At 46.6% G+C, this 511,860-nt stretch overlaps 32 protein-coding genes across 76 annotated transcripts; 17 read left to right on the top strand and 15 right to left on the bottom strand.

Annotated features, from left to right (window-relative positions):
• Positions 1 to 10,593: 10,593 nt before the first annotated feature.
• LOC120905516 (sushi, von Willebrand factor type A, EGF and pentraxin domain-containing protein 1-like) lies at positions 10,594 to 17,874 on the bottom strand. Its single transcript, XM_040316364.1, has 6 exons — positions 17,790 to 17,874; positions 16,313 to 17,676; positions 15,396 to 15,540; positions 13,326 to 15,332; positions 11,014 to 12,537; positions 10,594 to 10,915 (listed from the first exon to the last, which is right to left on the bottom strand). Exons 1-6 carry the CDS (start codon positions 17,872 to 17,874, stop codon positions 10,728 to 10,730), a joined length of 5,313 nt encoding a protein of 1,770 aa, XP_040172298.1. The 3' UTR covers positions 10,594 to 10,727.
• A 2,918-nt stretch (positions 17,875 to 20,792) lies between these two features.
• LOC120906616 (intraflagellar transport protein 140 homolog) lies at positions 20,793 to 28,653 on the top strand. Its single transcript, XM_040318415.1, has 5 exons — positions 20,793 to 21,175; positions 21,241 to 21,614; positions 21,676 to 21,897; positions 21,987 to 22,951; positions 25,035 to 28,653. Exons 1-5 carry the CDS (start codon positions 21,029 to 21,031, stop codon positions 27,686 to 27,688), a joined length of 4,362 nt encoding a protein of 1,453 aa, XP_040174349.1. The 5' UTR covers positions 20,793 to 21,028; the 3' UTR covers positions 27,689 to 28,653.
• A 76,520-nt stretch (positions 28,654 to 105,173) lies between these two features.
• LOC120906769 (phospholipase A1 3) lies at positions 105,174 to 123,468 on the top strand. Of its 4 annotated transcripts, none has more exons than XM_040318713.1 (8): positions 105,174 to 105,289; positions 107,646 to 108,017; positions 108,418 to 108,556; positions 115,721 to 115,781; positions 122,233 to 122,362; positions 122,439 to 123,046; positions 123,122 to 123,278; positions 123,359 to 123,468. In XM_040318713.1, the coding sequence occupies exons 2-8, from the start codon at positions 107,992 to 107,994 to the stop codon at positions 123,444 to 123,446; spliced, it is 1,209 nt and encodes a 402-aa protein (XP_040174647.1). In that variant the 5' UTR covers positions 105,174 to 105,289; positions 107,646 to 107,991; the 3' UTR covers positions 123,447 to 123,468. The 4 variants fall into 4 exon arrangements, with proteins under 4 accessions (XP_040174647.1, XP_040174644.1, XP_040174645.1 ...); XM_040318710.1 differs by having other exon boundaries at positions 108,415 to 108,556; XM_040318711.1 differs by lacking the exon at positions 105,174 to 105,289 and adding an exon at positions 107,434 to 107,501 and having other exon boundaries at positions 108,415 to 108,556.
• A 28,964-nt stretch (positions 123,469 to 152,432) lies between these two features.
• On the top strand, positions 152,433 to 212,468 carry LOC120906329 (carbonic anhydrase-related protein 10). Of its 3 annotated transcripts, XM_040317907.1 has the most exons (9): positions 152,433 to 152,990; positions 164,542 to 164,663; positions 175,307 to 175,742; positions 200,446 to 200,496; positions 208,318 to 208,454; positions 208,540 to 208,752; positions 208,837 to 209,154; positions 209,249 to 209,432; positions 210,784 to 212,468. In XM_040317907.1, the coding sequence occupies exons 3-9, from the start codon at positions 175,685 to 175,687 to the stop codon at positions 210,804 to 210,806; spliced, it is 984 nt and encodes a 327-aa protein (XP_040173841.1). In that variant the 5' UTR covers positions 152,433 to 152,990; positions 164,542 to 164,663; positions 175,307 to 175,684; the 3' UTR covers positions 210,807 to 212,468. The 3 variants fall into 3 exon arrangements, with proteins under 3 accessions (XP_040173841.1, XP_040173840.1, XP_040173842.1); XM_040317906.1 differs by lacking the exon at positions 164,542 to 164,663; XM_040317908.1 differs by lacking the exons at positions 152,433 to 152,990; positions 164,542 to 164,663 and adding an exon at positions 153,017 to 153,129.
• Positions 212,469 to 222,847: 10,379 nt separating this feature from the next.
• LOC120905733 lies at positions 222,848 to 228,213 on the bottom strand. Of its 4 annotated transcripts, none has more exons than XM_040316770.1 (3): positions 227,457 to 228,213; positions 227,091 to 227,374; positions 222,848 to 223,080 (listed from the first exon to the last, which is right to left on the bottom strand). In XM_040316770.1, the coding sequence occupies exon 1, from the start codon at positions 228,085 to 228,087 to the stop codon at positions 227,578 to 227,580; it is 510 nt and encodes a 169-aa protein (XP_040172704.1). In that variant the 5' UTR covers positions 228,088 to 228,213; the 3' UTR covers positions 222,848 to 223,080; positions 227,091 to 227,374; positions 227,457 to 227,577. The 4 variants fall into 4 exon arrangements, 3 of the variants coding, with proteins under 3 accessions (XP_040172704.1, XP_040172705.1, XP_040172703.1); XM_040316771.1 differs by having other exon boundaries at positions 227,467 to 228,213; XM_040316769.1 differs by having other exon boundaries at positions 227,502 to 228,213.
• Positions 228,214 to 230,401: 2,188 nt separating this feature from the next.
• Positions 230,402 to 232,697, bottom strand: LOC120905732. The gene has a single exon (XM_040316768.1). It carries the CDS (start codon positions 232,453 to 232,455, stop codon positions 231,694 to 231,696), a length of 762 nt encoding a protein of 253 aa, XP_040172702.1. The 5' UTR covers positions 232,456 to 232,697; the 3' UTR covers positions 230,402 to 231,693.
• Positions 232,698 to 233,620: 923 nt separating this feature from the next.
• Positions 233,621 to 234,221, bottom strand: LOC120905735 (cecropin-C). The gene is made up of 2 exons (XM_040316772.1): positions 234,051 to 234,221; positions 233,621 to 233,958 (listed from the first exon to the last, which is right to left on the bottom strand). The coding sequence occupies exons 1-2, from the start codon at positions 234,147 to 234,149 to the stop codon at positions 233,878 to 233,880; spliced, it is 180 nt and encodes a 59-aa protein (XP_040172706.1). The 5' UTR covers positions 234,150 to 234,221; the 3' UTR covers positions 233,621 to 233,877.
• Positions 234,222 to 236,435: 2,214 nt separating this feature from the next.
• LOC120906132 (cecropin-A) lies at positions 236,436 to 236,996 on the bottom strand. The gene is made up of 2 exons (XM_040317597.1): positions 236,806 to 236,996; positions 236,436 to 236,715 (listed from the first exon to the last, which is right to left on the bottom strand). Exons 1-2 carry the CDS (start codon positions 236,902 to 236,904, stop codon positions 236,638 to 236,640), a joined length of 177 nt encoding a protein of 58 aa, XP_040173531.1. The 5' UTR covers positions 236,905 to 236,996; the 3' UTR covers positions 236,436 to 236,637.
• Positions 236,997 to 237,997: 1,001 nt separating this feature from the next.
• On the top strand, positions 237,998 to 238,655 carry LOC120906131 (cecropin-B). Its single transcript, XM_040317596.1, has 2 exons — positions 237,998 to 238,195; positions 238,272 to 238,655. Exons 1-2 carry the CDS (start codon positions 238,091 to 238,093, stop codon positions 238,347 to 238,349), a joined length of 183 nt encoding a protein of 60 aa, XP_040173530.1. The 5' UTR covers positions 237,998 to 238,090; the 3' UTR covers positions 238,350 to 238,655.
• A 385-nt stretch (positions 238,656 to 239,040) lies between these two features.
• On the bottom strand, positions 239,041 to 253,060 carry LOC120906130. 2 transcript variants are annotated; one of them, XM_040317593.1, is made up of 5 exons: positions 252,602 to 253,060; positions 240,315 to 240,441; positions 240,083 to 240,241; positions 239,853 to 239,999; positions 239,041 to 239,793 (listed from the first exon to the last, which is right to left on the bottom strand). In XM_040317593.1, exons 2-5 carry the CDS (start codon positions 240,414 to 240,416, stop codon positions 239,662 to 239,664), a joined length of 540 nt encoding a protein of 179 aa, XP_040173527.1. In that variant the 5' UTR covers positions 240,417 to 240,441; positions 252,602 to 253,060; the 3' UTR covers positions 239,041 to 239,661. The 2 variants fall into 2 exon arrangements, with proteins under 2 accessions (XP_040173527.1, XP_040173528.1); XM_040317594.1 differs by lacking the exon at positions 252,602 to 253,060 and adding an exon at positions 241,164 to 241,337.
• Positions 253,061 to 258,599: 5,539 nt separating this feature from the next.
• LOC120905983 lies at positions 258,600 to 261,321 on the top strand. Its single transcript, XM_040317368.1, has 3 exons — positions 258,600 to 259,009; positions 260,490 to 260,861; positions 260,939 to 261,321. The coding sequence occupies exons 1-3, from the start codon at positions 258,863 to 258,865 to the stop codon at positions 261,041 to 261,043; spliced, it is 624 nt and encodes a 207-aa protein (XP_040173302.1). The 5' UTR covers positions 258,600 to 258,862; the 3' UTR covers positions 261,044 to 261,321.
• Positions 261,132 to 261,981, bottom strand: LOC120905984. The gene is made up of 2 exons (XM_040317369.1): positions 261,523 to 261,981; positions 261,132 to 261,405 (listed from the first exon to the last, which is right to left on the bottom strand). The coding sequence occupies exons 1-2, from the start codon at positions 261,895 to 261,897 to the stop codon at positions 261,310 to 261,312; spliced, it is 471 nt and encodes a 156-aa protein (XP_040173303.1). The 5' UTR covers positions 261,898 to 261,981; the 3' UTR covers positions 261,132 to 261,309.
• A 4,304-nt stretch (positions 261,982 to 266,285) lies between these two features.
• LOC120906397 lies at positions 266,286 to 277,634 on the bottom strand. 6 transcript variants are annotated; one of them, XM_040318024.1, is made up of 5 exons: positions 277,426 to 277,634; positions 275,974 to 276,197; positions 271,636 to 271,734; positions 266,847 to 267,035; positions 266,286 to 266,745 (listed from the first exon to the last, which is right to left on the bottom strand). In XM_040318024.1, the coding sequence occupies exons 2-5, from the start codon at positions 276,130 to 276,132 to the stop codon at positions 266,542 to 266,544; spliced, it is 651 nt and encodes a 216-aa protein (XP_040173958.1). In that variant the 5' UTR covers positions 276,133 to 276,197; positions 277,426 to 277,634; the 3' UTR covers positions 266,286 to 266,541. The 6 variants fall into 6 exon arrangements, with proteins under 6 accessions (XP_040173958.1, XP_040173956.1, XP_040173957.1 ...); XM_040318022.1 differs by having other exon boundaries at positions 275,974 to 276,201; positions 277,426 to 277,632; XM_040318023.1 differs by lacking the exon at positions 277,426 to 277,634 and adding an exon at positions 276,477 to 276,855.
• An 11,402-nt stretch (positions 277,635 to 289,036) lies between these two features.
• On the top strand, positions 289,037 to 292,806 carry LOC120906144. The gene is made up of 6 exons (XM_040317617.1): positions 289,037 to 289,719; positions 290,163 to 290,693; positions 290,788 to 290,853; positions 290,927 to 291,001; positions 291,081 to 291,140; positions 292,175 to 292,806. The coding sequence occupies exons 1-6, from the start codon at positions 289,216 to 289,218 to the stop codon at positions 292,481 to 292,483; spliced, it is 1,545 nt and encodes a 514-aa protein (XP_040173551.1). The 5' UTR covers positions 289,037 to 289,215; the 3' UTR covers positions 292,484 to 292,806.
• Positions 292,807 to 309,191: 16,385 nt separating this feature from the next.
• LOC120905746 (dentin sialophosphoprotein) lies at positions 309,192 to 328,781 on the top strand. 9 transcript variants are annotated; one of them, XM_040316798.1, is made up of 8 exons: positions 309,192 to 309,348; positions 313,656 to 313,834; positions 316,463 to 316,567; positions 319,416 to 319,898; positions 321,891 to 322,102; positions 322,198 to 322,264; positions 325,887 to 326,057; positions 326,977 to 328,781. In XM_040316798.1, the coding sequence occupies exons 2-8, from the start codon at positions 313,679 to 313,681 to the stop codon at positions 327,334 to 327,336; spliced, it is 1,554 nt and encodes a 517-aa protein (XP_040172732.1). In that variant the 5' UTR covers positions 309,192 to 309,348; positions 313,656 to 313,678; the 3' UTR covers positions 327,337 to 328,781. The 9 variants fall into 9 exon arrangements, with proteins under 9 accessions (XP_040172732.1, XP_040172725.1, XP_040172734.1 ...); XM_040316791.1 differs by having other exon boundaries at positions 321,888 to 322,102; XM_040316800.1 differs by having other exon boundaries at positions 309,193 to 309,348; positions 321,888 to 322,102; positions 326,191 to 327,094.
• A 1,972-nt stretch (positions 328,782 to 330,753) lies between these two features.
• LOC120905805 (mitochondrial amidoxime-reducing component 1-like) lies at positions 330,754 to 332,900 on the top strand. 3 transcript variants are annotated; one of them, XR_005739945.1, is made up of 4 exons: positions 330,754 to 331,196; positions 331,264 to 332,128; positions 332,207 to 332,386; positions 332,649 to 332,900. XR_005739945.1 is itself a non-coding variant. In XM_040316968.1 (3 exons), exons 1-3 carry the CDS (start codon positions 331,187 to 331,189, stop codon positions 332,310 to 332,312), a joined length of 981 nt encoding a protein of 326 aa, XP_040172902.1. In that variant the 5' UTR covers positions 330,754 to 331,186; the 3' UTR covers positions 332,313 to 332,900. The 3 variants fall into 3 exon arrangements, 1 of the variants encoding a protein (XP_040172902.1); XR_005739944.1 differs by having other exon boundaries at positions 332,462 to 332,900; XM_040316968.1 differs by having other exon boundaries at positions 332,207 to 332,900.
• On the bottom strand, positions 332,480 to 337,932 carry LOC120905804 (mitochondrial amidoxime reducing component 2-like). 5 transcript variants are annotated; one of them, XM_040316966.1, is made up of 6 exons: positions 337,841 to 337,932; positions 335,752 to 335,924; positions 335,494 to 335,661; positions 335,172 to 335,215; positions 334,182 to 335,034; positions 332,480 to 332,802 (listed from the first exon to the last, which is right to left on the bottom strand). In XM_040316966.1, the coding sequence occupies exons 4-6, from the start codon at positions 335,179 to 335,181 to the stop codon at positions 332,622 to 332,624; spliced, it is 1,044 nt and encodes a 347-aa protein (XP_040172900.1). In that variant the 5' UTR covers positions 335,182 to 335,215; positions 335,494 to 335,661; positions 335,752 to 335,924; positions 337,841 to 337,932; the 3' UTR covers positions 332,480 to 332,621. The 5 variants fall into 5 exon arrangements, with proteins under 5 accessions (XP_040172900.1, XP_040172899.1, XP_040172901.1 ...); XM_040316965.1 differs by lacking the exon at positions 337,841 to 337,932 and adding an exon at positions 335,991 to 336,163; XM_040316967.1 differs by lacking the exon at positions 337,841 to 337,932 and having other exon boundaries at positions 334,182 to 335,013; positions 335,752 to 336,161.
• Positions 337,864 to 340,972, top strand: LOC120905806 (vesicle-associated membrane protein 7). Of its 2 annotated transcripts, none has more exons than XM_040316970.1 (5): positions 337,864 to 337,972; positions 338,564 to 338,933; positions 339,190 to 339,454; positions 339,997 to 340,293; positions 340,386 to 340,972. In XM_040316970.1, exons 3-5 carry the CDS (start codon positions 339,251 to 339,253, stop codon positions 340,584 to 340,586), a joined length of 702 nt encoding a protein of 233 aa, XP_040172904.1. In that variant the 5' UTR covers positions 337,864 to 337,972; positions 338,564 to 338,933; positions 339,190 to 339,250; the 3' UTR covers positions 340,587 to 340,972. The 2 variants fall into 2 exon arrangements, with proteins under 2 accessions (XP_040172904.1, XP_040172905.1); XM_040316971.1 differs by lacking the exon at positions 337,864 to 337,972 and adding an exon at positions 338,073 to 338,206.
• Positions 340,973 to 346,118: 5,146 nt separating this feature from the next.
• LOC120906797 (proton channel OtopLc) lies at positions 346,119 to 358,346 on the top strand. 2 transcript variants are annotated; one of them, XM_040318810.1, is made up of 9 exons: positions 346,119 to 346,604; positions 348,140 to 348,874; positions 351,262 to 351,963; positions 352,959 to 353,076; positions 353,158 to 353,263; positions 353,354 to 353,560; positions 353,680 to 353,840; positions 353,960 to 354,125; positions 354,203 to 358,346. In XM_040318810.1, the coding sequence occupies exons 2-9, from the start codon at positions 348,375 to 348,377 to the stop codon at positions 355,165 to 355,167; spliced, it is 2,925 nt and encodes a 974-aa protein (XP_040174744.1). In that variant the 5' UTR covers positions 346,119 to 346,604; positions 348,140 to 348,374; the 3' UTR covers positions 355,168 to 358,346. The 2 variants fall into 2 exon arrangements, with proteins under 2 accessions (XP_040174744.1, XP_040174745.1); XM_040318811.1 differs by lacking the exons at positions 346,119 to 346,604; positions 348,140 to 348,874 and adding an exon at positions 351,057 to 351,192.
• A 743-nt stretch (positions 358,347 to 359,089) lies between these two features.
• On the top strand, positions 359,090 to 390,626 carry LOC120906796 (proton channel OtopLc). Of its 8 annotated transcripts, none has more exons than XM_040318804.1 (11): positions 359,090 to 359,854; positions 373,399 to 373,865; positions 379,996 to 380,180; positions 380,289 to 380,494; positions 382,682 to 382,852; positions 383,579 to 383,684; positions 383,783 to 383,943; positions 384,039 to 385,006; positions 385,086 to 385,370; positions 385,438 to 385,786; positions 385,906 to 390,626. In XM_040318804.1, exons 2-11 carry the CDS (start codon positions 373,411 to 373,413, stop codon positions 386,044 to 386,046), a joined length of 3,027 nt encoding a protein of 1,008 aa, XP_040174738.1. In that variant the 5' UTR covers positions 359,090 to 359,854; positions 373,399 to 373,410; the 3' UTR covers positions 386,047 to 390,626. The 8 variants fall into 8 exon arrangements, with proteins under 8 accessions (XP_040174738.1, XP_040174737.1, XP_040174736.1 ...); XM_040318803.1 differs by lacking the exon at positions 359,090 to 359,854 and adding an exon at positions 360,563 to 360,904; XM_040318802.1 differs by lacking the exon at positions 359,090 to 359,854 and adding an exon at positions 368,551 to 369,288.
• Positions 390,627 to 396,025: 5,399 nt separating this feature from the next.
• Positions 396,026 to 398,990, bottom strand: LOC120906372 (cell cycle control protein 50A). Its single transcript, XM_040317984.1, has 5 exons — positions 398,725 to 398,990; positions 398,459 to 398,592; positions 397,698 to 398,373; positions 397,196 to 397,361; positions 396,026 to 397,124 (listed from the first exon to the last, which is right to left on the bottom strand). Exons 1-5 carry the CDS (start codon positions 398,798 to 398,800, stop codon positions 397,076 to 397,078), a joined length of 1,101 nt encoding a protein of 366 aa, XP_040173918.1. The 5' UTR covers positions 398,801 to 398,990; the 3' UTR covers positions 396,026 to 397,075.
• Positions 398,991 to 400,646: 1,656 nt separating this feature from the next.
• LOC120906445 (rhythmically expressed gene 2 protein-like) lies at positions 400,647 to 403,221 on the bottom strand. Of its 2 annotated transcripts, XM_040318138.1 has the most exons (4): positions 402,327 to 403,221; positions 402,060 to 402,237; positions 401,796 to 401,981; positions 400,647 to 401,723 (listed from the first exon to the last, which is right to left on the bottom strand). In XM_040318138.1, exons 3-4 carry the CDS (start codon positions 401,803 to 401,805, stop codon positions 400,852 to 400,854), a joined length of 882 nt encoding a protein of 293 aa, XP_040174072.1. In that variant the 5' UTR covers positions 401,806 to 401,981; positions 402,060 to 402,237; positions 402,327 to 403,221; the 3' UTR covers positions 400,647 to 400,851. The 2 variants fall into 2 exon arrangements, with proteins under 2 accessions (XP_040174072.1, XP_040174071.1); XM_040318137.1 differs by having other exon boundaries at positions 402,060 to 403,221.
• Positions 403,222 to 403,317: 96 nt separating this feature from the next.
• Positions 403,318 to 404,475, bottom strand: LOC120906446 (protein dj-1beta-like). The gene is made up of 2 exons (XM_040318139.1): positions 404,199 to 404,475; positions 403,318 to 404,121 (listed from the first exon to the last, which is right to left on the bottom strand). Exons 1-2 carry the CDS (start codon positions 404,292 to 404,294, stop codon positions 403,579 to 403,581), a joined length of 639 nt encoding a protein of 212 aa, XP_040174073.1. The 5' UTR covers positions 404,295 to 404,475; the 3' UTR covers positions 403,318 to 403,578.
• A 2,769-nt stretch (positions 404,476 to 407,244) lies between these two features.
• Positions 407,245 to 408,073, top strand: LOC120906447 (gametocyte-specific factor 1 homolog). Its single transcript, XM_040318140.1, has one exon. The coding sequence runs from the start codon at positions 407,279 to 407,281 to the stop codon at positions 407,900 to 407,902; it is 624 nt and encodes a 207-aa protein (XP_040174074.1). The 5' UTR covers positions 407,245 to 407,278; the 3' UTR covers positions 407,903 to 408,073.
• A 2,787-nt stretch (positions 408,074 to 410,860) lies between these two features.
• On the top strand, positions 410,861 to 425,747 carry LOC120905879 (mucin-2-like). Of its 3 annotated transcripts, none has more exons than XM_040317164.1 (8): positions 410,861 to 411,020; positions 412,745 to 413,536; positions 414,188 to 414,311; positions 414,392 to 416,968; positions 417,052 to 417,190; positions 421,108 to 421,347; positions 421,954 to 422,398; positions 422,590 to 425,747. In XM_040317164.1, the coding sequence occupies exons 2-8, from the start codon at positions 412,812 to 412,814 to the stop codon at positions 422,912 to 422,914; spliced, it is 4,575 nt and encodes a 1,524-aa protein (XP_040173098.1). In that variant the 5' UTR covers positions 410,861 to 411,020; positions 412,745 to 412,811; the 3' UTR covers positions 422,915 to 425,747. The 3 variants fall into 3 exon arrangements, with proteins under 3 accessions (XP_040173098.1, XP_040173100.1, XP_040173099.1); XM_040317165.1 differs by lacking the exon at positions 410,861 to 411,020 and adding an exon at positions 411,027 to 411,128; XM_040317166.1 differs by lacking the exon at positions 421,954 to 422,398 and having other exon boundaries at positions 422,590 to 422,730.
• A 1,084-nt stretch (positions 425,748 to 426,831) lies between these two features.
• LOC120906099 lies at positions 426,832 to 428,878 on the bottom strand. The gene is made up of 2 exons (XM_040317547.1): positions 428,726 to 428,878; positions 426,832 to 428,654 (listed from the first exon to the last, which is right to left on the bottom strand). Exons 1-2 carry the CDS (start codon positions 428,818 to 428,820, stop codon positions 427,886 to 427,888), a joined length of 864 nt encoding a protein of 287 aa, XP_040173481.1. The 5' UTR covers positions 428,821 to 428,878; the 3' UTR covers positions 426,832 to 427,885.
• A 3,744-nt stretch (positions 428,879 to 432,622) lies between these two features.
• On the top strand, positions 432,623 to 436,084 carry LOC120906044 (tudor domain-containing protein 1-like). Its single transcript, XM_040317446.1, has 3 exons — positions 432,623 to 432,720; positions 433,028 to 433,115; positions 434,853 to 436,084. Exon 3 carries the CDS (start codon positions 434,902 to 434,904, stop codon positions 435,709 to 435,711), a length of 810 nt encoding a protein of 269 aa, XP_040173380.1. The 5' UTR covers positions 432,623 to 432,720; positions 433,028 to 433,115; positions 434,853 to 434,901; the 3' UTR covers positions 435,712 to 436,084.
• Positions 436,085 to 437,899: 1,815 nt separating this feature from the next.
• LOC120906812 (probable phosphorylase b kinase regulatory subunit alpha) lies at positions 437,900 to 452,295 on the top strand. 4 transcript variants are annotated; one of them, XM_040318852.1, is made up of 10 exons: positions 437,900 to 438,882; positions 438,986 to 440,101; positions 440,208 to 440,531; positions 443,505 to 443,652; positions 446,703 to 446,867; positions 446,943 to 447,110; positions 447,181 to 447,477; positions 447,561 to 447,734; positions 449,607 to 449,779; positions 449,858 to 452,295. In XM_040318852.1, exons 1-10 carry the CDS (start codon positions 438,754 to 438,756, stop codon positions 450,896 to 450,898), a joined length of 3,735 nt encoding a protein of 1,244 aa, XP_040174786.1. In that variant the 5' UTR covers positions 437,900 to 438,753; the 3' UTR covers positions 450,899 to 452,295. The 4 variants fall into 4 exon arrangements, with proteins under 4 accessions (XP_040174786.1, XP_040174784.1, XP_040174785.1 ...); XM_040318850.1 differs by having other exon boundaries at positions 449,568 to 449,779; XM_040318851.1 differs by lacking the exon at positions 443,505 to 443,652 and adding an exon at positions 441,801 to 441,948.
• Positions 452,287 to 457,896, bottom strand: LOC120906813. The gene is made up of 5 exons (XM_040318853.1): positions 457,651 to 457,896; positions 456,775 to 457,145; positions 454,590 to 456,653; positions 454,272 to 454,522; positions 452,287 to 453,520 (listed from the first exon to the last, which is right to left on the bottom strand). Exons 2-5 carry the CDS (start codon positions 456,917 to 456,919, stop codon positions 452,978 to 452,980), a joined length of 3,003 nt encoding a protein of 1,000 aa, XP_040174787.1. The 5' UTR covers positions 456,920 to 457,145; positions 457,651 to 457,896; the 3' UTR covers positions 452,287 to 452,977.
• An 11,157-nt stretch (positions 457,897 to 469,053) lies between these two features.
• LOC120905700 (death-associated protein kinase related-like) lies at positions 469,054 to 484,122 on the top strand. 2 transcript variants are annotated; one of them, XM_040316710.1, is made up of 7 exons: positions 469,054 to 469,206; positions 470,077 to 471,005; positions 481,328 to 481,540; positions 481,659 to 481,834; positions 481,972 to 482,290; positions 482,389 to 482,612; positions 482,658 to 484,122. In XM_040316710.1, exons 2-7 carry the CDS (start codon positions 470,872 to 470,874, stop codon positions 483,869 to 483,871), a joined length of 2,280 nt encoding a protein of 759 aa, XP_040172644.1. In that variant the 5' UTR covers positions 469,054 to 469,206; positions 470,077 to 470,871; the 3' UTR covers positions 483,872 to 484,122. The 2 variants fall into 2 exon arrangements, with proteins under 2 accessions (XP_040172644.1, XP_040172643.1); XM_040316709.1 differs by having other exon boundaries at positions 482,389 to 484,122.
• A 15,786-nt stretch (positions 484,123 to 499,908) lies between these two features.
• On the bottom strand, positions 499,909 to 506,203 carry LOC120905512. Its single transcript, XM_040316359.1, has 4 exons — positions 504,256 to 506,203; positions 501,361 to 501,832; positions 500,876 to 501,165; positions 499,909 to 500,807 (listed from the first exon to the last, which is right to left on the bottom strand). The coding sequence occupies exons 1-4, from the start codon at positions 506,201 to 506,203 to the stop codon at positions 499,909 to 499,911; spliced, it is 3,609 nt and encodes a 1,202-aa protein (XP_040172293.1).
• Positions 506,204 to 508,918: 2,715 nt separating this feature from the next.
• On the top strand, positions 508,919 to 510,859 carry LOC120905510. Its single transcript, XM_040316356.1, has one exon. It carries the CDS (start codon positions 508,919 to 508,921, stop codon positions 510,857 to 510,859), a length of 1,941 nt encoding a protein of 646 aa, XP_040172290.1.
• Positions 510,860 to 511,860: the final 1,001 nt, after the last annotated feature.

The raw sequence follows: 511,860 nt of genomic DNA, 5'->3' as shown, positions 1-511,860 counted from the left end.
TCTAAATGTTTTCGATTTAACATTACCATGTCAGTGTACAGGTAGCGGAAGCATATAACGTTCACTGCATAGAGCATAACAAACAAAAACAAAAACAAATCAGGAATTCATAAACGGCAGACGCGCGGTGGCAGTAGATAGCTAGCACAGCAGTGTATCATTTGTGGGGTGTGGGGCACGTTGTTAAATCGATAATTGAATGCTTGTTTAGCTTATTAATCGCGTTTAGCAATAACTTGCTCGAATATTGAATCAAGCAAAATTGGAGCGACAAGGAGGACAAGAACAGCGGGGATGGGCATTTATTAGATTAGTGTGACGAAATCATTTACGCAATGCAGGTAGAGCAAGCTAGTGGCCGAGCATGGGGCATGAGTGCAAACAGATGAGCGATAATCCTGTGGGACAGCTGGGGGCCCATTTTTAGGCAATGGTTTGTAGGTTTAAAAAAAAATTAGTTTCCAATTACAATTTGTCTAGTAATTTTATCTTCGACGAGCAACGCTTCGGCGGCCGACATTATTTTTCCTGTTGGTGTGATTCGCCAGGCAGCCATCCAAATATTACGTAATTCATAATTCACAATTCCAAAGATAGCGTGTTTACCATTTGAACCATCCAGATGCGGCCCGTGGAGTGGTTCGATGGCTGGTAAAGTAACAGGGCAAGTAGTCAGAATCCTCATCTATTTGCACTCGTGTGTGTACTCGACGAAAAACAAAACAAAACAACAACAAAAAAAGCAACAACAAAGGTTAATCATTGGATATAATAGATATTATCTCTTAATAGGTGTATATTGTTTCCGAATTGGATGCAAGTGAGCAGTTAGAAGAAACAAAAAAAAACATTCATCCCCCCCGTCATTCCGTCACCTTACAGCAACGTTGCGGATAAATAAGGAGTATAAAAATTTAAAGTATGTAGCAATTTCGAGGCGGGCATGTGTTAGATATTTATATGATTACGCGACGATGTACAATCAAATGAATAATCCTTAATTTATGATAGCGCAGCACAGGTATATAAAAGGGTGTAGCAACTTTTCCAATGATGTAGACCGATTACGAATGCGAGAAGGATGGAAACTTTAGTTCATATGATATACCGGTAGGGAAGCCGTTCGCATTTAAGGAAGAATGGCAATCGCGTATTACAATTTTTTTAACAATTATTTAAATTATACGGCATATATCGATCGATATTAGCGCTTTTTCGGCTCGTTTCTTTTTGCATCTCAGCCAACGTCACGTACTTGTCAGGTAACAACAGTATATGTATTATTGAATAGGGCAAAATGTGTATGTGTGCGTGTTTTTTTAAAATATTCACAGAAAGCGAACATAACCTCTAGACATCGCTCCTGCAGTGCGTGTGGGTGAGTAAAATTGAACAATAGCCACACAAAAAAAAAAAAAAAAACGGGAGAAAATGAGCAGGAAACATGATCTCTTTTTAGGAGCGCAGCATTTTTTTTACAGCAACAAAACGTGTCAATTCGGATCTCAATCGGCTTGTTTTGCAAACATCACAATTTTGTTTTACCTGTGTATATGCTTTATATAACTACGTGTAACGGGCAGGTCCGATGCGATGGTGTGCGTGTGTAGGCTAGACACTGGAAAGCAATATATTTACGTGCGTTGTGAAAATCATATACCCGCCGCTTGCTTTACGAACTTTTCTGACTGGATGAACTTCGGATTCTGTTGTGCGCGCCGGCAGAGTAGCAGCGTAGCGTTTCCTACTGTATCCTACTGGAATGTAGCGTTTCCTACTTGCTTTTTGTTTCGGGCGGTCGCATTGTTTCCATTGTGTTGCGTTCCGGTGGCGCAAAGCATTTCGTAATTAATTCACCTCACTTTCCACATTGTGCAAAGCATTGTGCAAAAAAGAGGAGGATATACAAATATAGTTTTGTTTGTTTGTTTGAAATATACGCTCAGCACACGCGCGGGTACATCGTTCCTGCGTAACGTTGCCACGCAATGGCCACGGAAAGCTCGCTACGGTCAAGCAAAATCACAGAGCTCGTATAACTTAATATTTACTATTATTACTAGTTTACCAATTACACCTTAATATTATTCTTACTGTATTTCTTAATTTTTGTATCAAGCGGCAGTGTAGGGCAGACACGGTGTAAAAAATGATGATGCTGGTGATAGTGTTGATGACATAGCTCCATAACGTCCCAGAGGTACATTTAAATTCAGATAAACATACACATAGAGCACCTCAGCGCAGCGCCTAACGACGCTTACCACAAAGACGTTGCACCTTTTTCCTTCCCCAGCAGTAAGACATACGCGCCAAAAGCGGATAATGTGTTAAGAAACAAACGATATATAGTTATCAATAGCATTAGTCCATACAACATCATATCTGCTCTTCTTTTCCCGTAAATAGTTTCGTACAAAAATAATGCAGCAAAGATTTTTTATGTTGTTAATTTTGTCGCCTCATCCTGAAACATGCAAATCAAACCTGCTTCATGTTTAGCGATTCAGCATTAGAATAAAAAAAAACAAAACAAAACAAAACATAACTGGTTATTCGTGTGTGAGATAAGAAACACGATGCAGAATCTGATACCGAAGGAAAAGCACACACCCAGACACGGAAGAGCGTGAATGGATAACAATAAACCAACAGGAACGAACGCAACTAAAATGAAAAAAAAAAAACAAACTATATACCACCACTCAAACTAACCAGCAGAAATGCATTCTGATTTACTCATAGGAGCGTACGGAATGTTACATAAAAAAGACGTATATTTTCGATACAGACTTTTTACCGAGCAAAACTTTACCTAACCGTACAATTTTTGAGAGCAGCAAGCATGGGGGAGGGAACGACGGATAATCGAAGAAGAGGACGGGGTAGGGCAGATAGAGCGCCAGTAGCAAAGCAAGAGTGAATTATACTTCACAAAAAAAAACAAAAAACAAAACAGTCTTTTACTATATGCAGAAACAAATGCTGAGCGCGCAAACCACAGGTACATTAACGGACAGCAAGCTGTTTTTCAGCCGATTCCAACACAGTTTCGGATATTACAACAAAAAAAAACAGTATTTTTGGCACAAAACAAATACAGTATCCAAAATGACATTTTCTTTACGCATCACGTAGCTCACAATAGCATCCCACAACGAAAAAAAAAAAAAAAAACACACACACACAATAGAAAGCATCAGATATAAAGGGAAATTGTTCCGTGAATTAAATGAATAATTTATTTCAACATTATGCAATCGTTTTGTTGGTTTTTATTTTTAGTTTTGTAAGTGGTTCATGTTTTTTTTTAAATCTTTGGTTCGCTCTCTAGTTTCGTTTTTCTTTTTCCTATTACAAGACATATTTGAAATTAATATTTTTTTCTTTATGTTTTATTTCAGTTTTTGTTGTTTGGTTTGGTTGCACAGCGGTTCAGTTTCATTTTCATTGCGGATAATGGTATGCTCCGGATATGGTGGCACAGCTTCTAACTAGCTTCTAAACACAGGCTTAACGCTAGCCAGGCCCAAAAAGGCCACTGCGCTGCGTGACAAGAAAAGGAAACCCCAATCAATCGCCCCTTTTTATGCGGTTCGGCATCAGAAACGGCTAAACACAGTGAGCGCAGAAAACGAATCAATTCAATGCCTCTGATAGGTGTAGCGAATTAGAAAAAAAGATTAAAGTCAGGACGAGCGGTCAGCGGCAAAACTAAGCAAATTCCGTGTAGAAAAAGAAACAACAGTGTAGCGTGTAGCGTGGTGTATGCTCCGTCTTCTCCACATCCAAATCTCTTCCCGTTCCTCCTACGCGTTCAGTGTTGAATGTGCGCGTTTCCTGAATCATACAAATAACACAAAAAACCCACCGTTTGTGACAGCTTACAACCGAGAGCAAAAGACAGCAGAAATTGAGCGTGTGTGTGTGGGTGCGTGTGTGCAAAACCGTTTAGGATGAAGTACGAAAATTGAAGCATTAACAGGAACAAACAAATTAGGTATTTATCCAATCGAGCAATGTGTGCATCCCCTCCCACTTGGGGAAACGAATAGTTTGGAGCGGTTTTTTCCCCCTAGTCTGCGCACACCCTGTCACACGCCGGCCACCAATGAAGTGGGACTAACTTTTCACCTCTTGCCGGGTTAGGAGTTCACTTTTCGCGTTGCCTGCTGTGTAGAGTTTAAACAGCAAACGGCAAAGGAATGGCCGAAATTTAAAAAAAAAAAACAAAAAACGATGCGTCTAGTGAGCGTGGTGGTGTGCCTGTAGACATAAGCAATGCAACCAACGGTAGACAAAGACAACGGATGGTTCTTTCACAACTTTTGGTGGTTTTCGTTTTGGTTCTTCTCGGAATTGATGATATAGGAAGGTGGAAGAAAAAATGCTTAATTTACAAAAAAGGGGCAAAAATTAAACTAACTTACAGGGTTTTCCAGGGGTTCTCATAGCTGTGGGACACTTTGTTGCCTCCTTCTTACCGGAAATGAACTTAATCTAATGAGAATTGGAATATATGGCACCCTTGTTCGACAAATCCAATGTTAAAGCCTGGAAGGGGTGCCATATAGTCCAATTTCCAACATATGAAGTTCACTTCCTATCAGAAAGAGTCTAGGAAGTGTCCCACAACTATGAGAACTCATGAGAAACCCTGTAATCTAAAGTTACGTTTCTGGGCTGTAGTTGAGTTTGAACCGTACCAAAAAGGCCAAAAAGCTAGAGATCTTGTACCCGCGTAGTCCCAAGTTTAAATTGTGTCGTTTTATGTCGAAACCTGCCGAGAGAGAGTGTGTGTGTATGCGCGTGTGTAAACTTTGCCACACGTTGTGGTCAATTATTGCTGAAGACAAATGACAAAAAAAAAAACAAAAATAGAAACGCACATCTTTTACTCAGTTTATCAGACACTAAAACACGAAAACTTGCACCAACCATTACCAATAATTGTTATACCGCTAAGAAGAGGAAAAAAAGGCAACTACGGGAAAGAAATCAACAGGAAAGCTACCGTTAATCAAAGGTTAGCAACGTGACTGACTCTCGTGTTTCCATCTTCACTCCCACACACTCCTCCCGGACCTTACCTTTGTACTGTGACGTTAGCGGCAAGCAGATTGATCTCTACAGTTCATAACTGGGGCGTATAATTACATCTAGCTTTACTTCTAACTACTAACACTGATGATTTATGCAAACGTTCATATATTTGTATTAAAAGTAAAAGATAAAAAAAGAACTCAGATAAAAAGGTAAAAAGAAATATATGAAAAAAACAAAGATACTACAAAAACACTCACAACGCACAACGGTGTGTGTTGGTGGTTGTTTGCAACCTATAAAGCTGCATCTTTTAGTGGTATTAATATATTAAAATTAACATACCAAAATGGGGTAAAGCGAAAGAAAACACAAACAAATATAACTATAAAATTACTAGTTATGAGCAAACCAAAAACAAGAAATTCATGCAATACAAAATTAAACAAAAAAAAAAAAGATAGGAGAACAAATTCTGAGTGATCAGCGTACTATTTATATCAGTATGGCGCTAATAGATCAGTTGCTATATACATATTATACAAATAAAAGCTAGTGCAAGCAAATTATAACAAATCAGCGGGTTACACTAGGCGAAAACATTGATCTGTGTGCGTGTGCGTCTGTTCTTTTTATTGTTGCATTAGCCTTCGGACGATCGGTAGCAAAAGGCGGTACACAGTGACTAAGACAGAGGCAAAACAAATGCATAGCGAGCCAGGTTCAACATTTACTTACCACATTTAGTGCACATCCGGTACGTTACAGTAGTGCAGCATGTTATAGATGGTGTTAGTAAGCATTTACCACGAACGGATATCACCTGGCGTGTTTTGGTAGTAGTGGGAGATGCAGACAGTTATAGTACACAGTTTAATCTCGGTTTTGAAAAATTAGATACCTCCCATTTGCTACTGCTCATGCTCTTTCTTTCTGTGTTGCTTTACATTAACATCGGCAGCCAACCGAACCCTCAATCTTAGCAGACCATAATACATGGTGACAACAAACAAACAAAACTAAATTAAAAAAGAACTATAGAGAAAACATGAAGAAGTAAAAAAAAAAATAATCACACAGAAAGCAGAGGAAAAATATATTCTTAGAGAGAGATAGAGAAAAAAAAAAATACAAACAAATTTATGTAAATCCAACTAACGACAGACAGTGGGAGTTATAAGCATACTGATACACACATGAGATACAAACCCAACTAGAATATGAAATTATATGATTGAGCATTGAATCTATTATATTATGCTAGAGTCGGCGGGAGAGGGAGGAGAGCAAACGGAAGGTGAAAGTTAATTTAAACGGAGGGACAGTTGAGAAAGAATAAAAAAACAAAGGGAGAAGAAGAAGAGAAAACAAACAATCAACAAAAATGAATGCAAAAACAAAGAAAACTATTACTATTCTTATATATTAGCAGCAGCCATTCTATTTATTAACTGTGCAAAACGACAAAAAAAAAAAAAAGAAAATGATAATGAAAGTGCAACGAGTATGAATCTAATGTGCGGGTGTGTGTGTATATGCCACAGTGGAATGTGTAGATTTGCCTAAAACATAAGTAGGAAAACAAAACAGCAACAACAACAAAATGACTAAAGAAGAAGAAGAAGAAGTATGAAAAGAAAAAGAAGAAGAAGAAAAAGAAGAAGTAAAAGAAGAAAAAAGAAGAAGAAGAAGAAGAAGAAGAAGAAGAAGAAGTATGAAAAGAAAAAGAAGAAGAAGAAAAAGAAGAAGTAAAAGAATAAGAATAAGAAGAAGAAGAAGAAGAAGAAGAAGAAGAAGAAGAAGAAGAGGGAAATAAAGGAGTCAAGTGGTAAGACAAAGAAACAATCCAGCATGACAACACATTTAGCGCTAGCAGTGATTTATGAACGTTTAAATGAATCCAATGAACATAGAAGCGAAGGAAGGTGCAGAAAGAAAAAGAGAAATAAAAGAAAGAGGGAGATAATGCGAGAGAGAAAGAGAAAAAGAAAAAAAAATAAAGAGATATATTATATATATAAAGAGATATATGAATTACAGAACACAAACAAAAAAAGATATTTAAGACAAATAAAAGATATATTATATAGCTTTCAAATTTGGATGTATACGAAGTACATCTGCAATAATAATATATTGTTCGGGCGAACAGCCAGCACCATTCTGTCTCAGTCAATTAAAAGCTTCCGTTTGCATTCTACCTTTGCGGGAGCAGTGAATCGCACTGCTCGTAATTTTTATTTTGCCTTTTCAAAACACGTTCCTTGCTTTAGTTTAAGGTATTTTTAATTGTATGCGATTAGAATGCGTTAGGATGCAAACTGTTTCAAGGTTTTTTTATTTTGGTAATTATTCTATTTCTTTATCTAAACCGTACCGACGGCTGTAGTCGCTGGGAAGGCTCAAAGTGTAAAGATGCAATTTGGTTTCTTCATTACTATTAACCCTCACCGAAATCGAGACGGAATTAACTCGCAGTATAATAGTACAGACAAACGGTTTACAGAGCTCCTATATGATTACGTTGAGCTTGGCGTATTTTAACGTAACAAACACCCCCCGACGTAATTAGCATAACGGCCCATCTCCAGCCATCAAGCAGGTATCCCTCACAACTATGCAATAGATATGAAACCAATCTACTAATGATAATATTTGCCGGCAGGGGTATAAGGGGAGCTGAAGAAAATGTAAGAAAAAGATGAGTACAGTGCTTGCACTGTATCGGATCCCATCACATCACAACACAACAAATGGGAAATGTTAACAGCGAACGGTTAAGCAGAGCGGGATAGCGGGCAAGCAGAACAAACACAAATAATTAAATAATATTTTATGTAGATATTGTAACAAATTCAAAACCAGTAGCAAGAGAACAATTTAATGCAAAACTATTTGAGAAAAAAGAAAAACAAAGCAAAGAAAAACGAAAGCGATCGAGACGGTTGCACGGTGGTGTGGAAAACGATGACACAAGAGTGAGAAGCGCAAGAATGGTACAACAGTTGTGTGAATTTGTTTCGCCTTCTATTTTGGAATTAATTTTGTCTTCTAGAATGTTTCCGGTTTTCTTCGGGATTAACAAAAAATAAGTAAAAACAAAGATCCTACCACTGCAGATATTAGAATGAAATTTTCCGATTCACACAGATGCGTTCTGTTACCCGCGCATACAATTGTTTGTGCGGCGTTTTCAACAATCGGGGTGCACTAGAGCAGCGGACAGCGTCCAAACGCTAAGTGAACGGTTGCAGGCATAGATAGGAAGAAATTTGGTTGAACAGAACTACCAGCTGCAAATGAATTCATTTATAAAGATGCAAACGGTCACACAAAACTTACTTTAAATTAAATTACAAAGAAACACACACATATAAAAGAAGAAACAAACATAACAAATAAAACCCATTTTTACCCATTTCTGTACATAACCATTTCAAACTACAGAGATAATAATGGAATAAAAGAAGAAAAAAACAAAGAAAGATGAAAACTCTAACTAATGCAGGCCAATACTTCCTAGGAGTGAATGAAAGATGGACTTATATTTAAAGCAGCTAACAACAAATTTGCAAACGATAAGGAGGGGATTTTCCTACTCTTTGAAAAATCAAACAGTCAAATAGTTTCAAAAAAGCGTACAGAAAACTAAAACAAACAAATTCTACTTATTTACTACACACAATCACACACATCAAAGGTCGAATACTGATAGTAGGGTGACACCACTGAGCCAAGTGAGTTAATTGAGGCGAGAAGAAATGGGAGGATTGGTGAGATACAACTACAACAAGAACAAAAGAAGAGAAAAAACAAACCTTATCCATCAGCAACAATTCTGCAAACCCAAACATATTACAAACCTGCGCACCTTGAAAGCAGACGGTGTGTGGGTGCGTGCGTGCTTGCAAAAAAAAAAACATCGTGACGGATTAAGCTAGCGAGGGTGATAATACTATAATACTGTAGAATAAAACAAAACCGGAATTAAACAAACAGGTTATTCACTTGAGTAATGTGGTCGTGTCGTGTTTGTCTATTTTTGTTTGTTTGTTATTGTGGGTTTTTTCTTTACTGATGAGAATTTCATGATGAACCTATCTCAGCGGAGCAGCGTGATCTTCAGTGGGACCTAAGTTACAACATGTTTTTGTTCTTGAGATCGTTCAAGTGTACATTCGCGTTTTTCCCCTGTTCATAACAACTGAAGATCATGGTACAGTTGAAACACTTATTCGCCTTCTGCTCCAAGTGTCTCCGGATTTCGCTGCTGATGTCGTTGTCAGAAGTAACCACCGTCCCGAGAGAGCAAAACTCCTTTACTACCTCGAGATTGTCGCCGTAAACTAATGCATTGCTTCTCAGTTGGACTGAATCTCGGGCAAGCAGGTCCTTCGTCTTCGTCGCATTGATTCTCGCTCCAATTCTTGCCGCTTCACGTTTGAGTCAGGTGTACGCCTCAATGTCAATGTCATCGACGAAGCCAAGAAAATGGAGAGATCGGATCGTGCCACAGATGTCGTTGTCTAGCCCCACGTTTCGAATCACACTTTCCATGGCGATGCTTAAGAGCACACAGGAGAGTCCGTCACCAGTGTCTCAGACCCCTGTGAGATTCGAATGATTCCGACATCATGTTCGACACTCTCACCCTGGTCTGCACCCCGTTCATGGAGGCCTCTAACAGCCGTATCAACTTCCCAGGGAAGTTCCTGGATGTTGTTTCAAAGCTCATTCCGGTCTATGGTGTCGTAGGCTGACTTGAAGTTGACAAACAGACGGTGCGTAAGGATCTCGGCACTTCTGGAGAATCTAATGAAGAGTACAAATTAGGTCGGTAGTGGATTTGCCTCCAACAATCCCAGCTAGGCACCTGCCAACAAAATTTGGGTGCAAGTCTGCAGAACAGAATCTTGCAGGCAACATTGAGGACTCTGTTGGTTCGAAAATTCGAGCATTCCAGCCTGTTGCCCTTTTTGTAGACTGAGTGAATGACACCCAGCCTTCACTATTTAGTAGTAGTTCAGTAGTTCCTCCTGCTCTCAGATTCGCACGATCAGCTGATGCATTTCGGCGGTAACCTTCTCCGACCCTATGATGAAGAGCTCGGCCGCCAGCTCATCAGAGCCAGCAGACTTATTGCTCTTAAGTTGCTTCATGCCGCTGGCAATCTCATCCAGAAATGGCGGGGGTTTCTCGTTGTCTACATCATTGCTGTCGCTGGTGTTAGTGCTGTGCTGCTGCTGTACTTGTTGCCTTGTTCTGCCATTTGCGCCTGCCTTACCTGCCTCAGGCGTTCTTCGAAGTAGCAATTCCACCTTGTACTACACGCATTTATTTATCGATAGAAGATCCAATTCCAATTAACACTTCAAACACGATTAATCACACACAAATCCACAACCTCAGGCGTTTCGAACACCAATCGAGCACATATGGAATTTCACTAATGTTGATTATGAAGAATTGTGTGTCTACATTGAAGCAAACTTAAGTTTGTCTTCATGAACATACAACTCCACACTCATTTAAGAAATCTGTTCAACAATATTTAAACGTCTAATCAGGAGAATTTATTTTTTTAATATCCCGTTGAAGTAGGTCCAAGGTACCTACAAGGTTCATTACGTGCCTTTTGTAACAGTTACTCTTCTCGTTTGCTCCTTACGTATTGTACCCGGACGCTAACGACCTACGGAAACGGCAGCAGTCTGGAAACACTGATCGAACGATGTCCATTGGCCCGTGGACTGGCAGGTGATGTCGATACTGCTCTGCCGGCAGCGAATCTTCAGCGAGTCACCGTACAGGAACGAGCTGCCCGCCAGTATGTAGGCCATCGGCAGATTCTTTGGTCGTCCACAGGAGATGCCTGCAAGGGAAAGAAGAGAAAGACGAGCGAGAAATCGCTCGCAAGCGTTAAGAAAGGCCTTGTCCCTCCAGCTCCTGTGGCTCAGATAAAAAACCTACGTGTACAGCGCGCCACCATCGGGGTCCAGCGGCCGTTCGGCAGACACTTGACGATCGGATGGCCCTTGATCGTGTAGCCCGGCTCGCACCGATACTCGATCTCGTCGTCCACGTAGTACTGCTTGTCCCGCGAGCCGGGCGCAATCAGCATGTTGGCCCGGGTCGGTGGATGCTCGCATACGGCACCCTCGCAGAAGCCTTCCACCATGGTCCAGCGCCCGTCCGCCCCGCACACGGTCATGGCCGAGCCGCGCATGCTGAAGCCCGCATCGCAACCGAACTGGATGCGATCGCCCGGATCGGCTAGCTGGCCGCTCGATAGCAGCTGCTCGAGGCGCCACTCGCCGGCAGGACGGTGCAGGGTGGCCAGCGCAACCATCGCCACGTGGCTGTCGATCGGCGGGCTGGGCAGATGGCTCAGCGGGCATCGCTTCGGCGGAGCGGCAGTTGTTGTTGTCGTCGTCGTCGTCGTGGTCGTGGAGGGACTCCCCGGTACCCTATCCGCTAGCTCGATAATCTTTTTCAGTGCGGCCGATTCGCGCGCGCTCCGCTCCTCCAGCAGCCACTGGTACTGCGGGTACACGGCATGGGCCACGTTCTTGAGCAGATGCTTGATCTTGGTGTTGGTGTTCTCCTCCTGCCCGATGTCCACCACCAGCTCGTCGTCGTAGTTGAGCTCCCGGTCCATCAGGATCACGTCGATAAACTGGCAGATCACGAACCGGTACGCGTTCTCGATATGGCCCGGGTAGCGCATCTCCGGTGCGATCGGGTCCACCGAGCCGTACAGTATGAAGTGCAGCAGGTTTTGCGGTACCACCCGGTTGAGGTTCGGCTTGACCGTGCGCATCAGAAAGCCGAGCAGCCGCACGTCGATGTTGGTGAGGCGCGGCGCATCGCGCTGCAGCGAGAACCCGCTCAAATCCGTCCAGTTGTTGCCGGCGATCGTGCCGGTTGCGGAGTAGCAGAACAGCGAGAGCCCCCGGCCCGGTACGGCCGGTGGCGTGCAGCCATGGAACAGGTAGTCGCGCAGCTGCTTCCAGAACTGCACATCCGGTCGACGGTTGACGCGTATGATGAGGGCCGGTTGAGCATCCCGGCTCGGTTCCGGCGTGGTCGTGGGAGGAATCGGCACACACTCGGGCAGCGGTAGATCCCACTGGCCGCTCTCGAGGCAGGTGAGCAGATTGTCCTCGGTTAGGGCGTACTCAGGCAGGCAGCGTACTTCCGCCAGCACGCCCACATCGTAGCTGTCCAGGTGCTGCTGAATGACACCACGTTCGGTTGCGTAGATGATAGGTGCGCGGCCATCGTGCGCTTCCAGCACCAGCGGCGGACATTTGACGATGCTTATGCAGTTGGGCGGCGGCCCAGACCAGATACCGCGGGCAGTGCAATGCAGAAGCTCCGCGCCGGCAATGAGGAATCCCTCGTCGCAGCTAAACCGAGCCTCGCCACCAAAGCTGGTCTTCGTTAGTAGGACCTGACCGTTCAAAGGAGCACCGATGGTACCGCAGCGTGTTACTGCGAGCGAATGATAATTCCCGTGTTAGAGTGACAACAATCTAGTTCCGGTTCCGATTGCTTTTTGGAATCTATTCTGATTCTGGAACAAATGCTGGAACCAAATCTGGAATAAATTCTGAAATCGTTTCCGGAGTCGATTTTGGCTCCTGGAATTGTTTCCAGGACCGATAGAACCAAATCTGGGATTGATTTCAGGATCTATCCAGGAATCGTTCCTGGAATCAATTCTGAAACCATTTCTGGAATCGAGTTTCTAGCCGATTTTGGAACATTTTCAAGAATCGATTCTTGAAAAGATTCTGGAAACGATTTTGGAATTGATTCTGAAATCGATTCTGAAATCAATTTTGGAACCATATCTGGAATAGGCTCCAGAATAGATTTTGGAATAAGTTTTGGAATGTATTCTAGAAGCGATTACCGAACCGTTTCAGGAATCGATTCTGGAATTAATTATGGTATCAACTCCGGATTCGACACAGGATTAGATACTGGAACCAATTCTTAACTGGTTCTGGATTGAACCGATTTGAGAACCAATTCTGTAACCGCTGTATTCTGAATCGATTCTGAAATCTTGTAATGCTCGAAAAATTCAGATTCAAACATGGAAAACGTATTAGGGACCGTTGCCGGAACCGATTATGATTTCGAAAACTGATTCCAGACCTACTCTATAGAATTCCAGAAAACCAAGAAGATAGCCGGTATCTATTCCCATGAAAAGTTCATTGCCCCCATCACAAAAAAATGCTCTATTCTGACCACTGTCACGTCATACTTACGCTTGCAGAACTGTACGCCCGCAGTCCACTGGGACGTGCGCAGACACTCAGAGAACGATGGTCCGATCAGCTCGTAGCCTTCGTCGCACTGGAACACAGCTCTCGTACCGTCGTACCGTACTGACCCATTCGGGAGCGAATGATTCCGCGAACAGTCGCGACAAAAGCTCGACGCTACGATGCGCACCAGTCCGACCGTCTGAAGTCGTAAATCTATCCACCGCACCAGATCTCCGCTGTACGGTGCGCAGGTACGGTAGAGATGACGAACCTCCTCCAGCTCAAGCTCACGCTTCCACAGGTCTACGTACGCCATGCGACCTCGGTACGATTCCGTCTCGCTGAACCCACCCCCAAGTACATCCTGCTCCTGGCCAAACACGTACAAACCGCCCGACTGTATCGGTGCACCTTCGCTTAGACGCGACCCGTATGCACTCCGTTCCCCGTCGACGTACAGCGCGTACCGTCCACCTGCATTTGTCCAGCTGACGCATACAAAGTGCCATTCGCCATCGTTCAACGAGACGTTCGTGACGACGTGGGCACCGTTTACGTACAGCACCAGCCCACTGTAGTCGGTCAGCGTGAACGCATTGTCGACGGTGGCCGTTGCATACGACAGCAGTGTGCCGTAGTTGAAGTCATCGTCCGTCCGGTACCAGCCGCACATGCTGATCGCCCGCAGACCCGTCGCATCGCTGCTGTCTGCTGCCAGCTTGACGTACGCCTGTACCCCGGTACGAGGAAACTCCAGCTCGAAGGCGGCCGACAGTAGCAGCTCACATCTGCTACCATGGTACTCCGGCGGGCAGTGACATCGTACCTTGCGGTAGCTTTCGTCATCATAATCTTCGGCCGTACTAGCTCCGAGCACTCGCAGTTTGGCCGGTTCACAGGTCGCCCCATTCCGGCAGTACCTGGACGTTTCACACGGGTTGTCCAGTTCGGCACAGCTGGCACCCCTCAATCCGACTGGGCAGACACACCGGTACGAGTACGCCAGGGAGCCTGAGTTGGATGGCAGCTGCTGTGTCTGCAGAACCACCGTGAACCTATCGTTCCCACCGGACGTATCGTTCGCTCCGTTCAGACACATTGAGCCCGCCGGGCAGGGCAGATAGTCGCACGGTTCCAGATGGCATCGACGTCCGGTTTTACCGCTCGGGCAGGCACAACTATAGCCCTCGTCGACGTTAACGCACATACCCTCGAACTCGCACGGATTGGGCGTGCAGAAGTCTTTGCGCCACTCGCACCGCTCACCGTCGTAGCCCAGCGGGCACTCGCAGAATGGACGACCGTCTACCTCCACGCAGCTGCCACCGTTCTTGCAATGGTCCGACCGGCACGGATCCACGTAAAACTCACACAGTGGACCGCCTGTATAGGGCGGTTGACAGTGGCAGACAAACCCGGCACTACCGTTGCTCACGCACCGTCCCCCATTGTAGCAGGGTGCCGAGCCGCACGGATTTAGCGCAATCTCGCAGTGTTCCCCAACATAGTTCTCGTCACAGACGCACTGATAGCCGAGCAGTGTGCTAGGGTCGACCACACACCGACCACCGACTCCACACACGTTCCCGACCGTACCGTTGCACAGCTGGCCGCCGATCGGGAAGCAGTCGGCGGCTGACTTCGATCCGCGAGGCGAACTGTGGTCGGATGGGCACGCTAGACACTGGGCCCGGTTGTACTGCTCCTGGTACTGTCCCGGCTCACACAGGCGACAGAACGGCATCAGCGTCTTGTGGTACTTCACCGCACCGTTGACGTTTCCACCGTTGGGTTTTGTTTTCTTCAACAGCTTTAACCTTGCCACCGTCCCCGGCGGACACTGGGGTTTACATTCGTGGGCGTGTTTGGCATTGAGTTTGCGCGTGGAATGATGTTCCGGGCATTGCTGGCAGCTGGTCTGGCCCGTTTGTTCGTTGTACGACCCGATCGGGCAGCTCAGGCAGCTGTTGGTGGTGTAGTTGTGGTACGTACCCCGGGGGCAGTGCACTGAAAGAAAAGCGCTGGGGTGTAGATTATCGCGCGTGCTAAGGAGTAGCAGGCACCACTTACCACAAACCAATTTCTTTGAAATGCTCCCGTTCGCGCAGCGTATCTTCTCGTCCAGCTTTAGGACGCTTAGGTCCAAATTCAGAGCACCAAGCCGACGGCGCAGCTTTTTCTTTCCATTGATCTTCTCGAGCTCCTCTTTTATACGCTGTTTGGATGTAGGATAAGAAGAAGATGCTGGTGTAACAACTATAGTAAACAGGTTCCTATTCCTTTCTACGGCTCAGATGGATCCAGTAACATTATTTTGAACCAGAATTATAGTGGGAGAAGTTTAAGGATATTGGGAATTTGGGAGCAATGCTAGGGAGTAGACCAAGATCATTTTAGCATCAGTTCCAGTACTGGTTTGGGTTCGGAGCCAGTTAGCAGTCCATTGTGGGTTCTGTGCCAATTCCAGGATCAGTACTTGGACGAGTAGGATTTTGGACTCAGCTCCAGGGCCTGTATTGGTACGGGATTAATTCCAATTTGGAAATGGGTTCAGCAGTACTAATATTATTGGTAAGACTTCGAGATCAATCTCCGAAACTATTAAAGGTAGAACATAATATCCAAAAACGGCAAGGATACATCAGTTAATGGTTATTTCAAAGATTTGACATTAGTTCTTAGACCTAGAATGGGTTTGGCAGCCGTTTATTTTGTTGTACTCCTCGGAGTTACAAATCCTTTGCTATTGCTTGATTTGTAAATTGAAATCAAGCTCTATCCATGCTACGAATCAAAATTTGTTTACATCATCTAAGACATTGCATCTGTCCTTATGAGACCTTTCAGACGTAGTCTAGGTAGGTGGCATGCCTAGGGGCGTTCTCATTATTTAACAACGAATCAATCAAGTTAAAATGCCATCCAAATGTAGGTCTCGTCCACATTGATAGAGAGGACCTGGCTGACAGACCTGTAAGTAAACTTACCTTTATATTTTCCGACTGCTTGCCATCGGGACGCCACAGCCCAAGTTCCTGGGAGACGCGCTTGTACACGAAAATCTTAACCATTGCCCGATCGTTCGCCCGGCCCGGATCGGGCGTAGTAGACGGCTGCGCATTTACGCTACGCTTCACGATACTGTACCGTACCGCAGTGTCCTCCGCGGTTTCCGTACCCCCGTTGCCGGCAGGACAGGCCGGCAGGGTCGTCATCAGCGTACAGTCCGCCTGGTCGCCGCACATCTCCTGCCGCAGCCCATCGCTGAACGCTTCCGACACCTCGTTGATGGCATCCGTATCGTTGCAGAGGCCGGGATCCATCTCGTCGTCCAGCCGGATGGTGATGATCTTCTCCACCCCGGACGAGCCGATCACCTTGCTGCATTCCGGCACTTCCAGCTGCTCGCCCCACGTTGGGTTGGCCCGATCGCACACCAGCCGGATGGTTTCCTCCGGCTGCAGGCTAAACATGTAGTCCTCCTTGCAGCCGATCTCGCACCAAGCATGGGACGCGTTGTACGCACAGATCGAGTAGCCGTTCCGCGGTTCCGGTACGTGATCGCAGGTGTATTGCTTCACCTCGACCTTCAGCACACACTCGGCTTCGTTACCGGAGGCGTCCACTGCCAGATACCGTACGGCGTGGCGCCCTGCCGGCAGATAGCCAAAGGTTACGTTCTGCGTGACGGTAACATTACGCCCCGAATTGTCGTACACCAGCGGTTCCTCCCAGCGGACGAACGTTTCCTGCGGGTTGGCACTGTCACTTACGTAGTGCACCGGGCCATCCAGGCACTGCTCGAAGACGGGCGGAGTTAGATCGATCACCGTGACGGTGAAGCTACAGCGGGCCTTATTCTTGAACGCATCCATCGCGATATAGCTAAACTCGTGATCGCCAAGGGCGAGCCGGATCCCGTCCTCCTTGATGCCTGGCTTCGACCAGTACGTAAAGTTGTCGCCACTGTTGTCGAACACGTACGGCTGCTGGAGCCGGCGGACCAGCGCGTGCGGGAAGTCGTCGTCCATCAGCACGGTGTAGTTGCCCGGACACTCGATGTACGGCGGGGCGATATCGATGCAGCGGGGCGTTTTCAGCTTGCTCCACGTGCCGGTCCGTTTGCCGCCGCACTGCTTGGTCGAGGGACCGCCCTTCATCTCGAAGCCAAAGTCGCAGATCAGCGTGCAGTTCGTACCGAAGGCCGACTTGGACTCGGCACAGTCCGTCGGATCGTACGTGGCGAATGCGACCTTGGGCAGCGCTGGGCATAGGATCTCTTGGAGGAAGTAAAGAGGAAGAATGCGGATAACGTTAACAGTGGGTGCGTGAGTGATCAGTGTTACAAAGGCTCCCCGTCACCTTCTTCAGCACCTGGCGCTCGGTTTCGGCTCCATCACGAAGCCGTTCTCAGGAGCCTGCAGCTCCGGACGGTTTGGCAACGCAACGAAGTAGCCGTCGCACTTGTGACCAGCGTCAGTGTGTGATGTTGCGTGGCATGAACGGTAATGGCCGGAGGTGGTGAGGCAACTACAGACAGCGTGGGCATCACAGCAGCCGGCCACCAATCCAGGCTCTCTTACCGCAGCGATCGCAGAAACAACGGCACACCTCGGTATCGATGGTAGCATGCTCGAAGCTCGGTAGCTGCTCAGCCGGACACTCCTCCTGTCGATGCCGTTACCACTTCTGCAGAATCGGTATCGACTGTGTTTCGCCGGATTCGCAGGGTAGTATCTCTTCCGTTCATACCAGGTGAGGTGCCCGCAGATGAGCCGGACTCCCGGGCAGTGGCTGCGATATGTGATCGACGTGACGGATACCTTTTTGCGTGAGCTGAACGTGACCAGGGCCACGCGCGTGATCACGCTCACGTCGAAGCCGGCGAGCAGCTTCTTCACGAACCGGAGCTCGCTGTGGAAGTTGGCCCGGCCAGCTCGATGGGTTGTACATTACAGTTAGTAGCGTTCGCTGGGCTGCTGGAAGGGCACAACAACACGTCCACGCCACGTGGTGGTTGGAGGTTTCTGAACTCGCGCTTTGAAGTACACACCGAGTGCTAACCTTACTTCCTGCCTTCTAATCACCCACGCTCTAGTTTGTGAGCATTTTTTTTAGCATACGCTTCCGAAAGGGGTTCTAAATACACATCTGCGACTGCCTGCTTATCACCCGTTCCAGTGGTCCATACAAGCGTGTTGCGTCTGCGGGTCAGACATTCCGATTCGATGAGTGTATCGCACTCACAAAAAAAGCAGACGATCATCAACAGTTTTTCGCTTGCTGCGAGTTTGGTCTGGTGAAATTGTGTAACTTGATTTTTTAATATACTTATAGCATTAGAATATCAGAATTATTTGTCTTGAGTCATCTTTCAATCGCATTAATTAAATATAATTTATTCACAATGACGTACTGTTTTTTAAATCAATTTTAGTTCCGTTGGATCAAAATGATAAAAAGTGGAGCTGGTTTCGGGTGGTTAGAGTTCCGGAGAGTAGGTTCAATCAGACCTGTCGGAACCGTCCGGAACCGTCGGAATCGTCCGAAACGGTTAGATGTATCAAATTCATCGGACTCGTAGGAATCGTAAACTTCAGAATCATAAACCGGAACTGTCGAAATCGTTCGGAACTGTTGGAGTCGTTGGAATCGTCCCAAAACCTACGAAATCGTAAGGAGAAACATTTGATGTATATTCCGACAAACCTAAGTGTTTATAAGAGACGTCTATACCGCCGATGCTTGAAGTTGACGTTTCTGGCACTGCGAGCGGGACATACACTGCGGCTAGTTTCTATAGCTGCACCCCTAATGTTCGTGTTTTTGCTATATCTTTGAAAGATACCATATCGATCCGTATGGAGTGTTTGTTTAAGGTGGTAAAAATGGAACTTTGCAGATTTCCAATCATTTGTACCATGTGATCCTAGGGCCACAGGTTGGAGACTACTGTATTAGATAAATCTATGTAATTGTTCGATGTAGCACATGGTATTGTTGAAAGATGAACATCTTCTTATTCTATTTGGCGTAACGTGCTAAGCGGACATGCCGGCCTATACAGGCTTTCGAGACTTAATTCATTACCACACACAGCCAGGATAGTCACATCCTTGCTACGGGGGGACGGTCCATTCTGAGCTTGAACCCATGACGGGCATGTTATTGAGTCGTTCGAGCTGACGACTGTACCACAGTTCACAGTTCACAGTTGTGGATATTCCTGGCGATTTCTAAACAATTCAGACGACTCAGCTGATTCTGGTGATTCTGATAATTTCTACGATTTCAGACAATTCCAAACGATTCCGACAATTCGGAAAGTACTGGCGTATACATTTTCTGGAGTAGGAACCGGAGTCACCCTGGCCAAATTCTTACTAGTGATAGGTAAATTAAACAAAAATTCCGAATCGCTTCTTAACCTGGAATCGTCCAGAGCCGTTCCGAGCCGCTCTGAGCCGCCGGTGGTCGATAGTCCAAGTCGGTCGAAGCTGTCGGAGCCGTCCGGAGCCGTTGTAGCCGACCGAAACCCGTGTAACAGTCGGAAGTATGTTGAAGTGCTTCAAATCGCCGGTATAAGCGATACAATCTAATAATAAAATAATAGCGTTGATGAGTTAAAGAACTGTCTTCTTCATTTACTGCACTGAATATGTTTTTAAACAATATTCTTCTTCTTTTTTGGCTCAACAACCGTTGTCGGTCGAGGCCTACCTGTACCACTTGTGGACTTGGCTTTTAGTGACTTATTGATTTCCCTCCATAGAAGGATAGTTAGTCGTACGTATGGCGGCACAGTCCATTCGGGGCTTGAACCCATGACGGGCATGTTGTTAAGTCGTACGAGTTGTTGAGGGTATAGGCAGGCCTTGGCCGGCAGCGGTTGTTGTGCCACAAGAAGAAGAATTCAGGTATCATCAAAGTTTTCAAGCATCATGCCGTAGTCGTTATTAAGATTGTTTAATAAATATTCGGGAAGGTGTCCCATAGTCTTGAGATAAAGTGTGAACCCCTCTATGGTTGAAAATAATAACTATTCAGTAAAGTGAATGTCATTTTTTTACTCATCAACTCCCAATTTTGTTGATAGGCTGTATCTTTTATACCGGCGATTTCAGGCGGTTCAGAATACTTCCAACTGTTACAACGGCTCCGGTCGGCTCCAACGATTCCGGTCGGTTACGACTGCCGACAAGCGGCTCCGACGGCTCCGCTTCTGATCGGTGGGTGCGATTCCGATAACCCATCACTAATTCCTATTGGAACAGTGGGTGCATTCTAGCGTACCCATCTCTAGCTCCGATTCGTAATGCTCGATCTTGCAGTTCGTTGTACGAAGCCAAATTGTGAATGACGATGGTTGTGTGCGTGAAGCCCGTAGCTGCAGCTTGCTGCACAACACAAACACACACACACACACGCACAGCACACGATTTGACAGGTGTGCGGGGTGCCACTTGACGCGCGGCTTCCCGATAGCTGACCTTGCAAGGCAAAGCGTCACCATGGTGATGGTTGTTATGCCCGAAACGTAAACAAAATTTGCTTTTTGCGCTGTGAAAACCCGCACACACACAGGCGCGCGCCGAAAAAAGAACAAAAGAGGTGGCTTGCGGGCGGCACTGCTTCACGGGAAGGCGTAACCAAAAAAGGGCCGTACACAGTTCCGGGTCGTGTGTGATCGTGGCGCGGCCAGCATGACGCTTTACTTCGACACCAAGGTACAGTTTCTGGACAGTGAGGCGATCAGCACGGTCAGCTCATGGCACCCGGTGGAACCGATCTTTGCCGTCGCCTCGTACAGCAACGAGCGGGGCGGCTCGGTCACGATCTTCGACGACACGGTAGGTGGAACGGGTTGTGACGCGACACGACACGACACGCACTAACAGCATCCGCTTGCTTCCAGGGCATACCGCTGCGCGACGTATCGTTCCCGGTGCATCCGACCTCGCAGGCGACCGTGCTGACGTGGCACCCGGAGCGCAAGATACTGCTGACCGGGTGGGAGAACGGCGAGATCCACGCCTGGTTCGAGGGCAAGCGGGACTTTGCCAGCGTGAACGGGCCGCACAAGTCGCCGATCATGCTGCTCGAGTTCAGCGAGAAGGGCGGCCGGGTGATCACGGCGGACGCGATGGGCGTGCTGACCGGCTGGCGGTTCGACGGGCAGGCCCAGTTTCTGACGATGTTCAACCACGATCTGCGCGACCCGCTGCTGCACATCACGTTTCGCCGTTCGATCCAGAGCGCCAGCAGCAAGGAGCTGACCAACCTGGCGCGGTAAGTGCCTGGGGCGTAAAGAGGCCGGCGAACCGTCTAATGATTACGGCTTCCTTTGTAGGGCGGCGGTGGCCGGCGATGAGGCGGCCCTGGATCAGCTGACCAGCTGGCGGCCCCGGACGGCGGTACGCAATCTGGCGCACGCGAGCGTCCACGACAACTACTGCTTTTACGCGTGCACCCAGGCCGGCATACTGTACTACATCAACCAGACTGGCACGTGCACGGAGATAGTGCGCGGCGACACCATCCCGATCATGCAGATACTGTGGCACCCGAAACAGTAAGCCTGGCGAGCGCTGAGCCTCGTCTGCGAGTCCGTCCGTTTAACTCGTTTGCTCTCCCTCCCCTTTTTTGTGTTGGCTCCGACAGGGACTCGATCGTGATACTGATGGAGGACATTACGATCGGGCACTACGAGGTCGACACGAACGGGCAGATTGCCGAGCTGGACCGGGTGAAGCTGTCCGGCAAGGTGTCCGGCTCGAAGAGCGCCATCACGTGGGTGGCCGGCTGCGCGCTGGCGATCCTGACCGGCGACCTGTCCGTCCGCATCTGGGACATCGAGACGAACGACAACTACGTGCTGTCAATGGAGCTGACCGCGTCCGGTGCCGATCGGCCCCCGGTGACCGGGACAGCCGGTGCCGCCACCGCCGCCGCCCAGGAAGTGTTCACCTGCGTCGCGTACTGTGCCGACACGCAAACGCTCAGTGCCGGCACGAGCCAGGGCAACCTGTATACGTGGCGCCGGGCGGCCGGTTTGTACGGCCGGTCGTACGCCGGCACCGAGAACCAGTGGCAGCTCACGAACGTGACGCCGGTGCGGGGCACTATCAAGAGCCTGGTCTGGGGCACGACCGAGGCGAACCGGGCGTGCATGATGGTCAACTGCCTGTCGAGCGTGTTCATACTGAAGGAGCAGTCGCTGCTGTCCGCCCACGCCCGCCAGCTGTGGGCCACGCAGAAGAAGTCGAACGAGCTGCTGATCCGGCACGCGAACGGGCGCGAGGCGCTGCTCCACACCGACATCTCCATCATCCATCTCGCGCTGAACGAGCTGCATCTGGTCGTGACGAACGGGCGCACGGTGGCGGTGTATCGGATCGATCCGGCCGGTACGATGCGCGGTGGGGCCGGGGCACGGCTTGCCGTGGGCCCCGACGCTGGCGTGGAACTGGACGCACTGGCCGTGTCATACGTGGACAGCTTCGCGGTGGAATGCGGTGCGGTGTACCTGTACGAGCAGAGCATCGTCGCGCTCGGCACGGAGCAGGTCAAGATTTACTCGCTGAGCGGCATCATACTGCAGGAGCTGGTGTTCAACGCGAACGAAGGTGAGTGCATTAACCGCTCATTTGATTGTAACTTTTCCAGCGACCTGCGTGTACGAGTGAGTGTCGAAGAGAGCTGAATAGTGAAGTCTCGATGTCGAATAATGAAAAAAACAGGATTTCTTTGCATCTAAACTACCCCGCTTCGAATAGGAATCCATATTCCATATATCCATATCCATTTATACCAGATCCTTATTATTGCCACCTACGGGCTACGTAAGATTGTTGTTGTTCTGATATTTTTATGAGACTTTTTAGCGTTCACAAAATTGAAAAGTATTACAAATGTTTCATTTTCAATTATTTGACAGAATAATGTCCAAATGCTCCTTAAGCTTGAGTTTTTTTTTCATTCGGCAGAGCATCCAAAACAATCTATTGGGATGTACCCTTCCGTCATTCCGACAGATTAAAGCCGATTCTTGTTTTGATTTTTATCTGATCTTTATTTTTGGTCCGCGGGCCAAAATGCTTCTAAAAATAATACTACGGGCAGTCGGATGATGTTATATGATATTATATGATATAACAATCAGATCGTTAGCAGTTCTTTTCATTTCGGCTACCAGATTGATATCTCTGATCTATATACAGTGAAATCTCTCTGGTAAATCTTCAAGATCCCTTGCCTTAGAGTCAGCTTAGAGAGATATTTACTTACTTACTTATCCGGCGCTACAACGCTACGTGGACGCCTCCACGCCATCTTGCCATCTTAATTTGGGCCTACCACGCCTCCTCTGTCCTTGTGGACGGCCTAAAAAGACTTTACGGGCTGGGTCGTCCGTTTTCATGCGTACAACATGGCCAGCCTACCGGAGCCTGGCGAGCTTGATACGCTGTACGACAGTGAGGTCGCCGTACATCAGAGAGATATTTATGTTGAGGAAAACTGATGAAGGTGTTGCTATGAAGTATCCAATAAACTACGGGATAGATACTTGAAGGATATTCGCCATAGGGTGATATTCATCTTGAAGAGACATAAAATGTATTTCATATGAAGGATATTCGCCTTAGGGAGATATTCATCTTGAAGAGACATAAAATGTATGTCATATCACTGGAGATAGATCCAACGTCATGATCTTTCATCAATCTACCTTCATTCGCAATACGTTCAGATATTGTATTTCCTGCAATTCCTTTATGTCCTGGTATCCAACAGACTTCGATTGGCCTATATATTGATAATAATTAGATAGATTTTATGTAAGGGTTTCGTCTGGATCCTTTCTCTAAAGCTTTTAGGACGTTGGCGCTGTCTGTGAAATAGAAAATATGATACTTGTTGTTCGTTCGGAGTCGTCGGAGTCGTCCGGAGTCGTTAAGAGTCTTTTGTAGTCGTTAGGGATTATCCGGAATCAGTTGGAGTCAAGGTCGTTCGTAGTCGTCCGTAGTCGTCCGTAGTCGTCCAGAGTCAGTAAGAGACGGCCGGAGTCGTTGGGAGTCGGAGTCATCCGGACTCGTCCGAAGTCGTCGGAGTCGTCCGGAGTCGTTGCGAGTCGGAGTCATCCGTAGTCGTCTGGAGTCGTTAACAGTATTTTGAAGTTGTTCGGAGTCATCAGTCATCACAAACCTATATGCGAAGTGCTCGTTCAAAGTGAAAGACAAACAAAAAACACAATGAAATGAAATACCTGAAATACCACATGGCGAACTCCGGCGGAATCCGACCTCAAAAGACTCAGGTCGACTCTGGACGATTCCAAACCACTCCGACTTCGGGACAGGAACAGGTATATCGGATTTCGCCGGAGTTGGAAATGGACTAACAATAGCCGGAGTCGGATCGGAGTCGTGGGTGCGCTCCAAAAAGCACATCACTACTGCGGACTGCGGACTCCAACATTGGAGCTAGCTTACAGCCAATGCTGCAATTGCCCACTGTAACGAATTGCACCTACTTAAACACTCATCGTAATGTGGCTCTCGAATGAGTTATTAACGCCACGAATAATTTAGATCGCAGTCAGTTGCAAGTCTTTACGAGACCGCGTTGTAGTCGAGACGCTTCGTTAATTCTCGCTAATCACGCAACAAAATCATCTTATCATCAGTGAATCTTCTTCTTTTATTGCAGGCAAACCGATCGGCGTGGATTTGGTCGGCCCGTATCTAACCGTGTTCACCCTTCACGGCTACATCCGCCTGTACGATGTGTCGCGGCACGACATCCGCCTGCTGCAGCCGCCCAAAAGCGCGTACGATCTGTTCGAGAAGTTTGGCGAAATCATTATGGCGCGCACGAACGCGAACGGGACGTATGTGGCGATCACCATCGCGAACGAGCAGCTGCTGCCCGACGGCAAGCTGTACCTGTGGAATCTGGAGAGCAACGTGCTGACGGCGCGCGAATTCCACATCCCCGAACCGAGCGGCCGGTCCCGTTGGCTCAAGGACGGCCAAGGGGAAGGAGCGTCCAGTAGCGCCCCGAATGGCCATCACGACTGCTCGCGTTTGAGACAGCGCAACCAGCAGCAGCAGCAGCAGCAGCAGCCGCAGCTGGAGCTGCTGTCGAGCCCGAACGGTGCGCCGGGGGAGCAGCTCGAGCTGATCGGGCTGTGCGTGCCGCACCTGATCGTGCTGCGGCGCAACGAGATCGCGCGTCTGTCGCTGCGCGACTTTAAGGGGCTCGACACGTGCGATCTGGCCACGCGTGAAATGGTGCTCAACTTCAGCCTGAACGTGGCGCAGGAAAACATGGACCAGGCGTTCAGCTGCATCCGGTCGCTGCGTTCGGACACGGTTTGGGCGAATCTGGCCCGGCTCTGCGTGCAGACGGGCCGGCTCGACGTGGCGAAGGTGTGCCTGGGGCATCTGCGGCGTGCCCGGTCGGTGCGGGCGCTGCGCCGTGCGACCGAGGACGCCACGCTCGAGCAGGAGGCCCGCGTTGCGGTGCTGGCGATCGAGCTCGGCATGATGGAGGAGGCGGAAGCGCTGTACAAGCGGTGCGGCCGGTACGACCTGCTCAACAAGCTGTACCAGGCGTCCGGGCGGTTCGAGGAGGCGCTCGAGGTGGCGGAACACTTCGACCGGGTGCATCTGCGCAACACGTACCACCGATACGCGGAGTGGCTGAAGGAGTGCGGCAAGACGCAGAAAGCGATCCAGTACTACGAGCGCACCACCAGCCTGATGCACAACATCAGCCAGCTGCTGATGGACGATCCGGGCGCGCTGAAGCAGTACATGCAGGCGACGACCGACCCGGAGCTGCTGCGCTGGTGGGCCCAGTACGTCGAGAGCAGCGGCGACATGGAGGGCGCGTTCAAGATCTACCAGCGGTCCGGCGACTGGTTCTCGCAGGTGCGCATCCTCTGCTTCATCGGGCAGGTCGGCCGGGCGGACGAGATAGCGCGGGCGAGCGGGGACCGGGCCGCCTGCTACCATCTCGGGCGGTACTACGAGAACAGCGGCAAGCTGCAGGAGGCGATCCAGTTCTACACGCGCGCGCAAACGTACGGCAACGCGGTGCGCATCTGCAAGGAGCACGAGCTGCCGGACGACCTGTGGACGGTCGCGTGCACGGCCCGGGCCCGGGACAAGGCGTCCGCCGCCGCCTACTACGAGGAGTCGGGCGACTATCGGCGGGCGGTCGAGCTGTACCACCGGGCCGGCATGCTGCACAAGGCGGTCGAGATGGCGTTCCGGTCGCAGCAGCCCGAGTCGCTGCAGGTGATCGCGTCCGAGCTGGACGCGTCGTCCGACCCGGACCTGGTCGGCCGGTGTGCCGACTTCTTCGTCGGCATCGAGCAACCGTACAAGGCGGTGCAGCTGCTCGCGAACGCCCGCCAGCTGGCCCGTGCGCTGGCCGTCTGTGCCGAGCACCGGGTGCCGGTGACGGAAACGCTGGCCGAGCTGCTCACCCCCGGCAAGGACGACCTGGCGGAGGGAGAGCGCACAGCGCTGCTGCTGCGCCTCGGCGACATACTGCAGGAGCAGGGCGACTACCACGCGGCGACGAAGAAGTTCACGCAGGCGGGCGACCGGGTGCGCGCGATGAAGAGTCTGCTCAAGTCGGGCGACACGGACAAGATCATCTTCTTTGCCGGCATGTCGCGCCAGAAGGACGTGTACGTGATGGCGGCCAACTACCTGCAGGCCCTCAACTGGCAGAGCGATGCGAAGATACTGAAGAACATCGTCACGTTCTACACGAAGGGGCAGGCGTACAGCCAGCTCGCCAACTTCTACGCCAACTGTGCGCAGGCGGAGATTGACGAGTTCCGGGACTACGACAAGGCGCTGAATGCGCTGCAGGAGGCGGTGAAGAGCTTGTCGCGTGCTGCGCCCGGGGCGGCCGGTGGATCGCAGCCGGCCGCCCTCGATGCGCTGCAGCTGGCGATGGCCGAGGTGAGGCGTGTGATCGAGCTGCAGGACGCAACGGAGCGGCAGGAGTACAGCAACGTGATCAAGCTGATCAAGGTGCGGCTGGAGGAGCGGCAGGAACCGGCGCCGCCGGTGCGCGTCTGGGATCTGCTGGCCCTGCTGGTGGAGTGTCTGGTCGCGACCGGGCAGCACTCCGAGGCACTGTACTACGTGCGCGAGCTGGCCCAGCGCAAGCCGGACTGGTACCATCAGGAGCTGCTCGACAAGCCCGTGCTCGATCGGCTGGTCGCGGAGACGGGCATCAATCTGGAGCCGTACGTGAACGTGACGAAGGTGAAGCGTCCGACGACGGCCACGATATCCACGATGAGCGATGACGAAGAAATTCAGGAGGTGTTTGAGTAGAAAGTGACTAGAGGTCTTAACGACCCAAGGGCGGAACCTAGCTAAGCGATAACTATTGAGATACATTACACGCCGTCCGCTAAGATACTAAGACATCATGAGGAGTGTTGGGAACTGTTCAACAATTTAATTTATTTTCAGAATAGACTAGTTTAATACTGCAACAATGTTCCGTGTGTGCAGACTGATATTACTGAGTGTTTAAGAAAGGGAACTTGTAAAGAAATTCAGGACGTGTTTGAATAGAAAAAGCGCGGGAAGTGTGGTTAGAGGTTTTAAATAGTGATGTGCTATTTGGAGCGACTCCGACCCAACTCCGGCTATTGGTCGTCCGATTCCGACTCCGGCAAAATCCGAACCACTAGTTACGCCCGGAGTCAGAATCGTCTGGGTCGTCTGAAGTCGTCCGAAGTCGGTCAGAGTCGTCCAGAGTCGTTCAGAGTCTGAGTCGTCCGGAGTCGGCCGGAGTCGACCGGAGTTGGAGTCATTCAGAGTCGTCCGGAGTCGTCGAGAATTCGGAGTCGCCCGGAGTCAGAGTTGAAGTAATTCGGAGTCGTCTACAGTTGATCGGGATCGACAGGAATCAGAATCGGTCAGAGTCAACAGGAGTCGGTTCCTAAATTATCGGATTTTTGCCAACTGTACTCATCGCTAGTTTTAACGACCCTCGGGCGGAACCTAGCTAGCGATAACTATCGAGGCATCTCACGCCGTCCGTTAAGATACTAAGACATCATAAAAAGTGTTGGGAACTCTTCAACATTTTTATTTATTCTAATAGAATAGTATAATTCTGCTACAATGTTCTGTGTGTGTAGACTTACCGAGTGTTGAAAGGAACAGTGAAGATTCGTGTAACTAACAACAAACAATACAAAATCAATATTGAACTTATTTGGTAGAATATACCAATAGCAATAGCAAACACTCCAACCATCCAGCAGACTTGCTGGAGTTGTTCAAGAATACCTAATAAATTCGATATTTTAATTAAAGTTTCAAGCTTCAACCCGAGCTGGTTTCGTTTAGCTTCAATCCTTTGTCCAGCGTCCAGTAGGTCCAATGCCAATGCCAATGGCCCAACATCAACTCACCCCTACCGGCTAAGCCTACAAGGCATCAGATCACTGCTGCCACCGTACCGGTATCGCATTCCTAGTTTGTAGTTTCTTTCCCAGTTCAAACAGCTCGAACCGGTGACGTGTTTGGAATGTGCAAAACCTGTTGAGTGTCATAGTGTCCCGTGTCGTAACGGAGGATAGCACTGCAGTGGGCGGAGAGTGTATGCTAAAGACAGTGGGAAATTACCAACCATTTCTTGAGCTGGCAACCAACAACACCGGCAATGGAGGTATCCGATGCAGGCAAGACGATTGAATCCGTCAGCCTGCGTGCGCTGCTGCTCGTTGGGGAGTTCGTCCCGGGAGGAAGGGAGCGTAGAGCAAACCATCACAAACACCGGCACGAACACGTACCGGCGTTTCGTTTGATGTGTGATAATTAAATTTAAACAGTTGTTACTTGTCGAGAATTAACATTCGAGTGGGTGTGGGAGGGCCGGTGTGTCGGAACCGTACCGCCACAACGACAGATGCCCGTGCCCGTGTTACCGTGAACGTCTTTGCCGACAGAGGGGTAACGAAACTTTGGGTACGAGATTTTGGATTTGAGAGTTTCTGAGAACCTTGCGGTGTGTAGCACGAGACATTACGCCCAGGGGCCGAAAGCTGTCCGTTGACTAGTCCACGGCCCGGGTACGGACTTGTTAAAATAAGCTACTAACCTTGTTTGGTGCGTTCGCAAAGCTACGCTGCGTTGCGGTGTGTCAAAACAGCAGTTTCAATAACGAAATGTTCCTAACAAAATTACTCTTTTAATGATCTGATTAACAGCTTGTTAGCTTGCTTTAGCAAGCCTGAGTACTTGAAGCAGGTAGTAGGGGAGGTGAGCGTGTGCTGTTGAAACGGAAACAGCAAGATGCTGCACAAGGGTGGCGGTGTTTTTTGGAGACCGGGCTGGTAAAGGATGTACACCCTTCACTTGCAGCCGGTCGCCTTTCGGGGTTGTGATGTGTGTTTGTTTAATCTTTTGCACGAGGCCCGATTTATCGGCCCACAGGAACGGGATGCGTGTGTCTTAGGCATGCCCGGGCCAGCCTTCGGGGCGTAGAGGTTTTGCGGGAGTCTCCGAAAATCCCGTCCAAAGAATCTGCCCTACAGGTTTGGTTACGACCTAATCCGACCATACGTGACCGGTTTCTTCCTGCAGCCGGCGTGGCCGAGAGGAGTTTGGGTGGAAACTGGGCGAGAACTCAACAACCGCACCTGTCTGTGGTTGGCACACACACACACACACATTCATCTGGATTCCCGTTTTGTCCTTTGTTGTGGGACGCAAACCTCCCAAACTCCCAATGTCCAATGACAAGCAGCTTTGGGGGAGCAGCAGCAGGCACACAAACAAAAAGGTGACATGTAGTAAACTGCTTTTTGATGGAGTAGTACTGCTAGGGGTATGGGGTGGATGACACGGCCCGAAGGTGACCGGAGTGTCCCAGCACAGGACAGCTTTCGGATGGTGGGGCCTCGGCCGTAAGACGCTCTTACGGGACCGGCCGAGCGAAAGCGGAAAATCTGTTTTTATTTGACTAACAGCTTGAAGTTTGCTGTGGGTGTTTGTGTGCGCCCATGTGTGGGCGTTGTGTTTTTTCCCTCTCCTTTGCGTCTGGTGTGAGCTTCACTAAACATTAGCACACCGTCCCAGGGAAAACTATCGTTCGCGCGGGGTGTTGCCCCAGCTCCGTGCGAAGGGGAATTGTTAAGCGGTGGAGTTGCGTCAGTTGCTGACGTTCCCAGCATATCTTTGGGTTAGGGCCTGATGAGCTCTGTACGCTCGGGACAGTGGTTGTGTGGCTACGGACGGTGGGATTTCTGTATCTTGAGCTGCGGAAAAGAAGCTGGCCGGTAGGCGAAGAAGGGAGTCGACCGGTGCTGTGGTTGTTGTAGGCAACTTTTTAAGCACATCCAGGAGTGTGGGCTGCCATTATTTGCGTGTGTTTAGTCAACCTTTCTTAGGGTTGTGGCGATGGATGTTTTGTTTTACACCTTACACCGGATGCATCTCCCCAGGAGTGGAGTTAACGCGTTGCTCAAGCAAACAAAGGGCCACTGCCATCACGGAGACGCTCGACCAGAGGCGAAGAACTTTTACCAGGCACTAAGACCGTCCAAGGTTGGCAGATTCGTATCAGAAGGCCCACTGGACTCTAATTTACATCGAGCAGAAATTAACCATCCAGCCATCCCATACCTTCGACTCGACTGCCCACTATCGATTACCGGCAAATGGAGAGAGTGCAGGAAGGCCCAATCCCAGTCGAACCAACACTCATAATCGTCGGCCATTCTGGCCAGGGAAATAATTTTGCCTGTGGCCGTGACGATCATTCAGTGCTCTGCTTGCCGATGGAAAGATGGAAAGACACAAGAAATTGAAGTGCAATGAACTACGTCCGGGCACTACAGATGTAGATAAAGTGTGATGTTGATGCACAGTGTGTTCAGTTCCGGGCTACCGTACGGACATAATTTGATTAAATTCCGTACAAATTTCGTTTATTGATAATGAACGTTTTGAAGGATTTCAAAGGAAGGGATTGTCCTTAATAGTAAGTGAGAAAACCCTATGTTTGGGAAAGATATGAGAAAGTTCAGAAAAACTTAAATGGAAAGCACCTGCTAGACAGTCGTAAAAGCAATTGGTGTGAAGTTGAACTTCTAAGAGCTCATCGTATAAACTAGATATTATGGGTTTTATCAATGTTTTTGTGTGTACGGTGTTGATTTTTCCAAGATAACATTTAACAGTGGAAATGTTTGTAATTTCAGTTTCGTCATCTACGCTACAATATCGTTGTTGCGCCCAGGTGAAGCCTGGTGACTGTTCTAGCCCAGGTGAAGCTTACATGAATTCCTACGCTTCTTCTTCTTCTTCTTCTTCTTCTTCTTCTATTTAGCGTAAACGTCCTACGCAGACTAATATCAGTATTATTTTTGAGTACTAGTTAAGTTGGCCCTTTGCAGGGTTATGTCAGATTAATTCATTGCAGGGTTCATTTTTAGGGCATTTAACTACTCTGGGATGCAAGCAATGGATTCTTTTAAAAGGTAACGCAAATTCTATACGATTATTATCGTAAAGGGTCTTATTAAGAGACACTGAATCAGAACCCATGCCGATCCTGGGACTGAATCCGAACCTATGTCGATTCTAGAATTATACAGAATTCACTCTGGTACTGGAACTGATTCAATTCACTGGAACTGATTCAGTTTGAATTAGCCAAGAACCTACTTTGGCCCAGGAATTGATCCTGACATCATACCAGTCGTGGAATTGGTCCCGATCCCATACCGGGCCTAGAATTGATCTTGACCTCATACGGTTGCCTTTTTAATTCGTCTCCAAAAATAGAACCAGAATCTGTCTCAGTCAAGGAGTTATCCAGTCCAGTGGATTACCTATTTGTTTTGTTTTTTCATCGGCGAGTCCTATCGTCAACTCGGATGACTTACCAACATGTCCTTTGTGGATCTGCATGGACCGTCGTTTTAAGCAAGGATTGATTATCTGTCTGCATGATACTTAATAAGTCTCGAAAACTTGTATCGACCAGCATGATCTGTTACGCCTAAAAGAAGATAATTTGATGCATTAACCTTTTTATAGAAATATTGGCGCGACATGTTTATACATCCGGGCCTAGAGTAGTGGCCACATATCTTCTGACTATGATGCATCCTGGATACTGGTTCCTTGGACCACTTATTGGAAAACCTCGCTCACACGCCGTAGATGCTATTCTTCAGCCAAACAATTGGTTTTTACATGGAAGAGCTCTAAAAACCACGCAAATGCGTTCATTTATTGAGTTCTGACTGTAATTTGTATCATTCTCGACTTGTGAATTGATTTTTCATTTCAAAAGAAATAGAAATAGATAATAAATGTGCTCCTTTCTTCTCTCGGATGTCCTACCATTGCACCACTGTGTGACGTAGCTGCCTTCAGCAGTCGAGAGAGCGTCTTCCCAGAATAGCAGACGCAAATGGTGGCTTAGCAGCATCTCGCTGTCGTGCGTACGGACAGCGACCATCAAGGGTGGTAGGCACTGGGAGGATGAAGGCAATAGGCATTGTACAGCTTCTGCCAGCTAGCCGTAATACCCTCTACGCCAACATACACACACGGTAGCTACAGACCGGTACATGGTTGTTTTATATTTTCCCGGAAAAAGTAATTTCTAATACTACTTAATGAACACTGGCGCATCGATCCTGCCGCTCACTGCCGGCGGCCTGTCGGCGTCTAGCGTGTGGGGGAAAGGTTTTTTTTTTTAATTTAATCTGCCTCATCCCTTCCTGCCCTGTGTAGCCGTGTAGGACAGGCGTTTTTTTTGCTTAGGACAGCCGCACATGTTTGCTTCAAGTCACAAAGGTCCGGGGAAGTTTGAGATTTTGAGGTCTTGCCCCTCCCGCAATTGCTGGCCGATTTTGAAGATTCGTTTTAAGCGGCTTATCGAGCCGATTGGAGAGGGTCTTAAGGGGTGACCCGGGACAGCCCAATCGAGCCGGTGCATTGTTCGACCGCTCGAGCCGTTGCATTCGTTTGCAGCAAATCTTTGCCGCACAAACCAAACAAAACAAAAAAAAGTAAGGTTAATTGGCAGTATTAGTGCGGCTGGTATAATTGGGGCTCTGCCCACTGTCTGTCAACCGAACAAGAAGGGTGTGGAGTTTTGGAATTTTTGCGATGCCCACCGACAGGCTCAAATCCTGAAGAGCGAGCCCCAAAACCACTGCTGCAAAAGGGAAAAACTTGCGTCTCAGCTACCACCGGCATTAGCACGCCGAGCGATTCCCAAATCCTGGCATTCGGCTGACTTTTGGGGGCAAATTCAGCACTAGCACTGACCCTAGCAGCAGCAGCATTAGGGGGGCCACCGAAAAAGAAGGATAAAGTTGAAGCAAATAAGCATTGCACAGCGCAAAACTTGTTTTTTCCCGATTCCCAACAACCCTCGACCAAAGTCGGAAACGCAATTCGATACCGAAGCATCCTTGAGAGTGCACCCGTTCGCATCAATAGTCAATCGAGTGGGAACTCCATCCCTCCCCCCTTCCCCATACTCATCAGCCCACTGAATGGTGCTCTCGTCCGAGAAAAGTTCTGGCCGGACGGTGGATGGGCTTTGGCCAAACTGGCAGAAAGATTGGGCTCATTCAAATTTGGCTGTGATTGGTTTCGGGGCGGCGGGTTTCATCGGCAGAAAAAGCACTGAGAGAGTGCGGCCAAATGCAGCTGCCTGAAATTGGAACAGGGAATTGGAGAGAGGAAAAACTTTTTCCTTACCCTGCGGTCTTTCACTCTACCCGTGCCGCGATCGATCAGGCCCGAAGGCTTTGGTAATCAAATAGGGCTGGAACTATTTGTAAGGGTCGGCAAAGAAGGGTGCGTGCGGGCAGCACGCGGCCGCACAAATTAGAGGGAAAAAGTAACCCATAAACTATTGCGAGGAGGGAAGCGACGGTGGGGATTTGTTGTTTTACCAAATCCGAATAGAATTAAGCGCCATGGAGAAAGCGCCAACTTATGGTTGTTTTTTTCTCTCTCTCTTTCTTCTACCAATCACCCACCGCAGCTAACCCTCTCAGACTCTTGTGCAGCTGCTTGAGCTGTTGTACGGGAACGCAATGCCAATAATGGCCGTACAATGGTAGCAAAGGGGTGGTTTTGCGAAAATTTTGCGGAAAACTTTCTCTCCCGACCGAAGCAGAAAACGTTCCGAGGCACTGAAAACGCATCGAGCAACGCTTTTTCGGCCTTTGCGTACGACCGAGTACGAGTGGAAGTAGCGGTTGGCGGTATTTATGCCTGCTTAAAGATGCAGAAAGTCAGCACCAATACGGCTGACGGTTCGATCCGCCACAGGGCGATTGGCACGATTTGCTCCGGCGTATGATAATTTCCAAAACCCGCACACCAGGTACAGCGCTTTGCATGTAAAGGATAGGGCGGGCCTCCGGACAGTGAAGTGCCTACACACCGTGCCAAGGAAGGCAATCGTGCAGGATACGTTGAACCAGACGAACCAGTGTGTGTGTTGGTTTGGTATGGCGCACCTTGTTTCTGCCCTCTTTGTTGCTTAGACCGCTCGACAGAACCACAAAAGCGAATGGCATTTGGATGTTTTCTTTTTAGCCACCAGCATATCATTGATTCTGTGTTTCTCAACCACAGAGCTAGCCGTACGGAGGAATTGCTCGAACAGTTGCTGAATGCGCCTGAAAGAATGCGGCACGAATTGGTAGCTTTTGTTGCTGAAAAGAATGTTATTGATCTCAACAAATAAAAAAAACATTTGTTTGTTTTCCAGTATTTAGGATGAGTATACTAAAAGAGGAGCAATTTGTAGTGGGGGAGATATGTATCAATGATTTTATAGCGTCAATAATTGGAATAAGTTTTGTTTTTACTATACACAACTATTTATACCATTGAAAACAATTGTGGTACGTTTTCCATAGTTCTTGTTTTATGTCTCTAAGCCTGGAGGTAGAATTCTCAACACTGTATGTAATTGGAATGGAACTAAGTTTTGAGGTTTGTTTGATATGACGAGTGAGCGATACTGGCTTACATTATAGTATTATTGCATAATAGGATTTCATGAATTAGTATTGCCTAAAATATGTTGGATATGTTTGTAGTTGTACTCGAAGCTATAAGAAGTGGTCAAACATTTAGTTTTTTCGGTTTGTAATTTTGGATCCAGTAGGATCAGTAGATTTGGCAAAGCATATGCGACTCCGACCTGTGGGTGTAACGAGTTCAAACGGTTTGTACGAGTTCAGTAGGTCCATACGACTTCAAAAAGATTCATACGACTTCCATAGATTCAAACGAGTTCAGTAGGTCTAGTAGATTTGATATATGCACCAGTATATATTAGTAAAATAGAAAAAAATCATTTATTAATCATCAAAATCGTCGTCTGTCAAACAACCCATATATAGATTGCGAAGACCCCAGTTTGCTTGAAATCGTACTAGGGAGTTCATACTGTATTGCTACTGAACTCGTGGATTGAATTCACGAAACCTACTAAACTTACTGAACATGTATGCATCTATTGAGCCTGTATGAACTTGTAAGAACCTATTGAACTCATATGAATCTATTGAGCTAGTTGCACCCACGGGTCGGAATTGATTCCGGTCTAGCCGCACCCGATTCCGGATCAATTCGTTAGTGGAGTTGTATGACCTATAACTAATCTGTAATCTATAATCACAAATCTGTAAAACATAAATAGAAACTACCACTAAAGTAGTTTCAGAAGAATTCAATTACGATTTTAAATCTTTTGGACAAAACTAGTAAATTTGGCCAGGCTACAGGGCTGTCCAATGAATCTACAAAGATCCCCATTATTCTGAACTGTACACCGAAATTATTGACCTCGAATCCCACACACCCCCATATCAGTCCTTGAAGTAATACTGAATCGCTACCAATCCAGATGTTGATACTGAGTTCATACCGGGCATGAACCCATACCGGCTCTAGAACCAACCATGAACCCATACCGGTCCTGTAATTAGATCATAAATCCATTCTGGTCCTGGAACCGAGCATGAATCTATACTGGTACCGATGTCATTCATTTCCTAGTTTTTCCGGAGCATCGAAAGAAAGCCAGGCTCTGACTGCCCGACGACCCTGAGCATCAAGAAGCTCCCCAATGATGCTGAAAATGAAGATCGAGGGAAATGTCGCTACTTCGCTGCGTTCGCTTGACCGGGAGGTCGATGAAAACAGTGAAATAGTACCTCTGAGACAGGAACAAACATATCAGGAAGTAGAAATCGCGTCCACTGGCTTCGCAGCGGCAAGCAAGGACGACGAAATTCAATTAGATCATTTCAGGCGAATTTCGGCAGAATTTCGATATGACACCCAAATCTGCGATGCCCCAGCTACGTCGAAATTTTCTGGACCAAAAAGATGCAAAAACTCTACTCCAACAATTTTGTCGCAAAAACTGAGGAGGAATTGATACAAATCGAAGGTAGATTTTAAAACCATGCCTGCTCGCGTATCTTCGGCGATAAGTTCCGAAAATTGATGAAACTTTTAATTTTTGCAAGTAAACTCCTTTCAAATGATGTTCATTGAAATCAATTATCTCTCTTAGACCGACATCCTATAAGTACATTGGACGTACTACCAATTCTGAGTAGTTTAGTGCCACTGGGTTGACTTGACTTGATCGTACTCGTACCCTCAGTACCGAAAGGGAAAGAAAATGGCCCTGGTAGTTAGCGTTAAAAGAAACACTGGCAAACTAACAAACAAGATATTCCACCGTAGAGCCATCTGTGCTTTCTTCAATCCCACTAAGGCGCGGCTTTCCTGTAGTTGGGGATCCTGTTCGCTGTCGCTCGCTCGCTCTCTTCCGCTCTCTATCCATGTGGTTTCATGTGGCAAAAGTGACTCCTTTCACATTGCATCCTGGCCTCCCCGTGCGTCCCTCAGCCTAATTCCCAAGCTAAGGCTAAGTGAATTGAGATGTGTCATCAAAATGGGCGGGAAGCACACACACACACGCACACACCATCGCCATGTTCGTACGTGTGTATGTGGGATGGCGAAGGCACAGGACAATGATCGGTGAACAGCTCCCCCCTCCCCCCCTCGGAGGATGGGAATGTGTTAGCGCACCGCAAGAAGCGTACAAATGGGACTAATGTTTCCACTTTACCGAGTTTTGTTTTTGTTCTGCCGAAATCTAAACAAAAGATATTTTAAGTCCATTATGTAAATTACGCTTTTCACGCTTGCAGCAGTATCGGGCATACCCGTTGGATCCGCTACCGGTGGCCGTTCCATGCCATTAAGCGTTCGGAGCGGAGCTTAAGTGGACGTAAAGGTGTAGTTGCTCCGGTAGCCGTACCAGCACCGACAACTCGCACGTGCACTTGAGCATGTGGAGCTGGCGATGGGCATGTAATTGAATGGTTTTTGGCGTGATCTTGTCGCCAGCAGAGAAAAAAAAACAGGAAGCAACGGCGTCATTTGACCTCATGCTTGTGGCTAAACCATGTGGGCACAGCCAATGGACATTCTTTCCCGTCGAGTTGAGGTTAGGTGTGTGTGTACCACTTGGAAGGGAGCTGGGAAAAGGGACATGTTTGGGGCCTGATTGAATTCTGGCTTGTGGTTAGAGCAGATGAAAGAAATGCGGTCAAGCAAACGACGAACCTATGAGCATAACCTATGGATAATCCTTTTCTTTTGCGACCGTTTTCGAATGCGACGCTCAGGTTCCAGCGACTTGTCGAGCATTTCCGGTAACGCCACGGTATCTCTTCCCACTGTACACCGAGCACTGTGGCTCCCAGCTACGGTCCGACGTCCCAGACAGATAATTGAGTTAAGTCAAATCTATTTGCCATGTTTTACCCCGTCCACCGGGGGGAGGTGATTCCGAGCAAAGGATACCACAAGATGGTAGGACGCGTGTCAGCGCCAGCCAATATAACCCGCGGCAACTTAAACACGATGTATTGTTAGTAAATTGCTCTACCGTGCGTCTTTTCGTTTGTGTCTTTTTCTTTGCCTCTCTTTCTCTCTCTCTCGCTCTGGATCATTTGGAACCTTCACGAAGGGCGCAATGCCGAATGTCACCGGTACAGAGATGCATGTTTTCCTGTTCGTTTTCACGTTTTTTGTCTTGCCGCATCAGCGAATGGCCCATCTGGGTGCGCCGGTTAACAGGAAAAAGGGCAATGTATTATTTTCAATTATTGCAGAACATTGTATCGGAGAAAACATTCGATCATTGTTAGCGACTGGCGGCCAGCACGTGGCTACTAGACGAGATCAGCTGTGGGTGGCCGTATACTAAGAAACATTTCCTAAACCTTACACACTTTACCCGTTCTAAGGAATGCTTTATTGTGAGAAGTGATGGGAAAAATGAAGTTTTTTTTTGCGGAATCGATTTCTGCTAGCTTCAAAGTTTTGTGGAATCAATTCCGCAAAGTAAGTCCGGAATCAGTTTTCGGAATCGATTCCAAAATCGGCTCTGGAATTGGATTCGACTCTGGAATTGCTTCCGGAATCGGAATCGGTTCCAGAATCGAAATTGGCTCCGGATTTGGAATTGGTTCCGAAATCAGAATCGGCTTCGAAACGGAGTCGGTTTCGGCATCTCGATAATAATAGGCGTTTTGGTCTAATGATGCTACGTATTATTGATAGCCGCAAATAATCAAAATTTACTTGTAAACGATCTATTCTCATGGAGATTCCCGGACTGATTTCGCTCCTGAAACTTCTTATTTCAATTCAAGAACTGATTCTCATTCCGGAGCTAATTCCATTTCTGGAGTCAATCCGAAATCCGTTACTGGGACACATGGCGATTTCCAGGTCAATTCCGATTATAGAACCGATTCTGAATCCGGATTCGATTCCAGAATTGATTCCGGAGTCAACTCCAGAATCGGCTCCAGAGTCAACTCTGGAAGCGGCTCGGGAGTCAACTCCGGAAATGGCTCCGGAGACAACTCCGGAATCGGCCCCGGAATCGGAATCGATTCCAGCATCGGAATCGGAATCGATTTCAGCATCGGAATCGGAATCGATTCCAGCATCGGAATCGGAATCGGAATCGATTCCAGCACCGGAATCGGAATCGATTCCAGCATCGGAATCGGAATCGATTCCAGCATCGGAATCGCAATCGATTCCAGCATCAGAATCGGAATCGATTCCAGCACCGGAATCGAAATCGGGTAGGTCCGATTCCGACCTCCCACCACTAATTGTGAATGTACCAAGCCATATAGTTTTAAAATGTCATTTGAAGATGCATATCAGTCTTTAAAGTTGTTAAACCTTTAAAACGTTCCAAAGACGGTTACAAGACTATCTGTTAAAACTAAAATTAGGAGTTTGATGGCTGACTTTAATCAATCTGTAACCGGGTTCTTATAAGGTGTTCCAAGTCAGATTCCAATGTAAACATTATTATTCACCGCATGCAAAATGTTTTTTTACATCTGACAACTGACATTTCATTTGAATCATACTAATTTTAAATTAATTCAGTATGATTTTAAACACTTCAACGGGCTGCTGCCATCGTTTTTTCCTCCGGGGTTTGCAGCCGGATGCCATCGCACGATGACAGCATCCTTATCGGGATCGACTTAATGAAGTAGGCATAACAACATCGTTTAAATTATGATAAGATGTAAAATGTAGAAAGTACAGTTCAGTTCGTAAAAAAACAAACAGGTTAACTATTTTTTAAATTCTGGTAATTCCGTAACAATGTTTACTCGTTCCATCAAAACGCGCCAATTACATTATTAGTCCTCAAGCAGCTACTTAAAAGGTACAATTCCCCATGTGGGTTGCATACTTTAAGGCGTTCCGTTTACATTTTCAAGCACACGTTTCCGATTGCCCCTAGCGGGCTAAGCAATTAAAGCGCAAGTTTCCCGGCAGGTAAGAAACACACGGCAGCCGGGATAGGTTTCCTGTTTTAAATAAAATCCTTCCCTTCTCCCCCTCCCTCCCCCCCCCCTACTTTACACCTCGGAAAGCTCGGGTTGTGGCCTAAACCTCGGAGTACAATGGGTTGCGCGGAAGTAAAAATATTTAATTCCTGTTTTCCTTTCTACCGCGCGGTCCCGCCGGCTCCACTTGCGATGGCTTTCGCATCAATCGTACCGCGTGCAACGGCAAACCGTTTAATAATAAAACCTCGCCCCGCGCTAGCACTTGAAACTATACCGTTGCCAGGGTCGCCCGCAAAACGCCCAAATATATGCAAACGGTTCCATCGCCTCACGGCCACCGCGCCACGATTGCTGTGTGACGGCGAATAATGCTAATGACTTGCCGACTTGGCCCGGCTTTGTGCACGAATGCACCCGCCTCCCCAGTGCGGGAGGGGTTGTGCGAGGGTAGGGAAAGGGTGGGGGAGTACGGGAAGAGGTTTAAACGCATCAGCACGGCAAGCATCCCGTTTTGCGCCCGCTTTCATCTTCCGTGAAATGTATCTTATTTAGAGTGTCCGAAAAATTTCCGTTCGGAAATGATTTGACACACACACACACACACACACACACACACACACACACACACACACACACACACACACACACACACACACACACACACACACACACACACACACACACACACACACACACACACACACACACACACACACACACACACACACACATTTGCACGGTGCTATCCTAGGCGTTTGGAAGTGGGGAAGGGAGCTAGTTTGCTTTTCCCATCTTGCCAGCTCCTTCTCGGCCTCAGCCAGCATGATTGCTTTCATCTTGCCTTGGCCGGAGCCACGTGATCGTTTTGTGACGCGCTAATCTTACGGCCAAAAAGCGAGCAATTAGCTAATTACTCAACCGTATGCAGCTCTCCCGGGTTTGGCGTTTGGCCGTTTGCGTCTGCTGACGATAATTTTCCCCCCGCCGAGCAGCAGGCAGTGGCAGTGGCAGCACCGCTGGCAGAAGGCAGTTGATGAAAACGGAAAATGGAAAAGTGGATGGGGGAGGGCAATGGTCGGAAGGGGAGGAGCGGGGTGGTTCTCCTCCCACGATGTCCCTTGCAAGCCAGCAGTGATGGTGGTGGTACTGGTGACCCCGTCACTTGTGACTGTGTTTATGTGTACCGAAAAGCAACTTCGGGTGTTAGAAAAAGAGCGAACGAAAGAGATACAGAGGAAATAGTGTGTGAGAGAGAGAAAGCGAAAGAGAAATGCAAAGAGAGTTGAGAGAAAATGGAAGAGAAAAACATGAACATAAGGAAAGAAGAAAAAAAAACAAGCTTTTAGTAGTTTTACTAAAATAAGCGAAGGTTGCAGAATCGCCTTCGACTAACTTTGATCATCCCGTGCGTCCCCCGGAAGCAGCCGGGTACGTTCGTCCCACAACCTGACGTTCCCTCCCATCGCCACCTCCCTCTCCCGTCCCCTGAATCCCCTTGCTTTCGGCCCGCTGACAATCCGCTTTCCAAAACGACGTCGCGCTGTTTAAGGATTTTCATTTCTATAAATAAAACTTTTTAGAGGCGAGCGACAAAAAAGTAAACCCTACACAAACCCCCCACTCCCCTCGCCGCTTCAGTTTTCGCCCTTGATCCTGGTACGCGCTCGCAGTTTGCTCCGGTGTGCTGGGGTTTTTTTTTTTTGGTTGCTGTTGCAGAAATGTTTTGGTCCGGATGCTTGAGCATTGAGCGGGCTTCTTTCCGGTCTTGCCGCCTGGGCTGGGGTTGGGTGGTTTGGGGTGTAACATTTCGGCTCTCGTAAAGTTGTCGCCTTACCACCGCCTAGCGTCGAGACGGGTTCCTGTTCCGCGGTGCACGGCAGGCGCGATAGTAGCGCTGGCATATTTGCCACCCGACTCGGTGACTCGATTTCGGTTTGCTGGTTCGCTTTAAATGTGAAATCTCATTTCCTTGTGTATGGGGTGTGGGTGGGTGGGTGGTTTCTTCGAGGGAAATCTAGGCACTACATATTAATCTCATTTCGCTCGCACTGGAAGGCTTGCATAGTGGGCGGCGGTTGTCAATTGGCTGAGATTATGTAAACTTTCTGTTAAATTATTTCAAAATGTAATTTAATGCTACGGAGCTATTTCCCTTAGAGCTTAGCAGCAATGGTTGGATGGCACAGCCACATTTGCTACGACGCTTGCAGCCTTCAGTGCAAAACAAAGGTTAGAGCTAATGAGAACGCTGTTGGGGTTCGAGAGGGGAATTTAGACAAATAAAAAAATAACAGCAGATAACTAGTTGCTTTTTGATTAATAGCTGTTTAAAGATACTAAGTACTATTAACTATTTTTGGAGTATGTGGTGGGACTCATCATCTTCATCAATTAGTAACTGATAGTGGAATTGTAGTAAAGTTAATGATTGAAAGTAGGATGGAAAAATAATTAGTTACCTGTACCTGAAAAAGCTTCTTTCCTTAAAATGGTGGTTTCCTTGGATGTTTTTTGAAAGGTTTGGCCATAGTGTACGTATGACGAAGCAGGATTTCCCTTAAAAAAAGTAAATGAGTCCGACTTAAAGGTACCGCCACGAAACAACTACTGCAACACAGCCTACACATCAGTACTACAAACATAGCCTACACTCCAGCCTTAACATCTTTGCGGATACCTAACCAAAGAAGCCTCTACAGGTAAGCGTCAATCTTACTGCACTCTTCGTTAATCGAACTACTAAGACGGAATGTTGAAGCTCTCTTCCGAAGCAGAAAAGAATTAGCACATCCATTTTTTTGTCTTATAATATACAATCTTTTTTGCTCCAAAATAACTGCCAAAGTTCTTGGCGGACCTGCGGATTTCTGGCATGTCTGAAGTATACAATAATGTCGATAGTAAAAAGATAAAAATAGCTTGTCAGAAATAACAAGAAGCTGGTCATATGAAGCCTAGCAAGGGATCGAGCAGGCGGCAAAGAGCCTCGGATTGCCGATAAACGAGGCAAAGACCAAACTGATGGTGGCAACATCAGCGGGCCTACCAACAAACAATCAGAATCTACGTAGGCGTAACGTACAGATAGGTGAACGCACTTTTGAAGTCGTCCCAGAATTCACCTATCTGGGGTCAAAGGTCAGCAACGACAATAGCATGGAAGCTGAGTTGCGCGCAAGGATGCTGGCTGCCAACCGGTCATTCTACAGCCTGAAAAAGCAGTTCACCTCAAAGAACCTGTCGCGACGGACGAAGCTGGGACTATATAGTACCTACATAGTTCCAGTACTCACATACGCCTCTGAGACATGGACACTGTCCAAATCTGACGAAACCCTCTTAGCCGCGTTCGAGAGGAAGATGCTCAGAAAGATACTTGGCCCCGTATGTGTGGAAGGACAATGGAGGAGCCGCTATAATGACGAGCTATACGAGATGTACGGCGTATAAAGCTCGCCAGGCTCCGGTGGGCTGGCCATGTTATACGCATGGAAACGGACGACTCAGCCCGTAAAGTCTTTTTAGGCCGTCCGCAAGGACAGAGGAGGCGTGGTATGCCCAAATTGAGGTGGCAAGATGGCGTGGAGGCGTCCGCCATTAAGGCCGAGATAACGGACACTCCTGAAGCTGGCCAAGACCGCAAAGCGATTGTAGCGCCGGATAAGTAAGTAAGTAAGGTCATATGAATGAAGAGCTATTAGTTGAAAAGAATGATTAGAGCAACTAGTTGCTATGATTTAATGCTACAAGGTATTTATTAATAACAGAGTAACAGGTTATGTACACGAGTGATTACCAAAAACTCTCATCTCAAGTTATAATGCTAAGCGTGTTGTTGATCTCTTTAGGCGCATCAAATTTTTATTATTCTATTCTCAACTCAATATTTGGTCGTCCTAATTAAGTGAACCTACTTAGATCGGAAGTCAAGAGTAACTAATTAGCTTTTTTTGTAACAAGGCAATAATTCTTAACACTAATTTTGTAACAAAGCACTAATTTTACCAGTTACAACAAAACATTCCCATTTCTTGTGGGAAACAACTATTAGGCTTAAATAGTAATGCGTATTGCATTCTTATAGGCGCTTTGCTGCGTAATTTTTCTTTTAAATCACGTTTTGAGAGTTTTGTTTGCTTTATACGATTGCAGTGTGCCGCGAAGGTACACATATAAGAGATTTTTCATAGTCGACAGTTTCTCTGTCGTTATAGATATGGTTGAATCTTAAATCGAACAGAACACGTTGCCAATATTGGCGTTCTGTTCGATATCAAATAATTAACCAAGTAAGTTGTTGGAACGCTGATCTCAAATCAAGATATTTAGTGAGGCTGGCAAAATAATGCAAAAAAAGGAATAATTCAGTCTGAAGTACAAACTTTAATAATTGACTACGAACGCAAAAGCAAAAAAAAAAAAACAGCAGAATTAAGATCCATTCAAGAAACTTGTAAATTATGTTTCTCGTGAAAATAAAAACTAAAGAGGAGTGTTACGGCAATGCAAAACAAAACAAAAAACAACATTCCAAATTTCAATCGCTCCAACCCTGCCGGCAGAATAATTCAGCTGGTAGTTTGTTGCAGTTTTTACACACCCGCTTCCGCTTGATTTCCTTCCTTTATCCGTGCGCCTGCAGCAAGTGTATTTGATACGGGAGAGCTGGGGCATAATTTTCCTAATGAGGCTTTGCAGTTGCAGTTTTTTTGTTGACTACTGGCCTGGACTACTGGCTACCGTTGGACCTGGTATCGCGAGACGCTAGTTGAATTCAGCGGAGGACAAACGTGGCAGGGCTGCGCTGCGCGATCAACAGAAACTTATCGAGTGAAAAAGCCTCCAAGCCTTGGTGCGAGCATCTTGGCGCGAGCATCCAGTGCTGGAAAGAGGGTTTTATTTCGCCACTTTCCTGTTCATTCGCTGCCCGAATCGCCACCCGGCTTGATTTTGTTGTTGTTGTAGGCGAATAACATCAGGCGAATACAAAGAGCCCGGGAGCGTAAGCGAGTGGTTTTAAAATAAAAGTTTACAGTGAACTTCTCCTTTCCGTCCTCAAGACGGAGTGGCAAATTCGAAATGGAGACTTTCGTGTGTGTATGTGTGTGTTTGTTTCCCTCCTTCAACTTTCCTTTGCGTATAGTTATTTTGTGGCGTTGCGCGTTCGCTTTTTTTTTACATTCCAATGTCACAGCTCGTTTCCATTCTCAAATCCTCCCCTTCGCAGCCCCGGAGGAACGCTTAAACAAATTAGTTTAAGACATTGCTGGTGGCAGTAAAGGTTGCCTCTTGGGATGACGTCACGTTCGTGTAGTAACGCGTAGGCTTTCGATCAGCAGACAGCGTGTGCGCGGTTTAGCCTACCTTTCAGGCGCTCGTGCCAGTGCGTGGTTTAGTCGGACACAAGAACGGCGAAAGGTCGTTTTCTGTTCTGTTAATTAATTTATGATTTGTAGTTTCTTCGCTCGAACAGCTCCACCATTGGCAATCAATAGGACGGTCATTGCAAATCAAAAGGGTGCTAGATGCTGTAAAGCTCATGCAAAGGAGTAAGGGAAAGTGCATCCGAAAGAAGCATCAACGGCGCACACACACACACACACACACACACACACACACACACACACACATACTCAAAAGGGATGGTAAAAAATTAACTTTTATAGAGTTTGTGCAAGTTGCGGGCAAACTTTGGCCTGCCTTTCTCTTGTTCGATGAACTATAAATGGTAATACACACACAAACACACATACCCACGTAGAGTGGAACTTGCTGCAGAGTGCAGCTCCAGCCAAGTCTGGTGAGTAATTTAGCATTGCGACATTACAGTTTGGTCGTACCAAGAGGAAGTAGTGCTAGAGGGGACGGGAGAGTGTCCTTTACAGGGAGAGAGAAATAGAGAAAGAGCAGGGGAGTAAATGTTTCATACTAGTACACACAAACACAAACTTGTAGTACACCGTTTTTTTGCCATTTAAGTTTAAACTCCGAATGCATGGGTAGAACGCTTTTTTTTCGTCATGCCACTTTTCTTAGGAAAATAGGGGCGAATTTTTCCGAAAAGAAAACTAACCAACACACACACACACACACACACTTGCCGCGATACACAGTGAGATAGCACGATAAGATAGATAGCGATAGAGAACGATACAGAGAGCGGGAGAAAGAGAGAGAGAGAGAGAGAGAGAGAGAAAGAGAATGTTTCGGTGGCACTTCTGTTCCATGGCCTGAACACTTCTATTTTTCCATTAGAAGCTTCTCCAGCACGAGCTACATGGTACGGTAGCCCCTTGCCCTTAGGTTCTAGCGATCGTTTTTTGCCTACCTTCAGGCGCTTCATTACTAATTGTTGCAGTTGGCAGTCCGGGCGGACCGGGGAGGGGGACGGGCGAAGGAAACAAAATAAACAAAACAAAAAACGAGGAAGGGGAAAAAAAAGAAGCAAGGCAGGGGCTCAAGTCAACGACTGCCGGGAAAGGAGTTTTCTGTTCGAATGTGTTCCTATTCGTTTTAATTAAATGCATTTGACGCACTCTCGTCGTGTGCGCCCGCACCTCTCGCACCATCACCGTGGGTGGTCGGGCGGTGGCATTTTAAAGCGAACGCCCATCCGGGACGCCAGCCTCGGCCCGGCACCGCATCTCGACAAAGCAATAAATTCAAGAGGGTTCGATTTATCTACGGCGACTTATTGCTGCTGCAAACTGCAAACGAAGTCGTCCTGCTCGCTCTGTAGGGGTTGGTTTTTTCTTCTTCTTCTTCTTCTTCTTCTTCTTCTTCTTCCATAGCAGTCTGGGCTCTTGCCAGCCTGCATTCCCACCATGGTTGCAGTGCCCCTTTCTGCTTGGAACGGTAAATATTGGCGTGCTCTTTTGAAGTCGATTTCTACTGAAGTCATCCATTCAGCGACTGGGGTGGCGAGGGGAGAGGGCATCTAAGGATGAAGGGGGGATTTTTCTTGCAAGATTTTCTCGAGTACAGTTTTGCTAGTTTGCAGCCGCCTCTCTATCGAGTTTGGGAAGCACAGAGGGGAGCTGTGCTGTGCGAACGGTGTAATATATTTTTAAGAGTTGCGTCTATACTTTACCTCACTCCGGCTGAGCAGCGACGGGGCATCTGCTCGGTATAATTGTCGATATCGATACCCTGCTCCCTGCCAGCCCCCCCCCCTCTCCCGTGCGGTAATCGATACGGAATGCGTTCCGATGTGCCACACACTCTTAAAGCTGCGGTGAGGTAGTGTGGCAGTTTGTGAAAAGGTGAACCGGTGGACACGTTGGCAGGGATCGAAAGATCAAACATCGAGTGTTGCTTCGGGTGTGATAGTTCGGGTAATAGTTTTGGCAAAGGGAAAGTAAGCTTTTCCGAGCACAGAGTCTGTGCAGGTACAACCGGCGATGTGATACCGATGTGGAGTATGGATGTTTAAACTCATAATTATATTTTTGGTAAAGAACTTTTGAAGGATTTCTCAATTTAAATTAAAATGTAAAATATTATATAATGGGTGACATATTTTTTATAGCTTTTTTCCTTTTTTTAATTAATGAGTATTTACCTTTTTAACATGTTTGTCACATATTTTTTTATTGTTGTATCAAAACCATTAAATCAATATAATCGATTAGCATATGGCATACATTTAGGCGGATTGAAACTTTGGTAAGGAATATTTTTACTTTTTCTGAAATATGAATCAAATATTGCATACCTTTAGGCGTTTAGCGTTTAGCCGGTCTTTTCAAATAATACAGTCGTTGCCGCTAAATTTTGGCTCTAGCTCACCTGTTTTTATCTTTAAGGCATCGCTTTTTGAGGCTTTTTGCATTAACCAAATTTAATAAAATGTCTGTTTGAAAATTAATCAAATTTATATTTAATAGTTAATAATTTAGTAGTTAGATTTTGAAATACAACAATTTTTATGACATTTTTAGAAGTTTTAATGGAAAAATTAATGCCTTAAACCTAAGAAATGATGCACACTATCAAAAATAGATGCTTTAGTGTCAAAATTTGGAAACAACTACTGTACATACTTTCAGGCGTTTTGCAACGCCGGCGGAAGATAATCTTTAGGGATCGTGGGGCGAAATGGTCACCTGCATTATTGGATAATTAACACGTTTATAATTACTTATGAGGATTGGCAAACATCAAAAACAATGTTTCATGCTTACGTTAAACATTTTAATTTATAATAATATAAACTTTTTAAAGTTGAAGTTTCTAAAATGTTTCGCTTGGACGCAAAATGGTCGATATGTATTGACAGACGAAAAATAATGAAGCTATGGTGCAAGCAAATCTCGTCTTAAAATTGCATGCAAAATGACTGAAAATATCGTCAGCATTCAACCACGGAACCACATTTTTGAACGATTTTTAAATGCGTTAGTTGGCACAAAAAAACCTGTTTTTCGAAGTGTCTTTATAGTTACGGTAAGACCATAAATTTGTTTTCTCTTAATAAGTCGTGTAAGGTTTGATCATACGTATTGCGCATAATTTAAGAGAAAGCCCACAAGAGTACTCGCAGCATCAACTATTCAAACGAAAATCAACCTTGGCCTTTTCTTTTGGCTTTAATCAGGCAACAAAAGTCACGTGACTTGAAAAAGATAAAACATCGTACGAGCTGCAAACCAACAGCAACTCCACTTTGGGCCAGGGAAGGGTTGATGATACATGCGTCAAGCCTCGGCTCTGTGCAATCACCTGCCGCACGCAATCTGCAAATCTCGAATCTGCTCAACCCACTAGTTAGCTCTCCTAACCAGTCGGCGGGGAAATCTGAGCGTAATTTGTCATCAAATATATCCAATTTGTTATCGAGGTGAGAAGGCGCCGACAGCCGCCTCGGTGATGGTTCCCGTGTCATCCTTTTTTTTCCCCCGCTTTCTGCACGCGTGATTCCCTGCTCCCCTGTTATGGTGTCGGGGTGAAGATGTAACGCTTGCGTATGTGTGTGTGTGTACGTTTTCTTTTTTGTTTTTCTTATTCGTCCGCGTCCGTTTCGGTACTGAAAAGTCCACACAGCACACATACCATCTTTTATTCATCATAAGCTCAATTGTCACCGAGGGAAGGCTTCCGAAGACGAATGACAAAGTGAGACCAATGGAGGGGCGGAGGGAGCTCGTCGAAATTTTGCACCAGCAGCGTTGCCTCCGTGTGTGTTTGTTTGGCGTCATTTTTTTTCTTTTCTGGCCTGCCTCAAAACAAGTGAAACAGCATCCATCTGCATGGGGAATCCGCCTCGCGTGCTGCAATCCGCACAGCATACTGCCTAGCGCCGTTTCGGAAGAGATTTGAGGGCATAGCAAAGCGAGGGGTGATTTTGTGATGTAATGACGTTTCCTTCGCACACCTCTGCGCGATAGTAATGCGATTGCCCGTATTGGTACGATTCCTTCCGGGGCTGTGCGTGACAATACCGCTCCGCTTCCCGCTACAGCTGACTTCACACATCGTTCACCGTGCAAGGGCGGGCGGGCGCGCGCGCGCCTAAAAGCAGGCAACCGGAAGCCCATCGGATGCCCGTTACGCATGTTTGGCAGTCTATTTATCATACACCTCATTGGGAAGATTACACAAACAGCATTACAACGCCGGAAACCACTTAACCGGGGTCGGGCGTACCGGGGTGGAGTGTTGTTTTTTTCTTCTCTCCTATGTGTATGCACACGAGCGTGTGTGTGTGTGTCATCTTTTGGCACGCGTCGAGGTGTGGAAAGATGAAAATATCATCATGAATAAAATATTACCTTGCCCTGACTTGAGGCAACTTGACATGATTGATACATCGGCACTGGTGAAGGCTGCTGCGGGGACGCCACGAATTACCCCAATATGCATTGTCTTACATGGGAGTGTGTGTGTCTTACGGGTGGAAGGAGTAAGGTTAAGAGCTGCAAATGGCTATCGTAAAACGATTTTCATCGCAACTCGGACTCGGTTTTACTTCGACACGTCCCATTCACCCCTAAAACAACAGACGAAATCATAAAAAAACGACCACGACGACGTCACAAAAGCATTGGATAAAACTAACGCCCCGATAAAAGAAAAACCACTGGAGAAGAAGGCTAGAGTAGTTCTTTTACGGTCGAGCAAGAGCATCACCGCTGATCCATAAAATACCTTTTTTCTCCCTTCCTGCACGCCACGCCACTAGCCACCGTCTCCCGTGAAGCATGCGCCTTTTTTTTTACGAGCCCACACGGCACACGGCTTACCGGTGTCGTGTCTCCGCTATGCCCGGATGATTTTGGTCGCCCAGGAAGCCGGAAACCCCCAATTTGATTTTCGTCAACGTCGAATAAAGTCATCAAAGATCATGTCACGGTGCCGCGACGATGAGCTGCACTGTGTATGTGTGCGCGCCTCGTCCTTTCTTGTCCGCGAAGCACGGATAAACCTGCGCGGGCCAAATGATTTCGTTCGATTGTACCGTGTGTAGCAAAGTGTGTGTAGCGATGTGTTTTTATGTCACTTTCGCTGAGCCCAGAATATCTCCGCGAACACGGCTGGAAAGAGAGAGGGCGGGTAAGGGCAGGCAGTGGGATGACGACGGGGAAACACGCCCATTCCTGCGCTTCATCTGCCGGCGCTTTTCCGCCGGTGCTTCGACGCGCTCTGACACGCTGCTTTCCCCCTGCTTCATTTCACCGCGCGTTAGTACTTGTCCCGCTTGCTGGAAGGGACAATTCTACCGCCCGCTAGCTTTCACTCCCGTTAGGGCTCTATCCCCCTTTCTCCTCATCCATTAGGTTCCTTTACCGGGGGGCAAAACCGACGCCGGTGTAATCAAATTAAGAAGATTAAAGGAATTGATAAGGATATGGAGGGAAAAGTGTTTTTCCACCGGTTCCCACCTGCCCTGTGCCTGCGATTGTGATCGCTGAGGAAGGAAAAGAAAAACTCCTCCCGCCACCTGGCCCTTGCATGGAGAGGAAGGCAGGAAAATGGGTTCCGGCAGAGCAATGGAGTAGGAGTGCGAGAGGGGTTAAACGGGATAATGGAGAAAAAAAAAGGTGTTTCTTTTTGTGTGAATGTGAACGGAGGCTAAAAATGGTGGGAAAAATTAAAAAAAAAAAAGAAGTCACACCATGGAAATCTTTCCATCGCTCTCGGCAGCGAAGGAGAAGGTAAGAAAAAAAACACCCCACAATATATATAAGCAGACAAACAAACGAACATGTGTTGTTGTATTGTTGGCGTTTTTTTTTCTTCTTTTGCTTTTGACGTTGTGCCAAGTTGAGAAGGTAAAAAAGAGGCCCATTCCCCACGCAGCGGATGACAAGCGTCTTCATCTGGCCTAACGCCTTCCTGTCTAGTCGTTTGGCGACGCACGGCCCGATCCCCAATGGAGCTGGCTGTTTTTCCTGGCATTTCATTTCACCTCAGCTACTTTTCATTTCCATTGGCGTGCCCCAATCAGGGGAGGCGTTGGGAGCCGATAAATTATTTGCCGAAACCGAGAGCAATGAGCGAGCAGATGGGACGGCAAGTACACCTCACGGCCAGGCGGCGCAGGGGTGGGGGGGAATGGTTCGCGCTGTCGGAGGAACCTCGCACGGTAAAGGCGGCGAGGAACAGAAAGTTTCACAGTAGCTGTAGGAGAAAAAAATTAGCCCACCGCGTGTCGGGATGCAGTAGAGCTGTGTGTTTTCGTAATTAATACAGCTAGTTAAGTTTGTGTTCGCGTCTGCGGGTATTGCATACATTTAGGCGCGTTCCGAGCGATGGGTGTGAATGGTTATTTGAATAGATTGAATAGTCGTTTCTTTATGAGTATTGGTCAAAGTACGGCAACTAGTAGTCAAAAAGTAAATAAAGAATTAGGATTTGTTTAGTTTGTGTTTTTTTGGGGTGATGACGTCATTTTAGCCACCAAACGTCAAACTTCATATAAAAAAACTAGCATCAGGAATGCTAGAATTTCACACCGTTTCTAGGTGACAGCTTTTTGCAGCAATTCGAAAATATTTCCAAATATTTCTAAACCAAATTGACAGTTGTATTTTATCAAATTGGTGAACAGGCAATGGTTTTAATACTTTTAGTAAGTTATAAAATGTCGATCCATACAATTTTTATCCTTTCTTGAGACAATATTTATCCTTCAATCAATCCTTCATGAGCTTACTTCGTGCTTCAGCTGAACTTGATCAAGCCAGCGACGAATCGACTTTTGTTTACATATTATTTAAGCTGAAATAATCTAGGCTGGAATAGTCAAGGCTGATGCTACTTTTGCGTGTAGTATTGTATGGCATGTTGACATAATTTCATCCGCCAAGTGTCAAACTCCCTGGAAAACAACTGGCTAGTATAGTAAATCCTCCCAGTAGTGCACCGGAACATCTTTTTTCTCATGTTTAGAAAATAGTTAAAATATTTCTATTACCCTGGATAACAAATGTGAACTAGTTTTTCTTAAAAATAAGCAGCCGTCAATGAACCCATTCGAGTTGTTATGACCCATCATGTAGCTCACTTTTTTCCAATTTTTTTAACGAAAATAAAAAGGAAATAACACGGAATATATTTTATAATCAATATATTGTTTTATTTTATCATTTGCATAATTTACAGGGGTTTTTACTTGATTTCGCAATCGTAGCAACGTTGCACGCAACTGCAGCATTTGACAAGCCCTTTGCACTTGATATCGCAAGCACGGTACGCAATATCACAAAGGGTTTTGCGGCTTGAAGCAACCTATAAACCTATAAACGTTTTCAAAGTAATGCACACACACGAAAATTGAGAGAACAGAGTTAGGAAAAGGGTTCGTCCCTTATAATTGTGAATTTTTAAAGCAAAAGTATTTTTAAATTTTTCTCTAAAGCTTCTAAACATCCTATTTTTCAAACTGTCAATCGACCTGAATCCGTTTAAACACATGCAGTTGAATGCTTGATTGAATCCGCAACACTGAAATTGTGGTATTGTGTACCGCACTTGTGATATCAAGACGATGACGTTCTGAAAACAACTGATACGCTTGTCCATGTCAAATGCCGCAGTTGCGTTCTACGTTGCTACTCTTGCGAATTCAAGCAAAAAATCTTGTACGTCATTTTTTTGCTTTTTTCCAAAAACAAGTCTTTAACCTTCGCTCAATCCAATGTATCATGTTTAACAACTATTTGTGTTTTTGTTGTTGTCAATCACTCAATTATTTGCCAATTATTGTCAACTTTTGAAGAAACAAAACAGGAAGACACCTCGTTATGCTAAATGTGAAATGCACACTGCCTGAGGAATGGGGAATCTAGACTGAAACACCTGAAGTTTATGTTGTGCGCTTAGTTTCGTATGGAGCGGTGACGTCATTTCAGTCCGCTACTGTCAAACGCTCATAGAAAGAGAAATTGGCTGAAATCGTAATTCCCGCGCCTCTCCCAATTTGATGAGATAAATAGATTCCTTGCAGACGCATTTCACAGCCGGCAAGCGTTTTGGGGCTACACGTCCACCGCACTTCCCATAGTGCAGCGCGCGCTTGCCGCCACGCTTTTTTGTGCTTCCTTCTTGCCGAAGCGAGTGTTGAACCGGAATATTGCTATCAGGTGGAAATGGCATTGAATGGTGTGGAGAACCTTCGTCGCTTTAACCCCCCCCCCACACACACACAGGCAGCCTTAAAGGACATAATAAAATGAATCCAAATTCCAAAAGCCGGCACCGGGAGGCCGGAGAGCCCACCACCTTTCTTCCGCGCTCCGGTACACACAGTTAAAGCTGCCGTTTGACGTCTTGTCTTTTTTCTTTTCTTTTTTCCTTTTTTTGGTTTGGTTTGAACCGTGCGTTGTCCCACACTCTTCCCCGTTCCCGTTTCTGATATTGATTGATAAAAATCGCACGGGAAAACCACCCTTAAGCCGCACCAGATTGAGCAGCACTGATCTTTCCGGTCGGGGGTGGGTGGGGAGGGGCAGGATGGGTAGGATTGCGAGAAGAGCAGGAGTCCTTCTCTCCCTGTCACCTTTCCACCGAAAGGCGTTCACTTTCAACCTAGATTCGATTTGCTTCGTTTAGTTTCGGCTACGTTGGTGTGGGCGTGTGTGTGTGTGAGAGAGAGAGACAAAAAGAAAGAAAGAGGAAAAGAGTGTGTAAGTGTGCTGTGTTACCTTATTTCCTTCTTTTTTCTTTCTTTTTTTTTGCTGTTCGGTTTGGTTGTGCTCACTTTGGCACGATGATACCGAAGTGAATTAGGTTGATTGAGTCAAGGAATGTTGTTTTCCTTTGGTTTATGTTTTATTCTATCCACCTCGGCCTGCCCTCCCCCCCGGCCACCTGTCGCCTTTCCGCTTTTTGGCTTTTCCCTCGCACTCTTTTGGGGAGGAAGATGCCATGAAGGGCCATCATCGTCCTTACCGTTTGATAGGTAGTTTCATGTCTCCCTTTTTTGCCGGTTTTATGCTTTCTTTTCCTTTCCTATACACTTCGTTATCATTCTAAATATACACATCTCGTTCGCTCCTATCTCTTCCTGCTTATCTGATGTTCTGTGTGTGGGTGTGTGAGTGTGTATGTGGCTAAAACCGTTGTTCAGCAGGAGTAGCGTAAAATTGGACAAAACCTTACGCTTTTTTTTTGTTACCACCCTTCAACCCTACTGTGGGTATTTTGGCGTGTGCTTTTTTCCCCTCTCTTTGTTCATTTTCAGACAAGCTACCATCCTATCTTCTTGCCATCTTGCCAGGAACGACATTATCGTATTGTGTGTGTGTGTGTGTGTGTGTGTGTTTGATAGTAGGCAGCACACATTCTCGTTTCGGGGTTAACGCCAAGCTCTTAGTCGGATTGCTGGTTGACTCTTCAATTTTCTTCACCCACTGGCAAGATCGTTGAAACCCTGCCACCGACCCTGCCACCGCCCATTGTTGGCCTTTGACCCTTCACTCGTTTTCCCTCCCCCTACTGCACACACACACACACACACAAAATTGGGCTCGTTGTGGCTCCGGTCCCGCGGTAATGGCCGGTTGGCACGCGGACGACGTTCGACAGGGTGTTGAATAAAGCTTGTTACACCCTGTGAAGGTCACACGCGCGCGCGGGGTTTGCACCACGCTTTAAAGTTGCAGCGTTCGGGTGTGTGTGTGTGTGGGTTGGCTCCTTTGGAACGCATTCGTAGCAAGGAAAATGGTGAACGCCGCGTGCCCCTAAATGTTCGTAGAGAACGTGCTGCACGTTCCGGCGCGGGATCCGAAAACAATTGAAAACGTTGCGTTTAGGTTTCGGTGGAGGGGCGGGTACGGGGGATTATTTACTACCGTCCCGTATGCAAGGTAATTCGAGTGGAAAGTTTACCTTTTACACTCCACCACCACTACCATGTGCATGTTGGGTGTGCTGCAAGCGGCCGCAATTGCAGCTGGGCCGACGTGCAGCAACGACGTGGATTAAAGAATGTATCCCCATGGGGAAGGGTGGTGGTGGTGGGTTAGGGGAAAAATCTTGAACCCTGCAACTGGTTGCTGGGCGAGTGTGCAGCAAATGGGGCCCGGGATCTCAAGCTCGACCGTCCGGCCACAAACCTTAGGACAGACCTCTTGGGAAGGAAGCGAGAAAGAGAGACGGAGAGAGAAAGAGAAAGAAATAGGGGTCCGCTTTTCATGAGACTAGTGATGTGCTCTTTGGAGCGTACCCACGACCGCTGCTGCAAAATGTCACTGTCAATGTCATAAAAAATCTGACTGAAAAAAAAAAATGTCAGCGTCCCGTACTCAATTGTGATAATCATAGGTGATACTCATAACGATTGGTGTGATCAATAAATGCTACGTGTCATTTTTGCGACCATCGTCACTATCTGGCTAAAACAAAACTATGTCAGCGTCACGAGCTCTTCTGTGATGATCAGACGTGAGACTCAAACAGTTGGTGCGACCATAACATGCTCTGTGACATTTTGTGCAACAAACTCTTGGTCAGTCACTTGGTCGTGACATTTTATGTCAGTGATCATCACGATAGTCAGGGGAGATATGCGGTACTTACTAGTGGTTCAAGGAAACAAAATAACCATGAATTCTCGCTCTGTTTGACCCGCCAGACCATCAAACCAGACAGAGCGAGAAGGCATGCTCATTTTGTTTATTGAAACCACAGGCCAAGTATATTCCAAGAATGTCGTGAATATGGTGACAGTAACCAAGTGAGTGACCAAGAGTTGGGTGCTAAAAAAAATGTCACCAAGCATGTGATTGGTCCATCAACTGTGTGAGTCTCACCTTTGACCATAAAAGTTGTGTACGTGAGCTGATTTGAGCTTTGTTTCAGTTGGTGACTATAACTCATGATAGTTGGTGACTATAATAGTTACATTTGGCAGCCAAAAAAGGTCATGATTATGCTTTCGATCGAAATTAAGCACAACTTGTCTGTCGGAGTATCGCGTTGGGCTCAAGCACTCGCACGTCGAGTTTGGCATGTCATGACGCACTTTGATTGAGTATCAGCAAACAACATCAAGCTACCACGGATATTTCATTTTGTTATCGTTGATGCTCACGTGATGCTCATGACATTTTGCAGCACTGTCCACGACTCCGATCCGACTCCGGCTATTGTTAGTCCGAATTCGTTCGGTCATTCTGAGACGTGTAGAGTCGGACGGAGTCGATCGGATGTCGGAGTTGGTCGGAGTCAACAGGAGCCGTCCGGTGCGATATGTTTGTTGCCAGGCATTTCGTTTCGTTGCGTTTTTTCCTTTCTTTCACTTTGCACGTGCACTTCGTAATCAGGTCTTTCTGTCAAAGGACGACTCTGGCGGACTCCAGACGACTCCATATAACTCCAGCTGGGTGGATCTAACTTCCGGAATCGGTTCCGTAATTATCGGAGTCGGGTCGGAGTCGACTCCGGATTTTGGCGAACTTTACCCATCACTACACCGGCCATTTTCTCAGTGGCCTCGGTCATACATTTGCATCGGGCGGCTTACGGGGTAACGGGGACGGCGCAAGGGCCCACAGCGAAGGGGCACCAATGGTAGCCAATAAAACGGGTAAGCCAGGGCAAAAACGTACCTTGCGCTCATGTGGAGGACTGGGGAGATAAATTTGCATCGTGAACGGTACACATTTTAACCCTAAAACATTAATTAACGCGTTGCTGCCGTGGGAGGTTTGTGGCCGTGGTTTTTGTGGGGGGGAGAAGGGGCGAAAGGTATGAATTTTGACCCTACCAACCGAAACCCGGGTCGGCATTTCCCACCTGTAAGCAAAGCCGAGCGAGAAAGAGAGCGTGAGAAAGACAAAAGGGGTGGAGAAGGTAAACGGAAGGAAGCAACTCTGACATTCAACTCCGATTGCGAGTGCGATTGCGAACGAGCCTTCCCATTAGGTCGGTGCCTGCGAGCCTCCGTGCACGAGCATGAGGGATGCAGCCGAGTACGACGATGGCCCGCGCTGGCATGCACAAAAACCACGTAATGTCTAATGTTTTGCTAGATGATGTACACTCACCTCACCCGAAACCAATGCCCTCCCTGTGGCCCCGTGTGGGTGTGTGTGTGTGTGCGTGGGCCACACAAACTTTCAAGCGCTTGGGGTTTGCAGAACCCCGTTTTGTGGACGTGGAAAATTATGGCAAAGTGATATTCGAAGGAACAGTGCGGCTTGGTAGTAGTGGGTGGGGTTACAATGGGAGGGGGAGGTGTTACTGCACGATGTAAATGCCAGGAACGTGCCCAAAACTATCGATACACTTGCTGCTTGCTGCGGGCACTAGAGTGGGAAAACGGGCGCTGTACGCGACTGCATACATTCGGGCGTTTAACGGCTTGATGCAAAGCAGCGCAGTGATGTTCGTGCACTTTGCTGCAAATGGGATGATGATGATGATGATGCTACCTCCAAATCCCGCATACACATCTCTACGTACATCAACGCCACCCTCTCTCACCCCCTCTCCGGTGATACAGGGTTTCCCACGATTTATTGGTCGGTTCCCATAATTGTTAGGGCTCGTCTCACGATTTATTCATCGTTTCCCCCAAATATTTTGGTTCGTTCCCATCATTTATTGGTATCGTGGGATTGGATATCAATACAATTGAACCAAAAAAATCTGAGAAATGCCCAAATAATTGTGAGAACACACCGGAAAAATACGGGAATCAACCAATAAATCGTAGGCAACCCTGTAATGTCTGCCAAGGTCAGCGCGTACGCGGGCATGTAAAAGCGGGACAAGCAAGGCTAATTGCTGAGATCCTGAGATCGAAACAGTGATGATTAATCGGTCCCGATTACCGATCGTTGGACCGAATTAAGCGCTTTCACTATACGCCACCACCCGGCAAATCGTGCTGGCATCAGCATATCGTAGCAGCTTGGAATGTGTGGGACCAAGGGTAATAAAAGCACCTTCGGAAAAAGGAATGAGAACCGGGGGTATCTTAAGATAAAGAGCACATCGCTGTAAAGTGTGCCCCTTGAGTTCAGACGGCGTGGGGAAGTTTTGGTAAGAAAAACGGGAAAACAAAAAGGAATAGAAATCGGTTCACTGTAAGTGCATTAACACAATCGGTGGCAGCGTAGGCGCGCAGGGCACAATTTTATCTACGATGAACCATCGAGACCACATTTCCGGGTGCTTAATCACGATCATAAACGTGGTTTATCGACGGAAACGGTTTGTCTCTTTGCCGCTTATCGGTCGCTCGGTGCTGTGTAAGCATCGGGCGCTGGCAGGATGAAGCTGTTACGGATCTCTTTGTGGTTGACAATAGGGCTAAACGGGGCTAAGGGGGAGAAAGTGGGGAGAGTCGGTAACTGCGGACGGAGAGATTGAAACAGAAAGACAACTAAAACGGATAAAGGAAGTGCTTTTTCGAAGACGAACTACTGACAGCACGATACGTGTTTCAAAGCTATTTGATATTGATGGTATAAGTGCATCTGGTTAAGGTTTAATAGCAATTAACATGTTGAACTAATGAATGTATTGTATTAAAATACGAAAAATAATTTTAAAACGCCTTTCAGTATGCAATACATTTAACAAAAAGAGCATTTTTAATACAAGTAAAAAAAAAAAAAGAATGCTCTCCATTGGGTAGGATCGGTACAGTATCTAATGCATCGTTAAAAACCGTCGTTCAAATGGAGCATTAAGATGATTGTACACTAAACAAGCAAAGTGCTAGTAAAGCTAGTATGGTCAGTACAGTTTCGAACGAAAAAAAGTTCCAATGTAAAATAACTATAAAATCTAGCGAAGCGCACATCCACCAGCAGCATTTACACTAAAAGCATCATCATACCACGGGGCAGCCAGGGAATGACTAAATCTAAAAAAATTGCGCTATTTTTATTTCCATGAAAGCTAAAATCAACCATGAGAGCGATAGTAGCGGTAATAGAAACAAAAAAATGTACCCTCTCCTTGAAACCAAACATCCAGAGTCTGGCTACCCCAAAAATTAGTTTCGTTTAGCCCAACCGTCGGCGGGAACCGCTTGGAACCATGGCCGACAATTGCGGCACGCTGAACTTGTGACCGGTGCAAGCCGAAAATTCATCAACTGCTGCTGCTGCTGCTGCTACAACTTGCAGGCCATCCGTGTCCGTCATGAAGTGATGGTGAAAATCAAAACTAATCCTTTCGCTGTGGATGGACTTTCCCCACGTTTGTCGCGGGCTTATAAATCAGTGTGTGTGTGTGTGAGTTTTATTTTATTTTATTATTTTGCCACTGTGAAATGGATGCTTGAGTCTTTCGTTAGATCTCCGGCGTCAGCGCACCGAATGAGCATCTTTCCTGCAGCAGAAGGATTTGCGCGCTACCAGCTGGACGGGGTTGAGGACCGGGTTGAGCGCAATATGCAATTGAAATATTCAAATCAGCACGGCAAAATTGGCACCCCGGTTGCATCGCTGCGGTTGCCGGTTTCGGTGGTTTTAAATCCCGAAATTGGATGAACGTGACGCAGAGTGGGAGGAAACGAGGGCGTGAAGATGCGCCGGATGGCTTTAAAAAATTGTTTCAAAATATTGTTTGGTCTGGCTGCAATCCGGAAGGTGAGCAGTTAATTGTTTTGCAGTCGGTGCAACTTGATTGGTCTGAGAAATGAATAAATTGGCCCAAAAAAGTCAATTTATTATACGAATTGTCATATTCGACTCAATTTGCCTACTTTCAGGCGCATTAAGGTTTGCAAATAAACGCCTTGCAGTATGCAATTTGCAGTACACTGACAGCCTGATTCCACCTTTGAGCTGTTACTTTGCGGTTATGCTAATCAGGACAATAAAATTAGCTTTTGCTCCATATCGACATGTCACCGCTGTGCAAGCATAATCGCAACCGAGTGAAAGCTTAAAGGCAAGACCAACAACACAAAAAGAAGAGAAAAACCAGAAAAAAAAAACAAATCCACTACTTGACCACTAGCGCCGGAGTTATAGCTGAGGGTTGTTTTTTTTGCCTTTCCGTTTTCATCGTTTCCTTCATGCCCGGCCCCGGTTCAATTTCCCGTACATTTCCGGCAGCCAAACCGCAGACCCGCCCCCCGGGGACGGAAGCATAAAACTTTATGAAGATTACATGGTAACAAGTGTACCTTGTCCAGTGCACCGCAGGATCTCTTTTCCCCGCCAGACCATGGCTGGGTTCGTCCTTTTTTATCTCTCTCGCTCTCTCTCTCTCTCTCTCTCTCTCTCTCTCTTCCCGCTAACGTCGATGTCCGTTCGGGCGGGTGGTGATAGTTTGAGATTCGTTTACATTTTTTTTTTCCACGAGTTTGGTCCAGTTTCCCGGGGAGAAAATTTTGTCACGGATACTGAAGTACGGTCGAACGACGGTAGATGGTACCGCAGGGGATGTCAAATCTTTGCTGTGATTATGCATCTCTTCTGACAGCTTCTGGTTAGCCAGTCACTTTTCATAATTACTCGATCGTGCCCGGGAGCGACTGTTGGTAGCGCTCGGTTTGATATGGAAAACTTTGTTTTCTGTCCAAATGAAATAGCAGCGTTTTTCTTTATTATAAAAATACAGCAAAAACTAAGTGACCCCTGAAACTATGCAATTTGCCATACAAAATACGCTTAACGGTGGATAGTTACAGCGATAATGTGCCACAATGGATGGGATTGGTTCGACTGCCAGCTCCAAACGCGAAACAAAATACACCAAATTCAATAAAATGTAAACTGTAACATGAGCCATCAAACGTAACCGGGCAACAGGCCCGCAAAATAGATTCCCGGGATTGTCTTCAGCGGAAATTCTACGCTCGGCGCGCTTGGATCCATCAAATGTGTGGGGAAAAAAAAACAAACAAACAAACAAGAATGAACTCAATGTTTCGGGTGCAGCAATTAGTAATGTGCGAAAAATAGATATAAATTGGTGTTTCAGGTTCAGAAAGTGTGACTGTAATTAATTAATTCTCACCAAGCCACCAACCATGCCTGCCGCACGCTCGTGTGCACTCCTTTACCGCGGCAAACAGGAGCAACGCAGAAAAAAAGGCACAGAAAAAACATGCCCACGCACGGTGGACAAGGTATGAACAAATAATTTATTTCATTTCGACAAATAAATTTTGATCAATTTGTGCGTCGGTTTTGGGTTGGTTGTAGTGGGGAGTTTTTTTTACGGTGGTCCTGTTGTGCGCAAATTTCGAAAAAGAGAGAAAGAGACAGGGGGAAATGATTGGGCACTGGTGCGGTACAAAAACAAGGCACGGGACGGAGTGGTGCTCAAGGGAGGTTTATGTTGTCACTACACTTTCGGTACGGGTGCACTCCCCGGACGCCAGTTACTCGGATGAATTGAGTGTGTGTGTGCGTGTGCGGGGCAAAGGAATCGGTTCGGAAATGTATTTCTGATGTTTATTCGATATCGGTGACCGGTTGTCGTGGCCGATGAGTCCGCTGGGCTGTAGGGATGATTAATTTCTCGGTCATAATTTTGCACAGCCAAATAGCGAAGGGATGCCATCTGTTCGGCAGGGGAGAGATTGTTTCGCTTGTTTTCGCCCTGGTGTGCGGGCACGGCCAGTTCGGGGTGCTTGCATACTTCCTCTTTGCAGTATCCTGGTGCGCGGGCGACTGTGAACGAGCGAATGTTTTGCTTACATTCTGCGTGTTTATTTACATTTATATGTTTACGATGCAATGGTTGTACATCAGTGCATGGCTTTGGGTGGCTGAAGCTATAGGAAATGCTGCGAATGAAGTTTGACAGCGTGTTTTTTTGTCTTAAGCTGGTAGAAATACTTACATAAGCAGATTTTTTGAAGAATTTTTGTATCCATAAAACATAATATTTTAAAGCGCAAAACATCTTGGCATCGTCAGCATGTATGTATAAATCATCTGTTGAAAGTTCATCATTGTATCATTGTGTAGCAGTTTTCGAGCAGCTATCTAAGTGGGTATAATATCTGGGTTTATCCCAAAGGTGTATGTATTTAGTAGGCTGATTTTTATTCTGCTTCTGCTTCTGAATGAAGATTTAAAGAGTGTTTCGTGTATTTGTCAAGCCTCCAGAAAGCCTGTTTGAACAAAAGTTTTCACCCGCCCTGTCAAAAATTGGCATTCAAATTTAGTTATAAAAACATGCTATGAGACTACCTGGACTACATACACTTTGATTCTTGATTGCACCACCTAATCTCTTTAATGCACCTTGGGATAGATGAAAGCCCCACCTCGTTTTGCCATTTTCTCGAGCAGGTACTCTAATCTAATTCTATCTTTGAGGCTAAAATAATCTAGGCTGAAAATCGAAGGCTAGTTTTGTGTGTGGTTTTGTATCGAGTGTTGACATGATTTCAGCCTCCAACTGTCAAAAAATCCATCTAAAAAAGCTGACTAGAATCGTGAAGGGCCTCATAGTTGGATTTTATGTTTATACAATAAATATTACGAATATGAATTCAAATTAGAAAACACACATGAATCAGAGGGAAATAAAGTACAGTATATAGATTAAACTTCTTGACTAATTTCGCACTGCACGAACTGCCTGAACTACACGAATGAACTTTGTAATGAATTATGTGATGAACTATGGGACAAATTAACACACAGTTGCAAACAGACCGGTGATTAAGGTGCACGCCTCTCTTATTACAGTTATGCTCAGTTAATATAACTTGGTCGTTGTTAATATAACTTGCCCCCTCCCTCCCAAAGAACGGAAAAGGTAAAAAAACCCGATAGAGTAAATACCGGGTAGGAAAGTACTACACTGATCGCACCCATAAATGTAATAATTAAGTTTTATTGCAATTATCACCGACCGTTTGTTTGATTGATATTGTTTCAACCTTACCAAGAGCTCTCTCAGCGCTTTTTAAATCCAACAAAAAAACCTCAACTTTTACACTCACATTCACTCACAGATCAGCTGCTGTCTAAATCCTGCTTAAACTTAATTAAATTGTTTCCAACTTTTCCTCGGGCCTGCTATCGAAAACGTCACGCGCCTTTCAGCCCGAATCCGTAGCGCTGGGAATGTGTGGTCGAGTTGTATGTATGTGTGTGTGTGTGTGTGGGTGTGTGGGGGTATGTTCCGTTTCCGCTCCTAGGCAGTGTTGTGCAGTCGGAAAGATTTAATTAAAAATGGTTCACACACTATATCGTCCCGTCGCCGGAATCCGGTACAGTGTGACAGTGTTGTTTCTTGCGCGAACGGAACGGCAAACGCGGCGTAACGAAGGGCGTAAAAAGGGACCACGTGTGTGTGTGTGTGTGTGCGTATGTGTCCCTCCGTTTGGAGGCTTCCTTGGTCGAGATTATCGTAGATCACATGAAAATGAGCTGGCAATGACGACCGCACCGTTGGGGGGAAACGTGGAAACAATGGAAAGGGATAAAGCAATTCTGCTCATTTCAGCATCCTTATTTCCCTTTTTGTTTCGGGGACGGGTATTATGAAGAAAGGGGGAGAGGGATGACGTTGGCGTGCGGGGTGTGGCTGGAGAAAAATGCACTTTTATTGTATGCGTGGGCGGTACTGGAGGATGTTTACAGCCGTTAGCGCCTCGCATACGCGCTACATTCACTCGTGAACATAGTTGTAGCCCTACAGCCGAATGGGTGGTTTTCACGTGCAGAAGCATCTTTTAGCGCGAAACCTTGTAAGATGCTTCATGCGCAAAGCAAGCCAGTGTGCCAGCAGCAGCAGCAGCAGCAAACACAAAAAAGTATCTATTTTGCCTGCAACCAAACGGTGTACAGAGAAAGACGCTTTGCCAGGCATGGCGAGTGTGACGTGGCTGGAGCGGACGGGAAAAAGAATTGTTAGATGTTGGTGAAACAGAAGTTTTGAAAGGAGCTATTACGTGATGAAATTGTGGTACAATGTCTTTCCAATGCTTTCTGCACACAATTGCACATCGCTAACTCCTTCTGTGTATGGCTGCTAGCTAATAATTGTATAAGTATGCTGAAGCTAGTTTAAAGTAAAGATGATTTAAACGCCTACATGTATGCAATTTGTGTTACATAATCTTGCATTGATACATCATACGATAGTTTGCATACTTTTAGGCACTTTCGGGCCACACTTATGGCATCGTACAGCAAAAACAAAAACCACCCCAAAGCGCAGCAAACAGAAGCGACATTAAGTGAAAACACTGACTCCCACCAATCATTAATTCTTTCTTTCTGGTAAGAACAACCTTTCCACCGAACAACAGCCCCATAAAGCGGAGGACAACGCATTACGGTTTACGCTTCAGCTCTAAGCAAGCGCCGGCGGTTTCATGCGCCGGGGTTTGGGAGCGGTGAGTGGTTGATGATTTTATTTTCCTTCCAATTTGCCACTTATCCATTTTACTTTGGGGCGGTGGACGGCCGTCCCGTTCCGGCCGGTTTTTCTGTCTGCTGTGTCGTCTCGCTTATCTCCCATCCCCATCTACTGCGCTTCCACTTTTCGTGCTACCAATTTTCCTTTAATGGACAAACACACAAGTTGTGTGGGCTTTTTTTTTCGGTTGTTACGCGTGTGTGAATACGTATGTGTGTTTTGCTGAAAGAATGATTTCCACATTCCCGCCAAAGTCCCGGCGCTGAAAGCCCTTTCGCAAGTGGAATGATAGGGGGAAGGGGGAGAGAGGCAGGGAGATGTTTTAGAAGAGGGGGGGGGGGGGTGGGAGGGGGGGAGAAAGGTTAGCACAAACTTCTCATTTCGGGATACCGTACGGTGCCGTTCCGAGTCGAAGCAAACGGGAGGGCCATCCCTTTTTCCACTTGTTCTTTGGGAAATCCTTCGCCGTCCCTTTGTGGGCAGCAGGGAAGAAGAATTCGTTACGCTTTCCAGCCTGTATAACCACTTCGCAAGGCATGTGTGTGTGTGTGTGTTAACGTGAATATATTATCATTAGTATTCTTCTCGCAATGGTCTTCCCTCTACAGCGCTCTTTGTGGGAACTACTTGTGGGAAAGTGGGGGAGGGGGGGGGATATCACACATAATCACACACACACACACACACACAAGGTCATGCGTTGTTGGGCAGTTGGAAATTGTTATTCTAGCACATCCACATTCGCCAAACGGTCAACTTCATCTGGCGTTCCCATCCTTCCCATCCTCGGCACGCATACCCACCAGCGGCTCGAAGTTGGCCAGCATAGTTTCGCCCGCATTCGAATTCAGCATCAAGAATTATGAGCTGGTGGTTTTCCGCCCTGTAGCAAAGCGTTAGAGTAGGAGTCCCCGTTCCCACCCTGCTACGGCCTGGGTTTAGTTGGATTCTTCTTGGCTCACTTCACCCTCAACTTCTTATTGGAAGTTTAGCTTCTAACCCTCCACAGCGAACCCCTAATGTCGTCCAATTGGTTTGAAGAATTTTTCCACCACTCTCTCTCTCTCACTCCCTCTGGCTGCTCTCCTACCTGGTCGCACCAGGCTGCAGACACACAAGGCCACTGATTGACTGTCCCTGTTACCCCGGTCGGAACTCACTCACCAACCGGTGCAGATGTTAGAGTCATTCACTCGCCATCAATTCCACCCGAAAACGAAAAGAGTTCCGTATGATATAAAGTTTGCTGTGTTTCCCTGCACAGTTGGTGCTTCGAGCCGTGCAAGAAAGAAAGCAAGCCGAAACAAATGAGGCAAGCACCGGGGTTTTGGGGCATTGTTTTGTTCTGGCTCAACTCACCGCCCGGCGCTGCAGCATCCCGCAACTAATGAGAACGGGCGGCTAGGCCCCCACCGGCAGCCGTGTGGGTCAATTTATCATTTCGATTGCCCTATGCTTTGCGGAGTGGCGGTTGATTGCGGCGTGTATGCTCTTGCCGCAGCAAGGATGTTGAAAGCCCGGACGAAGTCGGGCAGGATGTGATTAGAGCAGGCAAATTTGGTGTCGTGCCTATCTTTAGGTGGAGCCCGGTTAAAGCAGTAGCGGAAGAAATTCGTGCTACAAGCTAATGCAGGGGCATTAATGCTCATTGGGTGTTTGCCTTTTTGCGTTATATATTGTAATATGAACGGGTGTGTGTGTGTGTCTGGGTTTGCTAAAGTTCCGAAACGTCAGTGTGCTGCCGGCGAGTGCAGGAGGCAAAATAAAACAGTCTTCGATTATCTATTCTCCGCATTTGACATTTTATTTCCGGGCTACTGTGTGCTTCCCTGTCTGCCCTGCTTTCCGTCAGTTGTATCAACAACATCGTGTGTAGATCACGATGGACCAGCGGGAGAGGAAGAAGCAGCAGAAGCAGAAAAGGAGCAAAAAAAAACCCCCAAACCCAGCCAAGTAGACGGTTTGACTTTTCAATTTATTGTCCCGAGCGCAGCGCAGCAAACCACTGAAACCGACCGGCGGTTGTACAACAAAATCGAACGACACACTCGAACGCGTACTTACGGGTGAGGCGGCGGAATAATAGATGCTTCGCTTCCCGCCCGTTCGCTTCCCGCTTGGACGCGTGCGTTTGTGCGCGCCGTCTATGCTGCCCGGGATCGGGATGTCCCCAGGTCCTTCACCTGGCTCCGCTCATCTCCCCGTACTGTCCTTCACGAGGGGTCGTGCCAAACATCCGGGACTCGTGAGCAGTCGAGAATGAAATCAATCCAGTTTTGCCGGGGCAGGGGCAGGCTTCAGCAACTAAAAAAAGGAACGACTAAAATGACTATTATTTTATTTCCATTGAGAAAACACTCGTTCTGTTAGATTTTTTCCGTTATTGTTTGCATTCTGTGCAGAATGTTTGAACGTTCCACCCTTTGCGATGTTTCCCTTTCCTTCCCTCCTTCCCTATCTCTCTCTCTCTCTCTCTTTATCTCGCACTCTGGGATCTAGCGAATGGTGAAGATAACGAAGGAGGAACGCAAAAATGCACGGAAGTCATTGAGATGCTCATGACCGGCGAAGCATAATGGTACCGGGAGATCGCCCGGTAGATGGAAATGCGCATCGGTGTATTTTAATCAAGCTGTGCAGCTGGATGGTTGCATCGGCTAACTAGCAAAACCATTCTGCCGGACCGTTTCGTTGTTTGGCTCGATTGTTTCGATCTTTAAAGAGCGAATATTGATGACCGCACCTTTACGTACATTCTTTCTCTTCTACTGCACCAGAATGTGGGTACATTTAGGCGCTGTAGTGTACAGATTTCATAAACGAAACTTTAAAATAAATGTTCTCGTACATTTTGCGCTGGACTTGGCGGGTTGGTAGTACACTTACATTGTCCATTTCATTACTCCACTCATTCTTTCAGGCATTTACAACATGGACTTTTCATTAAAACGCGAGCAGACATACTCAAACGCCCGACTGCATACCTTTGGGCGCTTTCCAGTAGGAGGAATGCAGGGTTAGCCTAGCCAATCCGGCGCCGTAAAAGCGTTATTAGTCGCCGTTTTTAATAAATTTATTATTAAATTTATTTATTTAAAAATTTTAAGTTTAATTACATCCAGAAATGAGCCTATTTTGCGAGCAGGAATTTACAACCAAGAACTTTGTGAACAAGAATTTTGCGACCAAGATTGTTGCAACCAAGATTATTGAGACCAAGAATTAGGCAACCAAGGATTTTGCTACCAAGAATTTTTAATACAATATTTTTGCGACCAAGCATGTAACGACCAAGAATTTTGCGTACAAGAATTGTGCGACCAAAAATCCTTTTAGGACACTATCATCCTTTACTATGTCCGATTCACAAGCCTCAAATTGAAATGACAGTGCCATATTGAGGGTTTACGTCGCCCGAATGAGTATTTAGGGCGACCGATAACGCTGTTACGATGCCGGATTGGCTAAGTAAACCCTGTAATGCACCTGAGAACTGTTTTTTTTTTTGTTGTTGGGATTTTTACACCCTAGTTAACTTTCCCGGTGCACCGTGTCAGGTCATCCCTTCTTAATTCGAAAAGACATTCAGCTTGTTCTATGCGATTTTATTCGGCAAAGCTGTTTAAAAGGCAGAACACACTGCCGCACCGGTGTCGGGATCTGTGTGTACAGTATGCGACAAGCGTTTCCGACTGTTATGGGCAAAGTTTTTCTATTTCATGGCCCTTCTCCTGGCCGGCTGGTTATGGTTGACTGCAGCTCGCAGTTGTAACCGATCAAACTGCAACACCGCTGGTACGCTGGACACTGGAGAGGAAAGTTTGGAAACCACCGACCTTGGCCAATTGTGCAGACTGGGGCGGGGAAAGCATGCTCCGCAAGCAAGTCATCCGTACAGCGGTGCCCAAACTCTTACATCAAATTAGGATCGGTTCGTGTTTTCGCTCGGTTGGAGGCGTTGGTGAGGTAATCCCGAAGACCAGGCAGGAACCAGCGGGAACGAAGACCAAGACTTTCTCATCCAGATTGTTCCTGCTCTTCCCGGTCTCTTTGATTTACACAATACAACTTAGCTGTGTGTGTGAGAGAGAGAGTGTGTGCTCAAAGCGTGATAATGGGAGGCGAGGGAAATTAACCGATTCTAGTTCCGTGGTTGAAGTTTTCGCCCGTTAGTAAACAGCGTCTTGTCCTATGCCCTCCACAAAAAAAAAAGAATGGAGGACTACGAAGGGATTTTACGGTTGGCTCGTTCCTGCTTCATCCCAAACCCAGCCCGTTGTCGGACGAAAGTTTGGGACAGAATTCAATATTTGTTTTGGGGCGAGGGCCCGTGCAGTACGTGGACTCATCGGGACCGATCGATTGGTTTCTGGGTCGATGTGAAGAGCATATTCGCACTGCAATGGAAAAGAATGACCGCCGAAATGTTTGCACCATACCGGCTGCATGTGTGTGTGTGTGTGAGTATGTGTTTAGTTTTGCGAAAGTTTCGACCCTTTGCAAAGTCCCACTGCTGCCCTGTAATGTTTGAGCGCTGGCTGCTGACCAGAACGCTGGGGCTAATGGAAACCGAAACCAATAACAGTTGATGAGTTAGAAATGTTTGGGGTGTCCTGTGGGTCGCCTTCTGTGGTGGGGTTATGGGAGCATCTACTCGGCCGGAAAGGCAGGCAGCAATTCCATTGGTGAAGTTTAGAAGACCAAAATGCTAAAGTATCATGAATTGTTTAAGTAACATACGGTTGGGTTTTGCGGCACCCGAGATTGCTCGAGCGAACGCAAAGATAAATAGTAAATCGCCAATAGGCCGAAGCTGCGACTTGATCATGTTTTACGGCGCGGGTGTCAGCATACCGTTTTATGTTGCGTGAGGTTTAATTGTTCTTTGTGTTCAGCTGTTTTTTATTATCATTTCATATAGATCATATAAATTTAGTAAGAATAGTGTAAACAAATGTGTCAAGCTATGAGAAGGAATGGGCCAGATCAGTGATGTCCAACTCGTTTTGGATCACGGGCCCAGATCCAGGAGCAAAACGTAGGTCCAAATAGTAGCAGATGGAATATCCGTCAATACTTCTTGTAAATCTGAAGTTGAAGAATTGTAAAAAACCGTAAAAATGGTAGAAACTTAACCACTTGGTCAAATAAATTTGATATTGCTGGTCTGCAGGGATTTTTAACTAGTCGAACTAAAATTAGTATTAGAGATACTTCTTTTTTAAGCTCAATGACCTACGTAGTCTTGCGGGCCTACCGATCAACGTTGCTACTCCGCCCTTGCTACAAGGAGACGGTCCATACGAGATTTGTACTAAACACCTTAAACCTTTAAAGTCATGCAGGTTGTTGAGACTTGCGATTTGACGACTGTGCCACGAGACCTTCTTCAAGATAGTAGAGCTAGATATTGTGAATACGTTAGTTTTGATATACGCACTGCATCTCTATAGTTGCTATAAGAATTAAAACGTGCGTCCCAAAGAAACTGCCTGTAAATAAGCGGTTTTGAACATTCGAAGCTTATGTTAAACTTTGAAGATAATTTGTTTCAATTACAGCAACACATCAAACTCTCACAAAAAAAACCCGATAGCAATTGAGAAACGGGCAAAGCTGTGAACTTCAAACAAATACTCAACTCTAGAAGCATCTTTTAATGACGTATCACGACTAGAGCACACCTTCTTCTCCCTCAAATCAACCAGCGACTGCCTGCCCAGTTCACAAGGACCTACAAAGGTTTGATCTCTTGCAATCTTCCAACGGAATGACTGAATGCCAATGGTAAATATTGATGCATTTGCTCGCTGTTACACTTAGTTGAGTTGATTATTTGCTCAAGTTGCTGGTTGACGGACTGACGGTACGCTACGGTCGTTTCGCTTTCCCGACGGGTGCAGAGCGATCGATCCGACGACTGGCGAGGACAGCATAGAGGAAGCAGCTTTCCCAAATGCGTCGGACGAGAGAGCAAAAGCGATAAGGGAAATTTTAGTGTGGTTGTGTGTCTGTAAGAACGATGTAGATAGAGAGGGAGAGGGAATAAAGTTACAATTTTTTAACTGTGAACGGTTATAGCGCTTTTTACGGATTACGGTGAAAGATGTTGTGACGGTGGAAAGAAGTATGAGAATGGGGTGGGGGAGGATAAAAAAATAGATAAAACGATGAGCGTAGTCTTCACTGTCTGTTAAGATTCTTTCCGGGTGCTTGGCGCTTGGAACTTCGTACCGAAAGCCACTGATTTGTGTTGACACGACATCATGATTATCAAACATAATTTCAAAAATACACATTTACTTTTGCTTTCGCGTTCCGGTACGCGGCTCTCCAACGGCTTTGGTAGGAAGGAATTATGCGCAATGGGTAGGCGGCGGTGTCGGTCCCAACGGCTCGCCGATCCTTGCAGAAGGTGTGTTTTATGTTTTGCTCACAGCACGGATTTGTGCTGCTGTCATACTCCAAAACTGGTGATATTCAATTTCTTTCCAGCATAAACGTGTACTGGGCGCGCTGCGACCACTATCTTGGACAGCTTTACCTCAAACTTTATCGCAATTTCCCTAAAAAAAGGAAACATAAAACTAATCTGCATTTGCGACCGCCGTGTGTGGTGGATGTATCGATCCGGTGCCAAGATGTTGTCATTTTGCAATCACTGCATAACGGGGACATTATCTGCACCGGGGTTGCTGTCCAAGCCCGAGCCTGCCCGGGGGAGAAAACGCGCACCGAACACGGCGAAGAAAGTGTTTGCCATCACCGGATCCATATCCGAGCTCGAGCTAGATGCGGCAGGTGTGAATGTGACATTATGCGGCAGCTAAAAACTACATATTCACCGGTACACCCACACAAATCTTCACACGTCCTGCACATCCTGCGTGCGCCGTCCTCACGGAAAACTGGTGGCCGACGAGTGTTTGTGAAAACTCGCCTCGCGCACCAGATGGTTTGTGACGGAGTTTTTGGGTGGGGGAGGCGAGCTTTTTGCAACTTGTTTTTCAGTTCGATCCGTTTGAAATATGTCCCACCGTGACAACTGCGGCACTGTGACATGTGTTTGTGTTGGTGTGTGTCCCAAACTTCCTAACAAGTACCGAGCTCCGGGATAAAGCCCTGGGAGCGTTGGAGCAAGTACACACACAAAAAAAAAAAACACGCATGTAGGGAAAGGTTCTCTAAAGTTTGGACCGAAGAGACAAATTTTAGCAGCAGCAAAACCAACTTGTTAGACATTAACATGATTACTTCCGGCTGGAGAGCTTGTTCTGTCAGGTCCTACAAATGTCGGAAAATGGGGAGGCATGGGGACGGGGCGACCGGGGGCTGAGGTTGAACCAAAAACCACAATGCTCGATTTACTGGCCGTCAGATGCAAGCGCAGAGCGCGTCCAGCCGTGCCGAGCGGGTTGTCTGACACATGCGGCGTAATAATAACCCGAAAACCCGTCCGGCTGCTACATCTTCACAATCGAACCGGATAGGCAAACACCGACCGCAAGTCACTAGTTTTGCGGTTAACCGTGGATGAATAAATTGAAATATCTTCCTCTCCTGTCGCTACGCACACGCTCTCTCTCTCACACTCCCCCGTACGGGTCGTTACGAATCAATCGTTCGCTTCATTGGCGGTGAATGCGACCCAGGTAAAGCCTTTGGTGATTAGAACCATCCGACTCGGCGTGATTCGCCCGATTCCGATCCGAACAACCAAATCTTGTTCTGCGAGCCTGTGGTAGAGTAACAGAGAGAGAGAGAGAGAGAGAGAGAGAGAGAGAGAGAGAGAGAGAGAGAGAGAGAGAGAGATGTGAGTAGCGTGTATGGCGTACAAAAAACACAAGCGAAACACATAATAGATTTTTGCGGTTACAGCTGATACCTGGACGAGCTGTGTGGTGAAGCCACTGACTGTTCCTCGCTCTCTGTATCTATGCGTGTGTCTGTGTTGCTTCGTGTGTCGTCCGTTACCAGTGGTGACCAACTCATCTGCGGCTAGCCTGGAATGATCTATTCGAACCGTTTGCAAAAAGAGCTGCCTCACCAACCGCACGACATCATCTTCTGTAGGTATTTGTGTATGTGTGTGTGATTGTACTTTTCCTTTCCCTATCAGTCCGAACAGTAGTGCTCAAATAGGAGCGAAAAAAGTAGTCATTAGTGGCGAAGGGCAATTAATCAACACAAACTCCGTTTTCCGCCTGTCGAACAATGGAGGCGACAGGGAGCAACAGACACAGAAAGAGGAGAGCAACAAAAAAACAAAAAAATACCAAGAGACCCCGCCATTCTGAAAAGGTGAGCTCGGGGAGCCCTTTAATCCGAATGGTTTTTCCTTTAACCCCACACTAAAACATCGCCGTTGAAAGAGGAACACGAAGAAAAGTGTGTAAGAGCTGAGAGGGCGAGGGTGAGAGATAGTGTGTTGGTAATTTTCGTTTGTTTTACCTAACCCAACCCGGCCGACGGAATGTTCTGTGTGGAGAAAATCAACTGCGCAAGAAAGCGGGCAAGCAAGAACACCAAAAAAAAAAAAAGTATTAGCAGCACCCCCGGACCGATCCTGCACGGCGGGAGTGCGAAGGTGTGCGCACGGTTTAATGGAGTGTTCGGCAGTTTTACCACTCCGAGCCTTTTCATGACCATGAGCTGCTAGAAAGCAGTGGAAGCACAAAAACAAAAATCCCCCAAGAACAAAAAAAAACACCAATACAGCATTCCACAGGGTGTCGGCAGTGACCAGCAAACGGTCAATGGTGAAGAAAATAATATGACAAAAAAAAAAAACATTAAGTCCAACACGTAACCGACCAGTTCGGCAGCTCGGAGCGAAAGGAAAGCAACGGAATAAAACACACCTCACCCGCGGCGGCAGCCGGATTTCCGTCCCAGCGCCGCGTGCAATGGGAAGTGGACACGAGAGGGCACGTAGCTCGGGCAGAAGCGGAAAAGCGATCATTAATTTGCAGCTTCCGGTTCCCAGTGTGAGCTCTGGCTGGTGCTCGGTGCGCGGCCATGACGGAGCAGGAACTCGGTACTTTCCTCGGTACCCGAAGCTTCCCCTGTGGGGACACCTAACCCGTGACGGCGACAGGTACGGCGCGGAGTACGCGAGGGTTATGGATTTTGTGTAAACGTCACCCACGATAACCCACGGTCGATACGCGCAAAAGGGACCGCTCATCTAGGGACCGCTCGTGGGACATGGCTGGCAGATAAATCTTGCCCGCCGGTGTACGCCCGGTTTTTCGGGCAAAGTTGTCTCATTCGCGTTGCGAGCACTCACACTTGCTTTTCCGGGGACTTTGGGGAGCAGCGAACGTCATCCCGCAGCCCGTGGTGGGCGAGATGAACGGCCCAGAACGCTAGCGGATCGTCCCCAGGATCGTCTCGTTTACCAATAAAAAATGCACCTCCAAAAACGGTACCTCCATCAGGCAGACAACTCACACAACGGCAACGGCTTAACTGCCAGGTGCCAAGAGTTCATCCACAGGGGTTGCCGCCAAACTGCCAAGACGGAAAAGAAAACGTCCCAACTAAATGAACGTAACCGAACCGACTTGATTAACGGCAAACCGACCTCTTTGCTTCTCCTCTCCGTACACCCTCCGAAGGAACCCGCCAGTTTTTGGGAGAAACTATTCCAAGAACCATGGTTTTGACGCTGTACGCATATTTATACGCTTATTGAGTGAACTTTGTGTCCCGACCCTTAGCAATGGGATGTTGATGCTGCTGCTGCTGCTGGAAACTATAAATTTTAATATCTCGTTAGTGCGCACAACTCCGGTAAGCGTGGGGAAACAGGCCCAGCACGAAATTTATGCCTCCGGCGAGACGCTTCCCGAGGGAATCTTTCACCCTGGGAAATTGGGGGAAGGGCAAAGGGATAGGGTTGAAGCAGCACCTCAACGACCACTTCTCGGAAGAATTTGGGTTTATGTTTACAAAAATTTGCCACCGGGTTGAAGGATGCTTGTCTACGGAGAAAGCATCTTGGCGCTTGGTCTTTGGGCCATCGTCTTGGGCAGCGTGGAAAAGAACTGTCTCCGATGCGATAACGCTCAGAGCGCCACCGTTGGCACTGGGCAGATATCAAAACCACCCGAACGCTCCAGAAATGTGACCACAATATCTTGGTACCACTCGGCGCAGGAGCCAGCGTTAGTGGATGGAGCGTTCCGGGGGCGCGCATTCATCGCCATAGTTTCTCGCACCACCGACGGGTTGCGCTGGGTAACATTCCCAGCTCAATTATCGTTCACCGAGCATTTACGCTCAAACTCTTTGATGATGAGTCCATCCAGCAACAAACTAGTGACTGACGCTGAGAGGATGGATGGATGGGTGAACGGGACGCTACCTTGGCAACGCTACGAATGTCTTCCCCGTCCCGACTTCCTGATGACGGGACGAAGGAAGGACACGCTTGGCGCAGTTAATTCGAGCTGTCGAGGTCATTGCTTCGATGATTACGTAAAACCTCCCACTACCAAGGAGCCACCGTCTTTAGCTTCCTATTAAGATCTTTCCAAAGAAACCAGGAGGAACTGAAAGCTAGGTAGAACAACAACAAAAAAAAAAACAGCACTCCAAAAATGTACACCTCCGTAAAAGTCACGCCAAAACATTTGGCGTGATTTTAAACGTGCTTACCCTTAACGCACCACCGTTTGCAAGTCAATAAGGGGAAATTATTTCCTCTCGCTATGCCCCGCTTCAAGGCTCTCCTGCCCACAGCAAAAGATAATCCCCTCCGGGCGGCAGGGGCCCAGGATTGCCGCTTGCGTTCTTACGCTAAATAATGGAAAATCCGGTAGCAAACAGGCTGGAAAATCAGCGCTGCCGCACTTGGCCGCTTTTCATCCCCCGGGGTGGGGCAGGCACGGCGAGCAAGGTAATAAAATTGTCTGTATGCAAATTTCGATTAATAAACTCCACGTTAAACGGGCACACATACATACACACATACATACACAGCGAGCCCATCGCTTCGATATGCTCCGGCGAGGATGAGATTGGGTACCATCGCTTGCCGAGGTGAGGGGAGAAAATAGTGGTGCCGTACCCGGCAGCGGTACCGTGTCGTTGCGCGTGGAATTCTAATAGGGCCACCGATTTGGCTTCGCCTGCACGCTGGGGCGTTTCGGTGCTTTCGGTTTTTGCAAGCGGCTAAGGTGAAGCGTCAATCCATTATTATTACTGCGAACGAATAGCAGGCTGTACGCAAATGGAGTCTTCCGTTGCTGAAGCAGTGGGTAGAGGCAGCGTGAAAGTTTAGTATTTTAGGTTAAATTTATCGGAAATAAGAACTGTTAAGCTGATTTCATCCTTCAATGATTTGCATGGTAATGAAGGATTTTGGATACAAAACACTACATGAAATTTTTGTGAAATTGATGCCTAATAAGTCGCATTATTTCTTCATCTGGTCAATCTGGCACGCATGCAGTTCAATACATCTGTTTGAGGGGAATCTATATCTAGATGTACGAGGGTATAACACGGATAGTAGGTCCAAGTAAATTTTTCAAAATATTTCGTATTGTGTAATGTTCAAAATTTGGTTACAAGTTTATGAGATTTGTTTGTGAAATATATTATAATAGCGAACACAGTTCAAGCTTCCCAAAATTACTTTGGTGTACGTTTGATAGTGATTGTGCAAGAATATTTTTGCAGCCTCTCGACTGATGAAAAGCTGATGAATGTTCTACCCATCAAAAATATTTTGTAGTTTGATCCAGTTAAATGCCATCATCGCTTCAAAAGTACCTCTTTCATAAATGACGTATATTTAGCATAAATAACTATGTAGCTATCCTGCAGATTTATGAGCTGCTTAAGGTCGTTTACTTAATAAGTTTGCCCTGGATCCCTGGATCAGCACACAAAACATTCGCATTGTGCTGCTGTCGCTATTTGCACCTAAAAGACGCTCCGTTTGCTGCACGTGCCAAAGGCGCCGTGTACGGCCTGCTTCTAGCACTACTTTGCAGCAGAGTGTGAGAGTGTTCCCGCATGCGTGTGTTTTTATTTTTCAATCCTGTGTGTTCTGTGTGGTCCAATACAGGCTGATCCATGATCATCTGCTTACCCGTGTGCGGTACGATCGAGAGGAAAGAAAGCAAGAGCGAAGCAAAATCGCTTTTTTATTTGCTTGGTCGAAACTCCACCATGCCAGCTCACCGTACTACGGGGCTGTAATTGTGTCACATATATATATTTACATAATCAGATTGTATTATACACTAATTTTAATGTAGTTTACTTATCCATTCCGTTTTGTTTTTTCCTCATGATGTTTTTTTCTCTCCCTGGTTTGCCTTTCAACCGGTCTTGCTGTCATCGTGCATTGGACGGAAAGGCGAAGACCGAGTGCATTTTTATCACCCTTGCGGCTACCGGTGGAAAGTTTACGAGTGTCCTGTGGCTTTGAAAGTGCAGTGCAGAGCAGCAGTGCAAAAAACACCAGTTCGTAATCTCTGTAGGTAGTTTTTAGCTGATCTTCTGCACTGGGAATGGTGGAAGTTGGCTCGTACACGTGTGTTCATTTTTTTGTTTAAAGATTATAATTAAAACCTTTTTAAATTGTATCTTATTACACGGATGAGTTTACCTATAGTGATACTTTTTTAAGGATAAACATGCAGCAGAAAACAATTCATTAGCAAAATCAGGGTAGAGAGGTTATTATTGTATGCATTCTATTGAGTGAATTTAATTATAAATATGTTATTTTCTTTTCAACCAAGGAAATTGAATTTAATCAACGATTCATGTATGCAGGTCCTTTCAATTATACAACACAATTTCAACCTTATTGGCTTTGAAGACATGAAGACTGATTGTAATAATGATGATCACATTGAATTTTGGCATCATTGCTTGCCGCTGGACCCAATGATGTAACGACTTTAAGTGTAGCGGTCTTGATTTTCAGCAATATTTTGAGCTTCTTGTTGCTCAGGTTCATCGGCCATTCGGAACTGTGTTGTCTTTGGAACTGGGAGGCACTGATTGTTGTCTAACAGTTTCAAGATGTTGTAAATGCCTAAACAGGCTTATTCGACGTCCACAAACTGAAGCACGGGGAGTCGTTGTTTGATCGTGCACGCTTCTGAATGATGTTGCTTCACATTTTTACCATCAACGAAGTGGAATTATAGTCGTCCCGAAAAAAACTTATCAATATTCAGGATGTTGAAGGATGATCCGTTACTTCAAAGAGAACCTCAGTGACTCGAGACTCGTTTGATCATGTATACTAGTCATATCTGGAACTTTCCACTAGGTTTTAGCGAGATCAGACTAAACTGTTTAAGTATGACTACACAAAAACTAGAACGAATCGCTTAAGTTAAGGACTGTCATGCCTCAAATTACCCAATGAATGATGGTTAGCTCGTGAAATGTGGTATGTTCCTATGTTTTGTTTCTTCTCAACTACATACTTTAACGTATTTATAACATGTATAGTTTTATAAGAAGGTGTTTGTCATTTAGATTTAGATTTTAGTCGTTTAGATGAAAGTTTGTGTGCAAGTATGTCATTTGTAAATTTCTTGTTTCATAGGATATAAGAAAAAACAACAAATGTCACTCAATTTGAGGGGTTGCAAAACCCTTACTGTCCGTATGCTTACGCCGTTGTTTGAAAAAGCTTGGTGCGGGAAAGGACAAGCAAGACCCGTCCGCAAGTTCCAAAAAAGCAATCCAATAAGTCAGTTGGTTGACCACCACCTACCCCCCGAACTCTTTCATCGCCCTTAAAAAGGACCCGCAATAAAGATCGATTAATGATCTCAGCAGTTTGACTCGGCGGTAAAGTGGTGTTCCACTGGTTAGCAGGTCCGAGACTGGATGGACAGGATAGCACACACACACATACACAAACACGCGCGTCCGGCAAGCAAATTCGTCAACGAGAACGAAACGAATTCCTTCCTATTCCCTGGGTTGCTCTGGGGTTTGCGGGCGATATACATATTCTCCGTCACGTCATCAGGAGCTACATGGAAATGTTCATCGCTCAGCTTCTTGTCACATCCCTTACGGCTCCGGTGACATGTTTCACTTCTGCTCTCCTCTTTCCTCGTCCTCTTATTCACTCACTCAACCCCCCCCCCCCCTCCAGTGTTGCGCTATCTAGTGTGAGTGGTTGTGTCTGTGGGGCCATTTTCAAGAAAGAAGCTGCCACCATCTTGCACCAGGAAATGAAAGCTGATTCATCTTCCACCCGCTTCGCCCGCTGTAACGTTTTATATGTGTATGAGTGTGTGTGTGTGTCATCCGATTTTTTGGGCTTTGCTTCAAATTAAAGCAGGAGAGAAAAAAAAGAAGGGAAGCAAAGCGAGAGGGTTGCCGAAATGTGTCGACAAGTTGTAAAATGGACAAGTTTTCTTGGTTGATTTTTCCTGCTAGTATCATTTTTCACCACATCCGATGTGTCGGTGCCGCTAGGCAGATGGCTTTTACAGCACAAAGAGGAGAGAGAGAGGGAGAGAGAGGTACGGAGAGAGAAATTTTGAAGCAGCAGGCGGATGGATGATGAAAGCGGCCGGAGATGCGGGCTAGTAGTCAATCTCTCAATTCAGGTTCGCCCGGGAAAAGGGCCTTGGGCAGCAGCTGACATCCGTCCGTGGTGCCGGAGATAGTTCGTTTATTTTACTTATATTTTTTTTTTTAGGTGCCAAACTGAAACTGCTCTTCATTTCCTCAGCTTGCAGTGGGCGAAGCGTTTCGTGCACTGGGTTTATATGCATAAACACTGCCGAATCTTTTGCCACGCTCGCTCCGTGCGCTTCACCATTGGCAAGAAGTTGTCTGAATCGAAAGCATGCAAAGCTAACGTTATTCGATTTTCAGCATTTTCTCACTTCCGCTTTCGTTGGTACACTCTTTTTAAAAATGTGTTTTTTTGTTCATTCTCTCTTTTATGTATTTACATCCGTCGGTTTTTTCCCCCGTGTTTATCTCGTGCTTTTAAATGGTGGTTTATATTTCATCCTGGAGCCCGATTCCGCACAGCGGTACGGCTCTGATCCTTGGTAACTCAATTTGTATGTAGTTAAACTATCCCTGCGCTATAATGACATTAGTTGCCGTTAACCACGTGTCGGCAGAGTCTATGTGTACAGTGCAGTAGAAATATTATTTAAAAGAGATGCCGTTTTTTTTTTTGAAATCAAATAACAAATCTCATTTTCAGATTTATACTATTAGCACTGATACATCTTACCTGGCGTACACAATGTTTCGCTTACAACGAGCGAAGAAAACCCGTTGCATCCATCCGCTCGCCCGCAAACTAATTAATGGAAGTAATGGAAGCTGATTGGAACACAAAAACACAAACTGTTCGTTACCTTCATTACCTATCGGCTATTTATTTATCCCGGATAGTTTATCCGCTTCACGGGCTCACCGTGGCGCCGAGGAACGGGACGCCCACCGCCCAAAGGTACCCACCAGTGAACCCTGGGCCCATGAATAACACATTAATGAGCAAAACACTAAAAGGTTCACACAATTTTTAATTAGATAATTATAAGATTCAATTCGCAGCGCCGGATCCAGTGCCGGAGCGGTTCACCCGACGCAGAACAGTATAATGTGCTTGAGCAAAGAGAAAGCAAGAGAGAAAGAGAGAGAGGCAGGGAGAAAGAGTGAGAGAAAGTAGAGAGATAGAACTTGCTAAAAAACTTAACCCATCACAACGCTATCAGTGTAGATGGAAAGAGTTTTCCAGCCGTAGGAAAATTGTTCCATCCGTTGGATTTGCCCTGCCCTGTTTTCTACGCCGTTTTTTCTCTCCCGTGTATGAGTTGCAGATTTTGCTTTTTTTGTGTGCCGTTTTTTGCTGTTGTTTTTGCAGAACGTACCTGTAAGATCTGGTGAGCTGCAGTGGGCAAAAGGAAAGAGTGATTGTGCAAGGCAAGTGGCTGCGAGAGTGTGTAAGTGCCTGTTGCTGGCAGGCTGAGGAGGTAAATGTTTTTCACCCCCCATCCCCACCCTGCTTGCGCGTGCCGGATGGTGCAAAATTTATCTCATCATTCAAACTTTTGATTAGCTTGCTTACCAATGCGCAATCGGCAGTGCAGCTTGTGGACGAGCCGAGGGGGTGTGGGTAGGATCTAAAGAGAGTTTGTGTAACTGAATGTTTTTACAATTGACCCCCCCTTCTAGGGGAGTTCATTATAGTTAATTATTGCAGCATAAAATTGTGATAATATTGTTGGAATAGCTGAGAATGCATTTCATCCTTTTCCAAAGAATTGAGTTTCCGTGGAGCAAATAGTGTTTTTTTTTCTATATATTTTTTACCAACTGCACAAACTTCTTTTCAGTAGTTAGTAACAAAAAACTGCAACAATATACATTGTATGTTAGCGGCGCAAGTCTTCTGTTCTTGCTTGCCGTTCATGTTTTTGTGCAGCACAATTTCAAAATACACAGTCCAAACACACGCACACCATTCAACCGCAGCATGGAAAGCCCTTAATTATCTAATACCTCTTCGTGAGCGGGTCCCCCGAGGTCGGGACTGCCGGGACACAGCGCCCGGAATCCTGCCACATCCCGACGAACGTCGCTCTAGCTCTAGCGGGCCACCGTCGCTCCGGCCCCGGGAGTTAATGTGATATATTGATTTTAATTAAAATTGACACATCTGTGAGTTTGACGAGTCGAGTGCGGGCAGCACGGCTGGCAACGGCTTTGCTAATGCACCTTCCCAATCATCTCCGCACGCATGATACACCTTGAGCCGGACAAGGGCAAGCGTTCGGAAAAAGCGCCCCCCGGACACGGTACACGGTTTTATGGCCCATCATTTCCATTAGTCCCGAGCAAACTTATTTGAACGGAGAAGCGGAGGGAAGGGAGCAGGGGAGTGAAGAGGTGCTGGGGTTTCCTTTTTCTTTTTTCGGGGGCTCGTTGGTGGGAAATTTAAAATGACAGTTCGGCACCGCCATGTCAGCTGCCTTCACCCCGTGCCGAGGGCGAGCACTCGGGAGGATGCCGTCTCCAAGAGCCGGTGACGATGAAGTCAATAAATTTATCGATTTATGAGCCTGACGCGCAGGCATTAATTATGCAGCCCAGCCCCGGCCGTGTACGAAACGGCGACACGGCGTGACATTTATTCGCATCCCGCTGCACTCTAGCCGGCGGCAGGCAGCTGCACCGGCTCGCGAGGCATGCGAGACACAGTGTGCCATTTTCTGCACACACGACCGTAAACCGCCCGCTAATGGACCGATGATTGACAGATGGGAGGGGTTTTTTGTTGCTTGCTTCGGGGAAGCCGAACGGGGTGCACTTGGAGGGTTGCGGGTTTTGCCGCCAGTTGGTTATTAACCTTCGCCATCGATTCGGAAACGATTTAGATGATCAACCGTTAGCTTCGAACAGTGGGGCAGGTTGGGATGGTGTGAAGTGTTAATGGCTGGCTAATATGTTTTTTTTAAATACTTCTATCGTGTCTTACCTCAGCATTACTTGGGTGTAAATAGTAGGCATGGGATCACTGGAAGAAGCCTGCATCGAACAGTTTCGTGCACTGGAATGAAATGATATTCACGTTATCCTTGGAATCTTTTTGATGACTTTGGATAAGGCAGGGCTCGCCAACGTCCACCTGAAGTTCATCCGACTCGCGACAACATTTTGAAGTTTCTGTTTGAATGAATCTACAACAGTAGGAGTAGTACCTCTATACATTTGAATCTGATCTAAAATCTGATCACAGCAGATGGCACATTGACAAGAGATGCATATTAACGAGTTTAAATGATGTACGTAGTTTATTTTAGAACCAGAATATATTTCTTTGAGAAGAGTTATACTTACCTACTTACTTATCCGGCGCTCCAATCGCTTTGCGGTCTTAGCCTGGGTTATCCCAGCCTTAGTAGCGGACGCCGTCACGCCATCTGGCCATCTCAATTTGGGCCTAAAACGCCTTCTCTGTCCTTGCGGCCTAAAAAACTGTACGGGCTGGGTCATCCGTTTCCATGCGTACAACATGGCCAGCCCACCGGAGCTTGGTGAGCTTGATACATTGCACGACAGTGAGGTACGGTTCCTCCATTGTCCTTCCACACATACGGGGCCAAGTATCCTTCTGAGTATAATCCTCTCAAACGTGTCCAATAGGATTTCGTCAGATTCGTCAGAACAGTGTCCATGCCTCAGAGCCGTATGTGAGTACCGGTACTATATGAGTGCTATACAGTCCCAGCTTCGTCCGTCGCGGCAGGTTCATTGAGGTGAACTACTTTCTCAATTTGATCTTTGTCTCTTTTATCTGCAATCCGAGGTTCTCTGCCAGGGATCTCCTCGATACCTTGGTAGGCTTCTGCTACATAAGAGAGCCGCAGACCAATGAAGTCTGGCACAGACCTCTGGTGGAAGCAAAAGGCGCTGAGAGTCTTCCATCCATCATATGCGGCTTTTAAGTTTTAAGAAGAGATGTCGTGTCTGTATTTTGCCATCTTCTCCAATATCTACCACATGGTGAATATCTGATCAGTGGTTGATGCTCTTTTTCTGAATCCTCTTTGATAGTTTCCAACTATCTCTTCGACGTGCGAGACAAGACGATCCTGAAGGATCAGGGAGAATATTTTATAGAGTGTATTCTTTGTGAAGATTGTCTCTATTATTTCAATACTGTTGTTCTGCAGCTTGATTAGTCTGTGTCTGTCAGTTTTGATTTAAAATGATTTAAACTAGCTTTTTAAACTAGAGTTTTGTTGAAATCTGTTTGCTTGATTTGAAATTATGACACCATACAAGAATGCCTATTCTGCTATGTATAATCAACCCGCAGCCTTTTTAATTTCTTTAAACTGACTCTTTCGTAAAAAAAGTTTGCCGATCCCTGGTTGAAGGCCACATCTATCCAGCGCACCATACCTACGCGCCTGAAAATCACATCTGCGCTGCTGTGTGCTCATAAAATACAATGCAACAACATTTGAAAGATATAGCGGCACAGATAAGGCATCGCCTGGGTAAGCACTTGTTTTTTTTGCGTATTTAGAGTTTCAAATGTCCTATCAAACAATCACCGGCAAGCTTTGGCAAGTCGGCATCGAGGCAAAGCCTACTGACAGGTTAAATGATGGACATCGCACTAAATCACTGGACTGCGCTGCAAAGCGCACTGGAGATCAACTGCTGTCGCATCCAACCCGTCCAGCCGGCCGACGTGCGCACGTTGAATCGCGGTGCTACGTGTTAGGCACCTGGATGGACAGCGCTTGGCTCGCCCGGCGCAATATTAAAAACCCGGCACACTGTAAAAATGACTGTCTCATCCCCGGAGGCAGAAACGGCTCGAAAAGAACAATGGGCTGGTGGGATGACGCTTCCGTGCCCGTGCAAAGGGCTCGGTTTGAGTGTGTGTGTGTGTGTCTGTATGTCTGTTTGTCTGAGAGTATGCATGGTGGGATGTACAACTGTTTTATCCCCGAGCTTGTCACGAGCAGCGCACTTCATTTATCAACCGATTCTTTCGTCTAGTGTTGTAAACACAGGCCACGGTCGTACGATTCGTCCGGCACGTGGGCAGAAGAACATCAACAGCAACAACACAAAAAAAACACTCTGTAAAACAATACAAAGCGCTAAGAACAGGGAAAGCCAAATGTAAAGCCCCTAGAGGGTGGGAAATGCCGGGTCCTTGACGCTGCAACTCCAACCAAAACGTTGTGACAAGTGCTGATGCTGGTAATCTTTGTCGCTCTTTTATTTTCGCTATTGCAGTCGTTTGTTTTGCCCCGGCGCCAGCGTACCGTGCAAAATGTTTTGTAGCGCTCGACTGTGCGCCCTTAGAAATCAGCGACCCCATTCAGTCCCGTTGGGCGTCGGCACTTAGGGTGATCTTAATCCTTCATCAAGCCGGCACCCAGTGGCAGTGCTGGAGTAGGGGGGCTAGACTAGCCCGGAAGCTGTGGATACAGAGGCGCAGGGTTTCATTCAGCACGGCTAATCGTATTGATGGAGCGAGCTCTGGGGCACGCTCAGCTGCCCTAAGTGACGATTCACTGCCCGCTGTTGGGATGGTTTTGATTCGCGAACACGATTTTGTTACCAAACGGCAAGATGTGTCAACCCAACTGCATACATTTAGGCGTTGCATAGCACTGACCGTATAGTGCGCGCCTGAAATTATGCAACATATACCACACAGCTTTGCTGTTTATTATCACGAGTCTAAAGTGGAAGCAATCAAACGAAGAATACCAGTAAATGGTATTTGTCTAGCACTAACGATTTACGCTCATGCTGTTTGCGGTTTGCATACGTATTTTAAAAAAGGAAAAAGCCACCGCTGCATCGTATTTGCGAAACCGGATCGACTTGACTTCTATCGTTCATTTTACCCGCCTTGAAACACTCTTCAACCGAATCCGGTCAGCGACGAAAGACTGGAAGGAACGAAAGCCAAGCCGTCCCTTTCCGATGGGAAACGAGCTGATTGACGCTAGTCGATTGGAAAGCGCTCACTCCATGGCCGTATCGTCCCATTGCATCTTGGTCGCTACAAATCTCATCAACGAGCCACTTCTCACTGACGACTGATGATTTCACACGAGAATAGAAACGGGTGGGCAGCAACAAAAAAAAAAAAAAAAGGCGCAGACAACACAGAGCGGAGGCCATGGCGCAGAAGACAAAATCCGATGATGGCGTGGTCGGTAAGAGATTGTCACAATATTGCTGGAATTTATTGCCCCAAAATGAAAACATCATGTAAACGGACCGATGTCGACGTGACCCCGCCAAGTAAAAAGGATTGCACAAAACACCATCAACAAATCGGATCTCGAGAGCCAATCTCACAGACACAAACACAGAGAGGGGGAAAAGTCCCCGAACCGAAGTTTAGAGATGTGAAGGAAGGGAGCGAATCGGTTGGGCGTTGTGTGTGAGGGTGTCGGTATGGTTCGAATGGAATTTGGAGTGGTAAGACACGAGCGATAGAGCGATGAGAAAAGAAGAGGATGGCGGAACAAAACAAAAAGTCACACCAGGAGACAAACAGAATCACAATCAGATGCTCCACTACCTCGACAGCACGAATCGATCGAGCAGGCAAGGGAAGGCAAGGTGTGATTTTCGGTTCCGAGAATGGTTTTCGGATCCTGTCAAATGATAATGATGTCGAGTGGTTGGCACTATATCTCTGCCCGTGCCTTTCCCTCCGCTCGTTTCGTCTGTTGTTTTCTTTTCTCCCCAGCTCTTGCTTTTGTGTTAGAGTTTCTTTTCCCAAGGAACTTCACCTTCCCATGTTCGTTCCCTCGGTACTGTTGTTGTCTGCAGCGCGGTCCTTGGGGTGACTTTTTGACATGGCTGTGGACAGCGAGTCCCACTTTTTCCCACATTTTCCACCCATAGTCCTTGGAGGTTTTTTTTTCTTCTACCGGGAAGGCATAGGGGAAGGAGCCTTCACCTCAATGGTTGTTTTATTCTCTCCTTCCTCCTCCCGGAACGTGCACGATGCACGATACTGACAGATGAAAGGATTGAGATGAAAAAACAATTCTGCGACAAAAACGCGGGCGCTGGACGAGCGGTTTACTTTGTTTGTGAAGCCAAAACCAATAAACATCTATTTTCCCTTTTTCCGATTGACATGGTTGGGGAAGGTGTTTTGTTTTTCCTTTCTGTTTTGGTTTGGTTTTGTCACAACGGGTTTTGATTTGCTCTAAAGCCGGAAAACCAGTGCATTGTGGGTTGCGGGGATGAGGAGCTGTTTTCAAAGAGTCTAATATTTGTTTTCCCGAGTGCCCTTGAATCATGTGACTGTTTCTTTTCCGATGCACAAGTGTTTGCTTAGCGTGGCAGGTGACAAATGGAGAAACAGGTAGGAACCTCTACAACAGAGAACAGAGCAGATGTTACTTAGGAGAAATTTATTCCTGGTTGGAAAATAAATTAAAGAACAAGCAAGATTACTTTATGTTCTAATTAAGCATAATTTTTGTAAGAAGCTTCCCAAAATATTTGAAGTTGTCCCACGGATTATTGGGCACAATAATTTAAATTCCAAAAGATTAATTTTATTTAAAAGAACAAAAATTTAATCACTTAGCCCGTGATTGCTAAAAAAATACCAATAAATCGTTAGAACGATTGAAAAATATGCCAGAAGCTAGCAACAAATCAATGGATTCAATTAACTTATGGGAATGGGAGGCAAGAAATCAAACAGCATGAGAAGCACCGTATTAACACAATCGTTAGTAGTGGTAGGTAAAACAAAAGAGTTATCTTAGTAATCTGAGGTATTTATTGTACTGAGTGAGTGGGTTTGGCCGGTCTGGTGGTACAGTCGTCAACTCGTACGACGTAACAACATGCCCGTCATGGGCTCAAGACCGTGCCAAATAGACCGTGCCCCCATACGTAGGACTGACTATCCTGCTATCGTAACAAGAAGTCACTTAAAGCCTAGCTCACTTCACCAGTGGGGTACAGGCAGGCCTTGACCGACAGCGGTTGTTGTGCCAAAGTAGGAAGAAGAAGAAGAGTGAGTGAGTCAACTTTTCATGTTTTCCTAGTTCAACTCATTCGACGAGAGCACTTCTGCTTCTTTTTCTTCTTTAGCCCAAGAACTGTTGTCGGTCAAGACCTGTCTGCACACCTAGGCTTGGCTTTCAGTGATTTGTAAAAATATCTCTCTCTCTCTCTCTCTATCTTCTATCTATCTATTTACCTATCTATCTCTCTCTATCTCTCTCTTTTTCTCTCTCTCTCTCAATAGTTCGGTTGAGCGTCGTTGTGATGTGACCCGGTCAACAATCATTCTTCAGGATACTCGGTCCCTGACTGCAGCCTTCCATCCATCTAGACACCTGATGGTCTAGTACTCGTGTACGTAGAGGACCACCGGGCGAATCTATGTGCGGGCTCGAAGTCTACTGGATCTCAGCAGACGCTGAAGCCCATAGTATGTATGATCCCTGTGTGCGTTTCCGGATTTCACAGATGATGTTGTAACGACCATCTCAAGATAGCAGCACTCCTTTACCACCTCGAGATTGTCGCACAGCTGTCCCAGAGAGCACAGAGATTGTTCCAGATGATCTGTGCCTCCAACAAGAAGGTACTTCGTTTCCATCGCATTGATCCTCAATCCAATTCTTGTTGCTTCACGTTTGAGTCTGGTTTACGCCTCACACATCTTCACCAAGACATTGGAGGTAGAGGATTGGGTCACGTAGCCTCGCGCTACGAATGCCATCTTCCAGGGAGAATCCGCCACCTTGCTTTATTCCAGGGAAGTGGTACCACTACATGATGTTCCATAGCTCATTCCAGTCTATGATGTCGTAGGCCGCCTTGAAGTCGATGAACAGGTGGTGCGTAGGGATCTGGTGCTCTCGGCACTTCTGGAGGGGGCGCAAAGGATTTGTTGCAAAGGGTGCAAGTCCGCAGAGCAAGATCTGGGACAGGATCTTGTAGGCGGCAATGAGAACTGTGATGGCTCGAAAGTTCGAGGAATCCAGCCTGTCGCTCTTTTTGTATACTGAGTGAATGACACTCAGCTTCCACTCCCCCGGTAGTTGCTCGTGCTTTCAAATTCTCACGATCAACTGATGCGTTTCGACGGAAAGCCCCTCCGGTCTAGTCTTGAAGAGCTTGGCCAGCCTATCGATGCCAGCACACTTATTGCTCTTAAGCTGCTTAATGGCGCTGGCAATCTCATCCAGAGTTGGCGAGGATTCCTCGTCGTCTGCACCATTGCTATCGCTGTTGTTACTTCTATACTGATGCTGCTGTGGTGGATACCTTGTTGTGCCACTTGCGCCAGCCTCTCCTGGCTCTGCTCCATTCAGGTGTCCTTCGAAGTAGCACTTCCGCCTCTCGATCAGCTCCCGCTCGTCCTGCTCTATTTGATGTGTCCAAACAGTATTATACTGTTACAGCATAAAAAACTGTCAAATTCAGATAACGAGAATGTTCTCGATAGATATTGTCATATAATCAAAACCTTCAATTCCACAAAGAATAGTAGACTCACAAGGTAGAGTACAAGGACTCAATTTCGGAAAAGAGTCAATCATGATAGATATAAAAAAAAAACAAATCAAAAGAGATGAAAATCGTGAAAGAATTTCCTGTATGAACTTCGATAGAGCGTTGCCGAAAAACTGAGGTAGTTTCACTCCGAAATAGATTGGTCCTCTTTTGTTGTTTTGTTTTTTTGTCCTTCACTGTAGGAACAACGGTTTCTCAAGTAGAACAGTCGCATGTCGTTTTATTTTTGAATCTTTTATCGAACTTTTTTCACAATGGTGAACAGCCACTCTTTAAAATGTGTCACAAACCACATCACTAGTCATTAGTACTGTCAGCTGTCATAATAATCACTTCCGATTAGTGTTGTCTTGCGGTTGGAGACGCTACACAACCTGCCCCTGTGAGCCGCAACCACACTTTCCCTGCTTGCTCGATTCCAGCAAGCCGAAAAACCACTTGTGGGAGATACACACAGATAATAGAAGGTTGGATTTTTTGCATGTTGTTACCAACACCAAAGAACGCAAAACATATGTACCAAAGTGCAAGTGTCGGGTTTGGCACGGGGCAAGGATTTGCTTGGCGTAGCGTAACGGAGTGAACCTTTCACCATTCTTGTCCACTGCAAACTCTTTCCATCTCCTCTCTCCTCTCTGAGGCGTTGTTTCTGCCCCCCCGGAACTGCCCAGAAACGGCACGGTGAAGTAGCTGACCGACTGGGCTCTGCCCTCCCCACTCTCACCTCTGATCCAAGAGGTGAAGTGTCCCTCCGGAGCGGAGAAGAGCGATCGCAAACCCGTAACCGGATCGTGCCCATCTCATCCGTTTTTCCTCCCCTCCATATCCACCCCTTCCTTCTGTTACCAAAATTTTATTCCACCCTCCCCAAAAAACGGAGAAAATCGCAAGCCGGAATAAGTGACGACAAGGGATTTCGTGTAAAATGCTACCTTTTGAATCCGAACAAAACTGAAATTGGAATATTTGCATACTTTTATTTACTTTAGAATTGTTTTCCCCGAAAGCCTTCTGCTGCCGCCCCGCCCTTCCCCTGCCCTGCTGCAGCAGCGCGTCCCTTTTGTGTCCGTACTTGGGTGAGTATTTTTATATGTGTTTTGTGGGTGCCGCTGCGTGCGTGAGAGCGAGCAAGCAAAGGCAAAGGGGCTGCTCGTGGGCAGGTTTGGGTAAAGTTTTGCCCTTTTCGATTGGATTTGTGTGTACACATGTGGATTGGAAAGTTGGGCCGAAGACGGAGGGATCCGTTTCCGCCAGCGCCAAACCTCTGGCACCTTCGCACCGAGGGGCCTATTCGAGTGGATATTAATTTCCACTGAGTGCCGAGTGCACTCCGGCACTCCCGGGTGAACGTTCATCATCGTCATGCCCATTGCCACGGCATTCTCTTCCCACCATCTCTAATTCTATGGGGTTCTGAGTATTCCCGAACTTGCTGTAAATATGGGCCAATTCTCCGGTGGGAGCATCAATATGGTACTGCCGGCATGCGGGGGGTGAAACACTGCCGAAAGGTTAATAAAAAGGCACAAAGGCACTCAAAGTGAAAATAAGAGAGAGAGAAAGACAGAAAGAGAGGGGAACGTTTGGGAATCAATTTCAGGTCGGGTCGGCATCCTGCTACCAAGGGGGTTCGGTTAAGTTATGTTTGCGTGGACTACTCCACTTAGCGCAAAGTTTGCGGAGGTTAAGTTTTAAACTTTTCCGCTTTACGCTCGTTGGCAGATATTGCACTAATAGGTTATCTAACGGGCGTTCGGACAATTGGCGGCACACCGGTGGAGGTGGTGTGGGTGTGGTTCGCTTTGCGCTACCTGTCAAGACACGACTGCCAAGCAGTACTTGACCTGGCTTTAGTCGTTTCTCGTTTTGCAAGGATCAAACAATCCTTCCCCTTGCGAAGATAAGCGTCCGGTTTGGGCGTCTCCTTCCCCGTGCATGAGGGTGCTATTATTTGCCCACATCGTTATGTTGATTGCATGAAGGTAATTGTGTTAACGATGCTAACTAAGTGCGTAATTGAGAAAAGAGAACACCCTTTCAGCAGCAATGCAAATCGTTTGGCGAAAGTAGCTTTTTAGGAATAGTTGTTGAGGTGTGTAGCATTGAAAAAACTGAAAAAATCTAATTGGTTAAGGGCTTGATAGGGCTTGCACATAAATTAGTTGACCGTATCTAAACATACACCCTCGGTCACTACGATCAGGAGCGCCTACAGGTAAGTAATTTGTCTCATTACTTTTGTAAAACATATTAACTATCTGATCTAACAACATTGAGTTCAATTGAATACTATTACTGGAAAAGAATTAAGAACCTACTGCAGAATCTTGCATGTTCTTTTTTTTAGATTCGTTGGCGTTGTCGAATTATTTTTATACCGTTTTCGCGCTCAGGTTAACAATGTTAAGATGCTTTTGAATATTGTTCAAATATAAGTGAACATTTGACGTCCCACTGAAATACTGATGCCTTTCTGAACATTGTTCAATCGCAACAAAACATTTGATTTCCCTGATATAACCGTACCTTTATAATACCTGGGCTCGTTTCTTCTCTGTTCATTTTGTTGAAATTAAATTGCTTGGAGCTTCGGTTTAATTAATTTTGTAAAAATGTAACAGCCAATTCTTAATTTTGAAGATATTGAGAAAAAAATTGGGCAAAAAAATTCAATCTATTTTTGTAAATGAAGGCCAAAGTTTCTACTCCATGAAGCCAACGGATCAACTTGGGGGTTTCACTTGTTCAGTTACGATCGAACGAAGATCAGAGAGGCATCAGTAATTCAGTTGAACGTCAAATGTTTACTAACAGTAGAACAATGTTCAAACATTGTTTTTTTGGGGCTCGGAATCGGTGTAACTTTTAAACCCAATCGAATCTTTTTAATCCCATCAACGTGTTGCATACTTTCTGGCGCCTGGCAAGAATCCTTGGCACATTTGCCAACCGTTCGGCAAAGGTCCATTAAAACTTGAAACGGTTTTAATCGCAGCACAGATCGACAAATGTCTCCAAATTACTTTAGCCTGCGCCCAAGCAAACAGAACCGATCAGGCAGAAAGAATGCCATCGCTATGTCTGCCAAATGTCTGGGCCAAAGTTTGCGGGCAAAAAAGGAAATCAACCCCAAGACCCGCTGCAATCCTGCAATTCGCTTTTACGGTATAATTTTTTGCTTGTTTTATGTGTGTGTGTGCAAAGAATTTTCGGAAATATACCATTTTCTTTTAGCAATCAGCGCTCATCTGGGGCTATCATTAAAAAGTCATTAAAATTTTATTTCATCCAATTATCCGCTCTGCGCCGGGCACAAACGATTGCACTTTGCACCGGGTAGAGCCGGAGGATGGGGCAGGATTTTCCTGCAACCCGATTGATTCATGCGCTCCCTGTGTGGTTCTGGCCGGTTTGGCAGTCGTTTGGCAGTGACAATTGCGCACTGTGCTCCCCATGGTTACACGCTGACAACAAGTGGAGTGGAGCGGACAGAAGAGTGCGAGTGATTGAAAGGGAGTGCTTAAAGGGTAACGAGCCAATGTGCCAAATTTCCATCTCCGGCGCTGATGCGCTGATTTGTCCGTTAAAGTGATGGCCGTGGCGATTGCCAGTGTGACACTGACGAGAAGTCACATTGCCTCCAGAAGCGAAATCTAATTTGTGGTCCTCCGGAACCCATTACCGAAATGGCAGCAACGGCGTGGATGCAGCTGGGTAGCTCCATTAAGCCGTCGGAACGCCAAAGTCACACACAAACACACACACACATACAAGACAAAAGGGGATAAAACACTCACCTACAAACACACCCACATACTCACTGACACGTAGACATATGGGAACGAACTGAAACGACATCGAAATGAGAATGGAGTCCAAACACTTTGTAGTTCGTACGGCGGCTGCTGCTGCTGCTGGAGGTTCCACCGCTCTGAAAGGATGCCGGAAGATGCCTTGAGTGCGGGGCTGGTAAACAGAAACGTGAAAGCAATAGCGCACCGGCGAACCGGCGCTGAAGAAGCTACAATAATCCAGGTCGTGCTAAATCGAGTTTTATCCCGGAGGGTGGCGTGGGGCAGGATACGTCCCGGGCACTACGTGTCAGCTGGCCAGCTGGTTCGCCGTTGCTTCCTGAACGGTGGGCTTACCGGCCGGCTGTGCACGCGGAAGGCAAGCGCTCGCAAGTTTCGCCCGAGACGTTGAGCAGCACCTTGAGCAAACACACCGGGCCAGCAGACAGGGGACAAACCTCGTCACTGGGCGCTTCCGGATGCGGGGGAGGGTTTATGGCATCGAACCGTCCGGCGAGGGCGAACATGGGCGAACCAACCGAGGGAAGGTGAAAGCCATCAAAAGAAATGAAATTAAATTGCACATATGGATTCGACATTAAAACTTGTCTATCGCTGCTGGAGCTGAAGAAGCTGGCAGAATGACCTTTTCTTCGCGCTAGAGAGACAGAGAGAGAGCTATAGAGAGAGAGAGAGAGCGAGGGCTAGAAATAGAAACGAGAAGTAGTATCATGAAACCGCCTTCGGGTTGTTGCAGCGTGTCCGTTGGCGGTATAGCTCGTTCAATCCAGGATGAGCTGTGAGATGGAAACCCATGACGCACGGACGCAAAAAAAGACATCCCAACGACTCCACACGTAATAATAAAGCATTCATGTAATGCGAACAGCATACAGAAAAGCATTTTTAGCATGGATTAAATTATTCGCTGAATCAAAAGATACCTAAAGGTATGCAAGCGTCGTGGAAAGGATGTTTGATGGCTTGAGAATAGCAGAAGAAAAATGAAACGGTGCCATCGGTAGAGAACTAAATGCACAGCCCTGCTGTCGATCATTGCGATAACGTTTAGCTGTGCTAAAGCACATGGGCGAAGTGGCCCTGCTGCGTATTCGATTGCACCAACGGCTGCGTGTCAATTCGTTGCAATGCAGGCTGGCATACGTTCTAGCTGATCCATTTCGTTGCGATCAGTTTTGCGCGCCACCGGTTCTGCTTCTGCCACGCTCATCCTCCGCAGATCGAGCGTTGCAGTGGCGTTCCGAAAGGAGGGGAGTGAATAAAAGGATGAGCACATTCAACGACGAACGGGATTGGAAATGTCAGCTGAGTATGATATTTATTTCCGATTCATAATTCATGCGCCATCGGGTTGGCGAGAGGCAACCAGGCTGAAATTGAGCGCCGAGGTGGACAGTAAAGAATGAGGTTTGTAGCAGTAAGTCGTTACGGTCTCCAGTTGCCAGCGAATGGGGAAGTGCAGGTGCACGCAAGACCGAGTGACGGAAGGATGACGGCAGGATATAATCGAAACTACAACAAAAAAAAAACATATATATCAAATGAAGAAGAGTAAAGTGTAACCGCGGGTTACCGAGATATGAGCAAAAGTCATTACATGTCGCTCGCGTACGGTCATCAATTGGTATGGATGGAAGTATGATTACTGTTTGCGCTGACGTGCCATTCTCGGTGGAGCTGTCAATCAACCGTGCGCTTGTCTCCCGGTCGCGTTGAGACGGCATCGATTGTGCTGGTGGAAAGTGTTTTGTTGCCCGAAAAAAAAGGGCAGGACACGGATGGCGGAGGCGTGGCTCAGTGATGGTGGGTAATTCATGTATTATCATGTCATGTCAGTTTTATTCGCTTTTTCACTGCCGGGTTGAAGGTGAGGTTTTTGCAAGATGTAAAGCGCGTTGAATACGATAAAGAAGCTAATGGGCAGTGACATTTTATTTAGTTACGAAGAGGAACAATTCAAATAATTGTAATGCGCAGCTCGGTATATGGTAATTCGGTTGCATGGAGGGCCAGCAGTTACATGATTGAACAGTTTTGGAAGAATATATCGTGGAGCATCGGATTATGGATTTCAAATTTACAGGAACGTAGCAGATTCCTTTTCTCTGCGCTACTTTACGTTCTACTGGAATAGTGCATCCTACTTACAGCCTCACAGGTTATTTTTCATTTCTTTCCTACCTTGGGACTGTACTTTCTTGCTCAAGACTTAATACATTGAAATAGTAGTTTCTTTCAATTAGCAGGAGTACTTGCCTTAACCAGGTAATTCTGTCGTAAACTACTGGGCAGCGAATTGATTGGACATCTATCCCAAATAAAAGAAGGAAAATAGAACGAACTGCAACAAATACAGGGGTATTACGATGCTGTATACCGCCTTTAAAATATTGTTCCTGATCCTTTATGATCAACTTGTCTCTCATGTCGAAAAGTGAGTCGGAAGCTATCAAAGAGAATTCCTAACAGGAACATCAATCCAATTCTTGGAGAAGATGACACATACTATCCCTTCATTGATTTTTAATCCACATGTTATAGCATAGTTATGGTAAAACTGTACGACGCTCTTGTAAAACCCCACCCTACGTCAATGGGATGAGCTTATCTGTCTACTCCTATATTTTCATCTTAGAGACAGAAAGGGTCATCTGTCGAAACGAAGATGGAGATTTCAATCTTTTTAACTCATGTGAATTCAGGTCCTGATATTCGCTGACGATATAGATGTTATAAATATCATTGGTCTGCGGCTCTCCTAAGTAGCTGAAGCCTACCAAAAGATCGAGCAGGTGGAAGAGAAGCCATGCACCTCGGATAGGTGAACGCACTTTTGACGTCTACCAAGATGTCATGTATGTCATTACCAAGGTCAGCATGGAAGCTTAGTTGAGCGCAATAATGCTGGCTGCCTGAGGAAGCAGTACACTTCAAGAAAACCAGTCTCGATTAAGAATGAGAACATTCACTTTTTTCAGAGATTTGTATCAGAGTATAAAGAGTGAATATAGAGCTCTGAGTCACTCTTTTCGGATTTAGCTTGTCATAGTCGGCGCAGAGCGTCGAGTGAGATGTATCCAGTAAGAGTGTGTAATTCAAATGTTCCAATAAACTCATCGTGCTGATTTGAATCCATCGTGCTGATTTGATGCGCAGAGAAGGATGATCAGAAACCCGAAGGGCAAATATCACAGATGTCTTCAAGGGACGATCCAGTCAAGTTTTGATCTCGTATAATACGCGGAACTTCGCTCGAGTGACTTTTTTTTGTAAATTTTTTTAGAGGGTTTGGACCGATTGATCTAATTCGCCTCCTTAGACGCACGAGTGACGTTTATTGGAGCCACATAACACTTTCACTCACGTACACCGCTGAGCCATCGATGACTGCTGCTGCTAGCAACTACTGTTCAAATCTAACGAAACCCTTTCAGTCGCGAGCAGGAGAAAGATGAACAGAATTACTGGTTTGATAGCCCAGGTTGAGTGAAGAAATACAAAGGAGAAGCTGCTACAACGATTGTAAAAACGCTAGACGCTAGACTGGAGAAGCATCACGAACTGGTCTGACACTGTCAGCGTATTATGGTTAAAGCCAATGGAGCCGAAGGATCCTGCCCGTTAAGTACTTTTAGGCCATTCTCAATGACAGTTGGGGCTTGGTAGGCTCAAGTTAAGGTAGTAAAATGGCGTGCAGGAGTTCATCTATAAGGTCTTGATAATGTATCGCCAGACGAAGGCGCCAGACCGCAAACAGTTTCGGACACTTTTGCAGCGGTTGTAATGCCGCATAAGTAAATAAGTCAGAGTTAAGTTGTACTAAGATTTGCGAGGTACGAGAGTAAGAGTGTTTCAACCCATGCACATAATGAGCAGTTGGTGTAGAAGAGGAGTGTATTGACATTCATATCACATCCAACACGAAGTATGTTTTGGTAGCTAATTTTACATACGATAATTCTGAGATGAAGAAAAATCATCCACAAAATCGATTCACAGGTGGTAGCGCGTACCGCATTAACACTCCGTTTTTAAAACCCTCCTTCCTGCCCGTAATGCTTGCAGCTCAGCACAATCATTCATACCTTAGCACAACAATCTTCGTACGCGCGTATGAGAAATTATAAACCACCAACGGTAGGCAGATGGTTTCTTTGTTCTTGGCGCGCGTACGGAAAGGAGGCGCGCAGCGTTACGTTACAGGTTGTGTGTATAAACTTTTAACTCAAGCAAAGCGATCTGATGAGCGGTTGCGGTACATGTGGGCGTCACTTTTTTCCGTTTTCCCCTTTCATTATCGTTCCTTGCCTCTCTTTGGCTAAACACGACGATTGATGAGACACATCCAGTCGTTTGGAAAGTCAACCGGCACGAATCGCTTAGAACATTTCGGTAGGCCCTGCAGTGCTTGTGCAAGACGAGCTGTGGGAGACAGCGGGCCCGGGCAGGTTGGGTGAGGGAAACTCCCCGCGCAATGAAACACCCGCTTGTCCGCATGTCGGTGTGCGAGTGTTTTGTTCGACAAACAGATTACAAGCAGTTTGGAAAGTGCACATCGTTGGCCGCTCCTTTCAAAATACGGCCGCTAGATAGTGCCGGGTGACGGCGACACACCCATGCTACGGCGCATTATCCACCGAATGCCGGCGCCATCGTCGTCGTCAGGCTGAACCGTCTTATCTTCCTTTGCCGGTTTTTTTGTTGTTGTCGTGTGTTGGGTAGGGCGAATCCTTTAGCGCTTTCGCAGGACGTGCAGCGCGCAATGCCTCGCCACGTCGCCCCGGCACAGAAGTCGCCCCGGAACCCGAAGAAAGTGAGCTCCACCCTGCTCGGTCGGGGATGATACCGTACCGTCTTGCCACCGCGTACGCCCGTTGCTGTTATTGATATTAATTAGCATTTATTACTGTTTGCATAATAATTTCTAATTAAAAATCGCACACAACTTTGCCGCTGCTGCTGCGCCGACGGTGGAAAGTCTCGCGGCACTTGGGGTGGGGGGCGGGGCCGGGTTTTCTTAATAAACCTTGTGCTTCACATGTGTTGGGTTGGGGTTGAGTGTGTGTGTGTGTGTGTGTGTGTGTGTAGATGTATGTTTGATTAGGTGTGTATCCTCACACCGCTGCCGGTAGCGTTAAATATGGAGGGACTTGAGGCCCGGCCGAACCGACCCTGCTCATGTGGAAAAGTCTGCAAAGGAAAAGCGTCAGCTGAAACAGATAGGGCGTGGGCGGCGGGTGAAAGAAAAATATTCACACACGTACCCAAACACATAGACACACATACACACAAATACATGCGTACTAAGATCACCGGTTATTCGGCGTGTTTATTTCGTGTTCTTCTTTTTGCGTTACGTCGGTTTATTCTCCTTGTTTTGGATCGTTAAAAGTGTTAAAACAGTAATATTGTGATTTTCAAGGTACCAATTAAGCGTTTTCATTTTTAAATGGATGACATTTACATACGTATTAGGCATAATGTAAGTTAGTGTATCTAAAATGTTATACAGTAATCGCGATAAAAATACAGCATTAACTTATTAACAAAAGTGTTTTAAATTTTTAATTTATTTAATTAACTGTGTGTGATTGTTCAATCCAATAAGCGCCTAAAGTTATGCACTACGCACAGCAAAAATGGCTTCAACCGGCTGAATAGCGAGCGAGCCACATGTTCCTTTACCTTCCGCAGGAACAGCAAGTAAAACAGAAAGTTTCCTTTTCCCGTGGTGGGGCACGGAAAAGGTAGGCTGAATGGGTGGGTGGGGAACATTTTCAAGAAAAGGTCACACGTTTGACTTAAACTTTTGGAAACCGTTTTTCCTATAATGCGCGGCTCAAACGCAAACCCAGCCGTTATTTATTTACCTTGCTCGGAAGCGCGTGTGTAAGCGTTTGTTTTTATTTGCATTGCGGGCGTAAGAACTGGGAGGATGAAACAAAAAGCCCCCCCAAAAAAAAAGTAAATGAAAACAAACGATGAGAAGCGGATCTTGGCAAAACAGTTTTGCAACAAAACCCAAACATAAGAGGTGGAGAATCACATTAACATTATGCTGCCGAGCTGCTATAAATATGTTTGAATTTTGCCTTTTCTTATCTTGTTCAAGCCCGAAACATACTCGCAACCGAATCGAGACCCAAGTTGTTGACATATCTCGCTACTCGTAGTTATCATGTGTGTGTGTGTGCGAGAGAGGGTTTTGCGTCTGCCGTTATCGAGGGATCCATGATATCTTCGGACACGTTTCGGCTTTTGTGCAGCATCTTTGGCGTGTTTGCGGGCGGGGATTTTCGGGCGTTTCGGGATAACGACTTGTGACGTGTTTGATCGTCAAAGTTGTGCGTCTTATATCATGCATTTGTTTACATCAAATTTAATGACCGGGTTTGCTGATTTCGGTGTGCCGTACCGCCTGCCCTGCCTTCAGCAGCTACACCAACGCTCCAATGTTTGCATCTAGATATGTAGAAGTGCAAGAAGCTGCAGAAGTTCCTGCCAAAGTGTCTAGTTGAGCGTGTTGGAAGACGTGTTTGGGGGTGCGGGGCAAGGAGAAAGTCCGGTAGAGTTTCCAGAACCTACCAGACCCATTACAAAACCGAACTGACCGTACCGCCCGGTTACGGTGGCAAACCTTTATTGCCCAGCAGCGAATAATCATTGGTTTTTAAGGCTTTAAAATCTCCAGAATTCTGACGACGGCTAGGGACGCGCAAGCAGGGACAAGCAAATGGGAGGAAACGAGCCACGACAATGGAAACTTTGTCGTACCGCACCGCGTTGAGAAACTGCTGACGAGCGATTCGGGGCTCCAGGCACAGCACTGCCGTAGCTGCCGCCCAGAACATGTGCTGGACTCCAGCTGGACCGAGCCAAAAGTTCTCGCCCGCCCGCTCGGAGTAATGTTTTGGTGCAAAAGTTGTGCGTTTCGATGTTTGGCTTTTTCTTTGGTGGGTGTGTGTGTGTGTGGGGCTTGACCGTATTGTAAAACCGTATGTATCGATTACCGTTGCGGGGGGGTGTTGGCAAGCGCGGGAAAGTGTTGGCGGGTGTGCGGCAACAAGTTCCGACTTTAAAGAGGATTATTTATTTGGGGCCTGGCGAAAAAACGAAGCATGGAACATTAGGAAGCCGCACGCTGCACAGTCCGCCCTTATGTCCTGGGCGGTGCATATGTGTGATTATAAAATATTCATACGAATGTTGGCATGCAGTTGGTGATTCACCTGTATGTGTGTCTGTTTTTTTTTGCCGTTCTTTGCAGAAGATGAAGATTGAGCTACTCGAAAAACATATCGCTGGCGGGGCGAATAATTACCGTCCCGATACATCCGGCGCTGTTTGATGTGGTGGGTTTGTTTGGGAGTGAATTTGAAAAATTGGAATGTATGAAAAGGAGAACGCTGGAGCTTCAGTGCGATTGTGTTGAGGTTTTATAAACTGAACCGCAGGGTTTGTTATTGCATTTGGGGTAGAAACGAGTATGCTTGACATAAATACTTAAAATATGTAGTACAAATTAACATTATTCATATTGTCCACATTCAATTTATACGCATTGGTAACTAAAACTCTCGACAATTGAATCATTTGCGTTATTGAAAAAGGCAAATAACAATTGTTGTATTTGTCTTTTTCAATAACGATCGGATCAATGTAATTCCATAAGGACACAACACTGCAGAAGTAAACTCTAATATATCACGAACGTGACTAGCAAATATCATTTTAATTCACATAGGATCATTAAATTCACTCATTATTTTACGTACCAATTCAAAAATCCTATTGGCTCTTCTTATTACATCATCGTAGTCGCCACGGATTGATGATTTGTCGACAAGTAGTACACTAACATCACAGACTTATTGACGCGTTGTATTGGAAGCCCGTTTATTTATAGAGTATTGCTAAAAGTATATCTATCGACACATCGTCAAAGGCTGCCTTGAGATCAGTGTAGATAAAATCAACTTGGTTTCCTTTGTCAAAGCTGTTCAGACACTCCGAAACAAATTCAACTAATTTTGTAAAGAACCCATGTAGAGCATCGCAAATTTTTAATAGCATTCTATACTACGAGCTCTAACAATTTTGCACAAGGAGAAAGCGAAGAAACACTTCTATAGTTAACGACCTCAATCACCGTTCTTATATATAGGGATGAATTCTGATGTTTTCCAGAGATTAGGAACGCATTAATGCCCTAGTGACAAACGACAGAGATGGACAAGATGCGGTGCCAGTCTGTCACTGCAGCGCTTTAAGACAACTTAAGGAATGCCGTCTGGACCTGGGCAGTAGGCCAATTTAAGCTTTTTAGCAAAATAGTCGCATGACATGATTTTTGTTTTACGTTTTAAGCTTCTAAGTGCACAGTGCGGGTTTTCAAAGAAATGATTTCAGGACGTCTCAGCGTCTTTTGATTGGAATCTCTTCATCATAGACGTATAACATCTCATTGTAGACGAGTGATTGCGTTGACGCCCCGTTTATTCTAGAATACATAACCCATATTATGTTTTGGGCAGTGAATTAACGTCTACAGATTTTGGAACAAGTATTCAAAATTACAAAGCTTTAATTGTGAAGCTCTATTTAACATATCGTTGAAGTGCCAATGTTAATATCTTTGGACAATCGTATGTAGTACATATACCGTATTTAGTACCAGAAATTTGATGTGAATTGTTGATGTGTGTTAATTTACTTATCCATTTGTTGGGGTTTTTCTCATTCTGGAGGAAACCGCATGTGTTTTCTGGTTCTTCAAAATGAACGATGTGGACTGCAACGACTCGACAGCATTACTAATAATTATTATGAATTGAAAATAAAAGTGTAAGTTCCAGAATATGAAGATAATGCTACTTGAAAACTGTCCGTGAAATGAATGAGTCGTTGTTACAGACATAAAAGCAGATGGAAACGATGATACATTCCCAAAACCATTTTGCGCCTATTAGAAGCATCACCATCATACAAAAAACCCCAAAAGTAATTCGCATCTAGTTGTTTTTGCGTTCACATTCATTGCCCGATAACAGCCGAAGGTAACGCTTTTGCCACGCACAAGGAAACGGCGAAATTTGCCACCGGCCGTGAACTCACTGTTTCCCCTTTTCATCTCCCATCTCAGCACAGCAGCTTGGCCCATTAAATAATACTAACGGCTTAGAAAAATTATGTGTTATAAATCTGTTTGTGCGTGTTCCGCGGGCCCCCAGCTGTCAGTATCTGGCCAGCTGGCTCACGGGGGTGAGGGGGGTGCTACTGGCCAGTGTTATAGCGAAGCGTGCTAGTGGTGCTGGAGGCACGGTGGTGTTATCTTAGTGCTTGGTCATTTGAGTTCTGCCCTAACACTTCTCGGAATTGGTACGCAAACTTTCGCTACGCGCTAAAGCAAACAGGCCTGGCGCGGTGCGACATTTGCAAGTGGCGGGCTGGTCAGAATTTCGGGCGCAAAGTTAAACAAACGTGACCCTGGAGCCTGCTAACCAGCTGAGACCAGTTACCGGAGCAACGGGCTAAACAAATGGAAGCCTCGTACTTCTTCGTTACTTCTTGATCGTACTTCCAATGCGTACCATGCTTGCTGTGATGTTTAAAATTAGGAATTGTTATTTTTTCCTGCTTTCTATACAGCTGCGGTGTAGTGCTGTTGACCGGGAGTGCGCACTTTAAAGCACACAAAAGTGTGTAGCTCGTTGTTGAAGTTGCCAACAATTGCCACAATCCACTTCAGGGCGGCTTGTGGCCGTATGTGGCCGACTGGCTCCAAAATCGCGTAAATGAACAAAAAAAAAGGTATAAAAAGAAGCGGAAGTTCTGCTAGGGGACCTGTTCGTTCGCGCCAGTGCCGTAAAGTTTGGAACCGGTTTGGCGGGCTAATTGAATGGGATGCTGCAGCGTGCTTCCATCGCACGAAACCCGGCACGCACTTGCTGTACGTCACGAGTGCAGCAACAGCGCAAAGTGGTAGCCGGAACAAAAACAACAAATAAAAAAAAAACAAGAAGAAGAGTGGATCACTCTTAAGCGTTTCTGCCCCACGCAGGGAACCCCCATTTGCCGGCGCGTGGGCCCCCGACCGGCCCAATCGCCGGCAAATCGCGTGTCAAAAGGTTGAGCGCATTAATTGCAATCGTTGTATTGATGAGCTGTGTACACTTGTACAAACACGCGCGGCACACAGTGCCGATTGTTAATTAATTACCCGTACCACAGCTCGGACCGTGGGTCAAAGTAAATGAAAAAAACAAAAACAAATAGTGGTTGGAATAAAAAGACAAAAACCCTCAAACAGTGCTGCAAATCGTGCAAACGATGCACTGTGGCAGCACTGTTCGGGCAACAATGTCCAATCCGGAAGAACAAAATAAAACAACATGACTGCGGCACAAGCACAAATTGGTTCCGCCGTGTAAAACATGCATTCAATGCCATGGAAAATGGACACTCATTAAGACGCGCTAAAAGCTCCATTTGACAATTATGCAATGCAAAGCCGTTAGGCTACTTGTTCTCGGTGGCAAACATTCGGAGGTTACGTTGGGATGAAAATTCGCCAAGACGCCACAAAAAAAGGGCGCTTGCTCCAAGTCCCCTTTTTTTCTCTGCCCAAGAATATTTTACCCTTGTTAAGGTGTGGAAAGACAAAAAGACCTTGCGAAGGAGAGACGCAAAAAAAAAACACACACACACACAACATGACAACGAAATGGCCAAAACGACATCGCGTACATCAGTGTGATGGGCAATTTCAATAAACTCCCGGACGCGTACCTTCGCGCGTAACTTGGGCCGTCCGGACTTCCTGGTAGTCGTGGGTACAGCTGGGAAGCGGCTGTCAGCACGCTTATTGCCACGATTTATCACGAAAAAACGGCGTGGACAGCGGCCGGCCCAGGGCAGACGACGTACCCGCCCCGATTATTATCGAACGTTCCAGAATCGATAATAAATGTACGCGCCAGTCTCCAGCCGGGATGGGGTTGGAAGGTAATTTAGAAAGAAAGACAACTCTCCCGGGGTCGGTGAAAAGTTCAATGTCAATGGAGCATCTTCCGGGCTAGGAACGCGGGTCGCTTCTGTCCCAAATAAGGCTGGTGGTGGTGGTGCTGCTGCTGTTGTTGGTATAAATTAGTGTTGGGAAGAAATGAAGTCTTCATCGGAATCGATTCCGGATAGTGAGTAAGAATCAGATTCGGTTCCGGAATCGGAGTCGGATTCAGAATTTCCAAAAATACTACGTTGATTCCCCAAAGATTCCGAATAAGCGTGTAATGGTTCCATTCTTATGGAGATACCCGGATTGATTTCGCTTCTGAAACTGCTTATTTCAATTCAAGAACTGATTCTTATTTTGAAGCTAATTCCAATTCTGGAGTCAATTCTGATTCCTAAGCCGATTCTGCTTCCGGATCCAATTCCGATTCCGAAATCGATAGCGAATTCGGAGTCAACTCCAGAATCAACTCCGGAATCCACATCCGGATTAATTCCGAATCTGAAACTTATTTCAATCCAGGAACTGATCCTTATTCCGGAGCTAATTTCAAATCTGGAGACAATTCCAATTCCTTTTCTGGAGTAAACTGTAATTCCCTGGTCAATTCCTATTCTGGAGCCAATTCTGATCTCGGAGCAGTCATTGATTCCGGAGCCGATTCCGGAATTGATTCCGTATTGGGAGTCAGCTCTGGAATCGGCTCCAGATTTAACTACGAAATCGGCTCCGGAATCGGAATCGATCCCAGTATCGGAATAGGCACTGGAATTTGATTTCGAACACGGAATTGGAATCGGGTAGGTCCGATTCCGCGCTCCCACCACTAGCAACTCTTTTTTTTTTTGCGTACGAGCGTGCGCACACGTGCCCTGTCCCTGGAATGTCTAATCTGCGCTGTGAAACTGATCGCCTCGTAAGGGCGAATCGATGGGGTTGCCACATTAAGTTGCCCATTTGCGCCGGTGGTCCAGAGACGGCGGTTTTAAGGCGAATCCCTTGTTTATGGAGCTGCTCGTGTCGTTGACCCGCTGAGTGGATGTGTGGATCTGGGATTCTGGTTTTGCTGGTGCGCGGGACTGTAGACACACCAGAGAGGGAGAGAGCGAGACAGCGAGCGATCAGGAAAGTGTGGCAAGATAGAACTGACCGGCCGGCCGGGTAGCGACTAGATATATACTAGGTAGAAGTGCACAGATTATCAGGAGTTCAGAAAGCGCTCGCCGCTCTAGACGTGCAGATCACACAATCCATCCCCAGGGGAAGTCTTCGCGAGTTCCTTGGACGTTGGACAAACGCGCTGAACAAAGCACACCACGCACACAAAAGGGTAAGTTGTTCGCACAGTCGGTACGGTTGAATGGCCGGTAGGATAGTGGGATAGAGGGAGAAACAAAACAGAAAACAATGTCTACTAGAAACAGCGCACTACGGCGCCGCGTGTGGATAAGCCGGTACGGTACGGGCGCGTGCGACCGGCACAAACACCGAATGGCCGAGCCGAGCCGAAAGTAACCCCACCCGATTGGAAGAGAAATTACACGCCCATCCCCGGGGCCTGTGGACAATTTGACCTGTGCGTACGGAACCGATCGGAACCGTGATGGCGATGGTGGCGCGTGTGCCTGCGTGTGCGTCTCGAAAGTGGGCACGGGCGTTACGGTTTGCTTACTGTCACAACAAAAGAGGCACAGCGCGCAGGCACCGGTGAAAGATCCGGCCCACCGCCGTCTTGCGCCTTTGGCATCGCGGGATCAAAACGGAACAAATATGCGATGCAGCCGAAAGGGGGGGGGGGGGAAAGCGAGACGGAGCGATGAAAACCTGTTGCAGGTGTTTTCGTTTTGGGCGCGACAGTTTTTCGGTGATGGGAAAGGCGAAGACGGGCGAATAATACGTAGAAAGTGGGTAAAAAAACAACAGCAGCAACACAAGACTGACTCCCGAAACCGATCCCGAGCCCGCGGGAGTCTGGAGCCGGACGTCCAGTTGAGTGTTGCGTGTCGCGCGTGGCGTAGTGGTGCGTTCTACAGCGCGCAAGCAAAACAAAACAATAAAAGAGGTGCCTATGTTAGTCGGGGTCAGGCAGCACGTGCTGATTTGTCGGGCGAATTCACGTGGCCGTGTTCTTGCGCTCTTGGCGAAGCAAGCGTGCGCAACCAGGGAGGCCCGGGCGCGGAGGAAGCTGCGCAGGAAGTAAAGTGTTGAGGTGCGTTGTGAACACACACACATACACACACACACAGGTTGGAATGCGCTTTTGATAAATATGTACACAGCCGTCGGGTTGGTCGTGTGGGACGTTTGGCAGAGCTTGGAACATGCTGGCCCAGCCGCGCGAAGATCAAGTTCATGGGTGCGTCCCCCCCCCCCCTCCCCCTCGACACTGAGCGATCTTGCTGTGCAGGTGTTAATGCGATCGCAGAGGGAGAGGGCGAAAAAAGTATGTCACAAGATACGCTAAACTGTGCTTGTGTGTCTGTGCAGGTGTTAGTCGCAACAGAACAAACGAGAAGCGGCAGAAGAAACTTCCAACAAAAAAAAAAAACAAAAACAAAAAAAGGGAAGAAGCAACATTGAAAAACAAACTGCGTGGTTCCCGAAAAAAAAAAAAAAACAATCCACGCCACCGGTTTGGCCGGTATGTGTGTCAATTTAATGTCGCTCGGATGGCGCCCTTGCGGGAGAAAGTGTCGAATCTGGGCGTTCGTCGCCTCATCTCCAAAACGTCTGAGTCTCGCCAAGTCGCGCGCTGCGTGCTACAATCAAAACCCTGCGATTCGCAAACAACTGTGTGTGTGTGTGTGTGTGTGTGTGTCGCGAATGAGGTTTTCGGGTCGGGCCCCTGAGATCTAGCCTTAGAAGTAATGCTCCCAGCCGACACCTCCAGTTGACACCTTTTCGGCGCGATCGCAGCGTGCCGATACACTATGGAAATGAGTAGAAAGTTTGGGCCAAGAATCTGGCGGCGTCCGGGGTTCCAAATTCTCGAGCGCCACCCGATCTGGTTGGAGCGTTCGAGAAGCTTTCGCGCGCAAATGTTATTTGAAGGTTATCGAGCCCGGGGCCCAAAGCTCCCCGCACTGTGCAAACTCCCGGGCGCGCTAAACAGTGCGGAGCCTTGTTCTAGATTCTAGATGGAGGTGCTGGTTGCTGTTGTTATTCTGTTTTTGGCATGTTTTTGGGCCAGCGTCGCCGATGAGCTATTGATACAGGTTGGCTCGTGGGCTGTGTCTCAATCTCAATCGATACGATTCATTCACCCGGCAGCGGATCCGGTTGGAGTACGTTGTACTGTGTGTGTTTGTGAGTGTTTTTTTATATTCAATTTTTTTATTGGGACCCAAACAACAATGCTGGCCACTTTACGCAAACCGATCAGCACGTGCCGAACTGTATCAACGAGGCTTCCCGCAGGGTGCCGTCCCCAGTTAAAAGGGCTTCCTTAAAAGCGGCCAGCGAATCGCACAGAACCGACAGTTTCGAGGAAGGGTTTTGGGTGGTTACATAAAGACGAAGTTCGTTCGAAGCGGCTTGTGCAGGTGAAATCATTTCTTCCCCAAAACTAGCGCTCCTGTATAATTGGCAGCGGGAGCTGGAGTTGGAGTGCCGTTGTGTGCGATGATTTGAAACCCTTTTGCTGAACCGTTTTATTAATTTGTGTCCCTGTTTCTTGCCCCTTACAGATACAAACTGATCGATTCGTTCTACCAAATGCCTGTACCGGGTTTGTCGGTGAGCTGAGAATTCACAAGTCAAACCTAGCCGGCGGAAGAGTGAGAGCGCAAACGGCAGCTAAAGTCCTGTGCCTGGAAGAAGAAGAAGAAAACAAGTGATTACACAGAGAAAAGTATTTCCCCGCGGTGGAAATAAGTGTCGAAGGTGTTTGTGCTTGACGGCTTGTGTTGACGGTTGAGAGCAGGTGCAGCAGACATCGTAGCTGCCACTGTAAAGCAACAAGCCAACAATCCACCTACAAAATACACCCACAATCAAACCTCGAAACCACACTACGATATACATCTCGCAAGGATGAGGAAATCGTTCACGAGCCTGCGGTAAGTAGCGGGAGAAAGCGTTAAAGCACCGCGAGCACAACGCGAAGCGAAGAAGGACATTGTCTCCTTTCTCACGGACGCGTTTCCTTACCCCTGAGGTCGTTGGTCCCGGGCGGTTGGCAGTTTGCACAAACACCACACAAACCAACGGTCGGAAAACACTTCTCGTCTCGCACCGACACACAGTGCACCCACTGTCCCACTGCGAACATTGGCGAGATTTGATTTGGCGCCGGTTTACAGCATTTTTGCATAAATCAACGAACGCTTACGGGGATTCTCTTCAACATCCAACCCACACCTCCCACCCGGCAATTTTCCACTAACATGCTTTCTCTGTGTTTTTGTTCTCCCATTTCCGCCCCGCCGGTCCGGTCACGCCCGGTCCCAACCCCAGCAGCAGGGAGGAACTTTGCATTTTTCCCGTCACACATGTCGCCCGCTGGCTGGCGTACGGGCTGGCAGTGCTGCTGGTTGCCGCCGTTGCACCACTAGCAGCGCCCGTCAGTGCCGCACCGTTCGATTTTGGCATCAGCACGGTAAGTAAGAACGATCGTAGGAGTGGGTGGGAAGAAATAAAACCAAAAAAAGCACGAAAAAGCCCAGTTCCAGTGACCAGCACAGGTTTGTTTGGCACCTGCCATTTTCCATCCTGCCTGACAACTGGACTGGTTTTATCGCGTTTGTGCCGAGGGTGATATTGAAGGTGCATTTCATCAATTTGACAGTTCACAACTGGACGCTGTCGGGTGTCAAATAATGGGGTTTTTTTTATGATTTGGGCAGTAAGTGTTGCTTTTATCCTCCCACTACCAAGGTGACGTCTGGGGGACCGATAACTGTTTGCTACGAAAATGTCGATTTCAAAACTTTGGGCGATTTATCGAGCTTAGGCTATAGTCTACCCTTAGTGCACTTTGTGTAGTTGCACAGCTAGTTGCCAATCAATTAGTAGGTTTTGTTTGCTGTACACGAGCCTCATATGCCCAGGTGATTCTTTCTTACAAAATTCAACTTTGGGTAAAAGTAAAGAATTGATTTTTGTTAAAATCGTTTATTCTGATTAACATTACGTCTTAAAGTATTACAGTTGTTGGCACAACATTTTGGCCATAGCTCATCTATGTTTGTCTTTAAGGCACCGTTTGTTGACCATGGGTCACAAGTTTTGTCTCAAAGGCATCAAATTTTTTTCGTTTTTTGTTTTATTTACAAAATTCAACGTTATGTCTGAGACTGTGTGTCACAACCTTTTCACCAGTAATTGTGCAATTTCTAAAGGCCATTCAGAAGAGTTTTCGGTTGTTTTTCAATTTTTGTTGTAGAAATATTGCCAAATCTTTTCATTTTGCCACAGGCCAGAACAGAACAGTTCACAGGCTGTAAATAACTGTACCAACACTTTCCAACAATAACTGAACTAAAACTCAAAGCGGGACAGATCTTTACTGAGACATAGACCCTTGGTAGTAGGCAAAATTCATTTACTAAGGCGAATTATTTATTATTTAATTTATGTATAAACCGATATGACCCTACTTATATTTATACAGGCGCTATTTATTACAAATGATTGAGTTTATTGTTTCATTGGTTATGCAAGCCCGTGTTTTGTGCCTTTGCCTGCCAATGATTTGTCATTGCTTCAATTTGCCGGCAAAATGGTATTTATATTTGTTGAAGACATTGGATCATTGGAAAAATGACGTATTTGTCGGAATCGATTCTGGCTTGCTCCGAAGTTTTCTGGAATTGATTGAGTGATGGAATTGATAGTAGATCCGGAATCAGTTTCCAGAATCGATTCCGGAATCGGCTCCGAAATCGAAATCGGGTCCGATATCAGACACGGCTCCGGAATCGGAATAGGTTTCGGAATTGGTACTGAAATTGGTTCCGGAATTGGCTCTGAAATTGGTTCCAGAATCGGAATTGGTTCCAGAATCGGAATTGGTTCCGGAATCGGAATTGGTTGCGGAATTGGAATTGTTTACGGAATCGGAATTGGTTCCGGAATCGGAATTGGTTCCGGAATCGCAATTGGTACCGGAATCGGAATTGGTTCCAGAATCGGAATTGGTTTCGGAATCGGAATTGGTTCCGGAATCGGAATGGTTTCCCGAATTGGAATTGGTTACGGAATCGGAATTGATTCTGGCATCGGAATCGGCTTTACAATCAGAATTGGCTCCGAAATCCGAGTCGGCTTCGAAACCGACTCCGATGCCGTTTCGGCATCTCCATTAGAATAGGCGTTTGGGTCCAATGATGCTACGTATTGATAGCCGCAAAGAATCACAACTTATTTGTCTCTGGAATCTATTGTTATGGAGATTCCCGGGTTGATTTTGCTTCTGAAACTTCTTATTTCAATTAAAGAACTGATTCTCATTTGGAAGCTAATTTCATTTCTGTAGTCAATTCTGATTGGAATTGGAATCGAGTGGGTCCGATTCCGAGCTCCCACCACTAGTCTAAAGCAATGATTTAGAGATGATTTATGGTATAAATTCAAATCTTTCTTTAAACAATGCAACGTGTAAGGCAACATTGTAGGGACACTCTACTGCAGCTATGCATACCATTTGCAATAACGAAATGGAAACTGACCTTTTACAATGGTCGAGTAAAAAAAAAAAGGCTGCAATCGTTCACCGATGCGTTTTTTGCGTTGTTATTGCAAAGAATATATTAAATTCTTTTTCTCCAACGCTTCACAATCACACCACGCTCGTCTTCAACCACCGGGCTCCGGTGTGTGTGTGTGTGTGTGCAAAGTGGCCAACAAGCACCGCTCCAATTCGGTCGGATGTCATCCGCCAATGCAGTGCGGGAGCAAGCACGAGTGAAGCAAACTTGGCCGCAACCAGATCCAGAAACGTTACGTGCAGTGATGTAGAGCACTTTTGAAGCATGTTTTGCGTAACGACTTCCTCGCCTATTCGGTCCCCCTCCCCCTTCCATAGAGCTGCGCCGAAAAAGAAAAGCTTCACTGTATTAAGAACTTGCGGGCGGGTGGTTTCTCCCTCTGCCCCTGTCTTTCTGTGTGTGTGCGGCGCCCGCTTTGCTTTCGAACTGCTGGCGCTGCAAGCACTCGCAATGTACATCACCGTTCCTCGGTCCGTGCGTTTGTCCGGGGCAAAACGATACTACACTGCATTCGTATTTCATTTTATGTGTTTCTTCTCCCCGGCTGGGGCTTCCCGGGCTAGTTTGAAGTCATCCCTTTCCGCCCCAAGGCCGCGGCAAAAGCAGATTGTGTGTGTGTGTTGTGGCTTTTTTTTGTGGGAAGTTGCCCGAATCTTTCGGCATTTTGCATGCATTGCGGCACACACATACTGCTTCCGCTCCTACCCCTGCAACTAAACCCGGTAGTGATGCAGCATGTGTGGAGAGGAAGCGAGGAAGGGGTAGCATACAGCACACGAACAAACAAAAAAAAAAGCGCAAGAGCAACAGAAACAACGGCACACATCAAAAGCATTGCTCGGGATAAGGAAAAGCTTGCAGGAGCTTCAGCTTTGGTCGAGAGGAACCAAAAAAAAAAAAAACACTAAAAAGAAACAAAACAAAACAAAAAAAAGGCAAACGAAAAGAAAACAATATGAAATTTTCTTAAACAGGATTGCGCACGGACGCGCACAAGGAAGACAGATTGAATTGGTCCCCTCCACTCCCGCCACAAACACATTCTGCCTTGCTTTACATCCTCCCGATTACGTGTGGGGCGAGCTGCTCGAGCACTGCACCTGCTGTCGTCCTGCAGGAACGGCACGGTAACCGGGGTACCGTACCCGTACCCGGGCGTACCAGGTGGAATGTAATAAAGTTAGGTAACTTATTGAATATGTTTGCATGATTGATTCTCGAGTGGCTTTATTGGACAGGTTACTCGCTCGGCACTATGAAGTGTCTCAGCCGTGGACGGGACCGGTGGATTAGGTTGGGAAAGAAGGGGGGGGGGGATGATGAGCGATGAACGGATGAGCGGATGAGACGAGCAAACGATGAGACGAATGGCCAGCGATGGTTTGTGCTGGGATTAGCTGTAGAAGTGGATTGTGGCAAAATGGTAAGAATCTGCTGGCAGAGGGGGGTTGTGAGGTTGTTGTTTTTCCACATCCTCTCAACGTGGGAAAGGAATAGATTGTTGCAGCTCGCATGCGACCGGGCGGAGAGGAAATTGCAAAAGAAATTTAACATCTAACACAGATCAGTATTGCATTTTATCGTCGAATGATAAACTTGCATTGAAAAATGGTTGGAAATTAAAAAGGTTCCTTTGGTTTGTTTAAAATCGACATTTTGCAGCATAAATCTAGGCGTAATGGTATTTTTCATCATTTGTGTGGTAGCAATACATACACCCAGGCGTTTTGGAATTTGTAATTGTTTATGTGGTAACAAAGCATACATCTAGGCGTTTTGCTATTTGTTGCTACCAGTGCTGCAAAATGTCATGAACATCACGTGACGATCACCACCGAATAAAATGAACAAATCCGTGGTAGCTTGATGCCTCATGAAAGTGACACGCCGAACCGACATGCGAGTGATTGAGTCCAATGCAAAATTCTAAATGACAAGCTGAGCTGGTTATGATTTTTTCTGGTTGTGAACAGTGCTACCAAATGTCACTGATTCAGTCACCAACACTCATGACTGAAACGAAGCGCAAATCAGCTCCAGAACACAACTGTGATGGCCAGGGGTGAGAATCAAATCCAATCACATGCTTGGTGACATTTTTTGTAGTATCAAACTTTCGGTCACTCATATGATCACGACATTTTCAGTTGACATTCTTGGAACATACTTGGCGAGTGGTGTCAAGCTACAAAATAAGCATGCTTTCTCGCTCTGTCTGTCTGTCATAACCATGCTTTCTTTGATGGTCTGTCGGGGCAGATAGATTGTTGCTTGGTACCACTCGCACGAACCGGTTATCTCCCATGACCATCGCAATGATCACCGCGATGACTGGCCAAGAGTTGGGTACATAAAATGTCACCAGGCATGTGGTGGTCGCAACAACTGTTAGACTCTCACCTCTGATCATCACAGTTGAACTCGTGACGCTGATATGATTTTGATTCAGTGGGAATTTGTCGAGACTATGTCAGTGACATTTTGCAGATCTGATCACAACAACAACAAAAGTCAAGAAAAGGTGACTGATCAAGCGTTGGTTGCTATGTAGTCACCAAGTATGTATTGGTCACACCAACTGTTTGAGTATCACATCTGATTATGACAATTGAGGACGGGACGCTGACATGGATTGTGCCTCAGTCAGAATTTCGACATTGACATTGACAGTGACATTTTGCAGCACTGGTTGCAAATGAAAAAGGTCCCCTAGATTTTCTTAATAATAGGGCTTTGCAGCATAAATGTAGGCGTTATGGTAGTTCTACCTATTTATCTGATAGCAATGGAAACATCTAGGCGTATTCGATTTTTTGTTGTATTGCTTTGGATAGTTTTCATTGCTTATTTGGTAACAGAATGAAGAGTAATCTGACTATAATTGTGGCAAAAAGTCTTAATTCTGATGTTTTGTGAGGAAAATTATAAAAATGATAAAAAAAGTATGCTCAAACTACTTTTAAACCTGCTTCTAAGCCTGAACCGATACAAGCTAGTTCAAGAGTTTTCGAAAACGAGTTCGTCCCGCTGAACCGTTGCAATGCGACCGTAGCCTCAGAAAAGGAAGAGAACCTTCCCTGTTTTTCCAGCGTAATGTTTGACAGCAGAAAAGGAAAGCAACAAACGGAAATTGAACGATTTATGTGCTACGGCACATCCGTGCAGTACCCAGTAGCGCTTCGCGCGGCAGCGCTTGATTAGTGCCGCTCTCGACCTTTCCGCGACTGCGAGCACACCCAGCGAGAGGATGAAAAAAGTAAGAGAAACGGAACAATGTTTCTTCCAGTTTTACAAACTATTGTAATGGAAGCCGTTCGCACCTGTTCCGGCTCGGACGGTAGCCAATCCATAATTTCGATAAAGCGCTGCCAGCCGACACTGTCCGCCGCTTCGCAGCCGGGTGGAGTCTGTTTTCATCCCCTTAACCCCCTGTGAAGCTCAGCCAGCATCCAGCATTGCTCAACAGGTTCCCGAGATTGAATTCCACTCCACCTCCTCCTCCTGAACCAAACAGGGACAATATAAAAATGTAGGCAACGGAGGGGGGAAAAAACAGGAAGCGTACCATGAGAAATGGCTTCGTGTCGAATCTTGAATCATTGCCATCTCTCATCATTTCCCGGGGCACTGCTGCAACCCCCCCGATCTCGACACATTCGCATCGCAACACACGGGCAGAGGGCGTGGGAATTGTCGAGAACGAGAAAATGTCATTTCCTCAACCTCTCACCGCAAAACCAGGGGAAAGCAGTGCGAGGGTAGCCCAATGAACGGTAAAGGACACATTCCCTTTTATTCTCGGACGTCAGCACAGCTGGGCGATTATTTTCTATTTCCTTCCCTTTTTTCGCCCCCACGCCTGTTTCATTTGCCCTCTTCCTGCGGCCTTTTCGTTGGCACGTAACGTGGACGGTTCGCTCAACCCAACACCCAACAGCTACTTGCTACGCCCGGTGAAGGTGGCGCTGAATTCCCGTGAAGATGTTCTTTCTATTAGCCGCCCGCAGCGGCAAACCCGAAACCGTTGCTCACACTTCATCTTGCCGCATTTTTCACTCCCGGGGGTGTCCGGGCGCAAGGAGGCGAGCGGGGTGCGCTCACCGCCTCAAGGTGCAGCAAGAATCTAAGATAATATTGTCCATTGTCATCCTAATATATCATTTAGCGTGAACGATGGCAGGGAGCCGGGCATTTCGAAGCAGCAGCAGCAGCAGCAGCAAGACGGTGTGCGTGCAGTGAGAAGGAGAGAGAAAGTAAAGAATAGCAAAAAATAGCTCATCGTTTGTGCGGCGGGGTAAGCTCCGTACGTACCCGCCAAAGAAGGAAGGACTAAATCCTCCTTGGGTGCTGGCTCGCTCGGCTGTCTCATAAATTCGTGAAGTTTTCGCTCGGCAAATCCCTACGCCCGGCGACTCCACCCGTTGCACACAGGAACGTGGACCTGGGCTGGCAGGGGCACGTTTGGGATAATCTTTTTCCTTCCACCTCACCTCAGCCATTTCGGCCCCATCTCGTGCACACGGGTGACGGGCGCGCTTGTGTAAAGCGGTTCATAATATAATCCGTTTATTATTAAAAAGACGCCGGACAAAAGAGTTGCCACATCGCCCCTGTTTCGGTTACTACTGTTTGCCCCGTCGCGAAGCGATCGGCAGCGGGTGGGGCGTGTCCGTCCCGATCGCTTGCTGCTCTTTGCCGCTTCGCAGCAAGTTATTAGTGGCAGATAGAACGGGCGTTCAAATGCGCTCCGGGCGCAGTGCGTGCAGCCGTGTTTGCGATGTTTGTCTTAGCATGGTAAGCAGGATTACTGCTGCGCGGATTTGCGAACACTTGTAGGCTTAATTTGAAGGTAAAACCAATCAACTGGGAAGAGGGGGTAAAGCATTATGATGCGAGCAAAATGATATACGCCTAAAGGTATGCAATGGTGCTCACAAAATGTTCTTATTTCACATTTCCTAAAGCACGATGGGGCTGAAAGCCACACAGGAAAGGATAACATTGAATGTGTAACGCTCTTTAACTTGTTTTCTCTTTCTTGCCTCCACTTGCAGAACTTCTCCTCCTCGATGGCCGATTTCAGCGCGCGCCAGGATGACTTACTGCCGTTCCTTAGTAAGTAGCTCACGCCTCATCAAACGCATAATCAATATGAATTCCAGCCCGTGCGGAATGGGAAAAGGAATCAACCTTTGCCCATCTTGAAATCGCCGCTCGTTACTGATGATTTGCTTGCCTGCGAAGAAAACACATACGTCACCGCAAGCTACAGCTCCGCAGCTAGGAACCCATTGCTCTCTCGCTTGCCCAAGCTTACACCAGCAGGGAAATGTTTTTATTATTTTTTTATTATTGTGCTTTCTACCGCTACCCATCATCGTACCTTGAACCGGTTTCGCCAGGGGTCATGGTTGAAAAGCGTCAAATGAGGATAACATCACATTCACCCGCCCAGCCGCCGAACGCCAGAAAACCGTTAACGCAGAGCCGAAAAGAGTGTCGTTTGATGGTCGCGTCGCGCGTCCAATCGCTCCAACGGCGTGCTACCTACCACTCGGCCACGGGAAGCAGTTTTATTTAACCTCGTGTTGCATTAAGGATTAAAACGAACCGTTTCGGACTGGGAAGCGATACGCGAACATTTACAGCAGTGCGAGCAGCAGCAGATTATGCTGCTACATTTTGGTTCGCTGGCTGGTGGCCCGCTCCGCTCTTCCGGATTCCGTGCATGTCTGTGAGTGTCTGTATGTGTGTGTGTGTGTGTGTGTGTGTGGGGGGGTGGGAGCTTTCGCAGAACCCGGGAATGATTGCTTGTTAAATTCTTTCGCTTGACCGCATTGATCTGTACGACTCTGTTACCTTTTCGGTTCGCTCGTTAATTTGCGGACAGGCAGCGAGAAGGGCGGCGGTGCGCGGAATGTTGGAAGCGCGAGCGGAGGACGGACACAATGTGCGCGAGATGTGTTGCCGTTTGTATTTAACGAAGCAGCAGCAGCAGCTCGGTGGCAGTGCATCGCACACTTGCTAGCGGTTCATTATGGGCGAACAGTCGGTGGGACATTTTCAGCATAATTAAGTGCATAAAAGTATGCCCGAAATTTCACGTCTTGCACGGTGGCTTGCGGTAGTTAGGCTTGTTAGTTAGGGCCCATCGGAAGGGTCAGCCTAAAGCGCTCGTAAAGTTTTAACGAAGCAGAAGTAATGGGTGTGTGAGTGAGAATGAGGGCACAGAAAAAAAGGAGATAAAAGAGAATGTGAGAGAAAGACGGAGAGAGAGAGAGAGAGAGAGAGAGAGAGAGAGAGAGAGAGAGAGAGAGAGAGACTGAGAGAGAGATTCTAAGAAAAAGAAAAAGTACAGCTGATGACCGTTTGCTGACATGCTGATGTCCTCGTATGATTAGGAGCGAAATGTTACACAAATTGCATACATTTCGGCGTTTGCTTTTGCTAAAACAGGGCCAGATGGTTCATTTTCAAAAAAAAAACGATATTAGTAGACACAAGCACACTACGTAACCGTTGAAAAAATATTCTCATCTACGTATGTGTCAGTAGAATCTTTCCCGTCGACTTCGAGCGACTTCCAAGACTTCGCCCTCTGCTTAGCAGGAGATAAGCGGTGTGAGGTACGTGATTCACCTTTTTGCGTCGTTCCCGGTCGTAGCAGCTGGTTTTTTTTTTGGAGGGTGGTTCACTTTTATAGCACCACTCATCGCTATTTCATATCGTGGCGCCCCTGGTCGTGAAGCACATGTAGCTGGATAAATCGTCGTCGCCGCTCCAGGGCCCGCGCGAAATATTTAACAGACGAATTGGTGTTGGTGGTGGTGGTGGTTTCTCTGCACACCTAACCCCATCATTCGAGACACACACACACACACGGGTCCGGGCGGTACCGGAAGATGCAAGTGAAAATTGCTTCAGCAGCGCGAGACCCGATGATGGACTGGCTGAGGGCGTCTTCCTTGGGCAGGCGGGCATCGGACCCAAATACCGACGGCTCGACGGGACCAAGGACCCGCCGACGTCGCTCGCAACGTACCATTAGGTTTGGGGCCTCCCCACCCCCATGTGTGTGTGTGTGTGTCGGTTCCCTTCCCTGGTGAAGGCAAATATCCCCGGGTAACGGGGTGGCGTGGCAGATTAATCATACCGCCGAGGGTAATATTTTTGATTTATTAAATTCAAATGAAGCCAGCCGTAAATTGTAGCGCAAACAAATAGATTACCGTGTTGTGCTGCCAGAGAGAGAGAGAGAGAGAGAGAGGGGAGAGAGAGAAAGGGCTTCTCATGTCTGCAAAAGTGTAGCAATATGTGCATGTGTATCTGTGTAGGTTTCGATCGCAAAGCGAAAGAGCTGCTTGGTGCGCTGTCCCGTTTGCAGCACCGGGTTGCCACATTGCTTCCTATGCTCTTTTCTGCAGCACTCCACATCCCGAGACCCGGCTCTAAAAGGGCAAAAGGGTGCAAATCTTCTGTTCAGAATGTTCGTGTGTATGTGTGTGAGAGAGAATTTTTTCTCTCTTTCTCTTTCCTCTGACGGCTGACGGTACGCAATTATGATGAGCTAACAATCACGATGCAGGAAGCATCCATCAAAGCTAGGAAACGCTGCCGGAACGCACGCCCGGCAGGCGGCGAAGTGGAAAAATAGATTCCACCGTGCGTAATGCTATTCATTATTGCCATTGACCCGTTGGCGGTCGGAAGCTCCGGTTTCGGTTCGGTGCCTCCCACCTAGATGGCGCGGTTTGTAACGCTTCGACGGGAACGCGTGTTTGCAGCAATTCAGGCGCTTTTCTTTCTGCCCTTGCCCAACAGCAGCGTAAAGATGGTTAAACCGTTTCTCTTTCTCTTTCTCTCTCACACACACACACACACGTTTGTTTTGCGTGTTGCTTTGCTTTCTTTGCATTTCTCGGTTTGCCTGTTAGTTTTAATCTCTGCCTTATTATCACCTTTTGCCTAAGCAAAATGCCCGCTAGCTACGAGATGACACTGCACTCTGCTTGCAAATTGTCATTTGCAAAAAGGAAAAAGTAATTCTGAAAGCATCTTGAGGCCTTTTTTTCGTCATTCGCTTATATTTGCTTTGGGACCGGTGCAAAGATTTTCTTCCGTACAAGCTTACGGCCGACTTGTTCGCAGGCAGGATTGTAATCGGAAATGAGCCACCCAACACTTGCTGCAAATCGTTTCCGCTGCCAGGCGGCGTTTGGCATGCGGATTCGCTTTTGTAATGCCATCACCCGCCTATCAGTTCCCACGAGCATGAGCGGGATCGGTCCCATTTGCAACGTAATATTTCATCAGTATCGTTCCACTGGTGTGTCCATTGTACGTGTGCAAGCTGTACGATAGAGGAGAGAGAGAGAGAGAGAGAGAATATACTGAAACAAAAGGAAAAAAGAACGGTTTGAAAAAATCGGGTGTAACGTGCCGTTAAATACATGCCGGCCAGCGCACTGTGCCAGCTCCAGAACGTTCCGGCCCTGCTGGCCACTTCAGTTCCATGCAACAACAACAACAAAAAAACTGCAAAACAAAACAACAAATCAACAATTGCCGGCAGACAAAACAATCGAACAAAAAAAAAAAAAAGTATCTTACATGCTGCACAAAAACATAGCTCGGCAAACAAATCTCACAGCCTAACGCTGCTTGGAAAATGTACTTGTTTTCCTTTTTTCTTTTTTTTTCTATTTTTGAGCTGGTTGCTGTACGTTTGCACATGATTCCTCCGCGAGATGGCGGACCGGGGAGGGAAGTTTGATGACCGTGGGGAGCACAAACATATTTCCCACGATTGCAACTGGCATCCCCCTGTGGTGCTCGGGTTCTGGTGGATATGCAAAAATTGGGAGCGAACGAAAAAAAAACCCAACCACTCCAACACTGCCTAGTACATAGTTCAGCTTTTGAGAAGCCCTGCCCTTTGCTGGTACATCGCTGGCGGTGAGAGCGGCAGAGTAAATGATGGGGCCCCGTTTGCAATAGGGGCCTGCACGAAGGGGCCACATGAAGCAACGGGTAGTAAGCCAAACTGGTCAAGCGGTATTGAACTGTCCATTGTAAAGCTGTTGGTTTCGCTCGACACTCGTCTTTGTTTTGGGCTGTTTTTTTTTCGCAGAATTTTCTATCCTTCTACCTACGAACTGGGCAGGGAATACAGGGGCACATAAATTTTCGCTCCATTCCTATGCCACTCTTCCCTGCCGGGAGGGCGAGGCTGAGGGTGGGTCTTGCGCAGGGTAACATTTTGTCGAAGAGTAGTGAAGCGTTTTTCTTTTCTGTGCTGTGTTATTCCCCTCCCCTGTGTGTTCGTGTGATTGTTTATGCTAGTCAATGCTTTTTGCTACCGATTATCTTCCCTTCGCCGTTCCTGTATTGGTTGTTCTGCGGGACAGTGTAGCTCTCATTACTCTCGCTCGGGACCTGCAGGGCGCCCGGGCCCCGGCACTCGGATGGCAGGTTACTTATTTTAAGCGCGCCGGTACACGGTTTTTGTGGAGCTATTGCGTCCGCGTGATGAATTCGACAATTGAACGACCCCGAACCATGCCAACACCGGGCTGCCCTGGTTGACATGATAGTTCTGCGAACGCAAGTCCTTTTTTATGTTTGTTTATTTCATATCAAAATACATCTTTCAAAATAAACATACACAGTGTTTGAAGGTGTAAGCATGGCTAGTGTAACAGGTTCAACTGTATTGAAGAATCTACGTCATCCATCAGTGGCTATATAGTTCAAATTACCGGTAAAAGTAAAATTGAACCCTTTTTTGTCTGCGTTGGCTTAGCGACTCGTGAACTATACATCATTGTTTTTTCTCCCCATATTTTTTTGTTGACAATTTTATAACATTTTAAATCCAAATCTATCCTAACAATGGTATAAAACAACATATTGCATACTTTTAGGCGTTGTAGTACTTACTGTTGCTCAAAAATAGCCAATTATAAGCAAATAGCATACCTTCAGGCGTTTTGCAAAAGATGATCTTTGCTTCAACTCTATGAGGCGTCATCCATCAATAACGTAACGCATACATGGAAAGTTTCCGCCCTCCTCTCCCACTAGTGTAATAAACTGTAAAGGCCGGGCTACATTGGCCGTACTCGCAAGTGTAATTTCGATTTTCACTAGCGCATCAAGTGGCGGCTGGTGGAAGCTTTTTTCGGTCGTCGGGGGAATGGTCGTGCCGGATCTCAAAATTAATTAGTTTTTTCACCATTTTTCGATGCAAAAACTGCTGAAATACTTGCACAACATATTTATGTATCAATTACAAAGCTTTCCCAGTCCAGTTAAAGTGAAAAACATGGAAAAATAACGTATTTTCTGGAGCATCCCCAAATTGTTTGGCAAAATGCTTCGGTCAGCCGCCGCCAGATGCGCTAGTGAAAATCGAAATTACACTTGCGAGTACGATCAATGTAGCTCGGCCTTAACGCTCGAAGAGCCCTCCCCCCTCAGAAATTTATCGTCTAATGGCTTATTAAATTAAATAAAATTAGAATATTTGTAAATTTCTCTATGCCGTCATCCATCAATTACGTAACGCAAAAATTGTAAACTTAACCTCCAAATAACGGACTTTTGGCTGCGTAGTACAAAAAAAAAAAGATAGTGGGCGGCATAGCCGCGTGGGTTGTTAAATTACGAAGAAGAATTTATTATTGCTAATACGTTTATTACTAATTTGTTATCATAAAAAAAAAAAAATTGCGTACGTAACAAAAGGTAAAATCCCCTCCTCCTCCGTATAGTTTAACAAATCATAACGTTTGACGACACCCTCTCCCTCCCTGTCATCGATATTACATATTACGTAATTGATGGATGACGCCTTACTCTATTGGGATCGGCAATGATAAACAAAATGCAACTGATCCGTCATTGTTTGTGTTTTTTTCCCCTATTATGAAGAGTGTTCATTAAATACGGCTGAGGCGAAACATATCCATGCGCGCGATCCTAGTGCACACCGTGGGCCGATCAAGCCATCCACTCGACCAGGTGATTGCGAACCGAGCGCACAACAGTACATTTGCTTCCCATCGTCGCTGTACTTTTGTGTCCGGCTGAGGGTTTTTTGTTTTGTTTTGTTTTGTTTTGTTTTTTTTTTTTTTTGCTGGAGCTCTTTGCAATTCCTATTACACGGCATCGCCAGAGTATCCACTTTTTTATTGTGAGTTTTGCATAGTTTCTTCCCCTCCTTCCTACTCCCCCTTTCTGGCTGCCACTCGTAAGTTTAATTTGAAGCCTATTTCCATTTCCACGTACGTTTCTATCGCGTTCAGTTACACTCGGAGCGCCGGTACGCTGCTACGCTGAGCATACTTTAAGGCGCATTCGTGTGCTCGCACCGGCTTTCAATAGTCGTGCGCGTATCGGGCGAGCGGTTTTTGCCCCTTATCGGCAGCAATCTAATGACCACGGGCTGGACCGTGAGTGGCTATATCGTGTTCCCTCCGCAGCTGGTGAAGTGTGGCTTCGGTTTTGGATTTGAGTTTTAATTTTTTGCAATTGTTGTTTTTTTGCTCCTTCTGTTCGCTTTCAGCCGCTGACCAGGACGATCTGCTTGCCAATCGAGTCGGCACCGTCATTGGAGCGTTTGGCAATACGCTCTCCCAGCTGCTGTTCGGCACGAATGACGTCAGCACGGATGTAACGTTCTGGTGTGCAACGACGTAAGTATGCTGCTGCTGCTGCTGCTGCTAGTGGTTGGAGGTTTTGACGTTCTCGTTTCCGATGCCGTCCCGCCAGCAATCAGCCCGAGTACGTCCAGGCGTACGTGGACGATCCGCGCATCACGCAGAAGCTCGACCCGTCCAAACCGATCGCCTTCCTCACGCACGGCTGGACCGACAACGTGAACCGCACCTGGGTGAAGCAAACCGTCGCCGACTACGTGCGGCTGATCGGTGGCAACATCTGCGCGGTCGACTGGAGCCCGCTGGCGCTGGTCGAGTACAATCTGGCCGCCCGCAATACGCCCAAGGTGGGCCGCTACCTCGGCAAGTTCGTGCAGTTCCTGCTGACGAAGGGCTTCAGCATCAACCAGGTGACGCTGGTCGGGCACAGCATGGGCGCGCACATCTCGGGCATTGCCGGCGCGTACCTGGGCGGCCAGGTGCCGAGCGTGATCGGGCTCGATCCGGCCGGTCCGGCCTTCACCAAGCCGATCCCGGTGTCGACCGACCGGCGGCTCGATCGCACGGACGGCCGGTTCGTGCAGGCGATCCACACGGACAAGAACATCATCGGCACGACGATGAACCTCGGCCACCAGGATTACTACGCGAACAGTGGCGCCAGCCCGCAGCCGGGCTGCGAGTTCCCGCTGGTGAACAACGACACGACCAAGGCGTACCGTGAGTAACTGGAGCAATGCAGGCTGAGCGAAATGTTCCTCAAAAACCGTTTGCTTCCCTTTCGCACCTTCGCAGTGCAATTTATTTGCAGCCACTTCAAGGCGGTCGAATACTTCCGCGCATCGCTCGATCGGCAGAACATATTCGAGGGTACGGCCTGCTCCTCCTACTACAGCTACAAGCGGAACGACTGTTCCGCCGGCACCAAAGATGACTTCGGTCTGTTCAATAAGTAAGTGATGCCGTTTGCAAATCGTTCGCTGCTGCTCTGTGCTCAATTTCCGGTTGTTGTTCTTTTTTTTTTGGTTACAGCAAAACTGCGTCCGGTTCCTTATTTATTGCAATCGACAAAACTGTCTACCCGTACGCACGGACAGTAGCTAGAAGTGCAAGGAAATAAAGCATCTATTTGTTACCGAATACATGTGTTTGTGTGTGTGTGTTTTTTTTAATGCAATTTTTCGAAAATATCACCTTTTTAACTGTTGGACCTTCATTTGTCTGCTGTGATAAATTGCAGCCCTAATGTATGCAATCTTTTATACATTACTGTCTTATTAATGGCATACTTTCTGCTCGAACGACAGTTCAGAGGAACCAAACAGTTGAATTGCTTCGTTTTTTGCTCACGCTTCGCCACGTAAACGCTGTTCTGAACTTCTGAAGAACTAAGCGTAATTATTTTCCGCTCGATAAACTATCCTTCAAATGCTTTAACGGGTTTGTTGAAAACATAAGCTTGCATTTTTCTCTCTCTCTCTCTCTCTCTCTCTCTCTCTCTTCTGTCAACAGCACTGTTCGGCAGCACCGCCATTAGATCAAAACTAACTTCGCACGTCATCGTGAGCCGCACCTTCGGCGTCTTAATCCTGCCCGCAAAGCGCCTGCTGCCGGCAGGTCGAATCTGGGTGGTAATTAATTCAATAATTAATTAGTCGTAAAATTAGTGGCCTGATCGTCTGTTGATTTGCGCCCCAACACTACAAGGCGAAGCGACAGTTTTACTATGGAGCGTACAAGGGGCATGTTTTTGAATGCAGCGGGCACTTTCGGGAAGTTTGGCATCCGGATTGTTCCGGCCAAAGTCAAAGTTTCGTCGTCTGCGAGTTGATATAGGCTGCGGGAGGGCAGGCAAGGTGCGTCGAGCGATTGGAGCACGCGAATGAACCGGAAAATTTGACCATCGCAGCACGGGAGCGTTTGGCACGAGCGCGGCAACAGCGCGAGCCGGAAAAAGGGGCCCAGCATGGCTCGGGTCGCTGCTTTGCGGTTTGCCAATGGTGTGGATGTTACTTCGGCCGTTTAATGGCAGCGGGAAGCTAATGGAAATGAAATGGAAACGATGGCGAGGCGGAAAAGGGTGGCCTCCTTGTCCATAAATACTGAAACAGAAGCACTGCGCTGGAGCATCATCCCTCCCTGACTGGCTGGCTGGCGTCGAGGGGATTGGTGTGCCTGAGTGTAATGTGCCTATCTTGCCGCTTGCCGCGGATCGGATTTTGCCTACCGCCAGCCACGTGCACAACCACGGCGGCGGCGGCAGGATGAAGATTCAATTAAAGGAATGATTAATAATTAGCAGCATCTAATAAGCCTGGGCCACATTCTCCAAGGCGCGCCCGCTAATGGATCGGACTTCGATCGATTCGAGCGTTTTGCACCGTCACCGGTGAGCTGTGGCAGGTAACGCGGTGCTGCTGATGAGGTAGTAATGCGATTGGTAATTGGTTTCCAGCTGGAATGTGGTAGTAAGCGGCGTGGCGGCTTGTAAGAAAATGGTGGGGATTTTGAGGTGTTTCCTATTATCTTTTCAAAACACAACATGTTACTGTTGGGTGGATTTAACGAAGATTTATTTTATTTCTAAATGTTGCATCGTTTTTGAGCTCAAATGAAGGATTGTTAGAAACATTTAAACACTGTTTATTCACTAGCAAACGTTTAGTGTTGTGTAGCTTAAATTAACGATGGAAACTTTTATTTATCTATTGATTTGAATACAAAAATCTTCTTGTTAAATGTGTTTAGTTATTGGGTTAGTTAGGAGACTACTAATAAGCTAGTCTATTATTAACAAATTCATCTAGCCATGCTGACTTTGTTTGCAAATGTAAAATAAATAAAAAATGCTTGTTATTTTATATTCTATTTTTAATAGAAATAAATAAAATAAAAGAAATAAAATAAATAAAATAAAACGTTATTAATATGTATCTTTGTGCACAAATTTTGCAATCAAATGTGGCGGGCCGTAACTGTCAAACGGATACATCCGGATTGTATGAATATTATTTCAGTGATACATTGACTTTTTCTTCTTTCCTGCATAAATTAAAGAAGGCGCCTATTATTTTCTTTTGAACTTAAAAACTACCTCAAACAAACGAATCAGCTGCGAGGTGTCAATTGTTGTGTTTCATTTGAACAATTTTTCGGTAGACATCAGCATTCCAGTAGAGTTGCAAATGGTTACTTACGCTTAAACAGTGTTAAAATAATTCTAAAAATTGTTTATTAGCGCTCCAAAACGGTGTAAAACAATTCGAATGAATTGTTTATCATTGCTATAGCTACCCCTCATGAGCTGTACTCATGATAATGAGGTCGCTATCACTGCCGCATTTTCCAATATTTTTAAAACGAAGATCTTTTCCCAGTATTCCGCGCTGGTCCCCTTAATACTTCCTTTCCCCACAATACAGTACCCTTTTGGGGCGGCTTTGCGTGACAGATGGGAAGAACCTTTACCGATGCGTGCAAGCAAGCGAAACCCACGTTATGCTAATGCGCAACAAAGATCATCCGCTTGCATACATTTAGGCGCACCGTACAGGTAGCCGCGTTCGAGTTGGTACAGCAGAACAGAGGCAGCGGTTAAAACGAAAAAACGCGTGTAGCCGGCATGCAGCCTTAATCTGAACAGATGTTACGCTCTCTCTCTCTTTCGTTATTTCTTTTTACCCTTATTCCCTTTCTAGAATAAAAAAAACTCTAATAAAATTGGGTTAGAAAAAATAACATGCAAAATTCAGTGCAACCGGCGCTCGTAAAAAAACAACAACTCACTCACACTCTCTCTCTCACACACACACACACACACACACACGGTACAATGTATCCTTCCTTTGCTCACCCGCTCCTAAACCCAGCCGAAGCGTTGTGTATTATGTGAAGGGTCGTGGGAAAATTGTGCTACCGAGTACACTCCCACCGACTCCCCCTCCTCCCGTTACGCTCTAGCTGTGCTTGGCGGGATCACGCGGCTCTCTGCCCGTGTCTAGGCGCTTTCCACCAAAACAATATCCCCACCCGGCGGGAGCTTTGGCGGCGAAGGAAGCGGAGCAGATCAAAGTGAGGGAGTGAGCGCTTAGCAGCTGCGTTTTTCCCGCACAAACTTCCCTAACCATGGTCGGAGCACTGCCGGTGTGCTGGGCTGAGCAACGGACTGAGTGAGCGCACAGGGGGTTTGCCCAAATTATCGTTGAGGGCATTCGACATCCCAATAAAATAATAATCCCTTATGTTTGGGGGCGGCTGCGGTAGCTGCGGCAAAGGGCAGCAAACGAGTCGGGAAAGTCGCTCAAAGGTCCATCACACGCAGCAGGCGTTGGGAGGGTAGGGTTAAGCATGAAGCACTGCTTCTCCGAACGATGGCATCAGCATCCCGAAGGGCGAGACTTCTTCTAGCTGCGACGACGGAAAGGGCTACGCGGTTCGGGTTGCGTGAACGATTATTAAAACATATTCTTATTATGACAAAACAGCCGGAAGTTTTCCCGGGAAAGTCAGCATTTACGCTTGGCTTGCGAAGGGGCAAGAGGTGTCAATGCTTGTTGATGTTCGTGCTGCGCACTCACACGCAGCACGCAAATGGCGGGTTATCGTTCGGCCTCTGTCGGCGGCCTTGCGACGGTCAACAATCAGTGGCCATGTGGGAAAGTACAACAGGCAGCGGCAGTGGCGCTGAAGGTTCGTCCCGGACGGCTATCAAGTGGGCTATCAAAACAAAAACAAATTAAATAATTGAGTTCCGTAATGAACGATAACGAGCAGTTTTGTAATCGTGAGGAAAATAGATTTGCTCCAGTACAGGTTTACTGGAGAAATTATATGAACATGACATGGGCGTTGAACGTTGGGCTGCGGCCAAAATGATGGCAGCACTCGGTAGAAAATCACACGCTCAATTTTGTCTACGAAGAACGGTCTTAACTCAAACAGGTAAAGGAAATCTTAACATCGATTTAATTTGACGACGCGTAGTTGGAATAATTTATTTTTCGGATGTTCTACGTAAAAAGTGATTTACCTATGGAAATTATCATACACTGCGTGAAATTAAAACAGCACCACTATGTTTTTCCCCAATAATTATGGATCTAACATGTAAGGGAAAGTGGCGCAAAATGCCACTTGAATAGAAGGTGCCCATCTGAGAAGTAGTTCGAAGCTTTTTACACCGGCACCCACGGTCTGATGACAGCTCCACAGTACGCTTGCAACATTCTCCTAATCGATTGCAACACTCCCCTATATGGTTGCAAACTTCCACAGCTTGATTGCAACATTCCCCTACCGTTTTGCTACATTCCCCTAAGTGGTTGAACTATTCCCTTATATGATTCGAAACCCTGTAATGACAACGCATCCCAATATTCAATATTAATACTGTTGGAAATTGAATTAAATTGCATTGTAGTTAGTTTAGAAAATTTGATTAATCGAAATTGCATGTTTTCGTGAATTGTTTCAAATGGTGAAATATTTCAATTGAACTAGATCAGTTACGGATGGGAATTGGAGAATGAACTCTTAGGATTAGGATGAAAAGCAAATGAACTATGTAATGAAATGACAAGTGAATAAACAGTAGCAAATTGATTGGCGCAAAGGACACAACGGCTTATCCATTCTCTTCGGTTTTCGTTAATCCGTATATCACAACCAGCTTTTTTTAGTGATAATTTATTACAAATACGATTCAACAAACCATCAAGAATCGTTTACTTTGAAAATGATTGCTATTGTATGTATTGATTGGTTGCCGAATTTGATAAAACACCATTTTCAACACCTGAAATTATAATCATGCACGATTTTGACATACTTTTGATTACGTTGACATTTTTCATTATCCTGCCGACCTCTACCATATTATTTATTGCATTTGCAACCTTTTTTTCGTACTCCACATGCTGTGATCGGTACAAAAGGTATACAAGTAGATAGTCTAATAAGAAAAAAATCGATTTCACTTCTTTTATCTCAAAAAGATTTCCTATTCTGGCTATTACTAATCCAATCTGAACCAAAACTAAAAAAAATATTAGAAAAATAACTTAAAGCTGTTTAATTGAGAAATATCCTTTCAATAAATAAAATAAATTTGCCTGTATTTATTTTGAAATTTGGAAATAAAACATCCTAATCTGTATCCATAAGTATTTCGTGCAGTGTATTATAAATTGACAACAAAAGAAAAAAACAAAATAAGAAAATGCATTCGCTTCAAGTTGTTTATTTATTTATTTATCTATTTATTTATTCTGGTTGTTTTTTCCAAGCGAATGAAATGTATAATTTTTACTGTATTTATTAATTTGTTAGCGGAGAATTGGTTTTTTGTCAGCCGTGATTTTGTGCGTGTGTGTGTGATATTTTAACTACCAGAATACGCTGCACACACCTGCACACAACCACACTGGACGCTCCACTAATTGATATAGATGCCGATATAATTATTGTAGAAACTTTTTCACACAGAATTAATTCACGCAGCGGGCGTCCGGACTAGAGGGATAGGGTTGGCCCTTTTTCGGTGCGCTTCGCGGTACATTGTTATGACGCGCAGGCTCCAGCGCCAGCGGTAGGGTGGTAAGCGGAGGGGTGTCATTGAGGGACAGCAAGGGAGGCGGGCGATTGGAAAATGAACAAATAAGTTAAACAGTCAACCGTGGCACTGCTATCACCGCAACCGCCACCACTACACAGGCAGCACGGGGTGGGGAAGGGGGACGGGTGGGGGGGGGGGGGTCGGAGGGGGTGACACATACGACGGATAATTTATGATTGTTCCATAAATTGCAAATTAATCTTCTCGAACATCAATAAGCCGCGCTCGCACATCCGTATTTGCGTACGGCGACCGCTCTAAATGCGTACCACTCAGGCTGGGGGTTTGGGGAGGGGTTCCTTTTTTGTTTTTATTTTTGTTGTTCAATAGTTGTTCAATTCAACAGGATTTGAGGGGATATTGTGTGTTGCGGACAGTAAAAGGGTTGCCGTAGCGATGGAACGCCCTTGCATTCCCGAGGTTCTCTTCTATGCTCCAAATACACACACACACACACGCGTCTCCCTTTAACCCTTTCCCGCATCGCGTTGACTTGCGTGGGTTTTGACAAAAGAGAAAAGAGCTAGAGGGTTTTCGCATCATTTTTTTTTGACGGTTGTTAATTCAACTGAACGTTGAATGATTTTCGGTCAATTGGAGGAACACGTGGCTAGGATGGGTTTGTTATTCATAGGGGTTTATTTTTTCTGCTCATTTTGTTCTTCCCTCTTCCCCCCTCACCAGCAAGCGGCTTGGCAAAATGTATGGCGAGAATGGGTAGGCAATGGGTCAGTCACTAAGTGCCGATGATTTCCGTGAACGATACAGATCTAGCTCGGAAGTGCGCTCATTGCTGGAAGGTTGACAATTATTAGCGAACGATATGTTCTATTGGATAAATACTGAAAGCGTCATTTGGGTTCTTTGAACTAACCATTGTCAGTTATTTACATCTTGTCGAAGGATTTACTTTACTTTTTCGTTAGCAACTACACTACGTGAAATAAAAATAGCACCATTGTGCTTTTTTTAAATAATTTTGGAAACATCTCACAAATTGAGATTTATCAACCTCACATGTTCTGTAATGCTCTCTAGTTTAATGTATTTATGGGGGAGTTTAAGATTAAACTTCTAAAAAAATAATATAAAAAAATTATAGCAGCTGTTGCAATTTTTGTATAATTTTTTCAGTAAGCAGGCAAAAGCAGCTTCAGTAAGCCAATTGATTCTCTCAAAGACAATTTTGCAATATAATTTGTTTTTATAGGCATATCGTTGTGATACCGTTGTGTCTGACTTCTAGTACTCTCGTCAACTATACACAACATAAAAGTGTTATGTTTCCGATTTTCATGATACATACACTTTCTTGTTAAATTCTTGTTGCGTTGGCACTATTCCAACGGGATTCTGTTTGCACTGGTTTAATTGGGAATTCTGTCTAATGGAAAAATACATGTTATGCGTGTTGCCTATGCATAGGCGTTGTTAATTCATTGCCTAACTTGCAGGTGTGTTCTGCCTATCTCAAAATCCAACAGTATAGCTGAAATTATTCCAAAGGAATTTGCGTGATATTTTTACCATTTTGAATTGAAACATCCTTATTCAGTAAAGTAATTCAATAAATTCCTACGAAACACAAAACAAGAAATACAGTGATTCTGTTTTTATGCCACCCAGTGTCTGCTTGTCAATTGTTTTCCTTTTGCTTCCCACGCCGGACAGTATGCAACCTGCATAACAAAATCATCCTTTTATCAACACCTCAAACAGGGTTGTACAACACGATATGGGACCCTCGGGTGTTTTCGATCATATTTTACAAAAGGCAACACAAATGATTTATTGCTCATTGTGTTGTTGTTTATTTCCCATTTAAAGTCTGTGAAAAAATGTAAACCAGTTTCAGCGGATTTATAATTTTTTAACTCTTCCACTTTCTTGCAAAAATCAGCTAGAAAACAATAAGCGTAAAAAGAATGATACCGTAAACGGGTTCCACAAACTTGTTTCCTGCCCCGCAAAAGTGCAAATGGTACCAACCACTCAGCTCTCGTTGCAACACCGAAACACGGTGCATCGGAGTGGGAGGATGCACATTCGGTTTTTTTGCCACCACTTTTTGCCACCCAGCATCCCGGAGCGGAGCAAAGAAATGGTCGCCCGGAGTGGTGTTGTGTATTATTTTAAACAAATTTGATACACATTATTGCACATCGCTCAACTTCGGAGCGATAAATTTGTTTTGCCAGCAAATATAAATACGAGCGCGCCCGGCTACCCACACACACACACACACACACTGGGCCGTGAGGGTTTCGCTGCCAGCTGTCGAATGATGGCGTTTCGGGGGTTTCCTGCTTCCCTCGGCGGCCGCCTCCAGTCCGCCTTCCTATCGTTCGCTCGTTTTGCGCGATGGTTTCGTGGCTTCGTTCGACTGTTGCTGCTGCTGCTGCTGCCCGTCTGCCCGGCCCAGAACGACGGGAAAGTAATCGGGAGGAATTATTTTTTTGTTGTTGCTGCTGCTCCTGCTGCTGCTCCCAACGTCTGACCCTAGCTGCAATGGCTGCGGGTCAATCCGGATGTCGATATCCGGATGTGACAAGCGAATAACGAGCGCCGGCGTAAAGATTGATAGCCTTTCCGCTCCCGCGGGAACGACAAACATTTGGGGTTCGGTTTTGGGGAGCTCGGTGGGGTTAAATTTGTACCGATAGCCGGGCCGGCGAACCGGGGCATGTGTGATGGCATTTTTTTTTGGTTTGTATGTTGGTCCTTTTTGGAATGTTGTAGCTGTTGTTGTGGTGGTTGTTGCTCGATGACTAGCTGTTCGATGTTTCGTGTGCAGCATGATGAAGTTCGGGAAATATATTATAAAAAAAAGAAAAGAAATGACGTCCCGTCCCTCTCCGAAAGCTTCGGTTTGCATTTTTTAGTTATTCTCCTGGCATAGCGCTGAGGTAGTGGTTGGAGGCTGATTTTATCGTGTCCATAGTGAGTAAAGCTATTGTCCGAAACATGTACATTGCTGAAGCGGATTACAATTTTAAAACCTTAAATACATAGTTTGTTTACAATTAATACAGCTCTGTGTTGGTGCATAGTGTAATGTAATAGCACTGAGCTCATATTTTTTTTCAAGAGCAAACTATTCAACGCACAAAAATGTATGAAAATTGCTCAATCATAATTGATTGCTCAGTTCTGTTTTATGGAAAAGGACATTTGAGCGACACATCACATACTTTTAGGCGTTCATGCAACCATTTAAGCTAGCCATTTAGGCGCCGAAACATTCCATACCTTCAGGCGCTCATTAACGCCACTCAACGCTTATTTACACCGCACGAGACACTAGACGGGTAGAGTTAATTGAGACATTGAAGTGGCCGCCACGAGCAGCCAATAAACATTCCGCAATAAAAGTCGAGCAAATGTGGCAGATTGTGGTTGTGCTAGCCTTGCTAAAGCGCAACCACAATAAGCCTGCCCGAAGCCTGTTCGATGTTATCTTTAAATACTGTATCTCTGTTTCCTCCCTCCCTGCCTCCCAGCTCATCTATTCAAGCATCCTCCACCTTTGCTAAAGCTCCCACCATCAATCCACAGCACAGATTGATGGATGGATGACTAAATCTGTACAGTTTTAGTTATGCCGTGCTGCTGCCGGTCCAGTCTGCCCATTCTTTAGCGCTCGCTTCCGCACCCCCTCCCCCCCCCTCCAGCTCCTCCCGTCTCGATTGCAAACGATCCGTGGGGATAGTACGCAGCTCAATTCAATGCCCCGGTAGAAACGCAGCATATTTTAAAAACAGGACTCTATAGTGATTCGACTTTTTTTTTCGTTTTACTTTTCTGTGTTGCTTGCCTTTTCCGGAAGCAAACCCAGAGGAGTGTACAAAAAAAAAAGAAGGAAGGAAAAACAAAACACACCGATTTATAACACAAACAAAAAGAATGGCAAATCTACCCAATGAAAAGGAGCGTCTGGACCGCCGGGGAGGGGAGAGGCGGGATGAAAACTACATGTTTATTGGATCACAACATCGTCCATCATGGTCAACATGGTAGAGGAGTTTGGTCCTTTTTTTTTTTTTAATCTTTATTTTTGGTTTTGTTTTGGGCTTCATTTCTACCCCTCACCCACACCCATGCCGCAAACTCGAATCGATTGGGCGATACTCAATTTTCTGACTGATGGTTCACAGAGCAGCTCGTGTGTGTGTATGTGTGTGTGTGTGTGTGTGTGTGTGTGTGTGTGTGTGTGTGTGTGTGTGTGTGTGTGTTTGAGTAGGTTTTTTTTGTTCTTCTTGTTGTTTGTGTCAGTCCCGTCTCCTCCGCTCAGTGGGGTTCGTTTGGAGGTGGATCAGATAGAGCGATTTTTTTTATATATTCTAGCCATTGGAACATCCCGAACCACCAGCGAACAGAACAGAGGAGACATGCGTGCTCCACGTGGATGACGTCTTTATTGAAATCCGACCGTTTCTGCACATATTTTTTTTGTGTGTGTGGAGAGCCTTCTGGTGTCTGGTGCAATACAACTCCACTCATCGCAAAATGAACATTTCGCCCGCTTTGGCAGCGGCACTGGACACAGGGGGTTCGTTTCGCATCCCGTGGGTGGGAAGACATTTTGACGCCGAGCTCAAACGTTTTTGGTTTTTTTTTTTTTTGTGGACGCCGTTGGAAGTAAACAGCAAACACCTTAACATCCACCAAATTGCGACCGACCGGTTTGCAGAAACGACCCGGTGAACCCGGGGCTCATTTACAACGGTTCAAAAACCAATTGCACGTTGCACGTGTTTACGTTCGGAGGCGGAGCGCGACCCACATAGGAGCGCACCACTTTCGAGGCCGACCGGACCGGGCTCGGTGCGCACCTTCGGGCGCATGCAGTCCGGCTGTAATGTACGCTCAGCTGAAGATGCGCATTCTCTTTGTACCGTGCGATGTCACACTGTCGTCAATCAAACACTCACACACACCCGCACACGGGCATCATAGCTCCAGGACGCTCCAGGACAGTTGCAATTGCAGAAACGGTAGCTCCACGGTAGGCCCGCATTCGAGTGGCCCCCTCTCCCCTAGGCCCTGTGTGCTGCCCGAAAAACATGCACTACGCACACACCCACACGCACACGCGACTGCATCAAACGCACCACCGGGCTGTCGTTAGGGGCTTTTATCATTTGCAGCCCGAAGGGGGGGGGGGGGTAGTGTAACTTCCACCCCATCCGCTCCTTGCGTTCCGGTGCGAGGGCACGAGATCTCGTAAAAACCCGGAGACCGGTCGCCAACAGCAGAAAAGGGTGAACAGAACAACACGGCCAGAGACGGACGGACGGGGTGGTAGAAAAACACTCTGTCCACAAGCAAGTGCCGCTCGGTAGCCGGCAGGGAGGTTTTTCTTTTTTTTTGGTGGTGCGGTTTGCCTGAAATGTGGGACTAAATGGCGCAACATCATCGTAAATACAGCAGCGCGCAGGGGCTGTGCAGCCGCTTTGAGAGCGATTCCGGCAGTTTTCCGGCTGCCAGGACAGGCCGAGGGAGCATGGAGGCGCATTCGGCCTCGGAAAATATCTTCATTTTCAAAGCGAACGCCTACCGGTGCTTAACGATGTGGGCTTCGCTGAGGCTTCCGCGCCCCACCACCGAGCGCTCGAGAGGTGGGAAGATGAAAATAAAATTTTGCAGTAACACACAAACACACGCATCGAAATGGATACATGTCAAATTGGAGGGACAGGGGTGTATCGCTTCACGCATACGGAAATTGCAATGATGAAGTCCTGAAGCTGACACTCTACAAAACGTAACAGTGCAAATCCCAAGGAACATTTTAAATCATATCATATTTTTAACGATGTTGTGACGGTTATTTCATTAGGCCTTCCTGTTTCATTGGAAAGTCGTATATGATCTAATAAGACTAAAATAAAACTCACTTAAAACTGAAAGGGCCCATCTACAGAACTCTATTAAGACTAGTAGTTCAAACCATTTCTAGACCTTTAAGACATTAGGCGCAAATAAACTATCAAATTTACAGTATATTACTATGGATATGTTCTTAAGATGGCAATGAAGCACTGAATATGAAATCATAATAATTGTTGATAATTATTTTAGAATATTTTTGTTATATTTATATTTACTGATGAGCTCGCTCCATGCATGCCAAGAAAATTTCACTGTTGAAAAACATTTTATAATTTAAATAAATATCAAAGCTCCTCAATAACATGCATTTTTTTTAGCTTAAAATTGTATAAATGAAAAAATACAGATAAGTTTTTTACGATGGATTTCATTGGTTTAAGATCAGAAGGACTTTCCTGATCACAAGTTCAGTTGATTTGTAATGCAATATGTGTGGCTAACAGTGCAGCAAAATATCACTGTCAATGTCATAAAAAAATTTGACTGAAACAAAATCCATATCAACGTCACGTACTCAATTGTGATAATCAGAGGTGACACTCATCGGTGTGACTAATACATGCTCATGACATGTTTGCGACCTTCGCTTGGTCAGTCAATATACCATGACTTTTTTTTACTGCGATCAGTTTTGCACTCATCAGTCACTGACATAGTCATGACAAATTCCGGCTGAAACAAAATCATATCAGCAATCACGAGCTCTATTGTGATGATCATATGCGAGCCTCAAACAGTTGGTGCGACCATCACATGCTTGGTGAAATTGTGTGCAACCAACTCTTGGTCAATCACTTGGCTTCGTGACATTTTCTGTCGGTGATCATCACGATAGTCGCACGTTTGTCGCTCTGTTTGACCCGACAGATAATCAAAACAGATAGAGGGAGAAAGCATGCTCATTTTGTTGCTAGAGCCCACGCGCCAAGTATATTCCAAGAATGTCGTGATTATCGCCGACAACAATGTCGTGACCAAGTGTTGGGTGCTAAACTAAATGTCACCAAGCATGTGATTGATCCTCCAACTGTTTGAGTCTCGTCACTGATCATCTCAGTTGTATACATGAGCTGATTTGAGCTTCATTTCAGTCATAAGTGTTGATGACTGAAACAGTGGCATCACAGTTCACAGCCAGAAAAAATCATGATTATGCTTGCGCCGGCATTAAGCTAAGCTTGTCAGTCAGAGTATCGCGTTGGACTCAAGAATTCACATGTCGTGTTCAGCATGTCATGACGCACTTTTATTGACTATCAGCAATGAGCATCAAGCTACCACGGTTATGTTCATTGTTTTCGTTGGTGAAAATCTCGTGATACTCATGACATTTTGCAGCACTGGTGGCTAAGATCTTTCTAAACAGCACATAGCTTTAAGAACACATTTACAGGTTGATTAAAGTCAACCATCACGTTTCAAAGTTTTAACAACTTTAAAGACTGTTAAGCATCTTCAAAAGACACGTTAAAGCTATGTGCCTCAGTACACTCATAGTAAAGAATGCTTTAAGACATGTTTAGGTGTAAAAGGTATGGGAAATGTTTCTTGGGAATGCAAGAGTCTTTTCTGGAAGCTTTTTGAATTTTGAATAATTATATTCCACGAAAAAATACAATATTCCCTCAATAAAGTTATTATGTAAACCGGATTGCATACCTTTAGGCGGTTATTTTAATTTATTTCCAACAAATTCTACTTCTACAATACCGAACCGGCCGATTGGGATCGTCGCCTCGATGCGAACCACAGCGACAACACCGGCTTGCGTGCACTATCGCACCACTACGTGTACGATCCGTTCGATACCATTTCCCGAGCAGAAGTGGAAAATAAGAAGAAGAAGACAAAAACACCCCAGCTAGGCGGCAATGACGTTTGCGCGCGCGGCGTACGTGTACCAATATCCCCTCTCCCCCTCCGCTCTTAAGTATGCGGAGTAGGGATCATAATATTGTACGTACGGCTGGCTGGGCCGTACCTGGCGCCGAATTTTGGGCCCAACTATGTACGGCGTGTGCGTCTGTTTTGTCATATGTAGCAGCTCGCCGTGTAGCACGCCGGCAGCAACGCACGGACACTGTTCGGGCTTATGCCCCGGTGGGGATCTGGGGGCCCACGCTTGCCGAAGTGCAAATTGAAAGCGTAAAAACGTGCAGAGCCGGCGCGAATAGAAGTGCACATTATTTGCATTCCAGACATTGCTCATGCAATATATAATCCAGGGGGGCGAGTCTGCGTGCCCCCCTTTTAGCCATCCGGGCTGCCTTTTGCCACCGAAACCGGCCGAATGCGTCCATCCTGGTAGGCTGTGGGGTTCTGTTTTTTTTTGCCGGTCCGACCCGAGGTGGTCCGGTGGCTAGGATAAAGCAGTTAAAAGTACAGACCGGGGCCGAACCTTTTGCCAAGTTCAACGATCGAACTAAATTCATCGCAATACGCACTTAATACGCCGTGCCTGTACGCCGGCATCCACGCAACACATGCAAAAGTCATCAGTCCCAGTGTTTCGCACCGCAGAAACCCTCCCCCGTCTGCCCGAGCTCCCGAACCCTAGTAGCCGCGTCGCATTAGGGCGCTGGTGTCGGTGATGTTTCTGCTGCTGCTGCTCTGCCAATCGATCCTTGCCAATCGAATTCGAAGTACGCACAAGAAAATTATTGTTTGCGTTGAGTACGGCCGGCCATCACCCGAACAGTAGCAGCACCAGCGAGACAGAGTAGGGTAGAGGAGGGAGCGAACGTGTCTGAGCGCTGTGTTAGACCCCTCCTCTGCATCCTGCCTCCCCGCCTCGGATGAGCTTTGTTTGGGGGGAGGCAGGCATTTGCTGGTGCTGGTAAAACAGCATGCGTTTCATTGACCATTTGTCAATTTCGCTCCTGATAAACTCTAATTTGCTACATTAAATGAAAATTGACGCGTCATTTTGATTAGTCCCTCGGGCGTTAATAATTTATTTACCGTTAGACGGAAATGCTATACCCCAGCCGGCCGACAAGCCGAGCGTTTTTTTTTTTTTGCTTGTTTGTTTTGGTTGTTGTTGCTGCTGCCGTTTCGCAGTGAAGGCTGGAGTGTACACAAACAGCAAATAAGCATACATAGGACGAATTGATCGGCTTTTGGGAGTGGAGTGGATGGGGGGATGGATGTTGTTTTGGATTTTAATCTGTACTGACCGGGGCACTGACACCGTAACCGGCCGGACCTTTGTTTTTTGGGAGGGAAGCTGAAACATTTGAAACGAGGCAATTTTGTTTGGGCGTAAAGATTGCATAATTTTGGGCGTTTTTCGGGGGGTGGGTGTAGAAATAAGAGAATTGCAGTTCAGCTTCATCCGATGTGCGCCGTAAAGTAGGCAAACTGTTGTGCGAATTAACTTTTAATGGCAAAAGTAAAGCTTAATACTTGCCGGCATGGCAGAACGCCTGAAAGTATGCAACATGATAATAGAGTGCAATGTCCTTATTTTGAGTGTGTTTTAAATACCAAGTTTGAAACATTTACGAATCAAAGTTATAGAAAAAAAACAATAAATAAGCATTTGCATCCCACGTGTTTTTTTAGCCAAGGCAAAAAATACAACCGGTAAGAGTTTCAACTTTATTTTCACAACAGAGTTCCTCTTTTTAAGACGATTCAAGCTTGTTTTATTCCCTCAACAAGAGCACTGTTAAGGTGGGCAATGTGTGGTGGATATGATCGTGTTCCTGCTGCTTGCCCTGTCGGCCACCGACCGCGTTACGCTTGTACACTTGTATCGAGTAATTGAGCTGTTTGTCGCATTGCCTACATTTAGGCGCACGGTAACAACACTACCGATGCAGTTTGTTTTAGATCTAGGGGAAAGCGGAGCAAAATGAGGCATGCTAAGCAGTTGAATGAATATTCGTATGAATTTTCCTCATAACCACATTCTTCCTACATTATTCTATGCTTCCGCTATTTATCTATGGATTAAAATAGCAACTGAGCCTGAAAATAACGTAAACAATTGATTACGTTCTTGAATTGAAATAATATTCTAAAAAAAGAAATATTAAGCAAAATCAATCCGACAATCTCCATGAGAATGGATCGTTTACTAGTAAATTTGGTTTCTTTGCGGCTATCAATTCGTAGTATCATTGGACACATTGGATTCTTATGGAGATGCCGAAACTGATTCCGTTTCGAAGCCGACTCGGATTTCGGAGCCAATTCCTATTCCAGAGTCGATTTCGATTCCGAAACCGATTCTAATTCAGGAGCCAATTTCTAAGGCAATTCCAGAGCCGGAATCTATTCAGCAAACTGTGCGATTTCAGAAAACTTGACATTGCTTTAACCTTATTTTCGAGGAGTGTAATATTGCCTAAATATGCTACAAAATGTTACATTACATTTTTCTAAGATTTTTTTTATTACAGCTTATAAAACAAAACTGGTGTTCATAGAACACTCCATAATTGCTGATAAATAATACTGAAATAAAGGGTGTTCATTTTGCCCCGTTTACCCCTACATGTGCTCTATACAAAACAATACAAGACTACACGTGTAGTAAACGAGGACTTAGATATTGTTCATAGAGTAAAAAAACACACACATACACGCTACACATGGTTATTCATGTGAAAGAGGAATCGCTAAGAACGGATGACATCTATTGGGCTCCAAATTAGCAAGCAGCTAGCCTAATCGAAGCAGCAGTAATCGGTCCCGGTCGGCAAATGGTGGTGCGGCAAAAATGTTGAAGCGTGTCTAAAAATAGCGGTGGAAAAGGTTAGGGTACAGGCAAAGTCACCCACAGCCAGGACAGCGGATGGGGCGCACGGCAGACAGAGGCGCGCAGCGCGGCGTATGTTATTCGAAATTGGGCAGAAGGTACGCCGTTCGGGCACGGTACGGCAATCGGAACCCGGAACCCCGAGCGCCTCATAATCGGCGGCAACCGATTGGCACCTTTTGCATGGCACCGTGTCTGTGTGCTGTGTGGCAAAATACGCACGACAGCCAGTAGATAAGGTCGTTTGATGTCTGACGTGTGCTGCTACGCACATTTGCCGATCATGGTCCGGGAAGCGTTCGGCGTACCGCCACCGGCGCTGGGGGTGTTTGACATGCCGGCCGGAAGGGAGCGTGGTTTTTGGGAAAGAAAACAACCACTGTACATCTTATGCCGGGGAGGAGGCCCGGTTAGCGTGCTGCTTGACATATTCCCAGCTCGTGCACACTAATTCACTCCACTAGAACGGGCTGCAAAAGGGCTCGGGCGTGTCCTTGCCCTTAAGCGAGCATGGGGCTGCTTCCCAGCTCCCGCTCGTACACCACGGCCAACCCCCTTTTGCGAAACTTCACACACACACACACACACACACACACACACACACACACACACACACACACACACACACACACACACACACACACACACACACACACACACACACACACACACACACACACACACACACACACACACACACGCACACACACACACACACACACACACACACACACACACACACACACACACACACACACACACACACACACACAAACATGGCCTCAACATCGGGGGGAAGAGCAAAGCCCACACTCAATCAAGGCTAATTCGGGAAGGCGGATAACTGGTAGCGCGTGCTGCCAGTACAGCATGTTTGTGCGTGTGTGTGTGTGTGTGTCTGTGTGCTTCTCGGAGAGCATGGGGATTGTAGGGATTGCAGGGAGTTTATAATTACATTACAAGCAACATACTGGCAAATGGCAAGCGATTAAATGCCATCATGTCGACAGTGCAAGATTGTGAGAGGATCGTATTCCGACTACGGGTACCCACAGTCACACACAAACATGACAGCTTGAAGTGGGTGTCCCTGGGTGGTGGGAGGAACGGCGCCGAAGCCAAAAGGGACGCCAATTATTATCAGCATCCCCGATGTGCCTGGCGTGAGTGTGTGACAAAAGTCACTGATAGCATCAAATTAGAATTATACACCACCACACAGCCGAACGCGCGGTCGGGACAGGGTGAGGCTGTCAAGTAGGTCGACTTTGTAGCGACTCTGTCGACTGTGTCGACTGAATGGACAGCGAGCCTGCTCGATAATATTGCGTACATCGGCACGGTTACACCTCGAACACGGTCCTTAAGCGTTGTTGTGTTTGCCTCGAGCACGCTGCGCTCTATCGAGGAAGGTGAAAGATAAGTGTCTGAGCTGTAAACCCATCTCTTCGTGGACCCCTGCCACCAGGAAACCCATTACGAACAGGTGACGATATTGTAAACATGCCTGCCGAAGAAACTGTCCGGCCCCCTTCCCTAAGCCAACCTAGCACGCATTTACATAGTCATAGACACAGATCTTCCACGCGGAGGTTCAGCGACCGGACGGTCGCCAGACCAGAGGGAAACGGGAGGATTGAAGCGGACTTTAATGAAGGTTAGCGTGGAATTACAGACTAATTAGCGGCCCCGAACTGTGTAGCCACATAATCTGAGCGAGTTGTGTATGTGTGTGTTTGCTGGGGTGGAATCGGAAGTCAAGTAGCGATGGAAGTCAGGTGAATTTAAGGTGAACTGAACAGGCACAAGAACAAACTACTTTGAAGGAAGATTTGGGAGAAGAGTTGGTTAGCGTACTTGTGGGTTCACATTTTGTTCACAAAATAAACTGTCTCCTGAGCTTATCTTTCTACAAAAAAATGTTGTTTTGTAGTGAATCTTAACAAGTACTAAACTGTTGGGGCTGTTCCCGTCCATCGCCATAATGTCTCAACTTCCCGATGGTTTCGTCAGCGTGTAGTAGCGTGCGGCGAGCCTTTACCAGCTGGCCGGTAGTGGAATTGCAAAGGTCAAAATCCAACAAGTACATCCAGTGCGCCCTCATCGCCACCCACCTTCCGAGTTCGGGGTCCAATGTCGATTATCTGGAATGTTTAACGCACCTTAAATTGTGCCACTCCTTACAGGCAAACAGAAGAAAGCAAAAAAAAACCCTGAAGAAGGCAACATTAGAGTTAGCACAAAGTTAAAGCGCACGTTCTCTAAGCTGCCACGGTTGGTTCAGTGCCGTTCGGGGACGGGCTTGGGACGACCAGGGTTCCGTCAGGAATGAATTCCGTTTTCGCACGGCTTCTAGCCCCACGGTTTTTGGGCACGGTTTGGAAGGCGGCTTTGGAACGCAAACATTCTCTCCGTTTGCTGCCGGCGGATTCAATCGAGCTGCCGCTCCCCCCCCCCTTTCCCCTGCCCGCTGGGCCAGCCTGAAGTGTCCATTTTCTGGCCAGCTCCCGGTCCATCGCGAAGGACCATCGACGGGCTTGCACCAAAGTTGAATTTGCTCGATTTCTCGAGCTTTCTCGTTTAGTTTTGCCACGCCATTATTTCTTGCTCCCCCCCCCCCCCCACGAAACGGACCGCCCTTCCATCCTTCTGCCACAGGCGGAGCGACTATCGACACAGCGTTGAGTCAGCGGCGCGGCCGAGGAATGCTACTTGTCGGTATTTGTTTTTCAACAGGATACACGCTTCACGAAATTCGCTGCATCGCCGGTTCGTTACAGCTCGCTCGTTCCCGGCTGAGGCGTTGGTGGTGGTGTGGTGGAACGTGTGCGCTAGTGTGCGCTAGCATTAAATGCGATTCGGACATTCTTCCTCACCACTTCGGGGGGGCACGATTTGAACGAGCGGTTCGAGCAACTGCCTTTTGAGGTTGATGAAACTGTGGATCTTATCACGTTTGTGACTGTGTTTTTTTTGGTCGTTTTTGTTGTTTTTTCGGAGATGGTTCGTTAGGAGTGCCACACGACCCACTTTCTAGGACCAATCTTTCCGCATACGATCATGGGTAGGAAAAAGAGTGAGGCGAATTTATGAGATCAAAATAAACGGTTGATGGTAATGTTTTATATTGCATTTAGTACTTGAAGAGTTTTTTTCTCACGCTGAATTTAACCCTCTACGCCTAAATGTATGCAATGATCTTTGTGAGCAAGTCATTTAATATATCTATGTTTACATCACCGATGTCAAACTCATGCAGCTACGCGGGCTAAAACATTACTTAAAATAGCAATAGTGCTTTCATTTCATATTGGGATACCAGCTATGGTACAATATTAAAAACTTCAATGTACAATCAATATCTGTACATATCCTGCTAAAATTCCTACTGGAATTGTATCGGTTCTAGTCCTTGACCAGATATAGGTCCAGATACAAATTCAGGCAAATACTTAAATTGAGAACTATTTCAAGACCAGTATGAACTCAGAATTACTTCCAGGACTGACATGAGGTCATGATCAGTTCCTGTACAAGTGTGGGTAATGCACCGGTTTCAGGGTCAGTATAGGTTTGGTTGTGGCTGTAGTGTCTTAAAGGGTCATCATCAATTCCTCTTTCAAAAGGGGTCCCGAGGCTCATCATTTAGGCGTAAACTTCAGAGTTAAGGGGATCCTTGAAATATCGTTGCAGACTCCAGTAACATTGTCAAATTACCTAAGAGATCTGAGATAATCAAGGGATCTAAGATATTTTCAAAATTTACATAGTTTTGTGCCAACCAATAAGATTTAGTACACAAAAATAAAGGCAATAACTGGCATCGACTAGCTTGGTTGACTTTATAATTAGACTTAGCAGAATAATAGTTTTATTTAATTTTATTTTTTATGTTGATATGGACGTCTTTTTGATTATCAAAATGTTTGTGCTGCTGTTGATTGTCAACAGGATTTGCGTTCATTAGAAACAGTGGGTTATTATTTTCTGATACAGTGCAAGGTCCATGGATTACTACAGGTAGATTCGTCGGGTGTACTTAGACAAATCTTCATTTGAATGTCGTAGAATGTAAGGTGTCATACAAGTCCTTAGTAACCGCTACTCCCTTTTAGGCTACCTCCATAGAAATCTCCATTAATTACGGCGACTAAAATCTGGGCCATAAGCCCATCTGCAAGCGATCTAGTAATCCTGGTACTGCCTCATAGAAAGCTTGAAATCGTTTGCTACACCCTCAATAGTAGCACGTGTTTGTGTTGACATCTGGTTTAAGCTGATTTCTAAACGATTATGCAGAAGTACGATGTTCTACGCTGCAATACCTACCTAAAGAGAAGTTTGACCTGATACTTTTCCAAAACAATATGCCAAAAAAGTGTCCGAGAGAAGATAAAGCGAAACTCCAAATAGATTTTGTGATGGTGGCTAGGCTGACAATTACTTGTGAAACCTCAACACATTTCAGGTGTACGGAATTTTGGCTCAAGAGGACGCAAGGCACACTGAAAGTCCGCCAGTTTGACACCTCTAATTTACACCAATGGTTAGTAAAACGTTTCACAACTTCAACTTTTAAACCCCATATGCACGGCATCTTCAAGATCTGCATGAATCACATTTACAGGACACGATGAGTGATGCACAATCCTCTTTAATTTGTGCAGTCTGTTAAAGCTTAAGCATCTCTTTCGCAATCAACGACATTATTGAAACTGGTAAACAGAACAGTGCTTTACACTGCACTCGCCAGCCTTGCCAGGTGTAGACAATGTGACACTGTAAATAATACTGCAGCGCAAAAAAAAAAAGAATGAAACGATTCCTATCTCCCCTAACAGGCACGTGCAGGAGAAGGTTTTCCTCGCTTTAAATGATCCTGCCAGCTAGGTAGCTTTTAGCGGCGACAAAACGAGGCAAATAAAGCCGTGTAACGAAGCGATTTATTTCGAGAAAGTATATGTCTCCCATCGGAATACGCGATGGCGCGATCAGCGACAGTGTTGCCCTTTTTTGCTTGCAAAGCAAAGCGTGTTCTTCGCGGTGCGGGCTCTATCTGACGGGCGGTTGGGGCGACAGCAAGCTCGCGTTAGTGACGAAGCGTACTAGCGTGTGCTTGGGTAAGAAGATTTGTTTCTGCCACGGTGTCTCGGAAACCGGCAAAGGTACGAAACAAACTGTAGCACAACAAAAGTCGGCTTTTCGGAATCTCCCCCTGAAACAGTGTGCAATGCAATGGGTTGCTCACGTGTACAGTACAGTGTAGCTTATTGTGCACCTTTTTTTGGTTCTTCATTTTATCTTCCTTGGCGTGCACACATCACAGGGCACACATTTTAATGTCTATGCACGTATCATCACACTGGCAGCGGCTGCGTCAGGGTTGGATTTAAGTCTGCAGTAAAGCTTTCTACTAAAGACAGCTGTTCAGCTGACTTGCATACGATGTGTGTATGTGTGTGTGTGTGTGTGTGTGCTCGTACTTAATTATGAATGGACATGGCTGACGCCAGCCAGAAAGACGGCAGCAGCGAAGGTGTTAACTAAGTGAAAAGCAGCGCATAATCTTATTTCGACTTCTAATTACAACCATTCACTGGAGCGCGAGAGTTAAAGATGCGATACACGATCGAATCGTCTATATATGTGTGTGTGAGTGTGTGTGTGTGTGTGCGCGCCATGCTGTGTCTTAGTGTGTCTTTGGCACAACACTCAAACCGACCGAGAAACCGCTCAGATCTGGTAGAGCGTGCGAGCAGTGCAGCGGCATGGCAAAAAGGGGGAAGAGTGTAATATTTCACGCAGCCCATACACATCAGTCTCCTTTTTCCAGCGGGGGAGGGCGTGTGGGGGGGGGGGTGGTTCGAAGCGTCACAAACCGGTGCTGCACACACCGGAGCATATAAACCAAATAAGAGCGCCGAGCGTCGAGGAAAACAAATTTCCACCCATAAAGATTGGCCGGATTTTATTCAATTCGGAGCCGGGTGCCGGAGTTCCTTGGCAAGCCCTGCGCCGGGAGCTCTTAATCTTCGTCTGCCGTCACCTCCCTTGCGCCAGCGCAGGGGAGAACGGGCTAAAGCCCTCCCCAAACGGGGCAGCAAAGGCAGCAAAGGGGACAGGGAAAAGTTTCCTCGTTGGAGCCCCGTTCCGGCTCGGTGGTTTTCGGGGACGCGCGTACGAGACCATATGGGAGGGATGGGGCCGTGTCTTCGGGCCGGGGAAAGTCTCCTCGCGGGGGAATAATACACACAGGCAGGCAGTGAATAACTTTGCCTCGAGCTTAGGGCGAGAAGGATCGCTTTGTTGCGGTTGGCCGGCGAAAAGGAATCAAACTATCATCCGACCCCGGGCACGGCGGTTGAGGGCAGGGCGGAGGGGGGAAAGACAAAAACAAATCATCGAAAGCGTGTGAGTGGCTCCCCAAACCAGCACGTGCCCGTGCCGGTTTCGTGCTTGAAGATGAGTAAATAAATATATAAAAATAAAGCACGTTAAAGGGAAGTGCTGCTCGGAGGGCAACCGGGACTGAGCTGGACAGGATGTTTCCTCAATTCCTTACGGCCGGCAATGGTCAACATCAACTTAATTGTGTGACAGTTCCAGCGAGCAGAGGATATCACGATCGTGCAACGGGAAAGATGGTAATATCGAATTAGGATAAAGTGATAGCGGTAAACGTACCTACTGGTAATCCAATAGTGGTTCTAGTGCAGTTAAGTGCGTTCCATACATACAATGGATGAATATTTTAGAAGTAGCTAACTAAAGCTAATTTATGCTTGTCTGAAATGTTCTCTGGTATTTTACAAAAGAACTAAAATTCTTATTAAGGGAATAAAAGGAATTAAAATCGCATTCTAATAAGAAAATTCTAACTGAATATATCGTATTGCTTTGAACTACGGACACTTTGGGCACCTTTGGCATTCTATATTTTGTAACTTATTCAATTTTAATCGGTCAAATCTCTGTATAGCTCGCTTTATTAAAGCAAACCTTCTACATTTGAGGAAAAAAAGAATTCGAATAATTTTGCCAGAAACATTGCAAAAAAGATATAAAATTACAAAAATATTTTGATTAATAATCTGGACCGTTTTAAGTTTCAATGTTTCAAATTACGGTCGTTTTGGCTCAAATTCCGGATAGCCTCAAATTTCGTCTTTAATCTGCATATTCACACTCACACTACAACTTTTTAGTTTTTAACTTGTTTCAAGTTCCAAACATCCAATTCTGAGTGAAAGAGTTCTTCTAAATCGACCGAAAGACGGTGCTAAAAACAGCGGGGTTTGGGTGCTGTTTTGCTCTTGTACTCGTAGATGCATACAACCGAAGAACTGCTACGCGAATTGACGAGCTTTCAAGTACGGCCATCAAGTCTTCAAGCCACATTAATCCTCAAATATCGTGGTTTTCTTGTTATTATACAATTAACCACAATTTACTTCGGCTGTCCAGAATCAAAAGAACGATAAAAAATTCCTTTAATTAAAAAAAAAACATATTTAAATACGTGGCTTTATGAAATTCAGAGCACAATATCATAAAACACTGTTTTCTTGTTGATAACTACTTCCACAATGGATCCCGATGTATTTCAATGCACTTGGACGCGATTAATAGTAATTATCGAAGAAATAATGCTGATGTCGGGGTTTCGCAAAACTGTTAAGCAACCGCATCAGGCGGTGAACTGACCGACAGAAAATATTTATTTACTATGGCATCAGGGCGTACTAAGGGTCAGTTACATTTTTAACTGATTCTAGTACATCATGGCAATCATATAAAATAAAAAAGTGCTATGACCAGGGACTGGATTTGAAGACATTCAGTAAAAACATGCCGAATGTCCGGAATTTGAAGCTGTCCGTAATTTTATTCATAACTAAATCAAAATGGTACAGCTTTCTATTGTTGAAGTATTATTTTGGACATAACAAATAAAAATAAATAACTTAATTAAAATGTCATCACGGATATGAATCAATAATTACATAAAAATGTGGTAATAAAACAGCAATTCACTCTATTTATATCAGACAAGCCTCGTTAACTTAGTTCCATTTCAATTGAATACATCATGTGGAACAACTGAAAACAGTATTGCAATGAAAATAAGATAGTTATTAGAAAACCTCCCGAGAGAGTGATCTATTAGAAAAAGCCTCGAAAAATCTTCCAAATACATCATCTGTACCTCTAAGAATTGCACCCATATAGATACATTTACTGTACTGAAGCTGCAGAGGTTTCGTTATGCGTGAAAAGCTGGGAAGATGATTACAATTTTAAGCTATTCCACAGTTTCTCTCTCAAGTTGTGTATCACTTTGATAGCAATTAATGAAAAGGACACATAGCTACAAAAAAGTTCTAAGCAAGATCCCTGCAAAGCGTATCGCCATTGATAGTCACTTAGTACTTTACATCGGTAAAGACACATGTCAAAGCTGTCTCTGGTTGACGGTTACACCGAACCAACTGTTGTATTCGTATTCATTACGTATGGCTTGTAATCATCGTTTGATTGAAGATGCCATCCCGCGAACCCGAAACAGAAGAGAGAAGCAACGACAAAAAAATAACGTGTACACTGCAAAGCTACTGACTTTCGGCGCCTTTCGAAATTGGGCAACATCTTGCCCGTATCCTCCCGCAAAACAACGACCAACCGTGGCCACACTGCTGAGCAGCACTCTGACGGTACGGGCTACGTATCGAACCATCCGTGCTGTGGGCCCCTCGTACTTGTGTGGTTCGGTGCCTCCGAAAAATGGGGGAAAAAAAGATGGAACGCAAGAAAAGCACGAAAACACACGAAAAGCCCCCTCTGCCCCTTCTGCCAGCACCACCCGTGGCGTCGGTGGTGCCGAATAAGCATTTAAATTTTATGTCACGTCTTGTTTGGAGTGTCGGATTTGAGCGAACGGGGCTTCCGATTTTATTTTGATTCTTTCAACCCTCCCCCTTGCACCTTCCCCACCCACACACGTACAGCGCACATGGTGGAAACAGCTTGTACGTCACCGTACGGCACACGGGCGGTTTGGCTTCCTTTTTTTTTTTTGTTTTTGGTTGTTGCGGCAGGCAGGGCGCTCTAGTTGGAATTTTAAAATCGGTACAAACAATCGAGTTCTCGGTCGCTGTGTCAGCGATTCCGTGCAGAAGATGGTGGAAAAATTTTGCCCGCACACACACACACAGTGATACACCCACAAACAAAGAGCGAAGAGGCTGGAGGATCCGATTGAACCGATGCTCTTGATCCTCGAAGCTGTGTGTAGCACGCGCCAGTGGACAATGCAGAGCAGAGACGAGGGAGCAACTCATCTCGAAAGCCCCCGTACGCCACTTGACAGGTTAGGGAAGCAGGAAGTACACCGGCGCAAGATAGCCAACTTGAGGAGATTGTATCGCTTGCTCCCGCGGGCGGCCGTGGGCCGAAATGGGCATGGGCCGGGGGCAGGGTATTGCTCGAGTGGTCTGACAGGGCCTACCGCGCCGGCACCGTTCTAGCGCGTGTACGTGACGCGCGTCGGAAAAACGCTGGTGTTTTTATCGCCAGGTCGATGGACGACGCGGCGTCGGAGTTCCCCAGGGAAGATGACACCGTTCCGAAAGCAAAAAAAAGCAACAACAACAACCGCACCACCCATCCAAAGCACGCCTCGCGGTCTGACCTTCGCGCACTGAAGACTGGCCCGAGGCGTGATGCTCCGACGCGCACCGTAAGGTGGCATGTAAATGAACTTGGTACTGTTTATCGGTTCAGCAAGTCGAACGGCGCCCATTCCCGCGGCGAAGATGCCTGCGGATATGATTGACAGATTTGTTTATGGAAGCCAGTGTTGGATGCCGTACGCCAGCCGACTGCTGACTGCTGGGTTTCTGCTAAATGTAAAACGAGTTCCAATGCCCGATAAAGACGACTGGAAGATACGGCAATAGTGCAGCGCATCTCAACCGCAATAGTGCGAGCGTCAATTACCTTTTTATAAGGCAAGTGACTAACCGCGGGACCTGCGTTCGAAGCGGCGAAGACAACGAGAGGCAACAAAAAAAGCTAGAAAGAACGGCAGCATCGCAACCGTTTGCCAAGCAGCTCGAATTACCATATTGATGGAAAAAATATCAACTTGATGACGATTTTTTGCTGTTGTGTTGCTTTGCTGGGGGATTTTTTTTTGGAGTACACGTTTCTTATGCGATTGCAGTTCTTGCAGGTCCATCTTGCCGCGCTTAGAACCTCGCATGGAATCTCCCGCAAAGCTAAAAAAGGATTCCAACAAGAAACGGACGTTTGCGGGTCTACGATCAAATGTCTTCGCACACGGTTTAGCTGGGCGAGGAGTTAAGAGCAATCAGCAAACCAAACCAATCATTGAGATTGGTTGCAGAAGACACCACGATTGTCCTTCACTATTCGTTCCGTCAAGAAGCAGGCAAGGGCAAGCGGTGACAATCAATCTTGGCGCGGCAAGCTCACAAAAGAACCGACAAAACCGACTCAATTATAGTGCGGGTGGGAAGGCTAATTCTACCCAGGGCCCCACAAAGCTCGCAAGTTTCCAAATGTCCAATCAGCCGTTCTGGCCGAGATCGATATAACTTTAGCGCTTACTTAAGCACAGATGAGTTTTGCCGTGTACCTCCGGGCGACGACTGTTATTTCTCCGTGGAATTGGTCCCCGTGTTTCGGTAAGTATCTCCAACGCCCATGGTGAGCCATTTATCTTCTCTTCGGGGGGTGGAGGGAGCGGGTGGCCGACAATAATTGGAACAGCTACCTGTGCAGTTACTACCTGTACAAACAAACTCCAATGTTTTGGGATATGTTTGGGCGCTGCTCGTGGGCTCGCTTGGCAATTTGTGATGACCTCTGGCCCCAAACTTACCCAACTGGGAGATCTTACTGGCTGGAAGCAACAAAAGCAGCAAAAGACATAGCAAATGGACGGAGTTGTGTCTCCCTTGGTTGGCATTTGCTTCCCGTGCGTACCCCGAATAGGGTGGAAACCGTTTTGTACCGCAGTTGCCTCAAATCGATGCCATGCCTGCCCGTCTTCGCACCGTGGTCAGTCGCTCACTGATGCATATGTCACTTGCCGGGAAATGAACGCAACGAAGTTAGCGAACAATGTTTGTCCCCTCGGTGAGACCTTTAGTTTTTTTTTCCCCCCGGCACGTTTGCTAAAAACCGTGAAATAACACAATGAAACTAAACAAATAGAGCAGTCACATTCGCTCTTTCTCTTTTTCTCTCTCTTTCACACACACACACACGCGCCAATCGCACAGGGAAGCGGAAAAAAGTAGTAAAAGTTTTCCCTTTTCTCAAACAAGCACACACACACACACATACACTCGTAGCCATACAAAACCGTATAGTTTGATGACCGACAATTATCCTTACGCCGGAACACCAGCGCACACGTTCGTTTGGGGCGAAAACCGCGAATTCCGGATCCTAGGGGCTTGGCTTCCGGCACTGCTTGCACCGGACAGGGGGAGAAGGGGGGGGGGGGAAGAGGAGGGAGATTTGCTGGTGGACGCGCGTAGATGCGATTTAATCTACGCGAAATGGGTTCACTTCGAAAATAGAGAAAGTTTTTTCCACGATGGCCACGACCATTAAGGACGACCCCACTATTCCTTCGGGCTTCGGGAAAAGTAGCCTGGGTGCGGTGGGTACAGAGGGGGAAGTGGATGAGGTAACGTGAGTTTTGGGCTGAGCGGTGGGTCAGAGATCCCGGTCCGGTCATCATCGGTCCGCAGCGGTGGCACAGTAATCCAATCAAAATTTGCTGCACGGTGACCAAAAGCCAAGAGTTCCATATTGCCATGAGACATAATGCTGGCGAGGGGAAGGAAAAAGAAGACAACAGTAAAAAATGATTTTTTTCCTCAAGATCTGGATTCGTTGCATGAGTGCCATGAGGACTGTAGCTTAACGTTTCGGTCTGGCTAAAGCTTCAAACTTTAGCTGTTTAGAGTTTAATGGCTCAAGATCATTTTGGTCCTTCGAACACGATCACGATCACTGCAATCTTGAAATTATTTGATATTTTTTTGAATTTGAATTATTTTTGAACGCGTGTAGAAATTCATCCAAAAATAAGCGAATTTAAGCAATTACTCCAGTTTTGAATTAGACTGAGCCAAGCTTTAAACGTTTATGCAACAAATAATACTCATTTCACACAACACAATCGGCCCTGAAAGCGTTACCACCCCGTTATGTGCGCTCTCTCCCAAGATCCATCGTAAGAACGCCCTCCATTTTTCGGTTGTGCAATACCGCCGCTCAGAAGGAGTGCGAAAAAATGGAGACTGATTTGGGACCTTAGGGAGCGAACCTGCTTTCGCGCTGCGTCTTGTACGGCCACGGCAATCGGCAAAGGCAGTGTGTGTGTCGGCTGTCGTTTTCGCGCTGGGCGGAGGATCTTGGATCTTTGAAGTTTCTCGTTTCCCCTCCCCTGCCTATCGCCCGACACACGACCGACACGGCAGCCGAACACTGGCTGCCAGCGACCGTGGCCGAAGCGACGGACGGCGTGCCGGATAGGCTCTCGGGCTTCGGCAATTCGCCCGAATCGGTGGTCGCGCACGGCGCCGACTCGTGGCCGCCTGCCGATTCTGGGATAAGGACGCGTGTCGGGCGCGTGCCGTTTGGCTGGAACAGCTGGAGCGGCCGAGCCGGACACGAGCACGAGCCCGAGCGGCCTGCTGCAGCCGTGCTGTTAGAATGCTCTGCCGGCCTGTACCCGTACGCACACTTGCTGACGGTAAACACACGGTCCGGTTTGAGGAGTCAGTTGTCGTTTGACTCCTGCTGTGGCTTCATGCAAGGCCCACCTGGTAGTGAGGGAGTGCGTTTGTTCCGACCGAGCCGTTAGCGTAGCTTCGATGCAGTGCTGAAAGCTAGCGGGATCTAGCATCTATAGCATGTTGCTGCAACCGATGCTGAGCCGCACTGAAGGACAGATCACGGTAACGAGCGCATAGCCGGCTGTGAAACGCGATTGTGACACGCGATCAAACGCTCGATCGAGAACGCCCAACGGTGCCCCCAAAAGCAGTGCTGAATCGGTCGATCGCTAGTGAACGGTGCGTGAGTGTGGAACCGAAAATGAGGAACGCTATCAGTCAACCAAGCAAGCCTTCGCTCTCGCTCGTGCTAATGATATGAGCGTGATCTTGCTGACAAGTCCCTTCTAAAAACCAACAGAAAAAGGTGATTTCGTAGTGAATACCGCGCAACGTGCTGGTAAAAATATCCCTACCAAGACATATCCGAAACTCGAACGATAACAGCAATCAAACATACCAAGACAGAGGTGATGTGGTGGTGATCTTTCTACGCCGCTTGGCCTAGCATCACAGCAGGTAGGCAACTGAGGCAGAGATTTGTGAATAGTGCTGCCCGGTACGATCGTAGACGGTTCTGTGAGTTTAAAGTGACATGTGGCAAGTTTGATTTCAAAAGAGTTCAACATTTTGGTATCGCGTAATACCTGCATGACCTGTACGTATGCCAGCAGTTGTAGTGAAATCTATGCAAAGCTTTTTGTTAGGTTTTTGCGCTCCGGTTGCACAATTTTAGCCGAGTCATCCCGCACGTAAGCTGTCGCCTGTCGTTTTGCACGCTGCTGGCAGCATGATTAATGTTTATGTTTCAATTAAAGTAAGCAAGATGCTGCCGTTGCCGGTGGTCCACATGCAGCCAACGGCAAACGTCGTTAGCAGGTTGATCTCACGGGCAGGTGTCAGCTATCTGTCATTACCGTAAGCAATTATGGTTGATTTTGCCAAACATGATGGTTTTTTTGGTACAATATGCTCAGATTAAAAACGTTGGAAGTATGTTACATATTCATTGAAGTTTTTTGAAAATGCAGTTAGTTAAAAAATTAATATTTTTTTTGTAATATTATTTTAAAATCAATTGAATCGTGTCGCAGATTATTAATTTGACTTTTTTTAAATAGATCTTCACTTGACGAGCACTATGCAGCTTATTCAAATAGTGGAGTGCCCAAAGTTATCCAACATTTTTTACGTAATTGTTACAATGGTGATGCAATCGAACGTTTTCTATTGATTTGGGAAAGTTAAATATTTAACTGTTTGATAATTGCTCAAAAGATGAAGATTTTTTTTGACATATCTTGCCTCAGCGTCTGATGTGGTGCTTTGTGTATTTTAGTGTATTAATCTATTGAGTGAAAGTACTAAAGCTAGCGATCAGCACAAGTTCAAAAACTGTGATTGTGAAAAATGTAGAAAATACGTACTACTGTTTCTTAAGGGTTGTTGCTTCTTTAGATCACAATTCTTCGAACGAATAAACTAATGTTTATTATAACTTATTAGTTATAATTTTCTTGTGTGGGTTTTAGTTTATTTTTTTTTTCTCCCTAAATAAAAGCTGTTATTAATAATCCACTTTACTAATATAATTGTACAGGAAATATTTGTTGCTCAGGTTTTTTCCTGTTGCATTTTCAAATTTTGCTACAATACCTATAGCTTGGCATTAAAAATATAATAGGATTTTTTTTAACAGGATTCCAGCTGATTCTAAAGACATCAAATTGTTTGCCTTATTTTATACAATTTGAAAACCTTTTCCAATTATTTTATTATTTTTTTTATGTTCATCCAAATAACATTAAAAAAACTGCCAAAATTATTCTTAGTGCGTTGGAATTATTTTTTAAAGGGAACTTCTGCTATATTTAAAATGATAAATCAAACTGTAGCAATGCTACAGGAAAAAAGGCAACAAATATCTCCTGTACAGCAATAAACGAGTACTTTATTTATAACAGCTTGTATATAAAAAGCTGTTCGTGAAAGCGATTAATGTAATCAGTAAAAGTCCACAATCAGTAAAAGCCAAACCTACTTCTACTACTTGACTGTTTGTACGAAACATGCGTTGAGATATTAGTTTTCTGCAGTGAAGATTAACAATGTAGAGATGAATTGGAATTTAAGGATATAGTTTAGAACCAGATAATTTAAATTCTGTCTAGGAAGTTTATGAACAGAAGGGAAAAGGATGAAATCATATAAGAAAAAATGTTTTTCTAGCAACAATTCCACTAGTAAGGGTTAGATTGAATCACCCGACAATCTTGATTCACTACCCACTGCTCTTAATAGACTGTCAACTGCCAAAAACTTTTACCAAAACAATAATGATACAAAATATGTCCTATAAAGCATCACTGTCTCATTAAATCTCTCCCCCAATCAACGGGTAAAACTGTAAAAAAGGTATATCCCGTGCAACAATTGCAAGCGGGGAAGAAATTTCACAGATCACCGATTGCTGTCGCCCAACGTTGCCTGCATTGCCTCAGTTATGTAATTATGTGGAGCAACTGTATGCAACCGTATGTCTTATTTTGGTCACTACTCACTAGGGATTGGACTGTGTTAGAGGAGGATGAATCGGAAAAACAAAGCAAAAAAAAAAACAACGAAAACAAAGCAAAACTACAAAACGTACAAGTAAAACAAAAAAAGGCAACAACAAAATACAGAATAAAAAACACAAACTAACAGCCCGTTCTGCTAACCGAAAACACGGGAATACGAGAGTCAGAGAGAAAAAAAAACAAAAAAGAGGAATGTGCATGCATCGGTTGCCAAGGTATACATGTATGAAAGCATAAATTCCTCGTCCATGTGCAGCTCGTGGCAAATGGTGCACGCGGGTGCATCATTTCAAGCGATACCAGGCTCGAGGTTTGCCTTATTTTTCTTCCCCTTTTCGCTGTCCCTTGCTCTCTCTCTCTCTCTCTCTCTCTCTTTTTCGCTATGTTTTACCCCGTTCCTACCAATGCTTCAGATCGCTTCAGATAAAGGTACCGCAGGAGAATGAGCGGAGCGCAACAAGGAATGTACTAGGAATCCCACATAATCGATCCCAATCTCCCGTCCCCAGTCCCCATAAAGCACCCTCAATCCACCATCCCCCAACAAAAAAAAAAAAAAAGAAAAAGAAAATTTCGTACATCCAAAATCGGAATTCGCTAGCGTGAAGCGACCTCCCGGCTCCCTGTGCAAGTGTGCAGCCAAGGGTTTAAAAGTGTTTTTCCGCAGACCATTGGTTTCCAATTCCCAAACCTAGGGAACTGGGATGGGGAATGGGGCCGTTCACCGAAACGAATTAAACCGCAGGGCTAAGGTGTGGGTGTGTGTGTGTGTTTCCGTGTGTATGTGTGTGTGTGAGTGTGGGTGGTGTGAGTTGAGGGTGAAGCTGGTGAAAAAACCCCCTCCCCGCAGTACGGTGGTGCAGTGTGGTGGGCACCATCCAGAAGTTGTGCTAAAGTTCGTGATTGTGCAAATATGAAGGAATGGAGCGAATGCGAGTGAAAGGGCCAGAGCAGGGCAAATTTTCTCTCCCGTGGGGGACTGCCAAACTGCATCGATAGGGTTAGGCAGGGGGGGGGGGGGGAGTAGGGAAAAGGGAGTCAGATATTCGGTCGAACTGGGGCCCTGTGCCGTAGTGACCGGGACGGAAATTAAAGGATATTTTTCGTAGCAGTTGGTTCCATTGCTTTTATGGTTAACCGTAATCCCTGCAAGCGCATTATGTTGATCTCTTCCCCGACGATCGACTTGTGCTCCTTTGGGCAAGCAGTCGTGTTCGTTCGCAAACGTTTGATTGGCCGCCGCTGTTTGGGTTGCTGTTTTCCAACAAAACCTAGCTTCGGGATAATGCTAATAACTCAGTGAGCAACGTTCCAAAGCATAAATATTGCTTAACTTTAGAAGCTTAGCTTACTCAAGACCAACAATTTGCCAGCTGGCACAAAATCTTGCTTTTCAATTAAGTAAAATTAGGCAAATTGAAATATTTTTTCCCCAATTTACACTACAAAGTAAGCAAGTCGCTCACAGCTACTAAAAATAAAGATCTACTTCAGACATTGTCATACATGCGAAGAATTTAGATTCCGGCACGCGAAGAACTTTGTAGAATGTGTTGTAGTTGATTAATGACGGCACTCTGAAGTCAAGATCCTCATATTTTCATCCATTTGTCTGACTTTGAGACATTCCGCAGAGTTCAGAAACCACGTGTCGAAATACTACTTTCTTCACTTCATCAATGTGGATACTTTTTAGCTTCTGCAACAAATCAGACTGATAGATTTGAAAATTTTTAAAAACCCAGGTACAGTGGAACCTCGCATAACGACTTTATACCGTACCAACTCATAACGTCTCACTGGTTATACGAAATACTTGTCATGCGGGAGGCTCTTTTCCATATAATCGATATAAAAAGTGGAATAATTGGTTCCAGAACCGCAATTTTGCTGGTAAAAATGGCATATAAGATCCAGGAAATATGAATAATGTTTTCGTGAAACTAATAATTGGGATTTATTTTTATTTCACTGTTTCTTCATCATGAATCTTGCTCCATTTTCGATTGTTTCTTCTTCTTCTTCTTTTTGAAAATACGTTTTTGAACGATGTTTTATTGGTTTGCGTCGGTATGTGCAAGACTAAAAATAAGAAAATTCGGTCTTAATTGAAAAAAAAAAATGTATTTTGGTAAAAATTCTTCAGTACAAATAAGGATATGAAAGATTTTCATACATGTGTTGGCATCAAATCTACAACACTACATTTGTAGTCAAAGAAACTCCTCCAACTAGCAGCAATTGGCAGAAGAATCTTTTGCCTTCTTGAAATATAGACAAAATATGACACACTCTTACATTCGACACTTTCCGACCAGTTGTATGTTAAAATATGTTTATATCTCAAATCTCTTATTTGCCTGAGTGAAACTTCATAATTAAAACAATGCTCAATGCTAACCGATCGTGATCTTGATATCGCATCGGCACCCTAAAAATGTACCCGTGACTCAAATGATATTGCTCGTTATGCGAGATTTTACTTGAAACGAATTTATTGAGCATTTAGATTTGCTCATTGTGGGTTCCACTGTTCTTTACAGTCGTTGCCCGCTATATTTTGACCCTAACTCACCTATTTTTATCTCAAAGGCATCAATGTTTGACAGCGAGTCACAACTTCTCCATCGAATTCTTTCAAAACTTGATGTCTTAGAGCCAACATTAGGTAAATAAAAGTGCAAATTATATGAGGTCGAGTCTGAACAGAAAGTTGGATAGTCTCGTTTGCTTTAAGAAATGGCCACAAATTGGCTCAAATAGTGTGAAAATCATGCGTTATCGTTATTAGTCATTAGCGTCGTTGAAAGGCTGCACTTAGCTGAAGAGCATCCTCATCTCATGTGTGAAGATGACATACGAGGTTACATAATTGGTTGGAATTTCTCAAATTCGTTTGATTCTAGGTCCAATAATATGACCAAAAAACTAAATATGATTTAAAAACTACAAGAAACCTCCACAACAACCACATCATTCCTGGAAGTTTTTTTTTTTAATGTTTCTAACAAGGCTAGATTTGAAAACGTTTGAAACCAAGAATACTTAAACTGTGCAAACATCCTCCCCCTCCCTCTCAACAGTAGACCGCGAGAAACATTTTTAACTGTAATCCAGCCTGCGACCTCAAAACAAGTGTGACATCACCGATCTACACTATCCTTAGAGGTAAATCAGAAACACAGCAGCGTGTGTCAAGAGATTGGCTTGGACAATGCTCCGATAGTTTCCTTGTTCATCCTTCCCCGTTGGTGTCATTATGAGTTTCGCTGCTGCTGCCCATGCCCGCCCTTGACAGATTTAGGTTACACCGGAGGGAAAAGCAGCCACTGCAAAACTGTCACTTTCAAAAGACAGCTCCGTGCTGAAATTTGAATGAACTCCACCGCCAGACTAAGGCAAACGACGAACCCACCCAGCTTGCCGCCATAATCGATATATCGATACGGAATGTTTTGTTGTTTGATTAAAAAATGGAAGAAAAAAAAAAACATATCTTCTCTCCTCATTTCCATCGATCAGATTGCACGAAGGATGTCATCCCGTCTCGCTGCAGACGCGCGGGGAGGTCGTTTTCTTTCATCTGCACGGTCGGTTCGCTCCTCTCGCCTTTGCATTAGCATTTGATTTCCCCACGAACGGCACCGACACAGCAGTGCAGCGCGGGCTACAGTTCGAACGCGAGAATGTATAACGACGAATAATCATAAATACATTCGTTATTTGCATTGCATTAGAGATTCAGCCATTTCACAGTCGTTATCGGGCACAGCAGCGATGCCCCTGTGCAGCTGTGTTGCAATTTGTGTGCCGAAGCATCCAGGAGCCCGTTTTCCACTCCCCCTCGCCAGCGAACCGAGTAAGACGATTGTTGCAGCGGTTCGATTTTTCGATTAAACTATCGTTTGCTTTGCGAGCGACCGGCGGGATCGGGGGTGGGGGGCGCAATTTTGATGGATGCCTTTGACGGATCGATAGTGACGCTTGCCTGGTCACGTTTACACCCATGGAGCATTAGGGAGGAGAGGAGGAGCGAACAAGAGCGCCCAGGAAGAGGCGAAGATTAGGGTAACGTTTCTTTAAAAACATTTCGTTTTCTTGTTGCTCACTCCGCGGAATGAAACGGCGCAGCAAACAAGCTCCCGGGTGATAGCTAATGAAGCAACAATGATAACTCAACTAACATCGGGAACTGTTATATCTTCCAGTGGAGGAGGGAGCACTACTCTGAAACAGATGCACCGGTAAAGATTTTCCATCCACCAGCCCAACATTCGGTACCCCTGACGGGCGAACTTTAATTGAGCGAAAAGAGGAGAAGAAAAGTAAAAATACAAAAAAGCAACAAACGCTACTATCGCTACCACACCGGGAAGAAGCAAGAACAGGTGTGCATCTGCTTGTCCCTATTTATGTTACTACTGCCACATCCCGTCCGGGTTTCCGGGCGGAGATGGTCGGATCCTTTCAACGCTCACCCCGGCCGGGACGGGCAAGATTTTTCTCATTTTCATATTATTATAGAACAAATAATAAATTTCATTCCATTTCTCTTTCGCTCCGGCCCCATGGCACCGTTTGTGGGTTGGTGGACGAAGGCGGGCGGACCTACTTCTTGTCCGTGGTGTCACTTTTCTCTTATTTTCTACTATCCTTCTGCTACATGGTAAAGCCCAACCGAAGCGATAGGACGAGAGGAGGAAAATTAAAACGTTTTTGTGTGTGCGCTCGCTCTCTCTCTCTTTCGTGATGATGGTTTTGGATTTTTCCGAACAAGTTTTCTACCTAACCACCGCCATGCCATGAGGTATTTGCGTCAAACTCGTGATCCACCAGAGAAGGACAGAGGAAAAAAAAAAACAACAAACAAACACCGGAAGCTTAGCACCAAACGTCCGGTTCGTTTCGTTTGTTTATGTTTGAGCCGGACCCATTTAACACAGCAGAAATAAAACAGAAAAAATAATCTACAAAAAAAAAGGAAGCCAACTGTCTGTCTGGCTTTTGCACGTCTGGCCTACCGGGGCGTACCATTGTGTGTCTGTATCCATTCGGTGGCGACCAATTGCCTTGCTCCGCACTGCACTGAAAAACAGTTGACATTTGTATGAAGCCGGTGCTTCGATTGCATACATCTCGGGCGTCGAACTAATGCTGATGGGCTTGCACATTATGCGAATTGTTTCCAGGCCGTGCTCGAACTCATTTAAGTTGGTCGTTTTGAATTTGCCGATGGAGCGATGCCGTAGTGCTTTTAGGATAGAGCCGTTCGACGTACGAGTGATTTGGATTATAGCGCCTGCAGGGCTGGCAATTCGTTACAGGCACAGGTACGTTGATGAGGTTTGTTATGCGTACAGCTCACATATTTAGTGACTCATATTGCGGCAAGATCTGGCAGCGAATGTTTAGGCGTACTAAAACTCAAACTTTCTCACGAATTTTGGATTTGTTTTGTAAAACACTCGAACTACGTGCATAAATAATGGGCATAAGTGACGCCTGCAAGTTAGGCAAAACTCGTAACATGCCGTTCCTATCACTAGCCAATTGCATGCTTTTTTTGCCACTGTTAGATTGTATTACGCGGGCTGCGAAAAGGTACTTCTGCACTCGTATCATCCTGCAAGACCAAAAAAGCTGCTTGTATGTTTTTTTCTTCTTCTTTTTTGTGTGCCACAAGCACAATGTAAACGAGATGAAAACTAAATATTTATCTTTCACACTCTCCCTTTTTTTTGTGCGGTACGGTAACAACACTATCAACACACAATGAGCCGGTGCAGCTGAAGCACACTCGTCTCAGGGCGGGGGCAGCCGGTTGGGAAGACAAATAGATCAACATTAAAATTCTACCTTAGCTAGCACGATTTCCACGATTGTGATGAAAAGCCAAAAACAGAATAATCTAAATGTTCAAGAAATGGAGAGAGAGAGTGAGATAGAATGAGAGAGATAGAGAGAGAGAGGGAGATAAAGCAAAAAGAGCGTACCTAAAAGTCCATCGTTCTACGATTTATTTTTCTATTTTTTTGTCGTAGTTGGTCTGCATCGGTAACCAACAGGCACAGCACAGTTCGGTCGCTCTTAAGCAAACTGCTATCATTTTCGTGCCCCGTCTCACCGCTAGTTAAGTCAAAACCCTGGTGTGTGTGTGTCTGTGTGTGTGTGTGTGTGTGCAGTTAGGACGTTCCTGGTTCCCGGGGTCGGGATGCTGTTTTCCACATTGGCAACAACCCGCAAGGTATGTTTGCTCACCCGGAATAAACGGGTCATACGAGGGAAAAACATACAACTTGCCTTGCTGCGAACTGCGAAAGGCAGGAAAGGGCGAGTGACAGAGAAACAACATCAACTCGATGAACGGTAGTGTATGAACTTTCATCCCTGCTCCCAACAAAAAAAAACAAGAAAATACAAAAAAAGCGTAAGCGCCATCTGTCGGGGAGTCGTAGGTGAGGGTAAGAAAATAAACTAGAGCGAAAACTTTCAATTCATTAGCTGGGTGCATTTTAACCTTTGCCCGCCCTGCGAAGGTGTGGAAACATACCGCCTTACCGGGATGGCAAGGGAAGCACCGACGGGGAGCTGGTTTGCTTTCGGTGCTTCAGTTTGTTGCCCAAAACTAGGAGGCTGGCGGGGTTCAGTGAACCTGCATTCAACAAATTATTTCCTCATGCTGCACCGTACGCCGATGGTACGAAGTTTGTATTTGTGTTTGCGATCACTGACAGATTGTTTCCGGGGGCAGATGTTCGGCACCAGGGAGAGAGTTAAATGTCACGATGAAACGAACGCTTGGGCTGCTTGGTGCCTAACGAATGGCCACGGATAGTGGGAAACGTCCGCTCTAATCCGGGAATGAGAGCCTAAACTTATTTGTGCAACATTTTCTGCAAATGAACCGTGTCATCAATATTGGTCGTTCCACGCTTCCCATCTTGTGTGGTTGTGTGTGTTTTTGTCTTCTCTTCCTCTCCTCACTAAGCTCTGGGCAAGTAGGAAATTCAAAATTGTCACAAAAGTATTTCTCAAGCAAAACTACTGCTGCTGAAGGGCTGTTCGGAAAACAGGCCCGACAGCCTTGGCCACGGTGGCCCGTGCTAATCCGCTTAACTTTTGCTTCCGCACAGCTTCACAATGCCTACCCTTATACCTGGACCGCAGCACCTCGCGACCGAAACTCCGGTAGCGTTTAGAGCTTCGATGCGACGGCCAGAGCCGAAAAACCAAGACAAAAAATGGAAAACAGGAAGGCAAAAAATTCGGCACCATTTTAAAACTATTGCCGTTCGTAGCAGCAGGCAGGAGTGTGCCTGAGCCACACCAAGCAACTGCGCACAACTGTGGCACGGCTGCGATACGTTAATTTCCAAGGCGCTGGCACCACGATACCTTGGCTCGATCCGGTGGTGAGTGGAGGTCCCGTACCGACACTGTTGCCGTATTGTTTTTTGTTTGCAAGGGGGAGAAAACATTTGCGCGGGTCAACCGGAAAAGCAATCACTAGCACGTGAAGCTGGCACCATGAGAGGAACTTAAAAAAACACCCACACTGGTATAAGCACTCCTGGACGGAGCAAAGGGGGCAAAAACACAGCGTTTTTGACAGTTTTCACAATTTTTTGTTCCACTTTTTCATCTCGGTCGTTTTGCCAAATGTTGTTGATTAGGCGTTGGTTGCAATGTGTGCCTTGTTCCGACCGAATATACTTTTTCGCGCGACTCGGAACTACTTGAGAGTGTTTCGTGTGCGTTGTAAACCAAGGAGCAAGCCAAAGGGACTGTTATAGTTTAATTCAATCATTTCTATGTATACGACAGACTTGCGCTACAAAATGTCGTCAGAGCGTTTCAGCACCTAGCCGCCGTAAGTGGCTCAGATTTTCGTGTAATTCGATCACAACTGGCAACGATATAGCGCGACATCTTAACATCAGCTGGCAAAGCAACTGCTGGGATTGATAGTTTACTTCCAGCCGTGTCACAACTGTAGTTCACGGGAGATAATATTCAAACTTTTGCGCGACATTGCAAGGTAACACTCCAAAATACGTCGCTGGTAATAGGGCGGGATGGATGAAGACAAACGGGAAAGATGAACATTTCTCAGAATTTAAGTATAACTAAAATTTTGATAAATTTTTATATTTGAGCATCCTATCCTAATGTTTTCGCATGATATCCGTCACATTGGACAAATTTGAGAGCAGTGCATATTTTGAATAAGGGGGCATGCTTGTGGGTCTACATTAACTGCTACGGATATTAGGCTCTGCAATTGCATTATTTCTATTTTCACCCGGATTTCTATGTGAATGAGTAGTCGTCAGGTCAGGTCTTGTATTCTGGTAGTTTCTGCCTCATCAAAGTGAGAAAGACGAACACTCTAACATCTCTTGTTGAGTAACAGATGCCTTAAATACAAGCAACTAATGACAGTCTGAGATCACTCTTTAACTGTAGAAAGCATTGAAATCTGTGAGGATCCGACGAAACCATTAGCCACCGTGCCTTGCACCACGCAGATGAGTCATCTCACGACTCACGAGATATCTTGTCACAACTTGGACTACTTCATTTTGCGTTCAATCAGGAAGAGGAACGGATAAGACACTTGTCGGGAATAGATCAGATTGGATTAAAAAAATGGCAAGATCTTTGGAATTGGACAGTTGAGCAATATCCCAAAGTAAAACTGCAAAATGTCCTTCGGTAAGCTTGGATCAGCCCCAGCTGCTGATGCATGAAATGTGAATTACGGTCTTGGTTCTGGGTAAGATGAATAAGGTTGTCGAATAAGGCCTGCATAAATTTCATGTTCACTGTATTTATGTATCTCTATTTTCTACAAACATTCTTCAAAGTTTGTCTTGAGGACTTTACTTGTCTTCCCTTACAAGTGTAAAGTATGAAGTATCTGAATGAAGAATCTTTGTAGGAAGTGCAAGCATTCATATACTGCAGTTATTGGTTTCTCGACTGAAACCTTTCTATCCATTAAACAACCTTTCAGAAGTGACTTCACCAAAACAAAATCTTTGAATAAAACTGTATGTAGAGTCGATGGAACGTAAAACACTTAACCTTCCATAAATAGACCAAATTCCACCGGCTAGACGTGAGATCTTCAAACAATCCGCTCTAACCCGCTCTTCCCTACGTGCATTCCTCACCGGCGCATGCGATTAAGCATTTGTGTCCTCCCCTCCATCCTACCTTACATGCTGCATACGCACTGGCCCAACTCTACATCCTCTGCTGCGATGGGTCGTCCATGCTGCCGCTTAAATCCCACGTCCGTTCCCCCCCGGGGGTCCCAGCGTCCGAAGCGCCTCCCCGGAACATTGGATAATGCGGATGTTGAAGTTGTCTTCGGTGGATCGACCCCAGCAGCACTTCGATTGCGATTTGCCGGTCCAAGTCCGAAATATTATTGCACCCCGCCTCTTCTCTTACCTCACGCTCTCTCTCTCTCTCTCTTTTGCAAGCGGAAAGGGGAGAAAAAATCGATTGCGATTTCCATCATCACCTTGCGCCCGTTTCGGACCTCAACTTGCCAACTCACTCAGGGGAAACGCAGCACGCAGCAGCGATGGTGCAGTGTTAGATGGTAAGCGGATTAGGCGAACTAGAAATGCGTCTCATCGATTGCATCCAACACACAAACACGAACATACTCGGGACTGGGGAAGAGTTTTGCACATCCGGCCAGCGGGGGTAAAAACGGAAACGGACAGTTCACGAGCGCATTTGGGTGTGTTCTTCCAGCAATTCCTTTTTTTTTTTGTCTGATTTACTCAGGAAGAACTTCCGGCAGAATCCCAAAATGCTTACCCGCGGAGCTCCAAACAGTTGAGTTGATGGATTGGTTGTTTGTATGCTTTTTTTCTCTTTTCACTGCACTCCCTACTGCTGTGGAAATGGCCACCGCACCGGGTGCATCAGCATGTAGTAGGCAGCTTAGCATCATGGGGCGAACCCTGGTGAGCCATCGCAAAAACTAAGCGCCATTCAGTGCTGGGCCCGGCATGTAAAATTGATGCAGTTTCGACGTTCTACGCGCGTAGTTTTCGGACAAACCTTCCTTCGAGCCTGCCAGACACAACGTCCTTTTCCGGGTCGAGAGTGCACCGTTGTAGGGAGCACAGTAACATAATTTTGTTGCTGTACTTACCTATGCTTGATATATTTTCTAAACGAGGTAACGCTTAGTGTGGCTTTTGGCGGAAGCTCCAAAACGGCCGCTTTTGTTTATCCGAAGAAGTCCTCGGGTTGAAGTGTAGCTGCTAAAAGCCATCCTTGTGCCCGTGGCACTAATCGCACACATGCAATTGTGCAAATTGTGGTACAGCACGCACTGAGTTCCCAGCAGGTACTGAGTTCCGTCTCCGTGTGCAGGTGTGCGCAGGGGTAGACAATTCGCTTTAAAAGGTAATAAACTGTCACTTAACCCCAAAACGGAGCTGTCGCAGCAGCGCGATGGATGGCAGCGCCGTGTAGGACAGATGCAGCGATAATTGGCTGGATCGAGTGCTGATTGGCTTACGGCGGTGGGGGCGCGAGGCGTATGATATCAATCATCGTGCATATTCGGGGAGGGCATCTCCCACCGACGGAACCGCACGACCTCAGCAGACGCACCGGCCGCCGGTGTGATATCATTGTCATTGCCGGCATGAAACGCTGTTGCTGTTGGTCGTTCGACCGGCCCGAGCCACGCCACAACGGGCAATGTGGCGACATCGTGAGTTTTACATAAAATGCACATCAACATCCTGGCTCCTAGCCGTCACAGTGGCAGTGTCCCTGGACCAGGTCCCGCGGACCGGGCGCGAAATGGACTGGTATGTGTATGTGTGTGTGTGTGTGTGTGTGTTCTGCATTTCCGGTCGCCCGTTGGCTGAGGCCGTAGCACAATTTTCATGCTGGATTGTTGCTGTTTCCCTATCCTGTTTCACAATGGAGAGACACATCTTAGACACCAAACACAACAAAAGGTGTGTTTATTGTTGTTGTTGTTGTTGTTGTTGTTGCTTTACAAGCATTCCCAGACACACACAAACACCAGAATCAGGCACGATATCGAGCGCAGATAGTAACGGGTAGTACACTATTATTAGCACTAATGGGTGGTATTGCACGGGTATTGCGCTGGAAAAGCTTCAGAATAGAACGTGCAGAAAGGCGAGCTTCCAACTTGAAGTACCTGTATCTGCGCGTGTATGTCTGTGTGTTGGGACACGTCGGACGAGCACACTTGAAACCGACGGGAACAGCGGCGAACTGCGTGTAAAAGACTGAAGTGTTTCGATAGTATCCAGCGCCATCGATACCGGCCGCTGTCGGCCAGAACACACCTCCCCGAGTGCACATAGCAAAAGGCCGCCCGCGCACAGCAGAAGCGCTAGAGTGCCGACGGGAAAGCGGCAGCGACGAAAAAAAGAAACTCTTTACCGCAGGTCTGTGTGCGTGTGTGCATGTTGCAGCAAACGCTTCACGCCACTCGGCCAACAAGAACCACCCAACCCCTCCCCCCCCCCCTCTCTCGGGCGCCCCATATCGATAGCAAACTAATCAGCGATGGAAAACAGCACACACACAAAATAGTACTATTTCATTTGTAATTGAACTCGAGATAATCGTATTAAATTATCTCTCCGAGAGTCCTCTCCGACCTTTTTTTTTCTTCTATTTGCTCCCCCCCGAACTGCAACTGGTGCACTCTTGGTGCATGGGGCGTTCCCTCGGGATGGTATGGAGAAGCGGAAGCAGCAGTGCACAAAACTTTATCGTTCAACTTTTGCTACTTTTCGATTCGAGCGGCAGCAGACGGAACCTGCCACCCGGTCCCGGGCGATGGTTAGCGGCGTTCCGTTCTCCGGCTTGTTCGATTCCGGGCAAAGGCAAACACGCCAAGCGGTACGGGTTTGCGATTGCCGCTCGGCAACGGTGTGTACACGCGCTAGCATTAGAACGATGCAGCAAGCCGTAACAGTATGTGTCGTGCGGGGCGGACGGGTGGGAAAGAAACTTCATCCCAAGCGCGCCACATCCCGCGCTCATCAGCTAACGAGATGCAACGGAGCTGGTGGGAGAGCGGGAAGCAGGAGTTTAGTGAGAATTCGCACACACACACACACACACATACATACACACACACAGACACATATACATTGATAAAAGAATAAGTAGCCGGAACGAATGTTTTATAATTGTCATTCATGCGGTTCGCAACTGTCAAATGAAACTGACAGACGTTTATTCGTGGTTTGGTGTCTGTTTGTGGGCTATGAAAGAGAAAGCGAATGTGTACTAGCTTGTTTGTTTTTTGCTCCTTTGTCTTATTCTTCTTTGCTTTACTCGGGACCTGTTAGTTTCTGACGGACTTAAGGCATCATACCCGATTAGAGGGATTTGAGATTCGAACCATTTACGGTCTGATTTATAAAGATGGGAAGAATTTATGGTTATACAAATGACGGACCATCTTTAAGGATGCAATATTATGCCATCGAACGTTTCCATCTTTGATTATAGCAATATTGATTGACAAACCAATCATTAAGGGCAATAAAGTGTATTATGGTCAGGGATTTTACCAAATCCCCCCTCATATCCCAACACATGTTTGAGAAGAACCAAAGTATCTATAAGATAATTTTACACTAATACGGGTTATGACAAAAGTGGTGACATTGGTAAACTCTCAGAGAAACCGTGCGAGTCATACACCGCCCAGCATTACTAGAGTCGTCCAGAATCGCCCGGAGTGATCAAGAGTCGTCGGGAATCGCCCGAAATTAGTTGGAGTTGGAGTCGACCTTCGAAACAAAGGCCTGTATATGAAAGACAAAACACACAACGAAATGACATGATCACAAGCACATTGCACTAGACGGCTCCTGTTGACTCCGAACGATTCTGATTCCGGTCGACTCCGTTCGACTCTGGACGACTCCAAACTACTTTGGGTGACTCCAGATGACTCCGAACGACTCATGACGACCTTGGATGATTCTGGACAACTCCGGACGAGTCCTACTTCGGCTATTGAACTATTGGTTCTCATTTTGCCGGAGTCAGAATCCTACTAACAATAGCTGGAGTCGGACCAGAGACGTGAATGCGCTCCAAAGAGCACATCACTGGTACAAACCGTAAATTCCCCCAAGTAGAATTCTAATGTCCACTTGTACGCGCGCGTGTCTTAAACCTATATTTCTTATATATTTGCTTATATATACTCAAAAATCTTATCATTATCATCGTAATAACAACTGCAGTAATACATTACATAGTGACATAGGACATCTATACATATGTCACGTTACACAGTTTGCAGTTGACATAGATGACGCACTCACGTTTGAAATCCAACAAGTTTCTCGCATTCTTGATTTCTCCGGTTAATATGTTGTACCGTGCTAGATATCTCTAACTCAACAAATGATTTTGTCAATCTTTTGCATCACCTGACTCACACGACCCTGACCCAAGATCAGTACTACGGAATGTGTTTTATTTTACAGGTTTACTAGAAATATAGTTGATTTGTACCACACTAATAGCAAATAATTGTATTCAAAACTGATTGTCGAACTGAAGGTTCTCTTTCCTGTGTGTAACACTCACATTTTTTCTACACGACCATGAGAAGAACATGTAATGATGGAATCGGATATTATTGTTGTTTTTACGAATACAACGATTGTCAAAGATGTTTGTTAAATAGGAGTCAATTATTAATCTTGAGCAGATAGTAGTGTACTAACTACTTGTTCATTCTATAATTAGTGTAAAAAGCCGTACCCAACATGCAGCAAACACATTTCATAGGAGCTCAAAAACATAGAGGCACACATTGACACAATGTCATACGGAAAAAGGAATGAAATTTCCGGCCCCGGGAGTAGTAGGCCTACCCGGCCTGCTGGCAACACTCCCAAATCAACAAACCCTGGCGCTTCCCAAGCTGTCTCAAGCCGTCATTATCGGTGTCCTTGGTTTGCCCTATTGCCCAAAATGATAACACACGGGGCAACATCTACATCTTCCCTGGCGCCGTTGCGAGACTGCCATTTGACACCAGTTCATCGGCAGTTCGTCGAGCTCTCGAGCAGGAAATCAATTATCCACGATATTGATCGGCAACCCGGGTATATCCGGTAGACAGATCCGGTGCACTGAGGCACGGGCAGATAGTTTACTGTGCTGTGGAGCACGCCATTGAGGTTTTTGGCGGGTTGCGACGAGCTTCATGATGAGCAAGCACCACAGGGGGGGGGGGGGGGGGGAAGAATTGACGGTTCTGGCGGTGAAGGGTGGGAGTGTTCGATGCTTGTCAGATCGGTGCGGTGAACCGGTGAATGTTTGCAACTTTCATTCCTTTTTTGTCTTGCTCTCTCTTTCTCTTTCTCTGTTTATTCGCGTCTGGACGCGATCGTTCGAAAGTTCGCCGCTCGACGGTAGAGCTGGCTGTCAGTTAGCTTGACACTGTCAAAAACCGCCGGTGACAGCTCGGCGGAACTCCAAGAAGCGCTGTGCCGGTTCGGCCAGTGTTGGGAAAAGTTTGAAGTTGGTGCAAATAATTAAGATGGTTGGCTAGGTTGCCGAGCCAGGTTTACATCTGTCTAATGTACGACCACTTTATTGACGGATGCCTGATTAACCTGGAATTGTCATTAAGTTTCTCTGGACTCGAGCAGCCCGGGAAAGGGTGTTGATTCTTGTTGCCACACCAAAAAACCCCTGCCATCGTGTCAAAATGTCAAAACAATTGTCTCGGACTGGCCTGGGCCTTGCACCGGGCTGCGTTTTCATGCACACTCGAACCCAGCGCGAGGGGAAGGAGTCCCGGGGTTTTTCATTTCCTTTTGGCACGAAAGATTGATTTCTGGTCCTGGGCAACGTGAAGGGCAAGATTTATGCAAAAGGTCCTCCCGACGGTCTGCAACAGTCGTCAGCCGTGCACTCGCCGGGGAGTTTTCGCTCCTCTCGCAAACGGCTGACGGCTGCACAGGACAATGAACCTCCTCAGTGCAGCCCCAAGCCCTCACGGGCCGGAGGACCAACGTGGGCAGTAGTTTTATTTCCGGCCCCGCCGGTCCAGCGCCGTACGTCAAACGTCAGCAGTCGGTTGTCGTTCGGACGTTGTTTCGGACAACTCGGCGCTCGGACGCAATGGCACAACAAAGACATTGTGGAGCGGAGCGTATGGATTTCATATTCTAATCGACACTTAATCTGATTTGGAGCAGTGCGAGCGTAACGAACCGGAAACGAGTTCTTCCCCCGGTCCCCTGGCGCGTGGGGCAACATTTAAGTGAAAATTCTGCTCCCGATTCTGTGCCAGGGACTGCTGCTCGTCGCTCAGAAATTCCCCCAGGAGAAAGGGTTGCAGACTGGTGGTACTGGTACATCGATACGGTTGCAGTTCAAGATACCGACTCCGGCTCCAAGACTCCCGAGCTCGAAAGGTCGACTCAATTATATGCTCGACATGCTCGGGGTTGGATTTTATTCATCAGCTTCCCTGGGGCCGGGTGTTGGCAGCAACAAACAGCTCTTGCCAAGGGACAAGGAGCTCCGCATAATGGTGCTGTACTGTATCCTTTACGCTCGCTTGACCAGCGCTCGACGCACAACAAGAAACGAACTTCGGACGGTGACGAAAAGATGCACACGCGTGTTCGCTCTCTGTCCGCTCTACGGCGAAAGAGATGGTCAAAATGGATCTTGCTTCAACCCGGAAAAACAAACCTAACCACTGTAACACGCCGCCGCGTTGCACCGGCCTGTCACGTCCCACAAAGTCCCACCTCAAAGCCAACGGCACCCAAACGTTTTGAACGCATCCTTTCCATGCCCATTGATCGCTGATGGATGCAATTTGTGCGCGCTTACATCGTTACAGGAAGTCCGCTCTTTTGTTAATTTTCGTTTTTTTTTGGAGTACATGTGTGTGTGTGTGTTTTTTGTGGCCCAAAACTAAATGGATTTACATTTGAATTGTTTGCTTTGCTCTGTCTCTAACGCTTCCTCTCCTTCTTGTGGAATTATAATTGGATTGATTGAAGCACAAACTTTGGCAGACGCGGTCAGGCGCTGGCAGTTTTGAGGGCTACGGGTGCAAGAAAGGATAAAAAAAGGATAGTCCCACCACATCCTCGCAACGCTTTCGTGCTTGATGAAAAGGAGAAAGAGGAGAGAAGAAGCAACAAGAAAAAAAGGCGCAAATGTGTACTCTGCACATTGTCAGAATGAAGTCGACATTCCCCCGTCGGGGCGGGTTCATCTTGACGGGCACACAGGCTAGCTGACGTTATATTTTCACTATTTTCACTATAGAGATGCAATATTTTACAAAATCTCGCTCACAGCTTTTTTTTTTACTGTTGCGGTGTTACGCTTGTTGCAAGGCACAAAATGAAGCTGGAAAGGGTAAAGCCCGCTCAACGAGATGCACTCTTTACGCGTCCTCATCAATCATACCGGCCACGGATGGCTGGAGTCTTGTAAGCTCGCTGGCCCCGGGATGGCGGGGCGCGGCTGCTCGCGGTGAATTGCATTCATTTTTGCGCCGGGACGTAGCGTAGCTGCACACTTGAAGTTGACGAAATTTTGCCTTCAAAAGGGCGGTAAGGTACAAGGACTCGATTGCCTGCAGCCGCTCGCAGCCAGCGACAGTGTGCCATTTTTCATTTCAACTGGATTTTCCGGCGTAGATGGAAGATTTATAAAGCCTCTCCAAAAAACAGTTTGTGCAACCTATAGACTGACGTTTTCATAAAGTGTAATGTTTTTGTTATATTTCGCAGGGAATATGTATTACGAAAATATATTTAATCACTATTTTATTCGCTCTACAAACAAACCAGCCTGAGCTTTGATTGCTCCAAATGAATTCAAGTTGGTAGATTATGCAAAACGCATCTTAAAAGCAAGCGGTAGGCAATGTGCAAGCCTATGCGGTAATATTTCCCTTGAATGGGAACAACTTCTCGAGTTGTCTCGCGGTCTGGTTTGGTTGAACCGCGAACGACCGTGGCTCACCTATTTGTCCCTAATTTTTCAACCAAAACTATCAGCTCAAGTATCACTTTCGCTTCGTGACGATGCATGGCATCACGCGCGAGTGCTCTCTCTCTCTCTCTCTCTCTCTCTCTCTCTCTCTCTCTCTCTCTTTGTGTGTCTGCTCGCGTCGTGTGAAATCTGTGTCCGAATTATAGGAGCGCGCGGTACGAAACCAGCACCGTCCCGAATCGCTGCGCTGAGCTTCTTGTGTGCCGATTTTCCACGTTTTCAGCAGGAAATAAATGAAAAAGTTTACAGCACTTCCCCGCACCTTCCCACCCACGAACGGAGCACATGGAAAAGAAAGGCACACGGATAAGGTGAGCTAGCGTTTAGTGCCCCTACCTGAGCGGCGAGGCAAGATGCACCGAAATGCAGTTTTGCTAGAGTGCTGCTAGCCCGCCGGGCAACCGCGGTTGCAGGATAATTTATGTTTATTAAATTTTTCCAACTAATCTTTCGTTGCTCGGTGGAAGCTGAGAGACTGAGAGAGAGAGAGAGAGAGAGAGAGTGTGTGTGAAGAAGAAGTCAGCGAAGAAAACCGCAACGGAAAAGGGGCAATCGTATTGCAATTTAATGCAACGGCGCTGTTTGGTGGCACTGGCTCACACATCTCGCCTGGGAAGGAAAGTTGATGATGCACGTCCTTCCTTTCGCTCGCAGACAAACTGTAAGGGAGAGCAAGACGGGTTGAAATATATCGACCGAGAAGGTGCCTGCAAAAAAGGGAAATGCAACCTGGGTTTGTTAGTTTGAATTAGTTACTGGATCATGCCCCAGCTTAAGAAATCCCAACTTTCTGCATCGCAATTATCCGAAAATAAATATGTATTAATTGATCTGAATCGTGAATCGTTAGCGTTCGCTGTTTCTTTGCGCTCTCTCTCTCTCTCTCTCGGGAAAGCATCTAGAAGATGTGGAAAGTGCAATCAAGTCAATTGAGTGGAATTTTACCAAGAACGGACATTTCTAACATTTCAAGGGTGTAGATGAATTTAATTTCCCTCTAGCTTAGCATGCGAGCACTACAACAAACTACAAAAAAAAACCCCTTCACAGCCCGAAGGTATGCAATCTGCAATGCAAAATCACCTGTTTTAAGTTTCACTTCCTTGTACATTTCGCATGCTTTTGGTACGAAATTCTTCCGGGCAATCTTAACCCATCCTGCCCATCTCCCTCATTCACCGCAGCCCAGAACTCCTAACTGCCAGGCATACCAAGAACGGCCCCTCGCTCCTCCATCCTGTACCGTGCAGGGGGAGGACACGGTAGGCCGAAAAAGAACGTATGCAATTTCTTTCCCCAGCCAACACTGGGCAACATCGAACGGAACCGGTTATTTATCGACACACACACGCCGTGGTCTGACTTCGGGTCCGGCTTTCCGTGCCAGATAGTAATTATTTTCGCCCCCCCTCCGCGACCAACCGACCCCGCCATCTTGGGCAGGATGCGCGCCGGTATAGAAAATGATCGATTAGATAAGGTCGGCTCGCCCGGAACACCCGGCCTGTACCCTCGTTGCGTTCTGGGCGGGTACAATTTGTTCGAAAATATTGAGTTTCCCAATCGGTGCTATCTTCAGCCTATCTAGTTCGGCCTGCCATCGACTGAAGAAGGCACCGGCAGGGGCAAATGGTGTTGAAAGCTTTAATGGAATGGTGTTGCTGTTGCTGTTGTGTGTGTTTTTTTTTCTTCGTTTTAGTTTTGTTCATGTTAATTGAAAATATAAAAGGCTCAAACGCCACTCGCCAACTGTTTTGAACACGGCGCTACGCTGAGATTTAAAAAGGTAGATTACATTAAGTAGATGGTTGCCCTCCTAGGAAGCTTACTGCATAAGCCATTTTTGCACTGAAGCAAAAGATGAATGCGGGGGGAAAAACCCCAATAAGCTGATTAGTTCATGGGGATTGCATAGTTGTAGGCGTAATAGTATAATGCTTGTTAAAATTAATCAATTACTAGTACTATTTGTGAACGTCAGATTATTTTCCGATTAAAGTAGACGACTTCTAAACAATTAACGACCGCCATAATTAACTGCTCGAAAAGGGCATTGCATGCGCATTGCTATAATTGGGGACGCCTATTTAGATCCGGCCGCTTGCTCGGCTAGTTAGAACCTCAAAAGCAGTGTTCGGCAACCTGCCATATGATAAAGGGAATATCAATTGACATTTTTTGCTTAAAATAAAGCTTTGAAATAGTACATTAGCAATTAAAACACTTGAAAGAAACAACAAATAAGTCATTAGACGAGTGCTCGAAAAGTGTTCTTCTACCTAGCCGTTGACTCATCGTGCATTATTATCGTTTCTGCTAATTGCAAACCGGTGATACATGGAGAGCTGAAACGTTATTCTTTCTGACATCAATTGTGTGTCAAACTCTCAGCTAAACAGCCATAATGGAACTTAATAACTAACGCTAAGGAGCTGTTTATTGTCCAAAAAATAAAAAATAACTCAAGAATAAGTGCATTTCTTCTTCTTCTTCTTTGGCTCAACAACCGATGTCGGTCAAGGCCTGCCTGTACCCACTTGTGGGCTTGGCTTTCAGTGACTAATTGATTCCCCTCCATAGCAGGATAGTCAGTCAGCCCTACGTATGGCGGCGCGGTCTATTTGGAGATTGAACCCATGACGGGCATGTTGTTAAGTCGTACGAGTTGACGACTGTACTACGAGACCGGCTCGAGTGCATTTAGCAATGGCCAATAAGATAAGGAAAAGAGAAATGTCACATTTTGTAGGAAGATCAGGTTGCAATTTATACTATCTGGCCATTATTTGGCTTGAAAGTGCGAGTTGGTACGAAAACTGTTTTGTTTCAATAATACCACGCGCCGAAAGTAGCCCAATCTGGTAAGGAGCATCAAATAATTTAGGAATTTATCTCAAATAAGGCTTTATCACTGATGGAAACAAGTTTAACACGTCGAGGACATTCTGCCGTCGTCTACTATGGGAAAAAACGGGTTTGGTTTCCAAATACATCCAGGATTTGTTTGTTTGTTGGGTTTTGGGTAGATTTCCCTCATTTTCTTATTAATAACCATACTCGCCACAACTCCTACATAAATGTTTAATTTATAAAAAAGTCAGAAATGTTTATCGTATTTTAACTCACTCCAAATTAATGTTCCTTTCCCTCTCTTTACCTTTCTTCACGCAGCGATGCATGGTTCCCCCGTTGCCGCAAAGTGCTTACTGCCTAAGCACGGCCCAGTGTAAAGTGTGACTGCCCGCGACACGCACCGATCAAACAGCACCAGCACCCCGCAGCTCAACGATCAACACAATACCGAGGCCCCCGGCTGGAGAACCTGCTCCTGGGCGCTCACGCTCATGTGCCGACCCGAACCGGCCCGTTTTGGTGCAGTTGCAATAGAAGCGAATGCCACTCGGACGCACGGTGTGTGCCAGTGTGCCAGTGTTGTAGTGTAGTGCTGCTCCTTGCTGGGCACGAGAACATTCGCACGTATTCGTGGGGCCATCGAGGGGAAGCTTCTGGCGGCATCGCATCGCATCCCGGCCAAACCAGTCCAGCATTATGGGACTGCTGATTAACGTGAAAGCGCTCACCTTGCTGCTGCTGCTCCAGATACCGGGTAAGTGTTAAATGCCGCCAACCGACACGCGGAAACGAGTCTTTCTCGACGAGGAGATGGGGACTGGTCCGCGCCCAACATTTACGACGTGGCCGTTTGGCCGTGGCATCCTTTTTTGTAGCATTTATGAGGCGCTTCTGCAGAAGCGAGTGCGTTAAAAATATGCTTCCTTCTGAACGTGTCGACGGCCTATCAAAAGCGGTGGCGAGGAGCGGCGGGTGGGGACCGTAAAAGTACGACAAACGGTCCCACTTTTCCTGCATCGTAACGGACACTGTTACATGCTTACGGTAACACACATAAACACATAAACACACGCACTTTCCGGTATCCATTTCAGAATTTCCTAAAAAGGAACAAGAACGATATAATAAACAATTTATTAAAAGCTCTTTTTTTTAAATGCCCTAGATACTTCGAAATAGTTTTTGACACTTAAACTAAAATGAATGTTGCTTGGCTCTCCTTTTTGAATTATTATTATCAATTTTGTTATTAAATTCCTTACTCCCTTTAAGTTAAAGATGTCCCCAAATGTCTAGTGCGCGTAAAAATGTGTTTACAACAATATTTGTGTTATTTTTTTTTCTTTTGTCGTCACATTATTCAGTATAAAAGAACATTAAATTAAATTTATAATATTTTTGGCAATGAAAGAGAAACATAGAGAGAAAGAGAGAGAAAGAAAGAGAAGATGCAATATTACTTTCTTAAAGCAGCGATGGCCCAGCAGTATGTCTTAGTAGCATCAGAAGCGAGTTTAATTTCTTTTTACAAATCTTCAATCATCAAAACGTAATTCATCTGGAATAGTACCGTGCTGCTTCAAATTACGGAACAACGATCTCAAATACAACGGGGTTTGGATGTTGTGTTTCTCTCGTACTCGTAGCTGAATAGAACCCAAGAACTGCTACGCGAATTGACCGTAGGTTTGAAGCAAAACTGATAAAAATGCCTCTGGTGGTGAACTGACCGACAACAAATATTCATACACTGCGGCATCAGGGCCTACTAGTGGTCAGACCCATTTTTAATTTATTATAGTACATCATGGCAATTATTAAAAAATAAAAAGCGGTATGATCAATACGTCAATCATAGGAGAAGGTAGATAAAGACGGACACAGCGGGCAAGATGGACACTTCTCATTACTTACTTACTTATCCGGCGCTACAACCGCTTTGCGGTCTTGCGCCTGCGTCTGCCAGTTTGTTATCCCGGCCTTAATGGCGGACGCCTCCACGCCATCTTGCCACCTCAATTTGGGCCTACCACGCCTCCTCTGTCCTTGCGGACGGCCTAAAAAGACTTTACGGGCTGAGTCGTCCGTTTTCATGCGTATAACATGGCCATCCCACCGGAGCCTGGCGAGCTTTATACGCTGCACGACAGTGAGGTCGCCGTACATCTTGTATAGCTCGTCATTATAGCGGCTCCTCCATTGTCCACACATACGGGGCCAAGTATCCTTCTGAGCCAAGTATCTTCCTCTCGAACGTGGCTAAGAGGGTTTCGTCAGATTTGGACAGTGTCCATGTCTCAGAGGCGTATGTGAGTACTGGTACTATATAGGTACTATATAGAGTTAGCTTCATCCGTCGCGACAGGTTCTTTGAGGTGAACTGATTTTTCAGGCTGTAGAAAGACCGGTTGGCAGCCAGCATCCTTGCGCGCAACTCAGCTTCCATGCTGTTGTCGTTGCTGACCTTTGACCCAAGATAGGTGAATTGTGGGACGACTTCAAAAGTGCGTTCACCTATCTGCACGTCACGCCTACGTAGATTCTGATTGTTTGTTGGTAGGCCCGCTGATGTTGCCACCATCAGTTTGGTCTTTGCCTCGTTTATCTGCAATCCGAGGTTCTCTGCCGCCTGCTCGATGCCTTGGTACGCTTCAGTTACGTGGGAGAGCCGCAGACCAATGATGTCTATATCATCAGCGTATGCCAGGATCTGGGTTGACTTATAGAAGATGGTTCCCGTAGTCTTCACCCTCGAGTCACAAATGGCCCTCTCTAGTGCCTGGTTTTAACAGGCAAGCCTGTCCCCCTGGTGCAGACCCTTGGTGGTAGCAAAAGGTCCTTAGAGTTTTCCATCCACCCTCACCTGGCATGTAACGTTGGTCATAGTCATTCTAGCTAGCCTTATCAGTTTGGCCGGGATTCCAAAAGAGCTCATAGCATCGTACAGTTTTACCCTGGCTATGCTATCATATGCGGCTTTGAATTCTATGAAGAGATGGTATGTGTCGTGTCTGTATTCAGCCATATTCTCAAGATCTGCCGCATGGTGAAGATCTGATTAGTGGTTGAATCCTCTGCTGTTAGTGCCCGGTATTTCAACAATGCTTTAGATTCTGCATTCTGCAAGGTGTTAGAAGTGGGGCTTACAATTCCTAAATTAACGGCTGAACGAATGGTCGTTGCAATTGGCCAAGAATTGGTTTATGTACGTACCAGGACGAAGAATTCAATGGGATATGATATAATATTATAAACCTCTTTAATTTCCAACGGTTTGTACAGGTGTCCCTTCATGGTGTCCATCTTTCCCATATCAAGTGTCCGTCTTACCCGAACATTTTAAAACTGTAAAAAAACATGTTTTTATTTCATGAAAAAAAAACAACATCATCGATAGAAACTTAAAAGTTTCAACATATTTTCTGATAAAACAAGAGTTTAAGATAATGTGTGCACATTGTCATGGTCGTTGTATTATTAATTAGTAGTTTTTTTTTTTATTTTCCTTAACGTCTTTACCTACTTTCCCCTACAAAAATTGCCTTCCTTTGCAAAATAGCATACGATTTGAAAAAAAAAATGTTTCTAAGCCAAAAGTCGCTCCCAAAAAGCAAACATCACTTGAGTCTTCCGCCAGACACTTTCGGGAAGGAAAAACGATTGATGGGCGCATAAAAACGCCGAGCGGACATGAAAACTCCCCCCGGCCCGGCACACGGTAAAGCGTGCGAGTGGCCACTTTTATGTGGCCCCCACCCAGTGCCCGCCATTACCCAGCGCTCGTGTGCGCTTAAAAACACATGCACAATCGAGCACTTACTAGCGGCAGTGGGGACGCAAAAAGGAGAATGGGAGTGCAAAATTAGTCCAGTCCCTTTGCACTCATTCCATTAGCCGGCGACCACACACGTCCCGCACTCTCCCCTCCCCCATGGAAACGCTCGATAGACGCCGTTTGATGGCCCGATACGTAAAGCGGTCAGCTTCTTACACGCTCGTTAGGACGGTGTCGGATGCTGGAATTGGTTAATTGCACGACAGCAAAACGTACCCGTAAGCTGCCCGTCAGCAACCGCCTTCCTTACGTACGTGAAATCACACGTCCCCGGTCCCCTTTCCCCTCCTGGCCAAAAACCCTTCCCTTTGCATGGCTTTGGTTTTTACAGCACGCCATCACATAAAAATAAACAACTCATCATCCGTTACCTCGGTACATCCGAAAACACCTTCAGCCCCGGAGGAGGACCGAGGACTGACACACTGGATACACACACACAAACACACACACACACACACACGGGCTAGTAAACCTAATAAAGCGCTCATAGTTTATGTCACCAAAGGAAATCCTTTTACGGGACTTTGTTTCGTCCTTTCCGGTTGCTTCGCCCTGCGTACCCCCACCCTCCCATTTACCCCGTGCCCATGTTTCCCCGGGCCCTGTTTCGTCCTCCCTCGCGCCCCCTTTTTGTAGCCCAGCAGCACAGGAAGCATAGCGTCCGTGGCCTCTTTTTCAAACTCTCTGAGTGCCTTAGTGAAAGATTTCATAAACACCTGTGCATACACACCGAGCGCACAAAGGAGCGCCCTGCAGGTGTTTTAACACGGCGGCGGCCCCATTCTTTACAACAGCATCACCTCACACAGAAACACACAAACACACATGGAAATGCCACGGTGCAAATGTACGGGTGGAATTGGAAAAGTAAAAGCACGGGCTAGTGTATGATGATCCTTCTTCGCCTGCCACGGTACACGGCATGCCTGCACTCTTTGCCACACCTTCCCCCCCACAAAACCCTTGGCATTGGCCAAAAGGGAAAGAAAAAGTGTCGTACGGCGCAAAAAAAAAACACACACACACTGTGTCCTTTAGCCCTCCCCAAACCGTGCGTTTCGTCAAACCCCTGCCGCTTGGCCAAACCGAAATGTGCTGCTGGGAAAATCGTTTGGTTGGCAAGACACCTCGGTTTTTCCAGTTGTACAATCCACCCAACTGTTGGGAGCGAACTCAGTGCCTCCCTGATCCGCCCTCCCACCCCTCACACACACACACACACATCCGCACGGGGCTTTGCAATTGCATCACACGATTATGCAAATCGGTCACTGATGTTGCTCAACCGAATGTTCTTTCTCACTCTCACACACAACCACAGACCCTATCTTCTAGCCGACGTTCCTTTTACGGCAAAGTATGACAAAACTTGTGTGGAGGAAAATGGAGAGAGAGCAAAAAAAAAAAGGCCCCAAAACGCATGCACACATCGGTTGCTTGTGGCAGTTGTTGGGTTTTTTTCTTTCTTTGCGTTTACTTCAATCAACAGACTGCCACTTTATTGAGGTTAGAATGTTTGGTGGGATGTAAGTTGATGATGCTCTTAGAATAATTTGTTGCACGACGGTGTGCGCCGTCTGTTGGGCTGCAGTAAATTACCTTTCGATCGTTTGATGTGTGTGTGTGTACACATGGTAGTTTGCTTCAAAGCACGGTCATTAGTTTGATTATTAGTATCATTTCACTTTTAGATATGTTAATAATTCACACAACGATTAGCTCCTATGTAATCACTAGTAATAAGTAAACCAAAACGACCTGTGTATTCCATTCCAGAGCTGCTGCTGGGATGAAAGTCTATTATGAAAGATATTAAAAAGAATTTCTTATATATCTTTAAGCCAAGTAAAGCAATGTATCAAACTAACAGACATCACGAAATTTCAATATCCCACTCGGATTAGTTATGAAAATGTTGTTGTTTTTAGACAGCTTATTTTATCATGCAGTCTAAGGTCCATGGATTACTACAGATCTGGTTCGTGTCCAGATGGTCCAGTGTACGTACACAAATCTTCATTTGATAGTCGGAGAGTGCATGGTGCCGTACAACTCCTTAGTAACGGTTACTCCCTCTCTGCTGATCTGCATAGAAAATCATACTCTCCAAAATCAAAGCCCACCTGTAGCCGATCTATTCACCTTGGAGTCACCTTATAGCAATGTTGAAATCGTTTGTAACATCCTGTAAAAAGTAGCACGTATTTGTGCTGACATCTGATTATGGGGGCCTTCCCAATTCTAGTCAGTTTTTTGTATGGAGTTTGACAGTTGGAGGCTGAAATCATGTAAACAATCCATACAAAACCACACAAAAAACTAGCCTGCGATTTTCAGTCTAGAAAATTTTAGCCTAAAAGCTAGAATTAGATTCGAGTACCTGCTCGAAACCACGGTGTTGTTTACATTTACCCCAAGGTGCATTAAAGAGATCACGTGGTGGAATCTAGAATCAAAGTATATGTTTCTCAGGTGGTCTCATAGTATGTTTTTTTAAACCAAATTTGAATTTCACTTTTTGACAGAATAGATGAAAATTTTTGTTCAAACAAGCTTTCTGGAGGCTTGACGAATACTCAAAACACTCTTAAAATCTGCATTCAGAAGCAGAAGCGATAAAAATCAGCCTTCTAAATTCATACACCTTGGGATAACCCACCTGTATATTATACTCACTTAGATAGCTGCTCGAAAACTGCTATACAATGCAAACAGCTGACAGGCTGAAATTTCAGCCTACAAGTTACAAACGGAAAGGGCCCTATAATTGATTTATATACGATTATGCAGAAGTATAATGTTCTAGGCCGCAAAATATGCCTAAAGAGGGGTTTGGCCGGATATTTTCCCAACACAATATACCAAAAAAGTATCAGAGGTTGCGTTTTTGTTTCCAGTTGGATTTTAGCGAGTCTTTTTCCTACAGGAATCGCTCCTAAATTCAATAAATCCTGTGGTGGATTGCTTCAAAATTAAATAAAAGTAATTTATCAAAACCACATACAATAATTAAAACAGAAATTATATATTTGATTCCGGACGATAATGAAGTTTCTTAAAAAAAGGTTTAACAAATATTTTTTTCTGAAATCTACCAAGTTGAAAATTTCTCCATATTGCAGTTGTTTGAAGTATGAAGAGACTGTACCGATGTACCAAGGTGTACGATTGAAATGTACTGTAGAAGCAGAAATACAAAACTAAATTTTGGATCAAGCATTGTGCATAAGAAATCAAGCATCACATGAAAATAACGTTTATCCAAATGTTTGTTCTTAAGTGTTCACTGTGCATCCCTTCTGACCAAACAAATTAAATAAACAATAAATATTTGTCTCTTCCAATTGCAACCGACACGCTTTATACTGTAGCGCAACAGTAGCAGTAGTAGCCGTTGTTTGTCGTGCTGATGATTATTGAGCCTCTTACACTTAATTAAATTACAATAAAACAATTAGATCTCACTGACATTAACCCACACACAAACACACACAGCACTGTGCCTTTATAATCGCTGTTAACACTAAGTACACCTTTAACCTTATCCGGGGCAGGTGTGGGGAGTACGGGGAGCCTTGCCCTTTACTTCTGCAAACAAGCGCCCAAACAAACATCGCCAACTTGCCGCCCCGAAACCTCTCTTTTATGGTGCAATTTTCTCGCTTGCTCCCACTCCACTCCCTTGAATACATCACTGTGCAATGTTTCGTCCTGAACTCTTGCGCCTGCACCCTCCTCCCCCCCCCCACTCCCCCCACTCGCCAAGCAGTCAGGTCAAGTGGCAAGCGTTGTTTCGGGCCTGTGCCTCGGAAAATCCCGCTTGGCCGTCTAATTACAGTCATTTGATACAGGTTGCTGCAGGGAACTTCTCCTTCCGGGTGCTGCGTTTCTGGACCGCCGTTGCAGTTTTTGCTACAGCGGTGTGGCCCGGCGAGTGTGTATGCTGGTGAGAAGAAAATGTGATGCGAAAGCAGCATTTCACACCCCGCTGGGAGTCGTTAGTCGCCCCGACGAGTTGTTGTTGCCTGTCTGGGCCGAGTGCGCCTGGGAGTGGGAGGATATGCTGTGGGAGAGTTACAGCTTTCCCGGCCGGGCTCCTGCCGACTGCAATATTAGTTGGTCAGTCAGTGGCGAAATTAAGGGGTAGGTTAGACAGAGCTAAGGAACCAACCGGAACCGGAGACCCGACCGGACCTTCAGGGATGTCGTGTAGTGGTGAACACGGCTGGAGAATTGTTCGAACCATGGCAGCAGTACCAGTCCCTATCCTCTGGTGAATTGCCAGCAAACTTGTTCCAGCTAGCGGTATCGTTTTACTCACCCGGAAGGACACGTGGAGCATCTTTGCTCATTTAGCTCATTAAACTTTCTTTTTTTTTGTTTCTAGCAAATGTTGTTTTAATTTCCTGACTTCCCCGACGATGCGATCGTGTCTTTTGTCCTCTACTTCACGATTATTTATGATGATTTCCTATGAAAGAAATCACCTGCCCGTGGGGGAGAGGAGCATACAGTTGCATGTTGTTTGGAGGTTATACACACTGCAACTCGTTGCTGTAACGAACGAAAAATACGCACACAAACACTCGTATTGCCACACAATAATTCATTTGAAATGACAAAAATAGTACACAAACACTCTCCCCGCCAAACGAGACACTCCTTTGTTTGCCCAAGCGACTAGCCCTCGAGCAAGCGGGAAGAAAATATGCGCCAGGTTGGGCGCAACATGATCGTAGCCGCGAAATACCGCGCGCGGGAACTGTTGGCAACCCATGCCCGGGGACGGACGGACGGCGGGATGGAGGTTAAATTTTATTTCATCCACTCAAGCTCACTCCGCCCCTGCAAAATGCTTCGCACCCAGCGCAAATATTTTCGTCCGAGGGCCGGCTACCAACCACTACTTTCGGTGGCAAAAGAAGTTGAAACAAAACACACACACACACACACACACACACACACAAAATGAGTGGCAAAGCATAAGGCCACTCCTTGCGGGCACCGCGGGTTAGAATTTATGCTGACCGGAAGCGACAACGTTCGCGCGCACTGCACCCCTTTTTTATCGATGAGTTTGATGCGCACCGGATACCGGTCGAACCGTTTTGATGGAGCGTAGCAATACCAGGCCAGCAGGCTACGTTCGCGGCTGCCGATTTACACTAGTCAGGCTGGAAGTGTTGCTGTTGCTACCTGTTTACTAGGTATTTGTGTATTACAGTTCTTGGAACGATTGTGTAAGTGTGGTTAAACGTTTTACATTTAGTCGTATTTTCTAAACGATTTACTACATCGTGCGCTTAAGGAACTGATCGACTAAGGATGGTTTGCATACCTTCAGGCGGTGCACATTGCTTTTAAAACAGTTTATTACACTTTTTTAAATCGCTTACTTTTGGCTATGAAAATGTAATGCCTTATTCTCACCAGCTTTCCCAAATGCACCTTACACTCTAGATTTCATTCTCTCTCGTTTCAATTCGTTACTAATGGTTGCTTTAGACCTCGCGTGAAAGGGATTTTGTTCATATTTCATTAAATATCAATCGAAATATGGCTCCTCGTATACCAAAACAAATTAAATAAAATTTCCCAATTATTGAGTTATTCAACGAGAGCTTCCTTTAATTCTTTTTAAGCAAATCAATATAAACTGAATAATGTGATATGTTACTTCAGGATTTTGATATAAATATGGAACATATAATTCATTATAATTAATTTTATAACAGAATAAATTGATAATTTTTATCGGCTGTTATACTGCTTAAATAATTTAATACATTTTTTAATCATGTAAGCATTTTTGGTACTACGATCGACATTAAAGAGGTCATGACAACTGGTAGACATTAGAATAAGATGAGAAGTATACCATTGATGTTCTATCAGAAAGGATACATAATAAATTTAGCAGTATTCCTATTCAGCTTGGACCGTTGTGTAGGTGATTCTTTGAAATGAATATCTGTGTAATCAAATTTTGGCTTGCAATCAAATGGTCTATTTATGTACGTGAAATTACCTAGCAAGAACACCGGTTGTGGATGATCATTTCTAACTCACTTTATATTGAAAGCTCCATGCATGATTATTTGATAATTTTCTCGAAAAATATAGATATTAATTTTCTGCTTTTTTTATTATTCGGTCGGTCTAGGCCTGCATTTACCACAAATGGTCCTACGTATGGGTGGCTTGGTCCTAATGGGTCTTGTTGGAATTTCTGTTTTGTTTGGTTTGATTTAAGCTTTGATTTCTTGCCGACAGAGCGCCTGAATTCGCTTGATTTTAATGTAACAAATAAACTGTCAACATTTCACCAGCCGGGTGAATGAAATATCAAACGTATTTCGATAAGAAATTCAAAAAAATTAATAATTAAAACACCCTCAACCCTCAAACCAAAATAAAATTGCCTTCAAAACGTGTTTAAATTTTTTAAATTATTTTTTTTATTATTTTCACTCCGTAAGTGAGGAAATTAAACCCAAGCTTTATCCAACAGAGCAAGGACAATTAGTTAAAGTTATTTGCAGAACAAGAGTAAAACCGTGGTAATTTGACCTCTCGTGCGGCAAACGGCTCACATTTGCGCTCGTTAGTGTTGGCGGCATTAAACCCACCACCACTGCACGGGTTTTCGGGGTGATCGGGCTCGTGGTGCACTATCGGAGCAGTAAGATAACTATAGCCAACGGGTTCCTCCTCTGTCCCGCAAAACCCCACTCCCCTTGCCATCATTAATTGCGTCGCGCTAATGGGAAAAACATTAAATCTTTCACACCCATTTCCCAGTCACAAGTCTGCGAGGGCTCGGGAAGGGTTTCTGGTGCAGTGCTGAAGCTAATTGGCTTCCTGTGTTTTTTTTTTTGCTTGCTTGCTTGCTGTTTCTACCGCGCTCGTCGCCGGGCGAATATCTTTGCTTAATTTTTATTGCAACTAAAGAGGTGGGGCAGCGTTTAGAAAACTGGGCAAGAAAATGCAAGAAGCGCACGAAAAACACACCTAGTAGTAATTGGATAACTAGCACGATAACATACCGATCGGCCCTCCCGTGTGGGTGGGTTTGCAATATGACGCTGAAGTAAGTTTCGATTTATTAGCGCAAGGAACGATCAATCGGGGAGGTTTTTCAGGTTCTTTACATCGATTTTCGAAGCGTCTGCGTCGAAGTGCTGCGAAAAGAGTACGCACTACTCCACTGAATCCGAAACTCCGGCAACGTGGGGTTCGTCACCTTAACCGTCGTCTTTGCTGCACTCGTGACTCGAGCGAGCCACATCGTCTTACCGAAGGTTTAGAGCGCGATAAAGCGAACCGACTGTGGCCGGAAGTCGCTATCAGATGTTTTTTTTTTTTTTTTTGTTGTCTGAGCCGGGAAGTCTTCGGGCCACTTTTCCACAAATTTCACTCCCTACATTCACACACACACGGACACACAAAATGTTTCCCAAAGTAACTGCAACCGGAGACCACACGCGGACCGGCAACCGGAAGAGCGTACTTTGCATAAACGCCAGGTGTTGAACGAAAGTGTTATTTCTCGCTTCTTGCTTCCTCGAGACGTTTTCCATCGCTTAAGTGTGTGTATGTGTGTGTGTGAGAGAGAGTTTTTTCCTTCCTCCGCTTTCCCGCAGGAAGCTTTGGCAGGCCTCCGTTTGCGTTTCGCAGCTTAGACACGATCGCTGAAAGGGAACCAACACTGCTCCCTGCACCCTGCACCCTGGCGAAATACACCGCGCACCGCGTCTGTCCGGCCACAGCAAAGCATCCTGTTTGCGAAAGCTTAACCGTTGTTTCGGAAAGCAGCTCAAACGCTCTGCAACATCCCAACCGGCACAGTTCCTATCGGTTGAGGTGACGAATTAGGGACTCGGAATCGACTGCTCTCTCGCTCTCTCTCTCTCTCCATCTCGCTCCATAATTGTATGGTCGTCCGGTTGTAGAGCGAGCGAGCGGTCTGGCTGACGCTAAAAGTGTAACTAATAACACAACTTCTTCTACTGGGACGGGTAGCTCTACTTTACGATGTCCAGCGCGGAACAGCTCCCTGGATCCAGCTTTGCTTCCTTGCGCCCCAAACCTAAGGAAGGAAATCAGGTGCGGCCCGGGGTGAAGCACCGTCCCCGCTCTGGGAAAACGGTGAGCTCGGATGGACGGCCGAGACAGGCGGATGCCGGGCTGGAGATTTATGGCGGCGCTGCATCCGTGCTACCTAGCAGCCCGAGCTGCCGACTGGAATGAGCGTGAAAATATGGGCTTAGATCGATATTGTGCAAGTAGCGAGCAGCAAGAGTAATGGTTAGGTTTTTTTCACCACCTTCCCCCCCCCCCCCTCGCACTTTGGCGACTGTGCGCGTATTAATTCTGGGTTGTAATTTTTCAATACCGTCCGAATGCCGGCTGTGTGTTCGGATTCGCCATGATGATGATTATGGGTCATCATGACGAATAGTTCTAGTGCAAGATACACTTAAAATATGAACATTTTTGCATTTGTGCTGGTAGCAGTCTCGTAAGACCGATACTGCGATACCGATCACAGCGGGCATGCTAAGTAGTCTAACCATTTAAAAAAAAAATGGCCTTTCATCACTTATTCGGATTTTTCGCCATGACGGACTTTTGATTTTTATCAATTTCTTCACAGTTTTTGCGATAAAATTGTTGGAGTACAGCTTTTACATCATGTTGGTTCTTACATTCTCGATGGAACGGAGCTAGGGGATGTTGGATCGGTTCGCCTAATAGGGTGTCATATCGCAAATCCGTCGAAATTCGCCTAAATTGATCGCATTGAGTGTTGCTCATTGCTTGCTGCTGCGATGTCTGCTTCCTGATATGTTTGTGCAGAACCAAGTTTCTCCAGACCAAGCGAACCGATGTAGCGACTTTTCGCTCGATCTCGATTTTACAGCATCATTTGAAGCTTCTTGTCGCTCAGGGTAGGAATTGGGGTTTCTTTGGGACTGGGATGCTCTGATGTTGTAGATGCCAAAACAGGCTTATACGACGTCCACAAACTGCCGCACGGTATCGGTTTTAGACGCTACGGAGTGCCGTTGTTTGATCGCGCACGCTCTTCAACGAAGTTGCTTCACTTTTTTGACCATCACGATTCGAGTTTGACTGATAAATGTATCAAACCCATGAAAAATCTACAATTTTTGCCCGTTTTTTTAAGGCAATGTCTCTTCAATGTAACGATCTGGTGGTACAGTCGTCAACTCGAACGACTTAAAAACATGCTCGTCATGGGTTCCAGTCGTAGACCGTGCGTAGGACTGAATATCCTGTTACGGTAACAAAAAGTCACTGAAAGCCAAGCACTCTTTACTTAGTGGGTACAGGCAGGCCTTGACCGGCAGCGGAGTCTTCTAAACGATGAATTAATATGCTAGAACTATCTGCAAAACACAGAAACCGAAGGTGAATCCAGGTATATCTGAAGCAATATTTTTTAGAAGATTCACTAGTTAGCGAATAACGGTGCCCTTCACGATTCTAGTCAGCTTTTTGTATGGAGTTTGACAGTTGGAGGCTGAAATCATGTGTTGTACTCCATGCAAAACCACACACAAAACTTGCCTGCAATTTTCAGTCTAGGTTATTCTAGCCTCAAAGCTTGAATTAAATTCGTGTACCTGCTCGAAAACACGATGTTGTTTACATTTACCCCAAGGTACATTAAACAGATCAGGTGGTGGAATCTAGAATCAAAGTGTATGTAGTCCAGGTGGTCTCATAGCATGTTTTTATAACCAATTGTAAACATCACTTTTTGACAGGACGGGTGAAAGCTTTTGCTCAAACTAACTCAAACAGAAGCGATAAAAATCAGCCTTCTAAATTCATTCACCTTGGGATAAGCCCATCTGTAGCCCATACTCACTTAGATAGCTGCTCGAAAAACTGGTATACAATGCAAACAGCTAACAGGCTGAAATTTCAGACTACGAACTTAAAACGAAAACGGGTTCCCCAATATCAGCAACTCCTCTTTGTCTACATAATGCTGCAATAACATGGAAAGAACAAGTAACATATCTTCCGCCTGTGGTATAGAACAACATCAGTACACAGAGTTTGTAGCATAGGCACTGTAGAATAACTTGTTAGTAAATTAAATCCTTACATAATCTGCTCTTTTAGTTCAATATCAATCAATCGAGATGTTCTGAACAGATCAGAATGATGATCTACATAAGCTAGAATAGGTTTAGGATCAAGAATTAAGCGTAGCAATTATTGGTGTTAAAACGGATCTTTTTGAAGATCAGGTCAGTTCCGGTTCATTCAGAAAGGTGATCCGGATCATTTGATCGGATCTATCATTCAATTGCTCGTTCTATGATCTTTCATTCAATTGTTCGTTCTATGCTAAACCTGTCACTGAATGCCGATTCTGCAGTATATTCTCTCACATTTATCCCACTGCTGTTCGTCCTTCAGATGCTAGCTGAGACGAAGCACAAGGCGAAGAGATCGCTAAGCGCTACTAGCGGTTAACGTGTGAACCAGCTAGAGAAAAGTAGCTATATGTTCTTGCTCACTTGCTCACTTGACCATTCGCCTCAGATTATAAGCGAAAATTCTTTATTTTAGAGTCGGCTGTTAGTTGTATGTCGTACATAAACAGGAGCTTTTCCTGTTTTTAGCCTGAATTATAGTCTAATCATAAGTCTAAAATTCCCTTGATATATTCCCAGCTTTTGATAAACTGCCATGAAAAATATTGTATTGATTACAGTAGTAAACCACTTTAAAATTTAAACTCCTTTTCAATGCTATTGTTTTGCTTAAATCAAAGGTGCCCATTTGGCACCGCATGCCGCTATTACCTCCCTGCTCCCTTACACGCATGTCAACACTCAATCAAACTTCGCTAGTAAGTTGTTTCAAACTCCAACAACTACCAGTGCTAAAGTGATGTTTATGTCAGCTACCACACCTTTAAACTCCCATAGCATAAGACATCAACAGCTTAAAACAGCGACTGGTCCGTCGTTCTACTACTGCTCACTGGCATCGCACGCATTGCCAAGCGAGGGGAAAGCCTTAAACAAATCAAAAACAGCAAAATGTAGCAGCAAACCTTCACCGCGGTCATGAGATGTCTTACTGCCTCTGCCCGTCACTGTGTGAAGACTCAAATGCAGCGGTCAGCGGAAGCACTGACAGGCGCGTCTTCATTTTTGTGTGTGTGTGTGTGTGTGTTCTAGTTCCCTTCCTGTTGCTTCCCTTCCTACATATCCCCCACTCCCCTTGGTACACTAAAAACAACAATCAATGTAAATACTGGCTACAGGGAGCTTACCGCTTATCGATTTTCGATCCCGGAACCGACTGCTGACAGCTCATCCCTCGCGATTGCTCATCCAGCCCGCACATCAAAGCGGGCGAACGCTGCGGCGGACAGGTTGGCTAGGGCTCGGGCGACAAGGGCTGACGAAAAAGAAAAGCGACACGGAGCAACACGGATGATAAGTTGCCCCCCCTTTGTTTACTGCTTTGTCAAAGGGAGTGGCTTATGGGGCCCGGCGCCCATCGAGTGAATGATTTTTTGGAGTTGTTTCACTGCCCTCGCCGTAACTTCCGCCCGCGGGGTTGCTTTCTAAATTTTTGGCCCATCGCACGCCGGCATGGCCCGCAGCCGCAACTTAGGGAGCGTCTTTGCGAGGACGTTTTACGACCCTACTGCTCCGCACCCTGCACGGCAGCGTCTCGCGTTCCCCCCGGGGACCGCCGATCGCCGGCTGGGTGAGCAGCGGTTGATTTTGCCGTTGCCCAACCGCGTTTCTGCTGGAATATTCCGAGCACGGGCACTGGGCTGACTTCGTTTTTTTCTTCTTCTTCTTCTTCGTTTTCTTGTTCAGCTAAGGGATTTGGCTCCCTCTCGAATGGAAAATGGAAACAGTTTAAGTGATTTTTGGGGAAGAGCAGGGAAAACAAAATCAAACGTACATACGTGCCGGTGGTGTAGAGTATTTCCTTTCCTGTTTCTTGGTTGCTGAAGTTGTTATTTTTTTTTATTCTGGCAAAAGAAGCTCCAACCGTTCTGAACCGCAGCGTATGTGTGTGTGTGTGTTATGAAGCTCACGCACGCACACCAATCGACTGCAAAGTGAACGCTCTGCTGATCCATTTCGAGCGGTAATTACAAGCTTTTAACCCACGCTATTACGGGTTTTATAACCCGCAAGCAACACGGCCCGGGTGAATCTTTATATTTTATGTTTTTAGGCAGCCCACATCATCTAGCGATAACGGTCCCTAATGTTGCAAAGAACATGTTATGTTAAAAAAAAAAAAACAAAAAAAACTATTTCGCACGGGAAAGCCTCAGCACACAATTTCAAAACGCCTCCGGTTGACAATTTCGAAACGTGTCCGGGGGAAAGCCGAAGACAAGGAAGGACCCCGACGGACCGGGGGGGGGGGGAATTGGTAACATTTTTCGATTCGATTGGGCCGCACCGCCGCAACGATAGATCAAGCACGCGGGCACGCAATCATTAAACGCTAACGAACAAATCCTGGGCACACATCCTTTTCGGCGTACGTGAAATATTTGTGCGCGTTCAATTTACGCCTCGATTCATTCCACCTACGTGAGGGGATTAAATTGACGCTCCTTCGTGTCCGGCGGGCGGGAGGGGGGGAGGGACTGCCTCCTCCTGCTTGGCTGACCTGGGGAGTTCCAGTAACCGTGCGTTAGCAGGTTCGGGCTGGAAGTGGAAGTGGCCGCTCCGTGCAAAAAAAAAAATTTTTTTGCCGAACCCATAATTGCGCTCATTATCATAATTTTAAGCACCCTTCCCTCCCGCAGTCCTGCCTGCTCCCCTCTTCTCCCCATACGTCGTCCCAGCAAACAGCGAAACAAAGCAAAAAATCAACACCCGCCGCTTTAATTTGTTTCTTTTCAATCACGCCTCATCTCGTTTCGTGATCGCGATTATCGCGCAAAGGGGTGGCTGGGGAGGCCCGCAACCGCACACCAGGAGGGGACAGTTTGAACGGCGGTGTGCGGTGGGCAGCGTGGAGAATGACTGTTTTTGTGTATGAACTTCCTGTTGCATGACTGCGTGATTTTATACAAATTTCCCATTCGTTTGGCCGCGATGAGTGCATTGTTCCTCGTTGCAAAGCGGTTCCGGCTTCCGGGAGAGCATTTTGTGCGAAGATTTCGGTGATTGTGTGTTTTCTCCCCTTTTTCCCCCACCTAAAGCCGCATTCCGGGAGTTTCGGGATCGGTGTTTGGAGAAAAAAAGAAAGAAGAAGAAAAAAAACATCACGTCACATTGTTTGACATCGGCAATTGGTAGCCGATTTTCCGAGTGGCTGTACGTCGGCGGGAAGGGGGTAGAGTTGGCGGGACGGTCGCATTTGGCATTCGTGGAGGCACAGGGTGAATGCAGCGGCACTAGCACTGTCGCGACATGACAAAAGAATGTTTAAATGAAGCTACTGCCACGTGCTGTTCGGAGGAAGGGACACACACACACCCAAAACGGAACAGATCGTGCATTTGTTTATTTTCTTCCTCTTATTTTACCTCGATTTGGGCGCCTCCATTGCGAGCGTTTTGATTTTGTGCCCGCCCAAAACCAGTTAATTGGCTCGGCAAATCTGGTCCATCTGTCACCCGGTTTCCGTGGCGATCTACACTGATTGGCAGTCTGATCGATGGAACGGCTGTTTAAATGCTTGATGGCATGGCATTAGCAGCAGCAGCAGGTTCACCTTATAACGTGTTCATTGGCGCCTAAAGTAAGGCCTATTCTCATACATTTGATACAATGGAGTGGCGCGATTGCACATAGCTATTTATTTTTATTTTTATTTTTTTATAGAGAATTTGAGCCAATTGGCCTCATTCGCCTCGTTATCTGTGAAGATCTCGTTGGGTTTGTCCCTGCACATGGAATCTTTTAACGTAACGAGGTATGATTAATTGTGACTCGCTGTGGCCAGGCAGCTGAACAGGAGCTGAACACTGAGCAATCCCTTCGGATGTGTGAAATCTGTCCTCTGACCTCTCTTTTAAAGGATTTTCTTTATTAATTGATTGTTCCCAAAGGATGTTTTGTTTGTCTCCCAATATCGTTTTGGATTTGTCCCACAAGCTTTTGAGCGTCTTACTTTAACTATCAAACTTCTTACGGCAAAATGCAGTATAACAACTGTATTAAACAATATAAAACATGGATGCACACGAGCTGAGGTAATGGCAATCTTTGCGCATCAAAAAAACCCTCATTTGGAAGCAAATATTTCGTGCCTTTTTAATCGCCACCAATAACTGAACAGTCAGTAATGTCACAGTGACTGTGCTATAATTTTAGTGAACAAGTAGTCATTTTGATGAGCTGCTAACGTTGCTGAATGATTCTTATTACTGATAGGATTGCTGGAATTTCAGATTAAAACAAATAACATGGCCGTCATGAGTTCAAGTCTGAAATAGACCGTCCCCCCGTAGCAAGGACTAAATATCCAACTGCGTGATGCTCATTAAGTCCCCAATTCCTGTATAGGATATACATTTTTGTCAAGGGCGACAGGATACAGGGGTTTCCAGGGGTTCTCATAGCTATGGGCCACTTTCTTGACTCTTTCCTATTGGTAGTGAACTTCAAATGATGGAAAGTGGACTCTATGGCACCCGTTTTGAACAGACGCCTTGGAAATTCCTATTGGATTTGTTCAACAAGAGTGCTATAGAGTCCAATTCCCATTACATTTAGTTCATTTCACGTATGAAAGCGTCAATAAAGTGTCCCACAGCTATGAGAACTCCTGGAAAACCCTGTATCACGCTACGGCTTTGCTATCACGCTTGCGGCTTTGAACAGGAAGCGGCCTCCTGTTTTCTTAAAAAAAAACCGCAAAATATATCAATATCAACTGTTTTTATTTTTATGAATACTAAGTAAAGGATTAATTTTCTTCTATTCATTTGTATGGCAGTTTTTTATGTTATTTTAAAGTCTTGGTGTAATCAGGATTACAAATTTTGCATATTTTAGGTTGTCCATCATGGGTGTTTCCGGTACGGTCAAAACTATTATCAAATACTGGCCAGTCTTTGGTGTAAGATTTTTTTTTTTTTCAGTTTTTTAAGTCCTTCAAAACAAATACGTATTTGGACGTCTTTGATAAGAGTTTTTTTGTATTTGTAAAGAAGAATTTGCTATTCGTTTGTTTGCTCAATCATGATAATATAACAGGAGAAAGCCAAAACAAATAAAAAATGCCTGAAATCCAGGTGTCCGATAATGATTATTCTGTACTTGCGTATTTGTAGACTTGTCGTCCATGCTATCGAGATCAACGACGAGGTTCTTTAAAATTTCAATTAAACGTCCCATGAGCTTCTTCATGCTTTATTGCCCATTGCTTCCATTGCTTATATGGAAGAGTGCGAATGTATAACGAGTTTGTCTAGGCCTTCGAAAATTATCTTCAAAGTTCGTAACAACCTTTGATTGCTTAAAACGCTATCACCACACTCCAAACACTTACTTGTAAGAATGTAATACTTTGAGTTAGATTTAGTTTTCTGTTCATATGTGCATTAATGAAAAAAAAATCAATCTCTTTTAAAAGCAAACTAACATGTGGAGGTTTAGCTAGGGGACCCCTATAGGTCGGGATTCTCCGCGGCCGCTCAGTCCGCTCAGAAGGAAAATCCACCTGTGCCGTTTCCCAAACAACGCGAGCGGTTATGTAACCGCGATGCCCAATCGCCTCAACCCCCGCCCAAGCACCTGAGCAGCCGACGGACACACCTATGCCGATGCAACAACACGCAGCATCGCAACACAATGCTACACATTCCAGCAGCTACATTTTATAGGTTTGCCAAAATATTCGGGCCTGAGCGAGCGCGCACCGTTCATCTATGCAATCCGTTGCGCATTCCCATCCATGCCGATGGCCCGTGCTACCCTTTTCCGTGTTCCCGTGGGGAATTCGAAACAAAAACCACTCCGATACTGTTCCTGATGCGGAGTAGGGCAGACAGGGCGAGCCAGAATGGGGGATAAACAGAGAGAACTAGATTGAAATAGTGTGCGGGAGAGAGCGGGAGTTTAGGTGCGCCGCCGCCGCCGCCGCCGCAGCAGCAGCAGCTGGCCACTGGGTGAATGAAATTATTCGGATCATGCGAAAAATGCCCCGTTACCGACGATGGGGAAGATTACACGCCCGTAATACGGGAGAAAATGGAAGCTCCCCGGATCGTAGGTTTGTCGGGCAAATATAATTGAAAAGCATCTCTCTACACTCGTTGCTCACCGTGCACAGCAGCATCCTTGAGCATCCTTGGGCCCCTTACTGTCGGCAGTTTCCAATCAGTCCCTGGGCAGGGCACAGGGAAATGCCGTAACTTGAACGGTACCGGTGGGGACGGCGGTTTGTAATTGAATCTAAGCTTCTCTAGCCTCTATCCTCCGCCCGGCTGGTGGATCGTTTTTCGGGAGTTTTGTGGTTGCACCGTCGACTGCCTTCCCACCTGCTCCTCCCCCCCCCCCTCCCCTCTTACTCTCGGGGGTTTACTTTTCAACGCGTCTTCAAGAGTTTGGCCTCTTGATATCTTATGCTCGACAAAACAGTGCCAGTGGGTTTCGGAGCGGATCTGTCGAGTGGCTGGGATGGGTTGTATCTTGTTTTGCTCACCTTCACCGCCGTCCCGGAAAAGATTGCTGGTGAAAAGTGCGCCCGTGCATACCCCTTCACCTCCTGTCGCTCAAGAGCCCTGTCAGCTAGCAGTAGGTAAGAGCGACGAAACAGGGCAGAGGGTTGAACCTATTTTATGCTTTTGCAGAAACAGGCAGGAGGTAAACCATTGACGCCATTCGGGTCACCTTTCGATCGGGTTTTTTTTTTTGTTCTTTCCCGCCTTGATAAGAAGTTGGGGCATGATTTGGACAAGGCAAATAAGAATCTAGCCTGCTCCAAAGCAGGGAGCAAGTAAAACAACACGTTTCTCAAAGCTATGGTGGAATCACATCTGCCAAGTCTCTAGTGGATCACAAGATGGTGAGTGGTTGAAAGAGTGGGAGCAACGACACTCACTTCCGGACTTAGTGATGCGCGTTCCGGAGCACATCTAGTAGACCAGTTCCGTTCCTCAATCGGAACGATCTAGGAACTAGGTTCAACATTTTGAGCTCAATAGGTACGGGCGTGATCTAGGAGCTAGGCTCCAAATTTTGAGCCTGATAGGTATAGTCTGAATGGCAGGAACGATCGAAACGGTCGGAAGGATATGTACGGTTTGAAGGATATGTACCTAGTACCGACCAGGTTTAAAATCTTGAAGTACGTGTATTCTGTAGAAACGATTCGAGTGGTCGCAACGGTCGGGACAAGGTTCATAGTATTGAATTAAGCAGGTTCGGTTGTTACGATCTAAGAACTAGGTTAAACATTTTGAACCTGGTGAGTTCCGTCAGCGCGTTCCATGAACTAAGCCTTAAATTCTGAACCTGGCAGGTTCAATCGGAACGGAAGGATCGATCTAAATGTTCGGAAGGATGTAAACGATTCGGTGAGGTCGAACCTAGGTTCAAAATTTTGAACTTTGTGAATTATGTAGAAACGATTGGAGTGGTCTAAACGGTCGGAACAAGGTACATAATACTGAACTATGTAGGTTCGGACGTAGCCCTACACCCATAACCTATGATCTTGGTTCAACATTTTGAATTCAATAGGTTTGGTTGGAACGATCCAGGAACTAGGCTACAAAAGGTCGGAACTATCAAAATTGTTGGAAGGATATGAACGGTCAGTACGGCTGGAACTAGGTTGGAACATTTTGAACTCAGTAGATTCTGTAGAAACTAAGTCCATAACTAAGTCCATAATATTGAACTAAGTAGGTTTGGACGTATCAACCGAGGAACTAGGTTACATTTTTGTTAAGTTTTGAACCTAGTGAAAGCGGTCGGAACAATCTGAACCGTTCGAACTAGGTTCAAAATGTTGGAACCTTTTAGTTGGAACGGTTGGAACGATCATTCCAGCTGGACATGGATAAGTAGTCAGAGCTATCGGAACGGTCGAAACATTCAGAATTAATATGTTTGAGCGTTACGGTCCGAACAGTTCAGAACATTCGGTTAGTCCGGTTGGAATGGTCGGATCCATTTTCTTTTTTTATAAATGAACCTAGTTCCGTCTCGTTCCTAAAATTTCAAACATTTTCCCAACACTAAACACCGGACCCACTTGAGAAGAAATCGACACCGTCTTGTCCGAGAAAACTGGCCTCCATGCATTCGTCCCTCACACACACACACGACTCATACACGCGGTGTAAAAAAACAGTCTGACTATTTCGATAATAGGATTTTCCACCCTTTTGCTCGAACTAGGTTCGTTCTAATCAGGACACACACACTCACATACACCCTGAACGTCGAAACAGAGCCCGAGCCACTGCCGAGATGCACTCCACACCGGCGCTGGCACCCTACACTCAACCGAGCCAAAGCATACGCTGGCTCTAGGATTTTCCCTGTCAGAACCGTTTTTCCCTAAGTGAAACTCCCTGTGATTATGTACTATTATCGTTTTGGGCTTTGCCAGGTCCAGGCCAGGGCTGCCGGATGCTTGTGAGGCTCCCGAGTTTGTAAAAGCCGGCACCGAATAGAGAGAGAGAGAGAGAGAGAGAGAGAGGGAGCCGATGGGAAGAAAAAGAGACCAAGCTCTCGTTGTTTGCGTTTGGCTGTGTACACATATATGTATGAGTGTTGATGTTTCTATGTGTGTGTGTGTGCTTTGTTACTGGACACAACAGTTGCACCGGCTACAGGCAGCGCTTTGTGTTGGCGCCGCGAGCAAAGGTGTGCCAGCAAATCCTGCAAGGGAGCAGGTTTAAAATGTGTAATCCGTTAACAGTAATGCTAGCACCGGCGTACCTAAGGGCAAATGTTTCCTGTTCACCACTCCCCCTACACTGCGTGTGTGTGTGTGTACGTCCGCACAATGGATGCTACTGGAAAGGTGCAAATTGTACAAACGTGCGTTAAAGGCACGAAGAAATCAAGCCAAACATTCAAGCCGATGGAAAATATCTTCCAACTACGTGTCGGGCTAGCCTTCCTGCAGACTGGCAGACCCTGACCACGTTTGCCCACCGACGCCGCCTGCGCTGCCCCGGGGTGTCAGGAAAGATCTCAGGTTAATTAACGGCACGATCTCAACCCCTTCCAGCACCGAAACAGCACATCTCGACACATCCATCATCCGACCGGCTGGCGGCAGAGCAAATCGGAGCCCGACAAACCAAACTTTTGCACAAACGGTCGTTTCCTTCCGGACCCCCTGCCCCGTGTGAGCCACCACCCGAGACGTCCGCTTAAAGCCCAATTTCGCCGAACTGCCGACCGACAAATTGGCGAGAATAAATTGACCGGATTTATAATCAAACCGACAACGGCCGCGTCCGCGTAGAGCGAGAAGTTTTTGCCATTGGTGCAAACTTTGGGCCCGAGTGGGGTGCCCTGACTGACTGATTGACTCGGTTTGGATGTGTTTTTCTGTGTGCGTGCGTGTGTTTGCGTGTGTGTGCAGACTGGCTGTCGCGCGTAACCCAACTCTCCATCCTCCGCCATGATCGTAACTTTACGCGCGCAATCGAGCGGTGAAGCACTTTACATCACTTACCGTTTAATTTTGCTACTTTTCCGGAAATTATGTTCGAGCAACTTGTCGAGCAACTTACATGTGTGTGTTATGTGGCTATGTATTGCACACAAACCGTGTACTACCGTCGGGGCATTGCTGTCGATGCTGGGTTTTTTGGGAAGTCGCAGGAAAATCAAAACGTCATCCATCCATCGAACCCCGGGTATCGATGCCGACGCGGGAAATGTCAAGGGGATGCCGGGAGTGAAAAGTATCGTGTTGATGCTTCTAAATTCGTTGCAACAATTTGGCTCGGCTGCGGCTCAAGTTTCGCACATGCCCCGGGGCTTGACAGAACGATTTGATTGTATTTTTAAACTCGCGCATACTTGGTGCAGCCGAGAGGGGACGGAAAATGTTTGCAAATGGGATTTTTCACCGTTGAACAAACCTAATTAGGCCCTTTGCATCGTTTGTATAGCTGCATGTGTTCGGAATTCAGTAGCGTAAATCATTCGGAATTCGGAAATTCGGCATACTGATATACAAGTTAGCACCATTTGATCGAATAATCCAAAAAGTATGAAATTTGGAGCTTGTCAGTAGAAATTTACTCATTATCCGAATTATATTTTCGTACTCTTTCGATGGTTGCAAGTCGACCAAAATAGTTTTTTAGGAATTGTTGGAATGTAATGGAAAAATCCCCAATTAATCGTGAGATCCTTCAAATTGGTTGTGGAAAGCAAGCAGTAAAGCACTGAGACGATAAAAAATCCGTGAATCGTCTAAGAATCCTGGTTAATAGATAATGGGAATCCGTCTCTCTCTCTCTCTCTCTCTCTCTCTCTCTCTCTCTCTCTCTCTCTCTCTCTCTCTATCGCTCTCTTTCTCTCTCTCTCTCTCTCTCTTTCTCTTCATCCTTCTCCTCGATGCTCCATGCTCGAACACACCGCCAAAGATGATCCTGAGGATGCGTCGCTCAAACACGCCCAGAGTGATTGCATCCTCCGCTCGGATAGTCCAGGACCCATAGAGGACCACCAGGCGAATCAATGTGCGATGTATCTCACATTTCGTGCGGTCTCAAAGTATTCTGGGTCTCAGCAGTCTGTGTACTCAGCCCATAGTATGGACGATTCCCCTGCACAATGTGTCTTCGGATTTCGCTGCTGATGTCGTTATCCGAAGTAATGACCGTCCCAAGATAGCAGAATTCCTTTACCACCAAGAGATTGTAGTGCAGCTTCCCAGATGATCTGAGCCTTTGGCAAGCAGGTACTTCATTTTCGTCACATTGATCCTCAATCCAATTCTTGCTGATTCGCGTTTGAGTCGGATGTACGCCTCACCCGCCTTCGCTGTTGTTCTGCCGAAGATGTCGATGTCATCCGCGAATCCAAGAACTTGTCGAGACGGGTAGAGGATCGTTTCACGGATGTCTCTACACTATTGCACTACACCCCGTTCATGGTGACCTCTAACAGCCGGATCATCTTCCCAGGGGAGTGGTACCGCTGCATGATGTTTCATAGCTCATTCCAGGTGCGAAGGGTTCTGGCGCTCTCCACACTTCTGGAGGATCTGTCGAAGAGTGATTTGCCTCCAACACACCCAGCTTAGTAGCTGCTGACGAAGTCTGCAGAACCGTGGAATCCGTGTTGAACGTTTATTTAACCATAAAAATTTATTTCTAGCTATTTTTAGCCCTTGTTCCAAATGTGTCATAAGAACAGTATGCATTTTTATCAATTCTTCCTTTTGTAATGTTTACATATACCAGAATCTTGCTCCTTCTTTCTCCATGCCTCCCACTTTTCTGTCTCGTGCTAGACATAAACGTTGACCATTTCATTCGATACTAAAACCGCTGCCAAAATATTCGTTCCGCTTGCTTTCGGCTCAACTAATTCCTACCCAATGCACTATCACGATCTCATTCTCGCCTTCCCACTCCTTTTTCTTTCTATTTCAGCAATATCTGCGGTCAGTTGGGAGGAATGGTGGACGTACGATGGCATTTCGGGTAAGTGTGTTTCGTTTGCTTATTATTCACAACAAACTTACCTTTGCTCCGTTTTCACACGAAGCCGAAAACTCCGTCTGCACCGTCGTTGACAGCCGTTTGCGTTCTCAGTGTGTGTGTTCCTGGCAAGGTTTTCTCTCCTAGACGCTGCGACGGAAGAAGAAGTCTGCCGGAGCCGTTCAAATGTTCGGCATGTGATTGTTTTCTCACAATTAATTTTAATAATGAATAGGATAAGCTCATCGCTGCTGAACGGTTTGTCGGACGGAGATGGTGGGCAAGGGTAAGCCAAGCCTGCTCACAGCACCGCCAGGGCTGGTTGGTTGCCATTTATCCATTAAATCCAACACAGCAGGCAGCTCGTTTAGCTGTTTCCGTGCCCCGAAGGTAGCGGTTTGAATGGTAGCTTTGGCTAGTTATTCAATAAGCTTCTATCGGTGTGCTTGTAAGGCAGGGTTTAAGATGCCATGCCAACATTCAGTACAATATTGTGCTAAGCAGAATGTGCTACAGAGAAGCACCGGTTGAATTGTGTAAAGTAAACAAAATTGATGGCATACAATTGTCCTGCTCCGATGGTCGGTTAAGTCCAGCCAGCGAGCTACATAGATCTAGCTTGCATGACCATTTAATTGGGATGTGACTAGATTCAAAACAGGATAAGTTTTGAGAAACAAAATACATAGCTCTCTGAACATAAATGATTGAACGAAGCTGTTATACGGGCATTCCCCACTTTTTGTTCTAATTTGTATATTTAATTTCAACGCGAACTGACTCTGTTTTGCATATGCACTAAACTGATTTTTGAATACTTGTTCATCGATTAATTGTTGCAGTTTTGATTTCTCACTTGTTGCCCAATAATTCTGTTATTGACAAAATTGTGATATATATTTGATGTGGCTAGATATGGTTAGACCATATTGGAGCACTTAAGAAGGTCAAGAGGATTGATTGGTGGTTTTTAAACGTATTTCTGAACGTGTTATCATAAGTGGTTCTGGTTGATTTGACAGTCTAAAACAACTCTAGCGGAACACAGTTCTAAGCTAATTTTGTGCTCCATATTTTGGTGCAACACATTGAAACCCATCGTGTTGATGGAATACTTTGTCACTTATTCATCGGTTATTTTAGGAATTGAGTTACAAAAATTCCAAGTTGACATTGATTTATGTCGACGTTACGCAGAACTATACATAGTTGTTATGACAAATGATCTGCAATTTCGTAGTTTTGTAATCATTTACAGCTTTAACAAAATAATCCGTAGGAAATGGTTAGGATTTGGGAATAATATTGACACATATAACAAATTAGTCATGTCTTTTCGACTTCATTTAATCATTTACAGCTTTAACAAAATAATTCGTAGGAAATGGTTAGGATTTGGGAATAATATTGACACATATAACAAATTAGTCATGTCTTTTCGACTTCATTTAACAGTAACAACTAAAGTACTTCTAAAATTACATTATAAAATTGAGCTTTCTCATAGAATGAATCGCTGTCGTACCGATATAAACACAACTCACACACCGTGAATATCTAATACAACTGATCGGGGAAGAATTGCTTCTCATTTAAATTCTGTTGCTCATAAACCATCTTCTGAGGCACTTATCGATCAGCTCGCCTTTGATCCAGCGTTGAGCCAACATTGCTGCTCGGGCACTTTGCATCCATCGGCACTTTGAGATACTGCCCGCCTTACAGATCACATCAAACGACTTCTTAATAGACCCGGCTGCAATCCAACGCAATTATCGCAATCGGAAAGAATGATTATTTTCCACTTCCATTCCCCGCCTGGTTCAGCGCCTTCCCGCGACAGGTGTATGCGCTCGCCAGAAGAATGCGCAAAGGTTGCTCATTTTAATGACAAAATTCTTTTCATTGCAACCACTCCTCGCTCTCTGCCTCCCACGGACGTCCCGAGGTTTGCGCGGTCCGTCGCGGCCCGTGACTTTTCGGCACACCGGCACACCCAACTTTTTTGTCAGGAATCAATTTCATCCGGCCGGGAAACGATCGGAGCAATAAATGGCGCTGCCCCTCGTTCGGGCGCGCGGCGGTGCCGTTTAAGGCGACGTTCTGCCACTCGTCTTAATCACTGAGCGTGTGGGACTGGAACACAACCTTCACACAGCACCGGTGAAGCATCCGAACCGTGGCGCTGACCAGGAGTCTGGGAGCATTATTTTTTATGAGAACGTGCTGCGAGCGCGATACGGTGGGAGGCTAACCGCACCTCACCATGCTTTCACCTTTTTTCGGAAGCTGGATAATAAAACAGGTAGTTTCTTGAGCTCAGCGTTGCCTCACGAGAGGTAGGAAGTGTGTGTGTGCCGATAAAAGCCCTCGGAACAGCCGGACGAAAACAATCTACTTCCTTTTTTATTCTTTGCTTTTCCGCGTTGTTGTTGACTACCTTTTTTTTCGTTTTCTGGCCCACTTTCGGCCTCGACATGAGATGAAATTCTTCCTTTATGAGCTTCAATTCCGCGGACCGTTCATTTGCGCTTTTTCCCCCATCGTCGGTGGTGTGATGGTGGTGGGCAGAGCAGTAAAATTTGCATTTCAATCATTTCGAATCATCTCGCCTGCTCGAATCGATGGGTATCGGCTTCAGTTTTTGTTTTTTTTTGTGTGTAGCTGAGTTTTCATCAAACCTCGCAAACTTATATTGGGTCGCTTGGGTACGCTCGACAAAACTGCTTTCACCTTTTTCCAGAGCGCTCGTTGATGCCAGCTGCGATAGGTGCCTGGCCGATGCTAGCGGCACAGCCGATTTTATAACCCGCCAGCACCGAAACAGCGCCGGAATGAAAAGTACTGCGTAAAATAAAATGTAGATTCTAATCAAATTAATCCTTAACCCGTACCGCGCTCAGCGTGATTAGGGGTTTCCGTAAGAAGAACGCTGTTCGTTGTTCATTGGGACACGAAGACGCCGAGGTGGCCTGCACCCAGCCTAAGAAGGTAGCAATCCATCAGCCTTTTCAGAGCACAACAAAACAGCACGATTGAAAAACAATTCGGACGCGAAGGACCGAAAGCTTCGGAACGGGTAATGGGTAAACCTTTTATCCAAACATCGCGCGGGCGGGCGAGTGAAGCGAATGAATTGTTTCTTTTCTGTGCGGATTCGGGATCCTTACAGCGCCGAGATCAACGGTAATGATGTGTTCCATTAGATTGCCTGCTCGAATAGTGCTGACTAATTGCAATCAATAACAGGACGGTTGCAATAATTCCAACGGTTGAGATTAATGGCACACTGCGCAGTTTATTTGGTAAAGTTTAGCGGCGGAACAATGCAAAAGAAACAAAAGTCTGGCGCGGTCCCAGTAGCGGGGGTCAGATAATGTAAACTTAAACTAAACGTTGCAATCACATGCTGGTGCTTTTAGGTAAAGTTTACTACAAGACACCAGCACAAAAAACGATAGCAACGAAAACATTGATTTCATTGCGAAATGCATGTTGGTTGGATGGTTTTGTTTTATTAAAACAATATAGTTCAGCTTAAAACTATGTCTCTTTAGTTACCTAGATCTACCGTTTGTAGCTCTGTTGTTTTTTGATTACTCTTTAATTTTGTTGATCTTAATACGTTCATCCACTAGCATATCCATGCATGATAATGTCGTTTTTGTTTTATTCAGTTCATCCATTGGCGTTCCGGAAACATTCGCGTAACTCGGATTTTCGCGTACGTCGAATTTCACGTTTAACAGCCAAAACATGCCTTATTAATAATGATTTTTGATTTCATGCATCTCGTGTAGCAAACTTCGTAATTTCTGTCTTTTTAGTGATATAAAACTTGTGGAAAAATTGCAAACTATTTTCCATTTGACAATTCGGTTGAGATAATTGTACTGATTTGACATATGAACTGTCAAAAATAAAAATTCGTGTAGCTCGAATTCGCGTAGTTGATGTGTAGTTGCACGTTCAGGATGGAACCCAAACCATTTCCTGGCTTAATAAAGCTGAAGATCTAGAGGCGTGCACGTCGAGTATCTTTCTTTGGCACAACAACCGTTGTCGTTAAAGGCCTGCCTGTACCCACTAGTGAAGTGAGCTTGGCTTTCAGTGACTTATTGTTACCATAGCAGGACAGTCAGTCCTACGTATGGCGGCACGGTCTATTCGGGGCTTGAACTCATGATGTCGTACGAGTTGACGACTTTACCACCAGACCGGCACGTCAAGTATGCATTGGCCAATAGTTCAATATTGCGTGCGTTGAGTAGATGCTTCAGGAGTTGGTTAAACATAGAGTCGAAAACTGGTGCCTACGCCTGGAGAATCCAACAATGGGACCCTTTCCGTTGTAAGTTCGTAGGCTGAAATTTCAGCCTGTCAGCTGTTTGCATTGTATAGCAGTTTTAGAGCAGTTATCTAAGTGTGTATAATATACAGGTGGGCTTATCCCAAGGCGTATGAATTTAGAAGGCTGATTTTTATCGCTTCTGCTTCTGAATGCAGATTTTAAGAGTGTTTTGAGTATTCGTCAAGCCTCCAGAAAGCTTGTTTGAACAAAAATTTTCATCTATTCTGTCAAAAAGTGATATTCAAATTTGGTTTAAAAAAACATACTATAAGACCATCTGGACTACATACACTTTGACTACAGTTTTCACCACGTGATCTCTTTAATGCACCAAGGGGTAAATGTAAACAACACCGTGTTTTCGAGCAGGTACTCGAATCTAATTCTAGCTTTAAGGCTAGAATAATCTAGACTGAAAATTGCAGGCTAGTTTTTTGGGTGGTTTTGTATGGAGTGTTTACATGATTCCAGCCTCCAACTGTCAAACTCCATACAAAAAACTGACTAGAATCGTGAAGGGCCCCAATATTTTCAACCCATCTTTAACCTCGTTGCCCCTTGTCCTGGTTTGGGTTTGGATGTTGTGGTAGGTATCATCAGTTCGTGAAGGATGCGAACAGTCTTCTCGTTGACTGATAGTATTGTCACCAATTTGATGTGTGCACGAAGAATTGGGTTGGATAGAAATATTATGCAGAGAAGTGGCATCCTAATCGAAATAGATGTTGCCTTGGTTTGCTCACTCGTTGGCCCTCGATAGTCAGTAGATGAATCGGCTCAAAGTTTCTATAAAAAAAAAGATCAAGAAGAAGTCATTAGCTAGAACTCTTCGAGCAATCATTTCTTTAGTCCATGCTTTATTCTTCCATAATGTTAAAATAGCAGCTTAAAAAAGTGGCTTCGCTAGCTCGTCTGTAATTAGAGCACACGTCTACAAAACCCATTCCCGCCACAACATTCTTTGATTGCAGGGTTGGTCGGTCGTTTGTTGCGACTACCCGTAAAATCCTTGTCTTACATCGAACATCACGGGATGATGTGTTGCCATTTTGTTTACACTGTAAACTATTCCCAACCTATAGCAAGCCCGGATAAATAACCACCGTCAGCTTGGGAGTGCTGTGTGCAGCAAGCACCCAATAATTTCATTATCCCAATCAACGGTTGGCCCCCGAAAGCGTTGGTGTGGTGGAGGGCTTCGGCATTTCAAGCGACCGAAAAACACACACAAAAGGTACTACAAGCTTTGCGCCACTCTGCGGGCGCTCGTGTGTGTGTGTGTATGTGTGAGGGTGGTAGATACAGGGAACGTTTGACCACTACGGCGGCAAAATTGATGGTAGCGTTAGGTTGGTAGTGTGGCAGTATCGCGCGGACCTGTAGACAAGTACTCGCTTTTGTTACTTTTCAACTTTGCAACTTCCTCTGCAGCTCCAAACTGGCCACCGGTTTCCCTGCGGTGTTGTGTGTGGGCCACCGCCTTCCACAATAATGGAGACAACGACGGGCAAACAAAACATCCTCCAAAAAAAGGAAGAGGAAGAGCAAGCATCAAACCAACGTAAAGAATATATGTATATATATATCAGAAAACATGGCTTGAGCCCGGGTCAGGTGATATGGACTTTTAGGGAAGTCATCCTTCCTGCCGGGTAGCCTACGGGCACTCGTCGCTCTCGCCGGCTTTGGAAGGAAGGTTCCAATGAATAGGGCCATCGACTGAGTGTGCCCGCTGTGTCGCTTCCCCTGTGTTCTGAAGTTTTTCTACCTTTTTTTTTCTTGCCGACAATGGGTTTATCATGACAAATGATCGTATCGTCGAACACAGCATCAACAGTCACCGAGGAGTGTGTGTGCGGAAGTGGTTCTGGGAGCTTGGGGGAGGGGAAACAGTAGGAACATATCCTTCTTGCCCTGCCCTGCCCTGGTGCCAGGTGTGCCAGCTGTACTTTTCTGGTTAAATAAACGTCCAGCGCTGTACGTTTTAGGGCAAAACTCCTTGGAGATATTTGCTGGCCTTTTATCCTGCTTTCCGTTGGATAGTTTTATCATCGTTACGTGAAAGTCTGGGTTTTTTTCATCCTTTTTCCTTACTTCCGTGTTTTGGATGTGGTTTGCACAAGCCACAGTACCGAGAAATAGGGCTTGGGATCACTAACACTCTCGGGTAGAATAATGGTGCAAGCCAACCTTAAAAAAAAGAAAACATTGGTGCCACTCTGCACATTGTTGTGCAAACTCTTCGCTGAACGCTGAACCATGACCGTTCTTTATGACATTTAATTTCTAAGACATTCCTGCTCAAGTCTTGAGAAAAATTTTGTGCCACCGGATGGGAACTGCAATTGGTTCCGCCAACCTTCCGCCTTTCCAGCCAGAGCCATCTCCAAATATCCATTTTTCGGGCAGCTCCGGCGCACCGAAAGGGATAAATACATAAAAAAAAGCATAAGACCGGCCAAGTTCACGCCTTGGAGAGGGAAAACACATCAATATATTTCATGCCTGCTCATTGCGAGCAATAACCCCGGTCATATTCGACAACCTATGGTCACGTAAGCGCCCCGACGTGAGTCAGCGCACTGTATCATTGCAGCATCACTTTTCCCAAACGAGGCACCAAGGACTGAACGAGCGGTGAGTGATGTGGGTAACTTCTTGCTATCACATTCAAGAGAAAGGGGAAGGGGGGAACGGGAAGCACTGGAATCGGGTCGGGAGCATCGGAAAAAAGTGACCCGACGGCAATGAAAGGTAAACATTGACCGAAACCATTACGCTCGGGTCAGCATTTTGTTTCTTCGCTTATCGTATGATCTATTTTTCGGCTTTGCGAGCGAAACGATTGCGACTGCGACTGGAGGTAGCGATGGGGAAGGGCAATGAGCTGGAGCCAATCTAACGGCCTTCACCTTTACGGCAGAAGCGGCCGCAGCTGCTAAGCGTGGTGGCAAGGAGGGGCAAACAGTGGCAGCCACTACCGGCAGCCACCGAAGTGCACAGATAAACGATTTATCAAATATTCATGAACTAGCCCAGTCCAAGGTGCTCGAAACATTGAGCGAGGAGCGGGCCGGGAAGGTGTCAGGGAGGTCGTTTGGTGCATTCTTTCCCAGCAGCGTAAAGTGCTCGTTTAACCGCACGATTACTTCATCACCTGCTGAACCGTTTCACGGGCTGTTCCTGGTTTGAATGGCTTGTTGTGCGATGTTGTGTGGAGCAGACATCGAAGCACTAGACAGGTAGTCGCTTTACATGGTCTTGCTCACGTTGCAGGCTGTCTTTGGCGGTGTACCTTAGCCCTATCAAATGGCAGTAAAACCGTGCAGCAGTTTACAGTTCGTTTTGCTGTCGGAATGGTGTTAGCTAGATTAGGGTTTCCCTATCAACCTGGGAATGGGAAGATACTTGGGAAAGAAAGAGAGAGCTTAATTGTTTCAACTAGATCTCGTTCTGTTTTGACACACTCACAGGTCCTGCCTTTTGGGGATTAATCAACCCAGAATGGTCCCTGTGCAACAAAGGACGCCGACAGTCACCCGTCAACTTGGAGCCGCAGCGGCTACTGTTCGATCCAAATCTTCGAATTCTGCACATAGACAAACATCGGGTAGGTACCAATCGGCAGGTCGTCTTGTCTCGTGATCCAAGAAAAGCGATAACCTCACACCTTCCATTGCCGTCTCAACCACTAGATCAGCGGAACGATCACCAACACAGGCCACAGCGTGATCTTTACCGCGGACAACGAGACGTCCTCTGCGTACGGTACGCCCCAGATACCGGTCAACCTGACCGGCGGTCCACTCTCCTACCGGTATCGATTTCACGAGATACACGTACACTACGGACTGCACGATCAGTTCGGTTCGGAGCACAGCGTCGAAGGCTACACGTTCCCGGCGGAGGCAAGACACGCTACCGCACAATGTTTTGTGCAACACTCTCAATAGTGTAACTGGTACCTAAAACGATTCTCCTTCATTCAACAGATCCAAATCTTTGGCTACAACTCGCAGCTGTACGCCAACTTTAGCGACGCACTGTACCGTGCGCAGGGCATCGTGGGCGTCGCCATCCTGCTGCAGCTGGGCGATCTGTCCAACCCGGAGCTGCGCATGCTGACCGATCAGCTCGAGCGGATCCGGTACGGCGGGGACGAGGCGCCAGTGCGCCGGATTTCCGTGCGCGACCTCCTGCCCGACACCGAGCACTACATGACGTACGAGGGTTCGACGACGGCACCGGCCTGCTACGAAACCGTCACCTGGATCGTGATGAACAAACCGATCTACATCACGAAGCAGCAGGTAATGACGTCACACTACCGTCGGTTGCCCTCCGCCAGTCTAAAGATATCTTTAAACCTTGCGGGTTTTTTGCTCGTTTTTGTTTTATTCACAGCTGCACGCACTGCGAAGGTTAATGCAGGGTGGTCCCGACCATCCGAAGGCACCGCTGGGCAACAACTTCCGGCCGCCCCAGCCACTGCTGCATCGTCCCGTGCGGACGAACATTGACTTTCGAAATAAACTGGAAAAAGGGGGAAAAATATGTGCAACTATGTACAAGGACGTTCACTATAAAGGTAGGAGGGGTTGGGTGATGTGGGGTAAAAAAGACAATATACTATGACGCTTATATTGCGGCTTGAAATTACATTCTAGGGAATGGTAGGTAAAGACGGACGCGGATTATCGAATAATTCAATTTTGCAGCATCCAAACTGAAAGTTGGGAAAACAAAACAACACATTTGAAAACATTTTTGACATAATATATGCAAAAATGGTTAAATTCACGCACAACACAAATCTTGCATCGTGCAGTCTCTTGTGAATCTATAACATGCATTGTTTTTAAGTTCTTCAGTTTTATTAAATGCATAAGTTATCATAATTTTAAACAAAAAACTGGCGTAAGAACGAGCATTAAAGCGACGTCAAAATATTACCAAAGCGGGAAAGAAGGACACTCGAGAGAAAAGATGGACATCGAATTTGTTGATCTATTTTACTTCTTTCTTAAATTGATGCTGAATAGATTACATCAAATACATAAACTAAGGGTATTCCGAAGGTATAAACCATCCAGCAACTAGAAAGAGTATTGAAATAAGAGAGAATGCTATTACACGCTCCATGCTGATTAGGCACTTCCCAGGACCCAATATCTTCCCACGACTTGGACTACTCCAATCAACATAAAGAAAAGACATTGATACGACATCATTCAGCAATGGATAATATATTCTATGGGATTACAAATATCAAAAAGTTGATTTCCAACTTGGTGAAAAAAAATGGCCTGAAAGACCTTTTTACAAGTCCACCTAACTTGCTGGAGTCGTGGACTTAAGAAATTTCCTAAAAGGAAGTCCTGACATGTTATTTTGTAAGCTAGTGCAACGTTAACTTATAGTTTCGGACATTTCAATAGTACCTTGGATTCTGTATTCAAAGATGAGCTTGCAGCGGCGCTTACAATTCTTAAATTCACGGCTGAATGGGCTGTCGTTGTATTTGACCAAGAATTTGTTTATGTACGTATAGGTAATGCTTTAATTAGGTAATTTTGAAAGATGTAATCCAGTGAATAATGTTGGCATGAATTTCCAGGTGTGAACAATGGTTTTGGAATTCATGAAATTTCAGTTTTTTCCACAAAAAAACAATCCAATTTACATGGTTTTTGAAGTGTTTTTGTGACGTCAAATTACAGTTGCAAATACATTATAAAAAGATCATGATTCCTACAAGAGTAAAGCATTGTTGACTTAGAGCCCAAAATCGATGCGCTCTGACCTTAGAGCCGAAATTTGAGCCAACAACTATTCCGCCCAAAAGTATGCAATCTGCATCTCCTTTAGCCACTAAAACGAGCATTTTGTAGTGGTTTCAACCGATTTTTTTGTTTTCTTGTACCTCTCTTCGCACACAGCTAATAGCTGGAAACACAACTGAACGGGGGCAGCGCAACGAGGACGAAACGGACGAGCACGATGATACTAGCTTGATCGTGTTCGAACCCTGAAACCTCCTGCCCGGGTTCGGCGTGGATTGCTGCGGGGTTGCGTGTCCAGGTGTGCTGCGAGTGGATGCTGACTGTCCGCTGCCCGAACTGGTCGTCTGGACGGTGGACGACTGCCACGGCGAAGGTTCAACATATGAAGGCGTATACGGAGCGGGCAAGACGAAACAGTGAGCCATGCGTCAAACAACCACACACACACGCACACATACACAAAACAGAAACAAAATATCGTTAGATATCACTAGTTAAGAGGCTTCTAGATTGGTGGACTATGTGCGAAGAAACATTTGCATGGAATACGCATATCGACGGGGAAAGTGAGTGTGTACGAAAGAGATGTAGAGAGAGAGAGAGAGAGAGAGAGAGAGAGAGAGAGAGAGAGAGAGAGAGAGAGAGATAGCGGCTGAGAGCAAGAAATGAAGAGTGTGAAGACGGGGAATGTACTAAAGGTGTAACTGTATACTGTAACCATATCTAGCATTTGTTTAGTATTTTGATGAAATAGTTTTACGCATCCGTTTGCTTTGCGATAGGGCCGATGGGACGCGACAGGGACGTGGCAATAGTGGCTGAGTGTCTTGCCTTTAACAAGCCACGGGCAGCTACTAGCGAAAACGACGGGGCGCCGGGGATTGACTGAATTTCCCAACCCAAAACCCGCTCCAGCACACAATCTAACGTTCATCTGATAATGGGGGTTCCGCTTCATTCACGCAGGAGGTGATGTGCTTCGGCTGATAGCTAATTCTGACAAGGTTCTACAACACAGAGGGCAACCGGTAGGGTCTGGAGGTTCCCTGGAGATTGGAGTCACCACGCTCGGAATTACGCGACCTCATCCTTGCGGGAGTTCTTGGCTTCATCGACATCAAGGGTCATCTCTACATGTGGGCATGGTTCCTGTGTGTCTGTGGTGCGAGTGGGAACAAGCAAGGTGGTAGCATTGCATTGTAACACGTCGACAACCGCACGGAGCTACCATCATTACCGCCAGTGCCAAAAGACTTCTCTCTGTCTCTCAATTTTCCTGAAGCCACTTTATTTGTTGCAGGTGATGCACCTTGTGCACATGGATGCAACTGGTTATGGTTTTTGGTGGAGGTTGAGGTTCACTTTTTTGCATAAAACTAGCCCGCAATTACCAGAAGTTTGTCACACACCGGGTACGATTCGACGTATGTGCGACGCTCTGTATGCAGATCAACCGTTCTGAAAACTTGTTGCGAAATTCGATAGAGCCCACGAAAACACTCCCACACACATCCAGACAGTTTCGGGAAATGTAAGATACACTGGCACTGATAAGAAACGGTACTGGTGCTGGGTGTTGGAAGTACACTCTCAGGTCCACTGCTCCCCAAAACGTTAGTAAAGATGCCCAAACCCCACCCCCATTTCCCATTTTCTCCTGGACTGGACGCATTGAGGTTAGAGTTTGGCTGGACGGAGGTCATCCACGTGACAGGCTGTTGGTGCCGGGAGTGGTGCCGGGATAGCGTAACCAACGTGAGCACAAAACTACATTTCCCGTCGGGTGGGAGAAAAAAAGCAGCCGGAGTAAGAAACATATACCACAACAAAAAAACAACAACTCCAACATCCCATCCCCGTGTGAACAGTGTGGACGCCCCGGAGAACTGAAACTCTATTAAAAGTTTCGAATAATTTGTAAATAATATTAATACAAGCTGCACGCGGCGGTACGAACACACACACACACCCACACGGCCACACCGCCATTGCGGGGAGACTTCCGCGCCAGCGGAGGCAACTGATAGCCTCGGTACCCGGTGGTAATGGTGTGCTTTCTTCGTTTTCGCTACCTTTTTTTCCCGCCCAAGCGTCCTCTCCGGTTTTGCTGCGACCACTTCCTTTTTGCACGCTGTCGTGGTACAAGGTGTGTGTGTGTGTGTGTGTGTGTGTGTGTGTGTGTGCCTCGCAACAGGCGACACAGCAAGGTCTCGGGGTTGTTACGCTACCGGCACCACTAAATTTAAAGCTGCCAAGAGTTGACTATAAACATTAAATATAAATTAAAATCGGAAAAGGAATAGCTGGCACTATCGGACTGGCAAAGCGAATGCGGCAAGTTGTGTGAACCGTTTTGGCCAAGGTATACAGAGGTAAATGGGCTGTGGGTAGCGAGACGCGCGGGACAGAGAGAGAGAGAAAAAAGATGGCTTAATAAATTCTGTAAAAAGGGAGAGGAAGAAGAAAAATAAGCAAAAAGAAACTAGCAACAAATAGATGGAACGCCCTCTCCCGGTCGTAGGACGGGTGCAACACTGCTGTCTAGGATGGTGATGGTGGTGATCCACGAGCAGGAAGCGGAATTGTGTGGAAAACATGAGGCAAGGTCTGTGTGTGTGTGTGTGTGTGTGTGTGTGTGTGTGTGTGTGTGTGTGTGTGTGTGTGTTTATGTGTGTGTTTTCTTATACTTCGATGTTTTACTCACTCACCATCGTAAGCAAAACTCTGGCAGCAACACCTTCCGAATATGGAACGGGAGGTTGCTAACGTGCGCGCGAGGTGCATTTTTAAAGTAATTTTTTTTTCATTTTTTATTTTGGCATGCTTTGAGCATGAGCCAGGGCCTGGTGGATGTGCCGAAACACGAGGATCAAGTGGTCGCAGGACGCAGAAACTTGTTACGCCCGAAGTTCATCTATCGCTCGGTCGGAAGAGTGTTGCTGTGCCCTCCTCGCGGCCCTCGTCGGGTTAGGGCGACGCTTGAGAGACAGCGTGAAAAAATATATGTACACATAGAAATGCCGAGTGGAATAAACCTCAAATCACTGGCAATGGGATGAGCGATTATGATGATGCTTTAAAACCGAGACTACAAAACTCCCTGCCCTGCGGGGAGCGCACTTGCACGAGGAGAGCGTTTTTTGCGCTCTCGGGTTATATTTTTGATTAATTGTGCTACCGACTGTCGTGGTGAGAGATGAATGCCCACTGTCAAAATGTCTGTCACCGGGGCCGTCTGACAGTATGTGTATTATTCGTTACTTCATTTCACTTTCTTTAGCTTTCATGAAATATGTACTACATTTTTGTGGGTGTTAATTGATTCTACTCTGCAATGGCAACCAACTTTCCCCGTTTTAGCCAATCAAAATCGGGCACAGTCTTTTCACTCTTACACACTCTGACACACACACACGTCCATACAAGAAATCGGTTTAAAGGGAAGTCATACCATCGAAGAATGAAATGCCGGGTGGTAAACCAACATCCATTCTTCCCTCAGCACCCATAAATCATGACCCCATGACACGTTTGCTATTTTAGTACTCCACCTACCGCCACCCTCCCCCCTCGCACAACCCAAGTACCAACAGTGGCCCCGGGACTGCACCACTTTCTGCGCCAGCATGCCCCACTGCTTCAAAGGGCAGAAACACAAACGAAAGGGATAAGGAATGGCTGGCTTCTGCAAACAGAGTTAATGAATTTCAATCATCTGACTCATCCATCGGTGGGGGGAGGGGACTGGATTCGTTCATTCCCGAATTGTTTCACCCATTCGTTGGGTCGCCTTTCGCTCTGCTCGTGTTATCACATTTTCTTTATTTGAGAAGAAGCTTTTTTTTCTTCTTTGGTTTGTTTTTCTCTGCGCGAGTGTGCTCATTTCTATCGTCGTGCTGCCGTGCACAATGCACAAAAGAGGGTGGGAAGCCGAACAATTGCAGGTTATCAGTCAGGTGCATCAATCAAACGCTCCGCAGCTTTTGCCAGTGGCCTGTTGGGAGATGGGAACGGTGCTAACAGTGTGCCCGAGTAGCCCGGAGTACAATACAGCTCGCGAATCCAACCGTACCGCGACAGAGTTTGCACCACGGTTTCGGGCTTTTGTCGGCGAATGGACTGCGTCAGGTTGAAATTATTATCAATAAAGCTATGGAAACCCCATTATCAGATAGTTGTACCCGGTCGATGGCGCTACCTGAGGCGGGGGAGGATCCTCTATCAGTGCCCAGATGAACAAAACCATGCTGAACCACACTCGTACGAAGATATTTTTGTCCATTTTAGACTAAAGACATTCAAATATTTCAAGCCATTTAGTTTGATGAAAAAGTAGCAAAAATGATTTTTTGTTTCTCCGAAAATTCAAATTTCTGAGCACTCCTAGATTGATGGCGAACCTTTGCTGCAACGGTTGCATACTGGAAGGCGTTCTGCAATCTAATGACTGGTTAAACTGACAAGCGCATCAAGTACGCCCTAAAGTATGCAATCGTACAGCATCCTGTATCCAAACCCGTTTACGTAGCGTTGCTCGACGGGAACCGTTTCTACAGTTTATCAAACACACAGCAGAATTACAATAACAACAAAAAAAAAAGAAATAAATCAAATGCGCTTGGTCACTGGGCGAAGGTGACTTTCGTCAATTGCTTGCCCTCGTCAATAATCTGCTTACTGTACAATATGGAGCACACCTATGAAGGTACCGTGGGATGGAAAACATACAAACACGCAGCCTCACAGCCCCAGCATACCGAATGCATGAGTGCAAATCTTATGACAGAAGCGATGGAGAGCGAGCGTCCTGTAATGAGAGTGATGTAATATATTGAACCGTGGCGTGGCTGTGCTGGTCTTGCTTTGGAAGATGGTTGATGGTAAATATGGAGGCAAACGATGCCATTAACACAGAAGGAACTGCGTGTGTGTGTGTGTGTGTGTGCTGGGGTGTGTAAATGTAAATATAGAATATCGTCATATCTCTGTGCGCAGCGGGAGCGAGCGGTGACCAAACCAAATCTGTAAGAGACTCTAGACTAGCAGTACAATAAAAATGGAACGCTCCGGATGGTAGACCGGGCAGGTATGCGATAGCTGGTAGTACGCCGTAATAATGAAACGCAGCATTGAAGAGAACATTGCCGACTAACCGTCGCACGGATACGAGTGATTTACACAACACTCATACTCAGTACGCTCCCAGCGCAACCAGACTATCCAAAACTATTGGCCACACTTACGCTTAGCAGCTGGGCAAACAGACGCGCACGGCGGGCACTCTCCCTCCTGCATCACGCTCGACGCTGAGTTCGATCCTGCGGATGGTGCGGCAGGGAGAATAAGGAAGTAACTAAGTATGGATGGTACGATATCGATATGTTTACCTCTGCCCGCAATGAGTGTGATATAAACATATAAACACATATGCAGCAAGCACAAACATTAAAGGGCAAAAACCAAAAAAAAAAGCTAACTCGAAAATCCACATAAAATCCTTCCACTTCAACTTACTGGAATATAATCTGACCCGTCGAAGCGTGAAGGTGACAAACCATGAGTGAGCTTTTTTCGAGCATCGAGCAATGTCGTGTCGTTGCCATCGGGCGAAATAATTGACGCGCGTGGGTCAGCTTGAATCAAAACATATCCCCGACAATAGAGCCGTCAATAAATTCTGTCAATTTCCTTCCCCTCTTCGATGCGAGGCACACAACCGTCATCCTTCTTATCCAAAAAATAAAACATTACGAATGCCGACGGGAACACCCATACTAAAGCCTTGCTGTACTTAGGATATCAATCAATTACACGCCTAATTCTGTAAGTATTACACGAGTAACGCTCTATGCTAGCTTCCCGTTTCCCCGTTTTTGTTTGAAGCGGAGTGAAGATGTCGGCGAGCGTTGCAAGAAGTGCTGGACAGTTGTGACACGCAAATAGATGATTGTTTTTTTTTTTCAATTTTACCGGACGTATTCGGACGAGACACTGTTTGCTGTTGATGATCGAGCTAGGCTAGATGACGATCAGAGCTAAATCCATATCCTACTGAATGCAGTAAACCCACACAACCCAAACAGGACGGAATCAATTTGGCGTCACCCATCCTAAAGTGACGGATGTTTTTGGCATGTGTGCATAATAATTAAAAAAACACACACATACTGAGCTGTTAATTTTTTAGGGCTTTTCATATTTTATTTCACAAAAGAGTTGGAATATTTGTTACATAAAAAAGTACTAAATTAAAAGCAAAAAAAAAAAACAAACAAAGAAAGTATTATTGACTACTCACCGCTTACCAGCGCAAAACCCATCTGGCATATAAGCAAATCAGGGGAGACAACAACAAATAAATGACCAAAAAGGTTGAGCTTGCGAAATGTTGCCGAATGGCAGGGGGGGGGGGAGAGGGGAAAGCAAACCGCTTTCCCTCAACCCGCGCAAGGTTCTTCGGTATCGCCAAGCAAACTAAAGAACAATCCATGATATCATTAGCAAGACAAAACTAAAAAGGAGGATAATACACGTTAGTGGCTGTTCGCTCACAGCGTGACGCCAGAACTCTTAAGCAGCAGCTCCAATATCCAGTATTTATATGAGGAGAGCGGGGAAAAAAACAAAACAAACAAACCAAACCAAAATCAGATAAATCAAGATGTTATAAACTTAACCGTGGCAGGGGAACCGGGCAGTTTGGAGCGCTTTAGAGGGTAACGAGACACGGAGCGGAAGAAGAGAAAATCATTAAGCCCCGTATCGTCGTGTCGCTCTCCATCTTGACCTGATGTACTCCTTCTCCTCCTCCTCCTCCTCTTCCTAATCCTTCTCTTTCCCGTCCATCCGCAAACGAGAAGGGACAGCTTCCTCCCACTGACCGTTCAATGAGTGCTTTGCCACGACAAGTTAAAAAAAGTATGTAAAATTAAATAAAAAAATAACAAAAACAAACAACAAGTATCGGAAAAAATACCAGTTGGAGAAAGAAAACTGTTTTCGTGTTCGTATTATTATTTTTTGTTGCTTTTTCCTTTCTATTTACAGCAGGTTCGAAACGCTCCAGGAAGATGCTGCGGGAGGAGGATCAAAATGGTAAAAAACGAATCTAGATACTCGTTGTCTGCGTGTCAGTTCTCCGGCTATAAACGGCGTGCCAAGTTTTGCAAGCGTACGCCAAATTACACCTTCATGCATATTGTGGCAATATTGTCGAAGAAAGCACAAACCCCAAAACGAACGACACAATCCCAACCAAGGTTAGGATTGAACGACAAACGACGCGAATATCCACACGGTAGTGTCGTGCCAGGTCAGTGTTCGAATGCTTTTTCTTTTATTTATATTTTCTCTGTCTGACATCTCACTCCACTTAACCCCGACACCCGAGCACTTACCTCAGTGATGGTGAGATAATTTAAAATTTAACCCTCCCAAGTCCAACCTACAAGAAAAGAAGAATCAATTTCCAAACAGGGGAAGTTTTTTTCTTCTTTTAATGTAGTCCTCCAGTAGCCAGGGATTGGGAACACTTTTTAGGAAAAGGGTTGCATTGATGGAGTCTTTGGCACGTTTCCTGAAATGAAATGTTTGATACCTTTTCGTTCCGAAAATAAACTGCAGTAAACAATACTTACGCAATGTCTCTATCTACGACAAAAAATAAACCTATTCAACGTAATGCCAATGAAGCAAACGTAAATGAAAAGAGTTGTAGCGTAGCAGATCTCGCGCACCGCGTGGATTTAGCAGGACAACGACTAGACCTTGCCGATCCCTGCGACTAAGTGTATTCGTGTGGTAGTGGTAGTGAAAAACTGAAAAAGTAAGTGGTTAAATAAATCATGATTATTTGTTTTTCTCTCCCTTTCGCTCTCTCTCTCTCTCTCCCTCGCTCAGCTTGAATCATTCGTTTTTAACCAAACAACACTCAAGTTAGTGCTTTACTGTTTGATTTTGGCGTAGCTTTTCATATTTTACTATCTTTTTTTTTAGTACATAATCCACGACGGTTAAGGCAAGAAAGATAAAAAGAAAGGAAGGACAGCTCACAATAAGGCTTACAAGAGGGAAAGCGTGGGAGGGAAGAAAGGCCAGGATGAAAAACCCGGGAACCAAAAATCTGTAAATGGATTCACCTTCAAAAGCAAAGTTTATCCTCCCGGCGTTTCCTCCAGCACGTTGGTGTGTTAGTAAAGGTGAGTTTGTGTGTGTGAGTGCAGGTATTGCTGACGTTCCCTTCCAAAATGTACCTGTTTAAATGTATACAGTGTTTCATAATAAATAAAATTACTACGTGACACGTTTGCAGAACGAGCGCACCACTCAGCGAGCGCTTGGGTAGGTATGAGTGGAGCCGTGGCAGGCGCGCCAGTAGGTTATCGCTTTATTTTACCTTCCGTGCGCCGCACCAATGTGCCGGTCCTGTGCGTTCCCGAAAGCACGTTACCGGTGAGATCCACGAGAATATGTGTGCGAATGTTACTTTTTTATGTCGTCTGCGGGGTCCATAGCGAGGCCCGGGGCTTCCGACGCCATTGCTACCATCAGCGCCATCTCAACCAGTCTACCGTTTTGATGAATTGGCGTAGTGACTTACTGTGAGCCCGGGGCCCGCACTCACGCTCGATGATCTCTCGTGCAGCGTTTCATCCGTTCGTTGTAACATTTTTTTTTCGTTATTTATTTTTGGAGCAGCATTTTCTAAACCGTACAATCGATTGACGGAAGACGCTCTCATTAAATTGGGCACCAGGTTAAGTGAAAGCAACCTGACCGCCCGGATCGCAGCTGTGTACTTGGAGGTTATCTCATCCGAGTCTAGTCACGCAATGAGTGAGCAGCTAATCGGGGTTGCGGGCAGAAAGTTTCAGCGTTACCGTTCGGCAAATCATCAAATCATAATTTAGCTCCAGCTGCCACCAGTATCTTCCCGAAATTGGCATCCATTTTCATTTGGCTCTCTCGGTCCCAAAAGAAGTGGAGCTTTCGCCCGACCCCGAGAGGTCAAACTGCACGTACGGGAGAGTGGTTGATTTTGGAAAAAGAGCCTTTTGAAGCGACTCGACCGGGCAGCAGATAGAAAAGCTAAGGCGGTAGTAAATGCATCACCACTACTTACAAACACATTCACATACCCAAATACAATCACACACATGTTCACATACGACCAGTCCCACCGTAAGCCCAAACAAACATTCATTCGGTAGTGTCTGAAAGCTGTCACCTTAATTTAATTTATTGCCATTAAATGCTCAACCGCGTGGCTTACGGCTGCCATTTGCTCTGATCTGCGGCTGCCACTGTTTTCTTACACCCTGGGCCCTTTTCCGGGGTGTTAGCTCAGTTCCGGCCCTACCGTCTTCGTGAGCACCGGTGTTGCGGTGTCCGGCGGGAACGTCTTTGCCCGCCCGTCAGGTCAGAGAGGAATTGGTTAGTTTTTACAAATTTATTAGTTTATCACCACGAATAGTGTGATCTGGCGAGCGCTCCCGTCGGAGTACGTCGAACATCTAGGGGTGTTGTACTGTCACCGTGCGCACAGCCGGAAAGTAAACAAAATCGAGCACCGACAGCAGTTACACGCCGGAGAGGAACCGTAAACCTCACATAAATTCATTTCACCTCACCAGTGACGACCAAGACCTGCGGCCCTTGCAGCTTGAGGTTGAGGTTTTTATTCTAACGCTGCTGCCAACGGGCCCGGGGCAGTACTCCCACGCCCGTTTAGTAGGCCGTGGGTTTGGTGAAATCCACACTAGATTTGCGGTTAATTGACATTTACGTACGCGACCGGCACGGAAAGCTTCGACTGCCGATTGCCCGGGTTTCGGTCACGGATGGCAGCCGCTAAGCGTACCCGAACGGTATGTTTTCGTTTGTGTGACGCTGCATATGGTTCGTTAGTGTGACGAGATAAGTGCAATACGTTACCGCACAAGCGCACGGTCGGACGATCTTGCCTACAACGCCCGTGCTTCTTCTGAGAACTCGTTGCTGTTTCAGAGAAGTGTTTATCTTTAAGCTTGTTGTACCCAAGTTCAACTGAAAAGGGCCGCAAATGTAGGTGTTATCAAGCGGCTGTAACAAAAAAAAAAAATTGGAAACAAATTTCATCGGAAATCGCATCTGCAAATGAAAAACAAATCATTGCATTATTTAGTATGTACTCACATTATAAACTTTCCACAAATATTTAAAATCCTTCTTTCATTCGGGCTAGTGTCCGGTACAGTCAAAAAGTACCTAAAATGTATTTAGCTTCACGCATTAGCAATAGTACAGGAGTGTAACCAGTACACTATGGGATAGCGCAAAAACAAACAAGCTTACATTTCTGAGAATGCCACATATTCCATTAATTCTTACACTTACCTTATTATTATTATTATTTTTTTGTAAAAGTAGAGAAACAATCGAAATTGTCTCGATGTGTATATTTTCGCACGGTTCTGACATGTAGTTCTTAAAATGTGATCAACAGAAGGTCTGACGCGACGCCCAAAACATTTGAAGTTAATGTGAATATTTGGTATTCTTCAGGGAATTTGATTTCCTGTTAAGGAGGAGGGACCTCTGGTAAGTCTGGTAACTAGTTCTTTGCATCTAATTCTTCTCAGGCATTTTCCAGAGCTTCAGAAAACAGTTGAAACCCGTATAACGAGTTTAATAAGTTCTAGTGACTCATTCGTTATGCGGGATCATCATTTTCAATATAATCTGTAAGAAAAGTTGAATAATTGGTTCCAGAACCGCAAATGTCCTGGTTTAAATGCACATTTGCATCTAAAAAACTGAGAAATGCCTTCTTAATACTAACAATTTGTGGTTTGCTATTTCTTTCCGATATTTTCTATTACTGCTGTAGAGCCACCGCTTCGCCAGGATAATACTTTCAGACATAAGAGGAAACAATTCCAAATCACTACTTGTATTGCTGCACTACCAACCTAAATGGTCGTTATTTGAAAAAATCGTACCTTGTACGGAGTACTTGTTATGAGGGGTTTCACTGTATTTGTTTGTAGCGCCAGTTGTATCCTTTCTTGCATCGAGAATCGGCCACAAACTCTCGATGGGGATAAGATTACAATTGTTTTCTGGAATCAGTTTTCAGGATGCTAATACAGCTATCAATCATCAGGTATACCTTCAACTGCGGTCATTTTAAAGCACAGTGCTCATAGGTCCATGACAAGATCTTCGTTTCGTGAAGTGGTATCTTATGGGCATCTTTTATCAGAATGCACTCATGATTTGTTTGAAAAATTAACTATCTAATATTACTATATAACACCTTCCATGACACATAAAATTGCCCTACAACGACGGCTAAAACATACGTGCGGTGGAAATGCTGCATCGGCTTGAAACCCACAGACGTAATGCATTGCACCACCGTAACGCTAAGAGTTGTACCTTACTGTTACCCATTTTTTTGTATTTGTATGGCCTGTTATGAATGTTAATATTGTGTTACTAACCTTTTAAAAGCCTGCATCGATTGTAAATTTGTGAGAACTTGCATTATGAACACCTTTCAGTTTTTTTTCCGTAAATGTCCGGCCCTTGTTCCAGCGTACCCAGCTTCGATATGCCGTCTGTGTTTGCGCCAGCGTGTTTGCGACGGCATAAAGCATTCTAATAACATTTTGATTTATGCAGTGTGACTGGTCAAAATCAAACATCCCGTGCTGCCGCTCGGTCGGAAATGGGCAGTGGACACATGCAACGTTGTGTGGGGCATGCAACAGCAAGGTGAGGAAAAGGTGCAGCAAAGGTTCTCGAACCAAAACCGTACCAAACCCCTGATGCAATAGATCTTTTCGAACCCGGTCGGGTGCATGTTTTAGCACCACCGTTGCTTGGGATGGTCAGTGGCGAGCACGAACGTGCGGGGTAATATTACGAAAATAGAGTAATAATTCACCGTACGCAAAGCTCCAAGGTGCGGGTTTTGCTTGATCGTAGTTGGTGCGTTGGAAGAGTTGCTGGAAGAGCATTTGTCAGCACACTGTACATCGGAAGATATGAAACAGAAACGGTTCATATTGTGCGGCACTACGTAAGAAAACCATAGCACCGGTATGTCAATAACGCAGCACAAATGTTGCCCACAGAGTACGATTGATTGTGAAGAACGTTTATCGGTGAAGATGATATGAAACATGCCCCAAAACGGGCTGGAGCTGGATCCAAGGTGAACGAGATACGCCGAGAGTAGTTAGAACGATGTTAGCTTTTATTCAGAAGCATTGGACGTGCGGTGCCGTAAATTGATAACAGTTGATAGGGGTAACGTAAGGCTTATAGACGAATAGCGTTTAAAGTAGGTCTGCTTTTTGAGCTGCAGCTTGCGTCGTGCGTCTTGGAAGAACTGGTACAACGATGCTGTTTGTTTTGTCTTTTTTGTCTTTGTTTTGTCGAGGACGCAAACATCGCATGATCCAATATCTGAAAGAAAGAATAGAAAGAATGCACTGTAAACGTCTTGTAAACAAACTCTGTGAGCGGTTTTAAGAATACGCTAACACACATATACACACACACAAAACTTCAACAAAAACACTCGTGGTCGTACCAGCGCCAGCACCGATCAGAACTGTACCACCTTTCGGCAGTAGCCCCATATGTCCTCTTTATGGTGTTTGGGACACTTGGGGGTGTTGGGCGAGGATAACACATGCGCTAACCGCTTGTCCTCGTCGGTAACGCGGTAGATAACGCGCATCGCCTCCACACTCGGCACCTGCTCGCTGCACAGCAGCACCAGGGCAAGCAGAGCAGCACCGGCGAACAGTACACTTTTCGCTTGCATCGTACCAATGGTTGTGTTGTGGTGCTTGCCGTCTAGTGCCACTCTTAAATAACTGTCACACACTGTCGCTCGACTCCTACACGCTCGATCCGCTTGCTGGAAGCTATCTCAATCGGTAGCGCCAAGCTTCCCGGTAGTCACTGATGCCGCATGGTGGTTAGCTTATCAATTAGGCGGGTTAAATCGAAATTCATTTTTACCTATCAGCTGCTAATCTGCGCTGCACGGTCACCGGTTCTTAAAATTTAAGCACCTCCAGCTACGAACGATAATGCTGTATATAGATGTACGGAGGTTGGGGAAGTTGGGGCAGCTTTCCAGGAACTAGCCGTCGTTTTCCGACACCCTTGGGGAGGGAGGTGCCTCGCATCAAAACGATATAGTATTGCGACAGATACCACGACTATCCGTCACCTGGCCGTTGCCGCAGCTGCTGCCGACCAGATTAGGCGACCGGAGTATGTTGGCATTGTTGACGTCGGCGGCGGAGGCACTGCCCGTGGAGCTCTCCGGGCGACGGAAGATCACTCTGACCGCGCTGGTTGATGGTGGCAGCAGTAGGAGCAGCAGCAGTAGCACCGAAAGCTGCACTCCCAATCGTGTTCCCGGTGCACTCATTCTTGAAGGTGTTGTGAGGTTTGCCGGACTCCTAGTTGCTGGTTGGTTTTGTGCAGCGCTGCCCGACTCTTTGACAGCGTTGGTAGTGAAACGTTGTCTTGTGAGTAGAGCCGGACGAAATCCCAAGCCTGTGTGACGCACGCATACACACTGTCAGGTATTGCAGTGAATGAGAATGGTGTTTGTGTGTGTGTGTAAGTGTGTTTGTATATGTGTGTAGGTGTGTTTGTAAGTGTGAGGAGTTAACCCATCACTCGACGGCACCGGGAGTGCCGATCGAGCTGATAACCGGGCTGGCAGAGCTTGGGCGAGTCGAAAATGTTCGACTTGTTGACAGTCTTAGTGTCGTTCTGGTCACGTTCCGGCTTGTAGAAGATAACCCGGCGCGGCGACCGTGGCGTTGACTGGATGGCCGCGCGGTCGGCCCCGGTAGACTGTACCGGCACGCTGCTTATCAGCACCACCACGACCAGCAGAAGCACCAGCGCCGCACTGTACCGCACCATGGCCGCAAAAGCGAACAGTGCGCAAATGGTAAACCAAAAACAGAGAGAAACAGGACAGAGAGAACAAATGTAATCTAAGGCACTAGAAACCGCGGATGCGCGAGAGAGATTCCTCGGCGGCAAGAGGCACGGGTACAGACTGACTGACCCAGCTGGAGCGCGGACACTTTCGCAACGGGCCCACCACAGGCCCATCGGAAGTACGCACCGTCACACACCGGGTGTTTTGTTTGCATACAGCTAACCTCAGCGATAAGATAAGAAACGATGCTCTCGAATAGAACTTCCCCAAGTGTTTTTGCGCAAAAAAATAAAGCAAAAAAATCCCCTGTCCGGCACAATTTCGTCGCGAATTTACACGTACACTCTGATGGCCTTAACATGGTGGCAAATGAAGCCAGTACACTCTCTCTCTCTCTCTCTCTCTCTCTCTCTCTCTCTCTCTCATACACACACACTTTTTACCTACAAATGGTTGCTATCGATCTCTCGAGACGGGCGCACATCAACGCAGCAGCAACGCCTAGGGTAGTGTTGGGCCAACCTGATTCAGATTTATGATTCCGTGTGAATCTTTGAAATGATTCAATGAAGTTGAATGCCGGTTAGAAAGATTCTTGATTCTAGGAAGGTTCATGAATCTCGAAAAATTCATATGTGATTCACGAATCTCAAAAGATTCTTGAAGCTCAAGGAATGCATAAATCTCCAAAGATTCATAGAGCTTGAGCTTCTTCCGGGTCATCTGGCCAGCCTTGGCGTAACAACATACCTGGTTGTGCCAGCCTATACCGGCTTTCGAGACTTCTTGACAAATACCACGCATCCAGATAATTTGTTTTGCTCCGAGGAGACGGTTAATGCGAGGCTTGAACCCAGGTCAGGCATGGTCGTTAAATTGTGCGAGTTAATTACTGTATCATGGGACCGCACAAATTCAATATTTTGAAAATCATCTGAATCTCAAAAGATTAATGAATCTTTGAAAACTCATGAACCTTTCGATATTCATAAATCCTTGGAGATTCATGAATGTAACAGATTCTTGAATTCCTGGAGTTTCATAAATCTTTGAAGATTCGATTTGATATTCGATTCACTCATCGCTGAAGATTCATATGAATGAATCTTAATGAAAGATTAATGAAGCCCAACACAAGCATCGCCCACCGCTATATGATGGTGCACGCTACAATATAACATAATTGTAGAAGCACAGTTTGGTTTTAGGAAGCAGCGATCGGCGACGCAACAGTAGCAGCGCGTTCAACAGTAGTTGATGCCTCGAAAAGAAGTGGTAAAAGCCCAGTCAAGGCCCTTTTGGATATAGAGAATGCATTTGACAACGTGTGGCATTTGATGTACTTGTCCGCATGATGCAAGGTTTTTTCGTCGTACGTCGTCGAGATTGTTCGCGACTACCTCTATGGACGGATATCAGCTGTTTACATTGGGTTATGCCGATCTGACTCATGTACGAATAATGCGGGTGTACCCCAGGGGGGCATACTTGGTCCCCTGCTGTACAACTGCTGTACAGCTGATGTCCCCTGACAGTAAGGGCGGGCGCGGCTCTCGTATTATCCGCGGATGACGCAGTCATTATGAATTCTGCAAAGCACGTAATCATTTACGAGGAGATTAACAACGGAAACTGCACACTTTGGTCAGGTACCTCCGGGATTGGAAGATTGTGATCAACAATAGCAAGACTCAGGCCCAAGCCTTCCTTTGCAAGGTTTTAAAAAGATATTCAACCCGTTCATTTCAATGCCAAGGTGGATAACATAAAGATGAATGACATCGTCATCCCGTGGGCTCCTCAAGCCCGATACTTGGGAGTGATTTTTGATGGACGTCTCACATTCAAAGCACATGTTTGCTACATTTAAAAGAATACCTCAATGCTGTTTAGGAAGCTGTACAGCCTTTTGAAAACCCGTTCAGCGTTGTCGTTGGAGAATAGGATGGTTAGCTATAATTAAATTGGTCTTCCATTGATCACGCACGAATGTAATACTTGGGGCCTAGGCTTTCGAACAGCAACCTCAATGAAATTAAAAAAAAAAAAAAAAAAATTTGTCGATAATTCTCGGTCTTCCTAAGAGATTCCCTTCGTGAGAACTGCAGGTCGTACAGGTCTCCCAAAGATCAAACAATGGCCGTAACAGCCAAACTATGAGAAAAGTGTTTTGATTCGAAACGAAATAATTTGAAATCTCTTCCTCAACTTCATTAAAGAGGAAGAATCAATTTTAGGATGAGTTAGGTTTTAGTTAGTTACATTCCTTTGTACATATCTTATCTGTTGACGCGATCGTAATAAAAGGTCTGACGTTCCTTCAATTTATCCTTTTCCCAGACCGTTGTCCCTTTCCCGATGGGACGAAGGAAGAGGCGACGACCTTCTGCCAACGTTCGCTTCGGTAGAAGTATTCGAAATTGTTCTTAAGTTAAATTAAATGTGTTCTTAACAAAATAATAACGCAGCACAAATGTTGCACACAGAGTACGATACGTACGCGCCAAAAGGAGCTGGAGCGGGATCCAAGGTGAGCGAGATACGCCGAGAGTAGTTAGAACGATGGTAGCTTTTATTCAGAAGCATTGGACGTGCGGTGCCGTAAATTGATAACAGTTGATAGGGGTAACGTAAGGCTTATAGACGAATAGCGTTTAAAGTAGGTCTGCTTTTTGAGCTGCAGCTTGCGTCGTGCGTCTTGGAAGAACTGGTACAACGATGCTGTTTGTTTTGTCTTTTTTGTCTTTGTTTTGTCGAGGACGCAAACATCGCAGGATCCAATATCTGAAAGAAAGAATAGAAAGAATGCACTGTAAACCACTTGTAAACAAACTCTGTGAGCGGTTTTAAGAATACGCTAACACACATATACACACACACAAAACTTCAACAAAAACACTCGTGGTCGTACCAGCGCCAGCACCGATCAGAACTGTACCACCTTTCGGCAGTAGCCCCATATGTCCTCTTTATGGTGTTTGGGACACTTAGAGGTTATTGGGCGACGTATTGTGTACCGCCGTTGACAGTAAATCCGCCTCCTTGATGACGATGGTGCCCGCTGCCGGCTTGCCGCCATATTTGGTCGCCGTGATCGATGGCCGAAACAGGTAGTTGTAGTTCGGGTTCTGGTTCTCGTACACCGGCGTCCGGAAGGTGGTGTGCTCGGAGCGCTGTGTTGTCGTCGTCGTCGTCGTCGTTGCCGCAGTGGTCCTCCTCGTCGTCGTCGTCGTTGACGTACTGGCCTGTAGCTGGAGCAGCAGCTGCCGGGCAAGGAAGCGATTCACCAGCGCGTTGTCCACGCCGTACCGTGAAGGTTGCGCCTCGGTGCGGAACACCTCCAGCACCTCCTCCACGTGCAGCTCGGCCGGCTGGGAGGGTTCGCGCGTGCGCAGATACTTCCGGTAGATGCCGGGCTGGACGGGTGGTGTGTCGAGTGCCGACACGCAGGCAAGCGCTGCCACTAGCAGGGTGAGCTGCGGGCCAAACCGCTCCATCCCGGTGCTGATAGTGGACTGGCAAAGCGGATGCGGCCGCTGTGCCGCTTCCCAAAGCTCAACCCGAATGGGCAGCAATGGGCAGCAGTGACAAACACATTTTGCGATTAGTGCACCAAGCTATGACCTATGACCAAAGGCAGATAGAAGGCAAACAGATCCAACCACAGCAAACAGAAGCCGCTGTGGGGCATGTATTTCGGATGCCTAACTTTAGGCGCTGCTTCGGGGGGGGGGATCTCGCTCACCGAATGCGATGTAATCAAGAACAAAACTTTATTTATATTACAAAAGCTTGAGAGCTTTGTCAACGTGCAATTGGTCGAGCATCCAGTCCACAATCATCATCAGAATCCGGTAGCAGATTTCGCAGTGGTGGTCGTTACCTCCGCCTCCTTCGAGTCGCTGCTAAACTTGTCCCGCAGGTAGTCGCGCACGTTCGTCGCGTACTCCTTCGCCTTGACCGAGCCCTTCTTGACGCCGTCCTTTACCTTGACGACGCCCTCCTGCACGCCCTCCTTCACCCTGGTGGACAGGTCGCCGAAGAAGCCCTTCACGCGATCGATCGTGCCCGGCTGCTCCTCGCTCGAGTCCAGCTCGGCCAGATCGAGATGGGAGCGTTGCTCCGGCACCGACTTGGACGCAACCATTGCAGCCGCGACCACCAGCAGCACACCGACGGACAGTAGCACCTTCGAACCCATGCTTTTCACGTGCCCAGCGTTTACACCCGACAGCCAGACCAACACTACACTCTACACCAGCGACGATTCACCGGCAGACTGATGGCTGGCAGTAGCGCGGCAACGTTACAAACCCCCGGTACGAAAGAACCTTGGACCTTGGGCAGATTTCTCCCGGCAAACACAAACACAAAAACCACACCAAGCAAAACGGAAACACGCCGACGTGACGCTCGGATAGCTAAGACCTTTCCGATTTCCCGAGGACAGAGAGTGTACGACGGAGCGCGCGATCGAGCGCTAATTAAACACGCGAGAGCGAACGCTGGCTGGCCGGTCGCGCGGCTGAATGCGGTGTTTCTGCCCGTCTGCCCCGAGTGCCAGTTGGAAGTGGCACGATCCACCCGTACCGGCCCCGGAGTGGGGGTGGACCGTACAACCGCGTCTTTACTGCGCAGCTTCCGACCCGGGAGGTAGTTGATTTAATAAATCAACATTGATTAGATGAGCGAGTGAGCGTGTGCGAGGCGTCCGAAGGATGCATGGCGCGAAGGTGAAGGCGGCGGAAGCAGATCATCCAGCCAAGCTAATGACGTCGCCGTCGGCACTCAGCGGCACACAATCCCTTCATACACCCCCCTCCGGCAGCCATGCGTCAGCCAGGGTCATTACCAAGCGACAATCCGGCGGGCGTCATATCCGCAGCACATTGCTGTACCGTCGCAGTCGTTAAAATGGGAGTTAAATTGCCTGCTAATTAACAAGCTGCGAAACAAAACGAAGTAACTGGACAGGCAGGGAATGATGTCACCTCATTTAACAGCAGTTAACCGGTTTTGAATGATCTGTACCGATCAACAGTGCCGATTGGGAACGCGATCAAGTGTGCCGTACTGCAAAGCTCACTACGCAGCGAGCTACAGTAACGAGCAATAATTCCGCATTCTGTCAGCATTGACAGCTGTCAGCAAACAACAAATACAGCAACACAAAAACACGGAAATAATTGGCCGCTTTTGTTAGCCTAGCAATGAGTAACCTCTAATTCAGTGTTGTCAAACTCATTGGACTCCGCGGGCCAAAATGCTACTCAAAATAGTAATACTCAAATAATTTGTTATATGCTACAAAAATCCGATCGTTAGCAGTTCTTTACATTTCATTTTGTGATAGCAGTTACCTTACAATAGTTAAAATTTTGATGTAAAAAAAAACTGTAGAAGCATATTTTCAATTGGCCATAGGCCTCTACTATTTCCAACCTTAAGTCCAACATTTCCAATATTTTCCGCAAGATTTAGTATGGCAAAAATAATGGCAAAAACTGGTTTATCGAATACCGAACTTGATGTTGATATTGGTGTTATTTTGATTATCAATATTTTTGAGCGGGTATTGGTTGTGAACAGCATTTACGTACGTTAGAAACTGTGAACTCTTACTTTTGATACATTCCAAGGTTCATAAATTACTACAAATCGGTTCTTCCCGCCAAATCTTCAGAATCTTGACTTGACAGTCAAGGAGAGCAAAGTGTCATACAAATCCTTAGCAGCTGGTACTCTCCTTAGGCCAATTTCCATAGAAATCCTCCTTCATTATGGCGACCAAATCATAGTCATAAGCTCAGCTTTAGTTTATCTTAGTTCCATTTATTTTTCTAATAGAAATTGCTCTTTCAAGATCACCAAGTACCTTGATTGATTCAAAAAGAGTAAGGTTCTAAACCGGCATACAGGTGGGTACGATACTTGCGGAAATTTACGATATTTTATGCATTTAAAGCCTAAATTCGAGTTGTTGCTATCATCAAACATTTGTTACTAACAAATTTATTCATCCGAAAGGGTATAACATAATTTTGACTGTTTTTTTTTTACCAATTTTGTAAACTTTTTCTGGATCTGAATGCTCATTTTCATCAAAATAAACATTTTTTTTTATTTTTCCTTTATAACTCGAACAGTTGTTGAATTTCTTATCTAATTTGGTGCATACACCCGAGGTATAGAAACAAGGTAGGAAAACAACACCTACAAGGTTTTATGACTATGTATGGTCTGACAATCAAAATTTGATCATTCGATCGCGGGCCCCCAGTTTGACATCTCTGATCTAATTGATCGCGGGAAACTGTTCGCACTTGCTTACCTTTTTTATGTTCTGCGTTCATGCTCTCTCATTCTCTCTCTCACACATATCTCTCTCTCTCCCTCTCTTTCGCTCTCCCTATCCTTACTCTATTATATCTTTCAACGGGCACAAGGCACAGATGATCCACACCAATTGTTCCGTTTGCTAATCAAATGAAATTTATTTCCTTTCCCTTTTTATGTGTTCTTCTGGCGTGCACCGTCGGCACTGCTGCTACTCGGTAAGTCTCCAACACCTCCAGCACACAGAAAAGAAGAAGAAGAATAAAAAAAAAACCACCCAAGCACCGTGTCACTAGACGGGAGGGTGGGGATTTATGCTGGGTTTTTTTTTTTCTTTTCCTTTTTTTTTGTTCTTTTTCTTCAGCGTCTTGCGTTAGCTCAGTCACCGTGCACAGTGTATGTGTGTGTGTGTGTGTGCCGTGTGGCAAGCAAACGCGCGTCGGCCGCGTATTAGCGGTAATAGAATTAAATTAAAAAATCACACTTCCTAACGAAATGGCGCTCTAGGTAAGAGGGGGTGGGGGAGGGGAGGTGGAAAGAGAGTGAGTGAGAAAGAGAGACCGAGTGGGAGGGTTCGTGTGGGATAGAGAAGGAAGGGTGGGAATCACACAAACCCCCTCCCCAATCCCCAATACAAGGGCATCCGTGAATGCAAATCATCACTCCCCAACGGACAGTTTCGAGACGTCGACGTGATGGGACCATCGTAGGAAGAGGAGGATTGAATGGAGGAGCGCCCCCCCACCCCCCCCTTGCACCGCGTTTGCTCAGAACACATTTCGACACTTCCCGTTGACCACCTCCTGCCCGCTTTTGCACGCGAGCGGCCCGGCTATGATGAACCGGTTGTCGACGGCGACGGTCGTCGTGACCGGGGACTCGGTGACGTCCCGCTCGTCCTCGCTGCCGTCGAGCGGCTTGACCGCGGTGTAGTCCTTGTCGTTGAAGAAGATCCGCTCGTCGTCCTCGTCGTCGTTCGGCACGATGCGGGCCGGTTCGTTCGACACGCCGATGGCGGCGGCGTCCGATAGGCCGGCGGCACCGCCACTGATTGCTGGCCGCACGGTTGATGGGGCGACCGGGGCGGTGAGGGCCGACGCGGTCGAGGTGGTTGAGGTGACATTGCTGGCGGCGTCGTCGGCCGGCGCGGTCGGGGTGGACGGGTCGGGCCCGGCGCCACCGCCGGTCAGCTTGCTGCGCACGTAGTCGTACCCCTGCATCACGCCGTCCTTTACCGAGCTGGCGGCGCTCTCCAGGCTCTCCTTCATCTTGGCCGTGCCCTGCTTGAAGGCGGAGGTGAAGTCGTCGAGAAAGCGGGACATCTTGCTCGTTTCGGTGGTGCCGCTCGCCACCTCGGTCACCCTGGTCGGGAGGAGCGACTCCAGCCCGGCCGAACCATCGGTGGCCGTCGGCACGGGCAGCGGGTTGTGTGCCGTCACCGTGTCGATCGGTGTGCCGTGGGTCGGGTTCGAGCAGACCAGCAGTGCTGCTGCTGCTGCTACACACAGCCACAGCAGTTGCGTTGCCATTGCCGCGAAAAATGGAACAAATCCACCGAGGAAGCTCTGCAGAATGAATCTCCGCCTTCAAATCGTTTTGCACAGTAGGTCACGGCGGTAACAACAAACACCAAAACAAAAACAAAGCGGCTACGTCACCGGCTGCTTAGGCACAAAACTTTCTAAACTCGAACAGACTTTCAAACACACACACACATCCACACACACCACCGCACATACAGCTAGAAACGCAGCAGAATGGCTCAACCAGCTGCTCGCAGCACCGGAACACGAATGACTGCCCACCAGCGGCGAGCGGAATCCCGAAGGCCCGAATTCACTTCAGAAGATGACTCGGCGTGGCAGCCGCCGCCGCACTTCCAGCCGTCCCGACCCGTGTCCATCGGGCGGGCGTAGGCGATGATCGTGTAGTGTGCCCGCGTACGCATACATACGCGACCGCGGCAAAGCCCACGACCGAAGCGCACTCACGTCAGCAAATCCCAGCACCTGCAGCCGACGGCCGGGCCTGGGATGCAAATTCGCCCCGCAGTGGATATGCGGATAGAACCTGTTGCCACCGCAGGGTCCGTGTGCGTCTGTGTTGGTGCTGGTAGGGGCGGGTGCACACGTCAATTGTTGTTTGACGTCCGATCTCGACGCCCAGATTGCCGATGGGAAACCGAGCTCGAGCGCACGAGCGTAGCGTGCAAACCGGAAGGCTGTCGTGGCTAGCCGTCGCGGAAGAGGAACCGACGGACGGGGGTGGAGAGAAAGAGAAAGAGGAAGAAGAAACAAAACGGTCGGGTGAGGTGGCAACTGGCAGAGGTAAGAAAACGGGAGACACACATAACGGTACACGAGAGGCCAGCGAATTTCGGAAGGGCTGCCATTCGGGGGCGAACCGGTTTGGCCGGCGATCTTGAAGAACATTTTGCGATATACTCATCGCAGCACACTAAGAGGCATCGAATTTCCATTTCCGACTCCTCCAACGTTTGGTGGAGACCTTAGATGCAGCGACAAAACAACGCGCTCACTCTAACGCCCTGTTTGTCGAAGAAATTATACCCCGCGCCCGCAACACTTTCGATTCTAGCCCACTTACTGACGAGCCAAGGCTGCCCGGCCTCTGCCCTTCCGCTTCCCATGCCCATGCCCAATGAAATTGATTCACAAAAGAAAACGCAAAGGCTATTGGCCGCCGAGGTTTGCACTGCTCACGTATTAAGGAAGTTGGCCCGAGACAGGCACTTTATTGGAACGGTTGTGGCTTGCCCGGTGGCGTTGATTGGGGCGTTGTAGTAAACACTGTACCGCGCCAGTTCGTTGACGTTGGTTGGTCGGGTGACGGAATTTGATTGCAGCGGGATCGTGATCGGTTTGGAGCGGGTGGAGAGAACTCCCCACCTTCGGGAGGGAACGCAACAGGACGCTGGCTAGGGGGACCCATTATCCAACGAGACCCTTGACGCCCGCCGCCAGCGGCAAACCCTTCTGGGCTGCATTGGCTACCCGTCGGCCTGCGCCTTCCTGCAATGTGAGATGTATAATGCATTAGTCATCGGTGCGATGATGCAGACGGCAAATCGCCAACACTGTCACAGAGCCCTTGTTATACACACCACTTTCTTCAGGAACTTCTTGAACCGACGACCCTCGGTTTGGCCCAGGAACGCAGCCATTAGGACCAGCGCGACGAGAAAGATCAGCTTGAAGTTCATGATGCTGCTGTTGGGACTTTCGGTTGGTTTTACACTCACAACGCAGATGCCGGAACAATTAGTGAATCGCTCTCAGCCAAGCGGGCGCATTTTATAGTCAAAATGGAAATGCATTTGTTGACCGTGTAGTATAGTTTAATTGAGGTAGATGCAGCAGCGACAACATGGTTCTGGTGTTGTTTAATTTTGATAACTTCTAACACGAAAAGGTACGGGCTCAAGTGGCGATGGTTTGTTAGTTCCGATAACATTTGCTTCCGTCGTCGTTATCTTACTTCGGTCAGATGTTTGTCCAAATCTTGTGTCGCTCATTGACAGTTCACTCACTGCACAAGAATGATAAAATCGCGGAGATTAAAAAAAATGATACTATAAGGTAGAGAAAATGAAGGATAATAATCTGTAACTTTTACAATATTTTAAACTATTTCCTGTGAAGGTTGCTACAGGGTTGCCCAAGTCACTTTCGAATGTGCACATAATCTCTCATTATGACTATAACGTACAATATTTTCGCTCTAAAATAGTAATTTTGATTTTCGTAGTCATAGATTGATTTTTTAAATAAAACAAATAATATACAAACATTTAACAGCATTTGTGCTTCATTAAAAACGTGCTGGCCTCTGTGTAGCCAAGATGTTTGAAATCTCTAACCTTTTTGCTCAGAGAAACACTTCAGGAGATTAAATATTTACGAGCGTGTAACCATGTTTTATCTAAATATCATGATTTTTAAAATTCAAACATTTCAACCAAAATATGCTATTTCCCTATGTTGGAACAACTGAACGTCGTTGTACTAATTATCGCCCTATGCCATGGATTATTTGTTTACAACTGTCATTTTGATCGTAGTGCAAAGTTTACGAGGGGACAAATTGGGGTTCTCGTTGTTATTTCAGTTCATCAGAATCAGTTTCATCAAAATAACAAACAAAAAGGAAGATTTTAACGGCTTTCATACGAAAATAGCTTCACCTGAGCACCACTCATATTGCCAAGCGCACAATTACTTCCCTGACCGCTCATAATTGAACAAGTCTCGATCAGAATGTGAACCGTTCTCCAACACATTGGGCTAATGGCTACGATTCTCCAGTGAAACCGGCTTCACAACACATACCAATTGCGATTTGGTGTAGATTGCACGATCTTGATTTGCGCTTTGGTGTAAATATGCACGATTTTTTTGCCTTCAGCGGCAGTAGGAACACTTAAGGTGAATGGCTAGGAACATTTTAGTCATAATGGGAACCCTAAGATGCAATTGTGAGTTGGAGTTTTCTATAATTTCAACTACCGGGCCTTCAATTGTATCTTTATTTGAAAGTTTCTAGCATGTTTGTATCATCGTATGCGTCAACCAAAATTGCCTTAGCTATTTTGGCATACTTACTGCAGGCCTTCTATTAAACAAGTCGTTGGTGCTTGGTTATAATTAACTACATTGATTAACGTGATTGTTAGCAGCAACTTTATAACTAATAATGATGTCTATACCATCGAGAAAAAGACCCAGTATTGTAAAGACGTAAAATATATAGTAGGTAATAAAATTACTTACAAGGTCTGACTTGCCTGCACTTATCCTACAAGACTACGTAAGTCTTTACACCATGTACAACGAAGATTAGTTAATTTTGCAACCATTTTAATTTATTGCAGTTAATTATAAGCCCTAAAGCTAAACCTTTTTGACACCAAACAATACAAATAATCGGTAAATGTTGCGTCGTATTGTTTATTATTCTGACACGTGCCCAGTTACAACCAGTTGATGATCAAACGAAAACTGAACTCCGAAGGCATAACACTCAAAACACGTGGGGTTAAGAGGCCAGCACCATCATCCACGGTACAAAACGAGTATCGAGCGATTGCACCATTGTGGTTTGAGAGTGCTTTGGGTAGCATAAATACATGTACATGTTTTAGTGTGTGGTATCTTCATTAAGTATCAGATATTTGTTGTGCAAAACCCAAAATAAATACCACTGGACGCTGAAAACCGTGTGCTGGGTGTTTATTCGAGCATTTGGATGGCACTGTTGTGGCATATGCTTGACATTTTTCGGGACAGTCGGTCGGTTTGTAGCTTCCTAAATTGAGACAATTGCTTTGCTCCAGATAGCCGTCAAGGCTGCTGTGAAACGGGGTCGGATGGATCGGATCGGATGCGCGTGACGAAATCAATCGCTCGACCGGATGATACTGTAATGCGCTAGATGAGAGCCGTGGTCGTGATATTACCCCATTAGAGTCAAGGTAAGGTACTGATAGCAGTTGCAGTTAGATAAGAAGTGAAATTTATTTGCCGAACTAGTCAAGATCTGTTTACTACATGCTATAATTTTATCACTTTTCCCCCCCTTGCCCACAGATCTGTTAAAGCTGTTTCATCTCTCCCTCTCTCTCTCTCTCTGCCATGTCATCTTAGCAGAGCCGTTGTCTTAAGCACGAATAGAACCATCCTCCTGCTGACGCTCTAACCGAGCGCCTTAACGCCTGCCACCACCGGCAGGGCCTTCTCTGCTGCCTTGAACACTCGCTTGCCGGCTCCCTCCTGTGGACAATGAAGTTGTAACAAACATCAGTTACGGTGAGCCTTGTCGTAGAAGCTCCTCCGCACGGTGCAACCCGTTTTCGTACTTACAATTTTCTTTCCCAGCTTCTTCAGCCGTCCCGCTTCCGTCTGGCTGCAGAGCAGCAGCACTGCCAGCACGACAAAGATGAAGATCTTGGAGAAGTTCATTGTTGCTTGGTTGTTTGGTAGTTGGTTGGTCTCTGGGTTGATAAGATGTTTGCTGCAGGAACGCTTTGAACCGACTGTTGATACCTTTGCATCGATTAGCTCCGTTTTATATACCAAAAAGCGTTACCCCGGAATTCCTGGGGATCCCCGCACAATCGATCGAAGGAATAATACGGGCGCATTCATTGAATGTTTTTTTCTTTCTTTCTTTCGACCGTTTCCGACCTCAAAAAGTCCCCTTTTCCGTGCACCCTTAGGGGATGAGGGGGGATTCCCACCGCACGGAAAAGGGGAATACCACAGAGTATCCTATACAAACACCGACCGTAAGGAAGTAGAAAGTGCAGCATCGTGTGTAGGAGAAAGAAAGAACTGACAATCCTTTGTGCAGGTGCGCCTACCCCTTTCCATTCTAATGTAATTTTTATCTTATCGCATTAGAACGCACATGTTAAAAACAGGGGGTAGGGGAGACACCCTTGGAAAGTTGATTGTTTTCTCGACAAATGAAGACGGCGCAGGTAAACAGCGGCTGTGTTTTACTTTCCTTGAGGAGTTCGTCGATACTGTTGCCTTCCGGTGAGCAAACAGTGGAACAACAGTGGAATAATGCACAACAAAAGTGTTGTGGCGTGTTTCGTAAGTTTATACAACGCACAAACCCTTTCGCCTATTGTAATATAACGTTCAAACTCATCCCGGAAGAGCCGCAAACAAAGCAGCATGATTAATTTACACACCAGTTATTCGCGTAGATCGGTATAATTATTGCTGTGCTTCTTATGTTCTCATTCTTGCGCAGACCCGACATTCGGGGTTCACAAGGTGGGTGATTCCCCATTCGCGAATACTCTGCAGTAGAAGTGCCTACATGCTCTCGTGTGTAGTCTTTACATCTCGTGCTCACAAGACAAATATAGACGTCGAGCCAGAGACACGCTGAGACAGCAGCAGCCGCAATTAAGCAGGAACATCGATGGAACGTTCCTCAGACACATCTGCTTATCGTGGTGCTTGCTCTGGTACCGGGAATCCCCGGGACCGATCCCGAACGTCGATGGTTCGCTTTCGTCGCTTTAAATAGCTTTCTCTGAGGCTGCAACATCAACCAGTTCAGCCTGAGATCTCTTCCCGTGTGGAGCAAATCGATTCCCGGTGCATCTGTGTCCGAAACCAAGAGCTAACAATGAACTTCACCAAGCTGTTCATCCTGGTGGCGATTGCGGTCCTGGTGGTCGTTGGCGTACAGCCAGTCGATGGTGCGCCGCGGTGGAAGTTCGGCAAGCGGTTGGTAAGAATAAAATTTCTTCTTGGGCATACATCAGAAATTGTGATTCTATCCATTTTTCTATCATTCTGATTCACAGGAGAAGCTCGGACGTAATGTGTTTCGGGCGGCTAAGAAAGCGCTGCCCGTCATTGCCGGCTACAAAGCTCTTGGATAGGATGTGATCCCGACCCGACCGCTCAACTAGTGATACAGAACGTGCAAACGTAGCGCAGTGACACCCTACTCCTAATGGTATCCATTATCAAAATGTTTCACTGATCAACCCGCAGTGGTATTAATCGTAAGACTGAAAGAGGTCACCGCCTCCGCCGGCTCGGTGGAGTGATATTGGCAAACAGCTGCATCGACAATGTCCACGTTTTACTGTGTGTGTGTGTGTATGTTTGTTTGGTCTACTGATTTACAGTATTTTTTTATATATATCTGAGGGATAATAAATAGAGCATAATAACGTACTGAACCACCTGCGCGTTAGTCGGCGCGATCGCAAGATCCACCGCCTCTGCTGGAAAATGCCAAAAACCTTCAAGTTCATCGGCGCCACACAGCGCGTTTCGCTATCGCAAATTAGTGCCTTTCAATGTCATGCGGCGTGTGAGTGCAAGCAGCATTTTCGCTGGAATAGAAAAGTGAACGCGCTGAGAGATAGCGCTTGAAGATGACTCAACCGCCGTGACGATTGAATGATGCTCCACACTCTACACACAACCGCCATTGCCATTGGTCCACCTAACCTTGACGCGCAGGGTGGAGTCGACCGGTCAACCGATTTCGACAGACGCTACTTTTGTAGCTCGTCTTCTCGCCTCTTGCAACCCAACCAAAGCCAAACAACAGCGTGAAACTTCGTCATACGGGTTTCTTTTATTATTATTATTATTATTATTGCGATAGAGTCGTCCATCGCACTCCACTGTGTCTAGCCGATTGGAACGTGATTGCTTGTACGGCGCCCGAGCGCCACCACTCTCACAACTGCACAAACACGCACACAAAGCGGTGGTTGTCTTAATCTACACCCAGATTACAATTTAATATTCTTTCCCCAGGCTTCCCATGAACTTACGCCTATTACAGCACCAGCTAGAAAATGAAAACAAACATCGCACTACCTTCACTGCGATTATTCACGGTACTGCACCGGCTACCGACCTATATACATACAGACTGTGACGTTCCGATTCCCAAATCCCAAGCGCTGTGGTGCCTCCCCCCCGGAACGTGTACCTCTAGGAAGCCCTAAACTACTCTACTCAGGTTCAGGTTCTAGCTAAGCTTATCTCCTTACTTTAAAGGGAAACTGGAAGCAGCAGGAAGCTGCCGACTGCCACCGAAACAGGACGCTCCCTTTTTGGAGCACAGGATTTAACGCATTCCGTAAAAGGGACGAGATTGTTTTTCTTTTGTATCATATCACAGTTGTAGAATGCGCACTGAATTCAATGTTGGGACGTGGCTGCATCCCGCTACGGCTTTTTGACGTCCGCCTTTACCTCCACCGACAGGTTGACGTTGATCGGTCCGGCCGTTTTGTTGCGCGGTGGAAAGGCCGAGTTCTTCAGCTCCCGCTTGTAGTCATCGATGTTGTACTTCGTTTGCTGCAAACAGAACGTGTTTAAAGTTATTTCGCGATAGCAGAGCACTCCAGAACACTTACGTTCCATGCGTCGTTCCATTCGAGCCGGAACAGCTTCTGCAAACCGCGATAGTTGCGGTTCAGGATGCGCCCCAGCTCGGCCCGGGAGATGCGGTACTTCGGTGTCGTACTGGTGGACGGATCCGGTGTGGTCGGTGACGTGCGAGGCTGATAGAAGCGCAAAGATTGGATCAGTGTGTGGTTTTGTTAGTGTAAGAGCCCTTCTAGCTCGTTTGTAGCCCGTCACTTACGTCCGGCGTGGTCGTGGTGAACGTGTCGGTAAACTCGTTGCTGAGCAGATCGTACACGTTCTTCAGCGTGTAGGTGGTGTCGTTGTACTGCTGGTAGAGCAGCGAGCCGAGGTGTGTGATCTTGTGAAAGAAGCCCAGTCCCCGTGGCTGCCGCGAGTGCTGCAAGGTTGATGGTTGACACACACACACATTAGCGCCTCACAGCGGTACGTCGGTCACACTTTGCACTTACCGGCTTTTGGGCGGGCTCAACATCGGCACTGATCGCACCGGCCGCTAGCAGGAACACGACCAGCACAAGCTTCCCGGGGCTCGTCACGCTGGGCAGCAACATTCTCGCGCGCAAAGGTGAGGTGACACTGCAAAGTGCGACCGTTTTAGGTCGGCATCAGAGAACAAAACAGAGGAAAAAAAGACGTTGAAACTTTGATTGGGGGCGTGTTTGATAATGGCTGATTGGTGGTATTGGTTTGTGGCAGACACGCAGACAATCCCGTGAGCCGACGCGCTGTAACTGAAACACTGGAAAACACTGCACACTGTCACCGCAGAGACACACTTCCTTCTCGGCCGCAGCGGAGGACATTCGAATCACGACCTTGTTGGTGGTGGCTTGTGTGTGTGTGTGTGTGTGTGTGTGGCCACGCGATCCGCTTCCTCGATCCAGCTTTCCACCGTCCTTTTTTTGCCCCATTCCCCGTTTGATGAAGGTCACACTAGCTGACGAAGAGAATGGGCAGGTTATGCCAGTGGAGTGCCTTACATTAGGCGTAGTAAACACCAGCGCCGTGCAAGGCACCTGCGCATCGTGATGCAATATTTACGCGACGTGCGACCTTGCGAGATATTTCAAAAAGTAAAAGTAAAACACTCGCGGCCCAACATTCGCACGAGATCGGAGCTGGTTCTGGAGACGCACTAAGAGCACAGATCACCATGCACCAAAGAGAGAAGAGGAAAAAAACGCCAGTAGAACAACTACATTGCCCGTAGCCTTCCGGTTCGCAGGCGCAGGGATCGAATGGGCAGCACAACACACTCGCACTAGAAGCCAGAACGAAGCACAAGAGCCAGAACGAACCTGAAAAACTACGATGCTGTGCGAAAGGAAACCCTCCTACATCCGTCACTAGTGCGGGACCGTACGGCGGGCAGCGGCCACTGCTGCATTGGCGTATCGCTCGAACAGAAATGACTAACTAATGCCTAAGCGCACGAGCGAGCCGAGATGTATCACCGCAGATCGCCGCAGAGGACTGCTGCGAATGCTGTGATGGTGTCTCTCCGTCTCTCCCCGAGCCCGATCGCAACCCACCCACCCACCCATCTCCATCGCATGGGTCGTTGGTCGCAGCAGCCGAGAGAAGGGATGGAGGCCACACCGTTCGCTTCGGGGAACGGGTCGCCGCCGCGCAGGCAGAGGGCGCTCCATTCCATCCGGGGCGGTTACCGTTTGCCACTATTGTTTGCTGGTGCGAAAACCGCGATCTCGAGCCCGGTGGCTGAGTGTCGATTTGACCAGCGCTGAGGCGCTGCAGCCCCCTTGGTATTGCAGCGTGGCTGTGAGGAGGTTTTGAGATTTCAACACGATTTTTTCGGTTTTTGAAGCGATCGGGGCGAACACAACGTGTGCCTAGCCTAGCCTCTCCCCCCACCCATTTGACATCGATCTATTCCAATCTATTTCCAGCGCTCGGGCCGGGCAGCGCCGTTGCTCCTAGCCTCCTAGGTCCACACGCTCCAAGGCTCACTAGTTCACGTTCTCCCAACGACGAACGACGCGCGCACACTTTTCGGGGCACAGCCCGTACCGTGCCTTCCCCGTTCCGATCCACCGGAGAAGCCCGAAAGTATGGCGTAACTGTCAGTCCCCCCCTCCCTCCCACGTCTTTTCCTTTGCCGCCTCCTTCTTCCAAGAGTGGCGACCTTGACTCGTTTCGTCTTTCACTCTTCGCTGCAGCCGCTCGCCGACGCGTGAGCTTGAGCGCTTGGAGCCCGCCGCCACCGTGGGGAGGGGCTTTGTTTACCTGCCCAAACACTGTGCATCGCTGCTGTGCGCGGTGCGAGGTTCGTTCACATCGGCCTTTACGCTTTGTCGCATCGAAATTCAGACGTTCGTGCGGCCCGAACATGGATTGCGGCTCATTTGGATTGATTTTGAGCGAATCAAGTTTGACAAATGAACGAATCAAGCTGGACATTGGTCACCATTGCCAATCAAGTGCTTGTGAGTGGGGATATGATGTACGCTTTGATTGGGGTTACCTAGGTGCGTTGCTATACATTTCCAAAAATAACATTTCCTTTGTCTTTTAATCTTTTTTTAAGGAAGTTTTGATTGTGAGTATGGATGATTACACCTTTAGACTATTTGTCAGGCAATCCAGATGCCATATCATGAGATTATGGATATAATGTATGTTTTGGAGATGCTAAACAGTGTTTACAGTATATTTCAATACTTTAGTACATTTTAATATATATTTTTAAGGTTAAGACATAAACATCAAGATGATCTTATGATACGCGTTTAGAGACCTAGTGAAATGCAACTCAGACACTACTTTTAGACTTTCTCAAGCCGCGAGAACGCATCACGTCAAGAGATAGTCAAACTATGTTAACCACATAGAGTACATCGCCTCGCACTGTAGGTCTAAAGGTGTGATCATTAAACTCCTAATTATCTTAACCTAATCCATTTCTGTTGATATGATTGTCGATTATTGATTCCAATATGTGTGCATGAGTCCTATATCAAAAATCATTGTTGCTATTTTGATCTTCTATTTTGAACTATTTTTAGTTTCTCACAGGTTCACATGCACAACAACACAATAACACATGCACAACAACACTAACGGTACAGTCCTAAAACTAGTTAATGATGCAAACAGCTCAAACTAAAGTATTTCACATGTCTGAGGCACTTAAAAGTTTCTGAAAATAGAGTTTTTGTGGCATGGATTTCTATCAATACGCCAGTAATTCATAATTTCCGTCATTGAAAGCGGATTTATAACAATAGATTATAACTTTGAAATTTTGAAACTTTGAAACAACGCTCAAAACGATTCAGGTCTACAAATAGTTACATAGCTACGGAGGCTATAGGGCTAAAGTCTTATTTAGATAGTGCCTTGCAAAGTAAAGAGAGTTTTATTATTAACAGTAATGCTAGGTCAATAAAGATAATTGCATGTAACATAAAGTTCTGGCCCTGCATGATTCAAGAATTAGTTTGTAGTTTTTATTTTCTTGACCCAGGGGTTCTCATAGTTGTGGGACACTTCCTTGATTCTTTCTGATGGGCAGTGAACTTCATATGTTGTAAATTGGACGCTATGGCACCCTTTTTGGACAGGTTCCTTGAAATTTCCTATTGGATTTGTCCAACAAGGTTGTTATAGAATTCCATTCCCATTACATTGAGTTCATTTCACGGATGGAGGAGCCAATAAAGTGTCCCACAGCTATAAGAACTCCTGGAAAACCTTTACTAGTTTCCAACATTTGTGGAATTTTTCTCTATCTAAGGCTAAGGTAGAATGAGATATAGTCATTTAAAAAATCATAATGTTAACCCTTGTAGGTAGATAATTACATTGAATAAATTGAAATTAGAATTAAATATGACCCTCTTTTAGATTGAAAAACAAATTAAAAAAAAACTCTTTTTTCAATTATTTTATTTATATTTTTTCTGAGGGGTTAAAATACATCTTTAACGACATAATCGGGCATCATTTTCAGCTGATAAACAGCGTCGATAGAAGAATGATAAGACTCAAACTGTTACTTGAAATAAGGATGGCATTGTTTGTGATCAAACGAGAGTGACACCAATGCGCCGACACCTTCAAACCCCCGAAAGCTCGCTTGATAACAGTAACAGATCGTGCCCAGAAGGTTACTCGGTTGAATGCAGCCTTCACTTCTCCCCTTGCTACAACTCCACAGATATACAACACGTCATGGGTAAACATTTACACCTTTGTCAAGGCGAACATTCGACGTTTGTTTGCGGGCATAGCATGTCAGAAAAAAAGGCTCGACCAAAATGCGTCTTTAGTCTAGTTTATTGATTTAATTTTCTCGAGCAAAAAAGCGCCCCAACTTTGCCAACCTTGTTTTGCGGGCAATCAAGCAGTGCATTTCTTGTGCCCTCGTACACACACACACAGCGTCATTAAGAGGTGGTTGGTGCCATTTTCTGTGCTTTTGTGTTTAGGCACCCGTGATCTCTAGCCCCGGCGCGAGCGATTTATCACGCTCATTATACCAGTCTACGGATGACGAATTTTAAACTTGAAAACCTGTACCCATTCCTTGACGGCCGCGGCATCAGGTGACAACCCGGGTAATGGTACGCGCAGTGCCCTTCGGGGTTGGCAGTGGAGTGTTTATGCTTTTTTTTTATGCGGTGGATTATTTCTTCGTTTTAGTACACAGAGAGACGGTGAAGGTGAAGGTTGCAGATTCGATTCGCCATTTTGCTCATGGTAGAATAGTTTAAATAGATCGCGTTGCGCTGTGTTAACGGAAATGGATATCACCAGCGGGGAGAAAGGTCAAACAGACTTTGTTGGGGTTTGTTTTCGCTTTTTATGCTTTCAACACGCACCGACGCCGCTGAGCAACGGCTCATGATTCTCGTTAGCATAGGTAGTGCCTTCCCCGATGCGATAGGAAGTAACTATCCCCTTGGCATTCCAGCAGTTTGCGTGAGACGGCGGAACAACAGCAACAAACAGCAGCAGCAGCAAAACAAAAAAAAAAAACGGCAAACATAATCATTGCCCTTCGGCGGGTTTTACAAGCGTTCTGAGACGTTGTTGGCGAGCGCACCATTGTTGTGATGTCCGGATGCGATTGTGCGGTGTAGTGCGGCTGATGAGAGCGATGGCTGCTATCGGTAGAACGGGGCCCGCACGATATCTGCCGGGCAATTTCCGCGATAATCAATGCAGCTTTGATGATTTACATCCAAACAAAAGGCACCGTAACGGTTGTTGTGCCGCAGCTGCACATCGCGTGATTGCGTTTGCCGTACCCGCGTGGGACAGAACGCGCCGCAGGTGCGCAAAAGCATGCGACGGTTACGCCAACGACCGCTTGCGCGTACCCAACGATGCGCCGCATCGCGATGTAACGCACCAAACGCGCGTACGCGTACAACGAAAACAAAACAAAAACACGGCTGCATTTCGGTACAGGTAGTAACATTTATTGGTCAAACCGCACGCACACACTTACATCTTACAGCTAATGCAACCGCCCACCTTACCTAACCTAGCTGGCTGCCGCGCCAGAACGCTCAGTGTTTCGGCATCTTGCCCATCGCGACGCAGCGCCGACCGTTGTACACCTTGCCGGCGGGGCAGTCGGGCATTTTGAGGTTGTGCGGGTTGAGCGGTGCGGCCACGGCGCTCTGCTCCCGCTCCTGCTTCTTCTCGTCCCGGCGCAGCTTCCGGTCGACGCGCTTCTGCTCCTGCTCCATCTTGATCTCCTTCGAGCGGGCGCGCACCATCTGCACCGCCTGGTCGACCCGCTGCCGCAGGGTGGTGCCGGTGGACTTCATCGTCGTGACGGTCGGCTTCTTGGCGGTGGCCAAACGGCCCACCCCAGCGTGCCCCTCTTTCGGGTGCGCTTTCGCGCCGGCCCGACCGCCGGCAATCGATTGCATGGCGGCGCTGTCCGGCGGGGCCGCTTCCGAGTAGGTCGATTTGTGCACGCGTCGGAGGCGGGAGCTGGCCACGACACTGGCGGACGTGCCGTGCGCAACGAAGAGCACCAGCAGCAGGGTGACGGCAGCGAGAAGCTTCCACAGCGCGGGCGTTGCTCCTGTCGCCATGGCTTGTGCGTGCTGAATGATGCGTTTGGTTGATTGAAGAGGTGCAGGTGTACAGCACAACGAGACGACACGCGAGGAGTTCGAAGTCAGGTATCAGCACTTGCCCTCCAAAGTAAACTAGTAACGCTCACGAGCAAACGAGCCAAGAGAGCTGGCCAGAGAAAGTCTTTAAACCTGTCCCACGGTTGAGCTGCAACTGATGCAGGATCTGCGTCGGTCGGCTCGTTTTTGGACGGCCGGGCCGGGATTCAGGACGACCAGACGCAGACCCACTAGCTAGCTGCTCTGTCCTACACATACACACACACACACACACACACACACACGTGGCTATGCAATTTCCTCGCTTCTCGCACGCTTTGCGCACCAGCGCTGCTTTTGGGAGGAGGGCGTAATGGTCCACTGCGCAAAAGCAGAAGGCTGCAAACTTGTTTAAACGCTCTGGAGCAGGTTCGCCAAAACTGGTGAAATGTCACTTCCCTTTTTTTTTTTGTTGGTGCGCCCAAGTTGGAGGACGCTCCATTCGCCGGGCCTCTGTGGGACGGTATCCAAACCAGAACCTGTTGCAGTTGGGACGGACCACTGGGTGGGGGGGTTAAATATCACCTTGCTCCAGAAGCTGCACACAAACACGTCACCGCTGGCCGCATTGCATAACACCCTTCACACACACACACTCCTTTGGTGCCCTATCAGGCCGGACAGGAATTGGGACACGCTCGACGGCCTTGAGTGCCTTGGAGCGAAGCGGCAACAAGAGATGAGAGTGGCTTTGATGACGGTTTGCTCCCGCCCGGCTCAGTGGCAATTAAATTGCACCGCAGGGCGGCAAGGCTGCTGACCCACGCGGTGTCATAGTGCAGCAGATAAACGAGCATCGGTGGCGCTCCTCGAGACAGGTCGAGATCAAGCCGCATCTCTGGAAAAAAACGCGCCGAAGCGCTTGTTGCTGGAAGACAAATTACACTCATTATGTGCCTCTTCAGCATCGCGCGGCCACGGCAAGGTGATGACAGGGGAGGGGGGAAATAAACGTTGAGCAACGTACACCGGAGAGCGAAGCAATTGCCGCGTTGAAAGTAAAAAAAACCAAACAAAACAACTATTCCTAGCGTCTGCTTTAGCGCTGACAAGAGTGCTATGGGGAGCTTGGGGCAAAATGGACATGTTAAGGATTTTTCTCTACATCTCGTTGATATCTTTCATCTGAATTTTATACATTAATCGATGCTCTAACATTTTATTCATAAAATCAAACTAACAGCAGACTATAAAACAATGAATTTATTTACCGAAACATAGAAATTGAAGTCATCCTAAATCGTCATACACAATCATCTATGAGACTGTATCAATGGTCATATTTTCTGGTAAAATGGTCATTCACCAATCCTCTAAACGTCAACCAGACGAGCTGGACATCAATATCCATGACAAGATTCTAGCTTCTTCTGCATGGAGTAACGTCCTACGCGAACAAGGCGGCAAACATAGGCTTTCGAGACTTATTCAGCACCACGCAGCCGGGAGTCGCAATCCTTGCTACGGGAGGACGGTCCATAGACTTGAGCTCACAACGAGCATTTTATTGGGATAGTCCTAGCTAAAGTAACGTAAAAGATTGCTAGTGGACTAGTTATAACATGATTATCGAAATGGAGGTGTGTGTCTTCGTATGTGATGGCACGATAACTGAACATTGATCGCCAACAGTTTAGTTTGCACATCTTTTGAGTGCCATGCGTCACAACTCTAATGGTAGTCTTTCTTCTGTGTCATCGGTGATCTCTCGCTGCACGGCGACGGGCTGTACGCACGGTTGATGTCATCTGTGACACGAGATTCTACCGCCATACGAAATTAGTTGTAATTATACAATATTATCGACAAACAGGCGATTGAATGTCATTCTGAGGTTGTAGTTGTATAGATGCTTGGGGTTTTCAGTTGTATTTGTATCTGTAAGTCAAAATTTTTTGTCTCTTGAAGGAATCATGATAAATGTATAAGGTATTCAGCAGATGTATGACAACCGTTATTTGACTTTACAAAAATTCTACTAAAACCGTGTGACTTGATTGTGTTTTGTGAACAAAATATAATTAATTTCAAAGCTATTGTTTTCACATAAAAACACATGAAAACTTTTGTCAATCCAATAAAACTTCCAATATTGGTTTAACAATTGTAACATTTCAAATTCTACTGTTTTATTTATTAACTATTTAACTTATATTCGATAATTTCGGAACAAACAGATTAAGATATTACGTTGAATTGATGCCTTTGAGGCAATATTCGTGCCCTAGAGACAAAAATAGTGAGTTAAAGCTAAAATTTAGTGACAACGACTGAACATTCAGTTATATTACCATTAGAGATACAGGAAAATATCAATATCGTGCAATTATGACAAATAAAATAACAATACAGCATCACAGCCTTATATCAATTCTTCTGTCAAAAGAAATCGGTCATTTTTCCGAAGTGGAAACTTTTTAACAAATATAGACAGCTAAACCAGAAAATTACCAATCAAATCGAAGCTTCATTTTGAGCATGCATCAAACACTGTAATTAATGCTTATTGACCTTAACGCTTATTATTGATATGAGTGATCGAAAAGGTGTACGTTTGCCAAAGATGCAGATGACCCTTTTGCGCAACATGCCCGTTTAGCCCCTAGGTCCCCTACGTGTGAGCCGTTTGACATTACATTGTGCGCAAAATGTCTCTCCCTCCCCCGCAGGCATTTCGCGTTATAGTGTTGATGTCGATGCCCGGCGCTAACGATTAGTCCAGCTGACACCCCGGCCTGACGCATTCGGGTTAGCTTAAGCACCTGCTTGTCCTAAATCGACCGGACCCTAGCTCTCCCAGGGCCCAGCTTCACGACGAGCCAGTGCGACCTTTGGCTCAGCCCTGCTGAGTGGTAGCCATTAGTCTCGCCAAAGGCCGATGGCCGGTCTGAAGCCTCATAACGCGCGAGTGCATCGAGTACAAACGGTCAACTCCACACACTAACACACACACACGCACTTCAGCTTACGACCCGGGGATGGACGGCAGGCTAACAGCTTGGCCATGTTGCCCAACCGCGCTCGTCTCGTTAAGCGGCTACGCCACTTTATTGGCTCATTTCGGGCACGAGGTTTTTGTTTCGCGATCGGTTTTGGTTGCGAAAAAGAGAAAAAAACACGACGTATGATTTTGCGAAAAAAAAAAAACAAATCAACCGAACTGAAGAAGCCGCCAGCTGCGTGAATCATCCCCCGAGTAACATCGGCCCCGGGTGGTGGAATGGAGAGGTGCAATGATTAACGCACCAATGCGTTTGCCAATTTGATGAAATGAATCGATACGTGCGGGCGACACGGCGAGACATGATGCGTTAGATTTTGGACGTTCCTCCCATATTGTCCTCTGAAAATAGATTAGCTTGTCCCATGCCTGTATGGCTTTCCCACTGGGAGTGCAGTCCATTCTGATTTTTTTTGTTTCGATTTCCACTGATAGGTAGTAGCTAATAATAAATCAGACATGTTGCAATCCATCCTGCGTGTGGCCCACCACCAACCCGCCGTTTTCACGAAAGGGAATCAGGCATTGAGTTCACGCAAACTCTGCGTCCAAAAAGTGACTGACAAACCTGGGTGGGAAATAGCTGCACGTGCACACGCACGAACATCAGCAAAGCCAACGAAAAAAAAAGCCAACCGAATTCTCCCAACCGAGTGACCAAGTGACCGAGCTTCTTTTTGGTTGCAGAGCGTGAAAATGCATAAACACTTAACCCAAAAGCGAAAGACTCGCCGCAAAATGTGAAGTAAAAAAACCGAACCAAAATACGACCGCTTTACGACCGATCGAGAGTGAAAGTGAGAGTGAATGGATCGCAACGGAGCGAAGACAGAGAGGGAAAAGAGATAGAAGAGAAACAAAGAGAAAGAGAGAGAGGCAGAATACATTAAAGCAACCGAGCGATGGCACGCTTCTTGTATTCGCGCCGTGTTTGTTTGCTGGTTTATGGCCGTGATCGAGTGGTAAACGAAACACACAAAAAAAAAAAAAACACTGCCGAAGGCTGTTGGTCTTTCAGTTTTGAACCCGTTTGCGTATCTAGAGCGATTTAGATTCAGGCTTACGCGAAGTTGGCCGAAAAGAAAAATGTGTTTTTTTATAGGGCAAACAAGGAACGTTACAGCAGGCGGCAATATACTGGTGATGGGTAAAGATTGCAAATAAAAACGAAGGTAACTCCGATTCCAACTCAAAAGATTTTGGTATCAACTCGCAATGGTAGGTTCGACTAGCATTATTCGGAGCCATTTGGAGCTGTCCAAGAGCTATCTGGAGTCGTGCGGAGTCGGAGTTGTCCGAATTCAAAGTCGGCCGGAGACGGAATCATCCAGAGTTGCAATGAGGTAAAGCTCCGACTCTTAATCCGGATCCTAATAGGATCGGATTGAATCTTAATCGGATTATGTCTTCAAATCCCGCTGCTCCTAACGAATATAGATCCAATTGGCTCCGATTGAATGCAGATTATTCCGATCGAATCCAAATGGGCCCTATTGAATACGTGTTACTACCGTACTTAATTCGTAAAGCAAAATACTTAGACTACAAAAGCAAGTTTCTAAGTTATCCATGATTTTTAGGTTGTTTCCAGATTTTTGTTTAGATAAAGCTCGTGACAGGGTTTTACTCATGATTTTCAACACATCACAAAGAACTGTGAAACTCAATCCAGCCTGAGACGTGTTGAAAATCATGCTATAGATTTTTAAAATTATTATGATAGAAATGAAATGTCAGATCGATGTGGAGCAACATTTTGCATGTGGTGAATAATAACGTTTACATTCGAAACTGACTTGGAAAACCCTGTATAGCTTACGTGTATCTACAGTGTACAGTGACACTGTGTTGTACAGATAAAGTAATGTAAATAACGAATGGTAGTTATGAGTTTATTGTTATCAATAACTTGCAAAGGATGATGAAATTTAAGAACAAGGCCTACCAGCCTCCTAACTTCGGAACTGATCTCTTTTCGAATCCAAGAGCAGCTCGATTCGGATCAATCCAATTCCGGTTGCAGGCCCATTTTCCCCATCACGTACTCATCTACTAACTAACAATAGCCGACGTGTCGGCTCGGAACCATAAGTGCGCTCCAGCGTGCCCATCACTACCACAAACGCATTGCGCTAATCCGTAGCGCGGCATCAAGTTAAAGGTTGCGAAAATGGCGCTCGCTAGGCACACGATCTAGCGACCACCTCCGGAGCGGCCAGATTGATCACGACGGGTGGAAAAAGGCGCAACGATTTGGCCAGCTGGTAGGTCTTATTATTCTCCCTGGGACAGCGCATTTCAGCGCCTTTGGGTGACGTAAAGTGTGTATGTGATTGTTCTGTTTTTGCCGCAGGAAGCGTCCTAATTCCATTTGCATAGTAAACGTTTGACACGAGTGATTTGATTGTTTTTTTTTTTTTTGGCTAAAGTTTTGATTATCAAGTTGCGATACAGTGCGCTTCCTTTGCGCGCTCTTTCGTATTCATTTTGTGCTCTCCATTTTGTACGCACACACTCATTAAACCGCTCCTCCCCCGCACTAAACTCGCGCTGTCCTTCAATATGCGCGGCAGGTACGGTGGCTGAATAAATTGACATAATTGGACTAATAGATGTTTTCCAACGGTCCCACCACCGCAGTCCGCCGCATTCCTCGGCAGCAATTTCTCATCAAATCGACGCAGCCAATCCACCATAGCACACACACACACACACACACACACACACACACACACACACACACACACACACACACACACACACACGAACATGCAAAACACATACACAAGCGTCACGTAACAGCTCGCTGACACTGACTGCCGTACGCGTTTGATTGATTTTGACAGGCTTTGGGGTTCAATTTTCGATTGCGTTTCGTGTGCCGGCGACGAGTCCTTCGGCCCTTCGGCAGCGATTAAGGCAGGCGGAGCGGGTTTCGTTTTTTGTGTGGTGCACGTTACCTACACGCACATACATACTGGCTGGCAGATGTCAAACGCGATGGAACGCGATCTTTCACTTTCGTAGCGCCATCGTGGTTTCACTTTCCGCTGGAGATTCCTGATTGACGATTGATTGTAGCTCGCTGTATGCTTTTTTTGTTTTTCTTCTTTTCGGATCAGAACTTCATCGTGCCAGTACCTGCGAATGATGAAAGCACACCGAACGCCTACGCCATCTCGGAAGAGAATTGTTGCGGTAGGTGGTTTGACCGCCCGATTGCACACACCAGACAGGCCAACACGTTTGGTTGGGGTTTTTCCTTTCGTTGCTGCATAGTTTCGCAACGGAGCGGAGGAATCAAGGAGGACGCCATGGCTGGCAGTGTCCTTTATTGATACGCAACATGTACCCGAGCATTAAAGGTTTTTTTTTTTTTGTTTGCTTGTTGCCTTGCTTACTTCGACACGCCGACATAGGTCAAGTTTTGTCACAATGTCCCGGCAGCATCTGGAAGACCTTGCGCGTATGCATAATCACAGCGACTACGAAGCGGTCAAGGTGGACCGGACGCTAAACCGGATCCGTGCGTCAACCCGCCACCAGCCGGTAACCTCTGGAATGTTTCACACCTTTTGCATACCTTGACGGATGTAGTTAGCTGCTGCGGACGACAACCAATGAGGAGGCAGGATCACCAACAAACACACCGGACACACAGTTGGCGGACTCAGCAGTAACTACTGATCATACCGGCACTTTCTTCACACGTTGCTCTCGAGAAACACTGTCCAAAAAGTCCTAAACAGTCATACGAAAATGTACGAACAAAATTTTCACGATCACTCTTAATATTGCCACAAAAGAAACTAAAACGACCTAGTAGTACCCTCAAAAACTGATACCAAAAAAACAGCGCACACTCAACGGCTACTCAACGGAACGCCCGTACACACTCTTGATCATGCGCGCGCCCGTTCGCATACGGATTAAGTTTGATAGTACAATTGCAATAGCGAGCAGACGGCACCACAACACTGCACAACAACAACATCAACAAACGGCACCTCCACCACGATACGGCCTCTGCGTTATTGCGTTAAGCCCCCGTCACGTTGGCGCGCGCGCGCACGCTCGCACACATACCGGGCGTATTGGCTCGCGCGTATCGATGAATGGGTCGGCCGGGTGCGTTTAGTGTGGTCGCTGTTGGGGGGTTTTTTTTTGTCGTATTACTACACCCTTCTTCTTTTTTTGTCTACTCATTACCTCTCTTTCTCTCTCGCTCCATACTCTCCCTCTCTCTATCTTACTGTCTCTCTCTATCTCTCGCTGCTCTATGTCAATCTACTTCTCCCTCCTTATAGTTCTCGGTGTAAAGCTAGCCTTTGGAATCTTGGTCACCTTTTCCTCGTTCTCTCGTACACTTTCAAGCCCGCAATCGATTCGTCTCCACCGTTCGAGATTTAATTGCTTTCGTGCTCTAGACTTCTTCCTTGTTACCTTATATGAAGGTGCCTGCGCGAGGCAGCGATTGATCAGAATTTCAATCAACTAAACATGCCGGTACCATTTTTCCGCTGCAATTTCATCTCATTTTTCGTGAATGGCAGCTCAGCTATTTGTAAACTCATTAAAATTATTCAAATGTTTTTGTTCAAATATTTTATACTGATCTAGGTAAGGTGTACTTCGAAATCATTGGCTACGATACTCAATTAAAAAAAGGAACCAATGACGACCAACTGAGAGACATGAGGCGATTCCAAACCAAATCCTTACCGTGCCTGAAACCGGAAAAGAAGCCATATTGGTTAAGATACTGATTATGGACTCATGCCGATCTTGCACCTGTTACTGAACCTATACCGGTTCTGGAGCTGATACTAAACTCATGCCAATTCTGAAAAAGCTCCCGATTTAACAGGATTTTGAATCATATAAAGGACTACTTGATCCACTGGGTGGAATGTTTTTTAAAAATTAGGGGAAAAACGTTAACAATATTCCCCTATGTACTATCAAACCGCCTTAGCAGCGTTGCAAATATCCCCTAACCATTTGAAACATTCCTCCGAGTGGATCAAGTAGTAGTACTTGTTTCGGATTCGGAGCAAAACTTGAACCTGGTCCTCATCTGGAATCAGTTTCGGTTCCAAACGAATAACTGTTGCTCGACAAACCATATCCGCAGTACATGTGCAGCGTAGTAAGAGCGCAGGAATTTGAGCACAATTTGTATTGTGATACTGATGCTACACTAAACCCAAACAAATAGAGATCACTAGATATTGGATTTATTTCAGTTATGAATAAGAATAAAGCCTGATTGGACAACAGCGATAAAATTGAAATACTAGGAATATGTTTTGCCAATTCTTTGAGGCTTACTTTGACTAATTGAACTTGTAGAAGTAACAAAGTGAGTGAGAAGTAACGACGCATAAATTTGCACTGTTGGGTTTGACCAGAAAATTGAGCAACAAATATAATATCCATCAAAAACTCATTGTAGTTAACACAGACTTCTCAATTAAGATTAAGAAAAGCAGCAAAATAATCGAATAACTTGGTGCAAAATAAGGGATGAAAGTAACAAGTCGTCTCGAGTAATTACCGTATTTCAGCGGTATTTCAGCGGTACCCTTTTAGGTCAAAAGTGACCAAATAAGATCACTCAGCCATTTCATCCGAGCATGATGCATGGATATCTACAAAGATAATGCTGAAAAATTCAATGAGAGTTGCCAAGGAACAAGCAATAGTTTTGAAAACTATGGAAATACTGGTTCCTTAATTTGGCCATTCAAATTCATAAATAGGAACCGCTTAAGCATGAGTTCAAAGCTAAATTTGTTCAGAAAATACCAAAATAAGGCGATGGTAAACTGATAGAATTATATTATCTTGTGATAGAAGCATGAAAAAAATCGTCAGAAAGGTCGTTATACACGCTAAACTACGGTTTATAAAATGAAATTGAATGTCCAATTCACCTACCATTAGATGCACTCGAACTGAAACAATCACAACTCTGGTAGATACTATTGTATACTTGGAAAAACGAAGTATAAGTATTTTAAAAATAAAAAATAAATAAACAACGCCTTCCCTAGAGCAATAAAAGCGATTTTTTGGGATCGACGTAACGTTGCAGGTTTTAGGAATGACACTTAAATTTAAATTAATTTTTAAACTAATCAACGGAAATGTAATTGCGTGCTCATGACTATTACAAATAAAAGCACCACGAGATGGATCGCTCGCCTATGGCTATACTTTTGTTTTCTGCATCTTTAAAGCTTTTTGCCTACTTTTAGGCGTACTTAAACACTTGCTGTGGTCGATGATCACTGTGAGCTTTAAAAAATAGCTTTTTATCGCAGGAGGAGCCAAAGCTTTCACCAAAGGACCAAATTGAAGTTTGTTTCGAGATTATTTTACTTTATTTAGTGAAATTTTACCTCAAGTGATTCAACCACTGTGCTACTGGATAGTTTCCCTATGCAAAATGCATTATTATAAATCTCTTGACGTAGTTTTGATGCATTTGGAGTGGTTTAACATGAGGATGGGCTCTTCCAATATGTATCAACTTAAAAATAGTTCGCAATAAATCATATTCATAACATAATTGACATAAAATCTTGCCTAAAGCTGGTGAATAAAATAAAACCATTGTGACTAAATAAACCATTCGGTTGCCAATTTTAAACCGATGCAGGCAGTCGAAGCCGACGTAAATATTAAACAAATGACAGTTTGTGTCTCTTGAGCCACGTTTTTCCCCCTTAATTTAAAAGAAAACGCAACTAAATGGCACCTTAATTCGTCGCTGCGTGTCAAACCACTCATCAGCATGGCGCCACACATCACATGGCGCAGCGGGCAGGGGATTTGCACAAAACGGCGTGCGAAACCGTGCGTGTGAAGCTGCCATTTTGATGAGTTTCAAAACGAAAAAATGTATAATTTTCGTCTCCATCTGGTATGATAGGTTTCGGCTGCATGCGCACACGCACAGAGTATCAGCGAGAGGTACATAGTAGAAAAAAGAGAAAAAAAACAGACACACACACACACAAACACCAACGCATGACCCGATCGGCTGCGACCTGTCAGATCGCCCGTTATGGGCATAGTAATTTAGTTTTCAATTTCTCCTCGATTAAACCGGTTTTTTCGTGAGAAGATTTGCGGCGTGAGGGAGGAGGAGGAGTAGGGAGACAGGGTCGTCCGTCTCAGAGTTGATGGATTGGTGCAAATGTAATATTAAGTAGAAACGGAATAAAAGCATCACACAGCACACGGCAAAGCAATGAGCAAAAGAGCCTAAAAGGTGGGATGCGCGCCATTGTACACTTATCGACATCGATCGAGCGACTTACACGATCAAGCAAGCGCAAGCGACGAACCCGCCAAGGCTGCACTAGCGTGGCCCGCATCCACCAAAATGCACCATTAAGAGGGCACACAGCAACAATAACAAAAAAAATGCAGCCGGATTCAAGCCTTCAAAAAACAACCACTCTATTGACGTTACAGGTTGATCGTAATGGAAAATCGTGATCAATGGGGCTGAAATCGAAACCATTCGCACAGGGAGGAAGCGTTACGCGACAACGTTTCATTTTCGGGCCTGGTGATACCGTGACCCTTCAATACATCGGCGTTAATGACAGATTCGTTTGACCCGGCCGGAGAAGAAACGGCTAATGGATGGGTGTTCGAAGCGTCGATTTGTCTGCGGGTTGCTGCGAGAGCTGTTGGAGCAGCGTTCGAACCGACGCCGCGAATGCCGTAATGCTGAGGCTATGTGTGTGTGAATTTGTGTGACGTGTGTGTGCATTGTGCAACTCATAATACCCATGCCGGCCACCCACTTACCTCCCGGCCCCGGGAAGCACCAATGCGAACGAAGGGCTTTTCTTTGCGTGATTGCAATTTAGCTTACTGTATGCGCGCAGCGAATTCATTCTTCACTTTTACCGTGGGTGGGTACCCACGGTGTTGCCGCTGAAAGTGAGCGTTCTCAGGCTTGTGCAACGCTTTCATTCGCCCCCACCTCTAATGGCGGGAAATCAGGTTCAATCAGAAGAAGAAAGGGGGGGGGTGGTAGGGCAAGGAGAAAACTAAAAGCCAATGAAAGTGAAGTTTTCACAGCCGTGCCGCACAAACGTTTTCGTATTTGCATAGACACGGAACCTGCCGGCCGAGTGTACACATTCGGGCACTAAAAGGGGCAGAACGAAGGGAAGGAAGCCTGTCAAACAGATCCCACCAGCGAGGATCCTAAAATGGAGACTCTACGTTTTGCCGATGGAGTGGTCCGGTCCGGCATTCTTTGCCGCTCCAAAAATGCGTTCGGAAATTGTGTGTGTTTTTTTTTTTTTTGCAAACTCTCTGCCGCTGCGAACCGAAACCGATAGTGCAAACATGTCGAACCGGGGCATGTTTGCTGGGCCGTTCCGTTGGCGCATGCGAGGTGCGCGCATTTCGATTACACGATCTCGCCGAGGCGCTCGCGTGCGCGCCGTCTTGCGCGTTACGTTCCCATGCGCACCGTGGGTGAGATAACCAATCGAAATTGCACGTGTTTTCGTGCGGCCCGTGGCATAGCTTTCTCCTTTGCCGCATCGCGCCTTGCCCCCTTCCAGGCATGACGAACCCTTATCAGTTGGGGTTTTCGGTGCAATGGTAGCGCGCACTGATGCAAGTGCGTGACAAGCGAACTGTGTCGGGTCACCATCCCGACCAGTGTCAGGATCGGCTCAGTTGCGTTACACGAGAGAGAGAGAGAGAGAGAGCATGTCAAGGAGGATCAGGTCGTTTGCACAGAAAGGGCAAAGGACACGTCTGCAAAGCCAAAAACCCCCGGGCGGCCTCATTTCAATCGCTCCGGATATGTTTAATGCCACGCTGACAACTCATCAACAGGCACTTGGAACACGCCCAGCAATACAATTCCACCTAAGACGAGAGGGGGGGGGGGAGGGTTAAATGTCTTGGAAACTGATGGTACGATTACAGGTTTTTAAATTCTTTTTATAGGATGCAAGGGGCGCTGAAGTTCTGCCCAAGCGTGCCAGCGGGCGTTTTATTGAGGTTTCTGTTTTTAAACACCAGCAGCAAGTCCCCGCCTGCTCCGGGACGTTTCGGAATGTCTGATCGGCTTCGGATGGTTCTGGAATAGTTCCAACCAGCAATCTAAAACAACAAAGAAGACTACAAAGACCGCACACAAAGCCGAGCCGAAGACTCATTCATTGTTAGCGAGGCACCACCAAAACTAGAAGAAAGCACCCCAAAAATCAATAAAACTACAAACATGACCCCACCAGACCGGTGGGGCCGTTTGTTTGTGCCGTTGTTTTCTCCCAACCTGTAACGTCGTTCCCCGCTCGGGCGTCTGTGCTGTCTGTTGTCTACCCTTTAACAGCACGCACAAGAAGTACAAAAACCTCCAAAGCGGAGAGAGAGAGAGCGAGAAAGTGACGAAACTCGAGCGAAAGAAGGCGAAAGACACAAAACCGGGCACGAGGTACATGCGAGCGGATGAGAAGGAAGAAACACGCTTGCTTCTGGTGCTGGTGCCTGTGTGGTGTGTGCGCGGCCGGCACACATTTGTGGGCGAATGGTTGAGCGTGGCGCATCGTGCGCATCCATCCTCCCGAAGCGGCGCGTACATTGCTCAATGAACCGGAAGGACAGCCAGCAGGAACAGGCTGCAGCCGTATTGCGCAAACATCTACCAAGCTGATAGCGGATCTGTTGGTGTGACTGTGAGACCGTGTGTGTGTGTGTTTATGGTGCGATAGTGTTGTTGAGGTGGAGTATGAGAACAGACACCCTGAAGAAGCAGAGCACTTTCCTCGCGTTAGGAAGCGTATGAGCAGGAACGGGCATGGCAGCATGGAGCATTACCGTGTCGGTTTGGTGTGTTGCGCTGTGGTGTGGGCTTGCTGGTGTGTTATCTCCAGTGCGGGCAGCACCGATACCGTCCGCACCGGTGGAGGAGGTTAACAGCTCGCTAGATCCAGTCCAGTGGAAGGTGAGTGGAACTGTAAAGACGAGGCTGAAGTGATCATGCAACTATCAATCAAATTTCCCCAAACCTGCTCCACCGTCAACTGCTCCAAACACATCATCAACCAATCAGCAAGAAGCGTCCAGCGTTGGAGTTGGTTGTGAAGATAACGTTCTACGGTAAACACAGACCGACGAATTTCGTACTACAAATTACGGAGACTTGCGCGTGTTCATCGGCTAAGCCACGAACCTGATGCTACAGAAATGAACTGACTTGTGTTGGAAGAAGCGTGGCCTACCCTTGCACTGTTTGTTTTTGAGTTCTCAATAATCCTGTACGATGATGGGTGTGCATATTTTAATATCCTAACAGTTCGCCTTCCTGTGTCCGTGTGTGTTTGTGTGTGGCGTAATGCATTCTTTCCACCTTCACTCGCACCACCAGCCGCTCTGGGACCGCTGCAGGGCGCAATCGTTACGTACGCCTGCACGCATGACTAACGGCGAATTTCTGTTAAAAAAAACAAAACAGTGGCCAATTGAGGCAGCGTGGCGCGTTGAAGTGGTGAAAAAGTAAAAATTAATTCCTTCCCAAAACATACACACCAGGCGCACAAAACGAAAGTGAGCGAGCGAAACGCAACCGAAAGGAGGAAAAAGGAGATGCGCGTACTACCGCGGACGCCCTCTAGACGGACCACCATTCACTCAAGTCAAACCATGCCGCGACGATCACGGGTCGCTGAAGTTTGGTAACGGACATTCGTCATCGGAACACGGTCCACGGTCGTTGCTATCAATCAAAGGAAAGAAGAAATCGGGGACCCGCCAAAAAAAAAAAACAAGCACACCCTCATACACCACCGATGCGGGAATGCGGGACGGGGGATGACAGCGTTAAGACACAGACGACAGACGTCTCACGCAGGAGAATAAGATAAATAATAAAAAAAAACAAAAGTACAACCTGGTTGAATGGTTTGTCTTTTGCGTTTTTGGGAGGCCACGCATGTCACGGACACAGGCGAAAAAAGGGACGACCGGAGCTGGTGGATGAATGTATCGTTTGTTGCGTGTGCCGGCGTGGCTGGGATGACCAACCGGTAGAGGAAAGCGCTAGCCGTGATAGCAGGGGACACGCAACCGAGCCATTATTATCAAACACAATCTACATGTCGCAAAGTAACGTCCGCTACGACAATTGCGACGATTATCTTTGCACGGTAATGTCCAATTTTGGTGTTGTAGTTGGTGTCCAACGCGCGGTGCGACACGGTGTGAGTGGATGGTTAAACAAAGCACACTTTAAAGTGTGCCTTAGGAAGCCTTGCAGCCAATGGGGCGAAGAATGCGTGGGCTTTCTCCGGGCAGCAAGGGTCAAAACATGGGATTTTTTTTTTGTTTTACTTACGCAAGCGTTATCACCTTCACAGCGCTCCAGGATACTGAGCCACGCTAGCAAATCCCGCACCTGATGATGCTTTGCTTCTTCACACCCACAGGAAGCGGTCGGCGAGGAGGTGTACCGGGCGAAGCGCAAGTACCGACCAGAGGAGTGGGCCGCCGCTAACGCCGTCCTGGATCTGCTGGAGCAGCTCAGAAACGCCCGTAATCCGGCGTTCGCTCGCCGGATGCTGGCCACTACAACGACTACAACCACCACGACCACCACGACCACACCTGCGCCACCACCGACGACAAGCGCCGGACCACAGATAAAGCCACGGGCGGACAGAAGCTCGCGGCAGGAGGACGACGAGGTGCCGCAGTTCAACCCAGACGGGACGATCATGCTCCAGCTGCCGGGGAAGCTGTTTGGCAATGCGACCAACTTTGTGCTGGCGGCGGCCAAGCTGTTCGGCGACTTCATCACGGTAATTGCACCAGATGGCTTGACTGATTCCCAGTGGCTGATTCATTCCCTTTCTTTTGCTTTGCTTACGCTCCGCAGAACACGGCTATACGGACCGCCCGGTTTATGCAGCTCTTTCAACCGATTGCGGGTCGCCATTTGTTCATTCAAATACCGACACCCAGCCCGTCGGGAGTGGACTGAACCCGAAAGGATGCTGACGCGCTTTCGGAGCTGTATCGGATGAGCGGGATCGGCCCTGCGACGGAGCGCAATATGTGCGAGCGAGTGATTTACGCAACAGAGTGCAAGAGAGAGAGAGAGCGATAAATTATTTAATTCTAGACTAATTACAACACAACCAGGATACACAGAGCCAGGCTTAATAAATTATTACTGCCGCTTTCACCGTTCCCGTGGCGTGGCCCGGTTTTGGCTGTCCTCGGTTCGGTGGAGTGCGGCACACCGCGTTAAACATCCAGCTCCTTCGGGATGTCAATCATCAGATGGTATCCGAACAGGGGCTGAAAGAACCGCACCACCTGCGCAATACGCACCGAGGTACGCTGATGGTGGTGAATTGAGAAGAGAACAGAGAGAAAGAGAGAGAGAGAGAGAGAGTTGGTCAGCATGAGCTGTTGGTTCGTAAAGGCGAAAGGGCAACACGCTCCAACGCGGCTTACCGTTATTAAATCGGCGATAAAGTTACGCAAGCTCAGCGTTAGATTGGCGGTGGAGGAAAACAAATCACCCGGCAGATCCAACGACACCTGCTTGCGGTTGAAGGTGGGTATGTCATCGTACGGCACCTCGTTACCGGACGCGCTGATAGTGGTCGTCGTTGGTGCGTTCGTTGCAATGTCCTCCCTCTCCGTGGTGAACGATTCCGTCGAACCTGCCGACACACTGTTGCCTGCGGGATCCAGCCGGGATCCTGCACCGAGTGAGTTTAGCTCCGACGGCGCTACTAAGGATTTGCCGCACACGCACGCCTGCCACACGGTAAGATACCACACCGCTAAGGTCGCGGACGCCAAGACACTGTACCTAGGCTGCATTTTCTTTCCCCACGAAGACCCACACGCCCCGGAGGATGCAAGTCGACTGTAGAATCTGGCGGTAGAACTCAGATCCGATTGGCAGACAGGGGCTGTTCTAACGCACACAACGTCCACGCAAGAGTGCAGTAATAAAGCGACACAGGTGCATAATTCTGAGCGGAGGAGAACGGGCATGCACGGTACAGTGTCGAGGTCGCCTGCTTTGAAGTGGACCAGAAGTAGTGGTCGACCGTAATCGTTATGCGCATTCCAGCTCGGTTAGCGCTATACGAGACCTTTTTTTGTTGTTGCTGTTCTTTATGCTATCTCTGTAATACAATTCTAGTAAAGGCTGGTCAGAGTTTCTTTCCAGCGGATGCTTTTTTGCTTGGCTTACATCAATACAAATCGCTTTGGCGATGGAAAACTCAACGCCGACTTGGTTTTGAGTGTTTTTAGAAGCAAGCAAAGAACGATACAAACTAATGTCAGAATTCAATAGATGAACTCCCTTGCTTGGTCCATCGATTGGCCTATTTTTGGGCTGAAGCATAACTAAAGAATGTCAACTACGGTGTGTGAGGAACTTTTTCCAAAAAGCGCTCCGAGGAATTGTCCAGGAAGCCTCAAAGTCAGAAGATAAATGCCCTACTTTATGTGGCCGTCGAACCGGATGTGTGAAACCGTCGCAGCAACATTCATACAAAAAAGCAACTGATACAAATAACCTTGTTTTAGGGGTAACGGGTCGTGTTGGCCTATCCAGGCTTTCGATGTTGGCTTATTAAGTACCACGCAGTCGGTCAATCCTTGTTGAGGGCGACGGTCCATATGAGGTTTAAACCCACGATGGACATGTAGCTAAGATTTCCCAATTGACGATAGTACAGCAGGATCACCCGATGCAACAACAAAAAAAACCACTAATAAACTGAATAGTTGCATGACTGACACAAATTAATGTACTATTCAGGTCCAGAATTACAAAAGGGAGCAGTATCAGGGCCCGGAATGGAGTCGGGATCTGTTCCAGGTCCAATGTGCAAACTTAAGGACCAGTATGGGTTTGGGAGTAGTTTCAGTGCCCGAAGGTATATGTTACAATATTTGAATGGGATCAGGTTTTGATCAGGTTTGGAATCAGTTCCCGGTTCCCGGGGAATCAGGACCGATATAGGGTCAAGATCAATTCCAGGCGCGGTATGGGATCGGGATCAATTCCACAACCGGTATGGTGTCAGCATCAATTCCAGAGCCAAAGTAGGTTTATGAATAATTCAAAGAACTGTCTGGGATTGGAATCAGTTCCAGCACCAATATGAATGCTGTAAAATTCCAGAAACAACATGGGTTCGGATTCAGTCATGATCGGTTTGGGCTCAGTGAAAGTTCTGGTAGGGGATTAATGTCAGAACTGGTTTTTTGGAGCAGTTTCGTTACAGGTAAAAAGTCAAGATATATTCCAGGTCCAGTATGGGATCGGAGTCAGTTCCCAATAGGGTGTCAGGAGCTGTGAAAATTGGTAAGAGATTAGCATCAATTCTATGATCAGGTTCATAAATTCTAACGCCTGCGCAATAAATTTGACACCAACGGTTTGATTCTATAATTAGTGATTGCCTTGACATATCAACACAAGCTGTATGTCAATCGAAAGCTAACATTGTGTACTATAAGGTGTGTTTTGTAAATTTTATGAATAATGTTAAACTCGCTTGTTTTGTGGAAACGGATTAAGTGCATCTTAATGATCCGCGCCAGAAAGTGTCATCATTGAGTATGCTATGTGTTTCTTGAAAACCATGAAAACGATTCTTAATAAAAATGAAAACTGCATTAAAGGTTTTGTAGAAGTTCTAAGAAGAACATGCATGAAAAAAGTGAAACTATCTTACACAACCCTGTAACCTAACCAAATAAACGAGATAAAATGTTTGTAATGCCATTTCGGAGTACGCAGCACAATCTATTGAATAGTGACGAGTGTGATACGTTAAAAGCGATATGATCACTGACCATGTAGTTAGGGTAGATGGAAGGGGCGAAGGACCAATTTTTCACACACTCACATTTAAGTGGGCTTTGAAGCGCTCTACAGCAGGATTTTGGTTACCGTCAGCCCCCCTCCCCCTGGTTGATTGATTTGCTTCTGTGACGAATCGCTCAATTTGGGATGGTATTGGACACGCACTTTTGAACGCACTTTAACGCCCGACTGCGTGCGATGCACGTACTAAATTGTGTGTGTGTGCGTGTGTGTGATACTTATGACATTTAGTTTTCGCTTTTAAGGTAGTTAATTAGTTGCTAGAGAGAAGAAAAAATCGAGCAGGTAGTGTTCATGGACGCCACTTTTTAATTTGTGCGTGAGAGAGTGCCTAAATCCTGCGTAAACGGCATGAGAAGGGGCATGCGGTAAACAAGCAGCTGCTCGTGTGCGACCATCATTAGCGGTCGATCGATGGCGTCCTACGCACTGATGATTTGCTTCCGCTAATTAAATACATATTTTTGAGACAGCTTGAAAACAAAAACTAAAATCACATGAAAAGCAGGTCAAGGTTACCCTCCACAAGCATCGCGGTTACAATCATGCAGGAAAATTGAGTGGCGTTTGAGGTACAGAAGAGATCGTGGTCTCTCTCTCTCTCTCTCACACTCTCTCTCACCTGCTCACGGTAGAGCACGACTTCGTGACATGGCCCAATCAACAATTATTCTGCAGGATGCTCAGTCCCTGGCCGCACCCTCCGATCAATATAGATACCCAATCTTCGGCAGGTCTCGTTTCACCTGATCCAGTAATCAAGTTTGCTGTACTCACCTGCGCCTCGTTTCGAACTAGGGATCGCTGTCCAATACCAGCTTGGTGAGGCATGAGTCCGGCATCCTCACGACATTCCCCAGCCATCATATCCTGCCAGCCTTCACCATCGTCAGGATGCTCCGTACAGCTCACCAAACTCGTGGTTCATCCTTCTCCTCCACGATCCATGCTCGAACACACTGCCAAAGATGAAGCGGAGGATGCGTCGCTCAAACACGAATGACTCCTTCCAGGGCGATGTTGAAGAGTAGACATGAGAGCCAATTCGGACATCGTTCTGTGCAGTCGTAGGCCGCCTTGAAGTCGACGAATAGGTGATGCGTAGGGATTTGGAGTGCACGCACGATATCGATTCGACTCCAGCAAAATTGGAACCACTAAGTCTGCCTGGAGTTGGAGTCGCTCGAAGTCGTTCAGAGTCGTCTGTAGTCAGAGTCGCCACCGAACGATTTCGGACGACTCCAACATTTACCGATTCCGGACAACTCCGAGCTACTCCGGACGTCTCTAGACGATTCTGAAACGGATAATACTGTGTGGACCTACCATTCAAAGATCGTTCCGAAATTATCGGAGTTGGTTCGTGTTGTGGGCAGCCGTGCGTGCCGACCTCTGGACTTGCCGTGGCAGTTGCGCTGCCACCGGTCAACGTCCAGGGGGACGACAGTGTGTACTTGCACACTGTCGCACACACAAAGCGCGCAAGGCTTAGTGTGTGCCGAGCGCCGAGCAGAGTGTGTACGAAGGCCGATCGAGCAGGAGCTCTCGGCAGGGGCGCTCGGTGCGGCTGGTGCGCGGCCCATACAGTATACGTTTAAAGTGTTTGTTCATTATGTATTTTATTTATATCGTATGTTTAATAAGTGTTTAAATAAAGTAAAAGTGTTTAAACATAACAGTTCGAAATCAACTCCAGATATTTGCCAACATTACCCGTTACTAATCTGGCGCGCTTGACACTTCTGGAGGATCTTCCGAAGAGTAAAAATTTGATTGAGTGTGGATTTGCCTCCAACAAACCCAGCTTGGTATCTACCGACGATGTTTGTAGCAAGGAGCTAAACTTTTTGTAAACTGGGTGAATGACACCCAGCTTCCAATCTTCCGGTAGTTCCTCCTGGTTCCTGATTTTCAGGATCAGGATCATCAGGATTTCGACGACCCATCTTGAAAAGCTCGGCCGCCAGTCCATCACTATCTTATCACTAGACTTATCGCTCTAAAGCCGCTTGACGGCGCTGACAGTCTCATCCAGAGTTGGCAGGGGCATCACCTGTTCTATTAAGGTGCACCTTTCGATCATCACCCGCTCGTCTTCCAGGAGATTTCCTTCCGCATCCCGGCACATTGTGGTTTTAGGAGCAAATGCTTTTGCATTCTGCATTCTTCTTGGATAGTGCTCGTCTGCACTCTTCTTAAAAACATTCCTTTTCGAGTGGAGTTTTCGAGAGATGGAGGTGTAAAAGCTTTTCAAACATTGTACCGCGGATTGCATACTTTTAGGCGGAAAAGATCTACGCGTCGAAAGAAACGAGGAAATGGGGTTTCTTTCTTGCTAGCCATTAAACTCTACCGCCTGACTGCTGGTGTGAAGCCTTTATTGCTCGCTTACTGCTTAACACTTTCCGCCGCGTGCTCATAAACCATATCCATTACCTAACTAAACTTTTGCTATACAAAAAAAAGGTAGCTAGATTTCTGTTACAATAATCTTCACCATGTGTGTTTATGTTTCGTTGTCGTGCATGAAAACAGGCCATAATCGTACTCGTCTTTTCGTAATAAATAACTGAGTGAGTGTAATAGGAAACTGTAAAACCCGTGGCCGCCTAGCTTCAGATGTCGTTCGTGTCGGTTGCACTGGACAGCAGGTCGAGCACGAGGGCGGTGTCGGGCGTGGTCGTGCGGGCTGCCCGGGTCGTTGTGGTCGTACGCGGCGTCGTCGTGGTCGTCGTCGTCGTCGGGATCTCGATCGTGAGGTGCTTGCCGAACAGGGGCTGGAACACCCAGAAAAATTCGCCCGCCCGGCGTGCCGTGCTCTGTGAAGAGGGTAGCGCAAAAAGTTGCGCAAATTAGTTGCTTGGTGTGGTGTGGTTTCTATTTTCACGCATAATCTTGAATGTAAATCCGCCTTCCCTACCATGATGAGATCGCCGATGCGCCCCGATATGTTCGTCACCAGGGTAAACGAGCTGCCGAACAGCTCATCCGGCACCTGGAGGGACACCTTCTGCCGATCGAAGTCGGGCGTATCGTCCGTCGTTACCGAGACCGGTGCCTTGGTCGGGTGGATGGCGTCCTTGACCGCCTGGGCTGACTGCTTGCTAGCCTGCGCGGGACCAGAACAGAAACGAGACAAATTAATCGTCTAGATCGCAGACGGAGCACGGAGTACGCGAGTTATAATCGAATCAGTTTCCCTGTACCAGCCAACAAACATACGACATGCGACATGGTGGTGTGAGTGTTAGTGTTACTGTACGCCGATAATGTTTATTTGTTTGCAGAACGCTTGCACACATTGTTGCATCGTTACGTTTGCTCTCCCCTCGTTCGTAGAATTACAACCCAATACTGCCAAATAATTACACTAATTACAGACTTCATGCGTCCTTTCCGGTTCCATACCTCAACAAACAAACCCAGATTACCGCTTCGGCACGGATGAAAGGGAAACGAGGAGCAACAACCAAAAGTCAGTGAATCAACACACAGGGTACAGGGTAGATTTGTGAATAAGATTTGCATTTTATTAATCCATTATTTACACATAGAAGAAAATGAGACATACTAGAGCCCGTACGTATGGTTACTTTCGATGTTGGTTTTTTTTTTTTTGTAAAATGGTGACTGACTGAGCTGGAGTTCATCTGCACTGTGCCTCGAAGATACGTTGGTAGTTCTATTTTTCGCTAGCATACTAGTTGCATGTGTTTTGTGTTTGGCTATTGCTTGCTTTAGGCTTGCTCCTTCCTGCTTCATTCTCTTGCATCTTACTTTTGTGTTTTTTTTTTTTGTTCATTTTCGTTTGCTTGCCTAGAACCCCTACCACAACCAATCGTTTTAAATAGAGAGTAAGAAATACAAGCGCTCTTTCACCCAGTGTGCCCCACAAGCGACGAACCTTACGTTGGGAACGAGCCTTTAGTGTGTTTAGACGCTACTGTACTACAAATCAAAAGCCGCATTTATTCTACCTACAGCAGCACTCTCTTCGTGTAGGCAGTAGAAGGGAAGGAACTGTTTTGAAGGAACCGATTACAATAAAAAAAAACGAAAAATACAACAACTGCACAATTGCGATTTCCAGCGCATACACCAGTGATTGGCTCAAATGACACTTTTCGTTGCGTCAATAAAAAAGACGCCTTACCATCTTAAGCTCAAACAGACGGGATGAAAAATGATTCCTGCATGTATATATTGCGTATGTGTGTATGTGTGTGGCTTGATGAGCTGCAAAAGCTTGCTTTGCAAATGTAAATATTATGGGCTTATCTTATAAAAAAAAAACTGTAATTATTTTCCGGATACACCACTGTTATGCTATACTTCTGCACAGCACTGGATCTGGACTGTTACCTATGGGAGGATGATGCGCATGTTCCTAACCTCAAACTACAATTAATTCCCTCGTTACTAGCGATGTTTCTAGCTCTGTTTCTCTCCTTCTGTTTCTCGCTCGATCTTTTCTCGCAAACAATTCAGTAGCAAAGTCAGTAGAATTTGAATAACTTTGAATAATAACCAGGCTATAAAAACTAATAACCACAAATAACTAATGTCAACAAGTGGATAGAACGAAGACAGTAAAAGCTGTTTTGTTAGTGGCGAAAGAACAGAGTAGTGTAAGAGAGAAAGAATTCATAGACAGTGTAAAAGAAAGTCGATAGAAAGACGACAGATGTGAGTGGAAGTATGAAGAATGCATTATGTTTTAAAATCCCTTATCTGATCCCTCCTAGATTTTTTTTGTTATCTCCTCTTCTTGACTCCTTTTGCTAAGCTTCATGCCGGCTTTGCTAACAAACAAAACAAAACAACAACAGCCGTTCCTGTTGCATTTGGCGATCAAATTAAATAAAAGCATCAATTCCGATATCCTAACGTACGTTACGTTCAACGTGTGTGTGTATGTGTGTGTAAATGAATGAGCAATCAAGGGGATGAATGAATGTGTGTGTCTGCGAATATCTGAACAGCATGTGTTCGCAAGAGTCGCGGTTGCCCCGTTTGCAATAATGAGTGTTTTAGCGGGGACGCCCAGCCCGTTATCACTTCTCGTCACCCAACGCGACAGGGGGCCTAGCCGGGACACTTCCTCACAGACCGGTGGAGCTCTTGGGCGCAACGACGGGCCGTCTACTCGTCATCGTCGTGATCGCCGAGCGAAACCGTATTCGAGCCACCGTGCTGCGAGCCGGACGAGCCGGACAGGATCGGCCCGGACAGCTTCAGCAGCGACGAGACGATGTTGCCGAGCTGGGGCGCACCGCCGCCACCACCGTTGCCGTGATGGTCGTCGTCGCCGCCGTGGCCGCCGGATGAGCCGCCCAGGAAGCTGCCGCTGAGCGAACCGATCTTGGACGTGATGAACTGCACCTTCGGCGTGATGACGGACGAGATCAGCGACTGGAAGTCGGGCACCGGCTTCGGCGGCTCGATGTGGTGCTGCTTGTTCTTCTCAATGTTCGCGTGGTCCAGCTTGTCAATGAAGCGCGTCTTCGCGTCGATGAACGAGTTGATTTTCTACTCGATTTTGGGTTTCGGTTTTGTTTTTCGGGTTCGGGTTTTGGTTTGGTTGGAGGTTTTGCACGCATTTTGATTGACGGGATGGCGCATTCCAGCAGAGCAGGTGGAGAGGTGAATGGTAAGATACAGGGTGGACGGGAGATATGTTATTAGTGGTAGAAAACGGGTAGAAAGAGAGAGGTTGCGACATCAAACCTTGACACCAGTTTACAATGTACACCAGGAACGAGACAGACACGGTATCGTGAAGGTTCGTCGTTTAAAAAAGGAAAAGGAAGTATGGCACAAAATATTAAAATAAAACCGACAAATTTGACTATAAAGATATTCAATTGTAGTCTTGCCAAATGGAATTTCGTACGAAACGAAGTGCCCTCAGAGGAAGGAACTATTGGGTGAACTTCATCGGCCTACGAATCTGAGATACAGTGTCTGCCCAGTACCTTTGGAGATGATTCTGTACACCAAGCCATGGAAAATAGTAAGATGTACGTTTAGAAGTGCATAGGAAAATGGGAAAAGGGTAAAAAAGGAGTCTGTTTTACAGCCCCTCAAGGCTGACGGAGGAGTTAAGGGGCGGAGTGTGTGATGGTCGTATTCAGTATCAGTATCCAGCAACAGTCTAAGTCTGTTTTGTTACAGCTTTCCAGCGTCCAAAAAACTATTGTCTCGCAATGGAACCTTGCATAATGGAGCCTACACAGGTACGTGTATCTTTTCTGTTTACAGTTTAAAATCTCGTTGAACTTGAAAATTGAAAGCGCTCGATTTCTCAAACCAACCACACCGACCGTCCGTATCTAATCTTCGAGTAGCGTTGACACAAAAATAAACTAAAAAAAAATGAGCTCTCAAATGCGGTTACTAAGCTGGGGTCAACTACTTTCATCCTGCCCGTCCTACGGCCAGTGCAACCTACCCGGGCCAAGTGGGGAGCTCAACTTAACGACCTTAACCGAAAAATCACGCACAGCTTACTGACCGAGTGAGACAGTTTCCGAGCGTGGCCGCAACGACCCAGCCATGGGCGGTTTCTAACGTGCTAATGGGAATAAAGACTTTAAAGAGGGAGGAGGAACGGGTAAGCCTTAGTCGGTTGGTGACCAAATGAAATGAACAACAAAACTGAAAACGGCAACCTCCATATCGATTAGCGAAGCGCTTGCTGCCTGCAGCCTGACACTTCAATGGCTCAATGTTTGTTGTGGGTTGCGTTTATCTATAGGTGAGCTTGTATTGTACGGTTTTCTTTTTTGTTTGTGAAAATTTGAATCTTTGCTGCTCCACTTTGCTGCCTTCATTAATCCATGAATGATTCATTAATCAATCAGCGGGTTCGTCGCTTGCAGTCTTTCGATGCGTGTCGCGATTGAACGAAGCCCAACAGGTTACTAAACGCTAGCGAAGGTCGTCCCTGGTGTATACGGTGCATACGTACAGTGTGGCGTAATAGAAAGTGAAACGTACAGCGCGTTTACAAAGAAATAGAGCGTTCTAACTGTTGCATTAATAAAAAAAACACAAACCACTCATTAAATCAACCCGCTTTTTGTTGAGCAGCAAAACAAGGGGAAAAGGAGTAAGTCTACGATACACCGATAGACTGATACAGAAGGATGGGGCGGGGAGAGGGGCTGCAAAATCTCGTTAAACTGGAATGTGGACCAGGCACATGTAAGGGTTTTCCTGCATCTGCCCAATGTTCAACCATTTGGCGTCGTGGCTCGCCACCACCATTGCATTCTGGTTAGCGATACTGACCGCTTGAAGGCCAGCTGGTGTCTTTTCTTGTCTAGTGTCGGTTGCGTACCAGTTTTGTAACTACTAGGAATTAAAATAGAGGCTCGCTTTGCCAGGAAGCAAAGCTCAGCGCCCGTAATCGGATGTAGCGCTTGGTTGGGGGAGCCTTTACAGTCCTAGAGGGGTTGCTTGTTGCAGTCGATGGAATGTAGACAGTATAGGGGCATTCTTGTTACAATTGTCAGCGTACAGCATCTCCGTGTTGTTAAGGATATGAATTAAAGACACCAAACCACCATTACAAACCAGTGCCTGCACTATCCACAGAGCTACAAACTAATGATTAGTAACAACAACAAAAAAGCTGAGCGGGAAAGAGGGAGCCAGGAGTTGTGAAGCTACTAAAGAGAGGTATTTCAACTAATGCATGTACTCACTCCAAACACGAATCCTAGGATGGCGTTCTTGGTTTCGTACTTCGGGTCGGGAACTTTGCGCTTGTCACGGTCAAGGTCGTCGCCGATGGCTACCGCATCCTGTATGGAAGAGGCCGGGAGAAAGCGAAGAGAAACGAAAAAAGAAAAGGAAGAAACAAACATTGCGTATAAGGCGAGAGGACGAGGCGAGCAAGTAAAGGTGTGTTGCGAAGCGCTACAAAGACACAGGAGCGAGCGAGCGAAGAGTGTAGAAACTACAATGGTGAAAATGAGTGCACACCCCTGAGTGCATGCGCTCTCTCACACGAGCGCGAATGATGCGGCATACTAAGCTGTAAGCTAAGTGGTACAGTATTAGTGAACTACCCGTACGCAGAACCTGTAGCGTCAATAGCGCTGAAGAAGCGAGAGGAGAAATGCGTAAAAACAACATACACACACACACACACACACACGCACAATAAAAACAGCAAGCGGAATAGTGCTGCAAGTATTCGGGAAGTAGATGGGCGCGCGTGAAAGTGCAAAGTATGCAGTAACACTCGGCACAAGCACGGCCCACGTAACGCAATCCCTTCAGCGCGAGTGAAGAGTGAGAGTGAAGCGCACCCAATTAGGTCAGGCTGGCACCGCTTGTCCGACACAAAAATAAACACCACACAAAGGAAAAAACAGCTCAAGGAGAAAGCACGTGCAAAAGTGTAACGAAGATGGCGGCGAACGCAGGAAGAGAGAGAGAGAGAGAGAGAGCTTGTGCGTGTACGCGAGTGTGCGAAGCATGAGGAAGTGTGATCGAGGATGGCCCGCGGTAGACGAAGAAGATCCACACGCACGCCGATGCCGTTACGGCATCGCACGGATTTGGGGCACTCGTTACTCGGGGCGTTACGTCAGGCCCGGTCGTTGGTATACGCTGACCGCAGCGCTCGATTTCACACACCGAAAGCGAAAGGGAGGAGCGAACAGTCTGGATGCGCATCGGTGTCGGGGGGCTTTTATTTTTGCCCCACAGCAAACCTGTTTCGAGCACCCTCGTGCCGATGCTTGGGTGAGTGTGCGACTGCCTAATGAGATAATTGGAGGTGTTTTGTTGTCATCGGCTGGAGAGATCTATAAATGTGTGATAAATGATCTGCAAGCCTGTTGCTTCTTCACCATTCGGCCATTTTTGAGAAGTGCAAGAACAGTCTGCCTATGACGCAACAATGCTTTTTTGGTTGGCCTTTTTTGGCCCCCCTTTCTTCCTTTGCGCAAATTCAAAGCGCATTTTGGTAGGCTCCAGAAAATGGCTAAATCATTCCAACCATGATGTCACCCTTCTAGCGGATGCTGTTTTTTTGAAGTGGTTTTGTTCCCCCCTCCCTTCCAGGACTGAAGTACACGTGCGGCCAAGTGGCGACGATGTGTTGGACGGTAACTGGCAGAGCAGAGCCGCTCCAACCAACACGGTGCTTTTGTGCCGGCTTGAGTCCGCTTACGTCGGATCCTTTTACATCACTTCTGGTACAGCACGGTATTGCACGGAGGTAAACGATTGCACTCTATACTACACACGCGCAAAAAGGGGGAAAGGAAATTTATGGCTGCTTGTTTTTATGGCAACAGGGTACACTTAGCAAGCTGTACACAAAAACTGTCTGCTCCAATCCAAAACGGAAGAGTAGCCCAGGTGTCTGAAGAGAGCTGTTGTCCGTTAACCACGAGCGATATGAAGCAATCCGGCAGCGCGGCCACGCTGATGTAAGGCCGCTGGGTCGTGCTTGTCATCATGGCGCCCAAAAGCGACCCAGTGATCCAGAAGCAAAGCCTAGCCTCGCTTATCAGATCGCTTATCGGGTTCGTCGCTTGCAGCGCAGAAGCTAACGAAGACCCTCCAAGTTACGCAAAATGCACTGCGATCGAGTTCATTGGCCGACCTGAATCCGTTCCAAGTGTGACCTTCAACTAACGCAGGAAGCATACTTTCCCCTACACACACACAGCCACAAACGCGCGTGCGTTCGGGATGCTCTGCCGTGTTTTCGTGAAACAGGTGTTTTCGTCATCGTCTGTCACTGCTGCTGCTCTTGTAACAGATCTGAGCAATGTCTTGCTCACCTCGAGCCGGATAGCGCACACGAAAAGTGGTCCGCAAAAAAAAGGAGACAGAGAGAGCAGAGAAGAAAAGCAAGCAAGACGCCCAACTTTAAGATAAAACGTCGTGCTCGCTTCACATTATGCAATGGGCGCGTTCACGCGTGCAACGTGGTGGCGTGCAGTTTTTTTTTTTTTTGTTGTGTGGGCCTATGGGTTACGGTTTCATTTCACTTTCACGTGCTTCTTTTCAGGGTTAACATACTGGTTCTGCGTTGTTGTGGGGCATTTTTATGTCCTCCATTTTTGGAGGGTGCTGATTAATGACGAACGCGACGCAACCCCAAAATCACTCCGCGCACCGTGGAAGCTGTGTGTGTTGAGCCGATACGCTACTCCGAAATGAACCGCGAATTGGCAAATCGGTCACGAAAAGCGGTGCATACGGTCCCGTTTCGGTTCTGTTACTTTCACAGCCTCCAACTGGGCAAACGGCGCCTTTTCGCTGCACTTTCCGCTGGTGCTTCGTGCCAGCAGTGGGTGTCTTGAGCCCTTGCTTGCTGTGAGTGAGCCGGCGTGTGTGTGTGTGTGTGTGTGGAAGGTGTCGTATGATCGATGCAACAGTTTTGCAAATCCAAAACCTGTTCGACACGGCCAATGAGGCAATGGGTGGGGGGGAGGTAATGAGAAAGAAAGACAACTCCGTTCGGTGGCAGGGAAAAGGCGACGACCGCAAGGAGCATTATTACAGCAACATTCTAATGAATGCATGGGTCGATTTTATGGTTTTTTTTTGCCTTCTATTTGTTTGCCTTCGGAGCACACACACACACGGGGCATTTTGTAGTGACCTCATGTGTGTGTGTGTGTGTGTTCGGATAGCGAAATAATCGCTTTTTTCCATTCACAGCTCGCCACACGGCGTTGCGTTGCATTCGGGTGTGCAAGGTTTTCTTTTTTTTGCTTGCTCGTTGCCTTCGCTGCTTGCATTACAGTGCATTGAGAGGGTACACACCCAAAGAACTCGATCCGCCCGTAGTGAAGCACGAGAAGCTGGAAAGCAAAAGGAGCTGGCTTGGCGCGAATATTGCAACCGAAGTGGAAAAGCCAAAGTAAACGCAATGCCCCTTTACAAAGGCGCTGGGGAAGGGAGGCCGCGACCGTGTTCTAGCATGGGTGGCGGGTGTGTATGGGGTTGGTTTATGCAAAAAGAGAAATGAAACAATGCTGAAATCAATATACAGCAATACAATCGCACCGATTGCTTCACATGCAAGGGTGCAGGACTCGCCAACTCGTTTTTCTGCAAACAAGGACTATTCCGTTGCCAACAGCTCTCCAATTGTCAATTTGCTATTATTTGCTATTTTAATAAGTCAAAATTCAAAGTCTTGACCCAGCCGCTGCCGATCAATGCGGAATCCGTTGCTACCCATACCAATACGGCGCCAAAGACGTAAGTCACGCAGGCGCTGCTGCCTATGACCGCCCGAGTCGCCCTCAAAACCCATGCTTTGAGGCCGCCCCCAGCTGGTGGCATAAAAAGGAACCGGTTTGAATGCGGTGGGGGGGGGAGGAGAGGGGACCGATCGAAAACGGACCTGCAGCAGCAGCAGCCATTGAGCAAACGGAGCCAGTCCTAACCCCCTTCGCACATTCGCGCCAGCCCTGGAAGGAGATTAGGCAACTGCGCGCTGCATGAACAGTGCAAGAACCGTCGTGGAGTTTGGAGCAGCTGCGCTCGCATATGGTTGGGATAGGTTAGGGAGGACTTTGGAGCTCCAGCACAGACAATCCAATGATAGAGCAGAACGCCCTTAGCACCCCAAACGGCTGACATTGAGCAATGGCCCTCCCGGTTGAGGTTAGGCGCCGTGAGAAAACCTCCACAGCACCGCGCCGAGGATGCACTGCGTGCCGTGTGGTCACGCATTAACAATGAGGCAATCGAGCAGGTGGGGGAGGGGGGGGGTTATGGGAGGTCATATGCGAGAAGATGATGCGATGCATGGAACTTATGGCACCTTCAGCACACGTACAGACGCACTTAAACACGCGCACACACACAGACACACTTTTCTCTATCGACCAAATTGCACCACAACGTTTTTCGATGGATTTCCTTCCCTTTTTTGTTGCCTAAAACGAATCCCACCAAGGGATGAGCAACGCTTGTGTGTGTATTGTGAAATGTGTTACGTGTGTGTGTGTATCTGTATCACCATGCCATGTGGACCAGAACGGACAAGGAATTGTGGCACTAACCTGGGACGCTAGCGGGTTGACGGCGGATTCGGCGTCTGCGATGACTTCCACCTCGTCGCCGCGCTTGACGCGCACGTTCGGGGCGGCGAGCGCCACACCGGCGCACAGGGCGAGGGTGAGGATCGTCACCGCACTGCTCCAGCTGTGAAACGGCTTCATCGCGATCAGCTGCTGTTGGTGGCTGCTGTACGGCTGGATTTGATTGCTGATCTCTGTTCCGGAGGCTTTCTGTGCAGGTTGGTTTTGTTTTTTGGGAGTTTTGTGTTGTGTCGTGGGCATTCCGGAACCAATTCCCACACAGGAGCACATGCAAGTAGAGGGCAATAAGCGGAAATGTTGAAGGAACAAAAAAGATTAGATTAGGATATTCTAGATCAAGAGAGAGAGAGAGAGACTAGATGATAAAACTTTGTGTTGCGGTGAAGTTGCGAAAAGTTGAGCAAATAAACTCCACACAGCAAAAATGCCAAACAAACAAACTAATGCCACTTGGGCGCGTTTACCCTGGGGCTCGATGGATTGCGCTGGTTGCGTCGATCGGGCGGTGTGCTATGGCAAGCCGTGTCTGCGACGCTACACTGCGCAGATGCAAGTGACTCTAACAGCTCCAAACACTCAAATGATCACGGTTCGATCGGGTGGCTGGTGTTTTGCTCTGCGCGTGCTCGGGTGCCCCCCAAGAAGCCCACGCCAGCCACGTGATGGACGGAATCGGGCGCCAAACACACCGCTCTCTTTCACTGTCTCTCTCTCTCTCTCTTTCTCTCCCTCCCCCTCTTTTTATCTCGCTCTCTCTGTCTCTCTCGCTCGCTATCACCGAGGTGTATTTCGCGACGCCCGAAGTCTCCTTTCCGAAAGACCTTCACCGGTAGCCCCACACACACGCACCGTCGCCCAACGGGGTCCAACAAACACCTGGAGAAGGGAGTGGGGGCAGCCCAACCACCCAAAACCTCCGATTCTCGTGTGTGTGTGTGGCCATAAAGCGCTACAACAACAAAACACCGATGAAGAAAATACTAAAACCCGAAGCCGAAGCCTATCGCCCGATTAGTGGCAAGGGCTTGATTACGGTTTCGTACGCCCCACCCGGTGGGGTGTTGGGGGATTTGCTGTCTTCACCTGCACACACGGAGATGGCGCTTTTCCACCGACACTTGTGAAAAACTAGCTCTCCCTTCCATCCAATCTAATGCGGCACACGCCCGACGCCCCGATCTTGCCAGCCGAATGCCGATGCCCGGACGAGTTTGTGCATTTCACCACGGCCAAATTCACCACGGCGGCACCGGTTCGTTGGGGTGGGGAGACCTTGGCGGGGAGACCTTGTGGGCTCTTGTGTGTGCTTTGATCGGGGACGGGAATCGGTCGATTTATCTCCAAATGTAGCGCGTACATGATTCGGCCTCACTTTGCCACTGCGGGCGTACGACCTATTTCGCCTAAACTTACCCTTGCTGGCGGGGAAGCGGCTGCCACTATCGGGATCGCAGGACACGAACGTAAACAAACAACAACAACAACAACAACAAAAAGGTCAGAACTCGTTCTTGCCACTGTTAGATCGAACTAATTGGCACGCTTTTGCACGCCTTGCACGCCTGTCGAGCTGTGTGTTAGTCGCTGGCGCCGCACAGTGGTAAATGATTGCCTTACTAAAGTGGACGCCCGTATTTCTACTCTTTCGAAGCCGGTCTTTCCGTTGCGTTAGGAGCGCACGGGTAGCTAAACACACACCCGCAGACACACACACGCACAGACACACACACCGTCTTGGCTTATTGCAGAACGCCGCACGTCCTTCCCAACAAACTCACACACTCTGCCGCTGCTCCCGCCATCTCGGTTGCATCTTGTTTCGCATTCGCACAATGAAAGGGTGCATTCGAAGGGCTTGTGGTGCAGAAAGAAAGGGAGCGAGAGAGAGAGTGAGAAAAGAAGGGGGAGGGGGTAGTGTGTGATAGATCAATCTCCAAAAAAAACACAACTTCCAAGCTCTAGATGGCAAATACGAGGCGCCAACAATACTGATCGATTTGGATGATGCGCGCGCGAACGAGAGAGATACAAAGAGGGATTGAGAGAGAGGGTGTAACAGAAAGTGTGTGAGAGAGAGAGAGACTGCGATAGAGGAGGAGAGAGGAGTAGTTTAGGCTTACGTGTGGGGGAGAGAAGAAAGATGACGGTACAAGAACCACGCTGTGAAGTCTTTTGAAAAGAAGGAGACTCGATCGGTGGCGATTCGATCAACATGCGAAAAAGGAACGAGAAGAAAAAGCTCATCAAGATGTCAAATGAGCGGTTCAATCTTCTCCACTGTGTCCCGGGTTGTACAACAGAAGCGTTCAGCTTGTGAGACACAGCCATCTAATATCTCCCTTAATGACTAGCGAGTAGACTTGTGATATGCTCTCTGGAGCGCATCCACGACTCTGATCCGACTTCGCCTATTGTTAGTCCGATTTCGACTCCGGCAAAATGGGAACCACTAGTTCCGCGCGGAGTTGGAATCGTACGGTGTCGCCTGAAGTCGTTTGGATTTGGAGTCGTCCGGAAGCGTCCTGAGTCGTCATGAGTAGTCCTGGGCCGTCTTGCGTTGTTCAGAATCGCTCGGAGTTGTCCAGAGTCGACCGGAATCAGTGTCAGTCGTAGTCAATTTAAGTCGTCCGATGCAATGTACTTGTTATTAGGTATTTCATTTCGTGTTTTTTGTCTTTCATTTTGTGTGTGCATTTCGTATACAGGCCTTTATTTAGGAGACTGACTGTCGACAACTCTGGACGACTCCGACTCTTGACGACTTAGTAGAAATCCGAACGACTCAGAACGACTCCGAACGACTCTGGACAATTCAGAATGACTCCGAACGACTTAGAACGACTCCGGGCGGCTTAGGACGACTTTGGACGACTTCGTACGACTCAGAACAACTCCAGACGATTCCGACTCCGGACTACTCAGGACGACTCCGGACGACTTCGGACGACTTCGGAAGACTTCATACGACTCACAACAACTCCGGACGACTCCGACTCTGGACTACTCAGCACGACTCCGGACGACTTAAGACGACTTCGGACGACTCCGACTCTGGACTACTCAGCACGACTCCGGACGACTTAAGGCGACTTCGGACGACTCAGAACAACTTAGGACGACTCCGACTCCGAACTACTCCGGACGACTTCAGATGACTTCGGACGACTCTGGACAATTCAGAACGACTCTGGACTACTCAGCACGAGTCCGGACGACTTAGGAAGACTTTGGACGACTTCGTACGACTCAGAACAACTCCAGACGATTCCGACTCCGGACTACTCAGGACGACTCCGGACGACTTCGGACGACTTCGGAAGACCTCGTACGACTCAGAACAACTCCAGACGATTACGACTCCGGACTACTCAGGACGACTCCGGACGACTTAGGACGACTTCGGAAGACTTCATACGACTCAGAACAACTCCGGACGACTCCGACTCTGGACTACTCAGCACGACTCCGGACGACTTAAGACGACTTCGGACGACTCAGAACAACTTAGGACGACTCCGACTCTGGACTACTCAGCACGACTCCGGACGACTTAAGGCGACTTCGGACGACTCAGAACAACTTAGGACGACTCCGACTCCGGACTACTCCGGACGACTTCAGATGACTTCGGACGACTCTGGACAATTCAGAACGACTCTGGACTACTCAGCACGAGTCCGGACGACTTAGGACGACTTTGGACGACTTCGTACGACTCAGAACAACTCCAGACGATTCCGACTCCGGACTACTCAGGACGACTCCGGACGACTTCGGACGACTTCGGAAGACTTCATACGACTCAGAACAACTCCGGACGACTCCGACTCTGGACTACTCAGCACGACTCCGGACGACTTAAGACGACTTCATACGACTCAGAACAACTCCGGACGACTCCGACTCTGGACTACTCAGCACGACTCCGGACGACTTAAGACGACTTCGGACGACTCAGAAAAACTTAGGACGACTCCGACTCTGGACTACTCAGCACGACTCCGGACGACTTAAGGCGACTTCGGACGACTCAGAACAACTTAGGACGACTCCGACTCCGAACTACTCCGGACGACTTCAGATGACTTCGGACGACTCTGGACAATTCAGAACGACTCTGGACTACTCAGCACGAGTCCAGACGACTTAGGACGACTTTGGACGACTTCGTACGACTCAGAACAACTCCAGACGATTCCGACTCCGGACTACTCAGGACGACTCCGGACGACTTCGGACGACTTCGGAAGACTTCGTACGACTCAGAACAACTCCGGACGACTCCGACTCTGGACTACTCAGCACGACTCCGGACGACTTAAGACGACTTCGGACGACTCAGAAAAACTTAGGACGACTCCGACTCTGGACTACTCAGCACGACTCCGGACGACTTAAGGCGACTTCGGACGACTCAGAAAAACTTAGGACGACTCCGACTCTGGACTACTCAGCACGACTCCGGACGACTTAGGACGACTTCGGACGACTCAGAACAACTTAGGACGACTCCGACTCCAGACTACTCCGGACGACTTCAGATGACTTCGAACGACTTCGTACGACTCAAAACAACTGAGGACGACTCCGACTCCGGGCTACTCAGGACGGACGACTCGACTTCAGGATGACGCTAAGTATCTTTAGTAGGACAACTATCAGACGCTGACCTTGCACGTAACATGTTGGAGATGCCATCGCCAAAACTGTCGCACCGTGGCTCCGTGTAACCAGGCAATAGAATCCAACCGCACCGCCCAGACTTTACACCAACCGCGCATCTCCATCCCATCCATTATCACAAAACGCAGATGCAACGCTATCAAACGCTTCGTGGCACATAACCGGCCCAAGTTGCCCGTGTTGCGTGATCATCACGCAGCGGTGACATCAGAGCGGTTCGAGCTCGCATTTGAACCGCTTGCCTTAAATTTTGACCGAAAAAACCGCAAACGAACAAACGACGCGACCGTGCCTTGATAACACAGCGGGAGGACTGCGCCCGAAGGAAGTCGGAACTAGTGGGGGGGGGGGGGAGGGGAGATGGGGACCCGAGGCTGCAAGCACCCCATCTCCCGTGCGCGCCGAAAGTTCAACACCCTGACGTAATAGCGCGCTCCGTCCGCATCGAAAGGGGACGCCGCCGATGACGAAAAAAAAACCACAAAACCCGCAACCAAAGTCCGGGAGCCATACATTGGCCATAGATTTGTAATTCGTTGCAACACGAGCGCAACATCGAAAGTGAGAAGAAAAGAAGTCTAGATCGAGATAGGTTGTCGTCGTCCTGTTGTTGGTGTTGTTTCTTTTCTTTCGGGCCCCGCCAACAATATTACCTTGACGGGAATATTGCTTTTCCCAAGTACCGGGCCGGCGCAACCTTCCCGCCGAGCGGCCAGCAAAGTGAAAGGATTGGGGATTATTGTGTGCTAAAAAAGGGGAAAATAAAGCACAATCGCGAGTGAAATGGAACGCGCGGAAAGAGGCGGACGATGAGAGATGAGGGAACATTGCTGCAAAGCGTGCACCAAGCGACGAACCCCGCAGCGAGGTTACAACTTTTTTCTTTTCTTTTCATTTTTGTTGCTAACCGGCAATACCAAAATATTTTTTTTATTTTGTATTTCACAGCAAAGTCCTTGGGAGCACAGTGCTGGGGAGTGGCTATGATCCTGCAGGTCTTTTTTTATGGTAACTCTCAGTTTAAAAGCTCAAGGATCCACTTTTTAGGTTGACGATCTTGGGGGGCTTCCAGCTACACGTAACAAGACGCCCAAGCGGAAGCGTTTGATATAAAGAAGAAAAAACAAAACATAATCCTTCAAAGCCCTTAGCAGTGGCCTTTACAGCCAAACACAGCATTATGCCGCCTTTCCCTTCGCTACTCGTGCTTGTGTTTAACCCCTTCAACACATTCTTCAAGAGGTGTTAACAGTATGGCGTTACGTTACGGCCTTAGCAGGAAGCATCCCACCGCGCGTTTGCCGGTTGCCCCATTTTCATGTTTGTTATTTGCAGTTTTTGTTTGCTTGTAGCTGCATCCCTCCTCGCTCGCTTGTTGCCCTGCAACAGTCTGGCTCGCCCGGCGGCAGCCCCGGAAGGAAGCAGGCGTAATGAAGTGTTAGCAAATGGAGCTTAACGCTTTTCGGGAGGCAGTTGTTGTTTCGGCGGTGGTTAAAAATTAATTTCAAATCACTTTCGCACCTTCTTTTTCTTACCTGTGGCGTTTTTGTTGTGAGGGGCTGTAGTTGTTGTTGTTGTTTTCTCTCTTTCTTTCTCTCTCTCTCTCTCTCTCAGTAGTTTCCGCGTGTTCCGCACGTCTCGGGGGAAGCGTAATCGTCACTAGCAATACGAAAACCGTAACACTTTACAAAATTAATCACCACACACACGCACACAAACATTTATCTACACACACTTGAGAAAGCGTTCAATTTGGATTAGTTTTTCCTTTTTTCTCTCTCTATCTCTCTCTCTCTCTCTCTTCTTTAGCGCTTTCAGTTCACACAGTTCGGTACGGCTGTTTGGGCATTCGGTTAAAATTTCGTCAACGTACGCGCGTATTGGAGAAGCTACACACACAAACACACACACACACAGCTCGTAATAGTGCCGACCCGCGTAACGGGAGCACTAATCGAAAAAAAAACCCACGTGAAAAACCGTGATCGCCAAAATAAAGGAAAACACACCAAACACCAAAGAAAAAGAAACCGTTTCGCTTACCAGCGGCTGTTTTTGTTTCAAACAAGCGTTCGGTTTTCACTCAAACAAGCAGCAACGAGCGATAGCAAGCCACGGATCCCGTTGATTGTTAGCCTGCAGTTGCTTTGTTGCGGCTTGATTGCGCGGATCTGAATTTGCGAGAAAGAGTGTTGCCTCCAAAGGCACTTTCCAACCAGGCGCACGGATTATGAGATTACGTCAAGCTTTCCGCTGCCTTTCGCCGAGGATGGCTCGTACGCGAACCTGTTGATAGAAGACGACGCTTTGCGCTTGCTACAGCTGCATAACGAATTTGCAATTTTTGGTTGCACCGAGCGGGACCGAGACCGTGGCAAAGCTGCAATCGCACACGCACGGAAAGATGGGAGAGAGACAGAGAAAGGGAGAAAAACAAACAAACAAACCAAAAACAACACTAAAAACAGCAAGACGAACGCAACACCGATCACGTCACAGTCCCGGTGGACACTGAGATGGGGTCCCGGTCCGAGAGTCTACGTCCGGGCAGCGGCCAACCAGCCAGCCAGCCGATACACCGTCCGGATGTCCGTAAATGGCCGCCCTGTTCGGTCCCGGCCAGAGCGGGACAGCCTTTCCCCCAAACGCGACAAACCCCGACGTGGGTGCGATGTGTCTTTGAGGGGTGCGGCAAGGTGTGAAGGCAACTATAGACATACACACACACAGCCACATACCCAACGTAGGTATGAACATCTTTTCGTTTGCGAAGGGAGTGAAAGCAGACACCTTTGAAAAAAAGGGATTATTAAGTGAGAGCAAATAAGAGAGCAGCGACAGAGCGACAAGAGTGGCCAAGAAGCAACAGCACTGAAGAAGCGGGCTGACATTCCAAAAACGGTGCCTTTCAAGATAGTGAAGCATTTTTTTTTATGGCCCTGAAATGAGGCCTGCACCAATTGGGCGAGGGAAAAGGAAAGATATGCGATTAAAAATGAAAGATTATAATTAAATTAAAAACGATTTTTCCTGTCTCGCTTTTGGGTCTCATTTTCTCGCACAGACGGGGGATAATGTTTAGCTCGATATTACAAAAAAAAGATCATCAATTTGATAAAAGCAATTATAAACCCGCTTGCCACCGTGCGCAATACGACGACAAGGCCGCGCACCCCGTATGGAAGCGAAAAGAGAAAGTAGACGGCGAACCCCGGCGCGTGGAGACGCACAGGCGCACGTACGCAAATCGTATGTTCCCTTCCCATTCTAGCCTGCCCTGTGCCAATCGCTGCCAATCGAAATTGTAAATGAAGTTACCTCAGTTACCAAACTTTTTTGGTTTTGTTCTTTCGCCGGTTGTGATTTGTGATGCAAATTTCGTTGTTTTTTTTTTTTCTTTCTCGTCAATTGTTCGGCTGTTTAACAATCGGTCCGCTACGACTGAGCGATTGATCGACAAGGACGTGAGCGGTCCCCTTCAAACCTTCAAAACACAAAACCGGACATTGCGGTCCAAGTTACCCGTTCGCTTTTAGGTTTAAAATGTGTGCAAGGGTGGCGGCAAGCGTGTGTGTTAGCAAAAGTTTGTTGTTGTTTTTTTTTTCGTATTGATACACGTTGGGCCTGATTGGTTGCATACACCCCACAACAATGCTCCAAAGTGCATTGAATTCAGTGTTCCGAAACGCTTTCACAGGAGTGAACCAAGTCCGTATATGGAGAAGATATGTAAAGACGGACACTGCGGGTAAGATGGACACTTCTCATAAATACAAAACAAAATAATCATTGAATCACGCAACTACGTAGTATGGTGACAACAAACTGAGGGTATGACAACTCATTTGATAACATGTTTGGCATGATATCTTCAAAATTGGTTACTTTTATGAACACAGCAAACTATAAATCGTGCGATGCCTTGTGATTCTAATAAGACTACTGCGGATCTTAAGCTCTGTAACTTGCATTGTTTATATTTTCGTCAGTTTTATGAAATCAATGAGATTTTGTGATGATAGAGCAAAAAACTGGCATAAGAGAACACAATGGACACAGAATTTGTTGATCTATTTTACTTTTTATATCATTTGAAGATGTATAGATTTCATCAAATACTTTAAATAAGGGTATTAAAAAGGTATAAACAATCCAGCAACTAGAGAAAGCATTGAAATAAGAGACATTTTTGTCGATGCAGGAGCCCAAATACTGGTACCTACCTCATGGATGACACTGCAGTTAATCGACAAAATTATGCCAAAGACCTAGATGTCCTTATTGATTCAAGTTTGAACTTTAAACAGCTTAACGATGACGTTGTAGCTAGAGGAATCAACTAATTGGCGTGATTATCCGGACAACTAATGAGTTTCGCAACCCTATGCGCTGTCTACAATAGTATCGTTCGTTCGGTTCTGGACAATTTGTGCGTATGCTGGAGCCCGACTACTGCTTCTGCTTCAATTGCTCGACTTGAGGCGCTTCAACGTAAGCTCACGCGATATGCCCTACGCCTAGTTCCCTGGCAGGATCGCAATAATCGTACACCGTATGCTGCGCGGTGCCGTGTTCTAGGCCTTGAGCCTCTTTCGGTTAGAAGACGCAATGCATTGATCTTCCCAGTGATCTTCCATCGCTGGTTTGCTAAATGGCTCTATCGACTCATCACTTTTGTTGCATCGTGTCAATATCTACGCACCATCCCGACCACTTAGGTCTAGAGAGACTCTACGGGACGTTCAGCCTCGCTCCAGCGCTGGGCGGTTTCACTTTCGTTGCATTCCATGTTGCTTATGCACTTCCCAAAAGCCAATATCTTACCACGACTTGGACTACTTTAATCAACAAAAACAAGAGACATTGATACGACCTCATTCAGGAATAGATGAGAGATTTTGTGGGATTACAAAGATCAAAAAGTTGAATTCTGATTTGGTGAAAAATGGCCTCAAGGACCTATTAAGAAGTCTACCTACCTTGCTGGGGCCAAGGACTTGAATATCCTAAAATGTGATATAGTAAGCTGGAGCAGCGTGAACTAATAGTTCCCGACATTTCAATAACACGTTAGATTCAACGTTGAGTTTCAATCGACTCTTACAATTGTTATAATATTATAAACCTCTTCAATTCTTAACGTTTTCCGTAATCGGAGTCGTAACGTAATCTTACCCTTCGTGGTGTCCATCTTACCCAGTACAGACGTCCTTCTTATCCGAACATACCCGAGGGAAGAAAACCATGTTTTTAATTCATGAAAAAAAAAACATAAAAATTGTGTTCCTTAATGTGTCCGTCTTTACCTACCTTCCCCTAAGTTTGCCCTACTTGCGTTAAACAGATTAAACTTTTGAGAAGTTGGCAGCACAAAAAAACATGATTTTAAACTGTTCCCAAAAGCAGCAAAAGGAAGCAAAGGGCGTGTCGCGCATGATCGATTGCAGTTTCGCGGTGGCGATTAAAGCAACACACACTTATGAACGCCGATTGTCACGCGGCTGTTTCGCAGAAAGTGAAAGTGAACTCCCGTGCCGAAGCGCACTGGCATAACGGAGGGTTGCGCGCGATAAGCAGAATGGTCAGTTTCCTTCTCGGGCTGCTGCCACCAGCCGTGAAACGTTTATTTTTAGCTGCCCCAAGAGCCTTGTCCTTGGCGTTCGGAGATTGTGACTCGCTTGGAGCGGGGGCCATGTTTGAGTATTCTTTTTGTTTACCCCTACCTCTCCCCCCGGCCGTGCGCGACAAATGTCATTTGTAAGTCAAAACTAGCTTCACGCCGGGAGTTCGCGTGACACATGCCGACTGCAGTGTTCCCAAGAAATTTAAAGCAGGATAAAATAAGTCAAGAGAAAGCTGAGCTTGACTCATCAACAACACTTTCAAGAACGATGTTTTTTTCCAAAGAAGGAATGACGGACAGAGTCGATGACAAGACGCATTCGACAGCAAGACATCATGTTTTCTATTGAAAGGTCGGCAGTGAAGCGCATCCGCTACAATCAATGTGTGTGTGTGTGAGCAAATTTTGCAATTTTATACGAACGGTTCAGACGAAATGTCACCAGTGCAGCGACCGACCGTACGCCCACGGGGAACCGTTTCGCCATCTTTCACGCTTCGTCTTCGTCGGCGGCCACTAAACTCTGTGCCCTATTTGCATTTGCTCGAGTTTTAGTAGTTCAGAGTCGCCGCAAAGCGCCCCACCCTAAGTGCCAAGTGGCTTGATAAAGCGGGGTTTCAGGTTCTGCTGCTGGGCGAGCGGTACCAGGGCGCGCCAGGGCGACAGAGACCGAAAGCCAACCGGTTCTATGCGGGCTGACCGCTCACCCATAGAACAAGTTATTGCATTTGCGTGCTGCCACCTTACAATGTGCCTGCGTTTGCGTTGCCGTCGGACGCAGCGGAAGAACTATGTGGGTATTTGTGTGTTATGCAATCGCTTCTTGTGTGCGCTGACCCAGCCCACCCTGGGCAGTTGGGGCGGTGACGGCGAGTGTGCCATCTCCAAGCAGACTAGCTCACATCCTTAACCTTTGGGCGCTACCACCATCCGACCAGGCCTAGTTTGTCTAAGCGAGGTATTATTGTGCCCGTCCGTGGTTCAGCTTCATCCCGTGGGTTATCAATCGATCGTGTTCATTTGATGGTGGGAGCCGTCGTATCGTATTAGTATCACACCTCCGAACAGGCCTGGCACCGCCTGGCAGGTCATGGTTGGTGAGGTTAATCAGCTGAACAAAAAGCACACAAAAAAAGGAAAAAGAAAAACACGCGACACACCGACTGGTTTCGGGCGGGCGCGTTACAACGTGTGTGGGGCTATCGGGGGCTATCTGATCCATTGCCAGCGTGTTGGGTCACAGTGTAGGACGTGTGAAATTTTTATATACCTTTTAAATGCATCGGCGTGACGCCTCGCCTCGCTATCCAGTATTTGCTTGGATGGGAAATGGAATGGAAAGCGTATTTGTTTTAGTAATGGGCGATTGCATGCCTTGATGTTAATACAGTTTGGTTGAATAAATGCGATCCGAACAAAGCGCGCCATTCAACACTCACCCTCGAAAGTGTGGTTATGTATGTGTGTGTATATGTATTTATGACCCGTTTCTATATATGCGACCGTGTTTGAAATAGTGATGGGTAAAGTCGGCAAAAATCCGGAGTCGGCTTCGATCCGACTCCGATAATATCATTAATTTCAGCATTATCCGGAGTCGTTTACCGTCCAAAATCACCCGGAATTGTCCGGAGTCGCAATCATCCGAAGTTGTCCGGAGTCATTCAGAGTTGTCCAGAGTGGTACAGAGTCATCCGGCGATGTCCGGAGTCGACTGGAGTTGGGTGGAGACGGCCGTTGTAATGTTTTTCACTCCAGTTTACTCCGGTCACCTCAAACCGCTAATATTTGAGAGAAATCTGATTCAGAAGTATACGCTCAGAGCGAAGAAGAGAAAAAAAACTCCACGAAATGAAATGCCTGACCACAAACACATTGTGACTCCGACTCCAGCCAACTCCGGTCTACTCCAAACATCTCCAGGCCACTCTGACCTACTACAGACGACTTCGGACGACTTCGAATTATTCCGGACGACACCGGACGACTCTGGAAAACTCAGAATTACTCCGAACGACTCTGGATAACTCAGAATGACTCCGGACGACTCCAAACGACTCCAGATGCCTCCGGACAATTTTGACTTCGGACGAATCTAACTCCGGGTGACTTCGGACGACTCTGGATAACTCAGAATGACTCAGGACGACTCCGGACGATTCTGGAGAACTCCAGATGACTCCGGACAGTTCCGGACGACTATGAATAACTCAAAATGACTCCGGACGACTACGGACGACTTCGACTCTAGCCGACTCCAGATGATTCCGGACAACTCCAGATGATTTCGGACGAATCCAGATGACTTCGGACGACTCCAGATGACTTCGGACGACTCCAGATGACTCTGAACGACTTCAAATGACTCCGGATGATTCTGATTCTGCCGGAGCCGGAATCGGATTAGCATTAACCCTAGTCGGATTGGGGTCGTGGATACGCTCCACGCTGGAGGACACTCCATAAGTTTGAAAGCTATGAATACAAATAAAATGTCTCAGTTTTGCAAAAGTCGTGAACAATATCATAGCTCTATCGGCACATTTATTCGAGCTTTTTCACTTGGCTACTGGCGTGCTACTTGGCTGTTGTATAACAACGAGATTAAGTTTTCATATTAAAATACTGAATATATGTACTACCCATAATACGGCACCGAATTGCGATGTTGCAGACGTTTCTACAGGCCTTAACAATGTGAAGAAAGTATCGACTGGTCCGGTGACCAAAACCTAACCATTCCCCGTACGCACTGACCCATCGACTACGCCAAAGATTTTGCGTGCCACTTGGTGCGTATCGAGCGACTAGACCGCTTGCAACAGCACTATCGATCGATCGATGTCACCAGCCGGACACTACCCATCAATTAACCCGGAACAGGGAGCATTGCAGCAATGCGCCAGCTTTGCCGAGGTGGGAGCAATCGTACAAAACCCTTCAACAATGCCAGAACGCACGGTAGTTCTTCTTCGTACGAGTCGGTGGTTGACCCTCTATCGGTGGAAATGGCATTCCGTGGTTGTTGCCTTGCGCTCTCTGCACTGTTGCTGCTGCTGATCCCGTTTGCAGCAGCTCATCCTTCAACCGAACTCCGACGGGCGCGCTTCAATCAACCGGCCGCAGGTTCACCGGCCCTGCGCACCCTCGGCACGCTCGGTATCCTTTTCGGTGCCATCGAAGCGGAGGCCGCGATAGAGCGACGCCTTGAGCGGCTAATGCGCGAGCTGGTCGAGTCACCGGCAGGACAGCGGGAGCGGCTGGAGCGTACCATCGCCGAGACGTTGCAGCGGGGTGAGATTGCGCTGGAAATTCTTGGCACGGGGCTAGAGCTGGCCGCATCCCGCCAGCCAGACGCGTCACTCGGTTACTTCAGACGGGAGCTGGACGCACGCACCCAGGTAAGAGGGGAACGGTGTGATTTTGAGGTTTTGTCGAGGACAATAGCTGCTGTGGTTTGCGTTGTTTGTTGTGATGCTAAATCTTGCCAGTATGGTGCAACAGGGTACGTTACAAGCTACCGTAAAACATGATGGAAACCCTGTATCGCTATCAATAGTGATTGGCAGGTCGAATTGAAAAAAAAATCAAACCGCACGACCAGTGGGAGCGTTCGTCGCTTTAGCCGGCGTTTAAGTCTTTCGTTTTCGCTTGCTATTACAACCTCCCCATAACGACACGCCGTTTTATGTGTGGTGCAATTGTGTGTTTGTTTGAAAAGTGCCCCCAGCCCCTCCATCTCCATCCTGCTTCCATTCTTCTCCTCTTCTTTTCCTCCGCCGCACGATCTTACACACTGCAGCAAACTGGCTATGGTACAGTTTCTCGTTTCCCCCCTAATCAGGAAATACTGTCAACGGGGCTGACGGCACGGAGCGGTGTGAATCCGCCCAGTCACAACACTTCCACCGATGCGCCAGGGCACGTCAAGCGGCAGGTCGATCAGCAGCTGGCGGTGATGCGCCGCCAGCTTGCCGTCCAGCTCAAGCGGATTGTGCGCAATCTTGGCGACTCGCACAGCGTTCTGGCGACGAACCTGGCCACCTCACTGGGCAGTGAGCTGATACAGCGGCTGCTGCTTCAGGCACTCCCGAAGCCCGTCCGGTTCGAGGAGCTCGTGGCAGGCGGACTGAAGCACCATGCGGAGAGCATTCTGCGCCGGCAGACGCGACAGGACGAGAAGGCACCGGACACGAACGAGATCGCGGTATCGGTCGACGCGTCGCCAGACGCGTCCGAGTCCATGGAGTCCGAGGAGGAGGAAGGTCCGGGCGGACTGGTTGGACTGATTGCGAGCCTGAGCGGGGGCGACGAAGGCTCGGATGTCGGTGCCCTGATCGGATCCCTGTCCGCCGTCGTCACAAACCTTTTCGGGGTATGGATCATTTTCCAAAAGTTTCTTTAACTAAAAACAAAAGGCAACAAGCACTTGAATGTATATGATTTTTGTTTTTTTCTTATTCAAACAGCCTGGCGGTTTGGATGTGCCGGGACTGCTTGGAACGGGCACTTCGCTGATTGCCGGCCTGCTCGGTGTAAGTACGCTCTTTGCCTTTTGCACAGTGACATTGTGAGTTTTCACCCTTTGGCACGTTGTTCGTCTTGCAGGGCGATGACAACTTCGGCAAGGTACTCGGCAGTTACGTCGGCATTGCAATTGAGGGTCTTTCCGGTGGTGGTGCGGTAGGTAGATCCTCCCGTCAGTTACGGTTCTTTTTTTTTTGCCAACTCAACCTAAACGAGTTCCCTCCCACTTCCCTAGGACATGAACGGTGCGTTCTTTGGCAACTTTCTCGGTGCACTTATCGCTGCCCTCAGCTCGGTAAGTATCATCTATCCAGCCAAATCTCCGACTCCGTCCCCGTTCTACAGCGCCTCGCACAAAACCGCAGACCCATCACGCCAGATCTCGGTTGAGCAAGCAAGGGTGTCCCATCACACGTCCGTCCGTCGAGATGTTGAGCGTATTGCCGTTTCGATCCGCACAAAAAGACATTGTTGCGTTCGCCGCTCACAGCCTCGGCGCTCGGTGTGCAAAAAGGTCGGCCGGTACGGTAATGAGCCACTCGACTCACTTTCCCCCGCCTGGTGCCTTCCGCACACACACACACACACACCGCCAGAAACATGTGTTGCATCGCGTGTACCGCAAACGCAAAGCCTAAACGCAATGCTGCTGCGGAATGACACGCTCCATCACCGATGCGTCGTTAGATCGTACATCAGCCGTGCGCCGTGGATATTTGTCGACCCGCTGAGGAGTTCGGCGAGCGGCGGGAAGCGGTGGGAGCGGGTCGCAAAACTTAACAACCAAACCAACCGCCTTGCACCTCCTGGCCCCACGCCAACCGTTTGGTGTGTTTCGCATCACACGGAAGACAAATGCTTATTATTTACGATTAAATTATGAAACTGCAGCAATAGGGCAGCCGTTACTGCCGCTTGTCGGCGCCGCTCCCACCGGGTGGAGGATGGCAGGTGTGGTCATAGGCCGGTAATGATGAACAATGAGTGCGTTGTTGACGATGCTGACGTACGTACGTTGCTAATGGTCAGCTCGGTCAGGTGCTGCAGCGAACGGGACGCACTCGAGACATGATCACTGCCAATTACTCCATTTTATCGTTTGCGAGCTGGTGCTGCGCTGCGCCGGACAATGCGTGAAGCTTAATTACAAACGGCTCAGGGGAAAACAGGGGGAAAATTGTTTTGTGAAGCTTTGCTTAGACTCATCGCGATTATGATTTATGACACGCGCCTTTCGCACTAATCCCAACGATTTATGCAATCGCTTTTAACATCATCCTATTATTGTTCTTCCCTGTCTTTTCACAAACTTCTTCCAACACCAACCAGGACCCGGAGGACGATAATCTACCCCTGCGGCCGAAACTGTTCGTGGAAAACTTCTTCACCGGGCTGGAGGAAGCCAAACGCAAGGCGGATCCGAACGCGGATGCGGAGCAGTGTTGCCAGCACAAGGGCGGTTCCGATCTGTTCGCCTTTATCGGCAATATCGTGTCATCGGTCGTGGGAGGAATCACCAGCCTCGTGCTGAATGCATCGCTCGGCTCGTCCGGCGGATCCTCTCAGGGGTCGGCCGATGCGTCCGGGGCCTCATCGGCCGGCAGCAGCGGCTCGTCCGGCGATCATCCGGGGATGTAGCGGGCACTGCCGGCATCAAAGGTGTCAGATGGCACCCAGCAAACTCCCATGATTGCGCATGCAAGTGAATGTCACCGTTTGTGCAAAGTTCACTTTGGCGCAAGAGAATGTGGACGGTTGGTGTACAGCATGCTTGAAGAGTTTGTTGCGATGCTTGAAGTACGCATTGCCCGTTTTTATTACCGAGCTGCACACGGATTGGAAAGGAAACCTCTCCAACAGTTCACCACTATGAAAAATGGGATATTGGTTGGTGCATTTTAGATTGTATTGTAGATGTATAGTATCTTCAGAATTGTGGAAAATAAAAACAATATGATCTCGTTTGCCTATCGTTTACTTCATAATGACCTTTACATACATGCATGTAGAATAAATTTACCAACAATGGTACGGTTTGTAGTGGTATTGGTAAGCTTTAATGAATGTAAAGTGTGAAGAAGGTAGAGGAATGCGAATTTCAGGCAAGACGGACACCTAATATGGGCTCATAGTGTGCCCAGGGTAAGGGTAAGATGGACGCATATAGAAAATGTAGAAAGGAGAAGTAGTTTTCTATTGCAACGACAGTTCGTTGAGCCATGAATTTAGGGATTTTAAGCGCCACTGCAAGCTCATTATTGAATGCAGAGTCTAAGGTGTTATTCAAATGTCGGGAACAAATAGTTGACGTTGCTCCAGCTTACTAAATCAAATTTTAGAACATCCTGTTAGAACATTAGTGAGGTCCACGACTCCGTCAAGCATGGTGGACTTGTTAAAAGATTCTTCAGACCATTTTTTCAGAATTCAACTTTGATCGTGTAATCTCATAGAATATCTTATCTATTCCTGAATGATGTCGTATTAATATCTCTTCTTTTTATTGATTGACGTAGTCCAAGTCGTGGCAAGATATTGGGTTCAGGGCAGTGCCTAATCAGCAGCTTCTTCTTCTTCTATTTGGCGTAACGTTATAGGCGGACATGCCGGCCTATACAGGCTTTCGAGATTTAATTTATTACCACGCAGCAACCCGGATAGTCGATCCTTGCAACAGGGGGACAGTCCATTTTAGGCTTGAACCCATGACAGGCATGTTATTGAGTCGTTCGAGTTGACGTCTGAACCACGGGACCGCTCCGGTGTATAGCAGCATTCTTTCTTATTTCAATGCTTTCTCTAGTTGCTGGATGGTTGATACCTTCCTAATACCCTTTTTTAAGGTATTTGGTAATATCTTTTCATTACCAATTGATATAAGATGTAAAATAGATCAACAAATTATGTGTCCATCTTTCCCGCTTTGGTGACAGGATGCTTCATCCTCCAGAAAACAATTATTTTTATTGCTTTCATGCTCGTTCTTTGATTAGTTTTTGATAAATAATCACGACAACTCATTCATTTAATAAAACTGATGATATTAAAACTGATCATTTTTATCTTGTTTGATATGTGTTGCTGTGAGCTTACACGTCATTGCTGTCATCAGTAACTACAGCAAATTTCAAGTGATCCAAATTTTCCCAAAAAAAATTAATTAAGGTTTCAACAAATTCAGCTTATGTATTTGCTGACTTTATGACTGTAATCACCAAAGAATTATGTGTATTTTCTTATGTCTAATATATAATGGTACGATGATATAAAAGACGGAAAATGCAGAAAATAGTTTAAAAGACAATGAATTTTAGTTAATCAAATATACACATACTTTAGCACACTACAATCATTGTATTTTCACCTTGTAGTCGATATTTAACTTAAATGACAAAAAGAGCATTTTTCCAAAAAATGTCCGATCCAACAGGCTTCCAGGCTAAGTAAGTAAAATGAAAGTGACAGCTTGGTTGGTTGGGGACGATTCAAGCGGAACGAACGTCTTACGCCCAGCTTCCCCATTGTACCGTGCTACTAACACATGCAACCGTATGCACGTTATCACACCTCAGTGACCGGCCTATCTGTAACACGAAAGCAGCTCGCAGTTTGTAGCAGTTTACCCATTTTTTTCTTTTTCACTTTTCACCTGTCCTACACTACCGTACATGTTTGTGTGTGTTTGTGTTTATGTGTTTTCGGTTGTTTTGTTTCGTACGCTTTTGTTCGCTTCGCTTCTATGCAGCGCTGTTGATTTAATCGAATTACGTAAGATTGATGGGTTATTCGGGCTATCTCCCAATATACGCTGGCCGCGGCCGCGCAGCTTTCCTGCTGCTCTCGATTGTGGCCTTTTTTTCTTCTTTCAGGTTTTTGGGTGGACGAGCGCTACTGTTCGTTTATTTTGTGAGTTGTCTTCTTGGCTGCCATGGCTATCATTCCAACCGTTCATCGTTTTTGATCGTCGAGCGCAATGCTTTCACGCCGCCATCCAGTGTCTATTAGCAAACCAATTTCGGCATAGAGTGCGAAAGAGAGAGAGAGAGAGTGTGCATCAAAGAGAAGAAGCAAAAGAGAGAAAGAGAACGAGGCCTGAAATTGCTTATTTGTCAAGCTGACCGTAAACAGAAGCTTACCGGAATGTTGAAATTGTCTGTAAACACATTCAAAGGGGATAAAGTATAAATGTCAGTGCCGTCTGTGTCGGTACCTGTCAATGGTTTTGTTTCGTTGGATCAATTGGCTTTGTTTGCGTGTGTTCAAACCCCACCCAAATTACTTTGAGTGAAAAGCCGAATAGTAAGCGTCACCGAACCGCCCCCTGCTAATGATTGTAATTATGGCCACAGAACACCAACCCGCCTTCTTGCCTTCTTGTTGTAGGTTGTAGCCAAACGTTTGCAAACAGCCTGCAAGTCAACGAGCCACGAGTCCGGGTGAAATGAACCGACCTGGCCCGACCTGAAAGTCCCTGCGCCGGACAGCAATTTAGAAAGACATTAAAGACATTTCCCCTAATTCGCCAATCGGTACACAATCAAACATTGGGTGCTAGGGGTACCGCTGCCTGCACACATGTTTTCCTGATAGCGACTAATGCACCGCTAAACAGCTTTTGCTTTTCAATTTTGCCTTTCCACTTTTTGCCACCAGAGGGTCGGTAATGGCGCCATCCGATAGACCTGATTGCAGCCTATACATTAAACAGAGAGATAGAGAGAGAGAGAGAGAGGTAATCAGAAGGAACGGGGGAGTACGAGAAGGAAGTGGGACGGTGGCCGGGATCGCTTGATCTAAACTTAGTAGTAAAAAAAAAACTAGCACTCATAAAATGGCCACGGAGCACATGCGCACGCGCACCACACACACACACACACGGTGGCGCACAATTAACCTCAATCCGTGCGAGCTCGAGATAAAACCAGAGATGATTCTTCTCGAGCGTCGTGCGATGTGTTTCTTGCTCTTTGCCTTCTCTCTAATACAATCTCCCCCCCCCACCCTCTTCACCCGCCACCACCCTCCCTCCCATTCATCCCCCACATCTAGCATTGCACTCTCTGGCAGCCGTATGCAAACACCTGCTTGCCACCGATCGCCGTTCGATTCTGCCTGACCTTAGCCACCTGACCCTGAGGTGAGGCTGTGGGGGCTCGCGCAACTGCTGCAGATGTCCATCACCTTCACGGTGGCCTTTTGTGTATGCGCACTACACTACGGCAGGGTACGCGCTACCACGTCACCCAGCACGTTGTTCTATCGGTGGCCGAGTGGCGTTTTTTTATTTCCCCCCCCCCCCCCCGATGGCGATACGGTAAGGGAGTAAGAACCACACCTGACGAAAGGGGCTGTAACGGGCGCGGGGGGAAACTCGTGATGACTAATTTATTATGTAAAGCCCTACACACTGGATACACACCTAAGGGCAATAAAAGTGGTAGAAGTCGACCGGCTATGCGCTGGGCAGCAGTTCTCGCAGAAGTTAGAAACAAGTATTTTCGTTATAATTACTAACTCCCTCACAGGGGTGCAGAGTGGAAGAGAAACAGTGTGAGCGGGGTGTAGAAAGATCTACAAATGCTACATTAACGTCTAACTACGATACTGATGATGTTGTAGGAACTGGGCGACTTTGCTGCATCTCCCACACTGCGTCAACGCCATGTGAAACTGTAGCAAAATGGTATGGACGGGCTCTATGATCGTAGCACCTTAGGATTTCTTAGAATGGCATAGAATTGCTTTCAACTCTACTAACCTGATCATGTGCTGTAACTTTATTATTGAGTATTAGATGCTTTCAACGAAAATATTGGTGCTAAAAACCGAAAAACCTAATAATGTATCCTGACAATTTCTGACTTGTAAGACTAGTAGCTTGTTAAAGGCTACTTCATTGTATCGCACTCTTGTGAAGTGCAACATTTAATCCACGCTCCGCTGCTAGAATGCACCGTTGTGCCCCATTCTCCCGCATGCACCCGGCAAACAATCAAACAGCACACTTTTGCATACTGAAATTGCCCCCATCAATGTGCGTATTAACGAACTGTAGCTCGCCCCAACTCATTTGTTGCCTTTGCTAGCACTATCAGAACCAGATCTAAGGGTACGTTTCTCCTTCCCCATGCCCCAACACTCCGTACCGTCCTGTACGAATCATCAAACGATCGGACAGCAATTAACTGTCAGATAGTGCGGCTAATTGGCACAAAGCAGCAGTAGCGGCTGCTGGGACCCCCGCTGCATCGGTTGTGGATGCGATGGAGCAATTATTAACGCAGCTACGTGGAATGTAGCAGCAGCGAGAGAGTTTTCCGACGGTGAGTTGATCGGAAATCGTATCGCAGCGAGCTGCGTATATGGCTGCGATCTCGGTGTCTAGCTGTCCAAAAGAGATCATTTGCGCTTGCCACGTGCTGTGCAGTGTTTGATGACGTCAGTAATGAAAATGCGTTAATGAGGTTTTTTCTTCCCTTCTTTCTGCTAAATAGAACATTATTCCATCTCCACGACAAGATTGCTTGCTAACAAAACTAACAAAAAACAGCAAAACAGATCTGAATCACTCCGATCAATCTCAATGATACTAGAGTAATGTTCTATGCGGCAGTAAGAATGAAAAGATGCATAGCATTAGGGTAACAGCTTAATGCAGTATGACGCAACTAAGGCAATTAACTATTTTTTTGTTAATTTAAGGCGAAATTAGTCGACATACTGATCAACTATCTACTACAGTTCATCGAACAGCTGAAATGCTCTACTTCACATGCTATTCTGTTGCATCATTATATGAAAATGTTTCGGTTCAGAGTCATTCGATTTGATCTGCATCTCGCTTTTTGTACAAAATTTGATCTTATTTAATGTGGACGTGTTTTTCATTTAATTTCTTTGATACTATTTTATTCTTTAGACTTGGACCATAAATAAGTTCGTTCGATTTTACCTGGTGCTGGTCAGCCAGATCATGTTCCAACGACTAGAACAGACATTAATCCGAAGGTTTCATGTCTAGGCTACACAGCGGAGGGGATAAAACTTCCATTTTCAGTGTTTCTTAGTACTTTTTTTCAAATAATAACGGGGTTCGTCGCTTGCTGGCCTATTCCCATATGAGACCCAGTTCTCCATAGCTTGTTGACATAGAGTTCTGATAGCTTTGCTTGCTTTTAAGCGATGGGAAATTACTTGCTTACATACTTGAAGTGTTCCATGGCAGAATCGTCAATTCGTACAAGTCTCAATTGGACCGACCCCCTTAGCAAGAACTGACAATTCGGCTGCGTGGTTGAAATCGTGCTCGAATGCCTATATAGGCCGGTATGTCCGCACAGGAAGAAGAACATACTTGAAGTGTGTCATATAGGCCCCTTCGGAGTTTTCTCTATATTATCAATAGTGAAACAGAGCTCTCCACAAAAACACACACTTTTAGCTACAAAAGTTACCATGTTTGGAGCTATTACAATTGCAATGTTACATCCAACGTAGTGAAATTACTTACTTACTTACTTATCCGGCACTACGACCGCTTTGTGGTCTTGGCCTGCCTCAGGAGTATCCGAAACCGCTCACATTCGCGCGTCTTCGTCTTTCAATCCGTTATCCCAGTCTTAATGCTTTACGGGCTGGGTCGTTCGTTTCCATGCGTACAACATGGTCAACATCTCGTATAGCTCGTCATTATAGCGGCTCCTCCATTGTCCTTCCACACATACGGCGCCAAGTATCCTTCTGAGCATCTTCCTCTCGAACGCGGCTAAAGGGTTTCGTCAGATTTGGACAGTTTCGATGTCTCAGAGGCGTATGTGATTACTGGAACTATATAGGTACTATATAGTCCCAGCTTCGTCCGTCGCGACAGGTTCTTTTAGGTGAACTGATTTTTCAGGCTGAAGAATGACCGATTGGCAGCCAGCATCCTTGCGCGCAACTCAGCTTCCATGCTGTTGTCGTTGCTGACCTTTGACCCAAGATAGGTGAATTGTGGGACGACTTCAAAAGTGCGTTCACCTATCTGCACGTCACGCCTACATATATTCTGATTATTTATTGGTAGGGTCGCTGATGTTGAAGCCAACAGTTTGGTCTTTGCCTCGTTTATCTGCAATCCGAGGTTCTCTGCCACCTGCTCGATCCCTTAGCAGATGAGATCTTCTGCTACATAGGAGAACCGCAGACCAATGATGTCTATATCATCAGTATATGCAAGGATCTGGGTTGATTTATAGAAGATGGTTCCCGAAGTCTCCACCCTCGAGTTAAGGATAGCCCTTTCTAGCGCCAAGTTGGAGACACGAGACAGGCAAGTCTGTTCCCCTGGCGTAGACCTTTGGTGGTAGCAAAAGATCCTGAGAGTTTTCCATCCCCCCTCAACTGGCAAGTGACGTTGGTCATAGTCATTCTAATTAGCCTTATCAGTTTGGCCGGGATTTCAAAAGACCTCATAGCGTCGTACAGTTTTAAACTGGCTATGTTATCGTATGCGGTTTTAAAGTCAATGAAGAGATGCTATGTGTCGTGTCTGTATTCAGCCATCTTCTCCAAGATCTGCCACATGGTGAAATTACTAGTAGTGGAAACTCTAAAGATGATGTTTCTAAATAACTACGTTTTTTTTTCACTCCACCAAAGTACAACAAGTTATTGACACCTTTCCTAAAAGCGCACGAATTTATTTATAGTCCGCTGATACTTAAATAAGTGATATTTCTTTATCTTTTTTCTTTCAAATCTTCATTCTCTAAATTGAAGAATTACATAATTATACAAATAGCTTAATATATTTCCTTTTTCTGTGATCCCCCCTTTTCTTAAGCAATCGATATTTACACCAACATCAAATCGTCACGCCATGCCTCTACCTCTGCATCGAATGCGACCTATGTTTGCCAAATTAACATACAGCCACGGAAAAATCTGATGAGGTATCCGTAGTGTCATGTTTGATCCGTTTAAGTCCTCCACTGCTTAACGGGCGTGAATTATAATGGCTGTGCAGTGTGTCGCAACTCGTTTGTACCTTAAATTACCGAACTGTTTGTTGAAAAGCTTCTACTAATGCTGCTGCTGTGTGCTACCGTTTTTTTTTGCCATGTCGTTCAACAAAAGTCCATAAATCATTCACACCTCGATTCGGTTGCAGTTCATTATTGGTTGCTCAAAGTTAATTTTGAATCCAAGCTGATCGGAGCAGATCAGAGGTCCCCTCCGTCTGCTGCATCATTTGGAAGAATTGGCCACGTGCGCACGTATGTGATCTGACATAATTACGTGCCGTTTTTTTCTCGCTGCTGCTACTCTTCTTCGCTCAATTCGCTTGCGATGAGTGCAGAATGTCCCTGAGCGGAACAGGCGAGTGCATCGAACCGAGCGGATCTTTGACCACGGGCGAAAGTAAAGACGCTGGCACAAGCACTCTCACTGATTTTAAAAATCAATCAACTCCAGGGACGATCTCTAGCCTACATATACATTTCGCAACCGCAACGGCATTAGGCAATGGACAAAGGCGACGGCGCTTCCCTGCCCAGCGCGTTTGCTTGCCAGTGCCTAATTCAATCAGCATCCCTCCCGGCGGCGGCGGTGGCAATCTTTCTCTTGCAAATCGAACAAATTAGGAGTAAAAGATCGCAACGCAACGGTGCGCCTGTCTGGCAAGGCACGGATTCGTTCCGACTTTGCGCTGATGAGCTTCTGTGCGTCTCGTGCCAGTTGCGACAAACTAGTAAAGCGAACAACAACAGCGAAAAAAAACACACACTCTTTCATCATTAGCGTGACGCGATCGCCGATGAGGGGCAAATGTGTGCTACTACAACGCTTCACCAAAAACAAGGCATGGATGTATACCAAACCCTTTAATAGCGAAACTGAATCACACACAACAGGGCAACCTACGGCTACAAATTGAGGAAAAACTGCACAAAACACACGCGGCTTACGCGATCACATTTCTGGTGTTGCGGTGAGTTTCGTCAGATTCCCGCTGAAACGGAGATGTATGGAAACTATCTCACTTTCCTCCTTTTCCTCCTCCTCCTACCCCTGCAACCACTACCGCACAACCCAGCTAGATCATCAACATAGTGAAAGAGAGTTTGAGACCCGAAATAAAACCCTCTTGTTTTGGCCGTCGACTGGTTCCCTGCCATTCCCTGTTGCTGTTTTCGATTCGGGATTTAAGATTTGCCTTTCGTCACACCGTCTCTATCCCCCGCTAGCCGCCGTAGGCTGTAATAGAGTGTCACAAATTAATTCGGCGTACTTACGCAGCCCTGGGTAACACGGACAGTTGCACCAGTGCTGCTGCTGCTGGTGACGCATTTTTTCGCTGGTGGAACGAATTGCTCCGTTGGTCTCACTTAAGGCTCTTCCCTTTTTCACTGAATTTTATTTTTCCTGTTACGCAGAGCACATGGTTACGAGATTGCGAGCTCGTGATTAAAAATGTAAAGATAATTAAGCTGTTGGTTTTGTTGGCAGACGGAGCAAATGGTGCTGGTTTGGTGATTGCAACAGGTACGAAAACAAAAAAAAAACATTACCCATTTCAAGTAATGTTTTCATGAAAATAATTTACTTTTTTTTATGTCACTCACTTACTAAATCTCCAAAACCGAAAATAATTACTATGAAATCCAATACAAAACCTGACTATTTGCTCGATTTTGTCTTGTAATCGCTTATTAATACACATATTTATTGTTCCAGTTTGATACTTCAAATGTCTATCAGTAAAAATCAATCGCCGTGACTAATTATTGCCTGTTAGTCACCAATGTCTGTCTCCAAGGTATCAATTTTTGACAGATTATTGGACTCTAAAGCCCCATTTTTTGCCTTCATCGTCATCAATGTTTGTCTTTAAGGCATTAATTTTGTCGCTATTTCCACTAGAGACGGGAATTGATGATTTTCAATCAAAAACAGGAGCGTTAGAGGCAAAAATGTATGCCTTGCAGCCAAAATTTAGCGTCAACCTCTTGTAAACCTCCGTTCCACAAGTCGTTCCTAATCCCATCGCAATCCTTCAGCCCGCAATCAAACACTTCAGCGTGAAGTAGTCCCACTCGAACATGTCTGCTCCTTGCCGAGCACACATGCGACCGGACACAACAACAACAAAAAAATCCGCTCAGCTTATCAACAGCAACAAAAACTCCACTAATGGAACCCGACTGATCGTTTCGCAGGTACCATTCGCGCGCGTACCGCTCGTTCTAATTGGTTGTACACCATTTTGGTTTTGTTGTTGTTCCACGCCATTCAAAATTTCATCCGTGCAACCACTAGCCGTGCGTACTGGCGAATCTCTCAACTGCTGGGACAACGGCAAATAGGGTAGCGATAAACACACACTCAGAAACATCTGTCAGTGCCGCCGCCTGTTGTTGCTACGAGACGCCGCGCATCGGAGACTTCACGGGCGAAACGACGCGGCAGCGACGAGCCGTACACAGCCTCATGTGCATAAGTGAATGACATCATGGGGGCCGAAATTTGCCTCGATTACGATCATGTCGTAACTGGCCATTTCGTGTACTATCGTCACCTGGCGTAATGTGCACGCAAAACGATTGTTGTAAAAGTGTTTGAATGCGTTTCCCGGAATGTTGTTTTTTATTGTTTTTTTTTTTTCGGGAACATAACTCCTTTCCCACCGGTTGGTCCGGTGCTCAGCGCTCTGTACATTATGTAGTAGACTAGGGTTGGATAAAATGAAAAAGAGAGTAATTAAAATAAAAATCGAATTAAGGTAATGCTTGTCTCGCATGCATTAGGGTAATGGGTTAGACAGTAGGAAGAAAGAAGGAAAGAAAAAGGCATCAAGTGATGTAAGTCTACGGGGAGTACGATACGATAAGAGTAACTGCATTGTTATATAGTGGCTTGAATAGTGAGACCTTTACAGAACCAAGAGTCCTAAATTAATGCAAATGCTTTTCGCTTCTTCGTGCGGTGCCATATTCGCATCCTTCGTATCACAAAAAATCAAAAAAGTTTCATTCTAGTAAGCAATAAGTTTTACATAAAAAAATGGACAAAATTGTCAATTTATCATGGATTTATCTACACCCGAACTAATGACACGTTGATTGAACTTTGAATAATGGTATCCCAGGAGTCAGCAAACAAAATTTGACACCTCTATCAGTTGAACTCTAACCATAATGGCCAAAAAAGTGAAGTACCTTCGTTTAGAAGCGTGTGTGATCAAAGAACAGCACGTCTTATAGGCCCATTTCAATATCTACAACATCTTGTCACTATTAGATAACAATCAAAGCATCGAAAAAAATCCCACTTCCCAATGCCTGACGACCCTGAGCGCCAACAAGCTCCAAAAGATGCTGAAAATGAAGACAGAAGCAAAAATCGTTACAACGATGCGTTTGCTTAGCCGGGAGGTCGATGCAACCGGCCAAACAGTGAAGTAGTACCTCGGAAACATAAACAAACATAGCAGGAAGCAGAATCGCGTCAACAGGCTTCGCAGTGGCAATACAAGCGAATTTCGGCTGAATTTCGATATGACACCCTATTACGCGAACCAATCCTACTAACGCGATAACTGACGACAGGCAGCTCGCAAGGTTGTAGACTTGTTGGAAGTTGTTTGGAAGCTTAAATATATACCTTTCAAAGGATGTTCATGGAAACAAAATGATCTCGTATAGTTTGTTTTACTAAAACCAGTCGAAAAATTCCAAATGTTTTATTGCAAACGTTATGACATTAAACTTCTGGAAAGATCGTGTGCAGTGGCAGTGTTGATCTAGTCCCGATCGTTTTGTTGAGTGATCGTTATCTAGCTGAATGGTTCATAATCCATCGCCCTCTTCACCTCCAACAGCTCATAGCTCCGATCCCTCCCCCACCTCACCCAAAGCCGAACCAACTTACGCTATCGGCTCATTAGCTCCGTTTGTGCGAACGCTTTTTTTTTTGCGAACCCGTCTACAATCTAACGCACAATACGCACGATATTGCAAACAACCTTGCATAAGCTGTTGATAAGCCACCGAACGGCCAACCTCTCCCAATCTCCCGCACGCCCACCACCGCGAGCCTGTCCCTAACCACCCCAAACAGCCTCAATCGGCTACGAGGAATGGGGATTGGTCGACCAAAGAGAACCAAAATGGAATAGCGATACGCATCGATATTTGCATTATGCCGCCACGATTCGAACACTTCGACTTCCCGCTTCACGTACGTTTATGGTACCCCATAACGGGAGGGGGAGGTTGGTGGGTGGCTAGCTTTAATGTGCTCACCCTTGCCCGGGAGCGAAACAAAGAAGCTATTGACGCTCGATATAACGCTGCAAGGCGCTGCCTGTGCCGCCTCGCCAAGCTCCGTCACAGTGGGCAGACACGCCACGCCGCCCCCTCGCGAATGACCCAAGCTAGCAGTATCGCTCGTTATCCTTGAGTCTGGGGAGGGAGTGGAAGGCGTTAAAGCGTTGAGCGGCATAATGAAGCTTTCCGGTCAGCTATCAGAACGGCGGCGGTCCAGTGCTTGGATCGGCAATTATTCCACACACGTAACGCTGCCCTGCTCGAACGGCATTCGGCGTCGGTTTCGGCATTCAACCATTTAGAATGCTCCGCAATGCCTGATTGGGACCTCATAAAAAAACAAACTACCACTCCTCCCACCGGCCCTGTCCCTCTTTAGTGTGTTAGATTCTACGATAGGAATGTTTGAAAACTGAAGGTGGCATTCGAACAATTGGTCCTAGCACTACTAAATTATTTGCCTGAGTGCATAGATCTGAGCGAACTCCACGTCAACATGGCTTCTACCCTGGCCGATCTACAGCTACTAATGTCGTGAGATTACAGCAGTACAGCTACTCGCACATTGATAAAGACACTCAAGTTGATGCTATTTACAATACGGCCCTTGATCGCGTTGATCATTTTACATTGAGACAGAAGCTTTTCAAAATTAGTCTCCGATGTGACTTAGTCAAATCGATTGTCTCTTACCTATACCATCGTACCTTGGCTGTCAATATAAGAGAAAGCATCCTGCAAGATTACTCCAATGTCACATGTTTTCCTCAAGAAAGCGTACTAGGTCCGTTACTGTTTAAACTCTCTATCAATGACGTAGTTTTGGTAGTACCGAATTGTTTAATGGTATTATATGCTGATGATCAACATTTTGATGCTATCATTACCAACAGAAACCGAACTTTAGGCTTTATACTTAGGTCCGATCCGAGTTCCAATCAACTACTGTTATTACTTCGAGTGCAACTACTGTTGTTTTGTCCGTCCGATCATTGAATATGTGTTTGTTGCTTGGACCCCGGCACAGATTACTAAAATCGATAGGAGAGAATTTTACAGGAATAAGAAGGCTGTCATGGAGAAATCGATTTCAGCTCTCAGCTTACAGGCTACGCTGCTAATTGTTAGGGCTTAATACATGGAAAAATCGGAGAAAAGTGGCCAATGTTAGCTTTAGTGTTGTCGATCTGTCCTTTAGTTCCTAGATGTTTTAAAGTTCTTCGTGAGTTTTGGTGCTCTGCACAAGTATAGATGTAGGTCTAAGTTAAAGTATTCTATGTAGGCTACGGAAGCCAGATGAAATTATTGGAGTAAATAACTAAGCAAATGCATCGGAAAGCAACGCTAACATCTGAGGAATGATCTGAGCAATGGTTTGAGAAATCCTATTTTGTCTGTAATTCCAAAGACTGCTAAACCTGACGCGCAAATGTTTGATGCCCATTCGGGCAGCTTAAACTGTTCCAAAGTCGTTAACGTTTGAAGCAACTTGTAGTACCTTCCACACAAAAACATCTTCTTGAAGACACCTTGAACATTGCTCACACACTGGATGTGACTTATTTAACAGCAGACAAAAAACCTCATTTCTTCCTCACCCTTACTACTGCTCGATCCTTAAAAAATGGTTGCCTAACCTCGCTGCTAATTGTGTGACACGACAGCAGTATGAACACTGTACATCATTATCACATTTTGTACGCTTCCGTTTTTGTCGATTGATCTAGTTTTCGGATGCATCTTGTTTTTTTTCTCTCTCTCCCTCTCTTCAATGCACGACCTTTCCAGATACAAGGGTTTTTGGAACAACATGTTTAGAGGCTAGTCGCTATTGTTAACTTCATTACTTTTCTGCGCGCTCCCCCCATCAAGTTCAATCCGCTAATCATGAATAACGCAAAGCCTCGAACAAACGTAAACCACCGCATCTAGTTAACACTAAAAGTGCACGGAAATATCATTATAGTTGTAATCAGTTGCTAGTACATTGCCGGCTAGGTGATAACCTTCTCCCTCTCATTCCCCCCACCCCTTTGCGTGTAAGAAACGTACCAAAACGGAACAATACTATGCGCGGGTTTTTTTTTCAAATTAATCTCAGCCCGGCCCCGTTTACAACCTTCGCGCGAACGCACATACCCAATTCGAGGTTCGCCGCTTAGCGTACTTTGTTTTAATTATTTATCAGTTTTAATGCCGTTCTGCAACAAACACGCAGTTCTGACGTGCAAAACGCTCTGCCTAATGGTCTGGTTTGCAAACAGACTCGTCTTCTCATGTTTTTCACCCACCCTCCCCTATCCAATGCATCAGGGTGGTAATTTGCACCACAACATGGAGTTTTTTTTGTTTCTTATTAAACTCAAGTTCAATGGAAATCATCAATAACTTCAATCAATGTTTTGTTTGCGTTTTTATCGGTAAAGGTACTAAGTACCAAGAAAATTTTTCGCCCTCGACGAGAAGTCGCACTCGCGATGAAGGGAGTGCTAGAAATAGTACCCAAGTAAAAGGCCATTAGTAACGCTCTAGTAGTAACCGTTTCATGCCCAAGTGACACATGCTCTATTTTTTTATCTATGATGTGCTCGAATTATGCTCGAAATTGTGGATTTGTGTGTGATCAGTTTTGTTGAAAGGGTCAAGATGTTGTGGATGCATAAAATTAGACTTTTTTTAAGCAATACGGCAAAGCCGTCCCTACTGAATAAAAAAAAAATTAGACTTTCTTCTATCGATGGACGACGGCGTTGAGTTAGTTTTACATTCATTTAATTGAGTTTCTGATGAAGAACGAAGGCACATTTTGTGCTGTGTTATTTTGTGAAATTTCGGCTTTTTTTAGTATAGAATAACTACCGTAATGGTTCGAAATAGGGACACTTAAGCCATTTTTGGCATTAAATATTTTCTTACTTACTCACATTTAATCTGCCATAACTCTGTATAGCTCAGTTTACCATAAGAAACCTTGATTTTGATTCATATTCCAAACAGGTTCGACTTCATATTTCATGTTACGAGCGTTTTGATAAAAAATCCGGACAGCTTCAAAATGTCGTCTATCCTTTTAACATTCACATAAATAGTACACTTTTCAATTTGTACACTTCTCATGTTATCCAAAGTACAGTATTAAATACGTGTTTTAATAAAATTGAGGGCACAAAATGTTAAAACACTATTGTTATCACGTTGATAAATACTTCTAAAATAGGTTACGATGCACTTTACAGGGTTTTCCAGGGGTTCTCATAGTTGTGGGACACTTAGACTCTTTCTCATTGGAAGTGAACTATATCCGTTGGAAATTGAACTCTATGGCACCCTTTTTGGACAGGCTCGTTGGAAATTCCTATTGGATTTGTCCAACAAGGGTGGTAGAGAGTCCAATTCCCATTACAATAAGTTCATTTCATGGAAGAAAGAGTCAATAAAGTGTCCCACAGCTATGAGTACTTCTGGAAACCCCCAAGAATGCCTCCGGTGGTGAACTGACAGATGGAAAATATGCATTTACTGTGGCATCAGGGCGTATTAGGGATCAGACTCATTTTTAATTTGTTTCTAGTACATCAGGGCAATCATCTAAAAATTTAAAGTGGCATGACCAGGATCAATGCACAAAGAAATAACAACCTCTTGGATGTCCGTAGGTTGATGCTGTTCTTAATTGGAAACATAACGGTACGTAGGTTATAATAACGATGAGAAACGTTATTTCCCGGAAATATTATAACCAGAAGAAACGATTGTTCTAAAACTTCCTTAAACTGGTGCAGTTTAATGGAAATTTAAGGCACCAATTTCTGGGAAAGCAGCTCAAATTCTCGATAATCCGTGTTGGCAAAAATCAATTGTCTATAGGATACCGTTATTTGTAAGCGATTATTATTAAATAGTGAGCGATTTCTTCCTGACTCATCAAGCGATGCCAAGAGATGGCCACAATTAACCCAAAGCCAAACACAGCGAGCAAAGGGGGTTGATTAAACAACACAGTTGGTCCATTTCACATTCGCTAGAAACTCCTCCCCCCCCCCACCCTACCCCCCTATCCTCTTGATTGCTTTACATGTGTGATGGATTCTTAATTTTCGATGTTTAACGAAAAAGTTGCTATTATCCAACTGCGTCCAAAGACGTCTCAAGGACGGTAAGGGAGTGTGTAAGTGTGTGTGTGTGTGCTGCATGTGTTAAGCTAACTTTTTCTTCGAATCATGCATGTTTTCACCAGGTTTCGCTCGCGGAATTGGTTGCAGTGGGATTTCCCCCCGACAAGGGGGCGTTTAATTTGGAGTTGGCTCTTTTTTTTGTGTTGCCTCGTTTTTTTACCTCTTTTTAATTTGTAATTTTGGAAAGATTCACATCGGTGGAACCGAACGGCCTGCTGCCGTAATCATGTAGATCAGTGGGTTGCAGAGGAGGACGACGGCAGCCTCGGGGCTGAGGATCGGAGTGTGGGTGATAATAGAAAACTCAAGCAAAGCATCAACACAACCACACGGAGACAGTGTACGGGGCGTATGGTGCGAGAAGCCTGAAATGGGGTGGAAGGAACGGTTCAAGCGAGGCAAGGGTACATGGAGTGGCTGGAAGGGTGGTGGTGAATTTGATCCGTTTGAGCCCAAATCCGTCGAGCGCCCCCACCGGATCTCCTTTGCGTGTGGTGGAAAACCGTTTCACCACTGCGATTTTCCGCCCCCCCTTGCCCGCTTACCATCTCTCTCTCTACCGGGTGCGCACGAAGATTGACGAAGCGCTCCGAACTGGCCTGCTGCGTGGTGGCCTGCCCCGGAGGGGAGGAAACACCAGCAGCATCGGCAACGGCAAGCGCCGACCCCACCAATCCGGCCGGGGCGATACGGCACACTCGAAGCACGAAGGCGCGAACCTCCCCACCTCCCGGGTCGAGAGCGGGCCCGAATCATGGGGCCACCGGCCCCCTCCCCCCATCCCACGGCACTGCGGGCACAGCGCGGGCACGAAACTATACTATATAGTGGTGCGCTCGTGTGTTTACAAAACTATTAGTTTCGGGCGTTTTACATTCGCAGCTAACATTCGATATCGACGTGCTGGCGAGTGCGGTACTGTAGAGCTCGAGCGACCAGCAGCAAAATCGGCAGCCCGACCCGACCCGTCCCGAAATAACACAACAGAGAAAAAACAAAAGGCAATCACAACGAAAAGGTGTGTAGTTTAAAAGCGGTGCACGCACGTCACCGCCCAACCATAGCTTGACCATCGGCTTGTCTGTAAGCACGCGTGTTCTACAACCGCACAGTAGTAACAGTGGTCCTTTAGTAAGAGGAGCCGCCGCAACAGCAGCAGCAGCAGCAAGGTGCTTCAACTATCAACCAACAATATCCTTCCCAGTGATACATCAGCCACCGTTTTGACCGTTTGTGTGATTTTGGTATCAGTTACTGTTTGATTGTTTGGTTTTTCGGAAAACAAATCGGTTGAAGTTTTGGTTTTTGCTTCCGTCACTGTTATCTGGTTATCTTGCGTGAGTGATTTTTCGTTCGCTGATAGAAAGAGAGAGAGAGAGAACGAGAGGATTATTCAGAGGAAGAGAGAGATATACGTATCAAAAAGGGAGATAGAAAAAAGATCAGAGGGCAGAGGGAGAAAGAGTTGGTGTGCGCGACTTTGAATCGCCTCCCACCCAGCAGCAACACCACCACCACCACCACCACCACCACCACCCCCACCACCACGACCAATAATCGCACGAGGACTCAGCGGCCGAGAACGGTCGCCTAGAGTTGCAGTGCAGCACCAGCCAGTGCGCTCAAGACACCGATCGCAACAACAGCATCGCCCCGCTACGAAAAACGCGGCCCAGGCACTAGCCCAACAGCGTTACCCAAGTGCGTTAGTGTATAGTTTCGTTGTTGTTGTTGTTGTAACCGACAGGGTTCGACGTGAGCGGCAGCAATCAAGCGGCGCCGACCGAGCGAAAGGTGAGCGAAAGGTGAGGCCCTTATTCCATCCCCCTGCTTCCTCGCGGTTGCGCGTTCGCGGCAGCGTGGAGAAGATGGAGTGAAAAAAGCCTTCGCGCACTGTGATTGTGTGACTCTATGTGTGTGTGTGTGTGTGTGTGGTGTGCATGTGTGTGTGTGGTCTGTCGTAGAAAAAAAAGGAAACTAAGGGAGTGATCGAGTGCAGCTTAGCATAGATTTTTCTTTTTCTTATTTTTGCTCTTTCTCTCTCTCTCTCTTAATCTAATGCAAAACACTCTGTACTGTAAACCATTTAATTCCTTCTCCCATGGGGGTGGGGGGTTTGTTTCCGTCTAGGTTGGTCTAGCGGGCAACCCCGAAAAGCGAAAGTGTTATTTTTTGCTGCTCGAAACGCTCGTTTTTTTTCTTTCCCCGGGCTGGCGTTAGCGTTATGATCAGCTGCTCGAAACGGTTGTAATACCTTCCTCGCAAACACCGCGCAATATGGCACACTCGCCTAGGTGGGAGGGCGTAAAACGCACAAGCAGGAAAGAGGAACCAGACCGGGGGTTTATGGGGGGGGGGGCGGGGGGAGCCTCGCGGTGCTCACGTAACGCGCGGTGATGTACATTTGCTGTGCAGACACACACACTCGTAGCCTGACAGCAGCGAGCAAATGAGGAAAAGTGATCCACCCGGGGGACAGTGTGTGCGTGCGTGTGTGTGTCCCGCCAGATTACGCCATCGGAAACCGGGTGCCTGACCAGTCGCGCCCCAATCAAGGTCGCGCCCCATTGTACGCGGCACGGACTCGTTTGCTGCCGCTGCTACTGCTCTTACTCAATCTCAAACAAGATTCGTGTGCAGTTGCTTGATCCTTCATTTCTCCCTTTTTTTTTTTTTGGTGATCTGGAGATCTTCCATTTGTGACTCACTATCACTCTCCCCCCCCCCAAACAAAAAAAGCAAAAGTCATGCGCCTGGACATTCCCGCGCGGTTTAGTGACATTCATTTTCGCCCCCCAACCGGTTATCGCACTGGTTTGGGAAGGGAGGAGGGGGAGGAGGAGCGTGCGGGGAACATGGCGGTAAGGAGGTGACAACAGGGGTCGGGCATCTGCCAGCTCGGTCCGGTGGTGTTCGGAGTGTTTGTGCCGTTGAATGCGTTTGGCCTCCTTCTCTGCGGCGGGTCCTCCAGACGGCTCTCCGCGTCGCCGATTGAGTAATGTAAACGGCCACCCGCTTTTCCCCTTGTCCCCCCCCCCTCCCCCCTATTCGATCCGGTGCGACTCGGTGAGCCGTTACGGATTGCCGGATCAGTAGCGGCCCGTTTAGGCCGACCGCAATGCTCAAGCTTAGCCATGCGACCTGAAGCCTAGCTCAATTCGTAGCTAGCCGTCGTTTTACGGTTCCGAAGATTATACGCGCAGGTTTAGTTTTCTCTTTTGCAAGCATTTAGTGGACGACTGCCACTCTGTAAGCTACTTTTGTTTCAGGGGAAATCACATCAACCGCGCAAGAGGACACGACAGTTGAATGCCACCTCGCTGGTATCGCCTTGATATCGTTTCGCATCACAAAAACCCCGTCTCCATTCGCTCTGTATGCGTTTCTTGCGTTCATTCTACACCCCAAACCCAGCATAATTTGTATGCGAGCGTGTTGTACCGCCGAACGGACGGTTTGCCTTGGTTATGGAATGCCGCCATCGTCACCCCGAAAAAGGGTGTTGTCGCCTTTTGCGGTTGCTTTCACTTGGTTGCCACCCTTTCTGAAGCTCCCCCCGGGCTTCAGGTCTGGGAAGAGGAGGAAAAGGAACCGACGGCACAATGGAGCGGCAAAGGAGGAACAAAACTGAGAGCAAGCAAAAGGCACAACCCAAGGGAGAGTGGCAAAACCGCAGCGTGCAGAGCTCGATTACTCATTACAAGAGCGATTGCATGTGTCTGTGTGTGTGTGTGTGGGTGTTGGTAACGTGCCGATGAAGGACTTTCACTGTCCTCCGAACGGGGTTGACATTATGACAATAATACACGTATGATGGCGTATTGCATAACACGCCTCCTTCGCGCTGGGTAATACCCCTTTCGCGCGCGGTGGCAAGGCAAAATGGCGTTGGTGCCATTATTTGCAAACCTCGGTTGGTTGTTTTATTTCATTTGTTTTTTTTTGCTCTTGTTTGACTAATGGCAGACAGCACATCATTTGCTATCGGTTTCTTAGTCCAATCCCGGCTGAATGAATGGCAACAAAACGACTTCGGGTTCGCTTTATGGAAAGGAAACAACTTCAACGCTCGCGCGCAAAGATTTTGCAAGCGACGAACCCTGAACCGTTTGTTGAACTCAAACGATATTTTTGTTTTTGTTTTTTTTTCCTCTTCTTCTTCTTCTTTTATTTTCGACCGTTTTTATTCCCCATTGTGTTGGGTTGTTTTGTGTCGGACCTAGTTACCTTTCACTTTCCACTACCAAAGGATTCGACTCGAAATCCTTCCACACGACCCGAAGGGCTTCCTGTTTTCGAAAGGTGCCGCCAGTCAACTGCTCCAATTTTGGAGGCCGCCAACGGGTCTGTAGTGTCCCGGTTTCGTCCTTCAAACGGACCCCCTACTCCCTCCCCCCTCTCTTCATTGTGTGCAAACTCGGTGCCGGCGGGGTCGTTGTCACATATCGGGCCGCTCCGATCCAACTTCCTGATTCGGGATCGAGATCCACATTCTCTTCTGCCGATACACACAGCAATCTGTCCGCCTCAGTGGAAACTCGCTTTGCGTCTTTTGTCCCGAAACACGACCGGGACAAGACTGGTTCGCGGCAAGCCACTGGCATTGAGCCGGTCGACGGGTGGAGCCGTTGGGTTTTCGGGCGAATGCATTTTTCAAGCAAGAGGAATTTTGACAGAAACTGACACGGAAGCTAAACAAAGCCTGACAGCAAGAAACGATCAATCGATATTTAATTGCTATTGAAACAAAACTGGCACGCAGGCAAGCAAAACAATAAAAAAAAACAGTAAATCTCCAATTTCTGACGACCCTCGCGCGGTCAATTGCTGTCCAGGCGTTGATGGTCTTGGAGCGTACATAATTGACCTATGCACAGCACACCGTAATGCCAGCCACTGCTCACGCACTCACATTTTCAATAACACACAACGAGCGAACAAAAAGATGACCACACGGCTCTAGAGGAAAACGGCTGCAGCTTGGCGGGCGTTCGCTGTAGCCAGCACACGCTGCGGCTGTTGTAGGTTTTTAGAAAGGAAAAAAAAGGGAAAGCCCACCACATCCGGACCCGGGCCGAATGTGTTGTCCCTTTCGCAAACCAAAACAACAACAACAAAAACGGCCAGGGAGGGACAAAACAGGGCGTCCTTGTCGTTGTGCTAGTGCACTATTGCTGCTGCGATCGATAGTGATTCTGCCATCCAATGCACCCCGTCACTTTCGACCGACTCGGCCTCGGTCGGCGGTCGTTCCAACCCCATCGCGTATGAATTGTCGTTTTATCGTTTTTCCTATTTTCGAATTCCTCTTTTTTTCGTTTGCAGAAACTCCACTACCACCAGCAACGATGAAGTTCTTACTAGTGACGGCTGTGATATGCAGTGCCCTGGCGCTGACGTTAGGTGTGCCGGTACCGGCGGCCAAACCGGATCCCGCACCGGAACCGGCACCCCAACCAAAGACAGACATCGAGCTGATGAAGATCCCACTCGACGGCGATAAGGTAAGGCACGAACAAGGGACTAACGACGCAATCGAAAACCACATCATACATGGGTGAGGGCGGCGGAGGCCCGTTTCTGCCGCCAGCAACCCTGCGAGGTCGATGCGCATTCGAGCCGCGCGTGCGTGCGTCTAAAAACAAATTATAGCGCGGCCACAGAAGGCCACGCTCTGCAAGCCGGGGCGCGAAGGTTAGCGTGTCCAATTTAGAAATTATCGAATCGAATGCACCCAATTACTATTGCCACATGCAAAATACACCGCTGGGGCCACATTTGGTCAGACGGTCTTGCCTTGCACGGTACACGCGTGATCTTTACAAAAGATGCGGAAACTAATTTCCCGTGCACGGTTGTGTATGGTTCATGTTTGAAAACTTTTAATTTTAACCGAATGCCATCCTCCCCCCTCCACCAAATGTTTGGAGTGCAGCGAACACTTCGAAAAGCAATTTCGCAGGCCTGATGCGGTCGCGATCGCGGAAATGATCGCTATCGTGACGTGCACGGACCAGCCGCCGCTGCGTCCTCAGACGTGTTTTGCTTTATCGGCCCGCCGGGCCAGGTGCCCGATCAAACACTCCACTCCACAGCCGCAAGTAGCAGTGCGCAAACATAGTGGCGACCGAGTGCGGGACGGCCGGCCAGTCCTTCACGTTGCCAAGCACGGGGAGACGAGCGAGTGGAGCGCAGGGGGGGGGGGGGTGCGCGAGTATCTGTGCGTTTCAATCGCGCGTTGCGAAGATGTTCCCGACTGCACGTGGCAGCGCAGCACAATGCTGAGAACCTGGCGGTGTCCCTCGAGGGCCAGACACGGTCGGCACGCGAATCAACACTCCCGAAGGTCGCTGAGATGCGTTAGAGGTTGTGCTCGTTGCTTGCAGGTACGGTAAGTGAACCGTTTGCGGTATCTCTGCGATGATCTCATCTCGCAGCCTCCCAGTCCCCGGGAGTGTGGAATCGGTGTCGACCTTACGCACGAGGGGGTGTACGCACGAGGACTTTACGAGTTTGGGGATTGTGTGACTTATTAGAACTACTTTTACTTCACTGAAAGGAGCTTTTGGAGTTGCTGTAGGTGCTGTAGGTGCTGTTAGCTGTCGAGAACCTTTCGAAGCGGTTTGGTAAAATCGGAAAGGGAACACACATGGTAAAAAAACAAGAAAGAAGGTAGTACACCGAATGAAGGTCAAGCAAGTCAATCAAGTCAGCACGGAAAGGTTTCCGACCTGCTCCAAATAGTGGATAGACATTTGCATCGCTCCACTAACCTTGGCTAGCTTTAGGAGAAGGAATGGAAAACTATACAAAACAAAGAGCAGCTAGATTAACAAGCTCGTTTGGCTGTTCAACTGTGACCATTTTTTTAAATCTGAAACGCCTTCGATTATTCAAATTTTTTAGTGACTCAGTAGCAGGCAGTAAGAGAGACAGAGAGCACGAGCGAGCGGTGACTTTCCAAAAAATAATGTGACACAATCGGCTACAAGCAGGCGAGCAGAGAGAAGGGAGAAACTTTAAACCCCAAACCGTGTATCTATAAACATATCGTGAGCCAGTGAAATTTCGTTTCTCTTCCCACTCTTCAAACGGCTGCAGTTGAAAAGGTCAGGCATTGGAATCATTTTCTCCTTGCCCGCCCGCTCGCTTTCCCCCCTTTTCTGTCAGCTTGTGCTTGGATGGATTAGCACCGGCTGTGCATTGGTTGTGCATAAGCTCTCGTGTAACCAACGAGGGCGTCTCTTTTTTTTTTGGGACACCTCAATACACAGGGTGATAACACTCACATTAGCTAATGAACGGGCGAAACGAAACGTCTGCGCAGCAGCTCGTAACGCATTTCATAACGCACCGACACCAATACACACACAGAGAGAGCCGTGATGGCATGTGGGCTGAAGAGGTAGCGATGGTAACGACAACAAAAAAACAAACAAAGTAGGACATCAGATAGGCGTAACACTGGCAGATTTGTTTGAGCGATCGTTTTGGAGTAGCAATGACTCCACCAAAAGGAAAGGGAAAGACCTAGAAAAAGTGAGAACTTTCTGTGGGAATAATGAATCATTTTGGACAATCTGCCTGGCTCAGTGTTTGCGCAAAGCTTGCTTGGTTTGCATGCGTAATGCATTCATCGTGCGAGCGTTACACTCTCATGAACCATCATCGGAGTGCCGGCTTGCCACTTTCCAGCAGGATGTCAATTATTGGACGTGGCCATGCTTTTGCTACCAAGGGCAATTTGATTACTATTCCAAAACGGTTGCATTCCAGAGCCAGAGGGTCCTCTTTTGGGGCTGGAACGTTACATGTGTGGTCAACCCCTCTCGCAGTGGGTTATATCACATAAAGCAAATTAAAAATCCGTTGACGTCGTTGACGTTGTCTGTCGTCGACTCGCACAGCTGTCAACATGAGAAAGAAGAGTGAAAAAAAGAGCTATGAAGCTCTGTTTGTGACAAATAGGAGTCTTCTCTATGCGCGCATAGTACAGCTAAAGGAAGATGATGTAATGATCGGCACGTGCTTAATGGTTGCGCGTAGAGGGCACTTTGGTTCGTGTTTATTTTTACCCAAAAATGTTTAACTTTTTTGTTTTCTTCTGCACCCGTTTTCTCGGCACACCACAGGAGCTGGACGTTATTACCCTAGTCAACTCGGACGATCAGAAAATCAACGAACGCAACAAACGCACCATTGGCATCCTGCGGGAGCTCTTCCCAACGATCTCTCAGGTATGAAATGAGCAAGGAAATGGCTATCAGGTTTTTTGTTGTTGTTATTATCAAACACAGATGATTGTACAAAGAAAACACGTACACACGCAAACATACACAAATATTTTTGTTTAGGGTCAGACTCCAAACTAGATCTAGCGGAGGGGAGGGAAGGATTAAAACGAGCCTTCCTTCCTTGTTGTAGCTAATAGTAACTACTAGTTGGTCAAGTTTTGATGCAAAGATAAACAAGCAGTACAGTACCCAAGCTTCTGACGATTCGATCACTCTTTACGCTCCCCAACAACGAAACCCAATTGTTCATCTGGTTCAACTGTAAATTGCCATTCACCTGCCACTACCCCTCCATCATCCCACAAACTTCCACCTCCCAATCCACTGACAGCGTAGATCCCTTTCACTAAAATTAAAAAAAAGAGCAAATGCAAAGTCCTCACATTACAAGCTAGCAGCACTTTGATCCTATTCCACCATGCGAATAGCAGTGGCTCGGCTTTTGTTGTATCTGCCTGCTAAAAGAAACGTTCCACTTCATCCATTAGCCTCATGAATGCATCTTACCACCCCCACACCCCCATTCACACTCATGTTGTCGCCTTTAAGCAAAACTGGGAATCACCGATCACCCGCCTAGCTTTGCCAATTTTGCGTTACGGTAGGCACCTTAGTACACCCCTGTGGGCAAACTATTCGGATGGTACAAAACAAAACAATAAGCGCACGTGGCACAATCCTTGCACCCAGTGGTTTCGCTACGGCGAGTGTGTATCTTCAAGCATAGCTTTCCAATTGGGATGAACAGTTTTGCTTCGTTTCGAGCAATCTTCGCAATCAGAATTGAACCATATTTTAAGGACTTTGCGAGACTGTACGGACTTCCCTGTTTTTCTCAGCTCTTGTGTTGAAAAAGTTAAAATGATTTTAGGCTGATATTCTGCAGCATTTAGTCCAGTCCTCTTTGGTCTGCTGTTTGAGGTATTGCGGAAGCGGAATTGGGTAATTCGATCGACAAACAAACAAAAAAGTTGAGAATTGCTGCGCTCCATCGCTTTGCCTGCTGGTGTTACGATTGTCCACATCACGGCTTGGAACGAGGAAGCATTCGGAGTTGTACGTCTTCGGTGTCGGACACATGAGCATGCCCCGTCGCTTGCAAGAAGGTTGGCTTCTTCCATCGCATTGAAGTTGCAGCGGGCGCCCCATCAAACGTTCGTATCGGCCGGTTGCAGTGCAAGCGGGCGTGCGAGGGCATCACTAACACCAACGTACACCGCAGGTTCGAGATCAATCTTTCCTATCCGGCCCGTGGGGGGGTTGGGTTTTTCCTCCCACTGGGTGGTACGGTGTATCGGGTTTGTTGCTGCTGCTGCTGTTGTTGTTGTTGTTTTTTCATCTTTCGTCCATTTGGTTGCCCCTCCCCACCCGGCGGATGCAAAGGAACTGCTTCTGAGACACCTTCGGCAAACCCTTCGGCTCCCTCTTCCGCCCGTCCGTAGCAGCAGCGGTTCGGTCGAAGGACAGCAGGCTTACTGGAAGCCGTCCGTACGTAGTGAGCGGAGGGGGAACTTGGGGCGCTCCATGCTCCGTCACCGGGCCGCAATAACCAGCCGATGGCGTCGACGGGGCGGGCTGCAGTAGTAAAACTACTTTCATTTTTAAAGTCCAACAGTCCAACCCCTGAGAACGGTGCCGACTTTGCCTCGGGATTGGAACCGGCTCGGCCAGCAGCCATCTCTGGCTGGCGAATTGGCGTAGCTCTCTTTCTCTCGTCCCCTCTCCCTCCCTCTCTGTAATGCGTGTACCTTCGACACTGTCATCATAAGCGGCGCAATCTAATAATCTGGTTGCATATCACGAGTGGCCCAATTCTCTGCCCTCGAGTGTGGGACCTTCTCCAGACCCTTCATTTGCTCTCTAAAACCGACCAAGTACACAGATCGCACCAAGAACGGATAACAGAAATAACACCGACGAAGGAAAGGTGGCTAGAAGCGAAGATAGCTCCGAGAAGATCTCTCCACGATGAAGCATTACAGATACTACAACCGATCCACCGGTTCCAGCAACTTCCGCCAGTCCACCGATCGATGCCTCATTGATATCGGGATCGTGCCTCATACTCATTTCATACATCAGCGCCACCGACCGAGTCGTCACCATTATCCATGATCCATCATCCGTCATCCTCCAGTAGGCGCCATCTGTCATTCGACATCCAAACCAACCAGTAAACAGAAGTAGTTGCTCATCGTTCGCACTTCAAACCGTCATCACATCCACACGCCATCCATCCCGGACACCCGGAACAGTATCAGAACTCTGACAATCATCTTAGCGTTTCTTCGCGCGAGACCCCACGTACTCCAAAGCTTGTTTGCTTGTTAACCGGGACATCTCTGTCTCCGTTCCTCATCACGTACAATAACTCATTCTTCATCTTAGTACCTTTGACTTAGCGTCTACTGCCCATCGGATTGACCTTAGGGGGTTTTGTTTTCTTGTTAGAACTATCTCGAAACATTTCGGAACTAAAGCCTGCCAACTTCAAGATTGGTAAGATTGTAGTAAACACACGACAGACATTGCGTGCCGAATGAGGCTTGGTTAAAATTTGAAACAATCAGCAGAGCATTCTGGCGCAACGACACACGAGTAGTACAAGTACAAAACCCGAAGCCCGACCACTCTCAGCAAATAGCACAAGTGTATCAGAAAGTTAATTAAAGTCCTCCAAACCCAATATGCCTTCCCAACCACACGCGCGCGCGCTTGCTGTACCTCGGGGAAACATACGCACAAACTCCGGCCGCTTCACGTACTCACACGTGCGACGTGGGCACTAAAGATTCTGGACCAAAAGATACAGATGATCACGTCCTACCTGTTCCGCACGATCGGCCCGATACTGTTGCGCAGCGGGCTCGGCCTGAGCGGCGGCACCGGCGGCGGGAACAACAATGGTGGCTCCAGCTCGGGCGACGACGACGACGATTTCGACTTCGACGACGACGACGACAGCGAGGACAGCGGCAAGGACAGCGGCAAGCCGAAGGTGAGCATCTCCCTGCCGACCTTCCCGCCCTCGGACGATACCGACGATCAGGCGACGACCGGTGCACCCTCCCTGCGGCTCGGCGACGGCGACGACCGGAACGAGGTGCGCAAGCGGGCCACCGTCACTGCGGCGACCGCGACCGAGTCGGCCAACGACCGGATCGACCTGCTGGCCGGACAGTTCGGCGAGGCGACGAGCACGGGCGAACCGGCGGCGGACGCAGCGCCGACGACAGCGGCACCGACCACGACCAGCGCCACCGAGTCCAATCTGGTATGAGTGCGATGAGTGGCAGAAACGGTGCCCGAATGCGGCCCCGTTTCTCTTCGGCTTCCACGCGGGGAACGGGAAGCCTTGCTGGGAAGGCAAAAGCAAAGCAAAAACAAATCAACCCGCCCCATCTAAGCTCCTATTTACTTAGCAAAGAGGTGCAATACAGCTGGTAGACCTTAGCTGGGCTGTAGTAGCTCTACATGGCTCTTCCTTCTATCCTTCCATTCTAAATTCATATGGCCGCTCTTATACCTTAATGCGTAGCTAACAGAGTACTTTTAGCGATTAGCTTCTAGCTACCCTCACTTTCACTCTCTGTCTCTATATCTCTGTACGCATTCGATGCGAGCTGCGGGTATAAAAACCAAACGCAGGGTCCAGTGCTCTGTCGACCAGTCTAGGGTAATTGGCATCGTAAATCGCATCTGAGGATGGTCTACTACTTCGCGTAACTTACAACCCAGCAGGAAGTGAATTCTTCGTCACCTCCAACGCGATGGAGTCGTCTACCGTGTGGAGGAGGTTTTCTTTCATCCATAAACCGTTTCTTTAATCTATTTCTGTCACACTCACTCTCTCTCTCTTTCTCTGAATAGTTTGGTTGATAGGTTACTGTACCACTTTTCTGTAGGTTAAGTCTAATCCCCAGGACGTGCTTCTGTTCATAGCATTCTCATCGCCTACGCTGTGAAGCATAGGTTCTTTTTTACCCACTGTTTGTCGTTTTCTCTTTCACTCATCCTCGCTCTTGCGAAGCTCTTTCGCATCCTTCTCTGTCTCTCGCTCATTCTCTCTGTTTTCCTTTTGCTCCCTATCTTCTTCTGTTGACCTAAACCATCTCCATCAATCATAGCCTACAACTTGGTGGTTCTTCCAAATCCACGATTCTTTCGTTCTCGTTCATAGTATTCATCGGTGCACTGTTTTCTGCATTTAGCTACTATTATTATCAATTGCAACAAAGGTAGACAGCATGAGTGTTTCCCCGTTTGCAATGGGAAAGGTGTTGGTAGCTACTATTCCAGACTACGCCGTGGTCTGCTCAACTTTTTTGAACGCATTTGGCTTTCACTTTTCACCCTCTTGCACTCGGTTTTACCTCACTTTGTCACATCATCACTTTGCAGTACACAATTCCTACACATTCCCGGCCTCCTTTTTGTTCTATATAGCACACTCTATTTTCTCTGTTTCGCACTCTCTCTCTCTCTATCTGAACTCTACACAAAATCCTATTCACCAGCTCATTTTTTATCTTCTGTCTACTCTGTGTTACGAACTCATGATCACCATTCCAAAACTTACAAAGAAAACCGTATCGTAGTCATTAGTGTTTGGCCCTCTGGCGGCATTTTTTGTTTGTAGTAGCCTACTTAAGTATTTTGCGTAGTACCAGCAGATAGGAGGGGTATACAGAGACGATGTACAGGCTATTCAACAAATATATACATATATGTATACATGTATATGCATATATATCTATATGTATTACATAAGTTACGTTGTAAAACCTTATCACAGCGTCTTTCATTTTTGTTTTTGCATGCAATGAACCTATCAAATTCCCTATCATTAACGCCATATCCATCTCTTCATCTCTTCCATCCTGTCGTGTCGCTGTGGGCGTGTGTGTGTGTATGCGTGTGTGTATTCTGTGTGTTATTCGCCACCGCCTATGGATTGAAACCGTTGCTCCCGGCCAACTGTACACGCCACACGCCTTGAAAACAAAACAAAAAAACATGTAAAATGCAACATTACCAACATCATCGAACTAAAACACTCAACCGTTGAAAAAAAAACCAACCCCCTATCACCCATAATACTCACCATCATTGGGCATGAAACTGTTGTACGGCGCTGTATCCTTCCTTGTCCTCATCCAACAACCAACAACAAACCAAACAAATGTAAAACACACTCCCACCACACCGAACGTTCACGTCCGCCGCCTTGTGACGCTCTGCGTGCGACTTGTGCGAATCACAGCAGATCACGACTAACGAGAACGCCAACACGCTCGAGGGGCTCGATCTGGCCGGCCTGAGCGACACGCTGAATGCGATCCGGGTAGCCCGCGCCACCGGCGAAGAGAAGGCGGCCTCGTCCAACGACCAGAACGCAGCCGAATCGTCCGCCAACAGCTCCAGCCTGGACGAGCTGACGCTTGACTCCGAGGGTAACGATGAAGATCGCAACAAGAGGTAGGATAAGGGTAGGACACTCCGCTGCAGAACCGTTTTGATGTTTACATCTGTTTGTTTTTTGTTTTGTTTTTTTAATCTCTTAAACCTAACAGATTCCTGTCTTTCGGAGGTAGCAGCGGCGGCGGCGGTTCCGGCAACTTCCTGTTCGATATCATCCGTGTAAGTACTCGCGTGGTAAAGTCTTTAGTATTGGAGTACTCCGTACGTAAACGCGTATGATGTGCGTCCTCCGACGGAGTCTCTCCGTGCACTGTATAACACTGCCCGTTACCCGTTACACTTGCACTTAGAAACAAAACCCAAACACATTCAGCTGGATGATGGTAGTACGAAACGTCAAGCGAGGATGAGAACCACAAGCCAACCGTGAAGTGTGGCGAGACAGAAGTACAGGCAAAATTGAATAGTGCGTGAGTGCCTGGAGAAGCTTCTCCAAACATCTCCCGTCATCTTTTCAGTTTTTCTCACGCTCTCACTCACAGCTGTGTATCTCAGTACCTCAGACCTTAGACATTAGAGTGCCAACCTTCCTGCCTGATTCAAATGTTACGCTAATTACACGACAATATCATTCCCAAGACAGTACAGGAGACATCAACAATTGCACGCACGTACAACAACGCACTTCTAGTAGTGGGTGTACCACCTTCACCAGCAATTCTGTCTCAACCCCATTCCCTCTCTTCAACAACCCCCGCAACTGCTCTACTTCTTCATCTCCTGTAATCCATTATTACCTATTACCACCTCTCTCTACCACTACTGCCATCGCAGCATCACACATCTATCGCATAGGAACGCATCGGGATTCTACTGTTCTGCTTAGAATGCTCGCCTCCAATTTTGACAGAATCATTTGAACTCCTCTCTCTCTCTCTCTCTTTCTCTCTCTCTCTTTCCACCCCAAACGCCCCCCCCCCTCGCCTTTCCATCCTCCTCCCTTTACTCACAACACGGCAAAATTGACTACCTAAAATTAAAGACCGATCGCGTTGTCATCAATGCACGATGGATGCTGATGGTGGTGTCGATGGGGAAAACCAAAGATAGGAAAAAACATAAGCTATAAAAGGTGCTGTGGTGTGACGTCTCGCTTGTTCAATCTGGTTCGCATTTGAAATGGCAGTACAGTTGCAAAGCGAAGGGAACAAAACCAAAAAACAAACCCAATAAAAAACAACAAACAAACAAACAAAATGCTAAACTTTGTAGCATCTGCAAAAACTGAACTGAACGCATCCACTCGCATATTCCAACACCAGCGGGCAGCGGACCGTGCCGCGCGTGCCGCCGGAACCGTGTATCGGGTCGTGGCCGGCACCGAATCGCTGACGACCGCGCTAGAGACCGACGACAGTAATGACGATGGACATTCCACTTCCTCTTCTGCCACCTCTCATAGCCACTCTCCGGTAATTAGACCCTTCAATTAATACCATCAAAAGAACAAAACCAATACAACAACAACAAAAAAGAAAGCAACCACCCGTTCCCTTCAAAATCCCGTCCAATTCCCTCTACACCCCCCCTTCCCTCGACCCTTTCTTTACTTTCCAAACAGTATCCAAAAAAACAAAGTCCTACTTCAACGTTTCCGTTCTTGTTTAACCATTTGTACTCCGCGAAAAGCTATCTGACTTTTCCCTCCCTTTTCCCCTCCCATCCTCTGGTCCCCTCAATTAACCATTACTGTAAAGCCTTTTTTCCCTTCCTTTCGGTACTCGTGCTCGTGCTTCATGTTTTAACGCGTTTTCGTACCTGTTCCGTGTTTGGTCTGACCGATCCGGTTCGAAGGACTAAATTTTGTACCTCATGTCATACTCATGTCGCTCACAGTTGTACATAAAACCATCTTCAGTGCCGTCCAGAAGGTCCTCAAGAAATAATAGAAATTATTTCTCCCTCAATTCCATTTTCTCTTTCACTCTCTTTCTCTCTTTCTCTACCTCTCCATTGTAACGTTTTAGATTCTAGACATAAAAAATGTCATCTATTTTATTAAAAATACTCCAAATGGATGCTCTTTCTCTCCCTCTATCTCTCTATCCCGCCATCTCTATCTGTCTCTCTCTCTCTCTCTTTCTCTCTTTACCTTTTCACTTCCTTTTCTCTATTCTCACCGTTTGCAAAAACTGCTTCTTTACACGGCACGCTGTGGAATGATCCTCTGTCATAGTATTGTCACAGGTTTACTAATTATTCTCAATCACATCATCAAGGTTAACACGTGTTCAGTTACTCAAATTTGTTTCATCCTATATTACTCGTTATTATGTTTTGAGCTTTTACTAGATGTTCTTCATTGTCCCATTGTCTCTGCTTTACATTCCCTCTCACTATTCTTTTGTACTAAGCTACCATAAACAGCCCCTCTAATATCTATACTAATCCTCAAGAAACTCTTGCTGCTCCGATTTCCGTTTTCCAGATATCTTACGAGCTTGTTATCTTAATCGCCCGAGCATACAACACTCTCTCTGCCTACTCGACTTAGCTTTACAGCTGTCCCTCTCTCTCTCTCTGTCTCTCTCTCTATCTCTCTCTCTCTGTATCGATGTAATTCCCTTACCAACTCATTCAGTTACCATTGTACACCTGTAACCAAATTAATCCAGAGCTTGCCGTGAAATGCAATACTGTTTTTTACGTGCTATCGCCCCTTTTCACCCTCTATGTCCCATCTATGTTCCTATGTTCCCAAATCTTCCCAAACTCCTAGATCCTTTACCCTGTTCCCCCAAATCCTGTCGCAAACGATTCCCAACTGACTATCAAAACGAACCCAAAATATGGAAGAATATTGCCAAGCGCGCCCGTCCAAATCAGTAGCCGTCTTGAGCTCCTTTCATGATACGTGACTCTGACCACCATTACTGCGCCGGTGAAGTGTATGCCGAACGAACGAGAGAAAAAAAACACACACATTCCTCAACCTTACGTCAACATACTGGATATCTTCGTAAAACATAGCGCGAAAACCAAATAGAGCAGTCCTGCCTGTCCCCAAAAAATTGCAGCCCCGAAGCGGATAATGCGTAACCTTAGCAAATAGTACAACAATAGTGGCCTTCACAATGTTTCACGCACCACATTTCCCTATCCTTGTTGAGAATTTCAAATTTTTTATGTAGCCATGTTCTGCGTGTGTGAGCTAGTGTGAATGTTTATATGCATGTGGCTGAATGTGTGGATGTATTAACGTTTGCGTGGTATGTTCTTCGCTTAGTAGTCTGGTAGTGTTCCTCATAGAGCGGGTTTCCTACCAGTGACCAGTACAATCGATATAATATACCCTGTTTCTAAATGACCATCAGCACACCTGCGCATGTAATTGTATATACAAAAAAGCTTACATTTAATAAGGAGGTCTTCGACTCGCTCCCATTAACACCACTGTCATTGCTCCTCCAGACGCTTTTCTGTTGCGCGTGAGACACTAAACCTTGCCCCTGTACTAGCTTTCTCTTCTTCTTACTAATCCATACTGTGCCCACTCTCCCACTAATTCCCATCATCGTGCCGAATTCCCCCTCTTTCTCTTTCTCTCTCTCTTTTCTCTCTTTATCTCTCCTGTCTGTCATTCTTCTCTTTCATTCTCCCTCCCTCTCGATTTCTCTGACTCTTAATCCATCTCATTGCTTCATTTGCGTTCAACCAAGCGCGATCCGAACCAACGCCATGTTACATCATTCTATTAGCTAAGCTAGAGATCCTTTTGACACGTTCGCCCTCACTGCACGGCCTTCACTGATTCCTTCTTCACGATCCGCTCACGTTGCAGCTTGTCTCGGGCAGCTCCGGCACGGAACAGAGCGACGAGAAGGCTCACTCCCCGGATGACCACGACCTCGGCAAGGGAGACGGCTACACCGAGGGCATTCCCGGACCGGTGACGCGCCTGTTCGTGCTGGCCAACCGTGGTCTCTCCAACCTGATCCAGGATCTGATTCTGGTAAGCTCCAACAGCCGTCCGCTACTGCGTCACGACCTGCCTCCTCCTTGTACACGGCATCACACCCTCACACTCATCGTGCAACCACCTTACATTCCCATTTTTGTGCCTCCCCCTTCTTTTTCTTTCACAGCGAATCGCACAAACCAGTGAACGAGTGGTTAACTTTAAGGCACGCCTAATTACGTCACTCATCTAAGATGGTTTCCAAGTGTGTGTGTGTGTGGGTGGTTGTGTTAGCGGATGGCCAAAACGGGGAGAAGGATCTACCATTCTTCAGCGTCCACAATTGCCTTCCCGACTCCTGTTCACCGACACTTACTCCCTACTAGCTCCTCTTCATCCTAGCTCCTTTTCGTGACCTGATCATCATCATTGCCGGAAAAAAAGAGAACAAACAAAAACATCCACCAACCTCTATCCAACATCTTAGTAACCTTACATCAGGCATCTTCCCCAACCACTGGGATATCCCTTGTCATCTTCCTTCCAATGGTGGGACCGTTCTGCCTCACCTAGCGTGCAGCTTATGCCGTCCAAAACGTTGGCGCCTACCCCCGAACCCGGGGAATGTTCCCTTCATCCTGATCATATAGTTTCTCCTCAAGCGCACATCGCATGCCGTTATTCCCTCTAATCGTTACGTCCTATTGGTTGGTAGCAAAACAAGAACGCACCCATAAAACTCCTCTTGCAAGATCGTCAGTACCGTGTGGTCGCCACCAATACTCATCACTTGTCGCAATGTCAGTCAACAAAAGGCAACGAAACCTTAGCGTTGCTTTTAGGTTTTTCCAATTTTCCAATGTTTTTTTTTTAATAACCCAAGGAGACAATCTGTAACCCTAGACAGTTTGTTCCAGCAAAATTTGTGGTCTCAGTCTCAGCGTAACATGCTTGTCAAAATATGTATCTGCAGCCGATGCTGTTCGAGGCGAGCAGTCCCGCCCTACCGACGCTGCCGCCCCTTGACATCTCGGGCACAATGACGGGCATTTCGAATGAAATCACCAACGATACGCAAGCGATTGCGAACGAGCTGCAGAAGGAGGTCGCGGTGCTGAAAACGTTGGCAGCACCGATCGACATTGGACTGGCGCCCGGACTGCAAAGTCTGGTGTCGTCGGGCTTTGGTGTGATTCCTCCGCCTGAGCAGCCAACGACACCGACGACCGTGTCGGATGGCAAACCGGACAAACTCAAAGAGCAGAGCACACCGCCGCCCTCCCAACCAGACGAACCGGCGCCCTTCTCACTGACGTCTCTTTTTGGATTCTAGTGCATCGTTGAGTGTTTGATTTGCTGAAAGCGAAGTGAGTCCCCGGTTCGGTGAGATACTCGCTTCGCTTTGTTCTGTATTTGATGCTTGATGTATGGTGACTACATCAGTTGCAGACGACATTGCTACTACCAATCACTACCAATCGCAAAGTCCTAGGACGTACAAGCAGAGCCGGCCCAAGATGGTGTACAGCTTCACGTAAGGCATCAAGGGTTTGGTCAGGAACACACACCAACATCGCAGGGGAGGATGTACTAAGTATATTGTGTGTGTGTGTGTTGATAGGATTAACTTTCCGGCAAAGGAGCAAAACAGGATAATTTCTTAGATATTTTCAATTCATACACATCAACCACCATATCACGAAGTGCGACGGCTCTAAGCATGTAGGTTTTAGTGCGCCGCATCAGTGCCTTTTGTAAATATTTGTCAATTTTCATCTCTTCATTTTTCTGTTCTTCTCATATTCTATTTCTCTTTTTTCCTACTTTCTTTCCACATTTCTCTATCCTTTTTTACCATCATTTTCCTTCACTGTGCTGTAACTGTTTTCCTAAGCTGTCTATTTCTTCTGTTCTTTCTCTTTGCTCTTTCGACACATTCGTTTGTTTATACTTGGCAAAACACTTTCCTCGCTAGTAATTTATTCACTCTTCTGAGGTAAACAAAGCATCTTCACTTGTTTTTCTTCTCGTTGTGAACTATTTCCACCCTTTGGTTTCCTTTTTCTCACTCTATCACTCTACTTCTACTGTTTTCTACTTTCATTCCTTTATCTCTATATGCTCTAAGCTCTATGTCTTCTTCGATCATCCACATTAAATAAAATGAAATCAAATTTACGGAAATGTATCATACTAGGCGTTTGTTTGTGGAATTGTAGGCAAGGAATAATGTAATGAATTTTTATTTTATTTTTATTATTATTTTTTGGATGAAGGTGACACTATTATTCAACTGAGATTGTGTAGGGTTTTCCTTGGAATCGTGTATTTTTCTTTCTCTCACCTTGTTAGGTTACACTTATTGCTCAATAACGCTAAAGCAAAGGCTTCCATTAGAAATTCAGTCACAGGACGAGAAACATCTACGCCACGCGCAGGTGGCGTGGAAAGTATCTCTAGATTACCTTTCTTTCAGTCCCTTTTAACGTCACCAGACTAGCCCTGTTCTATTGTTTCTGCTATTTGTTTTTGTCTAGCAAATGCCTTCAGCCTTCTACGCGCTGCTATTACGATCTAGAAAAATAAAGTGATTATTTTTTATTACTGAACAAAAAAAAACACTAAGGAAGAAGGAAAGCAACAACTTTTGAAAAAAGCATAACTATCAATACTATATTATTTACGTATGTATGTTGTAATGGCGGACAATTTTTAGTTCTTATGGAAAGGCGGAAAGAAGGAAGCGAACAAATTAAATAAAAAATGAAATTATTTAAATGTGCTGTGTTACATATTCTTGTCTTTGCTGCTCTAAATATATCACCGAATATTAAGGATCCTTTCTTCTGCAGCTAGCATTCTTCTCCCATGGTTTACCAATTCTGAAGACACTTTTGAAATCGGGTATGTATCAATTCACCGCAATCTAGTAAAGTGGTTCGCGTACAAGTTCTTTCATCGAAAGAAATGCGGCTTCGTGCAACAACAGGGTTAATTAATCAATTCCAAGACAGCTTTGAATTTTAGATCAACTTCAGTATCAATACCAGGACTGATATCCAGTATAGTCCAGTATAGTGATGGTTGAAGCAAAAAAACCGGAGTCGAGTCCGATGCGACTCCGATTAATTCGGAATCGACTTCGGAAGTTAGGTCCGCCCTGCATTATCCGGAGTCGTCCGGAATCATTCAGAGTCGTCCAGAGTCGTCCGGAGTCGCCCGGAGTCATTTGGAGTCATCCAGAGTCATCCGGAGTCGGCCTTCGAAACAAAAGCTTTTATACAAAGTGCACGCACAAAGTGAAAGACAAAAAACACAACAAAATGAAATGCCTGATGACAAGCACATTAAACAACACGGTTCCTGTTGACTCCGATCGATTCCGACTCCGTTAGACTCTAGACGACTTTGAATGGCTCCGACTCGGATGCACTCCGGTCGACTCCGAACGACTCCGAACGACTCCGAACGGCTCCGAACGACTCCGAACGGCTCCGAACGACCCCGGGCGGTTCTAGTGGTTCCATTTTGACGGCGTCGGAATCGGACTAACAATACTCGGAGTCAGATCGGAGTCGTGGGTGCGATCCAGATAGCACATCACTAGTCCAGTATCAATTCAAGGGCTGGTACAAGTGGTGTGCTATCTGTTTCAGAATTCGTATTGGATCGTTATCCCTTGCAAGACAGATAAGGATTCGTGATCAGTTTTAGGACCGGCATGAATTAAGTATCAGTGCCCAACCCCGGTATAGGTTTGCGCTCCATCCCAGCACCTGATATCCTTTTCAAGAGATAAGGGTTTGTCAACGATTCCAGGACCATTATCGGTTCGTGATCAGAGCCAGTACCGGTAAGACTTCAATACCAGTTCCAGGACCAGTAGGGTTTGTGATTGGTCAGAGTACCGACATGGGTTCAGTGTCAATTCTAGTACCGATATGGGGATTAGTTCCAGGACTGGTATGTGATCAGTATTTGTTCCAGGACCTGTATGGGTCCAATAGTAGTTTAAGAACCGGTACGAGTTATAGTATGAGTTATAGTACCGGTATGAGTTTAACATCAGTTCCAAGACCAGTATGGTTTCGGTATCAACTCTAGGACCAGTATGACTATTGTTCCAAGACTAGCATGGATTGGTGACCAATGTCAGTACCTTTATGGATTCGTGATCAGTTCCAGGACTGTCATGCGATCAATGTTTGTTCCTGGACCTAATCAGAAGAAGTATATCTTGAAGTGCAACTTGAATTCACCAGCTTTTGGGAATACAGTTGCATAGCCCTGTATCCTAGCCACATTGATTCGTTTTCTTAAAAATATTGTGCGCATTCATGTGCGCATCACACTCCTAAGCGCACTGTAGTTAAATCAGTTTTATGTCGCAACTAACGCAACTAGTAATAGAAGTTCTTAAGTAAGCCTTTAAATCTTCAACTTCTGAGGAAATAAACGAGAAGCTTAATTCCAGAGAAAGAAGCTCACCTGGAAGTTAGTCACCAACTAAGAGTTTGAGAATATGTATCGAAAAGGGTATCATTTCCAACGTAAACCAAATTTTTTAATCTACATCCGAATTTCTGTCCTTTGTTTTTAATTAAAACGCAAATATTAGAACGTATTCGAGGCAGCCTCTCTCGTCGTGTTTGCGTGTGTGTGTTTTGGCAGATAGCACGGACGCGCGCACAAACATAACGCAAGCACACAAACGGCGATTGTTTAACCTCAATTGAATCGTCGCGACCCCGCAACACACAACAAACCGAGAACTAAGGCAACGATCCACCAACAAATCCGTCCGTTTCGATAAGATAGAAGCCGTCTATTCTTCGTCGCAGCGTCGTAGCCCATCGCCGAGAGCGTGCGTCAGTGTGTGCGGATGGTCACTCTCACCAATAGTAGGAGAGGAAAAAAAAAAGAATAACAAAAGGGTCGCAAAATAAATACCATCACCAACACAATTGCAAACCCACACCACGCCATCAGCTGATTCGCGGAGGTAAAAAAAAGATTCGGTTTATCTGTGCGGATGGAGTGCTAGAGCGCGCTGGGAGTGGGAGTTTCGAGCGCACATTCACTGTGCAGCCACTGTAGAAGGCAGAGGGGTGTGAAGCTTTAACCTACTGCCCCGTGCCGAAAGGATCTTCACATTTGTTCATACTTCAGCCGCTGTTTCGGAAATGTTGTCAAGTAAGCAGATACGTTAACTTCGGTCCCGCACGACGCAATTAAGTCGACCGCATCTCTCTCCTTCCAGAGCTTGTAGCCGAGTTCGGCGAGCTGCCGGCGTCGCAAAAGGCGCTGCTGGTGGCGGCCGGCGTCGGCGGCGTGGCGCTCCTGTCCGCCGGCGGCTATCTGGTGAAGCGGCGCATCGACAACACACCGCCGAAGCAGTGGCGCAAGGCGGGCGAGCTGACCGAGCTGTACGTCTACCCGGTCAAGTCGTGTGCGCCGGTCGTGCTGCAGCAGGCGGACTGTGCCGATCTGGGGCCGCAGCGCAACCTGCTGCGCGACCGCACCTTCATGGTGACCAACGCCGACGGCAAGTTCGTGACGGCACGCATGAAGCCGAAGATGGTGCTGGTGCAGCCCCGGTTCGACGAGCGGTTCGAAACCATGTACCTGACCGCGCCCGGCATGCCCGAGCTGCGGATCGAGGTGGGCGCGCTGGGGTCGGCCGACGCCACGCGCAGCACGGTCTGGGGTGAAACCGTTCCCACGGTCGACTGTGGCAGCGAGGCGGCCCGGTGGTTTTCCCGCTACCTGCTCGACAAGGAGGACGGCTACCGGCTGCGCTACTATCCGCTGAAGTATACGAGCCGCCGGCGGCACGGCGGCGACACCGGCTCGCTGCAGGACGAAACGAGCTACATGCTGTTTAACGAGGCGAGCGTCACCGATCTGAACCGCCGGCTGGAGAACAAGGTGACGGCACTGCAGTTCCGGCCGAACTTTGTCGTGCGCGGCCCGGAACCGTACGGCGAGGACCGGTGGCGCTGGGTTCGCATCGGGGACGCCGTGTTCCGGTACGAGATGCCGTGCCTGCGGTGCATCTTCACCACGATCGATCCGGCGTCCGGCGTGGCCCATCCGGACAAGGAGCCGCTGCGTACGCTCAAGCAGTAAGTGCTGGGTGCCAAGCCAGGGGGCAAAAGGGGTGCAAAACGACTAAAGGGCGCTATTCGATTTACTGCTTCCAGGTACCGCCAGCTGCCATCGTACGGAGAGTCACCCGCGTTCGGCATTCATCTCGGACTGCGCCGTGCCGGTGAAGTGAAGCTGGGTGATCCAGTTTACTTCGCCTAAGCTGCTCCCACCGCAACGGGGCGTTACCTTGTTCAACCTGATCGCATTGTTTTTTCTTTCTACCAGCACTGTAGGTAAGCGAGGGGCCGCGAGGGGATTTCTTTCCTCAAAAAACATCCCATTTCCTTCCCTCTCTTATTTTTTTAAAGGAGAACAAAAAAAACAAATTAATTTTAGCAAATAGCGCATTTAGATTCCAAAATTAAAATAATACCAGCATAATAAAAGCACACAAACGCAACAGTAACCGTCGCATGATGCACATGGTGACTGGGAGGGTGTTTTCCCTTTTTCTCCTTTTTTTTACAATCATCCGACGTACACGGCATCGCCCAGCCCGATCGCACCGAGCGTACGGATGCCCATCTGCATGCCGACGACCGGCGACTGGCCGAGGCCCGGTTTCAGCCGATACTTGCGCAGCGTGTTCAACGGTTCCTGCTCCGGGCTGCTGACCCCCGTTTCGGGATCAACGTTCGTGAACAGACACCTGTAGACGGGAGAAGAGCGAGAGAGAGAGAAAAAGGGTTAGGAAAGTGTATAGAATTACTATTACTGCAAGAATAAACTAGTGTTGGGTTTCATAAATTTTTCGTTGAGATTAAATCCTATGAATCTTGAGTGATGTGTGATTCGAATGCCGAAACGACTCTTTAAAGATTCCTTAATCTCCAAGAATTCATGAATTTCCAAGGATTCATATATCTTCAGGGATTCATGAATCTTTAGAGTTCTAGATGTAACATGCAAGTGTTGCATGAACCGTCTCCTCGTAGCAAAACAAACTATCCGGCTGCCTGGTACTTGCCAGGAAGTCCCGAAAGCCTTTATAGGCTGGCGTAGCCTCGTAGGTTGCTACGCCAAAAAGAAGAATAATGGACAGCTCAAGCTCTAATAATCTTTGGAGATGTATAAATCCCATGAGATTCATGAATTCCTAGAGATTCGTGAATCTTTCGAGACATAAAAATCCTTCGAGATACATGAGTCTTTGGAGATTCATAACTATTTGAGATTCATGAATCTCTGGAGTTTTGTGAATCTTTTGAGATATATGAATCTTTAGAGATACTTGAGCCTTTGAAGATTCATAACTATTTGAGATTCATGAATCGTTGGAGATTAATGCATATTTGGTGATTCGTGAATCTTTCGAGACGTATGAATATTTCGAAATTCATGAATCTTTGGAGATTCATAACTATTTGAGATTGTTATTCATGGATTTATGAATCCCAGGAGATTTATGAATTTTAGTGTAGTTATGAATCTCTTTGATTTATTAATCTTTGAAGATTCATTTATCTTTCCAGATTCATGAACCATTGGAGAATTATGAATCTTTCGAGATTCATGAATCCTTGAAAATTCATAAATATTTAGAGATCCGTGAATCTTTCGAAATTTATGAATATTTGGAGATTTATGAATCTTTAGCGATTCATGAAACTTTGAGATCCATGAATCTTTGCAACCGAGAGTCAGATTCATTGAATCATTTCACGGATCGGAATCAGATTTACCCAATACTGGAACAACAAAAAAGACAGAATTGCAGCTACAAAGATAAGCTATCGCAGACAACAACAAAAAACACGGATGAGAGTTGAGGGGTTGCAGAACGATAAGGAGATAACAGCTAAAAGCATGACCAAGTAGTACGCAGCAAATGCATAAGATGCTTTCGATTTACCGCGCAGATGGTAATATAAACGCGTGCATGTGCGTGTGAGTGAGTCCATCCACCGATCACCCCGGAGACACGAGGACACGTTGCCGTGTGGAAAGACAAGTTCGGAAAGATGGATGAGCGATAAGCGATAACAGGCCTTTGGGCGCCGTCGATCAGGTGATCCAGCGGCTGCTTACCTGGTGCACGGTTTCACGTTCCGGTAGACCGTGTCCCCGATCCGGATCCACCTCCAGTCGTCCTCCTCGAACGCGCTCGGGCCCTTCACCAGTATGTTGGCGCGGTACTGGAGCGCCGGCACCGGTTTGTCCAGCCGGGTGTTCACGTCCGCGACCGAGCCCTCCGACACGAGCATGTAGCTGGTGGCGTCGTGCAGCGCGCCCGAGTCCCGCGCCGTCAGCAGCCGGTGGATGCGGTTCTTCTCCCGCACCGGGCGGGTCGGCCGATCGAGCGGATAGTACACCAGCCGCAGGCCAAAGTCCTCGCTCAGCAGAAAGCGGGACAGCCAGCGGGCCACCTCCTCGCCGCAGTCCACCGCGGTGACCGGCTGGTCCCACACCTCCGCACTGCCCGGGGCGCTGCTCTCCAGCAGCTTCCGCACGTCCACCCCGATGTCCATCATGCCCGGCGCCGACAGGGTCATGCGCTCGTACTGCGCATCGAACGCCGGCTGCACCAGCACGAGCGTCGGATGGGACCGGCCGGTAATGAACTTGCCGTCCGCGCTCTTCACCACCATGAAGATGCGGTCGCGCAGAAACCCGACCTGCGGCCCGATCGGCGAGCACTGGAACTGGCGCACCCGGACCGCGCCGCACGATTTGATCGGATAGATCCACAGATCGGACACCTCGCCGACCCGATGCCACTCGGACGGGGGTTGCTGTGCCGCCCGGTACTGCAGCAGCCGGTACACGCCGTACCCGAGCGCTGTCGCCACACCGACACCGGCGGCGACGGCCAACAGCTGCCCGGCCGTCGGTTTGCCGCCCGCTCCATCGTTCAGCAGCTCTAGATGCACGAGAGAAACTCCTTGTTAAAGACGGTTTGTTGTGGACCAGGCGTGGTTTTGGGGAGGCATGAAAATGGAGATGAACTTGATGAGCGATCACGATGCGATGAGCGATAAAAATGGGGAAACCGGGAACACTTGGTGTGCTGTAACTTACTGGAAAGCATCTCGTCCGACAGCCCGTCCGCGTTGCGCTGATGCCTGAAAGTGAGCGGTATCGAGCAGAAATCAATCATTAAGAAGGCCGATTTTTCGTTGCGGGAACCGTTGCGTCGCCGCAAGGTAGCAGATAAATTGTGGTATTTGCAGGAAGCGCGGCCCCAAAACTTGGCTCAAACCGCTGGCAGAAGAATCTAATCAACGACTGTCAACAACTCCAATGGTCGTGGATGATAAGAAACTGTCCCGTCCCTCTCCTACTCTCGCTCTCTCATTCTCTCTTCCTACAAGAGGGTGCTGTTTGATAACGCTTTTCTTACCTTTTTGTCCGTTCGCTAATGAAGCAGCTAATCAAACCTCGGCGCGATACGTCCCGTGCCCGCTCCGGCAGAAGGTGTTAATGGGCAGCTCAAATACAACGCGAAGACAAGGCGCACGTGCATTGCCTGCCTGCTGCCCTAAAGACTGCTCCGCATGACGCCGTAATGCTACAAGTACGAAGAAGACATTAGTTGTTTTAGGGGTGAGTGAAGGACGACATTTTACACACTTTTCGGCGGACGGAGGGATTTGCTTACCGGGTTTTGCTTTTTTTCACCGCCTCTCCCCGTTCTCACTGCGGAGTTTGTTTACATCTAATCGAACGGATTTTGCTGGATAGTTTCTTCTCTTCTTACTACTACTACTTTCACATACTGTTTCCTTCTCGCTCTTACTTGGGGCGGTATCGGCGGTTGGCGGCTGAACTCAACTGTCACGCACAAGAAAAGCGACGCCACATTTGAACACAACAATACAGCTTTGTTTACATACTTACCGAGGGAAACTGATCGGTACAGCGCGGTTTCCCAAACAATTTTACACTCTCATTACTTTAAAATTATATATTTTAAACTTGTGTTGGTTTAATAATAACAAACTATAACTGCGCACCGATAGGTTTGTCAGTAAAGTGTTTATAATAAAGCAACCATTGAGCGATGGCAGCAAAGTCGGTACAAGAGGTGAGCCTACATTGTACAATCAAACCAAGGTAATTATACTATACCGGTGAGCTTATAACTTGTGTTTATGCAAAAGACAACATTTGAAAAACAAACGCAAAGCTTCAAGATACACTTATCCATTCATTGTTTTATATCAATTGGTGAGCAATTATAATAATAATTGTATAATCAACAGCTGTAATTGTAAAAATTGCGTGAGCTGAAACTGTCCCACTCCGGCTGCTGGTAGAGTGACCAGACATACCATTTTGTCTGTATTCCTACCGATTTTAAATATGCCTACCGATTCACAGATGAGCACCCTTAAACTACCGATTTCTAATTTTTGCTACCGACAATCACAGATTTGTTTCATGATACCTACCGAGAAATCATATAACTATTTTCGCAAACATTGTATGCATTAAACTCATTATATAGATATTGAAATCACTAGCGACCAGAATAAGGAATTTAACAGTGACAATGTGTCTGTTTGTAATCAGATGCGGTTTAAGCCCGTATCTGTGCTCCATCGGGTGCGATTTTATCGGAAGGTCTGTCACAATTTTATATTTCAAATGCCATCCTCAGCACGCATTATCGTCTTTGTGTTGAACTGTCATTTCTCAATAGCACAAATAACCGGACAGCATGATAAAAGGTACCCGGATAAACGGCGCTTCACTGTATGTTGGATTTGTAGGAAAAATCTCAAATTTACATTTTTTTTTTTGTTATCATTAAGTTATAAACTCATCAAAATAACGTCAGTTTCAATCGAATTTGCTAAATAGCACATCGAAATTCCCAATCCAAATAATTCCTCGAAAATGGATTGAAAGCACGTCCGATCTAATCACATCCGAACGATCACTGTCACGGCCCTAAGCGACTGCAGAAAGGAACTTGCCACCGCTCAAAAGAAAATATCCCAAGTGCCTCAAATCCACTAAATGACCACTAAACGGCTTCTAAACGACTCAAGTTCTCAACCTAAACGGAATATAGAAAGACTTCGTTTAGCAGACGACAAACGACTCGCATTCTAAAAATAGCACAAAAGCTGGTGGCGCTCTCTGTTGGCCATCTATTGATCAAACCAATGAAGCTGTGGAGCTTTCATTTTTTTTTTCTATGGATTTTCGATTTTCCAGTCGTTTAAGCTTAATCTGTGGCGCTTGGGATGTATCTCAATCTCTTTTGCTTAGAATCAGTAGTACAATTTCCTGATCGACTCTACAGAAAGGCCTACGTTCGGTCAACGCTAAGAACCAAATGTAATTCATCTCCTTAAAATGCACATCATGAAGAATTCATAGCATCCCTTACCGAATCTGAAACACCTACCGACCACTACCGATAAAATGTTGGTGCTTCTACCGATAACCGCCAAAATCATCTGACCACACTGACTGGTGTGGTACAGCGTAGGTGTGCTATTGACAGCAGCTGTCGAAAAGGGAGCTGTCAAACCCGGCTGTTGTTGACAGCAGCGCGACGCATTCCAAAACAAGAATGACACACACACACACACACACACACACACACACACACACACACACACACACACACACACACACACACACACACACACACACACACACACACACACACACACGCACACACATACACACGCCCTTCCACTTCTAGCTCTGGAAAAACGTACGAATTTACGCACTTGTTCGTCACCGATGTCGTATCGCTGCGAGGCTGTTCCGTATCTGTAAACTAAGGGCAGTGGTTGTGGTGCACGGAAAAGAAGATGTCATTTGGCTGGGTGTAAACAAGTGGATGGGAGGAAACGAAGGCTGTAAGATTTCTATTGATGCAAAGAAAAAAAAAGGGAGACGAATGTGGTGTGTGTGTGTATTGTTTGTGACGGAGCAGAATGCGCTAGCAATAACAATGAAAAACAATTTTTCCTTCGAAAGCTGTCCCATACTGCTTGTACTGTGATGTGTGACACTGCGAGTGAATGAAAGTTAAAAAAAACGCGATAATTGGCTCAGGAAACTAAAAACAGCTTTGGTTACGCTTGAGAGGGGTAAAAAGCCTTCAAAGTTTTTCTTTGTTTTGATACATATTTATGTGCGATGAGCCAGGGAAGGGAATAGAAAAACTGAAGAAACACACAAAGCCACGAATTAAACAGTAGCAGCGTTTTTGATTTTTAAACTTTGTCCCCATGCTGCGACATTCTGCCCCTTTGTTTTGCTGCTATTGAGCAAAGATAAGTGCTTCCTGCATTCGAGCCCCGATCTGCATTGCAAAGGAGTGGAGAGCGAGCACATCAATGCACTTGCAATCACACACTTTACTCAACACATCGAGCGAAAGCAGGGAAAAAAACATGCAGCAAAACCATCAAATTCTAATTTTGTTTTCATTTGTTTGTTTGCAGGGAAGTGAAAGATTGCCATCTTGCTGCAGTTGCATCGGTTCTGAAAAACTCATACACACCGCCAGCGGTATCATCGCAGCAGCAGAGCATTAGTCATACCCAACAGTGTGTGTGTGTGTGGGTGTGCGTACGTGTATGTGTTTTGAAGAAGGGGCCAGATTTCTAAACACACAGTCGGTCGTTCTACTAGCCGTTCTACACCCCGATACGATCCCAGCGCACCAGCCAGTAATTTGATCCACCGAGAGTGAGGCGTGTGCGTCTGGCCGTCACCCGGTGCATTGCTAGGGCTTTTGTGGACCGGCCGCGGACCCGCCCTCGGAGAACCGGGGCAGATAGCAGACAGCAACCGCAGTCTCACAGTATTGAGGTGAGGTTAATTAGATTAATAATCACGATCGCTCTCACCACCATTGCGTAAGCAAAATGTTTGAACAGCGCGATACCAAACAGCACCCTTCCACGGTGTATCGCACGTCCAGCAAGGGGATTTATATTATTTCTTGTTTGTCAGCTTAACTCTTTTGCTCTCCTAGCAGCAAGATAATGCGACAGGGGCTGCCGCCGACGTTGGGCAAGCGCGCTGTTATCACAAAATGTTTAACGTTGTGTGTGTTTTTTTACAGCGCTTTTTTGTTTTAGCTTACTATTAGACGGAACGGTTCACTGAACTGCGCCTGAGCGACAATGCCGATCCTGTACAGCATGGTGTCGCGGGGCCAAACCGTGCTGGCCCGGTACGCGGACTGTATCGGTAATTTTACCGAGGTGACCGAACAAATCATCCCGAAGATACAGCTGATCGATCACAAGCTTACCTACTTGCACGGCAACTATCTGATTCATTACATCTGCGACAACCGGGTCATCTATATGTGCATCACGGACGACGTAAGTTTGAAGCACGAGTTGCCAACATTTTACATATCTTAAAATGCGGCTCAACACGTGACACCTTTTCCCAATCTTTCTACACGATCAACATAAAGTCACTCGTTAGATGGAAGCTTAATTCTGTATAGATGGTAGAGTGATAAACGAATTGCTCAGCCGTTTCCTGACCATCATACGGTTTCATTCTATCTTTGCTTCCATTTTTGCATATAACTGAGTATGTTTTTTCACTATCAATACTATCAATATTCAAGAAAAACCTCGTGAAGAGATTTCAATTTCAAGTTTCAATTTGATCCAATCGCGTTTAAACAGTTTTAATTTAATTTATTTAATAGCAAAAGCAACAAGTTACAATACAGTAGAAAGCACAGCCTAAGGGGAAATCCATGATATAGAACCTATTTAAACGTAACTCGATCTGAAATTAATGTACAAAAAACAAGTCGCTAATCGTTTCATTCATCAAAAAAACTCCCGTTTAATCTCTGTAATCCTGTTTGCTTACGAAACCCTTTTGCCGTTCCCTTCCTCGACAGCGCTTCGATCGATCCCGTGCCTTCCTCTTTCTGCAAGACATCAACGAGCGGTTCATCTGCATGTACGGGCTGACCGTGGCGACCGCGATTTCGTACGCGATGAACACCGAGTTCGCCCGTACGCTCGCCGCACAGATGCGCCAGTTCAACGAGGGCCAGGAGCAGGACGCGATCAGCCGCGTCAATGGCGAGATTGACGAGCTGAAGGACATTATGGTGAAGAACATCGAAAACATCACCAACCGGGGCGAACGGCTCGAGCTGCTCGTCAACCAGACGGAAAATCTCCGCAACAATGTGCGTATGCGTGCGGCTCTGTTCGCCCAATTATTGCTTTTTTTTTTTGCTTTTCCTATTAACAAACCTCTTTTTTGTTCCTCTCTTTGCAGTCTGTGACATTCCGGCAAACGTCGCGCAATCTGGCGCGCACCATGTTCTGGCGTAACGTGCGCATGTACTTTCTCGTCGCCGCCATACTGCTGTTCGTGATCTACGTGATCGTGAGCATGGCCTGCGGCGGGTTGCTGTGGCAGAGCTGCATCCACTCGTCGCCCGCACCGAAGGGGCCACCGAACGGCGGGGGTTTGTAATTCGGTGTGTTGGACCGCCAATGAGCGCGCGCAGGGGATGGTGGTGGTGGTGGTTTGCAGGATTAAAGTGATGAACGGGAATTAGTAGACAGGTTATCTTAACGCTTTATAGCTCAACAGAACAGAGTTTCGTTCGAGCAGCAGAACACAGACACACGGAGAAACAAGAATGTAACATGAGTTTATTATTATTATCTTCTTTTTTTTTTAGTTTCGTTTCGTGTAGTGTTTTGGTTTCCAATATTTGTTTTTGTTGCAGTAGAATCGGGGTCTCTTGACGTGATATAGTGCTCATTGACATTGTGATTGGCAAGGGCTTTGGTGTATCGTTTGTTCAAAGTTTATATTGATAAAAACAAAAAAAAACAAAAACAAAACAAAGGAAAGTGGAACACATTTTTAATCCCATCTCTAGTGACGTACGCTACAGTGCGGCACAGTGGTTTGAATTTATTTAGTTTTTAAAAAGAAACGAAAGCTGTAGTTACGAGAGGAATCAGAATCAAGTGGTATCGTGAGTACGGGTGGGGCGTGTGTGAGTCGTTGTGTCGTTTCCAGTTCCGGTGTTGCTTCTTCATTTCTTTCCGAAAACGCCCGGTTAGAAGAGGACGACACGAAAGAGAGCCCATCAGTAGTTAAATCCTTTTCACAATTCTTTGCTTTATTGTCATGTATTGTGCTTTTTGCTTCGGTTTAGCGATATGACTTTAAGACCAAAAAAAACCCCGAAACATGGTACGGCAAGCTGCTGGGGTTTTGTGTTAGGGGGTTGTTTTTTTATCACGTATATTTTGGCAAATCGTTAGTTCTACATCATTTAAATTTAAACACTGAGACGAACAGAATAGAGTTTGAAGAGTGAATGAAACCGCGAACGAACAAATCCTTGCGGAACAGTGATTTGCTCTGCGTTGTTGTGCCGTTGGTCTGTTAAAATCATCTTACGATATGTACTGATACGGTGCCCGGAAGCGAGCGAGCGAAATAGCGCGTGTTGTTTTGGATAGAATACAATACTGAAGAAACGATCTGAGAATTTTAAGCAGTAACAAAAACGATAATATATATATATATACATATACATATAAAGCATTGATTTAAAACATATAGTTTGTTTTGCGTAAATATTCCGAAGCATTATTCCTTGGAGCGTGTCGCGTGTGTGCGTGTTTTGCTACCTTTACACCAGAATAACTAGAGCATGAGGGATGTTTTATTTCAGAATAAAACACTCTCTCTGTCTCTGTCTCTCTCATTACATCCTTTCCTTTATTCCTTTGCTTCAGCAGGCACCGTTCGCCCGAAGACTCCCGGCATGCCCGTTTCGTGTTCATGATGCATCGTCGTGCTGAAAACCGTTTCGCTATCCCTTCTCCACCATGCCCCATCCGTTGTCTACAGTTTCTTGAACTGCCTCTTAGCCGCTCATCACGCTCGAGGAGGCGACAGGAACAATAATGCGCATTTTAAACCCGGGTGCGGTGACAATAATACTTCATCAACAGTAGAAATGCTTCCCCGGCCGCCACGTTCGTACGCGTACGCGCTCAGGGTTGTGCTCAATGACTGAATCGTGAATGAATGTTGGGATGCGGGAAAGGAAGCGTACAGAGAGGGGAGTTGGTGTCAGCAGGCACATCGAGCAACGTGGCGCGTGCTGCAACTGCAAGTCTGCAAACCGCGAGACAGTCTATCAGGCTATCCTGTCGATAAGAAAATCGTTATGCCTAACACACACACAGCGGACACTTGCAGGTCCTGTTTACTTTAAAGCGCGAAATAAGTAAATTTACAAATAGTTGAGCCAATAACGGGCTTGGCGTAACACGTCGGAATGTGTTGGAAGTATCACCGTACGGAAAGATGTTGGGATAGCGATAGCGCCCACCCAAACAAGGAAATCCTTTCAACCGGGCACGGGGATGGTGTCGCTGTTAAAGAAGATCAAGCTTCCCGTCGGGCCACTCGAAAGAATCGTGACTTGGCTGACATCGATGAAGTGCATCCTTCTTCTTTCATTGCGAGGCACGAAACACCAAACTTCCCGGTATGTGCGTTGTATGCGCGTCTGTATGTCTGTGTGCGGTAAGTGTAGTTTTACGAAACATTTTCTACCTCATAGCACATCGTCTCGCACTGGCAACGGCTGGGGCGATCCAAGTGGCTCTTTCGGCTGGGTTTGAAGGAGTTTGCTGTAACGCGCCGCTTATAGACTTATCTGCAAATCTTCTGCATCGGGGTTTCGTAGTCAGAGCACAATTGGGGCTGAATCATTATGCTTTTATTTGTTTTGCAACTACAAAAGAACTGATGTGATGTGCTCTCTGGAGCGCACCCACGTCTCCGATCCGACCCCGAGTATTGTTAGTCCGATTCCGACTCCGATAAAATGGGAACCACTGGTTCGATCTGGAGTTGGAGTTGTCCAGAGTTGTCCGGAAACGCCCAGAGTCGGAGTCGTCCAGGGTCGTTCGGAATCCGCGTAGAGTACTCCAAAGTCTTAGTCATCTGGAGTCGTAATCGTCCAGAGTAGTCCTGAGTCGTCCAAAGTCGTCCTGAGTCCTGATGGAATACCTGATAACAAGCACACTACAGCGGACGACTCCAGTCGGCTCGGATCGACTACGAATGACTCAGGAAGACGTTAGACGACTCCAGACGACTCCGGACGACTCCGGACGACTCCGGACGACTCCGGACGACTCCGGACTCTGGACTCTGGACTGGAACCCCTTACGATTCCGATTCCAAAAGACTCTGGACGACTCCGGACGACTCAGGACAACTCAGGACGACTCTGGACGATTCCGACTCCAGACGACTACGACTATGGACTACTCTACGCGATCCTGCACAGCTCCAGACGATTTCCGACTCCGGATATTACTGGGCGGACCTACCTTCCGAAATTATTGGAGCTGGATCGGAGTCGACTCTGGAATTTTGCCAATTTTACAACTCCGGACGACTCAGGTCGACATCTGATGACTTCAGACGACTCCGGACGACACCAGAAAACTCCGGACGACTCCAGACAACTCCGGACGTCTCCAGAATGTTTTGCCTACCTCTTGCACGTGTACTTCACATGTCTTTGCGCAAAGTGAAAGTCAAAAAACACAACGAAATGGAATGCCTGATAACAAACACACTACACCGGACGGCTCCAGTCGGCTCGGATCGACTCCGGATGACTCAGGACGACTTCAGACGACTCTGGACGACTCCGAACGACTTCGAAAGACTCCGACTCTGGACGACTCAGGATAACTACGGAAGACTCAGGACGACATTGAACGACTACGGACTCCAGACGACTCCGGACGACTCCGGACGACTCAGGACGACTCTGGACGACTCCGGACGACTCCAGACGACTCCAGACGACTCCCGACGGCTTCTGACGACTCCCGACGACTCCGGACGACTCAGGACAACTCTAGACGATTATCATCATCTGCATCACCTTCCGGAGTCGGTTCCGTAATTATCGGAGCCGGATCGGAGTCGACTCTGGAATTTTGCCAACCTTACCCATCACTAAAAAGAACGCGCGGCACAGATAATACATGCTAACGGAAAGGAGTTTCTAGCTATTGCGTTGTACTCTCGTGCTGTGGCTCTTTGCTTTCTACCCCTACAGTTTTATGCTAGCATCCGACGCAATTTTTGCCTATCCCTTAGTACAGAGCGATAACAGCATTATTATAACCTCCCGTCCACATGTTTCTGGAAAATGTGTGTGTGTGCGTGTGGCCGTCCCTTTGAAGGAACGAAAATAAATTGCGCGTTTTGCGCTACTCTCCGTGACACGACCGTGCTCTGTTGTGGCTCGCTTGAGTTCTGCAGTGAGTTATGCTACACGTGTACCCCCTTACTCATCCTTACCATACCCACAGGCCATTGTTTGGCCTGTATATATTGCGTCTTCTGCTCACTGTCGTTGCCTAGATTCTGATCAAATGGGTGCTGGGAAAGTGCGCATTGGTAAATGAGACTCGCCGTTGCGTAGGCTCCGGCGAAAAGGGCCCGTTACGTGCGTATCTTCCACCACGGATCTAACCATTAGTCACGTTTGATTTGACGTGCAATGCAAATTAGTGCAGGCTGATGTACACACAGACCTCATGCCCTTGTTCTTGTTTACAGTGGGTATTGGGCTAGCTTCTTTTATTTATGGCAATAGATTCTTCGGAGTTCAGAATTACCAATTTTGAAGCCTAAATTCATTCCGTGAGTTCTACAACTGCAGATAGATCGATGGAGATCCATACAAAGAGATATCCATGTGAATGTATCAAGCTGCCAACCGCATCATGTGCGCGTTGGTTTTGCCACATTTGTTTCTCCCATCAAATTCCCCCATTCCCGCCGGTCAGATGTTTAATGTTATGATTCCAGACTCCCGGAGATCGGTTTCGTGCGCGATCGGAACACACCCTGCAGCAGCCGCCTGCAACCCGCCTGGTCATAAAATGTTTTCCCACCAAAAAGAGCATTTGCGCCCGTGCTGGTATGCTGCTGGTGGTGGTGCGCTCATGGAAAGCGACCCCTCCAACATTTCTTTTCTCGCGCGCGCGTGTGTGTGCGTGTGTCCCGGAGTGTCTATGACTCGAGCAGTAAGTCACACATTTTCCATCCAGCCCCTCTTCCGGACGTGCGTTACACATTTTCGAACCCATATCATGGGGGTGTTGATTACAGTTTCGGGAAATTCTCACCACAATAGGCAGCAGCAGCACGGCACAAAGGCACAAAAGGAAAGGGGATCGCTTTACGAGCCGACGCCGTCACGGGACGCAGAAACCAGATACGCGCTGGAAGGGTGCAGGAAAAGGACACGAATACTCCGCTGTACGTTGAAGCCGAAGCCGGAAAACCCCGACGCTTTTCGCTAGCGTGCTCATGCATAAACATTCTCAAACGCGCCTGGAAACGCGCTCCTGCTTGCGCTCTCTCGCCCACACGACACCAGCTTTTTTCCCGGACACCAGCGTTGGCAGATCCCTGTCGCCGTCGTCGCACACAGGTCGGAAAATCACAAATTTCCACCTCAAGAAGTTTGCACCGCCACAAACTGTGTGCGCGCGCCCCGCCAAATCTCCCGGCTCGCCCTTTTTTCTTTCTCTCTCTCGCTCTCTTTCTCTCTGTCTCCCAGTCTGTTATCCTGCTCGCTGTTTTTCCAAAACACACGCGCAATCGCGTGCGTATTTTCAGGTGTTTTCCCTTTTTCGCCTTTTTCCTTTTTTCTCTATTGCACTGGTTCAGGCCTTTGCACAAACAACAGCCGCCGCGCCGCATCGTTTCCCCTTTCCGTGTTCCCTACTCTATTGCGCTGCATCAATTTCTTCTCTCGTTTTCACACTCACTCGTTCGCTTGCGCTCTGCTTCCCGTTCGCTCGCTCGCTCTCCCTCGCTCTCTCTCTCTCTCTCTCTCTCTCTCGGCTCGGCAGCCGTCAGCGTGTCTCGCGTGCGAGCGTTTCGTTGTGTTGGGGTGTTTTTTCGGCTCCGGAATTCGATGCACTTGCGGGCCCCGTCCACGGCAGTTCGCCGTAACGCGCCACCACGACGGACCGCTCAGTAACGCTAGTGCCCGTTGACGCGCGTGACACGGAACGGGATTCTCGGCGCTCGGCCTCCAGTCACCAGAGGCACCAGCGGCGTCCGAGTGTGCAGTGTGTCTGTTGTTTTGTGTGAAATTGTGTGCCGCGGGTCGTGCTCGTCGTGCTCTGCAGCATAGGGCCTACCAGTTCTGCAAAAAACACCGCAAACACTCGCCGTCTTCGCCCGTTTTTCGTGCCTTAGCGGGGCTTTGCCGTGGTTTTCCGCCACAGTGTCGTTCTCCCGGTCCCCACGGTGCGTGTGTGTGTGTGTCTGAGTGTTCCGGCCGGTACGGTTCCGGCGCCCATGACCCCCGCGGGTGGTCCCGTATGGCCCGCAATCAACGCCTCGATCAAACTTTACTCAAGCGAAGAATCAAGCCCGAAGCGAAACACGGGACCACTGCCGCAAGTTCAGGTATTGAGTGAATGTGAAGGATACTGTTGAGGATTTGGGCGATGTTAGCACTCTGTGAAGTTGTAGCGAGACAGGAAGGCACAATGTGATCTGGATATAGTTACAAAGTTATACATACATACATACATACATACATACATACATACATACATACATACATACATACATACATACATACATACATACATACATACATACATACATACATACATACATACATACATACATACATACATACATACATACACACATACATACATACATACATACATACATACATACATACATACATACATACATACATACATACATACATACATACATACATACATACATACATACATACATACATACATACATACATACATACATACATACATACATACATACATACATACATACATACATACATACATACATACATACATACATACATACATACATACATACATACATACATACATATATATATATATATATATATATATATATATATATATATATATATATATATATATATAACATCATATATGCTATATTGTTAGTATACTACAACTATGTTTGTTGTGTGTATGTCTGAAAGAGACAGGGAGAGAGATAGAGATAGAGAGTGACAAATAGAGAAAGAGAGAGAGTAGTGAGAAAGATAGGGTCAGATGAATCAGGAAACTAAATCACAGTAGAAAGCCTCCAAGGTTCAAGCCCGAAGAGTTATCTCCAGGTTCTGTGGTTTTACTACAACTTCTTATATAAAAGCCCTAGTTCCCTAGTTGCTTCACAATTACATATTTTTGGTACTGAAGAAATTCGCAAAACTGCTGTTGAAAACTACTGTTGTAGGACTCAGGCTTGCGCTCTATCCTCAGATTCGCTAAAGTACACAACTGTTAGGGGGTAAGGGCGAGAGTAAAATTTGTTTTGGTCTCTGATTTTCCGGCACAACTTCCCTGGGAGATGGCCTGGGAAATTCGGTCGTCCCAGCATCTTTTGCACATCACGGGGGGGCATTGTATTCGCGCACTCTCACTCGTACACTCACTCACTCTCTCTCACTCGCTGCGTTCATCTCCACCACTTGTGATGTGGTGGAATTTTGTTTTCCTGTCCCGTCGCTTGCTACACCCTGGAAGCAAGCCTGGAATTCTTCCTGAGAGTGACTCCGAATGCTGACAGAACTGTAAATTCATTGCAAAAACAAAAAACGCTGAGGGACGCTGAGGGTTTAGGAACGCTTTGGAGGCACCAAGGACCACCAGACATTGAAGTAATAGCGTTCGCGTTGGCACTGAACCACCGGAAAGTGGCAGGATATTGTACTTTAATAGCACGGTAGGAAGAGTTTGTGTAACAGGCAAAAAAAAAACAAGTAGATACATCCACCCGATAGACCGTAATAGACTTTTACATCGGCAAATTGCTGGTGGTGTAGGCGGACGGAAAATGGCAAGCAATTTCTCTTCCTCGCAGTGCGCCGCAATGGCTCCCACCTCATAATTGATTTCATTTACCCAAGCATCCTTATTTCCCACACGCAGCGAGTGAGGCGAACGCACGGCACCCAGTGTATCTAGCCTGTGCGCGCTAGAAAGTGAGAGTGAATTGTCTACAGCACAACCCCAACGCCCACGCCCACCCGAATGCAGCAAATGTTACGCTAGCAACGTCAAACCGCGCGCGCGTGTGTGTGTGTGTGTGTGCGGTACGCCTGGAGAGATAGGTGTAGACGCGCGCAAAAAAAAAAGGAAGCGCACCAAGGACACCGTAAGGAAGATGGACAGCTCGCCGGACCTGTCACTCAAGCTGCGGCGCGGCTCGAGCGATTCGCGCGAATCGTTCTACATGGACTTTGCCCAGGGCATCGACTCCGACATCGAGGACGTGGTGACGATGGCATCCGGTGGTGCCGGAGGCCTTCCTTCCCCCTGCACGCTGCCGCCTACCGCCCCCCTGGTGGCGGAAGTGGTGACGATACAGCCGGCCGGGTCGGCCGTCCCCAGCCAGACCGGCGTCATTCTCGAGGAGGAAGATGCTCTCATCGAGGAAGAGGAGGAGGAAGAGGAGGAAGAAGAGGAGCAGGAGGAGAACGAGCGGGAGAACGGGGAGCCGCCCCAACCGGCCACGGCTGTAGACGAGGAGCAGCTGGGGGAGCAGGAGGCGGGCGACAGTGGAGAGTACGAGCTGCCACCACCGATGTCCTCCTTTCCTTCGCCCATCCACAGTCCGGCCAGCTTGCTGCCGCCCCTGTCCGTGCTCAACATCGACATTGAAAGGTAGGTAACAGCGTTTACAGGTCCCTCGGTACCCGGGGGGGCTGCGAGGATTATACGAACCGGATTTATATGAAGACAATTGCTCTCAATTGCACTAAATGTGTGGTGACAATTTAGCGATCCCTGGTTTCGCAATGCGACGTCGTCTCATCATCGCATCGCATGATGCCATTGTACCGGGGCAGGCATTGTCCGCTTTGCTCTTATTGGTTGATTCTTGGTACATTCAAAGTGCATCTTTGTATGTAAAATTTGAAATAAACAACATTGTTGTGCGTGATATTGTTGAGGGAGCCTGCATTCTGAGACGACTCTGACTCCAAAACCCCAACGCAACTCTTCTAAATGTTCAGAATTTAACACAGGACCTACTGGAATTGTGTTGAGAGTGAGGCACCATAGCTTAATGCAAAAGTTAAACAACATTGGTGTGAATGATATTGTTGAGGGAGCTTGCATTCTGAGACGACTGTGACTCCAAAACCCCACGCAACTCTCCTAAATGTTCAGAATTTAACACAGGACCTACTGGAGTTGTGTTGAGAGTGGGGCATCACAGCTTAATGCAAAAGTTTGCCGACCATTATAAAGGTGAGGCACATTCTAGGGATGCACCTGCATCCTGCCAGACGCAAACTAATACCGCACGCGGATGATTTCGCCCGAAGGCATTAAAACTTTTAATTGGCTTAAAACTGAAAACCCCGTGGCTGTGCCAGAACGAACAGAATGGACAGTAACAAAAACACAGAAAAAGAATCTCTGGTAATGGAATAGCTGGTGTGCGAGTGGTGTCCATTAGTGGGATAAGGTTCCGTGCTTTTGCACTTGCACATTTTGTTCAATATGACGCCCACATGATCGGAGTATCGTCTGACATACGGGCGACGCCCCGTGGATGCAACAGGTTAGCACCCTTGCACGCACCTCTGCTGGAAGCAAACAGAAAAACAACCAAAAACCGTACGATTATTCGCTTTAAATTGTACGTCCGCAGTCCGCTTCGAATGGACGTCCGTCCAGCGCGTCACTAGGTATTGCGCCGAGCATTAGGTAATTGGAGTGAAACTGAATCTGCTTTACCAACCGCACCTGCCAACGGTGGAAAGTGTTTACTCTTGCTAATTGATTCCTTGCGGCCAGATATCCATCTCGCACCGTGGCTGGGGAAATACATGTGGCCAACTCCGCCACAGGCGCGGTGAGGTATTGTTGTGCCTCTCGGTACCGATGGAGATATTGCGTAACGAGTGCCAGAGACACTGTCAGCAGTGTTCTCAACTACTCGCATCCGGATCATGCCCGATTGGTTGATTCCCATCGTATCAGAGGACCGTAAAGGGGAGAGAGAGAAAGAGAGAGGAACTGAGGGAGTAGCAGATGTGGTCACACAGCTCCGGCCCAGATCACCATATGGTGTCACGCCAAATCTCGACATCTAGCCCCTCCAGCCCCCAGCGCTGGATTGGCTGGCGGGATGATTTGATAGAATAATTGCCGCTGATAGCCGCAGCAGGTGATAGAGAGCAAAACCTGATCTATCTGGCAGCGGGCAGTGCATGTGGACCACAAGTGAAACCAACCGTTACCGTTGATTTATGTTGTGCACCAGTACAGCGCGAATTGAATGTCAGCGTAACTGATTTTGGGCGCCATTAAGCGCTGGTGCACATGAATTGAGAGCGCGTTACCCAAACATCTTAATTCCCCCAGCTTTCCGGGGATATTGGATGCCGAGGACACGCGGCTAAGCGTGGTATGCTAAGCGGGAGATTACCAAGCGTTTATGTTCGCAGCGAGGCAGAGCAGTCCTTGGCAGATACTCTGACAAATAAAAATTAATTCATGCAGCCCTCTCGGGGTGAAGAAGCGTTACCATTTCCTGTTCACTTGCGGCGATGCTCCTTTAGCTTCGTTTTCGGACCTTCGCTTACTGGTTGTACTGGAGTGCTTTTAAAGGCGCAGATCTTTGCCTCTGTCTGCTTCTTGCTCGCTGTGTCTCTCTCTCGCTCTCTCTCACTCTTGCTATATCTATAGCTTGCTGTTAAAACCGAGAGGACACTGCCCTTTAATGCTAATCGTAATGGGACATCATTAGTGCTGTGCCATTACACCGCTCTGCTTGTCGAATTTGCGTCTTTGAAGACCGTGCACCCAGGACTGTCAATCGCCAATTGGTAGCGTCCGGTGATAGTCGTGTGTCGAACTAGTGCTTCGTCGTCGTCGGTGGTTTTGGCAGATAGTCTGGAAAGAAAGATGCTTCAGCTGGTGCAGCTTAGCAGTTGTACTCGAACCAAACCAGCAGTTCCGCCCCACCGGTACACTGCAGCCCATCTGCCCAACGACGTCTAGCGAAAACTAACGCTGCTCTTTCGTCCTACTTGCAGGGATGCTGGTCTGTCGCTGCAACCCATCATGCCATCGCCCTCGGTGTCCCAGAACGCGATCGTTTCGCCGGAAACGTTCAGCACCCACACCTCGCCCGCACCTTCCCTGCACAAACTGCCCACCGGGCGGCCGACCAGCCCACGGCATCCAGCCACCCCACCGCTAGTGCATCCGCCGGCCGTACTGACGGCCGGTGCGGACTATCCTTCCCTGTCCTCGGTCCACCAGGAGCACGGCACCACCGATGGGGACGGTTCGCGCAACGGCTCTTCGTTGGGCATGCAAAGCAAAACCCAGCTCGGGTCGTCCTCCACCTCCTCCTCCACCGCGATCCAGTCCCGCACACTCCACACACCTACTGCAAGTGCCAAAGCGATCGATATGGTATCGGCGGGGTGCCCACCTCAAGCGGCCAGCTCGGCACTGCTCGTTACGCTGCCGCTCGCCGGGCCAGGTACGGTGTCGGGGACGGGGGGCGAGTCGGTGCTCTCCGCAAGCAACCGGTCACCCCATCAGCTCTCCCAGCAGTCGCTCGCCACGCCGGGCAGTGGAGCCGCCAGCCAGACCACCACCACGCACCAGCACCTGTCCGTACTGTACCACTCCCACCATCATCATCTCCATCCGATACTGACGACGAATCGGCGTCCGTCGCGCCTACCCGAACCGGTCTACTATCCCACGCCGCGCGAAGTGAAACCGTAAGTAGTAACGTATTGATTCAAGAAAAAAAACGAAAGATGTTCTGATTCAGACTGTCAGGTAGAGTACCCGCAGGTTGCAGCCACTTTCGCCATGTGATATTAGAATGTATCCGTGTTCATTTGTTTACTACTTCCACACAAGATCATTTACTGCCTTAATGATCTTGCACTACGACCTAAATGATCTGGTTACAAGTTAATAAGTTATACATTGAAGCCTCTTTGAAGATGTAGCCTGTTGAAGATCATCTGTTTTTTTTAAATATAAACATCTTGATAGTCCCGTCATATTCCAAACATTTTTTGTCTCTTCAAGATGAAAGACTTCCCAAGACGAAATTCCTAAATACTCCAAGACCAAGAATTAGATGGCAGTTCACAAAAATATCTCATTTAATGCACAAAGAAAGTCATATGCAAATAATTGATATCTGGAATACTCCATAGCAACAGGTTGATTTAATTCCCCTAGCACGCATATCTTTCTTAGCTGTAGGACCTTGGTATTGTAGGGCCTTCGAAAGACTTCACAGTATTTGAACAATTGGAATGCTTGGACAGTTACGAACTCACACGAATTTTACGACCATACCTGTCGTGAGTTCAAGCATCATATGGACCGTCTCTCCGTAGCAAGGACTAACTAACGGGCTGCGTGGAACTCAATAAGTCTAGAAGGCCTGGACGGCTGGCATGACCACGTAGTTCGTTACACTAATAAGCAGAAGAAAGTAGGACCTAATGTTCCATATGATGTTCTGGGCTTTCTAGATGCATCTTAATATCAATATACCGGAACGATCCAAAGACATTCCATCTAGACCAAAACAAGTATACCAGAAGATAGTACCAGTCAAACTACCCATAAGACTTGCCCGTAGGCGTTTGAGCCATTTGTTAGAGCTAAATCTGTTTTCCTATTGCGCGAACATTAGTAGCTTTGCTTGTATGCATCTTATCCATTCTTTCCTCTAATTCTTCACATTAACCAGCGGTGAAGCCCTCGCAACCACCCTGTCGGCCCTGTATGGTAAGCTGCTCGTGGTGATGGGTATCGCATTCCCGATGGCGGAAGTTATCTCCACCTACATTCCACCTTCCTTCTATGAGGTGAGGCTCTTTCGCCGTTGCCCTTTTTTAGCTGATAACTCTCCTTTGCGGAATACATTGCCTGATTCTGTGTGTTTCCAGGGCTTCTATTTATACCTGTACATCGGCAGCATGGTGTTCCTGCTCTTCATGTACACAACGCTGCTCTGGGGAAAGCCTAAAATGCCACCCGTCTCACCGATCAAGAGTAAGTCCGCTTTGCCCGCAACACTCCTCGATAGCAATGTCTGGGACATAAAAGCAATTCCCCAATTTCCTTGTTTTCGCCCGCCTCCAGAGCAACCGCTTGCCAGCACGAAGAAGGTAATGCACCGTACCAGCACGACCTGCTCGACGGACAGCGGCGAACAGTCGGACAGTGAGGACGAAACCATCAGCTCCAGCCCGAAGGTGCCGGTGCAGGCGCGCCGGATGTCCCTGTCGGCCGGTGCCGCCTCACGGTTGCAGCACTTTGGCAGCTTCTATCTGCGCATGGGTGCGGTCGGTAAGCAGTCACCGCGCGCCTTATTTGGTGCACACATCATCTCCATCACCTGTCAGATCAGCTAGCCCCAAAACACCTTGCTTTGTTTGTTTTTTTTTTTTCGGCGTTAATTTTCACAGCGTTCGGCATCGGTAGCATGATCTACTCCGGATTGGAATTCGGGCAATACTTTGAGCTGGAGCGCAACACCAAGTGCCACAACGTGCTGCTCGCACTGACACCGGCCACCCGGATGGCCTTCATCTTCATACAGATGTATTTTATTTTTCTAAACAACGAGGTAAGCGGTTTATTTTGAGCGCTGCTGCTCCTGCCGGCAATCAATCGGCGGTGCGGCGTTCTTCGCTTCGCCGGTCGTAAATAATCGCCCCTGTGTTCCATTCCCTGGCTATCCAACAGCAAATCAAGGTGTACCGGCACAAGATCGTGGCGCGGTTCGGGCTGATGCACATGATCGGCACCAACCTGTCCGTTTGGTTCTCGGTGCTGATACAGGAGACGAAGCACGAGATCTTGACCTTCTACAATCCGGAAAACCGCACCCTGCGCATTTCCCACCGGCTGGGTGAGTGTCTGCCACATAGGGCTCTAGGGTCTATGCACACCACTTCGCTAATCCCTCGATCCGCACCACTGTTACAGGCAACAAGATGATGCCCCACCCGGTGGAAACCGTCGCCCATCTGCGGGTGGCCCGCGGGCTCAAAGGCCCGCACAACATCTTCGAGTGCCGGCGGTCGAACATCATCGGCACGCTGGTGCAGGACGCGTCCCCGTTTCTGTTTCCCTGCACCATCGAGTACTCGCTGATCTGTGCCGCCATCCTGTACGTGATGTGGCGCAGCATCAGCCGGCCGCAGAACGAGCAGCCGCAGCGCCAGGAAAGCCTGCACCCGCTCAAACGCTCCCCGCACCACTACTCGGTCGACTGTGCCGGCGCACACAAGGGCCTGTTCATCGGCATCCTCATCCTGGTGCTGACCATCATCTCGCTCATCCTGTTCTTCGTGCTGATTTCGCGCCCCGAGTTCGTCAGCCTCGCCGTGACGGAGGTGAACATCTGCGAGCTGACGCTGTACGGCACGACGACGGCCGCCACGCTGATCGGCATGTTCCAAGTGCGCCACATGCAGTACGACGCGTTCCGCAGCTTCAGCCTGGACGACATCCTGCTCGTCGGGGGCCAGACCGGCTCGTTCCTCTACAGCACGTTCACCGTGATCGGGGGCCACTTTACGATGCGGCGCGACACGGTGCTGGTGCTGATCACGGCCCTCGCCTCGCTGGTCGAGACCGCCTGCCAGACGATGTTCATACTGGACGCGAGCCGCCGGTCCGCCGCCACCCAGGAGCACATCCGCAAGAAGCCGGGCCGCGAGATCGTCACCTTTCTGCTGGTGAGCAATCTGGCGATGTGGGCGATCAACACGCTCGAGAAGAGCCGGGCCGAGTCGCACCCGATCCAGCTGCACTTCTACGGGCTGTGGGCGTGGACGATCATTACGCACGTGTCGATGCCGCTCGCGATCTTCTACCGGTTCCACAGCACCGTCTGCCTGTGCGAGATCTGGAAGCGGGCGTACAAGATGAAGCCGGCGTACATGTAGGGTCGCTCGAGCGCCTGGCCCTGCCCGGCACGCGTGCCGCGGCTCTGCGCCAGGCGTCCGGACGATGGCGGGGAGCCGGTAGCCGGGCCCGGTGCTGAGGTGCCGCCGTCCACCACGGCCAAGGTGCGGCTGGAGCAGCCCGCCCCGATCGATCTGCACGCGTACCTACGCGCTTAGGGCAGCAGAAGAGACAAAGCAGACCATCCGGAGGGGGTGACTAGATTTTACCAGCATCCATTGCATTACATTCAATCGTGCATTTTATAATCCGCTTACTTCATACTCACGCATAATGGGGAGGGTTTTTTTTCCTCGCGAATACAAAGATACATAACTAGGACCATGCTGAAACGTGGCGGTCAAAAGCACAATCTTTTTTAAAAAAAAACCACGCACCTCAGCAGGACTTTGCTTTGCTATTTTAATGCATTTGAACGATCAGCGCTTGGAGCTCGGTCGTTGCTCTGAACAAGGATTGAAATGAGGATAGTGACGCGGAGTACACACTCGCGTGTACCGCCGACATACTAGAGCACACACCCCACCGATGTTTCTTCAAAGACAAGTAGCAGCAAACAAATAGCAACCAACCGAAGCACGTGTATCGAACCGCGTGCCCTAACGTGCCATCGAGATCGAGACCAGTTTTTTGAAGTAACGCTCAGGAAGAGAGTGGTTTTATAGTGCCATTTTTTAGAGACATTTTTTTCCACACCAGATACACACCCACATACAACATTTTGGAAGGAGCATTTTTTATACTAGCGACGAATAGTTAGGGCGGGAATTTTTGGAAAACACCCTAATGGGTCTTTTTGGGGAATCGGGTCAATGCCGAGAAGCGTTCTTACCTTCTCATCTCGAATTTTTGATTTATGTGTGTGTGTGTGTGTCTGTTGGAAGAGCTATTAAACGGAAGAAGATGTATGTTGAAACAAACACATTAACAAAAAAAAAGAACAAAGAAAACATATTCAAACAAAAAACTCAAACAAAAACTACCACGTCACATCCATGCTCTAAAGCCGTCTATATAAATGTATTTGTAGTGCCAAACGAAATCGCATATTGTCCAACACGTATAACACAGAAAGCGCGTACTCAAACTCAGTGTCAAAACAACAACAACAACCACAACAAAATCAAAAAAGCAAATCGTGAGAAATAATCAACTATATTATACATATTAAAAAAAAAACGATAAAAGTATCCGTGCGTCCGTGGATATATTATTAGGTAAGCGCGGTGTAACTATGGTGTAACTTCCAGCCAGCAAGGCGGTACAAGGCGATACAGATTTTGCGCGAGGATGTTTTTTACTAAATAATAAGAGCGTAACGACACGAACAAAACAACTTTTTACCGTTTTATTTTTATTTATACACAAAATCAAGGTATTTACATAGGTCAGGTTTTACACGATTAAATTGTTGCGATAGAAAGAGAGAGGGAGAAAGCGAGAACGAGGGAGAGAAATTGTTTGGTTTTTAGTGGTTTTGTGTTGCTTTTACCCTGCGCTTAGCCGTAAGCGACGAACCGTAGTACCACAGTGGGCGGTAGGAAATTTTAAATGCCGGCGATCAATAATCGATTGCAAATTTCTCTCCAACAAAAAAAAATTAAAATAAAACGAATACGGCCACAGTAGCACCGATAGCAAAACGATCGCTCCCGCGACAGTAGCTTAGGAATAGCTGGTAGCTAACCGAGACGGTGCACGATTTTAGTTGCGTGTTTCGTGTGTGGACGTGTTTTAGTGCGAAATCGACAACAAACAAAAAAAAAGATATAGTCCCACACACATGTGTCGTCTTCGCGCTGACCCGGAAAATGCTGAGACATTTTTGCGAGCTGAGATCATCGTGAGGGAAAACCCGCTCCCCGTCTCGAGAGTCTCGGATTATCGTGTCTTCGTTCTGGTCGGTGCGTTCGCGTGGATTATTAGATCATATTCCTTCTTTAGGTTCTATTTCTTGAGCAAGATTGAAAGGAAAAGCGCAATCCTTTGTGTTGCTAGTGGTGCGTAGCTATAGTCGGATTGTAAACCAACACAAAAAAAAAACAAAAAACAAAAAACAAAAATCGCCACGAAAACCAAACGCTTATTTAAGTACGTGTAGAGAGAGAGAGCATTCTGATCAAAGTACATAATCTCTTCTCGCGCTGCATGCAAACATCGTGTCCGGTACGCGTGTCTCTTCTACTAGCCATCTTTTAAACACTATTACTCGTTGTACAACACCCGGTCTACCCGCCAGACTGGGGCCGCGTCCTTACTGCTGTTTACACCTCTTCTTTTGCTCGTTTGTTGCTAAACCGGCAACCCCGTATCGTAGCCGTCGTACTGTTCTGCTCCATATCGCTCATGCTATTCTATCTGTCATAACGTCATTTTACCCGATGTTTGTATGCCAACAACTATCCTGACAACAACAACAACAACAAAACAAGCTAAAATCAAAGACTCTCCCGTGTAGCTGGTAAGATTAACGTGTAAGAAAGCAAACCCTGGAAAGATGTTAACGTGTTTTATTGATTGCGTTTTTGAGTCTGGAAAATTTATTGCAATTCCCGATCGCTCGCCGGAGAAGGGTAGGAAGTTTTAATGGTGGCGGGTAGAGAGCGGGGGAATATTTGCGGAGGGATTGGAGTTGCTGTATTTGTGGATTGGTTAGCTCGTTCCGTTTGATTGACCAGCTGTTCGTTAGATATTCGCGTTTTTGGTTTTCCATTTGCGGGATGATGGAAATCACTAAGTTGTGCCAATTATTGTACATGTAAACAAATTCACACACACATATACTCAAACACACATACACACTCAGACACACAGAGTAATGTTAAGTTGAGTTTGCTTGGGGAAAGAAATTGCGCGGCAGTCAGTCAGATTTGGGCGTTTAGTGTGGGGTGGGTCAATTAGGCTTCAATGTTCTTTTATATCTATGTACTGCGTATGTTATTGGGCTTATCTTAAGAAGAAGAATGAAAAAAACCGGGGGGCAAACGAAAATACGAACGATACGAAGTTCTGTAGAAAATATAATCGAATCAAAAACCAAAAGATAAAACAAAAAACGCCGAAGAAGTTATTACAAATCGAATTACACTCCAACTCAACGTCGACCATTTGGATTTACAAATAAACTGAACAAAAAAAAAACTTATCGTAATGAAAATGAGCGCAGTGGTACATTGTTGAAGCGATATTCATGATATCCGACATCTGTGCATTGCAAGCCTCCCTCGCTATTCAGCCTTCCGTGCGTACGCCCCAGTGAAGTGAAGGGTCTTTTTGTCGAATCTCGAAAGCCTGCAGAAGTGATCAGGCATCAGGCACAAGTAGCCACAGCTCAATGTGCGATTGTTCTGCTTCGAGCATCATTGAATCCTCTCTCCCTCTCTCAAAGCTAGGTACAGCGAAACGGTAAGGTGTGTACGTGCAGCTACCGTATCTGGGACAACGCTAGGAACTCCCGCGCTACCCCGGGGCGATGCGATGTAATGCGCCGGCGTTAAAATATCCTTCGTGCTTGCTGCGAGTAGGATTTTTGATCCTTTGCACAGCCTCTCGCTGAGAATGAGTGTCCAGAGTGTCCAGCATCCGCCATGTTTGGTGCGAGGAATGCAGGAATTTGGGTTCGCTGAGCGGGTGCCTTCCAAACCAGGCAGAGCGAAATGTCTCTTGCCTCCCACAAAAGCGCTCTGGGTTGCTCTGGTCCATGTCCCTGTCTTACTGCCGGGACTGTTCGCTTCAAACCGGGTCAAACAGGAAACTGAGTTTTGGGGTAAGTTCCTCTTCCACATCTTTCTTTCTGTTTCTTTCTCTCTCTTTCTTTCTATATATCTATTACTTTCTCTGCCTTACTTTCTCTCTCTTTCTCTCCAAATCCCTGCTCTCCGGGAGGTATTCGGCACTGAGTACACTCTCATGTCCGTGTTCCAGCGGGGAGTTTCTCCAACCTGTTTACCGTGTTGCGACATTACCGCCCGATTTCTCGACTTCCGCCAGAATTGAGGTCATATGATGGCCGTGCCGCAATCGAGGGATCCTGTCTCAAAGCCGCCCGAGACACCCGACACACCGAAGCAGGACGCACATCCTCGGTAATATCGGGCGATATCAGTATGTGAGGCGATGTTGATGCGCTGTTGCATCGGGTTCGCTCACGTGGTAGGATAGGCAAACCCCATTCGCAGCTCGGGCCACCGGCAGCCAAACCTACCCCAAACGCATACGCAAGATACCGATTGCGCCTGCCAGTGTGTCGGGTCTTTGCGCCTTTGCCAGTGATAAAACCGGGGCCATCGAAACAGATGTGTTCCAGTGCATTAGTACATTAGTGGACAGTGCGTAGCTAGACAATCTCTTAGCGTAAGACCTGATAGGCGTAGTTCAATAAACGTAGCTAGCCTGAATCTCCCACGACTAAACTTTGCCGGAGGAGAAGGAGCAAGTTTACTGTGCTCCATTTCGACCGGGCTCCGATACCAGTACCAGTTAGTGCGTTATCTATTTTACTGTACTTTGTTATTATAAATTGAGAAAGCACAAATCAAAAATCCGCCCTAGGATGCAAAACATCTCCATCCCTTGACTGTGTTTTTTTTACACCCATATACACCGGCGCGCACCTATCGTTCATCAATCAGTGGAGAAAGTACCAGCAAATACAGCAATCCAGCATCCGTAAGTCAACCAGTGATACTGCCGAGTGTGCGACTCTATCTATGAATACTCTTTCCGCTACCTACTGTGACTGTCCCTATCTTTCAACATCTGTCGCTGCAACATCTCTAAGCTGTAGCCGATAAACAACCACTCTGTCAACCAATAACAAACGCAAAAGAGCACTTCCAAGTGGAAGCACCGATTGGTATCGGTGTGCGTTGCTGTATTGTTGTGTTGTGGAGTCGCTTGCGCACTGGAGCAGTTCGGGCACTGGCGGCGATCCTTGGTCTATCGGTCTTCTCCGCAGCGTGGCTTGCCTGTGGATGCTCCCATATCCCAGAGCTCATCCATCGGTGCGCTGCGTTCTCTGCTCGTCTTGCCGGTGGGAGTATGTGTGTCTATTTTTATCACGTTTCGATGCTGCACGCAACGACCGACCTGCACACAGGGGATCTTGGGAGGGAAAGCAAATGAAACTAAAAACGAAACAAAAAACCATAGAAACAAACGTCTCCTCTGTCCATTGCAGTACGCTCTTCGTCTCATAGGCATACGGAGTATCGTTATTACAATCCATAGATGTCTGCCATTGACATCTCGACTCTCGTGTGTATGAGTAGCACGATCGTGTACGAAGGGCCACTAGGGCCAGGTGGGAGCAGAAGGCAGAATGGGTTGGTAGGAGTTGGAAATTTCTGCACAGCAATGTGAAATCTCTACCGCCGCCGACCCTTCCTCGGAGACCAGGGTGTCCCGACCTGCCGGTGTTCAACCGATCAGTTGTGTTTGGTAACTCCGCCGACGCAGAAGCTCGGCACTGCGCTAGGGTAGTGCCCTGTTGCTCCTTCTCCGGTCGTTCGGAAAATACGCGCGGGAATTGGTTGGTGTGTGGAAAGAGGTGGAAAGAGTTGCAGTCGCGTGTGAGATAAGGGACAGCACTCGGCCTCGGGTTTGCAGTGTAGAAGTAGGGTGAAGGTTGTTAGAAGCCAACAGGTGCAAAGTGTCCATCGTGCATGCAGTGTTGAAGATCACACTTTTTTTTTGTAAGAAGTTGTTGCATCGAAGAAGGTAGGTAAAGCTAAGAAGCGGCTAAGGTTGAAAAGAAAAACAATAACTAGTTAATGATAAGTAGGCTACTGATTTAACGCAATATTGGTGTACATCTGTGTTTATGGAAATTAAAATAACATACTTTAAGACGTTGAAGTAAGCAAACGTGTATTATTTATTTTACAGCACGTTTCGTTTCAAGATGTTATTGCTGTTTTCATTGAGACTGGCCTCGAATGGCCATGATACTACAAATTATTGCCCTCTATTTACAATTAAGATAAACAAACTCCAACCCCATTTACCCCCACACTAGGCAGTAGGGCGACGGTAAACCTATCCCGGTAATTACTAAATGATGAAGGACACGCAAATAATAATATTTAGATTGCATCATCTCTTCTCCTTTCTTTCCATCTCTATCGCTCCAACTGTTCCTTTCTCCTTATTTCACTCTCCATCTATCACTTTCTCACTCTCTATCCCTATTACTTTACCTCCCTTACTGCAATAGGAGGGTGTGCAATAATTGTATCATGCAAACTGGACCACATTTACGATGCTCCCTTCTGTGTGAATTTTGTGATCGTGCCTGCCAAAACATTCAACGAAACGTGCGAATGAGATCGTAACACAGTATGGAGGGAAAATTGGTTCGTGGGGCAAACGAAGGCATACGTTTATTTCCTATTTCCTGTACGCAGTTGCTACACTTGTAGTAATAATCGCGTTACAATACGTACATGTCAGAAGTTCACAACAAAATTAGTGAAATCTACATCAAAGTACACATTTAAGCAACCGTAAATATACAACCGTTTGTGAACAGGATTATCGCCATGTAGTTACTCCCAATCTAGCCGATGTAGTAACTTCCTTAGATGCCAACTGTTGCGTTTAGCGGACGTGCTGCTTAGGGAAGATGTTAGTATATGACCCATCGTCATAAAGATGTGTCCACTCTTCACTGTTTATTTGTTTATGTAAATCGTTTTTTTCTGTCCTTTTATTGTAAACATGATGGACAAAGGATTTAACAATAGAGGGATTCCCAAGGTTTTTTGTACATTCCTGGTATATTATTTGGTTGCTTTCCATAGTTTTTTTTATATTGTTTCTAGGATTTATTGGGCGTTTCCCAGAATTGTTTTGTTCAATTGTATTGATATCCAATCTGAAGATGATACCAATAAATTGTTGGGAATGATTCAAAAATATATGGAATATGATGAACAGCCCCAATCTAAACCTTACGTACAGAAACACTTTAATCGATACTAAATACTGACTAAACAGTTTGAACTTTGGAGAGAAACGATCAAATCACTTGCTTAATGACTGAGAGAAGAGATTTTTATTAACTAGATTTGATTTTGGCTTGCATTTCTGAAGAATAATCATGCAAAATCTGTTTTCAAGATCTATTTATTCACACGCAATCTTATTTGCTAGTTCAGATCCATTTTTATTGCCTGCTTAGTATATTTAGCTTTTCAAAAGGCTTTTCCAATACCATTACCCAAGTCCTTGTATCATTGGAATGAAAAAGATATTGTGTAAATTCCCTTTCCACAAATGAATACCGGAACATTAGTGCAAAATTCTTCACCTTCACAGGCCTGTATCTGCGATAGTTAATACAGCTTCCCACCGGCAACTCGAGACGTTGCTTCCCTCCGGATTTATCATTCGACACATAATTCATGAACTGGAGTGCGAGCTAATTTTACCGTTTTGCCCACTGTGAAATATGAAGCGACTGCGTAACTTAACACGCAATAATAACACACGTGTGTTGTCATGGATCATCACGGCAGCATCGAGCTGTTTGTGGCAGCAACAGTTGAGCGGCACAGTTGTGCGAAAAGCTGCGACGCCAACGTGAGCAGGGGCGTTGAAAACGGGGTACCATTTTCCGGCATGAATAATGTGACGAAACAGCGAGGAACAAAATATCGCATAAATATAGTTCGCATTAGAGACGCTGGTACCTGCTGCTTGACCGATTCCGATTCACACCACAGCTTCCTGCGATATTCCGATACGCGCTCCAAAGCTGAACCCGCCGCGTGCCAGTGGAGTGCTAATGGGGAAGGACGGTACGGTTGAGGGTTTTGGATTGATGGAATTGTAAACAGATCACAGTTTCGCTAAGTAGCCAACCTTCATCACTCATGTGGCTGTCTGTGTGTGTGTGTTTGTGTCCGGGGGGAAATTAAAGGGAAAACGTCATTCGCGCAAAGTGGTGAAGAATTCTCTAGCCCCATGGTTCTAATTCCACCAGTCGGACGCTAAGCTCGGCTTCCAAACCGGAAGCAGTGTTCTAAATAAGTGTATTGCGTGTGCTTTGTTGCTTATAAACAACGCGCCGTGGCAGCCCTATCCAAAGGTGCACCAAAGCAGAATGGATGAGTGTTGCCTGTCATGTAAACTGTTTCCGAAGGCGATTGATGAGAAGCGACCCATATTTGTTATTGCGTGTTCTTTCCGGGTCCATTCTTCGAGCCTGTACCTCTCAACGAGGTATCAGTGTCCAGCCAGCGTGCTCAAAAATATCCGTCAAGACAGAAAGGAAAACACTGTGCGCTTTTAAAGGCGAGAAAATAAATGTCCCCTTAGCGCAGCATAATTATTTGTCGCTGGCCTAGATACTTCCCCAACGCCAAGACCAGAGGAAATGGAACTTATGAAAAGAATTCCATTCGGCACGGTGAATGTTTTCCCGGTTCGTGGATGGTTCTGCAGCCGTACGCTTATCGGTGGCCTGCGGGGAGAATCTTACTCTTGCGATCTATTTTTATTTACCTAGCGCAAATCTTTTTTTTCTCCTTTTCCTTTTCCTTTTTCTCTTCCGCACTGCTTCCGCTGCAGCCTTTCCTATGGTGTAGGGCATTATTATTATTTTTTTATTTTTTTCTATTTTGCTATCTCCAAACTCCGCGACAGACCGGCCGCTCTTTGCAGTATGTGTGTTCGTCCTAGCCGGTCACTGACCTTCTTTGTACCTTTCACTAGCCCTCTTCCGCTTCCGTATGTACAGGTCTGTTGTCTGTTTCTTTCAAAAATGGAAATGAAATTAAAAGAGATAGCGTAAAGCGAGACACACAAAAGGGGTTGAACACGGGTGGTGGTGAAAGCCCCCCCCCGCCACCCGCTCTAGCAAAAATAAAAGCTCGTTGTTAACAATAATAATAATAAAAAAACCCTCCCAGACATCATTGAAACCGAAGACCCAATCAGAAGCATTGTTGCAAGTTAGGCTGTTTTCGTCGTTGCTTTCGTCGCCCTGTGCGCCACCCAAAGCCGGCCACAAGCACGGACTATTGTGCTGAAATCGAGCCGAGCGCCTAGAGGTAGGCCACGAACGTCCGGGCTCCGGCTGCCCGCTTTCCTACGCGGGTGGGTGAAAACTTAGGAGTCAATCAGTGTACTTTTTTCGTCTTCGTACTTCCACAGTCTTGCAAACCCCCCAAAGCTATCAGACAAGGGTGGCTGGCTGCAATTGATCGAGAAGACATTAAATCCCCTGCCTAGACAGTGCAATAACCAATTGCTCGCATCGATCTCTATTACACACTATCTGCATTCAACACATTATTCTACAAGTGTGTGCTGCTGTAGAGCTTGAACTTGAATGTGTAGAATGCAAAGTGTCAACGTGAATAATAATCAAATATTTAAATGTCTGCTATTTTTGTAATATTGTTGTGTTATGAAGAAACATCAACGTTTTGGGGATTATATTTAAATCATTTAGTACAAACTAAAAATAATATCCTATATCTTAGTACGTCAGTTTGTATTTTGTTTATTAATAGCGTTTATTTTATAGCTTAATATTGTGTGGTTATTATTTATTCAAAAAGCAATTAAATCTATTCTTGTAAATCTAAACTATTCTAGGAATAAATCTGTTCTGGCAATATTTGTTGTTTTAATTATTATGAAAAAAGTACTCTTCCTATAACAATGAATACACTAACCTTTTAATCAAATTTCTTGAACCGGCAAACCCGGGAGTTCCATGCTTTTTGTATAGGAAGTTTTACTTTTTAATTTTGAAAATTGAATACCTTTTTTTTTGTTGTTTTAGCCTCTCGTTACAAAATATTAAGGCTTAAGTCGACCATAGATAAAGGATACATCAAAAGACCCAACAGGCAACGAACAGGCGTTTGTTTACATTCTCTTTCCGCTTGAAATAATTTAGGCTTTAAATCTGATACCGTTTTAGTGTTCGGCGCGTGGTTTTGTACGGAGCAGAGTTTTAGCAGAACCTCCGAGCATTTTGCTCAGTATATTTAATATTATTCTCAGTCTCCTGTTTCCTTTCTCAAATAAATCCTTTTTGAAGTAAACCTTTTCTTTTCCTTGAAAATATACATTTCAAATGAACTAACGTCTACATTAAATTGAGCTGCACTAAAACGTTCAGCATACTTTTCCAATAGTTACATTTAATAAAACATTATCTCTTGCCATATGTACACTCTTTCAAGATATACCATTTACCCTCACCCTTATAGTTGAAAAGGTAGTGCTTAAATGTACCTGCTAACATCTATAATCTCTCTCCTCGTCATCCTTTCCAACGCACGCATCCAGCTAATATGTTTATATTACGCCATCACCTCGAACGCTTGCCGCATGTGTAGGGCAGCGTAGCTGTGCAGAGAAAAAGCTGAGTCAATAAAAGCGTGCAATAATAGCGAGACATAGCGTCAGGCTGTCTGGCAGGATACGCTACGAAACCGTCCGATACCGACAGCAATCGCGTCCTATCGTCTTTGTCTCGCTCCTGGGGGCGTAGGCAACATTCGCGTGCAAAAGATAACAACCGGCACACCCGAAGGGACACTGTCCCCCCCCCTGCACAACCTCCATCGCCTCGTGCGTGGTTACACGTCATTGGAGCGATAGCGATGACACTACAGTCAGCGTCTCCGGCCGGCAGGTTCAATTTCCGCACAGAAGTTCCCACTGAAGCGTGTGTGCATTCAGCCGCTCAACAGTTGCAGTCGAAGCTTGAAGCACACCCCACTCCCTCTATTCCCCAATTCCCTGAGGGCCCACTGGGGGAACGGATGGCGTTGCAGGCGTGCTCGTCCAGTATGCTCCACGATATACGACGATAAGACCGTCCACCCATGCCAGACTGGGCGACGCGGACATAATACGCGTGGTTTTAATAATACCATAATACTGCCCTCCTACCGGTATGGAAGCCACAAGCAGGCGGGAGGAATAATGGGACACTTCACGCGCCTCAATCCTTGCCAGTAGCGTGACGGGGTGAAGCGAGCAAAAAAACAGGAACTCGGTGAAGCGAACATCGAAAAGAAAAAAAAAGGTTTAAAGAGGGTTGTTCCCCCTTTTAGTCCTGTTTCATTTACATCCCAAAGGGCCAGGAAGGAGAGCGTCATTAGCACAGGAGTGTTTATGCGACCTTAGATCAGCGGTCGGCAAAATTCCGACCCGCAGGGCAAATGCGGCCCACCGCAACATTAAAGCTTGCCCGCGAATGGATTTGACTGATTTTGAATTCACGGGAAGAAACTATTCTTGCAGAAATTACTGAACATCGTTTAGCATGACATCTCATACCGTCGTATTCTTCCAACTTTGATTATCGTAATATGAATTGACGCACTCAAGATTACCAGGAGTTGCGGAAGTTCTCATAATTCTGGGACACTATATTGACTCTTTGCAAGCTATTCAGATGAAAAAAAGGCATATTCTTCTTACGACATTCTTGAAAGATTGAAGCCTAATGGACTGGAGCTAAATCTTGTAGTCTTTTTTCCAAAAAGCCATTTTGGAGCAAGGCTTCAACGGTTTTTGATGATGGAAAACGATGGCAATTTCCCTTTTGTAGATGTAACTCCCTAAACCAACTCAAGTGATGCATTTTTATATCGCTCGACTGCTTTCATACCGTGAAGCCTAGTTAAATGCCAGTTTTTGAAATAGTATGATCCTTAAATAGGATCATTTTGATTGTTCAAAGTAACTTTGCCTCAAAAGTTTGCCGACCGCTGGCCTCAGATGATTTGCCCGACCTCGCAGTTGTTGCTAGTCACTTGGGGCGAGGCAGCCTAAGTTACATGCTAAAACAGGTGGTTACCATGCAAACTGGTGGTGGGAGCTCCATAATCGGAACTACCTGAATCCGATTCCGTCTCCGGAATTGGAATCGGAATCGGCCTCGGAATCGGAACCGGCATTGGCCGCGGAATCGGCGCCGGAATCGTAATCGGCGCCGGAATCTGAATCGGCTCCAGAATCAGAATCGGCTCCGGGATCAGAATCGGCTCAGGAATTAGAACCCACGCTGGTATCGGAATTGTCTCCGGAATCTCCATAGCATTCTAAGCGTGAACTCTGACTATTCCGAGCCGATTCCGGATCCGATTCCCAAGCCAATTCTGGAGCCGATTCCGAAGCCAATTCCAGAGACTATTCCGAATCCGATTCGGGAGCTGATTCCGATTCTGAAGCCGATTCCGGAGCCGCTTCCAATTCTGGAACCAACTTCGATTTCGGAGCCAATTCTGGAGCCGATTCTGAAGCCGATTCCAGAGACTATTTCGAATCTGATTCCGGAGCTGATTTTGAATCTGGAATAAATTCCGATTCCGGAGTCGATTCCGGAGCCGATTCCGAATCCAATTCTGGAGCCAATTCCGAATCCAATTCCAGAGACTATTTCGAATCCGATTCCGGAGCTGAAGCAGATTCCGAAGCCGATTCTGGAGCTGATTCCGATTCTTGATCCGATTCCGATTCTGGAGCCGCTTCCGAATCTGGAACCAACTTCGAATCCGGAACCGATTCCGATTTCGGATCCGATTCCGGAGCCGATTTCGGAGCTGGTTCCGGAAACTGATTCCGGACGTTCTATCTGGAATCGATTCCACAAAAATCGAAGCAAGTCGGGATCGATTCCGACCAAAACTTCATTTTTCCCTTCGTTCGTGTCTGGCAATGGAAATGCTGTGTCGGTTCAAACTCAAACTGACTGTGACAATCCCAACCGCCCAAGTACTGCACAAAGCAAGTAACATGTATACACATTTTGCAATTCGCTAGGATTGAGCGAACGAAGCATTGAAGCCGACGAACCCAATTTAGTACCCTTCGTCAATTTAAGTGCGGAAATGATGCGCACCTTCGCCAGGAATATGCCTAGGGTGGATGGGGGGTGATACCGGACACCACAGGTTCCTGCGCGCACTATCCTGCCAAACGGAAGCTGCCATTGCTGCCGCCGATGATGCAGTGACGACGGGCCGGAAAAAGGCGCTCCAATTTTCCCAACTCACCAACCATTCACCCGAGAATGCACACACATACACAGCCATAGAGAAACGTACAGCACTGTAAAAGCAACAACCATCGTCTGGGCACATGCTGCTGGCAGCAAAACATTCTAGGCATTGTAGAGCGACTCTACTGCCACCCCGCCATTCAAACGGCTGCGTGTCTTTTCCCGCTCGCTCGCTTGCGCAGTTGCTTCGTATAGGGGGTTGGCTGTCTCTGTCTCTTCCACAGCACAGAAACCACGCTGCGCCCTACACACGCACACACCACAATCCTCCCCTTCGCACTGTCTGCGAACCCCATTAGCCCCGTACCGTGCTGCACACTGGCGGTACGCCAGTTACCGTTAGAACTTTGTGCGAGCAGCAAGCAAACACGGAGTGGCTCGTTGTAATCTGAATCGAAATTTTGTTTTGGTTGTTTTTGTTGCTTTTTGGGGTTGGGGAAGCAGGAGCATGCCGTGAAGCAGTGCAGCTTGTGGCGGATTCGCGCGCGCGTCTCCATTCCCGCCAGGCAGGCTGATTTCTGGCCATCCAATCGAGCGAAAACCCTGCCGATGCACCAAACTAAATCGCTATCAACCATATCAAAACGAAGCAGCTACAACCGCTTGGGAGAAATCTGTTTGACTGACTCATCTCAACTGATACACCGGTTTTCAAAACCGAAAGCATACAAACAAGCCCGCGAACCGCAGTGCTGTTAGAAACGGTCGAGAACGCTCTCGTGCACGCTGCTTTACGCGTTCTTCTGGTGCGTCGCGTTCGGTGTTGGTGTAAGCGAGCGCGCGCGCGCGCACACATGTGGAGGAGTGAGTGTGCGTGTCTGTGTGTGTGGGTAGATGCAACTGCAGCTAGCGTCTGGCCCGTCCGCGTCTTCGATAAGTGCAGTTTGTCTAACACGCTCGACCGCGACCGGGGCCATTGCAGAGTGTAAAACATTTAAATTTCCCAGCAAAGTAAAAGACAATTCCGTCGGCTTAGAACCGGCACAAACCAACCAAAAAGTGTCACTGTTTCCTGTGTGTGGGTGGTTTATCACTGTAAAATGGCATCACTGTTGCACACCACCATCGAGGGGTAAGTTTCCCTCGTATTTTCGCCCCGTTTTCTGTTTTGTTTTTGTTTGTTACTCACTACATTTGCGAACGCAACTGAGCCGGCCGTTGCGTAAAGAGTGGTGCGCATAGCAACCCGAAGGAACCCCTACAAAACAATAGACAAGCTTTCACACACAAACACATACACACGCATATATCGGGACAAGTGTTCGATTGTTTCGTAGTCCAAATGGACGTCGGGCTTCAATTACCCCTTTGGTGTGATGGTGTGTCCATGTAAGCGTGATTAGTGTTTTGGTGTAATTACATCCCACCCCCTCCCTCGTTCCAGATGGAAAGGGGTAGGTTGGAAAGGGGGGAATGAGTTAGGGGGAGGCGATGAACGACAGTATTAAATATCAACCTACAGGCACGATTAAGTATCGAGCTGGCACGCGGTGCGGTTACCTTGAGATCGGCCTGTGACGTGATATTAAACAAGGCACACGCAGATCGGCATTGGAATGCTGCATTGCTAGTGCATCTATTTATCTACTTAAAAGACAGGCCAGATAGGTGTAGAAATGTGATGGGGGGCGAATTGTTCTGATTTTCCGCGACCATCACTCCACGAACCGAAACAGCTTTCAGCCATCAATCCATCATGCGTGGCCAACGCGTTGACAGACACATTTCGCGCGACATGCAGCGAAGAACAGCAGCAGCAGCATTTTTGTTCATTAAATATTCAAACGGAACGGCCGCGCCGTATTGTTGTACCGAAAAAACGACAAACGAAAAGGGCGATGAAATTATTCCCAATCCCATGTTTGGGATGTTTTTGTTCCGTAACCCCCACCTCCCCCCCCCCCCGCGTCCCACAGAGACAAGATCATGCTGCCGATGAGTAGCTGCGTCGGAAATAGACTTCCATCACTCATAACGCGTGCGTTTTGGAACACTCGCGTTCACCCCAAAAAAAAAACGCGCATTTTCCGCCCTTGTTGCGATACGTTCTTTGTTTCGTTCTGCTGCCTCCAGTGGCTGGACCCGTGTCGAAACATGTGTGCGTGTGTGGTGGGAATAATGGGACATTATTATGTTAATCTTTCTTCCGCACCGAATGGGTGGGTAAAAGGGGCAATGGAATTATCCGCTAGCGAAACTGCTTTTCCTTCTGTCCGTATATAGCGTTACCAACTTCACTTGCGTTTGCGGGGCTAATAGATGCAGCCGCGATGCATCTTTTGTCTGCATGTGTGTGTTTGTGTGTGTGTGTCAGAGGATGTTTATGTTTATGTGCTTGGAAATGGTCGACCGTTTTGTGACGATTTGCGCATAATGCGTGCAGCAGCAGAGAGAGAGAGAGTGAGCACCTTGACAAACTTCAATGCCCCCGACGATACGTCCATTTATTACTTGCACGTTTCTGTTGCCTGGATTAGATATTGCTTTTGCAGTATTTGTGTTGGCTCGAAGAAGACTCAAAGTAAAGATTTTGTTTCCACATAGTGCAGGTCCACCAGGCCCTTCGTAACACACGTTTGACCGAGCTGAACGCTGAGCTCTGCCTCGTAACTGTACCCTGCACTGCGAAGGAGCTGTGGAGACGGCTTCGCTATTTGCACGGCAGCAGGACGCTTTGTTTTCGACGCTGCCATCAAATTGCGCCTCAAGGATTCGCGTCTCGTTCTCTCTCTTTCACGCCGCAGGAACGGGACGCACGGGTGGCTCATGCGCACACCTGCGCGAATCCTTTTTTTTCCTGCGTTGCTTCTTTGTTTTATTTATTTCTTTTTTATTCGGAGCTTCGCTGAGAGTTGTGAACGGGTTTGGCGTCGTTCGACGCTACGGAAAAGGTTCCTCACAATTTGTATAAATTCCCGTTTTTTGCCAAGCGCGTACAAACCTCTTTTTTTTACGTTAGGCACAAATGAATTGCTCGTCCGGTTTGTACAGGTCTTCCTTTCCTTATACTGCCGATTTGCCGCCACACACACACTTATACAAAGAAATGCTGAAGCAAGGGTTGTAAAACAGGAACAGCATTTGGGTACGGACTGAAGAATCTACCAAACCCGAAACCAAAACGCGAAAAACTCAGCTGGGAGCAAGAGTCGGGCTTTATCGCGTTCGAATGGGATGTTAACGGGGGCTTGGCCGCAAACTGCTGCTGATCCTGTTGCTGGCACGCCACAGCACAGAGGGGAATTCGTTACATATTTTTGCCTCTCTTCGAAGCATTAGCTTTAGCATCCTATGAATTTACCGCGTCGAACCTGTTTCTCACATTCTCGTGGGCGTCTTTTAAATTGTTTTACTATACTTCATTTTAACACGAGTATGTTTTAATTCAGGTCAACGACTTGCGAGAGAGGGAGAGATAGAGCGAAACGAAACTATTTGCTAGTAATATGTGTACCGTATGCTTGTGTTTGATTTACAAGCTCCCTTTGATTAGGCTTTGTGCTGCTTACTTATATACAGCAGGCATGTCAAACTGGCGGCCCGCGTTGGTTTTGAATACGGCCTGCGAGCATATTCTGAAAATTTAAAGCATTGCAAACTGATATTTTTTAATATTTTGTGAGTGCATTGAGTTTTCCAGGGAAGAGCAATCATTTTGTCGCTATATTGTTGTACCCATAATATCTAACAAACTTGTTCAACACGTTTGTATAGAACAACCAAGACCCTTAAGAAACATTAGATCGAATGCAAACTCAGTCGTGTTAGAAAGGACTTCAATTAAATCCTGAATTATAACAAAATTTTGGGCAGTCTCGAGTGCACATTGTATTTGGAGAAACAGATTTGCGTCAACTTTCTACAGACGATATAGAAATGAAAAGAACTACATACACACACTTGTAAACTACGCAACAACTAGTTATGGGTCGTCGTAATCGCACCCACGGCTCAAACCCATTTCCGCTCATCGCTAGTCTGGCTCCGATTCTGGCCAAATCAAACCGACAGCTCTGCTTGGTGCCATCCGAAGCAGCCGAAGGCGTCCAGAGCCATCCGGAACCGATGGAGTTGTCCGTTAACACACGGTGCCATTAGTCTGCAGTTAGAATTGGCTCCGGTCGGTTCTACCACTCACAACGCTTCCGAACGGCCGAATACAGGCTTCAGTCGGGTCCGGATTAATGATGGGTAAGGTTGGCAACAATCCGTAGTCGGCTCCGAGTATCCGGAGTCATTTGGAATCATCCTGAATCATCTGGAGTCGTTCAGAGTCGGAGTCGTCCCGAGTCGCCTGGAGTCGTCCGGAGGCGTTCGGAGTCGTCCGTAGTAGTTCGGAATCGTCGAAGTCGTGCGGAGTCGTCCGGCTTCGAAATAAAGGCTTGTATACGAAGGGGCGGTCCAATCCCCTTAGCAACGATTGACTATCCGGCAGCGTGGTAATGCCGATTGGAGCCCCTTCTGGGTTAATCGTAGCGATTCGATAATAAAAAATCAGTTAATATCCAACATTGGCCTCTTTTTTTTAAACAAGAACCCGCATTTTACAAATTATTTTGTAAGATTACGATGTATCCGACGAAAATTCGTGATGTGTGAACCAAGGTCCATAAATTAATATAGGTCCTGTGTACTTTGAAAAATCTACATTTGACAGCTGGGGAGTACAAAGTTACTTAGCAACTCATACAAAGTCCTTAGCAACCATAACTCCCTATTGTCCAATGTCTATACAAATCTCCATCATGGCAACCAACATCAGAGCCTAAAAGCTTTTCATCCGTAGCCGCCATCTAGCCACCTTGATGTGAACGCAAACATATTGGCGAATATTCTGGTAAACTCACGAACAAAGATATGACCTGTGTACACGTAACTATTAAACAATTTAATTAATAATACTGATATTAGGCAGGATCTGACTCCTTCAATTAACGAATTGTTACATAGATGGGCAATTGCACAATTTTAATTATTTTTTCAACTATTAAGGTGTATTTTTTATTCTAAACTTTGCAGTCAACAAATCAATTTGTAGTAGCGACCTTCTGATAAAATGAGTTACGATCAGAGCTGTTGAGCATCGCTATTTCAATAATATATGATTGTAAATCAATAATCAATAACTATTTATGTTTATTTCCTTTTATTTACCCTTTTCCCTTCATCCCTTCGACACCAGTTGCAGCACGGAATGATACGCTGTCCGTACATTCATGAAATGCATGAACGCCTGCTAGGACCAACGCCGAGACGACCACTACCAATATCATATCCGCCGCTCGCCAAACCGGAAGTAATGGATCGCGAAAGTGACTGTCTGCTGGACAGCCGCCCAGAGAGCCGCCAGATCGTGGGCACCGTGGTGAAGCTCAATCCGGACGGGTTCGGAGCGCACACCACCTCCACACATCACCACCATCATCATCATGGGCAGCAGCAGCAGCAGCAACAGCAACTGCACCACCGTACGCCATTAGTGCCTTGCAATGGAACGGAAGATGACGAGGTGCGCACCGGAAGGCATCACACGCTGCGGGAGGGAGATGGTACGATCACGAGCACCATCAGCGACTCGGATGACGATGGCATCCATCTGCGCACGCATCTGCGCAAGATCATAGAGGGCCGCAAGCCGAAAAATGCCAAGTAAGTGATACTGCAAAAGGTAATCACAGATGAAGCCAGCTGGCTCAGCATCTCTATCAAACAAAATGATACCGTAGATACGGAGACACGTGATACTGTGGGGAGCTTTTTATATGCACTTTTGCTGAAAAGGCTTCCAGATAAAAGTTCAATGGGTTCAAGTTTGAAACAACTATAGTAAAATATTTTATTTAAAGAAGCAAGGGCTCTGAAGAAGTAAGGCTAGTAAGAAGAACATTTCTTGAACTTGTTTCTTACTGGCTACTTCGATGACTAAATTTCTATGCTGTTTTGTTCACATAACTGCTGTCGGAAATAGTTCACTCAACAGTAGTCATAACCAGTTACTGGAACAGATAATTTATTGTATCGATTCCTGGACCGGGATAGCTTCACTATTCGTTCCTTGGATAGTTCAAGGTACAGCTCTTGAATCTGAATAAGGATGAGCTTCAGGCCCGGCATGGGGTCAGGAACAATTCTAGGGCAGGTATGTATTCAGAACTTTTAAACATGTTCAGTATCTATTCCAGTACTGGTATAGATATAGATTCAGAAACATTTCCTGTACCGATATGGGTTCGCGACCAGTTCCAGTATCGAAGTGGATTTCAAGTTCTATGTACGGTATAGATTTGGGATCTGTTCCAAAATCAGTATGAGCTCACACTCAGTTAAATAGATTAAATTACATGGAAACAGATATGTATTCAGGATCAGTTCTAGGAACTGGTATTGGTTGGGGATCAGTTCTAAGATCGATATAGGATCTGGATATGGTCAGGATGGGTTCAGTATTATTTTAGGACCCTCTTATGTTCCAGATTAGTTCCAGGACCGATATGAGTTGAGGATCAATTCCAGAATCGGAATAGGATCAAAATGCCAAAACTGAAATGAGTTCAGAATAAGTTTCAAGATTAGTAACTAACTGCTTCTTCTTCATAGTTGGCGCTACAACCGTGGTCGCTGTGGGTCTGTCTTTACGACTGGCTATCAATGACTGATGTTGGCTATCAGTAACTTATTGACTTACCCGTAGCAGGATAGTCAGTTGCTTGTATGGGAGACACTGCTCATGCAAGGCTTGAACCCATGACGGGCATGTTGATAATACGTGCGAGTTGACGACATTACCACAAAACCGATCCAAATCAACTAGTCCTCATAAAATCCCTCACCCCTCATGCTATGTGTAATGTATTATGATTTTACCTCAACAGGTGAGGTATTTTACGAATTTTCAGATATGTTTAAAAAGTATTTATCGATTGAAATTCAACAGTTTCAACATGTTTTCATTACGAATGAAATGATGCTTGCATTATAAAATCAAGATTTGTTTTTTTGAAAAGAGATCCGTTTTTTATCACTTTTCAAAATAAACAACACACACAAAATAATATTCTACCATAGTTAAGTGCATTGAATAACATGCTAGCTTTTGATAAATCCAAAATTATGCCAGCCATGAACGGTATCGCAAAATAACTACATGATATCTTTAAATGAAATCCTCAATGTATCATAAAGGAAATACAATATCTAAACTACAGCCTGCTCGATTCGATGGAAGTACGTGACTGTTTCCGATCCTAACACAAGCTTCAGCGTAATGTCCGTGTCATTCTATTTCACCTTGGATTATCGCCAGAAAGCAGGGACCAATTTCAACCAAACAAAAAAGCAAACACACACACACACACACACATCCCTGATTTTCCAGCAGTAACTCACGAGTACCATTGCAGCTCATCTGTAGCTACGTGCACGGGGTATAGGCCAGAGCCTCTACAGCCGAGACGCACTCTCGCTGAGACGCATAGCGAACGAGATGCCGGAGACGGGTTTAGATGAAAAGGTCCTGCCACTCACACACAGCGCAACCAATCTCGCCCGCTTTGTTATTTGCGAAAGGGATGTTTCGCAGCGCTCTCCCGTGTCCGCTCCGCGTGACGGGAGCGAGCAGCTTGGTGCCGCTGCAGTGGCAGAAGGTTGGTGGGCAGATTTTGAGTACGGTTGCTGTTTTTTCCCCTGGTTAGGATTCAGTCGCCTGCACCAGTGTGCGTGCGCTTTCCCTGTGTATTTGAGGCGCGCGTTCAGGGCCAGGATTCTGGTGGATGGTGGTGGTGGTGTTGGTTCTTCTGTGTGCGGTACTGGCTCTATCCCAAACCATATACTCCCAGCGGCAGCATCACGTTCGCAGCCAGTAGTACGGTTGGTACGCGATCGTGCGGTTCAAACGGCTTGCCTTTCCCGTGAACGTCGGAGTGTGCCTGTGCCAGTAGTGTTTGCGCTGGGCGATTTTGGGCAGTTTTGGTGTTTTTAGGGTACCGTTTGTATCGCCTCCACGCCCTAAATCGAAGGTGCACTAGGGTGGGCTTAAAGAATGTGCTGTTGGCAAATAAGTGAAGCGTACCGTACCGATGTCATTAGGCTCGTTATCCTAATCAGAAACGAAACGAAGTGGGACATTTGTGCCGGAAAAGAACAATCTGAAGAGTGCTACATTCCAATCGCAATTTGCAAAACGATTCGATAAACTTAACCTGCAGTGGATGAATGTTTTTTTGTTGTTGTTGGCTAGAATAGAAACGCTCGAAAGTGAAGTTAAGAGATCATTCAAAAACGCTGATTAATGTAGTGAAGAGCGAAACCTAGAGGAGGAGGTGGATATCCATTCTAAACTATTTGTGGCGTATAACTCATGACCAACGAAACGTTCTACTATCAAAATCAGCTATCAATCCAATTTGATTCTTATGTGACCTCGTTCTTTAGCTTACTCGACCCGTAAATCGTCAATCAAACTTCACATGCTACAATCGGGTTATTTAATCGTTTTACAATTGATATGTTGAAGCTGTGAAAACCACCTCAGCCGTATGTACAGGGACAAGTTGTTCATAAGTGCAGCAATGTAGAAACTCGGCCACTCTACAGAGTGTTTGCTAGCAGTGTTTTTTTCTAAAACAGTAGACAGTTTTCAGGCTGAAAACTACGACTGGTTTCGAAGAAGGAAAAAAAAACTCCCGACCAGCTTTACAGAACCCATCGACTCCACCCCGCTAGAACGCGACAGTGGAAGCCTTTGCTCGCTCGCTCGCTCTCAGCGAAATGGGCGAAAATGAAAATCTTTCTTTGTGATCACTCACTCGCAGCATCTCGCGTACGAGTGGTTTGGTACCTTCGAGTTTTGGTCACTCTTTTCTCGCGCGAGTCCCGTTTTTGATGGCCATCCCGCCAAGCCCCTCCGCGGAAGGTACGGCTGAAGATGGTTTCTGCGCGAGTTGTTGTACTTTGTTTTCCAAAAAATTCTTGTATTCCTATTTAAGAATAAACCATTTCCAATACATCCTGAGTTACCTGAGCGAACAAAAGAATGGGTGTGTTTTTTTTAAATGTATTTCATCCCGCTCAATTCTTCGAGCGCAGATTCTAGTTGCACATTAGCATCATACACCCCGCAATACCGAACAGTGTAATGCTGGTGTAAATTCGAACACTGCCTCGGGGTGAAAAGGAAGAAATAAAGGAAGCAGAAGAGTTGCAACAAGAAAAAAAAGAGGGAATAGTTCCCAATGCCTGACAAAGCAAACCTCGAGCACTCTTGAACGCTAGCTCCGAGGAGCGCCATTGCGCAGCATCCGGAGTGCGCGAAAATGTAGGACCCGCCGCGAATTGCACCGTACGCCGTCCCAGGGCGTACCAACACTTTGGCATCATTGTACTCGGCCCGTTCGCTTCCTCCCTTTTCGCACCGTGAGGGTGAAGATTGGCAATGAGGGAGTTTGGTGTGAATTGCAAATGAAAAGCATAAAAAAAATTGTTTCGGCATATAATGGCACAAAAGTGTCTACCACAGGGCTGATGAGGCTCACCAAACCACAAAACTGTCCAGCAGGGTTTCGGTCCATGAATGTGTATCATTAGCGTTTGCTTGCAGCTGGCGATACACGCTCTTGAGAAATCTCTTGAGGCGTGGCAGTAAAAGCTGTCGGGGGAAAAACTGATTACCATAAATTTTGGACGGTCTCACACCACTTATTACTTTCCTTGTGGAACAATGTTTTCCACTATCGTTCGGTTAGTAAGGAGATTGAAGCAAATGAGCAGGAACATTATCCAATAACTGAGAGTTCCCTGAGCAAGCAATGGGAAAGCAGTTTTGGGGTAATTGTACCTTAGTAATACATTATTTTATACAACTGAGTGCACTTGAATCCTTCCCTGGGCTTGCTTAGCGTTGTGTGTAGCGGAGTGAAACCAGACACAGAGCAGACTGTTCCAAGTTGGGATCTGAGCGGTCCAGTGTACTAGTGTTGCGGTTAAAAAACCGACCATGGTCGGTGGTGGTGAAATGAAGGTTGCCACGGTGGACGTGGAAAGCAACGACAACATGGCCACCCTGCCAGTGTCCCGCGGGCACGGGCTAGGTTCCGGGGCGCCGGCACCGGTCGGCGGTGGTGGATCCAGCGATACGGCGGAGAAAAATAACGCCGCCAACAAGGAGATGGAGCTGAAGAATGTGATGCCAAAGCCGCTGCAAAGGTTAGTAAACCGCCCGAAGCCCGCATGCAACAAGGTCGTAATCGGATAAAAGAAGCTTCTTTATTTTCTTGCTTTCGGGAAGGCAAACTATTAGAAGATACAGTATTTCTTGGAGCCATATCCGTTTGTTGTATTGTTTGTATAGCAGCATCAACCGTAATGAGTTCCGATGTGGGACGCAACAACCAAAAAAACTGATTTCTCGTTGGAACACTTCCAATTCCAGCCCACCCAAAAAGGTTCCCTTGTGCGAACTCAGCTTTTTCACACAGCCATTGTTAATAATGAGAGCAAACAGCGGGAAGAGTACTGAACAGCAAGTACTGTACTATATTTAAAATATGCTCAAGGCCTTTGGGAACACGAGAGAATGTATTTAGGGTAGAGATATCCCAACAGATATTTAGAGCGAGAGAGAGAGAGAGAGAGAGAACGAAGGATACGCTTTTAGTTGTGTACACTAGTGCTCCAATTCTAGTGGCCGAGCTAGTTGGAGCTGTGTCGTATCTCTATCGAGGGTTCCCAAAGCCCAACGATTGAGTGCAGATGTTGGGAGATCTGCTCACAAAGATGTTTGTAGTTCCACAAAAAAAACTGAAAATCAAAGGATTGCGGTCAGGGAAGAGCGGTACATTTGACAGAAGCTGGCCCTGTCGTCCACCATCCAGTTTGTCCATTCTACAGCCACTTCTGTAAATCGTCCTGAAGTCCCGTGAACGGCCTAGGAGTTCCAGGATGGCCTGTGCGAGGTTGCTGTACTGATATTGCAATTGACACAAGCTTCACGCGTGCTAGTTTTTGACGTCTATCTACAACTTCACCTCCAATGTTTCGTTGTCTACTTCTTTGCCAACACTTTAATGCATGCCTCCGTGCTGTGCTTGAGCTTGCTTCCTGTTCCTGGCGAATCAGTGCCGAAGTAACATTGCTACTAGAAACTGCAGCTGCAGCAATTTTGTGCATACCGTACCACGCACGCACGTACATTCGCGCTTCAGTATCGTTAGCATTTGAAGCACGTTCCTTTCACGGCTGTACAAGGATGGCTCGAGTGCCATTCATCGTTTCATCGTCGAGAGCTAGCGCGGCTAATGAAAAATACATAGTACGAGGGCACACTTCTCCGGCAAAGGCGTTTCGAGCTGCCAGAGGTATCTTAAGGGAAGAAGGGATGGAGAGTGTGTGTGTGTGCGCAGAGGTTGAATGTAATAGAATGTACGGATAGAGCTCGGATAGAGTGAACGTATCGACACTGTCTGGCACGTCATGTCACTTCAATCGTATCAGATTTCATGTTTTGAATCCGGGGTCGAAGACAGCGTACTTTGCGGTCGCTACACGTCTAGAGTGTGTTGCTGCAACTGTCTAATCCTTGCGTTGTTTTGTATCCCACTCCTTGCAATATAAGTCCATAGTCTTGGAACATAGGAGCATGGATTCTTTAAAGCGTGAAGCTGTAAAGGTGAAGCTACTGAGACCTTATACATTAGGATAACGCAAACTGGCTGTAAAATTTTGGACAGTTCCCATTTTGTTTACTAATTCTCTCCGTCCCCTGCCAACCTATCCTCTTCCGCAGAACGTCCCTCTTCATCGTAACCAGTCTCGTCTACGCCATGCTGCTAATCGTCGTGTGCGTCGCGTACGTTATCAGCGATGTCACTACGCACCGTCTGCCAGTGATCTACTACGAGGGCTTCTTTACCTATCTGTACGGTGCGAGCATACTGTTCCTGCTGTACGTGTTCTGCTTTCTGCTGCAAGGTAAGTGGCGGGTGGCTTTGTGGTCAGCCAAAACCTCCCCGAACCAATTGGCGCTCAACCCACCTGACGACCTCTCTACTCGTTTATCAAAACCCAAAAACAAAACAGAAAGTTCCTGCTGCAACGGCAAACCGAAACCACCGAAGGAGAAGAAACCGAAGAAGGAAAAGAAATCGAAAAAGAACGCCGACGTGGAAGCGGGCAAGGAGGGCAAGGACGGGAAGGAAGCGGGCGCCGGTAAGGACGGTGCGGGAAAATCGACCAAGGAGGAGCCGAAAGGCAAAGGCTCGTCCACCAAAGCTAGTTCCTATCAGGTGAATATTAGAAGGTCCCTCTCCTCGCCCCATTCCCCCTTACCCTTTGGCGCTGGGCGTTCGCTACCGACTGCGCCATCCATTGTGTTGCTGTTGTTATTGTTGTTGTTGTCCTTTTCTTTATTTTGCGCATAAAACATAAAACCATTTTTACCCCGCCAAGTAATAGGATGTAGCGTGAAACGAAGTACACAAATCGGAGCGTGTGTATGTGTGTGTGTTTACACCGTTCCATTTTCTAGCTGCTTTGTGGTATTCCGTGTCTAGGCAACACTTTATCCCTTTTTTGCTGGCTTTTTTTACATTAGGAGATCTAGTATGTTTTGTTTAGTTTTGCAAAGCAGCGTTAGCCCCACTCATCCTCACTTTTTTGTTAGCTTCCGATTATACATTCGTTGTAGAGTTAGAAAAGCCTGGCTCAAAATAGATAGGAATACAAAAATCCTAATAAGCCAATCACAAACAAGTTATCAAAAGCATTAACGAACAAGCATCGCGCTTGATTTAAGCGAATATATGACTGGACGGAACCTGATATGGGAATGATAGACACCTATAAAAAACAATGTAAATTGAAGAGGATTACTATTTTTTAACATTACCTATTGCTTTCCCCTTATATCCAGAAAAATCTTGGTCATTTGAAACGAAAATCCGTTTAGTCGTGAATTTAGTAATTATAAGTGGTGCTAACACATCGTACAATCCACAACTTACGGCATTATTGGGGCACTAGCAGATTTATCTTGAAGTAATTACTCAAGTCCGTGACCCCATCAAGATAGGTGAATCTGTAAATAGGTCCTTCAGGTCCATTTTTTCCACCCAGTCAAAACTCATCCTTTTGATATTAGTAATCCCACAGAATATCTTATTTATTCCTGAATTCGTGGCAAGATATTGGGTTTCCTCCAAGTTCCTCCAATTCCAAGTCGTGGCAAGATATTGGGTTTCCTGAAGTTGCTTCATCGGCGTTGAGCGAGTAGTAGCATAACATATGGCTGCTATTTTGTCTAGTAATCCGTTTCTAGCGTATTTCAATCATCTCTCTAGCTGCAGAATTGTCCATATCTTCGGATTACCCTTGTTTAAGCTAATGTGATGACATCTATGAATCATCGATTGAAATCAGAATTTAAAATATCAAAGATTTCAGTGTTCATCTTTCCCTACGACACAGTGTTCGTCTTTCCCATTTTGGTGGCAGGATTCTAAAAGACCAGGTTTTAGCTTAACAATCTCGATAACTCATTTAATTAATAAAACAGCAGAAAATATTAACAATGCAAGTTAAAGAACTTAAGATCCGTAGTAGCCAAATTAGATCCACAACGGTTTAAATCTTGTGTTGTTCATGAATTCAAATTCAAAATTCAAATGCAAATATCATGCCAAAAAGTTTCTCAAATGTGTAGTAATACTTTCAGTTTGGATGCAACAAAAGTTGTGTTTTTCGATAATTACTTTTATTCCCGCAGTGTGCGTCTTTACCAACCATCTCCTTCTGCTAAATAGATACAAATCGGCTACGTTCCATTATTTTGATATTATCAGGTTTGATGTAGTAGTCTCCTAATGCACCAACGGTAACAGCTCATTCTTTCACATACACTTTCATCGATCACCGTGTGATCACTCTCTCGCATGTACCTAAAAGATTATCTTGATATTTCTTGTTATTTCTTGCTCAGTTCAATAGGCATGTTGCAATTATTTTTCAATACATTTAGAAATTTGTTTGTTTTTGTTATTTATTCTTAAGTTATACTTTTTAATTGAGGAGACTTTAAACTGTGCTATCTACAGTATAGATAGATTCAAATAAGTCTCGAATACGACATGATAATCTATGATGTCTAACAGTAGCAATAGTACAAAAGCATAATTTTAAGAACAGAGACCCAGTCGTAACAATTCCAGAAAACAGAGCCAGAGATGTAACAGCTCCTACAACGCTCGGACGTGGTTCGATTCACAGGTGGCAAGCAATCAAATAGTTTGCCCTATTGTATCCCAAAACTGACTCGGATTAGTAACTTTGATAAATGTGTTCTGACGTCTCTCGGGAAAAAAACGAACTACCGATCGTTCTTCGTAATCTCCTTCATTTCCTTCCCTATTGCAATTCAAAGCCAAAAAAAAGAAAAAAAAAAAAGATGAAGTAATACCATCCCGAGTTTTGTTCAGTACTCGAAAAAACAGGAAGTTTACCCGAAAAAAAAGCGTGACCAGCTGCGCGCGTCTCGTCGCGAGCATCGTCGCGAGTCTGGCGAGGTGGCAGTTCCAGAACCGGCAACGGAACGAATCGCTACATCGCCCGCAATGCCCACCACCACACCACCGGCCACCCAGTTGCAGGTATAGACGGGCCCTCAACACCCTTTCTCCCCCTTTCAATCCCGACCCCGTTGCCCTCTCTCTCTCTTCCTCTCGTCGTGTTGTCGCGTGTGTTTCTTTTTGTTGTGCCTCCCATGTACTGTGTTTGCTGCGGCACGATGTGTTCAATGTGCCAACGGCAATCCAAATCTTTCCTAACACTTTCCAAACAACTCCAACTAACTCCCTAACTAAAGTGAGAGTGTGTGTGTGCGTGTGTGTATCTTCTTATTCCTCAGCGTCGCGTGTTTCATGCGTGCAGAATGTGTGCGTTACTACTAACCAATCTCTACTATAACAGCATATCTAGGATTTGCTATTTTTGTTGTTTCTTGTTGCTCAACCATCCACGCCTAACAACTCCATTCCCATCTCTGCATCTCCCGCTCGTCCGCCAGGTGTTGGTGTGAGAAGAGTGTGCGTGTGTGTGTGTGTGTATTGCAGTCTAAAATGCGCTGGCGCAGTGTGTTTCTGGGAAGGAGTGAACCGGAACAATGTTCAAACAGTTGGAAGAAGCGTTACCTAAAACTGCACGTCTTGTGTTCGCTTTGTATGATCTGGTTGCACCTTATGCTTTATAATTTGTGTATGCCCCGAGCTGTAGATGCCCGTAGTGAATGCTTTGCTGTTGCTTGGTTCTGCGCCTGGTAATGTCCATCTTATCTTGACAAACTATACAAGCCGCCTACCTTTCGTTCTATCGAGCAGGAAGCCGCACAACCCAACCCGGAAGCTGCCATGTCTCCACGATTTAAGCGCAAAACTACTCAAGATCCAGCTCATGGCAGTTTCTTCCTGCGCGTGGGAGCAATCGGTATGCATCGGACATTACTACCTTACACTGCTCACTGCTCCACATCATTGCTGCAACTTTGCAACCTGACATTCTTGCAACACCCTTCCCTTCCACAGCATTTGGGCTTGGTACCATGATTTACACTGGGCTGGAGTTTGGATCGTTCTTCGAGATACCGTTCACCTCTCCGTGCCATCAGATACTGCGCGGCGTCAATCCACTGCTGCAGATGATCTTCACCTTCATGCAGATGTACTTTATCTTCATGAACGCACGGGTAAGCATGGTGTCACAAGGCCGTGGCATCGCCACCAGTTCAGCGGCCCCTAACATAAGTTTTTATTCTGTTTTTTTCGTTATCGCCTGCAATAGCTCAACATACATCGCTTCAAGGTGCTGGCCCGATTCGGGCTGATGCATATCGTGGCCACCAACATCTGCGTCTGGATTCGCACGCTGGTGCTGGAATCGCTCAAGGAGATCACGGCCTACCATCAGCGCCGCGGCCCAGAGCCGGAAGACTCGGTCATACTGGAGAACATCCGGCAGCACACGCTGCGCAACGCGGGCATGGTGATGGGGATGGAGCTTGCCCCGGGCGGTACCGATACCGAGTGGGAACCGATCAGCGTCAACCTGAACGCGCAGGAGGACCTGCTCTCGCAGGACGCCTCGAGCGTCCTGTCCAAGATTGTGCAGGGCACGGCACACACGATTACCGAGGCGGCCACTACGCTGGTCAGTGCCGCCACGCTCACGTCCACCGCTGCCCCGACCACCACGTCCTCCTCGACGAGCACCTCGACCTCGACCACAACGACCACTACGACAACGACCGCGAGCCCGACGACGACACCGTCCTGGATAGAGCCGAGCAGCACTGGTGCGAGCAGCACGACCACTGCCCGCGGACTGCTGGACCGAATCCGCGACATTGTCGCAACCGAGACGACTACCACGTACGAAACGCCCGCGAACCATTTCGGCAGCGCGCAGCACACCCTCTCGACCAGTGCCAGCGGGGTAAACGCGACGGCTGCCACCCCCTCGACCGGATCCTCGTTCCTGGACTCGTTCATGGACCACGTCAACTATCTGCAGCGCAACAGCAGCCTCGACCAGACGTACGAAAGCCTGGACGCGCTGTTCCCGTCCGCCTTCATCGCGACCTCCACCGCTGTGTCGACCAACGCGACCGCAATTAGCTGCGGCCGGGTGAACATCATGGGCACGATCGTCCAGGACTCGGCCCCGTACCTCTACCCGTTCATCATCGAGTACTCGCTGATCGGTGCCGCCGTCATCTACGTCATGTGGAAACATATTGGACGCTACCCGAAGTAAGTGGCCGAGTGGTCGTTGCGTGTAGTGTCAGTAGCTGTTGCATTGCTAATCTTTTGTACATTTCGCACTGCCCAGGTTCACCAATGAGGAAGATCTGGAGCACCGTCTGGAGGTGATGCTGTCACGCCGCGCCGTCGTCATGGCCCAGCAGGCACGCACTGGCCGCGTCGACTGCGTGGGCGCCTCCAAGGGACTCTTCTTCGGGCTGCTACTGCTCGTCGGCTCGCTCATCTGTCTGATCCTGTTCTTCGTGCTGGTGAGACATCCGCAGCTATCGCTACTCGCGATCTACCTGGCGGACGTGTCGCACTGCGCACTCATGGCACTGGCCATCTTCGCTATCATAATAGGCTTCATTCGGTAAGTGCTTCATGCCCAGTCCTGTCCACTTCCACGCAATGACATCCTTCATGCCTTTTTTTCACAGCGTACAAAACCTCAAGTTCCGCTGCGAGGAGCAGAGCAACCTGAACGACATACTGCTCCGCATCTCCGCGTTCGGACTGTTCGTGTACTCCACCTTCAGCGTGATTGCCGGCTCGCTGAACGCGTTCGAGAGCGAGCCGAACCTGCTGGTCATGGTAACCGGGATCGTCGCGGTCGTGCAGGTCGTCATACAGCTGCTGTTCATTGCGGACGTGTCGCGCCGCCGCGTGCACCTGCCCGAGCACGACCGCATCAAGCCCGGCCGCCAGATTGTAACGTTCCTGCTGATCTGCAACATCTCCATGTTCGCCATCTACACGTTCGAGGCGCAGAAGGTGTTCGCCAACCCGGTAAGTGCGGGCTGGGGAGCGTAGTTGAGGCCTTGATTTAGACCCCTATCTTTTCGGTTGTTGTTGTTTTGGGAGTGCTTAACATCACCTTCATCTTTAACCATTTTTCTCGATCCCAGGTGCAATTGGACTTTTACGGCTTCATTGCTTGGTCGCTGATCCAGCGCGTTACCCTGCCGCTGTGCATCTTCCACCGCTTCCACAGTGCCGTCACGCTAGCGGAGGTCTGGAAGACTACCTACAAGGCACGCCTGGAGTAAGCGCGGTTGACACATTTGCAACCTGCTCAGCAAATGCACAGTTTGCTGAGATTTTTGAGATGTTGAGAAATGCGAAGCTAAGTGGTTCCATGAAATATTTAAACAACGCAGAGAGAGAGAGAGAGGCAGAGAGTAAGGAAGAGAGATATAGAGAGAGAGATGAGAAATATCAGCTCAGTATATTAATTCATGGTTGAATGTTCTTTATCAAGTACAAGCAGCAAATCACAAGCAAGCGATTTCTCATCCTTCAAAAGTAATGCATACCCCACAAACTCCAGATGACCACGATTAAGCGATAAAATGGCGATTATTTGAATATTTGGCGAAGAATTGTGACAGCTCTACTGACACTGCGGAAAACCTTATACACATGGAAGTTCTGAGGCCCGTGGATGCAGGTGGCAACACTAAAAACAAGAAACAACATCACGGTGATTTGTTTGAGAAGTGTATTTACTTCCCTCCTCATTCCCAAGATTTTTTACAAGAATTTTACTTCCCTTTTTCGAAAACTACGTAAAGTAAAAAGTAAGAGTCCTCTGCGAGACAGTGGAAGCAAATCAATCGAACTAACTGGAGGCAGAGCGCGTTTTTAAGAAAAAGAGACGGAGCGCGCGCGTAGAGCGTACACAAATTTAAACTGAAACTTTATACACGAAACGAACATGAATTATACACATTTTACCGTTTTCCGCATAACTATGTCCCTAAAATCCAGCGCAACCCCTCAATCCCCAATAACACGATACCACGTGCTGGACTGGTTTGCTGTGTTTTTAGATTATTGCCCCCGCCCAACGGTGCTGCCTGCTCCGTTTGCTCCGCTAGTGCACACTGCCGTCTGCCCGGAGCGGTGAGTCACGAAGGCCCAGACCCCACGCGGCAAAGATTTACTTACAGGCTAAGAGAAAACGCGAAGCAAAATGCTGCTCGAAGACGACCGTTTTTCCTTCCCAGCCCGTGCCGAGTTGGCGTTTACACGGTATGAAAGGGGGCAGTGACAGTTTTTGGACTTTTTGTTTTACTTAACTTAAGAATTTGTGCATGAATAGTTCGTATACACGATAGCGTACCGCCAGACTACTTACACAGATATACAATACGACTTTACGCGGGATGAAGGTGGACACAAAGTAGGAGCGAAACCAAAGCAGGAGTGTATTGCAAGCTCAATCCAAAATTCGGAATCGATCTAGTTATGATTAATCGAGATGAGATATTTTATTTATGTTGATTTTGTTTTCTATTTTTAACAGTAAGTTTAACGCAAAGTGTGCAAAGCGGGAGTCGAACGGTGCGAGTTAGAAATTATTTCTCAATTTTCGAAACAAAAAAAAAACCGAACAAAGTGAGTGAAAAAACGCTAGCCCGTTTTGGGGACGGCTGCATTTGGAGCGTTTTGCCAACGTTGGGAAGCTGCCAGAACAAAAAAAAACCTTCCAAAAGGAGTTCCCAATACGACCAAAACTTCAAACGCTCCTAAATCTGTAGGGAATGGGTTTTTTTTTTAATTTATTTTTGATACATATTTGTTTTATTGCTTTCGTTGTGTTCTCTCCACAAATGATCCGTATACTTTTACGAGGCAATTTTCAATGAAGTCGACGAACGCGAAGCCGTAATGAAAATTATAAAACACATACACATGACACAAGACATATATATTATATACATATTATATAAATATATATACAGTTATGAAACTTGAAAATTTTATTTACACCAAACGTGTTTGAAACAAACGCAAGGCTGGCAAGGGTCGCCTGGTGAAAAAGGGTGTTTTCTGTTCAGAGAAATCAAACAAATCCGAGAGCAAATTAGCCGACTAACAGCAGCCCACTAACTTCAATGCCATACTATTCCCGTCACATGCATGCGGTTTGATGCGGTTTCCCCAATCTTGCTTGAACATCAAAACTCCGCGAGCATCCAAACTTTCCTGAGTCACTCATCGTTGGATGAGAAGTTGAGCGAAAGCAATAACCATGTTTGAAGTTTTGGGGAGTCAATTTTGGTTTTCGAATGATTTGCTCAAACAAGAGACGAGTAGCAAACGATGCATGTGCGATCATGTGTTGAGTGTTGAGCTGAAATTTACATTGAGGAGCGTGACTAGTTTTGTTTTTGGCAATACCTACGTACAAGAATTGAAACCTTGAACTGTCCAATGTTCAATGCAGGAAAAGAGCTAGAGCTAAGGAGGCGATAAATGCAAGAATAATGTTTAATGTTGCTATGTCACAGGGTGTCTGAATGTCTACAAACAATAAACTGAGCATTGGGAGTCGGCCGATTGGATTCCTCAAGGTAGATACGCCGTGTCCTACAAAGACCGGACGCGATTCGATTCCCAGTAAGATTCCTAGCAAGAACTGGCTATACCCTAGCCCAAGCCTGTGTTGTGTCGCTCGTGCTACGCCAAGCAGAGATCAGCACAACTTTGATCATTACAGTTCAAAGTTGTAGCGCGTTTGCGAAACGTCAATGCAATCTTGCTCGGGTGGAACAGCTGCTCCGCGAGTGCAAACGCATGCTTGAATGTAATTTTGTGTTTTGTTCTCCGAACTTGACGGCGCCAGATGGGCCGCCAGCGCATAAGCTAACAATACATGAATGCCCACCATGTTTTTACAAACGTATTTGAAATGTATTTGAACTATTTAAAACAATATTGAAGCCGCTGGAGGCTGCAGATTGCTAGTTAGTATCGTGTTATGTATCAGTAAAAGAGAAGGAAACAAAAACAGACAACAAGATAATTAAAGTAAAAGCAAAGTGAGTCTCGTTTTGCTCCTTTTTTTTGCTCGAAGTGAGTTTATACAAAACGAGACAACTTAAATAAACCATGAATAAATAAGAGCACACTAAGACGAAAGGGAACTCCTCCAGTACTTTGTCCGTAGCATCCCAACTACTTGCGATTTTGGAGAGTGCAACGTTAGAGCCCTACAGAAAAAAAAGAAAAAAAGAAGCAAAAATGATGAGATGGAAATCGATGTTCAAACCACAGCATTTGGGAAAGAAGAAACCCAACATATACAGCAACAGCAACAAAAACAAACAATTCAAGTAAACTGTTTTCGGAGGGACAATGTATGCAATGAAAACGAAGTAGCCAGATACACACACACAACATAAAACATCGAAGAATTTAGAGATGAGAGAGCATATAGAGCCGAGATTACAGAAAAATAAAAGGTAAAGAAAAACTACACACACACTCTCTGATACAAACCAAAATTTTGGACCATTTGGAGCAAACAGTTACGATTGTCGCTGGTAGTAGTAGTAGTTGTTTAAACAGTAGTGTCCGGGTAACTACTAGGAATATTTCCCATTTTTTTCGATCCTTTCTGACGACTAATCTTTTGATTTCGGTGAGTAGTTTGTTTAACGATTTACAACAGTTGTAACCGATTTGTAACTGTCAAGGTGCGTCTGTGCGTCGTGGTGTAGCGACGGTTAATCAATCAAGCAAACTCACGCACACAAGGCGAGCATGAAGAGAATTATTACATTAGGTTGTGCATAGATAGCTCTCGCTGAGATTAATGTAGCTCTTAGTATTCATTGTACTTTTTGTATGACATCATACTAAAATGCAGTTTTTGGAAAATATGCATTTGAAGTTTTCACTAGTTTCCTGTCTCGGGGTTGTTTGTATCTTCGAATACTTTTGATACTAATAATATGAAGGCACAATATTGTTTCTTATTATTGTACAAGATAGCAATACAATCCATATAATAGTCGATTTGTAATGTAAAAGAATGCGTGTAGCATAAAACCCGTGTGTCGATGGAGTGAAATAGGACACTAGATTTAGTTCTGTTTGTTTGGGGGGTAAATTATTATTTTGTTTTGCAAACTCGTCCGTCGCTGCAATATTCTTTTTAGGGGTTTTGCAAAACTGCTGGAGCTGGAGCACAGAGAAAATGTCTTCGAAGATATTACTTTCTTTTGAAACGTAAATTAAAACATAAAATAAAATTGAAAAAAGACCTTACAACCCACCCCCCTTAAGAATAGTAAGCAAAACAAAAATAAGATCAAGATGTTCAAACAACAATCTACAGTCGATACAGAATAGAGCTCTGAAAGAATTCAAACGAGACACATCATACGTATTGACTACAGGCCCCACAGTAGAATGTCTCAAGCCAGTCGTACAGTATATACACACACACAAACACACTAGAGAACTGCACTATTGGAGTGATGCACCACATGCACACAGAGCTGTGCCGAAATGGGGGAACACACAAGAAAACATAACACTGCCTGCAGAGAGCGCCCGTTTCCTTCGCGCCCACAAACACACAAATAAAACAAAACATAAACGTAAAACAATGTCTCCCGCCCCCCTCTCTTTTTTATTTGTACAACTAATAGACAGACAAACACACGCAAAGAAATGTATAACCAATGTTAAATGACGAAGGCGATCGGTATGAGAGAGAGAGCGTGCAAACCATAAGAATAAACGTTGAAACATTGAAGCCAAACCTTCATTCTTACTTGATAAATAAATCATAAAGCCATTAACCGATACTCATACAGTAATGTAAACGCACAAACACACACATGCGTTCATACATGTGCATGCATGTCCACTCAATTACATATCACCCCGATTTACATTGGCGATAACGTGATCTCCAGGGCAGACGAGCGAGTGCCATTTGCCTGCAGAGACACGGGAACCAAGGTGAGTAAAGTGAGTGCTGGAATAATGGAACACGGAAACATCTCAAACAAATCACTGTTATGCAAAAAAATAAAAGAGTGGTACAAAAAAAAAAAGAAGAAATGAAAATAAACAAGCGAAACGTAGCCATGCGAGCGTAAAACAATAAGTAGAGAACGAACGAGTCACTCACAATTACTAGGAGCGAGTACAGTCACTTAGTACACTCACCGTGTTTTAACACGCATCCGCGCTTATTGAAGCGTTTTTGAAGCAACGCTTAACGCTCACTATCATTGCAAAGCTCATCACAAACCAAAACGTCCTGTGGAGAGGAACATCCAGACAGCACAGTGACAGTTTATCGGAACAAGTAATACAACAGAAGAAAGAAGGAAAACAAAAAGAAATAAAGTAAAAGCAAACACGAGTAAATGGAAAGTAAAATAAACATAGTATGACACACGTGCGACAGTGCATAGAAGAAATTAAAACAAAAAAATACCATTCCCATTGTAATCATTATTCTTACGCATTCAAATCTGCATGTAGCATCTAGTTTGTCGCAGCAGGCGGTAAAATGAAGAAAGTAATACATTTATTAAATAAAAGTAAAGAAAAGCAAAACAACACACTCAAATATTACTATTAAAAAAACGGACCGAGAGCGTCAACAGCTGAGAGGCACGAATGAAGGAAAACAACATTTTAGCAAACCGTACAGTAAAACGTAACAAGCAAAATAACAAACGCGAAACAATTTTCGTAGAAAATTGCAACAGCAAGTAGAGCGCGAACGAAAGAGAAAAGAATCCCCTCATCGCACGCCGCATACAGACACACATTCACCCGTACATGTACAATGTGTTTCATTATGGGTAGTAAAAGGAAAAACAAAAAGTGTGTATAAAACAAAAAAACAAACAAACAAGAAGTTTATATTTTACCGTAGAATAAGTTACGCTGAATTTTGTGTTAAGCAAAGCACAAAAACATACCAACAACACACGTGGTGTATGCAGACAATCTTCTGCATAGACCGGACATTGGAACACAATGCATAAAACGTACACAAGCACACAGCATACAACAACACACAAATGAAAGTCAACCAGAGCTGTAAAAAAGTGGCACACAAAACACCGAAAGATGCTGCGACAGAGATGCGAACGAAAACAAAAAACAAATTAAAAAAAGCAGTTACAAATTACAAACAACAGATTAGATGAAAGGTTCGTATATTTTTATAAGAAGCGAGTCAAATTTTGTTAAACATTGCCCTCAATTATGGATCAAACCCCCGTTCCCTGGAATGTGCAGCGAAGGCAAAGCGAAGGAGAGAATGGCGGTAACGCAAGGCGCAAATCGAACACGAAACTATTGTTAAATCACGAGCGAGCAGAAGAGAAGCTACGGATTGAAACGCTTGCATACTAACCCTGTAAGGGAAAGGGGGGTAAGGATCTTTGTTGTGATTATGTATACATTGTACCTTCCTTACCTGTACGGAGAAGAAAACAAAAGTAATCAAAACGATTGGAAAAACAGAGCAAATAGCAGAGGGGAGTGCAAAAGTAAGGGCAAGCTGGAATGAACTAGATTAGGGAGCCGGATGTTGAACTGGCGAACTTTTCAAGCAAATGGCGCTAAGTGTGGCTCTTTGTAGACCATATATATATTCTTGTTAGTTTTATTATTCTTCAAATTCGGGAGGGAGCATACGGTCAGCTGAGAAGTGAAGAAAGCGAGTACAGACAAAGATTAAGCGCTAGTGTGGTTTGGTCATCCGTGCGGAATCATCTAGCGACGAGCAGCAGACCACAAACAGTGTTGGTTGGCTTATATTTAATTACCTTAATCCTTCAACGTTCCGTAAATCGAAAAAGTGACAAATGCATACTGCAGTGCAGATAATTTTAAAACGTATGGTAGCTTTACAGGGTTTTCCAAGGGTTCTCATAGTTGTGGGACACTTCCTTGACTCTTTCCTATAGGAAGTGAACTTCGTATGTTGGAAATTGGACTCTATGGCATGCTTGTTGGACAGGCTCCTTGGAAATTAGATTTATCCAACAAGGGTGCTATAGAGTCAAATTCCCATTACATTAAGTTCATTTCACGTAAGAAAGAATCAATAAAGTGTCCCACAGCTATGAGAACTCCTGGAAAACCCTGTAATTTGACAAGTTCATTACATGAGCTTTATTATTCCATTTCATTTTCAATTTTTGCAAAAAAATGTGAAAGAATAATTTCTTCAAAAGAGGCCATAGATACTGTAGGAATCTATACACTGAGACGGATTGATTTTAAACAAAATAAATATCATATCGATTATGTTGCTCGTCGTTCTCCAATTTCCGTACAACAAAGCTACCATAACGAGCCCCGAAAAACAGGGAGTGAGAAATACTAAATGATTTTTTTAGAAGCAAAGCTCTACACAGATTGATTTCTATATTTATATAGATGTATGTGTGTGTGTATTTTTTTGTGACACTAAAGTATGAAATACCTAGAGAAGAAACACTACAGGACGAAAATGCTGACTATAAAGTGTGCTGTTTGGTTAATTTGATCTCCCGTAGGGTGGTTTGCTTGGACAGGATTGGTACATTACACACACACACACAAAATGCAATGAATACTAGTGACATACACACACTACACTTTAAAGATTACAAGTACGAACCAGAACCCGGAAGCACCGGAAAGATTAGCGGGTGGGAATGAAGCTGACAATGGATGATTGTATGAAGCCACACGATCGCGCTCGTGCGTGTGGGAATGTGTGTAACAAACGATCTCGTATGTGTAGAAATCAGTTGATGGAATAAAATTTGAACCTATTTGGCTAATGAACTGTAAAACCAAACGTATCGCGTTGTTTGTGATGGAGCTATTTTCTGTACTTCATACTATATTAAAGATTAATTTTACATCATGCATCATGATCAAACGACTCATCTAATACGGATATAATTTCAAAGACATCTTCGTCTCGAGTTGAAACGATGTTTGTTATTTTTAATTTCAGACATTTAATGTCATTTTGTTACAGAACAATGCAGATCCAGACTCGTTGAGACTCTAAAGTCGGATTGGAATTTTCAGAACCAGAGTCGTAGTGCATCAGTTTGGTGTGGAAGAGTAGAACTTCAGACAAAAAGCATTCCATTTGCACCAACACTGTTTCGAGACTACAGCGCTATTTATGAACTTTTATTGCTTTTTAATGTTTATGGACGTCATCCCGTCATAGGGCCGATAAGATCCTGATCGATATCCTACTCTGTATACTTGTTGGGTTTGTCTAAGGTAAATCCACCAGCGACAAAATGTGCAGAACCTTCAGCAGTGCCTAAACCACCAAATTCCTACACACTTCAAGGCGGCCTACGATACCATACATCTTCACGCAATCACGAGTTAGAGTCCCCAATGAAATGGATTTAGGATCAACCCTTGATATACCCCAATTGGGAGGCAGCTTTTTCATGCATGGTGACAATCTAAAGGTACTAGACGAGTTCTGCTATCACAGGACGTCACAACAACGTCAGCAGCAACATCTGGAGACGCCCAGTAGTCCTCTATGGGCATGAATTTTGTTTGAGCGACACACCCTCTCGGATCACTTATGGCTGTGTGTTCGAACATGAAGTGTTGAGACGAAGGATGAATCAGGAGCTTGCTGAGCTGTACGGCCAACCTTAAATCCTGACATTGGTGAAGGTCGGGATGCCATAGGGATGCCGGACATATGCCCCACCGAAAAGGTGTTTCACAGCAACCCTTAGTTCGGCAGGTTCACCGGAAAAATACACGTTGTTTCGGGATTTTGCTAAACTATTACGTTCCTTGGTATGACTTTATGATCCCACAAAATTGCCATCGTGGTTGCCGGGGTTCACAAAGAATTTGGAAAACATATTTAAGATATATTTTTAACCGACTTTCTCGGAAACAATCCGAATATCACGATAAAATGTTTCCGCGAACCTGGCAGAGGAAACTCGCGGGTCGCATACTTTAGGAATCCGGCTTCCTAGTTTGGTTGGGGGACCGTGTTCCCCATACGTTGAACTATTTGAAAAAAAAACTCTACTGAATTCAATAAATTGGTTGTACGGAGGCATGTTAAGGCCTGTGATTCATCCGTCAATGTTTTTTTTTTTTTTTGTATTTTTATTCAAAGAGCAAAATTAAAAATCGCTTCGTTTGACCAAAAAACATATTTCTACACTGGAAAGTGCTTGTTTTGCAGCCTTTCCTATCCCGGAGAAGCCGACTCCGGAACCTATTCCGGAACCGATTCCGATTCCGGTGCAAATACTGATTCCGGAAACGATTCTAGAAACTGATGCTGGACCTACTATTCGGAATCGATTCCAGGAAACATCGGAGCCGGCTAGCTTCGATTCCGACGAAAACTTTATTTTTCCCATCACTGCAATGACGTAATGCTGAAATATTTCACGCACCCATTCAAGTCTTCCATGTATGAACTGTCAAATTGAGCGACAATAAATGACAGTTGGTTCGACACTGTTCGGTACGGTCGGTTACCAACCATATGCGTTGCAGGCGAAGCGAACAAACGCGGCGAACATTGTACCATCATCGACGAATCACAAAACATGGCAATTGCCCAACAGCCTCAATGTATACAGTGCTGGTTAAAAAAGTAGCAGCACGTATAATCAATAACTTATGCAGATTAATTAACTCCCGCTGATGTTTTGTTTTTGTTTTGAGGATTTACAAATTGTACAGAAACGTACGCGCTTGTATGTATGCAATATGTTGAGAACATATCCATTTGGCCAGTTCTGGGCCTGAAATAGGCGTAAGAAACGAATCTTTTACATTTTTTTCAAGTTTTTTTTTTAATAATTTAATAATTCATTAAACAATTTAATTAATAATGATGCATAATTTCGGGCCAAAATGCCAATCAAATTAACATCCGGGCCCTCAAGCTGCCAACCACTTGCGCCTCAGCTTAGAGCAAACATTTTAGCAATCCAGAGCCATGTGCATTTTACTCTCGAGCGATTTTCCACGTCTATTAAATTAGTATTAAAATCTGTCGTAGTAAAATAGTGAAAAATAAGAAAATGATAAAACCATTCGTTGGTCACTCTAGGCTAACACTAAGTCTAGAGTTCAAATTATGGATACGGGAAACAAACGAAATCAAAAGAACTGCTTTTGTTTGAACGAAACAATGTCACCGAAGACGATTCCCAAAACGAATGAAATAACATTTGTGACAACTTTTTGATATTTCAATTTTTTTGATTTAAATATATTTATTCCCGAGCTTGAATAGTGCTTCGTCTTTAGTTTAAGTAACGACAGCTTCCATATATGGTATAGTATTTGTATCTTCTTTTTTTGTTTTGCTTTGCTTGCTCTTTGTTCTACTGCATGCTGCAGCTAGGCGCGTTATACACAGGCAGGGCCCTACAGTGCGCCTTTCGATCCGAGGCGCTAGGCGGTAAGCGACGGGGTATCACTATTCTTCGCTAGTTTTGGTAACATTTGATGATCAACAATTCGTACACACGTACACTGTTCCTGAAGTAACGCAAACAAAACCAAAAATTGGGCATTGAGGGGGAAAGGTGGGAGGGTCTGGGGGCAGCTATTACCGAAACGCGTGCAACACTTTCCCCTTACATTCAACTTTAATTATATTTAAATACACCGACACGTGCTGTAAGGACACTTATTAGAATACTATACTGTATACTATGTATGTATTTGTTTGTTTTTGTTGTTTTACTATCCTCAAACCCCCTATATATTTGATTCGGGGCCTAATTGGTGAAGAAAAACGTGCAAAGAACGCGCTTTAGATTATGCCGTAGGTGTAATGTTGGTGCGGAAGCTGTACACTAACGCTGCTGCCTGTCATTCGTCCCTGCAATTACTTCTTCAAACAACGCCCTTTAGAACACCGCTGCTTCTTGATTAGAGAGAGAGATAGATAGTGGCAAGGTAATGATCGAATCAAGTGCAAAATGCTGGCGATTCTATTGTTCTATTTAAAAAAAACCCTCCCAAAAACCGAACCAAATTTCCACCCAACTTTTTACTCCTCTCTCGTAACGTAATTGTCCTAGCTTCCGCCGTTTGTATCGTCACTATTCGGTCACCATTTCAAAACTGCTACTGCTACTAAACACAACCAACCAACTGCTGCCCATCCACAAATGGAAAAAAAAGATTTAACAACAATCAAACATGGAATCGCATAAAAGAAGAAGGCCAATAAATTAATACTCAAAGCCCCAACGAGTCGCTCACTTCCCCGGTCAGGCACAGTAACTCCTATGGGCGCGAGGAGGACCGTTGGTGTACGCTGCTGATGCCGCCGTTACTGCAAATGTGAGAGCAGAGCTTTAGAATATTCAAACCATCAAGGTCCCAAGGTCCAGTCCCCAAACTTACGATTTGCTGCACTTCAGATGGATGATGAGCAGCACGCAGCCGAGCAGAAGACAGACGCTACCGACCACGATGTAGGCGAAGCCGAGGAACGGGTTCTTGCCGCCCAGAATCGAGGTCGTCGACAGGATGAACTTCTTCGTGCCCTCGAACTCAATCACCGAGTACGCTGAGGGGGGGCACCGAGTGAGCAGCAAAAAAAAAAAAAAAAGAAAAAATAACAGAAAGTTGGTTGTATTAGTATTGCACCCAACAGCGTGGACAGTAGTGTTGAGTTTCATGCGTCTTTCGTTGAGATTCATTCAGATGAATCTTCAGTGATGAGTGATCTGTATGTCGAATCGACTCTTCAAAGATTCGTGAATCTCCAAGGATTTATCAATCTAAAAAATCAAAATCATGAAACTTCAAGGATACATGAATCCCAAACGATACATGAATCTTCAAGGATTTACCCAACCCAGATGTACCCAACACTACCGGACAGGCGTCCCCGATTACTCACAGTACTTCACCGTGAGCGAGTAGTTGCCGCTCATCAGCCCCTCCCGGAAGTGTTCGTGCGAGTGGTCGATCCGCCGGTGCAGCTTGCGGAACGTGGGCAGCGCGGCCGTCCGCATCCACACGATCAGGTCCTCGTTCTGGAAGCCGTTGTTGTCCTTGTTCGTCTCGTCCAGCTCCCACAGCTCGCGGGTCCACGCCTTCGGGCGGCTGAAGCCGCGCAGCGCCTCGCGCAGGTCGCCGTCCGGGTTGCGGAACTTGATCTGCCGGTCGGACGGCCACGCGATCTCCGTCTGCAGCAGCGGCACCGGCGTGCCGATCGTCTGCGAGAACAGCTCGAACTTGTCGCTGAACAGCGAGTTGGCGATGGCACCGCACGGTGCGATCGGGACGCGCTCGTCGTCGTCTGCGTACGCGAACGGCGCACAGTCGCTGGACGGGATGGGCGACAGGCGCCCGAGCAGCTGGTCGTCGTCGCGCGACTTCACGTACCGCCGATGGTTCTGGTAGTAGTTCGTGAGCCCGTAGTACAGGTACACCTTGTCGTGGAAGTCCTTCTCCAGCTCGAAGTGGATCGTGCAGGAGCAGCTCGTGCCCGGGGCGGCGCTGATCAGCTCTGCGCAGCTCTGGTTGCCCGTGTCCGGCATGCAGTGCGTGTAGTCGTACACGAACTCGTTAATCTGTGTGGCGCGAGGGTCAAAAAGGGGGAGGGGGGAGTGTTAGATTGCCAGGGCACGTAGCAGGCTCCAGGGCAGGGCTACTTACGGAATTGGACGACAGCAGCAGCAGCACACCGATCGGTATGAACAGCACGCCGATGAGGAAAAAGGCTGGCAGTACCGTGCCAGCGGTCAGGACGGGCTGCCAGGCCGGAAGTCGCTGCTGTTTGAACGCGGAATCTGCAAGAACAAAAAACAAAAAAAAGTCTCCTTATCATACACACACACACACACACACACACAAACACGCTGACACGAGCACGGTTTCGTATGTCACAAAAGAAGGTAGGGCGCGCGCTCCAGGGCGCTTACCTGAAGGTCGTTTCGACTTGGGTATCTCGGCCCCGTCCACCGTATCGGGCATGGCCTGGCTTATTATAGCAGCCATCGTTGCTCACTGCTTGCCTTTCCGTGCGTGAGCGCGTTCGGTTTGCTTGCGGAAACCCTTCACGGGGAACACTTTTGATTGCAGTGGCGGAGGAAATGCAAAATATTGATCGAGCCAGTTGGACTGAATTTTCACCACAAGCTTCGCACACAGTATGACGCACCTGAGTGAGTGTGTGTGTGTGTATGTGAGTGTTTTTGTTGTTTCTTTTTTTGTTTTTTCGCAGAAACGTCAAAGCAAAGCTTGCAGGGGGGAAAAAGCTCGCCCAAGCAGACGTTTTCGAACATCAGAGGCGGATAGTGGGAGCGCCAGATGGTCATGTGTCTGTTACATTATTGTTTATTTCAAAAAAACCACCTTCCAATGCCGTTTGCTTGAACTTTTTTTTCAATTTCTCTTTGCACCTCTTGACTTCCATAACCACCAGCCTCTGCTTAGGAAACTGCATGTAGTAAGGGGGTTTAGTTTCGATTAAATCATTAATTTTGTCATGATATCAACAGTAGTGTGTGTAGTTAAACTTATAGTTTCTATTTCAAAAGTTGTGCAACCTCAAACCGTTTTCTAAAACCATGCAGATTGAATTATTTGGCCTGAGTAATCAGAATGGCATTGCGGGCTATTAGTTTCATTTTCAATATTTATTATACAATAATGTTATCACTATATAAATTCTATAAAATTTCCAACGCTATTTCCTACGCTGCACATGTAATACTGGGTATGATTTGTCGACTGGAACTTGAAATGTATCGGTTCCATATCAAGATCACGTATTCAAGTATCGTTCCGAATCCGAACCCGGAACAGTTCCAGGTACTGTTTTAGAAAATAAATGAAATTGCGAGCTATTACTGGACCGGTATGGGTTCAGTATCAGTTCCAGTACCGGTATGAACCGGTATGAGCATGAACCCGCTCAGTGCCAGGATCGGTATGGATTCATGATCGGTTCTAGGACTGGTATGGGTTCATTATCGGTTCCAGTACCAGTATGGGTTTATGATAGTTCTAGGACCGGTATGAGTTCAGTATCAGCTCCAGGACCGGTACGGATTCATGATCAGTTCTAGGACTGGTATGAGTACAGTATCAGTTCCAGGATCGGTATAGGTACATGATCAGTTCCAGGACTATTATGGGGTCAGTATCAGTTCCAGGTAGGTTGGTAGGTGGTAGGTTCCAAGACCGGTATGAGTGCATGATGAGTTCTTGTACCGGTATGAGTAGTATCGGTTCCTGGACCGGCATAGGTTCAGTAGCCAGGTTCAGGACCGGAATTTGATCATGTGCAATTCTTGAACCAGTAAACGTGGTGTATTGGTTTCAGGACCAGTATGGGTTTGGTTTTAGGTCTCATAAGGCGTCGCCTAGGTACCTCATTTTAAAAAAAAATTCGAGACAGGATCTTGGATCTTTGGATCTTTGGATTTGGATCTTTGGATTTGAAGTCGGTTGCAGCATCTCCATAAGAATAGACGTTTGGGTAGAATGTTTCTTTGTACTTATAGCCGCAAAGAAACCAAATTTACTTGTAAACGATCAATTCTCATAAAGATTTGAGGACTGATTTCGTTTCTGAAAAATCTCATTTCAATTCAAGAACTGATTCGCGGAGCTAATTCCAATTCTGGAGTCAATTCTAATTCCGTTTCCGGAACAGGTTGCGATTCCTAGATCGATTCCGACTCGGGATGTTATATTACTAGTTCCGATACCAAGATATGTTCGAGTTCAAATTTAGATCCTGAATCAGAATGTACACGAGATCAGTTCCAAACCAATCGATGACTTCAGGAAGTTTCGCGAAGCAATTCAGGCGATTAAAACACAAAATAGGACAACGTGTGGCTTTTACTTTTTACACTTCATTCCTCACAAAAAATATCGTTTTCATCGTTGCGTCCTTCAAGCCGCTTTTACTTGCTACAACAATATAATTCTAGCAAAAATCTACCTATTTGAGCCTCATGTCACTCTTACAATGTGTATCCAAATTTGTACATCCTTACAAAAACAAGAAGAAAACAACTCCCTCCTCGGTACTCTCGTCACCATTCCAACGGCTCCGCCTGCTCCAGCCGCCGCTGCAGCTCCGGCAGCCCGGTGAAAACGTGCCCGCTCGGGATGGTCGCCAGCAGCTGCCGGTTCTTCGCGTTCGGTGGCACGTTAACGAGCAGCGCACACCAGCCGGCACTGCGCGCCCCCCCATAGTCCTCCCGGCACAGGTTGCCAATGTGCAGCGCCTCGTCCGGCCGGATCTCCTGCCCAGCCGGCGCCGGGCGCACTTGGTTCGCGCGCCGCAGCGCCGCTTCGAATATGGCCGCGCTCGGTTTTTCCACCCGCGCCTCGTAGCTGGTCACCACAAAGTCGACGACCCCGGGCTGCCCCGGTGTGATGCCATTGTTGCGCAGTATGATCTCCAGCCGGGGATCGAAGTTGGACACGATGCCGAGCGTGCGGGTGGGTGCGGCCGGCTGGCGCAGCTTGGCCAGCAGCTCGTCCACGCCGGGCCGCTGCCGCCAGCAGACCCGCCGCCCGTCGTACGTGTAGTCGTCGATCAGCTGCTCCGCGATGGCGCGCAGGAGCGGCGCCGGGATGGCCCGATGGCGGTCGGTGCCGGTGGCCGCGGCGTCCACTACCACGCGCTCGACCAGCGTGCGCCACCACCAGCGCCAGCCTTCCTCGCTGCCGGTCGGGAGGCGACGCTCGGCCCCGAAGTTCGGGTACTGTTGCTTCATCGCCCGGAAGCAGCGCCCGAACGCGGGGCCAATCTGGTCCTCGCGCAGCGTAAGCCCGAGCCGCGGCTCCAGCACACCGTTGATGACATGGGCGTAGTGCCGCTCCGGGCGAACCGCGTACTCCAGCAGCGTGTCGGTCACGTCGAACGTGATCAGCCGGAACCGGGCCAGATTGTTCCGAACTGGGGAGTGGAATGAGCAGAGGAAAACCGTGGGTAATCGGGGGGTGCGTTCGTTCCCTCTCCCATACTTACAGTGGTTCATCTTCCGCTTGTCGCGGAACGGGGAGAGGAGATTTGTTGTGGTCGCTTGGACGCTGTTTGCTGTCACTGGCACACCGGTTCGCCTATTTACACATTACATAATGCAGCACCACAACAACACGGCGCCGTCTCACCATCCCATCGTACTGTGGCCAGAGGAAATAAATGCACCAAAGCCTGGAGAAAATGGTGGAAAATCGAAAACAAATACGCTTGAATTTCAAGAGCAACCTAAATGTGGCAACAAACACTCACCCCCGAACAACAACGAGCCGGAGCGAAAACAGCTGATTTGTCAAATGTAGTTCCTGACTGTAATCGGCCCGACAGCGAGAATGCAAGTGTGTCTATCGCTCGGGCAATGCGATGCACCTTACATGGTGAACGAAAATTTGCATCTCTTCTTCTTTAGCATTTGCTTTTCTTATGTTTGCTGATAAGAAACGGTTTGAAACGAGAAGAAAACGATCCACACTACGGTTATTATTGCTGAAAAGGAAGTTAATCTCCACGGCACCATACTTTTGCACTCCATTCTGCGACTATGCTAGTGTACAGTATGGTATGGGCAGGGCAGACCAACCATTATTGGAGGTCCTCGGGCCACATTTTACGCAGAATCCACGATTCAAAAAGACCACATTAATGTTTAACCGTTATCTCTATGACCAAATTTACTCCTTCGCCTCTACGTTTCCATACATTTTTTGTATGGAAAGTTATTGTTTTTCGTATTAAATCTTCAATAACTTTTGTTGCGTAGAAAATTCACATTTCAAATTTGGTAACAAGATGCGGACATTAGTCTTATTTACTTTAGAGGAAAAATGGGATTTTTATAGACTCGTTTAATATTATTAATTTTTTTTAACGCAAAACTTTTGCTTTTCTATTCATTTTCTATTCTATTCTATTCTTCTTCAACAAAGTACATAAGACTGACGATTTTATCATTCAATCAATTTTAATATTAATTACACCATAAGTTATGAAAGTTTTAAAATTAAAATGTATCACTTCTCATACAAAATGTATCGGATATCCGGGCTCTCTCTACGCCCGGCCTAAGAGACAAGGGGAATTAAAAGAAAATGAAAAAAAATATATATTTGGGAAGTTTTGAAAAATATGTTAACATGCGCCCTTTAAAAGAATTAAATTACCTAAAGATACGTGAAAAAAATAGTTATCATATTTCAATTAAAAGTTATTCCAGTTTGAAAATGAAAATAATATCCGCGGGTATCAGGCCGTAGAGTTAAAGGTTAATTAAGTGATTTGTATGGTGATAATGTTGAGCAGGTTAGAATGGATTTGAATTTTAATCTAGTTCAGAGTTCAATTGTGATACATTGATGAAGAAAAAACATAAGAAAAATGAAAAGAATGATTTGATTGCTCTTCAGAGTGGCTGGTTAACCTGACCTGACCTTTAACTTTTAAAAAGAAATGTAATCATTATACATTTAATATTTAATTTATGGCAAGTTTTACACATTAAGTGACAAATATCTCAACTATTGCAAACTGGCTTTATTTTTCAATGAGTTTGATAATCATATTATTCTGTGTTGGCTCATTCAAACAAAACCAAAAACAAACTGTCCACATTTAAATTAGCCCAAGCTGATTCCTAAAATCGCTTTTTTCCAATGTTTGGTCTTCGCTGCTAATAGTCCCCAAAAGTAACACACGCGCACTCACAAAAACACACACACTAGAGAAACTTTTCGTCCGCATCGTTTCGTCCCCCGCGGCCCCTTCTTCGACCGCCTCACTTGTAGAGCAGACCGGCGGCAACCTTGTCGGCCACCTCCTGCCCGACCAGTGCCGCCCCGATCGCCAGCCCAAAGTCGAACGTGGTGGCCGGCCCGAGGCTGGTGATGAGGTTCTCGTCCCGCACGACCCGCCCGAGACCGCCGGCCGCCGGTTCCTCCCACCGGTACCCATCCGCCTGCAGCTTCTCCCGGAAGGACGGGTAGGAGGTGAGACGCCGGCCGGCGAACAGCTTGCCGTGGGCGGCCAGCACCGTCGGCGCGGCACAGATGGCCGCGACCAGCTTGCCGACCCGGGCCTGGCGCTCCAGCAGTGCGCCGACCGCCGGCGCTTGGGCCATCGCTTTCGCACCCTCGAGCCCCCCAGGGAGGATGATGGCATCCGGCAGGCCGTCATCGGTGGTGGCCTGCTGCTCCAAGTACGCCTGCAGCGTGGTGTCCGCCTTCACGTTAACGCCGCGGGAGCAGCAGGCCACGAGCGGCTCGGTATTGCCGGCCGCTGTGCCCTCCGCCTCCTGCACCAGCGCAACGGTAACCTCGACCTGCAATGCGCGATAAAGGGTGAAGTGAGACGGGTAAGTCAGCAGGAGTGCAAGCGTTACGGCATCTGGTGTCTTACATTACAGCGGCGCAGCACATCGACGGTAATGACGAGCTCCATCTCCTCCGAACCGCGGGCGATCAGGGCAAGGGCGCGCTTGGTTGCTGCCATCATAACGCTGTGGGTTGTTGTTGTTTTTTACGAAAAGTGATGGGCTTTGTAGACCAGAAAATTCACGGAAAACTGCTGTCCGGTACCGGCCAGACCGGGATCTGTTGTTTTGGTCTACGGTGAAGGTCAGCGGCGATAAGAAGCTTTTTCGGGGACCGTTGACGTTTCGGTACAGTTGTTAAAGCACATCACCGTACTGCTGCATCGAGCAGTGAAACATTTATTTTCCCAACTGGCATTTGCTCGAAATTGTTTTGCCATATCTGCTCGATTAGTGCTCGAAAAGTCCGAAATTTGAGGATTTGAGTGTGATCAAGTGTGTTGAAAGCCGGATTTTATGTGTTAGTAAATTAGACTTGCTTCTTTCAACATCACAAAAATGGTAATTGACATTTGCGAGCTTGTTTAAAAAAAGTAGTATTCTTTCAATATTTTCTACCGACTAGATCAAAATTTGGGGAGGGTCGATATAAGTTCTTTTTTCTTATCCTTAAGCCAATTTTTTGTAACCGTACTCGTGTTAATACTGACGTTACGATGCTGGAAATAAACTTTTATCTATTACATCACTATATCACTATACAAATTCTACTAAATCTCCAACGCTAATTCCTACACTTTTCCTACGCTGCACATGTAATACCGGGTATGGTTTGTCGGCTGGAATTGGAACTGTATCGGTTTCGAAACCAGACCATGTATTCAATAATCGTTCTGAATCCGAATCGGGAACAGTTCCAGGTACTGTTGAACAAAATAAATAAAATCGCGTGCTATTTCTGGATCGGTATGGGTTTTTATCGATTCCAGGACCGGTATGGGTGCATGATACGTTCCAAGACCGGTATGGGTTTATGATCAGTTCTAGGACCGGTATGGGTACAGTATCAGTTCCAGGATCGGTATGGGCTCATGATCAGTTCTAGGACCGGTATGGATTCATGATCGGTTCTAGGACTGGTATGGGTACAGCATTAGGTCCAGGACAGGTTCATGATCAGTTCTAGGAGCGGTATGGGTTCAGTATCAGTTCCAGTGCCGGTATAGGTTCATGATAGGTACCAGGGTCGGCATGGGTTCACGATCGGTTCCAGGATCGTTATGGGTTTATGAGCAGTTCTTTAACTGATATGGGTACAGTATATGGTCCAGAACCGGCATGAGTTCATAATCAGTTCTAAGACCGGAATGGGTTCATGATCAGTTTCTGTATCGGTATAGGTTCATGGTAGGTTCCAAAACCGGTATGATTGCATGATGAGTTATTGTACCGGTATGAGTAGTATCGGTTCCTGTACCGCCATAGGTTCAGTAGCCAGGTTCAGGACAGGCATTTGATCATGTGCAATTCTTGAACCAGTAATCGTGATGTATTGGTTTCAGGACTAGCACGGGTTTGGTTTTAGGTCTCTTAAGGGGTCGACGTAAGTACCTTATTTTAATTGGATTGTGAGACCATGTTTCAATTTCTCTTTATAATAATAGGGATTTTATGAAATTTAGTGGCGTAGTCCTGTAACCTGGCAAAATTAACTAGTTTTTTTTTATATAAATGGCCCAAGACAATCTGGTAACAAGTTTTGATGAAGGTCTGGATTCTTTTTGCGGAACACTTTGTGTATTTGAGGCCTAAGGTCCCCAGTATTCAAACCGTTCAAATTGTAGTGATTTGACACATACATTATCAAATGTAAAATAATTTCTCTTTAAATCGAATGTGAAAAACCATTTCAAAAGGTTTGAAACGGTTGTATTCAGTCGGTATCTTCTTCTTTGGCACAACAACCGTTGTCGGCCAAGGCCTGCCTGTACCCACTGGTGAAGTGAGCTTGGCTTTCTTTGACTTATTGTTACCATAGCAGGATAGTCAGTCCTACGTATGGGGGCATGGGCTATTCGGGGCTTGAACCCATGACGGGCATGTCGTTAAGTCGTACGAATTGACGACCGACCACCAGACCGGCCCTCAGTCAGTATCACTTCACAAATAATTAATATAGTAGCTGAAATCACAAATTATACGAAAATTAGTGATATTTTGGCTCGAAATCACGAGATTCGACTTACGCGGAAATTCGAGATACGCGGTATTTTGTGGCCGTTTTCGATCCCCATTAAGTGTGTATCTCGGAGACCGCCTGTATTTGCAATGTTTTGTTTACGGAAACCATTGGCTAACGGGGTTTAAAATGACGTACGGTCATTTACATATAGCGACGCCCGAAAGGCCCTTTTTCGCAATCTGGTATTTTTAATACACCTTGTTCTATTTCTCAAAGATGTCCTTAAGGTATTGCTGAGATTTTCTGGGAAGCGCGAAGCAATTATTTGAAAAACTCGTGTCGATCTACGATCGCCACATTCCACCTCCTTCCTCATTGCTTCGAAAACCAAATAGGGATTCGGATTCGAAGATTCAAATTCCTCATAGGATTCATATTTCTCAACACTGAAACAGACGTTGTTGGGAACGGCTTCAGTTCGTCAATAAGCGTGACCAACACGGTCCAACGTAGGGTAATAAAATAACCCGAGAATTGGAACGTACAGCGTGTGAAAAGAGATTAGGAGAAAAATGCAATCATGCCGAACACGTGCATGTGCACCAAATAATGTTTCCTTTCATTACCCGACCCATGACGCGGTGGTCATAAAATCTCGCATGTATTTCGGATCGAACTAGAAATGTATCATAAAGAATCGTAAGGAACAGAAAAAAACCATTGCATAGATTTCCAAAAAGGCACAATATTTTTCACACTCATCGACACCAATACATTTAAATATCGGGTTCGGTTTAATAGCTCCACGTTTTATAGCTCCTTTTGGGCAGAAACCCACTTCATTCTATAAACCCGTTTTCGTTTGGAGCTTAGGACTCTGAACGCCTTTCCTTCGCTTTATCTGGCCCGAGTTCCGCCGAGGTTTTTATTGTGCGGTTAGCGTTTGGAAAAGTAAGTTGTGGTTTTTTTTTGCTCGAAATAAACATGAACCCCATCGAAATTACCAACTTTGGCGCCGTTGTTCAGTGCCCTTACAACAAATCGCACACTATTCTTGCGCAGCGTTTTGCAAAACATCTGATCAAGTGCCGGCGCCAACATCCAAATGCCAAGATAGCGATTTGCCCATTCAACAGCTCGCACCACGTTAATGAGCAGGAGATGAAAGTGCACACGACGACTTGCCCCGATCGGAGACAAATCGAATCGTTCATGTATCCGATCGGGTGTCCGGCAAATCCGTCGATGGATAGTACGCTAGTTCCATCTGATCAGGGCGCAACTGGTGGATTGATGGACAATACGCTGGTTCCGTCCGACCAAAGCGTAGCTGCTGGATTGATCGATAGCACGTTGGTTCCGTCCGGAACTGGTGTACCGGATGAAGGGGCACACTGCTCTACGTCCGATTCATTGTGCGAGGAGGAAAATTGGGACGACATGGATGAGCCGCCGTACAATCCGCAAGAGTATTGCGTGCGCAATCTGATCATCCGGAAGGCCACTCAAAAGACAAAATCTCAAAGACGACAATTTCGTGAGGCAGAAAGGAAACGTTTTGAAATGCTGAAAAATCGTGACGCTTTTCCTCAAAATCGTGAAACATGATGTGTGTGTATTGGAAAAACCAGAAAAGGTCATATATTGCAGAACTTTTTTTCATATTGTTACAAATAATTTACAACAGCGAGTCCCTCTTTTGCAGGACAAGTAGAAATTTAGACGTGTGAAAAGATGTACCGCAACCATTGTATCCATCCATAATGATGTCAAAATAAATATTCCCCAATCAAATAAGCTACAGCAAATCGGCCTTTTGTGTGAACAGACGCGAACTAAGAAAGATTGTTCCCTAGCAGACAAATTGCAGTCGAAATAAAATTTTCATATTTTTTCAGCATTATTATGTTCTTCGGTCGAGGATTGCTTTGTTATGTGATGGACACATCCTTAAATGGTTTTATGTGACGAAACTATGAAAAGCAATTGTATGACAATCGGCTGCGCCATAACTATCTTCAACCCTATCTATATCTTTTCGCCTGTTATGCCGGAGGTTGTTTTCTCATATTTGTTCTTAAGTTTGTTAATATGATTGTTCCTTTAGTTTTGTGATAACAAATACAATAACAATTTATTGCTCTTTCTGCTTGAGCATTAGATTATTGAAACTGAAGTGGACTGATAGACTGCTGAATTGAATAGATTCTGCTGGCCGCAGGTTGTTTTGTGTATCCGATGATCATGTTAAACACGTTGGCTCGCCTTTGGAAACATGATGCTGCACGTAGAGCGTTGGGCATGTTCGGGCGTCGCTAGTTATCTTGGGAAAACGTTATCAAATGTTAGAATTCCCTATTCATAATGCCATGTGATAGCTATTTTGCGATTTTGAGATGTGCATCTTGCACATTTCATGCTATGCACAAACGATGTACAAAATTTTGTATAACAAGGACTTTTTTTAGGTTATGTTGTAGGTTTAATGTAGATTGCAGAATACGATGGATGAAGTCATCGGGCCGTTTCACGAGCGAGGGGGCATCGAATTGATGTCAGAATTGACTCATACACAGGCTTAGTTTCCTGTTACAATGATATAACCAGATTGAAGAGTATTTTGTACTGCACTTATTTATGCAACCTTTTTATAACATTTCGTTTCGTACATTTTTTTCTGACATTTGGAAAAGTATCCTGCAAACAATCCTGGAAAACAATCTATTATAATGTATATCAGCATCATTGGTTAACAATTTATATATTTCATGTACAGTTTGTTCCCGAGTTAGGTAGCGGTAATCGCTACTGCGGGTGTGTGTGGGCGTGCATTTTGGAAATTGTTTGATTCTTACCAAGGTGGATTTAAAAATATCAGGTGGTGGACTCTAGTGCATTTTGACAATTCGTCACTTGACGTAAGGTCCCCAGGATTCAAACTTTGTTTACATTAATTAAATTTGTTCATATAATTTATCTACCCCATTTTTTCGAATAAATATTCTTTGAAAATATATTATGGACTTTGTGAGTGCTTATTTAACATTGAAACATACATTAAAGTGTGTTATTTTGTGTTATTCTGTGAATTTATTCTAGAATTCTTTGTGTTTTCGACATTTTTGATGATAAAAATTAAACAATCATTTTTTTTTCAATTTTTACATTAATCCCTCATTATCTACGAGCCGCATGGACAATTTACTTGAGATTAGAACTCATGCTAGCATGATTTTAAATTTCGTGCATAAACAAATCATCAAATCTTTTGTTAATATATTACGTTTTTTCGATAAAATCAATAGACACACTAAAATGCACATAATAACAAAGAAATCTGTTATATTTGCTAAGCTTTGTGTGCGGAAACCAATGGTCAACGGTTCTAAAATGACGTAAAGTCCCTCAACTATGGCGACCCCCCAAAGGCCCCAATCCACCACCTGATATTTTTAATCCACCTTGATTCTGACGCATGGGGCTTCAAAGTGTCACCCGCTGCGGGTGTCAAATTTGCTTCAAGAATGCTTTATTCCATATCTACTCAAGCTGGAAAACGTGAAATTCGACTTAAGCGAATATTCGTGTTACGCGGATTCCTCGGGAATGCAACCCAAATAGCCAAAATTGCTTAAGTAGCCAATTTTGGCATGCTAAAGATCGCTGCTTGAATTCGCCTATTCCAGTAGATAAACAGCATCAAAGTTCCAGGTGGGTCTTTCAAACAGCGCCTAAGCAGCTTCCTTATGCCAAGGTGCCAGGGATTATTTTTCTTTGTGTTTTATTTTCAAGCAAACGTCATCGATGAAATAAACAAGAGGATTTGTTTTGTTTGTGTACATGTGTATATTTTTAAATCCTTAATATTCATAAATTAAACGAAATGTATCACAGTTTACTGTACAATCACAATCACTTCACTCAAAATCCCTTCTTCAATTAACTTATCTAACTTGTGCAGCAGAGATGATGATGGCATGAGACGATTGACGGCACCAGTCTTTGACACTTTGACAAGAGCCACCTCGTACCGATGTCATGCATTAAAAAGCTATGAAGCTCCACCAAGTTCGGTACACTTTCTTAACAAGCCTTGAAGTTCCATCATGAACCATAAACATCAGGCTAAACAGCCCCAAGGTTCCAGAGAGTACTGGGTGCTTGTTAAAAAGCTTCATAGATCCGCAAAGTACCGTCTATCTCTTAATCAGCCACAGTGTACGACATCGGAACGATTTTTCGTTAAACAACCTCAAATCAGCTATAAAGCTCGTGTTGGTTATTTGGGGTAGGTTTGTGGCACTTGGGGTTCCTCCTGAATGAAATAAAATTAATGGGAAAATAATTTTATAGTCTCTCGATCAGAATATTATCTGCCTGTAATATGTGCTTTCGGTATGAAAAATAAAAAAATCGGTAGTTCTAGGGTGCCCATCTGTGAATCGGTCGCCGTATCAAAAATCGGTAGGAATACAGATAAATCGGTATTTCTGGTCACCCTGCGTGCCCCAGCCAAGCGATCCCGTTTAACCGGGCCAACTCCATCATCCAGCAGCAGCAGCAGCAACAGCAGCAACAGCAGCAACAACAACAACAGTAACACCAGCATCAGCCTGCCGCGAGTAGGGGCACCCAAAACACGGGCACGGTAAAAGCTACAATGTTTTCGCAACAAGCCCGTGCTCCTGTCTAACGTTTTTTCTTCGCCAGTTGCGGGCAAGCCCAGGCAAGTGATTCTGTGCAGAGCGTAGTGATTTGCAAAACGTATTACAACAACAAACGCTCACCCCACGGGAAGGGGAACGCTTTCCCTCGCCATCGCTTTCCGCTGGTGGTAGGTGGGGAGGGGAAGGGAGAGAGAGAGAGAGCGGGATAAGAGCCTAAGGATTGCGGATCTGGGTTGTGCAAACAGCGCTCTCCAGCGTAGTGTAAATAAGCACGGCCGGAAGCGTGCAGCGCTGGTCACCAGCACAGCGACCAAAACAGGTGGTGCCTGGCGAAAGGGGGGTTTCCTTCACCCCGTGGCGCAATTCCGAGATGCAGCTGGAAGCCCTCTCCCCCCCTCCCGCCTGGCACCTCTCTTTGTGTGATGAAGGAAACAAAGCGCCACCAGCACCACCGCATACCAGAGAGCACGAACTATCTGCGGGGAGTAGTAGGGCTCTCGAGGCAACAAGGAGGAGGAAACAACACACCAGAAAGTGGCGGCCAAACATACGCACACACAAACACACACAGCAAGAGTGATATTGGAAGAAAAAAAAAATACTATTCCGCGTTTGATTCAACCCATATTCCACCGTCCGATCTGTGAAAAAGTGGGGTGCGGATCGGAAAACTGAGCGCGGGGGCTGAAGTGAGGGGTAGTGTTTGTGTATGAAAAAAAATGTTGTTCAATTGTGCTCTTTAAATCAGTGAAAACAACACCCACATACACACACACACGCAAACATTTGGCAATGGTCCACCCACAAAACACAACAATCGCCCCGTGCGTGCGTGCGTGTGGTTTTGCTGTGTGCGTGCCTTTATCTCTGTCTCCCTCGCCCTCTCCTCTTTGGTGTTCTGTTTGGTGGTGTTGCTTCACTGTGCAACATACCCGAAAACCACCAGAACATAATCCGTGTCAAACGCATATGTTCCACCTCCTTTGAACGGGAGATTCCTCTCGTGTCGGATTATGTCATAGTTGCCAACATTCTAAGCATCCCCAACCACCCCCACCCACCTCTGTGCTAAAATTAAACCACACAAACCCAATCTTAGCCACACATACACACACACATACAGGTGGTTCCAATAATGCATTTCCAAAACATACACTGGAAATAGTGAATTCCATTGTTGTCGTTCTTTCTTTAACGATAGGAGATTTCCCTATCAAAACAATCTCTTTGTTTTCCTCCCTGTGTGTATGTGTGTGAGTGTTCTTGGGGTTTCTTGCCCTTTTTTTGGCTCTCAAAAAAAAAACGCTACGGAACCTGTGTTCCTGCGAAACATTCAGAAGTTGTGCAGATGAAACATGTGATTGTGCGTGTGTGTGTGTGTTTGTGTGTGTATGTGCGCAATGCCCATTAGAAAGGTGGATAGAAAAACCTTTCACCCTGCCACGCTTGTTGGGGAGGTGGGGGAGCGAAACGGGAGTAGCCGCAATGTAGGACACGGTGATTTAAATTGTTGTTTTTTGTTTTATGTTTTCCCCCCTCGCTAACTGCCAACGAGTCAACTCCCTCCGCCTCCCCCCGCACCATCAACCGTATCAACAAGCTGGCTTACACGCTGCACATCGATTCAACCTGCCGCTACATTCAACCCGAACATAGCGAATTATGCGTTCGACGATTAGCTTTTCGAAGGCTCGGTGGCGTCCGATCCGTTTTGGCGTTATATTTTTCCTCCAATTACGAAGCTCTAATTGTCTTCTTTTTTTTAATTATCATTCATTTGTAGATTCACCCATCGCCTCCCTCCCGCCTCAGGTGGAGCAGGGTGGGGCAAACGGAAAAGCGCGGCCCCGATGGCCGCAGCCCGGCCAGACAATGGCAGCAAGCAGAGCGACACCGCCCCGATCCAGCCGATGCAGCGGCCGAAGCCGCCCCAACAACATCACCCAGCGGCAGCACCACCACCGTCGTCGCCATCTTCGGCTGTGAATCGATATCCCACGATCTTGCTGAACGCGCGCAAACAGGGGCCACGACCGGCCGTGCCGCACGTGGTACGCCGGCTGGCCCCGGCCGTACCACGCCGGGGCCAGCTGCCCAGCAGTGCCAGCCCGGTGCTGATCACGGCCGACAGCTTGCGGCGCACGGTGTACGCTACCCTGCCCTCGGTTTCGTACCACAGCGCCGGGCCCGGTAACGGGCTGACCACGAGCACGATCGTTAGCTTTGCGGGGAAGCAGCAGCAGCAGCAGCAGCAGCCGACAGCAGCAGCCACGAACGAGCTGGTCTCGGTGGTACGGCCAGCATTGCCACCGCCGCCGGCCACCATCTACAAGCTGGTCAGTGCTTCGGCCGCGACCACCGGCCGGAAGCGGATGCCCCAGATAGCGCCGAAACCACCGCCCCTGCCGCCGGCCAGTCATGCCGACCCAGCACCGCCTGCCCCCAAGGGTGAGCAAAGGCCGCCGACGGTGGCAACGGTGCGGCAGCGGCGACCGGCCCCGAAAGCGACACCACCGTACAATAATGCACCCGGCTGGCGGCGTATTCTGCGCAACAAGGTGATCGTTTACATTAGGTGAGTTGGGGCGGCGCGCTTGGAATGGCCGGGGTTTGGGCGAGAATTGTGTTTCCAAAAAAGCTCTTTTATTGAAATAGTTCCTTAACGTTCTTTTTCGGTTTAATACAATGGCATTTGTATTTTGTTTTTTTTTTTTGCATTTTAAAACTTGCGACTAGACTCGCGAAAAAAAAGTTTAGTCACTAGATAAGGCCCTAAAAATTATTCAATAATCAAAATACTTTTAATCAAAGTAGGCGTTGACACAAAAAAGAAGTTTGGTTACTAGATCAGGTCCTAAAAGTTATTCAATAATCAAAATACTTTTCATCAAAGTAGGCGTTGAAACAAAAAAGTGTGGTTACTAGATCAGCTTCTAAAACTTATTAAAAAATCAATATGCTTTTCATCAAAGTAGGCGTTGAAACAAAAAAGAAGTTTGGTTACTAGATCAGGTCCTTAAAATTATGTAATTGTCAAATTGCTCGCTTTTGACCACTTGTCAGTTGAATATGTCTAACTTAGCCAGAAAAGCAATTGAGATTTGATTAAAGTCGTTGAATTGTCTTTTCAATTATCTAAAGAATAAGTACACAAACAAACATTTCTCGTCCAAACTTATTTACCCGCAAAGAGGCAGCTGCTAACCATTCTCCATTTCATCCACAGCCCTTCCAACATAGTGCTTCACAACTACGAGCAGGTGAAGGAGTACCTGCTGTCTTCCGGTACGTGCAAGTGTGGTCTGCCGTGTCCCTTCAACCCGGAGCGGTTCTTTCAGTTTGACGCACAGGTTCGTGTTTTGCTCCAAAACCCCCTCCTGCCTAAACGTTGCTTGGGCGCTAACCACCACCCGCTTGCGTTGTTTTGTAGATCCCGAACCAGACGATGGCGCCAAAAAACCGACAAGTATTATGTTCGCACCTGCAGCGGGCACCCGAGGGCCGTACGAAGCGGCTGCACGCGGAGTCCGACTGTAAGCCGGCTAGTAGCAGCATAGCCAGCGTCAACAGCACCACCACCACCATCACCACAACCACCGCTGCTGCCGGCGCCGCCAGTGCCAATGCCGTGCTGCTAAAAACGCCCCCCTGGCGAAAGAACGTGCCGGTGGCCACCTCCTCGCCGCAAGCCGCTGCTACGCCGGTCTCCGAGACGGGCACGCCGAGGTTGGCCGATGGGACGGGCGGGCCGCCGTTCACACCCACCCTGCCGGACGCACGGGACGCCAGCCCGGAGCAGAAGAAGAAGCCCACGTTCAAGGACGACCCGACCGGCTACCTGAACCAGCAGACCGCCATCCTGCACAGTTCGATTTCGTTTCTGCACTCGCCCGACCGGCGCTCCCCGGCGCTGGTGGGCGGCGGTGGGCTGAGCCCGAAGCCAGCCAGCGACCTTCCGCCGACCAGCGGCCGACCCACCCCGCCGAAGGACGAACGGGCGGCGACGGCCCGCAGCCGGCAGCGCACGGTCCAAAGCGCCAAGCTGACCTCCCTCTCCGGGGTGGTGAAGTACGAGGCGAAGGCGTCGCCGCCGGTCGCTGCTGCCCCCGCCAAACTGCTGCCACCGGCCGGCAGCATGAAGAGTGTCACGAAGCCGCCCCTCCCAATCGCCCGACTGGCCGGGGATCGTGCCGGCCGCATGGCTTACTACGTGAAGGCGAACCTCGCGGCCGATCCGTGCTCGTCGCCCAAAGTGGCCAAGCTGACGGTAGGGACGGGCGGTGAGCCGAACACAGTCGCTGCTAGTCTCACCGCCACCACCATCACCACCACCACCATGACCCCGACGATAGCGCGCACGGTGACGACGCCGACCAGCGCCACCATGTACGTGCCGACGCGCCACACCACCACCCCGCACGTGATCAATGCGGGCGGCGCCCAGATCGTCGTGATCGATGGCCTGCAGCACAACGATGGGCGGGTGCGGCTCGGCGGCTTCCAAACGTCGGCACCAGGCGGCCCGAGCTCGAGCCCCGCCCGCCCCGCACAGCTGGTGCCGACCGTGCCGGCGAAACCGGCCACCGTCGTCAATTACAACCTTGCCCGGCTGCCGAACGGTACGACGGCGGGTGCGGCCGCCCCGCTCCACCAGCCCACGGCCGCGCCCAGCTCCTCCACGGCGATGCTGCTGAACGGCACGAACATTATCCACCTGAGCAACGGGCTGTCGCCGGCGGCCACGTTTCACGGAGCGGGACTGCTCACCACCGGCAGCACACCGAACGCAGCGGCCAGCGGGAAACCGAGCGCACTCGGCACGCTGCCGAACGGGACGCTCGGGCTGGCGCCGGGCTCGACGGTGGTGCTGAATCCCACCACCAGCATACGGTTCGCGGACAGCGCCAGCTTCACCGCGCCCGGTGGCTTCCCGACGGCGACGGTCGCGTCCAACGCGTACCACTACGGCCCGTGTCCACCCGGCGGCGGAGAACCTACCGTCACACTGGACGGGCGGAAGGCGCTCAAGGGCCGGCCGCTGAAACCGCTGAACGGTACCGCACTCGGGCCGGGCACACCGCCAGGCGCGCCAGCGCCGAGCGGGCTGGCCGGTGGGCTGGTACTGCCGGCCACGCTCAGCACACAGGCGCCCCAGGCGCCGGCCACCTTCCAGCAGCAGCTGCAACCGGGCCCGTACGTACAGATTGCCTCACCGTACGGCGGCATGCAGAACATTCAGCTGGCCCCGAGCCTGTCCGGCATTACCGTCGTGCCCGTATCGAAAGCCACCACGCTCGTGCAACAGCAGCAGCAGCAGCAACAGCAGCAACAGCAGCAACAGCAACAGCAGCACCAAACGCCCTACAGCATGCTTGGCCAAACGCAAACCATTCTGCTACCCGCCGGCATGGTAATGACGTCGGACGCGACCTCCGCCACGCTGCTCCAGATACAGAACATGGCACCGTGCGGTACCGGCGCGTCGCTGCTCGCCGGCCAGACCGGGCTCGTCCTGCGCCACCCGAAACCATCCCCCACCGGGTTCCTCTCGACCGTCGGCCCACAGTCCTACCTGATCGGTACGAGCGGCGGACCGGCTGTACGCACACCCACCGTCACCCAGCGGCAGCTGGCGACCGCTGGAAACGGCAACAGCAGCAGTAGCATCACCACCACCACCACCTCGCTTCCCGGCACCGCTCTCTTCACTGGTGGTGGTGTGGGCAGCGGTGCGCTGCTACCAGTTAGCAGTCTCACCGTGCAGCAGCAACCGCCGCAAGCTCCACTGGCCGGCAACCACAGCACCGCCACCGTCAGCCCTGTCAAGCTGATCGAAGCGTCCGCCCACCCGGCGGTGCTCCTACACACTGACGGCACACGGGCGGCGACACATCACGTCGGCCAGCCGGACGGTCATGACACGAAACCTGCGGCCGACGGTACCGCGGCACCAAAGGCTAGCAGGAGCGACAGCAAGCCACTGTACCATAGTAGCGAGACGAGTATGGTAAGGCGAAGGATCATTCTCTGGTGTGTTGGGACAGGCGAACATCTAATTCTTTTTCTCTTTTTTTTTCTTCACTTGCCTAGTCCGTTTCCGTTAAGGAGGTCGATGTGCCTGGGATGACGCTTACACTCAAAGGGCCGCTTCTGGCAACGACCACGGTCGAGCAGCAGAAAAAGGGTCGGCCTGATACGTCCAAACAGCAGCAGCAGCATCAGCATCAAGGTAGGAACTGCTCGTCAATCTGCTTATCGTTTGCCTGACCTTAAATTTCAGCATTGCAACGTCCATACGATTGCACATTGTGAACAAATATGCTATTTGTGTATAAACGTCTTAAAAGACGAGTCGGACGGGGCGGCGTGACCAAGCTTTCTCGTTTTTGCGCTACATTAGCTGTTACGCTAGTGAAAATTCCCATTTTACCCGGAAAAATACCGCTTTTAACGGGTAAGAACACGTGGATTTTTCCCAAAATTGAAAATACCCGATTTGGCACATCTCTGGTTTTGACCAACGACTGGCTGGTATATTTGCTTCTTGCAATACTACTATCAATCCTGGTTTCAATACTTTCCCACTTGGTTGGTGAACTTGACTCAGCATTGGCTTTAGATTTCCTCCAATGGTTTATTCCTTACAGCAGCTGTGTCGAACTCATTTCATCAGAGATCATTGTCAAACACAATGATTCACTGAGGTATGGGGAAGCCTGGCAGCCTTCGGCGCATGTTTCTCGAGCAATTCAAGCTATCCATCGCTGTCTTCTCTATCCATTGCTGTCTGACACGAATCTTTGCTTGTTATCCATGTTTGCAGAATAGTTTTCGACTAAACTCATGGCCTAAGTGTTTGCAACGGTGATTTATTATGCATTTCTTACCATTAAAACGCTGTGTTGTTTGGATTAATGTTCAATTACGATACTTGTATTCGACAAAGATTCGAGACGTGTGAACGCAAAAAGATAGCCGAATCATACAGGATTTGACAAGTCATTTTCCGATCTGCGCTGCATATGTTGTCGCTCACGAAACTTATCTTATAGGAGTTAACCTAGTACGTACTTGGACTGGTCCAATTTGAATTTTATCCCGCCCAAGTTTAATTTTGACAGTCCTATCGAGGTGCAGGTTTTCCCGTGTTTTCTACATTATTTTACACATTTTGACACATTTGATGCACAAAAACGGAAAGTTGAAGACTTGAGCTTTATAATGATGTGTCGTTTGACCCATAACTCGTTTTATTCACCGAGCCGCGGTGCGTAGCGCCTTCTGTCAAATGCAAGCGAAACGAAACGTAAACAATCAATTTTAAGGTGCATTTTCAAACGCTGAATGGCTTGTAAGCCCTGTAAATTCCAAATTTATGAGTTTGATTTTTAAATCGGGTTCGTTTCCCTTCTAATTGGAATAATAAAAATAGATCGAGACCGAATGCTGTCTATGCTGTCTCGACTTTATCGCCAGGTCATTTTGACTGCACAAAAATACACCGTTTTCGAGCTGAAAAAAAAACAATGTTAAACTGCTTTTGATCTTCGTTCAACTGTAAGTAAACATTTGACGTCCAACTGAAATACTGATGCCTATCTGAACTTCGTTCAATCGTAACTAAACAAGTGAAACCACCGCTCGAATTTGATTTGGAAATCACAGCATCGTCTATGACTCACGTTACCACTAAAGCTCAATTACGCACGTGCTGACCTTACTAAACTCAAGAGACTGATCTGCTCCTTCAACCAATCCTTTGAATGCTCAAACTATACATTTATTGACCATGCCACGAACAATTTCTCAGAGTTCATGCGGGCCGCATTGTATGAATCTTTTCCTATTAAAAAGATATTGCTTGCCCACATTGCTTACCCTAAAAAAAGCGAAGCGAGCCGCTTATGACTATTTGCGCGCTAGTCGGTCCACACCGTTTCGGTATTTACTACAATGGTGTTCATGCACTTTATCGACGTTATAATAGAGTCTGCTATCGTCGATATATCGGCCTATCGGCCACACTGAACGAAGCTTGCGAAAGTACCCTCGCCGCTTTTGGAGTTTTGCCGACAGCATGCGCAAGTCAACTGGCCTCCCCGGGACTATTCGGTATAAGGATAATTGTGCACACTCGCCATTAGATATTTGTGAACTGTTCGCCACGCGTTTCGAGGATAGCTTCATTTCTAACATCACACATCCTGTTGCTTCCGCACTCGTGAACACTCCTGCAGATACAATTCATGTCACGCTACCTATCGTCACCGAGACCCTGGTTACCCAAAACATCGAGCGTCTCAAGTCGTCATACTCCGAGGGGCCAGATGGTATCCCAGCGACAATTCTCAACCATTGTGCCGTATCGGTAGCTCCTGTTTTAACTAAGATTTTGAACGAATCTCTGCGCACGGGAACCTTTCCATCACTGTTGGAAGTCTCATGGGTAACACCCATCCACAAAAAGGCCAGCAAAAACGAAGCAGTGAACTATCGAGGTATTACCTCTTTAGCCGCCTGCGCCAAAGTGTTCGAGCTCCTCATCTATGAACCATTAATAGCAACTGCCGGTAATAGCATCAGCATCAACCAACACGGATTCATGTCTAAGAGATCAACTACGACAAATCTGATGCAATTCGTTAGCGGCTGTTATAAGTCCATTGATGATGGTATGCTAGTTGATGCCATTTACAGGCGGCTTTTGACAGCGTGTCCCACAACATTCTTCTGGCAAAATTTGATAGACTCGGATTATCACCACCCCTGGTAAGGTGGATGAAATCGTATTTATGTGGTCGTTCATATGCAGTTAGAATGGGCTCCCACCAATCTAGATCTATCGGTGCCTCTTCCGGCGTACCCCGGGGCAGCAACCTGTTGGCCTCTGTTGTTTCTGCTCTACATAAACGACTTGTGCACGGCACTCTCGGATAATAGTTGCCTACTCTACGCAGATGATGCTAAAATCTATCGTGAAATCCGTGAGCCAGAGGACCATCTTCAACTTCAAGCCACCCTGACTGAATTTGTCTCCTGGTGCAAGCGTAACGCACTAAGCGTCTGTGTCGATAAATGCGCAATGATCTCATTCAGCCGTTCAAGAGCTCCTGCGCTGTTTAATTATACGCTTGATGGTCAGAACCTCGAAAGAGTGAATTGTGTAAAGGATCTAGGAGTCCTCCTAGATGCTAAACTTGCTCCTTCGAAGAACAGATAGACCAAGTAGTCGCTAGTGGCAATCGGCTACTTAGCTTGGTCATAAACATGACGCGCGAGCTTCGTGATCCTATGTGTTTCAAGACACTGTACTGCCCACTTATCAGACCACTGCTGGAATATGCTAGCATTGTTTGGTGGCCAGCATCTACTCGGGCACTTGCGCGGCTAGAGTCCATCCAACGGAAGGCAACGCGCTTCGCCCTTCGTGATTGGCTGCGTCGTCTCGACTACAGGACTGCTGGGGATCCCGCCTCTCGCCGAACGTGTTGAGCACCCCAGACTGGCATTTATCACGGCAATCTTAAACGGAACCATCGACTGTCCCGAGCTGCTTTCAAGAATTCAATTATCTATGTTCCTGCCAGAATACTCCGGCGCCGGCCAATGCTGGCAGTCGCTGAAACCCGAACAACCTTTGGCTCTCGCAACCCCCTTCTTTGTATGTACCGTCTACTAAATTCAGCTGACGATATCTATGAGCCTGGAATGACGATAACGGAACTGACTTCACTTTTAAGTGTTCGAAATGCGTCCAACAATAACTATATATAAATGTTCTGTTCGTTATCTAATGTCTATTGTAGACAAATTTTGACTCGAGAGGGCTTCATAGTCCATCGATTAATAAACACTAAACTAAACTAACTTGATCCGTATGCTGTATGGTGTTTAGACCTTTGTTTGTACCTTCATTTACGCAAATAGTTTGAATTGATTGGTCAATAATTTGTCCCGATACCTTCAAAATTAATAATTAACTATTTAATTACAACAAAACCAATTGAAATGAAGCTCCAAACCATTTAATTGCAACAAATTGATCATCGAAGAAACGAACCCGATTTGAATAGCACTGTTGCAACGTAACGTGTCTGACGCAGGCAAAACTTAACACATTTATTGTCGCTTTATTCTTTTCCGTAGATAATCGAATAGTGCAGGGATCGCCGAATCGCACGGGCAGGACCAACGGGCCGGCCCCTGCCGCAGCGGGTGCCGGTGGACGTGTCGGTGGTATCGGGCAGGTACGCCGGGGCCTGCCCCCGGTACAGGCTGTGACTAGCAAGCATCCGGAACGGGTGAAGCTCGCCATTGTCGCGGCACCGACCACGACCGAAGGATCCACCTGCCGACCGTCGGATGTGCTGGCCGAGCGAAGCTATGGTGAGTATGGGGAGCGGCGGGCTGGGCGCGCTAGAGAGCGATGCTTTGGTCGGTGGGGTGGGTCGTCACCCTCCTACACATGCTTAATTAACATGCGAGCAATTTGTCGGTGGTGTTGGTGTGTAACAAACCCGTGTACCGTGTTCATGCATCTGGCCGCAAAATAATCCCTCCGGGTGTATAACAAACGAAACTAACCCCAACCCCAAGGTGTGTTGCGCATACTCACCAGGATCTCAGGCGCTGACACTGGGGCGTACTAACACGGTTGTGCTACTGGTGCTTTCTTCTGCTTCTGCTACTTTTAACGTGCTGCCCGTTTATTGGTTGGCACAGGAACTCTAACTGCTGCGTCTTCTGCCCTAGAATTACGCTTCACTGCCGCTTCACTCGTACGGTACACACTACTTTGGTGACGGGACCTCCTGTATTGATTTGTGTGAGCGTGTGTGTTTTTTGTGTGTCTTTGCATCTGTGCGCCTTTCACCGACACTGATCAGACTGATTGATTTCTTCTCACTTAATTTTTGTGTTCCCGACTCCCGACTACCCGACCGTGTCGCCCACTTGCCCATCCCAACCACACCAACACACTCGCGAGCGCAGACAACGCTCCGCTCAGTGAGAGCGCTTTGGCCACCGGCAAGCGGAGCTCGAGCGAGCCCGACGATGATAATGGTGATGAGGATGAAGGTGATGATGATCAAGATGATGATCAAGAAGATGATGCTGATGATGCTGATGATGCTGATAGCCAACCGGAGCAACCGCCACAACCTACGGCCGGTGGCCGTACCGTGCAGCGCCAGTTTCGCGTCGGCGATCTGGTCTGGGGTGCGGTTCGCGGATTCCCGGCCTGGCCGGGCAAGGTGCTGCCGGTGCCAGCGACCGATCCGGACCCGTCGGCGCCATCCAGCGTAGACCCGGAGCACGTCTGGGTGCGGTGGTTCGGTACCGGCCGCACCAATGCGGAACGGGTCGAGATCGGCACACTGCAGAGCCTGTCCGAGGGTCTCGAGATGCATCACCGGGCGCAGAAGGACGCTAGAAAGTGAGACCAAAGCGGAACACGTGCAGAGAAAAAACCAAAAACCCATCGACTCGAATTCCTTCGCTGAACGTTTTTTCTTTCATTTTCTTTCACCTACCGGGAAGATGGGCCTCCGGTCTTAAACCTCAAACCTCAGCGATCGTGCTAACATTGACTGATGCTTACTGACGTTCTCTTGTTTGTCGTTCTAGGAGCCGTAAACTGAACGCACAGCTCGAGCAAGCCATCCAGCAGGCGATGCAGGAGCTGGACCATGCCGCCCAAGCCTCGTCCGGCTTTGGTCGTGGGCGCGCGTCCTCCCTTGGCAAGCAGCAGCGGCGACGGCGCCAGCAGCGGCACCAGCGCCGGCAGGCGGTGGCCAAACGGCACCGGACGGTCGGTGGCCACGGCACAACCACCACCGCCACCAGCGCCACCACCATCACCGGCATCGGCAACACCGGCAGCAACCTGTGCAATAGAAAGTCCGGCAGCGTGCGGTATTTGCGCGGCAACAAATTTAAAGCCAAATCGTAAGGCCGACATGCCGAAAGGGTTGGCAGCATGTTGGACCGTCAATCGATCGTAGCAAAAAAAAACAGCTCGAAATTAGGCGGCAAACGATTAGCACATTTTGGGGCAGCACTCGTGCGCCGGGAAGAGACGTAACGGCCGGCCAAGCTAATAATTGTTAATAAGCGTAATTGTTAGGTGTGCGTGTGTGTGTGTGTGTGTATGTATGTGTGTTGCGTAAACGCTACGGGCACTCGTCCAAATGTGTCCCACGTTTGCTGTAAATCCGGGCCGCTGCGGCGTAGGCGAATAACTAGGGCCGGGGGTTCCGTTTTTCGGCTATCCGTAAATGTTGTTATCCTCATACCTTTTGTTATATTTTTTTTTTTTCAAACCACAAGCAAAGTGTATCTGCAAGACGGAACCATTGTTGTGTGGTTGTTGCCCCTTCCTAGAAAAGGGGGAACACGCAAACGACGCCCCCCTTGGGAAACACAACGAATAGAGAGAGCGTGCGTTTGCCGAGGCAGCGCAAGAAGAAGAAAAAATATCATAATGTATATCAAATGCAGTAGAGAAACGTTCCAAGCGATGGTTGCGTTTCGTTTGTTTTGTTTTTTTTTTATGGTTTCGATTTACCTAACCATTTAGCAAAATTGTGAAAATTCGCAAACTACGCAAAACTAGTTAAGGCTAGGCGTTGCGGTCGTTGCGCCATGACAGCAAACGTGTTTGTGTTTCGTGTGGTTATATATGTCCTGCTAGGCACTGTGTGCATCGTTTCACTCCTCTGCAGATGAGACAGACAAGCCATCGATGCAACGATGCTCGTTACCATGGACAAACAAAAAAGGATAAGATCGGTGAAAAAGAACATTTCTCTGCGACAAGTAGGGTATTGCATATAGATAGACTACACACCGTCCGGCTTGTTTTGAGACCATAATCGATGTTTGCGCTATGTTTGGCCGACAATACTGTCATTTTCTGTGTGCGAGCGCTACTTAAAGTCAATGATGATGATTTTGTAACGATGAAAAACGTAACCAAACGTGGTTTGGTTTTAAGCTAGCTGAAAGGAGTGTGTAGGAAAACAGGCCGAGAGTTAGCAGCAACCAGGGGGGAAGCAAACGAGAGAAGGTAAAAACATGTGTTGCAATGTTGTACTTGAAGCAAGTAAGCGTATTTTTGAGTTACAACGCAATTTTACGTAATAGCTGCTTAATTTTACTCAATCTCAATACGCCCCCGTTTTCCGTTTTAGGTTAGCATTAAGTTTTGCTATCAGCAAATTGATTATTAGTACTATTAATGTTTTGTTTGTTTGTTTGTTTGTTGCGCGGTGTACGAAATTACGCATTTAATCGACGAGCGCTGTCCTTAACGTGCTGCAAGCCGCTAGGTTGCCCGTGGAACAGGAAAAAGTTAAACATTGTAATCTGTTTTTTTACTTCTTATTCGATCTGTTAAGTTAAGAATAAGCGTGAGATTGTCGGCAAGCTGTGGTGTACTGTGCCACGCGTCTGTTATTGTGTTATGTTTTTATTTTTAAAAAGAAATGTTTTTTTTTTGTACTTTAACGTAATAACGGTGCGAAACGGGCAAAACGGGACGGATGGAGTGAGTGGAGGATGGGAACGGCCCACCTCCTATAGGGAGGCGATAGGTTTACCGTGCGCGTGTTAATCAAAAGGGAGCGGAGAGAAGCAAGGCAAAACAATTAGTGTATAGCTGATCAAGTTGGGGATGGGGGGGGGGTAATGAGGGGGGTAAAATGTTTGTTTTTATACATAACTAATTAGTGCTATTATGGATGGCAGGAACAGAAAGAATAGTAGGAAACGCGAGCCGGTGGTTAAATGATTGCGAGCGCGTGTGCGCGCGGCAGTGCCAGTTTTCAAAGCAGGTCATACACGTGCATACACATATTTTTTTATGTTAAGGCAACCCATCCTTTGTAACGATAGTTTTGGGCAATAATTTTCTCAAAGAAAAACAAAAACAAATCCTACACAAACACGTACCCCACAGAGCGAACGGAGGTTAATTATTTGCAGTAGGCTTTGGAAAGGATGCGGCATGTGCTGGTGCCGTGTAGTTTGGTTCCCAGTTCACGAGGAGGAGAAAAAGATAGGAAAACGCATCGCCTTGTTTGTTTTTGCTAATTTTTTTGTTTGTTTAATTTTATTACTGTTAGTGGCGTCTGGGTTTATTGCCGACATTATTCTTGTTGTTGTTGTTGTGATTAAAATGAGTTTTAAGACGTAGGGACGGTTTACAGAAAGCTAGAAAGGGAGAGGCGGAAAGAGGCAGAGAGTGAGTAAGCTAGGCGAAGAAAGAATGGAACGCAAACGCTCTACTTCAAAATCGAAAGCCCCCAAAAAACAAGCAGGAAACATTGAGCATAAAATAGGATGGTGCAGGATTAAAACAGACAATAAGACACACCTTCCCTACTTCCACCTAACCACACACGTACAGAATTCCCAGAATAGTCGCAATTGCAGTTATAGGAAGCAAACGGAAAGTTCCCGGATTGTAAAACGAACTGGCCGAAAGAGATGGCCAGGTGAGTTCGGTTCTCGTTAACGCGAAGCGAAGATTTCCCGACCCCACGTCAGCTCCTCACACCAAACATAATTTAAAGCAGAAGCGCAGCGGAAACAGTGTACGATTAATAAACTAAAACAAGAAAACACAACGGGCTAATTAATGATATAAGTATAATGTACTCAACGAACGGACGAAAAAAATCACACACTCACTCAGAGTGTGTGGGGACAGAGAGATTGTTTGCAGGGAAGTAAAAATAATTAAATTATTGATTGGTTGCATAAAGCTGCGAAGTTGCAAAATATCGGTGGTCTCTTTACCCGTCATAGACAATTAATTGAACTGGAAAAAGAAAATCAAATTGGATTTTCACATCCGAAAAGCAGCAACGGTATCCGAAAACAAAAATCTTATGTTACAAATTCTCCTCTTCGGCAGACGCTGCTTCTACTAAATGAACGATTAACGCTCTATGTTTTTTTCCTTCTTCTAAATTTTCTTTTTATTGAGTCACACCCTCTGTTTCGAGTTATTTATATAATTATATTTAAACTTCTTTTATTGGTGTCTTTAACCCTTCAGCACCCGGCCATCAAGCCTAGGTACATTATTATCATATTTTATCCACTTTTGATGAATATCACAAACAACATATTTATTATTAATTCAGTATACTCTACTAATGGTCTTAGCTGTGTTCACGAAACAAGATTTTTGTTTTGTAATGGCAGTTCATAAAATTTTGGGTTTTTGCTAGATTTCATTGAATATTTATCAGAATATGGCTCATCGTATACCAAAAGAAAGGATATTCAATTCCCGAACTATTGAGACTATGAAACATGATAAAATAATGAATTAAATGCATTTCCTTATCATTTACCCCGATGACCATAATGGTCGGTTTTTTTTTCTTGCGAACAAAGCGGAGAATAACAAGGAAAAGCATTTAATTTATTAATTCAATATTTTGTATAGTCTAGAATGTTGGGGAATTGAATATCATCTAGAAAACCCATAATTTTACGTTCAATTTCACCGGGGCACTAACGCGGGCTTTAGAGATAGAGATAGTAGAGGATATGACACTTTTAGCAACAGCCTTGTGTAAAACTCGTTAAGCATGAGGTGCACAAACATGACACCTGATGTATAACAACCATTTCACACGCGTTTATTTTTTTTTTTTTCGATTTCGAGAAGTGCAAAAGAAATCGAATCACAGAAGATTCCACAAATAGGTTCACACTAGATAAAAAAAAGTAAATTGGTTATGATAAAGATGAAGTTCATTTATTTCTTGTTTTCAAGTTCACATCAAATTCTCAACTCCTAACAGCCTAACCGTCAGTTGAAGAACATGCTCAAGAGCTAATCTTGGATGTTTTAAGATATGTTTAGTAAACCTAGCCAGGGTAACAACCGAATGTTTAACAGGTGCTAAAGATGAAATTCATTTATTTTTTAAGAAGAAATTTTGAAACCGTTCAGGCCTAGCCGACAGTTGAGGAACATGCCAAAGCTAATCTAGGATATTGTTAGATATGTTTAGTAAAACTAGGCAGGGTAAAAACTAAATGTATTACTAGTATTAAAAATGAAATTCATCTATTAAAAAAAAAATACCGTTCAAAGCCTAACCATCCGTCGAGGAACATACCAAAGCTAATATTGGATATTGTAAGATATGTTTAGTATACCTATGCAGGATAACAACCGAATGCTTTGCGCGGAAAACATCTTCAACCATGTACAGTTCCTAACCTGAAGCGAATAATAGTTTTAAGTCTTACATCTCCTTAACCTCGAGGCACTTCTAGTTATCACAACCTTTCTAATGGCGGGACAACGTTAGTGTCCTTTTTGGCAAGTTCAGAAAGATGTATCACTTGGCTAATGGGTTCCACAGATATACTAATCCTCTGAAACATTCAAAAGAGTTTCCAATTTATAAGTCGAATATCGTGGCTATATAACAATATATAACCTCAGTCGCAAGGCAAATGTAATCATCACAACCTTTCTAATTAATTGAACAGATTGCGTTAACAAAGCGAACCTTCGACAGATTTGAAACATTTTTAATATTAACATATAACATAACATAGATATATTTAACATTAATATCTGATTTCTAAAGAATGTCATGGCTAACTCCTAACTAAATTTTTGGAACGACGATACAAAATGACCCACATGTACCTCACTAGCTTTCTGCCGGATTGGATTGGAGTGTTATTAATGTTACTCCGCTGGGCAGAGTTTACCAGCAACTGATCAGCCAGAAAGTACGGCATTCCGGCTCGGACATATATAGCTAATAGTCAGAAGCAACATTCGTCCACTGGCGTGCGAATGTTCCTGACAGCTGGGCTGCGTCCACTGGCAGTGTTTCACGAACCCTCAACAATTATGGTATGGCAAAATGAAAAGGAGGAACAATTACAATTCGCTTTCCTCTTCCAGCGCTACGCAATAGTCTGGCACTAGTTGCTCTTGTATAATTCCCTCGGCTTCATAACGAACTTTGAACATTGTAATCTCTCGGTACTCTATGTCGATAACTTCCCCGAAGCAGCACGACAGCCGGGGCGTATAGAGCATTACACTCACCTTGGATCCGATTTTGATCGGATCCGGAGCGGTCAACTGTATAACACCATCTGAGTACTCTATCAACGGATTTGCCGTCAGATAGCGCAACAAGTCGCGGTGCTTTTCTAGCTCGACGCGTCTCTTGCTTATGAACGCGGGCGAAAAGCGACCAATAAGCTGACGTTTCCGGAAGTTCTTAGTAATGCGTTTGCGCTGTATATGGGTAATGGACGAGTTAGCCAGCGTCGGATACAAGGTTCCTTTCTCCTGCCGGAAGATCGCGTCAAAGCCATTGTACCCATTTACTGCCAACGCAGCTGCATCTATATGACTGACGAACCTTTGGCACATCATCGTACGGTACAATTGGGGATTCATCCCATTTTTCAAAACCTGTTTCCTCTTTGAAATGGCACTAGCTGGAGAAGGCGTAATAGTGTTCGGTGCGTCAGAGTCGTTTCGTTTTGCAACAGTCTGACCGTTTTCTTCGCCTTCAACCCGTACGACGTCTTTGCGTTGCGCTGTATCCGATGGTCCAGTATTCAGCAGGTTCATCGAATCAGAGTGTTGAAGTATCTTTACTTTTTCCGAAATTGGATGCTTCGCTGATGAAATGCTGAAATTCATTCAGACGTATGTAAGCGTTTCTTAATCTGGCAACCTTATTTCCTCCCCTTTGTACCTTACCTTTTCAATAATTTATAGCTTGCAGCATCCAGCTTTACTCTAACTGTAGTACGCAATTCGTTTGTTTTTCTCTTTACTGCTCCACTTTCTTCCATCTCGGTTTATTTAGATGATAATTGCTCTCGGTTATAAAGTCCTCACTCGTATGATATACCACGGTGTGCGTTTTTTGGTCAATGGTAAAGAACGAACGGAATTGCCGCGTTTTCTGAGTAGAGAACAAAGTGGGTATAGGGACGAGGTGAGCTTACAGATTAGGCGGGAACGCCATTTTGGACGAACATACACTGGTGGACATAAAAATAGGAGAAAAAAAATTTTGTGTCAGGAAGTGATAGCGAATAACGGTCACCACATAGACCGTTAGAATGTGTTTTCGCTCTGTGGAACACCGCAACACCACCTCCCAACAACCACTTAAACAGTCCTTTTCAGGGCTACCAAATATTTCTGACAAGAACTAGGGTAACTGTACCAGTTTTCGGCAGGCTAGTGCAGCAGTTTCACAAAAATTGCTCACACATCAATATTTTTCATTATTTTTCTTGAAAGTGTTCGGCAGCGCGAATACGGGCCAGAAAATGTTTGTATCAATGTGAATATGTACAAAAAAAATGTTTAAAGCAATTTAACACTCTTACTTTACTAAGATTGGTGTTAAAAAGCACTTTAATTATTAATTTTATGTTGCTTATTTTGGCCCGTTTTGACAGCCATTTTGATGCAACGTTTAAACAGAGCAGCCATTGACAGTTTGATGATTATAGCGTACGGTGCGAACTGGCTTACAAATATTTATTTTTCTCTTAAGTTAGTGCATCATTTGTCGTAAAATTGGTGATATTTGGTACAAGAAAGGTCATATTATGTGTCGACATACGCATTGTAGTGTTCTGATCAATTTTAAAAGGAATATTCAGCCAAATTCAAAGTGTGTTATTGTTCCGAGTTTCGGCAGGAGCCCAGAACATTGAGCTGTCAAAAATGAACATTTACTGTGTACCTATTTTCGGCAGCATTTAAAGTGAAAAATAACCTGTTTATCGTGATTTGAAAATTCCGAACAAGTTAGAATAAATTAAATAAGCATAAAATCTTTAATATACGCCACTTTTTCATTGTTTTACTGTTCTGATTCTCTAAATCACAAAACCTGCCGAACGATTGGCTGACAGCAAAGCTGCCGAAAAAAGCACAATTTATTTGATATTTTGGAAAATACGCAATGAAATGGTGTGAATCTTCGTATGTGAATATCAAATAAGTACACTTTCACTAAAAAATTGTATTTTGCGAAATTTTTTACCGCATTTGTGCAGAATTTCACGTTTTTAGCTACCCTGCCGAAAATAGGTACACTGCCGAAAACTGGTACAGTTACCCTATGTCTTTCGGTCACAGAAAAAAGTTCCTATTTTTATGTCCACCAGTGTATGACAGAAGTGGATTCGATGCGTGATGCGCAAGGTGTATGTACACAGCAAATATTCTCATCCTGCTTCAGTAAAGTTTTTTACTGAAACGGTTCAGTAATAGAATATTTTACTGATTTTCAGCATAAATGTCATTTTTTAACTGATTTTCAGTAAAACAATTTACTGAATGCATTGCACATATTACTGAAAATCAGTATAAGTGTCAAATTAGGCCCGTGGCAATGCTCATCGGATGCGATTTTATCGGACGAGATTTATATGGGATTTGACAGATAACGTCGGACGTGCGATTTCGTCGTCCGACGCAAGGTGGATTAAAAATATCAGGTGGTGGATTAGGGCCTTTGGGGGGTCGCCATAGTTGAGGGACTTTACGTTTTGAACCGTTAACCATTGGTTTCCGCACACAAAGCTTAGCAAATACAATAGATTTCTTCGTTATTATGTGCATTTTAGTGTATTTATTGGTTTTATATAAAAAATGAGATATATTAAAAAAAAAATTATTAATATAAATAAAAAAAACAATGCGATAGCCACTTGCTCGTGATGTGCAAAAAGTTGATTTTGTAGGCGCTTACAGGTGATATTTCGCTAATTTCAGGTGATATTTCGGATTACGGGATTAATTTAGAACAATTGGCGGACGTGTTTTTTTGTAATATGTTTACTACAATCCACTGTGCTTGCTGAAATTGCGTGGTGTCTGTGAGCGCTTACTGAACCATCTACACTTGCGGCGGCAAAATACAGTATAAAAACTGTATAAAACAACACAAAACATGTATGAACATGAATTGAGGAACTGGGAATCTCTGCGCATCAATAAAAACTCAATTTAAAAGAAATATTTAGTCATTTTTTAATCGTTACCAACTACTGAAAAATCAGTAATATAGAATGACTTTACTGGGATTTCAGTAAACGAACTGTCATTTTGGTGAGCACCGGACATTACTGAATGATTCAGTAAACATTCTTTTTACTGAAAGGATTACTGAAACTTCAGTTAAAAAAAAAAATCAGTAAAATTTTACTGAATATCAGTAAAAAAAGTTTTCTGTATATATTAGGAGGTGAATTTCTTCAGAGCAAATTGACATTTCACGACATGACATAACAATACTGGGAGCTCCGGTCTTAGAGCGTTTCTACATCCCAAGTGCCACAAATCCACTAAACGACCTCTAAACGGCTTCTAAACGACTCAAGTTCTCTACCTTAACGGAAAATAGAAAGACTTCGTTTAGCAGACGGCAAACGACTCATGCAATCTAAAAATAGCGAAAAAGCTGGTGGCGCTCTCTGTTGGTGGGATACCCCAACCAGTTGAGCTTCATCGCTTGGAGGAGAGCTTTTTCATTTCCTCTGTACTGGTGTATGGTTTCGCATTGAAGTTATGCATCGCTAGAACTAGAACGGCGATACGATTGTTTAAATACTAAACTCCAATGGAAACCACCAGCATTGAAGCAAGTGAGATTTGAGTAATGGTAGTTGGTGTTGATACCCACGTATCTGACCACACGACCATTCATATAGATTTTTCATAGTCAGTCCTACGTATGGCGGCGCGGTCTATTTGGGGATTGAACCCATGACGGGCATGTTGTTAAGTCGTACGAGTTGACGACTGTACTACGAGACCGGCTAGAAGAGGCTATATAGGTCATGATAAGATGAAACTTGTCGAAACACATTGCAAGAAAAGGATAGCAATATAATAATCAGTTTTAATACGCCATCTATTGATCAAACCAATGAAGCTGTGGAGCTTTCATTTTTTTTCTATGGATATTCAATTTTCCAGTCGTTTAAGCTTAATCTGTGGCGCTTGGGATACACCGAGACTGCAGCTGAGAGATGGCTGTGAGAGAATTGACAACCGGTTTCTCACGCTGGTGTGTGTAGAAGCTCTGAAAAGCGCCGAGATGAGACTTTTAAAATGATGTTGAAAAAATCCATTTTAATCGCTAAAATGAAGTAAAAAACGTTTCTTTTACTGTTTAATAATATTTCTACGATTATTAGACGGCAAAAATGCAAACTATAATTGATCGATCGCTATAAACTGCCAATTCAATTTTTTCTCAGCTCCATCGTTCTTTGCATGCCGAGGAGAATTCTCTCACCGAAAATGCTGTCAGTCGCTGTCAAAGCATGCTGTCAGTTATGTTCACAGCTGCATTCTCGGTGTATGTAGAAACGCTCTGTAACGTTGGAAGAAAGTCAAATTTAAGAATAAACAAACTTTTAGCTCTTGCAACACAATTTCAGGAGTATCGAGTGCTAGTCGAGCAGATATGGAAAAATAGTTACGATCAACTGCACTTGGGATGGCACTTGGGGCGAGCACGCAAGCTGCTTAAATTTGTTTAGCGGGCAAAATACACCATCTTCCTGTATTCACCTTGTGCAACATCGAGTGAATGGAGCCCCAAACAAAACAATCGTTTCAAAAAGATCACAAAGGTGGCCTGGCGGCATTCAGAAACGCATGCTATTGTTCGTATCATATTCGCAGTAACTTTCGTGGTGAACGTATTGCAAATTAAAGCGGTAAGTGTTGTAGGATTAATAATTGTTGAATTTGTACTTAGTTACAGTGATATACAGTGCCGTAATCGGAAAACCGAACAAAATTGAGTTCAATAAAGTTTTGTTCCGGTTTTACGATTGAGACGCTGTATGGAAATCTGATCCAAATTCTCAGTATTTCATTACAAAGAATGAAATGTTTTTCACTGACAATTTGATTTCTGGACTGTAGGCGTCCCTTTTATTGTATTCTATAGAAATTATTCGTCCCCATAAATCAATCTATTGTTTGGTCCATACGCTGAAGCTGTATTTTCTTTATTTTCAGCAAATAACCCCACAGCGTTTCGCAACGGAAGTGATCAGACACTGGGAAGCAAATTGAAAAACGAAGACAACGCGGAACAATATTCCAGGTAAGGATACATCATGGCGATTGACTAATCCGCAAAAATCGTGGAGGCTCTTTTTTGTTCTGAGAGTAAATGTTGAACTGGAAGAGAAACGCAAAGTGGAAATATCGAGTGGACTGTTTTACCAAATGAAAAGATGTGTGTTCGCTTGTTAAGCTTGTTAATACAGGAATAATCTTCATTCAGAGTTCAATCGTGTGTGTGGTGTGCAAAGTGTGGCCCGATTGGCAATCATTCGGTGTTGCCTGACTTGTCGCATCAATCCGAGAAGCTCAACAGTAAAAAGATTTTTTAAATGAAAATTAGAAAAAACTGAATGAAATGAATGAAAAAATAGGATGATATTATTCACAGAAAATTAATTGGTCAATTAATTAATTATCCGCCGCAACATCGTATTTTTTTTTTTAATCTGCTCCGATTATAGTTGGAGCGCTAAGTTTTTCTAGTTTGAAAAATTTAACAAGGTTTACAGATATACCAATATGTAGTTTTATAAGAATGGATCCTTCAGTGTTGGATAAGTATCCATCGAAACTAGATAAAGCCTCCTTATCGTTGTGATTCATACAATCTAAACCCAGCTCTTATGCTATATCCAAACTCAAAGCGTTGAAACAGACTCCCGAATCAATCAAAAAATCTAACATTTTCTTATTTACATTTTGCGACAAAATTGTAACCATTAGCCTACCATCCCTAGTGCATTCAATATTAAGCGATTCACATCAATCTATGGAAGTACTGTGTAGTATTTGCTTCGTTTCCTTCAACGTTTCTGTTTGTAAACCAAAAGAAAACATGTTATTTTGTTGTTATGAACTGCTTATGCTTTATTTAAACACGTATAACGTACATAATAAATATTGATGAAACGTACAACACTTTAAAGCCGCGCGCCAGCCGCACCGAGCGCCCCTGCCGAGAGCTCCTGCTCGATCGGCCTTCGTGCACACTCTGCCTGTATGGCGCTCGGCACACACTAAGCCTCGCGCGCTTAGTGTGTGCGACAGTGTGCGTGTACACACTGTCGTCCCCCTGGACGTTGACCGGTGGCAGCGCAACTGCCACGGCAAGTCCAGGGGTCGGCACGCACGGCTGCCCACAACATTTGTGTTAAGGGAACACTAGTTTCAGTGTTATAATCAACTAGTGTTCCTTGCATAAGTTTTTTGTATGCATTTTTTGATACGCTTGCTTTTGATAACTGGGCATCGAGGGCTGATCTCCACTTTTATGTTTTCCACTAGTACCACTAGTATGTTTTCTTGTGTTGATGACGTTATGCATGCTTTTTTCTGTATCTTGAAACTACTGTAGTCGATAACGTACATCACCGCTTGTGATCTTGGATGTCCTATCCATTGCGGGGTTTGTTCTGTTTTGTTTTCATATTTCCAGCATTGTTGAACTCACCTAGATAGATAGGTGCATGCGAAAGGCGGCAAAGTTTGTAATTATCGCTATATAACGATTCTCGAATACAATTTCCAATTTTAGCAATCTTGTACAATTCATCATTTCAAATGATTGTTGGATGAATAATATTTTTCAAGATTCCGCAAGATGGCTGTTTAATTTTTACAGATTAATTTTATTCTAATTTTAAAACACAAATCCTATTCCCCCCCCCCCCCCCCCCATCAAATTTCCATCGTGAGGAGGAAAGTCCCCCTTCACGATTGAAAACCGCTAGCCTAAATGCATATACTGAGGCTGTAATCTTGTGTATATTTACAGATTTTTACCAACGTAAAATTGATGATAAGGTAACGAGTCCACTGCGGCCATGACCTCGGATGCGGGATGCCAAACGAGTCAATTTGATGTAGTACATTTTGCTCGCGATGATGCAGTTGCGAATGCCTTGCCAGATTCGGACTGTGCGTTGGAACACAGCTCGGCGATCAAGGGTGGAATGATAACAGCGCATTACCCCTACCAAATGAGGATTCAACCGTGGGCAGAAGGGTTCTTTGCTGATTTGGTGTCCTATTGTACCGATCATCCGGTCCTCTACATCCGTCCCCTTGAGAAGGAATTTTCGCAGCAGGTGGATTGTTTGCACGAGAAAGTGCAGGCCGTGGCAGCGTCCCAGATGCAGGCAGCAGGCGAGCAGGAGCAGGCGGGTATGTTCGTGCCGGGTGTACCATGCCTGGCTCGGTATAGCGAGGATCGTTTATTCTACCGAGCAATTATAGAGAAGGTGGACGATGTGCAAGATGCCGTCCATGTCCTGCACGTGGACTATCTCAGTGAGGACATTTTGCCGAAGAGGGATATCTGCGAGTGCCCGCCAGAATTGCGTTTGATACCACTGAGTTATGCATGTGTGCGGCTGGCGGGCGTTCAGCCAAACGCCACACGACCCATTGCAGAGGTTTACGGACGGCTTCTGGAGCTTCTTGCAGAATCATCGTTTTACGTGCGAGTCATCCAGTGCCCTGACGTGGAGCAGGGTACGAATTTGCCAGAGGTAGTGCTCTACACGGCGATGGATTGCCAAAAACTCGCCTATCAGACTTTAATAGATGATTTACAAATGATTTACTGGTTGGTATCAGCAACCAAATATTGTGTTGCTGATACCAACCAGTAAATCATTTGCGACACCCATGGAGAACCAAGTCCATGGCTTTTCGCTAACTTTTATTACTTTTTTATGATTTGATCACTACAAATTTCGATCGTTCAAGCTACACAGTTACGCTGCTGTTGGCAGTTCGATTAGTAATTCATCACTCATATCTAATGTTTTTTTCAAGCTAGACCGTTCCTTCGCTTTGAGTTCAATCTGATGGCAGTTAGGTTTTTCATTCTTTACTTACACATGTTTTCGATAAAAGCGGATTACTTTCTCAGTTTTTGCATTTATAACATTCAACTACCCAGATGATATATAAGTAAAAGAATTATATTTTTTTGTATTTGAACTATGAGCAATTATAATAAAACCCAAGCAAAAAAACATAAACAACACCAGTGGTTTGTCTCTCAGTTTATTTTAATCGTACTGTTTGTGATTTTTATGTGCGTGTGTTCTACCTGTATTGATGTCGTCCGTTTGGTTACAAGGGTCATCTTAAAATAATCATTCATTACATTAATCATCTTAAAATAATCAACTTATGTTAAAAATGTTTCTATTTTTTAGCATGCAATAATCCCAATTTCAACGTTTCGTATTTACCACTGTGTCCATCGCAACGTATGTTTAAGGTCCAGCGGCGAGGCTCCCAAGCTACTGTGTCATCACAAGAAAAAGAAATGAAATGATGGAACACAAACGAAATACTGCCTAACAATTTAATTTACTCTTGTCACACTCAAAATACCCATTAGATCGACTATTTTCATTCTCGCCCATCATGCCGGGACAAACTTCTCCGGCACTACTACCCGGTGCTGCGTCAAGTTTTGCAGGATGCGCTGCCAATGGTTCAGTGGCGCTTGTGCTGCCATCGCCGCCGCTGCCCGCCGCCTGCTTCGCGTGTCGGTTGTTGCTGAACAGTAGCTTCTTCACGTTGATGAACGGTGTCTCGAACAGGACCGTCAGCAGGAAGGATGAGAGAAACACGACCAGGTACTCGTTAGTGTTGAACTGCAATCGATGAGCGTTGCCACCGCCCTTATACCGACTTAGATAGCTGCTCGAAAACTGCTATACAATGCAAACAGCTGGCAGGCTGAAATTTCAGCCTACGAACTTAAAACGGAAAGGGCCCCAATATTCGATTTTCCAGTCGTTTAAGCCTAATCTGTGGCGCATGGAAAATGCTTTAAACTTAGGGGTTGGTGAAATTAAATATTATCCACTGATTATTATTCAAGTCAATCTGTACCATCGGGTGCTATAAACGCGTCGCTCTTAGGCTGTCAAGCAGGGATTTGCTGAAATCAATTGCTCCTAGTCAATAATCCATTGCTCGTATTCAAAAATAGAAGATGCTAGTCAAGAATATATTGCGACTATTCTAAAAAAGTATGCTGCTAGTCTAAACTCAATTGAAAAACTCCAGGTATTCCAGGTAAGGGCGATGGTAACGCTGATCCTATGCGATTGTATTGGACGCTGCTGTCAAACGCTATTTCGGTTGATATTGCGATTAATTGAATGATGGTAATTGTATGAGCATTTTTCAAAATAAATTTCTTGTGGTCTCTACATAGCTTATATCTTAAGATATAAATAAGAACAAAAAGAGTATTGTTTTAATGATCTTTCAGCGCAAGAAGACATTGGCGGTGTGGTCGAAACTGTTAAATGTAAAAATCACCCGACAAATTGCATTTATTAGTGCTAATTGTGCACCTCCTTCTCCGGGTGAAGGAAAGAAAAATGTTTAATATAACCATTAAACCATGATTTAGTAGATTTCATGTTATTTATTAAATTTATTTCCTTTGAAATAAACATCAAAGGCAATTAATTACTACTAAAAGCGCTGCTCGATTCGCCGGCGATTAGAAAGCATAAAACGGAAATTTGTGGGTAGGTATTTTGGCTGGGAAACCGTACAATTCAACTAACGCGGTCTTTTACAGCCATTTTCGGTCCCCATTAAAAGTGAATCTCGGGAACCGCCTGTATTTTATCCACATAAAATCTTGATCTAGCTGCCTCAAAAAAAATAGAGAAAATACATACTACAAGTGTTCATCCGTTGACACGAAGGTTAACGAATAGTTCGAATGCAACGATCCCTCAACGAAGCTTCGTAAACGCTGCGCAAACAAAAACAATGCTACGAAAACGGACCACGATATGGATGACGTTCCTCGCTAGTGCAGGTGTAGGATTGTGTTTAGCACCACGAAAACAGACTGCAAAAGGAGAAGGGAGGGAGAAGGGTTCGACCAATACCGACAGCACCGAGGCCGAAGGAAACCACAATCCTCCAGCGGGTCTCGCCAGTGGCACAGTATCTCCCGACCCGAGCACAGCGCTCGTCCGGTTCCGTCGCTTTCTTCTTCCATCCGAATTTCCGCCGGGCCGGAGGTGGGACGTACACCATGTGCGAACGCCCTTGACCATCTTCCCAGCCGTACCCACGTTACACCCCGCGTTTCCCCCTTTTGCTGACGAGTACGTCGTCGCGAGTTCGGTCGGTGCTTTCTGATTGAATTGACATTCAAGTGACATTCTCGTGCCAGTGCGAACGTAGGCCGCCTCCGCCGTGCAAAGGAAAAGTTCGTCTCGCCAGCCGACACACACACACACAAACATACACACGCGCGCACGCAATCACGTACTGTCGGGAGCTCGAGACGGGTACGGGTGAAAATTTCCCCTCGCTCGCTCGAGTTCTTCTCCCATTACTTCACCCCCCTCCTCCCCATTCTGTGCTTGGAAAAGAAAAAGGAAAAACACAGTGTCCCGAAAAGTGCTGCTAGTTGTTTTGCCCAACCGAATCGGTTTACGGTTGCCGAAATCAATCAACCTTCCTGTGGCCAGCCGCCGACCGTGTGCAGGAAAGAAATCAACCGAAGCGACAATCAAACCTAGCCACCTAGTTTTTTTTTTTTGGAGTCGACCGAGTAGTCGGGTAACGTGAATCATCCCACGAGTCAGTGAAACGAGAGGACAGCCTATCCGCCCGATTCGTTTACCAGCAGGCGTTTCCCGTTTCCTGCGGCCAGAATGCGTAGCCGGAGCAATTCCGGGGTTCGCCTCGACTACTACCAGCGGATCGTGCATCGGCTGATCATGCGCCACCAGCAACCGGTGACCGGGCTGTTCCCGGCCAGCCCCCAAACGCAGCACGCCTGGGTAGCGTTTTCGTTTCGCCACTAGCGTTGATTGATCGGAATCGACACCAATTGATTACGCTCCCATTATCTCTGTCCGTCTCTCTCTCTTTCTCTATCCGCAGATACGCGACAACGTGTACTGCATACTGGCCGTCTGGGGGCTGTCGATGGCGTACAAGAAGATCGCGGACCAGGACGAGGACCGGGCGAAGGCGTACGAGCTGGAGCAGTGCTGCGTGAAGCTGATGCGCGGCCTGCTGATGGCGATGATGAACCAGAAGGAAAAGGTGGAGCGCTTCAAGACGTCGCAGAACCCGCTCGACTCGCTGCACGCCAAGTACTCGAGCCGCAACGGCCAGATCGTGGTGGGCGACAGCGAGTGGGGCCACCTGCAGATCGACGCCATCTCGCTCTACCTGCTCATCCTCGCCCAGATGACCGCGTCCGGGCTGCAGATCGTGTTCTCGCTCGACGAGGTCGCGTTCATCCAGAACCTGGTGTTCTACATCGAGTCGGCGTACTGCATCCCGGACTACGGCATCTGGGAGCGGGGCGACAAGTCGAACCACGGCCAGCCGGAGCTGAACGCGAGCTCGATCGGCATGGCGAAGGCGGCCCTGGAGGCGATGAACGAGCTCGACCTGTTCGGGGCGCGCGGCGGCTCCGGCTCGGTCATACACGTGCTCGCGGACGAGGCGCACAAGTGCCAGGCGGTGCTGCAGTCGATGCTGCCGCGCGAATCGAACAGCAAGGAGCTGGACGCGGGCCTGCTGTCGGTGGTCGGCTTTCCCGCGTTCGCGTGCGACGACCCGCAGCTGATCGAGACGACGCAGGAGGCGATCATCACGCGGCTGCAGGGCCGGTACGGCTGCAAGCGGTTCCTGCGCGACGGCTACAAAACGCCGAAGGAGGACAACACGCGCCTGTACTACGAGCGGTGGGAGCTGCGCATGTTCGAGAAGATTGAGTGCGAGTGGCCGCTGTTCTTCTGCTACCTGATACTGAACAAAGCGTTCCAGAACGACAAGCAGGCGGTGGCGGAGTACTCGCAAAAGCTCGAGGACATACTGGTGAAGACGGAGGAGGGCATGAAGCTGATACCGGAGCTGTACGCGGTGCCGGAGAAGGCGGTGGCGGCCGAGTACCAGGCGCCCGGCAGCCAGCAGCGCGTCGTGGTCGGCCGTTGCCCGTTCCTGTGGGGCCAGTCGCTCTACATCCTCGGGAAGCTGTTGCAGGAGGTAAGCGTCACGTGGTATTCCTATGCTTTTTTGTTTTTCTCAATCCTGCCCTTTGCTTACTGTTTTGGCTTTTTCTTTTCTTTTTTCCCTGGTTCGTGTCCGACAGGGTTTCCTTGCCGTCGGCGAGCTGGATCCGCTGAACCGGCGGCTCGGGGCCCAGAAAAAGCCGGACGTGGTCGTGCAGGTGGTGATACTGGCGGAGGACAACGACATACGGGACAAGCTGGCGGAGCACGGCATCCAGGTGCAGACGATCGCGGACGTGGCCCCGATCGAGGTGCAGCCCGCCCGCGTACTCAGCCACCTGTACACGTACCTCGGGCGCAACAAGAAGCTGGGCTTGTCCGGACGCAAGTCGCGCGACGTCGGCATACTCAGCACCAGCAAGCTGTACTCGCTCAAGGATCGCATCTTTGCGTTTACGCCACAGGTATGAGGCGGCTAGGTGCTGGCTACCAGGCTCTTTGGCCAGCCCTATTTTGGTTAACTTTTCTTTTCCATAGGACTTTCTAACAAAAACAAGACGCAACGCGGGTGTCACGCACCTGCTCACTCACTGGGGGTGACCAGTGCTGCAAAATGTCATGAGCATCACGAGATGTTCACCGAAACGAAAAGAATGAGATATGTTCGGTAGCTTCATCAATGAACAACTGTGACCATTGTTGCCAAATGCCACTGTTTCAGTCACCAAAACTCATGACTGAAACGAAATTCAAGTCAGCTCACATACACAACCGTGATGGTCGGGGATGAGACTCAAACAGTTCAATCACATACTTAATGACAATTTACTTAGCTCCCAACTCTTGGTCACTCACTTGATCTCGACATTTTCTGTCGGTTATAATCCTCAGTCATGCTCAGGTTGTTGCATGGGACCACTCGCAAGCACCACCCGTCATATGACTATTGTGATGATCACCGACAGAAAATGTCGAAGTGACTGACCAAGAGTTTGTTGCACAAAATGACACCAAGCATGTGATGGTCGCGCCAACTGTTTGAGTCTCACTTCTGATCATCACAGCTCGTGACGCTGACATGATATTGTTTCAGACGGAATTTGTCATGACTATGCCAGTGATATTTTGTAGAACTTAAAAAAGTCATGTCATGTCATGACTGACCAAGCTTTGGTTGCTAAAATGTCACTAAGAGTAAGATGGTCGCAACAACATTTTGAGCCTCACCTCTGATCATCACAGTTGAGCTCGTGACACTGACGTGGATTTTGTTTCAGTCAGATTTGTCAGACACACACACACACACACACACACACACACACACACACACACACACACACACACACACACACACACACAACAATAACAACACAAATACACACACGCACACATAGCCAAACATCGTGTGAAGTAAGGCCATTAGAACTGACATGCAATTTATCGGCTGAGTGCCTGCTGATGATCAGCCGAGCCCTGATCCGATTTGTGGTGTAGGGTCTCTGTACATACACACAAAAACAGCACAGCAGCTCCCTCAGTGCTTCCCAGTTACGGTTTTGTTTTTTTGTATGTAGCCGACCTTACACAACTTTATCCATCCGTTTCGTCTTGAGCTGCTGCACCCACGGTGTGTGCGAGGGTTTTTTTTTGGCAATATATACATATATGCTCTTCGTCTGCTTCTACTTCTTCTTCTTCGTTTCTTTTTCCTTTCTACCATCCTACCGCACCAGTTCTCCGACGTGAACCGATTCTATATCGCGTCCGACAACGAGCTTATGATCGATCTGCTAAAGGGCGAGATCAACTTTCTGAAGTCAGCGTGGCAGAATCTGCTCGGCCGCCCGCTGCTGACGCTGGTGCTGAAAACCGTACATCTAGGTCGGTCCAACGCTTTACTCTACCCGTCTTGCCTCCCTCACTCTCTCTCTCTCTCTCTCTGTCTCTCTCCTCCTCTTTTCCACACACAAACTTTCTTTCACCAACACACCCACTATCTCTGTTTTACCATATTATCCAGCGTGTTTCCGGTAGTGTGTTCGATCCTTTTTCCCATCTACACCCGTTGCGTGCGCGACCCACGCATCCTGTACATACAGTAGTTTGCCACCCCCTCCCACCCCTTTAGTAGTAGATTTTGATTTGTTGTGTGTTCCGTTTTTTGTTTCCCCCTTTCTCTAGTAGTGTTGGCTATCGTAGTATGTGGTGTTGCTGTTTGTTTTTTCCCCCTTTCTTATTTTATTTTATTTTATTTTGGTTTTCTTCTTCAGTAAAAGCATTGCATTGAGTGTTTGTATTTGTTCACTAAAAGAAACCCCCCAAATCCCCCCTTTTTTGATACCAAAAGCTCCCGTTTTTATATGCCCGTTATACAAATGCGTGAGGTTTTTTTTTTGTTCTAAAAATTATGATTTTGTTGTTTTTTTTTTTGTATATTTATATTTTGATTATTAACAATTTTGTTCACCTTTTACGTAGTTTTACCCTTTACCGAGGGATTGTGCGATGCACAGCGCATCTGGAAGAGGGAATAATTGCACACCAGGGTGTAGGGTGTATGTGTTGGCTCTATCCCTTTTGCTTTTGCACAAAACACACAACCACCCGCTGGAGAAGGAGCGCAACAGCAGAAGCGTTTAGGCTGTTTGTATTGTCTCCCTTTCTTGCGTCGTTTTAATTGGCCTTTACAACAACAACAACAAATCGTCGAAATTTTTCACAACACACTAACAGACACAGAAGCAAAAAAAATAAAATACTCTCTCCATAATACACTTCTAAAAAAAGGAAAAGATAAAAGGAAAACCCAACAACAGGGCGCGTGGAAATTTGAGCTCCAAACAACTTTTCATTTCGCTACGGGGGAAAGCTGCTGATTCTCATATATTCATCTGCAAGGATTGTAGCCCGCCACGGAGTTGCAATTTTGTGTGTGTTTTTTTTTGCATACTTCTTCACAAATTGTGTCACCTTTTCAATAATTGGCAAATCTTTTTCATTTGTTTCTCTTTTTTCTTCATCTCTTCTCTTTTCGCGCTACAATCCCCCCTTCCCATGTCGTGTCGATAAACACAACAAAAAAAAAAAAACAAATAATAACAAAAATGTAATTCACACGAATGACGGGAACTTGGCGGTCACGGTTGGTGGTGGTGGTGGTGATGATCATGATGGCCCCCTCCAACATCGCACCTGCCCTGCTGCACTGCTGGAAAACTACGCCCACACATACACACACACATATGCAATCTCTACACCCTGCCCTTCACCTACACCCACCCGCCACTCATCCCGGTGCCCGACATCTCTGCCATCAACTCACTGTCTCGCCCGCGCAAACCCACCCTATCGATTGCCATCCATCCCGCCATTGGCTTGGCTTGGCTGGGTTGGGTGTGTGTGTGTTTGCTGGGATGTGCTGGGTCACAACACACCAGATATTCGATCACGACGAGTACTATACATCGCGCGATCCCGCCCTGCTGGCGAGCAATTTCACCGACATACTAGCGTTCCTTAGCTATAGCTGGCGCCATCTGCTCGGTCGACCTACGATCACACTGATGGCCACCCATTGGCTCTTAGGTAATTATGTTACACTCCACCCACCCCCCTCAAAACCCCTTCAAAATAATGGTTAGCTTGCTAAAGCACAAAGGTAATGCAGAAAAAAAAAATTTAAAGACAAAAAGCAAAGAGGACATAAAATTAAGCACTCACAAACAAACCTAGTGATGGGAAAAATGAAGTTTTGTGAAATGGATACCGGAATCGGTTTCGGAAACGGACTCAGCTCCGGAATTGGAATCGGCTTTGGAATCAACTCCGGAATCAGAATCAGCTTCGGAATCGGAATTGAAATCTCCATAAGAATAGACGTTTGGATCCAATGATGCTACGTATTGATAGCCGCAAAGAAACCAAATTTAACTGGAAACGACCTATACTCATGGAGATTTCCGGACTGATTTCGCTTCTGAAACTCAATTCAATTGAAGAACTAATTATCATTCCGGAGCTAATTCCAATTCTGGAGTCAATTCTGATTCCGTTTCCTAAGCATATTGTAATTCCCTGGTCGATTCCGAATCCGGAACCAATTCTGATTCCGGAGCCGATTCCGATTCCGAATTCGGAGTCGACTCCGGAATCGGTTCCGAATTCGGATTCGACTCCGGATTCAACTCCGGAATCGGATCTGGAATCGGCTCCGGGTTAGGCACCTAAATCAGAATCGGCTCCGGATAGGTCCGATTCCGCGCTCCCATCACTAAAACAAACCATTCAGGGCATGCATCGGGAACATACTTGTCATACTCCCCATACTCCACACATTTCATCGATGCCTTTTCATGCTTCATGTCCTCGGCTCTCGGTATGCACACTCGGTACATCTGCTTGTCTACCTAGTTTAGTTCTGGCGGTGCTCATTTTCCCGACGCTTTATTTTATTTATTTTTTAAATCATCCAACACATCCGCACACATTGCATCGGATTGGCTCACACTCGCAGAACGAACTAAAAACAAGGTGCAACAACGTGATTAGAGGTCGATCGACGTTACAATCATTAAAGAGAACCCCCTATGTGGCTTTATGTCATTATGTGTGCGCACGTCTCTGTCGTCTGCGTCTACGATTACGCGTGTCTGTTGTCCTGTCTGTTGCAGTTTGGGAAGGGCATCAGTTGTGACACCGTCTCTACCATAAGGCTAGTAATCGGAGCGATCGCTTAATGAGCTTGTTTGGCGTTGGATTGTTTAGTGAAACAATTGGCAGTAACTAAAGCGAATGCGCACACAAACACACATACTTTCACGAAGAGCAGGTATGTCAAACTGGTGGCCCACGGGTCGATTTTGGATACGGCCCGCAAGAATATCTGAATATCTAACATTTATGTACCCATAACATCAAACACACTTGTTCTACAGGCACGTACAGAGCAACCGACACTCCCAAGAAACATAAAATCGCTTGCAAACTCAGTCGTAATAGATTTTGATTAAATCCTGGATTATAGCTACATTTTGGGACTCGCGGCTAGTCTGCAGACAGAGCTGGTTCCGGTCGGTCCCAGCGATTTTTGACGATCTCAACGTCTCCGACTGATGGGTAGAGGCTTCAGTCGTCTTTGGATTGCTCCGAACGGCTCTACACGACACTGACCTTAGAATGTTACATCTTTGATGTCGATTGGAGTGCTGATTATTGCCGATGCGCTTCTGATTTTATCGTAGTCATACCTCCATAAAAATCAGTTAATATCCAATTTGTATGACTCATTGTAAGCGTTTGAATCCAAGTTGAAATTATTTTAATCTCACATTCAACAAGACTAATTTACATCCCCAAAAATCAAGACTAATATTAGCGGATTAGATTTACGATAAAAGGATTTAGATTAAGGAATTAAAAAGTCGAGATGTCGAAAGCCTCGAGAAGCCTGCAATACATAGCTTCTTTATAGGTTAGCTCACCACACAGCCCATATCTTTGTTCGCGAATCTTTACCCTTCCATCAGAAACAAGTGCCAAAAAAAAGATTCGCCAAATTTTGTATTCCCCCGAATCTTCGTAATTGAGCAAAATAATACGTAATTGAGCATAATAAGATATGGGTTCTTGTATTAGGAAATGCACAATACACCACCAGAACACTTGGGCCGCTCGTCACCTGTGGAAAAATTGCAAGCAAATATTTTTGTTGTCCATCCAGCGATGGATAGCTTGGATTGTTCGAAAAAGATTCGCTGAAGGCTGCTAGACTTGTAGCTACCTGAGCGAAAAAGTGTGTGTGCGCTTTCGGGAGATTCGTTGCGTCCTGCCTGTACGTTCGGTAGTGGTGCCGTTGGCGGAAACTTCTATTCAAGTACGTTCGGAATTAATGTTAAATGTGTCATCTCGAATCAACTCGGCGTGGTGCTTGTTGAAAGATAAGTTATAGAGTACGGTACGGTTTTGTGTGATAGTAACTGCCCCAATTTCGGGATTGATCTCATGACGCATGCCTCTGTGAGAAGATACCAGCGTTGTAGTGCATCTGTAGGCTAACCAAGTGTCTGCAAGAAGATTTTGGCTTTTGATTTTGTCTAACGTCCGGCCTTATAGTGACAAATCTAACATGCAGCTTGTCATCATCATTCCTTTAAATGTTTGTTTTATATGATGCGCAGTAAAACATTAGGAGAGAAAAAAACACCACAACATCTTGATCGTGTGGCTTTTGTGTATGTAGTGTATGTGTTTCTTTATTATTTCCCCATTCCATGGTTAGCTAGTAGTGGCAGAGCAAAAGTTATAACATGGAAACGTCTCCAGACTGTGCAATGCTTAACCATAAGGCTTCCCTTCGTACCTTCCTAGTCCCAGTAATCTAAACAACAACCTTTCTTTCGCACAATGATAACATCCAATGCTACTCGCTATCTATCTCTGCATGTCTGCCCCTCCTTCACATTCCCTGCGAGAGAGCGCGTGTATGCTTAACTCCTCCTTCAAATCGGCATGATCCATTGTAAACTGCTACTCAGCTACTAATTCTGCTGTCTTTTTGGGCATCCTTGCATTTTGTTGCTGCTCTCCACTTCCTTCTATAAATGCGCCCACGCGGGTACGACGTCTCGACCCTCCAGATAACAACAAGGTGCCGCTGGCAATGATCCAAACGATGAAGAAGCTCAAGTCGGGCTACATCAGCGGCACGCGCGTCATCCTCGGCAATTTGGGCGACTTTATCAACACGTCCGCCATCACGGATCTGAGCTTTCTCGGCAGCCAGGAGGACGGCTACCCGGACAGTGAGTGTTCGCGCAACGTGCCTCCCCCCCCAAAAATCTCCTTCTAAAGTTGACATTTCTCCTTCTGTTTTGCAGAATTGAATCCCGCCGTGCAGGCGTACCTGGACGAGCATCTGCTGCGCTCGTTCAGCCACCGGGCATCGACCACCTCGATCCGGTCGTCCGGACTGCGGCCGAAAAATCTGCGCCGCCGCATGTCGGTCAAGGGTGCGATCAAGAAGACGCGCTCGATCAACGTCGACTGTACGTAACACGCGCCTGCGGCTCCTGCTGAATCAGACTAACCGTAATGCTTAAACTCTTTTCTTTACAGCGGAAACACTCGGCATGGAGGGTAATGTGACCGAGCGACGCCTGTCCCACGTGACACCCCAGTGGCTCGAGCCGAACCAGACAACGGTCGGTGCTGCTGGTGCTGCTGGTGCTGGTACTGGTGCTGCGGCCACCGGGCCATCCGGCGGTTCGCCAACATCGCGCGATCCTTCCCCGAACACGCAGGCCCAGCAGCAGCAGCAGCAGCAGCAGCAGCAACCGCGGTACGGCACGGAGCGTGTGTCGCTCGACGACGACGGCAAAAAGCTGCACATCCAAACGTCGGCAACTGCGGCCAGTAAGTAACGCGCGGGCCCCACACAACCCACAACTCCCAAGGCGCTCATTTGCTTCTTTTGTTTTTTTTTTTGTGTGTCTCAGTGCCAAAGATACACATTCAGCCGCTGCCGCGCCACCGGCCCACCACGGAGACCAACTTCGAGAACACCGAGGTGGAGGAGCTGATTGCGATGCTGCGCGAGACGGAGAATCTCGAGGAGCAGGGCGACATACTGCAGCATCTGGTCGATACGCAGGGGCTCGATTTCAACACCGGTATGTTGCTGTGCGCGCTGCACGCGGGGGTGTGGAGATGTTGCGGGTTGAAACTGATTTATCTGACCGATGTGAGACGCAGAGAGCCTGAGAGAAAATGTTTAAAACCATCATGCTCTGTTGCTAAAAATGTATAACTCTACGCTGTTACATTTGCAATCAGATAAATCAGTTTCGCCTGGGGTTTTTATTGTTTTCGTGCGTAATTTGTGCTTGCTCCGTACACCGATTGGCAATTTAGCTTTATGTTTGCTGTACTTTAATCACTGTCTCAAAACCGGTTGCCAGAAAAGGTTAACGGTGGTTAGAATATTTTCATGTTTGATCTTGTTTTTTTTTCTAAATTTCTTTTCTATGTTTCAAGCCAGAATTAAATGTTAACAAACCATTTTCACTAGCTCAAGATTCACTCTATCTATAAAAACGTTGATTTTTTTCACGCTTCAATTTGGGTTTTATAAGCGCATGATTGTTTGTAGCAGATTGTGTGCTTAATGTTTTCTAATGCCGTGTAACTCCTGTTTTGTTGCGTTCCTGCTCTTCAGCAAATATCTCTCGTAAAGAGTAAAATCTCGTATAATGAGCAATATCATTTGTGTGTTTGATACTTGGATTATCAAATTATTATTTATTAATTGGATTATTATTATTAGATTATTATTGGATTATTAATTGGATTGGATTGGATTATTGGATTATTATTGGAATTATTTTTAACCGTCGTTTATTTTGACTACTTCCATTCGCGATGCCACCCATAGACTATAGAAATAATGACATAATGTTTTGTCGTGCATTTCGGTGCAATAATAACTATCACAAAATGTTACAAATTCTCAAAATTGTATTATTCGTTGCAAAAAGCTGCCTGTGAAATGGTTTTGCTGAAAAAAATCAACTTTTCGATGGATCTTAAGCTAGTGATAAGGGTTTGTTGACACTTGATTCTGACTTGCAAAAACTCTGTAAAAGCGACATTATGCGGTAAACGTTTTAACTATAGCATTCAATTGGTCTGCCTGTTTGTTTGTAGCATAATGATTAATTTTCTTTATTTTATTCGTCTTTGGAATTGTTTAATTACAAATAACACATTTTGCACTCTAATCAATAGAATTTCCCTAATATTTTTCCTTTTTAAATACTAATTTAAATATATCGGACAGATAAATTCAACTAAAGTATTAAAAGTGCAATAACAAGTACTGAAATGCACGAAGCTTCGATCAAGCAATCGATTAAACTGTTTAGCGTGGCGGTAAACGCATTTTGTGCTACTTATACAGTAAAGTTAACATAACAACCAAGCATGAGAACACCACTTCTACCAGGACAATAACACGGGCTGGCACACTTTATGTATCTTCTTCGATAAATATGTGTTTGCTTTTTCTTGCTGTCGTCGTCGTGCGATGTTTCTGCTGCTCTACTAATTTATATTTCTTTCCCTACTTGTTTGACGTTTCGTTCTGCTGCCTCATCTTACCTTCCCGCTATCCTGCCCTTGCTGCACTTGTTCCATGTCCTGTGTGTACGTGTGTGTATATGTGTGTATGTGTGTGCTTGTACCGTCGTCCCGCGTCTGGTGCCGTCGTGGCTATGGTGATAATGCTGCTTTGCCTTGCTGCCTGCCTCGTCCTGCATTTGTCCGCACATCGCACCGGTTTCTGCTTCTGCAACTGCGCGCCCAACCACCCACCCACTGCTGGCACTGGTTGGGTCGGGGTTAACTCTGCTTGCCGCGCGCACAACGCCGCCTACTGCTGCACGATCGTTCCGCTACCGTAATGCTGTTGGTTGGGGGGGGGGACACACACGGGCCTGGATGGATAGAGTTAACTGCGGGCGTTAATGAAGATTCCCCTTCCCAAGGCATGCTGGAGGAGGGCAGGGTAGTGACGGTGCGCGGTCTGCTGAAGGGCCTGTACGAGAAGGCGTGCCAGCAGAAGATGTGGGGCCTGGTGCGCCACACCGCCGGCATGCTCGGCAAGCGGGTCGAGGACCTAGCGAAGGCCGTTACCGATCTGCTCGTGCGCCAGAAGCAGGTAAGCGAAAGGGAGGTTGTGCGATCGGCCTTTAATAGCTTCACTAACCGCTGCCTCTCCCCTCTCCCCGCTGCACAGGTTACGGTCGGCATGCCGCCGAACAGCGAGCACACGATAACGGCCCCGCTGCCCGAGATGGAGCTGCGCGCCGTCATCCACGAGGCGTACGGGGACGACGAGAGTACGGCGATGCTGTCCCAGGAGCTGCTCGTCTATCTCGCGATGTTCATCCGCACCGAGCCGCAGCTGTTCCACGAGATGCTGCGGCTGCGCGTCGGCCTGATCATCCAGGTGATGGCCAAAGAGCTGTCCCGCACGCTCAACTGCGACGGCGAGCAGGCATCGGAGCATCTGCTCAACCTGTCGCCGTTCGAGATGAAGAACCTGCTGCACCACATCCTGAGCGGCAAGGAGTTCGCGATCAACAGCGTCGCGCGCGGCAACATCTCGATCGTGAGCTGCAAGTCGAGCCGGGTGAGCAAGAAGAGCCAGATCGGCATCGGCGAGCCGGAGGCGGCCGAGGGCTCGCTGATCGACGACCGGCAGGGGCAGTGGCTGCGGCGCCGCCGCCTCGACGGTGCCCTCAACCGGGTGCCGCGCGACTTCTACCCGCGCGTCTGGACGGTGCTGGAGCGCTGCTCCGGGCTGGCGATCGAGGGCCGCATCCTGCCGCAGAGCCTCACGCAGGAGATGACACCGAACGAGCTGAAGTTTGCGCTCGAGGTGGAGACGGCGCTGAACACGATCCCGCAGCCGGAGTACCGGCAGCTGGTGGTGGAGGCGCTGATGGTGCTGACGCTCGTCACCGAGCACAACATACTCGCGTCGATCGGCACGATCATCTACGTCGAGCATCTGGTGCACCGGGCGAACCAGCTGTTCCTGGAGGATCAGCGCAAAAGCCACGGCGACGCGATGCTGTGCTGCGCGAAGAACAAGGACGTGCGGGAGACGACCACCGCCGGGCTGCTGCTGTGCGGCGGGGCCGCCTACATCTGCCAGCACCTGTACGACAGTGCGCCGAGCGGCAGCTACGGCACGATGACGTACATGGCCCGGGCGGTCGCCTCCGTGCTGGAGCTGCCGAAGCACGGCGACATGGACTGCACCATCTCGTAAGATGTGTGGCGGCTGTTTTGTTTTCTTTTTTTTTATTTCCGTTCAGCTGTGTGTGTGTGTGTTTACTTAATCGAAGCGAGAAGAGGAGGAAGAAGAAAAAACGGAAGATGCTTAATTGAACCCGGGGGACCTCTTCCTGTGTGCTCTGCTCTACCCAACACACGCACACACGCAATCGCGTTGTTATCATCGCGTCACGATTAGTCGTAGTTGTTGTTGTTTATGCTCCTCGAGTGGGGCGGGGCAAAGGGGGATGATATAGATAGGAAGCAGGCTGTTGTTACATACACCCGCTCGGAAGGAATACTCTCTCTAAGACGGCTCTGCGCTTGACAGTAAAGTTTGTTGTAGGAAGCGATCTGATTTTTTTTTTGTTTGTTTTACAAATTCTCCCCCGCCCCACCCAACACGAGGACGATAATTTATAGATTAGAAGCGTATACACTAAGCAATAGCTGTATCTCTCCCTCGCTGTTCTCTCTCTCTCTTTCTCTCTCTGTCTCGCTCTCTTTCGCTTGCTGTTGTACATGTCTTTGCTGGTTTTTCCAAGTCACTTTCGAATGTGAAAACACTGGTTTTCACCGCGTGCAAGCTGTTATACGCCGCACTGGTATTTCATTTCCATCATAATCATTTTTAATTTCTTCAGCATGATTGTCATGATCACCTCTAGCTGGATTGAGGTATGACAGTTCTTTGTGATGTGTTGAAAATTGTGTGTTAAATCTGAAATCTCATTATGAAGCAAATACACCATTTGACAGCTGTTGAAAAACATCTTGCAAGCGATGAATAAATGCTGTGCACATAAGCGATCGAAAACCCTGTAAAATAGCCCTAAAACGCGAATGTTGTTTCATTACTCATTTCTACCAATTGAATTTAAGTTTGAATGAAAGGAGCAATGTGACAAAAAAACGATGGCAATAGACCCACGAAGTGTTGAAAATCATGCTGAAGAAATTAAAAATTATTATGATGGGAATGATAGATTAGAGCGATGTAGAATAACATCTTGCACGCGTTGAAAAACAATGTTAAAATTCAAAAGTGACTTGGAAAATCCTGAATCAGTCGCGCGAAAACCCAGTCCTATTTGGGCACAGACACCGCTCCCTGAAAAGCTCCTTCCTGTGTAGGATACCAACCACCTCCCACCATTGTTTCAGTCTCTATCTCTCTCTGTATTCTATAAAAAAATAATAAAAATGATATCCCGGATTAAACGGGCCAAACTCTAGGGCAGAGGGCAGGGGAGCGAGGTTTAAAGAGAGAATGCTAATAAAGATACGAGCAAACCAAATAAAAAAAAATGGTAAACCCCCCCTCAATGAAATGATGTATGTTGCAAAAAGTTAAAATAGAAGAAAAAACAAAGCACTATATTGTTCAAGTTATTCTCGCACGTGGTTTCGTTTTATTTCTGACTGTGTTTAGTTCATTTGTGCGTAGTGGTATTCGTTCGCTTTGGAGTTCGATTGCGAAGTTCTCTTCCTGCTTTGTTCAAACCACTTCAACCCTCTCCCCCTCTTGTGAGGTTTTGTGAATTCATTCCTTTTTGTTTCCCTTACGCAAGAGAAAGTAAGAGGGAGAGGGAGAGAGAAAAAAGTAAAACAAAAAAATATTATGATAAGCATAAAAGTTGTCTGTTCTCGCACATGTGGTGCGCGGGTTTGTTTGCGAGGCTTCCGGGGGGTGGAAGAGTGGGTGAATGGGGGGGGGACACATTTCGGACCAGTGCTGCAAAATGTCACGAGCATCACGAGATGTTCATTGCTGATACTCAACGAAAGTGCGTCATGATATAGTCATGTCAGTGACATTTTGCAGAATTGATCACAGCAACAACAAAAAAAGTCATGACATTGTGACTGACCAGGCGTTGCTCGCAAAGCCGGCACGAAGCATGCATTGGTCACACCAATCGTTTAGAGTATCAGCTCTGATTATCAATATTGAATACGTGACGCTGACATGGATTTTTTGTTTGTCTATGACATCGACAGTGACATTTTGCAGCACTGTTTCGGACCATCACACAACAAACCCGTAGTGGTTGACGCCGCCCCGCTGCTCGCGTTACGGATTTTGCTCCTTCTTTTCGCTCGTGTCCATGTCCTCTGTCCCTCCCTCCTCTTCCTCCACCTCCTTCGCTTCCTGCTCCATTTTCTCCTCCTGCTGCTGCTGCTGCTCCTCGGCGTCGTTACGCTCCTCCTGCTCGCAGCACCCGTCCGTCAGGCAGGCCTTGAGCTGGTCCAGCAGGGCGACCGACGGTGCGACCGTCCGCACGTACCGGTACAGCTCGGCCAGATCGGCGCTCAGCGCTGCCCGTGCCTGGTCCCGGTCGTGGCACGGCTCCAGCGTGCTCAGATGCTGCAGCACGATCCGGATCGCGTTCTCGCACGCCTCGTCGACACCGCGACCGCGCTTGACCTGGGCCGGCAGCAGCACCTGCAGCAGACAGGCGATGAAGTTGCTGGCGCAGTGGCGTATCAGGCCGCCGTGCTTCGAGCCCTTCATGATGTGCGTCAGTCCCAGTTCGGCCATCGCTGGAATGTACGTACCGACCCGCTTGTTCCGGGCGAGCGCTAGCACCTCCGGCAGTATGCAGCGGGGAAATACCTGGCCAAAACAAAAAAAGAGGTAAGACATGGTTTTAACATGGGAATTTGCTGTACGTTGCTTTAACTATTGGCCTAATTTGCTTACAGTGTAAGCATTAGCTTGGATTTGGGATTTGGTCTGAATCAAATTGGTAAAATGGACAAGGTTGGCTTTGAATTTAGTAGAATAAAAAAAAATGAGAGGTTAAGTTTGTGAGAAAAAAATGTACATTTGCCATGCATTTCTCTTCGTAAGATTCCGGATATTTTCTGTTTTGACATTTATGTTTTTTTAAACTGAGAATCACTCCAGTTAGGGAACTTCGTAGGAAAAATGTTGATCTTTTCTATGATATACGACTCACGACTGAAATAGAGTCGAATCATAAAACAAAATCACTCATCAAAATGAAAATATCAAACATTTTGAAAGTGATGTTTAGTTTTCGATCTTTTATGAACTTTAAAAACAATTTTTTGCAAAATATTCAGAAATAACATAAACTTATGACATGGAAACCTTTCCAACAATACATTCATTATCCAAATCTAACCATCATTTACTTAAATTCTAATTCTAACTGGTTTCTAATTGGTCGAAAAAAGGCACGAAGCTTCGCCAGCGGAAAAATGATGCAAATAAGTATTGGGATCAATCTCTTCAAACAGTAACTTTGAATCAGTGTCTGTGAGAAGTACTTATTTTAAAATTAAATAAAAAAGAAAAAATCAGACTGATGTGTTAATATCACAGTGTGGGGAGGGCTTACCATCAGAAGGTGACTCAGGATGTCGTTCTCCTTCGAGGACGGGTTGAGCGAAGTGCGATACATAAAGGCCTCGTACGCAATCTGCTTCGGTTGCTCCTTCTTTTTCTCCACCGGCTGCGGTATGTCGTCGAACTCGCCGTCCAGCAGATCGTCCACCTCCGGCGGTGGCTCCAAATACAGAAACTGGTGGATGTAGTAGAGCGTGCTGGCGTCCACCTCCTTCTCCATGCGCTCGAGAAACTCCGTCTTGTCTGAAGGAAAGGACAGGGCGGATGTGTTACAAGCAGTGTGTGCGCGAGATGCGAGATGTGGCCTTACCTGCGTCGCGGAACTGCTTCTGCATCTGCCGGAGCGTGGCGACCAGCTGCTCGAGCGCGGCCGCCACCATGGTGGCACGATCCGGCCCGACCTCCTGCACCTTCTCGCTGAGCGCCATGTGGTAACGTCTCATGTGCAGGATGTCCGCCAGCAGCCGGGCGATCCGGTGCATCAGCAATCGCTTCGGCTCGCTCGACTCGTACGCGGCATCGTCGCCGTCGTTCGGCTCGTCGGTCGCCCAGCACCGGGGACAGATCGTACCGTACAGGCGTATCAGCTCGTACAGGGCCGGCCGGTTGTTCTTCTGGAACGATTCGGCCAAACCCTTCACCAGGAACTGGCCCACGAACTCGACCGGCGTGAACAGGCCGCACGCAAACAGCCGGCTGGCGAAGACGCTGAGCGCCGGCTGGCGGCACAGCTCGAACTCGTCCGTCAGCAGGGCGGCCAGGTGCGGGCGCATGTACCGCTTGGCGATCGTTTTGTGCTGCGCGATGATCCCGACCACCGCCTCCGCCAGCCGCTCCTGCGAGGTGCCCGTCCCGCCCGCGTACAGCGCCCGTACCAGCCGGTCGAAGAACTTGGCCGGCGACTGGAACAGCAGCTGCTGCACGTTCGGCACGGTCTGCTGCTGCTCGGCCAGCCGGTTCACCAGCTGCACGATGGACGGCACCAGGTCGGGCCGCTCGTACCGGCTAAAGTCCGGACCGAACGTGTCGAGCGTGTAGCAGAGCAGCCGCTCGAACTCGTCCGCCGGCAGCCCGTCCACCGCACGCAGGATGAGCTCCCGCAGCTTGACCCGCTCGTCCGTCAGCTCGTCCCGCTCCTCCCCCTCTTCCTCCTCGTCCTCCAGCTCGTTCCCAACCGGTTCGCGCACGTCGTACTCGATCATCATGCGCACGTGCGCCCCGTTGAGCAGGCGGCAGTGCTGCTCGACCGTGTCGAGACACTCGGCGACGTCGAGGACGCGCCCACCGCGCGACAGAAACTCGCCCAAATAAACCAGCCGGTCCTCGTCCGTGCCGGCAGCGTCGATGCGCGCCATCAGCGCACCCAGCGTCAGGCTGGTCGCCTTTTCCGCGAGCGTTTTCGGCCGCAGCGCGAACTGCGTCAGGTGGCGCAGGATGCTGTGGCGGAAGTGTTTGTGCGACTTGAGGTCCTCGCACAGCCGGTACGCCGACTCGCCGATCACCTGCTGCAGCGTGACCGCCTCGCCCCCGCAGAACAGGTCGATCTCGGCCCAGTAGCAGAACCGCTCGAGCGTCACGTGCATAATGCAGAACTCGAGCGTGTTCAGCAGACAGTGGTTGATCTTGAGCAGGGTCGCGTCCGACGCGGGCGAGTACTCGGCCGGCGACGGCTTGTGCACGTGCCGGTCGTCCATCAGCTGGTAGACCGACATCGCCGGATCGACCGGGATGGCCGGCCGGCGGTAGTACCGCTCCAGGCAGGCCATCGTCATGCTGAACATGTGCTTCACCACGAAGCCGAAGTAGCGGTGCTTGCGCAGCTTCGACCACCGCTCGAACCTGGCCACGTCCGGCTTGTTGAAGAAGCGCAGCATCTCCACCACGTAGTCGTACAGCTTGCCGAGCGTGCGCTGCTGGTCGACGTGCCGGGCCCGGTTGACCTCGCGCAGGTCGACGTCCGTGCGGCAGATGGCGAAGTAGATCGAGACCACCATCGACTCGACCCGCTCGAGCACCTCGTACGGGCGGCCGTAGTCGAGGCTCGCGGTCGCCTGGTCGATGAACTGCATCGAGAACCAGGGCGGCGCGTACCGCAGCATCTCGTAGAAGAACCGGTCGAGATCGAGGCCCCAGATGCAGTTCATCAGCAGGCAGTTGGTCAGCTGGGGCAGGCTGTTGAGCAGATGGTTGACGCGCGCGTCCTGCTCGAGATCGTACCGGAAGCTGACGTCCGTGTTGAGCAGCAGGTACATCGTGATCCGGCGCAGCTCCGGCTCGTACTGCGGGTTCACCTTGTTCTCCTCGTCGAGATAGTTCTGGACGCGCAGATACTTGAGCAGCCGGGCGACCACCTCGATGATGTACGGCTCATTTCCTGCGTTGAGAAGGGGGGAGGGGGGGAGGGGAGAGAGGGAGAAAGCGGGATAGTGAAGATAGCAACGGTCAAATTTAAGAGTGTCAGCGGGCGTAGGGCGTGGGGAAATGGCACTGCTTACCGCTGTGAAAGACGATCCGGTCGAACGAGCGGACGAACTGGTTGGTGTTGTTCAGGATAAGCTGCAGCCGGTTGAAATCTTCGCAAAACTCCATGTCCGTCTCGGTACTGTTGATCTCATTTAGCAACGCGAGCAGGTCACCCATGCCGTTCCTTCCCTTCTACCCAGCGGCCGAGCGTTTCGGACCGGCTAGCCGACGGTGCTCGCTCCTCGCTCGCTCGCACCAGAAACCCGCTTGTTTTCGTTCCGTCGAGCACACACACACACAAACACACTCTTCTATCTCGCCACGCCAAGTAGTTGCGCGCTTTTTTTTTTTGCTTTCGCGTTGCCCAAGGCCGAGCGTTGTCTTCGCTGTGAGCCGACTGTGTCTGGAAATTTTCCACCATCAATTGTCAAAAAAGAAAGGGATGAGGTTGATGGGGCAGGAAGGTGGAGAGGGGGCATTAGAACATAAGCATGAGCATGAAAATTAAGGTGTTAAGTTTGCTCTTTTTTTAGGCAAAAACTGTTCCCAAACGGAGCTCCACACACACACACACATACATACATATACACATTCACAGCACAGCGCGGCGTTTCCGAGGAAATGTGTGGAAGCGCGCAAATGTCGCCTCCACATACAAATGGCACACAGATGTGATGCCGACCGTGCGTCCATGTGTGTGTGTGTGTGTGTATGCGAACATGCAGCCCGGTGGCGTGGGCCGGCGCGGAACCGGGGAATTAATTACATTTCGTAGAACCGTCTGCGACATACGCTCATACTAAAATGACAAACGTTTCCCCCGTACACCACACCATGCCTGAATATTCACGGGAATCTGGGGACGGCGTGTGACGCCATGGAACGCTATTTAACCCCACGCAACTTACGGGGAAGTGTTTGATGGTCGTTCGCCTCTTCGGGGTTGATTGGGGCTACGCTGCTGGACGGGGGGACGGTTCACGTCCTGACACGGGGCCCGCCAAAGGTTGGCCGCGGACACAGCAGGTTGGCAGCAAACACTTTCGCCAGTACCACACGCACAGTCTATCGATGCCGGTTCTTTTGTCACGGTTTCCGAGAAACTGTTGTTTGTGAACCGATTGGGCGCGCGGTACGTCAGAAACGGCACACGGATGAGCGGGATCGAGCAGTGTCGAGCAGCGTGGAACTTGCTAATGTCAGCTTGACGGCCCATTCACCGATCGTGTGCAAATTAACGTCAAATTTGTATTTTGAGTATGTGAGCGTTTCTACATACACCGAGGCTGCAGCTGAGAGATGGCTGTGAGAGAATTGACAACCGGTTTCTCACGCTGGTGTGTGTAGAAGCTCTGAAAAGCGCCGAGATGAGACTTTTAAAATGATGTTGAAAAAATCCATTTTAATCGCTAAACTGAAGTCAAAAAAGTTTCTTTTACTTTTTAATAATATATCTACGATTATTAGACGGCAAAAATGCAAACTATAATTGATCGATCGCTATAAACTGCCAATTCAATTTTTTCTCAGCTCCATCGTTCTTTGCATGCCGAGGAGAATTCTCTCACCGAAAATGCTGTCAGTCGCTGTCAAAGCATGCTGTCAGTTATTTTCTCAGCTGCATTCTCGGTGTATGTAGAAACGCTCTGTCACATAAACCTTCAAATACACAATGTTCAAAAGATAGTGTGACCGTAGGGATCGTTATCCCCATTGAGCGAGATCACAGCGCAACTGCGCTTGCAAGCACGATTTTGACTAACACTTTGATAGGTACAGGTACAAATTACGAGGAACGAAACTAAACGACCACTAAAGGGGTTCTAAACGACTCAAGCAGTTAACCTGTAAGGAATCTAAAAAGACTTCGTTTAGCAGACGGTAAACGACTGATGCACTCTAAATATAGCATAAAAAAGCTGGTGGCGCCATCTGTTGGTGAGATAGCCACACAGTAGAGCTTTTCCTCGCTTTGAGTGCATTCTCCTTCCCTCAGTATTGTATTGTATGGTTTCGCATGGAAGTTATGCATCGCTAGAACTAGAACGGCGATACGATTGTTTAAATTATAAACTTCAATTTGAACTATCAAAACTGCTGCAAGTGAGATTTAAGTAATGATTGATACTGATGATGCCCACGTATTTGACTCTACGACCATTCTTATAGAGTTTCGCTTGAAAAGTTAAAAGGGCATATGGGCCATATAGTACAGATTTTTGCTTGGAAAGTTAGAAGACAATCGGCCTGATCACGGTGTTCGAACGGCAGTCGAATGTACCAACGGGCTTCAAATGAAACAACAAAATATAGGAATCATGTTAAGTTACTAGAAGAGATGGACGTTTAATCGACTTTTGGAAGCTTTCATCTACACAATACGCATAAAAAAGTTAAAATCTAAGTTTTTTGGAAAAAAAAACTTCATTCGATTTTCCGTGTCATCTGCCGCTCGACTTGCCGTTCGAACACCATGATCAGGCCACATATAGGCTAATTTTCTATGCTTAGATATACGGGGAAACCCAAGCCCTTGGGCGGATGGGTTGTATGGCTAAATTGAGTATTGATTCACGCATAGAAAAAGGACTTACGATTGGAATCTCAGGACATGGAACTGCAAACCCCATGGGATATGATGTAAAGACCCGAATTGCGCTCGATGAGGTATGGGTCTGGGTCATAGTCCTTAATCCCACCTACAAGATACTGTTCCAGATCCTGTTCTACAAATTTGTGCCCCTTGCTACAGATTTTTTTGGCAGCTACCAAGCTGGGTTTGTTGGAGGCAAATCCATCACTGACCAATTTTCACCGTCTGTTCGTCAACTTCAAGGCGGCCTACGACACCGGACCGGAATGAGCAATGGAACATCATGCAGCGGCACCCCTTCCCTGGGAAGTTCGGGATGTTAGAGGCTACCATGAACGGGGTGCAGTGCAGGTGAGAGTGTCGAACTTGATGTCGGAATCGTTCGACTCTCATGTCTGCTCTTCAACATCGCCCTGAAAGGTGTTATTCGAAGTGCGGAGCTAGATAACGACATTCTTGGCACGATCCTTAATCCACCAATCTCTTGGCTTCGCGGATGACATCGACATCATCGGCAGGACAACAGCGAAGGTTCGTGAGGCGTACACCCGACTCAAACGCGAAGCAACAAGAATTGGGTTGAAAATTAATGCAATGAAGACGAAGTACCTCCTTGCCGGATACCCAGACCAACTGGGAAGCTGTACGTCAATCTCGCGGTGGTAAAGGAGTTCTGCTATCTTGAGATGGTCGTCACTTCGGACAACGACATCAGCAGCGAAATCCGGAGACGCATTGCTCAAGGGAATCATGTATACTATGGGATTCTGCGACTGCTGAGATTGAAGTTTGATGATCAGAGCCCCTGTCCAGGAACCGATCATAAACCATACCGGTCCTGATACCAATCATGACCACATAACAGTCTTGGAATCGATCATAAACCCATATTGGGCCCATAGTTATTTTGGCCTGGATACAGTATCATACCGGTATTGTGATATTAATTACTCTTTACTATGCATTATGTAGGATCCAGTATTACACCAGTCTCGGTGCCGATTAAGATCTCATACTGGCCCTGCAACCGTAATGAACCGATACCGGCCTTAGATCCGTACATGAACCTATACCGGTATTAGAACCGTTCATGGCTCATGCCGGCCCTGAACCCCATACTCGTCCTGGAGCTGATCATAAACCCATACTGCAGATACTGGGCGTAGGTATTTTAGGTCAATTCGTTTATGATAATATAGAAGAACGTGTAAAAGAATAATATAGATGAAAAAACTACGACTGAACGGCTAAACAGTTCCACTAACCATGACGTGGTCGCAAAATATATCAATGAAAAAAAAATGAAACAAAACAAGTCGGCTAGTGGATTGAGCTATTCAAGAAAATAATTATAATACTAAATATAAATTGAAGAGAGTACGAACAGTTAATAACTTTAGCTTCCCTTTGACAAATCAACGATAAATTTAAACTTGGAGAAAATTATTCGCATTTAAAATCAGACCCAGTGATATCCTTTGTAAAAGTACAACGATTGAAACTAATCGTACAACAGCATAACTATCAAAATAGTTACAGGAATGGAACAACTAGTGCAGAGGCATTGGGAACTTTAGGCATCGGGACTCTTTTCGGGAAGAATCCTGACTTTTCTGTTAGAGCAAGAGGAATATGACTATGCCGAAAATATATAACTGTTTCCTAATGTATTTTTCTTTTTCTTTCTTTCTTATTTTTCGCGTATTATCCTTCACACAGACAAAAAACTGATAAATAAATTTGTGCTAGAATTGAGAAAATAAAGCTGACTGTCCTAACTAGTGATGTGCTGTATGGAGCGCACCCACGACTCCGATCCGACTAAGACTATTGTTAGTTCGATTCCGACTCCGGCAAAATGGAACCACTAGATCCTCCCAGAGTCGGAGTCGTTCGAAGTCGTCCGTAGTCGACCGGAGTCCGGGCAACTCCGGGCGACTCCGTACGATTCCGAACGACTCCGGATATTGCAGCACGGACCTACCTTCCGGAGTCGATTCCGACTTTATCGGAGTCGGATCGGAGTCGACTCCGGATTTTTACCAACTTTACCCATCACTAGTCCTAACCTATGGAAGTAAATATTAAATGATTAACACGTTCAGCCCGGCACTGATTTTCATTCACTTTCTGCTCTGCCGGCTAGAACGCAAGCAGAAATATCAAAGAAAAAAAGAAAGAAATATGATTCAGAAATATCGAGATTTTTACTAATGGCCTCGACAGACACAGCACATTTTCTACGGAATTCGACCGTTGCCGGTTCCGCGGCATTTGTGCAAGCTGGAACAACCGGCGAACCTGTCAAAAGCTGCCAGCCGGATCACACACACACACAGACGCAAAGCACGGACCGGTACACAACAAATACCGATATTACGGGATGATTGGCCGTTACAACCATCAAATCACACATGAATATTCAACATTTTCCAGCCATTTGTCACGAAATTACGGATATTTCCTGATTTTCCACACAATTCACACTATTTTTCACTCACACACATACATACACACCACCATACGGGAACCGAAAATCCATGTAAAAACCCACCCACGGTCGGGAAAGTGTGGATTAAAGGCGGTCGGTAGGTAAATCGAGCTCGTCGGAACAGGATTATTAGTCGAAATCATGCGGAAACGCGTTAAAATAGACAAAATTACGAAAACAAATATCCAAAAAAGAGCGCACACACACGCACACACAAAGTGACATTCTAGTTGCGTGCACGGCTCGAGCAGCTTGACATTCGTGCTGTTCAAGCAGAGCGTTACAATGGCGGATGAAAAATTACTATTTTATCGATTTAATATACAATAAAATCCACGGAATGGATAGAGAAAATTATAAACCACATTTATAAACACACTTTTCACGTAAAACCTGTCCATTTTGTCATAAAAACTACAATGTGCAAACTGTCACTGCACATTACAACCAGAAACCCGAGTAAATAAAGTTATGCTAGAATTGAGAAAAAATGAGCGGACTGCCCTAAACTATGCAATAAAGCTTTAAGCCACCCCCGAACATGCTCTTGAAAAAATCAAAGGGACAAATCAATCATAATTCACATTTGGTTACGAAACAAAATATATGGGTTGAGATTACGTAATAGGGCTGTCATCTTATGGCTTGCAAGTATGTGTGCGTGTATATGATCCGTTCGATGATGGCAGCTATATTATAATTTAGTAAAATAGCTTAACACTACCAACAAGCCCTTGTGATATTATGGATGGCAAAATCGATTGATACAAATCAGACTGGTCAAGAGCTCAAACTATATTCGGATCATTTTCCTCCCAAACCCATACCTCACAGGAAATTGTAATACAAAAACTGGTCCTCCAATTGACCAAACAGACGAGACGAGACAGTATTGGACAACGTATTGTCTGAGTGCCCCCCCGGCCACAGGACACGCACACAGGTGTATTGTTCGCATGAGGAGACACTGACCCCGGACACAATACAACCGGAGACAATCGCTCGGGACAAATATTTCACATCAGGCAATATTTTTTCCTCGAGAACTGTACCTACGACACACGCACACGCCAACGATGCCGATTTGGCAAACCACAGACAGTTCTGGCATGATGGAAGTGAAAAAATGAGGAATTTGCTCTGCATTTTTCGCAGCCGCCATATTGACGTTTGCAGATATTGATGAAAATCGCCACTATTATATGATACACTTGTTGGTGCAAATAGCATATTATCTCGTTCATACAGAAAATCAAAAGGAAATACTCGAATTTTCATGAAAAAACTGTAGTTTATTGAAACAAAATTGTCCAAGGACTTGGTTTGGGGAAGAACTGTTCTGGAACATTACGTAAACACTTTTGACGTTTGCTGGAGTCACACATTTTCGTAATAATTATGCACATGATTCAGAAATGACGGGATTTTTACTAATGGCCTCGACAGACACAGCACATTTTCTACGGAATTGGGCCGTTGCCGGTTCCGCGGCATTTGTGCAAGCTGGAACAACCGGCGAACCTGTCAAAAGCTGCCAGCCGGATCACACACACACACAGACGCAAAGCACGGACCGGTACACAACAAATACCGATATTACGGGATGATTGGCCGTTACAACCATCAAATCACACATGAATATTCAACATTTTCCAGCCATTTGTCACGAAATTACGGATATTTCCTGATTTTCCACACAATTCACACTATTTTTCACTCACACACATACATACACACCACCATACGGGAACCGAAAATCCATGTAAAAACCCACCCACGGTCGGGAAAGTGTGGATTAAAGGCGGTCGGTAGGTAAATCGAGCTCGTCGGAACAGGATTATTAGTCGAAATCATGCGGAAACGCGTTAAAATAGACAAAATATCGAAAACAAAAATCCAAAAAAAGAGCGCACACACACGCACACACAAAGTGACATTCGAGCTGCGTGCACGGCTCGAGCAGCTTGACATTCGTGCTGTTCAAGCAGAGCGTTACAATGGCGGATGAAAAATTACTATTTTATCGATTTAATATACAATAAAATCCACGGAATGGATAGAAAAAATTATAAACCACATTTATAAACACACTTTTCACGTAAAACCTGTCCATTTTGTCATAAAAACTACAAAGTGCAAACTGTCACTCCACATTACAACCAGAAACCCGAGTAAATAAAGTTATGCTAGAATTGAGAAAAAATGAGCGGACTGCCCTAAACTATGCAATAAAGCTTTAAGCCACCCCCGAACATGCTCTTGAAAAAAATCAAAGGGACAAATCAATCATAATTCACATTTGGTTACGAAAGGAAATATATTGGTTGAGATTACGTAAAAGGGCTGTCATCTTGTGGCTTGCAAGTATGTGTGCGTGTATATGATCCGTTCGATAATGGCGGCTATATTATAATTTAGTAAAATAGCTTAACACTACCAACAAGCCCTTGTGATATTATGGATGGCAAAATCGATTGATACAAATCAGACTGGTCAAGAGCTCAAACTATATTCGGATCATTTTCCTCCCAAACCCATACCTCACAGGAAATTGTAATACAAAAACTGGTCCTCCAATTGACCAAACAGACGAGACGAGACAGTATTGGACAACGTATTGTCTGAGTGCCCCCCCGGCCACAGGACACGCACACAGGTGTATTGTTCGCATGAGGAGACACTGACCCCGGACACAATACAACCGGAGACAATCGCTCGGGACAAATATTTCACATCAGGCAATATTTTTTCCTCGAGAACTGTACCTACGACACACGCACACGCCAACGATGCCGATTTGGCAAACCACAGACAGTTCTGGCATGATGGAAGTGAAAAAATGAGGAATTTGCTCTGCATTTTCGCAGCCGCCATATTGACGTTTGCAGATATTGATGAAAATCGCCACTATTATATGATACACTTGTTGGTGCAAATAGCATATTATCTCGTTCATACAGAAAATCAAAAGGAAATACTCGAATTTTCATGAAAAAACTGTAGTTTATTGAAACAAAATTGTCCAAGGACTTGGTTTGGGGAAGAACTGTTCTGGAACATTACGTAAACACTTTTGACGTTTGCTGGAGTCACACATTTTCGTAATAATTATGCACATGATTCAGAAATGACGGGATTTTTACTAATGGCCTCGACAGACACAGCACATTTTCTACGGAATTGGGCCGTTGCCGGTTCCGCGGCATTTGTGCAAGCTGGAACAACCGGCGAACCTGTCAAAAGCTGCCAGCCGGATCACACACACACACAGACGCAAAGCACGGACCGGTACACAACAAATACCGATATTACGGGATGATTGGCCGTTACAACCATCAAATCACACATGAATATTCAACATTTTCCAGCCATTTGTCACGAAATTACGGATATTTCCTGATTTTCCACACAATTCACACTATTTTTCACTCACACACATACATACACACCACCATACGGGAACCGAAAATCCATGTAAAAACCCACCCACGGTCGGGAAAGTGTGGATTAAAGGCGGTCGGTAGGTAAATCGAGCTCGTCGGAACAGGATTATTAGTCGAAATCATGGGGAAACGCGTTAAAATAGACAAAATTACGAAAACAAATATCCAAAAAAAGAGCGCACACACACGCACACACAAAGTGACATTCTAGTTGCGTGCACGGCTCGAGCAGCTTGACATTCGTGCTGTTCAAGCAGAGCGTTACAATGGCGGATGAAAAATTACTATTTTATCGATTTAATACACAACAAAACGCACGTAATGGGCGAAGAAAATTATGAAAAACATTTACAAACACATTTTGCACCCAAAAACTGCAAAATTCGGTAATAAAAACTACAACGGACAAACTGTCACTCCACGGTACAACCAGAAAACCGAGTAAATAAAGTTATGCTAGAATTGAGAAAAAATGAGCGGACTGCCCTAAACTATGCAATAAAGCTTTAAGCCACCCCCGAACATGCTCTTGAAAAAAATCAAAGGGACAAATCAATCATAATTCACATTTGGTTACGAAAGGAAATATATGGGTTGAGATTACGTAAAAGGGCTGTCATCTTGTGGCTTGCAAGTATGTGTGCGTGTATATGATCCGTTCGATAATGGCGGCTATATTATAATTTAGTAAAATAGCTTAACACTACCAACAAGCCCTTGTGATATTATGGATGGCAAAACCGATTGATACAAATCAGACTGGTCAAGAGCTCAAACTATATTCGGATCATTTTCCTCCCAAACCCATACCTCACAGGAAATTGTAATACAAAAACTGGTCCTCCAATTGACCAAACAGACGAGACGAGACAGTATTGGACAACGTATTGTCTGAGTGCCCCCCCGGCCACAGGACACGCACACAGGTGTATTGTTCGCATGAGGAGACACTGACCCCGGACACAATACAACCGGAGACAATCGCTCGGGACAAATATTTCACATCAGGCAATATTTTTTCCTCGAGAACTGTACCTACGACACACGCACACGCCAACGATGCCGATTTGGCAAACCACAGACAGTTCTGGCATGATGGAAGTGAAAAAATGAGGAATTTGCTCTGCATTTTCGCAGCCGCCATATTGACGTTTGCAGATATTGATGAAAATCGCCACTATTATATGATACACTTGTTGGTGCAAATAGCATATTATCTCGTTCATACAGAAAATCAAAAGGAAATACTCGAATTTTCATGAAAAAACTGTAGTTTATTGAAACAAAATTGTCCAAGGACTTGGTTTGGGGAAGAACTGTTCTGGAACATTACGTAAACACTTTTGACGTTTGCTGGAGTCACACATTTTCGTAATAATTATGCACATGATTCAGAAATGACGGGATTTTTACTAATGGCCTCGACAGACACAGCACATTTTCTACGGAATTGGGCCGTTGCCGGTTCCGCGGCATTTGTGCAAGCTGGAACAACCGGCGAACCTGTCAAAAGCTGCCAGCCGGATCACACACACACACAGACGCAAAGCACGGACCGGTACACAACAAATACCGATATTACGGGATGATTGGCCGTTACAACCATCAAATCACACATGAATATTCAACATTTTCCAGCCATTTGTCACGAAATTACGGATATTTCCTGATTTTCCACACAATTCACACTATTTTTCACTCACACACACATACATACACACCACCATACGGGAACCGAAAATCCATGTAAAAACCCACCCACGGTCGGGAAAGTGTGGATTAAAGGCGGTCGGTAGGTAAATCGAGCTCGTCGGAACAGGTTTATTAGTCGAAATCATGCGGAAACGCGTTAAAATAGACAAAATATCGAAAACAAAAATCCAAAAAAAGAGCGCACACACACGCACACACAAAGTGACATTCTAGTTGCGTGCACGGCTCGAGCAGCTTGACATTCGTGCTGTTCAAGCAGAGCGTTACAATGGCGGATGAAAAATTACTATTTTATCGATTTAATACACAACAAAACGCACGTAATGGGCGAAGAAAATTATGAAAAACATTTACAAACACATTTTGCACCCAAAAACTGCAAAATTCGGTAATAAAAACTACAACGGACAAACTGTCACTCCACGGTACAACCAGAAAACCGAGTAAATAAAGTTATGCTAGAATTGAGAAAAAATGAGCGGACTGCCCTAAACTATGCAATAAAGCTTTAAGCCACCCCCGAACATGCTCTTGAAAAAAATCAAAGGGACAAATCAATCATAATTCACATTTGGTTACGAAAGGAAATATATGGGTTGAGATTACGTAAAAGGGCTGTCATCTTGTGGCTTGCAAGTATGTGTGCGTGTATATGATCCGTTCGATAATGGCGGCTATATTATAATTTAGTAAAATAGCTTAACACTACCAACAAGCCCTTGTGATATTATGGATGGCAAAACCGATTGATACAAATCAGACTGGTCAAGAGCTCAAACTATATTCAGATCATTTTCCTCCCAAACCCGCACCTCACAGGAAATTGTAATACAAAAACTGGTCCTCCAATTGACCAAACAGACGAGACGAGACAGTATTGGACAACGTATTGTCTGAGTGCCCCCCCGGCCACAGGACACGCACACAGGTGTATTGTTCGCATGAGGAGACACTGACCCCGGACACAATACAACCGGAGACAATCGCTCGGGACAAATATTTCACATCAGGCAATATTTTTTCCTCGAGAACTGTACCTACGACACACGCACACGCCAACGATGCCGATTTGGCAAACCACAGACAGTTCTGGCATGATGGAAGTGAAAAAATGAGGAATTTGCTCTGCATTTTCGCAGCCGCCATATTGACGTTTGCAGATATTGATGAAAATCGCCACTATTATATGATACACTTGTTGGTGCAAATAGCATATTATCTCGTTCATACAGAAAATCAAAAGGAAATACTCGAATTTTCATGAAAAACTGTAGTTTATTGAAACAAAATTGTCCAAGGACTTGGTTTGGGGAAGAACTGTTCTGGAACATTACGTAAACACTTTTGACGTTTGCTGGAGTCACACATTTTCGTAATAATTATGCACATGATTCAGAAATGACGGGATTTTTACTAATGGCCTCGACAGACACAGCACATTTTCTACGGAATTGGGCCGTTGCCGGTTCCGCGGCATTTGTGCAAGCTGGAACAACCGGCGAACCTGTCAAAAGCTGCCAGCCGGATCACACACACACACAGACGCAAAGCACGGACCGGTACACAACAAATACCGATATTACGGGATGATTGGCCGTTACAACCATCAAATCACACATGAATATTCAACATTTTCCAGCCATTTGTCACGAAATTACGGATATTTCCTGATTTTCCATACAATTCACACTATTTTTCACTCACACACACATACATACACACCACCATACGGGAACCGAAAATCCATGTAAAAACCCACCCACGGTCGGGAAAGTGTGGATTAAAGGCGGTCGGTAGGTAAATCGAGCTCGTCGGAACAGGATTATTAGTCGAAATCATGCGGAAACGCGTTAAAATAGACAAAATTACGAAAACAGATATCCAAAAAAAGAGCGCACACACACGCACACACAAAGTATTTTGTACCCAAAAACTGCAAAATTCGGCAATAAAAACCACAACGAGCTGCTGGCGACAGCCCGGATAATCGCATGACAGCTTTCGTTCGTGCTGTCGGGTCGGTCGGGCTGTCGAGCGGCAGCCGCAGCTGCCAGCATGCGAGCAGCGGCGAGCTCATTCGTTGCTCATCTCTTGAACCGAACGGACGGAACAGCTGGAAGGTCCGCAGCCGCGGAGTGAAGTCGCCGGGCGGGCAAAGTGGAAAAAGTCAGTTAAAGAAGTTGCCCACACGCACACGCACCGGTGAGGAACTAAGGACCTCTGGGTAAGTAAAGGCGGTGGTGAACATTCACGCCGGGAAAGGGCCGAGTTCCGGGCAGTGCTGCGAGAAGACAAGCAAAAGGCTCTTGCACACACGCACGCACACACATTCGCTCTGCTTCGAGGTGCCCTCTGGTGGACATCTTGCTTTTCGGCAGGCTCTCTGTGTGTGCCCTTTTTTTTTCTGCGAAACTTCAGTTCAGCCGTTTTTTGTTACTGTGTGCGTTGCGTGTGTCTCAGTGGTTACGCTGATTACGGGTGAATTTTGCACAGAATTTCTCGTTCGGTATTTCGGTGCGGTTTCGGTTTTTTTTCTTCTTCGGCATTCTTGAAAGGGCGTGAGACGATAGAAGTACCCAAAGATAAAGGGTTTTGTTTCTGTGCTTGTGATACGGTGGCAGCAGCGGCAGTGCAGGAACGGTTTTGGTGGGGACACTTTCGTACTTGCGAAGACAATTGTTCTCGAATTTTGAGTCTCGTGTGTGCTCGTGTGTGCGTTGTGTGCCTTTTTGCAGTTGTTGTTGGTGTTGTGTGGCACACAGGCTCGCATTGAGGCGAAATGACGTTTCCGGGAAGTGTACAAGCGCGTTGCGTGTCTGTGTGTGTGTGTGCGCGATTTTTTTTTTAATACGTCCGATGTGAATTGTTTCTTCTCTGCCGCTCTGCCATCGCCGTCGTGTTCTGTTGTGTTGTGCCCTATTGCGTCGTTTGCTCCGCGTGTGCGTGTGTGTGTCCGTGTGTGTCCGTGTATATTTATGACAGGGTCAGTCGATGAGTAGGAAGGGGTAGGAGAAGGATTTTTGGTGCAAAATTTTTTGTAACTTTTGTAACAAAAATCGCTTTATTTTTCTTTCTCTCTCTCTCTCTCCCACAGATCCATATTGACAGCACACACTGCCCCATCACCCTTCATCCATCAGCCAGAAGCTTCCGCGAAGAAGCCTTCCCTTGAGAAAACAGTTTGTGTGTGTATGTGTGTGTGTGTGTTAGTGTGCGATTGTGTGTGTGTGTGTGTGTTTATCCAGTGAGAAAAAGGGTGACATCCGAACGCGCTAATCCAATCCAAAAGCAACTGAAGCAAAAGTTTAAGGAAAAGAGATAGAGTAAAAAAAAAACCGTTGTCAAACGTCGCCATCTTTCAAACGCATGCTGCTACTGCCGTTGTTTCGGGCTGCTGCTCCACGGGCTCCGCGCACACACAAGTGCTTTTGAAGCAACCAACCAACCAACCGCCCCGTTTCCTTCCAACCAGACAGGGGTAGCCTTCTCACCAGCCTTCCTCAATCCCCATTCCCCTCCCCCTTCCTCCCTGGCGCTGGAGAGGCCGGAAGTGCGAAAGTGCGTGTTTTTTTCCGCGTGTGTGTGTGTGTGACTGTGCGTACGTGCGCCTTCGAAAGTCCGTAAAGTAGTCGCGCGCGCGTGTGTGTGCGTAAGTGGTGATTTTGTGTGAAGTGGTGGTGTCTCTCGTGTGGAATTGTTCTTGTGACTGCTTGTGCCCCCCTCTCCCCCCACCACCCAGTTCGCTGTCGCGGGGTGGTGGGTGTACACACAGTGCCCTTGAGCCCCTCGCGCTCGGGCCGCGCTTGACTTTGTGTGTGTGTGTGCGCGCGTGTGTGTGTTGGCCGTACGTGTGCGCGCGCTGGAGTGTGCGGGCCAGCGGCAGTGACAGATGATGAAGCTGCCGGAGGGCTTCTCCCACGTCGGGGACGGGCGGCTCAGCATCGGCGAGGAGCAGCTGGCCAAGCTCAAGACGCCGCGGGACATCGGTGAGGTGTACCTGGTGGAGGAAACCTGGATCGCCAAGTGAGTACTGCGTGTGTGTGTGTGTGTGAATTTTAGGGCTCATTCTACTGGTGGTGGTGTTTTTTGCTACATGCGCATATATACATATATACATATTTATTTACATTGTTCTGCACATAACATTTCATATTTATATTGCATAAAATATCATTATATATTATATTATTTTTATTATAATAGTTATGATTATTTTTTAGTTGTAAGTATTAAGTATATTCGATTCACGGTGGGGGTGGGTTGTATGAGCTGTAGGGGAAGCGGGGCAAAATGGGCCTATTAAGGATGTTGGACTGTATTGCAATGTCACTGTAGACCTTGCGTGAACGTTAATTTTGGTTTACTTTGCTATATTTCATTAAATTTACATAACAATTTGGTTTATCGTACACCGATAGAAAGGGTTCTCTTGTGATACTCTCCGCGGAACATAAGTTTTTCTCCGTGAACAAAGCGGAGAATCACAAGGAAATGCACTAAATTTATTAATTCAATATTTGTTCTGGTCCAGAAAGTTGGTGAATTGAATATACGTAATATACACTAACACTATTATTTTGACGTGAATCGATACTTCAACCTCCTTATTCATGAAAAAAAAAACTATCAGAAGTTTACGTATTAATAACGAATATATATATGTTCAAAATGAATGTTTAAAATCAACGGCAAACTTCTACAGGGCAAAATGTTCTTGCACGAAATATCAAAACAATTTTATAAGCAAAAGGGAAAAATGGACCACAACATTGAGCCAAAAAGGCGTTGGTTTAAGCTCCTTGCATCTTGGTAGAATTGTGAGAGTTGAAAATAAGTTCAATATTTCAGTGTTTTATGCTGAAATATTTCAATAATTCACGTGTTGTCAGCTTCATTTATGTAAGGCTCTAGTATATTGTAGCGACCTTAGCTTATACCACAGCCTCATCATGTTGCTCGTGTCAAAACGTACCGACCATTTTGCCCCAAGTGCTTTTTTTTACAAATTATATCTTTAAAAACATTTCATTAAATTATAATGGTTACTTTTCTCACGTAACTCGTAGATAAATACCATGTGCCTGGATAAACATTCTTTCTTTTTTGTTGTTGCTAATTATGTGTTATATTCTTACGAAAGCTTATAATGCAGATGATCATGTCGCTCCAGGTTCTCCTATGTGTACGTCTAGCTCTCTCTCTCTCTGTGTGTGAGTGGAGTCAATGTTTTCTAGCGTCAACTGCGCTAAGCGGATCGGTTCAAAAGCACCGTTGCTTCTTAAGCTTGAGTTTGGTGTCTCGCAAGCGAGCAATTGCGACAAAACTCTGACTTACCTCCTCTACTCAGCGATTACACAGGGGTGGGGTGGGGTGGTAGTATAGAACGAGTGTTGTGATGGTGTGAAGGCTAGAAAAAAGTATATATACACACACACGTACATGTACACTTACACTTACACAACACAGCACGAATCAAAGGGGTGAGAGTTAACGGAAGAACTGCTAATGCGAAGGGTGAGTGGGAGGAGGAGTGGGGAGGTGTCCATTGGGACAGAGAGGCGGCGGCGGCGGCCCTACTGTGGCGCTGTTTGCCACCAACCCAAACCCCCTCCCACCCATATGATCTTGCCTTTTTTTCTTGTATGCGCCTCTCCACTTTATCTATTGTGCGAGAGAGAGGCCTTGGCTGGCTGGGTGTAATAATATTGTGCTTACCACACACATACACACACGTTTGCATACGAAAGTGCACACCAATGGTTTTTGTTGAGGGCTTTTGTTGTTGTTGTTGTTGCTACCATTTTGCTATTGTTTTTTTGCTTCTTTTCCTATTGTGTTTGACCTCCGGAACCACACAAACACAGCTTTACCACTGTCCCCTTTCGTTTCTTTCCGTTCTTTTGCACAAACCCCAGTATTTGTGTGTGTGTGTGCTGTGGCCCCTCCGATTATCTTTCGATCTTTTAGTCCCCCCCCCCCCCCCCCTAAAGCTTTGTTGGGTGCTGAGGGATGTGTGTGCCAGTGTGTGTGTGTGTGTTTTTTGCGTTCATTTTGTGCGCCTAGGGCGCACTGCTGCTGCTGCCTCCACTGTTGGGGTAACCTTTTTGGGCATCGCTCGCGCACCTTCTCCACTTCGCAGAGCTGCGCGCTCCACACGGTTACGTACACGTCTCCAAGCGCAAGAAACACACACACACGTACGCGCACAAAAGTCGTGTACTGCAGGAACCGAAGGGTTGTTTTTTTTTCTTTCTCATCTTGCACATTGTCGCATTGTTGTCGCACTCTTGGTCGTCGTTTTTATCTCTTTCACTCTGTGTGGTTTTTATTGTTGTTCTTGCTGGAACTTCTTCGCTCTCGGGTGGGGTGTTGGCGCTTTTTGCTGTGCAATCTCCTTGTCTCTTCGTCGGTCGTGTGTGCTCTCGGTGTGTCTGTCTTTTTGGTTAGAAGTAGGAAACCTACTGTGGCTGGTTTTGGGAATATCGGTGCTAATCTATTGTTTGGTGTATAGCAGCGATGTCATACTCATTTGACGAGCCGCCTCCTAGTTTTTTGCATAATATTGATTTGATACAAAAATCAGATAATTGGCAATTCTTTCCATTTCATATTGGGTTAACAGTTACGTTGCAATAGTTTTCAGTTTAGTGTAAAATAAAATGGAAATATTAACTTTAGCAGACTTGGTTTTACAGGGTTTACCAAGTCACTTTGCGATGTGAGCTGCACAATTCATCTCACTTGAGGCGTATTTCTATTCTGACGTGCTACTTCATTTGGCCCGAAATAATTTTCTATTCCGCCGCATTCATTTTCATCCATTATATAAAGTCTTTTCACAGGGGATGTTAGCTGGAGCCGTCTGCGATGTTTACATTTTTTTCAAAAATAAAATTTTGGGCTTTTAGTGCTGATTTGTGATACAAGTATGCTGTTTAACAAAGAATAGAAGTTTATCTTTGCTCCGCTGTAGCATTCTAGCCGAAAAATGGATTATTCGTTGAGATATTAGCAGTTGAACCTGCTCAGTCAAATCTGCTAATAGCTCAATGAATAACCCATGTTTCGGCTAGAATGCTACAGCGGAGCAAAGATAAACTTCTATTCTTTGTTAAACAGCATACTTGTATCACAAATCAGCACTAAAAGCCCAAAATTTTATTTTTGAAAAAAATGTAAACATCGCAGACGGCTCCAGCTAACATCCCCTGTGAAAAGACTTTATATAATGGATGAAAATGAATGCGGCGGAATAGAAAATTATTTCGGGCCAAATGAAGTAGCACGTCAGAATAGAAATACGTCGCAAGTGAGATGAATTGTGCAGCTCACTTCGCAAAGTGACTTGGTAAACCCTGTAAATTGCCCATATACTTCTAATATTTGCATATTTTAGTGACAACTAAACATGGTTTGTACGCAAAAATAATGACAAAAACTGGCCATGACTCATTGCGTTGCTGAATGCCAAACATAATAGTACAGGATTTTCCAAGGGTTCTCATAGTTGTGGGACACTTCCTTGACCCTTTCTTACAGGAAGTGAGCTTCATATGATAGAATTTGTACTCTATGGTACCCTTGTTGGACAGGCACCTTGGAAATTCCTATAAGATTTCTGAGATTTGAACTGGAATTGAACGATCGGTTGTAATTTATGGACCTTTGACAGTATCAAAAGTACGAATTCACTGTTTCTATCGTATTTAAATGCAGTTCACAATCAATACCATCTCAAAAGTATTGATAATTGAAATGACACCAATATCAACAAAAGATTAACAGGGTTTTTCAGGAATTCTGATAACTGTGGGATTGCTTGGATTGGAACTCCAATTGGACTCCAATTCTAGTTATAATAAGTTCATTTCACAAAAGAAAGAGTTAATAAAGTGTCCCACAGCTATGAGAATTCCTGGAAAACCCTGGAATTCCTGGTAATTATTTTTTTGGTGTTAAAATGTCTTTGTTGACTGATTTTATGAAAATCCCGCCATCTCAAAAATTGAATAAAAAAAATCACAATTTTCACGATTTATACATGACTCACACAACACCGTACCGTTCCTCTACAGCCTTTCGCCCCCTTTTTTGTGTGCTTTAATCTCCCGTTTTCCTTTACTTTAATCTCGTGCCAAATCCAGCGTCTCGCTTTGTGTTTTTAATGTGGCATCAAGCCTCGATGGGGGAAAACATCGGTACATGGTTTTACTTCGTGGGAAAAAAATTACGACCCCCCAGTGGCAGCTCCAAAAATTGTAACGCATGTGTGCATAACTGCATGTTTCGCTTCAAAAGGTCTCTTCTCTTCATCAAACCTGCGATTTTGTTTGTTTGTGTGCTACCTGTGCTGTGGTTTCACTTCTAGAAAGGCGTCGCGATATCTCAGGGCGTGGTGTGGGGGGTAATGTGTCATTTCTAAGGTATTTGCTGACGGTTTGTTTTGCGGTTTGATCGGTGTAACGTTGATTTTAATTCTTTTTTTTTTCGTTTTTTTGGCGTGCACTTGATTTGTGGCATTTCTTTTGGCGCCTGTTAATATTACTCACTCTGTGCTGTGCTGCTTGGCGGGTGTGTGCGGCTTGCCAAATGTAAGCCGGCCATAAATATTTTGGCTCAAAATGCATTTCGAGTGAAAATTAAAAAAAAAAAAAACTCCCATCTTGAAGGTGCCCTCTGGTACTCAGTTGCATCGGAACACAATAAAATGCTTTTTTTTTGTTTTTTTTTCTCTACTCTGAGCGGCATTTCTTCTTGGGGGGGGGGGGGGGGGGGGGAGGAGGGTGCGTGCCCTTGATATTATTAACCCATGATGCTGTGGCGTGTTGCAGGAGAGAGAATGCACCTCGAACCACAGACCCAGACGGGGGGCGACATCCATTAGCGTTTGGCACAACTGCACACATGCTTTTCCCGCCTAGCTAAGCATAACTAACTCCTCTTACACCAGCGACACCGGGGGTGGAGCTCTACATCAAAGACGGGGATGGTCAACATTGGCGCGATTGTTAAAACGAAAGCAGAAGAAGAATAATTTGCAAAAAAGTTTTTCCTTTTCGTGTGTCGAAAATTTCCTTCGAAGAGGGGGTGCGTTGTCGTCGCCCCTGCCTGCGCCTAAGGAATGCTCGTTTCTTTGGGATTTTTTTTTTTCACTACACTTGGTAGCGGTTCTAGATGCTTTGGAATTCAACAACAATGTCCAAAAAACAAGTGTTGACTTGTGTTGACGTAATGATTTCTGAATCACTCCTTCGTTCCAAGCAACGGCTCAAGTTTTTATTACTTATTGTTTCAAATTAGGGAAGATTGGTGCCAGATGTTTTGAAAAATCATTTGCTGATATTGGAGGTTTTGAAGAACCTTCAGTCCTGATGGAGTCATTCTTTGCTGTTTACGAACAACATAGCCGTAAATCTAGAGCTGTTGTGTTTAGATGTCATTCTGTAATGGAAACAGCCACTAAAATTTCTGATATCAAAGAGTTGTAAGTAATGTTTGTTTACAACTAGGAACATACTGTCGGTGTGTTACCAATATCACTTCTGGCGTTATTGGCGCTCGAGGTGTACTGGTAACGGGTATACACAGTAACATATATTCATCCAAAGGACGTTTGTTAAAATAAACAACAATTCACAACACAGACAATATGTAAGATTTTTCTCGTTTTTGGCCAAATATAGAGTCTATTATGACGCCATTCTTGCTCAACCATTGCAAGACAAACCATTTGGCGTAACATTTTATAATATTGAAATGATTGTCGGAAACACATTCACTATTGATCGTATTTTTCTTTCCAAATGCGATTGCAACCGAATGGAACAACAATATATACTCGCTAGTAGTAAATTGCACGGTGAAATTATCTGTGCAGGGGTTTCCAGGAGTTCTCATAGCTGTGGCACACTTTATTGACTCTTTCATACTTGAAATGAACTGGATGTAGTGGGAATTTGACTCTATAGCACCCTTGTTGGATAAATCTAATAGGAATTTCCAAGGAGCCTGTCTTTTTAGGTCTTTTTAGGCTACCATATTTCGAACAACCACTTAAATTTCTTGTACCTTGTTTGTGTTTGTTCGTGCTTTAACAATATATACTCGCTAGTAGTAAATTGCGCGGTGAAATTATCTGTGCAGGGGTTTCCAGGAGTTCTCATAGCTGTGGCACACTTTATTGACTCTTTCATACTTGAAATGAACTGGATGTAGTGGGAATTTGACTCTATAGCACCCTCGTTGGATAAATCTAATAGGAATTTCCAAGGAGCCTGTCTAAAAAGGCTACCATACTTCGAACAACCACTTAAATTTCTGGTACCTTGTTTGTGTTTGTTCGTGCTTTAACAATATATACTCGCTAGTAGTAAATTGCGCGGTGAAATTATCTGTGCAGAGGTTTCCAGGAGTTCTCATAGCTGTGGCACACTTTATTGACTCTTTCATACTTGAAATGAACTGGATGTAGTGGGAATTTGACTCTATAGCACCCTCGTTGGATAAATCTAATAGGAATTTACAAGGAGCCTGTCTAAAAAGGCTACCATACTTCGAACAACCACTTAAATTTCTTGTACCTTGTTTGTGTTTGTTCGTGCTTTAACAATATATACTCGCTAGTAGTAAATTGCACGGTGAAATTATCTGTGCAGAGGTTTCCAGGAGTTCTCATAGCTGTGGCACACTTTATTGACTCTTTCATACTTGAAATGAACTGGATGTAGTGGGAATTTGACTCTATAGCACCCTCGTTGGATAAATCTAATAGGAATTTACAAGGAGCCTGTCTAAAAGGCTACCATACTTCGAACAACCACTTAAATTTCTGGTACCTTGTTTGTGTTTGTTCGTGCTTTAACAATATATACTCGCTAGTAGTAAATTGCACGGTGAAATTATCTGTGCAGAGGTTTCCAGGAGTTCTCATAGCTGTGGCACACTTTATTGACTCTTTCATACTTGAAATGAACTGGATGTAGTGGGAATTTGACTCTATAGCACCCTCGTTGGATAAATCTAATAGGAATTTACAAGGAGCCTGTCTAAAAAGGCTACCATACTTCGAACAACCACTTAAATTTCTGGTACCTTGTTTGTGTTTGTTCGTGCTTTCTAAATCGTCCGTCAAGCAGGAATTCGTTGTCCAATAAACAAGTGTCCACATACTTAAAGCAAAAAAAAAGCCTTTTTGCAGCAAGTTTGACACTTTTGTCAGTAATCGTTAGAAAAGCTGTTTTAAACCATTCTTTAGTGGTTTGATCGTCATATGAATATCAACTTCGTGTCCTAGAGTGCTGTTAGAGTTCATCATTTGAAGTACCGGGTCGCTGGCGCAATATAGAGGTAGTCCTGACGTTTGATCGCAAAAAAAGATGCCTTGCCCTTAAATCTCTACCTGCACCTAATACGATATTTTGACTTAGAATAGATGGGGCGTCAACTTCTGTTACAACTTTGTGAAGGAAACAACACTGTGCCGCCATTCTTCAATTTTTGTAAAGATTCTATTCCGATTCAGAAACATCTAGTCCGGGGACACTGTTCGACCGTGGTAAGCGATAGGAGAGTGTTTTTGGAGACTAGTTTTAATGTCCTTGTTACAATTCTATCGGAGAGCAAATAAAAGCCAACTTGCTCGTTTGGTGGTTAGCTTAGGACTGTTTTATTTCTAAAGAAGGCATAGCCTACTATGCCTAGGAAGTGAAATTCTGCTGAGGCAACATCCCACTGCTTGGTAGTCATAGCCTACTACAGTCCTCTCTTATCAATCTATTCTATCTTGTTGTAAAGAAGTCCAAACTACACTAGCAAATTCAATGTTTGGTCTTATACTACGTATTTACTGACAGTTGTTCCTATTACAGTATAAACAAGCGTTAACACCTTTTCCGCTGGTTTGCGGGCGTACTTGTAGTCGCTCTGGAAATTCTCTCCACCCTCACTGCTGTGTGACTGCCTATTGTGTTTTCCACCACCCAACAGCACACACGGCGCGGAAAGCTACCTTTTTACAACACACACACACACATACCAACCACTATCCATCTTTACTTTGGTTTTAGTCTCCTCAGGGGGGCAAGGGTGGACCGCGCACGCACGCGGATAGCATTAGTTTGCGGGAGATTTTTTGTTTTTTTTTTTTTCTCACACACTGATTGTTTACCACCAGCACACCGCGCTACCCCCCCTCGCCGCCGGGGCGCCAACAACAAGAATGCTCCACAATGCAATGCGTTTTGATGTTACCTTTACAGCAGTGTTGGGAAGGAAAAATCTCACCACACGACGCTTCTGGACTTTCCCCCCCCCCTCTCCCCACCCCCTGCAACAGAGATTATGTGTTGTTTGCTCTCTGGTGTTGGATTTACCCGCCCGCGTGCGAAAAACGCTCCAGGCGGCGGCGGCGGCGGCGGCGGGCATTTTTTCCACTGCTTTTTATACTACCTACCCCCCCTTTGAATGAAGCTCCCATTACGAAAGAGCTTTTTCTTTGTGTCGGCGGCTCTGTGCGTATGCGGGGCGCCTGGGGGGGGGGGGGGAGAGGGTGTGGTGTAGGGTATTTTGTGAAGTTTTCACGTAACACACGTTCTTTCCAGTGTTACACGCCCCGGGGAGCGTTGTTGTCGTTTTCTCAATGTGTGGCTTGCAGTGTGTGTGTGTGTGTCGGTAGAGATTCGCAGTAGTCATGTTGGAGGGTTTCTTGCCGTTCTGGTTATACTTTATCTGAAAAAAAAAAAGTCTAAATTAGGCTAAAATGGTGTATAAGTAGTGTTCAACAAGTATGTGTAATGGGCAGTGTTGCAAAATGTCATGAGCATCACGAGATATTCAGTTTGATGTTGATTGCTGATACTCACTGACAGTGCGTCATGACATGCCGAATGCAACGTGCGAGTGCTTGAGTCAAACCCAATACTCTATCTGACAAGCTGAGCTTAATGTCAACACGAGCATAATCAAAACTTTTTTCTGGCTGCCAAATGCCACTGTTTCAGTCCCCCCAACACTCATGACTGAAACTAAGCTCAAATCAGCTCACGTATACAGCTGAGATGATCAGAGGAGAGATTCAAACAGTTGGTGGATCAATCACATGCTTGGTGACATTTTGTTTAGCAACCCAATACTTGGTCTCTCACTTGATGACTTTTTCTCCCAATGATAATCACGACATTTTTGGAATATATTTTGAATATACGTGGTCCATGGCAGCAAAATGAGCATTCTTATTCGCTTTGTCTGCTTTGATTGTTTGTCTGATCAAACAGAGCGAGGATACACGCTAATTTTGTTTTTTTTTTTTTGGAAACACTCGCATGTCCCCCGCACATCTCCCATGATTATATAGCGATGATCACCGACTGAAAATGTCGCAATCACATGTGACAGACCAAGAGTTGGTGCCACAAAATGTCACCAAGCATGTGATGGTCGCAACAACTGCTTGAGTCTTACCTCTGATCATCAGTAGAACTCGTGACGCTGACATAATTTTGTTTCAGTCGGAATTTGTCATGACTACGTCAGTGACTTTTTGCTGAACTGATCACAGTAAAAAAAGTCATGACATAGTGACTGACCAAGTGATGGTCGAAAAAATGTCACGAAGCCATGCATTGATCACACCAATCGTTTTGAGCATCACCTCTGATTAACTCAATTGAGTACGTGTACGTTATATGGATTTTGTTTCAGTCAGATCTTTTTGTGACATTTTGCAGTACCGGTAAAGGGTTTTCTTGGGAAAATGTCTTGCTTCTTAATTCGCTGTAGATTTTAGTTCGCCTGTATATTGTATGCTTGCTCCTAACACTATGCAAACACTATTTCGGTAGTAAAACTATGCTTTGCGGGCGGGAGGCGGGGGGGTATATTCGGAAAAAAATTGTTTGTATTTTTTTTTTTGAGAGTGTTTGTGAACGCTCAGCGTGATTGTTTCGCTCTGTTGTTAAAATATTCCCGTGTGTACGAAATTGAGTTTTTATACTAAAAGAAAATGCAGCCATTCAATACAATCCGCCAAAATTGAAATTTTGAAACCATTCGAAGAACAAGAAAAATTACGAAGCCACAGAACGAAGAAATCAAAATCCAAAACATTTGCATTGCCTTAAAGAGAAAGGCGCTGCGCAACCCAATAATGTATTGCACACGCGAAGAATCGCCAATGGTACGAATAAGATCCATCCACTGCCCCATATGCTAACACATTCCGCCTTTAGTACACTGCGCACCAGTAGAATCGACGCAAAATCATGTAGAATAGAACAAAAAAAAACCCATTATAAACCTCCCTACCGTGTTGTAACCCAAACACGCGCGCACCCCACACCATTCTTCAGGGGAATGTACGGAATCGTGCGGAGTGCCATATCGAAGCAGTCCGGCATCAGCTATGCGGCCAAGTTTCTGCGCCGCCGGCGGCGGGGCCAGTGCTGCCTGAACGAGATCAACCATGAGATCGCGGTACTGATGCTGTGTGCCGACTCGGACCACGTCGTCAAGCTGCAGGCCGTCCACGAGACGCGCTCGGAGATCGCGCTCATACTGGAGCTGTAAGTAGCAATTCTTATCAACACGTGTGTCCCTTGTTTCTAAACTTTTCTCTCTCTCTCTCTCTCTCTCTCTCTCTCTCTCTCTCTCTCTCTCTCTCTCTCCCTCCTATGGCGGCAGGGCGACCGGTGGCGAGCTGCAGACACTGATCGACGAGCAGGGCCACCTGTCGGAGCAGAAGACGCGCGTCTGCATGCGGGAAATTTTGCGCGCCCTCCAGCACATGCACAGCAAATCGATCGCCCATCTCGACCTGAAGCCACAGAACATACTGCTGGCGGGCAAAACCGTTGACGGTAAGGGCGGGGCGAACCCCGTGACACGAAAACTGCACGCACGTACTCTATTGTATCATCAGGCACTTGAAACTAAAACACTGTTTTTTTTTTCACTTCATGCTTTTCCAAACCCCGCCACACACTCGCTCGCTCAGATGGGCTCAAGCTGTGCGACTTCGGCATCGCCCGGTTCATAGCGGAGAAGAACAAGATCTACGAGATCGTCGGCACGCCCGACTACGTCGCGCCGGAGGTGCTGCACTACGATCCGCTGTCCCTGCAGACGGACATCTGGTCGATCGGCGTGGTCGCCTACGTCCTGCTGACCGGTTTGTCGCCGTTCGGCGGAGACAGCAAGCAGGAAACGTTCCTGAACGTCACCAAATGCTCGCTCACCTTTCCGGACGAGCTGTTCGACGGAATATCGAGCGATGCGATCGACTTCATCAAGAGTGCGCTGCGCATCAAGCCAAAGTAGGTTGCCAGGCTGGAAGTAGCAATGTTGCTTGCAGTAATAAAATGTGTACTAAACTTTTCTGTGTGCGTGTGTGTTTTCTTTGCGTACATTTTAGGGAACGACTGACGGTGGACGAGTGTCTCGAGCACCGGTGGCTGAAAGAGAAGACGGTGTGCCTGCGGGAAGAGCTGCTGGCTGCCCGCGCAACGCTCAGCCGCAATGGGACGGGCATTGGCGAGTGGGACTATAGCACGACCAGCCCCACCACCACCCTGATGGGTGACGATGCGCTGCTGAATGGATGCGAACCGACCAATGGTGATGGTGGCGGTGGCGGCGGCGGCTGCGGTGGTGGCGGAGCGTTGGTACTAGAGAATGGCAGCAGCAACGGTTGCAACGTGGTGGTGGGAGGAGTGGTGCGGCCGCACGAAGCCGGTACGAAGCAGCAGCAGCAGCCGATGCTGGCAGCCGGCAGCAACAATGGCACAGTAATCGCGCCATCGGAAGAAAAGCCGCAGTGCGATGCGGGAGCAGGAGAAGGCGGAGGAGATGAAAGCGATGAAGGAGGGGGAACAGCATCTCCGCCGGCGCTTGCTGGTGAGTTGAGGCCGCTGCAGCGCAACAACAATGGTGGTGGCACGATGGTAGTACCCTCCGATGCTTCCTCCGCGTCCACCGAGGACAACAAGGAGAATGTGATTGTTGTGGGCGGCGGGGGAGGCGGGCTGGTGGTAAGCAGCGCCGCGTGTGCGCTGTTTCCGGACGCGCCGACCACGCCGAAGGTGAGCCGCAAGGCCCTGCCGGTCGAGCCGCTGAACGATGGGGGCGGGCTGCACTACAACCTTCAGCAGCACCACCACCATCACCACCACCTGCAGCATCATAACCACCACCATCATCACCATCACAGTATCCATCTTCATCAAACCCACCATCATCACCACCACCACAACCACCTGCATCACAGCAATGGCGCGAACAGCCACCACGTGCTCAATGCGAGCCATCAACACCACGCCAATCAGGCTGTGCTGCATCCGGCGCCGCCCAACAACAACAACAACAGTGGTGGCGTGACAGGTGCGGCTAGTGGTGGCCCCGGCAGCCCGTTCGTGTCCCGCCAAGGCTCACCGTCCTGTGTGAAGAAGTACATACAGAAGATGCACTTACAGCAGCAGTTGGTGGTGCCGGCTGGGGGCGAGATGGCGACAACCACCACCACCACCTGCAAACAGGATGCAATCACGATGGTATCACTCGAAGAGATGGAGAGCAAAATTGTTAACCCCTCCGGTACGACGGAGATGGCAGCGAGCAGTAGTAACGGTGGCGACGTTGAATGCTGCGACCCGCCCGAACATGCTTCCTCCTTCGCCCCTGCCACACCACCGGTCAGCAGCAGCAGCAACGGGTGCAGCAGCAGTAGCAATAGTAATAGTAGTAATAGCAGTTGCCGAACAACGGTAGCGGCCGGTGCCGCGCTATGTGCATTGAATTGTACCGAGGCATCATCGGTAGGCGGTGCGGACAGCCGGCACCTCGCTTCACCCGGTCACAAGACGCTACAGCAGTGCGAAAAGGATGCCATTATCTGCTGATAACATAGGATCGGCTATTGTATTAGTACGACGGTTGGTAGGTGTTAGAAGAAGACAAAAAACACACTCACACAATGAGAGCGACAGAAACACAAAATAGAAACAGTAATGCTCGATCGAAGCATTAGTTTTCCGTAGGAAAAGAAAATTCAACTTCTATCTGCTTTAGTAAGATGGTCGAGAGAAGAGAGAAGAAAGAGCAGAAGAGAAAAAGAGACGAAAAAGAACGAGAAGAAGTAAAGAAGAACAAGAAAAGAGAACAAGAAAAGAGAAAAAGAAAAGAACACAAGAAGAAAACAAGAAGAAGAGAAAAATAAGAGAGAACAATAAGAAGAAACAAGAAGAGAACGAGAAAAATCAACCTTGAAAAAAGAGAGTACATATATATATGTATTAATATATATATTAATATATATATTACAGGGTTTTACAACTCATTTTGCTATGTGTGCTGCATACTTTGTCGCCCACGAAACTTATTTTGACACCTAGTGTAGGTATTTGGACTGATGCAAGTCCAAGTACCTACCAGGGGTCAAAATAATTTTCGTGAGCGACAAAATATGCAGAGCATACATTGCATATAAGGAATTGGAAATGCCCCCTGTGACGAAAGGAGCTTTGCGCTCGCTCCACCCACCCAATGCTGAAAGAGAACGATGCAAACACAACGAGAAACAAACAAAAAATCAGTCAGAACGAGGAAAAAAGCTGCTTCGCCCCAACTTCGCAGGTAGAGGGCCGGGGAGAGAAGTGCTGTGGTTTTGTTGCTTGGGGTTTGGTGAGTGGGTGGGTGGGTTAGTACGGTTCGGTACTTAACGAGCAAAGCACAGCAGCCGGGGTTGCGCTATAACACGTTGCCAAAATAATAGACTATCTACGTAAGAGAACTTCCGTTACATACTGTGTGGGAGAGCAGGTAACACTACTTTTTTTGTACGGACGTAACACAAACCCACAAACCCACACTGTTTAAGTGAGAGGGAGAAAAGGGTTACATGCAGAAGTGTGTTGTCCGTTTCATTGGAATTTGTTGGCGTTTTTTTTTCTCTCTTGTCAGTTGGTTGTGTTTTGGCAACAAGGATAAAGCCAAATAATGTTGCTATTTTGTCGATTCGAACCAATATCACCCTCCCCCCCAATACTGTTTGCGAACGGTTTTTGCGCAGTTGGTTGAAATGGTTCGAACTCCCACCACATTAATGAATACTATTTTTCCCCCCAATTTGTCATTTTTTCCTGTCACTAGAAGCAAAAATTTGCTCCTAGATGATGGACTCACACACACACACACACACACGCACGTACACACGTATCTATATATTTACATTACGCGTTGTGTAAACGTAAAATCGCTGGCTCGACCATATCATCATCGTACGTGCAGGTGTGTATGTGTGTGTGTGTGTGTATGTGTTTGTTAGTGTTACAGGGTTTTTGGCGAATCATCTCAAAACCACGGTACACAACAGCAGAAGTAGTATATCTCCCCTCCTGTAAGGAAGTAATCTAATCAAGAGCTTAAGCAATAACTGCTTCGGCATTTGTTGCCGTCGTCGTGTGGTCGTTTGTTTGTGCTATAACAAGATGGGTGTGTGTGTGTGTGCGATACTAATAGCAGGATTGTTGTTTCGCGAATAAAAAGGAAGGGGAACCATTGAGGGCGAAACACTTTACAATGGCTTATTTAAAATTAATCGAAGCAAGACTTATGTGAATGCATTATTCTTTAAGTGTGTCTATACGCCCAATACGAATGTTACAAGCCTAAGCTAAGATGGTGGAGTGGATGGAGTAGAACGGTGGCGGCGGCGGCGTCGGGAGCCAGCAGGAAAGGGGAGCGCAGAGTTAGCTGAGGGCGGCGTACCAGCCATTAAGGGAAAAAAGCTACCGAGAGTGTGCAAAAATGCTCCCTTTTCTCGTGACACCTGTCCCCACCCCCATCCCTCCCCGCTCGCTCCAGCACTACCCTACTCTAACCTTATTATGTTGTAGGATAAATTACTCGTTTTGCACAAGCAACAAAAGACATACACATATACACATACACACATCAGTTGAGCATGAAATGTGCGTTTTTACCATTAATAGGGATAAATTATGTAGTTGATTCCGTTTAGACAAGGAAGAAAAACAAAACCCAATCCCCCCGCGTGTATAGCAGTAGTAGGAACACGGACGCGCACGATTCAGGGAAGGAGCGGACAAAAAAAACAAGGACAAAGTTGTTCTACCATGATGTGCCTAATGATGTAACGCGCAAGGGATGAGAGATGGAGAGAGCGGGATACACATTTGCTCCACGCTTTTATCATTGGAGAGCTGGCCTGATGTGTTTGTGCGTGTGTGTGCGTGTGCAAGCACGCTTAGTAAAGTAGAGCTTAACATATGGCCGCCAGGCGCAGTGCACCGGCGCAGTAAAATGGTTTTTATTCGATAGCCCCGGTTCAGTTTGTGCGCTTACTGTGTGTGGACGCGTTTGTATAGATAGCAATTTGAATGCATTTAATTAATACTCATCCCCGCGTTACACAAAACAGAAAAACGAGAAATTGTAGAAAAACTAAATTTCCTAACCTCCTTGTCCCACCCATCCGTTTGTCATTCCATTTGTTTTTTTCTTTATATACACAAGCAAGCAGCCTCTCGCTAGGAATTTAGAGCACCGTGTTGGTTTGTTTTTAGTAAAAATAACAGTTGCTTTAATATTCTGAACCCTACATATACAGTGCAGTTAACACAAAATATTATACAATGAAAGGATTTGAGAGCGTTAGAGAGAGAGAGAGGAAAGTTGTGTGTGTGTTGGTTACTGATAGTCAAAAGGCTGGGTTAAAAGCAGGAAGGCAGAACCCTGTCTCGGACCGGTTTCGGCTCGAGTAAGGGAAGCAGAGGAAGCTCCGGTGTATGTTGGCGAAGTGTGACCACACTCTTTACGGTACAAATTGTGTCTCCTGTGTTTGCAACTGGGGGTTTGTTTTCGTGTGTCTGCCATATATCCGTTTTGATTTACTGAGTCGCCTTAAATCCTGATTTAAATGCGATGTTATTTTAACCACTGTGCACGACTTACATTTCTTTTTACACTTCCTCGTGTGTGGCCTTCTTTCCATACCCCCACGCGTTCAGTAAAATGCGTTCCTTTCCTTTTGTTTCTGATTAAAATTAAATCTTTTTTCCCTCCCCCTGAAATAAGCTAGTGCTCTGTCCCTATGCACCTTCTTTTCTAAACATTGCAGCCATCCGTTGCCATTTCGTACCCACAATATGTGCATTTGTTTTGCGTTTGTTTTTAATTTTAATTCAGTTGCATTTTTGTTTTTTAGCAAGACAGAGACAATGACCACACACACACACACACACACATACACAATGAAAACAATTGTAAGATAAACTTTGAAACCGTCACAGTAAACGATGGTGTCCCAGCCTTCGCGTTAAGAACGTATTTAAAGCAAAAACAAAACAAAAATAACAAAAACGCCCCCACAGTAACGTTGATCCAAAGAAATGAACATTGAGGAAAGAGTTGAAAAGAGAAAAAAAACCATGCAAAAGTTTTTTTTTGCATAAGACAGTGAGAGAGCGAGGCAGTAAGCAGGAAAAAACATAGTTATAGAAAAGGACCGCGTGCTTTACATTGAATCACTCGGGTGTGTTTTTGTAGACCCCAGGGAGCGCCTGGAAGAGAGCGGTGGGCCCTGGACGCTGGTTCACAGTTGTTGTCATTATCGACGCTCTTCAGTTGCGGTTCTCTCGTGTGTACAAACGCACACCTGTGTGTGAGAGTGTACAAGCCTCGCGTACGTTGCCTACGGGGGTTGTGAGCAAAGAAAAAAGCAAGTGATCTATAACTATACAGTTAAGTTATTTTTCTTATACCTTTTCCCATAATGTAAATAAAAATTAACAACACCAAAACGGTCTGAACATCCGAGATCGCTATACCAACGTATACCAACGACTGAACAGGAAAAGAAATATTGAGAACATTTGCTTGTAGATTAGTTTTAACCCTTTTTGATGTAGATGTGTGCTGCTCTAGGCAAGTAATACGGATTCGATGTAACACTTTGAGTTGGATTTTCCAGCTATTGCCTATATTCTCATTCCTTTTTGAGCGGAATGTTTTTTTTTCTCTCCATTTTTACGCACAACTTTACCTTACTTCTTGACGGCCTGTCCGGCCTGGGTCTTCTTCGTTCCTTCTTCTCCTCCACTTCTTCTAGTACAGTCCGTGGTGGCCGGGACGGTCTAGGTTGTCGTAGTTCCGGACAAAAACGTGCTGCGACTTGTCGCCCCCGAAGTTCGTGCGGAAACCCACAACACACCACGCGTCCAGGTTTTGCATTTGTACATTACGGCGAGCTTCTCATAGAGCGACGGGTTCGAATCGTTACATAATTCATCTAGGGATCATCGTACTTTATTTGCAGACCAAACCTCCAAATTATGAGCACATTGCTGTCAACGTTCCATTTCTATCGCTCGTTTAAGTTACTCATTGCCGTTAGCGAATCTCGACCTACCTACGCATTGTGCGGTTTGCTTTCCTGATCATGTCATGCTAAACAGATTTCTTGTAGCTATGAAATAGCGAGCCCTTGTTGGCCTACTTGTGAAGTAGCCGAAACCGGTGACTTAAGGTGTACACTGGCGTTAAGCTGTTTCCATTTTTCTCTCACTGATTTTACAACACCAGCAGCAGACTTCTGCATGCTTCTAACAAACAGGGATGTTTATAATTTAAAAGTGTATCATTTTGTTCTCCGAGCCACGATTTCCTTTATCGCCTGCTCGGTTCTTTGCATCTGAAGCAGCTAGCGCGTCGGACTTGCAAGGAATCAAAGATTTGGGGAAACCTACGCAGTTGGAAGAGAGGGGATGTTATCCTCCGAAATCTAGGGACTCATCTGTTCTATTTCTGGATGTAAGATCGATGTTCATCCTTGGAACTTCTGAGTTGGAATATTGTTTTCAATAATACGCACCAAATTTTCACTCCAAAACATTTGCCTACTATGTTCACCATTGGGCCCTCAAGATTACTCGGATTTGTTAGCAATTTCATGGTTTACCGTAGAATGGTTGGTTTTATTGTTAAAAAAAGGATGAAGTGGAAGGAAATTAATTATTCGCTTGTGCAATACTCACTCTCAGTAGTAGTAGAGATGTTTATATAGGAAATGATCACTCTCATTATTCTATTGCTTGCTTGTCTTCAAATATGTTGCAGCTCTTCTATTACAGATACGTACGTAGACCATAGCTTTTAACATGCCTATGTGTCCTCTGATACACATTGGAGTAATACCTACCTCCATGTATTTGACGTAAAACGGGGCGAACCTTTCTGGGTGTCAAATTGTCTTGTTTCCATCCCGCGTCTCTGTTCATTTGGCTACTCAACTGAACGATCAACGAGATTTGGGGTGTAGTTCATGTTCGATGCTGTTACTGTTCATAGTCTCCGAGTGAAATGCTGGTACAGGCGCAATTATTGCTTCCTGTGCCGTCTCCAGATCTGCTGTTTTCCCGTTGGAGCCTTAACAGGTCAACAACAATATTTGAGGAATTGTTGGTTTTGTTATCTAGTTGTCTAGTTGATAACACGTTCTTTCCTGTAGTTGGTTGATGTGGCTTCCAATGAGTTATCATGCCCCAATATCCGCTTCTATGACAACAATACCAGCTGCCCAACTCCAGTCGTTACTTGAGTACACTTTTTCATCCTTTGTTTTCTCATGCTTCATCCTGTTATCTTACCGGAATATCAACTGATTGTTTTTTTATATGTTCAAATGAGATATCAAATAATGGATGCACTTATCAATGTCTATTCGTGTTGAAACATTCCCCAAATCTTTCATTGGTTGCTAAATGCACCCCATATAATTACAGAACCGCCTCCAAAACTGCCGCCACACTGTTGTTTTGCTTAAATTTAATCATAGTTCTCGCTTGATTCTCAGACATCCTTCGAAGCTGCTCTAATTATTCTTCGTTTAGCTCCTACGGATAGTTTTTCTGGACGCCTCGGAGACTTCCTAAAGCCATAAGCACATGGATCATTGAGTTGATTGTTAATAACTTTCGCAGATCTTCCGAAAAGTTTATCTTAATTGTTTTTTTTTAATTAAGATTAAGACATGATGTTGCTCCTGTGGTTTCAACAGGTTCAACACTGTTTTCATTGTTCTTCCTATCATACACTTTGCTGGCGATGGCGGGACAACTTGAAGGAAAAACTGTAGAGAGCGCACTATCTTGCTCATTTGTTGATTTTCATCAATTCTTTCTTTTTAAAAGTATCCTCCAATCTTTCTGCTTCCTCTGGCTATTTTATTGTGGATGATATGGGGCGAATTTCAAGTGATTAGTTCCTTCTTTCTTACAAAAAGTATTTAATAACGTGGATGCAACAATGGCTACCATTATCCGAAACAGTTGTCCGTGTCCTCGAATGAAATATTCCGTTTTGGTAGAAGCGAATTAAACATATTCATCGTAGACAGTGCACTAAGTTTTCTTAGCAAAACAGTCTCACTTTGGCAGCATCTGCATCACCCAAGAAACTGCCTTCGTATTTAGAATCACAACGAACGGTCTGTTCAATCTTAGTATTCTTCCTGCTGCGTACATTGAACACGAACACGACATCTCCCGGTTGTGGTTTTGTACATGACGGCGAGCTTCTCGCAGATCTCCTGCTTCTCCTGAGTACGAACAGTTGCAGTACTCATCTTGGGATCGCTCTTAAAACCAACGATCGAAAGTGTACCCATTTTAACTATTTGGGAATCCACCATGAAAGCATCTCCTTTGCTTTGTCCTTTCCACCTGGATACTTGCCGCTTCCAAAAACGCCACGCTGTCCATTTTTGGCGCATCGCTGAGCCCTTGGAGATTGGGCGTCTCATCTCAGTATCTCGAACTATTCTTACGCAGCCTATCTCTCACTGCGCTTCTCTGCCTTCCAATCATTTCTATCTGTTTTCGCATCGCTTTTTAGACTGTCCTTGGCTGTATTTTAGGCAACTGCTCTCCCAAAGTTCAGACTGCAGAATTTTTATTATGCAGCACCTGTGGAAGGTTGAAATACACACTCTCCTTGTTATTTCACAACTTCATTGAAAACCAAAAAAATACCCTCTATTTTAAAAATGCAAAACAACGACCTTTATTGTTAAGAAGACACTACCGACAACGCAACCAATAACGTAAAACGAGTAAGAGCTAATGTTTGTTACACTCCGCTTCGCACCACACTCTCCTCTCTCCGGTCGCCAAGCTCACAGCAGACAGGACGGCGAGGAGACGATCGGCGAGGCGACCAGGGGGGCCGCCCCGCCGTTCAGCAGCGTGGCCGCCGACTGGGACACGCTCTTGGACAGGTTGTGGCGGGCGGGGCGCTGAAAGTCGGCCTGCGTCAGGGCGGCACTGTCGTGCAGCTGCTGGGACGCGTCGATCATCCGCAGCACGCTGCCGATGATTTCGTTCTGCTGGGCCGGCGGCAGCTTGGCCACCCGGTGGCCCATCGCCGTGAACAGTGGGACCGTTTCCATATTACCGTGCGTTTGTCTGTTGCTTACTTGCTCGGGGTGTGTAAGAGCGTACGCGCGGACGTGTAGTGAGTGGTTGGTCGGCTTGGGATGCGTGCCCTTTTTGTAGCGATTTTTGGGGTGTGATTTACATAGGTGTGGGGTGAAACATTTGTCCTTTTTTCGCTGTGTTTTTGAATTAAGCCAGACAGGGATAGCGCTCATATGTATATAGGGAAATCGTCTAATGGCAACGTGCTAGGGAGGTGATGCGCTGCGCACGTTTACGCCGGCCTACTGCCGGGTACTGCCGCCTCAGCTCGTGCAGGTATGGGTACGGGCCGGGGTAGTTGGGTCGTCGCCTTCGCTCGCACCACCTACCCCACAGCAGCTCCAGGGTAAAGATGGCGGTGGCAAGCAGCAGCCCGGCGGCCAGCAGCAGGTAGCTGCCGTGCAGGTGGTGCAGCTGCAGTACCTCCGCCTGGCCGCTGCCCGCCAGCGTCGGCCGCTCGAACCGCAGATCGAGATGCTGGTGGTGCCAGCGGGCGACGAAGCCGGTCGCGACGACGCGCCGTATGTACCAGTCGCAGGCGGCCGCGATCGGGCTCGACCGCTTGAAGTACATCGCGAAGTGGAACGTCAGCAGCGTCTCGTCCGACGTGCGGTAGTTGATGTCCGTCCGGTTGCGCGAGTTAAACTTCACGATCTCCTCCCGGGTGCTGGTGAAGGCGAGCCGGTCCCGGCTGCGGATGGTGCGCTCGAGCAGCGCCTGCCGGTCGGCCGACTTGATCAGCTGCACCTGGTGCGGGGCGAGCGGCCGAAGGTTCGTGCTCGACCGGTCGAACACGGTGTGGTAGATCGTTTCGGTCATCGCGAACCGGTAGCCGCCCTGGACCAGCGCCTCCAGGCTGTGGATGTCGGCGAGCGGGTTCGGCTCGGTCAGGAAGCCCACCAGCGAGCCCTTGTACGATTCGCGCAGCAGCGCGGCATGCACGATCCAGAGCAGCAGGGCGAGCCGGGCGACGGTGCGGCGTGGGACGGTGCGCCCCGGCAGCGACTCGCCGATCACGGTGCGCCAGAAGTGCAGGAGGCGGTGGCGGCGGTGGTGCAGCGCCCCGAGCGCCCCGAGCGCCCCGACCGCCAGCTCGACCGCCACCACCGTCCAGATGGCGGGCTGGAACGGTTTCAGCAGCTGCTCGAGCGGGCTGAGCGTCGCGAGCTCCTCCGGCACGGCCAGCACCAGCTCGGCCGTGTAGTAGTGGTGCGTCTGCGTGGTGGCGGCGAGCAGGGCCGGGTAGGGGAAGTAGCCGCCGACCGTCATGTGGACGGTGCCGTTCAGCAGCAGCCCGAGCGCCCCGTTCGCCGTGCCGTTCGGGTAGATGCGGCCCCAGGTTCGCCCGTCCGCCGGCTGCACGATCGCGACGCGAAAGTTGAGGTGCGCGGCCAGCAGCTCCACCAGATTGCCCTCGATGCCGGCCAGCTTCGGGGTGAAGGGGGCGGTGGTGGCCGTTCCGTTCCGTCCCGGCGGGTGCACAAACTCCAGGAAGGGGGCCCGCTCGAACGACGCGATGCGCAGCTGGCAGCCGTGCAGGTTGCGCTCGAACCGATCGTACAGTGGCGGGGATGGGGCGTTGCAGTGGGCGAGCAGGCGGGGACGGCTGCAGCCGCAGCACCCCGGGCCGTACGGGTCGTACGCGAGCAGGTCTATTCGGGTCGTGGGGTGTCGTCGTTCCAGCGCCAGCATCACGTTGTGCAGGCGGACACTCCAGAGGAGCCGAAACGTGGCGGCCACGTGCTTCTCCGCGGTGGTCGTCGTTGTTGCGTTCGAAGGCACCAGCAGCAGCAGGAAGTAGCCGCGCTGTTCCACATTCTTCACCGCCAGCTGGGGCAGCAGGTGCCGCTCGAGCTGGAGCAGATCGTGCAGCAGGATCAGGACCAGGTTGCGCTGGTTGTAGCTGACCGTACGATCGTACGGCGCGAGGTTAAAGGTGAACGGTTGTTTGCCGGCGTTTTGGTACACCAACCGTGCCAAGAGTCGATCCAGCAGATCGTGCTCGAAATGTAGGCTCTCCTCTTCTGTCTCCCCTCCACCCAGCGTGAAGATGTTTAGCTCGTGCCGGAAGGTGTCCGCATTGGCCAGCACTATCTCACCGATACAGGAAACCCAGAGGTCGATGTGAGTGGGCCGTTCGTCCGCGATGGCACTGTCGGCCGTGTGCTGTTGCAGCGTCACTAGCAGCAGCAGCAGTAGCAGCACGACGAAAGGCAAGTGTTCGTTGCACATGGTCACGGTGAAGCAGTGAACTTGAATTCTTTCCACTGTCCGGCTTCGCTCTTACACTCATTTTGTCACACATTGGGCTGTGCACTACCGGGTTCTTCCCGAGCGGCTTTAATTATGTAGTTGATTAATATTGAAACAACGCGCTTATCGTGTCGGACGCCGGTGCATCAGCTCATGCATAATTCATCGATTATATGATGGAATGTACTTGCTTGCGTAGCTATTGTTATAGTGATGGGAGGGGGAAATGGTTCCAAGGCACCGTTCGAACAGTTCCCGGAGATAGGCTACAACCGATAGGGTAAAAACTAACCGAATCTGTCCTCTCGCCAGTGTGGAAGACAACATCCAGATGTGCAATGACCAAACTTACATCTTCCTTCTTGCTTTCAGTATTAACGGTACGCCATTCCTTTTGCAGAATTCGTTGGTTACGAACGAACTTATCAAATGTCGTCCCGATTGGATCACCCGTTCTCGAGATATGCGAGTCTTGCCACCCCAGCAAGGACTGTGTTTGACAGTTCTTTGTAAGCTGTTGAAAATCGCGTGAAAGAACCAAGCATTTACGGTAATGCTAATACAACATTTGACAGCTATTGAAAAAAGATCTCGCAAGCAGTAACAAATACTGTTGACATTGGATTTTGACTCCGACAACCCTGTAATTAAGTATGCATTTCCAATCAAGAGTCGAACGAGAAAATCCCATTGGAAACTGCGGAAGATCCTGAAGTTTAAGTACAATCACTGAAAGTAGTGAAACCCTGTGCAATATCTGGACCGAAAGTGTCTGACCATAGTTTGGGGAACACAAGTACACCGTCCACGACCTTACGGACTTTCATTTGAGGCGGGCCAGACATTAAAGTAGGTCGTTAAACAGCAGAGCAAATAAATTCCGAAGGAATTCAATCAAAGGAATTGATGAGTATTGTACCTAGATGAGTTGCAGAGTTGCATATCTTGAGAACGGGTGATCCAATCGGGACGACATTTGATAAGTGACGACTCACTTAACCAACGAATTCCACAAAATGCATGGCGTACCTTCAATACTGAAAGCAAGATGGAAGCTGTAAATTTGATCATTGCACATCTGGGTGTTGTCTTCCACACTGGTGCGAAGATAGATTCGGTTAGTTTTTACCCTATCGTTTGCTACCTATCTCTGGAAAACCGTTGGTTCGGTTCTGGTTGGTGCACTTCCGACGTGCACACCACTAGTGTGTGTAACAACATCTAGCATTGACCGTGAAGTACTCCACATCCTCAGGGGAATTAGTAGTCTTGCACACAGCGGCCAATTCGATCGAGTGTTCCTTTCGTGACGGGGATTTAATCCCGGGTTTCGGTCCTCTGGGAACTTTATTCGTAGTATTTGCCTATTGTGGGTGGATTAAAGGGGTATTTTGGCGATTTAAAAAAAACTTTCATCAGTCCCATCGTTCTTCATTGAATGGGTCGCCAAGTTAGCGAAGGTTTTGTGTAGTCTCATTGCCACTTTTAGTGTGTGAAAAAATAACATAAAAAATCGAGCGCCTTTTCGAGTTCCGGTTGATACTTTGTGGAATACAATTAGAGCCACTCATGCTTAGAATATACATATCCTTTTTTTTGCAGGACAGCATTTTGTATAATGTCCCCACTACTTATAAATAAGTCAGCCCCATTTTGGCACACTGTCCATCTCAATTGAAAATTGTCGACTTCGATCGATCAAACGTCAGATGCGGCACGGTTTGCCAAGTGCTCAATCGTTCGCCTAGTGTTCGTGCCTGGTTAGCTGGAAGAAAATTTAGACATTTATTTATTTCTTGGAAAAGTATCTGGCCTCCGTGGCCTACATATATCACATAAAAACTATGGGACCTATAACTAAACGTTCGTTATGATTTAGTGCGATATGTTCTTTTAAGCGTCGCAAACATTACTAACTGTTGTGTCTTTTTGATACGACAGGTGTTATATGTTTCGCTTTGAATTTCGGACGAAAGCTCGCAAAGATGCTAAAGAGGTCCGTTCTTGCTGGTGGTTTTATTACATCTAACTTTTATATTAAGCTTTTATAGACACCTAAGATCGGTTACGCTATACACAATTCCTAGATATACTAAACCCCTTTCAAATGCTGTCGCCGATCTTGCTCCTACGATATTCGAAACGGTCAACATCTAAAGCTTGTTGAACACACAGTGATTATTGAACACACACGAGATTACACAGTGAACAAGATCAGAAACTAAATAACCAACTTGGGTGTAATGTATTTGAAACGAGACTAACTATAATGAACATTTCCACTCATCAGTGCATGCATCATCTACTTCATTGCACACATGTTGCATTCTCAACAAAGCTTTCGTTGATAAATTAGCTTGCTGTTCAGCAGTACTAATCGGTTGTATCTTGACATTACCATCATATTATGATCTATGATAAAATGTTCAAAGCTCTCGTTGATAAGTTAGCTTGCTGTTCAGCAGAACTAATCGGTTGTATCTTGACATTACCATCATATTATGATCTTTGAAGAAATGATATTCTATATTGAAGTGCTTTATCGTTTTGGATTTAGTATTCTTCTGCATTAGACGCCCAGTCAGCATCGACGCATTCTTCAAGTTTGAAGAATCCTCGCTCGGTCTGCCCAATGAATCGCCCAATGTATGTTGCAGCAGACACAAATCTTGTCGCACACATAGCATTTGATACCTCAAACTGCCCAAGCGACTCTCTCGATACGGCGGTGAAGTATGGTTTCCTTCTCGACTCAATAAAAATCCTTTCTCCATCGGGGTCTTCGCTGGATTACATTCAGACATACCATTTTTTTCAAAAATTTTATTCCTGTCTCCTGTTACAGCTTCAGCTATACTCTACTCGCATTTCCATGAAAAACTTCGTTTGTCCACAGTCGGCCATTTCAAATTCATCAGAAAGTCGTCTCTTCAGCTACTCGATCGTTGTGTGGTAGGTTCGGCGTACACTTTGCTTACCAGAACTTTGTGTGGCTCGCGTTGCCCTAAAAATTTTGGGCTGGCGGATTGCCTATTTTGAGTATTATACCCTGTTCCCTGTGTAGACTGTCTATTTTGGGCATTCCCTTGTCTCCCGGTTTGTGTCTGTTGTGCCCTCCAATTGTCATTTGAGCGTTGTTCATTGCTTCTTGGATTATTGGGCTGTCGTTGGTTGGAACTATTATATCTGTTGTCCTGACCATTCTGCCATTTATTCGTCTTTCTCTCCTGTGAGTTTTGACTTAGTTTGTCCATGATATCAATTGCTTTGATATAGCAGCTTCTAGGCTGGGGATTGTACCTGACAAAACTAGCCCTTGATGTAGTTCCTTTTTTAGTCCTTTTCCAAAAGCTGTCATAGCGATTTTTTTGGTTTTTTTCAGAAGCTAATTCTGGATCCATTTTTTCATTGAGATATGCCCGTTCCAGTTCTTCTGCCAGTGCTTGAATTTCCTCACCAAAATCCTTCGGTGTGGTTTTTTGCTGTGTGGCATGTATGGCTGAGGCTATATCTTCTGGTGATTCGGTTTTTTTTTCAAATGAGCCTTGATTTTGTTTATTATTTCGTCGACTCTATTAACCGTTGTACCTATGATTTTTCTTCCCTTCCCCTTTAGTTTTGATCGCTAGAATAGTGCAACAGCTTGCACTATTATGCGATGATGTTGTTCATCAACTGATTCTTTTAGCATTTCTAATGCAGCTAGCATTGCATTCGATTATGTTAGTGATTAAAGTTTGAATGATATTATTGTAAAATTTAATTTCTGTCTCGTCGTATTTGTCGTAGTTTGTCCCTACTTCTTTCCTAAATACGGAGTATATTTCGTCCACCTGTAGTCTGTATGTGGTTAGAGCACACTGCCTTACTCTTCCCTGATTTTGCTGCAATGTTTTGTTGATTAATTCTAATCTTCTTACAATATCCTTCAGTTTAGTCATGTAAAATGAATTATATATTAATCAGTTAAAAAAAATATATTTTTTTTCCAAGGTGAAAAAACCTTTGAAGTAAAAAAATCTTTTCTTTCTTTCCAAATTACTTTTAGACGAAAAATATTATTATTAAATATATATACGTATATAAATATATATATATATATATATATATATATATATATATTTTTATTTCAAGGTGAAAAATCTTCAAAGTAGAAAAATATTTTCTTTCAAATTTGCTTTCAGAAGAAGAATATTATTTTTTTTTCAATGCATAATGTTATTTTATTTTCCTAATCCTCATAATGATCCAGGAAATCATTGAGTTGCCTTATCTCTTGGATTAATTCCTCTTCCGTGAGGACTACAGCTTTAGGTTTCGGCTCCCGAGGTAAGCACATTCTTCTTAGCGTCTTAGATGCGCTTCCAGTCTATCAAACACCGTTGTTCTCCAGGCGTGGTGGTAAGACTTACCGCAAGCTACTAGGTTGAGATCGTAGTCAACGTCTGAAATGAGTTCTAGACCCAATTGCGTGTCGACTACTCCCTCAATATAGCAACTGACCGCCGCTGTAAATTCTTCCAAAAGATCAAACGGTACCTCCACGCCTAGGTTGACCCGGATCCTCAGCGTTGCGTTTGTGTCCCGGATGCAACTGCAGACGTCTTCGTGTGTTGGCCGGTAGGGCTGCTTCGCCTCGAACTCCTCCTCTGGGGTTGGGTTTGTGGTTTGCTCCACGGAGTCGATGGCTTCCCACGTAAGATGCCTTGCCTCTACGATCGCTGGGTCCTCTGGCTCTGACGGTCGGTCAAAATCCTTGTTGTGTCCTCGTCGCTGATCCAACCGTCGCTCGCTTGCTCCAAAGTTATCGCAGCGTCCGAGTGTTGGATGTACATTGGATGGTGTTGGATGGCCGGTGACTTCTGATGGCCTAATGATCGTTAATCGATCTTTATATACACTTATTTTCACTGCACTTTTAGTTCTTATTATCCACTTGTTCAGAGATTGCCGTCTTGCGGGCAGCTTTAAGCAGCACATCGTTTGCATTATCATCGTATTCATTGATTCTACTGCATGGATACCTAAGAGACTGTCCCACATGTCCTTCGCGGTTGTTTTCCGGCAAATGTAGACCAACTGGTCGTGTCCTACAGCCATACCGATTATATGACACGCCTCTCCGTCTATTTCAGACCATAATCTTCTCCATGTCGGGACAGCTTCTTCTTGGACAAGGCTCCGTTTTGTACTTTAATACTTTAAAAATCTGGTCATTAAGAGATGGTTTAGAAATTACTGTATCATTTAAAAGCTTTAAAGCTCTGATGGGTTGCTTCATCCTCTAGTAAGAGCAAATGTAGGGCTAACTAATTTTATCATAACTTAACTTAACTGCACTTGACTTAACTTTACATGCTCGTCTTGGGTTCATGCCGCGTATGGATTGTATGTCCGTAGCAAGGACTGACTGTCCGGCTGCTTATGGTACTAAAAAAATACTCGAACGCTTGTATGACCATATGCATGTAAGTCATTACAGGTCAAAAAGAAGAGTCGCGAAAGCTTTAAATATTTTATTTCATTTCTTAGCAAAATGTGTTCTTCTACGCATGTCGCTATGTGAAAAGCTCAATCTGATTCTGAATAGCAATCTTTCCGTTTTTTGAATTAGTGCAATTGGAATGTTCTGTATTTGTAGTCTTATTTCCTGTTGGTTTTTTTCTGGTGTCCGTATGCATTTTTTAATGAAAAGCTTGTAAGCTGTAAGAACAGTTCGGTATTATTAGTTATTTGACCCATTGCTGAACTGCAAGTCATCTGCTAGTGATCTCGTTGGCGGTTGCAATATTCTGAAATGTAATGTTTGATTGCCTGCATTAAGTTTTTCTTTCAAACGCACTATCACAATCGCTGCAATCCGTTGCCGCTCCGTGTTTGTGGCAGTGGATGCGCATTCCTCAAACAAAAATGTCCCTAAATTGCAATGCACAAAGTGGTGGTGCAGCTTTATTGCCGCTTGCACTTTCATTGCCCTTGGGCGGAGGATGAGCATACTAATGACCCGGGGCGGGTTGGGTGTGGCTCGTTGTCCATAATCGAACGATTCTTATCGGTCTAATGCTCGTGCACTGTGTAGTAGTAGTGTTCACCTGCCCTTTGCCCTTTGTCCGTGCTTGCGTCATTCGTCATTATTGATCGCGTGACACACGATGAGAGACACACGGCCGTCCGGTTTTTTTTTTGTTCTGCTATTGCTCGCCGCTTTGGCGTTTTTTGCGTTTCCCCCCCTCCCAACGCCCAGCGACGAGCTCGATGAGAAAGGTGCCGGCGCCTAGGCCCAGCCCGACCAGCAGTATTTCGAACGGGCCGTCCATGTCGGCGAGCACGAGCTGCTGCCGGCCGCGGTACTGGTACGGGTTGGCCAGGAATCGCAGCTGGTGGTACTGGGCGGCCCACCGGTGCAGCAGCCCGGAGGCGACGAACCGCTCCAGCAGCTTGTTCAGCGGCCCGAGCAGCGCGGACGTCCGCTGCGTGTAGATGGCCAGCTTGGCGACGGTTACGCGCTCGCGCGCAACGCGCAGCAGCTGGCCGGTGCGCGTCAGATTCCGGTTCAGAAACGTGACCGTTTCGAGCGGCAGCAGCACGCAGAGCCGGGCGCCAGGCCGTTGCAGCCGGCGGACAATCGCCGTGCGGAACTGGTGCGCCGTGACGAGCTGGACGCGCCGCCCGATGTGCGGGTAAGCGTCGAAGACGAAGCTGTAGTTCCGGTACATGTACAGCTGGTAGCCGGCGTCCAGCAGGGCCGGCAGGTTGGCCGGCACGGTGTGATTGCGGTCGGACTGGAGAAACCGTATCATCGAGCCGGTGTAGGCGCTGCGCAGCACCAGCGTGCCGGCGAGCCAGCAGAGCAGCAGGGCGCGGGCGAAGCTGCCCCGGGGCGCACGGGACAGGCCGGCACCGAGCAGCACGGCGATCATGGCCGGCCAGGCGCGGTTGGGCGCGTCGTGCCCGAGCACGAAGTGCCGGACGGTGGGGGACCCGGCCCACCGGAGCCACCCGATCACGGCCAGCCCGGCCGCGAGCGAGCAGAGCAGGAACGTCCAGATCGGTTTGGCGAGCGGGCAGCGGAGCAGCAAAGTGGCGCAGCCTGCTGTGAGGCATGGTGCGCTGGGTTTTTGCAGGCGGCGAAGAGCACGGTTTCTCGGGCGGTGGTACTACTTACGTAAGCGGAGGCTCCGGTGGCCTGATCGCGCGGCCCCGCCGTGCCCCAGTCGGGCGGATCGACGTTCATCAGCTGCAGCCGAAAGTTGAGCCGCTGGCGCAGCGTCCGCAGCACCATCGCCTCGATGCCTTTCAGGTCCTCCTCCTCCTCCTGCTCGGTGCGCTCGGCATGACCCGGCCATAGGTCCGCCATCATCGCGCTCGGTATGATGAAGGGATACACGGGAAAGGTGGCCACCGCCAGCGGGCAGTGGTAAAAGTTGTCCAGCTTCGGGGGGAACGGGCTGTGCTCGCGATGCACAAAGCCGACGCCCCGTTCGTACACGTTCCACACCACGGGCAGGGCACGCTCGCAGTAGTCCTCGCCGTACGGGAAGTACGTGTAGAGCCGCACGTCATCGTCGTCATCGTCATCGTCACCGTCCGCCTGCTGCTGCTGTCGCCCGTCCCCTATCAGCACCACCACGTTCACGATGTACCGTGCCCAGAGGGTGCGCAGGATGATGCCGGCCGTTTCCAGGTGCTGGCGCTTGCTGGACGCACCGACCAGCAGCACCGTGTAGAGGCCGGAATAGTCGTACAGCTCGTCGGTAAGGCCGGCGACAACGTGATCGAACTCGGCGCAGTCCGCCACGAGCAGCAGGTTGAGCAGGCGCAGCTGCTGGTGGTGGTGGGACTGGTCGAGCCCGTCGGCCGGCGTCACCGGTGGATCCCGCTCGACCAGCACGGACAGATGGGTGGCGGTGCGTCGCAGGATCTCGTCGACTAGCGGGCCTGAAGCGCCATCCTCCCAGCGCACGTACAGCTGCTTGCTGGTGAAGGTGGTGTAGTGCTGCAGTAGGATGTCGGCTGTCGCACGTATCAGCAGCTCGGTGTGGGTGAAGGAGGCGGACTGCAACTGTCCGGTGAGTTTCGCTAGCGTTTTGTTGTTTGCGAGATTGGCTGCTGCTGCTGGAAAACGAAGCACCGAGAGCAGCAGCACCAGAAGCTGCCCGGTACACGTCCACGATAGCCGCATGGTACAGTGGTTCTGAGCGGTGTGAGCTCTTGATAGAGAGGTTCCACTGGACCAATATTACGCGCCAGCGTGTCGTGCGTTAGCGACTGCACGCGATATGCAATTCAACCGTTGACTTTGGCGTTGGTTTGAACTTTCTGAGGTGCGAAGAGTTTTGTGTCGCGTGCGCTCGTCAGCTAATTGTAGCATTCGTCGCTGTAGGATTGTTTGTTCCGTTTCGAGAACTCTCAGGGGAAGCTACATTTACTCTAGCCAAAGTTCAGGGTCCGTTTTTGTTAGCAGATTGGCTGCAATTGCCCTAATCCGTTGTCTTGCTGCGGAGGTTACGGTTAGTGTTGTTACGCCTGGTAACAATCTGTTTATTTTAGTAGCTGGTTAGACTTTCGTGTAAGTGGCTCTCGCGTATAGGGTTTTTCGTCGCATAGTTAAAAAAATATTCCTTATTCTTTCGTTGTAAATTTGCTGCTGTCCCTTTTGCAATGGCGGCTTTTTACTCGATCAGCTGATCTCCTTGATCTTGTTTGCCCTAAAGTTGACCACAGATGGACTATCTCCTAATTGGCCCTAATGTTGAAGATCTAGCTCGTATTTTCGTCCTTGTCTGTATATTACAGCGCCATCTGAGGGGTTTATTGTCACTTATTCGAGCTATTATCAAGATAGCTCGATATATGTCAACATTCGCCTGATAGATTTCGCACGAGGTCGATATCGTGCCAACAGTTAGGTTAAAATGCTTTGAAGTTTTATTTACATCCTGAAGTTTTTGGATTACTTTAACATTCTGATTATCTACTACATCATTGGGAAGATCGCTAGTAACGCTCGTCTGGTATAATTTCTTTCCTATTTTCAAAACGATTCTACCAGCTACATATTCTATATTCTATATTCTACATTCAAAATGATGATATGTCATCTTGGCCATCTTCTTCATCGGCAATTCTGAGCTGATTGGCTTGTTCCGATTTGGTTGCTGCTGCTGTTTCTGTTGTTGTCGTGTTGTCCGCTTTGCACCATTGTCATACGTCATCTTGCTCTTGATGCACTGCCGATAATGCTTGGAGAATGTGTTTCATGCAATTTGAATCGTTTTTCTACTTCTGATCTTCCGATGCTTGGTTCTTTTAAAGCTTGATACTTCCTCCTTTTTCAGTGATCAAAAATTATTCTCTTGATCTTCTTCGTCGCCGCTTTCCTCATCGCCTACTTCCATATTGGTTGTTCATAGCTGAACATCGCAACGTTGTCTTGGCTGACTTGCCTTTAGCTTTATTTCACAGTTGAACAGCACATGGGCTACTAACGCGATTCTCTGTACATTCGGGATAGTTCGGAGACGGAGTGAAACCGCAGGCATGAAAATGCTCCCAGAAGAAGCTTGTCGATTATTTCCTCCTGGCGACAAGTTCCTATTTTGGTTGGGCAGTTTTGGGCACTGTAACTTCGGACTGTAACATAAAGGCTCTAGCAAAGTGTATGAAGACCAGGTGGTCTCAAAGAATATTTGTTATGCGTTAGGATGTTGAGATTGCTTGTGATGTTTCCTTCGTCGTGAGATTTTTTCGTCGTCATTTTCATCCGGTGCTATTTGGAGCTGATTCTTTGATGCTGTGACTTGGCTGCTGCTGGCTGCTACTGCATTCTGTCTGCGATAGGTTCATCTTAATGCGTTTCGCCAGCTTACGGTTGGGGAAGAGATATTTGAAGTTGAATTTAAGTTTGATATCTTTTTGAGTGAATTGGTGAATTGTTGGGGCTTAGATCCTTCTTCTTGTTCTTCCTCTTTTTCTTCTCCATCATCATCACCATCTTCTTGTTGTGTCATTTTCTTGTGAATCAAGTTAGGTAACTCAATGTTTCGCTCATTTGGGTTTCTTTAATTAAGTGTTCTTAGTAGTTTGGGTGTGATCCGGAGCCTATTACTATATTCTATCTGCGATTGGTTGGACTTCATACGTTTCTCCAGCTTACGGTTAGGGAAGAGATATTCGAAGTTGAACTGAAATTTGACATCTTTTTGAGTAAATTGGTGAATTGTTGGGACTTAGATCCTTCTTCTTGTTCTTCCTCTTCTTCTACATCATCATCATCATTATCATCGTCTTCTTGTTCTTCTTGATCCTCTCATTCGGTTCCTTTGTCTACATTCACATCGGTAGAAGTTGTGTCGTTTTTTTGTGAATCAATTAAGGTAACTCAATGCTTCGCTCATTTGAGATTTTCTTTTATTGAGTGACACTGTTCGCAGTAGTTTGGGTGTATACCGGGGAGCTTTTTACCATTTTTGTTCTTCCTCTTTTGTGTGTAATTAAACGCGTTATGTGCGTCAAATTCTAGCAGTTGTGTCTTCATCGTCGCGTGTGCCGCGCCCAGCCAAGCTCGGCCAGAAAGAGGAGCGTCGCGGCGAGCAGCATTCCGAGCAGCAGCTGCAGTGCGCCGGCCAGTTGCTCCACGCTGACTGGTCGCGGTCCGGCCGTGGCCGTTGCCCGCTGGTCCGTCGTGGAGGAGGCGCGTGACTCCTCAAAGTGGTAGTCCCCGTACCGGGCCGACCAGTACTTGAGCAGGCCGGACGAGCCGATCCGCTCGATGTGCTGGTCGAAGCTGGCGGTCAGCATGGACCGCTTCGGGTACAGGATGGTGATCGCGTACAGGGCCATCGATTCGCGCGCAATCAGCAGCTGCCGGCCGTCCGTCCGGCCGTGCTGCGCGTTATGGTACGCCACGTGGTCCCGGGTGCACATGGCGACGTGCGGCTCGCCCGGATGGCTGCCCATCCACCGCAGCCAGGCGGCAATGCTGTCCGGCACCGGCGGGAAGTACCGGAGCCGCTGGAGCCGCTGCGGATAGGGCAGGAAGAAGCGGCGGGCCGAGCTCGCGATGTGGTACAGCGCGCCGGACCGATCGATCTCGGCGAGCGTGCGCATCGGTGGGTGGGTCGAGGCCCGCTGGAGGTACTGGAAGAGCGAACCCTGGTACAGCAGGCTCAGCAGCAGCGACACCAGCATCCACTGGGCGAGCAGCGTCCGCGGGAAGGTACCGGTCGGGGTGAAGGGCAGCGGGGAGGAGAGCAGGACGCGCACCAGGTTGAGGGCGGGCGCCTGGAGCCGCGCGTCGCCCGCCACGTAGCGCCGCACGGTCGCCCGCCGGCGGCCGTCCAGCGGCAGGAGGCGCAGGGTGGCGAGCACCCCGAACCCGACCCCGGTGCAGAACCCGACCGCCAGCCAGACCGGGGGCTGGAACGGTTGAAACAGCTTCTCGAAGGCGGTGTACGGTTTGCCGGGCGGCACCACCACCACCAGGTCGGTGGTGAAGTGCACCTTGCCCGCCTTCAGCATGGCGGACCGCTCGACCGACACGCCGAGACAGGAGAGGCCGAAGTCGACCTCCTCCGTGTAGAGCATGCGCATCAGGCCGGTGCTGTTCTCGAACGCCGCCTCGCCCCACTGCTGGGCGCGCGGTGGCACCCGCACGTCCTCCCGGAAGTTGAGCCGCGCGGACAGGCTGTGCAGCAGGTCGCCCTCGAAGCCGCCCACCGCCGGCGGGTGCGCGCCGTCCCCGCCGGCCAGGATGGTGAACGGGCGCGTCTCGAAGCTGCCCACGCGCAGCGGGCAGCCGTGGAACTGGTCGCTCTTGCGCGGATAGAAGTCGACGCCGTACAGCAGCGTATCGTTCGGCCAGGTGAACAGCAGGTGGGGCTTCGGGATGCGGCACAGACCGGGCGAGAACGGGAAGTACGTCCACAGCTGGACCGGGCCGGCCGACGCCGCCGCGGAGGAATGGTCGTCGTCGAGCGGGCGCAGCGCCACGACCACGTTCACGATCTGGCGCAACCACAGCTCGTGAAAGATGCGGTCGACGGTGGCGAGGGTGGCGGGCGCCTCGCTGAGCGCGATCAGGTAGCGTCCGGTAAAGTCGAACCGGTCGGGCGTGAGCTGGCCGAACACGGTCCGCAGCGCGTCGTAGCTCTCCGCCAGCAGCAGCGTGCGCGACCAGGGCGGATGGCGGTGCAGCAGCTGGGCCGGCGACGGCACACCCTCCAGCTGCACCACCAGCTGGCCCTGGCCGTGGCGGACGAGCAGCCTCTCGAGCAGGTCCTGCTGCAGCCAGGCCCCGCGCTGGGTGGCGCTACGCACCGTCACCAGGGTGGTGGCGAACGGTGTCCGGAAGTGGGTGTGCAGCACCACACCCACGATGTCGGCCAGGTTGACCAGCGGCTGAGTCGGGAGTGGCGGCCGGGCCCAACAGCAGCAGTGGAACCACAGGGCAGCTATTAGCAGCTGGACACGACGACGCCACCACATTGCGGGATTCGGGTTGAATGCGTCGCAGCGATTGTCGGTCGCCGGTCTTTATACGCCCATTGGGGTGGGGAGGGGACGATGTGTGGCCTCGATTAGGGTTAACAAAGGAGTACTGTTACAATGCGCGGGACAATAATGCATTGTGCAGATTAGGATGCGGCAGTTCCAGCAAATGGGAGACAAATGTACTCTCACTAGGGGGAGGCTTATCCTTGAATTGCGTAACGCATAATATGAGTATTTTGGATCCTTCGCCTTTTGCAACAAATATTAACGCTAGAATGCATCTTCCCCGGAATCTTATAATTTCTTCTTCCTCTATCTTTTTCTCATATCATCTATGATGTTATGTTTTTTGAATGTTCATTGGTTTGCCAACATTATTTGCCTGGAGTTGCACAACAACGACTCGTTGAAAGTTGGAATAATCTTATAACCATTGTTCAAAGCTTTTAGAACTTGTAACAACTCCTCAAAAAAGCTTCACTGCATTTTATTGCTTTTTAAATACCACTGATTAACTTATTGGCATTTTCTTATTTGAAAACACACACGTTCGATGGAATGTATACTTAGAATGCTAAAAACATTGAAACGCGTGATCTTTTCGTCGATCGAAGCGGAATATGTCGCCTTTAATAAGCTCCTTAACTCCTCCATAAGCTTCAGCTATTGAGTTCCATCTTTGAATTGAAGTTCAGCATCGGAATTTAACTTCCGACAACGGTTCTGTCATTGCTAGTGGGGCATTACTAAACCTGAATAACGTTGTTGCTTACCAGCTTCCGAATTCAATTGAACTGAGTGAATATATTTTTTTCAACGACTTCCTCCTTCAAGCTCCTAGCAGCGCCACGCAGCTCTGGTTATCTTCACGGATAACAGTTTGTTCAGTGATCTTCTCACCAACATCTTTCATAAGTTTGTGTTGTCAGCTCCGCAAAGGCGATATATTCCTCTTCGGTCGACGAAAAGATCACGCGCTGCTGTTTCCGAGCAATCCCCGGAAAATGTCCACCCTTTGAATGGAAGATGTATCCCGAGTTCGATCTTCGGGTTTGATGGTCTCCGGTATACACCTCTACAAAGTTTCTGCTACATTTCTGCAGTCGAATTTCGAGATATCGCAGTGTTCGCTGTGCCTCTGTCCAGTCAGCTTGGCAAGGATTTGTCCTTCCGGACCATTAGTTCCTCCTTCGATGTAGAATATCTTCAGGAATAATACTTCGGTAGGCGTCGTCGTTTTCTAATGATTGTGCTTGATTGTATCCCACGTACCTTTCCTATCGTTTTGCAGCCACAGATTAAAGGGTGTGCTGGCAGTCATCCACAAGAAGAGCGATCGTAGTTCTGGCCTTGGAGTATCCTTTTCCTAGAAGAATTGATTAGTTCAAGGGCGGCCGTTGACACGTATTTTCGCAGGATTGTATGAACTAACTAATATGGTGTTTTTCGAGATCAAACTTTCTGTCATCCATTTCAGACTACGCTACTTGAAAGCCTCTAGAGTAGTACCACTAGGCTCTGCAGGTGGTAATTACTAACGTACTTTTAAAACATACATCTGCACATATAGGGTACTCGTGTTAAAGAAATACTTGGGAAAAATCAATCATTTACGTCATTTTTGTTTGTAGAAAGAGAAGTTTACTATGCTGTTCATTGAAACTATTCGAAATATCCGCCCTGTGCATAATTATGGTCTTGATCCGGCTCCGGAACCTGGAGAAAGCCTTGACAAACGTGTTATTAGGAAGGGGAGCAAAAACGCCATTAATTTTCACCACTAGTGCCGCTTTGGTGTACAATCTATTAGAGTCACGTTCAACTGAGGCTCAAACAAAATGATCCAGACGATTAAGATCGTAAACGTTGGCAGGGTGTGGAATCCTGCTGGAACACATAAGGGGTCTCCCATTGACCACTCTGGTGATGCAAGTCTTCACTCTTGTTTTTAGTATCTTGATGTAGCGATCGAAATTGAGCCGGAGACTTTGTTCAAAGAAGTACGGTGTCCCTTTCTGACGATGCTGTCCGAAGAGCAATAGGCCAGCTTGTAACAGTTGTACTGAACGTTTAATTTCTGCTCCTGTCAAACTGTTTTCTCGTCCGAAAAGAATCAAATCATTCCAGGATCCGCCAGATGCTTCAGCATATTCAGGAGTTTCTGCAAGTTCTTCAGGATGCCGTTTTGGGTGGGTTTAATATTGTTGCATGCAATGTAATTGAATTTCTACAACCAATGCGTGTTTAGATTGTAATGCTTCAATTCTGTCTGCTCGGATTCCCTCATTTATCGAATAGCTTAGTGATATGATCGATTACTTGGGAATTTAACTTAGACAAAATAGTTTGATGTTAGTTTTATTTGAAGTCAACTTAGGAATGAAGCGAGCTGCTTTTACACCCAACTCCAAGGTTGCTATGATTTACCTTCCATTATCCTGTGGCAAAAGGAACTGGTCTCCAACATTTTTCTCTCCTTAAGGTTTCATCATCCAATATGGCTTGAATCGGGCTGGAAGTTGTATTCTTCGTCACAGTCTCCCTATGTTGGATGTAGTTCTGTTGGTCCATTGTCGCGAATTTGTATTTCTGTTTTGTTGAGTTTTTGGATCATCGTTCGTAATTTCTGGATGAACCCTTGAGCGGTGCGTAACACCTTCATCCTTTCTGCATCTTGCACGTTTGCTGCAGCACTCAGTCTGCGAAGCGATGGCGCCCTTACCGGTATGGTGGACGAGTCGGTTGATGTGCTGCTGGCTGCTTTGGACAACAACGGCCGCTCGAGCGCAGATTCCACCCCAGCCGGACGCGGATCAGCAGCTGCTGCCGCACATCGTTACCCACTTGCTGCAGCGCTACCTGCGTCATCCCTTTCAACCGGTCCAGTTCTTTCTAGCCGCTAACACAGCGCCACATCTTCTAGCACAGCGCGATTTGCTCTCCCAGGTGCTGAGGCACACCAGCGGGCAGGCTGCAGTGACGTTCGGCAGCACCACCAGCAACCCAGTCGGCTTACGGGCAGCGGTACAGCAGCAGCGCTCTCGCGCCATCCTGTTCGGCGAAGACTTCGTTGCGTTCGAGCGACTGGTGGCGAACTTCAGCACCACCGTCAACGACTACTCCGGGCGCTACCTGTGCGTCCTAACCGGTGCGTCCGGCAGTGTCCACCAGCTCGAAACCAAACATCTGCCCCGACTGTTCGGCGCACTCTGGACGCGGCACATCGTGCACGTGAACGTGCTGATCGCGGCCGCCAACGGTACGGTTCGCGCCTACACCTACCAACCGTACACGCCGGGACGGTGCGGCAAACCTGCGGTCAAGCTGGCGGCCGTCTTTGCGCCCGGCAGCTCGGTCGACGCTCAGCCGCATCTCTACCCGCGGCTGACCACGTTCTGCAACTGCACGCTGCAGGTCGGCTCGTTCGAGGCGAAACCGTACACGCTGCTGCGGCCCAAGGTGGACGGCTACACCGAGCTGGGCGGGTTCGAGGGCGACCTGCTGCATCTGCTCGCCAGCCGGCTGCAGTTCCGCGTGAACGTGACCGAATCGCCGCACCAGGTGCAGTGGGGCGTGATCGGGGCGCCCGGCAACAGCACCGGCACGATGCAGCTGGTGCAGGACGAGCTGGTCGATCTGGTCATCGCCTGCATGGCGCTGGACGTGACGCGCGGCCTGTACCTGAAGGCGGGCTGGGCGCACTACACCTCGCGCATCCTGTTCGCGGTGCCGCAGGGCCGGCCGTACACCGCGTTCGAGAAGCTGTTCCGCCCGTTCGGCACGGCCATCTGGGCGGCGCTCGCCGGCACGCTGCTCGGTGTGGCCGGCGTGGTCGGCGGGCTGAGCTGCGGGCGGCGTGCCCGCAGCTGGCGCCGGTTCGTGTACGGGCCGGCGGTACGCATGCCGCTGCTCGGCGCGCTCTATCTGCTCTGGGGCGGCTCGGTCGTCGCCGTGCCGGGGCGCAACTTTGCCCGCTCGCTGCTGGCGCTCTGGCTCGGCTTCACGTTCGTGGTGCGCACGCTGTACCAGGGCTCGCTGTACCTGTACCTGCAGCGCAGTGCCACCTTTCCGCCGCTCGCCACGATCGAGCAGGTGCACCGCTCCACCCTGCACTACCACATGGTGAACATCGCGATGCGGTTCTTCGTCGATCGGCCGGAGATAAAGCCGCGCGTCCGCTTCATACCGCCCGGGCTGGACACGCTCGGCGAGCAGGTGGCCGGCATGGCGGCGCGCTACACCGACCGGGTCGTCGTCTGCCCGCAGGACATGGTGGCGTACAACAATCGGGCCAGCCGGGGGCGGCACCCGATACAGGTAACGCGCGAGCCGATCACGCTGTTTCCGCTCACGATCTACTATCCGAAAAAGTCCTGCCTCACGCAACCGTTCGACCGGCTGGTGCGGCACGTCGTCGAGAGCGGCCTGTTCAGCTTCTGGGTGGGCAACTACGGCGACTACGACTTTGAGGCGAACCGGCGCGAACCGGCCGGCGGCGGGGAACCGCGCAAGCTGACGCTGGCCCATCTGGTCGGTGCGTACCAGCTGCTGGCCGCAGCGCATCTCCTTGCGATCGTGATCTTTCTGCTCGAGCTCGTTTCGCGGCGTCTGGCGGCCCTTCGGCGGGTGTTGGAATTTTGCATGGATTAAGATTGGCCGATTACAAGGTATTGAGTTTTTTTTTTGTTTTATTAGTGGTGGAGGACCAGAGTAGCAAGTTAATAAATTTATTGTTTCGTTGCGTTTGTTTAGCGGTCTTCGTCTAAATGGTGGACAGTTATTCTTTTCTTCCATTTGTCCTGTTTTGAGTGGCATTAACATCATTTTGTATTCAAATTGCATCCATCAAATCAAATCTCTTTAAAATCTATAACTATCGAAAATGGATGCTATGGGACAATTTGATGATACATTGCAGAGTGAAAGAATTATAGTAAATGTATGAACTAACCTTTGCCTATTTTCGTTTTGATAATATCGATCTGGTCATCTGATCTCTTATTCTTTTAACTTCTTCGTAATTGTAGTCTTCCAGCAGCTGCATTTGACGTGGAACTCAATTACCCCCATTATTCCTATCATTCCCATTGCTTTTAAACCGATGGGGAATGGTTTGCTCTAAGATACTTCAAGTTTCTCTGGAAGTCCACGATGGTTTTTGTGCAGGATCTTTGCTTTCAAAAATCAATTTTAAAAGGACTCTCTGGAGTGTTTCCAGTTGTGGTGGAAGTTTTTCGATGGCTCGTACTCAAACGATGTCCATATTGCTACTAAGTTCTTTTACAATTTTCAATCTGTGGCTGACTTTAATCTCTACAGAATTCATTCCCGAGTTTATTTCTAAATTGCATCAACTCTCCAAACTGAGTAACTGTACCAGGAAGATTCTTTCGTTTGTTAACTTCGTTTAACTTTGTTCTTTCGTTAGGACGGGCTGCATTTCCTCGGAATAGTTTAATTTATATTCCTGACTCTAATTTATCTCGCGCCAAAGCTTAATCAACGTCCTATTGGAAAAACGTATTTATCTTTAACATATTCTAATGTTATTAAAAGCTTTTATAACTCTGTCCTATTCTCATATCATAAACCTTTAAACCCTTGCCTTATCTAGACAACGTACAACTATGAAATCTTTTACATAGAATTCA

The sequence above is a fragment of the Anopheles arabiensis genome, chromosome X, assembly GCF_016920715.1.
Source record: "Anopheles arabiensis isolate DONGOLA chromosome X, AaraD3, whole genome shotgun sequence".
In the NCBI taxonomy this organism is placed as follows: Eukaryota; Metazoa; Arthropoda; class Insecta; order Diptera; family Culicidae; genus Anopheles; species Anopheles arabiensis.
Note: the sequence above shows the minus strand (reverse complement) of the source record. Positions and strands in the feature narration are given on the sequence as shown.

What these genes read in the sequence shown, in the direction of transcription:
- LOC120905516 (XM_040316364.1), bottom strand. Translation starts at nt 17,874, where the DNA reads ATGCCCACGCTGTCTGTAGTTGCCTCACCACCTCCGGCCATTACCGTT. An exon ending in GGGCGTACAGTTCTGCAAGC is followed by an intron (nt 12,538 to 13,325) that starts GTAAGTATGACG and finishes ATTCGCTCGCAG; the next exon opens with TAACACGCTGCGGTACCATC. An exon ending in GATGGTGGCGCGCTGTACAC is followed by an intron (nt 10,916 to 11,013) that starts GTAGGTTTTTTA and finishes TTTCCCTTGCAG; the next exon opens with GCATCTCCTGTGGACGACCA.
- LOC120906616 (XM_040318415.1), top strand. Translation starts at nt 21,029, where the DNA reads ATGACGCTTTACTTCGACACCAAGGTACAGTTTCTGGACAGTGAGGCG. An exon ending in GAGCTGACCAACCTGGCGCG is followed by an intron (nt 21,615 to 21,675) that starts GTAAGTGCCTGG and finishes CTTCCTTTGTAG; the next exon opens with GGCGGCGGTGGCCGGCGATG. An exon ending in ATACTGTGGCACCCGAAACA is followed by an intron (nt 21,898 to 21,986) that starts GTAAGCCTGGCG and finishes TGGCTCCGACAG; the next exon opens with GGACTCGATCGTGATACTGA.
- LOC120906769 (XM_040318710.1), top strand. Translation starts at nt 107,992, where the DNA reads ATGAGGAAATCGTTCACGAGCCTGCG. An exon ending in AAATCGTTCACGAGCCTGCG is followed by an intron (nt 108,018 to 108,414) that starts GTAAGTAGCGGG and finishes TCCCAACCCCAG; the next exon opens with CAGCAGGGAGGAACTTTGCA. An exon ending in TCGATTTTGGCATCAGCACG is followed by an intron (nt 108,557 to 115,720) that starts GTAAGTAAGAAC and finishes CTCCACTTGCAG; the next exon opens with AACTTCTCCTCCTCGATGGC.
- LOC120906329 (XM_040317906.1), top strand. Translation starts at nt 175,685, where the DNA reads ATGGGACTGCTGATTAACGTGAAAGCGCTCACCTTGCTGCTGCTGCTC. An exon ending in GACGTACGATGGCATTTCGG is followed by an intron (nt 200,497 to 208,317) that starts GTAAGTGTGTTT and finishes ACACACTCACAG; the next exon opens with GTCCTGCCTTTTGGGGATTA. An exon ending in GCTACACGTTCCCGGCGGAG is followed by an intron (nt 208,753 to 208,836) that starts GCAAGACACGCT and finishes TTCATTCAACAG; the next exon opens with ATCCAAATCTTTGGCTACAA.
- LOC120905733 (XM_040316770.1), bottom strand. Translation starts at nt 228,087, where the DNA reads ATGGAGCGGTTTGGCCCGCAGCTCACCCTGCTAGTGGCAGCGCTTGCC.
- LOC120905732 (XM_040316768.1), bottom strand. Translation starts at nt 232,455, where the DNA reads ATGGCAACGCAACTGCTGTGGCTGTGTGTAGCAGCAGCAGCAGCACTG.
- LOC120905735 (XM_040316772.1), bottom strand. Translation starts at nt 234,149, where the DNA reads ATGAACTTCAAGCTGATCTTTCTCGTCGCGCTGGTCCTAATGGCTGCG. An exon ending in AGAAGTTCCTGAAGAAAGTG is followed by an intron (nt 233,959 to 234,050) that starts GTGTGTATAACA and finishes CTCACATTGCAG; the next exon opens with GAAGGCGCAGGCCGACGGGT.
- LOC120906132 (XM_040317597.1), bottom strand. Translation starts at nt 236,904, where the DNA reads ATGAACTTCTCCAAGATCTTCATCTTTGTCGTGCTGGCAGTGCTGCTG. An exon ending in AGAAGCTGGGAAAGAAAATT is followed by an intron (nt 236,716 to 236,805) that starts GTAAGTACGAAA and finishes CATTGTCCACAG; the next exon opens with GAGGGAGCCGGCAAGCGAGT.
- LOC120906131 (XM_040317596.1), top strand. Translation starts at nt 238,091, where the DNA reads ATGAACTTCACCAAGCTGTTCATCCTGGTGGCGATTGCGGTCCTGGTG. An exon ending in GGAAGTTCGGCAAGCGGTTG is followed by an intron (nt 238,196 to 238,271) that starts GTAAGAATAAAA and finishes TCTGATTCACAG; the next exon opens with GAGAAGCTCGGACGTAATGT.
- LOC120906130 (XM_040317593.1), bottom strand. Translation starts at nt 240,416, where the DNA reads ATGTTGCTGCCCAGCGTGACGAGCCCCGGGAAGCTTGTGCTGGTCGTG. An exon ending in TTGAGCCCGCCCAAAAGCCG is followed by an intron (nt 240,242 to 240,314) that starts GTAAGTGCAAAG and finishes TCAACCTTGCAG; the next exon opens with CACTCGCGGCAGCCACGGGG. An exon ending in TCACCACGACCACGCCGGAC is followed by an intron (nt 240,000 to 240,082) that starts GTAAGTGACGGG and finishes CGCTTCTATCAG; the next exon opens with CCTCGCACGTCACCGACCAC.
- LOC120905983 (XM_040317368.1), top strand. Translation starts at nt 258,863, where the DNA reads ATGGCAGCATGGAGCATTACCGTGTCGGTTTGGTGTGTTGCGCTGTGG. An exon ending in TAGATCCAGTCCAGTGGAAG is followed by an intron (nt 259,010 to 260,489) that starts GTGAGTGGAACT and finishes TCACACCCACAG; the next exon opens with GAAGCGGTCGGCGAGGAGGT. An exon ending in TGTTCGGCGACTTCATCACG is followed by an intron (nt 260,862 to 260,938) that starts GTAATTGCACCA and finishes TACGCTCCGCAG; the next exon opens with AACACGGCTATACGGACCGC.
- LOC120905984 (XM_040317369.1), bottom strand. Translation starts at nt 261,897, where the DNA reads ATGCAGCCTAGGTACAGTGTCTTGGCGTCCGCGACCTTAGCGGTGTGG. An exon ending in TTATCGCCGATTTAATAACG is followed by an intron (nt 261,406 to 261,522) that starts GTAAGCCGCGTT and finishes CACCACCATCAG; the next exon opens with CGTACCTCGGTGCGTATTGC.
- LOC120906397 (XM_040318024.1), bottom strand. Translation starts at nt 276,132, where the DNA reads ATGAAGCCGTTTCACAGCTGGAGCAGTGCGGTGACGATCCTCACCCTC. An exon ending in TCAACCCGCTAGCGTCCCAG is followed by an intron (nt 271,735 to 275,973) that starts GTTAGTGCCACA and finishes TCTTCCATACAG; the next exon opens with GATGCGGTAGCCATCGGCGA. An exon ending in TCCTAGGATTCGTGTTTGGA is followed by an intron (nt 267,036 to 271,635) that starts GTGAGTACATGC and finishes GGTCCCGCGCAG; the next exon opens with GCTAGCAAGCAGTCAGCCCA.
- LOC120906144 (XM_040317617.1), top strand. Translation starts at nt 289,216, where the DNA reads ATGCGCCAGCTTTGCCGAGGTGGGAGCAATCGTACAAAACCCTTCAAC. An exon ending in TGATTGCCGGCCTGCTCGGT is followed by an intron (nt 290,854 to 290,926) that starts GTAAGTACGCTC and finishes TTCGTCTTGCAG; the next exon opens with GGCGATGACAACTTCGGCAA. An exon ending in GTCTTTCCGGTGGTGGTGCG is followed by an intron (nt 291,002 to 291,080) that starts GTAGGTAGATCC and finishes CCACTTCCCTAG; the next exon opens with GACATGAACGGTGCGTTCTT.
- LOC120905746 (XM_040316791.1), top strand. Translation starts at nt 313,679, where the DNA reads ATGAAGTTCTTACTAGTGACGGCTGTGATATGCAGTGCCCTGGCGCTG. An exon ending in GCGCCACCGAGTCCAATCTG is followed by an intron (nt 319,899 to 321,887) that starts GTATGAGTGCGA and finishes TGCGAATCACAG; the next exon opens with CAGATCACGACTAACGAGAA. An exon ending in GATGAAGATCGCAACAAGAG is followed by an intron (nt 322,103 to 322,197) that starts GTAGGATAAGGG and finishes TAAACCTAACAG; the next exon opens with ATTCCTGTCTTTCGGAGGTA.
- LOC120905805 (XM_040316968.1), top strand. An exon ending in CCGCTGCGTACGCTCAAGCA is followed by an intron (nt 332,129 to 332,206) that starts GTAAGTGCTGGG and finishes TACTGCTTCCAG; the next exon opens with GTACCGCCAGCTGCCATCGT.
- LOC120905804 (XM_040316963.1), bottom strand. Translation starts at nt 335,250, where the DNA reads ATGATTGATTTCTGCTCGATACCGCTCACTTTCAGGCATCAGCGCAAC. An exon ending in GTCGGACGAGATGCTTTCCA is followed by an intron (nt 335,035 to 335,171) that starts GTAAGTTACAGC and finishes GTCTTTAACAAG; the next exon opens with GAGTTTCTCTCGTGCATCTA. An exon ending in AACGTGAAACCGTGCACCAG is followed by an intron (nt 332,803 to 334,181) that starts GTAAGCAGCCGC and finishes TCCCGTCTACAG; the next exon opens with GTGTCTGTTCACGAACGTTG.
- LOC120905806 (XM_040316970.1), top strand. Translation starts at nt 339,251, where the DNA reads ATGCCGATCCTGTACAGCATGGTGTCGCGGGGCCAAACCGTGCTGGCC. An exon ending in ATATGTGCATCACGGACGAC is followed by an intron (nt 339,455 to 339,996) that starts GTAAGTTTGAAG and finishes CTTCCTCGACAG; the next exon opens with CGCTTCGATCGATCCCGTGC. An exon ending in CGGAAAATCTCCGCAACAAT is followed by an intron (nt 340,294 to 340,385) that starts GTGCGTATGCGT and finishes CTCTCTTTGCAG; the next exon opens with TCTGTGACATTCCGGCAAAC.
- LOC120906797 (XM_040318810.1), top strand. Translation starts at nt 348,375, where the DNA reads ATGGACAGCTCGCCGGACCTGTCACTCAAGCTGCGGCGCGGCTCGAGC. An exon ending in TTATTTTTCTAAACAACGAG is followed by an intron (nt 353,841 to 353,959) that starts GTAAGCGGTTTA and finishes GCTATCCAACAG; the next exon opens with CAAATCAAGGTGTACCGGCA. An exon ending in GCGCATTTCCCACCGGCTGG is followed by an intron (nt 354,126 to 354,202) that starts GTGAGTGTCTGC and finishes CCACTGTTACAG; the next exon opens with GCAACAAGATGATGCCCCAC.
- LOC120906796 (XM_040318804.1), top strand. Translation starts at nt 373,411, where the DNA reads ATGATACGCTGTCCGTACATTCATGAAATGCATGAACGCCTGCTAGGA. An exon ending in TTATCTTCATGAACGCACGG is followed by an intron (nt 383,944 to 384,038) that starts GTAAGCATGGTG and finishes CGCCTGCAATAG; the next exon opens with CTCAACATACATCGCTTCAA. An exon ending in CATATTGGACGCTACCCGAA is followed by an intron (nt 385,007 to 385,085) that starts GTAAGTGGCCGA and finishes CGCACTGCCCAG; the next exon opens with GTTCACCAATGAGGAAGATC.
- LOC120906372 (XM_040317984.1), bottom strand. Translation starts at nt 398,800, where the DNA reads ATGGCTGCTATAATAAGCCAGGCCATGCCCGATACGGTGGACGGGGCC. An exon ending in CTCGCTCACGGTGAAGTACT is followed by an intron (nt 397,362 to 397,697) that starts GTGAGTAATCGG and finishes GCCCCCCCTCAG; the next exon opens with CGTACTCGGTGATTGAGTTC. An exon ending in CATCTGAAGTGCAGCAAATC is followed by an intron (nt 397,125 to 397,195) that starts GTAAGTTTGGGG and finishes TCACATTTGCAG; the next exon opens with TAACGGCGGCATCAGCAGCG.
- LOC120906446 (XM_040318139.1), bottom strand. Translation starts at nt 404,294, where the DNA reads ATGATGGCAGCAACCAAGCGCGCCCTTGCCCTGATCGCCCGCGGTTCG. An exon ending in ATGTGCTGCGCCGCTGTAAT is followed by an intron (nt 404,122 to 404,198) that starts GTAAGACACCAG and finishes CGCGCATTGCAG; the next exon opens with GTCGAGGTTACCGTTGCGCT.
- LOC120906447 (XM_040318140.1), top strand. Translation starts at nt 407,279, where the DNA reads ATGAACCCCATCGAAATTACCAACTTTGGCGCCGTTGTTCAGTGCCCT.
- LOC120905879 (XM_040317164.1), top strand. Translation starts at nt 412,812, where the DNA reads ATGGCCGCAGCCCGGCCAGACAATGGCAGCAAGCAGAGCGACACCGCC. An exon ending in AAGGTGATCGTTTACATTAG is followed by an intron (nt 413,537 to 414,187) that starts GTGAGTTGGGGC and finishes TTTCATCCACAG; the next exon opens with CCCTTCCAACATAGTGCTTC. An exon ending in TCTTTCAGTTTGACGCACAG is followed by an intron (nt 414,312 to 414,391) that starts GTTCGTGTTTTG and finishes GTTGTTTTGTAG; the next exon opens with ATCCCGAACCAGACGATGGC.
- LOC120906099 (XM_040317547.1), bottom strand. Translation starts at nt 428,820, where the DNA reads ATGGAAGAAAGTGGAGCAGTAAAGAGAAAAACAAACGAATTGCGTACT. An exon ending in AGCTATAAATTATTGAAAAG is followed by an intron (nt 428,655 to 428,725) that starts GTAAGGTACAAA and finishes AATGAATTTCAG; the next exon opens with CATTTCATCAGCGAAGCATC.
- LOC120906044 (XM_040317446.1), top strand. Translation starts at nt 434,902, where the DNA reads ATGACCTCGGATGCGGGATGCCAAACGAGTCAATTTGATGTAGTACAT.
- LOC120906812 (XM_040318850.1), top strand. Translation starts at nt 438,754, where the DNA reads ATGCGTAGCCGGAGCAATTCCGGGGTTCGCCTCGACTACTACCAGCGG. An exon ending in TCGGGAAGCTGTTGCAGGAG is followed by an intron (nt 440,102 to 440,207) that starts GTAAGCGTCACG and finishes CGTGTCCGACAG; the next exon opens with GGTTTCCTTGCCGTCGGCGA. An exon ending in GGAGGACGGCTACCCGGACA is followed by an intron (nt 446,868 to 446,942) that starts GTGAGTGTTCGC and finishes TCTGTTTTGCAG; the next exon opens with AATTGAATCCCGCCGTGCAG.
- LOC120906813 (XM_040318853.1), bottom strand. Translation starts at nt 456,919, where the DNA reads ATGGGTGACCTGCTCGCGTTGCTAAATGAGATCAACAGTACCGAGACG. An exon ending in CCGGATCGTCTTTCACAGCG is followed by an intron (nt 456,654 to 456,774) that starts GTAAGCAGTGCC and finishes TTCTCAACGCAG; the next exon opens with GAAATGAGCCGTACATCATC. An exon ending in GAAGCAGTTCCGCGACGCAG is followed by an intron (nt 454,523 to 454,589) that starts GTAAGGCCACAT and finishes CCTTTCCTTCAG; the next exon opens with ACAAGACGGAGTTTCTCGAG.
- LOC120905700 (XM_040316709.1), top strand. Translation starts at nt 470,872, where the DNA reads ATGATGAAGCTGCCGGAGGGCTTCTCCCACGTCGGGGACGGGCGGCTC. An exon ending in ATCGCGCTCATACTGGAGCT is followed by an intron (nt 481,541 to 481,658) that starts GTAAGTAGCAAT and finishes CTATGGCGGCAG; the next exon opens with GGCGACCGGTGGCGAGCTGC. An exon ending in GCGCTGCGCATCAAGCCAAA is followed by an intron (nt 482,291 to 482,388) that starts GTAGGTTGCCAG and finishes CGTACATTTTAG; the next exon opens with GGAACGACTGACGGTGGACG.
- LOC120905512 (XM_040316359.1), bottom strand. Translation starts at nt 506,203, where the DNA reads ATGTGGTGGCGTCGTCGTGTCCAGCTGCTAATAGCTGCCCTGTGGTTC. An exon ending in CTGGGCGCGGCACACGCGAC is followed by an intron (nt 501,833 to 504,255) that starts GATGAAGACACA and finishes TTCGTTTTCCAG; the next exon opens with CAGCAGCAGCCAATCTCGCA. An exon ending in AGCCTCCGCTTACGTAAGTA is followed by an intron (nt 500,808 to 500,875) that starts GTACCACCGCCC and finishes GCCTCACAGCAG; the next exon opens with GCTGCGCCACTTTGCTGCTC.
- LOC120905510 (XM_040316356.1), top strand. Translation starts at nt 508,919, where the DNA reads ATGGCGCCCTTACCGGTATGGTGGACGAGTCGGTTGATGTGCTGCTGG.